Here is a 525,153-nt window from a genome sequence, read left to right on the forward strand (position 1 = left end):
AATAAATTCCACTTGATGGTGGTGAATAATTCTTTTAATGTAGTGTTCGATTCAATTTTCTAGTATCTTGTTGAGAATTTTGCATCCATGTTCATCAAGGATATTGGCTTGTAATTCTCCTTTTTCATGCATCTTTGTCTGGTTTTGGAATCAGGGTAATGCTGGTCTTATAGGAGTTTGAAAGTTTTCCTTCCATTTCTATTTTCTGGAACAGTTTGAGAAGAAGAAATATTAGCTCTTCTTTAAATGTCTGGTAGAATTTCCCTGGAAAGCCATCTGGCCCTGGACTTTTGTTGTTGGAAGACTTTTGATTACTGATTCAATTGTTTTGCTGGTTATGGGTTGGTTCAAATTTTCTCTTTCTTCCTGTTTCAGATTTGGTAGTCTGTACATTTCTAGAAATTTATCTATTTCTTCCAGATTGCCCAGTTTGTTGGCATATAAATTTTCATAATATTCTCTTAAAATTGTTTGTATTTCTGTGGTGTTGGTTATGCTCTCTCCTTTTTAATTTGTGATTTTATTTATTTTGGGTTCTTTATCTTTTCTTTTTGATAAGTCTGGCCAGGAGCTTATCAATTTTATTAATTCTTTCAAAGAACCAGCTCAGTTCGTTGATCTGTTCTGTTTTTTGTTGTTGTTGTTGTTGTTTGTTTCTATATCATTTATTTCAGCTTTAATCTTCATTATTTCCCTTCTTCTGCTTACTCTAGGCTTTATTTGCTGTTTCTTTTCTAGCTCCTTTAGGTGTAAGGTTAGGTTGTGTATTTGAGACTTCTCTTGCTTCTTGATGTAAGCCTCTATTGTAATATACTTCCCTCTTAGGACTGCCTTTGTTGTATCCCCAAGGTTTTGGACTGTTATGCTTTCATTTTCATGTGCTTCCATGTAGTTTTTAATTTCTTCTTTAATTTCCTGATTAACCCATTCATTCTTTAGTAGGATATTCTTTAACCTCCATGTATTTGTGGTCTTTCCAAATATTTTCTTGTGGTTGACTTCAAGTTTCATCACATTGTGTTCTGAAAATATGCATCGTATGACCTCAATCTTTTTATACTTGTTGAGGGCTGATTTGTGACTCAGTATATGATCTATTCTGGATAATGTTCCATGTGCAGTGGGAAAAAATGTGTATTCTGTTGCTTTAGGATGAAATGTTCTGAATATATCTGTTGAGTTCATCTGGTCCAATGTGTCATTCAAAGCCATCGTTTCTTTGTTGATTTTCTGCTTAGATGATCTGTCCAGTGCTGTGAGTGGGGTGTTAAAGTCCCCTATTATTATTGTATTATTATCAATGAGATTCTTTATGTTTGTTACTGATTTATATATTTGGGTACTTCATGTTGGGGGCATAAATATTTACAACTGTTAGATCTTGATGGATAGATGCCTTAATTATGATATAAAGTCCTTCTTCATCTCTTGTTATGGTCTTTGGTTTAAAATCTAGTTTGGGGAGTTCTACCAGACGTTTAAAGCAGAGATAATACCTATCCTTCTCAAGCTACTCCAAGAAATAGAAGGGGAAGGAAAACTTCCAGACTCATTCTATGAAGCCAGTATTACTTTGATTCCTAAACCAGACAAAGACCCAGTAAAAAAAGAGAACTACAGGCCAATATCCCTGATGAATATGGATGCAAAAATTCTCAGTAAGATACTAGCAAATCGAATTCAACGGCATATAAAAAGAATTATTCACCATGACCAAGTGGGATTCATTCCTGGGATGCAGGGCTGGTTCAACATTCACAAATCAATCAACGTGATACATCACATTAACAAAAAAAAAAGAGAAGAACCATATGATCCTGTCAATCGATGCAGAAATGGCCTTTGACAAAATCCAGCACCCTTTCTTAATAAAAACCCTTGAGAAAGTCAGGATAGAAGGAACATACTTAAAGATCATAAAAGCCATTTATGAAAAGCCCACAGCTAACATCATCCTCAATGGGGAAAAACTGAGAGCTTTTTCCCTGAGATCAGGAACACGACAAGGATGCCCACTCTCACCACTGCTGTTTAACATAGTGCTGGAAGTTCTAGCATCAGCAATCAGACAACAAAAGGAAATCAAAGGCATCAAAATTGGCAAAGATGAAGTCAAGCTTTCGCTTTTTGCAGATGACATGATATTATACATGGAAAATCCGATAGACTCCACCAAAAGTCTGCTAGAACTGATACAGGAATTCAGCAAAGTTGCAGGATACAAAATCAATGTACAGAAGTCAGTTGCATTCTTATACACTAACAATGAAGCAACAGAAAGACAAATAAAGAAACTGATCCCATTCACAATTGCACCAAGAAGCATAAAATACCTAGGAATAAATCTAACCAAAGATGTTAAAGATCTGTATGCTGAAAACTATAGAAAACTTATGAAGGTAATTGAAGAATATTTAAAGAAATGGAAAGACATTCCCTGCTCATGGATTGGAAGAATAAATATTGTCAAAATGTCAATACTACCCAAAGCTATCTACACATTCAATGCAATCCCAATCAAAATTGCACCAGCATTCTTCTCGAAACTAGAACAAGCAATCCTAAAATTCATATGGAACCACAAAAGGCCCCGAATAGCCAAAGTAATTTTGAAGAAGAAGACCAAAGCAGGAGGCATCACAATCCCAGACTTTAGCCTCTACTACAAAGCTGTAATCATCAAGACAGCATGGTATTGGCACAAAAACAGACACATAGACCAATGGAATAGAATAGAAACCCCAGAACTAGACCCACAAATGTATGGGCAACTCATCTTTGACAAAGCAGGAAAGAACATCCAGTGGAAAAAAGACAGTCTCTTTAACAAATGGTGCTGGGAGAACTGGACAGCAACATACAGAAGGTTGAAACTAGACCACTTTCTCACACCATTCACAAAAATAAACTCAAAATGGATAAAGGACCTGAATGTGAGACAGGAAACCATCAAAACCTTAGAGGAGAAAGCAGGAAAAGACCTCTCTGACCTCAGCCGTAGCAATCTCTTACTCGACACATCCCCAAAGGCAAGGGAATTAAAAGCAAAAGTGAATTACTGGGACCTTATGAAGATAAAAAGCTTCTGCACAGCAAAGGAAACAACCAACAAAACTAAAAGACAACCCACGGAATGGGAAAAGATATTTGCAAATGACATATCGGACAAAGGGCTAGTATCCAAAATCTATAAAGAGCTCACCAAACTCCACACCCGAAAAACAAATAACCCAGTGAAGAAATGGGCAGAAAACATGAATAGACACTTCTCTAAAGAAGACATCCGGATGGCCAACAGGCACATGAAAAGATGTTCAACGTCACTCCGTATCAGGGAAATACAAATCAAAACCACACTCAGATATCACCTCACGCCAGTCAGAGTGGCCAAAATGAACAAATCAGGAGACTATAGATGCTGGAGAGGATGTGGAGAAACGGGAACCCTCTTGCAATGTTGGTGGGAATGCAAATTGGTGCAGCCGCTCTGGAAAGCAGTGTGGAGGTTCCTCAGAAAATTAAAAATAGACCTACCCTATGACCCAGCAATAGCACTGCTAGGAATTTACCCAAGGGATACAGGAGTACTGATGCATAGGGGCACTTGGACCCCAATGTTTATAGCAGCACTCTCAACAATAGCCAAATTATGGAAAGAGCCTAAATGTCCATCAACTGATGAATGGATAAAGAAATTGTGGTTTATATACACAATGGAATACTACGTGGCAATGAGAAAAAATGAAATATGGCCTTTTGTAGCAACGTGGATGGAACTGGAGAGTGTGATGCTAAGTGAAATAAGCCATACAGAGAAAGACAGATACCATATGGTTTCACTCTTATGTGGATCCTGAGAAACTTAACAGAAACCCATGGGGGAGGGGAAGGGAAAAAAAAAAAAAAGAGGTTAGAGTGGGAGAGAGCCAAAGCATAAGAGACTGTTAAAAACTGAGAACAAACTGAGGGTTGATGGGGGGTGGGAGGGAGGGGAGGGTGGGTGATGGGTATTGAGGAGGGCACCTTTTGGGATGAGCACTGGGTGTTGTATGGAAACCAATTTGACAATAAATTTCATATATTAAAATAAATAAATAAATAAATAAAATCTAGTTTGTCTGATATAAGTATAGCTACTCTGGCTTTCTTTTGATGTCCATGCCTGATAGATGGTTCTCCATCCCCTCACTTTCAATCTACAGAGGGTCTTGAGGTCTACAATGAATCTCTTATAGGTAGCATATCGATAGGACTTTCTTTTTTTTTTTAATCCATTCTGATACCCTATGTCTTTTGACTGGAGCATTTAGTACATTTACATTCAGAGTGATTATTGAAATATATGAGTTTAATGCCATTATGTTACCTGTAAAGTTGGTGTTTCTGGTGGTGTTCTCTGTTCCTTTCTAGTTTTTGTTGCTTTTGGTCTTTTGTCCCCACTCAAAGAGTCCCCCTTAATATTTCTTGAAGGGCTGGTTTAATGGTCACAAACTCCTTTAGTTTTTGTTTGTCTGGGAGATTCTTTATATTTCCTTCTATTCTGAATGACAGCTTTTCTGGATAAAGTATTCTTGGCTGCATATTTTTCCCATTCAGCCATTCCCTTCTGGCCTGACAAGTTTCTATTGACAGATCTGCTGCAAATCTGATTTGTCTTCCCTTGTAGGTTAAGGACATTTTTTGCCTTGTTGCTTTCATGATTCTTTCCTTGTCTGTATAGTTTGTGAAATTGACTATGATATGTCTTGGTGATGGCCAGCTTTTGTTGAATTTAATAGGAGTTCTCTGTGCTTCTTGGATTTTGATCTCTGTTTCTTTCCCCAGATTAGTTTTCAGCTATAATTTGCTTAAATAAACCTTCTGTCCCTTTTTCTCTCTTCATCTTCTGGGACTCCTATGATATGAATGTTATTATGCTTTAAGGAGTCATTGAGTTCTCTAAGTCTACATTTGTGACTCAATACATTTCCTTCCCTCGTCTTTTCAGCTTCATTATTGTCCATAACTTTATCTTCTATATCCCTGATTCATTCCTCAGTTTCATCTATCCTCACTGTCAGGCACCATTTGGGTTTGTATCCCAGTTATAGCATTTTAAATTTCAGCCTGACTAGTTTTTAGTTCTTTCATCTCTGCAATAAGGGATTCTCTAGTGTCTCCCATTCTTTTGTCAAGCCCAGCTGCTTTATTTATAATTATTGTTTTAAATTCTAATTCAGACATCTTACTTATATGTATATTGATTAAATCCCTTCTTCATATTCTTTCTTTTGGGGTGAATTCCTCCATCTTGTCATTTTGTCCAGAAAAAAAAAAAGGAAACTGGATCCCAGGTGTGTTTTGGTCTGTCTGTTAAAAGAAGCTAGATCCAGGGGCGCCTGGGTGGCTCAGTTGGTTGAATGTCTGACTTTTGCTCAGGTCATGATCTCACGGTTCGTGGGTTCGAGGCCCATGTTGGGCTCTGTACTGACAGCTTGCTCACAGCCTGGAGCTCACTTCGGCTTCTGTGTCTCCTTCTCTCTCTGCCCCTCCCCTGCTTGCACTCTGTCTCTCTCTGTCTTTCAAAAATAAATAAATGCTAAAAAAAATTTTTTTAAAGAAGCTAAATCCAGAAAATAAAAAAGTAAAATTAAAAATTAAAAAAAAAAATATATATATATATATATTAAAAAATAGGTGGCTCAGTTGGTTGAGTGTCTGACTCTTGACTTCAGCTCAGGTTACCATCTCATGGTTCATGAGTTCAAGTCCTGCATCTGGCTCTGTGCTGACAGTGTGGAGCCTGTTTAGGATGCTCTCTCTTCCTCTCTCTCTGCCCCTCCCCTGCTTGCTCTCTCTCTCTCAAAATAAATAAACTTTAAGTTTAAAAGCAAACTTTTAGTTTAATAGTTTAGTTTAAAAGTTTAAAAATAAGAGAAACAATAAAACTATTTTAAAAAAAAGAAGGAAAGCTAGATCCTAGATGTGTTTTGGTCTGCTTGTTAAAAGAGGATAGATCGGGGCACCTGGGTGGCGCAGTCGGTTAGCGTCCGACTTCGGCCAGGTCACGATCTCACGGTCCGTGGGTTCGGGCCCCACATCGGGCTCTGGGCTGATGGCTCAGAGCCTGGAGCCTGTTTCCGATTCTGTGTCTCCCTCTCTCTCTGCCCCTCCCCTGTTCATGCTCTGTCTTGCTCTGTCCCAAAAGTAAATAAAAAACGTTGAAAAAAAAAATTTTTAAAGATCCAAAAAATAAAAATAAATTACAAAATAAGAAATAGAAAAATTAAAAGTATATATATGTATAGGTATATATGTACATATATGTACACATATATGTAATGTATATATACATCACATATATGTACGTGCATGTACATATGTATATGTATATACATATGTATATATGTATGTATGTACATACACACATGTACATATTTACATATGTATATATGTATATATATATATATATATATGGGGGCACTTGGGTGGCTCTGTTGGTTAAGTATCTGACTTCAGCTCAGGTCATGATCTCATGGTTCATGAGTTCAAGCCCCATAACAGGCTCCCTGCTGACAGCACAGAGCCTACTTCAGATCCTCTGTCTCCCTCTTTCTCTCTCTTTCTCTGCCCCTCCCCCACTTGCTCTCTCCCTCCCAAAAATAAATAAACATTAAAAAAATTTTAATGATGAAATAAAAATGAAAAGGAAGCTAGATCCATCCAATTTCAGCTCAGGTCATGATCTCATAGTTCGTGAGTTTGAGCCCCACATCAGGCTCTGTGCTGACAGTTCAGAGCCTGGAGACTGAGCCAGATTCTTTGTCTTTCTCTCTCTCTGCTCCTCCCCTGCTCACGCTCTGTCTCTCTCTCTCAAAAAAATAAACATTAAAAAGAAAAATTTTTTAAAAAGGAAGCTAGATACTATTTCCCCTAGAAATGAAGGTTTGCAACACTCTATGATCAGTAGACTTGGGGCCCTGGAGCGGTTTGTGCTGGTTTTCTGGGGTGAGGCCTGTTGTGCACATTCTCAGGTGGACTTGCCCTAGTGGAGATGAGCCTGCAGTGTGCAGGGAGGAGGGGCTTGGTGTAAGCAGCTCCAGCCTCCACTAGGTGGCACTGTTTTGCTCTCTGAAGTCAGTCAGTGCTGATGGGTGAGGTGAAAATGGTGTGGCTCCACTTGCTCATCCCCAGAGCTGAGAGCTCAAACTGGCCACCCTTCAGGAAGCCCTCACAGAAGAGCAAACAATCACTTCTGTGCCCCTGGCCTTCATCAGATCCTTCCTTCATCCTGCCTACCTCTGAGCTGTCTGCCTGCCAGGCAGCACAGCACTCCTAGGCTTTATCTCAGGTGATGGCTGGGTTCTAAAACTCCAGATTTTAGAGATCCCCACAGTGCAGTCCCACACCAATCCCCTGAGGGAGGGTCTTGCTGTGCTGGGGCCATCCACCAGTTCATCCCAGAAATCGGCTGCACACATGCGAGTTTAAGGCAAAGCACAGAAGAAAGCCAGCACCAAGGCTCACTGCCCTCAGCCAGCGCCCCCATTCCTATGCTACCATACAGGGCAGCTCAAAGGTACCAGCTCGATCCCTCGCCCCCAGAGAGGTCATGCCATCTCTCCCGAATGCACTCCAAGCGGGGGAATGCCTCTTCCTGTGCAACCAAGGGGATCCTCAGACCATGCTGCCCACTCAGGGTTTCTGCCCTCCTCCACCAGGGCACTGCCAAGCCCACCGGGCACAACACTGGTGATGGTGCAAACTTTCACAACTTCAGACTCTGTGCTCTGCTGTGGGTTTTTTTTTTAATGTTTGTTTGTTTGTTTGTTTGTTTAGAGAGAATGTCAGCAGGGGAGGGGCAGAGAGACAGGGAGAGAGAGAGAATCCCAAACAGGCTCTGCACTGTCAGTGCAGAGTGCAAAGTGGGGCTCGATTCTGACTAGGCTACTAGATAGATTTTCCTCTGCAGACTTTCTGTCTATATCACCTGGGAAAATATTTGGAAAAAAATGACCCTAAAGCTAGAGTCGTGGAGCCACCTGGGCCCTGGTTTGTTACACATTTGAGGAATTCAAGGGGATAACAACACACCTGTCCCTCACAGTCCACCCTCAACTTCCCCTAACTGGTCCCTTGAACCTAGCCTGCTCCTTTCCTGGTTCTTTTGGCATCTTGAGAACTGGGATGTGTTTGGAGCTTTGTGACTTGGTGTCCCTAAGACCCACATGCCAGATTCAAGCCAGGGGTACCAGTGATTTTATCAGTAGGAAGCTAGAAGAAGCTGGAAGAACCAATCTGCTAGTGTAGACTTCCTCCTCTCCCCCTAAATAAATTGTGCTCATGTTCATTTAGTCCTCATTGCCTAATGATTACAATTCATGCCTATCTGATTACAGTTTTGAAAAACTGGAAGGAATATACATTAAGCAAAAGGCCCTTTAAGAAAAGGGCCCAGAGGATGCCCCCTCTTGTCTGCTCTTCAGGGAGGCAGTGGGTGGAAGAAGATGTGGTGGGGAAGGCAGATCTCCTCAAGAGAGTGAAAAAAGTTACTGTACAGAGGAAACATGAGAAAACCAAGACAAAGTGGAGTTAGCATCCACAATAGAGATGCAGCCAGGCAGAAAAAGTAACCACACTCTGCAGGGCTCCTGAAAGGGGTCAAAGTGTCATGGGAACTGACCAGCACACAACTGCAGGGAGTCCACGGGGTAAGCCCTGAAGGGAACACCACAAAGGGGCAGCATTAACACTTCCTTGATGGCTACAGGAGGGCTGGGAAATGTCCTTTCCCAAACATTCTAAAGAAGAAAAACATGAATCTAAGTGAAGATGGCTTTAGGTGCTGTCCCTTAATCTTTTTTTTCTTTTGGTCCCTTATTCTTTTGCTTAGATTGTTGGAAGAGTTTAGAATTTTCCTTTTTGCTTTTCAATTCTTTCACTTTGGATTTGACATTAACCAAGCACCTAGTGTGTACCCCAGCTTGGTGCTGGGGACATAGAGGAGAGGAACCTCAAGGCTCTTAAAATCCAACAGGGGAGACAGACATGTAAAGGAATATGCATAATTACAGAAGTTTGTACATCCCAGAGAATGCTCACTTCTATGAGGGAAGGAGCGTGGATGGGAGGAGACAGAACTGTCCTTGGGAACAAGACAAGGTTGCACAGACAAGGCATGTCTAAGCAGAGTTTTGAAAGCTGAATTGGAATTTGTAAAGTGGAATTGGGAGGAAGGTGGAGAGGAGAACATGCCAAAGAAAACAGGTATAGAGGAATGGAACACGAAAAGGCTTCTATCACTAACATGACAGAGGATTTGAGGTAAGATATTTACCTTCCTGACTCTAAGTTCCACTTGAATTAAAAGAAATAGTGACACCTATGTAGCAAATTCAATTAGTGGATTATGAATCATTTTTCAAGAACACAATGATACCCTCACACCCAAAAGGTAAATGCTACCAAAACTCAGGTGAAATGCATTCTTGGAAAAGGCACTTAGAAAAGTTTATACCAATATTGATTCTGGTTTTGGTTACATGGAGTCCCATTCATTCTGACTTCTGACTTTCACACCCATCTGTAACTAGATTTTTTTTAAGTTTTATTAAAACTTTGTTTTAAATTTGAGAGAGAGCAAGAGAGAGAGCTTGAGTGGGGGAGGGGCAGAGAGAGAGGGAAAGAATCCCAGGCAGGCTCCGTGCTGTCAGTGCAGAGCCCAGTATGTGGCTTAATCCCACAAACTGTGATGTTATGACATGAGCCCAGATCAAGAGTCAGACACTTAACCAACTGAGCCACCCAGGTGCCCAGGTGCCCCCCATAAATAGTTTTTTTATAGAACCGGACAAGCAGAGCCAGGGGACTATATCAAAAGCACAATAGAAGAAAATGAGACAACCCAATAACCTGAGGGGGAAAAAAGTCATTCATGGACTCCTAATAGCCAACAGGCCAAATGACTATCAGGAAGAGAAAAGCAAACCTTCCAAAATTTCAAAATAATTCCTTGGTCATTTACATCCAGTATGAACCTAGACTTCAATGAGACATGTGATTTTACAACAAATGGGAACATCATCTGCATAACAGTATTTTGGTATTAAATTATTTAATATAACTATGAAATACATTCCTGCAAAAACCATCCCACATAGTATTGCTAGAATCCAGAAGCTAACATTGACCCAACCCTTCATGATGTCACTTCTTTGCTCAAAAGCTGTTTAACTATCCTCTGCTCAGTAAAAGGTGATGTTGAAATGTCCCTAACCTTATATTCAAGGACTTTCACAATTGGGATCCATCCTGCCCTGCCGCTTCCAGCCTTTTATAAAAAATTTATATGTAATTGACATTTAACGTTAGTTACTGCCAATCTTACTTACAATTGCTCTGCAGAAATGCACTTCTTTGGTAAAATTACTTTCTGTGTCCCCAATACATGCCATACCATGTGACTGCTGACACATATAATAATATGTTTTATATGAAATATAAATAAAACATATATATGTTTATATATAAAACATATATATAAACATATATAAATAAAACACATATATATGTTTATATATAAAACATACATATATAAAACATATAGTAATATGTTTTATAATAATGATATTCTCTGGCTAAAGTAAAAAACATAAGAAATAAGTGTTGGCGGGGCACCTGGGTGCCTCAGTCACTTGAGCATCTGATTTTGGCTCAGGTCATGATCCCACAGTTCATGGGTTCAGGCCCTGCGTTGGGCTCTGTGCTGACAGCTCAGAGCCTAGAGCCTGCTTTGGATTCCATGTCTCCTTCTCTCTCTCTGCCCCTCCCCTGCTTGTGGTCTCCCCCCCCCCAAATAAATAAATAAATATTTTTTAAAAAGAAGAAATAAGTGTTGGCAAGGATGTGGAGAAAAGGAGCCCTCAAACACTGTTGATGGGAATGCAAATTAGTGCATCCACTGCAGAAAAGAGTATGGAGGTTCCTCAAAAAATTAAAAACAGGATTACCATATGACCCACTAATTCTACTACAGGGTATCTACCCAAAGAATATGAAAACACTAATTTGAAAAGATACATGCACCCCTATGTTTATTGCAGCATTGCTTATAATAGCCAAATTATGGAAGCAACCCAAGTGTCCATAGATAGATGAATGGATTAAGAAGAGGTCACACACACACACACACACACACACACACACACACACAGGAATATTACTCAGCCATAAAAAGGAAGGAAATCTTGTCATTTGCAATAACATGGATGGATCTAGAGGGCATAATGTTAAGTGAAATAAGTCAGAGAAAGACAAATACTATATGATTTCACTAATATGTGGAATTTAAGAAACAAACAAGTGAACAAATAAAAGAAGAGACAAACAGGAAAACAGACTATTAACTACAGAGAACAAACTAACAGTTACCAGAGGAGAGGTAAGTGAGGGCATGGGTGAAATAGGTGGAGAATTAAGAACACACTTACCGTGATGAGAACTAAGTAATGTATAGAGTTGTTGAATCACTATATTGTATACCTGAAACTAATATAATACTGTATGTTAATTATACTGGAAAAAATAAAAGAACGATATTCTCACCTTCCCACTCTCATACCTGACTAGGCCACTAGATGTATTATCCTTTACAGACCCCTAGAAGAAGTTATCTTTTTTTATGTTAATACAAATAATGTTTTTTTAAGTTTATTCATTTATTTTGAGAGAGAGAGAGAGAGAGAGAAGGGGAGGGGAAGGGAGGAGCAGAGAGGGAGAGTGGGAGAGAGGAAGAGAGAGAGAATCTGTGCTGTCAACGCAGAGCCTGACATGGGGCTCAAACCCACGAACTGTGAGATCATGACCTGAAGTCAGACACTTAACCAACTGAGCCACGTAGATGCTCCAAAATAATGTTTGTTTGTTTTTTTAAGGCAGTGCAAGTTTCTCAACATTATTTAGGAAATGTCAGTAATTACAATGGTTTGGTATTGTGTACTGAAGATCATAGTAAGAATATGTACACTGAGTCATATCCACTTACACTCTACCCTTTAAAGTGTATTTTGTGAACTGAGAACAAACTGAGGGTTGATGGGGGGTGGGAGGGAGGGGAGGGTGGGTGATGGGAATTGAGGAGGGTACCTTTTGGGATGAGCACTGGGTGTTGTATGGAAACCAATTTGACAATAAATTTCATATATTGAAAAAAAATAAAGTGTATTTTTTGGGATTTAGATTATCTTTAAACTGACTACACAATATAATAAACTATTAAATTGAGTGCCAATGTTTAAGAAATGAGCACTGTACTTGAGGTAGAAAAGCACTTGAATCTGTGATGAGAGTTTTTTTTAATTACTAAAAAATATTTTTTTAGAGAGAGAGAGTGCAAGTGGGAGAGAGTGGCAGAGGGAGAGAGATACTCTTTTTTTTAATGCTTATTTTTTAGAGAGAGAGAGTGCAAGTGGGGGAGAGTGGCAGAGGGAGAGAGAGAGAGATACTCTTTTTTAATGCTTATTTTTGAGGGAGAGAGAGAGACAGAGAGACAGAGTGCAAGTGGGGGGAGGGGCAAAGAGAGAGATGGAGACACAGAATCTGAAGCAGGCTCCAGGCTCTGAACTGTCAGCACAGAGCCCAACGCGGGGTCAAACTCACGAGCCGTGAGATCATGACCCGAGCTGAAGTCAGACACTTAACCGACTGAGCTACCCAGGTGTCCTGAGAGAGAGATAATCTTAAGCAGGCTCCACTTGGAACCCAGTGTGGGGCTTGATCCTACAACCCTGGGATCATGACCTGAGCCAAAATCAAAATTGGACACTCAACTAACTGAGCCACCCAGGAGCCCCGAGCTTATTTTTTATTGTAGTTTCACGCACCTTGTTGAATTCAACAAGTTCAACCTTGTGGTTGAATTCATTTCATCACATTGTTTAGTTATGGGGAATTTTGCACTTGTTGTGCACAAAGCAGAAAGTCCCTTTATAAAGCTTGAACAAAGGTTCATTCATTCATTCCTTTTGCAAGTTTCACAGCACTCTCAGTGTGCCAGGCACTATGCTAGGTGCTAGGTATACACAGATAAGAGGTGATCATGTCCTAAAGGAGATCCCCAACATTAGCTGGGGAGATAGAGCTAAGGCTTGTGACAGAGCTATGCTCAAGGGATTCTGTATCAATGATCCAATGGCACCATAATGCTGAGTAACAACCAACCATAAAACTTGAGCAATATAGGACAATAACTGTTTATTTCTCATACATCTGGGGAGGTTGCCTAAGCAGTTCTGCTGATCTTGGTTGGGCACCCTGGAGTGCATGCTGCTGTTGGCTGATCTAGGATGCTCTCATCAGAATGATTCATCTCTGCTTCATGTGTCTCTCATTATCCAACTTGCATGTTCTAATGGCTTAGACACAAGAAGAAGTACAAGCCCAACTACACAAGTGATTTTTTAATTTCTGCTTAAAAACCTCCCATTAGTCAAAGCAAGTTGCATGGGTGAGACTAGAATCAGAGTTATATGACACAGGGCATGGATACAGACAGGAGAACTGGGGTCAGTACTGCAATCTATTACAGGCTCTGAACACATGGACTAGGGACATCTAACAGCCTAAAGAGATAGGAATGGTTTCCCTCAGAAGGGATAGTGACTTGAGTTGAATCTTTTTTTTTTTTTTAATTTTTTTAATGTTTAGTTTTGAGAAAGAGAGAGAGAGACAGAGTGTGAGTGGGGTAGGGGCAGAGAGAAAGGGAGACACAGAACTCAAAGTGGGCTCCAGGCTCCATGCTGTCAGCACAGAACCCAACGCGGGGCTCAGCCTGAACTCAGAAACTGTAAGATCATGACCCAAGCCGAAGTTGGACGCTTAACCAACTGAGCCACCCAGGTGCCCCTTGAGTTGAATCTTGAAAGAGAATGGAAGTTAGCTAGATTATACAGAAGGGACGGTATGTTTAGCAGAGCAACCCACACGAGCTAAGAACTTCAGAGATTATTAAGTACTTCTACATGTTTGCTCCATAGGATGTATATACCCTTTATCTCTTTTCCTCATTTCCTATTTGGAATTTAGATGTGAGTCCTAGATGTATAGCAGCCTTCTTTTTAGCATGACACAATAATCATCAGATTGAAGGTCTACAGAAAGATCGCACCTAACAGCATCACTGAGCCACTGAAATGGCCTTGTCAATGGGTCAGCACCCAAGAACTCCTGCAAAATACCCTGGAGAACTACCCTGCTGCTTAGTGCTGCAAGCACCATTATGTCCCTTTCTTCCTTCAATGAAAACTCCAGTTCCTTCAGTCAAGCTGACTCCGGATGCTTTGCATCAATTGCAAAAGTGGTGACACTATTTCTCTCCAGGATGAAGTTTCTAAATTTCTGGAGTTTCAAGTGCTCTGGAAAAGACAGAACCCTTATCCTGGCCTCCACATCATCACTGCCAAACATCAACAGGTGCACCTTGGACTCTCATGGCAGGTCCTTCCTCAGTATTCAGTTTAACCACCACTGTCCTCCTTGAGACCACTGTTACCTGTTATCATGATTCCCTTTATCAGGGTTTAGGCCAGTCACGCAAGGAGCCCAGGATCCTAGGTTGTTCCTTATCCCTTGCATTTCATCCCCAATGGCCTTGTACATCTGAACCCATTTCCCAGATCCCCCACCTCCTGAAACCCTCAGCAATTCATTGTCAGAAGTGGCAAAATCCCTCTTTTTTCAAGGTCTCTGAATTTTTTCTCCACTTTTTTGCTCTAAAGGGACACTGCTTCCTCTGCTTCTCAAGCTGTGGCTCTTTTTCTCCCACCTCCCACAGTGGAATAATTGGTGTCCTTCATTATTCTTTAATATTCCTCATTGCTGCTTCCAGACTGTTCTGCTTCCCCCCTTCCTAGCAACTGCCCAGCTTTGATTCTGACATTAACCAGGCTATGCTACCCTCATTGCAGCCATATGGCCACTCTCACTTTTTGACTCAGCTCCCACACAATCTCAACATCCTTAAAGACGATCCTTCTAAAATACTAACTTCTGGGATACCTGGGTGGCTCAGTCAGTTAAGCATCTGGCTCTTGACTTCAGCTCAGGTCATGATCTCATGGTTCGTGAGTTCAAGCCCCGCATCAGTCTCTGTGCTGACAGTGTAGAGCCTACTTGGGATGCTCTCTCTCTTCCCCACCTCCATTCATGCTCTCTTTCTCAAAATAAATAAATACACTTTAAAAATAAATAAATAAAATACTAACTTCCCAAATCCTTGACCTCCTCTGGTCAAAAAAGCCTGTCGTCCTCCTTAGCTCAGTTATTCCCCTCAAGCCCTTGTTTCACCTCTTATCCTGCTTAGATTCCATGGCCCTTTATTACAATCACTCTTTTGAATTCACCCTTGGTTCCCTTTCCCCCTCTCATTTCGTTACACTCTTCTGACAGCACACAAGCTTTAATTAAATCTAACTCTCCACTTATGTCTACACAAGTGCAACAGCTGAACATGGCTGGGACATTCACACACCTATGCTACTGCTCCCACTTTAAGTTCATGACCACGCACCTCACAAAGGCCATCAATCCTACTTACATTACCCCAGCATACCCATCCTCATAAAGGGCCATTCCATACCTTCTCTCTCTTCAAAATTTCTACAACTTTTTCCCTATCTTCAGATTCAGATGTCAACCTTGTTAACTAGTTCACTGAGAAAATAAAAACGGTAAGAAGAAAATCGTCACAAACTCCCAGAACATCATTTCCCTACCTACCTGCATCTGGGCTCAAATAGTCTACATCCCTCCTATTAATAATGATGAACTCTATGTGCTTCTAACTTGGGACAACTCTCCACTTGTGTCCACCTTATTCCATCACTCTAACCATTCTCCTCTCTGTCCTGGACCATTTCCACCAGTAAGTAAACAAGCTGTAATTACTCCCATCTTAAAATTAAAAAAACCAACAAACTGTCTTTTGACCTCACTTCCAACTACTGTCCCATTTCTCATCTCCATCAGACAGTGATAGCTGGTTATCTTCCCTACTTCCAATTCCTTTCCTCCCAACAGATTTTCAAGCTTATGACTCTATAGAATGTCTTCCTGTCAACATCATTAATAACATCTTGCTATATCCAGTTGTAAATAACCAGTCTCTATCTTTCTTAATCTTTCTGAAGGTTTTATCACAACTGATTACTCCTTTCTCCTTGAAATACTTTTTCCTCCTGGCTTCCAGGACACCACATCCCCTTGTTTTCCTCCTAACTTGCTAGTGACTGCTTCTCTGGTTTCCTTTGTTCTCTTCTCTATCTCCCACTCTTCCAGATGTTCTCCTCCAGTCTCTTGGCTCTACATACCATCTCTATCTTGATGACTCTCAAATGTGTGTCTGCAGACTGGACCTCTCCTTTGAACTCCAGGCTGTATATTCACCTGCCTACTCCAACATTCCCACTTAGGTGCCCAACAGACATCTTGAAATTGACACATATCAAATAAAAACTCCTGATTTCCACCCCTAAACCTAATTCTTCCCATTTTTGAAAATGGCAACCATATCCTTGAGTTGGCCCAGACTCCCTCTCTTACTCTTATCCCCAAATCTGATCCATCAGTGAATTATTTGACTACCTTTAAAATATATGTTTTAATAGATACTGTGGAATCCACTACCTTCACTGCTACTACCCTGATCCAGGCCACTGGTCTCTTGCCTAGCTTCCTAGCTGATCTCCCATCTTCTGCCCTTAACTGTTTATTCCCCTCACTGTATCCCAAATGATCCTTTTAGAATATAAGTCATTCCCAAATTCATACCCTCCAGTAGCTTCCCATTTCATCCCAAGTGGGAGTCAAACTCCCACTAATAAAGACAAACACTCAACTTCCTTGTTTACTCCCCTGTTACTCACTTTGATTAGTCACACTGTTTTCCTTGTGATTCCTAGCTTAGTACCATTGCACTTGCCTGTTTTCTTTGCTTGGAATGGTCTTTCCTGAAATATTTTGTTTGATTTTCCCCCTCACCTCCTTCAAGTCCTCGCCAAAATGTTACTTTCTCTGATCCCACAATTTAAAATTAGAATAACCCCCACCCCACCCGTGTCACAATCTCTCTCTTCTTTTCTTATTTTTCTTCATATCACTTACTGCAATCTGATAAACTACACATTTTATTTACATGCTTGTCCCCATCCAGTAGAATGCAAGCTCCACAAAGGCAGGGATTTTTTTCTTTTGTTCACTGCTGCTTTTAGGGCCTACAGAAAATCCTGGTGTGTAATAAGCAACCAACAAATATTTTTGGAATTTATTGCATAAAGAAGATTATGATGGAGAGTAGAGAGACACCCACTCTTAAAAGGTGCTTAATGGCATGCCAAAAAATTTTCACCTTGTCTATAATGAGCTCCATTGCAGTTTTTCATCGGAGAAGTGACTGGGATTAGATCCATAAAATGAAAGCTCACTCTAGCTGTAGGGTGGAGGAGGTAGACTGGAGCGGGTAGGATTGGAGGTTGAGGGAAGAGTTGAAGGGCTTTTGGTGGAAATTCAGGCCAGAAAAATTGAGAGCCTGAGCAAATACAGTGTCTGTGGACAAAAAGAAAAGGGAAGCAAATGTGAGTTATATAGGGGTAGAACAGACAGACCTGGTGATCAGTGTGATACATGGGGTTGGAACCCACCAGAAAACACCTCTTTATTCTCCCCAGATTTCATCCCCAGAAACTCGTTGACTAGGTCATCATGGATCACCTATGTCAATCTGTGAAGATCTTTTGAAAGCCTGGAGGTAGAATTCTCAGATCATATTCTGGCCCAATTCCAGATAAGGCATGCACTGTTCAATAATGACAAACTCTTGAACCACCAACAGCATATAAAATTGAGCTTTATGAGGAACTCCTCTTTATTCCCCATTTTCTCACCCTCTCTGTCCTATTAAGGGGCCTCAAGAAAGTAAGCATCAACAAGAAACTTAATGCCATGTTTACCTTTTCCCTCATCCTGACCTACCCTAACCCAACTTGTTCTCCTACTATTGAAACGAATACTTTCAAACACAGAGATAAGGGCCAAGGGAATCCCCAGCCAGGTGTCCACCCCCAGGGCCCAGCTCACGGAAGCAGGTTCTACTGAAGGCATTGTCCATTTGATAATAGGATTTATAGCAATCAAAATTCCCTTCCTGGCACACTTTTTCAGAAGGTGTTGGTTCCCTAGGATGCTGAGGTCCAACCTCTGTAGCCTGCAGATGTTTAGCCAGCAGAAAGTTCTAGTCCTCCAGAATCTATTCTCTAAATCCAGCCAATACCCTCACCAGTCCTGATGCTAGGCTTTGGTAAGTAACATAGGGCTGATGACCAATGCAGGGAGTATAATGTCACTCAAGTTTCAGGTCTTGACATTCATATTGCAGACTGAGGCATACTGAGAAAAAGCACAGAATTCTGGAGCCCTCATGTGAAAATGCACTCAAGGAAAGCCTGCTATTCTTTTAACATGACAGTGAACAGGAAAGACATGTAGCCAAGTACAGCAGTGAAGAAACTCCAATCCTAGTACACAGGGAGTGATGGTCTGGGTAAAGATAGGGATGAACAGTATAGCCAGTGGAAAGATTCTTCCTGACTTCTGAGAAAATCAGACTCTGGTTCAGTGGCTGACTCTTTACCATTTGAGTGGGTCCCCAGACTATAAAGATGGCAAAAGTCCAAGGGATGGAGGGATGGATGGACACAAAGCTCTGCTGAACAGAGGGCCATGGGAGACAACTCTCTTGAAATCATGCTTTGAGAAACACCTAAAGTACACACAACCTTTTGTCAGGATTCTTAAGGTAATTGGATATTGCAAGTTGATATAATTTTGTGTTTATATGATGATCAAATGTACATTTTTCTAGACAGATGGTATTTATCTTTCATCAGATTTTCTGACACTCAAAAAGAAAGAGAGTGAATCTATACAACCTTAACTGAATTTTCTTTTTTTTTTTAAATTTTTTTTTCAACATTTATTTATTTTTGGGACAGAGAGAGACAGAGCATGAACGGGGGAGGGGCAGAGAGAGAGGGAGACACAGAATCGGAAACAGGCTCCAGGCTCTGAGCCATCAGCCCAGAGCCCGACGCGGGGCTCGAACTCCCAGACCGCGAGATCGTGACCTGGCTGAAGTCGGACCCTCAACCGACTGCGCCACCCAGGCGCCCCTTAACTGAATTTTCTAATATGGTCCATTTGCCACATTTCAAGTGTTCCGCGGTCTCATGTGGTAGTGGCTGCTGTGTTAGTGCACACACATAACATTTCTTTGTCACAGAAAGTTCTATGGATGGTGCTGACTTACAGAAATGGTGTTTTTCCTCTATAAAAGTTCTGTAAGAAGGCTTGGATATCAGACACCCACATTCAAATTTCTTTTGGTGCTGTGGAACACTGTAGACTCTTAGAAGACGCATATCTGAACATGCTGACTACCACCAGATGCTAGTAACCAAAGGAGGCTTTTCTTTAGCTGGTTGGCATTCTACCAGCACAAATTCCTATCAAGAAAAAGATGGTGGGTGATATGAATTATTGAATGCCCTCATTATATTTGGGAAGGCATCAGAAAAGCATGAAAAGAACAGCAGAAAAGGCTGAATTAAAATTATCAGGGTTCATCATTGACAAAGACCTAGTTTCTCTCTTTTTTCCTTTTACATGAGGCTAGTAGAATCCCCCACAAGGTCTTCAAGGACTGAGGATTACATGGTGATACAGGGAATTTGGGCAGTTCTTTCCTCTTTATGAAGATTAAATTTCTATTCCTATAACTGTAGAAAGAGTTCTGCCCTGAATGAACTGTCAACTACTCTTAGGAGCACAGCAAAAAAGAATAGACTCAATAGTCCTGTCCATGATCATTCAGAGAGGCAGCATTGCCTGATGAGTAAGACTGGACTTTGATATCAGACCAGAGTTGAGATGTAGACTTTTCCCCTACAAACCATGCAATTGTGGATACACTGTTTAGCTTCTCCATGCCTCTATTCTGTCATCTGGAAAAACGGAACTTATCTCCCAAGGCCACAGCAAAGACAACAATACTATGATCCAAATAAGCATGAAGTGCAGGGTTTAGCTTGTAGCCAGCCCTGAACAAGCAGGAGCTTTTAGTCTCTTTCATAGTCTTCATGTTTCCTAATTCCTTACTGGGAATGCCCTCTGTTTTGGGTTTTGGATACCCTGGGTTTTTTTATTACTGTGAACACCTATTTTTCTTTTCTTTTCTTTTTTTTTTTTTTTTTTTTTTTTTTGAGAGAGAGAGAGAGGGAGAGGGAGAAAACAAGTGCGGGAGGGGCAGAGGCAGAAGGGCACAGAGGATCCAAAGTGGGCTCTGTACTGACAGCAGAAAGGCCGACACGGGGCTCAAACTCACAAACTGTGAGATCATGACTTGATCCGGATGGAGTAAGACGCTTAACTAACTGAGCCAAGCAGACGCCCTGTGAATACCTATTTCTTAATGGCTGCTCCCAGCCGAGCCTTTCCAAAAATTCTTCCTGATTTATGAGTCACAAACTAAAGAGGCTAAGATCTGTGGTATTACATGTAAGGAAAGAGGTGGGGCAGCTACTTGTACTGAGAATTATGCCAGGTGTTTCATTAATTGTTAAGATCACCGTATCCATCACAGTGTTATATGTAATAGGGAAACTGGGAACAATCTAAATGCCTGACAGAGCACTGGAACATTGGCTTTGACAAATCATTTCAAAGTAATGTCTCCCATTAATATTTGTTTACATGCATAAATGATTATTACATTGTATGAGGTGGAAAAATCTGAGCCAAACACCCCTCTGTCCCAGCATCCCCTAGAGACACTTGTGTAAATGCATGCCAGGAGGCATGTTGAGAATATTCAGTTATATGGGAATGCAAGCTGGTGCAGCCACTCTGGAAAACAGTATGGAGGTTCCTCAAAAAACTAAAAATGGAACTACCCTACGACCCAGCAATTGCACTACTAGGCACTTATCCAAGGGATACAGGTGTGCTGTTTCGAAGGGACACATGCACCCCCATCTTTATAGCAGCACTATCCACAATAGCCAAAGTATGGAAACAGCCCAAATGTCCATTGATGGATGAATGGATAAAGAAGATGTGGTGTATATATACAATGAAGTATTACTCGACAATCAAAAAGAATGAAATCCTGCCATTTGCAACTACGTGGGTGGAACTGGAGGGTATTATGCTAAGTGAAATTAGTCAGAGAAAGACAAAAATCATATGACTTCACTCATAGGAGGACTTTAAGAGACAAAACAGATGAACATTAAGGGAAGGGAAACAAAAATAATATAAAAACAGGGAGGGGGACAAAACAGGAGACTCATAAATATGGAGAACAAACTGAGGGTTACTGGAGGGGTTGTGGGAAGGGGGGATGGGCTAAATGGGTAAGGGGCACTAAGGAATCTACTCCTGAAATCACTGTTGCACTACATGCTAACTAATTTGGATGTAAATTTAAAAAAAAATTTAAATAAAATTTTAAAAATTAATTAATTAATTAACATTTTGTAATACCAAAAAAAAAAAAAAGAAGAAGAAGAAGAAATTCTATTTCCATAACAGTTACAGGATGATTCAAATTATCTAACTTATGCTGGATGAACTGTAGTACCTTATGCTTTTTAGGGAATAGTCCATTTTATGTAAGTTGTCAAATATATGTGTGAAGAGTTTTTCACAGTATTCTCTTTACCCTTTTAATGTCTTCAGGGTCTATAATCAAGTTCCCTGTTAAATTTTTGCTATTAGTAATTTGTGTTTTATCTCTTCTTTGTCAACCTTGCAAGAAGTTTATCAAATATATTGATCTTTATGAAGAGAAAAAACAAGAATATACAGTCATAGCTCCAAACTACAAACATTTCAGATGTCCATTAACAAGACCATGGACAAATAATGGTATATTCACACACAGAATGTTACAAGGATAATAAAAACAAATTTTTAAACTGTAACTCTATGAAACAACGTGACGAATTTTACAAGGATAATATGAAATGAAAACAGCTAAGTTCAAAACTGATTCTATTTACATAAAGGTCAAAACAGAGAAATTATAATTGTCTTGTTTAAGATGATAAAGTACAAGGAAAAGCAAGGAACCACTTACCATGGCAGTGATCACCTCTGAGTAACTAGGGTGGGGCGAGACTATGGGAGGCGGGGGACACTGAAACAGCTCTGACAAGGTCCTGGTTTTGTTTTGTTTTGAAGTGGTAGTTCCTATTTATATTACTTCTTAAATTGTACCTTCATGCCCTTATTATAATTTCATAATATAAAGAAAAGGGAAACAAGCACAAATCTATACTTTCCAATGTGATCTCAATTATAGAGATTTCTGCATGCATGGGGGAGAAAAGATCAACAGTGGTTTTCTCTGGGCAGCAAAATGTAAAGGGATCTATATTGTTTTCCTTAGAGATTTCGTATTTTTCAAATTTTTAATAATGAACAGTACTACTTTTATAATAAGAATAGGGGCGACCGGGTCACTCAATATGTTAAGCATCTGACTTCCCCCTCGGGTCTTGATCTCATGGTTCATGGGTGTGAGACCCGCCTCTGGCTCTGTGCTGACAGAGCCTGGAGCCTGCTTCAGATTCTGTCTCCCTTTCTCTCTGCCCCTCCCCCGCTCACACTGTGTCTCTCCCGCTCTCTCAAAAATAAATACACATTAAAAAAAAAAAAAGAATAAAAAGCAAAACCACCAACTGCTCAGTTCTGGCTCTTCAATTTACATCTCAGCATGGGATCACTTTGAGAAAGAAAAATTTCTCTTCTCCTTTCCAGGTAGAAATTGGGAGAGAGGGAGAGTCACACAATTAAAATCCTACTACTACAGCGTTGGTCATCTGTGTCAATGACGAGGCCTTGGGTAGCTCACTCAATGGAAATCAGCAAAGATACTTCCTAGATGATCCTAGAACTCCTATAACTCCCTGCCTGTTCTTTCAAAGTCTAGAAAATGAGCCAGAAACTGAGCAAGAAGAGGTATTGGGATTAACTACCACTTTTTAACTCATCATTGTCATAACATTAATTAATGTTGCAGGCATTAATCCTACCCTAACGTTCACAAGAATTCAATAAAGTAGATACATATTTGACACTGATATTCTAGGGCTCAGAGGGGTGGAAGGACTTAGCCAGATGTCTGAATGCATTTCAGTGGCATTTTGGCCATGGTTTACATTTACTTGAGTTTTCTCATCTATTGTTTACACTCACAAAAATCATGTAAAATAGTTCAGAGTAGTTGTGTGATTTGCCCAAGGACACACAGCTATCAAGAAGCTATAATTTTTAATAACTTGTTTCTTTTTGTCTTGAGGGGGTAATATTTTTCCTGTACCCCAACTAAATGCCAATACATCTATGTTCTCCCATACTTTTAGTTATGACATCTAGGTAATTATGTAATTATAATCTCCTGTAAGAAGAAATGAAGATGTTGAACATGACACAGAGGCTGCAAAAATGTTATGTCCCTAAATCCAGTGGAGTGAGCAGGCAGGTACAATCCAGAAATAGCATTCAAGTTTTCTCCTCTTTTTTTTTTTTTTTTGCAACAGAGATGAGATTAAGGTATAAGAGTAAGGTTTAAGATCTTGTGGGTTAGTAATTGTCTGATTCCCCTATCGACCTCATCTCTCAGGTCTCCAGGGTTCGCTCTTCTTTTTCTACTTTGCCCTAAGGGAGTTAACCTTCGCAGCTGCTTTCAAGGACCCTACTTTCCGGCTCCCAGTCCTGAGGAGAACGCTTCCTCCTTGGCTTCTCCCGGCAAACCTCGAGCAGAATCTCCCAGCCCTTGAGTCTCCTCAGGGTTAAAGCTGCTAAATATCAGGGTTACCCAGGAGTGAGTGCTTTCTCAACACCGTCTTGGAAGGTGGGTCACTATTTTGGCAGAAGGGAGAGGGCAGTGGAATTTGTTCTGAGTAGGGACGGTTACGCAAAATGCAAGGAGGAAGAGGAAGCTGATAGGGGAATTGGTGAGTCAGAAGAGAAAAGGACGACTTGGCTAGCAGTGAGCCTCTCTAAAGCGGTGGAGAAGCCTAAGCCATTATCAAGGTAAGAAGAGAGTTTTCTCTGGATCACCTCCACAGCAGAGCCACTGTCCTGGGGCTCCTGGAGCGGAGTATCAGAAAACCTCCGACAGCTTTGCTGGGGATTTTAATGGCAATGGGAGAAGAGGGGGTTGTGGAGGGAGGCTAAATCAGAATCACCTGGAAAATCTCCTCGAAAAAGCACAAGTTGCTTGCCAGCACCTTCCTCAACCCCACGCAGCTCCATTCCTGAAAGGATCTGGAAAAGCCTAGAATGCCAGTAGGGTTGTCCTGATAGATGTTTTGTAGATGGTCCCCTAATGCATCTAACTTGTTCAGATCCTGGCTTCTGAGCTCAAGTTTCTATACATCCTGTGGCTTCTCTGATCAGGTGCTGGAGCGTGGCAGGCAGGACGTTCAGAGAGCTGTAGATTTTCTCTAGCTCAAGTGAGGTGTGATGTGATAATTGAAAGCTCTCAGACCTGAGACTCAAAAGACCTGGGGTCTGATTCAGGTAGAGCTATTTCCACCATGGAGTCAATCAATTAAAGTTCAGCTTACTTATTCTGAAAAATAGGTGTGTGGCTTATCACTGTCCTGTATATCTAGCTGGATTGTTGACAAATGGGGTTTCAAAGTTGTGGAGTGCTACTATTCAGATGTAAAATAGGATTAAGTTAGTAAGATTAAGTTATGAAGCCAGCACATCAGCCAGAGTAGAAGAGACTTGTGTCTTGTTTGGACTCAGACAAGTCTAGAACTTCTAGTTGGAATTGAAACACATTTATATGTGCCAAATAAAAATATCTTGCCCCATCTTCCTTACCCGGATCAATTAGGGCATCTCAAACAGGAAAAACTACTCTACAAATGTTTGTCATTCAGTCATCACTCAGTAGATGTTTCTTGAGTGCCTACTATGTCCGGACACTACTGTTGGCACTGGAGTCACAGCAATGGTGAGGACCCGGGTTCAGACCTCTTTGTACTTTAGTCTGGTTAGTGTTTGTTATTATAAGGTCACCTTGCCTAGGTGCTTACCTCCATGGTTTTCCTGGGTTTATGGCTATATGTGTGGATGCCACTTTCCCCAAGCCAGCTCTCATCTCTCGGTTTGTGAAAATATTTCATGCCATCTTTAATTTCGGGTTATGGGAGCATAATCTCACAGGGGAATCTAAGTTAGGAATGTGCCAATGGGTGGAATCCAGGGCTCTTAAATTGTCATCTGTTAATTTTTTCCTCAGAATTCTTCATTTTGTTTCTAAAAGGCTACACAGTACCCATTTGGGGGTTTATCCACTATTCGGCCCTCTGGAATCAGGCTGAGGTCATCCACCCTGGCGCCTCATGGTCCCTGAGCCTGACATGGGTGCTCCCTCTTGGGGGACAGTGATGGTAGGATGTGATGAGGGTTTTCTCCTTTTTTTCTTCTTTGCCTGAGCTAGTTAGACAAGAGAAGTAGTCTGAGTGGTCTCATGCCCTCCAATATAGTTTTTATTTCTTCTTAAAAAATTTTTTTTTGTGGGCGCAGCTGGGTGGCTCAGTTGATTGAGCATCCAACTTCTGCTCAGGTCATGATTTCACTGTTTGTAGGTTCAAGCCCCGCATCAGGCTCTGTGCTGACAGCTCAGAGCCTGGAGTCTGCTTCGGATTCTGTGTCTCCCTCTCTCTCTGCCCCTCCCATCCTTGCTCTCTCTCTCTCTCTCTCTCTCTCTCTCAATCAAAAATAAAATAAAACATTAAAAAAAAATTTTTTTTAATTTTTTTAATGTTCATTTCTTTTTTTTTTTAATGTTTATTTATTTTTGAGACAGAGAAAGACAGAGTGTGAGCAGGGGAGGGGCAGAGAAAGAGGGAGACACAGAATCCAAAGCAGGTTCCAGGCTCTGAGCTGTCAGCACAGAGCCCGATGCAGGGCTTGAACCCACGGATTGTGAGATCACAACCTGAGCCGAAGTCGGATGCTTAACTGACTGAGCCACCCAGGTGCCCCATTAATGTTCATTTATTTTTGGTAAATTTGAGCAGGCCCTGTGCTGACAGCAGGGAGCCTGATGTGGGGCTCAAACACATGAACTGTGAGGTCATGATCTGAGCCAAAGTTGGAGGCTTAGCCACCCAGGCACCCCAGGTTTTATTCCTTATTAATAAATATTTTTAAAAAATAATGTTCATGAGGGGCACCTGGGTGGCTCCAGCAGTTGGGTGTCTGACTCCCTCACGTCATGATCTTGTGATGATCTCGTGATTCGGTTCGTGAGTTCAAGCCCCACATTGGGCTCTGAACTGTCAGCACCAAGTGTCTCCCTCTCTCTCTCTGCCCCTCCCCCACTCATGCTCTGACTCTCTCTCAAAAATAAATAAACTTTTATTTTTTATTTTTTTTAATATATGAAATTTATTGTCAAATTGGTTTCCATACAATGCCCAGTGCTCATCCCAAAAGGTGCCCTCCTCAATAGCCATCACCCACCCCTCCCTCCCTCCCACCTCCCATCAACCCTCAGTTCTCAGTTTTTAAGAGTCTCTTCTTATGCTTTGGCTCTCTGCCACTCTAACCTCTTTTTTTTTTTTTTTCCTTCCCCTCCCCCATGGGTTTCTGTTAAGTTTCTCAGGATCCACATAAGAGTGAAAACATATGGTATCTGTCTTTCTCTGAATAAATTTTTAAAAATTAAAAAAAAAAACTAATGTTTATCATTTTTTTCTAGTTTTCATTAATACACATTCAGTGTAGAAACTACTTTTTTTTGGAGTAAGGTTAACTGTACCATATTATCAAACCTACGCCTCTGACTTTCTTAATATCTTGCTCCATGTAATTGAGGTAGTATTGGTTCTGTGCTCAATACTCAATGGAATCACCTACACTTTATTTTATTATTTTTTGTATTTCACCTAAATTTCAGTAACTGATACTAAAGAGACATCTGTGTGCATTTTAAAGGACAAGTTTCTTTCTCACAGTGAATCCCACTCAGTTATCTGCTCTCCAGCAATGACTATGCCTCACCCCATATGCAACTATTATTTATTCAACAAGTGTTTAAAGAGCCTTAAGCAGTTATAAGTTTCATGTACCTGTAAATAAGATAAGACATACCATTTACCCTTAAGTTACAGTGGCCCAGTGGGAGAGACATTCACTTACAGTTATTTAAAGTGAGAGATGGATGGTACTGGAAAGTTTGGGGAACAACTAAATCTCAGGAAGAAGGGCTTCTAAATAACAAGGCAACTTTGAAAGACCTGAAAGTTAAAGTATGGAGCCTCATGTGCCAAAAAGGAGGGGACTGACGGGGGGTCAGAGATCAGATCATGAAGGACTCTGGGGTACAAGACTTGGGGATTTTGATTTATTCCTATATGTACTGGAAAGTTATTGAAGGATTTCAAGGAGAGGAGTGATAGATTTGTGCTTTAAAATGATAGTTTTTGGCAGCAGTGGATGATGGAGAATAGAAACAGAAGACAGAGGCTACTTACTATCAAAGACCAGGCTAGCGATGAGCAGACCTCAGATTCTGACAACAGCAAGGGTGGAATTTGAGAAACTGAACAGCCAGGAAAGAACACTTGGAAAGGTGGACTAGGGTCTCTGGAATGGAGAGATCTCATGCCATACACTTCTCACAAATGCCTACCAGCTCCAAGGACTACAGAAGACGTTGGTGCAGGACAGTGGGGGAGAGGCGGTGGTTAGATTAGAGATTGCCATAAAAAACTTGACTTGCCCTTTCTTCATGGAGCCATATCTGCTCACTTCTCCTAGGCCCTCAAGCCATCTCTACAGCTGATTACAGTCTCTGCAGAAATGAGCTTTGCCTACAGTATTCCCTGGCTGTCCTGGCTAGACCCAACACAGTGACAAGAGATGGGACTCACTCTATGAAAGCATATTTTCTTTCTGGCCAGGGTGAGTGCTCATGGTAAAAAAAAAAAAAAAAGGAGAGAACAGAATCAAAGGGTTTCCATGGGAATTCCTGAGAACCATGGATAACTAAAGCCTGGGGACAACTGGGGACAGAGTTAGAAGCCCTGGCTCCAGCTCTGAGAGAGAATGGGCATGAGGCCAGGAGCTACTGGCAGGCAAGGAGGACTCAGGGCCATTGATCCCACTCAGGATACTGAGTTGGCCCAAAGCCAGCATGGGGGAGAGAGAGTATTAACTTTGAAAAGTCTACATCCCTAATGCTTAGGAGATGCTAGCTTTTTCTTGAGTTGATTATAGGCCCTAGAGGCTCTGCATATAACTTTCTATCAGTTTCCTTATAAGTGTGCATGGGTCAAATTCTTCCCTTCTTTATTTTTTGTCTCTTTTGCTGTGCTGTTTCCTATCTTTTTTCCAATTTTCCTTCATACTCACATTACCTCTGGGAGAAGATATCTTGCTAACGTCATTTCCTCAGTCTTTCGGGGTGGGGGCAGATGGGGGCATTCTTGGCCATTATTAACAATAGCCTAGTTTTTAATCATTTCTTCTTGGGCTCAAGTTTAAAACATCTAAGCGTATATCTTAGCTGGTCCTGTTATAACCTTCAGGGCCAATAAAGGAATTACTGCTGATTGACATTTCCCTGGCATATAGCACGGTGATTTGGGCCATGAAGGAGACATGATCTTCACCGGATCCTTCTGGCACACAAGGAGGAAATATACTGTTGTAATGAATGGAAGAGAAGAGTTTCTGTGCCCCTGCCACACAAGGTTTGGCTTGGGTAAATACGCACTTCCCAGAAGGTTCAGGGGACTTCCAAGGGAAGCCCACGTGCTGGCAAAGCACGCTCCATCTCTTCAGGAAGCAAGTTATAAACTTCAAGAGTCACATTTGTGGCTGTCCAATTCCTCCTCTAAAATCTACCCTCTAGAATCTCTGCAGCTCTGGATATACAGGATGGTTTATGATCAGTATGAAGGCCATCTGGGTGACAGATATCAAAGCTATACACTTCCATATTTTTTGACTCCACAATCCCATTTCTGGGGATTTAGCTTACATACACATGTATTGATGTATGAACATAAAGGTCACTACTGAAGTTTTTGAAATGACAAAAAAAGCTGGGAACAATCCAAAAGCCTAACCGCAAGGAAACTAGTTAAATAAATCGTGGTACATGCATATAACAGAAATCTATGTAGTGGTAAAAAGGAATGAGGAAATACTTTATGTGCTACCATGGAAAGTTCAGCAAAACATAAAGTTTATAAAGCAAGGTGTGGAGGGACGCCTGGGTGGCTCAGTCAGTTAAGCATCCAACTTCGGCTCAGGTCATGATTTCACAGTTTGTGGATTTGAGCCCAGCTTCCGGCTCTGTGCTGATAGCTCAGGGCCTGGAGCCTGCTTTGGATTCTGTGTCTCCTTCCCTTGCTCTGTGCTCCTCCCCTGCTCATGCTCTGTTTTTCTCTGTCTCAAAAATGAATAAACGTTAAAAAAAATTTTTTTAAAGCAAGGTGTGTATAACTTGCTACTTTTTCTGTTATAAAGGGGAGGAGGGGAATTAAGACTACATATACATGTGCAAAGACAAAAAATGAACCCAGTTGCTACCTGGGGGCAAGTTGGGAAATCGGCAGATAGGGGACATGTATTGGAAGTAGACTTTCACTGTATAGTAATGACAAAACACCAGCTGGTAGATTAATCCTAGCTGTGAGCAGGGGCATTTGGGTGGCTCCATTAGTTGAGTGTCTGACTTCAGCTCAGGTCACGATCTCACAGTTTGTGAGTTTGAGCCCCATGTCAGGCTCTGTGCTGACAGCTCAGTATAATGAGTTACCATCTTAAGAATTCAAAAGAAACAATTGTAGATTTCTTTGCTGCCACTTGAAACTTTTGCAAAAGAAAGCTCCTGGACGGCTCTGTCCATTAAGCATCTGACTGTCAATTTTAAGTCAGGTCAAGATCTCAGGTCTTGGGGTGCCTGGGTGGCTCAGTCGGTTGAGTGTCCGACTTCGGTTCAGGTCATGATCTCATGGTTTGTGGGTTCAAGCCCCGTGTCGGGCTCTGTGTCGACAACTTGGAGCCTGATGCCTGCTTCGGATTCTGTGTCTCCCTCTCTCTCTGCCCCTCTGCTGCTCACGCTCTGTCTCTCTGTCTCTCTCTCAAATAAGTAAACATTAAAAAAAAATTTTTTTTTAAATCCTATCCATGAGCAGAGAAGAGGTTACTGATGCAGCAACTGGTAAAATTCTTAGGTGTTCTTTCCCCCAGGAAAATACTGTGACCCATTGTCAAGGTATGTCATTACCCCTGTTCACAAAGAGCTCTAGCTGTTTTCTAATTTATGACTATAGGCTTCATCCACGGACACAGATGCTTGTATTTCCCCTTGCTGTTAAAGACTTGGACTAGGACAGGCTCCGGCTGGCAAGTACCCGCCTTATTGCTTTCCTGCATGCGAATTGTAGGAAGCCTTCTTTTAAATTCTAAGTCTGTGGATTTAATGTCCATGATAATGATACTTCTTAAAACAGTTTGAACCATGTGATTATTGCTTATTAAAAACTTTTTTAAAATTAGGGATAAGACCTGTCACCAGGAAACCAGCAAACCCTAAATCCATCTCCAATTACTGTTTAGAAATACATTTTCTTTGTTAAAACTGGAAGGCAGAATATCTTAGGTATGTAGTGATATGTAAATTAGCACCTTGTGGGTACCTGGCTGGCTCAGTCTGTGGAGTAAGCAACTCTTGACCTCAGGGTTGTGAGTTTGAGTCCCACATTGGGTATAGAGATTACTTAAAAATATAATCTTTGGGGTGCCTGGGTAGCTCAGTCAGTTGGGTGTCTAACTCTTGATTTTGGCTCAGGTTGTTATCTCACAGTTTATGGGCTCAAGCCCTGGGTTGGGCTCTGTGCTGACAGTGAGGAGCCTGCTTGGGATTCTATCTCTCTCTGCCCCTTCTCTGCTCACACTTGCTCTCTCTCTCTCAAAAATAAACATTAAACAAACAAACAAAATTTAATAAATAACCTTTAAAAAAATAAAAATTAAAATTAAAATTTTAAAAAAATTAGTACCTTGCTACTATTAATATTTTACACTATGTGAAATAGCTATTCTATCTCTCAATAGTTATTTATGCTAGGAAGTCACCCAAAATGATGATCCAGATTCATCTTAACCCATAACACTAACATATATGTTATATAAAAATAATGTTATATATATTATTATATATAAAATTATAAAATATGTTATATAAAATATATAAACATATTTTATATGTTACATATAAATATATAAACATATGTTATATGTTATATAAAATTATAAAATGTATGTTATATAAAAATAAAAAATATATATAATTATACATAAGTATATATATAATTATATATAATATATAATATATATTATATATTATATATTATATATTATATATTATATTATATATATTATATATATATAGAATTTATATATTATATATGTATATATATAAATATATATACAATTAAAAATTATATATATAAAAAATATAAAAATATATATATATATAATTTTTTTTTTTTTTTTTAGAGAGTGAGTGTGTGCACACAAGAGGGGCAGAGGTATCTTAAGTAGGCTCCACACTCAGCACAGAGCCTGACGTGGGGCTCATTCCCATGACCCTGGGATCATGACCTGAGCCAAAATCAAGAGTTGGGCGCTCAACCAGCTAAGCCACCCACCTGGGCACTCCCATGGTCTTTTCATACAAAGTGAGCCTTGATTATAAAGGGATTAAGTTGAGAGTTGCCACCAGTATATATGAGCCTTAGTGTGAATTACTAAGTGGAACTAATTTCTCTAGATATTTAACATCTAACAGCTGGAAAATCATCCTGACATTCTTATTCTGTTGGACTAAGATACTTTACTGTCACCTACCAGAACATCGTTTTTTAAAGTTTACTTATTCATTTTGAGAGGCTGAGAGAGAACAGGGGAGGGGCAGAGAGAGAGAATCTCAAGCAGGCTCTGTGTTGTAAGTGCAGAGCCCGACAAGGGGCTCAATCCCACAAACTATGAGATCATGACCTGAGCCAAAATCAAGAGTAGGACACTTAACCGACTGAGCCACCCAGGTGTCCCTCAGAGTTTTAAAGATTTTTTTTATTTTTAAATAATTTTAAATAATAATTTTAAATAATAAATATCTTAAAGTTCTAATGAGATGGCATTCCCTAGGGTTGTACAGTATACAACCTGGAAATCTATACTGAGTAGCCCTGATTAGGTTGTGTCAAGCAGTTAAATATTCCCCCAAGCAGCAGCACAGTGGCTAACAGGTCATGGCTCTTAGGTTGGCTTACCACAACTTCCATAGGGTTGGCTATTAAAGAGACAACACTTCGAGACATATAGATTCAGATGTAAGGTCAGCATTGGGTCACTTCCTTATGTCCGTAGTTCCACAGGATGAGACCAAGCCAGAGGGGATCAGATGACAGGTGCCATGGACACTTGGCTCTGCCACTGAGGAGACAACTCCAAGATCAAGCCAAACACTTTTATAGCCTGCAACCATATTGTTCAGGGGATTGAAAGTCCTGTGCTTGCTTGAGATGAAGGAAGGTAATGAGAAATGGCCTATGGCAACCTCCCTCGAGATAGGGGAGGTGGGTGAGGTAATTCTTCATAAGTCAGCTGATCTCCCTTAGTTTCAGAAGGACATTTAACCAAAACTTGGGTCAGACTATGGTTAAGCTTTACCTAAGTGGCCTGTGTATCACCAAGGTGCCACGGTGGAGCTGATCCTCTACGTTGATGAAATATGACTGAGCTCAGTCATTTTTGGTAGGTCACTGGAAAAGAAAGACCAGCAGGGAGGAAGTAAAGAGCCTAAGACAAATAGAACTTACTGACACACTAACTGCAAGGGACAGGGATTGATTCAGAGAAGGATCTGTGCAGTTGGTTGTTAGAAATTTCCAGCACTCTAGCTGCTCCTTGCTCAGGGTTAGGGAATAAAAGCAGATGGAAGGCAGACACCAAAACAGAAGCCTAACACAGCCCTTCTGCTTGTTCCTTAAGGTCCTCCACTTCAGCATGATGCTGCCAAAAAAAATGAGGCCACTGCTGTTCCTGGTTTCCCAGATGGCCATCTTTGCTCTATTATTCCATCTATATGGCCACAACTTCAACTCCCTGTCCACGAAGGAGGAGCCCAAGCCCATGCATGTGCTGGTCCTGTCTTCCTGGCGCTCTGGCTCCTCTTTTGTGGGACAGCTTTTTGGGCAGCACCCAGATGTCTTCTACCTGATGGAACCTGCCTGGCACATCTGGATGACCTTCACAGAGAGCACTGCCTGGAGGCTGCATATGGCGGCCAGGGATCTGATACGTGCCATTTTTCTGTGTGACATGAGTGTCTTTGATGCCTACATGAAACCTGGTCCTCGGAGACAGTCCAGTCTCTTCCAGTGGGAGGGCAGCCGGGCCCTGTGTTCCCCGCCTGCCTGCAATGTGTTCTCGCGGGATATGATCATACCTCAGGCTCACTGCAAACTTCTGTGCAGTAAACAGCCTTTTGAGGTGGTAGAGAAGGCCTGTCGCTCCTATAGCCACGTGGTGCTCAAGGAGGTGCGCTTCTTCAATCTGCAAGTGCTCTACCCACTGCTGAAAGACCCTTCCCTCAATCTGCACATCGTGCACCTGGTGCGGGACCCCCGGGCAGTGTTCCGTTCTCGAGAACACACCACAGAGGAACTCATGACTGACAGCCGCATTGTGATGGGGCAGCAGGGGGAGAAACTCAAGAAGGAGGACCAGCCCTACTATGTGATGCAGGTCATCTGCCAAAGCCAGATGGAGATCTACAAGGCTGTGCAGTCCTTGCCCACAGCTCTGAGGCAACGCTACTTGCTCATACGCTATGAGGACCTGGTCCGGGACCCCCTTGGCCACACTGACCAAATGTATAAATTTGTGGGGTTGAAATTCTTGCCCCAGCTCCAGACCTGGGTGTACAATAGCACTCGAGGCAAGGGCATGGGTAATCATGCCTTCCACACTAATGCCAGGAATGCCCTCAACGTCTCTCAGGCCTGGCGCTGGACCTTGCCTTATGCAAAGGTTTCTCGACTTCAAAAAGTCTGCAATGATACCATGACTTTGCTGGGCTACCACCTTGTCAGATCTGAGCAAGAGCAGAGAAACCTGTCACTGGATCTTCTGTCTACCTAGACCCCCTCCAAGTAAGTCTGCCAAGAGGGTTGAGGAGACTCTGTCCCCACTTGGCACCAGCCTCAGCCACATTAACTGAAGTCTTCTGAGCCTTAATTACATTTCTATCAGTGTACATGTGAGCATGGGTTGTGTCCACACATGTTCAAGCTAGGAGATCTCTGTCTCTACTCATGCCAAGAAGAGATTCAGGAACCTATATGAGCAGCACATTACACTGCTGAAAAAGAAGTATCACCTTTCTTCTCTTCTTGGCCCTCCTATCTGTGTATACCTCAAAGACTTTGGGGCCTGGGGCCCTATTTGACACCACACAGTATCAGTGGAGTAAATCCATAAACTTCTCTGTCCCCAGCGGGACAGGAAAACCAGTGAAATGGGTCTTCTGCCAAAGAGCCCACCAGAATATTCCACAGGGATATGAACTCTGAGCCCATGGAGCTTCTGGTGGATTCAAAAAGGGAACAGAGAACAGGGTTGGATGCTTACTGGTGAGCCTGGCCATCACAGCTATCAGTTGTCACAAATACAAAGATCTCTGCACAACAAACAGAGTGAGCTCTTAAACTCATGGTGTGGCTGGGCCCCCCGTGGACATCATTTTCCCTCAGTGTTTTCCTATCACCTAGAAGATTTTGACTTGTGAAGCCGCCATCTGTTAACACTAAAATTCCAAATAGGATTCTGGTTGGAGTTTCCCCTTTTATGCTTTGTACTTACTTAGTAATAAACACTAATTCTTATAGAATCCTAACCTGATAGCATAAACATCTTTATAGATTTTTAAAAATACTCTTTCTATTATCTATTACCCACACATTAAAAAAAATGCTAAGATAGTGTTCGGTGTCAGATGATAAACTGAGTCTAAACTGATCAATACTGACCATCACATTATGTTCTTACGAATCTGTTGCTGGGGCACCTGGGTGGCTCAGTCAGTTGATCATCCATCTCTTGATTTCAGTTCAGGTCATGATCTCATGGTTTGTGTGATCGAGCCCTGTGTCAAGATTCCCCTATTTGGGATTCTCTCTCTCCCTCTCTCTCTGCCCTTCTTCTCAAACACACACTCTCTCTCAAAATAAATAAGATAGACTTAAAAAAAAAAAAAAAGAATCTGTAGAAAGTAGACAATCAGCAACTAAGCCAGACTCTCATTCTTGTGCAGGGTGTGAGTTGCAATAATATTGTATATATCACTCAAGGGTCTGGGCAAAGGGCTTTCTTTCTTCCTTCCTTCCTTCCTTTCTTCCTTCCTTCCTCCCTCCCTTCCTTCCTTCCTTCCTTCCTTTTTATTTTTTGAGAGAGAGAATGAGAGAGGGAAGCGGGGCTCATCCAAAGCAGGGCTTGAGCTCACCCAAACAAAGGGTTCTTTAATGTGATCCTCAGCCAGATGACCTCAGGTCTAGGATAGCTGGCGCTTTTCACCTCTTCCTGGTCACCTGTCCACATAACAGAGGTTGTTTCTCCCAGTCTTTCCAGCACCCCCTGGTCTAGTTATGCATCAGAATCTACTGTTAGACATTCATTTTGCTATGCCTCACCTGAGATCTGCTGGAATTGGAATCTGTCACAGTGGAGGCTGGGCTTCTGTATGTTGATCAAGGAACCCTGATGATTCTTTCATGGCCAGCCTGGCAAGACCACACCCTGCACGGAGCAGCAGCACTGTTTGCCTTCCTGCTCCAAGACAGATGTCTTTTCAGCATATGCCAAGTATCCATGTTGCATACTTTTGACATTGGTACTGTCCTCAAGTTGGAAGGAATAGGAAAAAGGTCTGTATCTGTCTGGAACTCCAGGGATCTCGGAGTCCTGACTTGTTTAAATTTCACCTTGGCCAAATCCAAAAGATACCATCATTTCATCTTTCCTTTTTTCCCACTCCCCCTTTGGACATGGTCCTCACTCCATAAAGTGTGCCCGATGTCAGATGGAAATTCTCACACTTGATTCTGCCGAGAAGCTCTCAGGCTGTGGTAGCACTGGTGACATGGGAGTAGCTACCCTTGCCAGCTGGATCTGGCAAAGTTCAATGACATGTGGCTCTAATGGAGTGAATTTATTCTAACATCCAAACCTAACCCACTCTAGACACTCCTTAAGAGCCTAGGATCTCCAAGCAAATGCTACTTGCCTCTACAAACCTTCCAAAACTGTGAAAGAGTGAAATTTCTCTAGCATTGGAAATAAGTCCAGAGCAGTAGGTTATGGTGCAAACAGAGTGAAGATCATTGGCGGGGAGCAGGGGAAGACAGCAATAGACTCAACCACCTCTGGTTTCCCCTTTGAAATTCCAGCCTCCACCTGAATTGTCTTAAAGTTAACAACTTCCTTAGGAACCACTTCTGTGGGATGCTGGAGTACAGAGCTGATTGCTTTTTCCTTCTCCCAAGGAATCGTTATGTTCTCATGAGTGCATGGGCTCCAGAACCATGCTGCCTGGGTAACCCTACCAGCTGGGTGACCATTAACATCTCCATGCCTCAGTTCCCTCAACTGTAGGGTAGGTGGAATAATGGTGGCAGTGACTTCTGGCAACCCTTGGGAGGGCTGATGAGTTAATATATGAAACACGCTTAGCAAGCATCTGTCATGTAAGCAAGCACTCACTAAGGGGTAGTTGTGAATATCTTGATAACGACACTGGTTTTAGCCTTCTCAAGGACTATCTTCCATCATTTCTGGTAACATCCTTATTAAGGTGATGCTCAACAGCAGATCCAGAGCCCTTTATGGCGTTTCTGATCATAATGATACAATTAGATTTATAACTCTCTGATAGTCTAGTTTATGTATATCAGTTGTTTTCAACCCAAGGCAATTTTTTTTACCAGGGGACATTGGGTGATTTCTAGAGACATTTTTGGTTGTCAGAACCGGTGGGGTGGGGTGTTACTGGCATCTAGTGGGGAGTGGCCAGGATGCTACTAAACATCCTAGCGTATACAGGAGAGCCCCCACTCCCACCCCCAACAAAAAATTCTCTGGTCCAAAATGTCAGTAGTACAGGTGTTGAGAAACCTTATTCTACATTCATCAGATGGTGAATATATACAGTATGAAGAGCCAATGACTCAAACAGATTTCTCTTCTATCCTCACTCGGTCACATTCAGTCTTGATCAAATAGTACACCCCCAGGCCAAGTGTCCTGACTGGGCAGATGTCGCAACCAGGGCTCTCCTGGCACTCACTCAAATCATCTTAAAGGGAGTAAGTAGTGCAAGAGACATTATAAAAATACAGAACAGCATCACAGGTGTCTGACGAGAGGAAGTGAGCACAGGCAGGCTTCCTGAGACCAGTCATGCACTGACCAGTCTATGCCTTAACTGGTCTTGACTTCTATCCACTCTAATTCAGTCAGCTGTGGCTAGAAGAGAAGACTTCAAAGAGGCAAAACAGTCATTTAGGTCCTCGAGGAGGATGGGCAGGACAAAGGAAGCAAGGAGCAGACACTGCACTTTGACAAACGAGCTGTCTAAAATGTCTGGGAACAGAAGAATCACTCATGAATGTCAAAAAGTTCCACAGGCACTATGGTAGTTAAACCATGGTCCCCCAACCTTTTCCCCATTATCACCTCCCACTGTTGGCAAGCCTATGGCAGACATTTTTGTTCTAATCGTCCTCTACCATGAATGTCAATACTACAAATTTACTGCATATTTTTATGTAGTTTTTATGGCCCTCCAAATGGTCACAAATCACTGTAATACCTACATATTTTGCCCCCCACAAACCACGTTTTAACCCATTGGTGGCAATGGCAGCTCCACTGAGAATGCATGATCTAGACCACTGTTCCAGACACTTAGCTCCATTCCCAGCTACTATTTTCCTCACCATGTCTTCTCATTTGTCATCCCCCCAAACCATGTTCCTGGCTCTCACCAGTAAGACTTGTACCTTGCTCAACCATAATTAAATGTGATTATACAAAATAACACATATGAGAGCAACTTATAAACTGTCAGGACATATAAAAATGTTGTCTAGTAGTAGTAGTATACTAATAATACAAGTAACTCATTGCCCCCCTCCCACCAGGACTCATTCTAACCGTTGGCCTTGGCCTTGTTTGCCTTGTCACATTTCAAGGTGGTTTCTTATGGTCCTGGTAGAATAATAAGGAAGCTAGTTTTTTAAGTTTATGACAAGAATTGAGAACATGTGGAACAAAGGCATTTGGTTGCTATTTGTAAAGAATGAGGTATGTAAGGAAGTAAGCTATTATTCCACCCAAATCAAACAGGCTTAAATGGCTAACAACAGTGTAAACAAACACATTGGATGAAAGGAATAAAGGCTCCTGTACTTTCAGGTAGGGTAAGGTGAACAGAGGGGACTCCTGATTACCTGATCCATCATAAACCAAACTACGAGACCTTAAGAGATACACACATACACAGAGCATTCTAGAAGCAAATAAGCTTGAAAAAGTTGACAATATGAAATTTAACCAGATTTTTAAATGCAAGACCCTTAGAACTTCAAATATGTTCATGGGCGTATTAAGAATAAAAAAGAGTAGATAGTGATTCTCCCAAACTTCTTTGAACAAGGAAGTTTTTTTCCTCGATATACCTATTAACATCTGTCAGGAGACTGTTTCAAGAAAGGCCAGTCTGAAAAATACTGAGTTGTCTTCAGCAATCCCAATCCTGGAGAGCCCCAACATGCTGGGTTCTCTTTGCTTCCTCCCAACCCCCAGTCGGCAAGTGCTAAATGGAGGACATCACATGAGGGCAGTTAATTCACTGGGGTTTTATGTTTGCCCACATTAATTTATGATCACTTCAACACTCACCTGCAACCCTTTCCCCCTCAGTACAAGAACTTTCCCCCATGGTCTTCTGGCTTCATACCTTTCCCTTCTTCCCAGAGAAGAGAAAAGCCATCTGATAATGGACTTCTCAAATCTTCACTACAAACATCTAAGGTTCCCATAACATTCTGTCTTCCTTCTTTAAAGTTTGTTTTTTTTTTTTTTTTTGAGAGAGAGAGAGAGAGAGAGAGAGAGAGAGAGAGAAAGAGACAGCATGAATGGGAGAGGGGCAGAGAAGAGAGAGGGAGAGAGACAATCCCAAGCAGGTTTCGCGCAGCCACTGCAGAGCCTGACATAGGGCTTGGACCCATGAAGCCACAGAAACATGACCTGAGTCGGATGCTTAACTGACTGAGCCACCCAGACGCCCCTTCTGTCTTCCTTCTTCTATTGTGTTACCAGATAGAGGTTGTTCTGTCTCCTGTTGAGTCAGCCTCCTAGTGGCCAGCCTCCCCACTATCAGAGCTTTGGATTCTATCCCCTTACCTTTTCAAGAACTGTATACTTTTAGTATTGGCTCTCTCTAAACTTCTCTTCGATTGAATCCTTCTCTTTGGCTTTTTAACTTACTTAGTATACTCCCATCTTGAAAAAACTCTCCCTTGTTCCCATATCATTATCCAACTACAGATCTTCCACTTAAAATGGGGTTAAATCCACCCCAGGTCAAAAATACTGGAAGTCAAAAATGCATTTAATACCCTTAATGAACTGAACACCATACCTTGGCCCAGCCTACCTTAAATAATCTCAGAACACTTACATTAACCTACAGCTGGGCAAAATTATCTCCCACAAAACCTATATTGTAATAAAGTGCTAAATATCTCATGTAGTTCATTGAATACTGTATTGAAAGCAAGAAACACAGTGACTGTATGGGTAGAGATGGTTGTAAGTGTATCAGTTTTTTACCCTTGTGATGGTGTGGCTGACCAGGAGCTGTGGCTCACTGCCCCTATCCAGCATCATGACAGAACTGGACCACATATTATTAGCCTGGGATAAGATAAAAATTCAAACTGATGTTTGGTTTCCACTAAATGCATACTGTTTTAGCACCATTATAAAGTTAAAAACTCCTTAGTCACACCATTGGAAGTCAGGGACCATATGTATTAGCCACTGCACAGCCAAACTGCACAGCCAAACTGCTCTAAAGAATAGTCTATATTCATTAGCTTTGTTTTTCTCACCTTCTACTTCCTCCTCCACCCACTTCAATCTGGGATTTGCCCCCTTCTCTAAACCGCTCTAGTTAACAATAAAATTTAAGTTCCGTGTTACTCTTTTACTCAATGGACATTTCCAATTCTCATTTCAGCAACAAATTTGATGGAGAACTTCCTTGTTCTTGAGACACTGTACCCTAGTTTCCCTCCTCTTTCCCTGGCCACTTCTCAATTTTTTGTAGAATTATTCTCTTCTACCTAACTATTCAATGTTGGAGTTACTTAAGGCACAGCATAGATCCTCTTCTTTTCCCACTCTATGCTTTCTCTCTAGACTATCTCATCCATGCCCATTGGTTCTTAAAAACCACCTACATATAGATGATCCACAAATATGTATATTTGATGTATATTTTCTCTGAGCTCCAGATTTGTAAATCCAGTCACCTATCCAGGTCCCTTAAACATCTCAAAAGATACCTCAGACTGAAACATGTCTAAACATCACATTCACAATTTTCCCCTCCTCAACCCTAGACCACACCAAAGATCTTCATCCCTCCAGGGTCTTTTCCCCTCTTTTTCAGCCTGTTGCCAAATCAAAAACTGTACTTTGCCTTGACTTCTTCCACCAATCAATCCCCACTTTTCAGCCTGTTGCCAAATCATAAAACTGGACTTTGCTCTTGACTTCTTCCACTAATCGATCCCCAACAACTGTTGATTCTACCCCATCACCATTTCTTAAGTTCTTTCATTTCTCTTTCCTTGTTCCTCCAAACATCCCCCGTTTTGTTCATGCCACCACTGTCTCCTTCCTGAACCAGTGACTGGTCTTCCTGCCTCCAAGCTTCCCACTTCCAATACAGTCCAGGGGTGCCTGGGTGGCTCGGTCGTTGGGCATCCGACTTTGGCTCAGGTCATGATCTCACAGTTGATGGGTTCAAGCCCTGTGTCAGGGTCTGTGCTGACAGCTCAGAGCCTGGAACCTGCTTTGGATTGTGTGTCTCCTCTCTCTCTGCCCCTCATCTGCTCACGCTTTGTCTCTGTCTCTAAAAGTTAAATAAAAATGTTTAAAAATTTTTTTAAAAAATACAATCTACACTGTATTGAAAATTCAGAAAGTCCAAATTTTTAATATAGTTTAGATAGCCTTTTGTGATCTGGTTCTTGCATCCCTCTCTTGCCATTCCCTCTTGACTGTGCTTTCCTACCATCTCTAATTTGTAGTTCTACCAGTGTGCCACATATATGTCTAGATCTTAGATTATGCTATTTCTCCCACCTAGAGTGTGCTATTCTCCCACGTCCAGCTTCTCTGGCTCATTTTTTTTTTTTTAATTCCTTCTCAACTAAAACATTTCCTCTGGGAGTTTTTCCCAGCTTGACCCTTAGGCCTCTGTTGAGTGCCACTTGTACAAGCTTTCTACTCACAGAATTTATTACAATATAGTAAAACCATCCAATTTATGTGTTTTTGGAACTCTCTGAAGGTGGAAACTATCTTGTTTATTGTGTTATAATCAATGTGTCACACAGTTCCTGGCACATGGTAGGCTCTCATTAAATGTTTAATAAGTGAGCTTATCTGTATTATATGTAAAGGACTCATTTTCTATGTAATACTTAGAAAAAAAAGCTGGTCACAGAACCTTCTATTCTGAGAAATATAGTGACATGTTTAGAGATTCAGATAAGAAAGCACCAACATTTAAAAGTTTCCTGTTTGAAAGAAATAAGGGAAGTTGAATCTCAAGGCCAACAGCTCAGAAGTGCTGGGTCAAGTGGAGTGGCAGATAGGACGTGGGGGATAAAGCAGATATTCAGAAATTAAATTGACTTCTCTGGAGCTAATGGGTGGCTCAGTCAGTTATGCCTCCAGCTTTGGCTCAGGTCATGATCTCAAGGTTCATGAGTTCAAGCCCCATGTCAGGCTCTGTGCTGACAGCTCAGAGCCCAGAGCCTGCTTCAGATTCTGCATCTCCCTCTCTCTATGCCCCAACCCTGCTTGTACTCTGTGTCTCTCTGTCTCTCAAAAAATGAATGAATGTCAAAAAAATTTTAAAAAAGGAAAAAGAAATTAAATTGACTTCTAATATTACTGTAGCAAGAGGAGCTTCAAATTACGCTGGTTTCTGAAGAGTCGCATGTGTTCACAGGGTGTAGCATATTATCTAATCAAGTGGCACCTGGAAGCACTTGGCAAAATCTTGCTTACTGATTGCTTTCCAACTGGCTTTTAGCCAAATATCCAAGCAGAAATATTTTTATTTTTTTTTAACATTTATTCATTTTTGAGAGACAGAGAGAGACAGAGCATGAGCAGGGAAGGGGCAGAGAGAGAGGGAGACACAGAATCCAAAGCAGGCTCCAGGCTCTGAGCTGTCTGCACAGAGCCCGACGCAGGGCTTGAACTCATGAACTGCGAGATCATGACCTGAGCCGAAGTCGGATGCTCAACCGACTGAGCCACCCAGGCACCCCCAAGCAGAAAATTTTATAAACCTTTAGCTAGGTGGAATAATTATAAAAGAAGACTAACATTACTAAAATCAAAAATGAAAGTGGAGATATTACTACTGACTTTATAAAAATAAAAAAGATTATAAAGGAGTGCTATGAACAACCATATGCCAACAAATTAGATAACAGACAAAATGAACAAAGTCCTAGAAAGACACAAACTACCAAAACTAACTCAAAAAGAAATAAAAACTCTGAAAGACCTATAACAAGTAAAGAGATTGAATCAGTAATTTGAAACTTCCCACAAAGAAAATCCTAAACCCAAATGGCTTTACTGATAGATTCCAACAACCATTTAAAGAATTAATTTGAATCCTCTTGAACTCTTCCAAAATAAAGGAGGAAATACCTGCCAACTTGTTGTATAAGGCCACTATTATTCTGAGATGAAACCCAGAAAAACATGTTATAAAAACCCCTACTTACCAATATCTCTTATAAATATAGATGCAAATCCTCAACAAATACTAGTATCAACTGAACCTCCACAACATGTAAGAAGGATTATACACCATGATTAAGTGGGAATTATCCCACTAATATAAGCTTGACTTTAAGAGTCTCATGCTCTACCAACTGAGCTAGCTGGGCAGTTTAAGCTTGACGTTACATCAGAAAATCAAGTAATGGGGGCACCCAAGTGGCTCAGTCAGATGAGTGTCCAACCTCAGCTCAGGTCATGATCTCATGATTCATGGGTTAGAGCCCTGCATCAGGCTCTATGCTGACATGACAGCTCAGAGCCTGGAGCCTGCTTTGGTTCTGTGTCTCCCTCTTTCTCTGCTCCTCCCCCACTCACTCTCTGTCTCCCTCTCTCTCTCAAAAATAAAAATAAACATTGAAAAAAGTTTAAAAAAGAAAATCAAGTAATGTAATACACCATATAAATAGAATAGAAAACAAAAATCATTTGATTATCTCAATAGATGCAAGAAAAAAGCACTTGACATGGGGCGCCTGGGTGGCGCAGTCGGTTAAGCGTCCAACTTCAGCCAGGTCACGATCTCGCGGTCCGTTGAGTTCGAGCCCCGCGTCAGGCTCTGGGCTGATGGCTCAGAGCCTGGAGCCTGTTTCCGATTCTGTGTCTCCCTCTCTCTCTGCCCCTCCCCCGTTCATGCTCTGTCTCTCTCTGTCCCAAAAATAAATAAACGTTGAAAAAAAAAAAAAAAGAAAAAAAGCACTTGACAAAATCCAAAAGCATTTAATGATTAAAAATACTCAATAAACTAAGAGTAGAAGGGAGCTTCCTCAAACTGAAAAAAAGGGCATCTATTAAAAACTCACAGATAGGGGCACCTGGGTGGCTCAGTCAGTTAAGCACCTGACTTCAGCTCATGTCATGATCTCACGGCTAGTGAGTTTGAGCCCCGCATCAGGCTTTGTGCTGACAGCTCAGAGTCTGGAACTTGCTTCTGATTCTTTGTTTCCCTCTCTCTCTCTGCCCCTCTCCTGTTCCCTCTCTGTCTCTGTCCCTCAAAAATAAATAAACATTAAGAAAAAAACCTCACAGATAACATCATACTTAATGGTAAAAGAACAAACCAGGAACTAGACAAAAATGTCTATTCTCACCTTTTTTATCCATCATGTATTGGAGGTGCTATGAAGGGCAACTGGGCAAGACATAAAAGGCATCCAGATTAAAAAGAAAGAAGTAAAATTATCTCTATTTTCAGATGGCATGATCTTACATATAGAAAATTCTGGGGTGTCTGGGTGGCTCAGTTGATTGGGCATCCAACTCTTGATTTCATCTCAGGTCATGATCTCAGAGTCTTGGGATTGAGCACACCTCTAAGTGTGGAGCCTGCTTAAGATTCTCTCTCTCTGTCTGCCCCTCTCCCCTACTTGCTCTCTAAATAAAATAAAATAAAATAAAATAAAATAAAATAAAATAAAATAAAATAACTAAGAAAAAGAAAATCTTAAGGAATCCATTAAAAATATTAGGAGTAATAAAGGAGTTTAGCAAGGTTGCAAGATACAAGATCAATAAACAAACACCAATTCTATTTCTATATACACAAAATGTATTATATATACACCAATTCTATTTAGTCTGTTTATTCTATCTTTACACCAATTCTATTTCTATATACTAGCAAACAATCCAAAATCTCATCTGGATTCTTTGCAGAAATTGACAAGCTGATCCTAAAATATTGTGGAAAAAAAAGTCCCAATTTCAAAACTTACTACAAAGCAATAGTAATTAAGACAATATGGTCCTAGTATAAAGACAAATAGATCAATGAAATAGAGAGCCAAAAAATGAACCTTTGCATATATTGTCAAATAATCTTTGACAAGCATGCCAAGACCACTCAATGGGGAAAGAAAAGTCTTTTCAACAAATGGTGCTAGGACAATTAGATATCCATATGTAAAAGAAAGAAGTTGGACTCCTACCTCACACCATATACAAAAATTAATTCAAATGAATCATAGGCCTGTATGTAAGAGTTAAGACTATAAAACTTAGAAGAAAACATAAAAGTCAATCTTCATGATCTTTGGTTGGGCAATAGTTTCTTAGATATGACATCAAAAGCACCAGAAACTAAAGAAAAAGAGATGAGTTGGACTTAACCAAAATTAAAAACTTCTATATTCAGGGTACCTGGGTGGGTCAGTTGGTTGAGCATCCAACTACAGCTCAGATCATGATCTCACGGTTCATGGGTCTGAGCCCCACATCAGGTTCTATGCTGACAGCTCAGAGCCTGAAGCTTGTTTCAGATTCTGTGTCTCCCTCTATCTCTGCCCCTCCCTTGCTCATGCTCTGTCTCTCTCTGTCTCAAAAATAAATAAACATTTAAAACAATTTTTTAAAGAACTTCTATGCTCAAAGGACACCATCAAGAAAATGAAAAGATAACCCACAGAATGGGACAAAACATCTGCAAATTATATATCTGAAAAGGAAATTGTATCCAGAATACACACTTCAACAATAAAAATAAGAAGAATCCAATTTTAAAATGGGCAAAGGAGGAGAATAGACATTTCTCCAAAGAAGATATACAAATAGCCAATACGCACACGAAAAGATGTTTAAAATCATTAGTCACTAGGGAATTGCAAATCAAAACCACAATGAGATACCCACTATGATGGCTAAAGTCAAAAAGACATAATAAATGTTTTGCAGTTCCTCGAAAGGTTAAACAGAGTCACCATGTGACCTAGCAATTCCATTCATAGGTATATGCTCAAGGAAAATGAAAATACATACCCACATAAAAACTTGTACATGAATGTTTATAGCAACATTATTGATAATATCTAAAAAGTGGAAACAACCCAGATGTTCATCTGGGTTCACTAACCAATGAATGGATACATCTGGATACATCAACCAATGAATGGTAGTATATATACATATATATATATATATATATATATAGAGAGAGAGAGAGAGAGAGAGAGAGAGAATACATACATATATAGTGTAATGTTCTGCCATAAAAAAGAATGAAGTACGGATACAATACTACAGCATGGATGAGCCTTGAAAACATCATGCTAAAGACATCATGAAAAAAACAAAACACTAAAGACCATACATTGTATGATTCCATTTACATGAAATGTCCAGAACAGGCAAATTAATGCAGACAGAAAATAGATTAGGACTAGGATAGCCTAGGACTGGGGGTGAGAATGGGGTATGAAGGTAGAAAGTGAATATTAATGGGTATGGGATTTCTTTTGGGCGTGATAAAAAATGTTTGAAAATTGATGGTGGTAATGGTCACACAATTCTGTGAATATACTAAAAACCACAGAATTGTATACTTTAAATGGATGAATTGTATATGAATTACACAGGGGTTTCCCAGTCCACACAGTTCCTCTCCATTCATTCATTCCTATACACGCTCTTTCTATCAATTTTCTGGCCTTTGCACTTGTGGTTTCTACTTGGAACATTTTACCCCAAATTATCTGAAGCTGATCTTCTCATTACTTAGTCTCAACATTATTTAGAATCCTCCTTAGACACATTTTCCCACAAGTCTCTCCCCCTTCAATTATTTCTTCTCTATTCTGTCAAGAGTTAAAAAAATAGTTAAAAATATTTAACTATAAAAAGAGTTAAAAAATAGTTAAAGTGACTCAGATATTTAGCCAATGTGTGTCAGGTAGCCCCTCAAAATGATGTTAACTCCCTGAGCTGAAGCAGGATTGGAATTCTTATATATAAGGCACAGAGAGGGGCATATGGTAATGATACTGCCCCAGGTGCCATTTTTCTTTATCGGTAACGGCTGCCATTTGCAGCTGGAATGAGTGGGTTATGTTGGGGTTTTCATGCCTCTTTCTCATGATTGTTGGTGCAATCTTACTTCGGTAGCTTTTGAAACAGTTCTTTTGAGAGCTATCTTTGTAAGCCCTGTGAGTCACCTCCTGCTAGTTAAGCTTCAGGGGAAGGGGAGGTAGAAAGGGGGAAAAAGAGGAAAGCAGAGGAGAGAGAGAAGAAAAGAAGGAAAGGAGGTAAAGATTAAACAAAGAAAACTGGGGTCTTTTTTCATTCTTTCACAATTCATTGTAACACTTCTCAGTACCTACAGGTGTCTTAGTTATTTGCATGTTTATTTTCTGTCTTCCTTCTTCGGGTAGGATGTTTCTGCCTTGTTTGTCTGCATAGCAGATGCTCAATAAATACCTTATGGCTGACTGGCCAAATTCCACAACAACATGCTAAATCCAGGACGAAAGCATGAACAAACTGTTCTGACACTCTCTAACCACTCCTCTCATTTCTAACTTCTAAGGCAGCTATGGGCCGAGTCTCCATCACCTGGGTGCTTTTCAAAGTTACAAATTCTTGGGCTGCACTTCCACAGACTGGTTCATCTGTGCTTTTAACTGCATATCTCTTGCCTAGAGAGACAAATATATGTACAAAACGTGAGATCAAAATTTGTCTAACAGTCTTTCCAGTGCTTCCACTTGGGGATCTGTGTGTTAAGAAAAAGAAGAGAGGCTGAAAAAAATAAAACTGGGTGGTTCAGTCAGTTGAGCGCCTGACTCTTGGTTTTGGCTCACATCATGATCTTGTGGGTTCGTGGGTTTGAGCCATGCACTGGGCTCTGCGCTGGCAGTGTGAAGTCTGCTTGGGATTCTCTCTCTCTCTCCCTCTCTCTCTGCCCCTCCTCCACTCACAGTCTCTGTATCTGTCAAATAAATAAACTTAAAAAATAAAAGATGTAATTCCAAAGCTTTGAATATGGTTTGGTTCTTAAATGGCATTAACAGATTATTTTTAATTTTGTTAAATATTATAATGGTACCAGGGTTGTGTTGTATGTGTGTATAAATATATGTATGTATAAGTATACATACATATATACATAATCTCTATTAATGATGTAGCATGCTAAAGTACCTATGGATGAATTTATGTATCTCGGATTTGCTTTAAAATGCACCAGCAAAGAAAAGGAGGAAACGAATTGGCAAATTGGTGGTAATTTTGGGAACAGGGTGATGAATACATTAAGATTCATTATACTACTCTCTCCACTTTTCTGTATGTTTGAAAGTTTCATAATAAAATATTCTTTAAACAATAGTCTCAAATTAGTGATAACTATCAGTCCCACCAAGAGGCACTTGTGGTAGGAAAGTATAGTCGCAAATGTTGTCTATTTGCCCCAAAGTGAAAACTGAAGAGGAATGGGTAAGAAGTAAGGTTTATGGGCCAGACTCTTTGGGTACATTTCTTCATGGAATCCCCCCTTCACAACTCTGTTAGGTTAATGCCACCTTAACTGTGTGATTGAATTCAGCATCACTAATCATGGGACAAACTGGTATTGCATGCCTCCTGGTGGAGTGTATTAGGAAGTACCCATCATCACTGACATGGTCCTCTTGCCAAAAAAAAAAAAAAAAAAAAAAAAAAAGTTTAACCAGAATCTAATCATGAGGCAACAATCAAGCACTGAACATGGATATTCTGCCAGACAATGGGCCTGGACTCTTCAAAACTGTCAACATCATAAAAGGCAAACTTTTAAAAAATTTTGAAGTTTATTTATTTTTTTTAGTAATCTCTACACTCAACGTGAGGCTCAAAACTTGGACCCTGAGATCAAGAGTCACATGCTCCTCTGACTGAGCCAGCCAAGCGTCCTAAAGACCAACATTTTTTTAAAGACAAGTGCACTGCTTTCAATTAAAGAAGACTAAAGAGATAGGACATCAAAATGAAATGGGTGAACTTTGATTGGATCCTACATTCAAAAAAGAAATGCTGAAAAAAGCCACGATGGGGAATATTAGATACTTTCAAAATGGAAAAAAAAAGACTTTTTCAAAATGGACAATGTATTAGATAATATTTTTGAAAAAAATATTAATGTAGTGAGTGTGACCAAAAAAACCAGACCAAAACCAAAACAAACAAACAAAAACAAAAACAACAAAAAACCAACCAACCTTATGAAGGAAGGGGTAACCCTCTTTTAGAGACTGGGAACTAAGGTTCAGGGAAACAAAGGGACTTGCCCAAGAATCCACAGCTGGCAAATGGCAGAGACCAGACAGGCCCAGATCACCCTGCCTCCAGAGCATAAGGTCTTGGCTGGTGGGTCCTTCTTCCTCTGCAGCATCCCCCAAAGATTAAGACACAGGACTGTGATCTACAGTAACTCCAAGGGGATGGTCATACCTAAAGGTAGTAAAGAGGCACCATTCACTCTTGTCACAGCACCGGCAGTAACTCATTCATTCAGAATTTAATTGCTGTCTGAAGTGATAAGCAAAAACAGGTAGTCCCTAGACTCAGGTTGCTTACAGCCTAATGAAGGAGATGAAGGTTAATCAAATGTTGAAACCACTCAAGGGAATATATAATAACAAAAGGAGGTAAGAACAATGAGGAAAAGAAAACTGACCAAAGCTGAGGGTCAACAGAAGACTTCTATGAGTTGTACTTTGAAAAATGAATAGAGGTTAATGATACAGACAGAGGGAAGAGTGTGAACAAAAGGCCTATGGCAAGAGGGAGAAGGACTTTGCAGCAGGAAAGCCCCCAAAGCTAGCAGGTGCCTAGTGTAAGGTGAAAATGGAGGAAAGCAGACAGAGTCAGACAATGCAGGACCCTGAAGGCTATGCAAGCCCCCCTGCCTTTTTTGGTCACATTCACTACATTTAGTATTTTTTCAAATTATTGTCCATTGTCCATTTTGAAAGATTCTTTTTTATTAAAAGTTTCTAATTTTGTTGAATTTTGAAAGCAATGGAAAGTTACTATTTAGGCAGGTGACAAAATCTGACTTCAAATTTAAAAACAAACAAACAAAAGAAACACTTTAATTGCAATGTTGAGAGGACAGCTGGGCAGAATAGACGTCATTAAGAGACTGTAGTAGCCAGTGATAATTTGGATTAGAGTGAGCAGTCTATAGGGATGGAAGTGGTCAGATCTAAGGGGTACTGGGAGTAAATGGGCAAATGCAAGTGAAGGAGGTGTTGAAGATGACTCTTCGGTTTCTAGCTTGGGCAGCTGGAGATGCCATTTCCTGAGAGACGGAACAGTGAACAAAGGCCAGATTTGGAAGATATGAGTGATATGAAGAATTGGTGGTACTTTTTACACCTCCAAGTGGATGGTAGGAGGGAGTTGGATGTGCAAGTCAGAAGTTCAGAAGTCTAGACTAGGGATGTACATCAGGGAATCAATCATCAACTTATGGTTACTGAAATATGGATAAGATGGCCTCAGAAACGGAGGAGTTAGCAGATGAGAACCCCTGGGATTGGATGGTTCCTTTTTTTTTTTTTTTTTTTTTGATTTTTTTTTTTAATGTTTATTTATTTATTTTAACGTTTATTTATTTTTGAGAGAGAGAGCATGAACGGGGGAGGGTCAGAGAGAGGGAGACACAGAATCTGAAACAGGCTCCAGGCTCTGAGCTGTCAGCACAGAGCCCGACGCGGGGCTCGAACTCACAGACTGCGAGATCATGACCTGAGCCGAAGCCGGCTGCTTAACCGACTGAGCCACCCAGGCGCCCCTAATGTTTATTTATTTTTAAGACACAGAGAGAGAGACAGAGTGCGAGCAGGGGAGGGGCAGAGAGAGAGAGAGAGAGAGAGAGAGAGAGAGAGAGAGAGAGATTCAGAACCCAAAGCAGGCCCCAGGCTCTGAGCTGTCAGCACAGAGCACAATGTGGGGTTAGAACGCACAGACTATGATATCATGACCTGAGCTGAAGTCGGACGCTTAGCCGACTGAGCTACCCGGGCACCCCATCAAGCTCCTTTTAATAGACATCTCTGCCATCTTCAGTTCAAGGCTTCTAGAAAGACACTGGTCCAGTATTCATAAAAGGATTGCTGAAACAATGCTGAGGTCCTGTGAGGCTGGAGACCATGTACCAATGGCACCAATTTACCTTTTTATGTATGTAGGTATTTATTTTTATTTTTATTTTATTTATTTTTATTTAATTTTTTTTAAATTTACATCCATGTTAGCTAGCATATACAAAGATTTCAGGAGTAGATTCCTTAATGCCCCTTACCCATTTAGCCCATCCCCCCTCCCACAACCCCCCCAGTAACCCTCTGTTTGTTCTCCATATTTAAGAGTCTCTTATGTTTTGTCTCTCCCTGTTTTTATATTATTTTGCTTCCCTTCCCTTATGTTCATCTGTTTGTCTCTTAAAGTCCTCATATGAGTGAATTCATATGATTTTTGTCTTTCTCTGACTGACTGATTTCACTTACCATAATACCCTCCAGTTCCATCCACATCGTTGCAAATGGCAACATTTCATTCTTTTTGATTGCCAAGTAATACTCCATTGTATATATACACCACATCTTCTCTATCCATTCATCCATCAATGGACATTTGGGCTCTTTCCATACTTTGGCTATTGTTGATAGTGCTGCTATAAACATTGGGGTACCTGTGTCCCTTCAAAACAGCATACCTGTACCCTTGGACAAATTCCTAGTAGTGCAATTGCTGGGTCGGAGGGTAGTTCTATTTTTAGTTTTTTGAGGAACTTCCACATTGTTTTCCAGAGTGGCTGCACCAGCTTGCATTCCCACACTAGAAATTTCTTATTCTTCCCAGTGTGGAAGCGCAACTGATGTTTTGCCCTGTTTCTATAATAAAATACCAAAATCAAGAAAAAACACTTTGTATCCTGAGATGAAACAACAATGATGAAGTCACCACAATCTAGTTCCAGTTCCTAACAAAATGTTTACTTTCATTTTTTTTAATGTTTGTTTCTTTATTTATTTTTTTTTTAATTTTTTTTTCAACGTTTATTTATTTTGGGGACAGAGAGAGACAAAGCATGAATGGGGGAGGGGCAGAGAGAGAGGGAGACACAGAATCGGAAACAGGCTCCAGGCTCTGAGCCGTCAGCCCAGAGCCCGACGCGGGGCTCGAACTCACGGACCGCGAGATCGTGACCTGGCTGAAGTCGGACGCTTAACCGACTGCGCCATCCAGGCGCCCCAATGTTTGTTTCTTTATTGAGAGAGAGAGAGAGAGAGAGAGAGAATCCCAAGTAGGCTCTGCACTGCCAGAGCAGAGCCGGACACACGGCTCGATGTCACAAACGGAGAGATCATGCCCTGAACTGAGATCAAGAGTGAGACACTTAACCAACTGAGTCACCCAGGTGTCCCTCCACAACAACAAGAAAAATTTTAAAACTAAGTAATACCTAGTGTGGACTCCCTAATAAAAAATGGTGCTATACCTTTTAGAATGCTAATGTCTAAAATAATGTCACAATCTTTGTGGATATGGTTAACATGAGCAAAAGTTACTATTTCTCATCATGAACAGATAAATGAAGGTGGTAATTTCGTGGGCTTCTTACCTTTCTTAAAATTCCTTTAAATGCCAAACAAATATTTGAATTGATCTTCCTGAAATATGATTTCTTTGTACCTTTAAAAAAGGAAAACAGTGTATGGAAATACAATTCACATACTGTAAACTTCACCCATTTAAGTGTAAAATTTAATGGTTTTTACTGTATTCAAAGTTATGCAACCATTAACACAATCAATTTGAGAACATTTTTATCCCCTCACCCAAAAAACCCTGTACCTGTAAGTATGCACTCTCTACCTTCCACCCCCCATATTACACCCTCACCCTCAACTCCACGCAACACTAATTTATTTTGTCTCTATGAGTTTGGCTATCCAGTACATTTGATATATATGGAATCACACCAAATACAGTCTTTTTCACTGGATTCTTTCACTTAGCACAGCATTTTCAAGGTTCATCCACAGTGTAGCATGCATCAGTACTTCATTCCTTTTTACTGCCAGGTAATATTCCATAGTATGCATAGATACATCACACTTTATTTGTCCATTCATCATCTGATGGATATGTGGGTTGTTGCCATCTTTTGGCTATTATGAATAATGCTGCTATGGACATTTTTTTTTTTTTTAATTTTGAGAGAGAGAGGGAGAGAGAGCATTCGAGCAGGGAAGGGCAGAGAGGGAGAGAGAGAGAATGCCAAGCAGGCTCCACACTGTCAGCACAGAGCCTGCTGCAGGGGTCCAACTCATAAACAGTGAGATCATGACCTGAGCTGAAACCGAGAGTCAGATGCTTAACCTACTGAGCCACCCAGGCGTCCCCCATCTTAACCATTTCTAAGTGTAAGTGTACAGTTCACAAATGTTCACTTTATTCACATTGTTGTAAAACAAATGACCAGAACTTTTTCGTTTTGCAAATATGAAACTCTATACCCACTAAACAATAAACCTTCTTCCCCCCCACACCCATGCCTGGTAACCACCATTCTACTTTCTGTTTCTATGAAAGTGACTACGTTAGATACCTCCTATACTTGGCATCATGATACATTTTTGTCATTTTGTTACTAGCTTATTTCACTTAACATAATATTCTCAAGGTTGATCCATGTTATAGCATTTCCTTTTTTGAGGCTGAATAGTATTCCACTGTATGTATACACCACACTTTGTTTAGCCATTCACCCATCAGTGAACATTTGGATTGCTTCCACCGCTCGACTCTTGTGAATAATGGTGCTATGAACATACATTTGCAGACCCTGCTTTCAATTCTTTGGGATATATACCCAGAAGTAGTACTGCTGGATCATATGGTAGTTCAATTTTTAGTCTTCTGAGGAACTGCTTTAATATTTTCCATGGTGGCTCTACCATCTTAAGTTCTCACCAACAGTGAACAACAGTTCCAATTTCTTCAAACCTTTCAACACTTCTCTTTTTTCTTTCTTTCTTTCCTCCCTTCCCTTCTCTTTCTTCCTTCCTTTTTTCCTCCTTCCTTCCTTTCTTCCTTCCCTTCTCCCTTCCTTCCTTCCTTCCTTCCATAGTAATCATCCTAATGGGCATGAGGTGATGTATCTCACTGTTGCTTTGTTTTGAATTTCTCTGATGATTGGTGAGCATCTTTTCACCTTTCATCTCCTTGGTTAGGTTTATTCCCAAGTATTTTATTCTTTTTGATACTATTGTAAATGAAATTAGTTTCTTTTTTTTAAATTTTTTTTAATGTTTTATTTATTTTTGAGACAGGGAGAGACAGAGCATGAACAGGGGAGGGTCAGAGAGAGGGAGACACAGAATCTGAAACAGGCTCCAGGCTCCAAGCTGTCAGCACAGAGCCCGACACGGGGCTCGAACCCACGGACCGCGAGATCATGACCTGAGCCGAAGTCGGACGCTTAACCGACTGAGCCACCCAGGCGCCCCGAAATTAGTTTCTTAATGTCCTTTTTAGATTGTTGTTAGTGTATAGAAACACAACTGCTTTTTGTGGGTTGATTTGCTATGCAACTTTGCTGAATTCAGTTGTTGGTTCTAGTAGGTATAGGTATTTTTTTGTGTGATTTTGCTTTTTTAATATTTATTTTTTTGAAGTATAGTTGATATGTTTTAGTAGTTTTCTTATGGAATATTTAGGGTTTTCTACATATAAGATCATGTCATGTAATAATAGAGATAATTTTACTGCTTCCTTCCTAATTTAGATGCCTTTTATTTCTTTTTCTTGCCTATTTGCTTTGGCTAGGACTTCCAATATGATGTAAATAGAATTGGTGAGAGTAGGCATCCTTGGAAAAGCTTTCAGCCTTTTACCATTGAGTATGATGTTAGCTATGGGCTTTTCATAGATGGCCTTCATTAGTTTGATATCATTTCCTTCTATTTCTAGCTTGAGTGTTTTTGTCATGAAAGAGTATAGAATCTTGTCAAATGTTTTGTCTGCATCAATAGAAACAATTGTGTTGTTTTGCCCTTTATTAAATTTTTAATTTAAATTTTTTTTCGAGAGAGAGAGACAGAGCATGAATGGGGGAGGGACAGAGAAAGAGGGAGACACAGAATCTGAAGCAGGGTCCAGGTTCTGATCTGTCAACACAGAGCCCAACATGGATCTTGAACTCACAAACTGCGAGATCATGACCTGAGCTGAAGTCAGACATTTAACTGACCGAGCCACACAGGTGACCTATTTTTTTTTTTAATTTTTTAACGTTTTTTATTTATTTTTGAGACAGAGAGAGACAGAGCATGAACGGGGGAGGAACAGAGAGAGAGGGAGACACAGAATCGGAAGCAGGCTCCAGGCTCTGAGCCATCAGCCCAGAGCCCGACGCGGGGCTCGAACTCACGGACCGCGAGATCGTGACCTGAGCTGAAGTCAGATGCTTAACCGACTGAGCCACCCAGGCGCACCCCCCCTTTTTTTTTTTTTAGAGAGAGACAGTGTGCATGAGCCAGGAAGAGAGGCAGAGAGAATCTTAAGCAGGCTCCATGCTCAACATGGATCCTGACACAGGGCTCCATCCCACAACCCTGGGATCATGACATGAGCCAAAATCAAGAGTCTGACACTCAAGTGACTGAGCCACTCAGGCACCCCTCATGATTTATCTTGTTGTGGTTGTGTATTACACTGATTGGTTTTCATATGTTGAACCATTCTTGAGTTCCAGGAATAAATCCTACTTGGTCATGGTGTATAATCCTTTTAATGTGCTGTTGAATTTGGACTAAGTTCAGGCTCATCTTCTCTGTATTGTTCCAATTTTAGTATACATGCTGCCAAAGCAAAAAACTCCTGTGGCTTTCTTTTTCAAATGGGGCATAAAGTGGGGCGCCTGAGTGGCTCAGTCACTTGAGCCTCTGACTCTTGATTTAGCCTCAGGTTATGATCTCACAATTGTGAGACTGAGCCCTGCATTGGGCTCCTCACTGAGAGAGGAGTCTGCCTGAGATTCTCTCTCTCTCTCTCTCTCCTTCTGCCCCCCTCCTGTGCTCCCACTCTCTTAAATAAATAAATAAATAAATAAATAAGGCATAATGTACTTTGAATTACATAATGTACTTTGCATTTCAATTACCAAATGGGTCAATGTCTCAAAGAGCAAGAATTCTTTTCCATGCCTGAAACGCTGACAAAAATTAACACATGCTAGTTCTTCTCCTTGTTTCCTTTGCAGAAGTGGCATCGCATCCTACATAATATACCTCAATTGTAACGTCAGAAAGTGACTGCCTCTTTGGAAGATGCTGTTTAACAATTTGACCCACAAAGAGCATCCAGATTTGTAGATTCTAGGACACCCTATGAAACTTGTTGGTCAACATACCCAAACTGTTTAAAACGAATGAGAGTATGAATTAGATGTACTGGGAACTCAGTTCTCCAATGGATTCAATAATTCGACTTTTAGGGTACTTAAAATACAGCCCCTCCTCAAAATAATAATAATATAACATTACGTAACATAAAATACAGCCCCTACTGTAGTAATGTGCGGAGTGTGCGGAACATAGCGGTGGATTCATTTATCCGGCTGAGTAGGGATCCAAACATATATGCCAGGTACCAGGGACTCTGAAGGACACAATTCTTTGGAGAAAAGTTCCAGGGACCACACTTTAGTTGTCAGTGGACAACAGCTACTGGGAATTTCTGCTTCTGTTTCACAACTCATCGGACTGGCTGGGATTGGCCCAGAGCTGGGAAAAGAAATAAATGTACAGTTCACTTATTTAACAGGTATTTACAATACCTAGGGATGATGTGTCAGCTTCCGAGAAGCCTCCTGCCAGATGCGGCCCGGACAGGGGGTAAAGGGGGAAGAGAATCTCTCCACAGGGCGCGGGTCCGGGAAAGACGCGAAAGGAGGAAACAAAACCGAGGCCCGACGTTGGGAATAAAACCGGCACCTGAGGAAGGGATCCACCCTTGCCGACCTCTCAGGGATCTGGGCCTGCGCCCTGAGCGGCCCTTCGTGCCTCGCTCCGCCCCCCCGACGGCGCATGCGCCTGGAGCTAAGCGGCGCTCGCGCTCGCAACAGCACCTACGCAGCCTGGTGTTTCTCCTCCCCACTCCGTTCCTACCCAGCTGTCTGGGAGTTGTTGGCAACTAGGGACTGGGGTGGGACGTGGAGTGACTTCTGGTCTGTGGTACTGGCCAGTTACCCTATAGGCGGTGCTCTGGCCTAGAAAGAAAGGTGAAATCACAGACTTTCTAACGCATTCTCCTGCCACTGCCATCGCGAAGCATCTGGAAGCTGTCTGGGCGGGAGGGGGAGGGGGGGCGAGAATTTTAATCTTGTTTGGAAGCAACCAGGCACAGGGGTTCTTTTTATTTAGAAACACCCTGGAGGTAATGGACACCTCAGAAATATCATCCTTTCTTTGTCTTCCATAGGAAGCTGAATTATAAAGCTGCGTAATGGTTACTTTATGGGGCGCCTGGGTGGCGCAGTCAGTTGAGCGGCTGATGAGCCCAGCTCAGGTCATGATCTCACTGTTCTTGAGTTACAACCTCACTTTAGGCTGTGTGCGGTGCAGGCAGTGCGGAGCCTGCTTGAGATTCTCTCTCTCCCTCTCTCTTCCCCTCCCTTGCTCGCTCGCTCTCTCAAAATAAATAAACTTTAAAACTTAAAAAAATAGGGGCGCCTGGGTGGCGCAGTGGGTTAAGTAAGCATCCGACTTCAGCCAGGTCACGATCTCGCGGTCCGGGAGTTCGAGCCCCGCGTCAGGCTCTGGGCTGATGGCTCAGAGCCTGGAGCCTATTTCCGATTCTGTGTCTCCCTCTCTCTCTGCCCCTCCCCCATTCATGCTCTGTCTCTCTCTGTCCCAAAAATAAATAAACGTTGAAAAAAAATTTTTTTTTAAATAAAATAAAATTTAAAAAATTTAAAAAATAGTTACTTTGAAGAGAGGAAAGAAAAAAGGAAAACCTCACACACACACGTTTATAGGAATGTTTTTGTCTTTGCATCTTTTGAAATGTGTCCAGTCTGCGGTTTTGTTTTTTTTTTTTAATGCTTGAGTATGTCCTTGACTCCTCTATCAAAATGTAGACACGAAAGAAACTGGCAAGTTTAAGAAATCTGAGTAGAATTCAGTAAAGCTGGATAGAATTATATGTACGTGTTAAGATAAAACATCTTGTGTAAACCACCAAGTTTTCCTGAATATTTCTGGACAGATCTTCAGGGGATGGGGCAAAGGTGCTATAGGAAAAGAGGAACCGGACGCTTTCAGAAAATTATTGGCAGTGGTGGCCTACAGGAAACAAATCTTTATTATCTCTATTGTTGTATGTTCCTTTTGGATTTGCCAAAGAAAATTAAAAGGTAAATTTTAGCGTGAACTCGCTAAATGTGGGCATTTGATGTTTATTTTTGTAAAGGAAATTAAGTCAGTGTGATTGGCAGGGTTGAGACCTGAAGTTCCTCTTCCGGATAAGGAAAATTTCTCTTAGTAATCTGTAGACTGGTTATGGTATACTCCTGCCCCCAACCTTGCAAGATAACTTCATGCTCCCTTCTGTAAGGGAAGTTTTGAGAAAAAAAATTAGTCTACTGTGCCTAAAAGGATTTGCAGACAAAAGGCGGATAATGAAAGATGTCTGACACCTCTCATGCCCTGGGTCACCTGAACCCATTCAGTTTCATTCACCAGTGAGTGGTTAGCGGATGTAGAGCATAGGAATTTGGGACCAGAGGTTGGAGTTCCAAAAAGTTGAAAGTGTAAAGTCAAAGGCCAGAGGTTTATAATGTTGCTTCTTAGTTTGTCTTATTTATAAGTAGGAACCCAGAAATGAGCTCCCAAATAAAATATTTTAGGAATAGTGTTTCTTAAGTAACTCCAAATGTCAGTACATGGACAGGGAAATAAATGAAGTCTAGTGGGTAATGCATCAATCAGACTGAGCAATGAATAGGAATGAATAGCAATGAATAGGATAGGAATTCCCCACAGAGGAGAAAAACCACAGAAGAGCATACTTAGTAAAATTTATTTTTTTAAAAAAGAAGAAAAACAATAATTTATGCTCTTGGCAAAATAAAGGATCTTGTCAATATAAATGTTTCTTAGAAAACATATGAAAAGATAATATAATATACATATCAATAAATCATTATCAACCTTACAGCAAAAGCAATGATTCCATAACAATGATAAATGAGAATATTTCTGGCCCTTACACCACAGTATTTCTGGAAGGTCCGATGATTCCTCCTTTTTTTTTTTTTTAAATACAGATGTGCCCTCATTTTAAGAAACCCTGATGCACACATATCTAAATTTAGAAAGTCCATTGATTACCTTTACAATCAACAATTCTGATTGATTGATTTATTGATTGATATAATCTCTGAACCCATTGTGGGGCTTGAACTCATGACCCCAAGATCAAGAGTCACATGCTCTACCAACTGAGCCAGACAGGCACCCCATAAGATCAACAGTTCTTAAAAAAAAAATCAACGAAAATGTTTCTGTAAGGGATCTTTCAAATTAGCAAACTTTCCTAATGTGTTTAGAAAATAATTAACCAATATATGTGTCCCCAACTTCTTTCATTGTAGTTCTATTGCATAAAGCGAGGTATACCTGAAGTGAAGCAGTAACAGAATTAGGCCTCAGACCTGACTGGAGAGAGTGTATTCTTATTTATAGCATGAGGAAATGGTTGGGACACAAATTCTCTCAATCTTTTGTTTCTCTTATCACGAGCTTTTAATTTTCTTGTCTCTGGTGCTTTCTGGTAAATTTTGTTCACCAAGTACTCTCAATAAAAAAGGAGGAAGTCATATAGGAGGGGGCAGATTAATGAATGAGTGAGTCACTCCAGCAGAGCAGAGTGAGAGGACAATCTGGGGTTCAGAGTGTGTATGTGGACATAGCTGGGGGAAAGCAGGAGCGATTCTGAACGCTTGACATGCTTTTGAGGCCCCTCTCCCAGTAGGGGCACCTGATTCCCCTTGAGGAACAGCAAGGCCCAGTCCAGCCTTCCCCAGATGGGACACATACGCAAGAGAACGGACTTGGGCCTATTTGTCACACTCCTCCTGGCTCCCTTCAGTACAGTGATAGTGCAGCTCGCAGAACTCCTGGATCCGGCTACAGGCCTCCAGCATCATCACTGTGGGGACTGTGATCACCACTCGGAAGAAATTCGGGTACTCAAAGCACTGCAAAAATAAGAGCCTGTTATTCTCATAGCAATAGAATCTGGTACTAAACCACCCTACGATGGCCAGGGTCCTAATCAGCAAGAAGCTGTGATGTCATTTACTCAGAGCTATCAGTTGACTCAGTTCCACTGTGAAAGGTGAAATAAAATGGGGTCAGTTATGTCAAGGGGTTTTAAAATGGACCCAGAAGGCCATCAAGGAGATGGATCTTATGCACCTCTTCACCCATGAAGCCATGAACTTTTGAACTGGGCCAAGCCACCAATCTCACAAGGACTCAGCCAGAGTCTTGAGACTTGCTACAGTGAGACTTCGTTTAGTGATAGCCTTAGTAACCAATTACATTCAGCCAAGATTAGTTTTCTGCCACCAGTCAATCAAAATTCTTTATAAATAGCATATACAAGCATTCCTTTTTGTCTTTAAAAACACTTGATTTTTGTTCTGGGGGGTGGAAGGACACTATTTGGGTCACTGCCCAGATCTGTGTTCCCCAGATTGCAATTTTGAGACACCGAATAAATGTTTTTGTTTTATTTTAGCTCCGCTTCTTTTCTTGGTTGACACCATCATTGGGGTGCTAAGTCTAGAAACAATTCATCTTAAAAGGGACTTGTGGGACAAGCCTGTTTCCCCTCACTTAAAATGTTCAGCCACAACGTTTCTTCCCGGTATGGATGGGATAATGATGAGGGAGAAACAAATTTTAAATAGACGTCATGAAACATATCAGTTTGAATCTTATCAAATGAGAATACACTTTGTTGAGGGGAAAAAAAGGCAGGCTAAAGACCAACTCAACCCGAGGCTCTAGAAACTGTTGGGAATGTCCTGAGAGACATGAACACTCACCGTTGCTGGGAGGCAGTGGACTGACTGCTCAGCAACTAACCGCTCTGTGAACTCCACATCATTCTCAAATTCTGGGAAATGTTCCATCTCAATGCCAACCTATACCAATTACAGGGAGAGGCAAACTTATCAGGAGGGAAAACAGGCCAACTCCCCGTGCCAGAAACTAACATAGGGACTGCTCTAAAAAATATCTTGGAACTCTACTACTGATAACTAAGAGTTCTAACACTTAGGAGCCCATGGAATTTTTCATAGGAAACACAGGATGTCTTTATATTAATATTTTAGTTTATTGAAGCATTCCTTCCTGGATGTTGATAAGTGAAAGCTGGAAATAGAATGTCACTGTTTCTCTAAAAAGGCAACATTAACATTGTGAGCCGGGCAATTGTTGATTGCATGGAACTATCCCACCAATTACAAGATACTAGTGTCTCCAGTCCACAAAATGCCAATGCCCCAAGTTATTCTGGAAACAGGGGCACCTGGGTGGCTCAGTCGGGCAAGTGTCAACTTTGGCTCAGGTCAAGATCTCAGAGTGACCTGAACAGACATTCAGAACAAGGCGATTCCTAAACTAACAGGCCCGGAGGCTTAGCTGGTTGTCTTTGTGAGTCCTGCAGACCAGCTTCTGCTTGCCTTATAGAAAATGCCTGCCACCTACTTACTTACCATGAGGTACATGGCCCCAGAAGGGCGGACTGGCCGGAGTCCAGGGATGGCGGCTAGTGCGTCATAGCAAAGATCAACGTTGGACTACAAGAGGAGGCAGAAAGATGTCAAGAATGAAAATATAAGTGAAAGAAAAGCACGTCATTAAAAGTAGAGCCCACACTGGAGGCAGGGAACCTAAGTTTGCTCTGCTGGCATCAAGGGCACAGGAAGTAGGCGAGAAAAAAATCCTATCACTTTTGGCCAGGAGCAGAGTGAAGTGCCAGAAATGAGAGACATGGAAGGGTGGATAGTTACACTGATGCCATCTCCTGATTTGGAGGCCCCATAATGGCACACTGCTCCAGAAACGAGGACATGTGATTCCTAACTCCACTGGCGGCATTTCCTCACTCCCAAAGTAAAAGGCTACGGGCTGCCCTTACCTTCAAGAAGCTCAGAGTGTTGTGGTAGAAGTCCTGAGGGGTGCGATGTAGGATGCTTTTCAGAGCTCCCTGGACAATGGTGCAGGGTCCCAGGATCCGCTGACTCAGTTTCACCAACCCATCTCGGATCTAAACGCCCCCAACCCGCAAACATATTATTTAGCCTTCCTTAAGCATTCCAGTTTTGGGGATTCTGGTTCTGGCCATTCTTTCCATCAAACCTGATGGAAAGTGATGGTGTGTGCCTATTGGCACTCTTAGATCAGACCACTGGGGTTTGTAGCCCAGCTCTGTCACGCACATGCTGCGTGACTCAGCAAATTGTACAATGTCTCAGTGCTTCAGTTTTCTCAACCGTAAAAAGGAGATAATACTATGGCCTCCTAGAGTTGTTGGGAGGATTACAGTAAAATAATGTGTATCAAGTGCTGGCATATTGTAAGCCTGCAAACAAAATCAGGTTATCATTATAGCTATTGTTTCCTTATTTGTGGTCCTAAAATTAGAAGCAATGGAACTTCTTCATAGAACCAGGTACAAGAAAACTGAGTTTTGGAGAGGAATCACTAAGTACCATCTTTACCCAGCATCTTTTGGCACCCAGAACTACAGGGCCAAGAAGAAAGAAGAAAAAACAACACTAAAACAACAAAAAAATCACCACCCAACCACTGTGCATGCAAATTAAATACACATATATATCCTAAATTAGACATACTGTATCACCTCATTGCTCTTACCTCATTGCCAAAAATGTCTCTTCGGTCATGGATGAGGATCCAGCCCAACCTCCAGCCAGGAACCAGCCAGCGCTTGGCCAGCCCTCCACAGGACAGGATGGGGACGTTGCTGCTGAGGGTGGCCAGAGGCTCAAATTTGGAACCCGAAAACACCTGAGGAGAAGAGATCCTTGCAGTTGTCTTCTGGCTTATTTTCCTCCAAATCCCATGCCTTCCAGTCTTTACCTTGTATAACTAGGAACAGGGCCTTGGATTTATGGGCTCATCCTACCCTAAAGCATAACTGGGAGCCTAGGAGGCTTCAAAGGAGACTATACAGAGACATATAACCTGACATCTGGTCCGGATTAAAGGAAGCCTACGATGAGGATACTGATCCTGGCCCAGGAATATATACAACTCAACAAAGCTTGCTCTGGGGAATGAATGCTTGTTGGAATTAGACATTTAAAAATATAATAGGGGTCCACAACCCTTTACCTGAGATTCTTGGGCCCATATTTGTTGCAGAATGTAGGATTGTTTGGATTTTTGAGAAGTTTACCTGGATCATATATTATGTAACACCCCCAAGGCAGTGCGGGACGGCACTCCTAATCAAGCATATTAACATTTCTTTCCCTTTCCTTACATTCTTGACAAATATGTATATACATATACAAGTGAGATACATAGAAAATCTACAAATATCTTTACATCAAGTCAAGCCACGTTTTTCCACCAAAGGAATTTCAAAAATCTTCAGATTTTTATAGCTTTTTGGACTTCGGAAAACTGGCTAAGAGATTGTAGAATCTATATGTACTTTTAAGAGTGCAGGGATACTGATATGCTGTACTGAAATGATTAGGAATTACTTCTGGTGTTTTTGATGCCACCTCTAAAGGTCCCATGAAGTAATTTGGAATTGAGATTATTGTAGTGATAGATCCTGCCCAAGACTTACCATGTCTCCATATATCTCATCAGCTAAGATGGGGACACACTGCCTTGCAGCCACTAAAAATAAGAAAAACAGGCTGAAATCATTTTTGTTGTTGTTGTTGTTGTTGTTGTTGTTGTTAAGTAGGCTTCATGCCCAGTATGGAGCTCAATATGGGGCTTGAACCCACGACTCTGAGATCAAGACCTGAGCTGAGATCAAGAGTTGAATGCTTAACCAACTGAGCCGTCCAGGGGCCCCCAGGCTGAAATCCTTTTTAATGTGAATTGCCTTAGCAATTAATATTCACCTGGACTTATTATATTTTGCATTTCATATTTATGTGTTTTGTTTTCCAATTTAAGAACTATAAATTCTTATACTCTTCCAGGATACAGAGGCTAAATATACCATTTAATTAACCAGATATTTCAAACCTGCTCTTCCACATATGGGAATAGTGAAGAGGCAAGTGCTGCCTTTTTCTCCTTCTTGTAGGTGAGGTCTACTGCTCCAGGGGCACACTATTCACTGGAGACCCCAGTAGAGCTCCCCCACCCCCATCCTCAGCTCGGAAAAAACCCTCTTCTCATTCCAGGAAAACAGCTCAAGGATCCTATCCCCATATCTTCTCCTGTCAAATGAAGTCTGATGGACTTACCAGCCAGAATTTTCTGGAGATGACTTTTACTGTACACTGATCCACAGGGGTTTGATGGATTATTAACAATGAGACAAGCTGTCTTTTCATCAATTAGAGATTCCAGTTGTTTCAAGTCAATTTCCCAAGACTTTTCTGGCTGGGGAGGAAGAAAGGGTGAGACTAAGATGGTTCTGAAAACTTGAGGGGGAATATTCACTTAACAGTATATTCTAAATAATAAAATGTGTTTGTGGCCTCCACCACCCACTTCCAAATCTTTCTGTGCTAAGACAATTGTCATATATTTTTACAAAGCCATAATTGAACACTGGGGTCTAAAATTAAAAAGTTGTTTACCAATAAATTGTAGAGTTTGACCTCAATTCCCATTGATTCAGCCAAAGTCCTATAAAGAGAGAAACCGGGTCTTGGAACTAGGATGTTTTGTCCTGGGTTGGCCAACACAGCTAAACAAAGTTCAATAGCCTGACTGCAGCCACTAGTCAGAATGACATCCTGTGAAGAAATAAAAGGTACATTTTGTTAGGGGTTCCAACAGCAGTGGGAGAAAAGACATTGTCAGATAGGTGAGTGGGGAGCAATAATAAACTTACTTTTACAAGCTCTAAGTAAAGTAGTAAGGACTGTACTAAGCCAAAATTGGGGGAAAATGCTTATATATGTCCATTTCTAAATGTTGAAAATATTGACCACTTAAAAGAAGTAAATCACTTTAACAAGTACATGTCAGCTATGACTCAGCAGACTTCCATGAGAGATCATTATGACCTTGGACTTTTTCACTTGGTTATTTGTTTACTTTTGACCAGAAATTTGAAGCCTGATTCCTCTCTGAAATACAGACTGAGGGCACCTCTTATGTTAAGAAATATCAACACACACAGTAGACGACAGAGGGAGAGTGGCATTTAAACTTGTGGCCCTGCCATCGATTGAATATTCCATAGTACCTCAATCTTCCCATCTGAGTGAGCTTTTTTTTTTTTAATGTTTGTTCATTTTTGAGAGATAGAGACAGAGGGTGAACGGGAGAGGACAGAGAGAGAGAGAGAGAGAGAGAGAGAATCTGAAGTAGGCTTCAGGCTCTGAGTTGTCTGCACAGAACCTGACAAGGGGCTTGAACTCATGAACCATGAGATCACGACCTGAGCCAAAGTTGGACGCTTAACCAAATGAGCCACCCAGGAGCCCCCCCATCTGAGTGGGGAAGTGAATGATGGAAGCTACAAATTTAAGAAAGAAATTTAAGAAAGATCTTATTGGTAAAATAAAAAAATGTTACTTATTTGGTGTTATGAACTATTGTTTTTTAAAGTTCTTTTGCAGAGAATCAAATGTAGGGGAACCTCTGAATCCTTTGAGCCTCAAGACAGAACACCATATAAATTATATTCATCATTATCATCATACTGTAATGACATTAAATATACTCAGGGATTAAGTGGCCTCACTCTATGAGAAGTTCTCAAATTGCTAAAGGGAAATTCTTCACTCCTTTTGTTTCCCGAAACTGTTATTCCTTGTGGAACAGAGACAAGGAAAATGGTATAGTTTGCCCAGTATTACTTCAGAGCTGTTACCTTGGTTAAGCCCTACCTTAGCTTCCAGGGGTGCCTCGGGCCGGTGGTAATATGAAGCAATATCCTCACGACTGGATAAGTAGCCTGAAAGAGCCGGAAGGAAGAAGCTGAAAGTTTGCATCTGGCAACTGACCACTATGCCCTAGAGTCAAAAGGACCTCAGGCTAAATCCTGCCCCTGCTTAGAGCACAAACTGTTCAGTTTAGCTCTCAGCCACTATAGATAAAGGAGTTATGTGTTACAATTTTATAATAATCTCACATGTGTAAATAACAACAAGGAGAACTTTCCAAAGTATAAAATACTCTGCACCATCTTGATTACTATGATTATGTTTTATTTTTCATAAAAAACAATATTTAGATTTTTCCTAAATCCCTTCCAGGACTATATATTTTGAAGACTTGTAATTAATGCATGTAATACATTGGGTGCCTTTTAAGTTTTTTACATTATATCATATACCTATTAGTGGTTTTGCACAAGTTTTTCTTTTAAATTCAATTCTTATACAATATTTCCAAATGTTGGCTTACAAGTTTGACGTAGGGACAGCATCATGCAAATTGCTTTGCGAAACTGCTTTTAAGAAGACTCCATTCAATTATAAAGATACAATATTTCATAATGTTCCACTTAACAGTTAGAGATAAATGTCTTGAAGTTACATAAATCAGCACTTCCTTAATTACTAATAAGGAAGAGAATTTTCCTAGATAAATGTTATGGCCTATATTTCCTTTGGCATGAAATGTTCATATCGTTTGAATATTTGTGAAGTTGATAACTGGTTTTGGTTTTTCAGGTTGAATCTGTTCCCTAATACTTTGGGTATAAAAGTTATAAACTTGTTTTATAATCTAATTTTTGGTCTTCTTTTGTTGATTTTTGTTTTATGAAACTTTATAAAATATAAACAATCAACCTAAGAATTACATCCCTCAGGCTCTTTGAAGTGTTTTTAAAATTCTATTTTAGCACAAAACTGGATTTGCATTCTACATTAGAAATATGTCACTATATCTTGTCATTTGCAGCAACATGGATGGATCTAGGGGGTATCATGCCAGGTGAGATAAGTTAGACTGAGAAAGACACATTCCATATGATTTCACTCACTGTGGAATCTAAAAAACCAGCAAACAAATGAACAAAGAAAAAAAGCAGAATCAGAACTATAAATACAGAGAACAAACTGATGCCTTCCACAGGGAAGGGGGTAGGAAGATGGGCAAAATGGGTGAAGGCGAGAGGAAGATACAGCTTCCAGTTATAGAATGAGTAGGTCATGAGAATAAAAGGCACAGCATAGGGAATACAGTCAATGGTACTGTACTAGTGTTGTATGGTGACAGATGGCAGCTACCCTTGGGGTGAGCAAACATAACGTACAGAGATGTTGAATCACTGTCTACACTTGAAACTAATGTAACATTGTGTGTCAACTATATTCAAATAAAACAATATAAATAAGTTTTAAAAAGGAAAATAATATGTTGCTAGGTACATATGGAGACTGGGGGTGTGTGTGTGCAACACTGAAATAAAGTCAAAGGGTCACTTATTTTATCAGACATTTAATGTGGAAATGGTTAGTAGATGGAGACAGTTAAACCTAAATAAGAATAGGGATGGGCAAAAAGGGGTAAAGGGGCCAACTGTATGGTGATGAGCAGTAACCAGACTTGTGGTGATCACTTTGCAGCGTATACAGTTGTATTATACAGCTGTACACCTGAAACTCCTACTGTAAAAACATCTCAATAAGAATAACTTCTTTCTGTCAGAAATAACCTTCTCTTCTTCAATGGAACAGCCCATTCTTTGTATTCTACTTCATTTTTATCTCTTTATTTAAACTGAAACAGCTATAAATGCATTTGAATGTGATCAGAACATTCAACCACACGGTGATATTTGACCATAGTTAAAATAAGGGTTGAATGTATAGAGAAAAAGAAATGAAGCCAAGAAGCTATCTACATAGTGCAAATAAGTAAATTAATGTAGGACCTAGAGGCTAAGTAAACAGGCACCTGCAAAATCCAAGGCCTTCATATGAAAATTAGCAATGTTGGTTGAGAAATAAGTACGTGAACAGAACAAAAGAGGCAGAGCCAGTGGGCCAGAGGAAGCCAGGAAAGGAGCTGAACCCTGCTAGCTGTGTTCAAGCATTCCGAGATCCTCGTCCCCAAATCCAAATGGCTATTTTATCTTAGCCTCTCCTTAGGATCTATGAATCAGGGAAGCAAAGAGAACTGCTGGAAACTTACTCCTAATAGAAGAGCACTAACAATTTGGACGCCACCAGACAGAGTCTCAGGAGAAGCTTACCAATGGAGGGGGCGTAGCCATTATACTTTCCCGAGTCTAGAGCATCTTTCATCGCTTGGGTGACTTCAGGGTCTGTAGGCAGGTTTCCAAACACAGTAGGGTCCCCTTTTCATGGAAGAGAAAAAAAGAGCCCCCAAGAGGTTACTCTTCCATGCCCAGTGCTCGGACTCCCTCTCTACTCCCATCTTCTCCAAGCAGTTGTGAGGATGGGGCTAACAGCGACGAGATCTGCCCCTCACCTGAGAGTCCCCAACTCACCAATTGACAGAGCAATCATGGTTTTGTTTGGATTAGGCTTCACCTTCATGCTGTCCACAATTGCCCGGATGGGATTGAAAGTTTTGTTGGACATGTCTGAGGGCCTCACGGACCATCTGGCCTTCCTGCCTTTCATTTTTCCTGGCACGGAGCTTCTCCCACCAAGGTTGACGTGCACATCCAGAACTGAGGGAAGGTTGCTGTTGCTGTTCATCTGAATCACATATGGGTCCATCACTAGTAAAGCCTATGGGGAAAAGGAGGTCCTTGTGACACTAAGAACAGAGCAGCATCTTGGCGGCCTATATTTGAACCTAAACGTAAGCGTGATTTCGTTAGATGTCTTTCCAAACTGCTTTGTTGGCCACATTTTTCATGCTTTGCGAATAAGGGGAGTTTTAAGACTTTTTGCTGAGATGGAAAATAAAGCAAGAACCCATTTTATAATGTTAGCAAAGACCATGCACTGAATACTTATCTATTGTGAGACTACATGCAACCATAATGTCATTGAAAGTTTAACTGCTCTCAATGAGACTGAGGGGAACTGACATGAAAATCATGAAACAAAGCATATATATGTGTTGCCTCTTTTCCATGCAAAGCCTATCCAAGTGTCTCCCTAATGCTTCAATAGACTGTCTTGCCCTCTGCAAGAACCAGGAAGGACCATTCCACACTGTCAGAAATTTAGTGTTACTATTTTGTCATTAGTAAAAATAAAGCCCTATCCCACGAGCACCTTAGTGTCCTGTAGAAAAAAAGAAGTCAATACACCATAAAGAAGAAAGCACACATCCCAGTTACCACCACATTAGCTGAGGCTTGAGATTTTACCTTCCAACTACAGGAGAAACTGCCCTCCCAGTAGCCAAACCTGGAAGCTCTTAGTCCTTCTTTGACAGGTCACAGTGACAATGGCCTCAGATGCAATTCTTGACTCCTGAAATAGTTTGCACAAATGGGCGTTGGGCCTGGAACTTTCCTGCTATTGGCTAGGGTGAGAACTGGGTGGCCAGCCCTCCTTTCCCTCCCCTTCCTCACTTGCTGCTTCTCACCTCTAACTCTTCCTCCACCCCCCCACCCCCCTCCACCCCCCCACCATACCAGGAGTTTGTCCTCACTTCAAACCTCTGGAATTCTCTGTGTTAACTCTTTCTGGGCACTTTGTGAGACATTTGAGAGGACTGTCAGAGGGCTTGTGAGGATTACAGTTGGCAATTTTTATTAAATCTCTTTTGATACAAATAACCTATTAAAATGTTAACAGTACAGACATGTGTAAAGTAAAAAGTGGAGTCCTTCCTTGCACCTTGCTATCTACACACTTCATTTTCACTACCCCCAGAGTCCATACACTCTCCCCAGGGGTAGGCAGTGTTACATAATGATTTGGCCATTTCTCTCCATTCACCAAGACAGATTAATAGGTGGGTAGATAGAGGATAGATACATAGATGGATACAAGATAGATACATAGGTACATCATTTTATAGATTTTCAAAACACTGAAGGAATTAGTGAAGGAATTCACTATTCACTGAAGGAATAGTTGCACAATTTGTTCTGCAACATGTTTATTTACTTCCTGCATCCTGCACTCCTTTCCTTGTTCACAAGGTTCTTCTTCAGTCACAACAAATGGGCAGTTGAAACAAATTAAGTTTCACTCAACAAATACCTTAAAAGATAGTAGTAGCGTCTTCAAGGCAACTAAAACCTGTGGAACGTTATCCTGTACTGTGAATTCTCCTTCATTCACCTGCTAGGAAGTTGTAGGGAGAATAAGATGTCAGGTGAAGTCTAAACAAACAACCTTGCTAAGCAAGCACAGCAGAAACCTCAGCATTCGGGTGAGCCTATAAAAAAGACCATCCACTCAAGGGTTAAAAGAAGCCTCTGGGACTCCATCTGCTCAGATCCTATCTGTTTATTTATTGGAAGACAAAGAGTTGTTACATAAGTTCTTTCTTCTCCATTTACTTTTAGGTGATTGGAGTCTCCAGTGGGGGGTGAATTACCTTTTATTCTTCTGGACCTTTCATCTCTTAGTGCTTTGAAGAACTTATCTAACACATTCCCTTTCCCACCCCAGTGAAGCAAGTAAGTGTTCACCACCTCATCTTAGGGCGGAGCAGCAGAAGCACAAGGCAAGGGCAGGAAGCCAGCCAGGTCATAGCGAATTTCAAATTCGAAAGCTGGAAGCCCTGCACCCTGAGCTAGATATTCAGGGCTGCTCTGTTGCAAAATGCAAGTACACAGCCTTGTCTACAACATCCAAAGGCACAGAGAAGGAAGGAAGAGTTGCATCAGTTCTGCTATTTGGCACCCCATGGCAAAAGGCACATGGCTTCTTTGTTTTACTTAATGGTAGTTAAACATTGTATAGACGGATGTATACTTTGGCATAGCTGCCAACACAATGAGAACACGGTATTGTTTCCAAAGCACACAGATTTTGTCAAGAAAGAAGACCTTTCTTTCCTAAATGCTTTTATTCCATCACCACCCCCATTTGAGATATAATACATGTGTACTGGACAAAATCAGAACAAACTAAAAGCATTTATAATTCTACCACCACTCTAACACATTACCCTTATTTCTCCCCCACAACACAGATCTCTTGTTCTTTACATATATTTTTCAAATTGAGATAAAATTCACATAACAAAATATTCACACCTTCATCTTTTCAGAGTATAAGATTCACTGATTTTTAATACACTCACAATATTGTGCAACAATCACCACCATTTAATGCCAACACATTTTATTTTACTCTTACTGTTTTAGTAATTAAAATCCTCATATAGTAAATTGAAATACTGATGTTTGTAAACTAAACTCTGAACACCTTTTCCCACAACTCCACTCCATACAGATGGTTGCTTTAGCCATTTCTTGTATATCTTTTCAAGTGTTTTCTGTTTCTATACAACACTTAATACTTACATAGCTGGTTTTAAAGTTGTTTGAAAACATAGATACTACAAATTTGTTCTATATAGCTGCACTGTCCGTTATTACAACCATTAGTCAAAAGCAGCTATTGAGTACATGAAATGTGGTTTGTCTAAAGTGAGATGTGGTGTTGGTGTAAAACACACATCAGGTTTTGAAGACTTATATGAAAATAATGTAAAATATCTCATCAATAATTTTATATTGATTACATGCTTAAATAATATTTTGGATATATTGGGTCAAATCACTAATTTCACCTACTTCTTTTACATTTTAAAATACTTCTACTAGAAAGTTTGCAATTCCTGTGTGCTTTGCATTTTGTTTCTATTGAATAATGCTGTTTTACAGCTTGCCTTTTAAAAAATCTTAACACATTGTCTTGATATCCTTTCCATTTTCATACATGGAGATCAATTTCATTCTTTTTAATGGCTATATACTGTCCATTTAACCATTCTATTCTTGTTGGACATAGGGAAGCTTCTATTTTTTTCTCTTACAAATAAAACATTGAACACACTCATTATTGATAATTGAAAATTATTTTATAAGTATCCTATAATTTGTAGGATATTTTCCTAGAGGTAGAATCACATTTCACATACCAAAAGACCTGCCAAATTGATCAACTGATAGACTATAGGAAGAAGAGACAATGCAATATGTCTTATTTTGATAACCTCTTGGAGTTCAGACTACCTATCACAACTACATATCCTGCTTAAGGGCTGACAAAGGGAATCAACTGAGTTTTACAGCAAGGGTTCTCTAGGTGATCAGAATCTCAGAGGTTAAGATTCTTTTTCTTTCCTTTTTTTTTTTTTAACTTTTTTTTTAACGTTTATTCATTTTTTGAGACAGAGAGAGACAGAGCATGAATGAGGGAAGGTCAGAGAGAGAGGGAGACACAGAATCCAAAACAGGCTCCAGGCTCTGAGCTGTCAGCACAGAGCCTGACACCGGGCTCGAACTCACAGACCGTGAGATCATGACCGGAGCTGAAGTCAGACGCCCAACCGACGGAGCCACCCAGGCACCCCTAAGATTCTTTTTCTTAATATTGGCCTTTGCAAGAGTCAAGCAAAGATGGGACTTTTTTAAAAGTTAGAAGCTGATTTCCGTCACTCAATGTTTACACTTTTTTTTTTTTTTTTTTTTTTTTTTTGAGAGAGAGAGAGAGAGAGAGGGAGAGCGTGAGCAGGGGAGAGGCAGAGACCCAGAATCCAAAGCGGGCTCCAGGTTCTGCACTGTCAGCACAGAGCCCAACGTGGGGCTCGAACCCACGAACTGTGAGATCATGACCTGAGCTGAGGTCTGATGCTTAACCAACCAAGCCACACAGGCGTCCCTAGATTCAGACTTTTAAGGATCACAGCTACACATAAGACTCAGATTCAACTCCCCCTCCCACAACAGCCTGTGGACTTGGTGTCCTGTCCTCATCTGGAAGTTAACACAGGAGCCTTATATTATTCAGATAATCCCCTCGAGGGTAGGAGTAGTGTCAGCCCACCTATATCTCTGGTTTTCAGTTCCTTTTCATCGTTTGGCCCATTGGGCATTTCCTTTTGTATCTTTAGAGCTCAGTCAGGCGTTTTGCCTTATTTTATCCAACATTCCTAGATACGTACTTTTATTATTTTTTATTTTAAAAAATGTTTACGTGAGGGGCGCCTGGGTGGTTCAGTCGGTTAAGTGTCCGACTTCGGCTCAGGTCATGATCTCATGGTTCATGAGTTTGGGCCCCGCATCAGGCTCTGTGCTGACAGCTGAGCCTGGAGCCTACTTCCGATTCTGTATCTCCCTCTCTCTCTGCCCTTCCCCCACACACACCCTGTCTCTCTCTGCCTCTCAAAACTAAAGAAAACTAGTAAAAAAAAAATTTTTTTTAATGCTTCTTTGAGGGGGGTAGGGGCAGCAACAGAGCAGAGAGAGAATCCCAAGTAGGCTCCATGCTCAGCCCAGAGCCCAACATGCGGCTCAATCTCACCAACTGTGAGATCACAACCGGAGCTGAGTATTTTTAAATTGAACTGTAGTTGACACACAATGTTACTTTAGTTTCAGGTATACAACACAGTGATCGGACAAGTGTATGTTACACTGTACTATGTTACGCTATGTCACACAAGTGTAGCTACCATCTGTCACCATACAATACTATTACAATATCACTGACTATATGTATTCTATGTTGTACCTTTAATCCCCATGACTTATTCATTCCATAACTGGAAGTCTTTACCTCCCACCCGCCTTCACTCATTTTGCCCATTTTCCTACTTTCTTCTCTTCTGGCAACCATCAGTTTTTTCTCTGTGTTTATACATCTGATTCTGATTTTTTTGTTTGTTCATTTGTTTGTTTCTTACATTCACATATAAGTGAAATAAATGGTATTTGTCTTTCTCAGTGTGACTTATTCACTTACAATAATACCCTCTAGGTCTACCCATGTTGCCCCAAATGGCAAAATCTCATTTTTTATGGCTAAGTAATATTCCACTGTGTATGTGTTGTGTGCGTGTATCATACTTTCTTTATCCATTTTTCTGTCAGTTGGACATGGGTGGCTTCCATATCCTGACTGTTGTAAATAACGATGCAATAAACATGGGTACATATCTTTTTGAATTAGTGTTTTCACTTTGGTGGGGGGGGGGGTAAATACCCAGTAGTGGAATTACTGTATAATATTTCTAATTTTTTGAGAAATTTCCATACTGTTTTCCACAGGGGCCACACCAACTTATAGTCCCACCAACAGTGCATGGTGCATGCATATAAATTTCCTCCACATCCTTGCCAACACTTGTTATTTCTTGTGTTTTGGTTTTTTTATACTAGCCATTCTGACAAGTGTTAAGGTAATATCTCATTGTAGTTTTTGATTTGCATTTCCCTGATTAACGGTTGAACATCTTTTCATGTGCCTGTTGGCCATCCACATGTCTCTTTGGAAAAACGTCTATTGAGGTCATCTCCCCACTATTTTCCTTTTTTGTCTTGAGAGAGAGAGAGAGACAAAGTGTGAGTGTGGGAGGGGCAGAGAGAGAGAGAGAGAAAGAATCCCAAGCAGGCTTCCCATTGTCAGCACAGAACCTGATGCAGGGCTTGACCTCATGAATCACGAGATCATGACTTAAGCCAAAGCCATATGCTTAACCGACTGAGCCACCCAGGTGCCCCCGCCCTTTTTTAGTTGGATGATTCGGGGGTTCTTTCGATATTGAGCTGTATAAGTTCTTTATATATTGTATATTAACCCCTTATCAGATGTATCATTTGCAAATATCTTCTCGCATTTAGTAGGTATGTTTTCATTTTCTTGATGGTTTCCTTCAATGTGCAAAACCTTTTTTTTTCAGTGTAGTCCCAATAGTTTATTTTTGCTTTTGTTTCCCTTGCCTGAAAACTAGAAATATGTTTCTACAGCTGATGTCAAAGAGATTACTGCCTATGTATTCTTCTAGGAGTTTTATGGTTTTGGGTCTCACATTTAGGTCTCTAATCCATTTTTAGTTTATTTCTGTGTGTAATGTAAGAAAGTGGTCCAGTTTCATTCTTTTACATGTAGCTGTTCAGTTTCCCCAGCACCATTTATTAAAGAGCATGTCTTAGCCCTATTGCATATTCTTGCCTCCTTTGTCATAGATTAACCATATAAGTGGATTTATTTCTGGGCTCTCTACTCTGTTCTAGTGATCTATGTGTCTATTTCTGTGCCAGTATCATATTATTTTGATTATTATAGCTTTGTAGTATATCTTGAAATCTGAGATTGTGATACCTCCAGTTTTGTTCTTCTTTCTTAAGACTGCTTTGGTTATTCGGTCGGGGTCTTCTGTGGTTCCACACAAATTTTAGAATTATTTGTTCTAGTTCTGTGAAAAATACCATTGATATTTTGATAGAGTTTGAAATGAATTTATAAATTGCTTTGCGTAGTATGGACATTTTCATAATCTGAATTTTTCTAATCCATGAGTATGGTATATCTTTTCATTTGCTTGTATCATTTCAATTTCTTTCATCAATGTTTTAGTTTCCAGAGTTTAGGTTTTTCATCTCCTTCGTTAGGTTAATCCTAAGTATTTTATTCTTTGTAAAATTGTAAATGGAATTGTTTTCTTCTCTTTCTGCTATTTCATTATTCAGGTATAGAAATGCAACAGATTTCTTAATATTTTTTATCTTACAACTTTACTGAATTTATTTATTGCTTCGAATAGCTTTTTGTGTATGTGGAATCTTCCAGATTTTCTATGTATAGTATCATGTCATCTGCAAATAGTGACAGTTTAACTTCTTCCTTACCCATTTGGATGCCTTTCATATCTTTTTCTTGTCTGATTGCTGTGGCTAGGACTTCAAGTACTGTGCTGAATAAAAGTAGTGAGAATGAACATCATTGTCTTGTTCCTGAGCTTATAGCAAAAGCTCTCAGTTTTTCACCATTGACAATGTTAGCTGTGGGCTTTCCACATATTGCCTTTATTATGCTGAGCAATGTTCCCTCTAAACCCACTTTGTTGAAAGTTTTTATCATGAATGAATGTTAAATTTTGTCAACTGCTTTTTCTGCTTCTATTGAGATGATCATTTGATTTTTATTCTTCATTTTGTTAATGTGGCTTATCACATTGATTTATGGATATTGAGCCATCCTTGCATCCCCAGAATAAATCCCACTTGATCATGGTGAATGATCTTTTTAATGTATTGTTGAATGTGGTTTACAATACTTTGTTGAATATTTTTGCATCTATGCTCACCAGGGATATTGGCCTATAGGTTTTTTGTTTGTTTGTTTGTTTGTTTGTTTGTTTGTTTAGGGGTGTTTTTTTGCAGTGTCTTTGTCTGGTTTTGGTATTAGAGTAATTCTGGCTTCACAGAATATATTTGGAAGCTTTCCTTCCACTCATATTTTTTGGAATAATTTGAGAAGAATAGGTATCAACTCTTCTTTAAATTTTTGTTAGAATGAATAGATGAAGGGATGGATGGATGGATGGATGGATAGATAGATTCTGTTTGTGGGAGTTTTTTGATTATCAATTTAATTTCATTATGAGGAACGGTCTGTTCAGATTTTCTATTTCTTCCTGATTCAGTTTTGGAAAATTGTGTATTTCTAGGCATTTACTCATTTCTTCTAACTAATCCAATTTATTGGCATATAATTTTTCATAGTAGTCTCTTATAATACTTGGCATTTCTGTGGTATTGGTTATTAGTTCTCCTCTTTCATTTCAGATTCTCTTTATTTGTGTCCTCTCTTTTTTCCTTGGTGAGTCTGGCTAAAGGTTTTTTCTTCTTTTTGTAGCTTTTTTTAGGTGTAAGGTTAGATTGTTTATTTAAACTTTTGTTGTTGTTGTTGTTCCTTGGGGTAAGCCTTTAGCTCTATAAATTTCCCTCTTAGAACTGTTTTCACTACATGCAAAGATGTTGGACCATTTTGTTTTCATTTTCAATTTTTTAAAATGTTTTATTTATTTTTGAGAGAGAGAGAGAGAGAGAGAGAGAGAGAGACAGAGCATGAGTGGGGGAGGGGCAGAGAGAGAGGGAGACACAAAATCCGAAACAGGCTCCAGGCTCTGAGCTGTCAGCACAGAGCCCGACACAAGGTTCGAACTCACAGACTGTGAGATCATGACCTGAGCTGAAGTCGGACGTTCAACTGACTGAGCCACCCAGGCACCCCTTGTTTTCATTTTCATTTGTCTCCATGTATTTTTTAATTTACCCTTTGTTTTTTGTTTCTTTTTTTTTCTTGACTCACTGGCTGTTTAGGAGCATGTCATTTATTTTCCAAATATTTGTGTTTTTTCCAGTTCTTTTCTTGTAATTGATTTCTAGTATCATACCATGTGTCAGAAAAGATGCTTGCTCTGGTTTCAATCACCTTAAATTTATTGAGACTTGTTTTGTGGTCTTTTCATGTGATCTATTCTGAAGAATGTTTCATGTGTACTGGAAAAGAATGTATATTCTATTGTTTTTAGACGGAATGTTTTATCTATGTCTGTTAAGTCTATCTGGTCCAATATGTCATTCAAAAACATTGTTTATTGGTTTTTTGCTGGATGACCTACCCATTGATTTAAGTAGGGTTCTAGATTTGTTTTTAAATTGAAGTACAGTTGGCACACAATGTTATGTTAATTTTAGGTGTACAACATAGTGATTCCACAAGTCCTAGATATTTTTCTACCTGAAAATTCTCTAGGTCATTTTGACCTCAATATTGCCAGATATCAAAGTCTCTCTCCTTGTTTTTTTGAAATGTCACCTTCATCTTATACTAAATTCCTATATCTTTCTGAACCTTTTATGGAATATTCTATTCTAGAACAAACATTTTTAGAGTTCTTGATGAGCATTGCCAGCTTGCTTTCAGAAGGGCCAGTTTCCTTCCTATCAGTAATTGTTTGCAAACCCTGGGAATTATTTTCTAAAGAAATCTTTGCCAAATTGATTGTCAGGGGGAGGGTAATGGTATTAAGGTATTGCTGTTATTTCTGTCCCTTCTAACTTTGATAAGGGTGGTCACTTCTCATATATTTTTTTTAGCTCTTGGTGTTTTGTGAACTACCTGCTCACGTCCATCACATATCTTACAGGGGGACTCATCTTTTTCTTAGGTGAGACCTGGACCTAGGAAGTGACTTTGGGGCAATGAAACAGCTGCTCTGAGATCACCTGCCCAGTCTCCTCTGTCTCAACCCGGCTGGCTCAGGCTCAGGTTTACAGATCAAAGAACAGCCAGAAGCACAGGATTTTGGTGGGTGGTCCTGCAAATAATGCAGCTGACGCAGAATGTGCAGGGTTAAGGGGGTGTGAAGGGGGCAGGGGCTGCTGTATCAGGTCATCCACGTGGGCACACCCTCTTTAGTAGCTGACAACTGAACCCAGATCAGAAAGAAAAACAGCCAAAGCAAACAAGTTTTGGTAACATCCCTCTTCTGTAGCTCATGTTTTCTCTCAATAGAAACCTGAGGGGGAAAACAAATCAGAGCACCCAAGTCTACTTAGGAAACCTAACTGGGCAGTTAAGGTCCAATAAACTGTAGAAATACTCACAAAAAGCTACACCAACCAGCCATAGTGATTTTCATTTAAAAATCAAACAACTTTTACTCATTTTTTTCTTTTTCTTTATTATGTTGAGGGAGGGGGGGAGGGAGAGAGAGAGAGAGTGAGCCAGCGAGCCAGAGTGGGGCAGAAAGAGAGGGAGAGAAAATCCCAAGCAGGCTCCATGCTGTCAGAGCAGAGCCCGATGCAGGGCTCAAACTCACGAACTGGGAGTTCATAACCTGGGCTGAAACCAAGAGTCGGACACCTAACCAACTGAGCCACCCAGGCACCCTTCATTTTTTACTTAAGTATAAAACTTTGTGTTTGCCATAGAAAAGGTTTTTTTTTTTTTTAACTGTGGTAAAAAAAAAATAATAATAATATTAAGTTTACCATCTTAATCATTTTCAAGTGTACAGCTTAGTATTAACTATATTCACACTGTTGTGCAACAGATGTCTAGAACTTTTTCATCTTGCAAAACTGAAACTCTATAACTCTGTAACAGTGTTTAACTGTCAAACACTAATTCTCTCCCCTCTCTTCAGCCTTTGGCAACCACCTTTCTACTGCTGACCTTTCCACTTTCTGACAGAAAAATATTTTTAAATAGTTTCACTACCCAGAGATAACTATTATCCATTTTATCCACATTTAACATTTTGAAATATATACATATTTTCTTGGTATACATCCAATAGGCTTCATGTAACAGAGTTTTGCATTCTGTGAGTCTCCCTTTACATGATATTGTGAACATTTTCCTAAGACTATAAAAAGTTTTGTAAACTTGCTTTATAATGATTGCCTAAAATCTCAGGCCCTTTATTTTTATACACCTTTTCCCATACCCTTCTTTTCTCTACCCATGCAGAGTGGCATAAACCTCATGCCGACTTGGCATCTGGCCCCTACCAACACTCTCCCTCAATTAACTCATCATCCTCACATCAGTCCTAGGAATAGGGCCTATTTTATCCCCACCTAACAGATAAAAACAAGGTCACACAGTAGCAAGTGGTGATTTGGACTTCCACTGTTGCCATGTGGCTCCAGACCTCACTACACAAGTCTGCCTCTCTTTAGATGACAAAGTGAGTTGAAAACTATAGTCCTTTCTTCCCTAAATAGAAAAAAATGAAAATAGAAAAAAAATGAAAATGAACAAAAACCCAGGGGGAGTTAATTTTAAGAAAATAATGGATTAACTATGTGGATTAAGCATTGACTATTCACTTACCTTTTAAATTTAAAAAATAAAATTTTTTAACATTTATTTATTTTTGAGAGACAGAGACGGAGTGTGAGCAAGGGAAGGGCAGAGAGAGAGAGGGAGACACAGAATCCGAAGCGGGCTCTGGGCTCCAAGCTGTCAGCACAGAGCCTGATGTGGGGCTCGAACCCACAAACTGTGAGATCATGACTTGAGCCCAAGTTGGACACTCAAAAGACTGAGCCACCCAGGCACCCCCAAATTTTTTTAAACATTTTATTTTCTGAGAAACAGAGAGAGACAAAGCACAAGCAGGGGAGGGGCAGAGAGAGAGGGAGACAGAATCCAAAGCAGGCTCCAGGCTCTGAGCTGTCAGCACAGAGCCCAATGCAGGGCTCAAATCCATGAACATGAAATCACGACCTGAGCCAAATTTGCATGTTCAACCGACTGTGCCACCCAGGCACCTCTCAACTACCTTAAAAATATTTTTTTAATGGAGCACCTGAGTGGCTCAGTCGGTTAAGCATCCAACTCTTGATTTTGGCTCAGGTCATGATCTCACAGTTCATGGGATCAAGCCCCACATCTGGCTCTGCACTGACAGCACAGAGCCTACTTGGGATTCTCTCTCCTCTCTCTCTCTTCCCCTCCTCTCTCTCTCTCTCTCAAAATAAATAAATAAATATTTAAAACCATTAATAATTTTTCTTTAAAAAAAATTTTTTTTTTGAGAGAGAAAGAGAGAGTGGGGTAGGGGCAGGAGAGAGAGAGAATCTTAAGCAGACTTCATGCCCAGAACAGAGCCCAACGTGGGGCTCGATCTCACAACCATGAGATCATTATCTGAACTGAAATCAAGAGTCAGACCTTTAATCAACTGAGCCACCCAGGCACCCCTCACTTACCTTTTATTGCTTATTTCCTTACTAGTTACTACGTATCTTTCCATCTTGAACCATTATCAATGATCACTCATCTACTGGGTAGAGAAGAGGCATATATTTTAATTCCTCTGAAGAAGTACAAGATGAAGAACGTTCCTTCTACTTTTCCATGTCCTCTGTCAATCTGGCATGAAGCTTTATATGAGTCATGCTTGATACTTGCTCACCAGTTGGCAATGAATAGTTCATAAACCAGAGGGAAAGAAATGGTAAAAGGAATAGTAAAGGAGAGGAAAACCAAAGTCTCTGCATAGTTATGGAAGGTGGAGTGATGAATTTAGGAGGGATTAGGTAGCTATGCTGGACTTTGATAATTTATAATGCCACCTTACGTTTACAGAGAGAACTTTGGGTTTTGTTCCCACATTCATTGTCTCATGCAATATTTACCCCCAAACCCCCACAAACCTGTAAGCTAGACAGAAAGAAGGCGCCAAAAGAGAGGCAAACCTGGATGAACTTTTAAAATTTTAATTAAACCTTTTGTTTTAGTATAATTTTAGATGTACAGAAAGTTCTGAAGATAGTACAGAGAGTTCCCTATACCCTTCACCCAGTTTTCCCTATGTTTTAAAAAAGTCTATTTATTTTGAGACAGAGAGAATGAGCATGTGCAAGTGGGGGAGGGGCAGACAGAGAGGCAGAGAGAGAATCCCAAGCAGGTTCCCCACTGAAAGCGTGGATCCCAGCGCAGGGCTTAAACCTACAAACCATGTGATCATGACCTGAGCCAAAGTCAGACACTTAACTGACTGAGCCAGCCCAGGGCCCCAGTTTCCTCTATTTTTAACATCCTATGTTACCATGATACATTCTTAGTCACAAGTAAGAAATAAACATTTGTCCACTAAATTAACAAAACTCCATATTTTATTTGGATTTCACAAGTTTTCCCACTAATATCCTTTTTCTGTTCCAGGATCCCATCCAGGATACCACATTACATTAGTGGTCACGTCTCCTGAATCTAATCTACTCTGTGACAGTTTCTCAGACTTTCCTTATTTTTCATGAACTTGGCACATAGAACATTCCTCAGTTTGGGTCTGTCTGATATTTTTCTTATGATTAGAAGGGAAGACTAGTTGAGCTTTCAATGTTAAGGGCTTTAAAGGTTAAAAGGAAATAAAACTTTACTCTGTTTGCTGATTGAAATGCCTGTTGGCCATTTTTTTTTAATAGAGCGTAGCAAATAATATCCCATTTTGTTTTGTTCTTTGCGTAACCATTAAGCTATGCCCTATTAACCCAGTCACTTTTCTTTTATGAGAACTTGGTGTTCTTTCATTTGTGGGTGGCTAGAACCTCAATCACACTCCAATTCTTGGCATTCTTAGGAAGAATGTCATTTGTACTTACAGAGAGAGCCACTAAGCAAATAAGCCCAGATTCTTGGGAAATAATGTGTGTTCTTATCACTCTAATGTTCAGAATAATCTAGAGTTTAAGCCATGCTCCAATTCCTCAGCCTTTCTACAATTACTAAATTTTGGGGGGGATAATACTACATTATTTGATGTGTTTTTAAAAGTTGAGACGTAATTCATATACTACAAAATTCATCCTTTCCAAGTGTACAATTCACTGGTTTTTAGTATATTCACTAGGTTGTACAATCATCAACACTATTTAATTCCAGAACATTGCCATCACTCCAAAAAGAAACCCCATACCAATTAGCAGTCTCTGCCCACTTCATCCCTCATATTGCTGCCCCTGCCTGACAACCAGTAATCTACTTTTATCTCTATGAATTTGCCTATTCTGGGTATTTCCTATAAATGGAATCATATAATATGTGGCCTTCAATATTAAATATTAATAATAATATGCTTATTTTTATGATACGAGTGACCACTTCTTGAGACTACCAAAAAAATAACACCTGTGTCTGATGTTCTTTTGAAATGAGTCTTCTGGATTGGAAAACAATTTTTTTATAAAACTACATGCACTTACCATACAACCCTAAGAAAAGACATTCAATGCCTAGGAAAAGAAAGAAAAACTTATATCCACATAAAAACCTGTATGTGAATGCTTATAGTGGCTTTATTCATAATTACCAAAAACTGTAAATAGCCTAAATGTCCTTCAATTAGGGAATGAATAAACAAATTGTGGGACATTCATTTAATGGAAGGGCTATTCAGCAATAAAAAGGAGGGAAATACCAATATACACATCAACATGAATCAATCTCAAATGCATTAGGCTAAGTGAAGGAAGCCAGACTCAAAAGGCTATATACAGTATGATTTCATTTACAGGATACTCTGGCAAAGGTAGAATTAAAAGGATAGAAAATAGATCGATGGTTTTCCAGAGGCTGGGAATAGGGGACAGAATGATTGCATGTGGGAATTTTGGAGGATGGAGGAACCCCTCTACATCTTGATTGTGGTGCTGGTTATGTGACTGCATGCATTTGACAAAGACTGCAGAACTCTACACAAAAAGAGTGAAATTTACTGTTTATGAGTTATACCTCACTTATTTAAAAATGGAAAAATAACAGGTTATCTCAAAAAACAAACAAAAAAACCCACAAAAAAACCCAGACCAAACCCAAAATACCTGTGCTGCGAAGGGTGCCACTGAATCTCAGTCCCACAGCTCATCTTTCAAAGTAATTTTGCAGAAACCGGTGGGATATCAACTGGAGAGTGGTTTTTGCTCCTTTCAGAAAGTGGAAGCATTTTTTGCAAACAAAACATATTTTTTGTACATTTTGGCTGCAGTATTGGTGGTAGAATATACTATAATATGGATCATCTCTACTCCTGTATTTATTTATTACTAGACCTCAATCACAGTCTTCTTTTTCACCTTCTACTTCTTTGCCTGTAGGATGTACTGTATGTAGTCATGTATTTTGTATTAATATATTAGAAATTTATAAATCTGTGTACTTTTTACACCATTAGACACTTATAATCAAAACTTTCACTAGGGTATTGTATAAATTCAGTCTTACTAGAAAATAAACAAAAACAAAAACATATCCAGTATCAGAAGGACATGGGCTTAGAGTGGTTTTACCACTGAGAGTCTCCTGATTGGAGGGGCGCCTGGGTGGCTCCGTCAGTCATGATCTCATGGTTCTTGAGATCAAATCCCACATAGGGCTCTTCACTCACAGCCCAGAGCCTGCTTGGGATTCTTTCTCCCTCTCTCTCTGCCCCTCCCCCTCTTGCTCACGCTTTCTCTCTCTCTCAAAATAAATAAATAAACATTTAAAACAAATGAGTCTCCTGATTGGAGACTCTCCTGATTGGAGACATTTGCAAGCAGCATGAAACAGACTTAGCCTTGTCCTCATTGCCATTGCACAGTAACCAGCAAACCTTAGCTGAATTGCTAGCCCCTGGAATCTATTCTCTGTGTCTCACAGCCAGAGAGATTTCAGACTTCACACTCCTCTTCCAAACATTTAGATGGCTTCTCATTGTACTTGGAAGAAAATCCCAACTTTTCATAAGACCCCACATGACCTGGCCCCCACCAAGCACTTCAACCTCATGTCCTACCACATGACCCTCACTCTCCAAGCTTGGCCATACTGGCCTTTTGGGTCCCTGAACAAGCCAAACTCACCCCCACTTGAAGACCACTGACCCAGATAGATTTGGATCACAATTTCACCCCTTCCTAACTACATAAATTGGGAATAATACTTAATCCTTGTTCATCAGTTTCCTCATTGGTAAAAATGAGAATAATAACAGTACCAATGTCATAGGGTTGTGGTGATATTTGGGAAATTAACACATATAAAGCACTTTAAACAAAGCTGGGCATGTTGTAAATGTTCAATAAATGCTACTAGGGTATTTAATAAATTTAGTCTTAGTAGAAAATAAACAAAACCAAAAACATATCCAACATCAGGAGGACATGGGTTTAGAGTGGTTTTACCAGTAAAAGTCTCCTGAATGGAGGGATGTCTGAGTGGTTCAGCTGGTTAAGCGTCCAACTATTATTGATTTTGACTCAGGTCATCTCACGGTTCATGGGTTTGAGCCCCACATCATCTACGCTGACAGCACAGAGCTTGTCAATAAATGTTAGCTGTCATTATTTCTGGTTCTGGAAGCTCTCATCCTTTGTACCCTTTGTTCTTGTAATCCAGAATTGTTTGCATGCATGAGCATGTCTACTGGGTAAAATATCTTACAGAGAAACTGTGTCCAAACAAGTCAGTTATTCCTTGGTAAACAGAGTGGTTTCAAGTACACTAATAACATTTTTATTTGTTTGTTTGTTAAACTTTTTCCTTGGGGATAATATTAGATTTACAGAATAGTTGGTAAGATAGTAGAGAGATTTTCTATATACCGTTCACCCAGCTTCTACTAATGTTAATATCTTCCATAAACACAGTACAATTATCAAAACTAAGAAATTAATATTGGTTAACCACCTACCTATACTACAGATTTCATTTGTATTTCACCCCTTTCTCCACTAATGTCTTATTTCTGTTCAAAGATCCCATCCAGGATACCACATTGTATTTAGCACTAATAATGTTCTAAATTATTATTTTATTAAATACTGTGGCCTTTGACTTCTAAAATATGTGAATGTAAAGTTACAGAGGTATATTTAAATTGCAAAATTATACTATATTTAAGTTGCAAAACTTCCTTCTCTCTCTTCCTTCCTGCTTTATTTTTTTCCTTATCACTGATCACATCTAACGTGCTCTCACATTACATCCGATATGAGATGCCATTGACTGAAACATGTATCATCATTTTAGGTACAAAAGAAAAAATGCCAGCAATTACAATTGTAAAATGCTATCAGTTGTAAGATGTATACCAATTTCTGAGATATTAACACATGAAAAGTTATGTCTTAAAATCTATAAAATATGATATGCATTTTCCATGCTCTATTTATCATCTATTTGCTTCATCAGAATGTTGATTCCATGATAGCAGGATTTTTGTTCTATATTCAATGGATCCCTGGTGTCTAGCACACGGTGCCCCGAAAGTATTTGTTAAATGAACAAATGAATAATAATATAATTGCCAGACAATATTTATTCAGCACTTGTGCCAAGCACCATTCAAAGCTCTTTACTTGTATTAACTCTTCTGATTGTGTTGGATGTTTGATCAGAATGGGGATTTATCACAAATTAGCAACAGCTAATTTTCAATACTTTTTTTTTTTAATTTTTTTTTCAACGTTTATTTATTTTTGGGACAGAGAGAGACAGAGCATGAACGGGGGAGGGGCAGAGAGAGAGGGAGACACAGAATCGGAAACAGGCTCCAGGCTCTGAGCCATCAGCCCAGAGCCGGACGCGGGGCTCGAACTCACGGACCGCGAGATCGTGACCCGGCTGAAGTCGGACGCTTAACCGACTGCGCCACCCAGGTGCCCCTTCAATACTTTTCAATACCTTGCTTAATCAGAATATAAAATTAAGCAACTGAAAGAAAAAGAGAGTGTCTAAGTATCTTCTTTGACAATGAACTGAAAATATAAAAATAAACATTTTATTCATCAACAAATATTAATTGAGACCTTCTCTAGTCTTGGCACTTGCAAGTTCTAAACACCTTACAAATGTTAATTCATCTAATTCTCACAACTACAACAGGAGGCAGGTGCTATTCTAAGCCCCGTTTTACAAATGAGGAAGCCCAGACACAGAAAAGTTAAGGAACTTGCCAAAGGTCACACAGTGACTAAATGGCAAAGCCAAAACTTAGGCCAAGGCAGCCTATTCTAGGATCAGAATTTTACCCACCAGCCTACACTGCCTCAGAGCCACTAAAACATCCTGTCCTGTGTTGACGGTACTTAAGTGACAGTTAAAAAAATCAATAAAGCAAAAAAAAATCACTAAGTTTTGTGACCAAAGTGACTCCCCCAACTCCTGGTTAATTAGGCCATTTGGTTTTCTGGACAATAATCAAATGGCAAAAGGAAGGCAGAGCCAACCTGCTCAAAAGCTCTGGCTGGCTTTTGTTCTATTGACATTTGTTGAGTGCCCTTGAGATGACAAGCACTGTGTTAGGCACTGGGGACAGGTAGCTAAGAGAGGCTGGTAGACAGATGACTGCCACCATGGAAGCCTGTAGAAGATTCAGAATGCACCCAGTGGAACAGAGGGGACTTTGCTGACCCCTGAGTTGAAACGTGAAGGATTCCATTTGCCAAGTGCATGAGCAAAGGCAGGCTCTTCTCCCTACCTTGCAAACCTCCTGCCTTCTGGACCTGAGGCCGGGTGGATTCCTTCCCCTCTCTTTACAAAATTATTTTCAGTTCCCTAGAACATGACAGCAGCTCTAGTTCCCTATCTCTGCCAGAGCAAATATTGAGAAATGTCTGGCTCAGTGACTTCAGTGTTCCGCTCTATTGCGTGTGCCACAGGATGGATCTATTCCCTTGTCCCGACCTCGCAAATGAGAATCAGGTGGCCAAGGCTGAGAAAAGTCCTGGTAAACCAGAGTGGGGAATAACTAGGGGCTATGGAGGAATGCAGAGAGTGAGGGAAGGACAGAAAAAGAGTGACCAGAGATTGATCCTGCAAAGTTTCCTGCACCCCCGGGCACGGGGAGTGCAGACATGGTGATATAATATCAGCTGACATCAGATCAATAATCAATAATTCATAACTAGAAGGCAGGTGAATGTCAACTGTTCTGGGATCTCCCAGGAACCCCTGTCTCCTTTCTTAAAAAATAAATAAAATAATAGTTATAAGCACACACATGAACATACATCAGTGTTTTCTTAAGAGATTTTATATATGGCCAATCTATCAAAGTGACAAATAAATTTGCTTACAAGTTACTGATTTTTACTGCTCTATTGATTTTTTTAAATTACCATTAAGTTCCCACTTAGATGTCAATGAACCCTAACATGAAAATTATTAACTGCAATGCTTATGTGTCTTGTGAATACTTGATTGATCTGTTCCTGGCTTGTGCTTTGGCCAAAGTGTGGACTCTGGGAAAGTGTATATATCTTGATTTCTTTTCATGTTTATGCATTTCTGAGGGCAGAAACTTGTTCAAACTTGTTTTATATAGTGTTATACAGTGTTAGTTCCATGCACAAGGGAGCCCTTAATTCAATTTAATTAAGAAGTGGATGCTTATTTCTAAAAAGGGATTAATATATGAGCACATTTACACATATCAATTTTTTAAAAAAAATTTAACGTTTATTTTTTTTGAGGCAGAGACAGAGTGTGAGCAGGGGAGGGGCAGAAAGAGAGAGAGAGGGACACACAGAATCCCAAACAGGCTCCAGGCTCTGAGCTGTCAGCACGAGCCTGACACAGGGCTCAAACCCACGAACCGTGAGATCGTGACCGAGCCAAAGTTGGACGCTTAACCAACTGAGCCACCAAGACGCCACACCTACACATCTCAATTCTTAAAAATTCATAAAAGAAATATAATTTACAAGTGCCAAATAAATCAAACCAAAATATGCATCCTACCAAAAATGACAATTTGGGCAAACTCATATATTTTAGCTTGTCAATATTGAGTGACAGTTCTCACCTGGGGATATTGACTTGGGTCTGACGTAAGCAGGGTCAGAAGGAAATTCCAACAGAGTAGTAGAGCTTCAACCTCCAGCTGTTCTTTTCCATGCACCTTTAAGTCATGTCTATCATGATTTTTCCCTCTCTTTAAAAAAATAGATTTTTTTTTCATGGTTGTGGTTTCCCTCTTGTGCAAAATATGGGAAGGTTCAAGTGTAAAGGTATATAAGAGAAAATAAAAATGGTAGCTAACACTTACCTAGAACTTATTATATGTCAGTCTGAATTCTAGGTGTTTTATATATATTAACTCATTTAATTCTTACAACAACCTTATGAGTTCAGTTCTGTTACTATGCTCACTTTCAATGGAGGAAAACTTTTTCATTTCATTGAAATGAAATTGAAGGAAACTTAGGTCCAGAAAGATTAAGTATCTTGCTCAAGTTCACAAATCTATCAGGTGGTGGATCTGGATTCAAACCCAGGTAGTCTGGCTCCCAGATTAATCTAAACCACTAATCAATGACCAGAAAGGACTACTTCAAGAATATGCCAGTCACCTTTATCTTTATCACGAGTGACTTTGAACTGGATGCCTAGTAAGTGGTACAATTATGAAAACTTCTTTTAAAAATTTTTTTAATGTTTATTTTTATTTTTGACAGAGAGAGAGAGAGAGAGACAGAGCATGAATGGGGGAGGGGAAGCAGGCTCCAGGCTCTGAGCTGTCAGCACAGAGCTCGACGCGGTGCTCACAGATGGCAAAATCATGACCTGAGCCGAAGTTGGACGCTCAACCAACTGAGCCACCCAGGTGCCCCAACTATGAAAACTTCTTGAACACCACAACAAGACTACAGACTGAAAAGGAAAATTTTCGATGAAAATTCCAAAATATTGAAAACTTACTTTGGGGTGCTGGTTGGCTCAGTCAGTGGAGCGTGTGACTCTTGATCACGGAGTTGTGAGTTCAAGCCCCATGCTGGGTAGAGATTACTTAAAAATAAAAATATTTTTTAAAAAACTTACTTTAAGTTATCAGATGTGTTAGTGCATATGTCATGTGCATTTTGGTAACATGATAGTTAAGAATGGAGACTCCCGAAAGCCTGGGGACCTCAGATGATACACAAGCTATTTCTCCAGCTTTTTCCAAGCATCTAGTACTTACAACTGCCTTCTCCATATTTGATACCTCAGATATAACTTAAACTTAATGTGTATCTATTATCCAGACCAATCAGCACTAATTGCTATAATGATCTCCAGTCTCAGTGGCTTAATATAATTAATGTTTATTTATCAATCACATAAAGTTCAAAGCAGGTGTTCACGGTTGGGATTTCTCATAGGAAGATTTCTTTCAGGAGTGATACCAGGATCCAGGCTCATTCCATCCTGTGGTTCTGACATTTTTCACCACATAGCCTCAATGATGCCCTGGTTTGGGGGAAATGGAGGTAGAGAAGACGGAGTGAATGTAGAAAAGGCAGAACCATTCTTAATGGTTTCAAACGGGAAGTGACACATATCATTTCCTTTTAAATTCTATTGGCAAGAGCGAATTGTATGGCCCCATATCTATTATACTGTCCCCTGAAACTTAGTTCTCCTTCAGGATTCACTTACTCAGTGGATAATATCCCCATTTAGGTTAGTTATCTATTATGCAAAACAAATTGCATAATAAGAAGTTAAAGGCTTAAAACAACAAAAAGTTATTTTCTCTCACAGTTTCTGCAGGTTAGGAATTCTCCAGGTTAGGAATTCAGGAGGAGCTTAGTTTGGGGAGTATGCTCAGAGTCTCTCACAAAGTTTCAGTCAAGATGTATCTGGGACTACAGTCATCCACTTTGAAGGTGGTTCACTCACATGGCCGTTGACAGAAAGTTTCAATTTCTTGGGTGCTGGCTGAAGACGTGAGTCCTTTTCCAAGTAGACCTCTCCAGAGGGATGCTTGAGTGTCTCGACAATATGGTAGTTGGATTCTCCCAGAGTGAGTGAGTGGAGAGAACAGGGCAGAAGCCTGGTGTCTTTTTTGATCTAGCCTCAGAGGCCACCCTCTAGCATTTCTATGTTATCCTACCGGGTAGCTAGATTAGCCCTATTCAGTAGTTTTGTGCCTATTTCATTTTTCTTGCAGTACTAATGTGAATGGTATTATGTTTTTTAATTTCAAATTTCACTTGTTCATTGATGGTATATATATATATATATATATATATATATATATATATATATGTAGGAAAGTGGTTGATTATTATATCATAACCTTGTATTCTGTGACCTTGCCATAATTGCTTATTTGTTCTAGGAGCTTTTTGGGTTGAGTTTTTCTGGATTTTCTACATAAATGATCATGTCATCTGTTAGCAAAGACAGTTTTCCTTCTTTCTTCCAAATCTGTATACCTTTTATTTCCTTTCCTTGTCTTATTGCATTAGGTAGAATTCCAAGTATGATGTTTAAAAGCAGTGATGAGAGGAACATCCTTGCCTTGTTCCTACCCTTGTGAGAAAGCTTTTGAGTTCTCACCATTAAGTATGATATAAGCTGTACATTCTTTTATAGGTACTCTTCATCAAGTTGAGAAAGCTCCCCTCTTTTCCAGGTTTACTGAGAGGTTTTTGTTTGTTTGTTTTGTTTTAAATGGTTATTTATATTGAGAGAGAGAGAGTTAGAGAATGTGCATGAGCAGGAGAGTGGCAGAGAGAATCCCAAGCAGGTTCTGTGCTGGCAGGACAGAGCCCAAAGCAGGCTAGATTTAATGAACTGTGAGATCATGACCTGAGCTGAAATCAACAGTCAGAAATTTAATTAACTGAGACACCCAGGAGTCCCTACTGAGAGTTTCTATCATGAATAGATGCTCGAGTTTATCAAATGCTTTTTCTGTATCTATGGACATGATCATGTGCCTTCTCTTCATTAGTCAGTTGATGTGATAGATTAATTAATTTTCAAATGTTGAATCAGCCTTGTGTATCTTAGATAAATCCCATTTGGTCATTGTGTATAGTTCTTTTTATACATTATTATATTCTATTTGCTAATATTTTGTTGAGAATTTTTACATTTGTATTAATGAGAAACATTGGTGTGTAGTTTATCAGGTTTGGGTATTGGGGTAATGCTGGACTCACAGAATGAATTAGGAACTATACCTCTGGTTCTATCTTCTGAAAGAGATTAGAGAGAATTGATATACTTTTCTTCCTTAAATGTTTGGTAGAATTCACCAGTGAACCCATCTGGGCCTGGTACTTTCTGTTTTGGAAGGGTATATATTGTTGAGTTGATTTCTTTAGTGGCTAAAGGTCCATTCAGATTATCTATCTCTTGTTGTGTGAATTTTGGCAGGTGTGTCTTTCAAGGAATTGGTCCATTTCACTTAGGTTATCAAATCTGTGAGCAGAGAGTTGTTCATAATATCCCTTTAACATCTTTTTAACATCCATGGAATCTGCAATGATATCCTCTCTTCAATTCTTGATAATAGTAATTTGGGTCATCTCTCTTACTTTCTTATCATGCCTAGAGTTAAATCATCTGATTTATCTTTTCAAAGAATCATCTTTCAGTTTTGTGATTTTCTCTATTGATTTCCTGTTTCATATTTCATTGATTTCTACTCTAATTTTTTAAAGGTTATTTATTTACTTTAAGAGAGAGAGAGAGAGAGAATGGGGGGGGGGGAGGCAGAGGGAGTGGGAGAGAGAGAGAATCCCACACTGGCAGCTTGGAGCCTGACACAGGGCTCGATCTCACCAACTGTGAGATCATGACCTGAACCAAAATCAAAAGTTGGACGCTTAACCAACTGAGCCACCCAGGTGCCCCTCGAATTTTTATTTCTTTTCTTCTGCTTGCTTTAGATTTGCTCTTCCATTTCTACTTTTCTAGAGTGGAAGCTTAGATCATTGATTTTTAGATCAGTCTATCTCAGTGAATGTTCCATGTAAGCATGAGAGGAATGTGCACTCTGCACACTGGATGAAGTAGTTTATAGATGTCCATTATATTCCTAATCTCTTTCTTTGTACATGAGCATAAATACAATCTGTGTGTGTGTGTGTGTATGTGTGTGTGTATGTGTGTACACAAACAATAGATATAATTTGTGTAAGGTCCCTTGAATATACAGATATAATTTCCATAGACATAATCTGATGGTGTACTCTATGCACCAAGTTTTTTATCACACATTTTCATATTTTACTTTACCCTGCACATTCATGACTTTAATAATTCAAACTATTGACATACTGGAATATGGAACATATCAGAAAACTTTACCTCTGCCTGAGCACTACCACTTTCCAAAATGAGGAAAAAGGAAGCTAGAATCACCAAAGAGACTCCAACCCCTATGGAGAACATTAATTTCCCAAGATTCAATGACATCTCAGTCATATTAGGGAGAGCATATTAGTTTACTAGGGCCGTGATACAAAGTACCAAAAACTACATGGCTTAAACAACAGAAATATATTGTCTCAGACTTCCAGAGGCCAGAAGTCTGAGATCAAGGTGTCCACAGGGTTGGAGGGAGGCCTGGGAGGGACAATCTCTTCCATGCCTCTCCTCAGCTAAGGGTGGTTAACTGACAATCTTTGGCACTCCTTGACCCATAGAGGCATCCTCTTGCTCTCTGCCTTCATCTTAACACATCACTCTCCCTTTTAAAAAAATTTTTTTAACGTTTATTTATTTTTGAGACAGAGAGAGACAGAGCATGAACGGGGGAGGGTCAGAGAGAGGGAGACACAGAATCTGAAATGGGCTCCAGGCTCCGAGCTGTCAGCACAGAGCCCGACGCAGGGCTCGAACTCACGGACCGTGAGATCATGACCTGAGCCGAAGTCGGCCGCCCAACCGACTGAGCCACCCAGGTGCCCCATCACTCTCCCTTTTAATAAGAACATGCATCATACTGAATTAGAGGCCCACTCTACTTCAGCAACTAATTACATCTGCAATGACCTTATTTCCAAATAACATCACATTCTGTGATACTGGTGAGTTAGGGCTTTAATATATGAATTTAGAGGGAACATAATTCAACCCAGAACAAGGAACAAACAGGAGCGTGGGTATGACAAAATGGAAGGGCATCCCAGAATTTGGATTCCAGTCTTAACGTGTCAACAATTTGTTGGTGACCTTGAACAAACTGGGCAAACAAGGGAGATCCTATAAATGATACCATTTTCTGGTCTTGTTCTTGAAATAGTACTGTTGTGAGAAGACTGAAAACATAAAGTTTTATTTTTTTAATGTTTTATTTATTCATTTTGAGAGAGAGAGAGAGAGAGAGAGAGAGAGAGAGCGAGCAAACAGGGGAGGGGCAAAGACAGAGGGAGAGAAAGAATTGTAAGCAGGCTTCACGCTGTCAGCACAGAGCCCGATGTGGGGCTTGAACTCACAAACTGAGATCATAACCTGTACCGAAATCAAGAGTAGGGCGCTTAACTGACTGAGCCCCCACAGGCACCCCAAAACATAGAGGTTTAAATAAGATGTTGGATTCTAAGCAAGCCATCAACTCAAAAGAGAGACCTTTTGAGAGGAATGTGGTATGAAGAGGCCCGACACACAAGGGCAGGGTCCCTGGGACTGGTTTGCAACAAAAGCTGCCCTCACACACACAAGGTGCCACAGGACCACTGCCTTCGGGCCATGATCATTCCCAACTTTTCAGAGTTGCAACACCCAACATGTTACAGTTGTTTATTTGATTTCGTGACACTGCCCGTTATTCTCCACCTCCCTGCAGGTTCCCTCTCTCCCAGCCCCAGACAAAGGAACTGCCAAACATGGACTTACTTTTAAAAATTAATTAGGTCTTGAACATTTTATCATACCCAAGATAACTCTATCCCCTTTGTCAAGAATATCAACAAAACAGATGGCCACTGGGCACAGAAATGGCTGGAGGAGATAATACTTAGGACTACCCAAAAGACCATTTTTAGGAAATTATAAATTAGTATTTTTTTAACATTTTTATTTATTTTTGAGAGACAGAGTGTGAGTGGGGGAGGGGCAGAGACAGTGGGAGACACAGAATCTGAAGTAGGCTCCAGGCTCTGAGCTGTCAGCACAGAGCCTGACACAGGGCTCGAACCCACCAACTGTGAGATCATGATCCAAGCCAAAGTCAGACGCTTAACCAACTGAGCCACCCAGGCACCCCTTTAAATTAGTATTTTTTAATACTACCTTATACTTACTCTATTTTGAAGCACTTTCACAATAGCCAGCATATAAATTTGGATGTCAAAGTTACTGGAAAAAATATATAAAACATTAACATATTTGGAATAAGGTAGCTATGGATTTATGGATGATTTTTTATGGGTGACTTCAATTTTTTCTCTACATTTTTCTTTATTTTCAAATATTTCGACTATAGTAAGTGCTGTTACTAATGCAAAATAATAGGGGCACCTGGGTGGCTCAGTTGGTTGAGCATCTGACTTCGGCTCAGGTTATGATCTCACGGCTTGTGGGTTTGGCTTGTGGGTTCATGCCCTATGTGGGGCTCTGTGCTGATAGCTCAGAGCCTGAAGCCTAGCTTCAGATTTTGTGTCTCCGTCTGTCTCTGCCCCTTCCCTGCTCATGCTCTGTCTCTCTCTCTCTCTCTTTCTCTCAAAAAATAAACATTAAAAAAATTTTTTAATCTGAAATAATAATAATAATAATGACCTTAAAAGATGAAGTTTATTCCTTTAGTCAACACTTGTTTATTGAGCACTTACTATATGCCAGGCACTGTCACAGCAGTAAAAAAAACAGCTCCTGTGGAGCTTCCGTTTGGATAAGGAGTGATATTATTGGGCACAGATTGCTTGTTCCTGCGTGTAAAAGTTTACTTTGAGCAGATTTTTGGGGGCAGGTGATACAAGGGGAGAGATTGCAGCCCTCTGAGGGTAACATGTGCCCACAAAGAAGGAAATGATGCTGAATGGAGAAGTGTGAAGGCAGTCAGCAACACTCTTTGTCTGTGTCCAGATTTCACTGGCAGCTAGCTCTTGAAGTCAGAGCTCCACCCTCCCTGGTCCCAGGCTGCCTCTTGTACTCAACTGCCTCCCGGGGGACGTTGTGAAACCTGAGTTGGGAATCACCCACACCTGGGTGGTGCTGGTGAAGGTGGCGCTAAGAACAGGACAGGGCATTCTGCTGACGTCAGTATGCAGAAAGCTAACAGGGCCCATACTTATTAGTTGATGCAGGTGCTGTTCTTTGGCAGGGCAGTGGATTTTCTCTGAGTCACCTTTGAAGGCAACACGCTGCACATTTGGTGAGATGAATAGGCTGAAGGAACTTGTTTTTGGTTATTGCACACATATTACTGATGTCCTAAGATGTAGAGAAATGCTAGTTTTTGCTAGTGACTCGTGGACTTTTTCACTGAGCACTACAATGGAAACTGATGCTCGAAGGGCACTCCAAAATGCATGAAGCCCTATAGGGGCCCAGAATAGAGACAGATAATTACACAGGACTTTGATTTGCCATCACCATGTTTCAGACATGGACTATCAGAGTGGCCCTTTGAGAAAACAAAGTGGTAAGACACATCAAGACAAAAATATCCATATTCCCTGACCCCAGAAATCCCACCCCTGAGAATTTATCCTGAAAAAATAATTTATTTCTGCATTAGCTGTGATACTGAAGCACTGAAAACATCCTAAGTGTCACTATTGGGGAACAGCTAAACAAAGTGTGATAACATCATTCATATAATGAGTATACATCATAGTAATTAGCATAATCACAATTGTAAAGATACATATTCCATCATAAGAAAGTGTATGTACTAGCTTGCTAGGGCTGCTACAACAAAGTGCCACAAACCAGGTGGTTTACACAACAGAAATGTATTGTCTCACAGTTCTGGAAGCCAGAAGTCCAAGATCAAGGTGTTAGTAGGATTGGCTCCTTCTAAGGGCTGTGAGGGAAGAGTCTGCTCCAGGCCTCTCTCCTGGGCTTGTCAACGGCCATCCTCTCCCTGTCCCTTCACATTGTCTTCCCTCTATGCATGTCTATCTCTGTCTTCAAGTTTCCCCTTTTTATAAGGACACCAGTCATATTGGATTAGGAACCCATCTTAATGACATCATTTAACTCAATTACCTCTATAAAGACAGTATCTCCAAATAAGGTCACAGTCTGAGGTACCAGAGGACTTCCATATATTCTTTTTTTTTTTTTGTCTTTTACAGAAAGACATAACAGTGTTTTATGACATAAGTATTTTACAAGATAACGCTGAAAGAAATAAAAACAGCAGCAAACTCTCATTTCGCACTTTCTACGTATCAGATAGTGTTATAAACACTTTTAAATGTGTTAACTCATTCAATCCTCACAGCACCCCTATGAGGCATTAGTATCCTCATGTTGCCAAGAAGGAAATTGAGGCATATCAAATTTAAGTTATTTTCTCAAGGTCATATAGCTAGTAAGTGGTGGAATCAGGCTTTGAACCCAGGAAATCTAGGCTTCACAGACCAAACATTTAACCTCCTCATCATACTGCAAAATTTCATGTGTTATGTTTACAACAGTATGAAAATATGCAAAATAAATTTTTTTTGCCAAGTTTTTTTATTTTTTTATTTTGAGAGAGAGAAAGAGAAAGAGAGAGAGAGAGAGAGAGAGAGAGAGCGAGCATGAGCAGGGAAGGGGAAGAGTTGCGTGGGGTTGGGGGGGAGGACAGAGGATCTGAAGCGGACTCCAAGCTGACAGCAGTAAGCCCCATGCAGGGCTAAAACTCACAAACCGTGAGATCATGACCTGAGTCAAGGTCAAATGCTTAACTTGACTGAGCCACCCAGACACCCTTGCAGACAAAGTCTTAATAGAATATGCAAAAATGAAAGCAGTTTATAATTAGAAGAGGTTACTTTTTATGTTACATTCCTGGTTTTTAATGTTTTTAAGTTATTTATTTATATGGGGAGAGGGAACACAAGCAGGGGAAGGGCAGAGAGGGAGAGAGAGAATCCCAAGAAGGCTCTGTGCTGACAGCTGACGGTCAGTGCAGGACTTGACCTCATAAACCGTGAGATCATAACCTGAGCCGAAATCAAGAGTGAATGCTCAACCTACTAAGCCACCCAGGTGCCCCGATGTTACATTACTTTTACAATTAATACATTCACATGCACTCATAGACTTTTTCTAAAAATGATGCTTTGAAAACGTTTCCACAATCTGAGAAATTTTTTTAATGATACCATACATCAAAAGATGAGTAATAATAAACATTTGGGATGGCTGGCCTCCATGGAGGGCCCCAGTTATCCTTGCCTTCTGATAGTCACGCCCTAATATGGTCCTTTCACGTGTAGTAAGGGTTGACTTGCATGACTAATGATTCCATGGAAGAGGTGACAGTATGTGACTTCTAAGGCAAAAAAAAAAAAAAAAAAAAAAAAAAAAAGCAGGAGCACCTGGGTGGCTCCAACGGTTAAGTGTCTGACTTCGTCTCAGGTCACCATCTCACAGTCAATGAGTTCAGGACCTGTGTTGGGCTCTGTGTTGACAGTGCAGAGCCTGGAGCCTGCTTCAGATACTGTGTCTCCCTCTCTCTCTGCCCCTCCCTCGCTGACACTCTATGTCTCTTAAAAATGAATAAATATTTAAAAATTTAAAAATTAAAAATTAAAAAAAAAAGCATTCACTGCAGCTTCCATTTTGGTCTCTTTGATCTCTTGCTCTGGGAGAAGCCAGCCTTATGCCTTGATACCCAGCAATCCTATGGACACCCCCTGTGAAGAGGAATCGAGGCCCCCTGAGAGTAGCTGCATTAACTTGTCCACCACGTGACTGGATGACCTTTGAAGCAGATCCTCTGGGCGCATTAAAACCTAGATTACTACAGTCCTAACCAAACTCTTGGCTACAGCCTCATGGGAGACCCACGAATGACCCAGTCAAAGCACTCCTGAAACTGACCCACAGTACAGTAAAGAGAAGAATGTCCCCCTCCGAGATGTCCACAGCCTACTCCCCGAGATTTCCACAGCCTACTCCCCGGAAACCGAATATGTCACCTCACATGGCCAAAGCAACTTATCAGATATGATTAAGAATCCTATAGCAGGGAAATTATCCTGGATTATCGGGGTGGGTCTAGTCCCTGGAGACTGAACTCTGACGTGCCAGGGATCTAAACCTTTTGCAACCTTTCAAAATGATAGCTACTGTAAGAGGGGTAATTCTTCTTTTTTTTTTTTTTAATTTTTAAATGTTTTTATTTATTTTTGAGACAGAGAGAGACAAAGCATGAGCAGGGGAGGGGCAGAGAGAGAGGGAGACACACAATCCAAAGCAGGCTCCAGGTTCTGAGCTGTCGGCACAGAGCCCGACATGGGGCTCAAACTCACGGACTGTGACATCATGACCTGAGCTGAAGTCGGATGCTTAACCAACTGAGCCACCCAGGCACCCCTTTGTTTTTCTTTTAAAATTTTTTTTAATGTTTTTTGTAAGAGGGGTAATTCTTAATTATGCAAGTGAATGGCTTATACTGAGAGGAGTCCCCCCAGCTCTGAGGACTGAGCCTGCCCTTGATAATTTTTCTTTCCTCTACAGAAATGTGGACGAGGTACAGAAATTATTTTTTGTTTTATTTTGTAGAGTATCAAAAATTATTCAACAGTTAGAAATGAGGCAAGAGATAACTTCATGTCTTCAATGCTATATGGAGTGCTGTGGAGCAGGCCCACACCAAATTACTGATTCTCTAGGGGGTAGTGTGCTTTTGTTTGACGTATCACTTGTCTTGATTCAGGGTCAGGTTCTGTAAAGCTGGATCCTCTTTTGGATTGGTCAATTGCAAGTGCTTTTTGGAAAGTAAAGATTGAAGTGACTTCCTGTCTAATAGAATAACTTCAAAGCTTATAGCTTATGGTCCTTTAGGTAAGATGACCAACTGTTCCCATTTGCTTTGGGACTGAGGGACTTCCCAAGACAAAGAACTTTTAGTGATAAAAGCAGGAGTGTCCTGGGCAAACTGGGGCTGTTGCTCATTCAACTCATCCAACCAGTAAGACACTAGCCAGTTTGGGAGCTGACTTGACCATCTTCTTTTGGTGTGTTGTCTTGCATTGTCTAGAAATACTTTGGTCTCTCCCATAGGCCTTTGAACCAATTTTCTCATACTGCCATTCTGTCATTAGTAATAAACAATCTAAATAAATAAGTAAAGCTAAATAAATCATTGATACACACTTTATAATTGTGTAAGAGTCATTATGTTTAACCATTTTAAATGAGCACTTTGATAAGAGAAGGGGTTTCTCTGGTGAGGAGAAGTAGAATGATACTCTGCCAGGACACCAGGCCCTGGGGATTCTACTGGAGCAGCTGTTTCTGTTTTTCATCCCTTCATTGATCCCCTCTCTTTTGAGTCTATAGATATGCTTAAGTCCCTTCTTTCCAGAAATGTGGCCTCCCCTTCCTCCCCGCAATGGTCCTGCCTCCTACCATTCTTACTCAAGAGTGTAGTCTGACTCCTTCCTGGCAAGAAGGAATCATCATCCTCTCATGACTCAGTTAAGGTCACCTTTACAGTCCAAATACAAGTGACAGTTTCCAATCTTGGACTTATATTCTCTGTAATAAAAATTTATAGCTACCAACACCTGACAATCATTGGGTATCCGATGTTCTTTGAGTGTTTGTTTTCATTGAGCATTTGATATTCTATTCCCCATGCTCTTAGCTACCTGGCCACTTAGAGATTACTACTTCCTGTTGATGGAACTAAATACTTTCTTGATATCACTCAAGTCCACATCTTTGCCATCCCCAATGCCAACGCCTCAACTTGGGCCAGCTCTCCCTGCAAGCTCGACCCTGAGCTCAAGAGTTGGACGCTTAACAGACTGAGCCACTCAGGTGCCCCTGAGATGTTATTTCTGTCATTTTCCTGGTTAAAAGCCAGCCATCTCTGGTGGTTCTGCATGACCTGTAGTCATAAACCTAGCATGCATCCCAATAGACAAATACAGTTAACCCTTGAACAACATGAGTCTGAACTGCATGGGTCCACTTACATGTGGATGGTTTTCAATAAATATAGTACATCACTGTAAATGTATTTTCTCTTCCTAGTGATTTTAATAGCATTTTTCCCCTCTAGCCTACTTTATTGTAAAAATATAATATGTAACATGTATAACATACAAAACATGTATTAGTTGACTGTTATGTTACCGTTAAGTTTTGGGGGAGTCAAAAGTTACACGCAGATTTTTGACTGCACAGGGGCTTGGTGCCCCTAACCCTCGTGTCATTCAAGGGCCAAATGTATTTATTTATAAATTACATATGTGTACCATTGTATTCACATATTAGAAAATCAGGTACAGAAAAAGAAATTCATGGGGTACCTGGATGGCTTCGTCGGTTAAGTGACTCTTGATTTCAGCTCAGGTCATGATCTCACAGTTGTGAGATTGAACCCTGTGTGGGGCTCTGTACTGACAGTGTGAAGCCTGCTTGGGATTCTCTCTCTCTCTTTCTCTCTCAAAATAAATAAATAAACTTAAAAATATATGTATCCCCTTAAAAAATAAATAAACGCAAAAAAGAAAGAAAGAAACAGAAATTCCCAACAAGATAGCATTTACAAATTAAAGCACTAATATTTTTTCCCTCCCCCAGTGGAGGTTGTGTGCCCTTGCTTGGAGTCCACAGACCTGCAGCAGGAAGTCCATGTCCATATGGCTGACTTTCTTTTTTCCTTTTTCTTTTAAAAAAAAAATTTTTTTGTTTTAATGTTTTATTTATCTCTGAGTGTGAGAGTGTGAGCAGGGGAGAGACCGAGAGAGAGGGGAACAGAAGATCTGAAGCGGGCTCTGCACTGAGAGCAACAAGCCCAATGTGGGGCTCAACCCCACAAACTGTGAGACCATGACCCGAGCCAATGTCAGACGCTCAACCAACTGAGATACAGAGGCACCCCTGACTTTCAAGTCTAGTCATGATCTGGCCCCTACCCATCTCTGTCTCCTTTCCCTTCACATCCTCCCTTTCTCCCAGGGCTGGCTCAAGTAGAAGGATTTGAACTTGAAGCTCCCCAAACCTGCCTTTCCATTGGCTGCCCCCTTTGTTTAGAATGCTGTCCCCTGCTTTTGCTCCCCAACTCCCAAGCCCCTTTGTCTTATATATTCCTAAAAGCACTCTGTCCTCTGGGAAGCTGTTTTTTGGTTACTTCTGCCCCCTCCATACCCCGTGTACACCCATGTACATCTTTTTCTTTGCCCTGCCTCAAGACTGTCTTTAAAAGACAGTCTCGTTCACTTAGGAGTCAACAGTGCCTGATAAACAATAATGGTGACGGTAAGAACAGTGAATACTTTTATAGTATTAACTCTGCCAACCACTGCTTCAAGTATTTTACACATATTTACTTGATTTAATCCTAGGAGATGGGTACAATTATCCTTATTCTGCAAACACGAACATCTGGGCAAAGAGAAGTTGAGAAACTTCCTAAGGTCATTTATGTAGTATGCAAAGTTCAGGAAACATTGAACTAAACTGAACTGTGTGCTTTTTCTATCACGCCTCTGATGAGAGAAATAGAGTCACCCAGGCCAGTTGGGCAAGGAAATGCTCAGGCTGAGGAAAGGGGAGTATGGCGAGGACACCCCAGCCTGAGCCTGCGCTGCCCCCTGCTGGCCAGCTCTGCCCTTGCTGCAGGCTAAACAAGGTCAGAAGTCCTCTCTGTCACCAGAGCTAGAGCCTGGAGTCTGGGGACCAGCACAGGATATTCCGAAAGAGAGAGGGAGCCAGGAGATACAGGGAATATGCAGGAATTTCCTCTTGATCCACACACCTGAAGGACTGTTTCCCTGATAGGGATGGCTGAATGAAACCACTCAGAGTTAAGAACACAAGTGGGAAAGTCAACCCTCCACTCCCAAGTGCCATAGAACATATCCCAAACCAACAGAAATGTTTATTTTTTAACAAAAAATTTAGGTGAGGATTTGGATTATTCTCACATTAGGCTCTCCCTTCAGGTGGAAAATTGAATGCTAATTTATATTAACAGATTGGTTCTCAAATGGGGTGCTTTGTGGAACTATTAAAAACTGCAGATGCCCAGGTTTCATTCCAAGCATGCTAAGTCATAACCAGCAGTGTAGGGGCACCTGGGGGGCTCCGTCGGCTAAGCGTCTGACTCCTGATTTGGGCTCAGGTCAGATCTCACTGTTTGTGAATTTGAGCCCCAAGTTGGGCTCTGTGCTGACAGCGTGGAGCCTGCTTGGGATTCTCTCTCTCCCTCTCTCTCTCTTTGTCCCTCCCTTGCTCTCTCTCCCTCTCCCAATAAATAAATAAACATGAAAAAAAAAAAAAAGAACCAGCAGTGTGTACTATTTTTCCTCAGAGCTAGCCTCTTGCTACATTTTCCCAAACTCGAAATCTCTAAGACCATTTAGCATCCCACTTTTCCAGTTTAAGTAAAGGCAATGCCTTTCTATTTGTGCTTCAGCAGAAAACGGTGTTATTTTACAACTCTAAAATGTAGATAATCAATAGCAATGAAAAAAAGTAAAGTTTTACCTTTGGACATACAAATTCTATCTTGTCTGGTAGAGGTTCAACTGATTTTCCTTTTGCTCTTTGCAAACAGTTGGTTTTGCCTCCTTTGTACACCTGTTTCATGATTCCTGATCTATACTGGGTGTGTTCTTCAGATTTTCTTTTGAACCTGTGGTAACATCTGCCTGATTTCCCCCCATGACTACTGAGTTAAATAAAAGGTTTAGCATGTGTCCGTTTTATATGTGAATGAGAGTTGTGATCGTACCTTTTCAGGAAATTTCTCTTTAACACACCACTGGCGAGTACTTTCCTTTTCTATAGTCTTTGGCCATCTGCTACTGGAGCTCTTTGGTTTGGTTGAACATTCAACCTTCACAAGAGGGCTCCTGTCCTTGTAATCTTCTAACTATATGCATAATGTCTGTCCACGAGTTCCTGGAAGAAGGTAAAAGAATCAAAAGATTTTATATTTATATTTTATTCACCAATATCTTGCAGGTGACAGTGGTTGTCAGCTGGGACTAACAGCCATAACACCCAAACGTGGCTTTTTCATGTAGCCTGAGATTCCTCACATTACTTGACTGGGTTCCAAGATGGAGCATTCTCAGAGACAGCCAGAAGGAAGCTGCACTGCCTTTTATGACAGGACTGAGAAGCCATTTCTATTCAGGGCCAGCTTCACAGAATGTGACCTGTGCAGTCACCCAGGGCTCCGTACTTAGAAGAGACCCACACTTGGTTTACCACTCTGTTGTCACCATCTTAAAATTCCCAATAATATTTAAACAAAGGGCCCCACATTTTTATTTTGCACTGGGCCCCACAAATTATGTAGCCAGCCCTGAATCTCTTTGTCCAGCAACCATAATGTCCTGCCCAGGCTCACAGGGTGGGGATTGAGACTCCCCATCTTGAGGGGGCAGTGCCAAAGTTTTGGAAGAGTAAGGGGGGCTGGAAATACTGGTGTGGTCTTTTTTAGAAAAGGCAATCTGCCACAGACAGTTTGTGGAGAAGTTAAGGCACATAACCCGGAGATCGGAAAGACCTTCCTCCACGGCCTCCCACAAAGACATATCCGTGTCCTCCTCGTTCCACAAAGCATCCTAACGAGAATAAAAAGGCAAATGCATCTACCCACCTGTCTACTCAGCAAATCCTGACTGAGCACATAATGGGAAGCATTTGCAGATGACTCTTAGAGACCCTGCCCTTAGCGGACTTGGTGCTCGGAGTGATGGTGTCTGTGAAGGGAGAAGAGAAAGCAAAGGGTGAAGCACTATTTAAAAAGAGAAAACAGGGGCGCCTGGGTGGCTTGGTCGGTTAAGTGTCCGACTTCGGCTCAGGTCATGATCTCACGGTTGTGAGTTCGAGCCCTGTGTCGGGCTCTGTGCTGACAGCTCAGAGCCTGGAGCCTGTTTCAGATTCTGTGTCTCCCTCTCTCTCTGCCCCTCCCCTGTTCATACTGTCTCTCTCTGTCTCAAAAATAAATAAACGTTAAAAAAATTTAAAAAAAAATCAAAATAAAAAATTAAAAAGAGAAAACAAGCTTGGGGTGCCTAGGTGGCTCTGTAGGTTAAGCATCTGACTTCAGTTCAGGTCATGATCTCAAGGTTTGTAAGTTTGAGACACGTATCAGGCTCTCTGATGTCAGCACAGAGCTTGCCTCAGATCTTCTGTCTCCTTCTCCTCTTGCCCCTCCCCAGCTCATTCTCTGCCCAACCCCCCCCCCCAAAATAAATAAAAACATTTTTAGAAAGGGAGAGAGAAAACAAGCCCCAAATGGTTTGCCCCACACAGCAGCAAACCAGTAAGTAGCCGATCAAAGTAAAGATACATGGGAATGCAAGCTGGTGCAGCCACTCTGGAAAACAGTATGGAGGTTCCTCAGAAAACTAAAAATAGACCTACCCTACGACCCAGCAATTGCACTACTAGGTATTTACCGAAGGGATAAGGTGTGCTGTTTTGAAGGGACACATGCACCCCCAGGTTTATAGCAGCACTATCCACAATAGCCAAAGTATGGAAAGAGCCCAAATGTCCATCGATGAATGAATGGATAAAGAAGATGCGGTATATATGTACAATGGAGTATTACTCGGCAATCAAAAAGAATGAAATCTTGCCATTTGCAACTATGTGGATGGAACTGGAGGGTATTATGCTAAGTGAAATTAGTCAGTCAGAGAAAGACAAAAATCATATGACTTCACTCATTTGAGGACTTTAAGAGATAAAACAGATGAACATAAGGGAAAGGAAACAAAAATAATATAAAAAAGGGAGAGGGACAAAACAGAAGAGACTCATGGAGAACAAACTGAGGGTTGCTGGAGGGGTTGTGGGAGGGGGGATGGGCTGAATGGGTAACAGGCACTAAGGAATCCACTCCTGAAATCACTGTTGCACTATATGCTAATTTGGATGTAAATTTTAAAAAATAAAAAATAAAATTAAAAAAATTGTTTTTAGAAATGTATCATATAGTCATTGTAGAGATTTGGGAAATTAAAAAAAAAGAATTAAGAAGAAAATTAAAACAGCCATAATTCCACCATCTAGAATAAATGATTTTAATATGCCACAAAATATAATATAAACATGTTAGCAAAGTGAAGATTACAATGGATACATAACTGTTATTTATGCTTTTACTACTACTGTTTGAAAATTATTATACATGTGAGTAGGGTATAAAATAAAATGATGGAAAACAATTGGGAATTACAAAAAAAAAAAGTAAAGATACGAAACAAAACAAAAACAAAGGAAACAAAAAGGTGAGCTGGTGAAGGGGGTTGTTTATTCAAAAAGAGGGTTGCAGAGCCCCAGAGGGAAGGTCTGAGAGGCAGCACTTTGCCACTTGAACCATCCTGTGTCTGCCCGTTCACCAGACCTCCTGTATAGCCACAGTTGTGCCAGGCTCAGAACAGGGTATCATTCAAATAAGTATCTGTGGAAGGCCCTAGGATTAGGTCCACAGGGCTCCTGTGGGCTGCTGTGTGGCAGGTAGGCCTGTGATCTCACCCTCCTGGGTTTCCTACTACCTCACTCAGCACTTCTTAATCCTCTCAGTGTTGGCTCTAAATGTTAGATTTCCCAGGGACTCTGCCCAAGGCCTTCCTCTGCATTCTAACCCCTCTGTCCTCAGGTGAGTGCCTTTACTCCCACGGAGTGTCTCCACCCCACCCTCTCCCTGCTCCAGACTCATTCACCTATTCCTTCACAACTGAACACCTACACTTAGATGAATCACAGTCACCTCAAATTTTGCATGTCCAAAATGGAACTTTCCATTTTTCCCCATATCTTGTTCCCTCCAGTCTTCCCAATTCAGTAAATGACTGCCTCCACGGCCCAGTCACTTCTCACTTGCCTTCACTCCCCTACATCCAATCCATCCTGTAAGTTCTTCCTGGATGAGAAGGAGGCAGCTTTGGGGATATCTGAGAGAATGTTCCAGAAAGAGAAGCTCCTCCACTACCCAGTCACTTCTCACTTGCCTTCACTCCCCTACATCCAATCCATCCTGTAAGTTCTTCCTCCAAACCACAACCTGGATCTGAACATTTCTCACCAGCAACTGAGTCACTATCACCCATCAGATTGCTTTGGTAGCTTCTTTTTCTTCTTCTTTCTTTAAAGTTTATTTTTTTATTGCGAGAGAGAGAGAGAGAGAGAGAGCAGGGGAGGGGCAGAGAGAGAGAGGGAGAGAGAAAGAATCCCAAGCAGGGTCCGTGCTGTCAGCATGGAGCACAACATGGGGCTCCAACTCACAAACCTGAGAGACCATGACCTGAGCCAAAACCAAGAGTCGGATGCTTAAGTGACTGAGCCACCCAGGCGCCTCTGCTTTGCTGGCTTCCTAATTCATCTGATGCCTCTACCCTTGGCCTCCTGTCATCCACCCTCCACACAAAAGCCAGAGTAGTATTGTAAAACCATAAATCAGAACAAGTCATTCTCTTGCTCAAAACTATTCAGTGTTTTCCCATTACTTTCAGAACAAAAATGCAGAGTCTTCACCATAAAGACCCTACATCACCTGCTCCACCTCTCAGCGTCATCCCATCCCCTCTCACTCCCCTCGCAGAAACCTTCTTCTCCAGCTCTCTGCATTACTCAGCTTCTCTTTCTGGAACGTTCTGTCAGCTATCCCCAAAGCTGCCTCCTCTCATCCAGGACTGAACTCAAAGGTCCCTTCTCAGACCTGCAGAAAGAAACCTGCCCTCCTCCTTGTTAAATTTTAGACATTGTCTTCTTTCTTCCTCTAGGGCCCTTTCTCTCTTTTCTCACACACGCCAGAAGGGAAGCGCCTGCAATGAGAGTTTACCATTGTATCTCCAAGGGCCTGCTAGAGTAGGTGCTCACATATATTTGTCTAAAGGATTCATTAACAGACGGCAATTTTATGTTTTTAAATATCCAAACTTGACAAAAGAAAAAGCTGCCTATTCCGTGTAGGTTAGTCATTTTAAAAAACGTTCATAAGCCCAGGGCTATTGCAGTAGACGAACTGGCCACAAGCACCCCTGAACAACACAGTTGTTAAGGACAGCAGAAGAGGGAGGAAGACAGAGAGGGCCAGTGGAAGGGAAGCCGGCTGGGTGGCTGGGTGTTTGGAGGGCCAGAAAAATGGGTGAGCGAACGGATGGGCACGCTCTGGGAACGCACACCCACGGGGCTGAGAAAGTCGAGAACTCACTTCCCTTTGCCACCCACCTTTCGGGGTCACTGAGAGGATACGCCAAAGAAGACGAGGTGTGGTGGGCGGGAGGTCGTCAGCTCCGCTGCGCGCAGAGCAGCGAGCCACACCCCCAAGCCCTAGCCCAGCACGCGCTTCCCGCTTCTCGAGCGCCCAGCCGCGCCCCCTGCCGGCAGCGCGCTTAGGTGAGCACTCCCCGAGCCCGCCGTGCCGCTAGTGCGCGTGCGCGCAGGTGAGCGTCCCGCCCCGCCCCCGGGCTTGGCCACCTGCCCGGGAAACTTGTGGATTGTTGCCCTCGGGTCGCTCCGGGGTGGGGACGCGGAACTGGGCCATGGAAGATACGTCGGGGGCTCGCGAGCCCCGCGCCCGACCGAGAGAGCGGGACCCAGATCGGCACTCCCGCCCGGACCGAGACCTCCACCCCGAGCGACAATGGGACAGACACGGGAACCGGCGCAGGGAGAGAAACGGGGGCGAGCGCAGGGACGGGGACCGGGACAGGGGGAGGGACCGGGACCCCCGCCACGACAGACACAGGGTCGAAGACCTTCGCGCGGGTGAACAAAGAGTTTGGGAAAAGTCCCGCCAGAGCCGGACACGGGACGGACCCCGCAAGCCGACCTGGGACTCAGCCTCGCCCCCCTGGCCCGCGCCTTGGGAAACCACGGAGCCGTCGCTCCCGAGGAAGGAGCGCTTCGGGCACCGTGACCCGGCAAGGTGAGGTGGGGTTAAGGGGCGCCCTGAGACCTGGGTACCCAGGAGGCCTGGGTCTGCGGCCTGTCTGCGCTGCTCCCACGCCCCCGGCTTCGTGGCCTAAGAGGCCGGCTTAAAGAAAGACAGTGCCATTCCTCCCTTTTATGCTCTTAGAGGTGACCTGGGAGGGAAAGAAAACCTTACGGTGCCCCCACTTCTTGGTCCGGACCTGATTAACAAAGTAGAAACCACTCCTGTTAGCAGTGGCAGGGCCAGGGACCAGGTAAGGAGGAAGAGAGGACTTCAGGACAGGAAAGGGAAGGGGTGGGAAGGAGACTAAGTAGGTGGTGTTAACTTGAGGCTCCTCCCACACGACTGCCCCTTGGGGCTTCAGACCCTGAGACCTTTGTCCTGTGTTCCCAAACCAGCCCACCTTCAAGTCCCAGTGCCAAGGGCTAATTAAAAGCCGCCCAGTGAAGGGTTAATAGTTGAATCTGCAACTTCTTCTAGGGGTATATGCGTTTCAAAACAGACAGCTGGGAGAGGCTACCGGTTTAGCTAAAGAACTAAATCCACCTAAAACTCCCACCGAAGGGCAGAGATTTCCCTACCTTTGTCATTGAAGTCTTTCCGGGCAGCCTCTTCAAATCCCATGATTGTTTCAGATCCCACCCCGCTGAATGAACACAGTATGCCATCCTTGCCTGGTAGAACACAGAATTCCATTATGGGCCTTGTGAGCTGAAAGCCTCTTGCTGTTCTGCAGGACTTAGTACGCTGAGAGAGGGTAAGGATGGAAGGGAGGAGAGGAGGCAGTCCTAGACCCCACACCTCCTTCTAGGGCATTGGTCTTTTTTCCCTCAAACATTCCATCCAACTCCACAAATATTACTGAATGCCCAGATTAGATTATGTGCCAGGCCAACAAGGAGAAAAGTACTAGAGTGATGGCTGCTTTCTGGTTGACACCTGCCCTCTTCTCTAAGGAGGAGTCAGGTTCCTCTCTGCTATAGGATTTGGAGGCTTAAGCTTGGCCTCCCTCCCTGTTGTGTCCACACAGCGGGGAAAGCTGTTATCTTGAGCTTATGTTACATTATCTAAAACCAACTAGCCAAACTATGAAAAAGGGTGTGCCCAGATATAGTCACAGGCACTAGTTATTGTTCATCCCTGACCAAAGCCAAATTGCTTTGGTAGCTCTTCAGAGCTACATTTTGGATTTCCTTCTAAGTCAGTGTCCCAGTCCTCCACCCCAGCCCCAAACGAGTGAAGGGAATACTTTTGTGTTTTTGGCTCACAGACAGTTGGTGGTTTGAAACCAAAGGACAATCTATTTCCACGTTTCCTCTACACAATAAGCTTTTATTTAATCAGCAGGATGTAGGAGCCAGAGCTCCATTACTTAATGGGTGAGATATCCTGGCAGTGTCCACTGTCTGGTAGGAGACAGACAAGTAAACGGGCTGGTTGCAGCACAGTGTGAAATGTGCCACTTCAGGGGAAGCCAATTTGAAGAGAACAGATCCCCTGCCTAAGATCTGGAAGATTTCTTGGAGCACAATGCCCACAAAGCTGAGTTCTGGAAAAGGGGCAAGAATGGGAAGACTGGGAGAGGAAGATGAAAGGGGTTCCAAGCAGAGAAATAGCTTCCATAGTGACCTAGAGCATGGGAATGCTGTCATCTTTTTGGGGGGTGGGAGTGGGGGATTGGGGTGGAGAAAGGAAGTTTATTATGGCTGGGTCTGTGAGTATGAGGCTGTGAGTGAAGAGAGAAGAGCAAGGGCTCTCCTGTGTTGTGCTAAAAGTTTGGACTTTATCCAAGGCCATAAGAGTTTAAGGATTTCAAACCCAAGAGATCCATGATGAGAACATTAGAAGGATCCCTGGAGCCGAGTAGGTTGAATGCAGACCCCACCATTGCTTCTCGGACAAAGCTCAGGATATGCTGGCTAAAGGGGGAAAGAAAAAAAGTGCCAGAACTAGCAGAGGAAGAGAGAGAGAGATGACTTCCAAAGTTGTCTGTACTACCCATAGGCCTAGAGAGTTATTGCAGACTAAGATCTTTCTAAAGTAACAAGAGAATGAAGAGAATGCCAGCCTGGGCATCAGAGTCTTGTGAATGCAAACTAATTTGTTTTTGTTTTTTTAATGTTTATTTATTTTTGAGAGAGAGAGAGAGAAAGAGAGACAGAGTGTGAGGGACAGAGAGAGGGAGATACAGAATCCAAAGCAGGCTCCAGGCTCCGAGCTGTCAGCACAGATCCCGATGCAGGGCTTGAACTCACAAGCCATCAGATCATAACCTGAGCTGAAGTCAGATACTTTTTTAAAAAAATTTTTTTTTAATTAACATTTATTTGCATTTTGAGAGTCAGAGACAGAAAGAGCACTAGCAGGGGAGGTGCAGAGAGAGGGAGACAGAACTGGAAGCAGGCTCTAGGCTCTGAGCTGTCAGCACAGAACCCGATGTGGGGCTCGAACCCACAAACCGTGAGATCATGACCCGAGGTGAAGTCAGTCGCCCAACCGACTGAGCCACCCAGGCGCCCCTGAAGTCAGATGCTTAACCAACTGAGCCACCCAGGCTCCTTGAATGCAAACTAGTTTTAAAGAAAGCCGTGTCTGTGATGACTGAAAACCTAGGCTCACAAAGGTGGCTCCTGGCTACCTAGTTAGCCGCAGGTGGACAGACTAGCATCAAATCAGTGTTCAGAATTGTAGAGATATGTGATGTGGTAGCTTAACAATGTTGGGTCAAGTATTTGGATACCCTGTGGGGCCACTAAACCAGGGAAATCTCTGGAATATGAAGTAGTACAGTAAATTTTGTTTCTGTTCTGCCCATCTCTTTAATGTCTGGGCCCAGCTCGAGATGTTCAGTGTTCTAATACTGAACAAGCTCTTGAATTTGAAGCCCCTAATGACCATGTATGTTTTTGGTTATAGTGAACTTACTTCAGGGAGATACCTGCCCTCGAACCCCAGGTCTGGACAAGAGGGAGTGGAATATTACCAGTCAGAGGCTGAAGGACTCCTGGAATGCCATAAATGCAAATACTTGTGCACTGGGAGAGGTGAGCCATTTTGACCATTTACTGTTTGCTGATGGTTCTCGAAGGGATCTGAGCTGGCGAAGCAAAAATTCAAGTAGATTTCCCTTTTGGGTCCCTAGCATTTTCATTTCCATAATTGCAATGAGGTTCTCATTCCCCCCACCCCGCCTTCCCCCCGCCTCCCCAAAAGAGTAGGAACGTCTGAAATGTACAGCTAGATTTCCGGTGCTTCTCTTCAGATGTGCCCTGGGGTCTGTCGAGGCAAGCAGCAATGCTGGCAGGTTTCAGGCCTCAGAGGTGGAAGAATGGCAGGCAGAACCAGCTATGAGCTGTCAGCTGTGGGAGGGCTGAGTTAGAACCACCTGGAGGGGGCAGCCTGGTAGCATTTCATGTTACAGTTAATATTTGTTGACTGAGATCCATAGTAAGAAATCTATTGTACATTAAGACCAAGTTCACACACAGATGTTGTGAAACCATACTTACCTTATTATATACCAAGAACATGGGTAATTTCTATTGTACTGGTTCTTTTTTTTTTTTTTTTTAAGTTTACTTATTTTTGAGACAGAGAGAAAGCATGAGTGAGGGTGGGGCAGAGAGAGAGAGAGAGAGAGAGAGAGAGAGAGGGAGACATAGAGTCCGAAGCAGGCTCCAGGCTCTGAGCTGTCAGCACCCAGCCCAATGCAGGGCTCAAACCCACAAACCACGGGATCATGACCTGAGCTAAAGTAGGACGCTTAACCGACTTTTCTAGCCACCCAGATGCCCCTGTTGTACTGTTTCATTGAGAACAAACAAAAAGAAAAAAAACACAGTTACTAGAACACACAGTTAGCAAAAACACTTAAATGATATCATGCATCAGCTCCAAATGTGGTTCCCAGAGTTCCCATCCAAACCTGAGTGTTTGGCCTTGCCAGCAATGAAGAAAATCTGGTTTGCCAGGGTGAGCCCAAATCACATGATTTGGTGAGAAGTTTTTCTAAGCTGCATATGACTAAGGGGGAAAACTTCTCAGCCTAAGGGTGAGAAATCAAGGAACTTGTCCCTGAAAATGTATTGTAGGATCATTCCAATGACGCACATGATTATGAGATTCTATGGAACTTTCGTGAAAAAGCTCTAGGCAATCCAGATACAAGAATCTGCACTCTAGTTCACATATACGGGCACAACCTCACTGCTTCTAATTCACTTAGTAACTCCAGAGGCTCAGAGAGGTATCTAAGCTCAGGTGTTAAGTGGAAGAGCTGGAATACAAACTTAGAGTAACTCCAAGACCTAAAGTGGTTACTCACTTGACCTTTCTTTTTTTCTTGCTGATAAAAATAAGAGGAATAAGCCAGAGGCTGGTTAACAGGTTTCTCAGTAGAAGTATGTTTTCCTCTGTGATTATCTTACCAAGAGGAGAGGGCAGGACTTGAAGCTCCTGACCCAAATGCACCTTGATTTAGCTTTGTCTGCTCCTGGCTATTTGGCTTTGGGCCTAGAGGTTATTTCTGAGTCAAGATAGTGAAAGGATGGTTCACTAGTCCCAAGCTAACCATTGAAGGCTTATTAAAGATTCTGGATGTGCAGAAACCCACATCAGTACACAATACTTGGTGTTGTGTTGAAACAGCCATTAAACGTAGGAACTTGTCTCCAGCAGGAAATGCATGCCTGGATAAAGGCCACCTGAAGATTTTCAGCCCTGTCTTAGAGTAGATCTTTTGTGACTTCCTCTTTGGTGAAATCATGTCCTCTTCCAGCAAACTGGTGGAGAGGGGAGGAAGCTGTGTCCCTCTCTGACTTCCTAGGGAGACTGAGGAGTTGGGGCTGTGAGCCATGCTTTGGAAGAGTTCAGTGGAACAGTCAGGACACTGACACAAAGAGTGGGGTCCCACATTCACTTATGAGCAAGTCCCCTCAGATACTAAAATCTTCAGGGGCTGAGACTAAAGATGAGACAAAAAGCAGGTACAAATGTCCCCGTTTGTATCTCAGGTCACCAGTGCATGTGCATGTACAGGTTGTACTCATTTATTGTCTGGAGGGACGGGTGAGGAGTTGCAAGTTCCCTGGGTGCATTTCCTGCTCTCCTTCTTGGCTCCCTGATTTGTTTGGAGCAGTTTCGTTTTGCCTTTGCTCTTTCTCTCTCCCCTTCGACCAGTAGTGCTCAAATCATGACATTTGCATTCAGGTTAATTGCGCATCTCTCTCAGCCCTGCTTATTCTTTTCTGGTTCTGTAAAATTTAAAATAAGAATAAGGAAGGGTGCCTGGGTGGCTCAGTTGGTTGAGTGTTTGACTCTTGATTTTGGTTCAGGTCATGATTTTTGGGTCGTGGGATCAAGCCCCTTCTCAGGCCCTGCACTAAGCATGGAGCCTGCTTAAGATTCTGTCTCTCTGGGGCACCTGGGTGGCTCAGTTGGTTAAACATCTGACTTCCTTTCCGCTCAGATCATGATCTCAGGGGTCATGTGTTCAGGCCCCACATCAGGCTTTGTGCTGATAGTTCAGAGCCTGCTTGGGATTCTCTCTTCCCTCTCTCTCTGCCCCTCCCCTGCTCATGCTCTCTCTCTATCCCTCTTTCAAAATAAATAATTTTTAAAATATTTCATCATTTTTGAGAGAGTCAGAAAGAGAGTGTGAGCAGGGGAGGGTCAGAGAGAGAGGGAGACACAGAATCTGAAGCAGGCTCCAGGCTCTGAGCTGTCAGCACAGAGCCCGATGTAAGGCTTGAGCCCATGGACCACAATATCATGACCTGACCCAAAGTCGGACACCTAACCAACTGAGCTACCCACATGCCCCAAAATAAATTAAAAAAAAAAAAAAAATTCTCTCCCTCTGCCCCTCTTCCCAGCCTGTGCTTGTTCTCTTTCTCTTTCTCAAAATAAAAATAAAAATAAAAAATAAAACCTATAAAATAGGAATAAGGGGCTTGTAGGGTCTCTGCTCTCCCCACACTGTATTAAGAAATATACATATTTGTTCCCATACAGCAAAGACATTGGGAAAACCCTAAATGTTCTTTACATTGGAATTATTTAAACTTGTGGTATTCTATACATCCTTTAAAAATATGAAGTATATTGATTTATATTTGCTGAGATGGAAAAAAATGTTCACACTATATTCTTAACTGAAAAAAATAGGTTAAATAATAGTAGAGTAGGTCCCCATTTTTCACCTAAAAGCAAATAAACAATAGAAAAATTATGCGTATATGACAGAAAAGTCCAGAAGAAAAAGTAATGGTCACAGTGGTTATTTTTTTAATTGGTTGGGATTTAGATACCTTTACATTATATGTTTCTGTCTATATTTTTTTTTAACAGTAAGTATGTATTACTTTTATAATTAAAGAAATAATGCTATCTGCATTTGGGGGGGGGTGGAATTGAAGAGTGTTAAGATAATACTTGAGAGTGAATCATTCCAGTTACAGAACATGTAGATGTAACACAGCTTCATACAGCACACAGGCATCACCAGCTGGACCTAGGCACAAAATCTGGTTCTCTAAACCCCTGGGAGATGCTGGGAATCTACCCCGAGTCAGCTGACCTCTTGCAACCATTCAGGATATATAATTTTGGCTCAGAAGTGCCCAGCTTTATAGAATCCTGAGAAAAAGAAGGCACACGCACACAACGATATGATTCCATTTATATGAAATTCTAAAGGGATGCCTGAGTGACTCAATTGGTTGAGCGTCCAACTCTTGATTTTGGCTCAGGTCATGATCTCATGGTTTGTGGGACTGAGCCCCACGTAGCGCTCTGCACTGCCAGCGAACAGCCTGCTTGGGATTCTCTATCTCCCTCTCTCTGTCCCTTCCCCACTCATTCCCTCTCTTTATCTCAAATAAATAAACTTAAAAAAAACTTCTAGAAAGCTCAACCTACTCATTCCTAATGGCAGAGAGCAGATCACTGGTTGTCTGAGGAGGAGGGTAAAGGACTGACCATAAACAGTCTCTCGGGAACTTTCTGGGAAGATGAAAACATTCTGAATCTTGACTCAGATTGCATGGCATGTGTGTTTGTCAAAACTCAACAAGCTGTACATTCAGTGTGGGTTATTTTCTTCCATGTCAGTTATATCTCAATGAAGTGGGTCTTAAGGAAAGCAGCCAACTTTGGCGGAAAAGCTGGAGCTCTTTCCTTGTTCAAGACAAAGAAACCAAGGGCCCTGAAGAGAATCTAGCCCTGAGAAAAAAACCACAGCCCAAATTTGCTTTTTAGGGAAACTAAAGAAAACAAAGTTAAACTTTAGAACATACTTACTGAGTTGAAATCTAAGAACAATGAAACCCATTACATTTCTTTAATTCAGGAAGCTTTGTGGGTTTAATTGACTTAATCTTTCCTGTTTCTAATATATGTGAACCACAGTTGACATTTTGATGTATAACTTCTATACTATTTTTTGACTTCATTGTATTTTTTTAAGCTCTGTGTTATTTCCTTCAAACTTGGAGAGGTTTCCTCTTTCAAACTGAAGAAAGCCACAAAACGTATCTAAAGAGAAGATAACTATTTTTTAGTCTTCTTGGCATGGATGGGCTGGGGCTGAGAATGTTCTTGCCTTCTATCAAGGATGCCTTTCTTTCTGGTTGGTAACTGGTCTGATTTCTCCCACCCTCTTCCTGCACCCCACGAGGGGCAAGCTGTTTTGAGAGTTACTCTTTCTAGCCTAGAGTACTTCCAGCATCATTTCCAGAGCCCACAGTTGCACGCTAGCATCTAATGCTCATCAGGTGGCTTTGGCTGATCGGGGCCTCCCCATGGTGGTGGTAGGGGGTGTGTGTGCGCGGAATAAAGAGACTGCTGTGGTGCTGGCTACTGCAGGGAAGATGAGCAGCAAGGTGGAAGTCTCCAAGTCTGAAACAGCACCTGTGAAAATGGTAACACGCCCTTCTTTTGCAGCCTGCTGTCAGATGCTGGAGGTTCTCCTGAACTTGTTGATCCTGGCCTGCAGTTCTGTGTCTTACAGTTCCACAGGGGGCTACACAGGCATCACCAGCCTGGGGGGCATTTACTACTACCAGTTTGGAGGGGCTTACAGTGGTTTCGATGGTGCTGATGGGGAGAAAGCGCAGCAGCTGGATGTCCAGTTCTACCAGCTGAAGCTGCCCACTGTCACTGTGGCCATGGCCTGTGGTGGAGCCCTCATGGCCTTCTGCTGTCTCCTGGTTGTTCTGGGTGTCCTACGGGTCCCATGGCACTGCCCCCTGTGGCTGGTGATCGAAGGCTTGCTGGACGTACTCATTGCTGGGGCCTACATCCCAGCTCTGTACTTCTATTTCCACCACCTCTCCGCTGCCTACGCCTCTCCAGTGTGCAAAGAGAGGGAGGTGCTGTACCAAAGCAAAGGCTACAGCGGCTTCGGCTGCAGTTTCCATGGGGGAGACATAGGAGTTGGAATCTTTGCTACGCTAGCCATTGGGGTCTTTGCTCTAGGGGCTGTGCTGGCCATCAGGGGTTACCGAAAGGTCAGGAAGCTGAAAGAGAAGCCTGCAGAGATGTTGGAGTTTTAGGCTTTGTAAAAAACCGTCCTGCCCAATATAAGTGATGGTAGTTACTCTGAACGACTGGAATACTGGAATACTTCACTGTGGGACTTGCCAGCCCTTGAAGACTGATGGGCCGACTTTGGTATCCTGCATGAAGCCCTGGGTTACACAGAGCAGTGTTCTCTGATGTACCACACTCGGGTTCTAGGGTTCTTTCTTGGTGAGCGATGACCCACAATTATTGAAACAGAACAAAACTGGAGGTCGGGACCCACAAGGAAGAGGCATGTGCTGTAGGACAAGGCACTTTTGATTAACTAGAGAGAGGTGACCAAGTGAATCTGAAGAACCTTATCTTTAAAGTCCCTGAAAAGCCATCTACCAGGAGACAAGCATTTCAGCCTGAACTTTTCTTTTTTTTCTTTTCTTTTTTTTTTTTTTTTTAATTTTTTTTTCAACGTTTATTTATTTTTGGGACAGAGAGAGACAGACCATGAATGGGGGAGGGGCAGAGAGAGAGGGAGACACAGAATCGGAAGCAGGCTCCAGGCTCTGAGCCATCAGCCCAGAGCCTGACGCGGGGCTCGAACTCCCGGACCGCAAGATCGTGACCTGGCTGAAGTCGGACGCTCAACCGACTGCGCCACCCAGGCGCCCCTCAGCCTGAACTTTTCTAAACACAACTGTTTTAAGCAGATGAGCCCCGAAGTTCTTCCACACTGAGATCTCCGATCCTACACGTCCTTACTGCTCTGGGTGCAGGGTGTAGTGATGGATGCTGTGGAGACACCGCCTGTAAAATTTAAGTTGGAGGTAGTCGTGGGCTGAACAAAGAGGAATACGATTAATTCAATGAGATGCAAAGAAGCTACTCCAACAAGCTGCTTAGAGTGGCCTTGAAAGCTCAATAAGTGTTTTGTACCTCTTGTAAATGTGCCATTGTATGAAGAATTCAACCCAACATCTGGGAGGCAGGAGCCATCCAGAATAAAAGAATGTAAAATCTTTCCCAACAGTAGAATGCCACTTTTGGCCAGACAATTTAATGGGTCCTATTACATGTTAAATTATGGCTTCTGGAACATTACAATATATTCTTGGTACAAATGAATATGTTCTTTGCATTACATGAGCCAAATAAAAATCCAAAGAAAAATTTTAACTTGGAGGTGATGTCTGCTTGAGATTCTCTCTCTCCCTCTCCCTCTGCCCTTCCCTGGCCCATGTACACACACTCTCTGTCTCAAAAACAAACAAACAAACAAACAAATTAAAAAGTGACTTCCATTTGGGTTTAGAAAGTGAAATATATGCTTGTATATGATTAGAAAATTTCTTGAAGAGGGGCACCTGGGTGGCTCACCCAGTTAAGTATCCCAAATTTGGCTCAGGTCATGATCTCATGATTTGTGGGTTCAAGCCCAGCGCTGGGCTCTGTGACGACAGTAGTGAAGCCTGCTTCGGATTCTCTGTCTCCTTCTCTCTGTCTGCCTCTTCCCCACTCGTGTGTGCTCTCTCTGAAAAATAAAATAAACATTTAAAAAAAAAAGAAAATTTCTTCAAGAATGTACATAAGAAAGCTTTAGGAATATTTGCTTCTGGAGAGAAGGAGATTTTATTTTTTATTTTATGCCTGGCTTGACTGCACATGTTTCTGTTTTATTTAAGATAAATAAAAAAATTTGATTTGCTCTCCAGTTTTTTCACATTTACTATATATATATATATATATATATATATATATAATTTTTGTTTATTATTTTTAATTTACATCTAAGCATATAGTGCAACAATGATTTCAGGAGTAGATTCCTTAATGCCCCTTACCCTTTAGCCCATCCCCCCTCCCACACCCCCCCCCCCAGTAACCCTCTCTTTGTTCTCCGTATTTAAGAGTCTCTTATGTTTTGTTCCTCTCCCTGTTTTTGTATTATTTTTGCTTCCCTTCCCTTATGTTCACCTGTTCTGCATCTTAAAGTCCTCATATGAGTGAAATCCTTTATTTGTATTTCTCTAATTTCACTTAGCATAATACCCTCTAGTTCCATCCATGTAGTTGCAAATGGCAAGATTTCCTTCTTTTTGATTGCTGAGTAATACTCCATTGTGTACATATACCACATCTTCGTTATCCATCCATCCATCGATGGACATTTGGGCTCTTTCCATACTTTGGCTATTGTCGATAGTGCTGCTATAAACGTTGGGGTGCATGTATCCCTTCGAAACAGCACTCCTGTATCCCGTGGATAAATGCCTAGTAGTGCAATTGCTGGGTCATAGGGTAGTTCTATTTTTAGTTTTTTGAGGAACCTCCATACTGTTTTCCAGAGTGGCTGCCCCAGCTTGCATTGCCACCAACAATGCAAAAGAGATCCTCTTTCTCTGCATCCTCGCCAACATCTGTTTGCCTGAGTTGTAAATGTTAGCCATTCTGACAGGTGTGAGGTAGTATCTCATCGTGGTTTTGATTTGTATTTCCCTGATGATGAGTGATGCTGAGCATTTTTTCATGTGTCGGTTGGCCAGAAATAGATGTATAATTAAGCAGAATATTACATGTTCAGCCACAAAACCAGCCTCACCCAGAAAGACCCCATTTATAACAAAAATCTCATGTCTGTTTCAGTCTCCACTTCCTTCTACAGAGCCTTCTGCTCTTTCTGGAGACTTGACCCATCCCACCATAGAGATAAACTCCTAGCTCTGGAAGTCAGCATTTTTTTTCCTCTTCTAATGGCTGTGAATCTTTCTGCACTAATAGCAAGGTTGGAAATAGGTGAGCCTGTTTGATATTAATAGCTAAGCCAGGCCAGGCCTGGCTGGTACTGTGATAATATTCAGTGGCTATATTCCTTCAACAGATCCCACATCACTGGACCCAGCAACAGACCATTATTCCTCTCAACTGTTGTAGCCCAGGGGCTTAGTTGGCAAGATCTAGATTTATTTCATGTCATCCTAGCAGATACATGCTGTGTGGATCATGACTCTACTATTTGGGCAGAATCTGTCCCAGAAGGGACAGCTTTCCCCATCTGGCAGAAGGATGGTGTTCCTGCTTCCCTTCAGGGGGAGAGATGTTAACACACGTACACAAGGAAAGCCAAGGCAGAGAGAGGTGTTCTATGTAGAGGATAACTACTCCCCTTGAATTAGAATGATATTTGAGCCAATTCACTTGCTCTGCTAGAGGGAGCAAGTGGCCGGTAGTTTATGGTGCTTGGGTGGAGAGTGGGCAGTTCTGATTTGATGTTATCTTCAAATTTAAATAAGAGGAATGTAGCTCCTCAACCGTTAAAGCCTTTGGCTGCTGTGTCCCATGGACCTCCTAGGAATTTGTGTGGGCCTTGCAGGAGTTAGGATCAGCAAAGCCAGTTTGTTAGAGAAACTGGTATTTAGCTGCCCAGGTTTTTGTTTGTTTTGAGAGACAGAGAGAGCAAGCCAGGGAGGGGCAGAGAGAGAGAGAGAGAGAGGGAGACAGAGCAGGCATTGCACTGTCAGTGCAGAGCCTGATGCAGGGCTTGATCTCAAGAACCCTGAGATCATGACCTGAGCCAAAATCAAGAATCGGATAATGGGGTGCCTGAGTGGCTCAGTCGTTAAGAGTCTGACTCTTGGTTTCTGCTCAGACCATGATCTCACAGTTTGTGAGTTTGAGCCCCATGTCCGGCTCTGTGCTGACAGTGTGGAGCCTGCTTGGGATTCATTCTCTCTCTCTCTCTCTCTCTCTCTCTCTCTCTGTCTCTCTCAGAATAAACTTTAAAGAGTCAGATGTTTAACTGACTGAGCCACCCAGGCATCTCTAGCTGCCCAGTTTTTATACACTGTGGTACTGTCTAATGTATTAGAGAGGTTTCCTGATTTCTGGGAAACCACACTTGTCCAATTTCTTAAGTCTCTCACTAAGCCCCTTCCAATACCATCCACTTGTGTAACATTTTATGATTTTCCAAGTATTTTCATGTACTTGCTTTCATCAAGTCTCACCCCACCCACCCTGTGGGATAAGACAGGCAGGCAGTTCTCTTCATTCGTCAGATGAAGTGTGTGAGGCTTCGAGTCAGTGACTGGGGTAAGATCACCAGCAGTGAAGTGTGGGGACGTGAACCTGGTGTTCCCACTGGAGGGGTCATGTACTTTCCTCTTAGTTCTCATCTCTGAACCCTGGAGAATGACAGGAGACATTCTCCCACAAGTACACCTAAGCAGAGGCTATGGCCTTTGTCCATGATGAATGAAAGCTGACCTTGGACAAGAAGATATCAGTCTCCATTCGCCTGTTGATTCCTCCTGCCTTGCGGCATTTGTGAATTCCTTAAACTCAAAAGAAACCCCCAAGTGAACAGCCCATGTGTCCATCAGTTGAATAGACTGGGCCATCCACACAGTGACTTTGGAAGCTACTTAACAAAGTATGTGGACACTGTTGGAGCTGATCTGAAAACATCTCCAGGAATAGTTAAATGAACAAAACAAGACTCAGAGCAATGTGTGCGGAATGCTTCCTGGTGAAAAAAGCAGGGCAGGGGTGATGAAATGCTGATTTGAGTGTGCTTTTATTTGCATAAAGAACACTGGAAAATTACATCAGGAAATAATGAAAGTGGTTGGGGGTAGAGAGCAGGGTGGACAGGGACATGAGTGATTTTTTTCCCTCAGTTTATACCTTTTCATGTCATTTTTAGTTTAAAAAAAACTTGAAGATTTGAAATAATTATAGATTCGCAAAATGTTACAAAAGCAGTACAGAGAACTTGAATACCCTTAACCCAGTTTTCCACAATGGCCGCATCTTGCATAACCATAGTGTGATACTGTATCCGGGACATTGACAGTCTCTTGAGCGTATTTAGACTTCACCAGTTTTACAAGCACTCCCGTCTGTGTGGTTTTGTCATGTGTTACATTCATGTGGCCACCACTACCATCAACTACAGAACTGTTCCATCATCAGGCATCCCGAGGGCTTCCCCCCCTTATAGTCACAATGCAACCCCTCCCCACTCGTCCCCATCCCCTGACAACCATGGAACTGTGTGCTGTCTCCCTAATTTTGTCATTTTGAGACTGTTACATAAATGGAATCATACAGTGTGTGACCTTTGAGACTGGCTTTTTTCTCATCATAATTCCCTTGAGATCCACCCAAGTTGTTGCATGTGTCAACGGCTCCTTCTCTTTTAATTGCTGAGTGGTTTTCCACAGTATGGATGTACCTGATTAACCGCTCGCTACCGAGGGACATTTGGGTTTCTGACACTAGGCTATTACAAACAAAGCTACTGTGAGCTTTCGTGTCCACGGTTTTGTGTGGACTTTGAAGTTTTTGTTTCTTTTTTTTAAAAAAATTTTTTTTCAACGTTTTATTTTTGGGACAGAGAGAGACAGAGCATGAACGGGGGAGGGGCAGAGAGAGAGGGAGACACAGAATCAGAAACAGGCTCCAGGCTCTGAGCCATCAGCCCAGAGCCCGACGCGGGGCTCGAACTCACGGACTGCGAGATCGTGACCTGGCTGAAGTCGGACGCTTAACCGACTGCGCCACCCAGGCCCCCCGAAGTTTTTGTTTCTTGAGGATGAGTGCTCCCAGAGTACAGTCGTAGGGTCACATGGTAAGTATGTTTAGTTTTTTAAGAAACTGACAAAATTTTTTTCCCAGAGTGGCATTTTGTTTTTCGAACATATGAGTATGAAAAAAACAAAAACCACGGACGTTAATGTTAAATCCGACCGTGTCCTTCAAATCAGGGCCCCAGTGGTACTTCTCTGATCTGACCTACAGTTTTCCTGGGTGTGAGTGACGTCAATGTTAAATCCCGAATCTCTCTCCTCCTAGGTGTGGTACAGATAGTGGAGGTGATACTGAATGGGATGGTTCTCATGTGTATCGTGGCCTCCTACTTTGTCCTTGCTGGATTCAGTGCCAGCTTCACCAGTGGCGGCGGCTTTGGGAACAACTATTACTCACCCTTTGAGGGCACCGAGCTGGAGCAGGTTCGGCAGCTGGACCAGCAGTACACAGTCCTCCGGGCACCCCTGATATATGGCGGTGTGGCTGTTTCTCTGGGGCTGGGTGTCCTTACTATGGGCGTTTTACTCCAAGGAGCCAAAAGTCTAACCAAACTGTCGGCGAAGTGGCTCCTGCTGGAGGCCGCCTTCAGCCTCCTGGCGGCAGTGAGCTACAGCGTAGGCATTGGCACTTACCTCCACGTAGCCTTGCAGATCAATGCCACAGACACTTGCAGAGCCAGAGCGCGGCTCTATGCCCGCAAGGGTCTCACCTGGATGAACTGCCAGCTGGCAGGCACTGATGGAGCAGCAGCCACCTTTGCTTGTCTTCTGGTGGTTACGTACGGTGCCAGCGTAGTGCTGGCCCTGCGGAGCTACCGGGAACAGAAGCACTACAAAGACAGCCAAGCACAGAACAGAAATTACAATGACGCGCCTGAATATCTGTGGTCAGGAACGCTCTGAGACTTCTTCTGGAACCTAAATGGCAACCCACCTCCCTTGTTTCTCTCAAAAAGATGTGTCCCTTAAAGTGGCACATTACACAACTATGGTCTTCACATACTTGATTTTACAAATGTTCCCTCTGGTACCAGTGCAAAGCTAGATGATCATTTCATTTTTTTAATCAGTAAGTCTTTGTTAGCTGAGAGCTTGAAAAAGATGTCTCCACCTTTGCAACAAAGAGCAACATTGCAAGTCTGGGGATGCCTTTATGGTGTGGCTCTCTTACCAGATGGTAAGGTAATCATGATAATAGCTACATAGCCAGAAAAATTCTGAGAGATGAGAATTACACATCCGGGGTAGCAGGTCCAATGTTACAGTAGAAATATCTTCCTGTCATAACTACTTAAGGTCACCAAAAGAGACGTGCCATTGCCCCCCGTATTTGGTCCCAGGGGAATGATTTTAAAGCAGTTGGATGATTGAGTTCTAGATGAGTAATTACATTCTGATTCTCTTAGAAGGAAGCTACTCTGTTGGTACAGCAGTGTGCCCTGACTGCCTGGGTCCAACGGAGCGTTCCTCCCTTACAGATGAGAGCCAGGATTCCTGATGCATGAAGGGAGACGCTTTGAGAATGAATGTTCCTCCTCAGGATTCCTGCATTAGGGCTGAGAAAAAAGGGTTTTTCTGCCAGCGTCCAAGTTACTTTTTTGTTGCAAGCCATTCAATTGGATTTCACTTTCCTAAAATATCTTATAATTTTCTTAAATATGAGGCTTCCAGATAGAAACAAAATTCATAAACTTCTTAAATGTGTTATTCAACTGATATCAAAAATAAAATGTAGTGAATTTTATCAGACTAGAAAGGCTTACTGGAGGCTTCTTCATTTCTCCATTCCCTGACAGTCCCCTCTAGAGGAGCCCTTCAAAGGTAGATTGTAATCACTCAGGACCCTGGATTGTTTTCAGAATGTAATAGATCATTAACACTGAATATTAAAAATAAAGTTTTTCACTTATTTTAATCTAAAGTTTTATAGCTGTTCTTATACTTTACTAGTCTCAGATTTTCAGTTGTTAAATGCACCTAGAAATACATGCATTCTTATGACAGTATTTTTCCCTAATTGCTCTCTTGCTTTTCAATAGCTAATTGTTTTTTTCTGTAATATCAGTTTTACTTTCGTATTATAAATGGGGTTAAACTATTAAGTTCAAATTCTTAGTACATTTCTAAGAACAATCTATTTCCACAATGCAATTTTGACATAAATCTCAGATTCTCTAATTTACAGTTAGTAAGAAATCAGCAAACATAAGCCTCTTTCAACAGATGTGAAAATGGCAATGAAAGAAAATTAAGTCAATGTCATTTTCTCCCTCTTTACCCCCCCAACTGCTCTCCTCCCTGGAACATATTACCTTTCCTCTCCTGTCCTTTCAACAGCTATTTCTGATAGAACCTATTGAAGGTGAAGGATCAAAACAAAACCTCATACAGAAATGAGAAAATATCTAATTATACTTCTACAAAAAGTAAAGCTTGGAGGAAAATAATCAACTGAAAATCTGCACTACTAGGTTAACATAAAAACATTGTGCCACAGAAAGCTGCTTCTTCCACTGTCACCCTTGGCCTCAAGGCGGTGGCCAGAGTCCCACGGCTTTTAACTGAGTGGTACACAGGAAGTTTAACAGCATCAAAAATCAAAGAACCCGTTCCTCACACACACCCCAGAAAAGCCTTCCTGCACTGCCCCCGGCCCCGCATTATCTCCCGAGAAATGTTCCTCTTACAGCTTTCCCCATGAAATGGGGACTCTGACCCATCTAGACCCCAGCACTGTGCCCAGGGCAGCTGCAATACTGCTCCTGAGATTCCCCTCCTTCTGAGGGATCGGAGTCCATCTGTCACTGTAAATCACAACCTTCCACGTGTGGAGTTTCATAATGTCCAAAGGCTTTAGCAAACCTCATCTTATTTTCTACTACTTGTCTGATAGGCAAATCAGGACTTACTGTTCACTTGCTACAGGTGAGATGAAGGTTCGAGGTTAAGTGGCTTACCTAACAGCTGACCTTTTGTTGAGTGCTCACAATATACCAGGCCCAGTACTGGGCTAAGGCAGCATTTGTTCACACGATCTCATTCAAGCTCACAACTAACTGATGGGAGAGATAGTATTATTTCCATTTAACAACTGAGGAAAACGGAGTCTTGGAAAGGCTATTTAACTTGCCTCAAGTCAAATTTTTTAAGTAGTAGACACAAAACTAACCCAATATGTTCAGAACATATTATGAGAGACTAAGGTACTCTTGTGGCCTTTGGTGTGCCAACGAATTAATATCACACAAAGCAGAGAAGGAAGATTTGACTTCTGCCACCCCGGAATAGGGAGCTGTGTGTCTCAAGAAACTCAGGCATTAAAGCATATACAGATGGTGCCCTTGGGTCCAGCACATTGAAGGTGTTCAATGAACAGGTAATGAGCCCAGGTTTTAAAGTATTCATTCGGCTAGATAAGGAGGAAACCTGCAAAATGATTTCAATTTGGCTGTTACTTGGAAAGGAACTTCATCTTGCCTGGAAGTCCAGATTATGGGAGACGAGCAGCGGGGGAAGGTGGGAGGACAATTTAGAGGCTGAACTGGATTGTAAGTATTTTGTGAGTCAAAACCACCACTATGTCTGAAGTTCTGACACCGAAACCATTACATTAGGACAAACACGTCAGACAGCTGGATTATCCAACTGGCTCTTCTGTGTTATCATCAGCTGTACGATTTAAGAACTGTAAATTACTTACAATTGAGTTACCTCTAGTCAGCTAACAATCTGCATGTGAACAAGGACTGTTTCCTGTCTTTGGGATTTCTTTAAACATATAAATCAAGTCAGAATAGGTTTCTTAATGTAAAAAACCTTTATTGCTATTTCAGCTTAAGAGGTGACCAAAAATATTCTTGCCTTAACTCACAGCTTCATAGAGTGCCATGGAATGTGGTTTCATTTGTTATCTTCCTCTAAAGCAAAAAAAAAAAAAAAAAAAAAAAAAAGGCAAAAAAAATTCTGTTTAAGAAACTAATTCTACATACAAGTTGGAGAAAATTACAGTTTCATGCCAAAATAAAATATTTATAAAACAATAGGTATTCCATTTTAAAACGAAGCCATGAAAAAGATACTCCATTTTATTTTATTTATTATTGTTATTGTTATTTTTTACAAACAATAGATTTGCTGCAACATGCTCTGGCTCATATTATTGAATTAAAAAATTTAACACATTTCAAAAATATCAAAAATACACTATCATGAGTCTTAGGACTACAATACAACAATGATTGCACAAAACCATAAGATATGAACTCACTGTCCGGATGACATCAACTGGCAACAGTGAGAGAAAACCCTATAGCATCTGGGAGAAGTGCATGAAATTTAGAATACAAGGAGCTTATGTGTGATTGAATGATCATCAAATGAAGGAAACAGCAGGATTTACTGTAGCTGCTTTTCTCAATCTAGGAAGTGCTTACCCAACTATGGGGCAAAAGTCACTAACTGGAGAGAAAGATTAACTTGCCTCCGTGGTTGGGGGAGTCTGAAAAGACCCCACCCAGAGGGAAGTAAAAAGTGATGCAACACAGTTCTATAGTGATGCTGCAGACATCACTGAATGGCTTGGAGACTAATTATTTAATAATTGGTACATTTATCGATAACAGCCAAATGCTCCCTTATGGAGGTCTCTTCATTAATAATTATTGAGTAGATAGAGAAGGTGAGCCTGTGGCTTGCAAGTACCTGCTTTTGCTGAAGGTCTACAGGGAAAGAAGAGCATCGTTTGATATTCAGTAGACAAACCAAACCTAACTGGCTCCATCTCCCGGAAAATAGCACTCGCTACAAACAACTATATTAGCACCCAGTGATTACCAAGCTGCTTGTGTTGGCTCTTCTATACACCAAGGAAATGAATTCATCAACTTATTGCACACATACACTCTACAGTAGTATTATAATAAAGCCCTCGCTTGTATCAGGAGTGCCAATTCAATGACTCTATGGCAGACTCTTTATGACATACTAGCATTCAGATTTTCAAATATATTTCCAATCCATTTGGATAAAAAGAATACCGTGGCTGCCAAGACTCATGTGTTTTTCCTTCTTCCATGGGACTCCTGAACTGCTCCAGAAGCAGGAGTGATACCCTTTCACAACTTCTCTTAAAGTTCTCTATTAAATGGGAGATACACACAGAGACCTGAGAATCATGCAGAGGCCCGAATCTCTGGGCTAGAGATCAACCGTACTCTGCCCACCTGGAGAACACATCCTCTGGGTAAAGTCCTGGGAAGTAGATTACATTCACCTGGAGACAGATTACTGGATTTTACCACCTGACAACCTAATCAACTCACACGACTGTAAATGACCTCATAGGTCAAGAGTTCTGTATATTTTTGGTAACAGGCAATGGCCTTTTTACCCTCTATTTTAATACAGAGCAATTATAGAGGGAAATGAATGAAAGGCAGTTACAGGAAAGAGTAGTTAGTTTGGTACAGCCTATATTAAAGGTTTTCAATGCAACCTAATGTTTCCTGAAAATAAACCTACCACATAAAAGAACATTTGGAATTTTACAGTTCTTCTGATGAAAAAACAAATGCATTTACTTTTGGTGAAATCACTTCAGAATGGGGTGTTCCCGATAAGTAGGGTGGGAAACAAAGACAAGAAAAGGGTTCACAGAGATAAAGGACTATTTTTAAGAAACTATACTAAGAAAGTGGTATATTCCCAAAGTAACTTTCTTTTTTAGACAGCATCACTATTCTGTAACTCAAAAGTTGTGCTGTCTGGGTAAGAAGATGTTTTACATCACCCATCACTATTATCTTGAGCTTTTTCTTCATTTTCGTTTCTCCTTCATTTTTTCCCCCATTTTCCCATATAAAAATAGGGCAGCAACACACTCTTTGTTCCCTTTTCCAGCGGCACCTCAACTTTATAGGAACCATTATATGCCCCACTTCAAATCAAGACCTGAGATCTAAAACTTTTTAGTAGCTGACCAGTAGTTTGATACACATTTTCCTGGCAATGTGGGGACTCAAACTCAGATTTTTGAGGGGTTGAACTCTAGACGGCTACTTGGAGTGGTATGGAGTCCCCCAAGAATGTACCCCACTGATGCACACACAGCTCTGGGGCCTTGGAGAAGATGAGGATACATAACCATTTGTGGAAAGATCTGGTTTTCTACTATTGCTTTAACAAAAACTTCCAAAACACCCCAAAAGATATAGACACATCTATATATATATCTCAAATCTATCTTTAACATTTTGTTTCTCATAAAGCAAATTAATGGTCCCACACTATTTCTTTTTAATTGTGAAAGTATTCTAAAAAATTCAAAGCACATTCCCCATTGGGTAAAATCAAGCAATGTCAAAATTTTGTAGGAGTAAGTAGGAATTAGTTTTCCTAAGTAAATCTTCTAGTGGAAAAGGCAACAGAACAGAAATAGGAAAGGAACTACATTTTGCTAGGGTTATGTGGAATGTGCAAAAAATACAGTAAACCAGGTTTTCTGTAAGCTTAGGATTTTCTCAATTAAGTCTTTCTTATATTAGTAATTGAGCCCAGTACTCTGAAACCATGTGAGGTGGATAAGCAGCGTTCAGAAGAGTACTGTTAAACATTAAAGAGGTGAACTCAACTCATTTCCGACACTTTAGAAAACTGTCCCTCTACTCTAGATTAAGAGAAGGGGCGTGTCTAACCCATGAGCTCCATCCATCCATCTGTTCGCATTCAGCCTCAGTCTGTGCAGAGTCCCCTGCTACACGCAAGGTTACTTGGACGCCAACAGCATCAGCCTTGGCCCAACATATGAGAAGGCTGGTGGCCAACTCCATCACGTGTTGTGGGAAGAGGCCAATCCCCAAATACTTCTCTGGAGATCTGCTGGGCGATTCCTCGCAGGAGCGACATTTGTCAAGGAGTTATTCTCTTTTTTCTGATTTGGGGGAGGGGGGAAGTCGTTTTAGTCCTTTCTCCTTCCCCATCTTCGTCCCCAAGGATGCTACTCTCCCCAGTTGGACATCCAACAGTTCAATGATTTCCCAAGGCCCTTCCCAGTCCCCCTCACAGAATGTGCCAACGCCCGATGATCACTGTGTCTACAGACAGAGGTGCCGGGCTGCCTCTAAGAAGACTGGCTCGAGTGCAGATTCAAAAATAAAAAGTTCACAGTCAATGAAAAGTGCTCTCATTACATTACATACATAAATTATCTGTTTGATTGGTTCTACATTTCCAATAAACATCATTTCGAAAGGCTGTATTCTCGTAGAGAAGAATGAAAAGCCATGTGACTAGTCACATCACATCCCATCAGTTAGGTTGAGATATAAGGTGATTTCTCTGTCACAGAGATCCATCAGCAGCAATTAGTGAAGAGAATCAATCTTCAGTTATTTCCTCCACAGAAATAGCCCCTTTCCTGCCCAGGGAGGCAAATTCTCAAATGATCCTAGGAGAGAAAGGGTTAATGGCAGGTGGTAGGATTGATACAGAAGAACATCTGCTCTCTTCCCAGTGACTCTGGGAATTCCAATGCAGGTTAAATGTGAAACTTAACACTGATGGTGTTTACTAGCTTATCCGGAGCAAGACCCTGATAGCTCCCACCATTTTTGGCTCCAAGTTCTAACCCCCTAAGCTATGGTTTAGAAATGCAGAGGCAAAATGCCTCTGGAAGGATCTCTGCCCCGACACTACACAGCCTTCCCTGATACCACAGCTCCTGGGGGAGGATTACAGTGCTGTGTCAAACTCCTCCGGGAGCTCGGTCCGATCCTCTTCGCTGGGCTCAGGCTCCGGCCTGCCTTCCTGGTGCTGTTTCATCTGCTCCTTCACTTCTTCTTCCAGGTCACGAGGAACAACAAACTGATCCTCTGGCTCCAGCTGCGTCGGGGCAGCAAAATAGCCAGTCTTCTTCTTGGGTGCTTCTGTGGCCACCTCAATGAGGTTCAGGCTATCTTCTAGGGGCACAATAGAGCCGTTGGAGAGTTTCTTTCCATAGAGGCAGGAAGTAGAGGGGGACTTCTGCAACTCCATCTTGTCCTTGCTCACTGGCAGAAGTATGCCACTGTTCACACTGTTCTGTCTTCGGATCCCAAAAAATGATCCTCTAGCATGTTCTTCGGGACACGGGGTAGGAGAATTCTCTGTAAGAGTGGGGGAGTTCTCAAGATCCCTTCCCCTGCAGCAGTGGATATCTACTTCTACTTCTACCTTGCTGCCATTTGTTATGACTCCTTCCACAGGCTGGTCGTCATCACTGTCCAGGCCATTGTCAGACTGGTTACTTGAGAAAGTCGCACAAGAAGGCTGGCGCTGAAAAACCCCAGAGGTGGGTGTTGGATGAAGGCTGCAGCGCCTTTCTGGCCTTGGAAGCAAGCCAGCATCCAGGCCAACAGTGTTGTGTTCATCAGAAGCAGTGGACCCCACCTCACTGCTCACCTCTGAAGTGGACATCTCGCTGCCAAACTCAGAGGCAATACCACTACTGGAGGAAGGAGTGGTTGGTTTGGGGGGGTCTTTGATAATGGTGGTTGAAGCAAACCCCACAGGACCTGGGAGGGTGAGCCCATTCATTTCACACGTGCACCCTTCCTCACCAATGTTCAAATAAACCACCATTGCCCCCACATTGTCCTGACAACCATAGCTCTGGGCTAATGTGCACAGCTTCTTGGCAGCTGCTAATGGGTCCTGCACGTGGCGTACTGCGTTGACAGCTTCTGTATATGACAAGTGTTCCCACAATGCTTTGTTTCCCAGAATCAGCAACTCATCTTGAATGGTAAGTGGAGTGGCAGATATGTGGGGCTTGGGGAGGATCCAAGGGTAGAGGTATGTACAGCCCAGCATCCGGGTACAGCAGGTTACCCCATTCACTTTGTTGTCCTGGAGACAAGCAGAATGCAAATTCTGAGAAACAAGCAATAATGACGTATAATTTTTTTATCTTTCTAGATCATAATGCCTAGGGCTATACAGTAAAAGAGAACGGACATATTGTACGGTTTTTCCGAGGATTTCTATAATTTAAATGGACTTACAAAAATAAATGTACAGAATTCTAAAAGGATAAAGTATCCTGTGGTCGTTATACCAAATAGTTCACAAGACTGAAGTTAAAACCAATTAAAATTAAGTGGCTAGAAGGCACCTCCATCTCAAAAGGTATTTGCTCTCAGGGCACCCGGGTGGTTCAGTCAGTTAAGCATCTGACTCTTGAGGTCATGATCTCACTGTTTGTGAAATCAATCCCTGAGTCAGGTTCTGTGCTGACAGTGTGGGAGCCTGCTTGGGATTCTCTCTCTTCTTCTCTCTCTACCCCTTCCACACTCTCTCAAAATAAATAAATAAACTTAGAAAAAAAAAAAAAAGAGAGATTTGCTCTCAATGAAGCACAGGCCTCGGCATGTCCTTAAATAGAGGATTATCTGTCAGAAAAACAAGAAGTAGACGGGCACCCGGGTGACTCGGTTAAGTTGCTGACTTCAGCTCAGGTCATGATCTCACAGTTTGTGAGTTTGAGCCCTATGTGGGACTCTGTGCTGACAGCTCAGAGACTAGAGCCTGCTTTAGATTCTGTGTCTCCCTCTCTCTCTGTTCCTCCCCTGCTCGCTCTCTCTCTCTCAAAAATAAACAAACATTAAAAAGAAAAGAAAAGAAAAGAAAAACAATAAGTAGTCATTAATTCTCCATCACTAGTATTCTCACAGAGGCCAAAACTCAGGTGGGTCATTAAAAATGATTTCTCATTGGGGCACCTGGGTGGTTCAGTCAGTTAAGTGTCCAACTTCCGCTCAGGTCATGAGCTCATGGTTTGCGAGTTTGAGCCCCATGTCCGCCTCTGTGCTGAGAGCTCAGAGCCTGGAGCCTGCTTCCAATTCTGGGTCTCACTCTCTCTCCGCCCCTCCCTGCTCATGCTCTCTCTCTCAAAAATAAAAAATAAGCATTACAAAAAATTTTTTTTAATGATTTCTCATTAAAGGCACAGTTGGGACTGAAAAGATTAAGCAAGATATTAAATGGCTAAGAGAATCTTCGTAGCTAAAGCATTAAATAATCTCTAAAGCTATTCAGCTTAGAAAAGTAAAACCTGAATTCCATAGCATAATTTACCTACTGTAGGGATCGTGTGAAGAAAGAATAGCGGATCAAGTCACAACTGATAGAATTCTAAACATAGAGGAAAAGGAATAATCCTAGATGCAGGTGATTTCTTTTCAAGAGAAAAATCAGGGGTGCCTGGGTGGCTCAGTCGGAGCCTGCTTCAGATTCTGTGTCTCCCTGCCTCTCTGCCCCTGCACTGCTCTTACTCGGTCTTGGTCTCTCTCTCTCTAAAATAAACATTAAAAAAAAAAAAAAGATAAAAATCAAACAAAGCCTCTGAAGCCATCAATATATCTGTTTCACAGCTGCAGTGACTCTCTGGGTAACAATCCTGGCTCTCTCACTTACCAGAATTTGTCATAAACTCTATATTTTAATTTCCTCATCTGTAAAATGGAAATAAAAACACTTCTTTCATGGGGATTATTCTGAAAATTAAATAAAATAATAGGAGTAAAGTGCTTAGCAAATAATAAATGTCTGTGGTTAAACTAACATTTATAAGAATAATTCCTGCTTGCCTAGGACACCCCAAGAAAAATTACCTAGATTCTGAAAAAACAAATTAACCATAAAGTTATCTTTTGTTTGTTTTGACTGAAAGACCTTTCTAAGAGCAACGCCTCAGCTTTCCAGAATCTTCTTTGTATCAACCCACATTATAATGGTACTTTTTTTTTTAGTTTTGTGTTTCTTGGGTGGAGTCAAATCTGCATAACCCATCCACAGAATTCTGACAGACAGCCCAGAAATGGGCCCACACAAATAAGGTCCCCTGATCTTTGCCAAAGGAGCAAAAGCAGTTTCTTAATGGAGAAAGGACACTCTGTTCAATGACTGCCGCAGAAACAACTGGACACTCACATGCAAAAAAGGGAAAAGGAATCTAGACCCAGAGTTTACATCTTTCACAGAAATTAATTAAAAACAGGTCACAGACCTAAATTAAAACATGAGCCTTCTGGAAGATAACACAGAAGAAAATCTAGGTGACCTTGGGTTTGGTAATGAGTTTGTAAACACCAAAAAGCATGATCCATGAAAGAAAAAAACTGTAAGTGGGCCTTCTTTAAAAATAAAAGCTTCTGAGGGGGGCGCCTGGGTGGCGCAGTCGGTTAAGCGTCCGACTTCAGCCAGGTCACGATCTCGCGGTCCATGAGTTCGAGCCCCGCGTCGGGCTCTGGGCTGATGGCTCAGAGCCTGGAGCCTGTTTCCGATTCTGTGTCTCCCTCTCTCTCTGCCCCTCCCCCGTTCATGCTCTGTCTCTCTCTGTCCCAAAAATAAAAATAAAACGTAGAAAAATAAAAGCTTCTGTTTTGCAAATGGTACTGTTAAAAAAAAGAGAGACTCTAAGAAAATATTTGCAAAACAGATATTTGATAAGGACTTGTATCCAAAATATACAAAGAACTCTTAAAACCCAACAATAAAGAAACAGACAATCAAAAATGGGCAAAGCATCTGAGAATTCTGCTTTGTAGTAATGTTCTGTTTACTGCTAAAGTCTCTTTGAAAGCAAAAATGTTACTCTACTAAAAAAGGAGAGAAGCTATAAAATAGCACAGATATTGATGCTTCATTACAAAAAAACAAACAAAAAAAACAAATTAAAAAAACCCACCAGAGCATACTAAGCCATACACAGTATACACAGGAAAAATATTTTGAAACTTTGCATTTCACAACAGGGATGTCAAACTGTAGAACTTTCTCTTTTTCTGTTTAGAGTAACAAACCAGAGGAATTAAAAATTAACCAAGGGAGACATTTACATTTATTTTACATGCCAGCTATCACTCTGAAGGATTGCAAACTAAGACTTTTCATTTCTAATTTGCCTTTTCTTTTTGCTAGTCATTAACTGCTCTTTAGGTTTTCTTCTAATACTATTATCTGGATTGGATACAATTTGCATGGCTTGATGGGAAGAAAATGGAAGTTCACTGCCTGTATGTAGAACAGCATTCACTAGATCTGGGAGAAGTAACTGGCAATGAGTGAAATTCACCTCTGTTATGATGGCTTTCTGGTCCTTCACCCTTTGAGCCTCCTCCGGGTCCTGTTCCAGGCTGAAGACTTTTGAGAGTGGCACTGGCTTTCCACCACGGCACAGGACTGCTTGGCACGTGCCGACGTTGGCCACAGTCAGACTGAAACTACTTGTTGGGTCAGCAGTGTCAGGGCGGATATAACAAAGGAGAGCGGAGGAGCCCAGCTTCTGTCCAGCCATTCCCAATTTTCTGTTAAGAAGGAAAAGAAAACAGGGGCACCTGGGTGGCTCAGTTGGTTACGCTCAGGTCATGATCTCACAGTTCATGAATTCGAGCCCTGCATCGAGCTGACAGCACAGAGACTGCTTGGGATTCTCTCTCTTCCTCTCTCTGCCCCTCCCTCTCTTTCTCTCTCTCTCTCAAAAATAAGTAAACTTTAAAAAAAAAAAGAAAGAAAGAAAAGAAAGAAAAGACATGGTAGCTAGTTTTAGAAGCGGCAGTCCTTCATGTCCGTGATTTCCTTGTTTCTCTGCCACAGGACTGTGAACCAGCCTCACCTGTATCCACCTAAAGGCAGTCTCTTGCTACAGATGATGGTGAAGAGTTCTGCCTTCCATGCTCAGTGGACTGAGGAAAGAAATTTTACAAAAAGGTTGGGGGTAGGGGAGACAGTGAACATACATCTTTCTCTACTGCTTCTGCTTGGGTCTGATCCTAGACTGCAGTGACCTCATTCAAGTCACTTGCAACTTCAGCACATCAGAATCACCTGGAGGGCTCTTTAGAACAGGCTGCTGGGCCCCACCCCCAGAGGTTCTGATTGGGTGGGTAAAGGGCTGGCCCAATAATCTGCAAGTCTAACAAGTTTCTGGTCGTGCTGAAGGTGCTGCTCCTGGAACAACCCCTCACTCGGTCTTTAAGTTCCTTGAAAGGAGGGCCACACTGTTCCTTCTAGATCTCCTATACACATGGCATCCATTCCCTAGCACATGGCACCCAACGCTAACCACAGGGCAGGTGCTAGGAGAAAGATCTGGTTGCAAATTCCAGCTCTGACATGTGCTCACTGCAGATCCTCAGCAAGATATTTCTCTGAGAAACTTGCCTGATGAAATACCTACCTCTTTCGTTTGTTTGGAAAATTAAAGATATGGTATGAGGAAGACTTGGTCTTCTGGCTGGCTTTGGGAGGTGCTTCATAAACCAAGTTCTCTTTCCTAAACTCTTTATTTCGCCAAGCTCAATTCTATTACTGAAAAATAGACTCCTTTCCCAGCATCTTTGTTTTATGTTATAATGAGAGACAAAACTGGTTTGGGCTCCAGGCTATTCCATCTCAACCTCAGCGAGACAAGGTCACCACCGATCAGTTGTGTGTGTCCTTCACACACACACTTCACAGAGCCCACCTGATACGCAAGATGTGATATTAGCTACTAACAGATCTTCACTAGTTTGGTTATGTAGAGTTTTTGCCCTTAAGTGGCTTAGAAGATTAAATGGTCAACTTTCTTACACCATACACAAAAATAAACTCAAAATGGATGAAAGACCTCAATGTAAGACAGGAAGCCATCAAAATCCTCAAGGAGAGGGGCGCCTGGGTGGCGCAGTCGGTTAAGCGTCCGACTTCAGCCAGGTCACGATCTCGCAGCACGTGAGTTTGAGCCCCGCGTCAGGCTCTGGGCTGATGGCTCAGAGCCTGGAGCCTGTTTCCGATTCTGTGTCTCCCTCTCTCTCTGCCCCTCCCCCGTTCATGCTCTGTCTCTCTCTGTCCCAAAAATAAATAAACGTTGAAAAAAAAAAATTAAAAAAAAAAATCCTCAAGGAGAAAGCAGGCAAAAACCTCTCTGATCTTGGCTGCAGCAACTTCTTACTCAACACGTCCCAGAGTAAAGGGAAACAAAAGCAAAAATGAACTACTGGGACCTCATCAAGATAAAAAGCTTCTGCACAGCAAAGGGAACAATAAGCAAAACTAAAGGCAACTGATGGAATGGAAGAAGATATTTGCAAGTGACATGTCAGATAAAGGGTTAAGTACCCAAAAATCTATAAAGAACTTATCAAACTCAACACCCAAAAAACAAATAATCCAGTGAAGAAATGGGCAAAAGACATGAATAGATACTTCTCCAAAGAAGACATCCAGATGGCCAACCAACACATGAAAAAATGCTCAACATGACTCATCATCAGGGAAATACACATCAAAACCATAATGAGATACCACCTTACACCTGTCAGAATGGCTAACATTAACAACTCAGGCAACCACAGATGTTGGCGAGGATGCAGAAAAAGAGGATCTCTTTTGCATTGTTGGTGGCAATGCAAGCTGGTGCAGCCGCTCTGGAAAACAGTATGGAGGTTCCTCAGCAAACTAAAAATAGAACTACCCTATGACCCAGCAATTGCCCTACTAGGCATTTATCCAAGGGATACAGGTGTGCTGTTTCGAAGGGACACATGCACCCCCATGTTTATAGCAGCACTATCAACAACAGCCAAAGTATGGAAAGAGCCCAAATGTCCATCAATGGATGAATGGATAATGAAGACGTGGTGTGTGTATGTGTATATATATATATATATATATATATATACACACACATACACATACACACGATGGAGTATTACTAGGCAATCAAAAAGAATGACATCTTGCCATTTGCAACTAAGTGGATGGAACTGGAGGGTATTATGCTAAGTGAAATTAGAGAAAGACAAAAATCATATGACTTCACTCATGAGGACTTTAAGAGACAAAACAGACGAACGTAAGGGAAGGAAAGCAAAAATAATATACAAACAGGGAGGGGGACAAAACAGAAGAGACTCATAAATATGGAGAACAAACTGAGGGTTGCTGGAGGGATTGTGCAAGGGGGGTTGGGCTAAATGGGTAAGGGGCACTAAGGAATCTACTCCTGAAATCACTGTTGCACTATATGCTAACTAATTTGGATGTAAACTTAAAAAAATAAAATTTTAAAAAAAGATTAATTGGGCAATCCTCAATAATAAGTATTCTAAATACACAAATCTGAGCAGTACTTTAACCCTTTGTAGGTCACTGACTCTTTGCAAAGAATCTTACAAAAGCTTATGCCATCTTCCTTCCCCTAAATGTACAAACTACATTGTACACACACAACCTTCTGCTCCCAATTTCTGGGCTTCCCAGATCCTCAGTGGCCTCTGGGTTCAACAGAGAAAACAGATGGCTCCCCAGGCTGGTTAAAGGACCAAAGTCCCCACATTCCTCGGTGCTGATATATAAAGAACAGTCACAGCAGGAGGAGCAAGATCTCACCTTGATCCTATACCTGTAATTTAGACCCTGACCTTCTGGCTTAGTGAGATTTAGTTTTCCAAAAGCAGAGCTGAGTTAGAGAATATTCAACCCACCTGCTTACCTGTGAGATACCAAGAAGGTGTTAGCCATGAAAACAGTGTCATTTGTTGACTGCTGTACTTCTTCCAAAAGCACATCTGCCATGGTGCACTGGAGTAGGCGAGGGAGCTCCTCGTTACGGTCGCCGTCAAACATGCCATACACGGCTCCCACCCCCTCTGCAAAGTTATCCACAGCTAGGGCAGATACACACAGCCTGTAACACAAATATGAAAGAAACAAAGATCAAAGAAAGTTTAGCGTTATTCTCCAGGGAACCTTCTTTGAAAAGTATTAGTTGAGGGTGGAAAGAACAGTAGTAAATTCTAATCTACACATGAAATAAGTATTAGATAATTAAGTAGCATCTGAAAGAGGTGATGTCATAAGAAGTGGGGGAATTCAGCCCCACTCAGGAGCAGTACATACTAGCTTTGCAATGCTGCCAAAGGCTGGAAAGATGAAATGTTTTCCCTTAGCAATGATTAATGACTAGTATGGCCAACATCCTTCAGTCAAAGCTCCCCAGAAGCACAATGACGGTTCGACAAGTTGGGTTTATTATGCTTTGGAGCAATAGAGAATGTGTACCATGGAACTCTGGGGTGAATAGGTTAAGAGCATGTTGGAGAGAATCTACTACAGGATTTGGGCTTTTGTTGGGTCATTTTGGGGACCGTCTAATGAAATAGGGGATCATCCAAGACTGGGTGCTATCAGAACATGGGGCCATTCTGTGGTTGGCTATCTCAGTAAATCTTAACTATAGGGAAAGAAGATTAGCAGGAGGATAAAGCTGTAATTGGTAAAGAAAGTAGCAGTCACCATTTTAGCCTTGAGAGGGGCTGTTTGGTATTTTGTGAACTGTACATTCATCTTGTGTTTGTCACACTGCATCACAGTCTCAGAGGGACCTTCTCTGAGGCTGGCATTCTATGATCTGTTTATGTCCCAGAGGAGAACAACATGGCCTAGCTTTCAGCATCAGATCAGATGTCAGGGGCTGCCTTTTTCATTTCTCTCCATGGCCAAGATACTCACTTATTTCTCTGCCCTGCCATCTCAGCCAGTCCATGGCTCCAGAAGGTTGACGTAACTGTAGAATCGGTGGTTGGCAAAGGTTTCTGATCAATTTTCAGGGTTGTGATATGGCTGTGGGAAGTGCAGGAAGGGAAGGTTAAACCACATATCCTTCTGTGTTTTACAAAAACTATCCCAGCAAGAACATGTGTTTTTATAAAATCATCTGTTGACAGACCAAGATTCATTTACAGAGAGACTGCATGAAAGTAGTGTACTGATCTACTGGCCAAGAAGGAGGAGAAAGGAAAGGGGTAGGTAGGAGGAAGAAACAGGGGCCAAATATTGCTACAGCTGATACTGTTCATTTCAATGAAAAACGAAGCACAACAGATTTCAAAGTTTTAGCCAACTGTCTACTTAAATATTCTGATACAACAAAGTCTTGGTGCAATGAATGAGCCTGCATCATTTCTTCGATGACGTAATATAATGTAATCGGTGTCACCTAAGATGTCTATGTGAAAATATTCAGTGTGTGGGTGTGGCTGAGCAGTAGCCATGACACTGAGTTCTGATATAAATGGGCTGTCTACTGGATACACTATCCATCCATAACTGAATTAAACAAGAGACTGAGGAGCTTTATGGCCTAATTCATTCTATTCCTTTAATTAATCAAGATCTCTACAGAGCTTTAGGAGATCCACACATGGCTGGTAGAACTAAGAGACACGTGGATTCAACTTCAAAATTTTTCCTACCTAAATGTGTCCAGCGTCTTGTGTTCCAGAACCAGATTTGTATTTCCGGTCAGGTCAAGGTCTTGTAAAGTAGCAGGCAGAGCCTCCGGAATCAAGATCTCTGTCAAGTCATTGCAACTTAGATCTACAAACTGAGAGGAAAATGAAGAAATCAAAAGAAAATACATCACAGAGACTGAATTCTTAACTCCCTAACTCTCAGCCCCCTAGTGTATCCCCAAAGGAAACTTCATTTCTTCCCAGGAATCAATAAAATCTATTGTGATCCCAAACTGCCGCTTGCTTCCCCTTTATGAGAAGAGAACACCCTGCCATTTCTCCAGCAGGACACCATTCCATCACATAAAAGTACCTGGATCTGAGGCAACTGCAGAATTTCTGGGAAAATGCTGATGTTGTTGGAGTGTGCGACAAGGGTGTGAAGCCTTCTGCAGTTGGCTATGGTCGTGGGAATGGTTTTAAGCTTGTTGCCACTTAGGTTCAGTTCTTCCAACTGCTCCAATTTATTCAGTTTGCTGAAAAACAAATAACAACATAGCACAATGCACTCAAAATGAGAAGATGCCAAGCCAGTTTTATAGCAGCCACACACAGAGTACAGCGGCGACCTGGTCTGCTGCCAGAGGACTGGTCAGAGTGAAACAGCCAGACACCAACAAAGGGAACGGCTCCTCAAGGTGACTGTTCCTGCTGAATCTCAGCCTCATCTGCTTCTCACTGTGTTTCAAGGACTGAAGCTTCCCTTGATTCTCTTATAGCTGCTAGATCTTGTGGGTATGAACATTATCTGACTTATGGGAAGTGGCTGAATCAGCACTAGCCCACTGTTGGAAGATTATTATGGTACTTGCTTGGCCACTGACTAGTTGCAAAATACTGTGATATTTAATGTCAGTGGATATCAATATCCTCAGCTATAAAGTACTAAATCATGACTAAGATTCCATTCAGTGTTAAATTTCTACAGTTACCTATTAATAACATAATCCATCTTCAGTAGACATTTAAGGAGTGCTTACTATATGTATAGCCATGTGCCACAAACTGTGATATAAGCAAATCACATTGTTCTACAGGACTAAGCAAAGCTTTCTACACAACAAGCAAAATGTCTTCAGACAGCCTAACATCTTTATCTAGATTATTACAAACTGCTCGGATTTATTTATAATTTATTGATTTAAAAATTATAAAAATAATAAACTGCCATAATGTGGAGAAAGTTTGGAAAATAAATCAACAATACCACCAATCTGAAATTACTTTTCTCATTTTGCTAAATGAGATTCATATTTAGAATTTTCATATGCATATGTGTTTTATATAAACTTTATGTCCTACCAAAATTTTTATATGTGTATTTATTTTACATAAAATTTATATCCTTCCCTTTCTACATATCATAAACAATTTCTTTTTTTAAAGTTTATCTATTTTGAGAGACAGAGAGAGAGAGAGAGAGCGCATGAGCAGGAGAGGGGAAGAGAGAGAGAGGGAAAGAGAATCTCAAGCAGGTTCCACACAGTCAGCGCAGAGCCTGATTCGGGGCTTGAGCTCATGAACTGTGAGATCATGACCTGAACTGAAATCAAGAGCTGGAGGCTTAACCAACTGAGCCACCCAGGAGCCCCTCCCTATATCATAAATAATGTCTGTTGATAGAAAATTCAAAAATACTTTTTAGTAACCAAACTCAGTAAACTAAAATTGTTTCCTTTCTGATTATAAAAGTAATGTATACTCATTGAAAAAAAAAAAAAACCTGAAAAATAAAGATGAACAGAAAAAAATTCTTTTAATCCTACTACCAGAGATAATCTCTTATAATAGTTTGGTGGAACGTATTCTTGTCCTTTTTAATGCAATAAACTACATTTTTCAAATTAAAAAATGATGTTATATTATATATATTAATAACCCCACTCTTTTTAAATTTTCTTTTTAAATTTTACTTACCAATACATTTTTAAAGTGTTCTCCTGTCCAAATCTCCTGTTTTTTTCTCTTATACTACTCCCTGCTTGGATCTAACTTGTAAGAAGAAATGCAGGATCCCTATCTCAGCCAGTTTCTTACTGAGCACCCAGAACTACTCTAGATTCTCAAAGTAGTCCAAAATAAACAAGATTCTGGGGCACCTGGGTGGCTCAGTGGGTTAAGCGTCCAATTCTTGATTCAGGCTCAGGTCAGGATCTCACACTTGGTGAGATCAAGTTCTGAGTGGGGCTATGCTCTCTCTCTCTCTCTGCTCCTACCCCCCTCACATGCACATGCTCTCTCTCAAAATAAAATTAAAGAAAAAAAAAACAAGAAACAGAAGATTTGGACTATGCCTGTATAATTAAACACTGTTCAGGAGATGATTTGACAGTGGACTTATTATTCAGTATAGAACATACATTTTAATATACCGCTCCTAAATTCCATTTAGTTTTATTATCTGTAGAGTACTTTAATTTTGTGTGATCTCTTCTTAATTCTTATCTTTACTTCTAACCTATTTTCATAATCTTTAATGAGTTTTAAGTTTTGTATCAGCCTGCTTTTGACTTCCAACAATAAGAATGTCATCAGATTAGGAGGAATTCATTAGCTTCAGAGTATCATATCTGGTATCTCCCAATAGCTTCATAAGCCAATATGACTTGTCAATGGTCTGTTTTCACTTTACAGGAACATATCTGAGGCCAACGGAATTAATCTGACAGGATTAAGATTCTGCATTCACTTTAAAAGCCATTGTTCAAATTCTTTGAAGGAAGTAATCTTGTCCTTGCTTGTCTTCTATAAGCTCCAAATACCTCATTTCATAAACATTCACAAAAATTATAATCTCTAAGGGTGCCTGGATGGCTCAGATACAGTGTAGTACTCTTGATTTCATCTCAGGTCATGACCTTATGCTCATGAGATAGAGCCCCGGGGCAGGTTCCTTGCTGGGTATGGGACCTACTTGAGACTCTCTCTCTGCTTCTCCCCTGCTCATGCTCTCCTTGCTCTCTCAAAAAAAAAAAAAAAAAAAAAAAAAAAAAAAAAAAAAAATTATAATATCTCCATGAATTTTTCTAAGTTTATCACATTTCTAAGAAAATGTGTAAAATATCATCAGAATCAAAACAGCTTTGTTTTCCAATTATATCAAACATATAATTTCAAATTATAGTACAAATGATATAATTTTATATGATATATAAAATTTCATTCAAATTATATCAAATGTCATTTTCATATAGTCTTCATTTTTGAAAACATGATTTTTAATGAGTACTTTCATGGTATAGATGGATTGTTCTGGCATCAAATCTTCCCCAATTTTTTTTTATCAAATGTATTTTGGAAGATATTTATTTCTCCATGAACACTGTGTAAAACTTTGACAGCATTAAACATCTCGCTTATATTTTCTTATAGGTATAGCCTGGCTATATCACCTCTTCCTCCAGGAAGGCCAACCCCACCCCCAGGTACTGTATGGTGCAGTTAGCTACCTATGCATATTTTTAACATCCTTCATTCATTCATTCATTCATTCACTCACTCATTCAGATTTTATTTAAAAAATTTTTTTAAATGTTTATTTATTTTTGAGAGAGAGACAGAGGCAGAGTGTGAGTGGGGAAGGGGCAGAGAGAGGAAGAGACACAGAATCCAAAGCAAGCTCCAGGCTCTGAGCTGTCAGTACAGAGCCCAAGGCGGGATGGAAGAAACAAACCATGAGATCATAACATGAGCTGAAGTCGGATTCAACTGACTGAGCCACCCAGGCGCCCCCAGATTTTATTTTTAAGTAATCACTACACCCTTATGTGGGGGTTGAACCCACAACCCCAAGATCAAGAGTAACATGCTCTACCGACTGAGCCAGCCAGGCACCCCCAAATCCTGCATTTATTAAACTGCGTTGCAATTACCTATTGTCTATTTCCCTAATTTGACTGTAAGTTACTTGAAGACAGAGACTGTAACCTAATCACCACTGTTTCCTCAGTACTTATGCTGTACTTGAGATACAGAAGGCATTCAAGATATATATAAAACAAATAAATTATGGACTCAACAGTATATTATAAAACAGTTTCGACAAAAAAAGAAAAAACTTGTTTTCAGAATGTATTTCATAAGCTTGTACTTGTCTAGGCTGAAAATTCTCAGACTATTATTAAGTAATTACAACAAAAAATTAAATGGATTTCAGCCACGACTTCTGGTTACAGATACTTAAAAAGTGGGTACGGATTTTTCCATTCAACTAGTAGAATCATAGCACTAGTAAGTTGTGCAACATAAAGCACGACTACCCAGTAAGATAGCTGTAACGTAGACTGGCAAATGCAGATTTCACGCTATGTGTCTGAAATGACTGAAGTCTGCATCTGCTTACCTTGCAGGAAAGGTCTGTAGCTGGTTGTTTGCAAGATGCAAGATTCGCAGGTGTGGATGCCCCACCAGAACGGGCACACACTGGTCTGTCAGGAGGTTGTTCGTCAGATAAAGCAGCTGCAGAGCACTCAGACTCTCCTCTCCAGCGCCAGCGGATGGCAAAGATTCCAAACTGTTTGCAGATGCATTCAAGTATCTGAGACTGATGGAACACACACAAATCATCGTTTACTTTATGGTTATTTGTTACTGTCACACCATCTCGGTATGGGATGCTGTTGTTTCACGCTCCCCAACCTGTAACACAAGTAATTTTCTCCAGGGTTTTCTCTAATTGATTTTACCCACCCAGCCAAAGTTCCTTTTATTCAACTCCTGCAAGCCAAGCAGAGAGAAAAGAATTCAGGTTTGGTTGTGCTTCCTGGGCTTCTGGGTGGCCTGATTCTAACCTAGCTTCATCTTTTACTGTCTGTTGTTATGAAAAAGGTGTTGTTGAATGTCATGTTCATGAATATCTCAACTATGAAGACATCCTTCAGAAAAGTTTTTGATTTTAATAGGTCATATTTATTTAGCCAATCCCCTTTTTAGTCCCCTATAATGGGCATGTAGGCTGTTCGTAACTGTTTGCTATTATAGACATCATAATGAGCAACTCTGTGTCCTTTTCTAATTGTTTCTTTAGACTATATTATCAGAAGCAGAATTTGTATGGTCAAAAGATACATGTATCTTTAAGATTTGTATACACATACTGTCAAACTGAACCACAGAAAGGCTATACCAAATTATACCTCCCACAAGAAGGATTTAAGAATGTCTGTTTGCTCAATCCTTTGTTAACACTGAGTATAATTCACTTTAATCTCTGCCAATCTCATAGGTAAAACAAGGTATGATGTTTAAAATTTGCCTAGCATGGCGTTTCATATTTATAGAACATGCTCAAATAAAAGGTAGCTAATATTATTAACCTTGTTGTGTGTTCTTAAGTCTTCTTCATATTATGTGATCCATATCCCTAACTAGCTCTTTAGGTGTTGAGGGTACTGTTTGTATGTGTGTCTTTGTAGGTCCCAAAAGTGCTCTGTGCAGTCAGTATTAAATAAATGTCATCAAAGGTTTGCTACAGCTACTCAGTAACTTCCTTACTACAAATCCTAAGGTTGTAAACAAATTTTATTCAAACTGTCATTAGAACTAAATACAGTGGAGGGGTACCTGGGTGACTCAGTCAGTTGAGCGCCCGACTTCACCTCAGGTCATGAACTTGTGGTTTGTGGGTTCAAGCCCCACATTAGGCTCGCTGCTGTGAGCATGGCAGCATGGAGCCTGCTTCAGATCCTCGGTCTCCCTCCCTCTGCCTCTCCCTCAAACTCTCCCCCAAAAAAATAAATATTAAAAAAAAAAAAGACTAAATGCAATGTTATGCATTACTAACAAATACCTGTTAATTAACAAATTTTACTGCATTAAGGTCCCATATAAACATTCCATAAAGAAAACTGCACTCAAATATTTTCTAGAATTTCCAAAGATTTTACTTTTAGGAAAATCCAACCAAGTATATTATACATTAAGAGATGTATAAGATATAAATCCAAACTACATTGAGATACTACCTCACACTGGTCAGAATGGCTAAAATTAACGACTGAAGCAACAACAGATGTTGGCAAGGATGCAAAGAAAGAGGAACCCCCTTGCACTGTTGGTGGGAATGCAAACTGGTGCAGCCACTTTGTAAAACAGTGTGGATGTTCCTCAAAAAATTAAAAATAGATCTACCCTATGACCCAGTAATAGCACTGCTAAGAATTTTTCCAAAGGATACAGGAGTGCTGATTCATTGGGGCACATGTGCCCCAATGTTTATAGCAGTGCTATCAACAATAGCCAAATTATGTAAAGAGACCAAATGTCCATGAACTGACGAATGGATAAAGAAGATGTCGTATATATGTACAATGGAATACTATTCGGCAATGAAAAGGAATGATATCTTGTCATTTGCAACAACGGAGATGGAACTGGAGAGTATTATGCTAAGTGAAGTAAGTCAGTCACAGAAAGATAGTTACCATATGATTTCACTCATATGTGAAACTCAAGAAACTTAATAGAAGATGGACCATAGGGGAAGGGAAGGAAAAATAAGTTACAGAGAGGGAGACTCTTAAATACAGAGAATAAACTGAGGGTTGATGCGGACAGGGGGTTGGGGAAAATGGGTGATGGGCAGTGAGGATGGGACTTGTTGGGATGAGCACTGGGTGTTGTATGTAAGTGATATATCATGGGAACCTACTCCTGAAGCCAAGACTACACTGTATGTTAGCTAACTTGACGATAAATTAAAAATAAATAAATAATAAACCTTTAAAAAATGAAAAAAAAAAGAGAGATGTATAATCTGCCAAAGAACAAGCCAGACACCGTAAGCTAAATGCTTTTTGTATATACCCTGTAGCCTTAAAGCACTACTGCTCATCTCCATTTTCTCCAAATTGAAGACAATATTGCTTTCTCCCTACTGCAGAAGACTATAATTAAAACTAGTTTCCCCTTAATGGTGACATATGTATTAGACAGATAAACCTGATTACAGGAAGTAATTGGAAGACATACTATCTGTTAACTTATAATGAGAAAGCAAATAATACCTTTTGGAACAATTTTACCTTTATTTTATTTATTTATTTATTTTAATTTTTTTTTTCAACGTTTATTTATTTTTGGGACAGAGAGAGACAGAGCATGAACGGGGGAGGGGCAGAGAGAGAGGGAGACACAGAATCAGAAACAGGCTCCAGGCTCTGAGCCATCAGCCCAGAGCCCGAAGCGGGGCTCGAACTCACGGACCGCGAGATCGTGACCTGGCCGAAGTCGGACGCTTAACCGACTGCGCCACCCAGACGCCCCCAATTTTACCTTTAAATGCACAATTTTCAAAGTAGGCAGTAAAAAAGCAGTGCACATAAAGAATGTAACTTGAGGATAGATCGATAAAGCAAGAAGCAAAACCTAAATTAATTTCAGTGATATGTCCTTTTATCCCAATGCAAAAGCTGAACACTTCCCAAGAAAGCTCTATCAGAGTACTGTGATTTTTCTTTAAGAGGTCATAAATGTATTCATTTTCTGAAATGAAAATCTGTTTGAAATTTCCCAACCCGCTTGAAATTGTTTACAACACTAAAACTTAAGTATTTGATGGTTATTTCAACCTTTGAGTTGAAGATTACTACGTCATACAACAGTGTCATATTTTATTTCTTATAAATTACAAATAAATAAATCTCTACCTACAGTTAGACCGTGAGATAAACACTGTAAATATAGTTCCAAAGGTCACTCCAATGACAAGTCAATGCAGTTTGTTGAGCCAATGATTCTGCTCTTCTAAATACACCTTATAATACTTACTTTAAGGCCTTGGAGAAGAGAGTATCTGGCAGCCTGGTGAGTAAGTTATGCTGAATATCCAGCACCTCAAGAGGGATGTGGTCCACCAGGGCTGGCAGGCTCTGTACCTGGTTGTGCCCCAGCATCAGTTTTCTAAGACTCAAGCTACTAAGAATTCTAAGGGGAACAGTACAAAGAAACAAATAAAAAACTTACTTAAATCATTTTTTCTGAGTCTGCCCTTGGCTATTTCACTGAAATCAGTAAACTAATAGAAACATATTTTTCTAGACAGTCTAATCACCGGTAGGCACTTGAGCCAACAAAGCGGCCATGACCATATGCTTACCCACCTCCCACCAGTAAGTCATTAAGGCCATTCTGGGAAAAGGTGACTTAATGAAAGCAAACAGCACAGAATAGACCTAAACAAAAAAAGCAATCTCTAGAATAAACTGACTTACATTTTAAGTTTAGACAGCACCAAAAATTCAGTTTATTAATACACAGTTTATCCTTGAACAAAATGGATATGAACTGCATGGGTCCATTTACATGCAGGTTTTATACACACACACACACACACACACACACACACACACACACACACAAACACACACATGTGTGTTTGTGTGTGTGTGTGTGTGTGTGTGTGTGTGTGTGTCTGTGTCTGTGTGTGTGTATGCAGAACAGTATACCTGCTGTTCCTTAGGATTTTCTTTTCTTTTTTTCAATGTTTACTTTTGAAGGGGAGAGAGGGACACTGCACGAGCGGGGGAGGGGCAGAAGAGAGGGAGACACAGAATCCAAAGCAGGCTCCGGGCTCTGAGGTGTCAGCATAGAGCCCAATGCGGGACTCGAACTCACAAGACGTGAGATCATGACCTGAGCCAAAGTCAGACGCACAACTGACTGAACCACCCAGGTGCCCCCTCCTTAGGATTTTAATGAGATTTTTCTTTTCTCATTTTAAGAATATAGTATCTAATACATACAACACACAAAATATGATGTTATGTTATCAGTAAAGTTTCCAGTATACAGTAGGCTCTTAGTAGTTAAGTTCTGGGAGAAGTCAAAAGTTACACATGGATTTTCAACTGTGCAGGGGTCAGGACACCCCATTGTTCAAGGATCAACTGTAACTGATTATAATCAACAAAATTTATTATAACAAAAACTACTACTATCACTTAAAACGTGCTAGGCCACTTCAACTATTAATTCATGGATATGAACTGCATGGGTCCATTTACATGAACATCAGGACTTGAACGAAGGTCTGATTCCAAAGGCTGCATTCACACCTACCATGCTGTAAGCCTCCAGTTTACTTTAAAGACTCCACTAGGTGATAAGCACACATTTTACATCTCAGTGCTATTGAATATATCATCCCCTCAGCCCCAGCATTTCCCTCTCTCCCCCTCCACATACAGAAATCTCACCATCTTGTAAAGGTCAACTCAAATATGCAATTCTCTCATGAAGCATTCTCTAACTGTTCAAAGTTGTTAATTTCTAAAGCATTTTATTTTATTTATTTTTTTAAATATGAAATTTATTGTCAAATTGGTTTCCATACAACACCCAGTGCTCATCCCAAAAGGTGCCCTCCTCAATGCATTTTATTTATACAGTGTAATGACGAAGAGTGAAGACTTTGGAATAAGAACGACTACATTGAAATGTCGGTTCCCATCATTTCCTAGTTAAGTGTTGCCTTGGACAAGTTACCTAACCACAAAAAGCCTTCGTTTTCTCATTTGTAAGATGAGAATAATGGCGTCTATCTAATAAGGTGGTTAAAGGATTAAATAATAAACGTGAAGGTCTTAGAACATTATTCAGTTCATAAAACTTATCCAATACAAATGATCTATTAGCACAATCAGATCGCTGATCTATGCCAGTGACCCTTGTTACACTTTATCACAGTTATCTGTGCACAAGTTTACCCCAACTATCCACTTACCAAGTTCCGTGCAGGCCAAGACTGTGCATTAGCCATTACTATTATGTAAGTAATATGTAAGGCTAACATGTATTAGCCCTGCACTAGACAGGTACTCAATACCTACTGAACAAACAGATGAAAGTACCTTTGAAAGGCAACACAAATCTAGGAAAATAATTATACATACATACGGACATGTATATATTAATGCATACATATGTTAACACACACATACCTCATGGGAACCTCCGTCAGAAGATTACAGCTCACATCTAGTATCTCCATCTTCTTTGCTTCACAGGCCCAATCAGGGACACACTCCAGCAGGTTTCTACAGAAAATAATTAAAGGCAGTGCTGCTGATGATGTGTGGAACTCTTTTCACTAGTCTGTAATGTATCTGTTAACCAGCCCTTGAGCTCCTTGCAGGCAGGAGCACGGGCCCCAAGGCATTCCTAGTGCATTACCTGGAATATAATACTAAGTGCTCAATGAATGCTGTTGACAGAAAGACAGACAGACAAAGACAGAAACATGCATTATATTAGATCAATTATTTTACCTCCTCAAAGAAGACACAAAGCCTATGAGCAGTAGGAAAGCACACAAGTAGTGAGATGAAAGAGAGATGAGGAAAGACAATGAAAAGAGTGGCATTTTAAACAAACTTTCAAGATGAGAAGGATTTCCACAGGTAATGAATGAATGAAGGAGAAGAGAAAGAAATTCTGGAGAAAATGAACCAAATGAATAGAAGTAAGGAAGTAGTGACAAAAGACAAGTGGTGGGGGAAGGCTGCAAATCATTTAGAATTTGAACTCAAGCATTTAGTAGAGCACCGGGCAGATACTCAGTAAAAGGAATTCCATTTTCAGATGCTACTTAGCTTCGCTAAGGCTCAAAGTACCTACTGATTGATAGATCAACTCAAGGCAGAAAGAAGTTGGCACTGTAGGAGAAACTCAGATACTGTTACGATGGCTAAGTGAAGGGAGCACTTTGCTTGACATGGATCAGGGCAAACTCCCCAAGAAATATGACATCTGGGTTGGAATTTGAAGAATGTTGTACAATGACCCGAGATGAGGAGGACAAACCAAGCAAGAGGTGACAACATGAACTAGAGCAGAAACAAGAAAGGAAATGGCATGACGTATGTGGGGAATAATAAGCAGTCTGGTGATCCCAGAGCAGCAAATACAGAGCCAAATGGTAAGAAACAAAGCCGGAAAGACCTAAATCACATCTAGAAGTTTGTGACTTTATCCTGCAGGTACAGGGGAATCACTGAAGGGTTTGTAAGCAGTGGGGAACACAGTCTTGTATTTATTTATTTTGAGAGAGAGAGAGAGAGAGAGAGAGAGAGAGAGCGAGCATGTACACATGAGTGGGGAAGGGGAGAGAGAAAGGGGGAGAGAGAGGATCCCAAGCAGGCTCCATGCTGTCAGCGCAGAGCCCAACACGGGGCTCAAACCCACGAACTGTGAGATCATGACCTGAGCCAAAATCAAGAGTCAGAAACTTAACTGACTGAGCCACCCAGGCACCCCAGTGCTGTACTTTAAATAGTTTACTCTGTGTACACACAGAGGTCTGACTGAGGTGCTCATATCAGTAAAAGGAAGAACAATCAGGAAGCCGTTACAGAATTCCAGACAAGAAATGACATGGGCCTAACTGGGTGGTGATACATATGGAAGGGAGGGGAGGGATTCCAAAAATACTTAGGAGGCAAAAATCAAAACAACTTGGAGATGAATTAGACATGGGAGTAGAGCAGAGGGAAGAATAAAAAATGACTTTCAGGCTTCTCATCTAGACTGCCAGGGAGAAAATCATATCCAGAGAAAGGAGTGGGAGGCTCCAAATGAGGCTGGATATGTGAGTCTCGAGTGGTGTCCATCTGAAATGACTATCTTACAATAATGCCAAAAGCTGAAACAGACACAAGACAACAAGCTAAGGCAGGGCTGGAGGAGTGGATACAGAGTTTCATTTTGCACATATTTGAGGTAGTTGGAGACAGGTAGGTCAAAAATGTCTAATGTAAAACTGGATACATGGGTCTGAGGCTGGAAGAAGAGGTGTGGGCTGGCAATCCAGGTGACGCTGATACCGAAGTGTAGCCGAAATCACTGGAATAGATGAGACCGTCAAGTAAGAAAGCAGGAAGTGAGGACAGACCTGGAATAAGTGACCTGTAAAAGGCTAGCTGAGGAAGAAAAGTACGCAAGGGACAGGAGTGGTCGAAGTGGCATGAAAAAAATGAGATCATGTGAGCCAACTGAGGAAGGATGTTTGAAGAAAAGAGCAAGATTAACAGTGTCAATATAGGAAAGTTCCACAGGAGAAGGTCCAAAGCAAGCTGTGGTGGGATAAACAAATGAGAACCAAGGAAACCCAGCCAACAAATGAAAATACTTACTGAGAAATTTGGACAAAAAGGAGATGAGAAGAAATAGATAGCATCTAGAAGGGCTGCAAGATAGAGCAGACTCTGTTAAGACAGAGGAGATTGAGTGTGTGTACAGACTAAGAAAAAAAAGACAGTGAACACACACAAGAGGTGAGGAAGTGGTGACTACAGAGCAAGGTCCAGAGCAGCAGAGTGGACGCCATCCCAGGCCCAGAGGATGGACTGGCCTTGAATAGAGAAAGAAACTGAGAATGGATATGAATTACATGAATTTAAGAAAAGTGATGGGACGCTCAGGGAGATCACCCAAGATGGTCTACTTTCTCGATCAAGTGGGAAGTTAAGCTCTAGAGTGAAGGAGTTGGGGCTAGCGCAGGTGAGGGTGAGGGAAGTTGGACAATGTGGAGCCAATGCCCAGGGCACTGATAAGGTTGGAAACTGTGAATTTACAGTGGTGTCCATATGATTTTCTTTGGTAATGATGAAACTCAGAGGAGAAGGTAAATCTTAGTGTTGATCCATGCTGGGGTTTTGCTGTAAAGGTATGAAAGAAAGAAATGGATGGGAGGGAATCCAAAACAACAGCTTAATAATAATGATAATAAAAAAAACAACAAAAAGAAACCTAGTTATATAGCAGCTAATATTCCCCCGAAAGACTATTTTATGCCAGGCACCATGGTAATATTTTGCATTTATTACCTCATTTAATCTTTACAACAATCCTGGCCATACGTATAGGACCCCGTCCACTGCCCCTTCTACCTGCTCTGTCATCTATAATCACACACTTACGATGCTGCCCTGTCACTGCTGGCTTGACTGTCACACTCTCCACTAGGCCCTAAAACTCAGCCACTGATTCCTGAATGAACAGTGTTAAAAATGAAGGAAAGAAAGCAAAACCTTAGTTATATCTGTTCTTGTCCACAAATGGAAGTAATAAGATGATCCTGAATATAATTAATATCTCTCTGAACATAAGACCAACATGGGTCATAAGAATATCAAAAAAGAAAATAAAATTGTAAACATAAAACCAAGACGAGTTCTCTGATTCCAGACAGCAAAAAGGAAATCACTGCCATGAAGGGGATAAAAGGTTTCCTTTGTTTGCATCTCATTCTAAATCTGCAGACTTTTTAAGAATATTTCACAGGCATCTTTCTGTTTCAAGAGGACTTTCCCTTTAAATAGATGGTACAGCCATTAAAAGTATTTCTCCACTCATTCTTTCTCCCTTCTCCAGGCTATCCAAATATTTTCATGTATTTAGATGTCTTACACCTCAACCACCAAAGTATCCACATCCATCTCTTAAATATTAAGAATCAAACAAGCACCACTCTCATGAGACACACTCACCGGGAAAGTTCTAGAGAAGTGAGTTGACTGGGTACTGGATAGACATTCACTGCTGTCAGCCCTAATCAAAAAACAAACAGGTGTTAGTGATACTCTCCAAAGAAGAAAGTAACTGAGAGAGTAAACAACAGCAAAGTGGTTTAGTGAAATCACCAGAGAAAAAACTGATGTCATCTCCTGAGATGAACTAAAGACAAAAAGCTGGGTAACTGACACTGACTAACTTTACCTGATTTGAAACCCAAATGAAACAACTGATTAAAGGATCTTGTGTACTGGTCTGGACTCACACAGCACAGGAAGTTGCTAAATGTTAGCTGTGACTACTTAGCTTTCTAACTTAAAAAAAAAAAAATTTAATAATTGGATTTTTACGGGCAGTATCTTTTAATTAAAGTAAAAAACATACATACAGAAAAGTACAACAAGCTTAAGTGTATAGATCAATTGATTTTTACAAACAGAACACAATAGGGTAACCAGTACCCAGATCAAGAAACAGCATATTACCCGCTGCCCTGAAATTCACTCCCGTTTCCCTGTTTTGGTCACTGTCCACCAGGGCAACCTCCCTCCCCACCCCCAACTCCCAATACCACAGATGGCTTTTGCCTATCCACATAAATATACATGCACAGTCTGCATAATGCTTTCTCTGGCTTTATTTACTCTACATTGTGCCTGTGACATTTGTTCCTATTACTGCCTAGGGCTGTAGTTCATACATTCTCATGGCCATATAAAATTCTTTATGTAATTATACCACAATTTATGGACCCATTTTAGAGCTGGTGGGCATTTAAGTCTCTTCTTCCACTTTGGGGTTACTGAGTACACGTTCAGCTTTAGTAGATAATTCCACACAGTTTTCCAGAGTGGTTGACCAATGTACAACTAGTATTTTCAGTGATTTTCAAGGACTATTCTAGTCATTCTGATAGGTGTGTAGTGGTGTCACACTGGGGTTTCAATGTGAACATCGCCGATGATCAGTGGGGTCAAGTGCCTTTTCCTATACTAACTGATCACTTGGATAATTCTTTTGTGAAGCTGAGTTCTTTACTTTTGGGACATCAGAACTGCAAGTGTTGGTGTGAATTTTTCCAGGTTAAGAACTTAAGGATTCTTTCTGTAAACAGAGCGGCTAACTTCAAACAAGCCCCGTTTGGTACAGCTCTGTGACAGAATCCCAATTACCGAAGACAGCATTTATGCCTATGAGGTCTTTTCTAGCAGGGCCACTCATTCATTCTCTAGATACATTCAGAACACAGAATAGGGCTAATAGTAAACATTTCCACAACAAAAGACCGACTACCATCTCACAAGAATATCTAGAACTTGCACAAGTCGATACTCATCAGCTTTGACATTGTTTTGACCCAAGCAATTAATCTACGCTACAAGTTGAAATTTCTCTAACATGATAAAAGGCAGTGAAAAGAGAAGTCTATAACTATCTTTTATTTTAATAATGTATTTTAGGGATACAGAAAAGAGAATATAATAATGAACACTCTTTCACCCATCATCCAACTTTTAACAAATATTCAAATTCTGTCTATAAGCTTCAGACTTTTTCAAGAATTAAAACACTGCACATACCAAGAGGTAAATATCATCCTGAATATTTTATCATTCCCATGGATCTTTTATATTCTCTGGTAAACACAGAGCTAAGGAAACAACTTTTCTGTGTGTTTGAAATTTGATACAACTATCTTGGTGTACATACATATACTTATGCATTTTTTTTTTTTGCTAAAACAATGTTTCTAAGATTTATCCATATTAATACACAAAGCTTTAGGACATTCATTTCCACTGCTGTGCAGTATTCTATTGTATAAACATGTCACTGTTTAGTGTATACATTTTCCTATCAAGAGTAATATATATTTTTTCACCATAACAAACAACGCCGTGAGAAACACTCCAGTACACATCTCATGGGTACATGCGGGTGTCTCTGGGAGATATTCCAAGCAGAGCACCTGGCAGAATATGCACTACATGTATCTTTGACTTCTCTGAACACTGTTATAGTGCTTTGCAAAATGGCTTTACCAAATGACCCTCTTACTGGCAGTATATGAGAGCTGCTGCTTCTCCATATCTTCAATAGTGCTTGGTGGGAATTTTTAATTTGATGAGCGTAAAACGGAATTATCAAAATTTGCATTTCTCTGGCACTTAGTGATACTGAACATCTTTTCCCATCCTTCCTGAAACACAGGAAATGTAATTATAATTTCCTTGGTAAAGAACTCTGGGGCACCTGGGTGGCTCAGTTTGTTAAGCATCTGACTCTTGATTGAGGCTCAGGTCATTATTTGACAGCTCATGAGTTTGAGCCCCGTGTCATGCTTTGTGCTGTCAGCGTGGAGCCTGTTTAGGATTCCCTTTCTCCCTCTCTCTGTCCCTCCCCGCATCGTGTGTGCTCTCTTGCTCTCAAAATAAATAAGTAAACTTAAAAAAAAAAAAAAAAAAAAAGAACTTTCCATAAAAATAATATGACAAATACAAGTATTCCTGGAGCAAATCACTACTGAAATAAGGGGCTTCTCATTCTAGAACTGAGGCAGTACAAAGTTTTGGACTAGAGATGGGCAAACTTTTTCTGTAAAGGACTAAATATTTAATAAATGCTTTAGGCTTTGCAGGCCATACCATGTCTCTTACAACTACTCAATCATGCAGTGATATGTAAACAAATGAATGTGGGTATCTTCCAATCAAATTTTATTTATTGATGTATCACTGATATTTGAGTTTCATATAACTTTCCCAAGTCAAAATTATTCTTCTTTTGATTTTTTTTTAAATTTACTTAAAAAATGTGAAAACTCATTCCCCATGGGCCATATAAAAACAGGTGCTGGGCCAGATTTAGCACTTGGGCTGTAGTTTACCAATCTTTGTTTTAGGCTATTCCTGATATTCTGTTTTGAACATGCTTGCCCACCCTCCTACCTTGTTATTTTGCAAAATGCCTCTGATTATACTCACTTAGGGAATCTCAAAGTAGTCTGCAATGCCTTTTCATGCTTATCTCAGCCAACTTAAAAACAAACTTAAAAGACAAAGCTGGTCTCCATGAACCTCAAACCACACTTTGCAGACTGGCTGAGGAACATCACAGATGCCACTGTTCTTAGAAAGCTCTTGACTGCGAGCTACAAGAGAAAAAAATAGGAGGCTGGATGGAGAACTCACTGTTCGAACTGGCGTACAGAGTTCGAAGGGAGAAGCCACTGAGTGTCAGCTCTCTCAGTTGGTTCCGCTCACAATGCAGCTGCTCCAAGCTACATAAGGAGTTGAGATCTAAGTCAGCCAGTTGATTGTCCCGCAAATCCATGTGGGTGATGTATTTATTTCCCTCCAGATTTTCAGTAACTACAGTTTTCAAATGGTTCATCCTTAATAGAGAATAAGGAAATCATTAGAAATAAATTCTACTAAATGTGCTTATCAAAAGAAAAGAGGTATGGGGGCGCCTGGGTGGCTCAGTCGGTTGAGCGACCGACTTCAGCTCAGGTCACGATCTCACGGTTCGTGAGTTCGAGCCCCGCGTCGGGCTCTGGGCTGATGGCTCAGAACCTGGAGCCTGCTTCCAATTCTGTGTCTCCCTCTCTCTCTGCCCCTCCCCCGTTCATGCTCTGTCTCTCTCTGTCTCAAAAATAAATAAACATTTAAAAAAAAAATTAAAAAAAAAAAAAGAAAAGAGGTATGATCTCTTTCTTTTCTAAACAACTAAAAAATTTCACTACTTGCTTTGGCTTGCAAGGTATTAATAACCCTGAAGAGCTTGTACCTTGAGTTCTTTCTTTATGAACTAAGTTAGGCAATCCAGACTTGCAAATACATATACAAATTAAATAGAGAGGGAAGAGGGATCATGCCTACAAACAATTACTTAAAAACTTACATCCAAAGACATAATAAAGTTAGGTAGGCACGAAGAAGCACACCAAATGAACAATAAGATGAACATAACCTTCTGGGTTAATGAGCAGCAAAGCAGTCGTAGTGCACCATGTAGAGACCAAGAGGAAGCAGCCATACTTTCTCCCGTTGCTCTGCCTACTCTCTCTTATGCTAAGATTCACATTTCATTAATTACTAGAGAGGAAAATAATCTGTATCTATATGGAGTAGTTCAAGGGCAAATTATAGAAAATGGCTTCTTGGTTCTCTTCTACCCAAGTATAGGATTTAGTGCACGTAGCCATGTTCTCATTTTCTGGTATTTCAATACACTTTTCTGTTAACTATTTTTTTAATGTTTATTTATTGAGAAAGAGACACAGACATGAGTGGGGGAGGGGCAGAAAGAGAGGCAGACACAGAATCCGAAGCAGGCTCCAGGCTCCAAGCTGTCAGCACAAAGCTGGACGCAGGGCTCGAACCCATGAACCGTGAGATCATGACCTGAACCAAAGTCGGATGCTCAACTGACTGAGCCACCCAGACGCCCCTCTGTTACTATTTTCTTACAAGGGACATCAATGGCTTAGTGTAAGTGACAGACATTTACACTATGTGTATGTGTGTCTTTTATGTGTATGTGTCTTTTATCAGCTTTCTTTAGGAAAATATTATAACTAGAAAATAAAACTCATAAAAAATTCATAGGAAAACCTTTAACATTTAAAATCTAATATAATGGGTATCAAGAAGAAACCCAATGATTCAATAAAAAATGGTCAAGTTTAAGAAAAATACAAATTACCAATAAGCATATTAAAACGATGCTCGGGGACATCTGGGTGGCTCAGTCGGTTAAGCATCCAACTTCAGCTCAGGCCATGATCTCATGGTTCATGAGTTCAAGGCCCATTCGTGTTGGGCTCTGTGCTGACAGCTCAGAGCCTGGAACATGCTTCTGATTCTGTGTCTCCCTCTCTCTCTCTCTGCCCCTCCCCCACTTACATTCTGTCTCTCTCTCAACAATAAATAAACATTAAAAAAATTTTTTTGTTAAAGATGCTCAACCTCACTCATAAGTAAATAAATACTGATTAAAACAATGAAGTATTATTTTCTCCCACTACTCTGACAATAAAGAAAAAGGCTGCTAAGATCCAACATTGACAAGGATGTGTAGAAATGGGAATTCTTACAAAATGTTGCTGGGAGGGTAACTCAGAACAACCTTTGTCAAAGGTAATGTAAAAGTGTCTATCACATGGTATACCTACCTCACTCATAATCTCTCTGCTACTGAGTGAAAACTGAAGCTTTACTACAGCTTGGAAAATGTTTTAGAGAAGTCTTTATAAAGAGAAAACGTAAAAGGACATCAGAGGTCCACCCAGAAGAAGGCATGGTGAAAAATGGCCTCACCTTAAATCCACATGTTTGATATGGCTCATCCTATTCAGCACCCCAAGGTTTAGGACTTCCAGGTGATTTCCCGCCATAACTACTTTATCTAACATAGTGAGTTTCTCATAAACCTCAGGAATATGACTAAAGTTGTTGAAGGAAATTCCCAGGGAAGAAAGCTGTTGCAGATTTCCCAACTCCTCAGGTAAAGTTGTCAGAAAGTTGCCATCAACACAGAGGGTTTGAAGACTGCAGGAAGAAAACAAAACAAGACTTTATGAAAGGTTTTAATTGGAATGAAAAGAACTAGAAATATGGATTCTGACATACATCACTAATTTATTATGAATCCAATAATAATAAAATACCCTATCTATAGAGACTCAATGAAATACACATAACTGACATGGATGGTCCCTCCAACATCAACAATAGTCAGAACCTCTGCTATTGAAACTGAGGGACTAATAACTAGTTACTGCTGCAAGTAACTGCTGCTGACTAGAATCCTCAGACTTGCATGATTAATTTCACTGCAAGAGCTCATGGGACTACCTTCATTCCAAATGCCAGACAAGCTCCTTACTCTGCAAGTAAAAATGAGTCTAGCAAAAGTCAGATACTTACTTTAGCAGATTGCCAATCTGACTTGGTAGGTCATGAAATCCATTACAGGAGAGGTTGAGCTCAGTCAGGGTAGAAATCTCACATAACAATACAGGAAACAACCCAAGTTTATTGTGGGACAAGTTCAGGCCCTTCAGCTGAGAAAATCTAAAAAGCAAAGGTACAAATTATACTGCTGAATGAAAAAGACATCTATTAAAAAAAAATTTTTTTAATGTTTATTTTTGAGAGACAGCGTGAGTGGGGGAGGGGCATAGAGGGAGGGAGACACAGAATCTGAAATAGGATTCAGGCTCTGAGCTGTCAGCACAGAGCCTGATGCAGGGCTCGAACTCATGGACCGTGAGACCATGACCTGCGCCAAACTCAGACACTTAACCGACTGAGCCACCCAGGCACCCTAGCCATCATTTTAGATGTCCACTGCAGAATTTGTTCCACAAATATCTGTTGAGCACTCACTACCTGCCAAACATTGAGTACAGCACAGACACTAAGATGCCTAACACTGGGACCATACAATGAAGGAAATCAGGTCTAGTGCAATGGGAGTTCTTCTCTCTTCTCCTTAAAAACAGAGAAAATTTTAAAGAAAATCTCATATCAAAGTCCTATTGATATGCTTAAAACCTCTTCCTTTATGAAATTTCTACATGCAATATATAAAATTTTATAACAATTCATCAACGCACACAGGAATAGCTAACAAATATGTACATCAAATCCCATTATAAGCAACTTCTTTTTACATTGTGAAATTTTTTTTTAATTTTTTTTTTTTCAACTTGTATTTATTTTTTTGGGACAGAGAGAGACAGAGCATGAACGGGGGAGGGGCAGAGAGAGAGGGAGACACAGAATCGGAAACAGGCTCCAGGCTCTGAGCCATCAGCCCAGAGCCCGACGCGGGGCTCGAACTCCCAGACCGCGAGGTCGTGACCTGGCTGAAGTCGGTCGCTTAACCGACTGCGCCACCCAGGCGCCCCCATTGTGAAATTTATATTGGCTCAAATATCACTTGAAATGAACGGGACACTTAGAGCTTTAAAGTATGTATGTATTAATGGAGTTTTACTGTAATAGGATCTAACAGAGAACATGAAATAGTAATTTTTTTTTAAATTTTTTTAACGTTTATTTATTTTTGAGACAGAGAGAGACAGAGCATGAACGGGGGAGGGGCAGAGAGAGAGGGAGACACAAAATCGGAAACAGGCTCCAGGCTCTGAGCCATCAGCCCAGAGCCCGACGCGGGGCTCGAACTCACGGACCGCGAGGTCGTGACCTGGCTGAAGTCGGACGCTTAACCGACTGTGCCACCCAGGCACCCCCATGAAATAGTAATTTTTAATGCTTCTGTTTTGTTCCTAGAAATAAAAGTATCTATGCCATCTTAACTAGAGATAATATCATCATAAACTGGATCTAAAGGAATCACTCTGCTAATTCTACTTAGGAATATTATACTTATGATTACACTAGTCCAAGAAGGTAAGGCTGAGGTGGTGTTTTCCATGATACCGATCCGTATCACCTGCTCCTAGATTTGAGTCACTCTTCCAAATTTTCAACTTTTGATTTCCAATTGTCCTGACCTTGAGTACTAACTGTTCCTTTGGCTTGGTGCCTTGACTTGAGAATTCCTAATACAGCCCTCAAATTAGATAAAACCCTATTTTCACAGCAACTCAGAAGAAAACACTAGTAAATGCTAGAAACTCACTTAAAATGATAGCTTGTATTGTTTTTACATAACAATATAATTAAAAGTATTATCTCATTACTAAATATAGGCTTAAATCAAAAAAACTTTGTAAAACACATCAGATGAGATAAAAATACAGTGCTTTCTCAAAATTATTTTAGAAATATTATTATTAAGTAAAATATGTACTTTTTTTTTTTTTTTTTTTTTTAAAGTAGGCCTCATGCCCAGCACGGAGCCCAACACAGGGCCCAAACCCACGACTGTGAGATGAAGACCCAAGTCAAGATCAAGAGTCAGATATGTAACTGACTGAGCCATTCAGGTGTCCCTAAAATACGTACTTTCAATGTGTATTATCTTTCTAATCACCATGTAATCTGAATTCTTTAATGTCCAATTTCTCCCTTGCTCACAAGCCCAGACAATTAGTTATATCAAATATTTACTTAAAAAAATTTTTTTAATGTTTTATTTATTTATGAGAGTGAGAGCAAAAGTGGGGGAGGGACAGAGAGAGAGGGGAAAGAAGATCTAAAGTAGGCTCTGCACTGAGAGTAGCAAGCCTGATGTGGGGCTCAAACTCACAAACTGTAAATCATGACCTGAGCTGATGTCAGACACTCAACCAACTGAGCCACCCAAGCAATCCTCTTCCATCCATTTTCAAAGGGAGGAGGGTGGTAACGTGGGTGGAGGGAGGGAATGGGGAATATATTCTAACAAAGATGGAAAATATATGGGCCATAGTCCCTAAGGAGTGGAATGGTTCTTTTATCAGAGGGGAGAAGTTTCATAGTTGTCTAAGGCTTAGAAGCTAGTGTTAATAGGCACACAACAAAGATAAAAGTCCCACACTGGGAGTGGAATTCTTGAAATTAGGCCTATTTCCTTTAAGTTATTTAACTTTGATACTTAGGATTCAAAAACTTGCCATACACTCAATCTCTCAATTTACCCTGGCTTCAGATCAGGCGTCACTATCAGTGAATTATATAACAAGATTGTTTAGCTCAATGGCAGCACACTGTGGCCTCCGTAACAGAATATTTGCATCTATCTCCTGTCTTATGGAGGGAAAGGGGGAGTAAGAAAACTGCATAAATAGGGGCGCCTGGGTGACTCAGTAGGTTAAGCGAATGACTCTTGATTTTGGCTCAGGTCATGATCTCACAGCTTGTAAGATCAAGCCCTGTGTCAGGCTCTGCACTGACAGTGTGGAGCCTGCTTGACATTCTCTCTCCGTGCCCCTTCCTCACTTGTGTGCACATGCTCTCTCTCTCAAAATAAATAAACTTAAAAAAAAAAGAAAACAGCATAAATAAAGCATAAATAAAAATTCTACTGTTTTTCAAAATAGAGAAAATTTTCAAATATGTGTATGATGTTAAGCATGCTCACCTTCAGGTACAACTAAGACAGTGATCACGATTTGGTTTGAGTAAGTTATTCTGGAAACCTATTCTCCACATACCTGTAGAGAGTGTCAAGGCCCCCTGGTCTTTCCAGCTGCATGAAGTTGTGTCGCAAGTTGAGGTAGGTGATATCTTGACTGTAGAAGAGATGCTCAGGAACCTCCTCAAGGCTGTAACACGAGAGGTCGACGGTGCTGATTCGCTGGGACACCACCTGAATAGGGTCAAGGAGAAGAGCCATCTCAGCTAGAGCAGCAGAACAAATGTCTCTCACCCAGCAAAGGAAGGAATGCCATTTATAAAAAAAGTGCTAATTTTAACAATTGGAAAGAAAAAAAGGTAATGAGATCCAATTACTCATTTATAAAAACCAGTTCATTTTTCCTTTTTCCTAAAACCATTAAGCTGCTTGAAACACACAATGTAAGTAAAAGGAAAAAAAAAATCATAAAGGGGAAAAGTTAACATTTCATGCAAGAAGATAAGATGATTCAAAATAACTATACAAAACTTTGGCAGGCTGTGTGATATTGAAAGCCATGGCCTTTTGTACCCACAGGCTCTGCTACTTACTAGTGCAGTTTCTTCATCTGTTGTGAGGATAAAATAAATTCAGCACACAGCACACTGCTTAGTATGCAAAAGGTACTCAAAAAATATTAACTTCTGTTATAAGGTCAAAAGAATGGAATAGCTATTTAAAACTGAGATTAGTTTATTCAGAACAGATTTCATTACCACTACAATAGAAGTACATAAAATTCAATAAAACCAAAACAAGTTTTTATTTCTATAATAGTCTGCTAATAAAAGATAGGTTGTGAAAATTGGTCTAAAAACCAAACAAAATCACTAGAAAAGTTATTCATGTTTTATGGCATCTCATTATACTAAAACAATACTTTATGCAACTACTTAGTTCCACAAAGAAAAATGTGCTAAAATTCTGCAAAGATAGCTGGGAGAACAAGAAAATTTGGAAACTGCAATACAATTTTAGGGCACTGCATCTTTAAAGATTAAAAAGCAGAAATTATGCTGAAAAGCTAATTATCCTCAGCATAGCAGAACAATGGTTTGTAACAGGATCACAGGTCATGTCCCATAATAAGTTCAAATTTAAAGTGGTTCATCACAGCTGTACTAAATATATTCAGACCAAGAAGGACTAGTCTAGGAATTAGGGAATGGCTCCATCTATCCCTGACCACAGTGGTGGAGGGAAAGTGATTTGAACCTTATTGTGTCTCAATTCTTCTCAGAGATGGTATAAAGGTAAAATGCACCTGAAAACATGTTTGAATACATTTTGTACTATGCAAACATAAATAATAAGGTAAGGACCGGGTGGAATTCTATTATTTCATTCATTATAAACTTAGAGGAGCCTAAAGGAAGATACCTAAGAATTACAATTCACTCTCTTTGGAGTGAGTTCAGCTTCAAGATACATTTCCGTTGGGCTTTTACATTCTTATCACATCAGGACATTTGACAGCTTATCACCTTGGACGCTTGTCGCTGCCATCTCTGGCACTCAGCCAGTGTCTCAAAGCTGACATGATAGGTCTGAGCCTGGGCTCCAGCTGAGCTGAATGCAAGGGAGTGCTGCCGTCGCTTCACTTCTTCCACCTGAGGAGGAGGAGGCAAGGAAACCAGGACCAAGACAAAAAAAAAATCCTAGTCAGAGAGCAAAGGACAGTAACAAGAAAAATAAGTCAACTTTTTTAAATGGGGCAAAAGAGAGGCGCCTGGGTGGCTCAGTCGGTTAAACGTCTGACTTCAGCTCGGGTCATGATCTCACAGCTCGTGAGTTCGAGCCGCACGTTGGGCTCTGTGCTGACAGCTCAGAGCCTGGAACCTGCTTCAGATTCTGTGTCTCCCTCTCTCTCTGCCCCTCCCCTGCTCACATTCTGTTTCTTCTCAAAAAATAAACATTAAAAAAATTTTTTTTTAATGGGGCAAAAGATCTGATCAGATGTTTCTCCAAAGAAGACTTGAGACATGACCAATAATAACATGAAATGTTCAACATCATTACTTATTAGATAAATGTAAATCAAAATTGAAAGACACCACATCACATACACTAGGAGGGCTAAAGTTAAAAATAGAAAATAACAAATGTTGGATAACAAGTATTAGCAGGTTCTGGATCCCTCATACACTGCAGTGGGAACGTAAAATGGTTCAGCCACTCTGGAAACCAGTCTGGCAATTCCTCAAAAGGTTGAACATAGAGTTACCATGTGGCCCAGCAATTCCACTCCTACATATACACTCAAGAGAACTCAAAACATACATTTATACAAAAACTTACACATGAATTAGAGCAGCACTATTCATAATAGCCCAAAAGGAGAAACAACCTAAATGTCCATCCATCAACAGGTATGCGTATAAACACTGAATGTGGTATATTTCAGTGGAATATTATTTAGCCATAAACAGAAGATATTGCTGCACACTATATGAACCTTGAAAAGATTATGTGAAGTGAAAGTCACAACCATATACTGTATGATTCCATTTATATGAAGTCTTCAGAATCAGCAAATCTGTACAGACAGAAAGTAGATTAGTAGGTGCCCAGGACTAGGGAAGAAATGGAGAGATGATGGCTAAGAAGTGCAGGGTTTCTTTTCAGGGTGATGTGGTGATGGTCACAAAACAGTGAATACACTAAAAGCCACTGAACTGTACACTTTATATGGGTGAATTATATGGTACATGAATTAAATCTCAATCAAGCTGTTTAAAAAAAGCAAAGGAGGGGCGCCTGGGTGGCTCAGTCGGTTAAGCATCTGACTTCGGCTCAGGTCATGATCTCGCGGTCCATGAGTTCGAGCCCTGTGTCGGGCTCTGTGCTGACAGCTCAGAGCCTGGAGCCTGTTTCAGATTCTGTGTCTCCCTCTCTCTCTGACCCTCCCCCATTCATGCTCTGTCTCTCTCTGTCTCAAAAATAAATAAACGTTAAAAAAAATTTTTTTTTAATAAAAAAATAAAAATTAAAAAATTAAAAAAGCAAAGGAATAACTTATTCAGCAACTATGTTGAAGGAATAGGACTCGGGCATAATCGTAAGTAAATGTATTAATTATTCTTTAAGTCACAACCCAGTCTCAATTTGGTAATGAAATATTAGCTGAAAAAATACATTGTACTGTTCTGCATGCTGGGACAAGCAGAGGAGAAAACAACAAAGCGCCTACTCTAAGTGGGGTTTAGACTTGCGGAAAGACACTCTAACACCAAAATGGTGACATAGCATAGCATGATATAATATGTAAGATGTAACATCAAGAAAAATAAAGCAGGGGAAAAGCTTGGAGGACAGAGTGGGTGGTCTGAGTTATGAACAGGTCAGTAAAGGAAGGACTCGGCTGAGGTAACATGTGAGCAAAGACCCTAAGGGGGTCAAGGCATGAAAACCTCCTGGGGGAGGAGCATTCCATGCAGGGCAAGAGCAAGTACAAGTGCCTGTGATGCAAGAAAGCATCCCATGTTTCGCAACAGGAGAGTCTCTAGACCCACAGGATAAGAGCCAATGTTTCCATTGCAAAGATACGACAGTTCCAACCCTTCCCCTATCCTGGGGCACAATGGAGGTAGCTGCCTGCCTACAAAGGGTGACCTAGCCTGCTTTTTGGACTCTCTTTCCGTACCTACTAAGTACTGGACTAGATGCCATTTTTTACCCCCTCCAGGGTTGAAGTAGATAGGAAGGACAGGAAAGATAAAAGCTCAAAGGTTCTTACTAGACAAGCAGAGTCATAACCTGACTTTGCAGTCTCCAGGCCTAACAGATTTTAAAGGGAGGTTTTTCCTCAATGGGGCCTTTTAAGGATTCTTTTGGTTACCCCCACCTCAAGCCAAACAATGGATGAGTTCTTAGTTACAGATCCCTTGACCTGGCTAATGCATATTATTCCAGTAGTTGACTATGCCCTCCCAGACATGAAGGAATCTGGTGGTCCATTTACAGCCTGTCCTCCAGGGAAGCCTATTTGCCCCTCTGGGTGGCCCTGCTAGATAAGATCTAAGAGAATCCACCCACTCATCCATTTTTCCACCTATCCACCCACTGGTTCTCACTTTCTCTCAACCCTTCTGGGTCACATACTAACAAACCCAAGGAGCACATGATGATCCCAATGCATGAGTCAGGCTCTTAAGCTACCTGGCTGCATTGGTAACTCATCTCTTGTCCTCAAGACTCCTTGGTCAGAAGGCAGGACACCAGTCCACTATGTTTCCCTTACTGTAGGGGATCCGTATCAAGCTCTCTTGAGTCCTGTTGCAACCTCTTTCACTAGGGTTGAGGAAACAGGCAGAAACCTTCTCTGTTCCCATTTGGGGTGGTAATAAAGATTCACTGCACAACAGCAGTTCTCATCAAAACAATTCTCCCCCAAAACTCCAACAACCTACCTCACATAGCTTTGAAGAAGATAAAGCCTTTGTAGTTATGAAACCACTTATATCTTTCTCTGACATGTTATTTTGATATGTCATAGGTACTGAATCTTGGTGAGTCAGCTGGGAACTTCCAAATTATACTCGTAAATCATTAGGTTTCTGGTGCCAAGTAAAGATTGAATCCAATGGCAGAAACATGATAATACTTTAAGCGAAAGAGAATCATATTAAAAAGATCCAAATAAAATTACATAATATTCATAACATTCAATTGCAATGATCACAATAGGACTGCTTTTTATTAGTAATAAATCAAGGCAAGTGAATGAGTCTGTGTCAAAATAAAGGATCTTACTGAAATGAAGAATAGATATTAATGACTGTTTCAGAATAATCTTTTAAATATTTTATTACAGGATATTTGACACAGAACAATAATATACTCATATAATGTCAAATTTTTTTTTTTATATAATGTCAAATATTGAGAAACGATTGTAAATCTCCCACTGGAAGTTAATTTGTCAATTTATCTAATTATGTTAATTTTTGCATTATATATATTAAGACTACATCATAACACATGTACAACTTCAGAATTATTATATTCATCATGAAATGTTCCTTTCATCCTTTTGGAATGAGCCTCTTTATACCTACTAATTCTTTTGCACCAAAGTCTTTTTTTAGATATTAGTTTTATTGACATATAATTTTAATAAACTTTGTGATTTTTTTTACTTCACAGATTCTAAGTGAATAATTTAATAAGCTTTTATAAATGAATACAGCTGTATAAGCCCATCACCCCCAATACTTCCCTTTGTGCTTTTCTGTAATCAATCCCTTCCCCTCTGCACCCAGGCAAGTGCCTGTTTTCTATCACTATAGTTGTCTTTTTTTAGAATTTCATATGATAGAATCATACAATAAACAGACTTTTTTGTACCTGGCTTCTTTCACTTAAAATAATGCTTTTGAGACTGATCTTTGTTTTGGAAAGTGTCGGCAGTTCATTCCTTTTTAGTGCTTACTAGTATTCCATTGTGTGGACATAACTCCTGTGTTTATCAATTCACCAGTAGTCAATGAACATTTGGCTTGTTTCTAGTTTTGACAATTATGAATAACGCTGTGACGAACATTCACTTCAAGCCTTTGTAAAGATATGTGTTCATTTCCCAATACCTTGGAGAAAAGCTGGGTCATCTGATATACATATGTTTAAGTTTACAAGAAATAAAAAACTGTCTTTCAAAGAGACTGTACTCCTACCAATGACATAAGCAATCCAGTTGTTCCTCATCTTGCTAAATCTGGTACTCATCAGTCTTTTGATTTTTAGTCATTCTAGTGGTGTGCAGTATCTCACTGTGATATTAATTTGCATTTCCCTAATGACTAATGATGGTGAGAATCTTTTTATGTGTCTATTTGCCATGTGTATATCTTCACTGGTAAAGGATATGCTCCAATCTTTTGCTGAGTTTTTACTACGTTATTTGTCTTCCTACCACTGTGTTGTAAAAGTTCTTTATATATCCTGTAGACAAGTCCTTTGTTCCATATAAACTTTCATAAAAGTATTTTGTCTGATGTTAATATAACCACACCGATTTTCTTTTGGTTGTTATTAGACTAGCATAATTTTCCCACCACTTCACATTCAACATTCTAATTGTTAGGTATGTCTCTTATAAACAGCAAGTACTAAGATTTCAAATAAGAATCTAACAATCACAATTATTATGAATATTGATATATTTAGATATGTTTCTATCACTAAAATTTGTGGGTTTTTTTTAAAATATTTATTTTTGAGAGAGACAGAGCATGAGTGGGGGAGAAGCAGAGAGAAAAGAAGACAAAGAATCTGAAGCAGGCTTCAGGCTCTGAGCTATCAGCACAGAGCCTGATGCGGGGTCCAAACCCATGAACCGTGAGATCATGACCTGAGCCAAAGTTGGACTCAACCGACTTAGCCACCCAGGTACCCCTCTATCACTATAATTTGTGATAATTTACCATGCTAATCATTGTGTTCCTTTTTCTCCACTCTTTTTCTGTCTTCTTTTAGCATTACAGAATTTTTTTTTTTTTTTAATATTTGTTTTTGAGAAAGAGAGAACATGAGCAGGGGAGAGGCAGAGAGAGAGGGAAATAGAATCTGAAGTAGGCTCCAGGCTCTGAGCTGTCAATGCAGAGACCAAAGTGGGGCTCAAACTCACAAACTGTGAGATAATGACCTGAAATGAAGTCAGATGCTTAACTGACTGAGCCACCTAGGTGCCCGGCATCAAAGAACTTTTTATATTCTCTTTTTCCACTCTACTTTTTCTTTTAACCTTTATTTTTTGAGAGAGAGAGTAAGAAAGAGAGACAGAGTACAAGTGGGGGAGGAACAGAGACAGAGGGAGACACAGATCTGAAGCAGGCTCCAGGCTCTGAGCTGTCAGCACAGAGTCCGATGCAGGGCTTGAACCCACGAACTGTGAGTTCATGACCTGAGCCTATGTTCGATGCTTAACTGACTGAGCCACCCAGAGGCCCCTTTCCCACTTTACTTTTTTTAGTGGCTGTCCTTAAAATTTTTTAATTCACACTTTTTTTTCTAATGAAGTTAAACGTTATTTGGTGTTTCTATCCTCTTATTCCAAGACTGTATCACATGTTACTTATTAAACATACCACCACATCTTAAATATCACTCAGGGTAGTTTGAGCTTTAGTAGTTTAAATTTATATTTAAAATATAGAAAAAGTTTAAACTTCTTACAATTAATATTAACTTTACCATCGTTATTTTATCAGTGTCTGCACTCATTGTTTCTTATTTCTTAAAACTTCCCTTTGAATTTACTTTCCCTTGTATTCTTTTTTCTTTCTTCCTTCCATCTTTCCTCCTTCTTCCTTCTTTCCTTCCTTCCTCCCACCCTCCCTCCCTCTTTCTTTCTCTTCCTTCCTTTCTTTCTCTCTCTCTCTCTTCCTTTCTGGTGGGCGGGGGCATTTTTTTTTAACCTATTTTCTTCATTCTGTCCTTCAGCCCCCAAGACCAGAACCAGGTCTTATATTGCTAAGTGGTAGGTTTCTGCCTCCTGGTTGATACTGAAGTATACACATTCATTTAGTGGCAGCTTATTCATTTCCTGGTTATGGGCCACATAAATGGGTCATTCCACCTCTCTAGGACAATAGCAACAAGACTTGGTTCCAGTCAGTGGTTAACAGCAGTTTTGGGCTGTTTTGTTTTTGTTTTTTCCAGCAGTCCTTCAGGGGCAGAATACCACTCATCTCTTACTTAAGCCTGGGCCAGGTTCCCCTCATAAGTAGAGGACTTTTAAACCCAAATACTTAGAGGAGCTACACATTTGGGCTGCCACAACCTTTCAGGCCCAGAACCCAGCAGGCCCTCAGATTCAGACCATTTCACCACATGCACTTCTATTCTACATTCCTAAGCCCAACTGTGCCTTTTGAATATTGTATATTTAAAACTGTATATTTACCTTTTGAATATATATATTTTATCTATATATAGATGATGTATTGTGTATCTGGAGCAGATTGGGTGTTTCAACGCATGAATTCACTAAGTTTTGTCTGGAAGCTCTCTCAAATTCAGACGGTTTTATGATATTCAAAATCAAAAATAAAAGAAACAAAATGAGGTATAGCTTCATATAAATGTTAATATATCTGTTTCCAGTCACCTGTCAGTCTGATGGACTTGCAGCTGAACTCCTTGCCCAGGGTGGGGAATTCTCTAGTACAGACAAGAAATAGTGTGCTTTCCTGGCTGCTGGAGAGGGGCTTGTGACCATCCCAGACTCTGAATTTTAGTATAAATGAGGGAAAAGGAGAAGCTGGAGACAATCTGTTTAAGGAATGGATGCTGGCGGGAAGCTGGCAGGGCAGCATCCTCGATCTACCCAGGCGTTACCGATGGCAGCATCCAGTGCCTCGCAGTGGAGGCAGAGGTATCATCAACAAATGGGTTCTGCAGCAGAATTTGGGGTATGGGGGCACCTGTGTGGCTCAGTCAGTTGAGCGTCTGACTTCAGCTCAGTTCATGATCTCACAGTTCTGGAGTTCAAGCCCCACGTTGGGCTCTGTGCTGACAGGTCAGAGCGTGGAGTGTGCTTCATATTCTGTGTCTCCTTCTCTCTCTCTCTGCCCTCCCCTGCTTGTGCTCTCTCAAAAAAAAATAAATATTTTAAAAAGAGAAGAGAAGAGAAGAGAAGAGAAAAGAAAAAGAAAAGAAAAAAAAAGAAAAGGAAAAGAAAAGAAAAGAAAAGAAAAGAAAAGAAAAGAAAAGAAAAGAAGAAAAGAAATTTGTGGTATGGATACCTTTTGACCTCCCAGAGAATCTGTGATGTAAATAAACCAGTTTTATGCTTAAATTAGGCTGAGTAGGCTTCTTCCGGACCTAACAACTCTAAAAAACAACGTTGTAATGCAATCTTTTTTTTTTTTAATTTTTTTTTAACGTTTACTTATTTTTGAGACAGAGAGAGACAGAGCATGAACAGGGGAGGGGCAGAGAGAGAGGGAGACAAAGAATAAGAAACAGGCTCCAGGCTCTGAGCTGTCAGCACAGAGCCCGACGCGGGGCTCGAACTCACGGACCGTGAGATCATGACATGAGCCAAAGTTGGATGCTTTAACCGACCGAGCCACCCAGGCGCCCCTGTAATGCAATCTTTAAAAAAATTTTTTTTAATTTAATTTTATTAGTTTTAATTTTTTTAGTTTTAATTTTAATTTTTTTAATGTTTATTTATTTAATTTTTTTAAACTTTTAAATTCATATCCAAGTTAGCATATAGTGCTATAATCATTTCAGTAGTAGATTTCAGTGATTCATCCACTACCTATAACATCCAGTGCTCATCCAAACAAGTGTCCTTCCTAATGCCCCTTACTCATTTAGCCCATCCCCCAGCACAACCCCTCCAGCAACCGTCAGTTTGTTCTCTGTATTTAAGAGTCTCCTGGGGCGCCTGGGTAGCTCAGTTGGGTTAGGTGTCCGACTTTGGCTCAGGTCACAATCTCGCAGTTTGTGGGTTCGAGCCCAGAGCGTCGGGCTCTGTGCTGACAGCTCATAGCCTGGAGCCTGCTTCGGATTCTGTGTCTCCTCCTCTCTCTGCCCCTCGCCTGCTCATGCTCTGTCTCTCTCCATCTCAAAAATAAACATTTAAAAAAAAAAGAAAAGAAAATCCTACAGAATTTACAAAAAACAAAAACAAAGCAACATAGAGCCCTGCATCGGGCTCCAAAGACCCTGGAGCCTGCTTCAGATTCTACCTCTCTCTACTCCTCCCCTGCTCATGCTCTGTCTCTCAATAATAAATAAACATTAAAAAAATTAAAAAAAAAAAAAAAAAAAGAGTCTCTTATGTTTTGTTCCCCTCCCTGTTTTTGTATTATTTTTGCTTCTCTTCCCTTATGTCCATCTGTTTTGTATCTTAAATTCCACATATGAGTGAAGTCATACGTGGTATCTGTCTTTCTCTGACTAGCTAATTTTGCTTAGCATAATACCTCTAGCTCCATCCACATGGTTGCAAATGGCAGGATTTCATTCTTTTTGATTGCCGAGTAATACTCCATTGTGTGTATGTATGTATGTACACCACATCTTCTTTATCCATTCACCTGTTGATGGACATTTGGGCTCTTTCTATACTTTGACTATTGTTGATAGTGCTGCTATAAAACATTGGGGTGCATGTGCCCCTTCAAAATAGCACACCTGTATCCCTTGGATATAGTGCAATTGCACTTTTTTTAATTTTTAAATTTTAATTTGAGAGAGCACGAGTGTAAGCAGGAGAGAGGGACAGATGGAGAGAGGGAATCTTAAGCAGGCTCCTTGCTCAGCACAGAGCCCAAGAGGGGACTCAATCCCATGACCCTGGGATCATGACCTGAACCAAAATCAAGAGTCAGACAGACGTTCAACCAACTGAGCCACCCAGATGCCTCTACAGTGTAATATTTACACATGCTCATACTTGCTTCTTTAAAATGATGTGGGGAGGGGCGCTTGGCTGGCTCAGTTAGTAGAGCATGCAACTCTTGATCTTGGGGTCATGAGTTCAAGCCCCATGTTGGGTGTGGAAATTAGCTAAACAAATAAATCTTCAAAAAAAATAAAATAAAAATAAAAAAATAAAAAGATGTGAGGAAAGTGCTGAAAAGCATATGTGATTTTAATGAAGAAGATCAAACAAAAGAAGAATAATTCCATTTTTACGAGTCTTACCTTTCCCCCAACCAAAGGCAAAATGTGCATCTTTCCAGTTTGACAATCTTTTACTGAGGAAACGATGAGGCAGGTACCACAGAGAACAACTAGGCGTTCAGCCCACTTATGCAGCTGGGTCTTTCCCTTGCGTACATTATAGATACCAGACAGAAGGATTCGATCCAGATGATCCATCTGGCATGGTTTTTCTGAAAAGAAAACAAAACGAAAGAAAAAAAATCCAGAAGGCACAATTAAACTAGTATAAGACTACTATAAGGGAAAAAGAAAGTATTGTGTGTCAATACACAGCAACCTTGTTTACAGATTTAAGTGACCAAGCAATATAAGTATTAAAAATAAGATCTCAGTCATAAAATGTTACCCATCACTGAAGTTATACAACGGGAGTATTGTGAATTTGGGGCTAAGAACAAGATTTTATTTTGGATGCCATTATTAATTCTTCTAACACAGTCCTATTTCCCATGAACACAGAGAAAAGCAAAATGGCAAAGTGACTAAGATCATAGACCTGGGGCCAGACACGTAAACCTGAGTTCAAATCCTAGTTCTGCCACTTACTTTTGTTTCTTTGAACTACTTAATTTCACTGAGATTAACTTTCCTCATTTATACAGTTTGGATCTTAATACTACTTATCTTTAGAATTTCATTATGAAAAAATTAAGATAATTAATTTAAAGTACGGAGCATAGTTTTAGGTAACAAAAGAAGTACTGAGTAAATGACAGCCACTACTGTTGAGACGAGTCTATTCTAGAAGGAAGAAATAAATAACTATGGAAGCACTCTACTTCTGTACACATTGCTCCATTTTCCTGCTTCTTGTGCAGAAAAGCTTAGGGCTGATATTTCAGTCAACTATCCCAATCACGGTAGCAGAAGCTCATATCATACAAGATCTTTCTTTTTTAGTATGCTCCCTCCCCAACAGAAATCTTCGTAAAGCTGAGATATAGTGCACAAAACAGCACATTATGAGAGCAGACAGGTTGTTGATTAAAGCACAGCTAAAAACAGACAAGTAACTCTACAAAGGAACAAACAGGAGCAGCACTAGTATGAGATATTGCAAAGAGCAATAAAGTGGGAATAGAGAAAATTAGACCGTACCTGATATTATTACACAATTGATTATGGAACCTGTGCATCATGCCCCTTTAACTGTGTGTTTCCCACATATTATCTGAGGAAATGGGGCCTGAGGTCAATCTGAGGTCATGATCTTGCAGTTCATGGGTTCAACCCCTGCGTCGGGCTCTGTGTTGACAGCTCACAGCCTGGAGCTTGCTTCGGATTCTGTGTCTCCCTCTCTCTCTGCCCCTCCCCAGCTTGTGCTCTGTCTCTGTCTCTGTCTCTCTTAAAAATAAATAAAAACATTTGAAAAAAAAAAAAGGTCTCAAACTTTGTATGCTAACACTAGCCCTACCCGAGAGCCATTTCTCCTTCTATGTGAGGCCAGGCCTTTCATCTATATTCTAAACCCCACCTTTCTCCGAGAATTTCTCTTCTCTCTTCTCAGTCTTCAACTCCACCCTCTTTATTGTTCTTTTCAAAGCTACAAAAGCATTCAAGTTTTCTCCCATACCCTCTCAGTCTCAACTGTAGAATTCCTTCAGTTCAGCGATTCTCCCATTTCTGTGTGCCCAAGAGTTATTATGTGACAACAGTCTAAACTGAAGGACGCTGAGACCCATTCACAGAGTGTCTAATTTGTACGGCCTAGGATGTAACATAGGAAAATGTCTTTTTGGTTTTGTTTTTGAGACAGACCACAAGCTGGGGAGAAGAGCAGAGTGGGGGAGAGAGAGAAACAAGCAGGCTTCAGGCTCAGTGTGGAGCCCAACACAGGGCTCAATCCCAAGACCTTGGGATCATGACTTGAGCTGAAATCAAGAGTCACACTAAACTAAATGAGCCACTCAGGCGCCCCAGGAAAATGTATTTTTTAACATCTATTCCAAGTAGTTTAAATGCAGATGGTCCACAAAATATATTTTGACAAACTCTAAGTTTACCCTGTTGAGGCTCTTTTCTTCTCATTTGTGCCTCTTTATTAGCTATCTCTGTTACCTCACCTCCTATTTACTCAATTTACTTCAATCTTGCTTCCAGCCTCCAAATTGTACTATTCATATGATGATAATGGCCCTCAAATTTCTATCTCCTATCCCAATCTTTCCTTCCCTTGGTTCTAATCTCACATATCAAACTGTCTGCTGGTCATGTCCAACAGATGTTCCCATTTACCTCAAATTTCCAGGATCAGACTGGAAAGAAAGAAATAAAACTATCTTTATTTGCATATGATATGATCTTGTATACAGAAATTCCTAAGTGTGCCACTAAAAAGACAATTATAACCAACAAATGATTTCAGCAAGGTTGCAGGATAAAAAATTTTTTAAAAAATAAATTGTATTTCTATGCACAAGGAATAAACAGTTCAAAAGTAAAATTAAGAAACGAATTGCATCTGGGGCACCGGGGTGGCTCAGTCGGTTAAGCATCCAACTCTTGATCTCAGCTTAGATCATGAGCTCAGGATCATGAGTTCAAGCCCTGTGTCAGGCTCTGTGCTGAACATGGAGCCTGCTTAAGGTTCTCTCTCCCTCCCTCCCTCCCTCTGCCCTTCTTCCCTGCTTGTGCGCTCTCTCTATAAAATAAAAGTAAATAAATAAAAAGAAACTAACTGCATCAAAAAGAATAGTGCATAACTTGTGCAGTGAAACTAAATAATATAGTTGAAGGAAATGAAAAGAAACCTAAATAAATGGAAGACGTCCAATATTCATGAGCTGGAAGACTTAAATATTGTTAAGATGGCAAAACTCCCCAAACTGATTTACAGCAATGTAATCCCTATTAAAATTCCAGCTGCTTTCATGGAAGAAACTGACAAACTGATCCTAAAATTCACATAGAAATACAGTGGACTCAGAATAGCCAAAACAATCTTCAAAAAGAACAAAATTGGAAGTATAGTACTTGGGGTGCCTGGCTGGTTCAGTTGGTAAGAGCATCCAACTCTCAATCTCGGGGTCATGAGTTTGAGCCCCAGGTTGGGTGCAGAGATTACTTAAAAAAAAAAAAAAAAAAAGTACAGTACTGACATAAGGATAGACATACAGCACTGTAATAGGATTCACAAATAAACACCTACACTTATGGACAACTGATTTTTGAGCAGGGTGCCAAGATAACTCAATAGGAAAAAAACAATCTTGTCAACAAATGGTGCTGGAACTGGATAACCACAGGCAAAAGAATAAAGTCAGATCCCTAACCTCACACCATGCACAAAAATTAATTCAAAATGGACTGTAGACCTAAACGTAAGAACTAAAACTAAAACACTGGAATAAATTTTGTGACCTTAGATTAGGCAAAGGTTTCTTTCTTTTTTTTTTTTTTTAATGTTTATTTATTACTGAGAGACAGAGAGAGACAGAGCATGAGCATGGGAGGGGCAGAGAGAGGGGAAGACACAGAATCTGAAGCAGGCTCCAGACTTTGAACTGTCAGCACAGAGCCTGATATGGGGCTCAAACTAACAGACCGCGAGATCATGATCTGAGCTAAAGTCAGACGCTTAACCAACTGAGCCACTCCAGGCGCCCCAGGCAAAGGTTTCTTAAGTATCAACACAAAAGTATAAGTGACAGGGGCACCTGGGTGACTCAGCTGATTAAGCGTCCGACTCTTGATTTCGGTTCAGGTCACAATCTTGAGATTTGTGGGTTCAAGCCCCACATCGGACTCTGACAGTGCAGAGCTTGGTTGGAATTCTCTCTCTCTCTCTCTCTCTCTCTCTCTCTCTCTCTCTCCCTCTCCCTCTCCCTCTCCCTCTCCCTCTCTCCCTCTCTCTCAACCCGCCCCTCCACACTCTCTCAGAATAAATAAATAAACTTAAAAAAAAGATTTAAAACAAAGTATAAATGACAAAAATGAAAATATAGATAAACGGACTTCATCCAAAAACAAAAACAAAAAACCGTTGTGCTTCTATAAACACCATCAAGAAATTAAAAAGATGACTCACAAAACAGGAAAGAATATTTGCCAATCGTATACCAAATAAGAGACCTGTACCCAGAACAAAGAACTGTTACCATTCCGTAATAAAGACAAGTAGCACAATTAAAAAACGGGCAAAGAATCTGAATAGGTATTACTTCAGAGAAGATATATAAAAGGCCAACAAGCACAAAAAAAGATGCTCAATCTCATTAGTTACTAGATAAATGCAAATTGAAACCACAAGAAGATATGAGTTCATCGAGAAAAACAAACACTGGATAAGTGTTGGCAAGGATGTAAACAAACATTGCTGGGGTGATGATAAAATGGTGCAGCCACTTTGGAAAACAGTCTGGTAGTTCCTCAAAAGGAACTACAGAGTCACCATAAGATCCAACAATTCCGCTCCTACAGCTTTATCCAAGAGAAGTGAAAACATACGTCTACACAAATATTTATACCCAAATGTTTGTTCACAAAAATAGCCCCAAAGTAGAAATGACCAAAATGTCATCAACTGATGAATGCATAAACAAAATGTGGCATCATCTATACAATGGAATATTGTTTGGCCATAAAAGGAAACAAAGTACTGATACATACTACAACATGGGTGAGAATTGAAAACATTATGCTTAGTAAAAGATGACAGTCACAAAAAGTCAAGTATATATGATTCCACTTGTATGAATTGTTTAGAATAGGCAAATCCATAAAGATAGAAAGTAGATTCGTGGATGCCGGGTGCACTGGAAGTGGGAATGGAGAATAACTGCTAATGGATATGGGGTCTCATTTTATAGTGATGAAAACATTCTAAAATTAGACTGTGGTGATGGCTGCATAACTCTCTATATATACTAAAAAGCACTGAATATACTAAAAAGCACTTTTAAAGGGTGAATTTTATGGTATGTGAATTATATCTCAATAAAACTGTTTTTGTTTTTTAAATCTCATGATTCGCCCCAAAATGCTAATTGATTTTAGATTCCCCATCTTGGTTAACAGCATCACCTACTACAAAGTTGGCTAAATTATGTAAAAATGGGACTTTATAATAGTTTAACAGGCTTCCAAATTGCCTAATGATCTTTTTACAAGTTTACATGAAACAGATGTTTTAACAATTGATAGATAATTCTGAGTCTCTTCTTTCTTTGCCTTAGTTCTATTTTATTACAGAGAAAACTCCTGAATCTATACACCACCACTCTCAGAAGGAAACATTAAATTTTGTTTTGGATAAGTTATTTATACACGAAACAACATTCTGTTTTATTATTAATTTTGGAGTATTTGCTAGACATCCAAAGTGCCTCCAGTCTCTGATCTTCTGAAAGGTGACAAAAAACAGAATGAGAAAGTTCTAGTAAGTATTCAGAATGTGTAACAGTTCTAATTAAAAAATTGTTTTACAATCTCAAAAGCCAAGATTCTAAGTGGAAAATTAGGGATAATTTTCATTTCCTCATGTATGTATACTTCCAAATGTTCTATAAAGAAAGTAGATTGTTTTTATAATTTTAAAAAGTTGCTAAAAAAAAAAAAAAAAAACGATTAAGGGCAACCCTGTAGCAGTGAGTTCTTCTACTGCCCAGAGTATAATCTCTCAATATCATTTTTCATTAATATGAACCAGGAGTCCTTAGAAAACGTCTATTCCTGGTCTGATTCAGACAATGAAAAGATGAACTTAGGACATCTTGCTGTGCCAGAACTTAATGGGAAATCCAGGGTGTATCAAAAACTGGGGTCATGTTGGAAGGACAAAAGCCAATGTGAAAAGCTCCCACGAGGAAGAAACTGAGCAACAAAAAAACAACCAGTAATGGTCAAAATGAGTCACAACAAATATACACAAGCCCATGAGATCACAATGATACTCAGACAAAAAAATTATTAAAAAAGAAATCATACAGAGTCTAAGATGGAGAAAGCACACCCCCCAGCCCTGTCTTTCTCACTGAATACACCTATAAAACCTGGACAGAATGCACGGAGCCGCTATGTGAGGACCCCAAAAAGTAAACAGTAGCAGGCAGATTAGGGAAAAAGAACATAATTACAAATACAACCTAAGCAGTAGTAAGTTAAGCAGTAGTGTAGTAAGTTTATCATTTTTCCATCTCTGACATCTCCCAGCTCAGGACTCGAGAAAGCCCAAGATCCAGAAGTAGGCATTGGTGTGGAAAGCTCTGCCTTAAGGAGTGTTAAAAGGGTCTGCGAACACTCAGAGAGAGTGGGAGAAATCCCTCATTTTCCCTTCCCCGACCTTTTCTTCATTTTCTCAAGTCCCAGCCTCCAGGAGTGGCTGCAACAGTGGGGGACACAGGCACCTATAACTTTGAGGTGTGTGAATTTTCTTCTGTGATTGGAAGATCTGCAGTCCCAAAACAGCGGATGGAAAACCTGTTGAATTTTTGGTCTCATTGGGGGCCGGGCTGTGTGGATGCAGTTGTAGGAAATGCCCAAGAGGGCAGGTTAAATAAAGTCCCAGGAAATCACAAAGAGATTGGAGCTCTGGAAAATGACCCCATAAAGTTCCCTATGAACCCCTGGGCTCACCCTTGAGGTATACAAATGGGGATGTGTTCCCAAGCAGCATGCCAAAAATGAAAATTCAACGGAGGGATAGAGAGCCAAAGGGAGAGAAGAGTGCAATTGTAAAAAATTATTTGAAGAAATAGGGGAAAACTCCCCAAGTGAAATACAAACTTATAGATTCAAGAAGTCTAGTGAACCCCAAACCCAAAGACATTCAAGCCCAGACACTACATCGTCAAACTGCTGAAAATTAAAGACAAAGAAAAAGTGTTGAGAGAAGTCAGAGAAAATGGAAGCACTATTTATATGGGAACAATTCATCTTTTTTTTTTTTTTTATTTTTTTTTCAACGTTTTTTATTTATTTTTGGGACAGAGAGAGACAGAGCATGCACGGGGGAGGGGCAGAGAGAGAGGGAGACACAGAATCGGAAACAGGCTCCAGGCTCTGAGCCATCAACCCAGAGCCTGACGCGGGGCTCGAACTCACGGACCGCGAGATCGTGACCTGGCTGCAGTCGGACGCTTAACCGACTGCGCCACCCAGGCGCCTATATGGGAACAATTCAAATGACTGCATGAAGGATTGCAGGAGGTCCCTGTGCTATCCCTCCAACTGCTCTGAAAATCTAAAGTTAGCTCCAAATAAAAAGTCAAACAAATAAACACTGGTTAAGAGGTTGGGAGGTAAAAATAAAATATTTACTTACATTTAAAGAACAAAATAGGAAAGCTCAGAACAAATTTCAAACTTGCAATAGGCTCTCATACAACACAGAAAACTACTTGAAGTACTCCACTAGAAAACTTGGCAAAGCAGTGGTGGCTAAAGCAATTCCACCCTTGGGTTTCATGATCCCCAACAAATCCTCTTACATCTTCAGACCTTAGTTTCCTGAGATTAAGACGAAGGAGTTGAATGAGATGACTCCTAATCCTTCCCAGGTCTCATTTTATGGATTCCTCATACTCCTCTAAACTCTCTCTCCAAAAACTAAATGGTGGAGTATCTTAGAAGTTAAAAGGGTGAGATTTAGAAGCAAACAGATTTATCTGCTTCCTGGCTCTGCTATTTGGGGCAAGTTATAGCCTCTCTGGAATAGTAACATCTCCATATGGGACTATAAGGATTACACGAAGCAAGGAAACAGAGCGCTCAGCACTTGATAAAGCATTCAGCATGGAGGAGGGGAATTAAACAAATGCTAGTTATTATAATGAAAGTTTTGCCTGCCTTAAGCCTCCTTCTCTTCCTACATACAAGGATTCTTTTCAAGATAACTTAATCTTCCGGGACACCTGGGTGGCTCAGTCAGTTAAGCACTTGACTCTTGATTTCAGCTCAGGACATGATCTCACAGTTCATGAGTTCGTGCCCCACATGAGGCTCTGCACTGTCACTGTGGAGCCTCCTTGGGTATCTCTCTCTCTCTCTCTCTCTCTCTCTCTCTCTCTCTCTCTCTCTCTGCCCCTCCCCTGCTCAAAGGTGCTCTCTCTCTCAAAATAAATAAATAAACTTAAAAAAAAAAAAAAGGGTATCTTAACAACTTACACAGCTTTAACATCCCCATGTACCCGACTCTCAGATCTGTACTTCCTACACTCTGGTTCCACATTTCCAACTACCTGCCAGACACCTCCAACAGGATACTCGTCACCACTTAAAATGAAATATTCCTAAAACCAAGTCATCACCATCCCCATGAACAACTCCTTTTCATAAATCAAGTCCTGATATTCTCCTGAAGTAAGCCAGGCTCAAAAACTCAGTTTCAGCTCCAACTCTTAGGTTCCCTTCCTCAACTCCCCTTTTTAATCAGCCACCAACTCTTACTGATTATCCCTTCAAAAAGTCTCTCACAGGAACAATTCCTTCCCATTCCCCATTTCAGACCCCTATTAATTCACATCTGAATTACTGTCCACACTGGTGCCAGCTTCACCTTCTGTGGCTCACTTGGATGCTCTCACTTCCTGCTATCATCTGCCAAACAAAGACTAAGCTCCTGATACTGAACTCAATGCCCAGAACAATCTGGACTCAAATTATCTGTGATTCACAGAACATACACTCAAGTGTCTAATCTCCCATCCCAGGTCCTCCTTTTCCTTTCAGCTTAATGAAATTCTGTCAATTTTTAAAGAACCAACTCAAATACTACTTCTTCATAAAGGCTTCCCTGATTCAAGAGATCTCCCTTTTTCAGAGAATAGTGGTAAGGTAGCTTCCCTATCAGCTATCAAAATATATCATAGAGATATATTAATTAAAATAATTTTTGGTATTAGCACAGTACAAATTAATCAATCTAATAGGATAGAGTCTAAAAATAGACCCCTGCCTGTATAGGAACTTAAAAATAATAAAGATAATATTTCAAGTCAGTAGGAAAAGGATGAACTCTTCCATAAATGTTGTTGGGACAAATGGCTACCTACCCATTGAGAAAAAGTAAAGTTACATCCCTATCTTATGCAGATTTTAAAAATCTAAAAGTACTGAAAATATAGAATACATTTATGAGCTAGAATAAGGGAGGAATATAAATACATTAAAGAAAAAGACTCAAAAAATCTGACTAAAACTTCTGCAGAATAAAAAACAATAAAACTTAAGGACAAGTTACAGTCTGGAAAAAAGTTTTGCCACAAATACAGTATCCAAATGATGTATATGTAGAATATAAACATCCTTTAGATCAATATGATAAAAAGACAAACACAAATTTGCACAGAAATATCAATGGGTTATTCAAAGAAATCTAAAGAACCAATGAAAATATCAAGCAATATTCAACCACATTAGTAATCAGGGAAAGAAAAATTCAAACAAGGAGACCATCATTTTATCTATCAGATTAGTAAAAATTTTAAATGCTAATAATATTAAAAGGTGATATTGTGGGCAAAGTGGTACTCTGATATACTGATGGGATATACGGTGTTCCGCAATAGTATTATTATTTTAAATGCAAATATCCAATGACCCATTAATTTCATGTTTACAGATCTCCTCTGAAGAAAAGGGCACAAAGAGGCAATTTTATTATAATGCTGTTTGCAATAGTCAAAACTGGAAATACGGTAAGCGTCTATCACCAGCGAAATGGCAACATAAACTACATAAACTATAATACACACATGATATTCAGTGCTATGCAACTTAGAGAAATGTATATAGAAGACAGCTAAAGAGGGGCACCTGGATGGCTCAGTCGGTTAAGCATCCGACTCTTGATTTCAGCTCAGGTCACGACCTCACAGTTTTGTGCGTCTGAGCCTCACGTCGGGCTTTGCATGGATCCTGTGGATCCTGGGATTCTCTCTCTCTCCCACTCTTCTGCCCCTCCCCTGCTCACTCTCTCTCTCTCTCTCTCTCTCTCAAAATAAATAAATAAACTTAAAGAAAAAAAAAAGAAGAAGAAGAAGACAGCTAAGGAAAGATCCAAAACATATGGTTGGGTAAAAAACCATGAAGACCAGTATCAAATAATACCGTTTATGTAAACAAAATATATTTCTACAAATACCTATTAGATAAGAATATAAGTTAGAAAACTCTGAATACATATACACCAAGTTGATAGCAGTGGTTATCTATTAAGCAGTCAATTGACCTGCGAGGTGTACAAGAGATTGAAACACTATAGATAATGATTACAAGAGATTGTAACACTTAGATAATCAAACTATATCCACCTTTTAAATTGTGCAATTAAATTTTTTACAAAGGAAAAATATATGGACACAATGATTATAAATGTGAAATATGTATATAAAATATGACTAGGAAATGTACCATAATAAATGTAATTGTATAAGGATGATGAAATATTTTTTAATATATTACTCCTATAGTTTAACAATAAAGTTTAAAATATGCAGATTAACATGAGACAGTATTTTTTACAATTTAAGACAAAGAATAATTTTAACAATAATACCTGATATTGGCAAAGGGACAAGGAAATGAGTACTCTCAAACACTACTCATGAAAGCATCCATCAGTATTGCCTGTGCAATTTAGGAATAGTCACAATTTTAAATATATATATATGTATTGACTCAAAAATTCTACTTGTAGGAATCATGTCCTCCTTCCCCCACCCTAGAGGTCAGCCACTCTCCTAACTTTTATAATAATAATGTCCTTGCTTTCCTTATATTTCTGCCATTTATGTATGTATCCTATACTAGTTATAGCAGGTTATAAACTACTATAACAAACAGCACATAATGGCTCAAGCACAAGAGAAATTTAACTCTCTGTTAGAGTACACACTGTGGGTTTCCAGGGGTCACCTCTGTCAAGAAACTCAGGCTGAGGGAAGATCTATCACTTTCGACACATGACTTACAATATTGCTCTGATGACTGCCATCCCAGCCTATGGGAGAGCAGAAGGACACTGAGAAGCGTGCGTGGGAAGTTTTAGGAATGGTGTGTTGAAGTGGCACAATTCCACTCCATACCACTGAAGCAAAGTGTGTCACATGTGCACACCTAGCTGCAAGAAAGGCAGGGAAATGAGGTATAGCTGGGCAGCAATGTGCCCAACTCTAATTCTCTTATTATGGAAGAAAAGAACAGATTTTGATGGACAGACAGTAGTTCCGCCACACATCTCTAAACAACATGGCTCAGTTTTAGCTGTTTTTGAACTTTAAATGAATGGAAACATACCATGTGATTCTTTTGTATCTGGCTTCATTTGTTTGTGCTTATGCTCTTTGAAACAAATGGTCTTAAACAATGTGTGCACAGAATATGGTACAGAAAGAAATGCTCAGGCTGGGACTCATGCTGAGCCACAGAGTCCCCAAACTACCACTTCACTAGCAAATCACATCTTGTAGACTCCCTTTCCTCATACACAGAGTTCATTAACATGCTCTCTTAATTTCTGTGATTGTTCATGCTACCTACTCATCTTTAGTCAATTGTATGATTTCCACAGCTTTTATCATGACTTGCACTGAGCCAGTCATTCCACTAACTCACTTTTCCCCAGAATTCCCTTTCCAGCAAGACTGGTAATGGACATCTGCATAATGGCTGCATAATGGCGAACTGGGTACCTTTTAGACCCGGCAAGCACAGCAACATTAACTGGTTTGAACTTTGGCCCTTATGACCCTGGCCTCATATAACACTGTATTCTAACTAAGCTTACTCATCAAAGACTCTACACACAAAATATTTAAAGAAGACTACTAAGCTATTTGCTTTAAGAGAATATTTCACAGATATCTTTCCTTAACAGTGGTTGTCTCTGGATTCAGGAATGGGAGTGGTTAGAGGAACATGATGAAAGGGAAGCATATTTTTTGTGATGGTTTTAAGATATGTCCACAAATTCTTTGATAGTCCTCACTCCAGAAGTTGGGGCCTAATTTCCCTCTCTATAGGGTGGGCCGTATTTGGTGACTCACTTTTACTAAACAGAAGGTGACGAAAATGTCTGTGACTTATGAGGCTGGGTCATAAAAAACACTGAGGCCTCCCTGTGTGTGTGTAGGTGCACGCGTGCGTGTGTATGTGTGTCTGTGTCTGTCCGTCCATCTATCTGTCTCATCACTGAGGGAAGCTAGCTGCTATGGCATGAAGATCCTCAGGCAGCCCTATATAGAGGTCTACAAAGCAAAGAACTGAGATCTCCTGCCAAAAGCTGGTGAGGAACTGAGACCTACCAACAGCCATTTGAATGAGCCAGGCTGGAAGTGATGCTTCAAGCCTCAGTCAAGCTTTTGGATGACTACATCTTTAACCAACAGAGTGACTACAATCTCATGCAACCCCAACCAGAACTAAAGTACTCCTGGATTTCTGACCCACAGAAACTATATGAGATAATAAATATTTATTCATTTTAAATCATCAAGTTTTTTTAATAGAACTGGAGAAAGGCATTATTTATTTTATTTTTTAAGTAATCTCTACACCCAATGTGGAGCTTGAACTCATGACTCCAAGATCAAGAGTCACACACACTCTTCTAACTAAGCCAGCCAGGTGCCCCATCCCGTCACTGTTTTTTTGTTTTTGTTTCGTAAGTTTATTTATCTATTTTTGTTTTTTAGTAATCTCTACACTCAATGTGGGGCTTGAATTCACAACTCCAAGATCAAGAGTTCCATGCTTTACTAGGGCACCTGAGTGGCTCAGTCCGTAAAGTGTCCAACTTCAGCTCAGGTCATGATCTCACAGTTCGTGAGTTCAAACCCTGCATTGGGCTTTGTGCTGACAGCTCAGAGTCTGCAGCCTGTTTCAGATTCTGTGTCTCTGGCTCTCTCTGCCCCTCCCCCTCATGCGTTCTCTCCTGTCCATCTCTCTGTCTCTCAGAAATAATAAATGAATAAACTTTAAAAAACAAAACAAAACAAAACATTTAAGAGTTACATGCTTTACTGACTGAGCCAGCCAGGTGCCTGAGAGGTTACTAAGTTTTGAGGTAAATCATTACATAGACAATAGATAATTCACTTACTGATATATATCTATATCTATATCTATATCTATATCTATATCTATATAGATATAGATATTTACTTTTGTATTTTGTGCCATATATATACACTGTCTAATTTCAAATATAGTTAGCTTTAAACACCTCTTTCCCAAACAAAATTTTCTCACTCAAAACATACTAGCTTCTCTAAATTAACAGAGGTCACTTTTGGAAATGTTCTTTGTTAAAGACTCCCCCTCCCCTTAAAAACAGAGTAACGGGGCGCCTGGGTGGCGCAGTCGGTTAAGCGTCCGACTTCAGCCAGGTCATGATCTTGCGGTCCGTGAGTTCGAGCCCCGCGTCAGGCTCTGGGCTGATGGCTCAGAGCCTGGAGCCTGTTTCCGATTCTGTGTCTCCCTCTCTCTCTGCCCCTCCCCCGTGCATGCTCTGTCTCTCTCTGTCACAAAAATAAATAAACGTTGAAAAAAAAAAAATTTAAAACAGAGTAAGTATGGGGTTGCCTGGGTGGCTCAGTTAGTTGAGTGTCCGACTTCGGCTCAGGTCATGATCTCTCGGTTTGTGGGTTCAGGCCCTGCATCAGGCTCTGTGCTGACAGCTCAGAGCCTGGAGCCTGCTTCCGATTCTTTGTCTCCCTCTCTCTCTGTCCCTCTCCCCCTCACGCTCTTTCTCTTTCTCTCAAAAATAAATAAACGTTAAAAAAAATTTTTTTAAGAAATAAATAAACATTAAAAAAAAACAGAGTAAGCACTAAAAACTGGTACTCTTTTGGACTCTACTAAAAATATCCTCTTAAGGGTATATGCAGACCCTGGGCATGCTGTAGTTTATCAGGTGGTGGTAGAAAATTAATGTGTGGATGCCAACAGCTATGCAAATGCAATCTCCATGGCTCAGGAGCCCGCTGGCACTTTAAGGCTCAACTTTCACTCCAGAATAAAACATATAATGAAGAATTCACTTTCAACCACAATCACAAAACGAGAATGTTACTGCTCCAAGTTGCTCTTTTTTTTTTTTTTAAACCAAGTTTTATAGGTTTAAACGGGTTGTGTTCCTCAAATTCACCTTAAAGGATTTTAGTACTTAATTTCAACCTAGCAACTATTTTCCTTCCATTAACTAGCAAAGAAGAGAAATTAATGGAAATAAAATAATACCAACTTTTAAGGAACAACATATCACAAAATAGTGTTGTAATGAAAAATTATACATAAAATCTTTGGTGAAGTGCATTTAATAAAGTTGGTTTGTGACAACTTTATTAACTTACAAGGTGAATCTGAGCCCCATGTTGGAGGCAGAGATTACTTAAAAATAAGTAAATACAACAACAAAAAAAGAAAAAAGAAGTATACAGAAATTTAATCAGTAATTTGAGGAATGAGAGCAAGGGATTTTAGTAAACAATTTTGCCTATAGACACAAATCATTTAGTTATTATTTCAATTGTTTGATAAGTGGGTCATATTAATTAAAAATTGTTAGGTGTTAAAAGACTCCGTCACTAGTTGTATGATCTTGAACGAGTAGTTTAACTTCTGTCTCAGCTTTCTCATTTGTTTTTTTATTTTTTATTTTTAAAAATTTTTTTTTTTAACGTTTTATTTATTTTTGAGACAGAGAGAGACAGAGCATGAACGGGGGAGGGGCAGAGAGAGAGGGAGACACAGAATCGGAAGCAGGCTCCAGGCTCTGAGCCATCAGCCCAGAGCCCGACACGGGGCTCGAACTCCCGGACCGCGAGATCGTGACCTGGCTGAAGTCGGACGCTTAACCGACTGCGCCACCCAGGCGCCCCTCTCATTTGTTAAATAAGATCACAGTTCCTATAGCATAAGGTGTTTCTAATGAGTAAAGTGGGTAATTCACAAGCATAAAAGCACACAGTAAGCACTCAATCAATGGTACTCAGTACCATTAGTATTAGTAGTAGACTATGTATATTTGGAAAGTAATATTCAAAAAGTATTTAATTTTAATAAGTCTAACTTTATTACCGAAGTGACCAGGTGAAAAAGTTGATGGGGGTGGGAGGGTGGGGGGAATGCACCAAAAGACAAAGTAAAAAATCCTAGATTTCAAGCCCACTCAATTTAACAATATACAGCTTTGACAGATGGAGTCATCAAATGTTAAGTCATATATAATAATGACCATCTAGCTCTCAACATTCTTTTTTTTTTTTTTTTTTTTTAATTTTTTTTTCAACGTTTATTTATTTTTGGGACAGAGAGAGACAGAGCATGAACGGGGGAGGGGCAGAGAGAGAGGGAGACACAGAATCGGAAACAGGCTCCAGGCTCTGAGCCATCAGCCCAGAGCCTGACGCGGGGCTCGAACTCATGGACCGCGAGATCGTGACCTGGCTGAAGTCAGACGCTTAACCGACTGCGCCACCCAGGCGCCCCTCAACATTCTTGAGCTATCCAGAAGTTCATGGTTTTTATAAGAAACTTGAAAATACAATTGATACTAAAAAGGATGATGTGATGAAGATTCTGCAAAGACATAAGATAATTCTAGTAAGTCAGCAAAAAAACTAGAACAAAAAGAGCAAAAATAAAAAAGGAAAGATATTTTGGCTAATACTTTGAAGTCTTCCCTTAACTACACCCCGCTTTCTTGTTTTTGTTGTTTTTTGTAACCACATTAGTTAATTAGCTTAAACACACCTTTTACAAAGATACTTTTGAAAAGCTGAAGACAAGAGAGGCACAAATGACCAACCTAAAAATAGTTAACACACTCACAAAGCCAATGATAAGTTCTTACCACCATAGGGGCGCCTGAGGGTGGCTCAGTCGATTGAGCATCCAACTCTTGATTTCAGTTCAAGTCATGATGTCACAGTTCATGGGTTAGAGCCCCACATCGGCCTCTGCACTGACAGCATGGAGCCTGCTTGGGATTCTCTCCCCACTCTCTCGCTCAAAATAAATAAATAAACATTAAAAAAACACTTCTTACCACCATAAAATCGAAGCATACAGCCAAGGTCAGGATCTGTTGCCTCCTCCTGTATGCGCACAGGGTCGTCAAATCCCAGCCTGGCTAAGTAATCATAAACAATCTGAAGAGGTCGTTCAGTAGGTTCCAGTCTCCTGCTCACACAATTCAAAACAAAAGTATTTAGTAAGAAATAAAAATGCTTCTTTTAATTTTAAAAATCTTTTAATGTTTTCAATTTTGTTTTACTTCTGTATCAAGATTTTCTTTAATATCATATGATACAACTAATCGAAACAAGAGGTGCTCAAAGGTTTTGACTCAGAAGCCTCCTAAGGTCTTGAGAACCCCAAAGAGCTTCTTTATACATGGGGTATATCTATCGATATTTACTGAATTAGAAGCTGAAGTTAAGAGTTTCTAAATATTTATTCATTTTTAAAAGTAATAAACCCATTATATGATAATGTAAGTAAAATTTCTTTAAAAATATATTTTCCAAAATCAAACAAACTTAGTGATGAGAATGGCAATTTCAATGGACAGCTAGATTCTCAGATCTGCTTCTACATTTAATCTGTTGTAATAACATGCTGTGTAGCCTCTAGAAAACCTCACTATAACTCATGAGAGACTGTGAGTAAAAAAGAATATTATTAACTTATTATGATTTGAAATAGTTGTGACATCATGTACTTCCTCAAAGAGTCTCAGGGACTCCTACAGGGTGCTTTGAGAACCTGTAGCCCAAAAGGTAGTGAAATTATGAGATATAAAAGATCACACTTGGCCGTAAGTGATTTCATATAAATTACACACAGTCAGAGACATAGTCTTTGAGTTGCCTACTATGTCTCAGGTACTATGTATTTCCACTGGCTTCAGAGATGATTTCTTCCACAAGAATTAGAAGTCAACAGCCCAATAATTCCCCAGAAATCATTCTACTATGTGGTCCCAACTGAATGCTAAAGTAAAGTCAGAATGTCTAGTAATTATTTGTGGCCTCTGGTGACACTGCATATTTTAGATCATACAGACCTAAAGCACTTCAAAATATTTAAAAACCAAAAATGTTCAATGTGAATTCTGATAGAAAGGGCTACATCAGTAATAACAACAAGAGAGTCCTTTTACAATTGTTTCATTAGAAAGCAGTTATAGAGGCACCTGTGTGGCTCAGTCAGTTGAGCGTCTGACTCTTGGTTTCAGGTCAGGTCATGATCTCATGGTTCATCAGACTGAGCCCTGTGTCTATCTGGACTCTGTGCTGACTGTGCAGAGCCTGCTTGGGATTCTCTCTCTCTCTCCCCCTCTGCCCTTCCCCCACTCATGCTCGCACACGCTCTCTCTCTCTCTCTCTCTCAAAATAAATAAATACACTTAGAACTTAGGAAGGAAGGAAGGAAGGGAGGGAGGGAGGGAGGGAGGGAGGGAGGAAGGAAGGAAGGAAGGAAGGAAGGAAGGAAGGAAGGAAGGAAGGAAGGAAATAGTTATAAATACAGTGACTAATAGCCTAAGATCCCGAAGTCAGACTGACTGGGTTTGAGTCTCAGTTTTGCTCTTGGACAAATTTAGTTAACCTCAGTCTTAAATTCCTCATCATATATAATGGGAATTACAGTAGTACCTACCTCACATAGTTGTTCCTAAATTTATTTACTTACAAGATATTATATAGTAAGGAGAGTGTTTAGCAAAATAGCTCGCATTAATGTTCAATAACATATTGACAACAATTCTTAGGATTGGATTCAAATTTTAATTAGAAGAAAAATAGAATTATTCCCCCTGTCTGAAACAACAACCAAAAAACAAGTATAGCAAAGCATGTGTGTGTTCAAAGGTCATGAGAAGCATTCGTCTTTATGTCTTAAAAGGATTCTATTTAGAAAAGTTAAGGGGCACCTGAGTGGCTCAGTCAGTAGAGCATGCAACTCTTGATCTCGGGGTTGTAAATTCAAGCCCCGTGTTGGGTGTAGAGATTACTTAAAAATAAAATCTTTAGGGACGCCTGGGTGGCATAGTCGGTTAAGCGTCCGACTTCAGCCAGGTCACGATCTCGCGGTCCGTGAGTTCGAGTCCCGTGTCGGGCTCTGGGCTGATGGCTCAGAGCCTGGAGCCTGTTTCCGATTCTGTGTCTCCCTCTCTCTCTGCCCCTCCCCTGTTCATGCTCTGTCTCTCGCTTTCCCAAAAATAAAGAAACGTTGAAAAAAAAAAATTTAAAAAAAAAAAAAAATAAAATAAAATCTTTAAAAAAAAAAAGAAAGAGAAAAAGAAAAGAAAACTTAAGAATTGTATTAATTAGGGGCGCCTAGGTGGCTCAGTCGGTTAAGCGTCTGACTTCGGCTCAGGTCATGATCTCACGGTTCGTGAGTTCGAGCCCCGCGTCAGGCTCTGTGCTGACAGCTCAGAGCCTGGAGCCTGTTTCAGATTCTGTGTCTCCCTCTCTCTCTCTGACCCTCCCCCGTTCATCCTCTGTCTCTGTCTCAAAAGTAAATAAACGTTAAAAAAAAAAAAAAAAAAAGAATTGTATTAATTAGAAGAAACATGATACACTCCCATCACTGCAAAAAGATACAAAAGACATCTATGTTTTATGGTTAAAGAAGTAGAAAATACTGTTGGGAGTAAGATTTAGGTCAAAATAACATAAAATACTAATACTACCAAGCTGAATGTAAACAACAACCAGAATTGTAGAGGCTGCTTTTAGGTAACAGGCTTGAGCAACAGAAACTTGAGCAAGGCTTTAGGGCCCCAGGTGACTATGGACACAGAACTGATGCAAAAAGGCTCATTAAGCATACACCCTAACCAACCAATGGGTCACTTACAATCAGGCACAGTTCTTAAGATTACCAAAAAAGGGAAAATTCCATATGTCCTTGTATTCTCTCATCCCACCCTGTAACTATAGCCCCTCACCACTCCCTCGTGGCAGACAGTTTTTCCTTTGCTGTCCTGACCGCTGCTCCCTTACAGTGTAGTCAACGAACTTTTACCTCTTTTGTTTTGCCTTTGGTGAATTCTTTCACCGCTGGTACCTCTGGCCCTCATCCAACCCCATCCAATTGGAACATTCCACAAAAACAATAATTTAGGAATGGAAATCATCCTGATGAGCACAAAAACACAAAAATAAAACGCCACCTGTCCCCTCCTGACTGCACAGTGCAGACTTTTATCCATAAACTCAGAACTACTACAGGAGGAATGACCAAAGAACTAAAACCCTCAATGATAACTAAATACTGAATTTAAGAGAAATAGAACATAAACTTTTCAGAATAAAAACGTCAGTTACAACTAATCTCCAGTCAAAATAAAAATTCACAAAGGGGTATGGCAATATTAGCCATTTTCCCAGTATAATGGTAGAATTCTTCTAAGGAGGATGTATTTTAAGAGGGACTTCTAATTAGCTATATCCTGGAGGGGTTAACTAGCCATGTAATCTGAACAACTAAAGGATTAACTTGGGCATAACAAGGGTATAACAAGCTATCTCTATCTTCCAGTGTCAAGAAGGATTAGACTTACTCTGGATCACTCCAAAGAATAGGACTAGGAACAAGGAGAAGTTACACAGGTAAGCCTGGATCAAAAATGAGGAAGAACTTTAATAATGAGAGATACCAATAGTGAAACACACTGCCTCTCAAAATAGCTCATGGAGAGCTAGAGAGCCATCTGTCACAGATAATTTAGATAAGAGTCTCCTAAAAGAATCAAGTGGGGCCAGACGATCTTTAGAGTCTTTTAGAACCCAAGAGTGTGAGGTACCAAGACACCTTCCTAATATAATGCAAATTCTACCTGAATCCTGCTATTATTTCCAGATACAGAGCTCAATGTACTTAAGTATCATAATTCCATATAATGATCGCATAGCCAGGACCAAGAAATAATACTTTCAGGCTAAATCTACTAGCTCAATTTTTCAATTTCTGTCTAGAAAACCAAGAGAAATGGTAACATCCTAATTCTGACATATTTTACACGGTCAAATTTCCTTCCTAAAAAGGCTCTGTAGATTTTTAAACACTCTATATACATTTCCACCTAAGGAAAGTATTTTCCTTGGTAGGAGGGAAAAAAAATCAAGAGAATCTCAACATCTGCTCTTATTAACTTAGCATAAATGAGTAAACAAGAAGTATTTTAAGAACTGCAAAAACAACTAAAATGAGGGACTAATTCCATTTACTCATTAAACTCATCTGCTTAAGAAAGTAGACAGTATGATGGGAGGGAAATGTGTAATATGCTTACTGATCAATTTTGTGTTTCAAAGTTCCAAAACTTGAACAGGTTGGTACTTAGCTATTTGTTAAATCTCTCACAAATCAAAGGAAAATTATATACTGCTAAATCAGGTGTAGGAGAGAGTAATATTGGCAGTGAACGGTTCTGTTCAGCATGTGAAATACTTTGGCTTCTGCTTTAAGGAAAGACAGTAAGACTAAGTTTTAGTTTGCTTCTAAGGCTCTAGGAGCTACTATGGTTCTTGTAAATCTGAATATATGTGATTATTTCTCTCCAAACCACCCAACCAATACCACAATGCTATCAACAGACATTTACAGCTCTTAGCCAGGAGTAGCAGCCAACAGTTATTCTAAACGGTGCCCATAGGTAAGACACATGTAAGAGAAGAGAACGCTTCATTCCATGTATCAATCATTTCACAAGGATTCTAGTTAATAGTAGGAGGCAAAAGTACACATTATTAAAATATAATACAGGGAATAAAACATTTTATCAAAAACCTTAACAAAGCACAGCAGCATTCTCTACCTCAAATTGAGATTAAAACTCAATCTCTGGCCACCTATAAAGGTAAAATCTGTAAATGTTAAGATCAACAATACAGATAATACAAACAACAACAATACTTGCCTGAATGTCTACTCCATGCCTGACACTATGCTGAAAGTGTTTAACATTTTACGAAGCTAACACATTACAAAGACTAGCTTTTTTTCGGTAAACCACACTATTTTATATAGTTAAAATAACTTACGCAGAAGAGAGCTCAAAACACTTCATATGTTAATGTATACAAAAAACTTAAAAAGTTATGTTTGAAAATAATTGTATTCTATCAGTCTAATCCACCATCATTTGAAAGATACACTATTTTGTGTGAATCATTATATAATACAGAATCTTACACTAGTCTTTGTCTATGATTCCTGAGGGGAGATTCTAAAGCCTTGGAATTTCCTGAATAATAGAAGTGTCTTGTCATTCATGAGCCCCTGGCATTACCTCTAACAGATGAGATGACTCAAGATGGGGGCTGGTCACGATAAAGACCAACCAAGTGAAGAGAAGGTTGGGGTTTGGAGCCAGCCCGACTATGGGGAAGGAAGAGAGGGCTAGAGACTGAATGCCAAGCATGTGGTCAATGAATCAATCAAGCCTACCCAAGAAATGCCAATATAATCTGTACCGAAGTTCCATGGACCTTCCTGGTGGGTGAACACACTCATGTGCTGAGAGGGTGGCACGGGGAGAGGGCATGGAAGTTCTACATTCATGACCCACTCAGACCTCACCCTATGTATCGCCTCATTTGGCTAGTCTTAATTTGTATCCTTTAGACTAAAACTAATCATAAGTACAGTTCTTGAGTCTGACTCATTCTAGTGAATTAGTGAACCTAAAAGGATCATGGGAACCCCCAAATTTGTATCCAACCTGATCAGAAGTGTAGCTAGAATGTGAAGGGCAGTCTTGTTGGGGACCATGCCCTTTAACTTGTGTAGTCTGTGAAAAGTCTGGGTAGTTAGTATCAGAATTGTATTTCAGAAAACCAGATGGTATTGCAATAACCATTAAGAAACAAAAAACAAACTGCCAATTAAACCACAACCCATCAACAACCATAAAATACAAGCTGATTTCAGAAGTACTAAGATGTAAAAAACAGGGGTGGCTGGGTGGCTCAGTTGGTTGAGCGTCTGACTTCAATTCCGGTCATGATCTCGCGGTTAGTGAGTTCAAGCCTGGCATCGGGCTCGCTGCTGTCACAACAAAGCCCACTTCAGATCCTCTGCCCCACTCTCTCTCTGCCCCTCCCCCGCTTGCACTCTTTCTCTTGAAAATAAACATTAAAGAAACATGTAAAAACAAAATTAACAAAAACTATTTACTTAGTGTATAATACATTAAGTTTTAAAATAGCACAGAAATATGAAGCACAAAACAAAATTAATCTCTTTTTCCTTCCTCAATGGTAATCAGTTCAGTATGCATCCTAAAACAGGATTGTTCACTCTACTTTTATAACATCAAAATATGGTAAAGATTTTAGTGACCTGCATAAAGTCACTCAGCAAGTCAATGACAGAAAGGTAATTAGAATGCAGTATCCCAAAACCCAAGGGTATTTTCTGTTATAAACACCTTACTGTCTCCAAGCTTATCTTAAGAGATAGTCTATCAAACACAGAAATCTTACTCATTTTGATGACTAAGAATAAAAGTAAATATATGACCATGAGCCAAGGGGCACTTCGCTTTGTCACGTATGATGTCGTTACAACTTTTCAGGCAGAAGGCAATGATTACACTAAACTTCACTAGTGAGTCAGTAATCACTTAAACAGTTCAATTGAAAAAAGACAAACCAGGGCGCCTGGGTGGCTCAGCTGGTTGAGTGTCCGACTCTTGATTTTGGCAGCTCAGGTCATGATCTCACTGTTTGTGGGATCTCCACGTCGGATTCCACACTGTCGGCATGGGATTCTCTCTCTCCCCCTCTATCTGACCCTCCCCAAATCATGTGTGCTCTCTCTCAAAATAAATAAATAAACAAACAAACAAACAAATAAATAAATAAGGGCACCTGGGTGGTGCAGTCAGTCAAGCTCCTGATCTCAGTTCAGGTTATAATCTCACAGTTCGTGGGTGCAGGCCCCACATTGGGCTCAACGTTGATGGTACAGAGGCTGCTTGGGATTCTGTCTCTCCTCTCTGTCCCTCTCCTGCCTTGCGCACATGTGCATTCTCTCTCTCAAAATAAATAAACTTTAAAAAAATAAATTAATAAATAATTTAAAAAAAAAAATTTTTTTTCAACGTTTATTTATTTTTGGGACAGAGAGAGACAGAGCATGAACGGGGGAGGGGCAGAGAGAGAGGGAGACACAGAATCGGAAACAGGCTCCAAGCCATCACCCCAGAGCCTGACGCGGGGCTCGAACTCACGGACCGCGAGATCGTGACCTGGCTGAAGTCGGACGCTTAACCGACTGCGCCACCCAGGCGCCCCAATAAATAATTTTTTTTAAAGACAAACCAAACTTTATCATGTAAGAGCAATGGACTGGGACACCAGGTGGTGGTGGGAATGTGCTATCAACTGACCCTCTCCAGGCCTCTGTTTCACATTTATGAAACAAAGAGAAATGGTCTCGGTTATTCCCACTGGCAAGTTACTGGCCTTTCGGGCAAGGCCATTTTTTGTTGTACAAGTCTATCCCACACGTTGAGGACATTAAGCCTCTCTGGCTCTTGCCCCCTACATGCTGGTAACTCTCTCTATTGGATGTGACAACCAGCAAACCCTGCCCCAATGGAAAGGGCATGGGGTCATTAAGTTTGGAAAACTTTGTTTCCCTAGTAGATGATCTCTTTCAGTTTCCTCAAAGTACTACAATTCTATAAATAAATAATCCTCAGTCTCACTGAAGTGACAAGTCCATGACTGAAAAAGAGTACAGAAAGAAAAAGTCATGGGTGACTTAGAAAAAACATGAGGTAATTTTCGTCCCAGTAATCCCATTTCTAGCATGGAGCCCAGGGAGAGCAACAATATAGCGATTCATGAGCTAAGATTCAGTCATCACAACACCACTTTGAAGAGTTGAGTGATTTGAAACAACCCAAATAGGTAACACTGCGGACTTAACTGGGTGCCAGACATCAAGGTAAGCACTTTACTTCTTGACACTCCAAGTGAAGCACATCTCTTAGGAGCTTCATGCAGAATCTCAGGCCCCACCCAACCTTCTGAATCAGAATCTTTATTTTAGGATATGTGCTGCTGAAGCGAGCACTAGAATATGTATTTTAACAAGCTCCCCGCCATGAACATTAGACTTTAAAAAGCACTACTTTCCAAGTATTAATTCACTTGATCTTTATAATGTGTAATTTTCATCATGACCGCTCTATAGTGTAAATATAATCATTCTCCATTTTATACATTAGTAAACTAAGGCACAGAGCATTATATAACTTGCATAGTGACGGTCAGAGCCAGGATTTGAACCCACACACTCTTGTTCTAGAATCAAAGCTCTAAATCATTATTGCCTATTATTACTCAATTTTTAAACAAGTTATAGTATTTCCAGAAAATGGAATCTTCTGTAGCAATTAAAACTGATGTCTAAGGAATTTTTAATGACACAGGAAATTAACTGAAGAATGCAGTAAACAAAACTGAATATATGGTATGGGCCCAAATAAGTAATTTTTAAAAATTACGCACATTTACTTTGAAAAAGACCTGAAGAAAAACGTTGGTGTGGAAAGTCAAAATATGGGACCTGGTGTCAGAATGCTGGAGTTCAAATTCCAGCTCCTCTTATTAGCTCAGTTATGTAGAGGCGGCTTTTAGGCAACAGTCTTAAGCACTGGAAACCTGAGCAAGGTAAAAGGGCCCACAGGAACCACCGCACTGGACTCCAACAGGCTCATTAAGCCATAGGCTCTAACCAACCAACGGGCTACTTACAACCAGGCAGTTCTTAAGATTACCAAAAAAGGAAAAATTCCATTTGTCCCTGTATTCCCTCATTCCACCCTATAACTATAGCCCCTCACCATCACCTGTCAGGCCATCTCTCCTTTGCTGTTCTGCCCTCTGCTACCTTACATTGAGTCTAGAAACTTCTCTCCCTTGCTCTGCCTTGGGTGAATTCTTTCACCGCATGCACAGGTGGCCTCCATTCAAATGAAGCACCCCACATTTAGAGAACCCCCAACTGACTGAAATACTCCACAAGTGATCTTACATGAGATTCTTAACCTCAAGCCTCATTTTCCCAAATGAAAATAACATTTACCTCACAAGATCATTGTGAAAATTAAATGAGGTAATCTACAAAATACATAAGCATTGAATATTATTATTTCTGTTTATACTTTTTCATCTTCCTAAATTTCTACAATGACCGTGTTACACCAGTAAATAGCAAAAATAAAAAAGAATAAAAATAATCCCTTAGATTGTCAATATCTTACAGGCTATTAGGAAGTACCTATTCGTGTGATTAGATAACACAAGACTGAATTCAAGCAATTAACAGTTGAATAAGAGATCTAAAAAAAATCTTTAAATAAGTATGCTTATATAGTAAAACTGAGTGAGGGACGCAGCACCAGTTCCCCTCCAGGAGGGACTGGGTGAAGAACAAAGTCCACCACCTACTTTGAATGACTGAGGCATTCCAACTGCCTGGCAGTACCTGACTTTGAACAGGTTCCAGAACCCCCGGCAAAGCCTCACTCTTCCTCATCTGAAAGAAAGGATGCTACTTCCCTTGGAGTTACTGTGAGGATTTAATGAGAATAGGAGTGTTAAGCACTAAGCACAGTGACTGGCAAAACAAGCAGTCAATGTTAGCAAAAATCCACCATCATCACCACCATCATCATTCTCTGGCTGAATTAAACTTCTCGAGCTCCTACTCCAGGAATTGAAATATATTCATTCTTTTCAAATGGCAATTCAATAGTGTTTTCACTATTTTCTAATCAATTAGATCTACGAAGACCTATTTCATTACAAAATTATCAAGGCCACAGGGCTAAAAAAAAAAAAAAAAAGATAAACTTTCCATTTTAAGTAGTTTAGATTCACAAATTATTTCACATTTGGATTCTTAACTACACAGCTAGTAGCAGCAAGCCAATTCAGAGTTCCTCCACTTTTCTGTATCTCTGCACACATACACATTAGTATACAAATGAGTAAGTCTTATGCTTAAATACATGAACTCCATCAATCACTACCAGCTATAATGTAGGTCAAGGCTTTGCACCTGATATAATTAGATCGGAATCGGTGTTAAGATTTAGAAAAGCCTAAGGATCACCCAGTCTGATCCTTACGTTTTGCAAATGGATTTAGGAAATTTAGTTAACTGGTGAACAAGGAAAACATTCACATGCTAATCTACTTTTTCAGGAATTAGTCCAAACCCTAAAAGAAGCACATAGTAAACTTCAGTTTAGACTTTTTAAGTGACATCAATTTTTAGCTCAACTAAAGGTGTTACTATTATTACCACATGTTGAGGAGTAAGTGGGAGCTTCCTTTCTCACTTTCACGAGCCGCTCACTCTAAATCTACAGCTCTAACTTCTGTTTCAAGACATTTGTTACAGGGAGGGAGGAGAGAAGGAGAATGGTCAGGCATTTAAGCTCTTATTTGATGTCTAATTCAAAGAACCAGCCATTTTTTTTTTAATTGAAGCACAGAGTTCATAAACACAGTATAAGACTACTGTAAGAATACTTTTTCACATTTATATAAAAAATTCTAAAGAACACAAATGGCATTTGAATCTATAAAAATATGCTCAACTTCACTCATTAAGATAAATGAAAATTAAAATGACAAAATAACAAAATTCCTACCAGATTTGCAAAAATCTAAGTCATTAGGCTTGAAAACAGATTTGTCCTTGGAATGCTGACTTTATGATTCTCTAATTTAAAAACTGTTGACAATCAGGTCTATTCACAAGCAAGTATGTGCTCACATGCTTGAGTATGTATTTATATTTACATATAAAATTTAATCCTAACATGATCTGGAGAAAGGGGAAAATAGGCATATTTTTATTATTATTTGTCAAAGTTTAACTTCTATGAAGAGATATCTGACAATATATATCAAAATTATAAATGCACAGGGACACCTGGGTGGCTCAGTCAGTTAAGCATCCGACTCTTGATCTCAATCTCAGGGTCATGAGTTCAAGTCCTGCATTGGGTTCTGTGCTGGGCACAAAGTCTACATACAAAAAAGCAAAACAAAAAAAACGGTAAATGCATATATCCTTTGGCCCAGCAATTCTACTTCCAGGAGTTTATCCTACAGATTACCTCCACATGGGAGAAATATCATAGGTAAAAGAATATTTACTGCAACACTGCTTGTAGAAGTAAAAAGTAGTAACTATCTGAATGTCCATTAATAGGAGACTGGCTGGGGCACCTTTGTGGCTCAGTTGGTAGAGTATGCCACTCTTGATCTCAGGGTGGTGAGTTCAAGCCCCACATTGGGTGTGAAGCCTACTTAAAATTAAAAAAAAAAAAAAAGATTGGCTAAAATGATGGTAGACTCATAAAATGGACTATTATACACCCATTAAATAAATGTAAATTATATAAATATTAATACAGAAAGATCTATAAGAGATTTCCAGTCAGTAGTGTGCTGGATATAGCACCATTAGTTTTAAAATTTATATACAGGGGTGCCTGGCCGGCTCAGTCGGTAGAGCATGCACCTCTTGATCTAGGAGGTATGAGTTCGAGCCCCATGGTGGGTGTAGAGATTACTTAAAATTTTTTAAAAAAATAATTATAAAATAAAATTTATACAGAGAGACACATATTTATGGATGAGCATATATACTTCTCTATTTCTTTCTACAGATTTCAATTTCATTCTATTTACATGTATTATTTTTTTAAATAACTTTAAAATATTTGTTTTAAATTTAGATATCTGACCCATGGTGTAATCCAAATGAAGTAACCATCACATTTTCCTTCCCTGATGGCTTTTAAATTCAGGAATCATAATGTCAGCATTCCAAGGACAAATCTTATTTCAAGCCTAGTGACCCCACAATCAACATCAGTTCTAAACACAATGAAAATCCTAGAGCCCACTTCCCATCACAAAGAGTAATGACTTACATCAGAGTGGTAAAACTCAGACCATACCTGACTAGGTCCCCATGAAGCTGTAGATACAGACTTTCCCTTCCCTCTCCAGCACAGATTTCCGACGCGGGGGTCTCCACTGTACACAGGACAAGATGTAAGTCAGAGGAGGCAGAGGCGGTTGTAGAGGCAGTGGTCGTGTCTGCTCCATAAAGGTAAACACAACCTCTCTTCACATCTTCTCTCAGCCAGTCTCTTTCTCGAGAACCAAACCTACTTCTCCTATTCAAACAAGTTCTGCTCCCATTGCGTTTCATATTTCTCTAAAAAACATCAAGAAGAAAGAAATCATTAGCTATAATGTCTGGCTGAGTTAGACACATTCAGTCTTCACCCCACCCTTCCACTCTACATTCACCAAACACCTCCTCTCTTGGGGCTTTCCACATCCACCATGCCCATTCCTAAGCTGGAAAATGGTTTTCTCTCCTGCTAGCTGTTCGGGACTCTGTCCATTAGCTTCTCTGACCCTTTCTTTTTCTTATGTTTTCAGAAAAATGTCAAGAATTATCTGTGCACCTATTACCCACCTTTCATAAAATTTAACATTTTGTCATATTTATTTCAGATCCTTTTTCTAAAGAACATACATACAACATATTCTTACATATACTGCTGAAGCTACCTGATACTCCATCAATTCCATTTCCTTCCCTCTCTCCGCAGAAACACTCTATTGTATTTGGTATTCACCATTCCATGCATTTTTCTGTCTGCCATATATGTATATATCTATAAATGAAATTTTATTTTACATGATTTATAACTGTAAATGCTAACATACTTATGTTTTACCTTGCCACTTTTGCGGGGGGGGGGGGGGGTCAATATTGGTCATGCTAATACACCCAGCTCATTCATTTGAATATATCCCATTATATGAATACATTGCAATATATCCATTCTCCTGTTGATGGCATTTAGTTTGTTTCTAATTTCTCACTGTTATAAACAATGCTGCATTAGATGTTTTTGGACATGTCTCTATAATGCAAATTGAGAGCTTCTCTAGGGTCCTGACCCTCTGCCTCACAGCCTAAATAAGTATAGAATATTATACAAATGGTTTTTATATTCTAATCATGTTCCCAAAAAAATTACTGTTGCATTTGAAATTTAGGTATGTGAAATTCACACACATTGTGGTTACCTCAAAGCAAAAACAACTGCTACAGCAATAATATGACAAGGCTCTAAAGATCAGTATTTACCTGTTCTTTTTTATGATGGGCCATTTCTATTCCTTTTAATATAAAGGCATTTCCACTAAGGCTTACACTGCCATACCTCTCTAGTGTCAGTCTCCATTACCTGTTACTGTTTCAGTCATATCCAGCTACCTATAACTCCCAAACATGTCACGATTCCTTAATTGTGTGACTTGTCTGAAAGGTCCTTCACCTTGTCCCTCTGATGAGATAGGCTTGAAAACTCTACTCATTTGTCACCCTGTGTTCTCTACAGAGCTTTCTATTTTCCCATCCCCATTCTCTCTGCATACCTAAAATTAGCGACTCTACTCTCTCCACAGCAGAACCTCTTCACCTTGAATATGCATCTATTACTATGGGGATCACAATGGGCTTTAATAATGTATTTGATATTTCTTCCTCTCTTCTATACTGAGAATCTATTACGGTGCCTTAATACCTGAGTGGCAAACTGATGCATTCAGAACTGAACTGCCATCACAGAAATGTATTGCCAGTCTATACTTTAGCCCAATTTGCTCTGGCAAGAAGTTGAATAAGCTTGGGGCGGAGGGGGGAACATCTCCTTTTTTACAGAGAACTAAAATCTTTTTGCCAACCAAAAAGTAAATAAAAAACTTTTGTTACTATTCCTCATTGGAAATCAGAAATACCTATAAATAAAGCAAATATTATTTTTGTAATTACCAAGATTAAATATTTGAGGACAAATGTGGCACCTAAGGCTCAATTTCTAAAGTTGATAAAGGATGGGCACTTGAATGGCTCAGTCGGTTAAGCGATGGACTCTCGATTTCAGCTCAGGTCATGATCTCAAGGTTCATGAGAATGAGCCCCATGTCAGGCTCCGCGCTGACAGCACACAGCCTGCTTGGGATTCTCTACCTCCCTTTCCCTCACCAACACGTGTGTGAGCGTTCTCTCTCTCTCTCAATCAATCAATCAATCAACAAACAAACAAATAAATAAATGGAAGGAGAAGCAAAAAGGTATTCCCAGGGAGGAAGAAAGAAAAATATGAGAATGGCTTCATTGTTCAAGGATGACAAGTAAATCAACTGTTTTACAGATATTAAGGATTTGAATATAGCTATTTAAGACCATGAGGATTATTACTGATTCTAACTTTAGATAAGTAGGATAAACCCCTGCTACAAGTGGGAACTAGGTCTCTCTCTTCTCAACAAGAGCATTTTCTCAAAGCTGAACATCTCAGAATTAACAAAGGGCTTTCAAGCACTTATTTTACAAAGACAAAGGCCATCATACTTGTATCACCAAGTAATTTTAACCACTGATTAATTCCAAATATTCCTTATTTTTTAGTCTCTGGGAAAGATTAACAACTGGTCCATCTAAAAACAGCATTCTAGAGGGCGCCTGGGTGGCTCAGTCGGTTGGGCGTCCGACTTCAGCTCGGGTCACAATCTCGAGGACCATGAGTTCGAGCCCCGCGTCGCGCTCTGGGCTGATGGCTCAGAACCTGGGGCCTGCTTCTGGTTCTGTGTCTCCCCCTCTCTCTGCCCCTCCCCCGTTCATGCTCTGTCTCTCTCTGTCTCAAAAATAAACGTTAAAAAAAAAAAATTTTTTGGGGCGCCTGGGTGGCGCAGTCGGTTAAGCGTCCGGCTTCAGCCAGGTCACGATCTTGCGGTCCGTGAGTTCGAGCCCCGCGTCAGGCTCTGGGCTGATGGCTCAGAGCCTGGAGCCTGTTTCCAATTCTGTGTCTCCCTCTCTCTCTGCCCCTCCCCCATTCATGCTCTGTCGTCTCTCTCTGTCCCAAAAATAAATAAACGTTAAAAAAAAAAAAATTTAAAAAAAAAAAAAAAATTTTTTTTTAATAAAAAAATAAAATAAAAACAGCATTCTAGGGGCGCCTGGGTGGCTCAGTCGGTTAAGCATCCGACTTTGGCTCAGGTGATGATCTCACAGTCCATGAGTTCAGGCTCTGTGCTGACAGTTCAGAGCCCAGAGCCTGCTTTGGATTCTGTGTCTCCCTCTCTCTCTCTGCCCCTCCCCCCACAAAAGAAAATAAAAACATTAAAAAAAATCAAGGTGATTTAAAAAAAAATAGTATTCTATATGGTACAGTAACATCTTTACAAGGAAGCTCTGTGTTCTGCACCAAGTGGAGAGAAATTTAGCTCACTGGAGAGAGCAAGTGGATACTATTCCACACAACCACCAAAAAGCTTCTTTTAAAAAACTTTTTAAGGTCAAATAAGGCCCAATGATGTCATCAATCTTAAAAAAGTCAAGAGAAACCCCAGGAAGTTATTATTTTAGTCCATCCATGATTTTTCTTCTGTGAGGATTTTTAAAGACATTTTTATTTTTTTTTTTTATTTATTTTTTTTTTTAAATAAATTTTATTTTTTTAATTTTTTTTTAACATTTTATTTATTTTTGAGACAGGGAGAGACAGAGCATGAACAGGGGAGGGTCAGAGAGAGGGAGACACAGAATCTGAAACAGGCTCCAGGCTCTGAGCCATCAGCACAGAGCCCGACGCGGGGCTCCAACTCACGGACCGCGAGATCATGACCTGGGCTGAAGTCGGCCGCTTAACCAACTGAGCCACCCAGGCGCCCCTTTTAAAGACATTTTTAAATGTTTATATATTTGTATCAAGACTATAAATTCCTGGCAGCTCCTTTTGCCCAGGGGTCATGTCCCTGTGCTTTAATAAAAACACCTTTTTGTACAAAACAAAACAAAACAAAACAAAACAAAACAAAACAAAACAAAACAAAAAAAACTACATTCTTTAAGAACTTTGCTGAACACATGTGTTGTTGGTCAAAGAATGTGTCTCCTACATATATGACATACTACACCCTATAAACTGCTGAATTAGAACTTGAGTAGATATCATTCTCTTAAACCTGCTCAATGGGCATTTAAAAGGCCTAGATACCAAACAAGCATAGCCTTCTAGCAACAAATCTAGATGGACTGTTCAGCTGTTATTAGCTATTGCTGAATTACCTGTGCTTTCTTCTCCACTGTGTAAAGCATCAGATAACTCCTGAAGGCCAGTACTGTCCTCTGATACATTTTCAGCTTTTAGAATCACTTTTCCACTGAAATTGCTAGATTAAGAACATTCTATTGCTTTCCTTATTCTTAAATAAAAACTGCTGACAAACTTTTCTAAAAGGGAACAGAACTATAATTACCTCTCACATCAAACAAGTATAAAAGAGCACATTTAAGATTTAAATGTATTTCTAGAAAGCACAAGTCTTTAGAATAAGCCATGAATTAAGTACCTACTTTAAGCTTTTAACTCTCCAAAAAGGAAAATAACCTATGAGGGCTGTATCAGTTCAAAGGTGATAAAATATTAAATGCCCACATACAATTAGCTCTAATATATGCATGGTAAAAACAAGAGTCTGGTCAGGTAACTCTCCCTATGCACTGAGTTCTATTAGAATGTGAAATTCTCTAAGGTAAGAGATATACTCCCCGGTTCAAAACTTTAAAACAATATAGCCTCGTCTCCAGGAATATATATGTTAAGGAATATTTTGGAAAGGGTGGGATGAGATAAGGATAGGAAGAATATTTCAGTTCATTAAACTCATTTTGGTATTCACGGATTTTTAAGAACCACATACACACATTATTTGGATAAAAACTTGAAGCTAGTTCTGACAAAAACGGATCTCATGGCACTCACTGTCCAGTTGTAACTTCTTATCTTGTACAGTCTGAGTAAAACAATAATCCCAAAGTTGTAGGAAACATCTGGAAAATGATGCTTCAAAGGTACTCCCAATAATCTTACAAGTATTACCAATTACCAGTATCATATTTATATTCCAACAACAGTAAACAGGTACATCCTAATTAGCAATTTGCTAAATAAATCTGGGAGAAGAGTTTTGAATCAAACTTTCCAATATCCCATACAGATGGACCTAGATCTAACCTGGCTAAATTATACTAGCTTAGCTATACTAGCCTTTTTTATGAAGATCTATATTAGACAATAATGATGCTCACAATTAGGCATTAAGTATAATAAAGGCATTACAAAAAAAAAGAATAATAAGCCTTTTCCAAAGGTTCTTTAGAGAAGAACAGGTAGGAGACTATGACTTTCTTCTACCTATAGATTCTTGTCCAGTTTCACTTGACACAAAATTCAACTACTCAGCTACTTAAAGAAACTTCTGTATGCAGAACACACAGCACCTATTCACCATTGATGATCCCATTAATTTACAAGGATTATTTAAAATGTTGACCGTATGCAATAAAGCAAGAGATGCAAGGGCATTAGACACTGTCAGCCTCCCACCAACTCAGTACTATAATCAAAATCAATTTCTGGAATCTTTCTAATGGTCCCCAGACTGGAACCCCAGGGAACCAGTGGTAAATAGGATCACTTCCTGGAAGTGCAGGAAGGTAGGACCCTTGAATCAAGAGCCTCCTTTCTCTCAATTCCTCCCCTCTCATAATTCACTCCCTCCCCAACAAAAAGTTGCTATAAAAAAAGCCAAGGTTGTTTATCTTCTAGGCCAGAGGGCATTACCTATCTCTCAGACCTGCCATTTCCTGATAAGCCAGGGCAGAACTTTTCTTCATTTACAATTTACACTTGGTGACCTTATAGTTTTAAATAAATGTCTAAAAGTAATTATGCCCTAAATGCCTTAAAGTAAATAAATACCTTAAAGTAATTATACTTAAGACTTAAGATTAAGTAAGTTAAAATAGTACGTACAAGGTTTATGCAGAAGTAAAGGTAAACTATGAAAAGTTATTTCTTTAAGTCACTGCACTAAGACTGGGAGGTAGTAGCAGAAAAAAAGTGTTTCATATTCTACAGAGTTCTATTTTATGTTGTTTCATGGATGGATTCACAAGATACTTTACGTCTATCATTTTTTGCATTGTTCTCACCTTTGTAGTGTCCTACAAAAAAATCTCAACAATACAATGCTCACCCTTAATCCCAATTAACAACTATTAATGCATCTTTAACTTTAAGTATTTTCACTGTTTTGCACAGTATTTTTAAAGACATCAAATCCTCTAAATTTTCTTTTCTCTTCCATCTCGCTGACAAGTTTTAAATTCTGCTGATTTCCTCTTCTAGAACTCTAGAAAGAATTCTATTCCACCTCCAGAAGGACATCTAGCTTATATATTTGACCTACAGAAAAATTTCTCTCCAACTATTTCAGAGGCTAGTAGAAAACTCCATCCAGTTAATTTCCCACAACCCCTCCTTTAAACCATCTTTACTGTTGCCTCCCGACCTTACATCTCTTTTGTATTTAAACTTCTTGTCATCCCCTTCAAGTCTCCACTCTCCGCCTTGCTTGCATCTGCTTTCATTTTCCTCCTACTCCCCTCAATTCCTGCCCCAAAATCCTGCTAGATGCCTGTTGCATAACTGCTCCCCCATCGCCGTCTCCCTGGATTGTTAGCCCCACTCCCAAAACAGGAATGCCCGTTCTGCCAAACCCCTCCTCCCCGCTGCAACGAGACCAGAGATTCCCGGAGATTAAGATCCTCCGGGGATTCTCTCTCCAGGCAGGCAGGTCGAGCGCGTAGGCCTGCGCCTCGGAGCGCAAGCCGGGTCCTAACTTCGGTGGTGAGCCCCGGGGGCAGAGTCAGCCCGCTCCACCCAGCACAGCCCGGAGCACACCGCAGCGCCCGGCCAATCACCGCCGCCATCCTCCCGCTGGGGTGATGTCTTCAGGTGTCCGGGGAGAAAGCCCTGCGTACTTACAGCCCTGCTCTCGGGCCACGGGCGACCGGCCCCCGGCCCCCAGCGAGGCCGAGGAAGGCCGAGGCGGGCCCCCGGGTCCTGAAGGAGCCGGGTGGGCGGCGGCGGCTGGGCGGACGCCGGACCGAAGGCGTGGGCCTGCGAGGCGGGTGGCGCGCGGCCAGGGATGGGCAGTCGAGGGGAGACAGAGGCGACCGAGGCCTCGGCGGGGGCCAGTCGCGGAGGCCTCTGCGGGGTCCGCGGCGCCCCTAGCCAGACTGCGGGGCAGCGGGGCGGCGAAGCGGGCTGACGCGGCGCGGGGGTCGCCGCCTGCCTCGGCCACCGCGCGGGGCAGGGGCGGCCTCTCTCCTTCCTTGCTCCCTCCCTAGCCCTCCCACCTCACCTTCAGGACCCGGATCCCGCCCGGCCGGCGGCTCGCGGGCGCTTCGGGCGGCTCCGGGGGCTCCAGCGGGCCCGCGGGCCCCGGCTCCACCTCCCCCATCGGCCGCGGAGGCTGCACAGGGACGCCGGGCCGGCGCGACGGCGCGCGAAGCCTCGGCGGCGCGCGCGCGAGCAGCCCCCTGGCCCCGCCCCCCGCGACCGCGGGCCCCGCCCCGGGCCCCGCCCCTCCCGCAGCCCAGCGGGACCTGCGTAGCTGCGGGCCCCGCGCGGCTACGGCGAGGAGCCGAATCCTGGCTGGCCGGTGGTGCGGAGCCCACGGGTGGGGCCGGGCGCTACCGAAAGGCTGGGCCTGAGTCGCCCGCTGCCCTCTGTTTGGAGGACTGAGGGTTATTCACTGCTATCACCGCCTCCGAGGTACCGGCTGGACTAAGGGCTGGTGGGGTCTGCACCTGTCAGTAGGGACCGGACGCTGCCCTCCGCAGAGGGTGGCTCTTGTAACTTACCTCTCCCAGACGTTTCCTCTTTCTGCTTCAAAACTGGCCTGTCACCCTCACATGCGGAGCCACTGAACGGATTGTCGAGAATATTAACCTTAACAAGGCCCTTTCTCTTCCTAAAGATGCTCACGACGTTCTTTAGCAAATTCAACCCAACCTCGTGTACAAAATGTCACTTCCCTGCCTCAAGTCATAATATGGTCTAAGACCATTTTATTATTTGTAAGGCTAATTTAGAAAATCTTTAGAAGTTAATTTATTATTTTAATTCCTGAAGGGACGGTAGTTTTGTGACTAGCCAGTGGGCCAGATTTGGAGTCAGCCTAATTCCAAATCTGAGCTGTGCCTCTTATTACATCTATACCCTTGTGCAGTTTATTTGTTTTGAGCTTTTGTTTCTTAGCTGTGAAACAGAAATTCATATCTAACAGTTATTATCAAGATTTTTAAGGGCTTACATTTTATTCATTCATTCATTTATTTATATTCTCCAGTTAATATACAGTGTAGTCTTGGCTTCAGGAGTAAAACCCAGTGATTCATTTCTTGAGATTTTTTGAATGCATACAAAGTGCTTAGTAGGAATTCACAGTAACCATTTATAATTCTGGTTTTCCAAATTTAAGATTTACTCAGTTCATCGGACTTCTCCTCTTGTTAATTCTGCTCTAAATTTTCCTAGGAAACCTTTTAGACGTCTGGATTTTAGGGTTTTCCTCTTACACAGGTGTTAGTGAATCTTCAAGCAACATGTAGGGAATTAAGCAGCAAAATCAGTAATTTCCGGAGGTTTGAATAATTGGTGAAAAGTTATCTCCCCATTATCCACTGCTCCAACTTGCCTAGCCCAGACTAACTGTATGTCTAAAATATTTTAATTGAGGGGTGCCTGGGTGGCTCAGTTGATTAAGCATCCAACTTCAGCTCAGGTCATGATTTCAGGGTTCGTGAGTTTGAACACCACCCCCCCCCCCAACCTCCCTGGGCTCTGTAGTGACAGCTCAAAGCCTGAAGCCTGCTTCAGATTGTGTCTCCCTCTCTCTCTGCCCCTCTGTCCAACCCCCTCCTCAAAAAAATAATAAACACTAAAAAAAATAAAATATTTTAATTGTAGGCTTAGTACAAGAGTTTTGAGATCTCCCCCCTCAGAAAAGAAACACTAAAAAAATTAAAACATTTTAATTGTAGGCTTAGTACAAGAGTTTTGAGATCTAACAGCATAGTCTGTGCCCCCTTCTCTACTGTGAGATATATATGCATTCGGAGATCTTTTAAATTCTAAGATAAAATTTGACTCTTGTAAAAATTCTCTGTACAAATGATTTATTCTGTAAAAGTTTGGAAACTACTTTCTCCCTTCATATGAGCTACTTTGCATATGCCAAAATTCGATCTCCAGTAATCTTCATTTGTCTTATTTTAATAAATTAAAAATGACTTTGGCAAGTCTGATATAAAGTGAAAAAAGGTCTTAGGTTGACTACCTCCTGGGTCTTCCTTCCACCTTGAAACTACTTTCATGAAAGCTACTCAAAGTAGTTGAATCCTGGGGTGCCTTGGTGGCTCAGTTGGTTAAACACCTGATTCTTGGTTTCGGCTCATGTCATGATCTCATAGTTTCACGGGTTTGAGCCCCACATCAGGCTCCATGCTGATGGTGCAGGGCCTGCTTGGGATTCTCTCTCAACCTCTCCCCTGCTCTCTTCCTCTCAAACTTAAAAAAATTATTTAAAAAAAATAAGTAGTTGAATTCCCATTTCAATGCTTACTGGGTAACTTATTCCAGCAAGAACACCGGTATGAAGGTTATAGGCACCCATATAGAGAAGTGAACTTTAACCAAGGGCAGATGGGCAGTGGAAAGACCAAAATGTGGTTCAGAATTAGGGTTTCTAAAAGCTTGTTTCTTGAGGTTTTATACATTGCCTTTTCCAGATCTCATGAGAAACTCTTTATTGATTGATCCCTTGAACAAGGGCAAAGGATCCTATCCCAGGATCAGCATTTTGAGTTAATGCTGGGGAACAGCAGTGGTAGATTGGTTTTCAGTTTTTTTAAAATCAATGGAATAAAGGCTAAAGCATCAATTCAGAATACAAGCATATGCTAAAATTTATGTATTTACTATTTTTTCGTCAACAACAGTAGTACCCCTTTCATAAGGAAAACAAACAACAAAAGAATTTCCAGCCAAGATGTTGCAGGGAATCATTTATGATGCAGCTCTTTAAAGGTCTTCATGTTTTAAGATCCAATTTAGCAGTCAAGCAATTGATTCTTTTTCAAATCATGTAGTACCATTAACATTTTATACTGTTTCAAAGGTCACATATTCATGTTCTTCCCCAGTTCAAGGCAATGTGCATTATGTATGCCAAGGGTTATGTAACTATGGTTTCTGGAAATGGTAAACAGCTGAGACTAACCCTAAAAATAAATTCCTCTGGGAATTTCTGTAGAAAAATCCATCTGCCCTCACTGCAGGTTCATCATTACAGAAATCACTGTTTAGATCAAGCCAAGAGACAGACAAGTCATTACTGCTTCCTCTCTGTATCGTTTTATAAGTACATACCTCTCTCTCTTCACCTGGGAAGGACACACACACACACACACACACACACACACACAAATTTATCCTAGGAGCTTTCCCTAATCCTCACTACAAAATACAAAGTCTGGAGAAGAAAAGTCTGTCAAACTGGTAGAAGAGCCGTAAGATCTTACTACATTCACTTATTTATAGCTGGTTCCCACTCCTTTAATGATCATCACAAAGTCATCTTTAGGCCTAAATCTCTTATTTCTAACACAGGTTGAGCAGATTTTCTTTATTTTAGTTCCAAAGAAACAGGTAGTATTTACCTGGCTTCAGGATTTGAAGGAATGTTTTTTTCTGTGAATGTTTTCATTATTTCCAAAATAAAGGGACAAATAAACTAGGGGAGGAAACAGCATGGAAAACCCTTATAAGTGATAAAAATTAATTCGGTCCTTCTGGACTAAAGTTCAAATCTAAGCACTAATCATTGTATTGTTAAGTAAATGTCTGAACTCTATTATTACTGGGTAAACTTCTCTAATGTAGCTTTTAGATTTTTCTCTACATGAAATTATATGGAGATGAAAGTGTTAACCAAATTTAGTATTAGAAACAAAGATGAATTTTAACTAATCCATATATAAGGAAAGGTTACAGAAATGTCACTTATCAAACAGTGCCAAAGGGCACTTCTGCATAAACTAGATAAAGGCCACAGGCTCTATTCTCCTCCTCACTTAGGGGGCTGTCACACTCTCCCACTTCTCAATCAAGGGACTATAAGGGATCACCCGAGTAATAGAAAACCTACAGCTTCCAACTTCCAACCATTCTTCTATGGAAGAATTCATATAAAATAGATCATGAAACAGAATTCATTTTGGCTGGTCAATCTTTCCTCTTCTCAGTCACAGATACACTTAAACAATTTACAAAGAGAAGCTTATAACTAAAACCCCATCCTGGCCCCTAATACACATTTCACCCTGACATGCTTTGCCTTGTTTGAGAATTCACCCATGTGGAGAAGTAAGCATTAGTTAATAATCATTAGTTAAAAATTTCCAATTGCACTATTGACTGTCTCTAAACTACAGATTTAAGTCATTCAAATTCCTCTAGGTTGAGATTTCTGTAAAAGAAACATTAACAGGTCAGTAAGTTTAGCTCAAAGCTCTGGAATAAGAATTCATCAAGCCTTTTCTAATCTACTTGTAAGAAGCAAGGAAGCAAATTTTAAATCATTTGAGTATTGACTTTTTATTATTAGTCACTGTTCATAATTTGTTTCAACCAAAAGACAATACACACAGAATTCTAATGCATCCCATGTAAATGTTTACATCCATTTTATTCCTCACTCACCTCTAAGACTTATCATTTAATTTTAAATTTTTTTTACATCTCAAAAATATGTCTGCAATAATTAGAATTAGCCGTCCCACTTAGAAACAGCCTTTAATATTTTTACAGTAAAGAAGATGTGATGGGGCTTCATGAAAATGTAACTTACAACAATTATGAAAGAAAAGGACTTTACAGGGACACAGTGGGAGTTCACAAAGGAAAGAGTTCAGAAGCTCTTTCCCATGAGCCCCTCCCCCCCCCAGATAGAAAACAAAAACAAAACACACAAAGCGCAACAGCAGGTTCCAAAAACAAAAACGAAAAATCTCCAATGCTCCATCCTGAAGCCAGAATCAGCCTCATGGAAGTTCATGAAGCAACCGTGCAAGCTGCTTCAGCACGTCCTTCTGTTTAAGTGTCTGGGTCCTAGAACCCTGCAGATGGAGCCCCCTCACTACTATTGCTTGAAAAGAGTGATTCACCTTCCACTTCTACAAGCAGCCCCACCTTCCTGAGCCAAAGCTGGTCAAAGTGTTTCAAACTTCAGGTCTTTTCCTCTTCAGTGACCCTCCCCACTCCCAAACGCATAAACACACAGTCATGAACCACCTCTCCACCAACCACAGATTTGTGAATATCCACTTTTTGCTCTCTAGCTCTCACTTGGTTTAGGACCGTGTGGATAAAATACATTCACTAGAAAAAAATATACACATTCAAACTCTTTCTTCCCCCTAGTTCTTGTGGCCCAAATATTTTCCAATGCAGAAAATAATCATCAAGTTGAACCTCAAACAGTATCCCCTTCCAATCTCTTCTAGAAGAATGTAAAAATGGAAAGCATGTTTATACAGTAGATGGAAATACTCAAACCATTAGTGCTGAACAGTTTTAAATGTCTACTCTCTTATGTGAATGAAATACATCTTTAACCTAGTAAGAGGAAAGAATCCCCTCCCAACTGTTACACTGAGGAATGTTTCTTTAAATGAGAAAGACCTTAAAAGGAACAGATGATCACTACACACAGCATAAAACATTCCATGACTGTCCAAATCACCTCAAGGTAACAGCACCAGAGCATTGTGGGAGAAGCTTCTCGGGTAGAGCACCCTTCCTACAGTTTTTTGAGATTACTTAGATTAATTCTCCCTTAGGATTACTTTGGGGCTGGGGGTAGGAGTGACAGGAAAGAGGGGGAAAATGAGGTAAAAGTGCATGTGAAATTGTCCAAGTATGTGTAGGCTCACTGCTTATCACCCTGGAGTTATTAAAACAGCCATGGAAATCACTCTTTCCTCACAATGGCTCTGAAGTTGTAAATCTATTCAAATTTGCTCCCCCTCGAATGGTCATACCAGGGAAAGAAATTACTGAAATGTGTAAGTATTCATAAAAATTAAGAGATTTCTCCTTTTAGCAGCAAGGCCAAGTACGAGGAGAACTTATTCTGATCCTAGAAACTAAGGCACGCTGAAGCTTTCAAAGATCCAATTACTTGGAACAGTCTTCACAACCATCAGTATCCTAGGCAGTTTTTTGGCCACTAGTTCTTCAGTGTGGTGCTCAGTTTCACTCTCCAAAACCACTTCATATTCTAGGCAGCACCCCTTGTGTTAAGGCCATGATTTTTATCCCTTTATCTAGACAAAGCTATGAATAATCCTATAACTCTACCTCGAAACTATAATCACCCATGGAGATTTGTTACTAGAGTAGACCCCTTCCAGCTCCATTAGCTAGCATTGTCTTCTAGCATGGTCTTCAGCAGGTTTCTGAGATCCAACTCAGTCCAACTAAAGAAACTTGAACTGGTCAACTATAAATGTGAGAGAAAATAAAGCCTCTAACACAAAGAGGAATGTTAGATAAATTCTATTGAAGAAATCCACCAATATTATGTTAACCCTATCATGTTTCACAGCATTAAGTATCCATCCAAGGAAATCAGTCTGCAAAGAAAGCTTAAAAGGCTGTATTTTTCATCGCACAGGCAGAGCAGCTGTTGGAAATATACACTAGTCCGCACTTGCCTTTACTGAAAACTATGCACAAGGTAATATCCTGTTCTTGACTCAATCAACCATTTACCCAGTAGAGTAAATTTTAGCAAATCTTACTCTTACATAAGACCAGAAATCTTCCCCTTTGGAGCCTTTTAGTTCAACCCCCATTTGTCAAATGTTAGGAATAATCTAGCATCTGATACAGAGCTAGATTTGACAAGACACTGAAAATTTTAAGTAAAGTCTTGGGGAAGTGAAGGGGGAAAAAAAGATATTTGTACCCAGGTTTAAGACCAGAGCCAAAGTAGTCATTATACTGTAATCAATACAGTAATGATTGCAAACATTGTAAGAGCAAGGTGGGCCTGACTTTTTCTTTCTTTTTTTAGTGTATCAGACATGGCACCTGTGCACCTGAACGTACACGGTACATTCAATATGTGCCACAGGAGTCACCTTACCTCACTCCAGCAACTCAGTGTTAAGGTTTGATAACACAAGGGTCCTTTCTAAAAAGCACTCGGCACTCTCACTAGTTTAAAAAGCTCCAGACCTCAGGTCTTTGATGCAGATATTCATGAGATTGGCTACTCTCAAGACACCAACTTCTCAGACTCAGGAAAGGATATGCCTACCCTATGGTGTCCATAAGACCTCCTCTCATACAGGGGCAAGGAAGCTACAAGGCTTCATTCCAACACCATAAAGTACAATATAGGAAAGATTTCTTTAACCGCGTGGTCTTTATTTCAGTGCCAGTGTTACAGATACAACACAAATGTTCCAGTTAGAAGAAGGAATTCAAACGGAATGCCAAGGTCCAAGCCAGGCTCAGGAAATAAAAAGGAAGGTTTGGAATCATGAAGAAGATGACTCCAATATGCTCTAGGATGAGTCTGATACTCACTCTTCCTATGGGCAAAGGTGTTTTTTAAAGGAGTCTGATCTTAAAAAGCTAACTCCTCTTTCCACCCATTTACCATAGTTCAACAGGCAAGTTATGGGCTTAGGAGAAACTTTTAAAATTTGTGGTGGGAACAGGGGCATTAATAACAATATATCCTTTAGAAATTGTTCACTTTGCACTTTCAGGGGAATCAATTCTGAAAATCATGGAGAGTATTCATGACGACAGCTAAAGAATGGAGAGAAGGGGGAGCTGGAAGAGCCTTGGGAGTTTCTATTACAAATAGAGCACCATATCCTTCATGCCAAATCTCAACAAAAGCTCTTTTTAACTGCATCTGTCCAGTGTTTAAAATAACCTCTCCAGGTCTACCCAGTTCTTGGTAACAAACATACATACATGTGTGTGTCTGTGTGTATACAGCAATGCACAGAAAAGGCTACCAGGAGCCTAATGCCTCTTTCAAACATTGGGGGAACCAGTAGAAAAAGGCAGGGCTCCCTAAAGTCCATTTTTACATTTCCGTTCTGAATGCCTGATGTAAAAAGCGCCTGAAGATAGTAACCCAGCTAGTGAGGAATGAATACCCCACCTCGCCCAGTCCACAGAAAAACACAGTAGAAAGAAGGGGCAACTCTTTGCTGCACAGACAGAGTGAGTGTTTTCTTGCCATGGATTCTAGTCCTCTCCTCCAGACCAGCTGCTTATTTCCTCAGGGGCCCAGGGAATGTTGATTCTGGCTGTAAATGTGGGACGGGTGGAGAAGTGCGGACAAAGGAGAAGAGGAGGAAGAGTGCAAAGTAGCCTCCAGAAGCAGCCAGCCTCAACAGTGGAGGAGAGGAGATTCGTCTTTGACAATGCTTCAAGGTCAGCGATAACTTCAGGAAAATCCTCCTCAACAGTTCTCTTCAGCTCCTCATGCCCATGGTACAGTTGGGGGGGACTTGCCAGCGATCACAACCTCCTTCCCAGAGTTCCTTTGATTGAGTGGGACAAGAATGAGAATGGTGCCCAGGCCCTCATTGCCAGGACTGAGGGGGAAAGTTGTTCACCTCTGCTAGATCTTGCATTGCTGAGCCCTTGTGGTTATATGTGAGCTTGATCCGCATTCGCAGCTGTTGCTGTGGAAGAACAGAGAATTACAAATTATACACTGAAAGGAAATCTCTAGAATCTATGTGGGCCACAAATAGACTTTTTTTTTTTGACAGAGAGCACATGTGCAAGTTGGGGAGGGGCAGAGACGGCGGGGGGGTTGGGGGGGGCAGGGAGAATCTTAAGCAGGCTCCAAGCCCAACATAGGGCTCAATCTCCAACCCTGGGATCATGACCTGAGCCAAAATCAAGAGTCAGACACTTAACCAAATGAGCCACCCAGGCACCCCTACAAAATAGACTTTTAATCTCAAAGGAAACAAATTATTTTACAGCAAAGCTGTCTCTTAAAAATGAAACAGGCAAACCACCACCATCCCTACTGCCTAGTACTCTGGCCAACATCATATAGTCGAGTAGAGAAAATGCATCTCCAAAACACATCATCAGCTCCAATCCTAGAACTGCATTAATGGGACAGAACCACTTGGGAGCATTTCATAGTCACATTGGCTGAGTGCTTTTCAAAAACATTCAACCTTTGGATCCAAGCTTCTAGAAAAATGAGGTAACATAGTCATCTTATGCTCTACATTCAGAGATACTGATGTTCTCTGTAAAACCAATAGTAAATGTGAACATAAACTTTTTTGTTCCCAGGACAGAAAAAAGAGTTAACTTATGGTAACAGAAGTCATTATAAGACAGCTCAATTATAAATCCTTTTGACTTTATGTGGCAGATTTCAAATATTAATGCACTAAGAAAATTTGTACTTTTATGTATCAGATCATCAAAGAAATCTATGCTATGCTATAGGCAGATACTCCAAAATACATTGCATAGCAGAGGAAAGGCAAAATGTTTTGTGAGAAAGAAATATCGGGGTTATTAGACACTGCTAGAAATCTTTCAAGGTGAAGAAATTCTCTTAACCATTTTCAAAACCTGTTTGAAAACAAGTCAACTGATGACTATTAAAGAGTCAATTTACTTCTTTGAGAAGATGTAATGAAAATATTGCTTAATTTCAGTTTCTAAAGCTACTTTTCATTTGGCTGGTTCATTAAAAATGCTTCTACTTTTGCTGTGAATACTTACTACAGTAGTAAATGTAGATATATGGGGTTGTACAGATACTCTTACCCTAGACTGCAACTTGTGTAAAGATTAAAATGTCTAACCTTCCACTCTTCTGCAAAGAAATTAAACCTGTAAGCCTCCAAATTCTTTAAAGCTGCATTTTAATAAGTTGCCACTAAACCATTTCATGTGTCTGAGCTGCATTTATTATCTAATCTACAAAAGAATAAAGAGGTTAGAGTAGACCTTTCCCAGATACTTCTATGAATATGAGTCAAAAAAAACCCTAGAGAACCAAAGCAAAATTTTATTTCAGGAAATATGCTTATACTTCGCTCAGATATTGCCTTCAAATGTGCTACTCACCTTCTGTGGGTTCAGAACTTTAATGACTTGTGTGATGGTCCCCGTATTAAATGCTGGGACAATGCTGCTACTAGGAGACAGAAGCTGCAGCTGGAATGTCTGTGGGGAACAAAGGGCACTCTTCAGAAAAAATAATACACTCAATACTGTGTCAGAGATGTCAACAAATAAAAATGTCAAGACACTAAGATGATTATTCAAGTAACAGATTTACCTACTACTATGCTCTATTTGTTTTCCAGATACCAGCAATTCATAGTATGTGGGCTGACTATAACCTTCATGTTATTAAAAAAAAAAAAAAAAAAGCCACCGTTAGGTCTTTGATCATAAAAACTAGCAATGAGCCACTCTCCTCTTTACAAGCAAAAGGAACTTTAGCCTACCACTTTTCAAAAGGTGACCAATTCTTGTTTTGGCAACCTCACTTAATAGTAACTGATCAACTACGCAGGTAAAAAATGGGTGTCTGTGGCTAAAGAAAGCTAGAAAAAAAGAAAAAAACCTTCTAGAAATAACAAACCAGCATACCATTCACCAACTACAGCCCTTTATGCTTTGGTGTGAGTGTGATCAGGAGAGTTGACCTTTTGTTTTCTAAAGTCTACGTAATCTGGAATGTGTCAAAGGCTACATGACAGAGGTAAAGGAAAAGCTGGAAAGAGCCCAGATGTTAATATGTATTTGGAATACACCAGGATCTCTCCATTAGCGACACAGGGATTAAGAGAAAAATTACGTGCAGAACTAGCCTATACAGCAAAAGACCTGGAAAAGCCAAATGTCACAATTTTTAGTGTAAGTTTCATGTGTTTGTTCACAGAGAAGAGATAAAAGTGCTGTAAGATAGGTCAACGATAATTGTTAGCACAATATAGTATATATATGTAGCGATTCTACATACTAGGATTTTTTTTTTTTAATTCAAGTTTATTTATTTTCAGAGAGACAGCACAAGGAAGGTAGGGGCAAAGAGAGAGGGAAGAGAGAGAATCCCAAGCAGGCCCTGCACTGTCAGCGCACTGCCCGACATGGAGCTGGAACTCATGAACTGTGAGGTCATGACCTGAGCTGAAGGCAGACGATTAACCGACTGAGCCATCCAGGTGCCCCTATACATTAGGATTGTTAAAATCTTTCCTGAATAGTGTAGTCTTCTAAAATATTAGAGAGTGATCATCATCAGGGAAACACAAATTAAAACCACAATGAGATACCATCTCACACCTGTCAGAATGGCTAAAATTAACAACTCAGGCAACGACGAGAGATGCCAGCAAGGATGTGGAGAAAGAGGAACCCTTTTGCAGTGCTGGTGGGAATGTAAACTGGTACAGCCACTCCGGAAAACAGTATGGAGGTTCCTCAAAAAATTAAAAATAGAACTACCGTACAACCCAGCAACTGCACTACTAGGTATTTATCCAAAGGATACAGGTGTGCTGTTTCAAAGGGGCACATGCACCCCAATGTTTATAGCAGCACTATCAACAAAAGCCAAAGTATGGAAAGAGCCCAAATGTCCATCAATAGATGAATGGATAAAGAAGATGTAGTATGTATGTGTGTGTGTGTATGTATATATGTATAGGTGATGGGAGTATTACTCGGCAATCAAAAAGACTGAAATCCTGCCATTTGCAACAAAGTGGATGGAACCAGAGTGTATTATGCCAAGGAAAATTAGTCAGAGAAAGACAAGTATCATATGGCTTCACTCATACGTGGAATTTAAGATACAAAACATGAACATAAGGGAGGGGAAGAAAAAAGAATATAAAAGCAAGGAGTGGAACAAAACATAAGAGACTCTTCTAAAAAATTTTTTTAATATTTATTTTGAGAAAGAGAAAGAGAGAAAGAGAGAGAGAGAGAGAGAGAGAGAAAGCGAGCTCAAGCAGGGGAGGAGGGGCAGAGAAAGGGGGAAGCACAGAATCCAAAGCAGGCTCCAGGCTCTGAGCTGTCAGCACAGAGCCTGATGTGGGGCTCGAACTCACGAACTTCAAGATCATGAGCTGAGCCAAAGTTGGATGCTTAACCGACTGAACCACTCAGGCACCCCAAGAGACTCTTAAATACAGAGAACTGAGGGTTGCTGGAGGGTTTGTGGGTGGGGGGAAGGGTTAAATGGGAAAGGGGCATTAAGGAGGACACTTGTTGGGATGAGCACTGGGTGTTACATGTTGGGGATGAATCACTGGATTCTACTGATGAAATCATTATTGTACTACATGTTAACTATCTTGGGTGTAAATTAAAAAATAAATAAAAATTAAGGAAAAAAAGAAAAAATATTAGAGAGGAGAAAAAAGAAAGAGGGGAAAAAGAGGAAGAGGAAAGAAGAGAGAAGGAGAGAAGAGGGGGAGAGTGAGAGAGAGAGAAGGGAAGGGGGAGAGACACAGAAAGAGATGGGAAGAGGTGGTGCTGGCAGAGAATGAGAGGAGGGAAGTCTAGCCATCTGTAAGGACCAAAGCTTTACTGTAAGAGTAAAGAGATTTAGTATCAACTCACAGACTTATCATGTTGGGTCTTATCATAATTCTATTGTCAAGACGGATGATGTAAGCTAAAATATTCTTTATTTATTTACATTATTTCATCAAATGTAAAATGCCATTAATTGTAATTCACACCATTTTATGTACCCCTGAGAAAGATAACAGGTTACCAATTAAACTATGGCAAAGTATTAATTTTAAAATGCGTCTCAATTTCAGAGATAATAAAAAGTGAAAACAGTAATAGAACCTATGAAATATGGTATTTTGAAGTTCAAGATACATCATGACATGCAAGGAGGTACTGTAGAGTACAACATCAAAAATAAGGCTATGCTTTAATGGCAGAGGGGATATGTTGCTAGTACACAGCCTCAGGTAACAAGTGTAAAACCCTAAGTTGTAGCAGCTAACATTTACTGAGCAATGAACACATGAAAAGTGCTTAAAACAGTACACAGCACATAAAACTCATCTAATCCTCAAAGGAACTCCAGGAAATAGACATCATTATCACCATCCCCTCTTTGTAAAGGAAGAAACTGAGGCACACAGTTTAAGGAACTTGCTTAATGTCACACAATTAGTACTGAAACCACTCCATTCTCCTAAAACATCTACATTACTCTAGTTCCTAAAAAATGCAATTAAAGGAGGCTTTTTCAAAATCAACAGTAACCACAAATAAAATGTCTTCAGTTTTCAAAAATGTGTGGTTTGAATGTCACACTTCACATGTCACTGCAAAGATAAGGTTAGCTTAGTCTAAACCAAGGGCTGGCAGAGGCGCCTGGGTGGCTCAGTTGGTTAAGCGTCCGACTTCGGTTCAGGTCATGATCTCGCGGTCCGTGGGTTCGAGCCCCGCGTCGGGCTCTGTGCTGACAGCTCAGAGCCTGGAGCCTGTTTCAGATTCTATGTCTCCCTCTGTCTCTGACCCTCCCCTGTTCATGCTCTCTCTCTCTCTGTCTCAAAAATAAATAAATGTTAAAAAAAAATTTTTTTTTAAACCAAGGGCTGGCAGACTATGACCCATGGGCCAAAAATGACCTGACATCTTTTCTGTAAATAATGTTTTACTGGAACATTTACTGTGCAACAAAGCCACACTCCTTCATTTACATGGTGATTATGGCTTTTTTGTTTTCAGAGAGAGAGAGAGAGAGAGAGAGAGAGAGCGCTCTAGCAGGGGAGGGAGAGAAAGAGGGAGGGAGGGAGAAAATCTTAAGTGGGCTCAACACTCAGCAAGGAGCTTGACACAGGGCTCAATCCCATGACAATGGAATCATGACCTGAGCCAAAATCAAGAGTCGGTCACTCAACCACACAGGCACCCCCCTTTTTTTCACTATAACAGCAGAAATGAGTAGATGCAACAGAGATCATATAGCCTAAAATACTTACTATCCTATCCTTTACAGGAAAATTTTGCCTATTCTTCATTCTCAATACACCAAACTTTTCATTATTCAAAGATGGGACATAAATATTCCTTAAACTAAGATCTGGTATAAATAAAACTAAGCAGTCATTGTATCAATAGTAAACTAGGTATTAATGAAGGAGGAATGACTGTTTCTTTCACTCAAATACTGAGATGAAAACTGTCAATTCTGATCCAGTGACTAGAAGAGAATACCAAATAAAGTCCTTCATCTTAATGAACTTTAATTCCATGTTAGTATTTGTGTTTTTCAGGTTTTTACCACTGTATTTCTGAACTCCAACCTACCCTACATGCCCCTGAGCATTAGTAGACCACCTCACAGAATTCTGCTGTGAATCTCATTAGCTATAATCAGAATGTCCTTTATCCTTCAGGAATAACTGTAAAAATATTTAAAGTATTTAAAGTAATATTTAAAGTAAAAAGTATTCATTAAAAATGACATACTTTGGGGCACCTGGGTGGCTCAGTCGGTTGAGCATCCAACTTCGGCTCAGGTCATGATCAGTTTGTGAGTTCAAGCCCCATGTCGGGCTCTGTGCTGACAGCTTTGAGCCTGGAGCCTGCTTGGGATTCTGTGTCTCCCTTTCTCTCTGCCCCTCCCCCACTCACACTCTGTCTCTCTCTCTCTCTTTCTCAAAAATAAACATGCTTTAATGAACCATAATAGTTACAGTACTGTTAATTTGGATTAAACCTGCAAATTTGATTTAACCTCTAAAGCTTAAAATATATCCCTCAACAAATGTGTGACAAAAAATCAATCTTTAATCAAAGGAAAAAGACAAAGATAACATTGTCGTACCTTTGGTACTGCAGCTTGGAAAACAAAGTCTGTCATGTCCAGCTCTGTGCTGTTGGAGGCCTGTATCGTTATCACTGTGACACTAGGGTTGGTATTTGACCGTTCAAAGGTGAATTCTATCTTCAAGCCATTCTTACTGTATGCTGTGATGGAGGGGATGCCTGGAAAGCACGGGAAGATCAGTCTAACTGCAGTCAGCTTAAGGCTTGCAGAATTATTTTCTTCTTCAAGAACCACCTCTCACTGATGGTGATACCAGTAACCATACCTGTAGTGATGTCATTGAAGAGAGGCTGTGATGAAAGCCCATCCAATAAGAAAGGAGGCTGGGATATCTGTGGGACTGAGGCAGGAGCAGGAGTAGCAGCCGGAGCACCTAAATGAAGCATTCCAATGGTAAGTCAATCTTAGCCAGCATGACAAAGCTCACCAAAAAAATACAGGAGAAAATTATTGGGTCTCAGATTAAGAGAAGGATTCTTTTTAAACAAGATGCAAAAAGCATAAACCATAAGAGGAAAGAACTAAACATTCAAATACTTTAAAAAGAGTAACTCTTATTTAAAAATACTAAAATAAAATAGAGAGACCACAGGCAGGGGAAAAATATTTGCTACAAAACAGCAAATGGATGTGTATACAGAACTATAAGGATTTTCTACAAATTGGTAAGAAAACAAGGTAACTCAATTTAAAAGTGGTAAGCACCTATACAGGATGCCTGGGTGGCTCAGTCGGGTGAACATCTGACTCTTGATTGCAGCCCAGGTCATGATCCCAGGGTTGTGGGGATGAGCCCTGCATTGGGCTCCGCACTGAGCATGGAGCCTGCTTAAGATGCATATTCTGTCTCTCTGCCTCTCTCTCTCCCCGCCATGCCCCTCTACCCCCTCTCTCCTGCTCGCACTCTAAAATAAAATTTTAAAAAAGAGTGGTTAAGAGATATAAACAAGCAATTTGCAGAAGAGGGAACCTGAATGAAAAGAGAATCATATGTAAAGAGATACTCAACATTACCAGTAATGAGGAATACAAAGTTTAAAACCACAATGAGATACTATTTCACATCCAACAGAATGGTGAAAATTTCAGTGTCTGATAATACCAGATACTGGTAAGAATAAGGAGCAATGGGGACTTCTAATCTCTGCCATAGAGATGTAAACCGGTACAAACTGGAGAACAATTTGGCAACAGGAGAGCTGAACATGATTATTCCTCTAAATTTCCTCAACATCAGGGTACCTGGGTGGTTCAGTTGGTTAAGCATCCGGCTCTTAGTTGCAGCTCAGGTCATGATCTCACAGTTCATGGGTTCAAGCCCAGCATCAGGCTCTACATGGACAGCACAGCATCTGCTTGGGGTTCTCTGCCCCTCTCTCTCTGCCCCTCCCCTACTCACACGCTAGTACTTTCTCTCTCAAGAATAAATAAATTTAAAAAATTTTTTAAAATTAAGTTCTTTGACCTCAAAACTATTGAAATTTTAGGCTAATTGTTTGCTGTGGGGGCTTTGTGCCTTGTAGGATATTTACCAGCGCCCCTGACTTCTACCCATTAAATGACAGTAGCATCCTCCCAGTTGTGACCATCAAAAATATCTCTAGACACTGCCAACCCCTGATGGGCAAAACAATATTTTCACCATCATAATAATTTAATAATATTTTTATTTTACAAGCTAAGTAGATCAATACATTTATTAAATTTTATTATTCTTTATTTTTAATTCTTTTTTTTTTTTTTTTTGAGTGTGTGTGTCTATCAGTGGAGAAAGGGCAGAGAGGGAGGCAGAGGATCCAAAGGGAAGCGAGCTCTGCAGTGAGAGCAGAGAGCCCAACGCAGGGTTCGAACTCATGAACTGTGAGATCATGACTTGAGTCACCCAGGTGACCCTAAATTTTATAAATGTTAGAATTTTAACACACACATACACACAAACCCTGGGAGGGGTGGTATAAAATGGGTGAAGAAAGTCACCAAATTACCATTTTTATTTGATCCTTCCAAACAAGAACAAGTTGAGGATCATGCAAGTGATAGTAATGACCATGAACTGAGAGAAATCAGGAATACAAGAAGACGCATAAGAAAACACAGCAAAATAAAGAGTGCCTTTTAGGTGTAAATAGATTTCAAACTACTTATGAAATTAACTGCATATATATATACCTTTTCAAAAAGGATTAACAAAGTGAAGTAAAAGAAGGCTAGAATCTTTTTGTTTTTTAACTTATTATTTGAGAAAGTGTGTGCAGACAAGCACTGACGGGAGGGGCTCAAAACCATGAACCATGAGATCATGACCTGAGCCAAAAATCAATAGTCAGACTTAAGCTTAACCGACTGAGCTACCCAGGTGCCCCATGAAGCAAACTTTTTAATACAATGTTAGACAACCATTTAAAACTATAACTGTGAAGATTATGTACTAACATGGAAATGCTAGTATGTCAATAAGTAAAGTGTATCATCTATACATTGTGGGTTTTTTTTTTTCAATGTTTTATTTATTTTTGACAGAGAGAGAGAGAGACAGAGCATGAGCGGGGGAGGGTCAGAGAGAGAGGGAGACACAGAATCCGAAGCAGGCTCCAGGCTCTGAGCCGTCAGCACAGAGCCCGATGCGGGGCTCGAACTCACAGACCGCGAGATCATGACCTGAGCCGAAGTCGGACACTCAACCGACTGAGCCACCCAGGCGCCCCTATACATTGTGTTTTAACTAAGGGGTTGTTTTTTCCATATAACCAGTAGAGCTATGGCATTTGAGGATTTGGAATTACTTGTGAATGACCCAAAAATATATGACAAGTAACACTTTGAAATTTTGTTAAGACATAAATATAAACCATAAGCTCTGGGAGGATGCTGTTAGGAAAAACCATTTAGCCAGTCTAGATGACCATCCAAAATCTTTATTCTATGGCTATTTTCTATTTGAGGCCATGTATGCAGTAACACGTCATTATACTTGAGACAGCAATTATATGTGGGGCGCCTGGGTGGCTCAGTAGATTAAGCATCTGACTTTGGCTCAAGTCATGATCTCGTGTCGCAGTTCACGTGTTTGAGCCCCACACTGGGTTCTCTGCTGACAGCTCAGAGCCTAGAGACTGCTTCTGATTCTGGGTCTCCTTCTCTCTCTCTCTCTGTCCTTCCCTGGCTTGTGTCCTTCCTCTCTCTCTCTCATTCTCTCTCTTTCAAATAAAACTTAACAACAACAACAAAAAAGACAGGAATTACATGCTACAGTGATACTCTTGGACTCAGAGGTTCATAATATCACCGAATACATCAGCAATTACTAATGTCTACTATATATAAACAAACGTAAGAAAAAAACATTCCCAAATAAAAAGTTAAATTTGAGTATAATTATGGACAATTTTCTCCATCCACTGCTTTATTAAGAGAGAGAGGAAAATAGGTTAACATCTCTCCACTCTCCTTAGCCACTGAAAACTAATCAGGAGTAGAAAGAAGTGTAGGAAAAGTGATGTATTACAACAATAACTAAAAGCAGAAGTGACTTGGGATCTATTTCTTTTGTAGCCTGAAAAAGAAAGTCCTTTCTATCTTAGGGGCGCCTGGGTGGCTCAGTCGGTTAAGCATCCGACTCTTGATTTTAGCTCAGGTCATGATCTCAGGTTCATGGGTTAGAGCCCCACTTTAGGCTCTGCACTGACAGCACAGAGCCTGCTTGGGATTCTCTTTCCCCCTCTCTCACTGCCTCTCCCCCACTCATGGTCTCTCAAATAATAAAAACAAAAACTTAAAAAGAAAGTCCTTTCTATCTTAAATACAATGGGAGCAATTTATCCTCCCAAAACTAAAAACTGGATTTTAAGGAATTCCTATGAATTACCTCTAGAACATTAGCATGGTAGCTTATATCCCAGATATTCTGAAGATTCTATTCCTACTTCTTACTTAGCCTCTCCCATCTTTAAGTGATTCATGTGCCAGAAAGTCTATGTTCAGTCCAGTTTTTCCTGAAGGCCTTTATCCCCAGCCAAGCATTAAATAACTCCAGTCTGCTCTCACCTGTAAGGTTGATGTCTCCCAGCAAATCGAGAAGTTCTCCACCAGCAGAAGCTGGTTTGCTTGTAGGTACAGTTGGAATAACAGGTGTTATGTCATTTCCTCCCAACAAATCCAATAAATCATTGGCCTAAACAAAGAAATAGTATCTCAATTCATTAATCATTTGTCTAATCTGTATCTAAGGCAAAGCTTTTTCAAGACTTAAAAATAATGAAGAGAACCATGAATCAATCTAGGAACACTGAAGGGAATCAGCTAAGATATAGGTCATAAAGAACTATAATATCATGAGGATTCCCAGATAAGCAAGTGAAAAGCTACCTGGCTGGTGGGCTGTGGCCCAGAGGGTGGTGGTTTGGTCTCTAGTGGAGCTGGTTCTGTCTCTCCATTTGTCTGCACAATCTCAGTAGGGCCATTTGTGGTCACTTTTTCCATGACAGGCATTCTCTCAAGCAGGGCAGACCTAGAAGAATCTGAAGTGGTTAAACTCTAGGCAGTTAACCTAGATTCCCTACCCAAGAAAATCACTGTTACTATATTGGAGTCAAACATGGACAGCCATCTCCCCTCCCCACCCTGTAACACACACACTAAAATAGAAGGTGGATTACAAGAATACATGACCTAAATTCCTAGCTGGATTAAGGGCAGGCAAGAAACCTTGAATAGACAAACTGTCCACCTAAATCCCAAGAGACTGGGATTTCTCAGTGGTAGAGAAATTGGAACGAAAGAAAGGTAAATAAGTAGGTATTAGCAATCTCCAATCACGAAGATACTGCGTAACAGAGGGGGGAAAATAATCACGCATCACAAAGTTAAATATAAAAAAACACAACTTCCACTTCTTAACCAAATAAAATGGAAAATGAAGCAAACATCTCATACCAAAAGAAGAGAAAGGGAATGATAGAACATGGTTAACTTAAGTGTTTACAGGTAGGCAGAACAGAAAATGGACAAATGGAAGCAGTCAAGCAATTAGGACTAAACAGACTTGTGAAGCCCAGTTAACAAAGCCTGAGGAATGAGTCTCCTTTGTGGATTATCATGACAATTTGCTCAGGATGCTAACAGCCACATGCATTGCTTGGTTTCTTTCACTCACCTCATATGATCATATTTCTTAAAAAGTGCATTATATTCTACTGCCCTCTGCTGGAGTTCCACATCAATGCTGCTTCCATAGATGGAAACCACTTTCTTAATTCGGCTTTGGGATAAAATGACAAACAAATTCAAATACCCGAAAGAAAGTTCATAAACAAGTAGAGTGAATAAACAAACCAGAGTTTTCTGGTTAAAAATATGAAATACTCATATTTCCTTAATTCACGCATCTTTTCAAAAACAAAACACCTCTCCTTTATCTTCTTTATCCAAAACACACCTCAACACCATCACTTACCACTGTACTTATTCTAACTGTAATGCTAGATTTTGTCTGTTAAATATCCCATACCCTGAAATCTGCAGGAAAAAGTGTGTAATATTCATTCTCTTCTTTAATAACTTTAAAATAAAAAGGTTTTATCAACAAAAGGGTCACAGCATCAGACTTTTATCAATAAAGGGTTATTACCTGACACCAAATTCTTCTAGCTCACAATTTAAAGAGTTAGTAAAAAATATATATATCATTTCTTCACAGGACCTTACACAAGATCTAAGATAACTAAGTTTGCCTTAAAAATGCTTGGCTGGAAAACTAGTCCAACTGACTTTTATTCAAAATAGTGAAGAGCAGAATTTAAAAATTTAACCACCAAAACCTTCATGATTTTCTTCCTATTCAGACATCTCAAAATATTATAATAAACCCTTATATGGGGAAAGTAACTTCCTACTTTAAAAAAAGAGAAAAGGCATTAGAAGTCAGATTTTGAAAACATAACTTTTCACCTTCAAAATAATAAATGGTGGGGTGTGGGACTAAAGCAAAGCAGAGTATAGATAAAATAAGGATGAACTACAAATTAATAATTATTACTGTGGATTGACAGGTGTATACAACTCATTTTACTATCCTATTTTCCTATTTTTGCCCCTGCTTGAAATTTTCCATAACAAAAAGTTTTAAAAAATTACAAAATAACATGTTCATCCTACTTTTTCTCCATACTCACTTTACAGTACAGGTGAATCTAGTAGAAAGCTTCATAATGGCAGTGAGGGCATAACCTCGCGTCACAGAGGTGGACATATTAGAGATGAGGACACTTTCTAAAATATCCAACACTTCATCTTCTGTTACCTGGAGAGAAAAACAAAACAAACAAACAAACAACAAAAACAAAACAAAACAAAACAAAAAAAGGCAGGATGAATCCTAACAGTAAAGATCTAAATCAGATACCAAGTCACAGGATGCCACCATCATTACCAAAACTTTAACACTAACTGTGCTTTGCCAGAGTAACTGTAAAAACTCATCCATCATCAATCAGAAGCACGTAGGAAGGAGGTTTAAAAAAAAAAAAAAAAAAAAAAAAAAAGGAAAACACCCAGTGGGTACTGAGACATATATAGCTTCAAGAGGTAGAAGTAAAGAAAATAACAAGATAAACAGAGTTTAAGTGTTGTTGCCACAATTTCTCCTAAAGCCAGTTCTTTGATAAGCAAATGCAGACATGGATAGGTCTCATTTCTTATCAAGCCAAAGGGTGAGAAGTAGATCTGCAGATGGTTTTAAATCTCATCAGGGCAGCTAAATTCCATCTCAAAAACTGGCAAGTTTCCCAATATAATTCTGGGATTACTTCTTTAAAAGGTTTTCAAGGAATCAACCTCAACTCCTCATTAAACACTATCCTTTCATAAACCAAAACACTATTTTCCTCCCTCCTTAAAGAGTGACAAGGAGTACCTGAATAGGCTCTTCCTCTTCACACTGGCCTGATACAAGAAGATCTCCATATTCACCTATACACCATGCAGCGACTTGTACCAAAGGTTGCTGTCAAAAGAAAGTCACCATTTGTCAAAAGGCTTTCAATCCTTGCAAGGATTAATGCAGATCATCTAATCATAAAAGATGAAACCAAGGCACATCTAGAGTGTTAGTAATAAGAACACACCAGGAACTAACGGGTAATTTCCCCACCAAAGTAGAAAGTACCTACTTGAGAATAATCACCAAGAATTGCTTTGTACAAGCGCTGGACAGTATAGGCATGCATCTCCACACTATTGGTTATTAGCTGGATCAAGTTAGGGACTGCGTCATCACGAACATAGCTTCCTGCCTAAAAGGAAATGCAAACAGTTATCCCTAGAAACACATCATAATGATAAGAAGTGTTGGCTACTGCTTCTATTCAAAGGAGACTACTACAAAACACCCTCCACGATAAAGTTGGTTCCAATTCTCAGGTTCATAAGCAGCTCAAACTTCAAAGTCTTACTTATTCAAATTGCTTACTTCTTATTTAAATGAATATTCTAAGTTTTTCAATTTTACAAAAAATAAAACAAAATGTCCTTTGTCAAAGGAAAAGTAAAATATAAAGGATTAAAATGTCAAGAAAGACCTTTTCTACTCAAAACAGATTAAGCCTAAGATTTCAAAAATTTAAGTAGAATATTCACTGCAAACTCTCCCTTCTCACAACTCCCCAGTACAGTTAAAATCACACAGGCTACCTATAGCAGCCACATCACTCTGGGGGAAGGAGACAGGGGTGTATATCAGAGGTCCAAAAGGGCAGCATGTGAAATAAGAATTAAATAAATAGTACTCTTTTTAAAACATCACACTGTCCTTTAAAAACTAGAATTTATAAACATTATAGAACCATCAGTCACACAAATGGGAAGTATTTTGTACTTAATCATCCACGCTTTAAAAACAAAAATAAACCTGGTCTCTTTAATATTCTCTTGACTAGTGGAATCTGAAATAGTATTTGCAACCATGAAACAAAGTAAAGCTATTTAACACCAACAAGGAAGCTAAATCTCATCCTTGTCAGAGCATTATAACAAGGCTGTACAGGATTTAAAAACAGTGGAACCTGTGCCTATCAGCCCACCTTGATCAAGCTCCCATTACTAGACAGAGCAGCAGATCTGATTTACGAGTGAGACCAGGAAAAGGAAAAGGAAACAGAGAGAGAAAGAGACAGAGAAAGAAAGAGGGAGCTTTTCAAGAGTGAGACCAGGAAAAGGAAACAGACAAAGAAAGAAAGAAAGAAAGAAAGAAAGAAAGAAAGAAAGAAAGAAAGAAAGAAAGAAAAGGAAACAAACCCAGGTGATTGGGATACCCCTCACTCTTGTTAAAAAACACAAAGACTCAGAGAGAAGTTTGGAAAAAAGGTCAAAATGCTAAAGACAGAAGCTAAAGAACAGGTAATTTGTTTCATTCTTCCCAAATGGGAGAAAGCAGAGTCTTGTTTATTTATTTAATTATTATTATTTTAAATAGTTTTCACACCCAGTGTGGAGACCAATGAGGGGCTTGAACTCATGACCCCGTGATCAAGACCTGAGCTAAGGACGAGTCAGACGCTTAACTGACTGAGCCACCCAGGCACCAGAAAGCAGAGTGTTTTAAATAACAGAAAGCATCAACATGATCTAAATGACATTTACAGCCCACTTTATCCAACAGCAAAATACGCATTCTTCTCAAGGTCAAATGGAACATTCATCAAGACAAACCACATTCTGGGCCATAAAAAACATCTCAAATCTAAAAGAACTAAAATCATACAGGATTTAACTAGAAATCAGTAACAGATAAGAAATCCCCAAATATTCAGAAATTAAATTAAATAACACATAGATCAAAGAAAACTATAGACCACTATCTCTATGAATATAGATACAAAAATCCTAAAAAGTGTATTAGCAAATCAAATAAAACAATGTATAAAAAGAACTATACACCACGACTGTGTGGGATTTATTCCAGGTATGGAAGGTTAGTTCAACATTCAAAAATCAATTAATGTAATCCAGCACATCAACAGGTTAAAGAAGAAAAACTGTAGGACACAATAAGATTATATAACTGGAAAAATGAAAAGTAGGAGCGTTAAAAAGAATGGCTTTGATTTTGACAACATTTTTCTTCAGAAGCTCTTTTTTCTCTTCTTTTGATCCTTATAAAAAAACCCAAAATGCATCCTGATTCGTATCTTTTGTTAAAATGTAATTCCCCTGGGGCGCCTGGGTGGCTCAGTCGGTTAAGCTTCCGACTTCGGCTCAGGTCATGATCTCGCAGTCCGTGGGTTGAAGCCCCACGTTGGGCTCTGTGCTGACTGCTCAGAGCCTGGAGCCTGTTTCAGATTCTGTGTCTCCCTCTCTCTCTGACCCTCCCCCGTTCATGCTCTGTCTCTCTCTGTCTCAAAAATAAATAAATGTTAAAAAAAAAAATTAAAAAAAAAAATATATAGGGGCGCCTGGGTGGCACAGTCGGTTAAGCGTCCGACTTCAGCCCGGTCACGATCTCGCGGTCCGTGGGTTCAAGCCCCGCGTCGGGCTCTGGGCTGATGGCTCAGACCTGTTTCCGATTCTGTGTCTCCCCCTCTCTCTGCCCCTCCCCCGTTCATGCTCTGTCTCTCTCTGTCCCAAAAATAAATAAAAAACGTTGAAAAAAAAAAAATTAAAAAAAAAAATATATATATATAATTCCCCTGTTACTAAGTTCATGTATTAACCTTTTACAAAGTTAATTCATTGCAAGTAAACTAGAAAACTACTGTGTCACAGATAGAACTCCACAACAACAAATACACATACACACATCACAATTTTAATGATATCATTCCTTCCTACAGATGTTTCATAATTTCCTTAACCAATGCCTATTTGGAGACTTGTACTTATTTCCAACATTCCCCCATTTAAACAAGATTGGGATGAACACCTTTGTATATACATTTCTGTATACTTGCCCTTTTATTTTTCCAAGATAAATTCTTAAGAAAAGAATTAATGAGTTAAAAGGTACAAACTAAGACTTTTGCTATAGGCTACCGAAGTTTACTCCAGAAAGCACCATTTTATATCCAATATGAAGTGGAGACTACACCACCTATTTCTCTTTCCTAACACTAGGAAGTAGGTTAAAAAGTATGACAAGTGAAAAATGATACCCCACTTGTAATTTTACTTACTATTTCTTTATTAACAATGGTATTTTTCATTGTTAACTAGGCATTTCTTTCTTCTTTTGTGAAATATCTGTTCAAATGCCAATTTCTCCATTACAATATTTGATTTTTCCTATTAACTGTAAATTATTTATAAAGATATTACCATGCTGTCATATGGTATAGTGTTTTCCCCCTAGTTGTCATTTGTTTCAACTTTGTAGATTTTTTTCCCTTTTGCTATGCAAGTTTCAAATTTTGATGCGACCAAATGTGTAAAAGTTTCCCTTAATGGTATCTACTTCAGTGACAATAATTAGACATAGATACTTGTGTTTTCTTTATATACCACTACACTTCCATTTTGACTGTTAAATTTCTAATCCCTATTAACTGAATAATAAACAAAGAAGCTCCAAAACTCTGAAAGACTGCCTAAAAAAGAGTATCTTATAAAACCATAATTTTAAATCCATAATAAATTTATAGTCATGCAAAAGCTTCCAATGGCTTCCTATCATATTAAAAACAAAAATTCCCAACTCCTATGAGGCCCTACATAATGGAGCCCCTGTATCAATCCTACCATTCTCTGCCTCTCATGCTACCTACTGGCTTCACTTGCCTTCTTGTTGCTTTCCAAGCAGGCCACACTTGTTGCTACTTAAGGGCTTTGCAACACTTGCTGTTCCCCCAAATCTTTGCACGGCTCCTCATTTCATCAAGCTCTCTCCTCAACTGTTACTTCCTGTGAGCGACCTGTGTGGACTACTCTACCTAAAAGACTTGGCCCTTTGCCCCACCTTCCATTCTTCGCTGCTGTCACTGGAGTCCTTCATGCTGCTTCAGTCAGCTTCACTATTGTTCGTAGTAGTTTTTCCTGCCTAACTGGATAGTACATATTTCTCCACGGAGTTCCTATCTCCCCCACTAGAACTAAAATGTAAGCTTTGTGAGAACAAAGGCTTTGTCTGCCTCATCTAGCACTTAGTATATGTTGACTAAAAAAAAAAAACAAAAACAAAAGCTACTTACCGTTGTCAGAACACGCATAATTGTGTCTATATGCCACCGTTTGGAAGGTGCATACCTGAGAAAATAATGGCACCAGATAAAAACATTGGAACCTGTGAAGTATACTGTGCTCAGTGACTTTCAAAAATCCTGTGCTACAGTCTTTTTTAGGCTTACTGGTGAAGTGATTATTTTTGACATATTTCATCTTCAAACCTAGCAGCTACCTCCATTTCAAACGGTAATGAAATGGGGCAAAGTCAAATTTAGATGTTTCACATAATAATTGCAATAGGAGTTGCTAAACTGAGAAATGGGACTCCATCTCAGTTTTTCAGAAAACAAATCATAAAGACAAAGCAGGAGGACAAAGAAAAAGAAGAAAAGGGACTGTTCCCAGACCCAGGCAACACCAGGACTAGAAACTCATTCCCTTAAAATCACAGTGCAGAGAGGAGAAATAACCATACTATCAAAACTGAGGTACTTCTTCCTAAGAGTTTTACACAGAACAATTCAATGCTGTAATTTTTCTATTCTCTACCAAAAAAATCCAAACACTTTTGTATTCTCTTCTTCACAGATGAGAAGTTAAAAAATAGATATACAAAGAGATTTTATAAAAGTAGGATTCTTTTTGGTCTCAGATACTTAATATACTTAAAATACTTAAATACTGGTTAGAATGGCCTTCTAACGAAGCAAATTTCTTTCTTTTCTTTCTTTATTTTTTAAATGAAGCAAATCTATAATTGGGAGCCTGAAATAAACATGACATGTTTTAAACAGGTTTACAATATTTTCTCCATGTTTTAAAGATGCTTTCCAAAAGTTCCAAGCATCTTTTACCAATAAATGTAAAAATTAAGTCTTACTTTTCTGCAGCAAGAAAGATTCCAGATGCACAGTCTGCTTTAAATTCTGGCTCACATGAATCCAGAAAATAAAGTAATTCCTTCATCATGCCTCGGATATTATTCCCATTTACCAGGGCAAAACTCAATTCCATTGCACGCCTTGCAGAGGGAGGGGAAAAAAAGTTATGATATTTATAGTGGGAATGAAACAAAAACTCAGGTGTGTTGTTTCTGAACACTGGCAGATGGGTTCTATGCCCTTGCACGATCTTGTGATCCCAATCTTCATACATACATGATAGCCAAAGTTATCAAAGTTACTTTTAACATTCTGAATTTTCATTCAACACTTTTCTTTACAAAGATCCAAGAGACACACTACTAGTCACCAAAAATGCAGTTTGGGTTCCAAAGTCTATTCTATGCATCTGAAATTTTGAACACTCAAAAGGCTCAACAAGGGAAGTAACAAAATGAGTACCCAATGAGAATACCTCTTTGCATTATTTCTTAAAAATGTGATAAAGTCACCATATTCTCTTTATTACATCCACTTCTGTCCAAAAATGATGTAACAGTTTACATCAAAAGATATATAAGAAAATTAGAATCAAAACACACCATGAGGGCGTTATGGTAAGTGAGATAAGTCAGAGAAAGACAAATATTGTATGGCATCACTTCCATCTGGAAGGTAAAAAAGCCAAAAGCATAGAAACAGACTAGAATGGTGGTTACCAGGGTCTCGAGGGTGGGGGAAAGGGGAGATGTTGGTCAAAGGATACAAACCTCAACTATAAAATGAGTAAGTTCTGGAGATCTAATGTGCAGCATGATGACTACAGTTAATAATAGCATATTATATAATTGAAAGTTGCTAAGAGAGTAGATCTTAAATATTCTTATCACAAAAAAGAAAAGGTAAGTATGTTAACTAAGCTCCAGTGGTAACTATTTTACAACACATAAGTATACTAATTCAATGCACCTTACACTTACACAATGTTTATATTAATTTTATCTCAATAAAGCTGGGCAGGGAAAATGAAACAATGAGGGCCATGAAAAGGAAAAAAGAGCGCGTATCATGAGAGCAAATAAGAGTTTCTTGAACTGCCTTATCAAATTTGGCAATCAAAGGAAAACCAAAATGTTTAACATATAAAAGATTACTGCATGAATCTTTTCATATTTGGTCAATAATTTCAAACATAGTATATAACTTGACTTTTAAAATACCAATTTAATAAGTATAAAATACTTTTATCTTGGCTAATCTATAAACAACATTCAATCTTTACAGAAATCCACTAATAGTTAATTCTTAGATGGTGCTTAAGTCCTTTACATATAATAATCCAATTAGTCCTGCATAACCTTTGTAGTGGGTGCTCTTGTATTTGCATTTTACATATGGGACAGCTGAGGCAGAGAAAGTTTAAATAACTACATCAAGTTTAATAAGGACATAGTCAGGATTTTAAATGAGGCATTCAGGCTTCAGAGTCTGAACTTCTACTGTTAAATACCTTGTCAAAGAGACAGGGATTTTATGTTTGACATGCAAAGCCCTGTCATGAGTAATAGAGAAATAACACAATAGGAGGCAGAAGGTCTGATTTCTATTCCCAGGTCTGCCCTGTCCAACACATAGGTTTAGAGGAAATCATTTGATTCTTTTGGGACTGTATTTTAACTAATTTGTTAACTGGGGATAGAAGTTAATTGTCTAGTCTGTCTCACTGGCTCACTCTGAGAACCAACTGAGAGGGTGCTTATACATTCTGTGGAAAGCACACACACACAAAAAATCCTGGGTTGGTGCACCTGAGTAGCTCATTTGGTTACGGGTCTGTCTTTGACCCAAGTCATGATCTCATGGTTCGTGGGTTCGAGCCCCATGTCGGGCTCTGTGCTGACAGCTCGGAGCCTGGAGCCTGCTTTGGATTGTGTGTCTCCCTCTCCTTCTGCCCCTCCTCTGCTCACGCTCTGTCTTTCTCACTAAGAAGCAAATAAACATTCAAAAAAATAAAAATAAAATAAAATAAAAAATCCTGGGGCACCTGGCTGGCTCAGGTGGTAGAACATACAACTCTTGATCTCAGGGTTGTAGGTTTGAGCCCTACATTGGATGAAGAGATTACTTAAAAATAAAATCTTTAAAAAAAATTTTTTTTTTTTTTAGGGGTTCCTGGGTGGCTCAGTCGGTTAAGCATCCGACTTTGGCTCAGGTCATGATTTCACGGTTTGTGAGTTACAGCCCTGCATCGGGCTCTATGCTGACAGCTCCCTCTTTCTCTGCCCCTCCCCCGCTTGTACTCTGTGTCTCTATGTCTCTCAAAAATGAATAAATGTAAAAAAAACTTTTTTTAATTTTAATTAAAAAATTTTTTTAATTTTTTAGTTTTTTTAATTAAAATTTTTTTAAATTTTTTTTAATTAAAAAAAATCCTGTGCAAAGCACTAGGTGAGTTATTGTTGCTGAGTTTAGGTTGTATCTTTAGATTGCCCATGAACTTAGCATATGCTCTCTGCAAATAAAGGAACTCAGTATGAATAGATATTTGTTAAATGAATGGTTTAAGATATCATTTCAAATCTCATTTATTCTGAATTTGAACATACAACCAAAAGTTCACTGAGGCCAACTAAAATTAGATTTTACAAACATCTTCACTTCTTACAATAGGACAATCAGTAGAGTCAGTCTGTCGAGGAAAAGAATTGATGCCTTTGCAAAGTGCTATCTGCTGCCTAACAGTCATTCCTAGATGTGCTGTTCTAAAAAACACAGCTGCCTCTAGTATCTTGGGGCAGAAGTACTGTGAGAAAATGTGTGCTGTCAGCAATATGAGTTTCAGCATTGTGATAAATCACTTAGCCGATGGATCACTCCGTATTTTCATCCTCCAGCACACAGAGCACAGTACCTCTGTTAAGCAGACTCTCGCCCAGCTTACCTGTACCTGTTTATTTATCAAAGAACCAAGGACAACTTCAGTGTGCACATTAGTATTCCTTATGGGCCTCCTTCACTGACCTAACCTTCTCCCTACCAATCCTTTCTTAAAAAGGATTTACTCAGCAGGGAGTTCATCTGTGCAAATAACAAGTAAATAAACAAATGTCAACATTCTCACTCTCAAAACCATTACAAAGTTATCAAGTGGGGGCTGGGGCAGAGAACTATCAACAATCTATTACCGTTTTATTGAGACATCCAAATCTTTTAAACAGTCCACAATTGTGCTTCTGTGCCTCTGTACTGCATTATGATCTGTCTGCACAGTCTTCAACAAAGATGTCAAAGCTACGTATCTGGATGAAACAAAGTTGCAGAAGACAAATTAAAATGTAAAAGTCGGGATAGTTCTTCTCTAAAATAATGACAAAGAAAACATCTAATGACTAAATATTTTTAAATATTTAAAAGACAAGACAGAGTTAGTGAGTATAATGGTATTATTTTAACGGTGTAAAAGACACTATAATCTTAAGTAGTGGTAACCAAGAAAATTCAGGCTTGCATTCATGGTCAAGTCCATTTAAACTTCTAAGAGTAACTAATTCCATCCTTTTAATTCTTCCAAATAGTACAACAAAATAAGCATATATTATGCCTTTCCTTAGACCCAAAATGCAAGAGGATATTATTTCAATTTACCATTTATGTTTTCTTGCTTTTGATACTGGTACCAAAACTGCCCCTATAAAGCCTTCACTTTAAGGTTTAAGTATCTGAGGGGTGCCTGGGTGGAGCAGTCGGTTAAGCGTCCGACTCTTGGTGTTGGCTCAAGTCATGACCTCACAGTTTGTAGGTTTGAGCTCCACATTAGGTGCTGTGCTGATGTTGCAGAGCCTGCTTGGGATTCTGTCTCTCCTTCTCTCTGCCCCTCCCCAACTTGTGTGCGCACACTAAATAAATAAATAAATAAACTTTAAAAAAAAAATTATTCAAGTATTTGAAAATTCTTTTGGGGGGTGCCTGGGTGGCTCAGTTGGTTAAGCATCCAACTCTTCATTTTGGCTCAGGTCATGATTTCATAGTTTGTGGGACAGAGCCCTACCACTGGGCTCTGTGCTGACAGCAGGGAGCCTGCTTGGGATTCTCTCTCCTCTCTGTCTGCCCCTGCCCCTGCTTGTGATCTCTCTCTCTCTTTCAAAATAAATAAATGAACATTTGAAAAAATAAATAAATAAATAAAAATTCTTTTGGAAGGAGGAGATAATTCAGGTGTTATTTACATATTTTTAAATGCTCAACATAAGAAATTTTTTTCCTGATTAAAACAGGAAAAAGGGCAAGCAGGATACACTACACAAAGGAATATAACAAAATAAAATACCAATAAATTGATCTACCTAAAAAAATTAGCTAGAGTTCACACATTCCAGGTTTGCTACACAAAATGTTATTTTTCTTCTTAATTTGGAGCAGAGGTCAGCAAATCACAGCCTCTACCTACAAGACTCTAGCCCTCTGCTGTGTGGTTTTATAAATGAATTTTTAATGGAATATAGCCACACTCATCATTTACATAGTCTGTGTGCTTTCATACCAAGAGGCAGAGTTGAGTAGCTGCCACAGAGACTCTAAGGCCCACAGAGCCTAAAATATTGACCATCTGCTCCTTCACAGAAAGTCTGCTGACTTCTAATGCTAACAGTGTAAACAAAAGTAAATTTAGTCATGAGGTAAATCCTCATATTCTTTACAAAACAGTAGTCTTAAGATCAGGCTAAAAATAAAAATCCTGAGTTGAAGTTCTAGACAAGTCATTCAATCCATGTGCAATTTTGAGCAAAGTCACTCTTGAAAACACTGAGTTTATAAAACCAAAGTACAAGATATTTTTCAGTTGACTTACCTAATATTCTTATCATTGTTCAATAAGAAACGACCCAGGATGTTTATGGCTAGGACCTACAGAGAAACAGCACTGGTTAAAAATGGAAGAAAACAAAATATTTGTATCATTTAAGGATCATCTCCTGGCCTCTGATGGTGCAAGCAATTTAAAGGTGGTAGTTGGTATTTCTACAGATGGCTAGCAAAACACAAAAACAAAACAAAAATCTGAAGGCAAACTCTTAAAATCATATTGTATTTCAACAGTAATTGCTGAAAGATTATATTTTAAAATTATATTGTTAGTGGGAGAATAATATTGGTACAGCCTCACTGGTGAAAAATCTGGCAATATACATATACATACATATATATACATATATACATATATATACATATATACATATATACATATATATATATATATATATATATAAAATTCTTTTTTTTTAATATTACTTCTGCCTCAACAATTCTTCTAAGAACTACCTAACAAACACACGTGTACATATGCACATATTTCAGCTCAGATCATGATCTCATGGTTTGTGAGTTCAAGCCCTGCGTCAGGCTCCCTACTAACAGTGAGGAGCCTGCCTGGAATTCTTTTTCAAAATAAATAAAATAAACTTAAAAGAAAAAAAAAGTGGATTCATTCATGAATGAATTCATTCATGCTACGACATGGATGAACCCTGAAGACATTATACTAAGTGAAATAAGCCAGCTACAAAAGGACAATACTATATGATTCCACTTATATGAGGTATCTACAATAGTCAAATTCACAAAGACAGTAAGTAGAATGATGGTTGTCTGGCATCGGAGGTAGAGAATAATGGAAAGTTATTGTTTAATGGGTACATAGTTTCAGTTTGGGAAAACAAAGGAGTTCAGAAGATAAATGGTAGTGCTGGTAGCAAAACAATGTGAATGTATTTAATGCCACTAAACTACAGTTAAAATGGTAACTTTTATATTATGTATATTCCACCATAATTAGTTTTTAATGGGAATGGTCTCTCTACATGAATATAGTTTATCTACATGAATATGGACTAGCTCCAAGATAACATTAGGTGAAAAGAGTAAGGTACAGGGCAATATATATATGTTACCATTTTGCTCGAAAGGTAGGGAGAAGAAGAGAACTAACCTAAGTTACTTTAAGTTATCTGGATACTGGAATGTTAAAGACAAAAAGAACCATATACAAATACTGGACTGTCTCTAGTAATCTGTTTCTCATAAGGCTATGAGCTACCAATTCTTTTATCATTAAGTGATTGAAAGAATGAATAAATTCATGAGGGGGAACTCTCCTTACAGGAGAATTCCAATTATTTAAGGAGGAAAAAATGAGGAAAAGAGAAAAGTATGATTGGAACACCATCCTAAATAACTACAGCAGACAAGATTCTCTGATGGATACTAAAATTGGTGGGCAAAAAGTCTAAGAACAAGGTATTTGCATAGCCTCAAAGTGTCTCCTTCAAAGTATTTTCAATTACAAGGGAAAAAAATAACTTTACAGTGGAGAGACACAACAGACACCACTTTAACCAAATGATCAAGGTTAATATCACCAGCAATGAGACAAGTAGATAGCATCCTGATATGATACTGAGAAGGGTACATCATTTCTGTGGTGGTCTTGCCAAAAAAAGCATAACCTCAATCTATTTATGAGAAAATATCAGAGAGAGCCAATTTGAGGGGCATTCTACAAAGTAACTGATCAATACTCTTCAAAAATGTCAGTCATGAAAGAACAAGGAAAGACGGAGGAACTGCCACAGATTGGAAGACACTAAGGAGACATGACAATTAAATGCAATGTGGGATTAGGATTGGATCCTGAAGAAAAAGGACAGAAGTAGAAAAACTGGTGAAATTTGAATAAATTCTGTAATTTAGTTAACAGTATGGTACCAGTATTAACTTCTTAGTTTCAGTAATCATCTATAGTTATGCATGATGTTAACATTAGGGGAAACCGAGTGAAGGGTATATGGGAACTGAGAACTAATTTTTGCAACTTTTCTGTAAGTCTAAAGTACCAAAAAAAGGTTTCAAAAAGTGGGTAAGAAGAAATACACATGTACACAATTTAAATATAAAAATTTCTGAAAAAACATGTTACAAAAGGATACCACATTCCCCACTAGAAGAATGTGAAAGCTACCCACAGACATTTTCCTCCCTGCACACCTTTTGTACTGTTTCAGTTTTTTAAGTGTTTATTTCTTAAAAAACAAAACAAAAAAAAACCACACAAATATTTAAGAAAAACAGATTAACTCAAATATGATGTCTTGTTCGAAGTGATGGAAACGACTCAAATCACAGCCCTAGTAAAAACTTGTTTGAAATGTCTCCTTCACTCAACAGCATCTATATATCTACCTATACCTAAGATCATCCAAACTTTATTATAATCTATACCAAAAACCTTCAATGGAGGGAGTGATACTTTAGATACCAAAACACAGCATTATATATTCTGTATCACTTTCCTAAAGTTAATTTCCAAATGCAATTCATTTCCAAAGTACTCAAGTCTAATTATTCTAATTGGAATGCATGTGGGGGGGGGGGGGGAAGGGAAGATTTAAAAAGACTTACTCGCAGTCCACTCTCTGACTTTATATCCATGATAGTCAAAACCGTTTCATAAAGAATAGCATTTCCTACATTTTTACTAGTCTCCGTATTTGTGGCAACCTGAAAAGTCACAAGAGGTCAGTACATAAGTGATAAAACAACACTTCTGAAAAATATCCAGAGGTAACAAGAGGCATTTTGTGACTAATTACAGCCACTGATGAGGAAACACAAATAAATACTGCTCATCTAACCACCATCAATCACTCGGCTCCCTGCTCTACTAAAATGAAGATTCATTATAATGCAGATTGAGTCTACTCACCTGTGCTAATATATCATTCATAGCTTCACTTGAGTCATCATCATTTCGTCCTAAAATTCTTAATAACCGCAAAATTCGTACCTAATGTGCAAAATACGAGAAGTGTCAATAAATAATGTCTGACACAAAGGAACTTACTTGATATGAAACTCAAATTACTTAAATGAAGTCTTAGATCCCATTAGAAATGGCCAAAATTCAAACAGAAGAATTTTAAACATGATCTTTAGAGAAGTAATGTATGCTTCTATGCCCTAATGAAGTAATGAGACAAGGCACACTTCATCACTTTACAGCTAAAGGATACCACCACCTGCAGGGATCTACTACATTGGCAAGTCTCTATACAATACATAATTTTGACGGTTACAACTATAATTTTATCCTGTTAATTTAGCACAGAACTATGTCACTATTCACTTATTAATGTAATTAGTTTAATCAATCAATTACCAAATTTCTACCGACAAAAACTTAAGAGGAAAGAAACAATCTATTTCAAAAGTATTAAATTAATTTCTCCAAAATTCTCTTTCAACCTCACCTGCAAAAAGGGGTCACTGATACCAGAAACATCATGTTCTGGTGAATATCCCGACATGATGAGGTTCTTTAGAATACGAACTAATTGGGGCACAAGCTGCAGAGAAGAAAGATGCATCAAAAAACAGTGCACATCAAAGAATTTCTCATGAACAGGCAGGGGATTTGGCTTAAGAACAGGGTGCAAGGGTCTGAATCCAAAAAAATTCTACTGATACAATATGCTGGTATAATACTGCTGACACTTGATGAATATAACTTAGGAGTATTTAGGCCAAGAACTCAAGAAGGAATATGTATTTTTATGCGAATTAAAAACAAATGACTTATTTACTCCAGAGTTATATATACAAAGATACTACAAATAACAGTACATCAGAAAGCCTATGGGAAAAAAGTCAAACAGATGCCTATGGGGCATACTACATTTTTACTTCTATAGAACTTGACATACCTAGGTAACACATGCATGTTCAGTTTTTATCCATTCAAACATTTGGATATAAAATGTGATCACCAAAAATACTGGTGATCTTATTAAAATTATAGTTTTAAAATGTACTATCTTAAACAGAAAAAAAAATTCTCTGCTCTTAAGATAGGCTAGTTGTAGTCTTTTCCAACAAACAACAGGAATACAAACGACTTCAGCACTGACCAAGGGGAAAAGACACATGAAAAAATTTATTTTCACCTCAAGAAGATACCAAGGCCATGAATAATTTCCTTTCCCTATTCTCAACTCCTAAGATACAATTTTTGGTAAAGTTTTACTTTAGGATTTAATTATACAGACTGATTTGTTGCCTGCTTTCTTGTCTTATTATATTAATATACATTCCTTATGGTCAGAATTCCTTTCTTGTCCTTCCTTTACTTTGTCCATTAGAGTCGTAACACATAGTAGAGGCAAGTCTATGGCCAAGCTGAACTTTAAAATGCTTTAAATATTATCATTCATTTCATTCTGTTGATTGAGCACTTAATATTAAACCCAATTCCAAAACATTTGCCACAACAGGAATTTTTCCAGGCTCCAACTAAAAACTCAATTTAGCTACATAAACAACTCTAAGCACATAAAATTAAGAAAACAAGTGTCCAAAGTGAAGTGAATCACATCTCTTTTAGAGGCAATCAGAACAGCCCCAATTTTGTTGCAGCTCAATTATTTTTTCTCAATTACTGTTCTGGCTCTGCTCTCTCCTTATTCCCCAACTCCAAAAGGAGATCAAGATCAAAACAAAAGCCAAGCTATGCCCAATGTATGCACTCCCAACACGTAAATCCCACTTCTAAATGTAAGAGAACATAATCTACGTGAATTTAAAGAAGTGTGGCCATAACACTTCAGAATTAAGTGACTCTTAAGTCATTTAAACAAAATTCTAACTTGGACAACTCCAAGATTAAAACAAACTAAACTACGGTGACCTGTAAATTCTAAACAGAATCCTCATTAAATGTGTCATCCATAGGCAGATTTATATTAAAGGTAAAAATAATATAAATTTATAAACTGCTCTAAAATGTGATTAAGCTGGAATCATCCAGTTACCAAGCTCTGCACAAAAAGCAGCTCGCCTTGCATACTTTCCAATGGCCTACTTTTTTGTACTACACGTATCCCTAATTATTTGTTTAATCTGATTTCTTGGAGAAATCTTTTTTCCTTGGGCTACTAAATTCAGAAATTGTTTTGCTCACTGACAAAAAACCAGCACACCACCTAAAACTGCCTTGGGGCAAAAAGCACAAATGTCTAAGTGTTCAACATACAGATTCTTGGAACCCAGCTTTATTTTTCAGATGAAAATGTAAGTTGTTAAAACTGATGACAAAAATAAGATGACAAAGGGAAGGGCTGCAGCCATGAAAATCAGTCGATGCCCACCCACTCTACCTCAAAATGTTTTTCATATTCCAAAACTTCCAGAAAAGATTAAGTGCAGGTAAGGGGGAAATAAAGGCTCTAAGTCTGAACTGAGAGTTCAGAAATACATACAGAGCTTTTTAAAGTATGAGGTTACCCACACATGGCTTTAAAATATCTACTTCAAAAAGAAGCAGTGTTTTGTGCCAAGTCTCCAAACTGATCTGGAATTGCCATCATCAAAGCCACTGGGAAACCGTTCAAAGTTTCTCAAGTGAAGATGAAGAAATGGCAAAGAAGGAGGTTTAGAATTCAGGAAAGGCTGCAACTGAAATCCAAGGCTGATTTTGGAGTTGGGAGTTTAAACGACAAGACAAAAACTGGACTAGGGAGTTAGCCAAAACTGCAAGAACAAATAACTCATAGTATTAAGCACAGCTGCAGTGTTAGTGTATTTTTAAAAGCCACATTTGTGGATGGATGCACAAAAGCTACTAAGGACCTAATGCCAGCATGCACCATCTAAAAGAGGGTTAATTCTTACCTTTTCATTCTAACATACAGCAGGATTCCAAACAGACAACAGGAACAAAACATACAAAGCAAGCATTAGGGACAGATACGGGCCTCATACTATTTACAATTATTTAATCAAGACATGAACATCTAAGGAAAAAAAAAAGGCCAAAAAAAAGAACTGCTATTAGAGCCTCATGATAACTAAAATACAAAGTAGGCCCCATTTATTGAGTGATCAACACCTTATAAAAGGAATTAAACGCATGTAACTACCCAAAGTATAGCTTTCAAGTCCTTACTACTGTCTTCTAAAAGAAAGTGGAGAAAACAAAAATTTCCACTTTAGAATGCTCTAAGAAAGGAAGGGAGGGACTTAAGAAAGCTAGACTTCCACCACCAGTCAACAGGCTAAAATGAATAGAAGGTGACCCTGTGTTACATAAAAGTAATGTCAAATTCCACTCTGTAGTTTTCACCTTAAAAAAAAAAATTACCTGTCTTTAATACACACACACACACACACACACACACACACACACACACACACACACACACGGCACCACACACACAGGGCGCCACTTACACACACACACAATTCCTGTTTGTAATCTGACCTCAGGTTACATTTCCTGACTTCAATGTGAAAACAGCAGATAAAGCACATGAGAGACTGGTATGTCTGCCAACAATGAGAGAAGACTTCTATTATGAAAGAGAAAACACTGTACTACTGCCAGTTCTTATATGCCTAAATCTGGCTCCCAGCCCTACCACGCAGCAGGGCTGGTCAAGTCCTTTATTCAGTTCAATAGCTTCCTTTCAAAAGAAAATTCATAACTGAGAAAACCATGTGTTTCTCACGAAAATCATTTTTCAATCAAGAAAGGCTTAGGCATATAGAATGGTGCCTACCTTTCTGAAATGTGCAAGCATGTCTGGGCTTCGTTCACACATTTCTGTGAGGAGGACTACAGATGTGTGAAGGACACCTGAAATAAAAGAGCAAACCAAAACTAAAAATGAGGCTCTATATTCAGCTTCATAGAACAGGGCTTTGAGTTCTGAAGGTCAATTCCAAAAGGATAGTTGCTACTTTTATTTTTTACTCTCCCAAAGAAGCTAAGCATTGAGGTGAATACAAAGGAGGTGTTTAATAGATGCCTGATTTAATACTGGCCAAGTCAGTCAAATCAGAATATTTTAAACAATTATGCTACCAAGATAACTGCTAAAAAATGACAACCAACACATGTGTCTCTCCATCTGAGAATATCCATAAGGACATGCTCACAGTCAATATAAGATAGGTATCATCTGCTCCATACTTTATAAGCTGTTAGCTGAGTTCTGATAATTCTAGAAGCAGAAATCTTATTAAGACTGTAAATTTCCAAATAAAATATATCACAACTCCAGGTAATTATGGATGACAAAGTGAACATGCTTGTTCCACAGACAATAAAAAGGATCTCACAACAGTTCCCACTAATAATAAATAAGTACCCTAACCATTAATTTGTTCAACAAGTATATTCTGAGCCTTCTGGGCACAGGACTGAATTAATCCTTTGGATTAATTAATTAATCCAAATTAAATATACCTTACCATTTTTTCTCTTAGCATTTAGTAGGACACATGAATTTTCTTTACTCAGAACTTGTTTCACTGACTTCAAAATAAGAATAAAATGTTTGGGAAAGAATACCCATGTTCCATTTAATTTCTCTCACATTTAATATGAAGGTATCTAAGTACTTATTATAAATTCCTATTACAAGTAACCTGAAGTATTTTCATAAATCTTACATTCCTATCACAAGACAATAAAAAAATAACTTTTTCTATTATAATATAGCCAGGAAATCAAGGTGTTTTACACATGAAAATCAAAGCTAGGATATTTTGTACATTATGCTAAATATTAGTAACTAAACATAGAACTTTTAATATAGTAAAAGTAGACCAAAAATGAAAAACAAGTTAACTATGAAGGCACCAATCTCTAATTATAAAAGCAGGTTATGAGAGTAGAAAGAGATCTCATCAATCAGCCCTTCCTGGAAAAGTGTCTATGCACAGAAGAAAGACAACTCCACTACGCTGAAACAGAAGGCCAACACTGCCTGAAGCCTTTTCTCATTCCTCTTTGCCCTCAGTACTTCACAAGTACATCCAAATCACATTACCATGGTTCTTTTCATTCAATAAATTTTTTGTTGCTGGTAAAAACATCTCCATAAGTTCAGGAACCTTCCTGATGACATGAACAGCACATAGTGCTGCCTATAAAAAAAATAAAAAGGACAAAAGATTTATTTCAATTAAGTCAGGGCAACCAATCTTACAAAAAAGAAAAAAAACCACCAACAAAAAACCATATCAACTAGTTCACCTACTAAAACAAGAAAGAAGAAAGAAGTCAGATATCAGATGTATTATATATTAACTGATTAGGGCTTTCCAATTTATACTATTTCATTAATGAGAACTTCTAGCTCACCTGTTCCTTAGTTCATACATTACTAAATAAGTGGACAAAAACTTCCTAGAACATGGTTAACATGAACTTATCAGACAAATATAACTTATGTGGGATTTTACAAAGTTTTGCAGAGACTTCCATCTGTGATAACCATTCTTCTGAGTAAGATACCAAAAGGTTTTATAAAAAAACACAATGCAACTGAAAGATATACTACTGCTGTTACTATTAATAATATCTATACCTTCCCCAATTCACTCTCTGCTGATATCAAGAAAACCATTTGAACAATAATTAGCTAGTCTCTACTGAAGAAAAGATGGTCTTGGCTTGTTCACTGGAAAGAAACATACAAAGACTGACTTTGATTCTGCCCACCAAAAGTAACCATAACTACTATTTGTTGGAGTTAAATACCATACAAGTTTAGATATATTAACTAGAAAAGATTTCAGCTAATTCTTCCCAAGTTATATTTGGGAGAAAAAGATTTTTACCAGTCCAGAGAATGTTTTATTTAATGAAATACTGTATTTTCTGAACAAGAGCAGCCACACATTCTTTAAGAGAAAGCACTGGCTTTGGTTTGCAGTCATCATTAACAGTGTATAATCCTGGAAAACAGCGTGGTCCTTGCAACATCTTGCCTCACACCATTAAAATGGACGCAATATTAAGTGTTCACTTCTTGGGAGTTCTAAATTTTACATCCTTTGTTTATGAAGGTTATAGAGTTCAAGCACAATTTTAAAAAACATAAAATGTTTATATCAACATATAAAAGCAAGTTAAGAGAATGAGATCATTGTCTTCCAATACTATTCCATTTAGACACACCAATTTAGAAAGTGTGTTCTAGAGCATGATTTTCTATAATTCTCTAGGTCCCAATGGAACTGCACTTCCAGAGATTCAAAGGCACTAATGCAAAGACACAGGCACTAACTATTAGAATAAAAGTAAATTCTTAAAGTTCTGTTCATTATTCACTTTGTTTAATACTGTTTAGAATCCAGTAAATTAGGAAGTAATTAGGTTTCTAGGATACCCAGTAACATGTTTGTTTATAAATCATTTCCTTGAAAAAAGAGGAATTAAGAGAATTAAGTAAAGTCTTCACAATTATCAACTAGAGGTAATTAGCAATTAAAAAAAAAACACCTCCAAAATTAGTATAAAAATATTTTGATTTATAAACACTTGATTCATATATAATCATTTAAAATACACTGACTGCAGAGAAACAGATTATCATCAGAGCTCTCTAAAATAATTTGCCTTCTCATCTCTATAATATTCCCTAATCCAAACGCAGACATTTGGTTTCATTAAAGTTACCTTTTTTCTTAAGTAAGAATTGGAGGTTTTCAGGAGTTTCTCTACCTCTCCTGCAAGATCTCTGCACATCTCTGAAGAGCCCATGCAGCCGAGGGTACAAAGTGCTAGCCCCTGTACATACTGCGTGCTATGATTAAGATCACTGCAAAAGAAAGAGGTAGAAATGAACATGCTTTGCCCGGTGCTCCCCATAAAGAAGGTTCACATTCACAATCTAATGAGGTGCCTCTGAATGACTCATAATTACTACAATAAGGAAAGTAATTAATAGAATTATTTATTGCAAAAAATGTTTCCTTTAACTTTATTAGACTACCAATGGAGTAAACTGATTGACAGTGTCTCCTACATACTTATAATTCCATGCCTCCAAATACCAAAGTAATAGAACTTTGACGGGTTATCTGTCAAAAACAAACTACTTTAGAAAACTTAGCAAACCACTAAAAATGAAAACTGACAAAAACAGAAACATGAAGCACACCTGTATCTTTAAAAGATTTTTATTTTTTTTTTCCTCCTTTTTTTTTTTTTAAGTAGGGTCCACATCCAGCTCGGGCCTCAATGTGGGGCTCAAACTGACAACCCTGAGATCAAGACCTGAGGTGAGGTCGAGTCAGATGCTTAATCAAATGAGTCACAGGCACCCCTAAAAGATGTTTAATATCCTCTACCACTAACTACCAAAGAAACTAGGATATTTACATAAACCAAAACCTTTTTTAAAAAATCAGAAAAGAGTCCCCACTACTAAAGCATTTAAGATGACTTAAACAGAAATACGTTGAAACCTTTAACCTTATGGTATAGTATTAACCTTGATGTCAGGTTAACTTTTGTTTTTATGTATTCAAAAGAAAAAATAGTAACTAAAAAAATTATCTAAATTAAGCCACCTTTAACAAACTAAGCTAGATATTTACAGTGAGGCCAGTATCTAGTGATACAGATAGACAAAATCCTGTTTCTAGCAGACATTGATTACAGTACAAAACTATTTACAAACCAGCCAGGAAGTGTACCTTCAGAAAAGCTGAAATATTAAAAACTTGAATCAGTAACTCATCTGTATATTATAATCAATGCTTACTATTCAGAAACTGAATTATTATATGAGTTATGCTACTTCAACCAGTTTTATGACCATTTTACTATCCTTTAGTAAGGCAGTTCTCAAGGATTTCAGTGGTTAACAGATCTATGGAAGCCCCCAAGCCTGTCTCAGGGGGTCTGTGAGCACCCAACTATTTTCACAATACTAACTCATTATTTGCCAACTGTACTGACATATACACTAAGGATGCAAAAGCAGTGGTGGAGAAAACTACTGGCACATTACAAGTCAGAGTAGTGGCACCAATGACTAGTAGTCATTGTATTCAATGCCACACAGAGGGAGGAAGGGAGTTTGTTTCACTTAAGCCCGCTTGTGACAAAGCAGTAAAAAAAGACTCGTTTAATTAAATCATGACGTGAGTACACACTGCTATCATGTGATGAAATAGGAAGTATGCAAAAAGAACTGCATACTGAAGTGGTAATCTCAGAGAAAAGCACCTGGGCACTTGTAAACTAAACTATGAACTTTTCAAATGTACATGATTTTTTTTATTTGAAAAATAACTGACAACTATAGTTATTAAGATTTGGGTATCTGACAGACATTTTCTGCAAAAAGAGCCAACTAACCCTATCACTTCAAGAGCAACAACTGACAGTGTTGGTTGCCAATGATAAAATCTAAGCTTGAAGTGAGATTCAGAATTTTGGAAAATCTGTACTGCCACAATGAACTTCACAGTCTACCAATACTTTAACTGAGAGAGCAATTTTTTCGAATGACTGAGGCATGGTGTTACAAACGCATACATGAATACAAGATTCAAAGTGCAAGAAAGACCAATGGGTTTAATATAACAAAGTACTAAACTCACTGTTTCAAATTCCACACGGTAACTAATCCTTAAGAAATTACCCTTAGGGAGTTTTGGTATAGTATCAAACAAGAATATCCAGTTATTAGAAAGGTTATTTGATGGCTTCCTTTTTCTAACTATATTATCTGTGAAAGGCTGGATCTTCTTCATATACTTCAATCAAAACAGAACACAAGATATTGTATGCAGAAGCAAATACGACGTCTAGCTGTCTTCCATTAGGCCAGAAATTAAAAAGATTTACAGAAATGTGAAACAATGCTATTTTTCTTGTTTTTGTCTTGCAAACTAGTTTATTTTTCATTAAAAAAACGTTATCTTTGTTAACATGTAAGGAGTTCATTACTGATAATTTTATTGATTGATTTTTTTTTTAATTTACACACAAGTTAGTTAGCATATAGTACAATAATGATTTCAGGAACAGAATCCAGTGATTCATCCCCTACACAGAACACCCAGTGTTCATTCCAACAAGTGTCCTCCTTTTTAATGCCCCTTGCCTGTTTAGCCCTTCCCCCCACCCACAACCCTTCCAGCAACCCTGTTTGTTCTCTGTATTTAAGAATCTCTTATGTTGTCTCCCTGCCTGTTTTTATATTATTTTTGCTTCCCTTATGTTCATCTGTTTTGTAGCTTAAATTTCAGATACAAGTGAAGTCATATGATATTTGTCTCTGACAATTCTGCTTTGCATAAAACACTCTAGTTCCATCCATGTTATTGCAAATAGCAAGATTTTGTTCTTTTTCACCGCCGAGTAATATTCCATTGTGTGTATATATACTGCATCTTCTTTATCCATTCATCTGTTGATGGAAATTTGGGCTCTTTCCATACTTTAGCTATTGTCAGTAGCGCTACTATAAACATTGGGGTGCAGGTGCTCCTTCGATACAGCATACCTGATTACTTTGGATAAATACCTAGTAGTGCAATTGCTGGGTTGTAGGGTAGTTCTATTTTTAATTTTTTGAGGAACCTCCATACTGTTTTCCAGAATGGTTACACCAGTTTGCATTCCCACCAGCAGTACAAAAGGGTTCCTCTTCCTCCACATCCTCGCCAACATCTGTTGTTCCCTGAGTTGTTAACATTATCCATTCTGACAGGTGTGAGGTGGTATCTCATGGTGGTTTTGATTGGTATTTCCCTAATGATGACTGATGTTAAGCATTTTTTCATGTGTCTGTTAGCCATCTGGATATCTTTGAAAAAGTGTCTATTCATTCACTTTGTCCATTTCTTCACTGGATTATTTGTTTTTTGGGTGTTGAGTTTGGTAAATTCTTTATAGATTTTGGACACTAAACCTTTATCTGATATGTCACTTGCAAATATCTTCTCCCATTCCCTTGGTTGCCTTTTAATTTTTCTGATTGTTTCCTTCACTGTGCAGAAGCTTTTTATCTTGATGAGGTCTCGATAGTTTATTTTTGCTTTTGTTTCCCTTGTCTCCAGAGACATGCTGAGTAAGAAGCTGCTGCGGCCAAGGTCAAAGAGGTTTTTGCCTGCTTCCTCCTCTAGGATTTTGATGGCTTCCTATTTTACGTTTAGGTGCTTCATCCATTTTGAGTTCAGTTTTGTGTATGGTGTAAGAAAGTGGTCCAAGTTCATTCTTCTGCATGTCGCTGTCCAGTTTTCCCAGCACCATTTGAAGAGACTGTCTTTATTTTATTGGATATTCTTTCCCGCTTTGTCAAAGATTAGCTGGGCATACGTTTGTGAGTCTATTTCTGGGTTCTCTTTTCTGTTCCATTAATCTATGTGTCTGTTTTTGTGCCAGTATCAAACTGTCTTGATGATTACAGCTTTGTAATACAGCTTAAAGTCCAGAATTGTGATGCCTCCAGCTTTGGTTTTCTTTTTCAGGATTTCTTTGGCTATTCAGGGTCTTTTCTGGTTCTGTACAAATTTTAGGATGGTTTGTTCTAGCTCTGTGAAGAATACTGGTGTTATTTTGAGAGGGATTGCATTGAATGTATAGAATGTGTTGGGTAGTATCGACATCTTAACAATATCTGTTCTTCTAATCCATAAGAATGGAATATTTTTCCTTTTTATGTATCTTCTTCAATTTCTTTCATAAGTTTTCTATAGTTTTCAGGGCAGAAATTTTTCACCTAGGTTATTCCTAGGTATTTCTTAGGTTAGGTTTATTCCTAGGTATTTTATGGGTTTTGGTGCAATTGTAAATGGGATCAATTCCTTGATTGCTCTTTCTTCTGCTTCATTATTAGTATACAGAAATGCAACCGATTTCTGTGCATTGATTTTATATCCTGCGACTTTGCTGAATTCATGGATCAGTTCTAGTAGTTTTTTGGTGGAATCTTTTGGGTTTTCCATATAGAGTAGCACATCATCTGCAAACAGAGTTTGAGTTCCTCCTTACCGATTTGGATGCCTTTTATTTCTTTGTGTTGTCTGACTGCTGAGGCTAGGACTTCCAACATTATGGTGAATAACAGTGGTGAGAGTGGACATCCCTGTTTGTGTTCCTGACCTTAGGGGAAAAGCTCTCATTCTTTCCCCATTGAGGATGGTATCAGCAATGGGTCTTTTTCATATATGGCTTTTATGATCTTGAGGTATGATCCTTCTATCCCTACTTTCTGGAGGGTTTTTATCAAGAAAGGATGCTGTATTTTGTCAAATGCTTTCTCTGCATCTATTGAGTGGATCATGTGGTTCTTATACTTTTATTAACATGATGTATCATACTGATTGATTTGTAGATATTGAACCAGCCCTACATCCCAGGTATAAATCCCACCTGATCATGGTGAGTAATTCTTTTAATGTGTTGTCGGATCTGGTTGGCTAGTATCTTGTTGAGAATTTTTACATCTATGTTCATCAAGGAAATTGGGTCTGTAGTTCTCCTTTTTAGTGGGGTCTTTGTCTTGTCTGGTTTTGGAATCAAAGTAATGCTGGCCTCATAGAATGAGTTTGGAACAGCTTGAAAAGAATAGGTGTTAACTCTTTCAATGTTTGGTAGAATTCCCCTGGAAAGCCATCCAGCCCTGGAGTCTTGTTTTTTGGGAGATTTTTGATTACTAATTCAATTTCTTTACTGGTTGTGGGTCTGTCCAAATTTTCTATTTCTTCATGTTTCAGTTTTGGTAGTTTATATATTTCCAGAAATTTGTCCATTTCTTCTAGATTGCCCAATTTATTGACATGTAATTGCTCATAATATTCTCTTATTACTGTTTGTATTTCTGCAGTGTTAGTTATGATTTGTCCTCTTTCATTCTTGATTTTATTTATTTGGGTCCTTTCCTTTTTCCTTTTTGTTCATTCTGGCTAGGAATTTATCAATTTTGTTAATTCTTTCCTGATTTCATTGATCTGTTCTGCTGTTTGTTTTTTTTTTTCAACGTTTATTTATTTTTTTGGGACAGAGAGAGACAGAGCATGAACGGGGGAGGGGCGGAGAGAGAGGGAGACACAGAATCAGAAACAGGCTCCAGGCTCTGAGCCATCAGCCCAGAGCCCGACGCGGGGCTCGAACTCACGGACCGCGAGATAGTGACCTGGCTGAAGTCGGACGCTTAACCGACTGCGCCACCCAGGCGCCCCTCTACTGTTTGTTTTTTAATTTTGGTATCATTGATTTCTTCTCTAATCTTTATTATTTCCTATCTTCTGCTATTTTGGGGCTTCAATTGCTGTTCTTTTTCAACTCTTTAAGGTGTAACGTTAGGTTGTGTATCTGAGACCTTTTTCCTTCTTTAGGAAGGCCTGGATTGCTATATACTTTGCTCTTATGACCTCCTTTGCTGTATCCCAGAGGTTTGGGGATGTCATGTTATTATTTTCACTGGCTTTCTTGTACTTTTTAATTTGCTCTTTAATTTCTTGGCTAACCCATTCATTCTTAGGAGGGTGTTCTTTAATCTTCAAGTATCTGTGGTCTTTCCAAATCTTTTCTTGTGGTTTATTTCGAGTTTTATAGCGTTGTGATCTGAAAACAGGCATGGTATGATCTCGATCTTTTTCTACTTGCTAAGAGCAAGTATCCCAGTATGTGATCTATTCTGGAGAATGTTCCATGTGCACTCAAGAAGAATGTGTATTCCACTGCCTTAGGATGAAATGTTCCGAATATACATGTTAAATCCATCCAGTCCAGGTACCATTCAAAGCCACTGTTTACTTGTTGATTTTCTGCTTAGATGATCTGCCTATTGCTATAGGTGGGGTGTTGAAGTCCCCTACTATTAGTAATATTATCAATTAGTTTCTTTATGTTTGTGATTAACTGATTTATGTATCTGGCTGCTCCCACGCTGGGGTCATAAATATTTACAATTGTTAGACCTTGGTGGATAGTCCCCTTAATTATGATATAATGCCCTTCTTCATCTCGTTACAGTCTTTATTTTAAAATCTCGTTTGTCTCATGTAAGTATGGCTACTCCAGCTTTCTTTTGGCAACCACTAGCATGATAGATGGTTCTCCATCCCCCTACTTTCAATCTGAAGGTGTCTTCAGGTCTAAAATGGGTCTCTGTAAACAACACCATTACTAGTAATTTTAAATGAACTAACAAATGGTTTTAATCTTCCCTGAACAAAGAAAGGAAAAGAAAGTAAAGTATAAATTAGCCAGGTTTGCTACTCTTTAACAATTTGAGTATTTAAGATAAGAATTACTGGTAAAATAATGTTTAAGGATTAACTATGACTTTACCATTTAGTTTCCCAGTTCCCAAAAATATTTAGGCAACTTTTCATTTTTCAATGGTTAAGAATCTTTGCATACTGCAGGGGCGCCTGGGTGGCGCAGTCGGTTAAGCGTCCGACTTCAGCCAGGTCACGATCTCGCAGTCCGGGAGTTCGAGCCCCGCGTCGGGCTCTGGGCTGATGGCTCAGAGCCTGGAGCCTGTTTCCGATTCTGTGTCTCCCTCTCTCTCTGCCCCTCCCCTGTTCATGCTCTGTCTCTCTCTGTCCCAAAAATAAACGTTGAAAAAAAAAAATTTTTTAAAGAATCTTTGCATACTGCAAACTTTTAAAATATCATATACAATTTTTTAAATGTTTATTTATTTTTAGAGAGACAGCATGAGTTGGGGAGGAGCAGGGAGAGAGGGAGAGAGAATCCCAAGCAGGCTCTGCTCTAACAGTGCAGAGCACGATGCGGGCTCAATCTCATGAACCATGAAATCATGACCTGAACCAAAATCATGAGTCAGATGATGTTTAACCAACTGACCCAGGTGCCCCTATCATACCCATTTTTTAAAGATTCCAAGATCTTTAATGTCTTAGAGCTTTTCTATGCCAATGAACAATGAAGGAAACATTCATTATTAAACATAAAAACTGCTGGTACATTATGATGCCCTATAATACAAACAAAAAACAAAAAAATTTTTTTTTAAATTTTTTTTAACGTTTATTTATTTTTGAGACAGAGAGAAACAGAGCATGAACAGGGGAGGGTCAGAGAGAGGGAGACACGGAATCTGAAACAGGCTCCAGGCTCTGAGCTGTCAGCACAGAGCCCGACGCGGGGCTCGAACTCAAGGACTGCGACATCATGACCTGAGCCGAAGTCGGCCGCTCAACCAACTGAGCCACCCAGGCGCCCCAAAAAACAAAATTTTTAAAAACCCAACATAAAACAAAAAAAAACCATTAACAAATGTTTTAAAAAAACAAAAATAAATGATCCAAAGTCCTTTAACTTGAGCTTAGACTGAGTGCCAGCCAGATCAATTCCCAACAATTCTCTCTCACATTCACTTGGAGCTTGTCTAGGTTTCATTAAAAGAAAGGTTTCTTCTTTACCTATGTGCCTCAATCTTCAACTTTTATCAAGCTATAAACCTATACTTGAGTTTGACATTAACTCTTTAATATGAACTTGCTGCTAAATAGAACTGCCAAATCATCAGCATGTGATTGAAGGCTTAATAAGGTCAACAGAGCATGCAAGAACAAAAATTAAAGAAACTCTCAGAGGCCTCTCCAAAGAAAATGTATGCAAGATTCGTGTAGAATGTAACCTCTGTGACACCAAGGATCTCGGTCCATTTTTTTTTCATTCTCCCTTCCCAGAGTTTATAGCAGCTCCTGGCATGCAAAAGGTATACAATACATATTTGTTGAATAAATGAATCAACTTGGTATTTTCATCAGCAATGTTTATTTCAAGGCCAAAAAACAAGATTTTCCCAAAATTAAGTTTACAGACTCAATGTATTTACATTATACACACTGTATTTACAACCAAATCATAATTCTCATTTTGGAATTTTCCATTATTCACTGGGAAATTTTAAAGTAGGACATTACTGACCACAGAAAAGTATAAGAGTTCAGTATCTATAAATTTGATCGCCGATACCCCCCTGCTTCTACTTTCTATCAAATAAAGAAATACTGCAAATGAAAAAGCAATCTACAAAAGGAGAATAACTATGAATTGACACACCAAAATCAAACTAAAACAAACCAAAAAGTACTGTTAGCCAGTAAGGCCCTCAGAACTTTTATAAAGTTCTAAGAGATATTTGCTGTAAGAAGGATGCTGGGAAAAACTGCTAATTCCCTGCTTGGGTACTCTAATTCCTCCAAACAGTAAGCATTTCTCAATTTGTAAGTTGAACAAACATAATTGGACTAGCCAAGCATCCATTAGAGAAAAAAAGACATTCACAAAAATTCACAGGACTAAGTATAACCTCATGCAACTGAAATCTTGGATTAGACCACTGACATGCAAGACCTCTATTTTTACCTTTAAATAGTATTTACTCAGAACATACACTGGTAATTCTTTAATAAATGTAACATTTCATTACTCATGGTATTCAAGGTCCTGGAAATATAAGAAAGTTGTGATTTACCAATGCTTTTTCTATTCTATGAAGGCCTAAATTCTTGTCTCATTGCTAAACTGTGTTCCTATGCCTAAAGATGTACAGCAACACCTTCATTTAATTGTCCCCTACGGAAGGTTTAAACCTTTGCTTAGCCTCTTTACATATAAACTACAAGAGCAATTCAAACATACTTTTTTCTTTTTAAAGTAGGCTTCATGCCCAGCATGGAGCCTAACGCAGAGCTTGAACTCATGACCCTGAGATCAAGACCTAAGCTGAGATCAAGAGACAGATGCTTAACTCACTGAGCCACCCAGGTGCCCCAAACATATTCTAGATGATAAATAAAATCAATAAACAGAAGCTCTTGGTATTATAAGAAAAACCTAAAAGCACAAAGAGGTCCTTAAAAGAAGGAAAGGTAAGACTTACTTCTTGATACAGTTGGTCATGAGAAGATGGACATCTTGTCTTTCATCTAACAGCAGCATTGCCCCTAAATAGCCAATGCGTTTGTCTGTGAATTTTTGAGAGGCGATAAGCTTCAGGCACTCCAACTGCAAATTAAAAAAAAAAAAGAAAAGAAAAAGAAATTAAGAAACTGCTACCACAATCAGGAAAGCAATGTTTTTAACCCAGAGTCAGTGGATAGCTAAAATAAATAGATACCAAACTGCCTTAATAAAAGGGAAATACTAACATCTTTGGAAATCTTGATAATAGCTACCAAGTTTTAGAATAGATCTCAGCAAGGTCCTATGATATTTGCTATCCAAATAATCTGTGAGATTTACCTTAGTTCCACAATTTAAATAAATACTAACTAGTAAAATATTACAATAAAATATTAATAAACCCAATTCCTAATTTAATCCCCAAGTTGTACTAAATGAGCACTCAACTTATGTGTATATTTAAGGTCTGTTTCACATTTTGAATATCAAAAAACGCAGTAAATGGAAATACATCAAATTGCCAAACACTACCTTAAATATCAGGAATAGGGGTGCCTGGGTGGCTCAGTGGGTTAAGCATCCGACTGTTGATCTTGGCTCAGGCCACTACCTCATGGTTCATGAAATGGAGCCCGGCATGGAGCTTTGTACTGACAGCATGGAGCCTGCTTGGGATTCTCCCTCTCTCCCTCCCTCCCTCTCTGCTGTCCCCAACAAACGTACATGTGTGTACTCTCAAAATAAATAAACTTTAAAAAAAATCAGGAATATACAACAAGAAAGAACAACAAACTTTAATATAATGGGGAAAGTGCTACATTTAGGGCTTGAGCCATGTAGTAGGGAGAAGTGAGAGTTTAGTAGGATATGAGTAATAAAAATATAGAGGGGAAAAAAAACCCAGAGGAACTCTCTGGAGTGGAGTTAACCTAATATGTCTTACGCGATTTCTTCTTTACATAACTATTAAAAATCCTCAGAGCTTAAGAGTCTTTGTAGTTAGTCTCTCTACTTAGCTTTTCTTGAATGTCACAACTACTTCGATATACTTTATCAAACTATCAACTAACATGGAAAAGGCCAAACATTCCTTCTATAGCAATGGTTTCCAAAGGTGTACATAAGTTAGGCTCTCCAAGAGGAGTTTTGTGAACAATGTTCCCATTTAGAATCATTTCATCCCAAGGAAAGGGGCCCAAATGCAGACCTGCGTACAACAGTCTAAAATCATGTGAGACTACTCCCGATCTGAATTTGCCTCTAAGTTCAAAAGCGAAATTGAGTAATGAAAAAAATTCACAGAACTGTTTCAAGCTATTTAAAAATTGCTCTCTCAGTGTATCTGCATTAGAAACACCTAAAGTTGAGGCACCTGGGTGGCTCAGTCGGTTAGGCATCCAACTCTTGATTTTGACTCAAGTTAGGATCTGACAACTCATGACACTGAGTTCCACGTTAGGCTCTGCACTGACAGCATGGAGCCTGCTTGGGATTCTCCCTCTCGCTTGCTCTCTCTCTCTCTCTCTCTCTGCCCCTTCCGCTCTCTCTCAAAATAAACGTTAAAAAAAAAAAAAAGAATAAGCACCTAAAGTTAGCAGAATGGCTATACCACCATCAACAAATGAAAGAAGTCTCCAAGAAAGAAGTCTCCAGGATCCAAAAGGGGAACTGAAATGCCTTCTGAAACTGACAAAGATTATATAACAACCCTTCATTTCCTTCTATGCATTCAATTTAAATTTTAAAAAACAATTTCTGAAATAGAAGACGAAAGTCATTTTCACAATGTCAGCAGAAAAGTTACTGCTGAGATGAATGAGAAAATTAGAAGCTAAAGTATTATCAGAACACCTTACTTTTTCAAATAGAAGGCTTTTTTAACCTTCCCATTCAATAATCCTATAAATTAATATTTTAGCAGTGAAGAAAAGTTCTAATAATCAGGTATCACTAAAATTTTTATCATCCTTATTGAATCATGCTTCAAATAAATTATCTAAAAATTCTGTATTAAGATGAACTAATGAGGAAGATAGACTTTACTCTTATATATTAATACTACTTTGTATTTTTTTAGGGCCAAGTTTTAAAACAGTCACAGTAAAAGTCATCAGTGACTAGTGAGTACAGTTGTTGCTTTTTGTAACACTTGTTTATTTTTTAAAAATTTTTTTAATGTTTATTTTACTTTTGAGAGAGAGAGACAGAGAGAGAGAGGGTAAGGGCCAGAGATAGAGGGAGACACAGAATCCGAAGAAGGCTCCAGGCTCCGAGCTGTCAGCACAGCACGTGATGCGGGGCTCGAACTCACAAACCTGGTCATGACCTGAAAGTAGGACGCTTAACTGACTGAGCCACCCAGGCGCCCCAGCATTTGTTTAAAACTTATCTAAAAATTAAACAGTGAAAACAAAAACTACAATTTAAAGGGACAAACACATAATTAACTCTTTTTAATATTCCCCATTGGTACAGTAACTTTGCACCAAGAATAAGCATTTACTTTATGAAGATGGCAAATTTGAGAGGAAATATAAGATTACAGACTGGAAGTGGCATTTTAAAAACATGCTCCAATGAAAGATTAACTCTGATCATATCTACACTTAGGCATCAGCAGCCAGCAATAGTGCTGAGAAAGTACCATGTTTCATCTTTAAGAACAGTATCTAAGTTTTCAGATGTTGAAAAAGAAAAAGGACGGAGGAGTGTACAATGGGGTTTGGGGTAAATATGAGGGAAGGGCATCCATTTTTGAGCAGCAACCACTAAAACCACAATTCTCATGTGAGTTACAGAATAGTAAAATCAATTAAATGCTTCTGCCTCTTAGGTAACAACCTCAAATTCAGAACTACTACTCACTGAAAGCTACCTGAAAAATCTCACCTCAACACTGCTAACTCACAAATCTAGCATATGCTTTAAGACCACAGTAAAGAGTTTAACTTTTATATTCACACGACCACAGAGATAAAAAATAACTTTTGCTTTTTTACACCAAACTCTGTAAGCAAAGTCAAAAGACAAATGACAAAATTGGAAAAAATATTTGCAACCCATTTCACAGATATGCAATCCTATATAACAGAATCCTAATTGATTTTTAAAAGACAAATTGATTTTTAAAAAGACCAACTCAGTACAAAAATGGACCAAAAATATGGACAGTTCAAAGAAAACAAAAATAATTCAAACATGAAATGGAGTTCAATCTCATAAAACAAACGCAAACCCAACTAGGTAAATTTACTTTTTAAAAAAATCACTGAACTGTACACTTGAAAAAGACGAATTATATGAGATACAAAATATGCCTCAGTGAAGTTATTAGAAAAGACATGCAGACTGAAACCATAGTGAGATGCTACTTTTTAACCTATTTTATTAACAAAGCTTCACAGTTATAACAGTGTGAGGGCATTAGTGATTGGACATAAACTGGCACAAGCTATAGTGAGAAAGTTCTAGCCTATCTACATTACAAATACACATATCATTTGACTTGACCATTCCACATTTAGGAACTTACACACTTACATTCACACATGTGCAAAATAATGGGTATTATTCAATTGTAGTATTACTTTAAACAGTAAGACTGGAGGGGCACCTGGCTGGCTCAGTTGGTAGAGCATGAGACTCTTCATCTCAGGGTTGTGAGTTCAAGCCCCACAATGGATGTGGAGTCAACCTAAAATAAAAAATTTAAGGGGTGCCTGGGTGGCTAAGTCAGTTGAGCATCAGGCTCAGGTCATGATCTCGAAGTGTGGGTTTGAGACCCGCATCTGGATCTGTGCTGACAGCTCAGAGCCTGGAGCCTGCTTCTGATTCTGTGTCTCCCTCTCCCTCTCTCTCTTTTTGCCCTTCCCCCACTCGTGCTGTCTCTCCCAAAAATAAACATTAGAAAAAAATTTTTAACTTAAAAATTAAAAAAACAGTAAGACTGGAAATAAACGTCTATTAATAAGGCATCAGCTTAATAATGATTCATAAACATCATGGACTACAATTCTGGATACACTACCATCAGTATGTCCAAAGAGCTGGAAAAACGGAGGAAGCTTTTTTATATTGATATGAGCTAATCTTCAAAACAGATTAATAAGCAGATAGTGTGCTGCAATATATATTTTACAGTGGAGGGGACATTTCCATTGCCTGGAGATGTATAAAATATCTGAGGGATAGACAAGAGATGGTTGCCTATAAAAAGGAAACTAAGTGACTGGAAGAGGACAGAAAGTGGAGTTTTCATCTTCTATTCTTTGTTTTTATTTTTTATTTATTTTTTTTTTAGAGGCGGGGGGTGACAGAGAGAGAGAGAAAGAGAGACAGAATCTCAAGCAGGCTCCACACTCAGCACATAGCCCAACAAGGGGCTCGATCCCATGGCCCATGACCTGAGCCGAAATCAAGAGTTGGACACTAAACTGACTGAGCCACCCAGGCGCCCCCATTATCTATTCTTTTGTATCTTTTAAATTTTGCATCAATGAACTACCATTATCTATCCACAATATAAGTAATATTGGACTAGAGGAAAAAGTTTAAAACTGCAGGATGAAGGGAACTTTCAACTATGGTTAGAAAAATTAATGCTATAATTAAAAAGAAAAAACCTAGGGAAATTATTCCCTCTCCAAAATTGAATAATATGTGATTTGAAAAACTAACAACAAAGCACTTGAGTCTTGGAATTGTTTTATGAAAACGACTTTGAAAATTTAAGACCAAAATCTTATGAAAATAGAACTCAATAAATGGGAAGAATCAGTTTTAAATAACTTAAATTTATGATGAAGGATTACTGTGCTATTCTATTATTCCTGTAATGCTGCAGGAGTTTAAGAAGTATGTCCATTCCTTATCTCTAATCCCTATGATGGCTATGTTTTTTTTCCGCTGGCAGTTATTTTGTATTTTTCACTAACTATCAGTGTCTTTCTTGTCAACAACACTCTTAACTACCACTGGCTTTTCAACAGCAACCTTCTCCCTCTCCCCCCACCTTCCATCCCAAAGGTCTCATTGTGGTAACTCTCAGCTATTCACTGATTTTCTTTATACAGGATTTACTTTCCAATTGTTTTTGAGATGCTATGGTTTTGCTTTAATTTCGTAAATTACTAGCTTACGAAACTAGTACCAATGTATCAGACATTCTCACAGATACCCAGTTAGAAAGGCACACAAAAGGAGGGGCGCCTGGGTGGCGCAGTCGGTTAAGCGTCCGACTTCAGCCAGGTCACGATCTCGCGGTCCGTGAGTTCGAGCCCCGCGTCAGGCTCTGGGCTGATGGCTCGGAGCCTGGAGCCTGTTTCTGATTCTGTGTCTCCCTCTCTCTCTGCCCCTTCCCCGTTCATGCTCTGTCTCTCTCTGTCCCAAAAATAAATAAACGTTGAAAAAAAAATTTAAAAAAAAAAAAAAAAAGAAAGGCACACAAAAGGAAACCAACATTTGGATATATATCATAAGTGTGATACATATATACTTATCCTATGAAACATATATATAAATATGAATATTTATATACTTATATATTTTATTTACATAAATATTTGTGACAATTATGCACAAGCTACTATGAAAACAAATTAGGAAGGGCACTCATTCAGGTTAGAAACAGTAAAAAAAAAAAAAAAAATCAGAGAAAGATTCCACTCTCTTTATGTAACACATAGTGGAACAGAAAGAAGCAATTTGATTTAGAGTCATAATCCTGGGTTTAGTTTAAGAGACCTAAGCAAGTTATTTCAACAACCTGGGCCTCAGTTTCCTCATCACTAAGATAATCAGGCCATGTCATGAAAGACCACCCTAACACTGCCCTCCATGCCCTGCTTTCAAGGCAAATACAGTAGTCACTAATTCTCTACAGCTGATCCTTAAAGTGGCCTAAGAATTTTTCTCAGCAGAAACATTCCAGGCAGCCATTAGCAACAAGCCTAAAAAAGTGAAGTTACCAGCTCCCTCTGGAATAAATACAATGCCTTAAGAAAGTGGTTTCCAAACATGACTGATCAAAAGCGCCTGGTAAAGTTTTGAAATAGGTAGGTCACCCCAAAAACATCCTGATGGAATAGGTTTCAGGTAAAGCCTGACAATTTGATTTTTATAAACATTTTCCAGATAACTCAGTGTTTCAATTTTCTCCAAATTTCAAAGCACTTTCTTTAAATAGGTTTCTGGCCTTGTTACATTTTTCTACAAGTACAAATACTGCCCTTTATCAACATTTAATCTGGTTGCCCTTTAAGAAAAAAGCTGCACCTATTTTGTTAGCCTTCAGAACAATTTCCCACAAGGTCAAATGCACATGTACATTTGCTTTTAAATTTAACATTTGAGCTTTATGATGTAAACAATCACCTTGATAAAAAGATACACATAAACATTAATGGATCTGCAACTGATTGGTTAGGTATTTTAAAAAGCTACCTTTATTTCAATATTCAGAAAAAACTTTCTAGTTTATACACAAACACACACACATTTAAAAGTTGACCCTGTAACTGCTTTACCACTATGTAGTCTGGCAACATAAAAATCCGTATTTGAGACCAGTCTATTTCATTCTTCTAGCAGAGGGGGGAAAAATAAAACATTTAACACAGTGCTATTGCGTTCCATTTCTCTTCTTCAGAAAATTATGAAATATTTCACTCCAAAATACACAAAAATCATGTAACACTCCTAACCCACACCAACCAGCTTTATCAACTCTTAACATTTTACCCTTACTTTTACATTTTTTCATATAACAAATTCAATGGAAGCCCTCTATACACTCTGCCTCAATTCCATTTCCTTCTCTCCATCCCACAAGTAACCAAAACTCAAAACTGCTGTTCATCATTGCATTGCCATGCCATATGTCCTTACTACACATGTTGGTTGTTTTTCAATGTTTTACGGTTTATATTAAGTATCATACCATATTCCTCTTTACACTCAAGATCTTTGAGTATTACTCACATCCAAACAAGAAACTCTAATTCAGTTATATTAATTGCTAATACAGTATCCCACATGTGAATATACCACAACTTACCTATTTTTTGTGGACACATAGATTGTTCCCAATATTTTCATATTAGAAACAATGCTGCAATGAACACCCTTATAAATGTCCCTTGTTAAATAGACAAGGATTCTTGATCAGATTCAGGTTTTTCAGTTTTTATTTTGTTTCCATTTAGAAAATACACTTCATAGGTGGTGATATAAACTTTCATCAGGAAATATATAATTATTCCTGGTGGTTGTCTCTCATTTGTGATATTAGCATTGAAGATCATCAAGGATTGCAAAATGGTAATATTCTAATTATTTTACTCTTTATTTACTTATTAAACTTTTCCTCTAAGGAGCAACTTCTCTATATGTACCACTGGGTTAACAATAGTTCCTTCAGAAAGTTTAGCAAAGGCAGGATAAATGTCAGTTTTCAAAATGAGTACCTAGTATCCTCCAAAGATGACCAATGGAGTTTTTTTTTTTTATAATTTGTTTAATAATTATTAACTCACTGATATAAACTTACTTGGTATATTCCAACTACTATTATTATCCTTATTAATGCTCAAATTTTCTCATTTGAGGGCACAACAAAAAGCCACTTTTGGTGGCTACTAAATCCTTTTAACACGACCTCTGTAATTTTTCTTGTTCTCTGGCACAGTAAGACAGTTCAGGCTTAATTTGTGTATCTCCTGCTCCAGATTTCGGATCAGCCATCTTTCTAATGGGTCCTGGCCCTTTTAGAGTAAAATGGGTATTTGGAGACCACAATCTGGGCTTATGGGTGCTCAACACAAAGATGCCTACTATCACCATTATACTACAGGTACAGTGTGGTAAAGAAATTAAAAATGTGGATAAGGATGGAAACTTAGGGAACTGACATTATTTACAGACAACAGCACTGACTATATGGAAACAATGAAGTCCACAGGAACTCTTAAAAGTGCAATAATGTTGCTAGGGAGAGAAATACGCAAAAATCAATGATGTATTTCTGTATAACTAAAACCTAATTATTCAACTTTTAAGACTGCTATTTGCAATAGGAAGAAGAGCTCCAAGGAACCTATAAATTTCACCAAAAGTGTGTAAGACCTTATGGAGAACACTGTAAAACTTCAAAAAACATAAGGAAGTGGAGTGCTATAAATACTCTATTGATGGAAGGGAAGACTATTGTAGACAGATAATTGGGTATAGCAGGCCAGGCTGGAAATGGGAAGAAATAGAGAATTTAAGCCCCACCTAGAGAAGTCACCAGCCTACTAGAGCTCTGGGAAAATGTTCATCCAGTGTTGTAAAATCCTCTAATTTCTAAGAGGAACCAGAAATCCAGATTTCTATGATAAGTTCCTTGATTTTTACATTGGCAGCAAATTCAAAACAATTTAATGTACTCTGCAATACAAAATACATCTGTAGAAGAATTTGGACCCCAAGCCACCATTTTTTTACTCCCATACATTTACTCCCACCTCTTAACTCAACTTTATTTCTAGGTTGTTTTTAAGCCAAACACATGAAAGGTTACAAACCATACAGGAAATCTATCATGGCTTTTGTTGTAAAAATGTTGAAGACACACTGTTTTACATTACCAAGAGGCTCCTAGATAAAAGACTCACATAAGAAAATCTATTTTAGGGACAATTAGCTGGCTCAGTCGGAAGAGCATGAAACTCTTAATCTTGGGGTCATGAGTTTGAACCCCACACGGGTGCAGAGATTATATACAAACATATATACATAAATAAATAAAAATCTATTTTAGAATTCAGTGACTTTCTTTTAAAAATTTTTAATATTTATTTATTTTTGAGGGGGGGGGAGGGCAGAGATAGAGGGAGACCCAGAATCCAAAGCAGGTTCCAGGCTCTGAGCTGTCGGCACAGAGCCCAAACAAGGGGCTCAAACCCACAAACTGTGAGATCATGACCTGGGCTGAAGTCAGACACTTGAATGGGCCACCCAGGTGCCCCAGAATCCAGTGACTTTTCAAAGAAATTTTTTTGCTGTCCTTGAGGGAATAGTAAAATCAGTAATACTTGAATTATTTATGTAGAAAACGTAAATGTTTAACATTTAGTAATTTATTAATCTTCATAATAATAATCCTATAAAAGAGTATGAAAATTGTCCCCATTTTACAGATGAGGAAACTGAGACAAGAAAGGTTAAAGATCTTGCTCAAAATCACCAACAGGAGGGGAGCCTGGATGGCTCAGTCAGTTAAGCATCCGACTCTTGATTTTGGCTCAGGTCATGGTTCGTGGGACTCTCTCATACCCTCTCTCTGCCCTTCCCCCCCTCAAAATAAACATTAAAAAAAAATCAGAGATAGTAAAGTAACAAAGACATAATTCACATCCAGGCAGTCTGGTTCCTGTAGCTGTGCTTTTAAATTCTGGTTATAACAACCATGTAACTGGATTTTTTTTCTTGCCTTAGCTGCCTCACCATCACTAAGTACAGTGGCTTTGGGTTCTGCATTCTTCCTTTTCCCAGCTCTTATTTTCTACCACCCTTTTGTTTTGTTTTTTAAACAGACGCTGGTCATGTATGTTACCTCAAATCTTCTGTACAGCAAGTCAGGACTAAAGTAATTAAATAAATAGTTAAGAAACATATTTAAACTATATCCAAAGAATGAACAGGTTTTAGCGTTATACAAAGTTGAGTTCTAATCCTCTCCCTAATATTTACTAGCTGTGTGAATTTAAACAAGTCAATCTCTGAATTTCAGTTTTCTCATCTGCAATATGAGGATATTACCCACCTTGTGGGTTTCATTGTAAAGTTTAAAACACTTTTCAAATGTGGCTAGTAGGAAATTTTAAATTACATATCTGGCTCATATTTTTATTTCTATTGAACAGCATCATGCTAGATACTGCAGTAAAAAGTAAAAAAGAAACAGGTGAAATTAGTTTTAATAATATATTTTATTTAACCCAATATATCTAAAATACCATTTCAACATATAATCCACATAAAAATTATTAGTTAGATATTTTACAGCTTTCTTTTGTACTAAGGCTTCTAAATACAGTATATATTTTACACTTACAGCACATCTCAATATGTACACTATATATCCATCAAAAATATTTTAACTGTATTTAGACTTCATTAAATGTACAATTGATAAAGTAGATTCACATACTCAAGTTGTCTAAAACATTTAAGTTTTCTAGTAACTGCATCAATATCCCCCCAAATTTATTTTCCTTTAATATTCGCCTCAGTTGAACGAGCCACATTTCAAAAGACCAGTGGCTATACAGCTACTAGCTATCATAATGAACAGTACAAGTGCAAATAAAATAAACAAATAAAATGCAATAAATGGTAGCTGTTTTTACACATAGTTAAGTGAAAATAGTACTGTGATTCATACATGCAGGTGAGAGAACCGAGATATGAATCTTTTTATGGATATGTTATAAAAAAATTCTGATGGGCAAGATTGGATAGGGCCAGGATTTACTCCAAGAGGAAATAGATTAAGGGACTTAAAAGTGGGATTCCTATTCTCACTCAGAAAAACCTTTTTTTTTGGGGGGGGGGTGCAATTTTAGTAGTTTCCTTGAGTATTAACACTTTCCACCTAAGAATTAAATGTCTTATCAAATAATTAAATTCCAGAATGCCCCCCAAAAAGCCATCTATCTAGTAAAGCTGGAAAGCATATTTTATTTACATACAGTATAGAAATGACTCTTAGAAATATAGAGATTGCTCTTTCACAAATGAAATATCATCAGTCTTAAATCTATCCTATTATTTTAAATTCAACAACTGGTCTTAAAAGAACTCCTTTAACTCCATGATGTTAACAGTAGTTATCTCGAGTGGAAGGCTTAAGAGATTCCCCACGCCTTGCCATCCTTGACTATCTTTTACAGCTCAACATATCAGATTTCTATAAATATAACCAAATGGGTCTACTTAAAATCAACCAACAAAAACGTATGAGTATCTATTTGCTTTATACTATGACATGCATTAAATGTATAACCACCTGGATCATTTTTTGATGTGGTAAAAACATATAACATGTTTATTCAGAGGAGATAGCTGTTGTTTTTGTCTACCTAGTACCTCGTCCGTTCCTCTAATACTAACACCTGAATCTTCCTTTGGGAAATTAATGGTCTTCCACTCTCAATCATGTATTTCTCGTGAGGGTGATCTCACTCCCAGGCAAAAGATAAGCATAAAACTAACCCAAGTCAGTCTGATAAGATTCAATCCCATTACTGTTTTAACTCAGAGGTGGGGTGATCTCCTTTCACTGGAGTTACTGAGCTGAATAAAAGATAAATGTGGCCATCTTCCTGGATAAATTAAATAAAACATTAACAAAAGCTATCTGTGAATAATGGAAACATGGATGGTATTTTTCTCCTTCTACCTAATGTTGCACATTCTTTCAATTTTGCAATCTTTTCCTTAAGAACACTATTTAGTATGTAATACAATTCTTAAATTATCTAAGATAAAATTTAATGGCATTAATAAGAATTTAAAAACCCACTAAACCCTTCTCTGTGACTCCATCCCCATATGTATAAACATAGAAGAAAGCACGTCTTGCTTGAATACCAAATACCATGCTCAAAACCTAGACTGGCTATAGCTAATAATATGCATTTGTGTGTAGTAGAAAATCAGGAGGCACAGTCACTGTAGCAACCCAGTAACAAGGTAATTAGGACAAAATCCATAAATGCCATGATGTGGCAACTTACTTTACTTAAAAACATCTATTTGGAGTGTTCCTCCTTGTATCATTGTGCACACAGAAAATAATTAAGGAAACATTTAGCAAACATTTCTTAAATATTCATTATAGTCCAACCACTCTAACAGACCAATCACAATCTAGTGGTTATCCTGGTCAGTCTTTAAGTAAGCTAGCTGCCACCATCAAAACATAGTCTAATCCATATAATGAGAGATTCTCAATGGAAAGCACAACTGACAGCAGTATCATGTGTTTCCAGGTCTGCAACTTTCTCACTTCTACCCTCAGTTCCACAATGATCAGATTACAAGACTATCAAGAATATTCTGTCCTCACTGACGGGGAAACATTTGCCCTCCTTGAGCTGTCATTCCAACAAGAACAGCCTTGCTAGATGTGGTCTCAGCCCAGCCTACCTGTCCAAAGTGAGCAGGGTAGCCCAGCATGTGCATATATAGTAATTTTGCCACATTCCGACACCGGTAAGTATTGTCTTCTTCTCTAAAAGATGATCGGATTGCAGCACATTCTTTCTGGATCATTTCTCGTTCTTCGGCTTGGGTTCGGGCTGTCCGGATGGTCCGGATCAGCTCCCGCAATCTGATGGGGGCTGGCATCCTCTGTTTATAGAAAGACATTAAATAAAAATGTTCACATTTTTCACTACCAAAAGCATTCACACAACTTCTCACATAAATTTCCAATTTTTAAGAATTCAAGACTTGCTCAGTCCAACAACATAAAGCTTCAGCAGAGCTATTATATACAAACCCATTAATTCGGTAAATTTCTGGAAAAAATATAAACAAAAATGTTAAGTATTAAGCAAGATAAGACACAGAATATATCAGTATGTAAAATCCATCATTAGTATCAAACTATGTTAAGAACTAACTCAACCCAAATATTTACTCAAGAAAGAGAAAAGACATATTTTCTATGCCTAACCTTAGAGAAGACAGATTATTTTCTGCTGAACTGTTAACAGAGCTCAATAAATTATCAGATAAATACTGAATATGATCACAATCAAAGCTCAACTCAACTGGGGCGCCTGGGTGGCTCAGTCGGTTAAGCATCCGACTTGGGCTCCGGTCATGATCTAGCAGTTTGTGAGTTAGAGCCCCACATCAGGCTCTGTGCTGACAGCTCGGAGCTTGGAGCCTGCTTTGGATTCTGTGTCTCCCCCTCTCTCTGCCCCTCACGCACTTGCACTTTGTCTCTCTCTCAAAAATAAATAAACGTTAAAAAAAATTTTAAGAAAAAAAGCTCAACTCAACAAAATGAGAGATCAGGAGAGAAGACCAATTATCAGATTTAAACACTTCCAAGAAACAGTAATCATCTTGGTACACTGGGTACTCTTTGAAAATTGTTATGAGGAAAAAAATAATAAACCAGTCTCAGAGGATAAGACTATTAGAATCATATTCTCACGAAAAATTTTTAAATAATAATGATAAACCTGTAACAGCCAAAATTAAGGGGAAAAAAGAACAAAGTTGGAGAATCTGCACCACCTAATTTCAAGAAATACTACAAAGCTACAGTAATCAGGACAATGTGGAACTGAATTTAAGGGCAGACTCAGGATCATGATGCAAAATAGAAAGTTTAGGAATAGACCCACACAAATAAGCTTAACTGATTTTCAACAGAGAGGCCAAGGTTATTCAATAGGAGAAAGGGTATTCCTTCAACAAATGGTGCTGGCACAACTATATATCTATATAAAGAACCAATTAACCTTGAACCCTAACCTCACATAATATACAAAAATTAACTCAAAATGGGTCATAGACCTAAACATTAAAGCCAAAACTAAAAATCTTCCATAAGAAAACATAGGAGGAAATCTTTGGGAACCTTTGTCTCCCTACCTTCCCACCTATCTCTCTGTCCTTCCCCTGCTTGTGCTCGCTCTCTGTCCCTCACAAAAATTAACAGAGAGAGAGAGAGAGAGAGAGAGAGAGAGAGATACCACCCTACAGTATTAGAATGGCTAAAATTTAAAAGACTGGCCATACCAAGTGCTGGCAAGGATATAAAACAAATGAACTCTCACAAGCCACTCATGGGGATACAAAATGGTTCGACTACTTTGGAAAATAGTTTGGCAATTTTTTGTAAAATTAAACATATACTTAGCACAGGATTCAGGAAATCCACTCGGTATTTACCCAAAAGCAATGAAAACATATGTTCTCACCAAGATTTGTACACAAATCTTTATAGAATCTTCATTTATAATTACTAAAAACTGGAAACAACTCAAACAACATCCATAAATAGGTGAATAATAATAAACGAATACTTCCCGGAATGAAACCGAACCAACACAACATGGAAGAATCTCAAAAACATTATGATGACCAAAAAAAAAAAAAAAAAAAAGAAACAAGAAAGTACATACTTTATGATTTTACTTATATGGAACTCTAGGAAAGACCAGGCTAATCTATAGTGATGCTAAAGAGATCAATGACTGCCTGGGGTTGAGGGTAGGGATGGTGATCAACTAGGATGCAAGGAAACCTTCTGATGTGATAGAAATGTTTATGATGGTTGTATAGATCTCTCTCAAAATTCATGGAAATGCACACTTAAAACAAGAGCATTTTACACACACCTGGGTTGCTCAGTCGATTAAGCATCTGACTCTTAATTTAGGCTCAGGTCATGATCTTACATTTCATGAGATCAAGACCCACATTGGGCTCTGCACTGACAGCACAGAGCCTGCTTGGGATTCTCTCTCTACCTCTCTCTTAGCTCCTCCCCTGGGCACACGCACATTCCATATCTCTCAAAAAATAAAAAGATAAACATTAAAAAGAAAACAAGTGCATTTTATTGGTATCTTGTACCTCAATAAGTTAAAAAAATGATAAAATTAGATACCATTACCATCATCTTCAGTACATACAAGCTGTAGAACCCTTAAACCATTAATTCTCAATGTTTTAATCGCACAAACCAGGAGGATATCCCACTCCCACCAGTTCACTATGGCATCACTCCTCAAGGTAGGGATAGTACATTAGGAATTTACCAAGTTCTCTAGGTATTGGTTGTGTTCCTCCCTGTTAGCCCTCTTAAGATCACGTGTACTAAACTACGTGTATACTGTTATTCTGTTATTTTTTAATAGAAATACTGAGGGCCTAGTGTTTGAACATTCTTATATTCACTATCTTCATTATTTCACTTGTTCCAGACCATTTTTGGGCCCAATGTGGGACTTGCACTCACCACCCTGAGATCAAGAGTGGGACACTTAACTAAGTCACCTAGGTATCCCTGTTCCAGACCCTTTTGAAGGGCAGAAATCATTATACCTGCTTTGCCTATGAAGAAACTTCGTTTCAAATCAATTATGCAACTTGCTTAAGATTACAAAGGTGGTAAGTGTCAGAGCCAGCACACAAACCATGTCTTAGAACTCCAGGGCTAGAGTTCTTCTTAATACTTCAAAAATGAACATTATCTTTACAGATAAAATTTTATGACTGCTAGGATTTGTTTCAAAATACTCTAGAGGAAAAAAGTATTAAGGAAGGAAAAAAGGAAACAAAATGGGCAAAATGTTGATCACTCTGAAGGGATATGAGTATATTAAATTATACTGTATTATTCTCTATTTTCATATATATTAGAAAATTTTCGTAATCAAAAGCTTTTTAATTTTTTTTGTTTGTTTTTAATGTTCCTTTTTGAGCAAGACAGAAAGACAGCGTGAGCAGGCAAGGGGTAGAGAGGGAGGGAGACACAGAATCCAAAGCAGGCTCCAGGCCCTGAGCAGTCAGCATCAAGCCTGATGCAGGGCCCAAACCCACCAACTGGAAGATCATGACCTGAGCTGAAGTTGGACTCTTAACCTACTGAGCCACTCAAACACCCCATCAGAAGCTTTTTAAAAATAAAAAGCTTCCACAAACAAAGCATTTAAATCCTTAAAATTTTTTATAAATAGTTTTTTAAAATCTTCGTAGCTAAACTAGAGATCTACTTGAAGAACTACTTTCACAATGACTACAAATACAAATGACTTTAGGATAAAAAATTTAAGAGTAAGGGGTGCCTGGGTGACTCAGTTGGTTGAGTGTCTGACTTTGTCTCAGGTCATGATCTCACGATTTTGTGGGTTCAAGCCCCGTGTCGGGCTCTGTGCTGACAGCATGGAGCCCTCTTGGGATTGTTCCTCCCTCTCTCTCTGCCCCTCCACTGCTCACGCTGACTCTGTCTCTCTCAAAAATAAATAGACTTGGGGCGCCTGGGTGGCGCGGTCGGTTAAGCGTCCGACCTCAGCCAGGTCACGATCTCGCGGTCCGGGAGTTCGAGCCCCGCGTCAGGCTCTGGGCTGATGGCTCAGAGCCTGGAGCCTGTTTCCGATTCTGTGTCTGCCTCTCTCTCTGCCCCTCCCCCGTTCATGCTCTGTCTCTCTCTGTCCCAAAAATAAATAAACGTTGAAAAAAAAAAATTAAAAAAAAAACTTAAAAAAAAGAAAAAAAAAGTCTTAGTAGGCATGAATGAAAAACAAAATTTACATAATAAAGAGTTTAGTATATTTCAGAATACATTCTAAGTTAGAAACGAAACAAAAAATTCCAGTTCCAGGGAAGATGGAATAAACATACTCCATGGAGGCTCCTGTCTCTCCCTCTGACCATAACTATAAATCCTGGATAAAATGCATGCCACAGCTACCCAAGGATGCTAAAAAGTAAATGACAGCAAGCAGATTCCAGAAAGAGGAGAATCTGAAGTTCCATCAAAATGGAAGAGGTTATCATTCTTCCTCCAGTACTGCCCAGCCTGGACCCAATGACAGCCCCAAACCCAAAAGTGCTCAGGGAGTACAGACAAGGAGCTCTAAGAAAAACCCTCTGTCTCTGATCCAGGAAGCAGGAAAAGAAGGACAATGGGAGAAATTCTCTCTTTTGGCTTTCTGTATTTTCCTTCCCTCCACCACTGCCTCTAGGCAACACTGCAATGGCAGTGGCTGTGCCATAACAGCAATGGCAGTAATAGGCAGCCATATAAAAATTAGGGAAGGGGAATTCTCTCTGACCAGAGGAACTGTGATCCTAAGAGCATGGAGTAAGAGTCACTCTCTATTCTCCCACTGCATGATAAAAGACTGAATTCACCAAGAAAATACAACAATCCTAACTGCAAATGTATGTAACAATATAGTTTAAAAAATACATGAGGCAAAAACTGACAGTTATCAAAGGAAAAATAAACAAACCCCCCAACTACAGAGACTTAAACATGCCACCTAAGTAAATGATAAAACTATGGAGTATCAGCACAGATATAAAAGACCTGAATGCCATCTTCAATTGACTGGATCTAACCAACATTTATGGAACACCTCAACCAACAATAGAATTACATTCTTCTCAATTGCATACAGAACATACACAAAATGGGCCATGTCCTGGTCATTTTTTTAAAAAGTTAATAGGGGTGCCTGGGTGGCTCAGTCGGTTAAGCGTCCAATGTCAGCTCAGGTCATCATCTCACGGTCCGTGGGTTCGAGCCCCGTGTCGGGCTCTTTGCTGACAGCTCAGAGCCTGGAGCCTGCTTCAGATTCTGTGTCTCCCTCTCTCTCTGACCCTCCCCTGTTCATGCTCTGTCTCTGTCTCAAAAATAAATAAACGTTAAAAAAAAATTTTTTTTTTAATAAAAAGTTAATAAATTAAATTAATGGAAATCATATAAAATAAAGTACAGTCTCTGGCCATAACAGAATTAAAACTAGAAATCAGTAACAGAAAGCTAACGGGAAAACTTGCGATGGCCCTGCAAATTAAACAATACATTCCCAAATAATCCATGGGTGAAGAGGAAATATCAAGAGAATTTAGCAAATATATGGAACTGAACAAAAACATAAACCCATTTATTAAAATCTGTAGTACAACTAAAGTAGTGCTTAATGGGAAATGTATAGCATTAAATGTTTGTGTAAGAACAGAAGAAACATCTCAATCTAAGGTTCTATTTAAGAAACTAGAAAAAGGGAAATATAAATCCAAGTAGGAAAAAGCAAATAATGACAAATAGAAATCAATGAAATTAAAAAACAGAAGGAAAAAAACAGGAAAAGGTCAAGTCAATGAAATCAAAAGCCAGTTCTTTGAGAAGACCAATAAAATTGATAAACCTCTGGCTAGATGATAAAGAGAAAGAACACAAATCACTAGTATCAGTAATGAAAGGGACTATTATCACAAACACTAAAAGGATAATTAGGTGATACTATGAACAATTCAATGAATATCACAACTGGACATCCATATGCCAAAAAACTGAACCTCTACCTAAATCTCACAGTTTATACAAAGATTAACTCAAAATGAAGCATAGACCTAGATATAAAACACACAACTATAAAACCATTAGAAGATGATGGAGAAAACCTTCTTGACTGGGGTTAGGCAAAGAGTTCTTGGACATTACATCAAAGGCACACTCATAAGAGAAAAATGTTAAAACTGGATTTCATAAAAATTATAAACTTTTGCACTATGAAAAACACTGTTAAGAAAATGAAAAGACAAGTTACAGAGTGAGATATCTGCAAATCCATATCTGACAAGGACTTGTAACTAGACTATAAAAAGGAATTCTCAAAACATAGCACTTAAACGCAGTTTTCAAAATTGGACATTAAGTTTGAGAATCTTGAATTCAAAAACTGCAAAGTCTTTAATCAAAAAAAAAGAAAAAAAAAAGTTTAACAGTTCAGGGCCCATTAGACTACAGAGTAAATAGTACCATAAATGATAGCAACATAAGCATCATTTATATCTATTTCAAAGGGGGAAAGGAGAACAAAAACTACGGAATTAGAAGTTACCGTCATGCATGCATTATCCAATTCAATTAGTCATACTATCCCATAGATGACCTAAGTAACAGGGAAACATGTTATACCAAAAAGTGCCAATCACTCATTCAACAAATATTTGCTGAGCCTTCTCTATGTCAGGCATTGCAAAAGGTGCTGACGACTGCCAACTTTGTAATCTCTACCCTTAAGAACTCAAAAGTCTAGTGAGGAAAACAGATTTTTAGAATTCCAGCCATATAAAATAACAGCAAAAACTACTGACCAATGACAGAACAGAAAACTGTATTTAGGGTAAGCTAAACTGTTTCACAGCCAAACTAATTCAATATACTTAGAAATTTTTTCTTTTCCAAAATTAAGTGCTTTCTGCATCAGCTCAACAACTCCTAAATCCCATGTAGAAAGAGATCTGTAGCACAGTACCAACCCACAATTTATTTTCCAAAGTTATTAAGAGCAAAACTTAGAATTTTCTGAATTTTAGAAAAGTAATACAGTGCATATCTTTTATGTCATAACTCACCTACCATGACTGGAGCAACAGTTTCATTACCAAACAATATTTCTGAAATAACATATGAATATTCACACCAAATGAGAAAAATAAACTACTACAGTGTCATGTCTGGTCAAATCAGATTTTAAGACCAAAAGAATTATGAAGAACTTCTGGGCATTTTTGTTTGTTTTTAATTTCAGAAACTGAGATAAAGGACTGTGCAGCCTTACCCTTATCCAATGACCCTAAGCACTGTTAAAAATGATGACCCTGGGGCGCCTGGGTGGCTCAGTCAGTTAAGCGGCCGACTTCGGCTCAGATCATGATCTCACGGTCCGTGAGTTTGAGCCCCGCATCAGGCTCTGTGCTGACAGCTCAGAGCCTGGAGCCTGTTTCAGATTCTGTGTCTCCCTCTCTCTGACCCTCCCCTGTTCATGCTGTCTCTCCCTGTCTCAAAAATAAATAAAATGTTAAAAAAATAAAATAAAAATGATGACCCTGAAGTAAAATTACCTGAATTTGAATCTCAGGTCTACCACTTATCAGCTATGTGTCCGTGAGCAAATGACAACATCCCAGAGCTTCAATTTCCTCATCTGTAAAATAGGAAGAGTACCTACCTCAAAGGATTGCTACAAGAATTAAAAGAGAACACATGTAAACTTCTTGCGCAGTGCCACACACATTGTATCCAATAAATAAATGTTGGCCATAATGGTTGCCTACATAAACTATCCATAATAAATTAATTTTGAGCAAAAATAAGTTGCAGAATAACACAGTACTAATATTCATAAAGGTTTAAAATGTGTAAAAGAACCTATTCTTTAGAGATACAAAAATGCAGTAAGAGACTAAGAATATGCATAAAATGAACATGTGAAACATGCATAAAGATCAACACTGTGGTACATCTGGGAGGGAGGGGAATATGATGAGGAACAGAGTAACACAGAGAAGTCTTCAGCTATACTGGTGATGCTTTATTTCTGAGACTAGGTGGTGGATAATTGAGTACTTATTATTCTTCATATATTTTATGTCTGAAATGTTTCATATTAAAAACTAAATTCAAATATATCTAATCCATGTAGCGAATGTTGTAGAATATATAACCTGGAAAACACAACCTACTTGCTCTTATTACAATGTTGAGGATTTCCTCATTTTAAGAGTTTTTACTTGCCTTTCAAAATACTCGAAAGCCACAAGATTCCTTAAAATACAGTAACTTAAACATCTATTATTGCTAACAATAACAAATTATCCTTTTTTAAAAAATAAAGTATGAATATGATTATAGTGATGACTTAGCTAAACATAGCTGAGAATCTGAAACCTATTTTTATAACATCATGCAGCAATATAGAGAGCATCACATCAACATACGAAAACATCCACTTTACTCTATTTGCAGGTTCTGATTTACAAATTAGAAAACTGAAAGGGAAACAGAGGAGGGTGGAGACCAGGGGACAGAAGCTGTTTTAGGGAAGAAGACGGACAGTCAACAAAATGTCATCTTACAGTAAGGGAAGAAACAGCAGCAGCAGCAAAGCAAAAAAATAAAACCTACATAGAGCAGAAACAAGTATCCAAACAGCATAGTAGCAAGATTAATAAATTCTACAGATTTGCTATATAACATTGCGCCTACAGTTAACAATACTGTATTGTGCAACTGGAAATTTCAAGACAGATCTGCTTGTACTCTTTCCACAATTCTAAAAAGTTTGTGCCCTTTACATAATGGATTTTTTAAAGTTTTGGGTTTTTTTTTTTAAGCTTATTCATTTATTTTGAGAGACAGTGACAGCGAGGGGTGGGGGGGCCGAGAGCGAGCATTCCAAGCAGGTTCCAGCACTGTCAGTGCAGCCAGACACAGGGCTCAAACTCATGAACCCTGAGATCAGAACACGAGGGGAAGTCAGACACTTAACCAGCTGAGCCAACCAGGCGCCCCTACATCAGATTCTTACCCTGTAAAAAATTTTAAGTGATTAATCAAAAAGAAACAGATCAGGAGTGCCCGGGTGGCTCAGTCGGTTAGGCGTCCGACTTAGGCTCAGGTCATGTTCTCACAGTTAGTGGTTCAAGCCCCACGTCGGGCTCTGTGCTGACAGCTCAGAGCCTAGAGCCTGTTTCGGATTCTGTGTCTCCCTCTCTCTGGCCCTCCCCCGCTCACGCTCTGTCTCACTCTCTCTCTCAAAAATAAACATTAAAAATAAATAAATGAATAGAAACAGATCAAATCGCTGGTACATCTCTGCCTTTGAGTTCCATAGTAATTACCTTAATTTATAATTTTTTACAAATCCAAAATTAAAATACTTACCTTAACATAGTTTATTTTTTTTAATGTTTATTTATTTTTGAGAGAGAAAGAGACACGCAGAGTACGAGTGGGGGAGGGGCAGAGACAGAAGGAGACACAGAATTCAAACCAAGCTCCAGGCTGTCAGCACAGAGCCAGACGTGGGGCTTGAACTCACGAACCATGAGATCATGAACCAAGCCAACGTTAGATGCTTAACCGACTGAGCCACAGAGGCGCCCCTAAAATACTTATCTTAAATACACACACACACACACACACACACACACACAGAGCACAGTAATCTGAGCCTATTTAGTGTACTAGCAAAAAGCATTAAACTCTCCCCTAAAGTCTTAAAAGTATTAAATTACAAAGAGTACCATAATTATTTTACAAGACCCTGATTTATCAATAAATGGTTCAATAACATAACATTCAACATTTAATGCAGAAGTGGAAAAACCTGGATATAAAATTGTATCCTAACATCTAATTCTATACAGTAAATATGTGCATTAGGACTTTTATATACATTACATATAATTCATAATCCAATCCATAATACATTTATAATCCCATTATAGACTTTAAATATTGTGTATACCTCAATAAAGTCAGTTTTTTTCTTTTTCTTAGAGTGGTTGTAGGAAATATAAAGGTTTTTTTTTTTTTTTAAGTTTATTTATTTTTGAGAGAGTGCATGAGCAGGGGAGGGGCAGAGACAGAGAGAGAAAGAGCGAATCCCAAGCGGGCTTTGCACTACCAGCGCAAAGCCCAAAACAGGGCTCAAGTTCACCAACCAAGAGATCATGACCTGAGCCAAAACCAAGTCACTCAACTGAATGAGCCACCCAGGCGTCCTATAAAGTTGTGTTTTAAGACTAAGATGACAATTGAGTGAATAAAATAATAAAACTGTACCTGAGAAGTAACAATTTCTAAAATATAGAGTTCAGATACTATGTGCTCCTATTAATTTAACTACTTGACCCTTAAAAAGCTGAGAAAGCTATGTCAAAGTCTACCACTATAATTGTGTTTATATCCATTTCTCCTTTTATATTATTTACATTTAGTATTTCAATGGTTTTATTTAATGCCTAAGTGTCCATATGTTTGACATTTACATGGCTTGTACATTTTATAAAAATAAGATGTCCCTTTTGTTCTCAAATACTCATTAGGACAAGGATGGAAAAAGGACACAGAAAAATTAAAAGTCTGACTTGTTAAGATAAACAGATTGTAGATAAATGTATTTGATTAATGGTTTTTAATACATAATGTTGAAAAATACAAAAAGTAAGTGTGAAATTCATTTTTTAAGTTTCTACCCATAATGTAAACAAAGTGAGGTTTTGGAGCTTAAATTAATTACTTTATATACCCAAAGAGCAACCAAAATTATGAATGCTTACTATAGGAAAGAAACAGAAAAAACAATGACTGCATTTGTTCCAATTCTCCTAAAATTTATACCAAAATGGAGAAAATGGTTATTTTCCAAAATCTCCACAAACCTCTTTAGTTGATAAAGATTTTCATCCTACTGCAATACCAACTCCAGGCCATGATTACTTTTTCTTTGAAAAGCCTATTTTTCCCAAATATAAGCTCCTAAAGACCAGATCTTGTTGATATTATTTATCCTTGTATTCCTGTTACCTAAGAGTAGGAACTTGATAAATACTGCATTTAACTAAATTCTAAATGCTAGAAGCATCTTAGATAAAGAAAATGTACTTGTCCTTTCCAAAGCACACAAAGTAAAGAATGTGCACCAGCTACTTACCAACAGCAATGGGATAGGCACCAGGACTCAACCCAGTCCTCTATTCTACCCAGCTGAGTTAACTAAGCTGAACTCCCACTGTTTCTGAACTCCCACTACCTAGCTGTGAACTCTGAATCACCACCAGCCAACAGTTAAGAATATATAACCAAAAAGCTGGGGTTACTGCTGCTACATTGTCCTTCTTTCCCTAAACCTGAACCTATGTGAGCTCTAACCTAAAAAGAAATCTTAAATTAAAAGCAATTGTTCAATATTAAAATTACCTCCTTTTCTATCCAACACAAAAACTGTACTTGAAGTCTTTCTTGCTAAACAATGAGAAAAGATACAAGAAATTAGATTTCAATTAACTTTGTCAGTGATTACCCTGTAACATCCGCTTTCTGAGTTCTTAAGTATGGCTAAGAACACTCCAGGGACTTAAGTTAATACAAGGCAAAACCCTCCAAAAGAAGTTACTGTGCTTTCTGTCCTGCATTCTCCATATGGCCTATATTTTTATATGCTCCACACAGAAGCCCTATTTCAGATTTTTATTGCATATGATATCTGAATTGCTTTAATGTATTTACAACTTGCAAAACACTATGACCAAAGTAGTAAGAAAGCCTTCACCAAATTGATCAACAGTATTAATCTTTGATCACACTTTTACTTTCCGATGTATCTTACAGATACCAGCTGTCATTCATCTAACTTAACTAGGTTCTTTTCACCATCTTTGTGTTTTTGTGGTTTTCTTTGTTTTGAGTATTAGGCGACAGGGAAGGGGAGGCAGTGCAAGTCTATTTCCACAGTATGAAGAAATGTGCTCATAGAAGGGAAATGTTCTACAGTGTGAAGAAAAGGGAAGAGAAGTGTTAGTACATCACTGTTTGAATAAGGGAGATTAAATCTGGGAGTAAGTATTTTGGTCACTACAGATGTAAACACCATTGTGGGACAGGGATAGTTCTTTCATCAGGTTTCACCATGGCCTAGAATGATGAAACGTTCAAGACCATTCAACTTTATACACTCTGGCTTCAGGTTCATAATGCAACTTTGTGATTCTTAATCTTTTCAAGTATCTTGTCTCCCAAATTCCTTCAAGGGTGCCCTGGAAAGTAGACACAAAATCCAGAAGAAAGCACAGCCCCTTGTGAATTACAACATTGTTATTCTAATTCACACATCACTGAGTTTGATTAGGCTAAATCATCCCTAGATGAAATACTAAAATGGACTTTCTCGATCTTCCAGGCTAAGGGAATGCTGTGAAATGTGTGACCACATCAAGATACCACCACACCCTGTCTAGGCACCCAGCTGGCATTCCTGTAAGAAGTCTTAAGTTCTGTTCTCCCTAAAATGCCACAATAATTACAGCCATCCCCTTTAATTATCCATAACCAAAATTCACTGAAAATGAGAATTTAAAAACAGATGTATATAAATGCAAATATGCCTACTGAACAATTCAATTGCATTAAGATGCATGAAAATAAAGGCCAAATAGGGGCGCCTGGGTGGCGCAGTCGGTTAAGCGTCCGACTTCAGCCAGGTCACGACTTCAGCCAGGTCACGATCTCGTGGTCCGTGAGTTCGAGCCCCGCGTCAGGCTCTGGGCTGATGGCTCAGAGCCTGGAGCCTGTTTCCGATTCTGTGTCTCCCTCTCTCTCTGCCCCTCCCCCGTTCATGCTCTGTCTCTCTCTGTCCCAAAAATAAATAAACGTTGAAAAAAAAAATTTTTTTTAAGAAAATAAAGGCCAAATAAATGATAATAAACACAATCAATATCTAATTTGACACCGATAAAATAAAAAGCAAATTTTTACTCTCTCAACCTACTATTAGCAAAAGTGTCCCAAGGAGCCCACACTTAGCAAAAATTGTCACAAAATTCTCAGAACAAAAATCTTGGTTTTTTAAAAGATATGCCCCAGGGCACCTGGGTGGCTCAGTCACAGTTAAGCCTCTGACTATGGCTCAGGTCACAATCTTTGTGGGATTGAGCCCCATGTTGGGCTCCATGGTGACAGTGCTGAGCCTACTTGGGATTCTCTCTCTCTGTCCCTTCCCCTGCTCACATGAACGTGCTGTCTCTCAAAATAAATAAACTTAAAAAAAATAAATAAATAATAAAAGATATGCCCCAAAGGATATAATGTATGTTAAGGAAGGTAGATTTTCTGTGCCATGTAGAAATATAGATGCCTTTTTAACTTCTGTACATTTTCTGCTGTATTTTAAATGAACATATATTACTTGAGCAATCAATTGTGCTTTGAAAAATCAAAGTACTAAAAATCATAATGGATTAGTAAAGCAAAACTGTAAACTTTCAAAATAACAAGATAACATTCGTCCTAAAAAGACAAAGTCACATTTATCTAAAGGTCTTTTCTGCAGGATGACATTAGAAAGTTTACTAGAAAATTACTAGAAAATGATTTCACGCTAAGATAACAAAGCTTCCCTAGCATATTCTTCATAAATTCAAAGTTCTGTTCATTCTGGATACCAAGAAAGGGGGGGATAGGGATCTGGTCCACAGGAAATTAAAGGTCCATTTTTAACCCATGTTGCTGGCATTAGTTAGAAATAGAGGGGGAAAGTCCCATTGACGATAGGGTCAAAAACTATAAAATATCTAGGAAAAAATTTAGCAAGAAAGGCATAAGAACTACATGAAGAAGACTATTAAATCTATGAAACCTTTACTGAAGGATCTAAAACTGAAACAGGATCTAAACAAATGGAAAATCACAAGGAAAAATTATCATAATTAAAAATGTCAGGCCTCTCAAAATTAATATATGAATAATGCGATTCTGAACAGTAGACTTTTTTGAGGTTTTGTGAACCCGAAGAATTATTTTTTTTTTAATTTTTTTTTTTCAACGTTTATTTATTTTTGGGACAGAGAGAGACAGAGCATGAACGGGGGAGGGGCAGAGAGAGAGGGAGACACAGAATCGGAAACAGGCTCCAGGCTCTGAGCCATCAGCCCAGAGCCTGACGCGGGGCTCGAACTCACGGACCACGAGACTGTGACCTGGCTGAAGTAGGACGCTTAACCGACTGCGCCACCCAGGCGCCCCTAGAATTATTTTTAATCAATAGATAAGAATAAATGTTCAAGAATAATCAAGAAAATAAAAAAGTACAGTGATAAATGCTTTTCTTTAAAAAAAAAAAAAGTTTACTTATTTATTTTGAAAAAGAAAAAGTGAACACAGGCACGCAAGAGGAGGAGGAGTAGAGAGAGAATCCCAAGCAGGATCCACACTGTCAGCAGAGACCCCGACATAGGGCTCAAACTCATCAACTGTGAGATCATGACTTGAGCCGACACCAAGAGTCAGATGCTTAACTGACTGAGTCACCCAGGAATCCCAGGGAGGGGCTTTTGTTTAATTTTTTTTAACGTGTATTTATTTTTGTCAGAGAGACAGAGCATGAGCGGGGAAGAGGCAGAGAGAGAGGGAGACACAGAATCCGAAGCAGGCTCCAGGCTCTGAGCTGTCAGCACAGAGCCTGACATGGGGCTCAAACTCACAGACCGTGAGATCATGACCTGAGCCAAAGCTGGACACTCAACCGACTGAGCCACCCAGGCACCCCTAGAGAGGAGTTTTTCTTAACAGTGTAACTTTTTACAAATATATTATACTCAAAAAAGTAAAATAAAAAGAACAGTAAAGAGAAAAAAAGAACCAGAAGTGGAGTAAAACATACCTGGAAACTTATAAGATAGCATTTAATTCATTGGGGAAAGGATGGTTTATTTAGTCCTCATGTAGTTGTCTCTCTATATAAAGGAAAACCATATAAGACTCCCTGCTTCATATAAATGTTAATTCCAGATGAATAAATACATGTATTATACAACAAAGAATTAATATACCATAAGGTGTTCCTAGAAGATGAGGAAAAACAAAAGTAAATCAAGAAAATGCACAGAAAAATAAGCGAAAAAGGAACCAAAGACATGAAAATTCTAAATAAAGGAAATCCAGATAGAAATAAAAAAAAAAAAAAGCAGAGGCTAGCTCGAATTATGGCCAGGAAAATTAAAATTAAGACAAACTGAGAGAGTAGTCATCATCTGACAGACCAGTAAAAATTATTTACATCTAATGATGTGATGACATAGAAATCCCACAGCTAGTGGAGGTAGAACTTATGACAACCTACTTAGAAAATAATCTGTCAATAAAAACATTTAAAGTATATTTCCTTTAACCCAGAAATCCTACCTCGGAGACTCTAGTCTGTATAACTAAAAGTGGCAATAAATAAGGTGACATGTACAAGGATTTTATTGTATCACTGTTTGTGTTAACAAAATCTAGAAACAACTTAAATATCCATAAGAAAATAGCCAAATAAGTTATGTATGGTACATATTCATACTATGAGACATAATAGGGACATTCAAAAAAACAAGATCAAATTATATTTACTGACCAGGATGTATTAAGAAAAGCTTGTTACAGAGTGATGTAAAATATGATCTCCCTTTTATAAATATAAGGAATCCATATAGAAGTGCACATTTATGTTAGTATACACTGCACTTGACCAAGCATGGAGGGAAATAATGAAGTATACCCATAACCTGGTTAAATGGCTGGGGACAAACACTGAAGAGAACGAATGAAATGATAACTTTAAATATGTTTTTAGATTTTTTTTCATCATAATGGACACCTATTATTTTATAAATTAAAAAGATTAAAAAAAAAAACCTTAGCATTATAAAAGTATATTATCCAAACAAGAGGGGAAAGACAAGAAATCACTGAACTGTATCAACACATTTCCATTTGGGGAGTAAAGCCTGAAATGCTCAACTTACTATTAGTTTCTTTAGTATAATGCGTTACCATATTAAGAACTCAAAAGAAAGAAGATGGCGGGAGGTGTAGATTTCTTTGCTGCCACTTGAAACTTTTGCAGAAGAAAGCTCCTGGATGCCTCTGTCCATTAAACATGTGACTCTCAATTTTAAGTCAGATCAAGATCTCAGGTCATGGGGTACCTGGGTGGCTCAGTTGGTTAAGCATTCGACTTCAGTTCAGGTCATGATCTCACAGTTTGTGGGTTCAAGCCCTGTGTCTGGCTCTGTGCTGACGACTCAAGAGCCTGATGCCTGCTTCGGATTCTGTGTCTCACTCTCTCTCTGCCCCTTCCCCGCTCATGTTCTCTCTTTCTCTCTCAAAAGTAAACATTAAAAATTTTTAAAAACAAACACAAGATCTCAGGTCATGAGATCAAGCCTCACGTTGGCTCCATGCTGGGCTTGGAGCCTGCTTAAGACTCTTTCACTCTGCCTCTACCCAACTAGCACTATGCTCTCTCTCAAAAAAGAATCAGACTAAATCACAAAGAGAAAAGAGCAAGATCAACTTCAGAATTAAACATGTAAACGCTATTTTCCAGGGTACAGACACAAGGTTTTATATAGGTTTTTGCTTTTTTGTTTGTTTTTCTTTTAGAGAGAGAGCGAGCGCGTGAGCAGGGAAGGGGCAGAGGGAGAGAGAATCTTAATTAAGCAGGTTCCATGCTCAGGGCTCAATCCCACAACCCTGGGATCATGACCTGAGCCAAAAGAGTCCTACAAGAGTAGTCCTACAAGAGCCCTACACTCAACCTTTTGAGCCACCCAGGCATCCCTATGTTTTCTAAACCTGAAAGTAAACTTCACTGACATCAATTCTGTAAGTCACAAGTAAATGACCTGTAGTAGCTTCTCATAACTCAGGACTCTGTTTTTGGCTCTGGCATTAACCAATCACCATATATTTGAGTACCCAAACAATTTTTCCATATTATTTTCATCCATAGCATCTATTCCACAAAGTAGCTACTAAGTGCCAGGCACTGTGCTATGTACTATGGATGTCATAAATTATATAGTTCTTGTCTTCTGAAAGCTCAAGAACAGGTAGACAATTCAAGTACTTTAAAGAAAGCACTATACTATACTCCTTTGCCAGGGGGCTGAGAGGAAAGAACAGGTTTACTAGGTCGAAGGGAGAAAAGAAAAACATTCCAGGTATAGGCATAATAGTTACAAAGAGAATGAAAATGAAAGAACCTGAGTATTCAAGAAACAGTAAAAAGTTCAGTGTGTGTAGGGGTGCCTGGCCAGCTCAGTCCATAGAACACACAACTATTGATCTTAGGGTCATTGAGTTCAATCAAGCCTCACATTGCATGTAAAGTTTACTTTTTAAAAAATTTTAAATAAAGTCCAATGTGTGTAAATAAAATAACACAACCAAATGCTAGTAAATGCTTCCTCATTCTACTTTCCTAAATAATCAACACGATTTATTAAGCTTTCATCATGGAATGTTTCTAAAGAAAATATAAAGCCCAACTTTCACTAGTAGAGACAATCACACATTTAAAAAACATCACACATATTGAGTACTATCAGAAAAAGAAATTCTTGGGGCGCCTGGGTGGCTCAGTCGGTTGAGCGTCCGACTTTGGTTCAGGTCATGATCTCACAGTTTGTGGGTTCAAGCCCCGCATCAGTCTCTGTGCTGACTGCTTGTTCAGAGCTTGGAGTCTGCTTCAGATTCTGTGTCTCCTTCTCTCTCTGTCCTTCCCCCACTCACACTTTGTCTCACTCTGTTTCTCAAAAATAAATAAATGTAAAAAAAGAAAAAGAAAAAGAAAAAGAAAAATACTAGGCAACAGAAATTTAAAAAAAAAAAGAAAAAAGGAAAAGAAACTCTTCTCCCAACAGCTTACTGTCAATAAATCATACCCAAAATCTCGTACCTACCAAGATACAGGCTACCTAAGTATTTTCAGTTAGTTTCCCCATTCACCTGAAACCAGTATTTTCACCGTATTTTAAAAGTTTTCAAAAATTTCAAAAAGTGGGAAGAAAACCAAATCTTCTGTGCACACTTTAAAAAGGGATTTAAAAAAATTAACTTCCCTTCCTTTTCTTCAGCTTAAAACGGAATAATTTCCCAATCATGAGGATTAGTAATGAGCTTCACTAAATTGAGCTGTAAAAACACTAATGGAACTCTTTTGAGTTGTACCACTATATCATCATTTACTAAAGTTAGATCCTTTAACCCAATAGTGTACATCATCTATTCTAGATCAGTCTCATTTTTAACCCGAAGTTTTGTAAGGAGAGGAGTACAAATATTTTACAGTTCCAAGGATCTAAGTTCATGTCTTTCTCTTATTTGCTCTTCACAAAAATCATTAACATTAATCTCAAAATCAAACAAGCTGAAAAGCCTAGAATGCTCAGTAAAACACATTACAATCAGCTACAAGAAAGCTACAGTGAGCAAAGCACCTGCCTATCAAGGTTACACTGTGACTTATTGCAGTGTAACAGAGAAAGGAGGTAAAAACTACTTGCCTTTAAGATGTCTTTCATTATTTATAAAGTACAAAGGTCACATGTTTTCTTCCTCTTTTAAAATACGTGTTTTTTTTTTTGCTTTGAAGACTATTTTACACTGACAACATTTATAACATCAATTTTCTCCAATTGTCTAAGTAAACAAAAAATGCAAAACCTCCAAGTACCTAATGAAAAAGCACTTCTCATTTCCATCATATTATCTTAAATCTTGCCCTTATACAAAAGTGTTAGTTAATGCTGACTCAACAACTTTGGCCAAGAGCAAGGTTGTGTTGTTGTTGTTGTTTACTTCCGGACCCTTCAAACTTTGACAAGAGATTGGTTTTCTAGCAGCCAAAATACATGCCAAATTAACTGTTTTGTGTTACTCCTTTAAAGAAGAAAAAAAAAAACAACAAAAAACCACCTTTCATGTATTTTCAAGGTAGAAATGAGTGCCTTCACTGATATAAAATTTTCTACACAAAAAAGCAAATGAAAAAATCCTAATGCTTTTTGACAAAGATACAATTTTCAAAACTTGTAAGCCAAGATATATAAGAACTTAGACATACCCATATGTTCTATTAATTTTAAAATTAATTGTTACTTTAAATCTTATCCTTCATGAAAGAAATTGGATAAAACAAAGGGATGAAAGAATGCCAAAATTAAGAACTAAAAACAATTCATAAAGCTGAAAATGAATGAATTTTAAGCAACAAAAATAGCTAAACAAGTAGTTGCAGTTTACAGAAAAGGTAATAGTTTTAGATTCTCTGAAACTAAATCTAAGTAAGAGTTTTAAAGTTTTGCTATCAATTAAGTCCTGCTTTATACATAAAACTTTTTAATCCTCATCAAATGCAAATAAAGAGATTAAGCATTTTGAAAATCTGTTTTGGTATGTAGTTTTCTAATTCAATTTTTTTAATTAAAAATAATCTTTTGGAAAATACTCATTCAACTTTTTCAATATGTATAGAGTTTTTATAAATCACACACAAAAAATTGCACTTTTGTTTTTGTACATCACTGATTTCAAGACTATTTTTAAAATAAAGAGGGGGTGAAATACCACCAAGATATTTCTGACAATTTTTGTACGTTACAGTTTCACGCTAAAATTTACTCTCAAGGGGTGCCTGGCTGGCTCAGTCAATAGAACATTCAACTCTTGATGGCAAGGTCATGAGTTTAAGTCCCAACTTGGGTGTAGAGTGTACTAAAAAATAAATAAATAAAATTCTCTCAAATCTAGAACTGATAAGAGTGAAACAGATCAAAGAACAAGCAACTGTACCCAAAAGAAAATGAATTGAAGTTCCCTAAACGATAATGTTAATTTCAAGTATGATCCCACAACCTTAGACAAAGTAGACATTCCAGTATGTGATCAATCAACAGTGCACTAAACAGCATTTTGCTTAGAATTTGTAAGGCAAAAAGACACTCCAATTGAATGCAAACCACCCAAGAATGAATGACGTTTGACTACCAATATATCATACCGCAAAATGAACGGAGTTAAGTAACACGTATTTGACAGCTCTTCTAATAACTTTGTTTTAAAAAGGTAAGTCAGAAATGGAGTATTTCAGTAACTACAAAGGAGTACTTAGTAAATGAAAAAGCATTCCCTAGATTTCAGGGGGTTGACAGTCCCTTTAAACCAAAAGAGAAACTCCCTATCTTGACAGTAAATACACAAATACTAACATTTTTTAAGTCTCCTTAAAATAAATAACAAGAACACTATTTACAATGAAAACAGTCAATCTTCTATGGAGACATCATATGACCAGTACAGGAATTTATCTACCTGATAAGAATAATGCACTTAGACACGGATTAGAAGTATTAAAAGATTTGATCCAAGTTCAAGTTACAATTTTATTTCACTTTTCTCTTCATCCCTCTGCAATGAGTCCATCAAGTTACAAATTTAAATTTCAGCAGTCACTAGGTTGTAATCACAAATTATTTCTTTCGCAGATTAAAAAATCCAGGCTGAGATGAAATAGAGGCGATTCAATCACACTCACCTAACCTGAAATGTAGGAAGTAATCAGTAAATTACTGTGAAATGCTTTTTATTCAAACATGCTATTTTGCAAACATACTTTAATAACAGCATGAAGGTAATGAGATTATGGATACCTGGAAAGTCTGTATTTTTAAGCCAAAAGTTAACGTGTATAGTCTGACAAGTATTACGGGAACGGTGGAAATGAATATTCAAAATTCAACTACCCCAGAAAATTCTAACACATGAAGTCAATCTCCGTATTTTTTAGAATCAGGTAACAAGTATCATTACCGTACAAAACACCTGCAAGTTAAGATCACTAACTCCTTCACTCGCTCCTCTCTTCTGTTAACTAATCCTTTCAGTCGCCAAAAAAGTTACTTCCCTTTCTACCTACGTCAAATTAAGATCCTTCTCAGGCAATTTCCATGCCCAGGGTTAAATATCACCAATACAAATACATAAGTTGTCAATAAGCACCAAATAACTAAGTGTTCAGCACACGAAAGGAATTCACCAATGAAAAAACATGACACCTTCCTCCCTACCCTCCCCCCCAAAAAGCCATTTCATTAGCTTCACAAACATTTACTGAAGTATACTCTGAGCGAGTGGTTCGATGGGTCTCCTTCACCAAACCCTAACTAGGAAACATAACCAATCGTCCGGACTCTTTCAGACAGTCAAGATGATTCGGAGAATTATTAGAAACTGACGTCCGCAGGATCAGGAGTTTGAGAGAAAGGTAAGCAGTGTACTCGCAGGTGAGTTGGGGGGGAGGGAGGAAACCCTGAAAATCGGAAACGAAGTTGGTCGGAAGGTTAGAGAGAGGCGAGGCCGATGTCCGGTTCGGAGAGGACGCCACTGCAGGGCAGACAGCGATTAATTAAGCATTTGGAAGAGCTAAAGAGAGTTCTACGAAAGACCTGACCCGAGTACAAGATACAAGAACGCTGATATACCGCTCAAAGAAGACACGCGGGGGTGGGGCCCGCCCCGCTAACCCTGCTCCCTGAATGAACCCTCAAAAGAGAATCGAAGCCCGAGAAAGTCAATGGGTCCAAAGGAGGCCCGCACCGGCCGGGCAACGCCACAGCACAAAACGCAGAAGCGTGCAGAGCCTCCTGGTCTGAGGCCTCGGGTCGGCCCTCAAGAAAGTCGGAGCAGCCCCTGGGGCTCCGGGCCCCTCCTGGGCCAGCCTCTGTCCTCTCTTCTCACCCCCAAAAGCCTAGAACCGGACTCATGAGATTGACAGGAAGCTTCCGGCCGAGTGCTCCCGGCAGGCGCGGGGCAAAAGGAGCAATATGTCCTTAGCGCCGCGAGTGACACTCACCGGCCCGAAACCTCGAATGAAACCAGCAGCTCCGGGGGCGGCGGCAGCAGTGGCAGCAGGAACCGAACATCCAAAATGGCGGCTCCCTCGGCCTCACCACCGCTACTGCAGGCGGAAGGATCCTTTTAGGAAGGAGGAGTTTTTAACTAACTTCAAATACTATCGCAAAAACTTTGGCCTCTATCTCCCTCTCCTAGTCGATTCCGTCTTCCCTAGACGTAACTTTTTGTGCCTCCGCTCTCCTACTACCCAAAAACTCGGACCCCACCGAGGACTATTTGCCAAGGAGGAGGTGACTGCTCCTAGCAGAGCGACGCAAAGCGTAGCAAGGTACGGGGCGGTCACTGATGACGCGAGACGCTGCTGCCGAGTCACCGCTGCGAAGAGTCTGAGAGAGAAAGAGCCGGCTGACCCTGGAAGCCTACGAACTTTGGTTCCGCTTGCGGGGGAGGAGGAAGCGGAGCTACCAGGAAGCCGCGGGGCCACCTGAAGAGAGCCGAGCTATCAAGGTATAGAAAGAAGTGGGTGAGGCGAGGCAGGTGGGGGCTGGGAATTAATACAGAAAAATCTCGAGCTGTTTCCAGTCGTGTTTGAAACTTTAGCTTTCTCTAGGCTAACTTCAGGAACATGCTCCAAGCGGTCTTGGAGTCTACAGTTTTATAGTATCTTTGCAAGGTTTTTTTTAGAGTTAGAGGATGATACAGAAGAATATATTTCAAACGCAGTACAACCGCTCAACGTCCTGCTTTGGATAATCATTTAAACTCTCAGAGCCTCAGTTTCCTCGTATGTAAAAACAAAGGATTTGGACTAGTGAACGCTAAAACTCTTTAAAGAGTGGGCTGTGTCTCCATAACCAATAACCTGAGCCAAAGACCGTCTACCCAGACATTACCTGGCTTGATAAATAATTATGAACACCTGACACAAATATTTTCCACGTGAACGGTGAAAAGAGCCGTGATATTTTGGCTCATTTAAAGGAAAGGTGACCCACCTAAACTAAAATCCTTCACGTAGATTGGCGGCAAAGAAGTCCTGAAAGTTAATAAAACACAGCACCTGGCGGGATGCCAAACAGAACTGAACTAACCAAATCTTTTTTTTTTTTTAATTTTTTTTTCAACGTTTATTTTATTTTTGGGACAGAGAGAGACAAAGCATGAACGGGGGAGGGACAGAGAGAGAGGGAGACACAGAATCGGAAACAGTCTCCAGGCTCTGAGCCATCAGCCCAGAGCCTGACGCGGGGCTTGAACTCACGGACCGCAAGATCGTGACCCGGCCGAAGTCGGACGCTTAACCGACTGCGCCACCCAGGCGCCCCATGAACTAACCAAATCTTAAGTTTAGGACCTATCATAGGAGGTTGCACTTTTTTCCTCAGCCACTTTTATGCAGAGATTTCAAAACATTTTACAAAAATTGAATTCAGGAGCACAGTTTTGCTCTTGAACTATTCGGGCTTAACAAGTGACAAAGGCCAGGGGGCGTGATAAAGTAATTATCATTTACTATTATTAAACATTGATATCACATTGTTTATAAAAGCATCTTCCTATGTGTGACCCAGTGTGACCCTCCTACCAACCTCCTAAATCAGATTAGTCAAGGATAAGTAACTTAGTTTTACAAATAAGGAGACTGAGGCTCAGAGAAACTATTAATATAGAAACCCTCCCTCCCCCCCTCCCCCACTCTGATTCAGCTATATGGTGCCACTTCCTGAATTAGAAAAGAGTATACACACACACACACTGACTCCCACACTCAGGGTGGAATCAACCCAAATGGTCTGGGGAGCAGAAACCTCATGGAATTCAGTTGCCTCATCTCTCCCTCAATGCACTACTGTGCAGTGCAACCTTGGATTACACAGCTTGTAGGAAGTAGTATAAAACTAGAACATAATGATGTTGCAAGGCATATTCCTCTGAAGTATAGCTAGGCATGAACACATGCTAAAGAACAGTTTTGGACTCCCTCAAAAGTAAGGAATTTGCAGGTCACAAAGCAATTAAAGTATTTTGTTTGCAACATCACAAATATTTGTTTAGAGGTTGAATTTAAGTGTTTATACCACTGCAAACCACAAAAGAAAAATTAAACTATTCTTAAGAAAGAGGAAGGAACTTTTTTAGTACCATGCCAAATGGCAGAGTATTAAAGAGAATACAGCAGACATTATGAGATGTAAACCCCCTCCATGTTTCTTTTTTACTTTTATTACCTTTATAATTACCAAACTCCTCCTCCAATGAAACTAAAAAATAGGGGCGCCTGGGTGGCTCAGTTGGTTAAGCGTCCGACTTCGGCTCAGGTCATGATTTCACAGTTTGAGTTTGAGCCCTGCATCGGGCTCTGTGCTGACAGATCAGAGCCTGGAGCCTGCTTCAGATTCTGTGTCTCTGTCTCTCTCTGCCCCTAACCCACTCACATTCTGTCTCTGTCTCAAAAATACATAAACATTTAAAAAAAAATTTAATTCAATAAAAGCAATTGACTTAATATATAGTGTGGACATCATTATCCTAAGAGTTTTGGTTTCCGTGGTTAGCATTTAAAGGTTAAGAAGACTGGGGCACCTGGGTGGCTCAGTCAGTTAAGCGGCCGACTTCGGCTCAGGTCATGATCTTGCAGTCCCTGAGTTCGAGCTCCGTGTCGGGCTCTGTGCTGACAGCTCGGAGCCTGGAGCCTGATTCTGTGTCTCCCTCTTTTTCTGCCCCTCCCCCATTCACGCTCTGTCTCTGCCTTTCAAAAATGAATAAGTGTTAAAAAATTTTTGAAAAAAAAAGTTTGGGAAGACTTACTCCCCATCTAATCAAGCATAATCTCTAGTTTCAGGTAGGTTACAGCACATCAATAAAATGGAGTACTATGCTGCTAATAAAAATGAAGCTATAGCTCTATCTTTATTATCATGGTATGACAGGTGTTTTTGAACATTACAAAATGGTCTTATAATAATATTGCAAAAAAAGCGTATATATACATAGAAAAAAGTTGAAGGATAAAACTAAAATGTGAAAATGGTTATTTTTGGATGGTGGGATTATATAGGATTTGTATGTTATGATGTTTTGTTTTTGCAATGAGCATAATGTACATTTTGGGAAAAAAAGACTTACATTTTGAAAAAAAAAGTTTTTACAAAATAATGCAGTTTTATAGATCCAAATGTTAAAGGAGATCTTTGTTTTTATTTCTTTATTTTAACGTTTATTTATAGTTTTGGTAATCTCTACACTCAGTGTGGGGCTCAAACTCATGACCCTGAGATCAAGAGTTACATGCTCATCTTCCGACTGAACCAGCCAAGCACCCCAGGAGATTTTTGTTTTTAAAATGGCAACATCCCAAAAATTAACTAAACTTTTAGGAAGAGAGAATGGCTGGGAGAAAAGATCATTATTTTTATAGTTTTGTTTATTATTGAAAAACTCATATGCTCCAATTTAACAAATAATAACAACAACAAAAAACAAAACTAAAGATGCATCAGCCAGGAGTCAGACATTCGGATGCCAGTCCTGGCTGGGTTACTAACTTTGTGCTGTAATCAGGGTATTTAACATCTCTGGGCCTGTTACTTCAGCTGGCCCTGAAGTATTTGAGAATAAATACTTTATAAATATTAACATACATTATTTAATATATAAATATTATGAATGCTTTCTTTATGACTAGACTTATTCCAAAATGGATTTACAGTGGCTTAATTTCCAGAGGGATCAAATGTGTGAAAACACTTTGAAAAGTATGAAGGATTTTGTGAACATAAGTATAAAACAGTTTTTATTTCACCATACAATTCATCTCAACCATTTCTTGATTGTCCACTACCAAGTAACAGTAGTGCATTGTGTCTTACAATTTACAAAAGTGTTTTTATATACAGTTATTCATTTGCTCCTTACCTGTCATGAGCTTGTAAACCATGCAGGCATTATAGCATAGTAGTTAAAAGTGTTGGTTTCTGGTGCTAGACTGCCTGGGTTTAAAACGCTGCTCTTCCTTGGGTGCCTGGGTGGCTTAGTCAGTTGAATGTCCAACTTGATTTTGGCTCAAGTTGTGGTCTTCTGGTGCCTGAAATCGAGCCCTGCATCAGGCTCTGTGCTGATAGCTCAGAGCCTACTTGAGATTCTCTCTCTCTCCCTCCATCTCTCTCTGCCCCTCCTCTGCTCGAGTGTGCTCTCTCTCTTTCTCTCAAAATAAATCAACTTTTTAAAAAATTTTTAAATGCTGCCCTTCCTTTATTGTATGACCTGTAGAAAATTAGTAAACATCTCTGAGGATTTCTGAACCTCAGTGTACCTGTCTATAAAATGGAGTTAATGATAGTAGTAGCATTGGCACCTTAAGGCTGGTATAATAATCAAATGAGCCGATACACTTAAAGTACTTAGAACAGTGGCAGGCACGTGGTAAGGGCTCAATAAATAGGAGATGTCTTTAGGATAAATATTATCTTACTTTTAGCATAGTTTCCAGGTAAGAAACTTGCACTGCTCTGTGTGCATACTGCCTCTGTAAAAGCTTACTGCAGAACAAGTGCTGAATGCTGTTTTCACTTTTTACTTTTGTGTGTGTTTGTGTGTGTGTGTTTAATTTTAAAAATTTTTTAAAATGTTCATTTAATTTTTCATAGAGACAGAGCACAAATGGGGGAGGGGCAGAGAGAGATGGAGACACAGAATCCGAAGCAGGCTCCAGGCTCTGTGCTATTAGCACAGATCCTAATATGGGGCTCAAACCCACGAACTGTGAGATCATGACCCGAGCCGAAGTCGGACGCTTAACTGACTGAGCCACCCAGGTGCCCCTTATTTTTTTATTTTTTTTTTTTTTAGTGTTTATTTACTTTTTGAGAGAGAGAGACAAAGAGACAAAGAGACAGCATACAAGCTGGGGAGGGGCAGAGAGAGAGGGAGATATAGAATCTGAAGCAGACTCCAGGCTCTGAGCTGTCAGCACAGAGCCCAACGCAGGGCTCAAACTGACAAACTGTAAGATCATGACCTGAGGTGAAGTCAGACACTTAACTTTAGGACTGAGCCACCCACGTGCCCCTACTTTTTTTTTTTTTTTGGTAGAAGTGAACATTTTTTTCAAATTTCCTTTGGTTGGCCAAAACGGGTACTAATGTAGGTCACTCATAAAATCAAAGTGGCCTAATGTGAACTTTTGAAAAGTGGGGGGTAACTATATATCTTTTAGCCTATATAATAATCATTTAATAAATGTATTGCCTGAGTCTACTACACCACACTGTCCTGGGTGCACAGAATCTGTTATAGACATTTCTTTTTTTTTTTTTTTCATGTTTATTTATTTTCCAGAGAGAGAGACAGAGACAGAACATGATCAGGGGAGCAGCAGAGAGAGAGGGAGACAAAGAATCCGAAGCAGGCTCCAGGCTCTAAGCTGTCACCACAGAGCCTGACTTGTGGCTTGAACTCACAGACCACGAGATCATGACCTGAGCTGAAGTCAGAAGCTTAACTGACAGAGTCACCCAGGCACCCTTGTTATTGTCATTTCAATAGAGACTGCCCTACCCTCTTTATCTCATTAAAGAAAACTAGATTTTTAAAAAATCCTCCAATTCATAGAAATATCAATATTACCACTTAGGAGATAAATGATAGTTCCAAAAGAAGCAGAAAAATGAGAGGTCATTGGGTGCCAGAGCTGAGAAAGAAGTCTTTTGGAAGACATGGCATATCAACTGGAATCGTGGTATCAGAGGGAACCCTCTTTTGGAGGCTTAGTTGCAGTGGGGTTCTTAAATGACAGTATCAGCAGCTGAAGCCATAAGACCTTTACAGCAGATAGGGAAAACTCTCCCTACAGAAATGTGGTCAGCGTCTTTCACAAGGAATTCTTCCTGCTTCTCCACATGCCAGAGATCTCAGCTGAGAAAGGAGAGGGAAGGAGATCCAACCCTGTCGGAAACAGTGACGTGTGTCAAGGAGGTGGCTCCACTTGTTTGAATCACCTGAGTCTATAAATAAGCCTGAGAGTCAGAAAGAAATTAGTCCCTCTGTTGTTTATGTAATGTTTTCACAAAGAGCATTTTTACAGTTCTTTTAGGCATGGTGCCTAATCACAATTTATCCTGGCTTGAGGGGCGCCTGGGTGGCGCAGCCGGTTAAGCGTCCGACTTCGGCCAGGTCACGATCTCTCGGTCCGTGAGTTCGAGCCCCGCGTCGGGCTCTGGGCTGATGGCTCAGAGCCTGGAGCCTGTTTCCGATTCTGTGTCTCCCTCTCTCTCTGCCCCTCCCCCGTTCATGCTCTGTCTCTCTCTGTCCCAAAAAATAAATAAACGTTGAAAAAAAAATTAAAAAAAAAAAAAAAAACAATTTATCCTGGCTTGAGAAAAGTTTAGGAATTAATCTTTCAGTTGTGGCAAAAGAGCTAGAATTGATGTAAAATTGAAATTCTAATAGCCAACTCCATACACCCTTTGGCCTTGTACCAAGACCATTAGGAAATCTATATGCCCCTTGAAACTAAAGATCAAAACGCATAGGATACAAGGTTCAGGCCAGCTCCTTCTCTGATTTAGAGATTTAAAAGAGGCAGTCCTGGGATATCTGGGTGGCTCAGTTGGTTAGGTGTCCGAATTCAGCTCAGGTCATGATCTAATGGTTTGTGGGTTCAAGCCCCACACCCGGCTCTATGCTAATCGCTCAGAGCCTGGAGCCTGCTTCGGATTCTGTGTTCTCTCTCTCTCTCTCTCTCTCTCTCACTCTCTCTGCCCATCCCCCACTTACACTCACACTCTCTCTCTCTCTCAAAAATAAATATTAAAAAAAAATTTTTTTAAAGAGGCAGTCCTGGGTGCCTGGGTGGCTCAGTGGGTTAAACGTCTGACTTTGACTCAGGTCATGATCTTAGGGTTTGTGAGTTCAAGCCCCACGTTGGTTTCTGTGCTGGCAGCTCAGAGCCTGCTTGGGATTCTCATTCTGTCCTCTCTCTCTGCCCCTTCCCCACTTGCACTTTTTTCTCTCTCTCTCTCCCAAAATAAATACAAATTGAAAGGGGGAAAAAAAGGCAGTCCAGAGTTTGCCAATGGAGATGTTTTATGTCATCCTTGTTTTGTAAATCATTCTATATTATGTTGGCACTTTTGGAGTAAAATCTCTTACCAGATATGAGGTTGCAACCAAGGCAAACCCCAACTTGAGGAAGTGGTGCCATTCTCTAGTCTAGGGAAGACAAAACTGTGGCCACCAGAGAAGGATGTAGCATCCAGAAAGTCAGCAGGGCTTCTGACTCATTTCCTACTCAAGTAATTCTATTTCCTTTATACAAGCACCATCATTTGCCTAGAAGTTTCCATGGTAAGGTTTTGTTTGAACAAACACGGTTTTGTTTTATGTGCCTAGCCCCATCCTTACTCCTCTAAAATCAGGCAGTTCTGCAGTTTGCTTTAAAGTTAGCTTTGGGGCACCTGGGTGGCTCAGTCAGTCCTTCTTCAGCTCAGGTCATGATCTCATAGTTCATGAGTTCGAGCCCCACATCAGACTGTGTGCTGACAGCTCAGAGCCTAGAGCCCGCTTCGGGTTCTGTGTCTCCTCTCTCTGTGTCCCTCCGTGCTTGTGCTCTCTCTCTCTCAAAAATAAATATACGAACACACACACACACACACACACACACACATACACACATAGTTAAAAAGTAATTAAAATTAATTTGGCATTTTGCTGTGAACCAAAAACTGCTCTAAAACATAAAGGTTATTAAAAAGAAAACCAAACAAAATGCCAGTTGTACAAGAAACAATAATCTGACCATCTTGTTTTCTCACCCTCTCCTTTATCCCATAGAATCACTAATATTTAGTCCACTAGAACTCAGCAAATAGAAACTGAAAAGGAAACTAATATTTATTGAGCACCTAATAAGTGCTAAAGGGCTTTACATAAATTCTTTTAATTTTCATTATTGTCCCCATTTTATAGAGGAGAAAAAGGAGGCTCACAGCTAGTAAGTGGCAGAACTCAGACATACAGGATTCCACTGATTTCCTAACAATGCCTTTTCTTCACTCTGTGTTGCATTCTTTCTTTAAAATACTTTTTTTATTTTATTTTTTAATGTTTATTTATTTTTGAGAAAGAGCAAGCAGGGGAGGGGCAGAGAGAGAGGGAGACACAGAATGCAAAACAGGCTTCAGGCTCTGAGCTGTCAGCACAGAACCCAATGTGGGGCTCAAACTCATGAACCACAACATCATGACCTGAGCCGAAGTTGAACACTTAACCAACTGAGCCATCCAGGCACCCCATTCTTTAAAATACTCTTTTTTTTTTTTTAAAGTAGGCTTCATGCCCAGCATGGAGTCCAAAATAGGGCTTGAACCCATGACCCTGAGATCAAGACCTGAGCTGAGATCAAGAGTAAAATACTCATGGGCTCCTGTGCAGCTCAGTTGATTGAGACTCTGGATTTTGGCTTAGGTCATGATCTTGTGATTCATGGGTTCAATCCCTGTGTTGGGCTCTGTGCTGATTGCATGGAGCCTGTGTGGGAGTCTCTCTCTCCCCCTCTCTCTTTGCCCTTCCCCCACTTGTGCTTTGTCTCTCTCTCTCTCAAAATAAATAAACTTAAAAAAAAAATAGGACATTTAACCAACTGACCCACCCAGGTGCTCCTAAAATACTCATTTTTAAAAAGACACATATTCCTCTAGTTTCTTTGCACTTCCATGCACATCTGACAGAAGGTACCATTTACCAAAAGTCTTATAGCTAGTAAGTGGGTAGGATTTAAATACACACCATTCTGTCTCCCTGGAAAAAGTGATCATTATGAGAGAAGTAAGGATCCAAGAGAAAACAAGAGTTTATTGACTATAATTAATAAAATTATTTAGGTCAGGAATCTTCATCTAAGAATTATAGAAATTTCAGAGACAGGAATAATTATATGTGTATGCATGGACACACATATACATTATTACAGACAGAGAACCAGAGACTTTAAGGGATGGAAGAGGTTGTAAATGAGAACACTTCAGACTCACACACAAGTAGCCACATTAACATTTGTGCTGAAGAGCCCTGATTCCCAGGCAATTAATTAATCCAAGACCAAGGAATTTTGTGGTTTTCTTGAGGATTTCAAGTCTCCGGTTAAGATCTTCAAAATCAACTTCCTCAGAACCACAAGGGTCAATGGATAGGCTTGCTTGAGGTTTTTCATCAGGCAAATCAGGAGGCATAAAGTTATCAAAACCCATCTTGGATCTTGATTCTGGCTTTGGAGAAGTTGGGAGGTTGAATCCTGTACCTGTTCATTTCAATAAATATAATTAAAAGTCACAATAATACAGCCTTCCAGAAAGAAATCCCAGCCTCAAAGGCAGTAGACTATTATTACTTTTGAGAGGGCAGCATATAATCTGGCTGGAAAACTAGACAACTCCCCCGTCATGCAAATGGTGGTAGTGGTGACATTTTGTTGGCCCTTGCTTCAAAGGCAATCTGGACTTCTAAAAAAGGCACAGTTTTTCAAACTATGTGCCATGATTATCTACTGTGATGGTTGTTTTAAAACTTTTTCTGTGTTAAAGATCTGAGATCTATATCCACTTTGAAAACTGTTAGCTACTATAAAGGAACCCACTGTACTCCTGGTAAGTCACTAATAACCTTCTGTCACCTATGGAGGAATAGTCTTATAAGAATTGAAAAATCTTGGGGTGCCTGGGTGGCTCAGTTGGTTAAGCGTCCGACTGTGGCTCAGGTCATGATCTTGCGGTTCGTGAGTTCGAGCCCCGCGTCAGGCTCTGTGCTGACAGCTCAGAGCCTGGAGCCTGCTTCGGATTCTGTGTCTCCGTCTCTCTCTGTCCCTTCCCCACTTGTGCTCTGTCTCTCTCTATCAAAAATAAATAAAATGTAAAAAAAAATTTTGAAGAATTGAAAAATCTTCAGTGAGTAGTAAGCAGTTCCAGCTTCTACCAGCATTCCCTATACTTACTAGGAAACAGTGAAGGACACAAATCACTCTTCTTAGAGGAGTCATTCTGAAAGAAAAAAGACCACTGGGTTGTGATTGGTCTGAACGCCAAACACATATTTTGTTCACAGTAAGCCTTCAATAAATATTTCATAAAATTAACTAATCACAGTCCAGCTTCCTTCTTGTGAAGGTGAAGTTTCTATTTATGCCTTCTGGAAATTAGCCTTAGGAGCAACTATGAGTTTTGCTGCTTTTGTCACCTGTGGTCACATACAAGAAACAGGAAATCTTTTATCTTAAAGCCTGGAGATGCTACTTGTGAAAGATGATTCAGTTTAATAAAGTCTGAGGACTCTTTCTCCAAGAAATAAATGGCAAGGAGAAAACAACAGGCAGGAAGAAGGAAGTGTTAGAGATGAGAAGGTTTAGGAGATATATCAACCAAATACAATGTGTAGATCTTTGGTCCTGATTTCAATAAAATAACTATAAAATGCATTTTTGAGATAATCAGCAAAATTTTTCGAAGTTTATTTATTTAGAGAGACAACCAGTGGGGGAGGGGCAGAGAGAGAGGGAGGACAGAGGATTGGAAGCAGGCTCTGTGCTGACAGCAGAGAGCCCGATGTGGGGCCTGAACTCAAGAACGTGAGATTATGACCTGAGCCAAAGTTGGACATTTAACTGACTGAGCCGCTCAGGCACCCTAGCAATTATCAAAATCTAATGTGGATTGAGTATTATATTATAGTAAGAAATTATTTTTCATTGTATTGAGCATCATAATGGCATGGCATTTTTTTATATTATAAAAACAAAAGGTATGTGTTAGAGATATTTACAGAAATATTTTTTTTTCACGAGGGAAATTCTTTATTACTTTATCAGTTCTAAAATATCATCTTCTTTAAAAAAATTTAAGACTGAATGACAGATTATTTCCTTTACTGTTGTAAATACTGCAAATTTCTCATCAAAGAGATAAGTATCAATGTAATTTTTCCTTAAGTTTGAACACATGAGGGAGGAATGAAGCAGATTATAAACCTCATTTGATCTGATCATATAAAAAGTCACTCCAGCTGTCTTCAGTCTTGCTCTATCCACAGAGAGATTTCCAGGATAGGTTTGTGTCATTCGGTCCATCCACAATAGGCTGGATAGGATAGTCCGTAGTAAGTGCCAGGATACCACCTTTTATTCTGGGCTACTTGACTGGCATTTGGCATTACATTCCAAGAGTACCTCAATTGTGAATAGTCCTCTCCAGGGGGCCCAGGAGGAGTGATATGGCCTCTCTGGGAAGCATTTTGATTCTGTGAAAATTTTCTTACTGACTGCTGCAGATCTTGGGTCTGGCTGTGGAAATGCCAAGAAGGTACTGGATAGCCTTGGGTCTGATGTAGGTTATACCTCTGTCCTTGGTTAACAGACTTAATAGTGGCGTGGACTGGTTCCATCATATGCGTTGCGGCTTCAAAACCACTTGATCTGGATACACCGGAATCCCAACTCCTTCTGATGGGGCCCTTCTGAAGGTCTTCAATATAGTTTTGTCTTTCCAAGCAATGTCCACGGCACCTATTGAATAATTCAATTGCATCATCTGGCCTCATGCCTTCTACATCAATCAAATATCTGCAGATGAGATAGCCAGTCCTGTTTAAACCATGAGTACAATGAACACCAATAAGTTTGTCATTGTCTTTCTTTCAAAAACTCATTAACAGCACATTTGAATTTAAAAATAGTGTCATCATCAGGCACCTGGTGCCCAGTTGTATAAATTTTTAAGTAAGGAATAGTTTCTGGTAAGTCCTCTGGTTTATAATAGCGACGAGTGTATGTTAAGTCAATAATCAGTCCAAATTCTTCATTCTATTTTTGGAGTTTGTTAAAAAGATCCAAGGGGGGAAAAACGTTCTTCTGGAGCAAGGTGCTTTTCAAAACTCTTTTTCTTTTTTTTTTTTCAACGTTTATTTATTTTTGGGACAGAGAGAGACAGAGCATGAACGGGGGAGGGGCAGAGAGAGAGGCAGACACAGAATCGGAAACAGGCTCCAGGCTCTGAGCCATCAGCCCAGAGCCTGACGCGGGGCTCGAACTCACGGACCGCGAGATCGTGACCTGGTTGAAGTCGGACGCTTAACCGACTGCGCCACCCAGGCGCCCCACAAAACTCTTTTTCAAAGGAACTTTGAAAGCAATGAAACGAGTCCCAGGCATCCGTTGTCCAACTGGAAGATAGTCTTTCCACCTTTCCGGGACGTGGTTTCCGCCCCTCTTCTTGGTGGAGCAACGTCCAGAGTACGCGTGTCCTTGGCCCCAGCCGCCTCGGGCATAATGCCACTGGCTCATGTAGTCCCCAAGATGCCTCCCACCCAACAGCAAGAGGGTCAAAGCCGCCAGTCCAGCGCCTACGGTGCCAGAACAAGATCCTACAGAAATATTTACAGGTGAAATTATATGATGTCTGAGATTTGCTCTAAATTCCTCCTTCCCCACAGGGGTGCCTGGGTGGCACAATTGGTTAAGCGTCTGACTCTTGGTTTCAGCTCAGGTCATGATCTCATGGTTTTGTGAGTTCAAGCCATTAGCCCTTAGTCGGGGGCTCCAGGGCTCCGTGCTATCAGTGCGGAGCCTGCTTGGGATTCTCTGTCTCTCTCTCTCTCTCTCTCTGCCCCTTCTCCACTTGTGTTCTCTTTGTCTCTCTCAAAATAAATAAACTTTTAAAAAATAAAAATAAAAGATAAATTCCTTCTCCCCCCCAAATAAAAGTGTCAGGAAGAGAGAAAAGAAGAGAAGCAGAAAGTTGATAACTGTTAAAACCAAGTGATGGGTACATGGAAGTTCATTATATTATTACCTCTAATTTTCTATATGTTTAAAGTTTCCATAATAAAGTTTTCTTTGTTTTCTTTTTTTAAGTTTTTATTTTAATTCCAGTTAATATACAGTGATATATTAGTTTCAGGTGTACAATGTAGTGATTCATAAAGTCCATATATCACCAGATACTCATCACGACAAGTGTACTCCTTAACCCCCATCACCTATTTAACCCATACCACACCTCCCTCCCCTCTGGTAACCATCAGTTTTTTTCTCTATATTTAAGAGTCTGTTTCTTTCTTTCTTTTTTTTTTTTTTAAGTTTATTTAAGAGTACATGCGCACGAGCAGGGGTGGGACAGAGAAAGATAGGGAGAAAAAGAATCCCAGGTAGGCTTTGTGCTGTCAATGTGCAGCCCGACATGTGTCTCAATCCCACAAACCTTGGGATCATGACCTGAGCTAAAATCAAGAGTGAGATGCTTAACTGAGTGGGCCACCCAGGCACCTCAATTCTTTCTTATTTTAAATCAGAGGACTTGCATTCCAAGACTGGAAGCTGAGAAATTCACAAGGTGTCATTCAGATAAATAATTTCAGCAAAGAAAATCAGAGTTAAATTATGTCTGAAATACAAAATCTTAAAAAAGAGTTTCATAGGGGTACCTGGGTGGCTCAGTTGATTGAGTGTCCAACTTCAGCTCAGGTCATGATCTCACAGCTCGTGGGTTCGAGCCCTGCTTCGGGCTCTGCGCTGACAGCTCAGAACCTGGAGCCTGCTTTGGATTCTGTCTCTTTCTCTCTCTCTCTGCCCCTCCTCCACTTGTTCTCTCTCTCTCTCTCTCTCTCTCTCTCTCTCTCTCTCTCTCTCTCAAAAATAAACATTAAAAATTTAAAAAAGAGTTTCATGGGGTCAGAAATACCTTGCAAGTTTAAAAGAATAAGACCATTTCTCTTTATTCATATTGAAGGAACAGAATAAAGAGAATTAATGTCTATGGCTCTTTAGCTTTTACTTATTTGACTTCTCTAGATTTATGTCTACAAAGTTTTGAGATCTTTATACTATTTTCAACAAGAGAAGACAACTGTTTCCCCTACATATAAATTAAATATTGAAATATGTGTCTAAATCACTGTACATGAAAGACTTTCAAATTTGTCCAGCTCATAAAAATGTTCCTTGCAGTCCATATTGTGGTATTGTCAAGAGATTGATAAAAGACTACAAGCCTATTTTCTCATGAGTTCAGCATAAAAACACATCAAATGGGGAGCCTGCGTGGCTCAGTCTTTTAAACCTCTTAAGCGTCTGACTTTGGCTGAGGTCATGATCTCATAATTCGTGAGTTTGAGCCCTACATTGGGCTGTGTGCTCACAGCTCAGAGCCTGGAGCCTGCTTCAGATTCTGTGTCTCACTCTCTCTCTCTGCCCCTCCCCTGCTCATGCTCGGTCTCTCTCTCTCTCAAAAGTAAATAAACATTTTAAAAAAAATCAAATGTCAGCTAAATGACTGCAAATATGCCCCCTAGCCTTAAAAAACATCACTAAGATTTTTCTACCATTCAAAAGGCCCATGTAGAAATATATTTTAACACTACTGGTAGTCCCATCCCAGAATCAGTTTCCCTCTCTGTACTGACCTGTCTTTCAGGAGGAAGGGATAAAAAACAAGAGGCTGGGGGTCTCACAGGAAAGGGTCCCAGTGCAGATATTGGTGATGCCTCAAGTGGATCACCAGTTCCTGCTAAAGTTCCACCTGCTCTGTCAACAGCACCTTTCTTAACATCCTCAGTAATCCAATACTGACCACGTCTGCCAGGGCTTCCACCTAAGGCAAGAGGGTAAGAGTCACATTGTGTTCTCAACTTATCACACATTTGTTTATCACGTACCTACTAGATGCCAAACATTCTTAGAAGCACAGGGGAGGAAATGGTGAGCAAGGAGACATGGTTCCTGCCCTCATGAAGTTCATACTTTAATGTAAGTTAAGTTGATGACAGATAAAGCAACCTTCAAGCTTCTGGCCCATACCAACTTCTTTGTCTCTCTTTCAAAGACTGTATTTTGAGTGCCTATGCGGTCAGACATTGTAGTACATCAATGATTAAGAACTGCACATAAACATGCATAGGTAGGTCTCCCAAGAACATTTATCAAACTTGAGCAGTGGTAAACTCTGAATTTATTCATTCGACAAAAATCTATTGACAGTGCTAGGGATGCTACAGTGGACGAAACAGATAAAAGTCCCTGTCCTCATACAACTGATATTCCAGTGGAAGAAATAGATAATAAACAAAATCACTAAGTGAACTATATAGTATGTTAGAGTTAAGAGCAATAGAGAAAAAACATAAAGCAGAGAAGAGGGAAGAGGTTGACATTTTGGAGACAATAGCTGAGAAGTGACTCACAGAGAACACACAAGTACAGACCTGAAGGAAGTGAGGAAGGACGGGGAAGATAGCTAAAGAACACAGAGTACTGGAAGTACAAAGGTTCTGAGGTGCGAACCAGCATGTGTGCTTGAAGAAGCACAAAGAGGCCAGTGTGTCTGGGGCAGAGTAAATAAGGGGAAGAGTAGAGACAGTGGGGCCAGACAGAAGAGGTGAGAGTGCATTTCCTCCTTCATCACAGGAAAGTTGCTGCCTGTTACTCGTAAGTGAATTAAAAAGACATTGTAAGGGTTTAAAAGAAGAGGAGTAACGTGATCTGACTTAGGTATTAACCAAATCTCTGACTGTTACATTGGATCAATTAACGGGGAAGAGGAGTAGAAGCAGGAAAACCAGTTAAGAGGCTATTGCAGTCATTCAGGCAAGAGATTAGGTTAGATCAAAGTACCGTCAATGGAGGTGGTGAGAAGTGGAAGAATTCTGGATATATTTAGAAGGTAGAGTGACCAAGATTTGCTGAAAATTGGTTGGGGGCTAGGTAGGGGTTGAGAGAAGGGGTAGAGTCAAGGAAGATACCAAGATTTTGCCCTAGCATAGAATTGCCATGAACTGTAAGAAGGAGTAGGTCCATGAAAGGGATGAGAGCACTTTTGGACATGTTAAGTTTGAGATGCCTCTGAAACATCCACGTGAAGATGTCAAGAAAGTGGATGGATATATCAGTCTGGAGTTCATATCAACCTAGAGCTCTTAGCTAGTGATGGAGATATGGAAGTCTTCACCATAAACATGGGATTGAAAACCATGACGTAGGATGAAATCACCTAAAGAATAGAGAAGAAAGGGAAAAAGTCTAGAGACTGAGCCCTTGGGCACATCTCTAGTGGTATTTCATGTGGCTTTTACTTCTTCAAAGTTCCTTTCTGTATTGTCTAAGTTTTTACAATATGTCCTTTTTCAACAAACCATGTAACTCTTTGGAAGAGGGGAAAAAAAGGAGTATAAGAGTCCTAGCAGGAAACAATCAGCAAAACCTCAGAGAAGTGTGCCCCTTAACACTACCCAACTGGTACATGCCTCTTCAGCAATTCAAAGGCATTAGGGGGAAATCCCTCTTGTCCTAAAACCCTCCATGACCACCTTTTAGAAGCTTAGACTACCTTGAGTGATGTTGATGATGATGATGATGATGATGGTGATGGTGACAGAAAGCAAAACTTGATTACATTGGCTAAGTGCCAGGCAACGCATTTAACTTCTTTATTCATATTAGCATGTTTAATCATCTCAACAAATTACGAGATTTGGTAATAACTATTAACAATTATTATCCCCCTTCTTAAAGTCCAGAGAACTGAGTCTTTGAAAGGGTGAGTCACTTGCCTGAGGTCTCATGGTTAATAAATGGTGAATCTAGGATCTGAATATGGGTCATTTCACTACTGAACTCATATTCTTAATACCAAAATATAGTGCCTTATACTACACTGTAAAATTGAGATCTTAAGAAGTAAAAAAGCTTTACACACTTCTGTGTGTGTGTGTGTGTGTGTGTGTGTGTGTGTGCGCACATGTGTTTGGGTGGTTTTTTTTTTCCCCAATATATGAAATTTATTGTCAAATTGGTTCCCATACAACACCCAGTGCTCATCCCAAAAGGTGCCCTCCTCAATACTCATCACCCACCCTCCCCGCCCTCCCACCCCCCATCAACCCTCAGTTTGTTCTCAGGTTTTAAGAGTCTCTTATGCTTTGGCTCTCTCCCACTCTAACCTCTTTTTTTTTTTCCTTCCCCTCCCCCATGGGTTTCTGTTAAGTTTCTCAGGATCCACATAAGAGTGAAAACATATGGTATCTGTCTTTCTCCGTATGGCTTATTTCACTTAGCATCACACTCTCCAGTTCCATCCACGTTGCTACAAAAGGCCATATTTCATTATTTCTCATTGCCACGTAGTACTCCATTGTGTATATAAACCACAATTTCTTTATCCATTCATCAGTTGATGGACATTTAGGCTCTTTCCATAATTTGGCTATTGTTGAGAGTGCTGCTATAAACATTGGGGTACAAGTGCCCCTATGCATCAGTACTCCTGTATCCCTTGGGTAAATTTCTAGCAGTGCTATTGCTGGGTCATAGGGTAGGTCTATTTTTAATTTTCTGAGGAACCTCCACACTGCTTTCCAGAGTGGCTGCACCAATTTGCATTCCCACCAACAGTGCAAGAGGATTCCCGTTTCTCCACATCCTCGCCAGCATCTATGGTCTCCTGATTTGTTCATTTTGGCCACTCTGACTGGCATGAGGTGATATCTGAGTGTGGTTTTGATTTGTATTTCCCTGATGAGCGACGTTGAGCATCTTTTCATGTGCCTATTGGCCATCTGGATGTCTTCTTTAGAGAAGTGTCTATTCATGTTTTCTGCCCATTTCTTCATTGGGTTATTTGTTTTTCGGGTGTGGAGTTTGGTGAGCTCTTTATAGATTTTGGATACTAGCCCTTTGCCCGATATGTCACTTGCAAATATCTTTTCCCATTCCGTAGGTTGTCTTTTAGTTTTGTTGGTTGTTTCCTTTGCTGTGCAGAAGCTTTTTATCTTCATAAGGTCCCAGTAGTTCATTTTTGCTTTTAATTCCCTTGCCTTTGGGGATGTGTCAAGTAAGAAATTGCTATGGCTGAGGTCAGAGAGGTCTTTCCTGCTTTCTCCTCTAGGGTTTTAATGGTTTCCTGTCTCACATTCAGGTCCTTTATCCATTTTGAGTTTGTTTTTGTGAATGGTGTGAGAAAGTGGTCTAGTTTCAATCTTCTGCATGTTGCTGTCCAGTTCTCCCAGCACCATTTGTTAAAGAGACTGTCTTTTTTCCATTGGATGTTCTTTCCTGCTTTGTCAAAGAATAGTTGGCCATACGTTTGTGGGTCTAGTTCTGGGGTTTCTATTCTATTCCATTGGTCTGTGTGTCTGTTTTTGTGCCATGGGTGTTTGTTTTTAACACACTTGTAAGTATAATACTTAAGGTATCTTCATCCTTGTTTTCTACCCTATTGTTACCAACTTATAAGGGTCATGTGACAGCAGAAGTCAAGCTCTGTTAGGAAAAGTATGTGGGTGGAGAAAAGGTGCAAATGTCACCTGCTTTACAATCCTGGCAGAGCTACTCTGGAAGCCACATTCCTAAGTAGAAAACAGATCTTCTGGTGCACAATAAAAATCTCAGCTTTAAGTCCATTCTTTGTTCTTGAAAGTATTCACTGTAATGGTTGCTGTGGATTTACATGGCACATTATAGTTCTTAGCAATTTCTGTCAGGTACTATTCTACTACAACCTGGGGTAGAGTAGTCACATTTAATTTTACACATTAGCTGCAAGATAAAGAACATAACAGAATTTGGTCACACACATATCCACAAACTCAGAAACAAAAAGAGTTGAGGTGGTCTTTCACCTCTAAATCACTGTCCTTTATTTTTCTAGTATCTGTTCTGTAAAAGTACAATTAAAAACTTTTTTTTTTTAATTTAGGAGGTGCCCTGCTTATATCATAAAGACAGCCCGATCCTGGGGAGAAAGAATCTCAATCTTTGAAAATAAGAGGAAGAAAATAAACCTAAGAAAAAATACTTTAAATTGAAAGTTCTGATTTTGGAAGTATTTGAATTATGTCAAAGGTGATATTCAACACACTCAGCAACCAGTACAGCAAGGCACCATCCAGTCAGAATGGACACCCTGAAACAACTCTGAAACACCACCAGCCTGAAACAACACTGCGGCTAGATCTCTGTGTCTCAGCTGAATGTCAGTCCTGAATTATACTGTGTGGTCATGATGTAAGATGTTCAAAAGTTGAAGCTTCTAAATTTATAAACTTCTTTCATATTACTAGGCCAGTTACATTAAGGAAAATGTATGCTTTCTTCGTAAAGAAATAATCTCAGATTGCTTGACACTAGCTTTTTTATAAAGATCTGAGTTCCCTAGTCCAAAATCTTTAAACAGGTTATTCTGCCTCCAACGTGTTTGGGTGGCTCAGTTGGTTAAGTGTCTGACTTTTGGTTTCAGCTTGGGTTATGATTTCATGGTTCATGGGTTTGAGCCCCACATTAGGCTCCACACTGTCAGTGTGGGATTCTCTTTTTCCCTCTCTCTCTGACCCTCCCCTGCTTGTTCTCTCTCCCTCTCTGTCTCTCTCTCTCAAAAATAAATAAATATTTTTTAAAGTTTTAATGTTTATTTTTTAGAGACACAGAGACAGTGCAAGTGGGGGAGGGGCAGAGAAGAGAGAGAGAGAGAGAGAGAGAGAGAGAGAGAGAGAGAGAATCCCAAACAGGCTCTGCGCTGCCAGCTCAGAGCCTGACACAGGGCTCAACCCCAGGAAACTGTGAGATCATCACCTGAGCTGAAACCAAGAGTTGGACGCTTAACTGACTAAGCCTCCCAGGTGCCCCAAGACTTATTTCTAAACATCTTTCAGTCTGCACAAAATTATGCATTCTGAGTTTGTTTATATTTGCTTTTCCTGTATTTCTTGGCTTAGAAAAATGTGTGTCTCTGGAAATGTGTCTACCTGAGAGGTGACAGTTCCGATCTCATTGGTTCGACACAGTTGAGCATATTCTTGGCTGTACTTTGCACACAGCTGATTAGATACCTGAAGCAAACCATCACCAAGAAAAAAATAAAGGTGAAATCCATCAAGTTATGGCAATTTTGAAGATGAAGAACCATGAAAAGAGCAAAAATCACTTTCATCTTATCTCATTGGAATTACATTCTATTAGCATCAAAACAACAGCAATAGCAACAGAACAAGTGTTTTGTTCTTAAGTATCTGATAAATGTGAAACTTAAAACTTCTAATTCTAAATACCTTATAAATTATGACTCCTGTCTCCGCACGAAAGAAATCCACTGTCAAATTTTGCTTTATCTTTTTTAGGTAAGGTTTATTATTTTTTTCTACCATTGCCATTTAAAAAAAATTTTTTAATGTTCATTTATTTTTGAGAGACAGAATGTGAGCAGGGGAGGGTCAGACTCCAGGCTCTGAGCTGTCAGCACAGACCCTGACGTGGGGCTTGAACCCACGAACTGTGAGATCATGACCTTAGCTAAAGTTGGACACTTAACCAGCTGAGCTACCCAGGTGCCCCTCTACCATTACCATTTTTTTTTTAAGTATTTTTTCACTTACACACTAACAGCAGAAAATACTTCTATGGTTGTCCTTTAAGAGAAAAAAGGATTCCTCTAAGTAATCCTACAATTCTAAACAAGTAGCAAGAGTGGTACTCTCACCTACAGTTGTGGCACAGGCAGTGAAAACTTATCAAACTTACCATCTTCAACTCAGGCACCTCTGACTGGAGGCGAGGAGCTGCCCAGATTAGTGTAGATACAGATTAGGTCAGACCAGAATCCAGTTCCCTAAGAAGAACCCAAAGTTATGCAACACAGAGCTTTATGTTTCCATCTTTTCCCTACTTCAAAGATAGTCCATGGACAATGTTCGAAATATATTATCAAATAATTCTTTTTTTTAAGTTGATTTATTTTGAGAGAGACAAAGACAGCGCAAATAGGGGAGGGGCAGGGAGAGAGGGAGAGAGAGAGAATCCCAAGCAGGCTCATCACCGTCAGCATGGAGCCTGACATGGGGCTCAATTCCACAAACTCCAAGATTATGATCTGAGCCAAAATCAAGAGTCAGATGCTCAACCGACTGAGCCACCCAGGCACCGCTAATGTTAAATAATTTTTTAAGTGAAATTACAATATATACCAATATATACAATTACAGTATATACACATAGGTATATATAACTATATATATACCCACACACACGTATGTGTTTATACACATATAGATAAATAAATACATACATGGACTGAAAGAAATGTACTAAAATTCTTATCTCTAGATTTGGTGATTATGGGTTCTTTTTTGGTATGTATTTCACCACTCCTCTACAAACTCAAGGGGAAAAAAGATAACTATATGGTTCTTTTTTAAGAACAACTTTAATTATTTAAGGCATCTCTACACCTAACAAACTTACGACCCCAAGCTCAAGAGTTGCATGCTGTTCCCACTGAGCCAGCTAGGTTCCCCAACAACCATATGGTTCTAAACATGGTTCTAAACATGGCTCCATATTCTCTTCAAACAGCACTACTTCTTCCTATAAAAATTAGAGACAAAGTTCTTTGGCATAGTACCAGCAAGTTAGAGTGTACTCTCCCCCTCACTAGGTGCGGGGATGCCTTCTCACTCCTTTGAGCCTAAAAAATGTGCAAGTTCAATAGGTCTTATTTTGTGGCCTGGATCAAGCTGAACCAAGCCAGCAAAAGGTCACAATACAGCTCCAGGATCTCCATGGATCCTCTGTGGTAGTCTTCTCAGATAACATGTTCCACTTGGATCCGAGCTCGTTCATCTTTCCCATTAGCCAGATAGTCAGCAATCTCTTTCCTGGCTCTCTGGGCCTGCTCAGCTGCAGCACAAAGCACACGTACAGGAAAGTGCATGTACGGGGGCTTCTGGGTGGCTCAGTTAGTTGAGCCTTCGGCTTCAGCTCAGATTGCGATGTCCCAGTTCTTGGGTTTGAGCCCTGCGTCAGGCTGTGTGCTGACAGCTCAAAGCCTGGAGCCTGCTTTGACTTCTGTGTCTCCCTCTCTCTCTCTACCCCTCCCCTGCTCGTGCTCTGTCTCTCTCAAAAAATAAAACATTGAAAAAAATTTAAAAAAAAATTTAAAAAAAGAAAAGTGCATGTACAAAGAGGAGTTTATTGAATAAAAAAGGCAGGTGACATGATAGTGTGAAACTGTTTTTATAAAAACAATAAAAAATATATACCATATGTGCACATATGAAGTTATCAATGTTTTGCACTAGGCTATGTTTCTCAAAGTGTCATCCCCAGATCAGCAACACCAGTATCACCTGAGATTCTGTTAGAAATGCAGATTCTTGGAGCCCACTGAATCAGAAACTCTGAAAGTGAACCCCAGAAATCTGTGTTTGAACAAGCCCTCCAATTTTGACACCTGTTGAAGGTTAAGAATTGCTCTAGGGGGTGTTCTGTCAGGTGATCTTTGTTTTATCCTTTCAGCTAGCCTTGCTTTTCTAAAATGTCCCATAGTGAACATTTCTTATATTTGTAATAAAAATATTATTTAAAAAAGAATAGGGGATCCTGGCTAGCTCAGCCAGTTGAGCATCTGACTGTTGATTTGGCCCAGGTCATGATCTCACAGTTTGTGGGATGGAGCCCTGCAGCCTGACACTGACAGCACAAAGCCTGCTTGAGATTCTCTTGCTCCCCCTCTTTCTACCCGTCCTCCCCCTCAAAAGAAATAAGCTTAAAAAATAAAAATAAGAAAATAAAGAAGAATGCATGAAGTGCTCTACATTTAGAAAACTGTTCTTGGGGCGCCTGGGTGGTTCAGTCGGTTAAGCAATGGACTCGTGATTTTGGCTTAGGTCATGATCTCACTGTTTGGGAGTTTGAGCCTTGCATTGGACTCTGCACTGACAGAGGATCCCAGCCCGCTTGGGATCCTCTGTCCCCCTCTCCGCCCCTCTCCTGCTGACTCTCTCTCCAAAATAAATAAAATATTAAGACAAAAACTGTTCTCAGGGGTGCCTGGGTGGCTCAGTTGGTTAAGCGTCAGACTCTTTTGGCTCAGGTTGTGATCTCAAGGTTGTGAGATCAAGTGCCACGTCAGGCTTCATACTGGGCATGAAGCCTGCTTAATATTCTCCCTCCCCCCCACCACTTGTGGGTGTGGGTGTTTCATTTTATCCTGTAACACCTGTGTGAGGTGTTATTTGCATTTTACAGTTGAGAAAATTGAGATTCTAAGAGGTTAAATGGCTTGCCCATGGTCACACGATTAAGAGTAACTGGTTGAATTAGAACATGGCCAAATCTTCAGACTGTAAGCTCCTATGCTTTCTCACCATATTATGCCAATAAAATGAACAAGTAGAGTAATGCTGGGGACGTAACAAATGTAGCCTGTCCCAGGCCAATCCACCGAGATAAGTCTTACCACCTTGTATTATCAACTGATGACTGAGCCTGGGGAAACAGACTTTTCACAAGTCAGGAAAACCTGAGCCCCTAAATTATGTAACCTGTCTGTTCACTGAGTTATACTCACCTCCTAATCACGAAAAGACAGAGTTACTCTCTGCAAGCAAATCTTGACATGAGACTACATTTAAATCTGAAATAAACACAAATCTCAGTGCTTGAAAGGTTGCTTAGCCAAGTACAAAGGAGGAAAATGTTCTCTGTTCTAGACATCACAGGGAAAAGAAATTATAGTGGAATTGGACTTGTTTCAGATAAATACTGAACTGTTGTTACACCATTACTAATATTAGCAAACATTTATTTTGTGCCCAGGTTATAGTTTGTGTTACAAATAGATCCCTGGAATGATAGAAAACCAAGATCATTATCTCCCTTTAAAGAGGAATAAGTTTAGTTAAGGAGGGCTAACTTGCTTTATATACCTCAAATCACTCAGGCACTCCAAGTTTAAATTAAATGTGTTAAAAGAAGATATAATTTATCTGGATAATAATATGTGTCACTGGATTGCCAGGATCTAATAAAAGGACATGTGAGCATGCAGTTTAAAATTCACAAGCTCAGGGCGCCTGGATAGCTCAGTCGGTTGAGCATCTGACTTTGGCTCAGGTCATGATCTTACAGTTCATGAGTTCAAACCCCACAGTGGGCTCTGTGCTGACAGCTCAGAGCCTGGATCCTGCTTCGGATTCTGTGTGTCTGTCTCTCTGTGGCCCTCCTCCACTTGTGCTCTGTCTCTTTCTCAAAAATAAATAAACATAAGAACAAATTTTTAAAAATACAAACTTTAAGCTGTATTACAAAGCTGTAATCATCAAGACAGTATGGTGCTGGCACAAGAACAGACACTCAGATAGATGGAACAGAATAGAGAACCCAGAAATGGATCCACAAACATATGCCCAACTAATCTTTGACAAAGCAGGAAACAATATTCAATGGAATAAAGACAGTCTCTTCAGCAAGTAGTGCTGGGAAAACTTGACAGTGACATGCAGAAAAGTGAACCTGGACCACTTTCTTACACCATACACAAAAATAAATTCAAAATGGATGAAAAACCTAAATGTAAGACAGGAAGCCATCAAAATCCTTGAGGAGAAAGCAGGCAAAAACCTCTTTGACCTTGGCCATTGCAACTTCTTACTCAACATGTTTCCCGAGGCAAGGGAGACAAAAGCAAAAATGAACTATTGGGACCTCATCAAAATAAAATCTTCTGCACAGCAAAGGAAACAATCAGCAAGACTAAAAGGCAACCAACAGAATGGGAGAAGATATTTGCAAACGACTTATCAGATAAAGATCCAAAATCTATAAAGAACTTACCAAACTTAACACCTAAAAAAAAAATAATCCAGTGAATAAATGGGCAAAATACATGAATAGACACTTCTCTAAAGAAAACATCCAGATGGCCAGGGTTAGTATCCAACATCTATAAAGAACTTACCAAACTCAACACCTAAAACAAATAATCCAGTGAAGAAATGGGCAAAAGACATGAATAGACACTTCTCCAAAGAAGACATCCAGATGGTCAACCGACACATGAAACAATGCTCAACATCACTCATTATCAGGGAAATACAAATCAAAACCACCACGAGATACCACCTCACACCTGTCAGAATGGCCAACGTTAACAACTCAGGCAACCACAGATGTTGGTGAGGATGCGGAGAGAGAGGATCTCTTTTGCATTGTTGGTGGAAATGCAAGCTGGTGCAGCCACTCTGGAAAACAGTATGGAGGTTCCTCAAAAAAATTAAAAATAAAACTACCCTATGACCCAGCAATTGCACTACTAGGTATTTATCCAAGGGATACAGGTATGCTGTTTTGAAGGGGCACATGCACCCCAATGTTTATAGCAGCGCTATCAACGATAGCCAAAGTATGGAAACAGCCCAAATGTCCGTTGATGGATGAATGGATAAAGAAGATGTGGTATACATATACAATGGAGTATTACTCAATAATCAAAAATAATGAAATCTTGCCATTTGCAACTACATGGATGGAACTAGAGGGTATTATGCTAAGCAAAATTAGAGAAAGACAAATATCATATGAGGACTTTAAGACACAGAACAGATGAACATAAGGGAAGGGAAGCAAAAATAATATAACGGGGAGGGGGACAAAACATAAGAGACTCTTAAATATGGAGAACAAACAGAGGGTTACTAGAGCGGATGTGGGAGCGGGGGGGTGGGCTAAATGGGTAAGGGGCACTAAGGAATCTATTCCTGAAATCACTGTTGCAATAAATGCTAACTAACTTGAATGTAAATTTTAAAAACAAATTAAATAAAAATTAAAAAGAAAGTGTAATTACATGGGGTGCCTGAGTGGCTCAGCCAGCTAAGTATGTGACTCTTGATTTCAGCTCAGGTCATGATATGATGGTTCCTGGGACTGAGCCCTGCATTGGGTTCTGGGCTGACAATACAGAACCTGCTTGGGTTTCTCTTTCCCTCTTTCTCTCTCTCTCTCCCTCAAAATAAATAAATAAATTTAAAAATTAAAAAAAAAAACAAATTTAAAAAAATAAATAAAATTCACAAGTTCTGTGTACACCATCAGTCATCGTCATTTTCATGGTAAAAATGATGGGTACCATTGAGTTTGCCTAAATTTCATTTATGCATTTTTCTTAGGCCCCTGTTATCTAATGAATGCCCAAAAATCTATCTGGAAGTTTGAGTAACAGCTGCCTCTCCACCAATAGATTATAGTAATTCGAGTAAGCAGTGCTATTTATGGAGCACTCAGAAAACTGTATGCACACACAATACTTATTTTACCTGAATCCCCCTCATAATCAGAGATCATTGGTTTTTCAGTTTATTGAGGGGTTAATGGCTCATGTGACTCACTGAAATGAGGAAAGAGCAAAAGGCAACAGAAAATAAGTTGGATTTAAAGAAAGAAGACAAAACTTGTCAGCTACTACCTCCACTCATGGGTGTAATTCTACTTGAGTCGTCACCTGACAGAAGAAATAGCTCTTTTCTTTTCTTTTCTTTTCTTTTCTTTTCTTTTCTTTTCTTTTTTCTTTTTGGTGTGTTTAAAAAAAGGTAAGGAAGCCCTTCCAGAAAAATGTGTCCAGCAGCTCAGACTTAATAGCTATTGCACATTTGAAGAGGCTTGACTAGATAAAGTTCTCTGCTATGGTGAAGAAAAGTCCAGTAATCTGGACATTGTTTTACATTTTAAATCTTTGGAAACTTCTTTTTAAATTATACTTCTTATTTTGGGATAATTGTACATTCATATGCAGTTTGTAAGAAGCAATACAGAGAGATCCAGAGTAATTTTTACTCCGTTTCTGGTGGTGATAACATTTTGCACAACCAAAATACTGATATTTAAAAAAAGTTTTTTTTAATGTTCATTTATTATTGAGAGGGATAGAGCACGAGCTGGGGACGGGCAGATAGAGAGGGAGACACAGAATCTGAAGCAGGCTCCAGGCTCTGAGCGGTCGGCACAGAGCCTGACGTGGGGCTTGAACCCACAGACTGTGAGATCATGACCTGAACTGAAGTTGGTCCCTTAACCAACTGAGCCATGTAGGCACCCCCCCAAAATACTGATATTGATATAATCAAGATACAGAATAGTCTTTGGAAACTTTTACATGATTTAAATTTTTTTAAGTGTTTATTTTTGAGACAGAGAGGGACAGAGCATGAGCAGGGGAGGGGCAGAGAGAGAGGGAGACACAGAATTCCAAGCAGGCTCCAGACTCGGAGCTGTCAGCACAGAGCCCGACATAGAGCTCTAACTCAGAGTGAGATCATGACCTGAGCTGAAGTTGGCCGCTTAACCAACTGAGCCACCCAGGCACCCCTTAAGTGATTTTTTTAAAGTTTATTTATTTTGAGAGAGAGAATGGGAGCATGAGTGGGGGAGGGGCAGAGAGAGAAGGAGAGAATCTCAAGCAGGTTCAGTGCCATTAGCGGAGAGCCTGATGTGGGGCTTGAGAGAGAGATCATGACCTGAGCCAAAACCAAGAGTCAGGACACTTAACCAACTGGGCCATCTAGGTGCCCCAAACTTTTAAATGATTTGAGCACTATAATAATCATTTCCACAAGTCAGAAACACTCCTTTGAATTCCAAAATGGCTAAGTAATGTCTTAGGAGATATATGGGGTGTGGGAAGGTAGTGCTCAGTGATGACAGGCCGCTTACTGTGCTGTCTAGAGTATTTACTCACTTTACTTTTTTTCCAGGAGTTTTAGGCAATTGACAACCAGTTGCAAGTTGACCTGAAGGCGATCAGCTTTGAAGGCAGAGATGAACATGATTTCACCAGGAGGCACTGCAGGCAGCTTGCAAATCACCTTGCTGAGCCGGTTTTGCTGAGAAAGAGTTATCAATGTCATGGGGGCATTAATTTTTCGACATTTACTTTATGCATTCAATAGGCCCCTGTAAGGAATTTCTGGCTGTTTGGCAGTGGCCTAAATGTACTTGCTTCTCTGTGGCCCAATTCCCCAGATACGATTCTTGCAATTCAAGTAAGGGTTAGTTAGGTTTCCTTCAGTTTATTCCAATCTATGTCCTGACTGCAACTTTTCAGAGTTCTTTAGGAAGTTTCTGACAAAAATGAAAGCCTTTGGCAAGTGTCTGAGGAAGTAGACAACAGATCAAGAGTCCCCTCCCCAAAGGATATATTAGTCACTTATGGAGAAATTCCAAGACCTCCTTGAATATAAAACATTAATGAATATGAAAGGGGGATCCCCCATTGGAATCAGGAGAAAGCACATAACATGAAAATCATATGGAGGGGCGCCTGGGTGGCTCAGTCGGTTAAGTGTCCGACTTCAGGTCATGATCTCACGGTTTGTGGGTTTGTCAAACCCAGCGTCAGACTCTGTGCTGACACCTCAGAGCCTGGAGCCTGCTTCGGATTCTGTGTCTCCCTCTGTCTCTGCCCTGTCCCTGCTCGTGCTGTCTGTCTCTCTCTCAAAAATAAATAAACATTAAAAAAATTAAAAAGAAATAAAAATAAAAGCATGTAGAAATAAGGACACAGAATTGTTCAGAGAAATAGATAAAACAGAAGCTTGAAAACTGCACATTTCTACATTTGGACATCTAGAAAACTTCTGAAAAATAATCTAATACCAGGCACCAACACATTTCTAGGGAAAGCTAAATCTGCTAAGTATTTCTATAATTTCAACATATACTTGAGATGAATTGTTGTTTCTGCCATTGGCATCCAAAGATAAAGTTATTTCCCAAAATGGCACCCTTGCATGCTGAGCCATACAAGCAAAAAGACAGGACAGTATGAAAACCATCTATTTTTCTTGTGATGACACACGCGGTTTCCTAAACTGCCAGCACTTCTCTCTGGTTTGATCCCTTAATGTCAAAAAAGAGTTGGGATAGTTGTCTAAACTTCCCCTGCTATACTATAGGTCTAGAAAAATCAACAATGAGGAACTAAGCAGCACAGACAGAGCTGGTTTGAAACTCCTGCCTGCTTAGGGAGAAGAATAACTAGCTTAGCAGGGTTTTGTGGTCACTTGTTTTCCTTCCAAAGAGTAGCTCAAACTCTCCCATCACACAAATTCAATCTACACACATCAAAGAAATTCAATGGGAATCCAAGGAAAGAGAAGAGGTAGACAAAACAGACTGAAGTATAACTTTTCAGTTCCCAAATGTCTCAACTAGTTTAAAATTTTTCCTTTCATGGGGCAGGAAAGAAATTTTTTTAATGAAAAAAAAATCCTTTCACTTCATCACTTCTTAAAACCCCATGGAAATTAAACAAACAAACTTGGTAAAAGAAAATGAAGGACTTTCAGATGAGAGAGACTGAAAACAGGTAATAAATAGGCAAAACTGGAGTAGAAATGAGGAATTGAGAGCAAAAATATTAGCAAGGAGAGTCTCCCAGTTCGAGGTATCTTTTTGAAATTTCATTCAAGAATTATTTTTTGAGCCAGCTACAGTGAATAAGACCCTGGGTTTACTTACTATAAATAACTTACATAGAGAATGATACAGATTCCAGACAATAATACAGATTTCTGGAGAAATGAGGTAACTTTTGGTTATTTTAGTGTCTTAAATCCAAAAACTATGTTAGTTTACTTATCACTAACATTCCTGTAAAACCGTTTTTATGGAGCTTCCTACCGTCAATATGTACAACCAGAGAAATGAAGATTGCTTGGAGTTCTAGAAGAGGATACAGCAGAGATATGACCCACTCTTTTGGGACTGCAGCATCAAACCAGGAAATCACCTGTGTCTCACCGATCAGAACCTCCTGTGTTTTTTTAAAAATCAGACACACCTTTGTACTATGTAATCATGTTAATGGCTGGTAGCCAAAAAATTCTTTTTGCTTGCATCTACCTGTGTCTGCTCTTTCAATTTTGTCTGAAACACTGGCTCTCTGAGAATGTGTCTTGATCTGGGAGAAAATGGCTATCCTTGAATACACCTGGATGATCCAAGGGTCTCTATCTTGGCCTATTTTTTAATTTTTTTTAAAAATTTTTTTAAATTTTTTTAAATTTTTTTTTAACGTTTATTTTTGAGACAGAGAGAGACAGAGCATGAACGGGGGAGGGTCAGAGAGAGAGGGAGACACAGAATCTGAAACAGGCTCCAGGCTCTGAGCAGTCAGCACAGAGCCCGACGCGGGGCTCGAACTCACATACCGCGAGATCGTGACCTGAGCCGAAGTCTGACGCTTAACCGACTGGGCCACCCAGGCGCCCCATTGGCCTATTTTTTTAAATACTGATTTGAATTTATTGATATGGAAAAAATTGGCAAAGACAGCAGTACGTGTATCATTTTCATGTAAAAAAGAGTATAGGCTTATTTATTTGTTTATCTTGGCAGTTTTAATGCCAATTTAGTGAGCTAAGCAATGAACTAGAAACCAGAATGCCAGTTAGTGCTAAAACGGAGTCACTGAGTGACCACAGGACTTCCTTCTTGGCCAAATTGAGAGAGAAGACAACTGTCATGAATAATACTAATATCCTCCAAGCACAGCCCTCTGCTGATTTAGATGGCTACAGATGAGTAGCTTCAGTGTTTCACCCACTGGTGCAAGGTACGTGTGTACGGTGGTGGGGCGGGATTCAATGATTTTGATAATCCTTTGTGACCTTCCAGGTCAGAAAATACCAAAACTGAGGTCTAATGATTCCCTAGAAAGAATCTTAGAAGAGACCATATACTCTATTTGTATTTTAACTTAGTCATCTTAATATTTCTAAGATAACATTCTCATAAAAAATCCAAATACGTCCCTTTTGTATCTTTTGATTACCACCCAGTGCCACTTTTCTCTCCCAAGATAACCAATGTTAACTAGTTGTTACATATCCTTCCATTCCTTTTCTGTATAAATACATAAAGATGACTTTATATATGTTATGTTTCACATTAAATGCAGGATATCACATTGTACATATTTGCTTACATTTTCACTTACAATGTTTATAGAGAGCTCTTTTATCTAGATTTTACTACCACCCTTTCATCTAATTTAAGCTCCTCATTTTCCAGAAGTGGAAACCTAAGTCTAAAGTAGTAAAATGACTTTCTCCTAAGGTGAGATAGCTACAGAGTAGGGACCAGAGCCCAGCCAGTACTTTTAAAATCAAACAGAAATAATTCGTTATTTGGTGAAAAGAGTTTGCAGAAACTGAAAGGGGGAAAATCCACTCAGAATCCAGTCTCTCCAATAGTTAAACTTATTTTTTCCCTCTGGTTTTTTTTGTATACAGAACTACTTTTTTACACAGTTGTAATCAGAGTACAAATTCGACTGGCTTTCACTTTTTGTTAATCAGATGTTTATGTTACTATGAAGATGGCTAATTGGCAATGAATGGTGACTTAATATTTAATCGAGTAGTCAAAACCTCTTCCTACTAAATCAAGCTCCTTCCCACTGTATGAACCCCCTTCCTCTCATCCCGCAAATTCTCACCACTGTTTCATCTTCCCCTAAATCCTAGGTCCGGTCCATTCTCATGCTCCTGAAAGCCATTTCTCAACTCAAAGAGCTCCCATCTCTACCCTGGGTCTCCAGGGAGATCACCTTACTACTCTCCTGGGCAGGGGTCTCCTCGGAGTTCCCCGAGGTTCCCAAGAAGAGGCTTCACGAGTTAGGCCTGGGAAATTCAGGACGTGAGGGTCGCTATTGGCCACGCCCCAGGCTCTGTTTGGGAACCCCCAGAATTTACAGGAGTACAGAGACTGCAGGGGTCATGGTGGGGTCAGGGTGAGAGGGCCGGCCCAGCCTTCTTCACGTGACCCTGTTTCCCCAGGGGAGGAGTTCGTTTTTCCCACCAGAGGGGGCGCTGGGGGCGAGGGGTGAGGGGCGACAGGGGCCGGCTCCCTCCCTTCCCGGGTACTCCTGGGCGTTGCTCCTGGGCTCGGGCCCTGACGCCATCAGCCTGCGACGGGGGCGGAACGCACTTGACGCCATCTCCGGGCGCCCGGCTGGGGGGGCGCTGGGTGTGGGGCGGCTCCGGGGCCGGGGATGGCGGCGGCCGCGGTCGCGGTGGCTCCGGGACGAGCGGGAGGAGCCCGAGGAGCGCCGTGAGATGGGCCGGTGAGTGTCGCCGGCAGTGCGGGCCGCTGGGCCTGCCTCACTGAGGCCACGCAGGCCTGGGCTCTAAGCTCTGGAGGAAGTGGCCTCCTGGAACCAATTGCCCCGCCGGACCGGGGCCCAAGAACCGCGAACCCGGGGAGCGAAAGAGGCCGCGCCTAGAGTCCCGCGCGCTTTTCTCCGGCCTGGCCCAGAAGGCGGCCTCAGGCCCTGGAGCCCCCGCGGCTGTGTCCCCGAGGGCCGGGGTGTCCCAGTCTTTGGTGCGGGAAGGGGCCCCCGAACAAGGAAGCATCGTCTGCAGGGCCTTGCCTCTGCCCCTCTGTTTGAAGGGTCGACCCCCCAGCCCTAAACGTTGAATTTCTAATTTCGGGCCCTACCCTTGTGGAAGCAAGGATTGCAGGATCACGAGAAGCCATAACACGTAGTCTTTTCCAAGCTCCACTCTTTTCTGGCGGGCGCACCTCACCGAATTTTGGGCTCATTCTCTTGATTCTGGACTCTGGCAACGTTGGCAGCTCTCCAGGACGGACCCCCATCCCCGTTAGCTCGGTCAGGGTCACAAGCCGCGTCTACACCCTGAGAAGTCCTCTTTGAGCCCCTCCTGAAGCCGAGGTTTCGGATTCCGAAATGTGTTTTCCGTTGTGGGAACCTGGTGCACAGGCTTGACTCTTTGTTGTCATTCCCTCACCTTTTGCCTCTTTTAATTCTTTTATTAGGCTGTGTTTGGCTAACCCAGAGGCAGGTTTTCCTTAAGGTTTTAGTTGCAGGAAGCAAAGATTGTTCAGGGATTGGAGATGTGACCCCAATTTCTGTTGCCAGTGAGGGAGAAAGCTAATTGCTTTTCAGCTGGAACTGAAGCTGCCAAAGAAGGGACGCAGGACTTGTGCCCACCGTGTAATTCGTGTTTATGAAACAGAATTTTTCTTTCCCCCAGGTTTTCCTATCTCATCACCTTTTCCTGTACATACACACCTTGCCACTCGATTAAAGAGATAAATGTTGCCTTCAGTTTGATTGGAGGCTTGCAGTTCTGTAGGACTTGGACAGGACAGTGGGTAGTTTCTCGGAGTACTGGTCAATATTACTTTAGCTGTTTTGAGAGATTAAGGTTCCTTTCTTGAGTGCTTGATGTTACTGGTATGTGTAGATTAAGATATTGATAGTTTAATGTGAGTTTTGTTTCCCCATTGTTAGCTACATGAGGACCAAGGCAGTGTTTTCATTTTCTGTCACACCTGATTCAGCACTTGGTACGAAGCTGTCACTCAGAACATTTTACCCACACACACCCAAAGGATCCTTTTTTTTTTTTTTTACCCTGAAAATCCGTTAATAAGGCTTCCCCTTGAGTGACTCCCCCTTGACCTCTTTTTCTGCCCCAGAAACATAAATAATTGTTCTTTTTCTCTAGTGCCACTTTTGTCATTTAAATAACCTCCACATCTGTTTTCATCATCCCTGAATAAAGGTGAAATCAATACAGTTGATTTTTCCAGCTTCCCATTGGTCACATGGGAATAAATGTTGAGTCTTCCATTTTTGGTTGTGCATTTACCTGAAATTGGGATTGGAAGTAAATTTAATCTTTGGGAATGGATACAGGTAGGGAATGAAGAATATGACATTAAGGAAAATGACGAAGCTTGAAAATTTTTCTTCAGGGATGTCTTTCTACAAATTAGAGCTTAAGACATAGCCTTTTCTCTATTCAAATTCCTACACACTCTGGATAAATGTACTGTTACCTCAGGAGCAGAGGATGAGGCAGGGACTCATGGACTTTAATGTTTTTGTGGCTTTAGAATTACCTTTCTGGATGACTCAGGGGAAAGTGAGAGTCTAGGTTCCTGCTTACTTTATCCCTATTTCTTTTTCTAGGCTCCCAAGGCAGTGTGGAGGACACTGCTTCTTACTACAGCTGCTCAGAGGCACCACTGGAAGCTCAGGTAATAACAGGAGCTTTGGACACCTTCTTGCAGAAAAAGCATCTGGGATTCAAGAGTGGAAAAACAGAACACAGTGTGATACCCAGATCTAAAGAACTGGAGCCTTGATTGGAAGAAATAGGTGACAAAGTTTGTATGCATTGAAATGTTCAGAACAAAAGGATACTTTATGACAATGGACAAAAGCACGTATGAAAGGTGACAGAAAGGGGAGAGAGAGCTTTCTTATGAATCATATAGGCCTATGATAGTAATAAGCAGTTTGAAGGAATGGAGCCAGAATTTTAGGAAGTTGTTCCTAGAGCAGACCTACAATGGAAAAGGAGCCATTGGCAAAAGAAAATACACAGGACAATAGAAAGAGAATGAATGAAGAAAGTACATTGAAGATGGCCAATGAGAAGAAAAGAAGTCTTTCCAGACTAGGGGTAAAAAGTCTATTTGAGGTCAGAAGAGTTTTGTTGCTCTTTAGGGAGGAGGAGAAACAGATAAATTATGAAACACACTAGTACAATCATTCTCCCCATAGGGCCCAAATTTGAATGTAGTATTTCATGCGGCAAAGAAGATACTATTTTTCATTGGCCCCTGGGTCTTTGAGATAGTGGTGATATGAGGCAAAGGAGGATGAGAGTGTAACCAGGTCTGGGGTGGGGGTGGGGGTGGGGGGATGGGAAAAGGTGAGATCATAACCCAAATTAGTCTGGGGAAAGGAAGCAAGGATGAGGTCATATGTTCAGGAAAGAAGATAGCACGGTAGTCTTTGGTGACAAAAGGAGAAGCTTAGGAAAAAGAACCAGCAACAAAGACCATGTGGTCAAATCTTCTCTTAGGGAAGAAGGCTGGGAAGAGTCAAGGTCCCTGTCAAGGCACAACTAATCATGAAGATGGTGGTCTCTCTGGGGTTGTAGAGCCCACAGGTTATTTATGTATCATTGAGTGTTTATTCTTGTAGCTGTCTGTGGTTTCCCTATTTCTTTCATGTCCTGGGCTGGATGGATAGGGGAGTGGCATCCTTGTTTGCCCCTTTCTCATACATTTTTCCCCTGGCAGCACCCTTTGTAACATCTTCCTCCATAGGCATGGTTTCTGCTACTTCCTTTGACTTAGTTCACCCCTAGGTTACTTTTCTTTGCTTCTGATTTGTTCCCTAGCAGATGTGGGCGCCCCAGCCAGCAGCAGAGAGGGGTGCAGGGGAGCCACAGAGAAGCCCCTTCTGATGCCCCAAGGAGCAAGCCGACCCCTTCCAGGCTCAAGGAACACCACAAAGCAATATGAAACCTGTTCATGAGAGGAGTCAGGAATGCCTTCCACCAAAGAAACGAGACCTCCCCGTGACCAGCGAGGATATGGGGAGAACTACCAGCTGCTCAACTAACCACACACCCTCCAGTGATGCCTCTGAATGGTCCCGAGGGGTTGTGGTGGCCGGGCAGAGCCAGGCAGGAGCCAGAGTCAGCCTGGGGGGTGATGGAGCTGAGGCCATCACTGGTCTGACAGTGGACCAGTATGGTATGCTGTATAAGGTGGCTGTGCCACCTGCTACCTTCTCCCCAACTGGCCTCCCATCTGTGGTGAACATGAGCCCCTTGCCCCCCACATTTAATGTAGCGTCTTCACTGATTCAACATCCAGGAATCCACTATCCCCCAATCCACTATGCTCAACTCCCGTCCACCTCTCTGCAGTTTATCGGGTCTCCTTATAGCCTTCCCTATGCTGTGCCACCTAATTTCCTACCAAGTCCCCTCCTTTCTCCTTCTGCCAACCTCGCCACCTCTCACCTTCCTCACTTTGTGCCATATGCCTCACTCCTGGCAGAAGGAGCCACTCCTCCCCCCCAGGCTTCCTCCCCAGCCCACTCATTCAACAAAGTCCCTTCTGCCACCTCCCCACCTGGGCAGTTGCCACATCACTCGAGTACTCAGCCGCTGGACCTTGCTCCAGGCCGGATGCCCATTTATTATCAGATGTCCAGGCTACCTGCTGGGTACACTTTGCATGAAACCCCTCCAGCAGGTGCCAGCCCAGTTCTTACCCCTCAGGAGGGCCAGTCTGCTCTGGAAGCAGCCGCTGCCAATGGACAGAGACAGCGAGAACGAAACTTAGTAAGACGGGAAAGCGAAGCCCTCGACTCCCCCAACAGCAAGAGTGAAGGCCAGGGACTGGTGCCAGTGGTAGAATGTGTGGTGGATGGACAGTTGTTTTCAGGTTCTCAGACTGCACGGGTGGAGGTGGCAGTGCCAGCACACCGAGGGACCCCAGACACCGACCTTGAGGTCCAGCGGGTGGTTGGTGCTTTAGCTTCTCAGGACTATCGTGTGGTGACAGCTCAGAGGAAGGATGAGCCCAGCCCTCTCAACCTGTCCCATCATACACCCGACCATCAGGGTGAGGGGCGAGGGTCAGCCAGGAACCCAGCAGAGATGGCCGAGAAAAATCAGGCCCGAGGGTTCTACCCTCAATCCCATCAGGAACCGGTGAAACACAGACCTTTACCCAAAGCAATGGTTGTAGCCAATGGCAACCTGGTGCCCACTGGAACTGACCCAGGTCTGCTGCCCATGGGCTCGGAGATCCTGGTGGCATCAAGTTTGGACATGCAGGCCAGAGCCACCTTCCCAGATAAGGAGCCAACGCCACCCCCCATTACCTCCTCCCACGTGCCCTCCCATTTCATGAAAGGCGCCATCATCCAGCTGGCTACAGGGGAGCTGAAGCGGGTGGAGGACCTCCAGACCCAGGACTTTGTGCGCAGTGCCGAAGTGAGCGGGGGGCTGAAGATTGACTCTAGCACGGTCGTGGACATTCAGGAGAGCCAGTGGCCTGGATTTGTCATGCTGCATTTCGTGGTTGGTGAGCAGCAGAGCAAAGTGAGCATCGAGGTGCCCCCTGAGCACCCCTTCTTTGTATATGGCCAGGGCTGGTCCTCCTGCAGCCCCGGGAGGACTGCACAGCTCTTCTCTTTGCCCTGCCATCGGCTGCAGGTGGGAGATGTCTGCATCTCTATCAGTTTACAGAGCTTGAACAGTAACTCAGTTTCTCAGGCTAGCTGTGCTCCCCCAGGCCAGCTGGGTCCCCCCCGAGAAAGGCCTGAGAGGACAGTCTTGGGACCCAGAGAGCAATGTGACAGTGAGGGGAAGAGCCAGCCGCCAGGCGAGGGCTCCCAAATGGTAGAGCCCTCGCAGCCGGAGCCTGGTGCTCAGGCCTGCTGGCCAGCCCCAAGCTTCCAAAGATACAGCATGCAAGGGGAGGAGGCACGGGCTGCACTGCTCCGTCCCTCTTTCATTTCACAGGAGGTAAAGCTGTCCATCGAAGGGCGTTCCAATGCAGGAAAATGAACCTCTCTCCCAGACCAGGACTGGGGCTTCACCCCAGAGCTGGGCCTCACCGTGAGCAGGCAGAGGATTTGCACATGCCGAGCAGGGAATGGCTCTCTTGGCAGTGAGATTGGGGGGAAAGAGGAGGCATGAAGGCAGCCTCCCAAGGCAGGGTCTGTTGCTCATTACCCCATGGCAGCCTTTCAGGACAGCCCCAGAGGGTGCTGCGATGGAGAGCAGCAGGCTTGAGCCAAGGAAGGATGGGGGTGCACACAAGATAAGAAACATTCCAAATATCAGGGCCTCCCTGTTCTTTCCTCCCCATCCCTAGCTCCTGCAAGGGGAAAGTTGGGCTTTGGGGGCAGGTGGCAGAGGGAGGGAGCAAAGAAAGAGCCAAAAATGATGATCCACAGCTTATAGTAGCAGTTCAACTGTCTGAAGTTTTTTTCCTTTCTTTTTTGTGGTGGGAGGGCAGGAAGCCCCATGATTGGGATTAAGAGGGTTCCCACCCAGAACTCTTCTTTTGAGAGCTGTGCACTTTAAAGGGTGATTTTGTTACAGATGTCTGTGGGTTTGTGGGGGAGGAGCACTCATCTACAGGACTCTGCTTGATTCTGTGCTTCAGCCCTTTCCCATCTCCCCACCATTCCTCCCACAAGGCTTCTAGCACCAGGAGAGAGAGAAACCCCTCCAGGGTTCAGAGTGAAGTACTGCTTTGGCAGGGACCCAGTCGGGACTTTAGGAGAAAGACCTGATGGCCAGGTGACCGGGTTCTAGGCAGGGCTTCTGGAAAGGTAGCTGATGTAACAAAGCTCCTCCTACCCAGCATGCCAGACCTACTTCGAAATTGTACTGAATTTCTAGTTGGTAATGGTGACTTTTGAAAGAACCAGTGGACCTTTTTACCCAGTCCCCTACTCTCCTCTGTCTATGTTGTGCCTAAGTGCCTGCGCTGTCCCCACCCTTCTGCTGCCCTAACCTCTGCATGGTGTTTTGACCTGGGCCTGATTTGTAGCTGCACTGCCTTTCCCCTTCTGCACAATTGTTTTTGTCTCCTCTGACCAAGACCTCTTGTTTTTGGTGTGTAGGGGTCTCTTTGATTTCCTTTTTAGTTATATTTCCTATTTTTAAAAACTCATAAAGAATCATGTCCCCTCCTCTTCTGCAGCTGAACAGCTTGGTAGAGAAACAAGAAGGGAACTGTGCCCTGGGTCAGGGCAAATACACCTGGCTGGGCAGTGCCCATCCTGGCGTTTTTACATAGCCCCTCCCATCTTATTCCACTTCCTGTCAGCAATCAGGCTTCTCGGAGCCATCCCCTCCCACAGCCAGCTCTGAGGTTCTGGGATAAGGGTCTTGATAAGTTTCTAGTACCTGAAGTCTTCTAGATTTCATTTCGTGGTGGAGAATTCCTCTGCAAAGAGCATTCTTAATCTTAGTTGCATTTGTCCCCTTGTGTCTTAAGCCCATGTTTTCTTCACAACTTTTAGCATCAGCTTGGACTGTGGGTTTCCACTGGGTATTGAGAATTAGGCTCCCCCACCAGCTTTCAGGTGGGTGGGTGGGTTTTTTGTTTGTTTTTCAGGGGTCTTCAGACTCTTGAAGCAACTCAGGGTATTGTCCACCCAGCTCTCTGGTGAGGCTTCTCCCATAATATGATCCTGGCATTTTCTTTAGAAATGTACTTGGACTGGCCGAGGCCTTGCCTGCCATCAGGAGTCCCAAACCTCTGAGGTCTGATCTCTGCTCTGTCAAGGACTTCAGGCAAGTCTTGTGACCTCTCGCTCTTTCACTTCCTCCCCAGCTGCCAAATGGGGATTAATAATCTTACCTACCTCCTGGGGGGAGGGGGAGTTCTGAGAATGGAGTCATTCTTAGTGTTCTGGTGCTAAAGGTTGTTCTCCAGGGGGAACTAAGTGACTGAGACCGGCTTGTTTGCTCCAAGCCCTACATGCCACTGTTTCATTCCTAGAGAGCAATTACCTGGTCAGTCAGGTTTTAGGGGCCCATCCAAAGGAAGCTGCTGACCTGACTGAGTACTTAAGTCTCCAGGTCACCTCAGAACCAAACACCAACTGTGTGTGGTAAACACTCAACCTTGTATGCATGTGGGATCATCGCCTTTCCCTTCTCTGTCCCCCATTTTCTCTGAATGCTGCTTTCTCTGGCTTGTTTCCTACAGAGGAGGCCTGTGGGAATAAGTCTTGAGGAATCCTCTCGGATGACAGCCCCAGGAGAAGGCCTCATCTCTGACTGTTCCGTGGTCAACTCATTCCTAGGGATTATTGTTTGCACGGGTTTCTCAGAAACATCCTTCCTCATAGGAAGGCTCACCAACTGAATACAGTGGCATTCACACAGTAGACACTCAAGAAGTGTTCCCCGAGGACACCAATTGAGCCTCCTCTTGTGGGAGCAAACCTATGTCCAACCAGATACAGTAGTTTGTCCACTTCCCAGCCTGGTAATTTCCACTGAATCCTGGAAAGAGAAAATCTTGTGCACAAATTGGGCCCTGACCTTTCTGCTGCTGTTCTCTTCTGTCTCTTGCTGGTGAAGGAATATCAGCAGCTCTTCTAGTACCATGCCATGTGTATGTAATTTATTAATACTCGGTTTTGCAAAGCTGCAGAGGTGTGTTTTGTCAAGTATGGGCTCCCAGGAACAGAGGCTCTGTGCTCTAAATCTTGGTCAGAGCTGTGGCATTCTGCTTGCCTTTTCCTTCTGGTTCAGTCTTTTCTTCCAGGCATGAGAGATAAAAGGAGCCTGTGGTGTATCTGTTCTTCCTTAAAGGAATTTCATACGTCTGTAAGAGACCTAAGAGCAGTTTGGGGATAGTGAGCATTTTAGTGGAAGCTGTCAGCTTTTTGGGAAATGGGCAGTTGAAGCAGGCCAGAGCCACTCCCTTGTCAGTAGTAGGAGATTCCCAGAGTTAACGAGTAGAAAGGAGGCCTGCTAACTCTGGCACTGAACAGGAGTGGCTTTGTACTGATTTGGGAGTAGAGTGACTAGGTAAAGGATGAGTAATATGCCCAAGTCTTGGATCATCATTCCTATCAAGATTAGTGTACGTGGGGGGGGGGGGCATGGAGGGTGGTGGTGTGGGGGAAGGGAATTCAGAGCTGAATGCTTGTACCCAAGGGGAGGGCCCCTAGCAGATCTGGACTGACCCTTCTACATTTTTGGTCCCAGTCAGTTGTAACACCAAGGGCTTTGGTCTGTGCTGCTTTGCCACTGCTGCTGTCTGCTCACTGTCCTGCCTGCTACCCTTTATAGCTCCCTGTCCTTCCATGTCTGAGCATAGAGGGGAAATCCAGGCATCCTGTCCACTCTTACCTGTGCAAGTGTTACTTTATAGCAAAGTCCTATTGAATAGGGATAGTATGAAATGCTGCTGGTGGGCTGGTGAATCCAAAGGGATATGGCTTCAGTGCTTGCTGGGAGCCCTTTGGCTCCAAAATCTGACTGTCTTGAGGGAGAAGCAAGCAGGTCTTCTTAGTGGGCGTTTTCTATGTATTAATTGCTTTCCTTTGTGGTATCTTGTATCCTGTTTTTAAAATAAATGATGAGGAACCAGGTTAGGGCCTGTGTCAGCATCCTAGGGAGGTTCATCTGGCTCCAGTTAAGTGGATTCTGGGACTGGAGAGCATTTAAAGTTTGACTGAAATAGCCCCTCTATGGGTTTAGTTTTATTTTTACTAGTGGACATCATAGGAGATAAACAGGGTGGTGATATGATTTAGACCTGCAACAAGCAGGCACATTGGAGAGGTGAATGATCACACTGGAGATGAAGGGTGGATGTGGGTTGACTGGGAAAGGGCCTGGGTCCATTGGAGTAAAGATACCTGATTAACTGAACTGGCCATGGAGATTAGGTCACAGTCTTAAGAGCAAAGGGTAGAGGTCAAGTTTTAGGGAGACTTCCTGGCCTCCTAGGGCTAAGTTTAATAAACCACACCGAAGCTACAATACTTTCCAGATGAGAAAAAGTGTACACTACAGTTGAAGAGCTGGACTATGTAAGGTGGATGTTGACCAGGAATCTATTAGCCCTTTGCTGGGAAGCCTTCACCATCCAGCTTCCCTGGGCTAGGGAAGGCCTCCCACATTATGCAATAATAAAATAAGCATCTGGGTCTTTGCAGCTATCAGTTGCTCTATCAACTCTAGGGTCCATCTTTGGGCCAGAAACCTGGTCTGGGCCTGGGATGACACCGGCCCTCGATGCTAGAGTTGACTGCACTCTCTCCTTACCTGCAGACTATGCACAGTGCCTGGGGTGGAAGGAGGAGAGCTGGTGCGGTTTGCCCTGCTGAGCCTCCCCAGCAGGAACAGTAGTAATAAATGCACTTTTCACACTAAGGTTTCTTTATTAGTTCTCCTGTTAAGCCTAGATCCTCCCCTGGTAGATTGCAAATTCAGTCTGTGTGATCCCAAAGCCATTCTACTGCAGATGCCCAGCAGTGAAAATGGCCTCAAATTGGGTTCCTGTCTGCAGTGTGTATGGCAGCAGCCCATGTGCCTTTACCTATTGTCAAACTTGCAAGCATTTATTTCTGTCTTTATGACTGTCACGGGGACTGAGGTTCTTCAGAGAGAGGGAGCTGGTGACACAGTGGTTTTACACCCACTCCCTAGACAGGGAGTTTGCACGTGGTTGTGAGCTGTGAGTGGTTAGTGCATTGCTAGTATTGCTGAAGGCAGGGTGCATCCCTCATTTGCTTGATACACTCAAGAGAATATAGATTGTGTTGGGAAGAGACTGACTGTACTCGTGGCAAACTTGAAGTATTAAAATAAGGCTGTCCCCTACAACCTTCCTAGTCACACACAGGATCCCTGTAGCCAAAACAGTATATGTTCCAGCTGCAGAGAGCAGACTGCTCTCAGCTTGCACAGCACCTTAGGGGAGGGAAGAATATATGGATAGGGAATGGGGTGGAGATAGGAAAGCAGGAATGTTGTCATCCAGGTGGCTTTAGGGTCCTGAGGAGTAAAGAAGGATGGCACTGGGGAGGTCTGGATGGATCTGATTTGTGTAGGAGTTCCCTGTAGATAAATTACTGATCCCCCAACTACTATCCCCAGTATGTAATGGCTGAATTAATATGTAATCAACTGCATTGTATCTAAAGCCTTAGAACTAGTCAGGTGCTCCCCCCACCCAGTACCATTTCTTACCCTCTAATCCTACCTGATCTTTAACAAAGCATTAATAATTCTAAGGATAATCTCTATTTTGTTGTGCTTTTTTGTAACTGTTTTAAATAAATCAATTTGTACTGTATATTTGTACTTTTGTGAGATCCTTTTTGCTGTTTTACCATTTTAAGTCTCTGTACTTGGCTACACACAGATTGTATTTTTATTGTTAATGCTCTTCTTATGGATACCTGCATTTAACTTGTGGACTATGTAAACACAATATATATCAATATCTATATATCTATATATCTATCTATATAAACTACTAGCTTTTCCTTCTGGTGTTTGCGCCTTCTTCTTATCCCAGCCTTAGATGGTGGCTGCTGGGTGGGGGATAGCTTGTGGGAGAGCTTGTAATATACCAAATTGTTCCCATCTTTATGTGGTGGACTCTGGGCAGATTGTGCAAGCTAGTCCTGAAGCATGGCTGCACGTTCTTTTGGTATGTATTTCAATGATCCAGAAGTCTACCTATACACTTAGATGTTAGCATGATCAATCACAAGGACTTGTAGATATCCTCACTGCTGGCCTTTTCTCCAATTCTTTCCTTTCCTCGGGAATATTGCCAGAAATTGCTGGAATACATCAGCAGCAATCATAACTACTGCTTCTAAATTAGAAAGCTTGCCAGTAGTAGGAGGTGAAACACACATGTTTGTGACTCAGATCAGTTTATTGAGCACTTACTAGGTGCCACAAACTATCCTAAGTTACATTTATTATATTAATATATATTAGCTATTTATTAATAGTCACTTGTTGCTAGTATTTTTATTTTGTGTTTGGGGAAACGAAGACTAAAGTAACTTCCCCCCAAGGTTATAGTTTGTTTTAATATAACTTTTTTAATTTTTTAATGTTTATTTTTGAGAGAGGCCAGTGGGAGAGGGGCAGAGAGGGAGGAAGACAGAATCTGAAGCAGGCTCCAGGCTCTGAGCTATCAGTACAGAGCCCAATGTGGGGCTTGAACTCATGAACTGCAAAATTATGACCTGAGCCAAAGTTGGACGCTTGACTGACTGAGCCACCCAGGCACCCCAAAAGTTACAGATTTTAAAGGGCAGTGCAGAATTTTAAATCCAGGCATGAGATTCCTGAGTTTGTATTAACCACCAGTTTGTTGTGATACTTAGCAGAGATAATCTATATAAAATGCTCAGAATAATCTTTGACACAGAGTGACTACTCAACCATTTTGAAGCATCTCAAGTAAAAGTTCAATATGAATCTTTGTGAGACAGGCACTTGGCTCATTAAGTATTTTCTTTTAAAAGTCCAGTACTTTGAAATAAGTTTATTAAACTTTTTGTGTTCCCCAAACAGAACTATCTCAGCCTGTCTGGTAGGAATTAACCTGTTTGGTGGTGGTGGTTGGGGGGCGGGGGCTGTCAGTTAACACTATTTAATAGCCTTAAACCTATGGAGGTCGGAGAGGAGTCCAAGTTTCCTTGTTATGATATTGGAAGAGGTCCACATTCCTGGCATAGTTATTTTTCTGGCTACAGCTTAACTAGGGCACTTCCTTCTGGACCTCAAGATCTATAATTATCTAAACTGTACACAACCTTTGGTGCAGGCTAAGGAAAGTTCTGTACTTGTTCTGTACCATCACAGACACTTTTAAGAAATGACCTCAGCTCTGGGCTCCTCGGCTTGGCAGACCTACAAAATGGTCATTTTGCTTGGGCTTTGACCACTGTCAACTTCAACTCTCTTCTCACTTTAATTCTGGATTTTTCTCAATGGGTTTTATTCTACCTTGGCTCTGGGGAATAAATAAGAAGATGGATCACTTCTCTCAAACAAGAGTTCCTTGGTACTATAGATCTTAATATTGGAGCTATTTAATTTTTTTGAAATTTTAGATTTTCTTAAATATTTATTTTGAGAGTGAGAGAGACAGAGAGTACATGCACAAGCAGGGGAGGGGCCGAGACAGAGCGAGAATCCCAAGCAGGCTCCACATTGTCAGCACAAGAGCCCAACATGGGGGGTGGATCTCACAAACAATGAGATCATGACCTGAGCTGAAATCAAGAGTTGGACACTGGGGGCTCCTGGGTGGTTCAGTTGGTTGAGCGACTCTTGACTTGGGCTCAGGTCATGATTTCATGGTTTGTAAGATCGAGACCCACATTGGGCGCAATACTGGCAGCACGGAGCCTGCTGGAATTCTCTCTCTCTCTCTCTCTCTCTCTCTCTTTCTCTCTCGCTTTCTCTGCCCTTCTCCCCAGCTCGTGCTCTCTCAAAATAAATAAACTTAAAAAAAAATTTTTTTTAATTACAAATAGAGTTGGATGCTTAACCAAATGAGCCATTCAGGTGCTCCAATATTAGAGCTACTTCTGTGAACATATTCCTCAATAAAGCTGACTGCTGTCTAGGATAGGATTAAAAATTTTTTTTAAGTTTATGGGGCACCTGGGTGGCTCAGTTGGTTAAGTGCCCGACTTTGGCTCAGGTCATGATCTGATTTGTGAGTTCAAGCCCCATGTTGGGCTCTGCTGACAGCTCAGAGCCTGGTGCCTGCTTCGGATTCTTTGTCTCCCTCCCTCTCTGCCCCTCTCCTGCTCATGCTCTTTCTCTCTCTCAAAAATAAATAAACATTAAAAAAAAATTTTAAATCTTTTTTAAGTTTGAGAGAGACAGAGAGAGAGCGTGAGTGGAGGAGAGGCAGAGAGGGAGACCTAGAATCCCAAGCAGGCTCTGCACTAGCCTGTGCAGAGCCTGACATTGGGCTCAATCCCTTGAAATGTGAGGTCATGACCTGAGCCAAAACCAAGAGTTGGACGTTTAACCAACTGAGTCACCCAGGTGCCGCTAGGATAGGATTTTTAAAGTTTGACAAATTGAATTCTGCTGGGAAAAGTAGCCAGCCTGTAGCCTAAATAAATACTGCATCTCTTTAGAAAATGCCAGTTATGAGGAAAGGTGTCTACTTCTGAGTTTGGAAAAAGTACGCTAGGTTTAAATGGCCTTTGGGACTATAGAAGATCTTTGTTAGGCTGTTGGGAATGGACTCTCACAAAGTCAGCAATGGTTCTTTCTTGTCATAGGTATGCCTTATCAGCTTGTAAAGGCCCAAACAAGGGATCTCTGGGCCACCTAAATTGAGGAGCACCCTCCCTTCAGAAGACAATCTGCCAGAAGTCCCTGCCAAAAACTTCCACCCGGGTCTCTCCTACATCACTTCATTTGCTAGAATGAAATGGAGAGAAAAACAGAAAAAGGCCAGTAAAGATAAAATTAATTTATTTGCCCTCACAATTCCGTGGGCCGCACCAGGCCCTGCAGTCCTAGAAGCATGCCCTGCAGCAGTGGGCTGGGGAGTCCAGTTCTCTGGAGTGCCTGCCTACTCCCTTGTCCGGAGCCGTGTTAAGTCGGCTTCTGGCTGATCCCAGCATCCCGCTCCCACATGCAAAGGTACGCAGGTCCACCTGCAGCCAACCCAGGCCTGTCTCTGGCAGTAAGGACAGGGCCCTGTGGGTGGCTACCACACTGACCCCTGGGGACCTGGGTGAGTGAGAGGGCAGGAGGGGTTCAGTGCAGAGAGCTGCTGTTCTGCTCTTCAAAGGCCATCTTGCCCAGGAGCTGGCTGTCCAACTCCACCCCACTCACAGGTAGCTGGAAGAAGTTCATTTCGGCTGCTAAGGCTGCCATGGCAGAAGGGTCCTGGCCAAACTGAGCTCGCAACATCATGTCCATTTTCTCCAGCCTCCTCTTGAGCCGCTTGGCTTCCCGCTCCCGGATGAGCCTGGCCTGCCTCTTCTCTGGGGTTTCATTGGCCCGCTTCAGCCTCATGGCTTCCCGATCCCGCTGCAGCCTGCGTGCCCGCTGCTCATCAGTCTCCTGCATGCGCTGCAGGCGCTTGGCTTCACGGTCCCTCATGCGCCTTACTTCCCGCTCCTCCGGGGTCTCATTGTCCCGCCGGCTTTTCTTGGCCGTGCGCTCTCGTTCCAGCCGCTGCAGCCTTACTTCCAGAGGCTCATTCTGTCGACGTAGGGCCCACTTGCGAACACTGGGGGTCTGTGCTTCCAGGAGCTTACGGTAGGCAGCACAATTGTTGCACACAAGCAGAATTCCAGCAGGGTACACTGGAGGACTGAAGGCAATGTCCTTCCCCTCAGCACTGGAGGGGCCCTCACTATGGGCTGGGGGTAGGGATTCCATATTAAGTACTTCAGGAAGTTTCTCGCTGGAATACAAAAATTTTGGATCGTTAGTGTCTCCTTCTAGTCTAGCTCAGGTATCTAGCTCTGACTTACTCTTGTCCTACCAGACCAGTTACTCCAAGTTCACAACTAGGAGTCAGTTTGAGTACTTGGGAGACCTCTTCTAGCTCTCCGACTCCCCAACTTCTCTGGGCTGGGGGGGTCTATCAAGTTATAAAGCCCACCTGGAGTTGGACACAAAGCCAACGGCCAGGTATCAGCTGGACCCCCACAAATATGCAGTTTTCATTCCAGCTGGCTGGTGGTGTTCCTAAGAGCCAGGCAGGGCAGTCCTCCTGTGGAAGCAGCAGTCCTTGAAGTAGAAGCTGCCTTTAGGGGAGTCCACTGGCTCAGCCCCTCCTGCCTTGGACGACTCTGCATTGTACCCTTGGCAAATGGAACTAGGACACAATTCACATAGTTCCAGTCTTCCTCGGACACAGTGGAGACTGTGTCCTCATATCAGGGGCCTCTTAGCACTTATTCCAGTGAACTTTATTATGAATGTTCTTGGACTTCTCCCCCACCCCTATCTCTTATGAAAATATTATCCTGATAGAGGAAAGAAATGGGAATTCATTTCTCTTTGGGGACATCTAATGGAATGGGCATATTTACTAGCTTCATTACTTTTATTTCCAAGGAGTCAAGGGTCAGTTGCCTTTGCATTACCTATCTCTAGCCTTTGTTTTGATTTGGGAAAGCAGAACCCACACCCAGGAATTTGTTCCCAGACCAAGAGGTTTAGGTGGCCAGCTAACCTGTTAAACGTGGCATGGCTGGTAAAACGGGCTCCACACACAGCACAGTTAGACCTCTGGTCCTCCGAGTGGATTAGGAGGTGACGACCCAAGGACCCTGGGGAACTTAGGGCCCGGCCACAGACAGGACACATATAGCTCTTGGCGCTCACCACTGCTGCAGTGTGCTGCAAAACAGAGCCTTAATCTGTCAACTCATACAACCTTTAAGATAAGTCATACCCACTTAGAAGCTGCTTTCTAAAAAATGTCCCCTTTCCTTAGTCTCAGAACAAGGGATTTGCAACAATTCTCCCCGTTAAGCACCTGGAAAAGTAAGAGTCTTGTGTTAACAGGCCTTTAGAAGGGCCAGGCCATGCCGATTATTGTTCAGATTTCATTAGCTTGAGTTTTGACTATGTTCTGGAACGTGCAGCTGGCCTGATGAACAACAGGGCTCCAGAGCAAGAGACCTCTTCAAAACCTGCAAAGAACTCATGCTTGGGATAATTTCTGTCTGCTTGCCTCACACTGTGCAGACACAAATGCACGGTAAGGAGGCAATGAAGGCCAAGTGTAGAAGCTAGCTAGAAAGACTGGTATCCAAAAGAGATTTTGTCCTGCCTTTTCTTCAATCTTTTCAAAACAATCTTCTAAAGAAATGTGTCTGTTTGTTAACCAACTCCCTTTATAGTAAAGCTCAGGTTGCCATGTGTGCTGATGCCTTTCTAATATAGATCACAAGGCAAAGGTGCTCTGCGATTGGATCATGGAAAAAACAGCACAAAAGCTCGTGTTCTTCCGATCCCTTCATTTACACTTTCTCTAGTATAACAGAAACATTTATGTGAACTCATTTTTTTCTTCTTTAAAACAAAGCCCTCATTATTAATGGATTTTAGCTTCGATTTACCTATATAAATATGCATTAAGTAATTTGGGAAAAAAATTATACTTAAGTTTTCATAGGGTGTCTGCCTGGGAACCGACAACGGTTTTACCCAACATATCCCACTTAGTCTCTAAAATGTTCTGGGGCCTGGAGTGGACTCTTATTGGAAGCACCAGCCCAAGGTTCCTCTGGGAGCTGGAGGCAAAGGCTAACCAATAAACAAGCTGCTGACGCTCGTGTTCTGGAGCAAGTGGCTCCCCAGCCCATACCTGGTACACATGAGCAATCAGCTGCTCGCGGCTCCCACAGTCTAGCTGGCAGAGGGGACACTGGCAGAGTCCAAGTAAGGGGTCAGAATTCAAGTTCCCCGTGACCTGCAATTCAACAAGTAGGCAATTCATTAAGACTGTTTACCACTCTTTTCCCTGCCCCTACTTCTTTTAATAGGGTATCCTGTTAAAAAGAACACAACCTGGTATCACATGTTATTCTTAGGTTTCCACTATGGACTGAAGGAAAAAGTAATAGGGCAAGGGAATAAAACTTGCTCCTATCTTTATTTTCTCCAAGGCTTCCTGCCATGAGGACATAGGGCTGCCCCAGGGACAGCTTCTCTGTTTTTTCCCCTAAGGTTAACTCTCTCGGATTAGCTTCCTTCCGGCTGTCCTTCTTGCAGGAATCGTCAGGAAACAATTTAGTGAGAAGGTGGCACCTCAGGTAACACTCTGACTTAAATTTGCAAGCATATTCGAGAGTACACTTCAGGAAGTCAGCCGACAGTCTTGCAAAAGTGGATATTCCGTCTGGAAAGAAGTGGGGGAGCTGTACCTCAGTTAGTGACATGTGGGTGGACAGGAAAGCTGGTGTGATGAGAGTTGTGTCTGAGGTTTGGGTAAATGGAGCTGTGGAGGAAGACGGGCTTCACATGAAGGTCCAGGAGACCATCAGGCATCAGGGCTGAGCAGAAGGGTCGGGGGGGTTCCTGGACTCAGGAACCATTTGTCACTTGCCTCATGCTCTACCACTTCACTCCCACCAACAGGCTGCTCCACATTTTCTAACTCTTTTTCCACTTTGACCACCCCTCCATCTTCCTCTGATGTGTGGGAAGAGACTTCATCTTGTGTGGTCTCCTCTTCATCACCCTCACTGTCACCTAGAACACACAAATTGGTCACTAGTTCTGATTTTTGCATAAATAGGCCTTGAGTTGCTTTCCACCTTAGAGTTTGTAGCTATAATGAAAACATTTTCAGATCTTCCACAACAGAGTTTATATCAATGAATAGTCTATATAGTTGGATAGTGGATACAAATCATGTTAAGTGAAAGAGCTGCTAGCTCTTACTTATAATGCCATTTGCACACTAAAGAGAAAATCTCAGGCAAAACCATTAGACAATGGTTATTGGGCCCTGTATGTTATCATAAAAATAATTCTTCTTACATGATTCCCAAATACCTCATACTTCAAATCATACCTCCTATGCACCTCACACCATGCTCATTCATTCCCACAACACATCACCTCTGACCTACCCACACTTCTCACTGATTTTATTACTTTTCTCCATAACCCCCTGCGTGATTTTTTCCATGGTATCACATACACTATTCTATTCTGTGTCCCACTAATCTTTTCTCTCCCAAAAAACCCCAAGGCACACAGAGAAACAAGGAGGTTTTTCCTTCCTCTTAATCAATAAAGGAGATAGTAGTCAATTAGTTAAAAATAATGTCTACTTTATAGGGAAAAGTTTGTTCAGTCCAGTGGAAAAAACAGCACAGCAACCAACCTCAGGCCATTTGTTGTGGTACCTGACTCAGTGGGTTCTTACTCTGCTAGTAACTCAGGATTCCAGGCTAAATAAATCCATCGTTTACATTGGTTCTTTGGATTATCTGATGGATAACTGACTGCATTAAGTGGAGGGAACAGGACATTCTTTAGGATGAAATACAATTTCTTATAACTAAAGTAAGAATTGAGTTTATTTTCATTTAGGGGGTAGGATGTGGCTGTGGGGAGGTCTACTTGTGGCTGAGGGGTCTGCAAAATTTTTGTGGGTTGATTTTTGTTCCCTCATTATAAAATACATAGAAAAGAAAAAGATTTTTTAAAAACCATGATAATAATAGGGAGTTTGTTCTGAAAGGGAAAAAAAGTACGAGTACCTTGAAGATCACAAGAGGAAGGGAAGCCAAGCCTAGGGAAGCTGTCAGACTCCAACCCTATCCCAACCACCCTTAGATTCTGGATTCCTGGGCCTGACTATGAGCAAGAGAAATACAGGGTAGACTGTCACCTGTGAGACTCAGCTTTCCTAGTTACAGTGCTTCTTGTCTTCTCTCTACCACCCCTCGTGTAATTTTTAAATCCACCAGTATCTGGCAAAACTGGTTACATTCTTTGTCTTCATAAGAAAATCTAACCACATCATCTGCTAGTAGTTATGTGGGTCTCTGTTAGATACTCTGCTTGGTTGGTGGACTGGATTTGGGCCCTGGAAAGATCTATATCATATGTATGCCTTATTCCCTAGCCCAAAGCTTTTGTGGGCATTTATCTCAACGATGCAGGATTTGAATAGATTAAATCATACCATATTTTCTCACCAGTTTATCCAGAGTACTTGTAAACTTAGTCTAAGACACTACTCTATCAAACACGCTATGTGACTGATCAAAAATCCAAATATAGAATTCCAAAGATTTAAAAAAAAAATAAGTATGCCATCTAGAGGGATGATGCAGCTTTTCCAGAAAGGAAACCTATTAAACTTTTATAGACGTTGCCATTCCTATCCTGTTATTCAAACTGGTGGCTCCCATAGGTTTTCTAAAAATCTTTCGTTTTTTCTGTACCTGAGCAATTAGATGCTAATTTTTTTTTCTAAATTATTAATTTGAGTGAAAACTAGTTCCTAGAAGGCCCCTGAATTCTTTCCCTCTTTGTTATTCTTTAATCCCAAATGTAGAGAAAAATTAAAAATGTCACTCTGAATTGACAGTAATAATATCCAATATCAGATGGATGTGATTAGTAAAGTATGGAAATCATCCTAGGAAATTTGTATTTCAACAAATATATCTCAAAATGTATTTGTTCAGGCAGGTCATGGAACAGATGATCCATCAGGCTCAGTTAGTTACCAATCACTGTCTTTGCCATCTCCTTCCAGGGATCTACTTAGGACTTGGCGTAGAAAGACATTGACTTTAGCACTTTATTGCTTTTCTTAAAAAATTAATTTATTCTTTTAAAAGTAGTCTCTATGCCCACTGTGGGGCTCGGACTGAGATCAAGACTCGCATGCCCTGCAGAGTGAGCCACCCAGGTACCCAGACTTTAGCATTTTATATGATGCATAATCTCATTAGTAAGCAAATCCTCTTGTGTGACATTCAACCTGGGTCCTCAAGCAAAAATTTCATTAATGCCACTCTTATATTTTGTTAACTTTAACTAAATAGATTCTAGGAGACAGGGATTATTTTCATTTCACCTAACCCAGGGACTGCTCCTGTACGAATGATCTCTATACCCCTGAATATCACAGTCATCACAAACCTATCTGTGTATGGCACTGTATCAAGTACTGCAGTCCATGAGTTAAAAAAAAATATAATGCCAAACCTGTCCTCTCTCTGGATAAGCATATGCTCATACACCTTGGAACACCTTTGGGAACACTGAGGATCCACAAATCTCTTTCTTCATGTCTTCCTCCCAACCCCCATGCACAATCCCCAGAGCACACACACTCTGATAATTCTTCTCCCATTGCCCTGAGTCATTACCAGAAGGTGCAGAACTCACTGCTACTGGAGTCCTGATCTCTTAGTTGTTGGATAGCTTGTCGCTGACTGCCAAGGTCTCCAGGAAAATCAGTTTTCATCATCGCCTGGCGGGCTTGCTCTTCTAGCCCAGCAAATACTTGATCCCCTGGTGGTCACAAGGAAAAACAGTCAGGCCACCAGCTAGACAGCATATCCCAGGCAAGCTGGGTGGAAAGTCAGACCATTCAAAGTTGGGAGACAGGCAGGTACCCTATTGTGGGGTCATCCATCTCTTAGCTTGCTGCCTCCTGGAGATTCTGGGCATGGCTACTCTTCCTGGGCAGTGAGCCCGATGCTCTAGAAAGCATCACTTGCTTAAATCCTCCCAATCCTGACTCCTTTCAAAAGGTAATCAATTGCTACTTAACAAATTTAACGTCAGAATATCAATTCCACGGATAACCTACCATCAGGATTGGGGAGACAGAGGCAGAAGAGGCAAAGTGATGGGATAATACAGATACGGCAACAAATGTGGGCACAATCTCTGAATCTTAGCATAGTAACATTATGGCCCTGACTCAGAGTTCATCTCTGACTATAAACAAGTGCTTCAAATAATCCTTCCAAATAACAATCTCTCTAATCTCATCTTTCATCCACTCCTCTTTCGAGAGATACTTTGGAAGTTCTGCCTTGATTTTCTTTGTCTACCAGAATTAGCCACAAGCAAATCAACAACTGGTTGAATAACAGACCAAATGGAGAACAGATAATATATGAACTCATTTTTGCTGAGGAACAAACTTCCTGAAACATACCAACTAATTTGCAAGAAATAATATTTTATCTAGTCTCCCTGGTCGATAAGGTATTTTTTCCTTTTTCTTTTTTCATATGGGGTATCCAGAAGCCCAGGACCGTCCTTGATTATGCATTCATTTGCAATGAACTCTGCCTAGGATCTTTGTGGTTATTGAAGAGTTAATATTTAAGTGCTCTTTTATTTCCAAGAGGCCAGGCATAAGGAGAAAAGAGAATTGGGTTTCTTGAGGTTTCCATTATCTCAGTCAGAGTGGAAACTACAGTTCCCACTCCCAGCCACCAAGAGAGAATAGAAAGCCCTAGTGAAATGTCTGACAACAGGCCAGGCACTTTCTTACTGAAAAGAAAAAAGGAACATAAACAGGTTCAGGTTCCAAGACAGGATACAATGCGGCAGGAGAAATGGTCAGTTGACCTGTGCTATCAGTCCTTGGACGATGAAAGAACTGATGTAAAGGAGGCTTCATGTGATTCACTTTGGCATTTGTTCAGCAAAAATTCAGTGAGCATCTAGATGCTAAGTGCTAAACACTAATAACTACTATTTGGCATATCCTGGTTCCAGGCTCTAAGCTAAGTGCTTTATAGTTGTTGTTGTTGTTGTTTTTAAGTTTATGTATTTATTTTGAGAGAGAGAGAGAGAGAAAGAGAATAAGCAGGGGAGGGGCAGAGAGAGAGGGGGACAGAGGATCTGAAGCAGGTTCTTTGCTGAGAGCAGAGAGCCCAATGAGGGGCTCGAACCCATGAACCATGAGATCATGACCTGAGCCGAAGTCGGACACTTAACCGACTGAGCCACCCAGGTGCCCCAGTGCTTTATAGTTTTTATCTTAATTCTGCAAAACTCTATGTGGTAGGTATTCCTACACATATTTTACTTAAGAGAAAACTCAAGTCTATAGAACAAAGTATTCAAACCCAGGTGTGTACAATTTTAATATCCATATTTTGAAACTGCTTTTTAGCAGTGATGTAAGCAGTTTAAATTTTTTTTTTTAACGTTTATTTATTTTTGAGACAGAGACAGACAGAGCACGAACAGGGGAGGGTCAGAGAGAGGGAGACACAGAATCTGAAACAGGCTCCAGGCTCTGAGCTGTCAGCACAGAGCCCAACACGGGGCTTGAACTCACTGACCGCGAGATCATAACCTGAGCCGAAGTCGGCCACTTAAACGACTGAGCCACCCAGGCACCCCTGATGTAAGCAGTTTAGATAGTTCACCAGAGTTGTGCTGCTGAAAACAAACACTTGTCTCTGTGTGAGAAGAATGGCTCTGATCCTAGTGATAATGTTACCTTCGAACCACAAGAAACTGATGCTACACCTCAAAGATCAAAATAATGTTCTTAGGGCCAGTAAATGACAAAGGGACCCATCATTTTGATGGTTCTGATACCCTATGATGAGTTACCATGCTGGGGCCAGAGTAACTAATACTGTGGCTACTCTGATTGCTACTGGGAATGGGAGTAGAGGTGGCAAGGGTTCAAGTGAACTTCTAGCCACAGAGCACTCAAGTAAAAGAAAAATAAGCTGCCTTAAGTCCATTTCCAAAATATCAAGATCATAAACTGGACATAAATTACTGCAAGGAAGAACAAAAAAAAATTCTGTGTTATAGCACCTTCTCATCCTTCTTTGCAGAAGTAAAATATTTTTCTTCATGGTGGTTCCACTGTAACCACAAGACCATGGCCAACTGGATTAGTTACTGAATTCTTCTGGGTAGATGCATGCTTTTGGACCTGGAAACCGTGGGTAGAAATGGCACTGAGGAACACGTCATGTACCAACATATGATTATCAAAGGGTAGACCACTCTCATCAGTGATACTTCTCATCTCTAAAGAAACCTACCCAGAAAAAAACTGGGTTTATAACATATGAAGAATACACTTTTTCCCCTCTTAATAGGTAATTGCATTGCATTAGTAGAAGGGCATCTAAAAGGATAAATACCTCTCAAGATCTACCAGTGATTCAGTTTAGACCCACCAACTTGAGCTGAAAATTTTTGTCTATTGATATTGTCTAAATATTTGGGCCTTCACGGAACAGAGAAGAGTTAATTCCATACAACGTCTTTATCTAGGACTTTTGCTGGCAATCTCACTTAGGATAGTTAGAATACATTAATTGTCATTCCCTTTTGGCAGTTTGGTTCTATTCCTGACTCCTGGAAAAGGCTAAGGTAAACTTTATTCCTTAGGGCCATTCTTATCTTAAACATTGACAGAAAGTAAAATATATAAAAACCATTAAAAAAGCGATTTGGGCATATCATGATCTTCCAGTAGGCCCTATATACCTAAGCTGTAAATCTGACTGCCCAGAATTATCCTTTCATAAAAAGGTAGTGATATCTGCTAAAATTATGTCATAGTAACTCAAATATAATGTGATCCATAGAAATACTGGCACTTGAGAAATGTTATACAACAGCCTGCTTTTCTTTTTTTTTTTATTAAAAAAATGTTTTTAACGTTTATTCATTTTTGAGAGATACAGCATGAGTGGGGGAGGGACAGAGAGAGAGGGAGACACAGAATTGGAAATTTGTCTGCTTTTCTAATGCAGAATTACTATTTCCTTCTATCTTGAAACTATTGGAATAGGTTAAAAAAACACTCAGGTCTCTAGATATTAATGTAGGGCAACCATCTTATTTAACATGGGTATTTATTTGTCTATTAATAGTTAAGAACAAGTAATCTAAGCTCTACAGTAAAAAACAAGGTGCTACCTCTTCTTTTTTTTGGTATGAAATCAAGATACTGTTTGTCTGATTTGGCTAAGGTGTTCCAGACTAGACAAGAACAAGGCCATCCAAGCAAGTCTGTAGAACAGAGGAGAAGCCTGGGATAAAAGTTACTAGAAAGGCAAAGATTTTACAATTCTCTTTCTTGAGTCATTGGTGCAATTAAACACATGCAATTTCTGGCTGACTGAAATTAAAGAAAGCAAAGCAGCTGAAAAATATTCCAACAGAGCAGAAGTCAAATGCAGAAAAAATGAGCTAGTCTTGGGAGTGAGGGGCTTAGGATTCCATTCCAGCTGACAGTTTCTGTGACCCAAGGTGCTACCACAGGCCGGGAACATAGCCATTTACTTCACAAGGATGTTGACAGAATGAACGAGGACAAAACAAGTTGCGTTTTTTGGAAGAGAAGGCACTTTAAAGGCTTTTTTTCCTACTTCTCTGTAAAAGCTGAGAAGCTTTTATTGAAATTCAAAGTTTTTAGTCTTGTATGTACTTTTCAATCTGAAAACAAAAGCCTCTGAAGAAAGAGTTCTCCTTTTCTTAGTGGTTTGCTTGGCATAAACACATCAAATGAGAGTGTACAAGGGACTCTATTTTCAACCTCTCTAGAAAACAGCTGACAGAAACTTGTACTCAGAAGGAGGTGAGATGAGGAAGGAGGGGCAGAGGAAGGTCTAATACCCCTCAGCAGTTTCTCTGAAACCAATAATTCTGGGCTTTTATTCCAAAAGCTCTGTATCAAATCTATTAATGAACTGAGCAAACCACAAGAGTACGTGTGGATGTTTCTGGGGAAAGGAGAGATCATGATGGTAATTCAGATACAGAGACAGTCCTGAGGAAAGCCAAGTAAATGCCAGTGCATCCTGGCCACTGGCTTCTCAAGTGGATGTGATAAATGCTGCCAGGCTACAGCAATGGGATTCTTCCTTCCTTCCTTCCTTCCTTCCTTCCTTCCTTCCTTCCTTTTTTACGTTTATTTATTTGGGGTGTGGGGGGCAGAGAGGGAGAGAGAGAATCCCATGCAGGGTCCACAAAGTCACTGCAGAGTCTGACATGGGGCTTGAACCCACAAACCATGAGATCATGAACTGAACTGAAATCTAGAGTCGAAAGCTTAACGGACTGAGCCACCCAGGCACCCCTACAGCAGTGGGATTCTTAATATACTCTTTTAGGTGGGCTCTGAGTTTCATGACTCAATCTTCTTCCCAGAAGGCAGATGTAATGGAGCTCAGCCATTACTCAAGTGCCGACTGGCTTTAACATTTCAGCAGAGCTTCTGCGGACATTCTTGCCTCCCAGACCTTGAGTCCATTCCACTTATTTTAAATAGATAAGCAGCATTAAATTCAATACATTTGATTGGTTCCATTTCACTGCAAGGGAACAGGAGACTCAAGCGGGCAGAAGACTAAAACTACCTATTTCTACCTGCCACTTTTGTCATGGGCAAGGAGAAAATGCTGTTTTTAAAAAGGCAGGATCCGCTTCAGTCCCCAAACAGTAAATAAGCACAAAGTCCTGAGACACCAGCAAATCTCAGTGTCTTTTCTTCTTTAGTCAAGCTCAGTCTATTACCTGAGAAGCCTTCATGGTTCCCCATCCAAATACATCTCCGAAAACAGTCCCTCCCTGGGGGTCTGCTTTTTAGTTGCAGCTGAACATTTCTGTTCATGGCCCTCATAACGGTCACTTCCTCAGAGCCCACACAGCCCCACCCATTCCACCACAATATGATATTGACTCGGCTCTGGAAACTGCATTTCTGCAGCTGTGGATGTGTAATACTCTCTTATCTTCTCCATGGCCTGTTTGTCCATCTGTTTTCTGACCCAATACCAACTCACCCTGGGTTCAACTATGGTGGGAGGAGATTCAGCTGATGGATATACGCTACATGGACACAGGCAAAGGCCATACAAGCCTAGCTTCCCTTGGCCTTATCACAATCAGGCCATCATTCCCTGCCACCTACTCTCCTTAAATCTAACCAAGTCTCTTTGGACAGATGGCTTAAAAAAAAATTTTTTTTTAATGTTTATTTTTAAGAGAGAGAGAGAGAGAGAGAGAGAGAGAGAGAGAGAGAGAGACAGACAGAGCATGAGCGGGGGAAGGGCAGAGAGCAAGGGAGACACAGAATCTGAAGCAGGCTCCAGGCTCTGAACTGTCAGCACAGAGCCCGACATGGGGCTCAAGCCCACAAACGGTGAGATCATGACCTGAGACAAAGTCGGACGCTCAACTGACTGAGCCACCCAGGTGCCCTGGACAGACGGCTTTTTTAAATAAACACCCAACTCCTATGACCGCCTTATTTGTGAACCCATCTACTAAGAATACCTTTCCTTCCCTGCCGTCTTGGGGTCACATCTGTGTCTTTTACTGATACTTGTTTTCAATCAGAGAGGAGAAGACAACCCTCCTAAACCTCTGTGTTGGATCAAGAGATGTCTCTCTTGACAATCTTCACATTCAGGCCCACTACATTTTATTGTTGTAGCATCAATTTCTAAACCCTTCCTAAACCACTCACTCACCTTTATATTAAGCAGACTTCCACATCCACCTATTCCAGAACATACTCCTAGAAGCATCCAACTTGTTCTCTTCTACAACTTTTCCAGGAGTTAAGTTGAAGAATTAATTGTAAATGAAGGTGTGCCTCCCTAATCTCATTAACTTATAAAATATTCAAGTCCACCTAATTCCTCTGTTCCTACTATTTCTTCTCTCACTCTTGAAATTACCCAATAAGATAAGGTACAGAGTGCCTGGTATGCAGGATATTTTTAATGAACTTTAGTCTTCTTATCTTAACTTTTTGACGAATCTACCGTCTCATATGTAGAAGAGCGTTTTCCTTCAAAATAACCGTTATGTATTATTTCACTGAATTCTCTTCGGATGCTGCTGTACTTTATTTGGTCAGTCCTCAATAATAAAAGGTGCTATGTGACTCTTTTTTAAACATTTGGGGGGCGCCTGGGTGGCTCAGTCGGTTAAGCGTCCGACTTCGGCTCAGGTCATGATCTCGCAGTTCGTGAGTTCAAGCCCCGCATCGGGCTCTGTGCTGATGGCTCAGAGCCTGGAGCCTGTTTCAGATTCTGTGTCTCCCTCTCTCTCTGACCCTCCCCCATTCATGCTCCGTCTCTCTCTGTCTCAAAAATAAATAAAGGTTAAAAACAATTTTTTTTTTAAATAAAAATAAATAAATAAACATTTGGGTGAGGATGCTTATCTTCCCAGATCATAGGAAACAGGTCAATTATATAAAATCTGCATTTTATATAATTATATATAGATATATTTATATTTATATTTATATATAGATATATTAAATGTTAATTTAAAAGGCACTTTGAACATCCTTTATAAGCAGTGCTAGAAGTAAAGAGGAATAGCAAGAAATATAAATGGGACATAGTCTCTGCCCTCTAGAATTTTACAGTCTAATTACTGAAATAAAACATACATACATACAAAACTGCTGAGAAACAATGCAAGGCAATAATGCATACCTAGTTTTCCTGTTACTAGTCTTTCTCTCATGTGATCCATCACACAAACTGCTTCGTAGTCCTGACACACTGCATTCTAAATGACCCTCCCCTTCTCTGCCTGAAAACCCTTAGTAGCTCCTTATAGTCCACAGTATGAAGTATGAACTTGGCCTGAGTTAAACATCTCCAAACTCATGTCCCAGAATATCTGGATAAATATAACGTCTGCTTCATACAAAGTCTCCTTATCCCCTGAACATGTGCTTTCCTTCTTTTATCTTTGCTCACATAATTTTCCCTACCTGATTTTACCTCTTCCTTCTTCCTTTTTTAAAAATCCACTTCCTACCTTCTAAGGCCCAGTTTAAGCTCACAGTCTAGGGCCTTTTCCATGAAGCATTCCCTTGCTACTTCAGTCTATGGAACTCCTTCCTCTTCTGTAGTACACACAGTCTTAGCATCCCTATATGGCACTCAGCATATACTATCTTGTGTTTTTAGATATTATTTTATGTATCTGTGGCTCCACTATAGTCTTATATATCCTTATGCTGTTTTACAGTCCTGGCATCTAGCACAAGGCTTTGCACAGATATCCTATAAATGTCTGTTAATGTGAATACTAAGGATGAATCAAGTGCACTTACTCCTAAGACAGGTTTCTAATACTTCCTCCAGCAACCAGACACACTTTAAACCCATCACGTTCAACCTCTTTAACCCTTTTTTCCTACACAAATTAGTGTAAGCATCTCACCTAAATTGAGATTACTCTTTCATTTCAACCCTCAATGTTCCCAGGTTCCAGAAGACAAAACCCAATACTCACAGTGAACTTTATTTGGATTTGTCTGTTTCCGACGGGACATGTTTTCCTGATCCAAAAGTTCTGGCCTTTCCCAGTTTCACAACTGGATATGTTACTACTTCCTTGCAGGGTGCTGACCTACAATAAAAAACATATTGTTACCACGTGCCATTTTTCCCAGAAATTAGACAAAATTAAAGATAAAAAGACTTTTAAAAAAGTTATTGAGCATATAAAACTCACCAGTTATAAATAATTGAACTAATTAAAGAAAGAAAGAAATGGGGGCACCTGGGTGGCTTAGTTGGTTAAGCATCCAACTTGGGCTCAAGTCATTATCTCACAGTTCGTGAGTTCAAGCCCCGCATTTGGTTGTATGCTGACAATGCGGAGCCTGCTTGGGATTCTTCCTTTCTCCCTCTCTCTCTACCCCTTCCCCACTCGTGCTTTTTCTCTCACTCAAAATAAATAAATAAACTTAAGGAAAGAAAGAAAGAAAGAAAGAAAGAAAGAAAGAAAGAAAGAAAGAAATTTCTAGCACAACATCCAGGTCCCAAGAAGTTTAAGAAGGGACTCCTTCAAAGGATTTAGAGAATTCTATTCTAAATCTATCTGTGGAATCCAGAACACTGTTAAGTGATCATGATCAAGGTCACCGGATAGAAAAGGAAGCAAAACACTTAGGTAACAGTTTTAGAAGCACTGCAGGTTCAAATGGATAACCCCCATGAATGTAAAAGGAAGCAGATGGAAGCTAAAGAGGGTGGCAGCTCACATGTTACACACCCACTGGAAGTCAAGCCCTGCAATCTGCACAAATGGGAACCTCCAGATGTTTTTTCAAGAAGTTATCTTGCCTGGAGGTGACAAAGCACCACATCCCTGCGAGACAGGAAACATCTCAAAACTTTTAGGCATCTATAAATGAAATCAGCACAGGAAATAGAGCCTCTACCTAGCGAGGTAGGCACAGTGCTAGGCACTGTGGATGACAGGGCACTGAATCAAATCAGGCTTCCAATGTTGAAGATGAGCTCTCACCAGAAGAGCCAGATGCTATCCACACTGTTGAGTATTAATTCAACATTCCAGTGTGGAATATCAACCTGGCCCTGCTCACATGCTCTGGAGTGGCAAAGTTAATAACTTTAGTGCCTCTTTTTAATCCAGCCTCTGTGTAGCAAAGAGATCAGTGGGAAGAACAAAGAGAAAAGCTCACCAAAGGAGACGTGCTGCAGAGACCTGCATCTGCTTCCCTGAAACTGGAGGGAACAGATACATAAGCCTGGAGGTTCCTGGTTAGTTTCTAAGAAAGACTTTCCCAGCAGTAAGTGTTGTTAAAGAGTCTGAAATGGATTAGTAGTGAAAACTGAAATTTTCTATGAAAGGCACAGTGAAGTTGTATGGAAACCAATTTGACAATAAATTTCATATATTGAAAAAAATAAAAATAAAAATAATTTAAAAAAAGGCACAGTGAATAAACAGATTAAAAAAAGAGATTCTCTTCCCTACCAAGGACAAGAATATGGATTTGGTCACCCTCTAAGTTTTCTTTCACTTCCTGCCCTTTCAAATTGTACTTATACTGAATAAGCAAGTAGTTTAATGCCTTAAGAGGCATTCTGAGAGGCTACTGCTAGCTATACTCTGCACTCCAGTTAGTGAAGACTCATCTCTTGTTATGCCAACTAACTCCTCCATGTAGCTAGAAAGGATCTCAGACCTGTAATCAGATCCTGCCTCCCCTTACCAAAAGAAAGAAACCGCAAATGGCAAAGACAGGCCTCCACAGGAAGTGGCAAAGGAAGCAGCTTTCAGGCAGTCTTCTATCATATCTGCATATCAAACACAGTTCTTTTTCAGACCTTTAATTAAAACAACAACAACAAAAAACCAGCTTCAAATGTATACAGTAAAATCAATTTTAACTAGTTAGAGGGCACTTTCTGTGAGCTAATGCTAATGGTATGTATTCTCTGTTCTAAGTTTTGTTTGCATAGATCATTTCTTTCCAATCAAGTAGTTATTAGCATAAGCAGTGAAGGAATATTCACTTTGGGTCTTTTCCTGTGGAATCATAAAAGGAAAGTTGAATGAAATGCACATTATCATTTTCTCCCAACATTTGTAGAGCTACACCTCTCTATTATATAAGGGAAAATGAAATATTAACTAATCTTTAAATTTTCTCCTAATCAAGATCAGAAATTGAAACTGTGTGATAAAGGTAATGAAGATCCTTCTGAACGAAGGCCAAATAATTTGAGACATGCTCAATTCAGATCATCTTGGTGAGGCAACAGTTCAATACTGAAGCTACAAGTCAGAAATAGAGATGAGCATCTGCATATTGAAATAGGCAGTATCCCCTGCATCTCACAATCCTCCTAGCGGCCAAATGGGGAACTGACCAGATGGTACCCAATGGGACTTCACACCTGAGGGATTACGTGGGGGAGGGGGGGGGGGATAAGCAAATACCCTCCTCTACCTCAAAAAAAAAAAAATAAAAGTCAGTGGGTCGTGGACTCAATAAGGAAATAAATAAGAAAAGACATATATACATACATACATAAATGGCAATATAAGTGCATTCTTGACTACATAGCAAGATCTCAGAGGTTAGACGACCGTTTTATAGGTCATAAAAGGTAATAAAATTCATAGACGCGTTGCCCTAAAGATCATGCATTCAGTTCTTCTTTTAATACTGCCTTAGTTCCCAAGACTGAATCTGAAACTAACACAAAAATGTAAATGGAGAGCCGCCTGAACATCACCACCATCTGGAAGAAAAAACGTAATGGGAAGAAAGTAAACGGTGAGGTTCAGGTTTACAAGGGATTCTACGTAAAAAGGAAGGAAGCTTTGCCTTTAGAACGAGGTTAAGAGTCCTTTGGAGGGAGGCCAACATCGCCCCTTAACATTGTCCCTGCTCTCCCACAGGTGTTAGGTTGCAGCTTTCAGGACACACCACAGACTTTAGCATGGGGGAAAAAAACAAAAAGAGCAGGTGAAATCCAAGCTTTATGAAAAGAGGGTGCACTCCCACCTCCAGCTCTGGTGCAGTTCCCACGGAGCAAAGTAAACTCGCCCGAATCCCAGTGATTTGTATCTGCCAAAAAGGAGAGGACGAGAAAGCTGGTCACGTAGCTGCCTCACTGTTCACCCTGTTCCCACTTTCTTTGGTCTGGAGAAGGTGTACAATCAGCCGAGATGGTCCCTCTGGCTTCGATCTTCTGAGCACAGGTAGATACCCAGGAATTACCGACAAAAGCCAGAGGTCTTCCGAGGCGGCTCAGACAAACCCTCAGACGACACAGTCTTCTCAGAAATCTAAATTTAGAAGCCGTTCTGCGAGACCGCGACGCGGGACTGACACCCGGGTCTGCACTCCCACGCCCATCCTCCTCCTCCCCCGGCTCCACCCCAGCCTGTCAGACGCCGGGGCCGCCCCGGTAGTGCCCGGCCCAGCCCGACCTGGGCCCACCGCGGGAGGGCGGCGGCGCGGACGCCCCTCCCGCGCCCGAGACCGCCAGAGGGACTGAAAGAGGAACGGACCGTGGGGAGCCAGCCGGGTCCGGCCTCGCCTGGGGAACCCAGCGCAGGGGGAGCGTCGGAGCCTGGGCTACCCCCGCCCTCCGGCCAGAGCGAGCACCAAGCCCCCTCCCCAGACACAGACAAAAGGACCGACAGCGGGCGAACAAGGGAGACAGCGGGGAGCCCCTGCATCCTCAGCCTAGCCCCGGAGGAAAGAAGACGGGGGTCTTTTTACCCGGAGCCTCGGCGCACCGCGGCGCGCCGCGTCCCTGGGCCCCGCCTCCGGACAGACGGACCGCCGGACAATGGGCCCCGGGCCGCAGCTCGGGCCGGCTGGGCCGGGGCTCTCCGGGACTGAGCCCCGGCAGGCGGAGGGCGGTTTCGGGCCGAGCCGGTGGCGGGGAGCCGAGGGGCGGCGCTGCAGACGGACAAAGCCAACGGCAGACAGACAGACGGAGGGGGAAAAGATGGCGACGCGGGCGGCGGGAGCGCGCTGCTCGCGCACCCGCAGTGAGTGGGGCGCGTGCACGAGCCTCTCCTCTCTCCCTCCCCCCTTCTCCGACTTGGTCCCCCTCCCCGCTCCCCAGGCGCGCGCCCGGCGGTGTGGGCGGGGCTTGAGGAGAGGGGGGTCTGGAGAGGTGGGACTAAAGGAGCATCCAATCACAGACTTTGGAGGGGGGCCTCGCCTCCATCCTCGCGCCCCGGAGACCACCCAGCCTCGCCCCCTCTTTGGTCTTTCTTCAGCCCCGTCAGCACCCCCCAGCAACCTAACCTTTCCTGGACCTGTGGACTCCACCCTGACAGTCAGCTCCGATCCTGGTTTCTTACCTCACCTTTGAATTCAGCCACAAAACCCACATCCCCCAACCACAGCTCCACCGCAGGCTCCCCCTCTGCTTAGCCCAACCTTAGTCTCTCCCCCAACCCAAACCCTCTTCTCTTGCTTTCCCCGACGCTTCACGGTTTCTTCGTCCGCCTAGACATTTAATGTGTACCCAGACTTAGGGGCCACAGGCCTTTGTAGGGGGGGCCACGTTCTGCTGTCCGAACTTCAGAGGAGAAAAATCTTTAGACTTCAGGAAAATCTTTAGATTTATTTTAGGCATTTAAGTCTCCAACATGCTTCTTAACTAGTAAAATAACAGTAGCTGTAGACCTAGGGGCATAGGATATAGAATAGCACAGGATATAGAATAGAGTAACTTTGGCACTGTTACCACTTAAGGGGCATTTGAGGCAATAGAAAGTGGTTAGATTCACTTCCTAGTAAGACACCTCCTTCCCTTGTCATCATCCCTGCTTCTTCACTACTTTGTTTCCTTCCTCTTATTCTGTCTTCTTGTAGAACGCCTAAGCTTGCCTCTGACAGAGCTTACTTGAAGTAGGGAATGCGGTGAAAAGCAGATGGGATCTGGTAAGAGCAGATCTAGCCTGGAGTCCCAGCTCTGCCACTGACCAGCCTGGTGGCTTTGGACAAGTCCCTATTCTGAACCTCTGCTTCCTGAAATGTAAAATGGATAATAAGGTAATAATTCCTAACCTCTATTCTCATAGGGTTGTTGTAATCATAGGATTAAGTAAAATGAAGATATGAAAGTATTGTGTAAGTAGTTCTTGTGCTTCCTGGCCCCCGGAAGGCAGCAGAGCTAATGTTTTTAAAGCAACAAGGCCTGGTATTTGCATAAAGGACTCTTGCAAAATGTTCTTCCCATAAATCTCCAGTGAGATGATATCATTGTCTGCATCTTGTGTTTAATGTGAGAGAATGGCTGTATTGAAAGAACTTCGTACTTCACAAGTGTGTAGTAAATAGTTTCGTTCATTCATTTATTGTGGCTGGGATATTTAAGTAGAAATTATTCTTTAATTTCATTTAAGGGGACATTTTAATTCCTAAGTAGCCAGAAAATGGAATATTCTCGTCTAACCAGAAGGTTTTTAGACAGTTTCATATCAGAATGCAAGCTGAAGGAATGCCTGGGTGGCTCAGTTGGTCAAGCATCTGACTCCTGATTTCAGCTCAGGTCATGATCTCACCGTTCATGAGTTCAAGCCCTGCATTGGACTCTGAGCTGACAGCACAGAACCTGCTTGAGATTCTCTCTCTGCCCCTCCCCTCCTTCTCTCTCTCTCCAAAAAAAAAAAAAAAAAAAAAAGTGCAAACTGGAATAAATTACACTACTAGGTATTTACCCAAGGGTTACAAAAACATTAATTCAAAGAAATACATGCATCCCAATGTTTTTAGGAGCATTATCAACAATGGCCAAATTATCGAAAGAGCCCAAATGACCATTGACTAATGAATGGATAAAGAAGATATAGTATATATATATATATATATATATATACACACACACACACACACACACACACACACACACACACACACAAACAATGGAATATTACTCAGCCATCAAAAAATAGTGAAATCTTGCCATTTGCAATGACATTGATGGAGCTAGAGAGTATTAGGCTAAGTGAAATAAGTCAGAGAAAGACAAATACCATATGATTTCATTCTCATGTAGAATTTAAGAAAGAAAACAAATAAACATGGGGAGGAGAGAGACAAAGCATAAAACAGACTCTTAACTATGTAGAGAAGAAACTGATGGTTACTGGAGGAGAGGTGGGTGAAGGGATAGGTTAAATAGGTGATGGGTATTAAGGAGGGCACTTGTGATGAGCACCAGATGTTGTATGTAAGTGTTGAAGCACTAAATTCTACACCTGAAACTAACATGTGCACTAATTAGAATTTAAATAAAAACTTGAGGAAAAAAAGAATGCAAGCTGGAATATACACTGGCTTTTATACTTAACAGTAATTCCTGATGAGCTGAGACTGAGAGATGCAAATATAGCTTTATTATGTCACTCTAAAGCTGACATAGATGATATTTTCTTTAAAAAAAATTTTTTTTAACGTTTTTATTTATTTTTGAGACAGAGAGAGACAGAGCATGAACAGGGGAGGGTCAGGGAGAGGGAGACACAGAATCTGAAACAGGCTCCAGGCTCTGAGCTGTCAGCACAGAGCCCGACGCGGGGCTCGAATCCACGGACCGTGAGATCATGACCTGAGCCGAAGTGGGCCGCTTAACCGACTAAGCCACCCAGGCGCCCCAATGATTTTTTCTTTTAAAAAATGTTTATTAAAAAATGTTTTTTAATAAAATGCTTATTGGGGTACCTGGGTGGCTCAGTTGGTTAAGCACCTGACTTTGCTTCAGGTCATGACCTTGCAGTTGTGAGTTTGAGCCCCCTACATGGGGCTCCACACTGACAATGCAAAGTCTGCTTGTGATTCTCCTTCTCTGTCCCTCTTTCTCTCCGCTCCTCCCTGACTTGTGCTCTCTCTCTCTCTTGCTCTCTCTCAAAATAAATAAATAAACTTTAAAAATATTTATTTTGAGTGAAAGTGAGAGAGAGAGCAAGGAGGGGCATAGAGAGAGAGAATCCCAAGCAGGCTCTGTGCTGATAGCTCCTCAATGCAGGGCTCAATCCCATGAATGTGAGCTCATGACCTGAGCTGAAATCAAGAGTCGGAAGCTTAACCCACTGAGCCACCCAGGCACCACAACATAGATGATGTTTTCAACATGAAAAAAGCAAGGAGATAAAACATTAGGAGAAAGCCTCCAGTGAAATTTCTTGGCCTCATCATTAAGTTAGTATGTGAAGCTGGACAGCTTGTTCTGATTCCTTGAGCTGCAAATAAAATAGGATCATAATGCTATTCTTATAACCCCCCTGTGTCTCTGATGTGGTGTGACTCAGGGTTATAATCAAATAAGGGAAAAATTACTAAATAAGGAATTAGTTTCTTTTTCCTCTGTTCTCACCTAAATTTGTGTATCTAGAAGTCTTTTTCATTAATCATTTTCAGCTTCATTTTTTACTTCTATTTTCCCAATCAACACACAGAGCTGTGCTATTCTTTTGCCATTTCAACCCTATACACTTTTCCTTGAAATAGCTTCCTAATCTGTTTTATATTTACGGGCTTCTACAATGACCTTGTTAGGGCTCTACATTACAACTGTGTTAGTAAGATCATTTTAAAAATTCATTTAAAAATTTATTAAGATGGAAAATTTTATTAAGATATAATTCACATATCATGAAATTCACACTTTTTGAGAGGGAGTAAAGATTTTATTTTTAAGTAATCCCTCACCCAACATGGGGCTCAAACTTACAACCCCGAGATCAAAAAGTCTGCTCTACCAGCTGAGCCAGGCAGGAGTCCCTGAACTGCACACGTTTAGAGTGTGTATTTCACTGGTTTTTAGTATATTCACAACGTTGTGCAACATCACCATTATCTAATTCCAAAACATTTTCATTGCCCCAAAAAGAAACTCCATACTCATTAGTAGTCATTCCCACTCTTCCTCCGCCCCTCCCCCATATCCCTTGGCAACCACTCATCTACTTTCTGTCTCTGTGGATTTGCCTATTCTGGATGTTTCACATAAATGGAATCATACAATATGGGGCCTTTTGTGTCTGTTCCTTTCCCTTAGCAGAATGTTTTCAAGGTTCATTCATGTTATAGTATGTGTCAGTACTTCATTCCTTTTTTTATTTTTTTAAAATTTTTTTAGTAAATTCTACCCCTAATATGGGTTCTAACTCATGACATTTGGGGTCTAACTCATAACCATGATCAAGGGTCACATGCTGTACAAACTGAGCCAGCCAGATGCCCCAATACTTTATTTCTTTTTATGGCCAAATAATATGACAGTGTATGGATATAATACATTTTATTTCCATTTACCAGTTGATGGATATTTGTGTTGTTTCCACTTTCAGGCTATTCTAAAAAATGTTGCTGTGAACACTTGTGTATAATTTTTGTATGAACATACGTTTTCAATTCTCTTAGGTATATACCTAGGAGTGAAATTGCTGGGTCATATGGTAACTCTATGTTTAACTTTTTTGAGGAGCTGCCAAATTGTTTCCCAAAGTGCCTGCATCATTTTATATTCCTACCAGCAATGTAGGTGGGTTCCAATTTATCCACATCCTAGACTATACTTGTTATTATTTTTCTTTTTCACTATAGCTATTGTAGGGGTATGAAGTAATATCTCATTGTGGTTTTGATTTACCTTTCCCTGATGGCTAAAGATGTTGACCACCTTCTTACGTGCTTATTATTGGCCATTTGGAGAAGGTTTTAGCAAGACATGGGCTCAATGACACTTTCCACAGATCTTTACTTTCATGGTTTGAACAAAGTTGCAATAATGTCAACTATTCCGAAAGTTATCCAAACACACTATGCTACTGAGGGCATGGGGAAATAGAAACTCTCATACATTGGTGGCAATGTAAATTGAACTACCTCTTTCAAGGGTGATTTGGCAATATCTATTAACATTAAAAATATACCTACCCTTGATCCAGTTCTGCTTCTGGGAATTTACCTAATAAATACAATCCATGCAGGCCAATATCTAGTCATTGCAGCATTGTTTACAGAGGCAAAATATTGGAAATAATCTAAATTCACATCAATAGAACAGTGTTAAAAAATTATAGTATATGTATATATTGGAATATTATTCAGCCCTTTAAAAGAATGAGAATTATTGAAAACTGCTGATATGGAACAATCTCCAAGATATATATCTTAAAATTTCTCTTTATTTTTATTTATTTTTGAGAGAGAGAGAGAGAGAGAGAGAGAGAGAGAGAGAGAGACAGAGTGTAGGTGGAGAGGGGCACAGAGAGAGAGGGAGACACAGAATTGGAAGCAGGCCCCAGGCTCCGAGCTGTCAGCACAGAGCCCGATGCAGGGCTCTAACTCACAAACCTCAAGATCATGACCTGAGCCGAAGTCAAACGCTTAACTGACTGAGCCACCCAGGTGTGCCTCTAAGATGTATATCTTAATGTATGTTGCAGTACAAGTTATAGGTTACCATAAATAGTATGCTAGTAGTACATGTGTAGAAGAAAGGCATATATATTTATATAGTTTTATGTGCCCATAATATCACTGGAAGGATTTTGAAAGCATTAAACATTATCTGTTTAATACACCGTTCTAAGAGCTTTTTGTTATTAGCACATTTAATCCTCATAACAATTTTATTAAGGTAGGTGGTGGCATTCCCATTTTACAGATGAGGAAACTGAGGCACAGAGAGATTAAGTAACTTGCTCTAAGGCACCAGAATCTGGTAACAACAGTTCTTCTATTTCTAGAGTGAGGGACTAAAAGACTAAGGGGCAAAGGACGGAGACAGTGTTTATTGTAAATCTTTTTCAGCTGTGTGTGTGTGTGCGCGTGTGTGTGCGCGCTCGTGTGTGTGCGCGTGTGTGCGCGTGTGTGTATTGCTGTTTATGCATTACCGTAAAAAAATTTATTTTAAAAGTTTATTTGCATTATTAGGAAAATGGGCAAAACCTATAATGAGCACACTATTTACAAGCTAGTCAATCTTACTAATGTTCAAAGATATGCAGATTAAAATAATTTATTAGTTTCAAAAAGATTAGAAAGATTGACAATGCCCACAGTTGGGGAGTATGAGGAAATGGGCATGCACATATACTATTACTAGGAGGATAAAATTATAGAACCTTCTGGGAGAACTGTCTGGTAACAGGTTGTACTAGTTTGCTAGGGCTGTTTTAACAAAGTCCCACAAACTGGGTGGCTTAAACAACAGGAATTTATTGTCTCATGATTCTGGAGGCTAGAAGTTCTACATCAAGGTATTAATAGGGTTAGTTCCTTCTGAGGGCTATTAGGAAGAATTGGTTCCAGGCCTCTCCTGAAAGCTTCTGGTGGTTTGTTGGCAATCTTTGGTGTTTCTCAGTTTGTAGATGCTTTGCTTTTGCCTTCATCTTCACTTGGTGTTCTCCCTGCATGTGTGTCTATCTCCAAATTTCACCTTTTTATGGGACACAAGTCATATTGGAGTAGGGCTGTCTCTAAGGACCTCATTTTAATTTGACTACCTCTGTAAAGACCCAGTCTCCAAGTAAGGTCACATTCTGAGATACTGGGGGTTAGTATCTCAACATACGAATTTGGAGGGGGGGGGGACACAGTTCAGCCCATAACATAGGCATCAAAAATTTAAATATGCATACCCTTTGACCTAGCATTACCACTTATGGGAATCTGTCTTGAATAAATACTCTGAGGAAAAATAGTCTGAAAGTATTCATATATATATATTTAGAACAATATTCATTATAGTACATTACAGAACATTACTGGAATCAGCCTAAGTATCAATAAGAGATGATTGGCTAAATAATTGTGTACCTGCTTCCATTGTTAAAGATGGATCTATATGTATTGATAGGAAAAGATATGCAGAATGGAGTGTGTGGCTGGCTCAGTTGATAGAGTATGGGACTCTTAAGTTCTAGTTCCATGTTGGGTGTAGAGATTACTTTTTTTTTTTAATTTTTATTTACTTATTTTGAGAGGGTGGGAGGGGCAGCGAGAGGGAGGAAGAGAGAGAATCCCAAGCAGGCTTCATGCTCAGTGTGGAACCCAATGCAGGACTCAGTCCTATGACCATGAGATCATGACCTGAGCCAAAGTCAAGAGTCAGACACTTAACTGACTGAGCCACCCAGGCGTCCCTGTAGAGATTACTTAAAAATAAAAACTTTAAGTGTCTGACTTTGGCTCAGGTCATGAACTCATGGGTGATGGGTTCGAGCCCCGTGTTGGGCTCTATGCTGACAGCTCAGAGCCTGGAGCCTGCTTTGGATTCTGTGTCTCCCTTTCTCTCTGTTCCTCCCCCACTTGTACTCTGTCTCTCATTTAAAAAAAATCTTAAAAGGGGCGCCTGGGTGGCTCAGTCGGTTGAGCGCCCGACTTCAGTTAAGGTCACCATCTCGCGGTCTGTGAGTTCAAGCCCCGCGTCGGGATCAGGGCTGATGGCTCAGAGACTGGAGCCTGCTTCCGATTCTGTGTCTCCCTCTCTCTCTGCCCCTCCCCTGTTCATGCTCTGTCTCTCTGTCTCAAAAATAAAAAAATAAAAAAAATAAATCTTAAAAAAATGATATACAGGCTATATTAAGTATAAAAAGCAGGTTTACTGACAGTTTGCATATTATTATTTGTGTTAAATTTAAAATAACAAAATTTTAAATAATGTATTCCAAAAAATTAATAATGGCATGAGGAGTCTTTCATTAAACCCCACACATATACTTTCAAATTAGTAAAAACAAGCATATTTTTACTTTCAAAAAAAAAGAAGGTATTAAATTCAGTCCCCTTTATCCTGCTTTTAAACTAAATGCAGAACAGAATCATAATATAGTTATTGCTGGGAACTTGGTTTAATCTGGTAGTTTCTGGGCGGGAAACTACTACTTCCCATGGAGATATATAATAGCCTAGTATAAACACACACACTTTTTGTTTTCTGAACACTTTGAAAGTAAGTTGCAGACAACATGATCCTTCACTTTTACATAGTTCAACATACATCTCCTAAGAATAAGGGGACTCTCCTACACTGTGATTACACTTATCAAACAATGATTATGCTTATGAAAATTAACAATAATTTCATAATGTCTAATATTAAACACACATTTGAATTTCTTAAGTTGTTCCCCCAGTATCTTTCCTTTTTTTAACCAAGATCCAATTGAATTTTATGTATTTTATTTGGTTATTATGTCTCATTAGTCCCTTTTAATCTAGAGCCAGTTTTCTGGTAGAAGATTCCACATTTTCCATTTAAATGATTAATATATATGCTGTTTATTTAATCCCCTTCATGACATAGACTTAATTTAAAAAATTTTGTTAGGGGGCGCCTGGGTGGCTCGGTTCCTTAAGTGTCCACTTCTGCTCAGGTCATGATCTAATGGCTCATGGGTTTGAGCCCCACGTTGGGGCTGACAGCTGACAGCTGACAGCTCAGAGCTTGGAGTCTGCTTTGGATTCTGTCTCCGTATCTCTGCCCCTCCCCTGCTCGCACTGTGTGTCTCTCTCTCTTGAATGTAAGTAAACATTAAAAATTTTTTTTTAAATTTGTTATGAACTGTTTTTTTATTGTGGTGAAATATACATAATCTAAAAGTTAGAATTAAAATTAAAAAAAATGTTTATTTATTTTTGAGAGAAAGAGAGAGGAAGAGCACGCAAGGGGGAGGGTAGAGAGAGAGAGGGAGACAGAGAATCTGAAGTAGGCTCCAGGCTCTGAGCTGTCAGCACAGAGCCTAATGCAGAGCTCAAACTCATTAACCGACTGAGCCACCCAGGCACCCCTAAAAGTTAGCATTTTAACCATTTTTAATTTACAGTTCAGTAGCATTAAGTACATTCACATAATCATAGCCATCACCCCATCCACCTCCAGAACTTTTGTTTTGCCAAACTGAAACTCTGTGCTTATTTAACAATAATTCCCACTTTCCCCTCCCTCTAGCCCCTGGTAGTCATTATTCTGCTTTCTCCCTCTCTGAATTTCTACTTTCTCCCTCTCTGAATTTGACCTCTTTAGATACCTCATATAGATGGAACTACACAGTGTATGTCCTTTTGTGACTGGCTTATTTCCCATACTAGAATGTCTTCAAGGTTCATCCATGTTGTAGATGATGTGTCAAAATTTCCTTCCTTCTTAGGCTGCATAATATTCCATTGCATGTATGTACCACATTTTATTTATCCAGTCTTCGCACCATGTAGTTGGGCCGCTTTCACCTTTTGACTTATTGACTATGAACATTTGAAGACATGCTTAAGGGTAGAGATAATTGTACAGTAACTCTCATCCAATTAAACAATTATCAAGATTTTTGTGCCATTTTACCCCTTTGCAAAGTATTCGTTTCTTAAAAAATTTAAAAAAGACATTTTCTTACAAAATCTCAATGCCACTTTCATGCTTATAAAAGAACAACTCTTTGGTTAGTATCTTGTAATACTTCGTACATAAAGTAATTTCCCTGATTGTCTCAAAATGTCTTTTATAGTTGGCTTGTTTGAATCATTAAACAAGATCCACACACATTCCATTTGATTGCAGTGTCTCCAAGGCTTTTTAAATTCAAGCAATCTGCCTTCTATTTTTTTTTAGATGCCATTACCTTATTGCACAACGGGCTGAATTATATTTGCATGCATTTACAGGGGAAAAAACCCCACACATTTAAAAAGAACCAAACACTGTATTTTGAGGTTCTGGAACCGGTTTTATTTAGAAATACCGCAAGTGGTTATAAAAACAGTATATCTAAATTCATAAAAACCTCATACAGTTACGCATAGTCCATCCTTGTCATATGACCGCATTATAATTTAGCAAACCACAGTGTTGATCCCGGTAGATGAAGCCTTTACGGCAGGGGGCAGGGTTACCTCCTTCTAGAAGCCAAGAGCCTAAGAAGCCCCTTCCAATAGTAAGCAGACTATTTTCAAGTGGAAAACAAAGACAACTATATCCAAGTTTCCTCTGAACAAAGATATGGTAAGTTTCTGGAGAACGTGGTGTTGAGGAAACATACTAGTGAATTATATAATACAGGCTAGAGAGTCTGGTTAAAATAGTAATGGGACTTGGTTTTAAAAGGGGGCAAGACTATTGGAGGGGATCGATGGAGTGATGGTGGGCAACTAAGGGAATAGGGTGAAGGGTCGGATAAAAAGCTTTTAAAGGGTGGAAACCTGCTCAGTCATTGCCGCCGGAGGAAAGAAACGGACACCAGGGAAAGCCCCCAGGGCCAATGGAGTTGAGCGAGGCACCGGAGCAAATCTCTAGGAGTAACACTGGGTGTTTAAAAGGTAGTGCTGGAGCGGATTTTTCGAGGGAATGGAACAATGCGGAAAAAGGAATTGAGCACAAAGCAGGTGAACAAACCACTCCCTCCTGCCTCCCTGCGCCCAGGTCAAGCTATGCGATACTCAGGACGCGCCTCTACCGGAGAACGCTAATGCAGAGGGCGTGAAGTCTTAACGCGTCACCACCCATGCCTCCGCCGCGGGAAGTAGTTCCCATTGCACCGGCTCCAGAGGGAGCTCAATGAGGGAGCTTCCCAGTCCCTCCGAACGTGAGTTCCGGGCGGGGCGGGAACGCAGCCAATCCCTGGAAAGGGGGGCGTGGCTAGCTTGGCCTCGCAGATTCCTCCGCCCGCGCTTGCTTGTGCTGAGGCTGAGGGACCCGCCATTTTGGATGCTGGTCTTTGAGTGCTAAGTCTGTCTCAGCCGTTTTTGCACCTGGATTCAGCCAGGTGAGTGTGGCAGTCTCAGCGTCAAGGGTCTTTGTTTTCCTCTTCCCACTGCGCTCCGTACTTGGAAGTCCCAAATCTGGGGTTCAGACGACCCCCAGGTGGCAGTTGAGAAAGGGAAGGATCCTGGGTTTGGGGGTCAGGCCCGAGGTCAGGCCCGAGAGTCCGCGGTGCGGGAGGCCTAATGGAGGCCGGGGTTGGGGGCGTGGCAGGGCCTCGAGCAGCTCGGGAGACCGCTGGTCTTGGTTACTTGAAGCGGCGAAACTTTCCCGTTGTCATTCCTGCCTCGAGGCGGAAACGCCACGGCCTCGGCTCTGCCTCCCGATGGTGACAGGGCTCGTTCTGCGGTTTCGGTGACACCCTTGTGCCGTTTCCACTGGTTCAGAGAGACTTCGGGAAGGTCGGTGTCTCCGGTGTGCGTGACAGTCTGATCGCCTCCACCTGGCGGGGCGGCCCCCTGAGGTGGTGCCTGGTGGGGGGGGGGGCTGGAATTGGGCCTCCTTTGGCCAGAGAAAATGGCCTTTTTCTGTTTTGAGCAAGCAGCGGTCTTCGCCCCTTTTCGCAGACCCCTACGTGTGTTAGGAGAGACCTTGTGAGAAGCCTGAGGCCCTGTCCTTGTCTCTCTCCTCTTTGTGTTCTCAGCGTTCCTCCTCGGGGGTGCCGGAGTTGAGGATTTGAAAACTCCAGCAGCGTAAACTTCTGCAAGGATAGGGATCCATGGAGGGTCCGTTTACAATTAGACAGTAGGAAAGACAACCACTTTCATTTTCTGTTGCAGTAAAATAAAAAACAAAAGCCGGTCATAAGTAACTTTTTGGGGACTTGTAGTTTTCTCTATTATGCATATATATTTTTAAGTTTTCATTAAAATTTCAGGCAGACAAACGTAGGCAGTGTAATGAATTCCCTCCTCTTCCAACTTCAGCGATCAGTTCAGAGCCAATTTTGTTTTGTTTGTGTTCCTCCTTGTGTATGTTAACAAAATAGTGGTTGAGATATGTGTGTGTGCGCGTAAACACGTAGAAGTTTATTGACTATCTACACTCCAGTAGTCCATGGGAAATTTTCTTTTTTTTAAATGTTTATTTATTTTGAGAGTGCGCCAGTGGGGTAGGGGAAGAGAGAGAGAGAGAGAGAGAGAGAGAGAGAGAGAGAATCCCAAGTAGGCTCCCTGCTATCTGTGCACAGCCCAAGACGGGCTCCATCTCAGGAACCTTGAGATGATGACCTGAGCGGAAATCTGGAGGCGGAGGCTTAACTGAGACACCCAGGTGCCCTGGGAAATTTTTTTACAGCTTCCTCAGAATTACATCTTCTGGGATAGGAAGACTTGGTAGTATCCTTTTGTTAGAAGAGAAAGGAGTGTTTTGAAAATTTAGTGTTAGTATTGCATTTCGAAGTCACCTAGTTTTTTTTTTTTTTTTAACTTCATTTGTTTTGAGAGTGAGAGCAAGGGAGGGGCAGAGAGAGAATCCCAAGCAGACTCTGTGCCGTCAGTGCAGAGCCTGACTAGGGACTCCATCTCTGGAACTCTTGAGATCATGACCTGAGCTGAGATCAAGAGTTGGACACTTAACAGACTGAGCCACCCAGGCAGTCCTAAAGTCACCTAGTTTCTTAAATGCTCTCATTTTTAAACTAGTGTTATTGTTTTGTCCAAATTATTTGTTTTTATTCTCTTCCTGTGCCTCTGGGCTTCTAAGTGATCAGGACCCTCCAGAATCCCCAACTCTAGTCTGCTTAAGTTCTCATTCCTTTTTTTTTTTTTTTTTTATTAAGTTTATTTATTTATTTTGAGAGAGAGAGAGCACAAGCAGGGGAGGGACAGAGAGAGGGAGAGACAGAATCCCAAGCAGGCTCTGCACCATCAGCACAGAGCCTGATGCGGGGCTCAAACTCACCAACTGTGAGATCATGACCTGGGCCGAGATCAAGAGTCGGACGGTTAACCAACTGCGCCACCCGGGCACCCCAAGTTCTCATTCCTTTAAAGTTAGAATCAAGTCCCAGCTGTATGCAGTCGATGCTGATTTAAAAAATAAAGCTAGAGATTATAGTCTAATGAAATGATTTCAAATACAGGAAAAGTAGTATGCACATGAATACTAATTTCAGCATTATATGACAAATGTCAGAAAGGGAAATAATTTAGAAATTATTACTCATTGGAATATTAGGCAGCCATTAAAGTTACAAACACTGTAACAGATTCTGTGTCACTTGATAAAAAGATTCAATAGTGTCAGAGTGCATGATTACAGGTTTGTAACAGTATGAGGAAAAACTTGGTAAAATGTATACCCACTGAATTTTTTGTGATTTTTTTTTTAATACTAATTTCATTGAGAAACAAGATAAAAAACACTTTAATAATGCCTACATATTTCAGTATTTATAGCTTCTTCCAGAAAATCTTGATGGTCCCTGAATTCTGTAGCCTATACGTTTCTTGTGAGTTACACATGATGCTACAGGTCTTGTGGCCCTTTATTTTATTAATTTTTTAATCTTGATTAATTTGGTCAGTGAAGTTTTTGTTTTGGTCAGTGAGATTAGGTAACAGTGTGAAAATATAGTAAAGTTGGCATTCTGTAAATGAAAGGTTTTAAGGATTGGACTATATTAACTTGGAAATGCCTTCTAGCTTGTTTGTACTTTAATGTGACATCTTCATAGCTGAAATACAGCGGTCATACCTAAATCTGTTCATATCATTTATTTTATAAGGAAGAAATATTCAAGATAAGTAAAATAATACATTTCAAATATAAAAACTTTTTTTTATATTGCATAATACCATTCTAGCCCACTATTCGCTCTACTTCCTCCCTTACCCACTGCACTTTTGGAGCTACATACTCTAAAGCTGGTCCTTTAGAAATTCAGGATCTTTTTTGCTCTTTTTAGCTACTTCAATAGAGCTTTCAGGATTACTACCTCTGGGCAGCTTCATGATTTGGGGCAGCAGGTGTGAACTGCAGCAGTCTCACCTTTATCCTCCAAACAACATGAGGAATGACTCAATCCATGGTTTTACACCTTCCCTTTTTCACAATGAAGAGATTATCCTTTATTTACTTTGACTCATTTTCATTTTTTTAAGTTCTTGTTACATATTTCTGCTTATTTTTATTTATTTTTATTTATTTTTTAAGTTACATCCAAGTTAGCATATAGTGCAGCAATGATTTCAGGAGGAGATTCCTTAATGCCCCTTATCCATTTAGCCCATCCCCCCTCCCACATCCCCTCCAGTAGCCCTCTGTTTGTTCTCCATGTTTAAGAGTCTCTTATGTTTTGTCCCCCTCCCTGTTACATTATTTTTGCTTCCCTTCCCTTGTGGTCATCTGTTCTGTGTCTTAAAGTCCTCATATGATATTTGTCTTTCTCTAATTTCGCCTGGCATAATACCCTCTAGTTCCATCCAGTTCCATCTAGTTGCAAATGGCAAGATTTCATTCTTTCTTGAGTGCCAAGTAATACTCCATTGTATATATATATACCACATCTTCTTTATCCATTCATCTATTGATGGACATTTGGGTGCTTTCCATACTTTGGCTATTGTTGATAGCGCTGCTATAAACGTTGGGGTGCATGTGCCCCTTCAAAACAGCACACCTATGCTTGGATAAATACCTAGTAGTGCAATTGCTGGGTCGTAGGGTAGTTCTATTTTTAATTTTTTGAGGAACCTCCACACTGTTTTCCAGAGTGGCTGCACCAGTTTGCATTCCCACCCACAGGGCAAAAGAGATCTTCCTCTACATCCTTGCCAACATCTGTTGTTGCCTGAGTTGTTTATGTTAGCCATTCTGACAGGTGTGAGGTGGTATCTCATTGTGGTTTTGATTTGTAAGAGATTATCCTTTAAAAGACTTCTGGAACTTAATGATAAAAGAGGGACTAGATGGGGGCGCCTGGGTGGCGCAGTTGGTTAAGCGTCCGACTTCAGCCAGGTCACAATCTCGCGGTCCGTGAGTTCGAGCCCCGCATCGGGCTCTGGGCTGATGGCTCAGAGCCTGGATCCTGTTTCAGATTCTGTGTCTCCCTCTCGCTCTGCCCCTCCCCCGTTCATGCTCTGTCTCTCTCTGTCTCAAAAATAAATAAACGTTAAAAAAAAAAAAAAAAAAAAGAGGGACTAGATGGATTTGTTGTTCCAGAGTTAAGAATTGGGATAAAGTAAGGATTTGGGAAGAACCAATGTGTGACATAGTGGTGTTACACTAATAAAAATATTAGTAGATCAGTACATGCCTTCCCTGGAGATATTGTGGGTTCCGTTCTAGACCACCACAGTGAAATGAGACAAATCAATTTTTTTGTTTTCATAGTGCATATAATAGTTAATGTTTATATTGTAGTCTTTTAAGTGTACAGTAGCATTATGTCTAAAAAAATATATTTCAATTAAAAATATTTTATTGCTGGGGCACCTGGGTAGCTCAGTTGGTTAAGCATCAATTCTTGATATCAGCTCAGGTCATGATCTCATGGTTGTGAGATTGAGCCCTGCATGCAGCTCAGCACTGGTTGTGGAGCCTGCATAGGATTCTCTCTTTCCTCCCTCTGTTCCTCCCCCACACGTGCAAGTGCATGCCCTCTCTCGCAAAAAAAAAAAAAAAAAAAAAAAAAAGTTAAAAAAATGCTAACTTTCAGCAAGCTCTAACTTCTGGAGGGTCCTCCCTACATGTTGATGGCTGCTGACTGATGCAGGTGAAGCTGGAACTGTGGCAATTTCTTAAAATTTTAAGACAATAACGGAGTTGGGTGTTTTTGTTTTTTTGTTTTTGCATCAGTTGACTTCCTTTCATGAACAATTTCTCAGCATATGATACTGTTTGATAATATTTTACCCACCATAGACCGTTTTTTTCAAAATTTGGGTCAGTCCTCTCAAACCCTGTTGCTGCTTTATCAACTAAGTTTATGTCATATCCTAAATTCTTTGTTGTCGTGTCAACAATCACAGCATCTTCACCAGGAGTAGAATTCATCTCAAGAAACCACTAAAGAATGTGGTTTATTTATGAGGAACACGTCTCGGGGTACCTGGCTGACTCGAAAGAGCATGTGACTCTTGGTCTTTTGATCTTGAGTTTGAGCCCCACATTGAGTGTAGAAATTGCTTAAGTAAATAGATAAATTAACTTAAAAAAAAAAAAAGAAACAACTTCTCATCAAAGTTTTTATCATGAAATTGCAGCAATTCAGCCACATCTTCAGCCTCCCCTTTTTAATTTTACTAGTTTTGCTCTTTATACACTTGCAGTTACTTCCTCCACTAAAGTCTCAAACCCGTCAAAGTTTGGAGTCAGTGTTTTCCGAATTACTGTTAATATGGATATTTTACCCTCTTGACATGAATCACAAATCAGATGTTCTTAGTGGCATCTAGGATGGTGAATACTTCCTAGAAGGTTTTTGATTAACTTTGCCCAAGTCCATGAGGGGAGTCACTCTCTATGGCAGCTCTAGCCATGTAAGATGTATTTATTTCTTAAATAATAAGATTTGAGGGGCACCTGGGTGGCCCAGTCATTTGAGCGACCGACTTTGGCTCAGGTTGTGACCTCACTGTTTGTGAGTTCACGCCCCTCATTGGGCTCTGTGCTGACAGCTCAGAGCCTGGAGCCCACTTCAGATTCTGTGTCTCCCTCTCTCTGCCCCTCTTCAGCTAGCACTCTGTGTGTCTCTCAAAAATAAACGTTAAAAAATTTTTTTTTTTTAAATACTAAAGAAAATAGTAATAAGACTTGAAGGTTGAAATTACTCCTTGATTCAGGGGCTGCAGAATGGTTGTTGTATTAGCAGGCATTGGAAACATTAATCTCATACATCTCTATCAGAGTTCTTGGGTGACCAGGTGTGTTGTCAATGAACAGTCATGTTTGAAAGGAATCTTTTTGTTCTGAGTAGTAGGTCTCAATGGTGAGCTTAAAATATTTAATAAGCCATGTTATAAACAGATGTGCTATCATCCAGGCTTTGTTGTTCCATTTATAGAGCACAGGCAGAGTAGATTTAGCATAATTCTTTGGTTTTTTTTTTTTTTTCCAAGTTTTATTTAATTTTGAGAGAGAAAGAGAAAGAGAGAGAGAGAGAGAGAGAGAGAGAGAGAATCCCAAGCAGGCTCTGCACCGTCAGCACAGAGCCCAATGTGGGGTTTAAACTCACAAACCACAAGATCATGACCTGAGGCAAAGTCAAGCGGGTAACCGCCTGGGCCACCCAGGCTCCCCTAGATTTGGCATAATTTTTTTTTTTAATGTTTTATTTAATCTGAGAGAGAGAGAGAGAGAGAGAGAGAGAGAGAGAGAGAGAGAGAGAGAAATAGAGACAACCAGCATGAGCGAGGGAGGGACACAGAACCCAAAGCAGACTCCAGGCTCTGAGCTGTCAACACAGCCCTATGTGGGGCTCGAACTCGCAAACCATGAGATCATGACCTGAGCTGAAGTCAGATACTCAACTGACTGACCCACCCAGGCCCCCAGATTTAGTGTAATTCTTAAGGGCCCTAGGATTTTTAGAATGGTAAATGAGCATTGGTTTCAACTTAAAGTCACTGGCTATATTAGCCCTTAACAAGAATCAGCCTTTCCTTTGAAGCTTTGAATCCAGGCATTGACTTCTCTTCAGCTATAGAGGTCCTAGATGGCATCTCTTTCCAGTGTAAGGCCATTTCATCTATGTTGAAAATCTGTTGTTTTAGTCACCTTCATTGATTATCTTAACTACATCTTCTGGATAACTTTTTGCAGCTTCTACATCAGCACTTATATGTTAGGGAAATGGCTTCTTTCTTCAAACCTCATGAATCAACCTCTTCGAGGTTCAGGCTTTTTGTCTGCAGCTTCCTCTCCTCTCTCAATTTGTAGAATTGAGGAGAGTTAGGATCTTCCTCTGGATTGGGCTTTGGTTTAGGGAATGTTGTGGCTGGTTTGATCTTTTATCCATCCAGACCACTAAAACGTTCTCCATGTCAGCAGTAAGGCTGTTTTACTTTCTTATTTGTGTCTTCAGTGGGGTAACACTTTTCATTTCCTTTAAGAACTTTTCCCTTGCATTTACAACTTGACTAACTGGTGCAAGAAACCTAGCTTTCGGCCTGTCTCAGCTTTTGACGTGTTTTCCTTATTGAGTTTAATCATTTGTAGTTTTTGATTTACAGTGAGAGGCATATGATTCTTCTTTTCCTTGAACACTTAGAGGCCGTTGTAGGGTTATTGATTGGCCTGATTTTAGTATTGTTTCTTGGGGAATAGGGATGCTTAAGCAAAGGGAGAAGGATGGGGGAATGGCTGGTTGGTGGAACAGTCAGAACACACACACTTACAAAGTTCAGTGTCTTACATTGGAGTGGTTGTGGAGTGATTGGTGGCACCCCAGTTACAATTGAAATATTAACATCAAACGTCACTGATCACTTGTCACCATAACAAATGTAATAATAATGAAAAAGTTTGAAATATTGTGAGAATTAACAAAATGTGACACAGACTTGAAGTAAGCAAATGCTTTTGAAATAATGGTGCTGATAGACTTGCTTAATGCAGGGTTACAAACCCTCAAGTTGAAAAAATGCAGTATGTGAGAAGTGCAATAAAAAGAGGTATGCCTGTATATAAACAAGGTAGAATACTGAGAAATAGTTTTGTATTCACTAGTTATAATCCTTTCATAGGGTTTGTATTATAGATGTTTGCATATCTTACAGTTTATTTTTTATTTAAGAAATGTTTTTTAATGTTTATTTATTTTTGACAGAGAGAGAGACAGCATGAACGGGAGGGTCAGAGAGAGAGGGAGACATAGAATCTGAAACAGGCTCCAGGCTCTGAGCTGTCAGCACAGAGTCTGATGCGGGGCTCGAACTCACAAACCGGGAGATCATGACCTGAGCCGAAGTCAAACTCTCAACTGACTGAGCCACCCAGGCGCCCCTGTTACGTTTTCTTTTTCTGTTGATTTTGGTAAATTAAGTATAAGAGATTTGTCCATTCTTGACTCATTTGAATTTGTAGGCATAATTCGATAATAATATTCCCCCCCCCCTTTTTTTTAATGTTTATTTAGAGAGAGAGAGAGAGAGACAGAGAGTGAGTGAGAGTGTGTGAGCAGGGGAGGGACAGAGAGAGGAAGACACAGAATCTGAAGCAGGCTCCAGACTCCGAGCTGTCATCACAGAGCCTGACGTGGGGCTTGAACCCACAAACCATGAGATAATGACTTGAGCTGAATTCAGACGCTCAACTGACTTGAGCCACCCAGGCACCCTAATAATGTCCCCTTTTAATTAATGTCTGTAGGATCTGTAATGATATTTCCCTCTTCATTCCTGATAGTTTGTGTCCCCCCCCCCCTTTTTTTTTTTTTGCCAGTTTGCTATAGATGTATCAATTTTTTAAAGTAATCTTTATGGACAACATGGGACTCAAACTCACCACCCTGAGGTCAAGAGTCACATGCTCTACTGGCTGAGCCAGCCAGGTGCCCCCAAATTTGCCAATTTTTATTTAATTTTTAACTTTTTAAATTTTAAGTTAAATTTATTTTTGAGAGAGAGCGAGCAAGTGAGCATGAGTCAGGGAGGGGCAGAGAGAGGGAGACAGATGATCTGAAGCAGTCTCTGTGCTGACAAAAAGAGAACCTGAAGTGGGGCTCAACCTCATAACGGTGAGATCATGACCTGAGCTGAAGTTGGATGCTCAACCGACTGAGCCACCCAGGCACCCCTTAAATTTTTTTCTAAGTTTATTTATTTTTGAGAGACAGAGTGTGAGTGGGGGAGGGGCAGAGAGAGGGGGACACAAAAGCTGAAGCAGGCAGGCTCGGATTCCAGCCATCAGCACAGAGCCCGATGCAGGGCTGGAATTCACAAAGAGATCACAACCTGAGCTGAAGTCTGATGCTTAACCGACTGAGCCACCCACGTGCACCAGGACTACTTTTTAAGCTACATGTACAAGTTTCAATATTTTCATTTTCTGCAGTTCATACCTTTAAAAATGTTTCTGCTTAGGGTGCCTGGGTGGTTCAGTTGGTTAAGTGTCTAACTTCAGCTCAGGTTCTCACGGTTTGTGGGTTTGAGCCCTGTGTCGGGCTCTGATGCCAATGCAGAGCCTGGAGCCTACTTGGGATTCTGTGTCTCCCTTTGTCTCTCTCTACCTTTTCCCCATTCATGCTCTCTGTCTCTCAAAAATGAATAAACATTAAAAAATTTTTTTTAATTAAATAAAAATGTTTCTGCTTGCAACTTCCTCTTTGACCCATGGATTATGTAGAAGTGTGTTGTTAATTTCCAAGTGTTTGGAGATTTTTTGCTGTGTTTTGTTGTTACTGAGTTCTATCTAGTTCAGTTCCACATGGTTTAAGATCATACTCTGTGTGACTTCTGTTGTGTTCTGTTAAGGTTTTTTTTTTTAGCCTAGGATATGGTCTACATTCAAGTGTTTTCCATGTACATGATTACTGGGTTGGCTGGAGTGTTTAGTAATTATCAATGAGATACAGTTTTTGTATTTCCTTGCTGATATTCCACCAGTTTGATCAGTTACTGAGGAAGGCATGTGGAAGTCTCCATCTGTAATTAGGGATTTATTTCTCCTTTCCTGTCAGTTTTTGTTTCATGTATTTTAAAGCATTACTTTTAGGTGCATTTATTATTAGGATTGTTGTATTTCCTTGGTAAATTCACTTTTTTATCATTATTTAATGTTCCTTTTCTATTCTTCGTTTTCCTTGTTCTGAAAACTACTTGGTCTAAAATTAATATAGTCTCTACAACTAACTTTAACTTTTTTCTTTTTAATTTATTATTGGTGGAGGGGAGTGGGGAGGAGGGAGGCAAGCAAGCAGGGGAGGAGCAGAGAGAGGGAGAGAATCCCATGAACCTGAGCCAAAATCTGAGCTGAAGTTAGACACTTCACCAACTGAGCCACCCAGGTGCCCCTTTATTTTTTTTCTTTTTTAACATTTTTTTTTAAGTTTTTTTTTGTTTACTTAGAGTAAGAGCACAGGTGGGAAGGGGCAAAGAGAGAGAGAATCCCAAGCAGGCTCTGCACTGACTGTGCAATTGTTGGGACTTGAACTCAAGAACTGTGTGATCATAACCTGAGCTGAAATAGAGTCAGACACGTAACCTACTGAGCCACCCAGGTGCCCTGTTCCCCCCCTTTTTTTTCTTTAGTTTATTTTTTAATTTATTTATTTTGAGAGAGAGAAGGGGGGAGAGAGAGAGAGAGAGAGAGAGAGAGAGAGAGAGAGAGAGAGAGAGAATGAGAATGAGAATATGAATCCCAAGTAGGTTCTGCACTATCAGCACAGAGCCCAGTCAGGGCTTAAACTCACAAACCCTGAGATATGACCTGAGCCAAAATCGAGTCAGATGCTTAACTAACTGAGCCACCCAGGCATCTCATGATAACAAATTTTAGGATCTATTCTCAGCAACTTTCAAATATGCAGTGTAGTATTATTAACTAATCCCTACATTTACTTCCTCATGACTTTATTTTACAACTGGAAGTTTGTACTAAAATAGGTGGAGGGGTGTCAAAAGATAAAAACTTCCAACTTTTTTTTTTATGTTTGCATGATACACCCCTTTTCATCCTTTTACTTTTGCTTTTTATTTTTTAAATGTTTATTTTTGAGAGACAGGTAAATGCGAACATGGGAGGGGGCAGAGAGAGGGAGTCAGAGGATCTGAAGTGGGCTCTGTGATGAGAGCAGACAGCCTGATGCGGGGCTTGAACTCATGAACTGCGAGATCATGACCTGAGCTGAAGTCAGACGCTTAACTGACTGAGCCACCCAGGTGCCCCTCATCCTTTTACTTTTAATATATTCATTATATCAAAGTGAGTTTCTTGTTGATAGTATATAGATGGACCATTTTTTGGATGATTCGGACAATCTCTGTCTTTAAATTGTTGTTTTAGACCATTTCTCCGTAATTAGGTCCATTGAATTTAGGTCCATTTTATTATGTTTTCTATTCCTCTGTTTTTCTTTCTGTTTCTGCTTTCCTGCCTTTGGGGTTATTTGAACACTTTAGTATTCTAGTTTAAAGTCACAAGTTTTTTGGTATTTTTTTGTATGGAATGGTATACAGGTCACTCTAGGGATTATAATAGATGTACTTTCACAGTCTACTTGTAGTCAGTATTTTGCCATTTATTTATTGTGGAATACAGAAACATCATGTTTTAGCTTTTAGTTCATTATGTTGTACTTATGCATTACATCTGTATACTTCAAAAACCACATTAGACAATGTTACTAGTTTTGCTTTTAACTGTAAAATAAATTTTAAGAGACTCAAGAGTCATCTGTTAGATTTCCCAGATATTTGCCATTTCTTCCTTTATTTTAATCTTTCAAGTTTCCTTTTGATATCACTTCCTTCTGCTTGGAAAACTTCTTTAGAGCAGGTTTGGTGACAAATTCTTTTATTAGTTTTCCTTCATCTGAAAATGACTTTATTTCACCTTTATTTCTGAAGAATATTTTCAGTGGATATACAATTCCTGGCAAACAGTTCTTTCAGCAGTTTAGAAATACTATTCCACTTTTTGGCTTCCATGGTTTCTGAAGTGAAATTCACGGTCATTGAATAGAATAGGCAATGCATTTTTCTCTGGCTGCTTTCAGTATTTTACAAATTTGTCTTTAGCTTTCAGCAGTTTGATTATGAGTCTGGGCATACATTTCTTTGGGTTTATTCTGATTTGAATTTCCTAAGCTTTTTCAATCTGTAGATTTAAGCTTTTTGCTAAAATTGCACAGTTTTCAGCCTATAGTTTTTTACAATTTTTGGGTACCACACTATTTTTTTCCATCTTTCTGGGACTCTGAGGGCTTTTGCTGTTGTGCTACAGGTCTCTGATACTTTGTTCACTTTTTAAAAAAAAAACTAAATCTCTTTTTCAGATTGGCTACTCTATATTGATTGATATCTTCCAAGTGCCCTGGCTCTGTCCTCTGTCATTTCTATTCTGCTACTGAGCCCACCAGTGAGTTTCTTACCTTGGTTATTGTCTTTTTCAGTTCTAAAGTTTCTGTTTCCTCTTTGTATCTTTTATTTCTTTTCTGAGACTTTATATCCATTTATTTCAAGGGTATTCACCTTTTTGCAGCATTTTTTAAAAATGTTTTTTTAATGTTTATTTTTAAGAGAGACAGAGCACAAGCAGGGGAGGAGCAGAGAGAGAGAAAGAGACACAGAATATGAAGCAGGCTCCAGCCTGCAAGCTGTCAGCTCAGAGCCTGATGCGGGGCTTGAACTCATGACCTGAGATCATGACCTGAGCCAAAGTTGGACACTCAACCAACTGAGCCACCCAAGTACCCCTGTTGCAGCATTTTTTATAGCAGTTGCTTTATAAAGTCTCCTTCATTTTTTTTTATTTGTAATTTTTTTTTCAGTGTTTATTTTTTTTGTGAGGGAGAGAGAGAGATGAGCTGGAGCAGGGGAGGGGAAGAGAGGGAGGGAGACAGAATCCAAAGCAGGTGTCATGCGCTGAGCTGTCAGCAGAGAGCCTTATGCAGGGCTCAAATTCCCGAGATCATGACCTGAGCCACCCAGGCGCCGCATAAAGTCTTTGTCATTTAATTCACAGTTCCAACATCTGTTTAATCTCAGCATTGATGGGTGATAACTGTCTTTTCTCAGGTGAGTTGGTATTCCTGGTTTGATGTAGTTGACCCACTTTCTGTCCCCACCAGAGGACCCCTTTCCAGTTCCTCAAACCAGGATTAGAGAGCTTCTCAATGTTTTTTCCTTTCCGTGCTGATCCTCAGTTTTGGTTTTCAGGCTGCCTTGCTTCTAGGCCAGGAAATATATCAGAGGGAAGAAAAGTGATAAACTCACTGCCATTTTATGGCTCTTCAGATTCTGGTCTTTTCCATCTAGCTACTATTATAGTTTTTTCAGAGTCTTCAAATAGCTGCTCCATACATTCTGTTCAGGTCATATAGCTTTATTTGGCGGGAGAGGCACTGAACCTGGAACCCTGTTGTTTGCTTTTTGCTTGTTTTTTAAAGGACTACACAGGTTGCTCTGAGTATAGCTAGTTCATTAATCTGACTGCTGCATGAGCAGTCTGTCCTATGCTTCTGTCACATTTTATTTTTCCTCTTATAATGGACACTTTGTTTTCCTCTACCACCTTACTACCACAGAATCCTTATACATATGTTTTCATGGCCCTCTGTACACGTGCCTTTTAGGGTATATGTTCAGGAATGGATTGCCAGATCCTAAGGTATATGTGTACATTTATCTTACACATTAAGGCATACGTTTTATTAAATACTAATAGACTTGTATTTTAGAATATTAGAATAATAGAATATCATTCATCCCTTTATAAAGGAAGGAAATCCTGCTACAACATGGACGCAGATTGTACTAATAATAATATCCTATTGTATGTGTGTCAAAACACATAAATAAACATAAATAGTACTTTTTGTTTATCCATCTGTCAGTGTACATAGGGGTTACATTCACCTCGTGGCTGGAGTGAATAATGCTGCTATGAATATGGGTGTGTGTATATCTCTTTGAGATTCTTTTTTCACTTCTGTTGGATATGTACCCAGAAGTGGGATTGCTGGATCACATGGTAGTTCTATTTTCAATTTTTTAAGGAACTACCATACTGTTTTCCATAGTGGTACCCCTCTTCACAGTCTGACCAACAACGGTACACAAGGGCTCCAGTTTTTCCACATCCTTGCCAACACCTTTTTTTTTTTTTGTTTAATAGTAGCCATTCTGATGGGTGTGAAGTGTTAGCTCCTAGTGGGTTTGATTGCATTTCTCTAATGATTAGTGAAATTGAGCATTTTTCATATGCCTGTTGGCCATTTGCATATTACTTTTGGAGAAATGTCTCTTTAAAGTCCATTGCTCATTTTTTAGTCAGGTTATTTTTTTATTGGTGACTTGTTTATATGTTAATAACTTTAAGATATACATTATATTCACGATGTTTTAGTGTTTCGTGGATCTGAAATTTTTTGTGTGTGTGATAGCAAGAAGACTGATAATTTTTATCTTTTTACATATAGAACTTGCACATTGCTGGTATATAGTAAAATGGTTAGTAAATACTAGGTGCATGAAAGACTGTGTAAAATGAGTTGCTGAGTTTCTTTTTCCAGGAAAACAATGTTATGTTATTTTTTTAATAACTTTTTAAGTTTATTTATTTATTAGAGAGAGAGAGTGAGCAGGGAGGGGCAGATGGAGGGAGATGGAGAATCCCAAGCAGGCTCTGCACGGTTAGTGCGGAGCCTGATGCGGCGCTTGAATTCACAACCCGTGAGATTGTGACCTGAGCCAAAGTGGGATGCTTAACCAACTGTGCCACCCAGGTTCCCCTTCAATGTTATGTTATTTTTTTAAATAAGTTTTTTTTTTTTAACGTTTATTTATTTTTGACAGACAGAGCATGAGTGGGGGAGGGGCATAGAGAGAGGGAGACAGAATCTGAAGCAGGCTCCAGGCTCTGAGCTGTCAGCACAGAACCTGATGCGGGGCTGTAACTCACAGACTGTGTGATCATGACCTGAGCCGAAGTCAGACGCTCAACCAACTGAGCCACCCAGGTGCCCCTTAAAATAAGATTTTTAAGAGATGTCTTGAGGATTAATCTCCGTTGTCTATGGCTTTTTGCCTGTTCCATAAATTCACTGTAATTGGATATCTAGTATCCTGCGGAATCTTAGAGTTGAAGGGACTTTAGAGATAAGAGACTTAAATTATGTTCGTCATACTGTATTTAGTGTGGAAAGGACATAAAGGACTCAGTTTTCTTTTTTTAGATAATTCATTTAACTTCAGTTTTCTAGTCTGGTTAGCTGAAACCTTACTACAGTGTAAATCTGGGGTTGCTTTGGTAGATCCTGCTTGTTTAGTCCTGTGTGGTATAGTCTTTGTGCTAGATAGCTTCTGTTTTCTTTTCCAGAGCCACATAGCATTCTTTCCTTTTGATATTGTGTCCTTGGAGGCTCACTCATGGGCACTGTCTGTAGGCCCCTTTCCTTTCTGCCTTCCAACTGGGGGTAGGTAGATGGAAGTACCAGGAGACCAGAGGGCGGGGGAATGGGGACTAGGTATTTATTTCCCTTCTCCTTTCCTGCCAGATTGCTGCAAATTGTCTGCATGCCTCTACCAGTGACCTTGATTTCTGTCTTGGAGACCCTTTTCATATAGCTACCCTCGCCAGGTTTCAGTTCCTCATCTTGCCCTTCAGGCCTGGATGTGTTAGTGGGCAATACACTATCCTTTGTTGGTTTCTTGGAGCCTTCCCCACACCTTTGTAAATACTCTATTAAATTCTTCTCAGATTACCTAGGATGTGGATGCTGTCTGTTTTCAGCTGGAACCCTGATTGTTAGAGTCCCTGAACAGGCCCTGTGATTTTACTTACTTTTTAAGATTTGAATAAATGTTACTACTGAATGATAAGATTAGTAATTTGGGTTTATTTTTATCCATCTTCCACAGATGTTTACAGTAGGCTTTTGGAGTTTCTTTTCCCCAGACATTCCCAGCTAAAAGATTAGGATTGAAATAAAAACAACTTTGCCACATTTCAGTATTTTCAGCTTCCTTCACAGAGTTGGGTTTCTAATTTGCAGCATAAAACATTTGTTAAGTGTCTCCTTCAGAGAATTACAGCACTTTCCTTCACAGTCCCTTAGGATCTTTTCTTTTCCAGGCTATTATGCTCTTTCAGCATGGTCCTAAACTAGCATTTGTGGATGCTGCCCATCTTAGGCAAATATGTGAAATAAAGATGTCTTTACAACTGCCAACATTTCATGTTGCTAAAGTCACTTCTTTGTTAACCTACCTTCTCTGTTAACCTGTGTCTTTCATTGTCTAGCTCACTTTAGATACCTATTCTAATTTAGGGGGTAAACTTTACTTTCCTAATATGTATTAATGTATTAGTGTATTAATCAGCTGTACTCTTTTTCTGTTCACATCCTCATTAATTTTTACTTTCATTGAGATGGGAAGATACATTGTTCTTGATTTGACTTTAAAAAAATTTTCTTCTTCCTGACAGAACTCTAAATCTCTCCCTTTTGCCCTTTTGCTCTTATCATTCTTCTCCCCTCCCTTCCTGCTAACATTGTTCTCTCCCAGGCATTCCCTTTCCAGAACCTCATTTGTGCATCTCTCATGAACTTTAAAATGTTCCTTCTTTGGAGTTTAGGCACTTGTCTCTCTGGACACTTGGTCTTTATATTTCTGGTTGTGGTTTAATATCCTATTAGACCTGCTGCTAGTTTTCCTCTTTTGTCCACCACAAACTTTCTTGCCTGTTTTGCTTTCTGCTGAGGCATATGGCTGATGCTTTGTGCATAGGAGAGTGCCTGATAGGATTTGATGGTTTGTTCTTGTGTTTGTTTAGTGATATCTGCTGTTGTCTTCATTTTAAAGGTAAGGGAAATGCCGCTCTGAGTTGTTTAATGGCACGCACAAAGGCTGTTAAAAACAGAAGTGAGTATTGAGAATCAAGCCTCTGTTACCTTTGCTGCATTGCCTCTCTGTAGAGCCCTGCTTGCACTTCAAGCTTAGTGCTCATCCTTCCTCTTCTTGGAAACTTCCCAGAGCTCCATGGCAGAATGAAGGTCCTCCTACATAGCTCTCCCCCTGCACTGGCCCGTGATGGAACAGCATCTGAGTTAAAAGGGATATCAAGACCATGTATACATTTTTAATCACACTTGTAATATTACTGTTTTGTGGGTAATGCCGCATTTGGGCTTTGAACCCAAATCTTGCCCTTATACATCTGTTGACTTCGTTTCTGGAGTAGTGGTTAGACAGGCTGATGGATGTGAAAGCCAGGAGCTGGCACCCAGTGAGGAGATTTCTCCTCCTTTTCTTGCATTAGCTCTTTGTCACAGGCTCACACATGGTATGCATGCTCTCTCTCTTTAATGTTTGTTTAAGGAGATGGTCATAAATTACTAGATAGTTGTAAGCTTGTTGCTCAGTATTGCACCATACTTATTTTTTTTTGTAGTTTTTCACACACACACACACACACACACACACACACACACACACACCCACCTGTGGCAACCACTGGTCTGTTCTCTGTATCTGTTAGTTTGTGGTTTTCCAGTTTCTACATATTTTCCACTTACGATAAGGTGATCTTGATTGTTAATGTTTTCTGATGAGTTAATGTTTTGTTTTTCCCTTTTTAAAAAAATGTTTATTTATTTATTTATTTTGAGAGAGAGCACAAGCAGGGGAGGGGCAGAGAGAGAATCTTACATGATCTCCACACTGACACCACAGAGCCCAACGTAGGGCTCAAACTTAGGAACCGCGAGATCATGACCTGAGCTGAAATCAAGAGTTGGATGGTCAACTGACTGAGCCACCCAGGCTCCCCAATATTATTTTTCCTAAGGAGGCAAATGAATTTATATTATTTGTCTTTGATAGAAATTCTAAATTATATGCTCCTGAGGTGTTTTTTTTTTTTTTTATTTAAGTTTATTTACTTAGAGCAAGCTGGGGAGGGGCAAAGAGGAGAGACAGAATCCCAAGCAGACTGCACACTGCCAGCGCAGAACCTGATGGGGGGGGCTCAAACTACTGAACTATGAGATCCTAACCTGAGCCGAAATCTAGAATTGGACACTTAACCACCTGAGCCACCCAGGTGCCCCTGTCTTTTAATATTAGCTCTGTTGTTAGTCTAAACTCATAGGGTTTCAAAAGAGTTTACATATAATAATAATTACATCTTTTTCTTTTTAGTTCAGCCTTTGTCTATATGTATGTATATATGTGTGCTCTTTTAAAATTCAGAAAATTCAGAATTAGGGGTGCCTGAGTGGCTAAATCGGTTAAGTGTCTGACTTCGGCTCAGGTCATGATATCACGGTCCGTGAGTTTGAGCCCTGCGTCAGGTTCTGTGCTGATGGCTCAGATCCTGGAGCCTGCTTCGGATTCTTTGTCTCCCTGTCTCTGCACTTCGCCTACTTGTGCTGTCTCTCTCTCTCTCTCTCTCAAAAATAAATAAATAAAAATTTAAAAACTCAGAATTTAAGGTCGTACTTCATATATATAGTCCTGCCTTTTTAACTAATATTGTTGATATATTTTTACTTCAGTAAATATGTTTCAAAAAAATTTAGTGGCTATGTAAAAATCCAGCATAAATATACTATAGTTTGCTTAATAAGCAATATTCTTTGTTCATACAGTTCATTAGTCTAGTTTTTTGATCCTAAAATGTGTTGATAAATATTTTTGTATAAAAGTCTGCATGAATCTGTTTCTTTTTTTAATGTTTATTTATTTTGAGAGAGAGCGTGAGACTGTTTGCATGAGTTGGGGAGAGGCAGAGAGAGAATCCCAAGCAGGCTCTGCGCTGTCAGCTTGAGCCCAAGAAATGTGAGATGGTGACCTGAACTCAAATCAAGTTGGATGCTCATCTGACTCAGGCACCCAGGTGCCCCTTGGGCTGGATAATTTTTTTGTTGTGGGGGGCTGTCCTGTTCATTATAGAATTTTTAGCAGCATTCCTGGATCTACCCACCAGATGCCAGTAGCATCCCCTCCAATGGTGACAACTTAGAATGTCTCCAGTCATTGCCAGATATCCTTATAGGGGGCAAAATCACTTCCAGTTGAGAAACACTGTAAAATCATAGTTCTAACCAGTTTCATAGTTGCCAGATTCTTTTAGCTGTTTTTTCCAATAGAATATAAGTTCCTTTAAGGGCAAGGATTGTAGGGCTATTGTCTGATGTAGAGATATTCAATAAGTATTTGAATAAATACTCAGTATAATGGATCCAAGGTATTTCATGACATAGAGACCCCATTATAAACTGGGACTTGGGTTAATTATTAAATGTATAAAGGCTTCTGCAGGTAATTTTACAAAAGGAAAACATATCTGATGTTTTTTATTAGTGGTTTTTGCACAAGCAGACAAATATCCCTAGTGTTTTTCTTTACGTTGACTATCTTCTTTGGTTTGTCTGTTTATTGGTTACTTTGTTAGACCTAGCTTTTGTTTGGATGTTACCTGTTTTGAAGTTCAAGTCCAGAATTAATTGAGAAACATAGGATTTGTGCTTAATATGGAATGCACAATGATATACCCCCTTGTGGGTGGAGGGGAGTGGTTTTACTGACTGTAACTCTTCTGTTCAGTCAAAGTCTTGGTAAATAGCCTTCTGTTGAATTTTAAAGTTTTTTTTTCTTGGACTTTTCACCCCTTTGTATATTTATTTATACATGAGTAAAATATTAATATTTCTGTACACTAGTTTTTTTCCCAAAGGCTGAGTCAGGAGGATATGAGGAATTGAGGGGAAGAAATTAAAAAAAATTTTTTTTAATGTTTATTATTTATTTTTGAGAGAGAATACGAGCAGGGGAGGGGCAGAGAGTGAGGGAGACACAGAATCCCAAGCAGGCTCCAGGCTCTGAGCTGTCAGCACAGAAGTGATGTGGGGCTCAAACTCATGAATCATGAGATCATGACCTGAGCCAAAGTTGGACACTTAACTAATTGAGCCACCTGAGTGCCCCAAGGAAAGAATATTTTTGAATTTGGTTCTAAATTTGATAATCTTTTCTCATCACTACCCTGATGCGATTTTTGGGAGAGGTAGGAGGCCTTCCTGCTACTTAGTTTTTTTATCAACCTGCTCCTACAGCAATATATAATACTCGTTTTAACCATCGCCAGCATCTTTGAGCTGTGCCTTCAAGATATCAAATCCAGTCACTCTACCCTTACCACTGGTACCTACCCGATTCTAAACTGTTTCCGTCTCTTGTCTGGACTATAGTAATAGTCTTCTCCTTAGTCCCTTGCTTCTATTCTTTTTCTCCCTCAGTCAATTCTTCACACAAGCCAAAGAGATCTTTAAGAAATGTGAATCACATTATGTCATTTTGTCTGTGGAAAACCATTCTGGTTTATAGTGTCAGCTAATCTACCTTCTAATTGATGTTAGTTTCTATACTAATTTCAATTTGAAGGTAGTAGCTGTGTTTCTTATCTTTTTCCAGGAGGAACAACACAGCATGCTGGGCTCTGGATTTAAAGCTGAGCGTTTACGAGTCAATTTAAGATTAGTCATAAACCGTCTTAAACTATTGGAAAAAAAAAAAAGTGAGTAATGCATGATTTCCTTGTATTTTATTTCCCAGAATACATCACCAGGTTCTAGCACCCTAATAATTTGGCTCTGTTAGGCTACTACTATGAAGTCTTAGGGATCCCATATCCTTGAAGCTTTAGATATATTACTGCTGCCCTTTGTGACAAGTTAGACTGAATCACTTTGTTGTAGGGAATGGATAACATGACTCCTGAGGTGGAAATTTTTGGCTACACAAACAGTAGTCTCACCTAGATAGTGGAGGAAGTTCTAGAGACTAGATGAGTTGGGACTACATTTGCTAACAGTGAGCTAGGATGTAGAAGAAACACGCACTTCTCTCTGTCGGAGTGGAAGTCTCCTGCAGGGCAGGCGGCTCAGTGTACTACTACTGTGTGACTGGATGCGATTTGTGACTTAGCGGAATTGGCCCAGAAAGCAAGGAAAGAGATTGCTGACTATCTGGCTGCTGGGAAAGATGAACGAGCTCGGATCCGTGTGGAGCACATCATCCGAGAAGACTACCTCGTGGAGGCCATGGAGATCCTGGAGCTCTATTGTGACCTGCTGCTGGCTCGGTTTGGCCTCATCCAGTCTATGAAGTAAGATATTTTGTATTTTTTAAAAAAATATACATTTAGGTATGGTTTATAGAAAAAGCTGTACATATTTTATGCATGCAGTTTGATGAGTTTGGACATATGCATACATCCGTATACCAGCACCACAATCAAGGTAATAAAATTTGTATCCTCTAGAAGTCCTTGTGTCCCTCCTCTCCTCTCCCTTTATTGGTAAGAATACATGACATCAGATCTCTACCCTCTTTTAAATTTTTTTTATTTATTTTTGGGACAGAGAGAGACAGAGCACGATCGGGGAGGGGCAGAGAGAGAGGGAGACACAGAATCGGAAACAGGCTCCCGGCTCTGAGCCATCAGCCCAGAGCCCGACGCGGGGCTCGAACTCCCGGACCGCGAGATCGTGACCTGGCTGAAGTCGGACACTTAACCGACTGCGCCACCCAGGCGCCCCAGATCTCTACCCTCTTAACATTTTTAATTTATTTATTTTTAGTATTTTGGTTTTTAATTTTTTTAATTTAATGTATTTATTTTGAGAGAGAGAGAGCAGGGGAGGGGCAGAGAGAAGGAGGGAGAGAATCCAAGTAGACTCTGCATTATCCGCACAGAGCCTGATACGGGGGCTCGAACTCATGAACTGTGAGGTCAAGAGTCGGACGCTTAACTGGCTGAGCCACCCAGGTACCCCTGTTTTTTAATTTTTTAATGTTTGTTTATTTTTGAGAGAGAGTGTGTGCGCATAAGGTGGAGAGGGGCAATGAGAGGGAGACATAGAATCCGAAGCAGGCTCCAGGCTCCAAGCTGTCAGCACAGAGCCCAGAGGGGATTTGAACCCACAAACTATACCATGACCTGAGCTGAAGTCGGACGCTTAACTGACTGAGGCACCCAGGTGCCCCATACCCTATTAACATTTTTAAGTGCACAGTAGTATTGTTAACTATAGGCACAGTGTTAACTATAGGCACAGTGTTGTTCCAGAGGTATCTACAACTTAATTCATTTTGTGTAAGTGTAATGAAATAATGCATTTTGAAGACCTAAATCAAATCACCTCTTTGAGAAAGGGAATCTGTGAAAGCATTAATAGTGATTTCTTACTACATGTGGGCAACTAGCCCTAGGGGACTACTTCACATACCCAAGGACCTTTTTCCTAATGGCTTTGCCGGAAGGCCTGATCTTGATATAGACAATTGTTGAAAAGAAAGGAAGGAGTCTGAAATCAAAAGGCCTAAGTTTGAGTCTTTGCTCAACCATTTCCGGACTTTGTGACCTTGGGCTTGTCAGTTTGAGTTTCCCCACAAGTAAAATAGGAAGCCTAGAGTATTTTATGAGAATCCAGTGAGATTTGTGAAAGAGCTTTCCAAGGCTATCAGCTATATGATAGCAACAAATGCTAAGGTTTGTTGGTTTGTTTTAAAGAATGTTAAATTTTATTAATTTTTCTTCCTTAATTAGGGAACTAGATTCTGGTCTGGCTGAATCTGTGTCTACACTGATATGGGCTGCTCCTCGACTCCAGTCAGAAGTGGCTGAGTTGAAAATAGTGAGTACAACCAGTTTCATTGATGTCTGTAGTTTGTTAAATTGTTAGGTTGGTTAACATAAATCATTTCTGCTTATTTGACAAGATATTTTGTACACTTCTTATGTTGCCTTTGAAACAGGCTTTGTAAATTTGTAAATTTGTCTCTACCTCCTTTTCAGCCCTTATATAATGCAACAGAACAGTGTTTTGCAAACATGAATAATTTTTTTAAAGAGCAAAGTGTTGTGTACTTTCAGTTTTGTCTTATTTTTATTGTAATGTTATTTAAGTGTATTCAAATAGGAAAGTTCTTACACAACTGTAAACCAGTTAACATTAATTTAAGGTCACATATTTTGCTTCATTCATTAATTCCACAAATATTTATCAAGTTGATGTTATGAGCTAAGTGGGCACTGAGGGTGCAGCAGTGGGCAAAATATGACAGTAACCCTACTCTTGTAGCTTAGAATCTAGCAGAAGAGCTAGACATTAACTAAAAACTTTCACCTAACAACACAGATATAGTACTGACTGCTAGTATTCAAATTCATTTGAGTTGTTACCTGTTTTCTACATCTTTGCCTTTTTGTTTTATTCTGTAGATTGTCTCAGTCTTACCTCCTGACCCATCTTTTTTCTTTTTTCTTTTTTCTTTTTTCTTTTTAAGTTTATTTTTGAGAGAGTGTGTGTGTGTGTGTGTGTGGGTGGCAGGGGCAGAGAGAGAATCCCAAACAGGCTTGCAGTAATAGCCTGAGCCACAAACCACAAGATCATGACCTGAGCCGAAATCAAGAGTCGGACAGTTAACTGACTGTGCCACCCAGATGCCCCTTGAGATTTCCTTGTCTTCTGTGGGTTTTCATTTATTTATTTAAAAAAATTTTTTAACTGTTTATTTTTGAGAGAGGGAGTGGGGGAGGGGCAGAGAGGGAGACACAGAATCTGAAGAAAGCTCCAGACTCTGAGCTGTCAGCACAGAATCCTCTTTTCTACCTCAAGGGTGTAAGCTGGCTGCCAGAATTTCTGAGAACCATGGGAGGAGGAAGCCAAAGGTCTCATTCTTGTCTTATAGAAGACTTAAAATTTTGGTTGTCAGTATCTTTGCTGTCTGCTGTGCGTGGAGTTCAGAGTCCTATTAGTTTAACCTCCCCAGAGAGTAAGCCTCCTGTATTCTATTCCTGTAGGGATGGTAGTCCTAGAGTTTTGTTGGTAGAGGAATGGGAGAGTAGAGGCAACAGGTTCTTCTTTTTTTCTTTTCTTTTTTCTTTTTCTGTTGTTTTCTTTTTAAGTAAGTTCTACGTCTGTCATGGGGCTTGAACTCACGGCCCTGAGATCAAGAGTCACATGCTGTACCAGCTCAGGCAGCTGCTTCTTATATAGACTTTTAACTTTTTTAGTCTCTGTCTCTCTTTTTTTCTTTTTCTTTTCTTTTTTCTTTTTAAGTAATCTCTACACCCAACGTGGGGCTTGAACTCATGATCAAGAGTTGCGTGTTTCTCCAACTGAGCCACCCAGGAGCCCCAACTCGGGGTTAAAACCTCGTTTTAACCTCTTCTATACTTTTCCTTTATATCAAGATTTATTCAAGATGAAACAGATTTATATGTTTGTTTTTTAATGAACTCATTAAAAACTAGAAGAAAGCTAGGCAGATTTAAAAAGATAATCTCATAGTGGAAAAGGCCACAAAAGCAATGAACAAAGTGATTACATTAATATAATAAAAAATTTATGCATAGTATAAAGCAACCAAGAGTGTTACCAAAAGACAAAGGACTAAATTACATCATAAATACCGGGTCTATATATTGAACAATGAGTGCCTCCTCACTGAGCTCTCAGGTGTTGGGACCACTCTGGTTTGATGCCAGTCATTTCCTGCCTGGACTATTACAGTAACTTCTTGAATCTTCTTTCTGTACCTACTTTGGTTTCCTTTAGTCTCTTCACCATTCTGTCAGAACAGCTTAGGGTTCTATTCAAAACACAGATCTGATCCTGTCACTACCTCTTGCTTTAAAGCCCTTTAGTAGCTGTTGTTCTTGTGATAGAAACAAAATTCCTAATATGACCTATATGATTCTGCATTTTCTGGCCCCCACATGCCTTTCTTACTTCATTTCCTATGGCACTCCTCCCTCGGGCTCAACACTTACTTTATTTCAGCTTGAGGATTGGCCCTGTTTTTCCACCAGAGGCCTTTGCACATGCTGTTACTTTGCCTTGGTGGCATTTATTACAGCTGCATTTGTATCTTTATTTGTGTGATTGAGTAATGACTGTTTTCCTCAGAGATTATAAGCCTCTATAAGAACAGTGTCTGTTTTTGTTCATTGTGTTTATAGCATATATCATAATGTCTGTAATAGAATTTGGCACATAGTTACAGCTCAGTGGATGGCTGGATAAACAAGTACGAATATGTACCCCTTAAGGCTTTATAGACCCTGGTTGTTTTGAATTCTTGTAGTAGAAAGAAGCATGTTTACTATTGTTAGGAGGAAGCTTGAAGTAGTTTTTAGGAATGGTTTCCACTTTTATTTACTGTTTTGCCTTTTTTTTTTTTTTTTTTCCTCTCTGTAGGTTGCTGATCAGCTCTGTGCCAAGTATAGCAAGGAATATGGCAAGTTATGTAGGACCAACCAGATTGGAACTGTGAATGACAGGGTAATGAACATACTTGTTAATAAACATGATGCAGTAGACAGGGATGTGGGCATGTTATGCTATTGCCTGTGTTGATTCTCGTGGGTCCTGCTGTATGGCTGAGTTAATCTAGGGTTGCATATTTCATAGGGTGAGAGGCTTTCTGGTTGGCAGTGTCGTCAGCTCCTTACTCCGTCCCTAAACTTCTGATTGTGAGCCCCCCCCCCCACCCCCATCCTTTGTGCCTCTTGTGATTTGTGGATGTAGAAGCGAGGAGAGAAGTAGATGAATTCAAATGTGGACAGCGGTGGTATCAGTCTTAGCAACACCTGGGTTGTATGTAACCAGAGAACATGAAAGAGGCATGGTTTTGCAATATGTCTCGTGACTGAAAAAAGAAATCATGTAACTAGTCTGAACCCCTTTTTTCTCAATTTACATATAAAATAAGAGGAGCAAAGTTTAAAAGTGAGACAAGTTAGGTTTAAGGCTAGTTGGCATAGATGTTAATCCTGGGTGTTTTACTTATAGCTAATGCACAAACTGAGTGTGGAAGCCCCACCCAAGATCCTGGTGGAGAGATATCTGATTGAAATTGCCAAGAACTATAATGTGCCCTATGAGCCCGACTCTGTGGTCATGGTGAGTTTAGAGTCTTTCAGAGTACAAAGGGAAATGAGTCTTTGGATATCATTTTCTTTAAAAATAACCATATTCTTTTCATTAAAGTTTGTGTATGGGAGTTTAAGCCTTTCTCTGCTTGGGTAACAATAAATATGCCTGCAAAGAGTATTTTAAGGATCAGATGAGATGAATGATGAAAGCACTTTGAAAAGGTACAGACCTTGATACAAATAAAAAATGGCATTGTTGGTTTTCAATGAATTTCACTGAATTGAAGCAAGAAAGGATCCTGAAAGATTTATTGGGTGCCTGCCCTGTGCCAGACAGTACACAGAAATACAGAGATAAAAACAAGGTCACTGTCCTAAAGAGGCTTATAGTGTAAGGACGGCAGATGTACAAATAATAATCACTCAGTTAAGGTTGGTGGGGTGTAGTGTGTGGTTTAGTATGCTGTTTAGACAACCTCCCCCCATCCCAAATACAGTTCAGGATAAAAGCATTTATCCTCCCAGCTGTTGAGAATATTGGTGACTGGTACTCATACACAGCTGAGTGCTCCTCCAGCAGTGGCTCTCAGAAGAAAGCTGCTTCATCCAAAGTCTTTCCTTAGGGGCAGCCTGTAGTTAGTAACTGGGATTTTCGACTCTGCCCCATTTGAGGGCACCTGCTCCAGACCCATCCCAGCTCCAGAGCTCCCTAAGGAATTGACTGAGCAGTTGCTATGACTACATGGCAGCCCAGCTTTTCCCTTTGCCCAGCCCTGCTTCCTTCACTCCCCACAAGTCTTTATCCCAAGAGACTACCCCAGTAAACTTCCCCCATGCTGACCTGCATCTCTGAGTCTACTTCTGGGGGATCTTGCCTGCAGTGTGGGTTAATGATACAGGTTTCTCTCTTCTTCTCAGGCAGAAGCTCCTCCTGGCATAGAGACCGATCTTATTGATGTTGGATTCACAGATGATGTGAAGAAAGGGGGCCCTGGAAGAGGAGGAGGGGGTGGTTTTGCAGCACCAGTTGGTGGACCTGACGGAACAGTGCCAGTGCCTATGCCTGTGCCTATGCCCATGCCCTCTCCAAGTACTCCTTTTTCCTACCCACTTCCAAAGGGACCAGTAAGTATACATGTAAGCGTGGATATAAACTCTAGAAAATGTAACAGAAGAAGAGACACATTGGCTATATGAATACACACAAAAGTTGTAGGTTGTCAAGATTGAGCAATAAGAACATTTGGTATTAGTGATCATATTGTGGAAAAAAATACCGGGATTTGGAAAAAGTCTTTTGGTTTGTCTATAGTTAATGATGGGGGAAAATACAGAGAGATGGTGTTAAAGAAACTTTTTCCTATAGGTTTACTGGTAAATACCTTTGGGACCTTTTGCAGCCATACTAGTTTTTTCCAAAAATGAATACTGCTTATTACCAGGTGGAAAAACCTCTTGTAGACATTTTGTAGACAAGGTCATTACTAGTAATAGGAGAGTTTGATTATAATCTTTCCTTGTCAACATGGAAGCGGTTAATTTAGTAATTTGAAAACTAGCCTTTGGCTATAGATCTTTGAAGATCTAGAATTCTTTTAGGCATTTTTTTCTCTTTTTTGGCTCTTGAATATATGTATATATTCAATATATCTTGAATATACACTGAATATATGTATATCTCCCTTACCATACAACAAACCTCAGAAAACTCAAATTGGGGCCGTGTCTCTGATGTTACCTTTCTTCTCTTGCAGTCGGATTTCAATGGATTGCCAATGGGGACTTACCAGGCTTTTCCCAATATTCATCCACCTCAGATACCAGCAACTCCCCCATCGTATGAATCTGTAAGTGGTTGAGGCTCTTTTGTAAGCAGCAGGAGAGTGACTCCCATGAAGAGAGAGCAAAATAATGGCCACAGGGAAGGCAAAGTTTTGATCAATTCCTGGTACCATCATTGCTCTTGCTTTGGATTCTTGTGTTGCTTTAACATTACCCTGGAAGTTGGGTGGTGGCGGCCGCAGCAACATCATCATTGGTGGCAATGCTTTGTCTGCAATTAAGCCAGGAATCAGGAAGGAGCTGAAGGTCTCTTAGTAAGTTCACGTAGGGCACTTGCCTAGTTTTTTTGGAGTAGGGCAGAGAATTGTTTTGAGTTGGTATAGTCCTGCTGTTGGAATATCATAATTAAAATTACCAGTTTTAGGAATTCAACACTGTGTAAAGGAATAGTGGCCAGATTTTTGTCTTAAATAGAAGTGTCCAGTTAGTAAATTTCAGCCGATATTACTAATTTTACATTTTAGTTTTGTAGGTAAAACTTATTATAAATATAATCATTCCTTGAATTGTTGGTGGTTGCACAGCTTTGATTCCAAATTAGAGGGCTCCTTTTCTGTCAGCTTTGTTTCTCAGCTAGTATGTGCCTTTTGAGACCTATTTCCTTCCATCTGATGAATTACAGAGAAAACAAATTGATATGGCGTTTGCTGGGAGATCCTCCTGTTCCTGAACTTGTTTAGTGTTCTTTCCTTGGGTTTTCCCCTTGGGCTTGGGTTTTTCTTAAGTTTGGTCTTGCATGCATTGAAGCATTGCCCACAGCTGTTTCTAGGAATGAGGTAGAAGATCTTCAGTATTTGAGGACTTGGTTCTTGGAGAGATGAATTCAGTGGGTTAGTGCTTTCTCTGCACAGAAGGTGAAGGTATCAAAGAGAGGTGTTATGATGTAGTAAGAATTTCCCTTTTCTCTGCTTGGTGGTTTAGAGTTTAATGTGGTATCTGTCTAGCTGGAAGATCAGAAGAGAGTACAGGGGGTGGAGGGGCAGTTTGTTTGGAGTGGTTCTGTTGCTTCTGCTTAGCTTTTGGAAAACACAGGGGCTTATACCAGTATCAGTACTTTCTCTCTAGTAATGCCTTTGCTTTCTCCCTTGGTAACAGTATTTGTGTTTCAGGTTGATGACGTTAATGCTGATAAGAATGTCTCTTCTGCACAGATTGTTGGTGAGTGTGAGTCAGAAACCCTCAGTGCTGAACCTTTTTGCTGTTTTCTCATTACTGCTTCCACCTCAGAGAAAGTTTTCATGTCTGTGGCATTTTACCCACATGCCCTGTCCTTTCCCTGAGTGTAGTGTGACAAAAATAGAACTCAGGATTTCCCTTGTCCATAAAGAAAATACCTTTCTGGCCCCAGAGAATCTTTTAAGTTCCTTGTTTCTGTTGGTGGTATTATTCTTTCAACCTCAAGTTCTTGATGTTCTTGCTGCTTCAACTTTCATTGTATTAGAAGCATCAAAATTATTTCTATTTATATAAATACATGTTTATATTAACAAACTTGGGCATTAATGAGGGGGCATTAGATAAAACCATAGTGAATAGCTCAGTGACTTTTCACAGAGCAAGCATGCTGTGTGGCCATCCACTCAGAAAATAAAACACTACTAGCACTTCAGAAACCCAGGGTGGGGGATGCTTTTAAAATTTGGGGATAGTTGTTTTGTTGAGGTATAATTAACATAGAAAAAAATACACAGAAGTATATATTTTGATGAGTTTTGATTTTACGTAACAGTGACTTCAGTCAAGGTGTAGAAAGTTTCCATCACCCCAGAAAGTTCTCTTATGTTCCTTCCCAGTCCATTCTACCCTGGAGGCAAATACTGTTCTTATTTTCTAAAACTATAGTTTAGGTTCACCTTTTCTAGAACTTAGATACAAATGGAAAGGGGGATGATTTTAACTTGTAAAATACAAAATGGAAGAGTGGAAATTCTGATTCTATTACATCAAGCAATGTAGACATTAATATTCCGTATAAAATTTTTCTTCCCCTAATCCTTAAAGAGTGGCTCATTCCAATAGAATTTTAGTGCCACCCCTTGGACTTTGTTGTTACGGGAGCAGACCTTTGTGAAAGGGCATAGTCTAAGAGAATGCATTGTGTACCTGGTTTCATGTACCACACCTGGAATTTCTCTTAATCTTTCTTCTTACCATAGGAAAGTAAAACAGGATTCAGCTGTATTAAGGGAATGTAGATCTTAATTGTACTGAAAATTTTATTGATCTTTAATCATATTTTTCTTCTGTGTTTTGATAGTTACATTGTTTTTGCCAAAGGGGATTGTGGGCTTTGAGGATCTGAGCCCCTTCTCTGGCGTTTGTAACACTGCGCTCCTTACCCTTATTTAATTAGGTCCTGGGCCCAAGCCGGAAGCCCCCGCAAAGCCCCCTTCCAGACCTGTGGACACCTGCGACAACTTTGTACTACCAGAGTTGCCGTCTGTGCCAGACACACTACCGACTGCATCTGCTGGTGCCAACACCTCAGCATCTGAGGACATTGACTTTGATGATCTTTCCCGGAGATTTGAAGAGTTAAAAAAGAAAACCTAGATCTCTTAAGCCAGGCAACCTCCAGGCTCTGGGATTTGAGACGGCACTGTTTCTCCTTGTAACAAAGAATCTCCGTGCAATTCTTTTTCATCTCTTACCATCACTGAGCACACTTTTCCTTTGGGCTCTCTTCCTGCTCTAAATTCTGCTGCTTTCCAGTTCTCTGTTGCTCTTAAGAGACTAACACTTAGAGTCAACGAGGCCAGAGCAGCCTTGGCAACCTTGCTTGTTCGTCTCCTTTGAGTGTGATCCCAGGTTCGCCCATCACCTGTCCTTCTGTCCCTCCGCAGGGAAAAGGTGAAATCATTGTAAGGAGAGCTGCCAAAGATGGCTGGACACGGAGGACATTACTTCATGAAGTCTCTTTCAGTCCTGTGCTGAAGTTCTAGATTTAGAAACAAACCCCTCTGTACAGAGGGATTTGTGGTGAGCAAGAATCAAGACAAAAAGGTGTGATATGAATGGGAAGAGAGACTGATGCTGGAAGCCTCTTTAACAGTTCTTGGAAGCTGGGTCCTCTCATTGGCATATACACTACTTCTTGCTGCAGGGCATTGTTCTACCTGGATCCAGTTGCAAAGTTTATTTGGAAAGTTGAAGGCTTCTCTTAGTTCTGCTGGATTCTCAGGGAGCCCTCCGTGGCCTTTTGCTTTGAGTGCTGTGTTCTCCTTTTACCAGAGGGCAACACTGCATAAATTCCTGTTTTTCCCCATAGCATGTTCTGTTGGATTGCATTTACTGGCAAATGGCGGACAGGTCACATGTTGGGCAGAAGTCACCATTCAAGGCTAAGGTGGGCTTCCAGTTGCCTTAATAGAAGTACTCAAATCTCTTGGGTAGTGAGCTGGAATGCCTACAGGAGAAGAAGGGTTCTTGTTTTCATTTGAAAACTTTATGATTAAGAGAACCTTTAAAGACTGATTTCAGAAAATTTTTTGGTGCCCATAAAAAACGTGGCTGTAGTTCACTACTTTCCTAGATGGATGAGACTATTACTATTGTAACTTAATGTGCTCCTTTTCCCTGTAGATAAGGCTGTCCTTCCCCAGAGGGATGGTTTTGGGATCAGAAGGTAGGACTCTGGCTTATGTGTAGTGTAATGTATATACTTGTTTCAAGCAACTTTAGTGTTTTTGATTGGTTTGTATCTATCTCATAGCTCAGTAGCTGATAATAAAGTTAAAAATTCTGTGCCTTGCTGAATTTGGTTTGGTCAAACGATGAGGTGCATTTGGATTTTAGTGGAGATTATTTTAAGCAGTGACCCATGCTCGGCACAAGCCAGACCTTAACTCTTTGGTTCCCTGGGTCATGGGGACCTGCAGCAGCGAGGAGCCCATTTCAATCTGTGTGTGTGTGTGTCTTAATGTTTATTTTTGCAAGAAGTGAGCAGAGGAAGGGCAGAGAAGGAGACAGAATCCTAAGCAGGTTCCACACTATCAGCACAGAGCCCGATGTGGGGCTTGAACCCATGAATCATGAGATCATAATCTGAGCTGAAATCAAGAGTCAGACGCTTAACTGACTGAGCCTCGCAGGTGCCTCTCAACTTCTGTATTTAAGCCTAGATAGCATTTGTGAATTTGCTTGGTTACTCCTCTGGGACAGGGCTCTCCATTACCCAAACCTCATGCATTTATCTTTAAGCTGCTGTCAGGGCGCCTGGGTGGCTCAGTCAGTCAAGCGTCTGACTTCAGCTCAGGTTATGATCTCACCGTTAGTGGGTTCTAACCCCTGTTGGGCTCTGTGCTGACAGCTCAGAGCCTGGAGCCTGCTTCGGATTCTTTGTCTCCCTCTTCATTGCCCCTACTCCACTTGTGCTCTGTCTCTCTCAAAAATAAACATTAAAAAAAAAAGTAAGCTGCTGTGAGCCCACTTGTGATTCATTTATATTTCCCACAGCCATACTGAAACATTGGTGATGAGTGTTTTTTTACTTGTTGTTTGGCAGCAGAGCTGGATTATTCTGTATCACTCTTACAGGGTTAACCCTTTCCTGACCGTGATCTGTAAACAGAAGAACTTGGAGCCACAGGGGATTTTGATTCCTCAGTGATTTACAAAATTAACAGTGCATTATATATAAACATTGGTAATTTTCTAAACTGCCATGCAAAGATAAGTAATAATATGCTAAGTAGTAATAAGCCAGGCTGGGAATGGAGCCAGGCTCCATTATTAATGCCCATTGCTATCATGACCATTTGCTCATGTGTTCTGGTGCCGCTGGATTCCTAGCAAACTCTCTGCAGCACCATCTGTGAATGTACCTTCTTTTAGAGTCTGTTCAAAGACAAAAGGAGAAAAGTGGGGGAAATTAACAATTGATCCTGATGTTGGAGAGAAAAAGTACCACAAGATACCAAAAAAAAGTATGAATAGGGGGCGCCTGGGTGGCGCAGTCGGTTAAGCGTCCGACTTCAGCCAGGTCACGATCTCGCGGTCCGTGAGTTCGAGCCCCGCGTCAGGCTCTGGGCTGATGGCTCAGAGCCTGGAGCCTGTTTCCGATTCTGTGTCTCCCTCTCTCTCTGCCCCTCCCCCGTTCATGCTCTATCTCTCTCTGTCCCAAAAATAAATAAACGTTGAAAAAAAAAAAAGTATGAATAGTAATACTGGAAATTTCCTTTTATGATTTACTGTCAGGCATTGGAGTGTTTCTGCTAAATAGCGGAGGACCAGGTGTTTATAGGACAGTGGATATAGAACATAATATAGTCTTGGTAAACTGGGTTTCCTATAAAAATGGTTGGCAGAGACCAATAAAGGGAATATGCTAATACTGTGCATTATGTCTGCCTAAGAGCAGCAACAGTTGAGCTTTTCCAATGATAGAAGAATCATGACATTTATATTTCAGTTACTGAGCCAGAGAGTTACCTACCTTAAGGAACTTTCTTTACCAAAGGCCATGAGGATGACAAACAAAAAGGTTAATGATCACAAGTACTATCAAGATGACACTGGTGAGGATCAGAAAAGAACCCAGGATTGGCTCTAAAACAACAACCTGGAAAGAGACAATAAAATTTTGAGTTTAAAGATTGTCAGTTTAATTTCTACTTTAAAAATGTAAGTTATATGCTTATGTTTGGGATATAGTCACATAAAATATTTGGTGGAAACTTGGAGAAGCAAAATTATTAAAAAGGAAAATACTTTTGAGTGGACAGAAGAGAAAGAATGATAGACTGGGTGGGTATAAAAATAATTGACTTCAGTGTTTTCACAGGTAAACAGGTGAGTCACAATAGCACTATAATTCAAAACCCATGTGAGTTTTGGCAGTTCTGGAAAATATAAACATGGAGGTTTGAAAGAGTAGCAAAAGGTTACTGAAAAAATACATCAGAAATCCTGAAAACTGCCTGCCGTTCTATGACCTCTACTTTAAACACAGGAGCATTCTAATAAAATTTAACAGGTTAACCATAAAAACTGGCTTTTTAGTCTTTTTTTCTTTTTATTTATTTAGAAAATCCCAAGCCAGGCTCAAACTCGTGAACTGTGAGATCATGACCTGAGCCAAAATCAAGAGTTGGATGCTCAACTGACTGAGCCACTGAGGTGCCCTTAAGTTGGTTGTTTTTTTGTTTTTTTGTTTTTTAACGTTTATTTATTTATTTTTGAGACGGAGACAGAGCATAGTTGGTTGTTTTTTTAAGTGTTATCTTTAAAAGTGTAATTGCTGAGTTTTGCTAGTCTTTTCAGCATAAAGACATCTCTCAAATACAGGGTTACTAGAGTGGTTTCCATAACAGCATTTTAATTTACATGTTCATTTTAACAAATGATGCACTTTTTCCCTTGATATTTTGGCTCATTCACTGTTGCCACTAGGGTACTGTTAAAAAAACAAAACAGCCCAACAACTTAGAGGGTGAATGTTTATAATAAATACCACTGTGATGGAAATCTGTATGACCAAATATATCCTAGTAACAATACATCATCCACTTAAAAGTGCTTAATTATAGGTACTCTATCTAAGTCAACAAGTAACTTGGGACAATCTCAGATTGTGCTGTAAGACTTTGCCCAGTAAGTATACTCCATTTTCCCTTCACATTGTATATGATTATGATTAAAGCAGAAAAAGAGTTAAGTCAAAAAGGAGGTGTTAGCAAAAGCTTATTGTTGTGATTGTTACTTCCTTAAGAGCTTTAGTAAATAAAGTGTTCCAAGAGTGACGGCTTCATTCACTAATTTGAATTATAGTTTTTTCTGTCCTAATCATATCTATATACGCTAGGGCTACAAATCCTCATCTAGGTTTCCTTGTTCTTTAAGTAGGCTCCGCACCCAATGTGGGACTTAAACTCCTGACCCTGAGATCACGAGTCACATGCTCTACTGACTGAGCCAGCCAGGTGCCCCCCTCCTTTATTTTTTATACTTTTTATACTGAATAGAAGAGACTTGTGTTGGTAGTTCTTAGGGGGAGAATACAAGCTGTCTGAAATGAGCATTTATTAACTATAAACAAATATTGCAGTTCTTTCTGGAATTATACCTGCCGAATTTTCTTAAAAGTATATACTTCATTGTATACTTAAAAGGGCCATTGAGACAGAAACAGCAAATAATGTTAATCTGGGTAGGTTATGAGAGTATAAATTGAGGCCTAGTGTCCTGGCAATAAGTCTAAGAAAACAAGAAATGAGGAAAGTGGGACTAGGTGCTTGAAAAGGGCACATTTCTGAAAGTAACAGCCACTCAAATTGTATTCATAGATAGCACCATAAAATGGAAAGGCAAAGGATCTACACTCCCTTTTCCAGTGTACAGTGGTGCAGAAAGGGCTGCTTTTTTTGTAAGCAATTCTCCCCTGAAGTATAAAAAACCAAATAGAATCCTGCAGGAAAACCGTGATGGGGTTTTTTACCTCCTTGTGATGAGAGATTCCCATCTTGAGACCAACAGCAGTCACTGCTGAGCTGAAAAAAGTTTGGTAGTCTCAGATGCTCCATCCAAACAGCAGGTTAAACTGGAAAGGACAAAGACCAGTCAGGAGAAGGTAGACCGTAATGAAGCTGGTTTCAGTTCTTTCCCTCCTGAGGTGCTTGATAAGGAGGCCAACACAGAACCAAAGAGAATGGAAATGAAAGAAATGCTTTAGTGGCCATTCAAATCACTATGCCTAAAAGAAACCCTCCTCCACCAACACACACACACACACACATACACACACACACCCATATTTCCTTTTTAATTACGTAGTGCTTTCATCAATTTATTTGACCTTCACATCAACCTGTGAGCTAAATTTTAGGAGATGAGACAAATTTCTGCATTTAAGTCTCACTACTAGTTAAGTATGGAACTATAACTAAAAGATTTCTTCACTCTTTTCTCCAGAACTCATTGCTAACTTGAACTAATGGTTTCTCATACAGTGCTTTTTCAGGGAGGCAATGTGATTCCAAGGCCAGCACTGCTTTTAGGAAAAGGCAGTGGGAATGAGGGCTTACAGCAATGCATAGCCTGTCAGCAGGATCAGGATGAACAGCAGGAAGCTGTCCCAGGCGTTGCTGGGTGCTCTACTGACGACCTGCAGCCTGGGGTTAGGATCCAGCAGGTTCCACAGCTGAACAGTTGCCAGTAGAACCAGGAAGCCCATGAGGTGAACGACTGCTGAGTTTACTTTTATTGCCTCATGGAAGCTGATGAACCTGTACCCAGCAAGGCTGACAGTCACTGAGGTGAAGTGTATGCTATCCACTTCTCCAGCTGAAGTGTAGCATCTCTGCAAGTCCTATTGGGTCAAACACTTGTTGATGTCAGAACTCTTCTTTTCAGTGTCGCCTCTGGTACTTGTGGATGTGAGAGCACTGGCAAAAGGCCATGTATTTGGTTGGGAGATCTCCAGAAGCCCTGAAGTGCAACCCCTAGGAGATTACTGCAAATTCATCCTGCAAATCAAGGCCAGCCTCGTCCACTGCTCCAGTTTGAGTTAAATCTCTCCTCAAAAGGAGAGGAGTTAGCCTAAGGAGATGTGCCCTTATGCTGCTCTGTTTTCTGTAGGATAATTAATAGGCTTAACAGTGCTGAAAGTAGAAAGATGATAGGTAAACTAGACGGAAGGGTGTTACATGAGAAATGCATTCACAATCTTGTATTGCAACTTGGAAAGACCCCATAGAGCAAGTTGGTGTCTGATCACAAACTGTTCTAGTGTCTAAGACCTAGGCAGTGCCATACAGCAAGATGGACCTCAACTGTCAACACGATTTAACTGCACAGACACACTCCCTACATAAACAACCCTCTGTAAGTCTGACCTGGAACATTGCTTCATTACACAGATCAACAATCCAGACTAGTGACCACTGAAAAAGTCAAGCACCACATGGCAATACTTGGCCTGGGAAATAGATGCTCCTCCCCATGGGAAAGACCAGAGAAGGTGCCCAAAGGGGCACCAGATGTCTCTTAAGTAATGGACAAGCTAATGCATGAACATCCCTACCCAGAAAGCAACCCTCTTTGGATTTAAAAAATGCACTGTGTTGCAGTTTTATTTAAAGCATGATCATTTGTCATGGCTTAGGCTTTATTCTTTGGTCAGGGTGCAAAATACAACTAATTCCAGTTCCTTGCTGTGTGAAATTTGAATGTATTATCCTTGACAAACATTCCTAATACTTAGGAAGACAGAGGACATTTTCAATATGATTAGCAGTATAAATGGTTTCTTGTTAACTGTCTTCTCAGCTGTGGACATTAGTCGGAGTTCTGTTTTTAACTCTGGTATACAAATATAGGTCTGATAGAGCAGTGGAGGAGGAAAGGGAGTTTGAAAGGATACTTGTGAGTAATCAGGAAACTTTGGACGTTGACTAGAAATAGGCTTCGCTCCTTAGTCTCCTTCTTACCTGTTACGATCATAGTGGTATTGTGCTATGTTTTTCTTATGCAGAGAAGTAAGCTTCATGTCAAGACCCAGGATGACAGCTAATGAGGCTTATGCTCGTGTCCAGGATGCTTCTTTTCCTAGTGAAGGACCGCCGCCTCTGCTGTTTCAGCCAATGACCCTAAACACAGACGCCACAGTCACTACGGTTTGCCTTAAAGATTAGCCAGGTCTCTCCCTAACGAAGTATTTTAATACTGGCAAAACACTAAGCTGAGCACTTGTCAAATCTAACTTGAACACACTGGGTTATGGTCTTGGTCTGCTCTGTAGTAACTCAGAGCCGCTGCTTACAGAAAAGTTCGCCTTTTCCACTACAACTTTCATTGGATACATTATTTCATTTTTGTTGTTTATATTTTAAAAAGTTTCCAAATTAGTTTTCAGGCCTGAAAATAAGACAGGTATTAGCTTACGACAGATTCTCTTTTGGTGCAGTTACCTGTACTTTTGAATACTTGCTCTATTTATTCATATTTTCAATTCTTGCTATTACCTTATATAGGGATAATGCAACTGTACACAAAAATATTCCTTCTAGAGATTAATCTCTTAGCTCTTGAAAACTGGAAGAGCTACTTGGTGGAAAGCCAGTCACCTTTTAACTGAATTCAGGCTCTGGAAAGGACCAAAGTCATAGCCCTAATTCTAATAATAGCTCATTGTAGAGCTCCCCTGATAACATCTGGAAACTTCAAGAATCTTCTACATCTAACACTTTAAGTTCACCTGTACGAAGGTGTAGTAACAGACTAGGAGATAACAGAGGGCTTGTGAGATAAGAGACCAAAGTCCTTCTTGGATGCCTGAAGGGAACTTAAATGTCCAGCCTCAGAGAGGTGAAGAAGGCACCTGAGAACAAAGAATACCTGGAGTCAAGAGTCTTTAAAGCTTGTGCCCTCTTCCTTTCAAACTCTGTCTTTGAAATCAGTGCAACTATTCCTGGATTATCTATTACAAATGTTCCTGAATCTCTACATTTTACTTGGTATTTCCTCTAGAGCTGTCACTGGATATTAGCTGAGATCATGTATGTGTTGGAGAGATGTGCTGCCTGCACTATCAATAGAGTGAATGGGTATATTGGTGACCCGACCATGAGGGCAGTGTCTGACTTCACAGCTATTAAAGGTGTTATCCTTGCCAAGCCAGAACAGGTGCAGAGATACACTGACTAGTTGTACTCTTGCAATATGATGTTTGGAAGAGAAATGATGACCGTGATGTAAAGTGTGGGGAGAAGGGAACACTACTTAAAAATACACTTTCAGAAATAAGTATGCTTTGAGCCATTTCAAATTTACTAAGTGTAAAGCACTAATATCCCATGAATACTAACAGTATCCTGTGAATACTCAGATGTTTCTATGATAGACTAAAAAGCCTCAGATTCCACCCAGGACAGTGAGACTGTTGTGTATAAAATCATGACAGGTCTTGTGACTATAAACTTTCATAAGGCCCCAAAATATTAGAATTAAGATGTGTCCCTTAGTAGAAAGTACATTTAAAAATAAAAGGAATTCCACTTCACAGAGTTTCCTCTTAAGACTGGGACTTTCCCATGTTTACCCCTTTTTGTTATTATTTTTTTTAATTTTTATTTTTTGGGTAGTTACTACTAATGAAAAATCCTATGAAGACCCACAGGAAGCCTTCACGCTTCATCTAGAAATAAATATAGAAGTCTAAAATTCCTGATTAAACGCCTGATAGTAAAATGGAAGGATACTGGGGGGCAAATTCTGGGGAAGATAAAGAGAAAATGAAGTTTGACGAGGACAGACTTCCTGTTAAACATAGGGGAACTGAACGTACTAGTTTCCCTCTAATCTCATGAAAAGGCCACTACAGTAATAGTGAAGGCATAAAGAACAACCCAAAGAAAAAGAGGAGGGTAGAGACAGCAACAAACTGCCGGAAGCTGGACAACAGAAGGATGACACTGAAAGCAGAGTCAAGAAAGCTGAAACCTAAATCAGCTGTGTAGAAAACCCAGAAGCAAGACTAGAAAGGAAAATTACAGGCATCAGATACTTTTGAAGATAATGTCAGGTGGAACTGAAAATACAAGAATTGATCGCAAGATCCCAGATTTCCTTCCTCATCATTTGCACCTCCCTGCCTTCCACCACCCTAAAATTAAAGGTTTATTTCCTACTGATGTTGAACTAGAGAGAATGTGAAGTCAGGGGCACCAGGTATGATCTACTAGAAAAGAATTAAGAGAAAGTTTTTATACCGCTTGGTGAGATGCTTCCCAGGCCCCTTTCTCCACAGGCTCTGAGAGGTCCAACAAGCCTATATCCTCAAGGCAGGAGTTTGGAGGGTCCCTCTATGTGAAAACTGTCCCATAGACCTAGATAACAGTTGACAAGCTCTTTCCATGTGCAAATAACTTCTAAATAGCATTTATTTGCTTTTCACTGTCCCCCTCTTCAATATGAAAAGCTGGCCACATATTTGAACCTCTTACACTGAAAACTGGAGATCAAAACAAAACAACAAATCAAAAAATAAAAGCTTAGGGGCGCCTGGGTGGCGCAGTCAGTTAAGCGTCCGACTTCAGCCAGGTCACGATCTCGCGGTCTGTGAGTTCGAGCCCCGCGTCGGGCTCTGGGCTGATGGCTCAGAGCCTGGAGCCTGTTTCCGATTCTGTGTCTCCCTCTCTCTCTGCCCCTCCCCCGTTCATGCTCTGTCTCTCTCTGTCCCAAAAATAAATAAACGTTGAAAAAAAAAATTAAAAAAAAAAAAAAAAGCTTGGCAGCTCTTTCTGCCCAAGGGTCCTCCTGTCTCTGTCTGTACTTTAGTAAAATCACTATATAAATAAATAAAGCTCGGAGGCATCAGAGAAAGGGAGCAGGGGAGGAAAAGGAAACAAACCCTGTAACATCCTCACAGTTCAGAGGATACTGCATCCATAAAAGAACAGGACACTATGAAAAAAAAAAAAAAAACAAACAAGGGCAAACAATTCTTAAAAACTGAAATATAAAAAAAAAAATTTAAAAAAATTGAAATATAAAGATGAATGCTTCAATTCTAAACCATTTCCAAACCATTTATTGAATTTAGTTCCCAGAAACTAGAAGAAAAAAGATGGAAAAGCAAAACCAAGAAAAAGGATCAGTCTGGTCACTCCAATGTCAAAATGCCAGGAATACCAGAAAAAGAACAGAGAAAAATAGAGAAGAAATTAATAGAAGTCTGTAAGAAAATTTCTCAGAGCTTATGGACACATTTCCAGATTAAAAGACTCACCTTGAAGGGAGAAAATTCTAAAAACTTTTGAGAGCTGGGGGCATCAAACATCATTATACATCTTAACAACAACCTGAGAAGCTAGAAAGCAATGGAGCTGTACTTTTCAAATTCTGTGAAGACAACTGTTTCCAGAATTGTTAGCAATCAAATGTTATGGCAGAATAACATTTTGAGACATGGAAGGCTTCAAAAAATTTACTACTTTTGCACCCTTTTTACTAATTTTGCACCCTTGCAGTAATTTCCTGGATGATGTGCTCTAGCTTAAATGATAAAGTACAGCAGCAGAGGAAAAATGGGATCCAGGAGAAAGATCCAGCAGAGGAGAGAGGTCAAGATAATCCCTAGGGAGATTCCAGGGTGAGTGCTATAATGCAGACCTAGAAGATAACCAATCTTTACTGTACCAAAAGGATGGAGGGCCCTAGAGAGGTCCTTTTATCTTTTAAAGGTTAAAATGAAGGTTACTTGACACTTTTTGAACAGAATGAGATTTTTACTTTTGGAGGAGTTTGGAGATGACTCTGATAGATCCATGCAAGACCAAATGGAAAAAAAAAGGGGGAGGTAATTATAAACTCTAAGGAAAAAGCTGTAGAAGAAAAGAAATTTAACTAATATGTTACATGGCTCATCTTTGAAAAATCATTTATATAGTCACAATTTATGGTTAGTTTAATATTTATTTTCATTATTACTATATTGGGATAAGGAAAGAAAAGGTGTGTATGTGTGTGTTAGGGATATGCATTGGATATAAGAAAGTTAAATGTTCATCAGTAGAGGAAAAAAGAAATAGATAATACCTACAACTAAAAATTCATGAAATAGTTAATCATGTTAATTTTTAAATTTCAAAGAACCAGTTTAAAAAGCTGGAAGGAGCTGTCTCTGGGAAGGGCCATGAGGTGGGGAAGAAGAGAGGACTGCTAATTTTTGCCTTGAACTATTTGACTTTTAATAACTTTAACTTTTTTTGTTTAATGTTTTTATTTATTTTTGAAGGAGAGATAGAGCATGAGTGGGGGAAGAGACAGCATGAGCGGCTCCAGGCTCTGAGCTGTCAGCACAGAGCCCGACGCACGGCTCAAACTCACGAACTGTGAGATCGTGATCTGAGCTGAAGTCAGACGCTCAACCAACTGAGCCACCCAGGTGCCCTGATAACTTTGTCTTTTTTAAAAAATTTTTCAACGTTTATTTATTTTTCGGACAGAGAGAGACAGAGCATGAACGGGGGAAGGGCAGAGAGAGAGGGAGACACAGAATCGGAAACAGGCTCCAGGCTCCGAGCCATCAGCCCAGAGCCTGACTCAGGGCTCGAACTCACGGACCGCGAGATCGTGACCTGGCTGAAGTCGGACGCTTAACCGACTGCGCCACCCAGGCGCCCCAATAACTTTGTTTTGTTTTGTTTTGTTTTGTTTTGTTTTAATAACTTTGTCTTTTAATGGTATGAAGAAACTGAGCCTTCTCCTGTGATACGCAGGTCAGAGAGAGAGGGGAGAAAAGGTCTTCATACCCATGTTGTTGGACTCCAAAATCAGGGTCCCTGCACACAACAGGTTCACATTAGCAGTGAAGACCACAAATTGCACAAAGAGGCTTTTGGTGCAATGGTCAAGCCAGTGGCTCTGTTCAAGATGCTGCAGAACTCTGGGAAGACGGAGAAGCACGCTACAAGCTACCTTCTCCATTCAACCCTGCAAAGGAGAAAAATGCCCTGGCATCTCCAATATCACCTTTGTACCAGTAGTATGCAAAGCTACATCTCCAAATCTAGTTTACCTATTAAACACTATTACTAATGTTCAAACTGTCACTAGTGTTAACACTAATATAAACTTAGCTACAAAGATGAAGGTTTTCATAATAGTATTCACACCAAACTTCAATGTTCAAGAAAACATATTTGGCATTTAACATCTAGGGTAGAATTAATTTTACGTCAACCACGTATTACTATACTCCTTCTACTTCTAAATGTTAAGTGCTGATCTTAACAGCTATTCAGGTTTGAGAGGGGTGGAAATGTCATTATTTGGTTGGCATCTTTGTTGTTTTGTTTAATTTTAGAGAGAGAGAGAGCAGGGGAGAGAGAGACTCTTAAGCAGGGAGTGTGGAGCCTGACACAGGGCTGGATCCCATGACTTTGGATTCATGACCTGAACTTTGGATTCATGACCTGAATCAGATGCTCAACTGACTGAGCCACCCAGGCGCCCCAGCATCATTCTTTTTGAGTAAATTCTTGCTGTAAACTTAAATGAAGAGATAATTTAAGCTTTTTCATACATAATGACAAAGATTTTTGTCACATACACATATAAAACCATTCTACAAATCTCTGGCAATTTAACTTTGAATCTTGGATGATTATGGTTCATAAAGGGCAATGATGACTCTTAAATTTGAAGATTATAGTTTGCCTAAACTAGAGATACCTGAATTGAAATTGGTAGGTGTTTTTCCAGATGAGAAAAAAAAATGAGTTTGGGAAAACTGCCAAACCAAAACATACCTACAGTTTGAGGTTGAACAAGGAATTTTCAAACTAAAAGATACATTTCCTTAAAGTCTAAAAAGTATTACAAGTGTAGGAGACAACAGAGTAGCATTATAGTGGCTGTAGAAATTACTCAAATGGGTCCTTAATTCCTAATTGCCCTAAGAATGGACAAAAGTGCACATCCTGGTTATCCCTCCAGGCTTCAGCCTTGCTCACCTGGCTGCAGTACTGGAACTTCTTCCAAGTCTCACAACATACCCTCCTCCTGAGTAAATGGCAAATTCCCCTTGGATAGGATAGCCACCCAGTATCTCTTGATCCTGATAACGCCAAATGCTGTCTGACTTTGTGATGTTCATATCAGGGGAGTCCCCGTTGACTCCACAGTTCTCTGTATCCTCCTGATCTTGTGAGATGGCTTCACTTGTTCTTGGGGAGATACTCCAGTTGGGAGAAGTATGGCACCAGGAATGTGAATGTGATGAAGCAGAACACTGCCCAAAAGAAAGGAGTTCCCATCAGTAATAAGTCCTAATGAAAGAGTACAAGAAACTGTTTTTAAAAATACTTCAAATTAGTAACAGAAAATGCCCTTTTTTGCTATTTTAAAAAACAGAATTTGGAATTTCTGCTAATGCAACCGGACAAGAAAATGACTGAAAGCTGTCAGTAAGATGGTGAAACAGGAGGCCCTCTGCTTGCGTCTGCTCTTAAAAACAATAATTTGGCAACCATTCTCAGGAAAAAAAGTATGTTTGTGGGAGCCTTGGGATCCAAAGGTAGGGAGTTGTGAAACCCCAGTGGAGTCCAAGACTGACAAAAGGCCATTCTGAGAAGGCAGGTCCGTGCCCAGGTGGCTGACTCACAAACTGTGGTCCTGACGACAGACTCAGAAATAGCTTTGTCCCCCTATGCACTTGGCTACATTACCTTTCGGTCTTGGTCCTGCCACCAGCACCATGCACCAGGAGACTCCTGCCTGTGTCTTGGATAATAGGCCTGCAGACCTCAGTCCTGACTGTGGACCATGAAACAGCTTGTGACCCAGTGCCAGTCCCTCTCAGCCACAGTTCAAAGGTTCCTGGAGACAAACTCACCAAACTCACTGGAATGGCCCTCAACTAGACTCCAGCCCCTCCTGGCTGTAGAACATGAGCAGTCCTGCCAGTCCAGAGACCTGCTGGGGGACACACCCGTTAATGCTCCTGGAGACAAGCCTAGCAACCATGTCTGATGAGTTTAGATCCTGAAACTTCCTTCTAACTTGGCTCCAGGCCATCCCAGCCATTGTCAGGAAGCCGTCCCGCCCACTGTGGGATCGGGTGGGGGACACACTCATCCATCCCTCCAGAACCAGGTCTGTAGACACTGGTCCTGGCTGCGGATCCTGAAGAGCCCTGGGAGGTGGTTCCAGTCCTTCTCAGCCACAGTCCAGGGCCCATCTCACCTGCCCAGGGACCCAGCAGGAGCCCTTCCAGGAATCTGGTGGGAGCCACACTCATTCTTGCACCTGGTAATAGGCTTGCCATATGCCAACTCTGAAGCAGACCCTTGTCCCAGTGCTTGCTAGTGAACAAGGTTCTGGAGTAAGTCCTGTTCACCCAGAGACCAGATAGAATCCACACCCACCTAAGCCTCTGGTAACAGGCCCACAAATTGTGGACCCCATTGCAGATGTAACAATAGCCACAAGACATGGCTCCATCCCAACTCAACTGAGATTCTGGAGGTAATCTCATTAGCCTTGGGAAACTACAGAAGAAGGTCTTTACTTGCCAAAACCAGTCTGGAAAGACTGGAAAATGTGTTTGCTCTTTCAAGTGCACAAATACCAACGCAAAGCTATATGGGTCACAAAGAATGACTCCAAAGAAATGAAGATCTATGAACTGCCTCACAAGAATTCAAAATAATCATCTTAAAGAAACTCAGTGGAGGGGCGCCTGGGTGGCGCAGTCGGTTAAGCGTCCGACTTCAGCCAGGTCACGATCTCTCGGTCCGTGAGTTCGAGCCCCGCGTCGGGCTCTGGGCTGATGGCTCAGAGCCTGGAGCCTGTTTCCGATTCTGTGTCTCCCTCTCTCTCTGCCCCTCCCCCGTTCATGCTCTGTCTCTCTCTGTCCCAAAAATAAATAAACGTTGAAAAAAAAAATTAAAAAAAAAAGAAAAAGAAACTCAGTGGAATACATGACAAAACAAATAAATGAAATTAGGAAAACAATGCATGAACAAAATGGTAATTTTAAGTTTATTTTGAGAGAGAAAGAGCACGTGTGCATGTGAGCAGGGGAGGCACAGCAAGAGGGGGAGAAAGAATCCCAAGCAAGCTCTGCACTGTCAGCGCAGAGCTTGATGCAGGGCTCGAACTCATGAACCATGAAATCATGACCTGAGCTGAAATCAAGAGTTGGATGCTCAACCAATTGAGCCACCAAGGTACCCCCCAAATGGTAATTTTAATAAAGAAGTAGAAACCACAAAAGAGAACTAAACAGAAATTCTGGAGCTGAATAATACAGTAATAGAAATGAAAAATTCAATACAAAGCTTCAACATCAGACTTGATCATACAGAAGAAAGAATCAGTAAATTTGAAGATAAGTCATTTGAAATTAGCCAGTTCAAGGAACAAAAAGAAAAATGATGACAAAGAATGAAGAAAGCCTATGAGAATTCTGGACATTGTGAAAAGAACAAATATACATATTATGGGAACCCCAGAAAGAGGAGAGAGAGAAAGAGGCAGAAAACTTATTTCAAGAAATAATAAATGAAAACTTAAAGATATAAACATGTGGGTACATGAAGCTCAAAGGACCCCCCAAGTCAGGTCAACCCAAAGAAGCTTATCCTGAGACACATAATAATCAAACTGTTAAAACTCAAAGCTTGAGAATTCTGAAAACAGCAAGAGAAAAAATAACTTTACACACACAAAGAAACCCCCACAGTCTATCAGATTTCTTAGCAGAAACCTTGCAGGCTAGAGGGAGCAGAATGACATATTCAAAGTGCTGAAAGAAAACAAAAAACTGCCAACCAAAGCCACTAAACCCAACAAAACTGTCCTTTGGAAGTGAAGGAGTGATAAAACCATTCCGAGACTCACACAAGATTAGGGTAGCTCATCACCACCAGATCAGTATTACAAGAAATGCTAGAGGGAATTCTTCAAGTTGAAAGGAAATGATGCTATGTAACAAAAGGAAAGTATACAACTCGCTGGTAAAGGTAAATAATTAGACATAGTCTAATTCAGAATATGGTAATAATATAATGGTTTATAAATCACTTTTATCCCTAGTATAAAAGTTAGAAGACAACAGTATTAAAAATAACTACCACTGCAATAATTGGTTACTGGATGACAATATAAAAAGAAGTGTGACATCAATTGCATAAAGTGCAGGGGAAAGAGAAGAAAAAGTATAGAGGGGTTTTCTTTCTTTTTTTCCCCAATATACAGGCAGCACAATCTTGTTTATTTTTATTTATTTTTTAAGTAATCTCTATGCCCAGCAGGGGCTTGAACTCACAACCCTGAGATTAAGAGTAGCATGCACTACTGACTGAGCCTGCCAGGTGCCCCAAAGTATAGAGTATTTGTATGTGATTGAACATAAGTTGTTATCAGGTTATAGGATGTTTCATGTAAACCTAATGGTAACCATAAAGCAAAATCTATATAGATAGATACAAAAAAAGATATAGGGAAGGGAATTAAAGCATACCACTACAAAAAATAAATAACAAAGGAAGGTAGCAAGAGAGGGAAAAAGGAACAAAGGAGCTGAGAAATAATCAGAAAACAATAAAATGGCAACAGTAAGTTCTTATCAATAATTCCTTTAAATGTTGAGAATAAATTCTTCAGTCAAAAGACAGAATGATTGAGTCTGGTAAAAATACAAGATCCAATAATATACTGCCTATAAGAGACTCACTTTAGTTTTAGGTACACACCACAGGTTGAAAATGAAGGTGTGGAAAAAAGATATTCCATGCAAATGGTAACCAAAAGATACCAGAAGTAGCTCTAACTTATAACAGATAAAATAGAATTTCATTTAAACTCGGGCACAACAGACAAGGAAGGTCACTTGTGATAAAATGATAAAGGGCTCACTTCATAAAGTGAACAAAACAATTATAAATATATATGCACCCAACATTGGAACACCTAAATATTTAAAGCAAATTTTAACTGAAGGAAGAAATAGACAGCAATACAATAATAGTGGGGGACTTCAACAACCCACTTTTAACAATGGGTAGATCATCTAGACAGAAAATCATTAAGGCAACAGCAGACTAGTTACACTGTGGACCAAACGGACCAAACAGATCTATTCAAAACACTCCATTCAACCAGGATACTTGTTCTTCTCAAGTGCACATGGAACATTCTCCAGTATACATCCTAAGTGGGCCACAAAGCAAGTCTTAACAAATTTAAAGATTGAAAGCATGTATATCAAGTATCTTCTCTGACCATAATGGTATGAGACTAGAAATCAATAACATGAGGCAAACTGGAAAATTCACATATACACAAAACTAAACAATACAGTTCAGAACAACAAATGGATTAAATGAGAAATCAAAGGGAAATTATAAAGTACCTTGAGACAAATAAAAATGGAAGTATAAATGTTGTAGAGAGGTCCTAAAGGTGTGATGACGAGAGAATTGGAAAGCAGGGGCTGAGACTGTCCAGGAGCTGAAGCAGCGGTCCCCTGGCTCAAGCCTCTTTTATTTTTGCAAATTGTCTGATAACAGCAAGCACATACAACGTAGTATTTGGCACCCTGACTGGTCCTGCACCTGCAGCGTATTCCATACCAGGTCATGAATACATCTGGTGCCAGACAAAACATTCTTATCCCAGGCCTGGTGCCCATATGATATCCTTCTGGAGAGAACGTGCAGTCCCAATGGCTTTCCACCTGGGAAGGGAACTGCTTTTAGTTCCTTGCCGCTCTGTCCCTTTCCTTCAGGACATTCTTACGGTGCCTCCAGCTTCTTGTTCTCCAACAAAATGTCATGCCACACTTACGGGATGCAGCAAAAGCAGTCCTAAAGTGGAAAGTTTATAGTAATAAACACCTACTTTATGAAAAAGGAAAGATCTCAAACAAACAAGCTAACTTAAGTCTTCAAGGAACTAGTAAAAGAAGAGCAAACTAAGTCCAAGGTTAGCAGAAGGAAGGAAACAATAAAGAGCTGAAATAAATGAAATAAATACTAGAAAAATAGAAAGAAAAAACAATGTTTTTTTGAAAGATAAACAAAACTGACAAGCCTTTAGACTGACCAAGAAAAAAGAGGATTCAAATAAATAAATTAATGAAAGAGGAGACATTAACATTGGTATCACAGAAAAACAAAGGATTACAAGAGACACTATGAACAACTGTATGCCAACAAACTGGACAACTTGGAAGAAATGGATAAATCCCTAGAAACACACAACTTATCGAGACTAAATAATGATGAAACAAAAAATCTGAACAGACTAATAACGAGTAAGGAGATTGAAGCATAAAACAAAAAACTGCCCAACAAAGACAAACCTAGGACCAGACAGCCTCATGGATGAACTCTACCAAACATTTAAAGAATTAACATCAATCCTTTTCAAATTCTTCCAAAAAATTAAAGAGGAGGGAGCAGTTCAAAATTCACTTTATGAGGCCAACAATGCCCTCATACCAAAGCCTACAGGATAAGAAAATCACAGGCCAATATCGTTCGTGAACACAAATGCAAAGAAATCCTCAACAAAATGCTAGCACATGAAGTTCAAAAATACATTTAAAAAAATAAAACATACATTGCGGGGCACCTGGGGAGCTTGGTCAGTTAAGCATCTGATTCTTAATCTTCACTCAGGTCTTGATCTCAGGGTTTTGAGTTCAAACCCCACTTTAGGTGCCACGCTGGATGTGAAGCCTACTTACAAAAAAATCATACATTGCAACCAAATTGGATTTATCCCTGGGATGCAAGGATGATTCAACATAAACAATTCAATAAACATGTTATACCACATTAGCAGAATAAAGGATTAAAATCATGTGATGATCTCAATAGATGCAGAAAGAGCGTTTGACAAAATTCAACATCCTTTTGCGATAAAAACTGTCAACAAATTAGGCATAGAAGCAATGTACCTCAACATAATAAAGACCATGTATGTCAAACCCAAAGCTAACATCATAACTGTGAAAAGCTTAAAAGCTTTTCCTCTAAGATCAAGAATAACACATGGGTGCCTACTCTTGCACTTCTATTCAACATACTATAGGAAGTCCTAGCCAAAGAAATTAGGTAAGAAAAAGAAATGAAAAGAATCCAGATAGGAAAGGACAAACTTAATTGTCTGTTTAAAGATAATATGATCTTATACAAAGAAAATCCTATAGATCCCACCAAAACAAAAATAAATACAAACCTGTAAAACCTATAAATGAGTTTAGTAAAGTTATAGGATATAAAATCAATACACACAAATCAGTTGCATTTGGTTACACAATGAACTACCCAAAAAAGAAATCAAGAAAACAATCTCACTTACAAGAACATCAGAAATAATAAGATACTTTGGAATAGATTCAACTGAGAAACTGAAAGATACAAAGTATAAGACACTGATGAAAGAAATGAAAAAGACACAAATAAAATGGAAAGATATCCCATGTTTATGGATTGGAAGATTATTGTTAAAATGTCCGCACTACCCAAAGTGATCTACAAATTCAATGTAATCCCTATCAAAATTTCAAAGCACTTTTCACAGAAATAGAAAAAATAATCCTAAAATTTATATGGAATCACCAAATATGCCAAATAGCCAAAGGAATCTTGAGAAAGAAAGCAAAGCTGGAGGCATCACATTTCCTAATGTCAAACTACAATATAAAAGCTATAGCATGGCACAAAAACAGACACATAGACCAATGGAATAGAATAGAAACCCCAGAACTAGACCCACAAACGTATGGCCAACTCATCTTTGACAAAGCAGGAAAGAACATCCAATGGAAAAAAGACAGCCTCTTTAACAAATGGTGCTGGGAGAACTGGACAGCAACATGCAGAAGGTTGAAACTAGACCACTTTCTCACACCATTCACAAAAATAAACTCAAAATGGATAAAGGACCTAAATGTGAGGCAGGAAACCATCAAAACCCTAGAGGAGAAAGCAGGAAAAGACCTCTCTGACCTCAGCCGTAGCAATCTCTTACTCGACACATCCCCAAAGGCAAGGGAATTAAAAGCAAAAATGAATTACTGGGACCTTATGAAGATAAAAAGCTTCTGCACAGCAAAGGAAACAACCAACAAAACTAAAAAGCAACCCACGGAATGGGAAAAGATACTTGCAAATGACATATCGGACAAAGGGCTAGTATCCAAAATCTATGAAGAGCTCACCAAACTCCACACCCGAAAAACAAATAACCCAGTGAAGAAATGGGCAGAAAACATGAATAGACACTTCTCTAAAGAAGACATCCAGATGGCCAACAGGCACATGAAAAGATGTTCAACGTCACTCCGTATCAGGGAAATACAAATCAAAACCACACTCAGATATCACCTCACGCCAGTCAGAGTGGCCAAAATGAACAAATCAGGAGACCATAGATGCTGGCGAGGATGTGGAGAAACGGGAACCCTCTTGCACTGTTGGTGGGAATGAAAATTAGTGCAGCCACTCTGGAAAACAGTGTGGAGGTTCCTCAGAAAATTAAAAATAGACCTACCCTATGACCCAGCAATAGCACTGCTAGGAATTTACCCAAGGGACGCAGGAGTACTGATGCATAGGGGCACTTGTACCCCAATGTTTATAGCAGCACTCTCAACAATAGCCAAATTATGGAAAGAGCCTAAATGTCCATCAACTGATGAATGGATAAAGAAATTGTGGTTTATATACACAATGGAGTACTACATGGCAATGAGAAAGAACGAAATATGGCCCTTTGTAGCAACGTGGATGGAACTGGAGAGTGTGATGCTAAGTGAAATAAGCCAAAAAGAGAAAGACAGATACCATATGTTTTCACTCTTATGTGGATCCTGAGAAACTTAACAGAAATCCATGGGGGAGGGGAAGGAAAAAAAAAAAGAGGTTAGAGTGGGAGAGAGCCAAAGCATAAGAGAGTCTTAAAAACTGAGAACAAACTGAGGGTTGATGGGGGGTGGGAGGGAGGGGAGGGTGGGTGACGGGTATTGAGGAGGGCACCTTTTGGGATGAGCACTGGGTGTTGTATGGAAACCATTTTGACAATAAATTTCATATATTGAAAAAAAAATAAATGAGCACTTTGGAAAATAATTCTCCCAGGGAAAAAAAAATAAAAAAATAAAAGCTATAGCAATCAAAATCGTGTGGTACTGACATAAAACAGACACAGAATGATGGAACTGAACAGAGAGCCCAGAATCACCTCATGCACATACAGCCAATGAATCTATGACAAGCGTGCTAAGTATAGACAACAGGGAAAAGATGGTCTCTTCAACAAATGGTTCTGGAAAAACTGGGTATCTATATGCCAAAGAATGAAACTGGACCCTTTTCTTATGCCACATACAACAATCCATTCCAAAAGTATTACCAACTTAACTCTGAGACCTGAAACTGTAAACTCCTAGAAGAAAACAGGGGCAAAGTTCCTTGATGCAGGTCTTGGCAATTCTTTGACTAGGACATCAAAAGCAAAAACAAAACAAAACAAAACCAAGAGGGACTACAACAAACTAAAAAGTTCCTGCACAGTGAAGGAAACCACCAAACCACGATGAAATGGGAGGAAATATTTGCAAATTATGTATCTGGTAAGGGGTCAATAACCATAATACACAAGGAACTCATACACCTAAATACCAAACAAACAAACTTAAATGACTGATTAAAAAATGGTCAGGGGCACCTGGGTGGCTCGGTCAGTTAAGCATCCAGTTAAGCATTTGACTTTGGCTCAGGTCATGATCTTGTGGTTTGTGAGTTCAAGCCCCATATGGGTCTCTCTGCTGTCAGTGTGGAGCCTACTTCAGATCCTCTGTCCTGCTGCCCCCTGCTCCTCCCCTGCTTGTGCTCTCTCTCTCACACAAAAATAAACATTAAAAAATTTTTTTAAATGGGCAAAGGACTTGAATATACATTTTTATCAAGAAAAAAAGTGGCTAACAGTATATGTAAAAATCACTAACCAAAACCACAATGAAGTATCACCTCAGACCTATTCAGATGTTGTGGTTTTTTTTTTTTTTTTTGTAAGTAGGCTCCACTCCCAGTGCAGAGCCCAATGCAGGGCTTGAACTTACAACCCTGAATTCAAGACTTGAGCTGAGATCAAGAGTCAGATGCTTAACCAATTGAGCCGCTCAGGGACCTCGTGATGGGCTTTTACCTAGAAGATGACATACTGAGCGTAGGTGAAGGTGTGAAGAAGGGAACTCTGTGCACGGCTGCTGGGAATGGAAATTGGTGCCATCATTATGAAAACAGCATGGGGTTCCTTAAAAAATTAAAAACAGAACTACCATGTGATCCAGCAACCTCACTCCTGGGTATATATTGAAAGGAAATGAAGTTAATATCTTGGAGAGATATTTGCACTCCCATGTTCATTGCAGCATTATTCATAATAGCCAAGATATGGAAACAATCTAGGTGTATGTCAGTGGGTTACTGTATAAAGAAAACGTGACACACGCAAAGAAAATCTTATTATTTGCTACCACATGATGAATATGGAGGACATTATGCAAGGCAGAATAAGCCACACAGAAAAAGATAAATACTGTATGATTTCACTTACATGTGCAATCTAAAAAAGTCAAATGCATAGACCAGAGAGTAAAATGATGGTTAGCAGGTGCTGGGGAGAGGGAAGGGAAAATGGGGAGATATTGGCCAAAGTGTACAAACTTTCAGTTTTATTTAAAATGAATAATTTTGGGGGCGCCTGGGTGGCTTAGTCATTTAAGCGTCCAACTTCGGCTCAGGTCATGATGTCGCAGTTCGTGAGTTCAAGCCCCGCATCGGGCTCTGTGCTGACAGCTCAGAGCCTGGAGCCTGTTTCAGATTCTGTGTCTCCCTCTCTCTCTCACCCTCCTTTATTCATGCTCTGTCTCTCTCTGTCTCAAACATAAATAAACGTTAAAAAAATTTTTTTTAAATGAATAATTTTGGAGATCTCATGTACTGCATAATCATTATAGTTAATAGTACTATATTGTATACTTGAAAGTTGCTAAGAGAATACATCTTTATGTGTTCTTAGCATACCAAAACCAAAATTGGGGCACCTGGTGGGCCCAGTCGGAGCATGTGACTCTTGATCTTGGGGTTGTGGGTTTGAGCCCCACGTTGAATACAGAGATTACTTAAAAAAAAATCTCAGAGGCACCTGAGTGGCTTAGTTGGTTAAGCATCCAACTCTTGGTTTGGGGTCAGGTCATGATCTCACAGGTTCCTGACTTCAAGCCCCTGTTAGGCTCCCCACTGACAGTGCAGAGCCTGCTTGGAATTCTCTCCTTCCCTCTATCTCTGTCCCTTCTCCACTAACTGCCTCTCTCTCTCAAAATAAATAAACTTAAAAAAAATAAAATCTAAAAAAAAAATGCAAAACACATAACTTTGCGATATGATGAATATGTTAATTAGCTTGACTGTGGTAAATATTTTACAATGTATTCATATATCAAAACATCACATTGTACCTTGGACACATACAAATTTACTTGTCAATTATACCTCAGTAAAGCTGGGGAAAAAGAATCAACTGAAAAACTACTACTTACAAAAAGGTAATGGAGAGCCACCGAATAATGTATGGAATTGTGGAATCACTGTATTATATACGTGAAACTAATATAACCTTATATGTTAACTAACTGGAATATTTTAAAATAAAGAAAAAAGAGAACTCAGCAAGGTGGTTGAGTGCTAATATACAGAAATCAACAGCCTTCATACATCCAAACAATATTTACTTAAATGGTAAAGACAGATAAAATATCTCACTCATAATAGCTACACAAAGATAAAATAAACCTAACAAGAGATTTGGACTATTAATGAGGGATCCATGGAAGATGAGGGCGGAAAGGCATACCATACTCCTAGGGAGATAGGAGTGTGAAGAGAACATCATACAGATATCAGTTCCCTGAATTAATCTTTGTAAGTTCATAGTTTCTATCTATATAAATATCTATTTAAAAAAAAATTTTTTTTAATGTTTATTTATTTTTGAGACAGAGAGAGACAGAGCATGAACGGGGGAGGGTCAGAGAAAGGGAGACACAGAACCCGGAACAGGCTCCAGGCTCTGAGCTGTCAGCACAGAGCCCGACGCGGGACTCGAACTCACGGACTGCGAGATCATGACCTGAGCTGAAGTCAGCTGCTTAACCGACTGAGCCACCCAGGCGCCCCTCTATATAAAAATCTAAATTTAGATCTACAACCATATAAGCTTGCTATTTATTGATTTATTTGGAGAGAGAGAGAGAGACAGAGACAGAGAGAGCAAGCAGGGGAGGGGCAGAGAGAGGGGGACAGGGGATCTAAAATGGGCTCTGTGCTGAACAAAGAGCCTGATGCGGTGCTCAAACCCATGAACTCTAAGATCACGACCTGAGCCGAAGTCGGACGCTTAACTGACTGAGCCACCCAGGCGCCCCTATAAGCTCTTAATACATAAAAAGATCCCCACCCAGGGCACCTGGGTGACTCAGTCAGTTAAGCATGCAACTCTTGATTTCAGCTCAGGTTGTGATTTCACGGTTCATGGGTTTGAACCGCATCTCAGGCTCCACACTGATAGCACAGAGCCTGCTTGGGATTCTGTCTCTTTCCTTCAGTCATTCTCTCTCAAAATAAACACCAACAGGGGCGACTGGGTGGCTCAGTCGGTTAAGCGTCCGACTTCAGCTCAGGTCACGATCTTGGGGTCCGCGAGTTTGAGCCCCACGTCAGGTTCTGGGCTAATGGCTCAGAGCCTGGAGCCTGCTTCCGATTCTGTGTCTCCCTCTCTCTCTGCCCCTCCCCCATTCATGCTGTGTCTCTCTCTGTCTCAAAAATAAACATTAAAAAATTTTTTTAATAAAAAAAAAATAAAATAAAAAAAAATAAACACCAACAAAAAATTCCCATATATCCAAACAGTCTAACAAAATCAAGCAGCCCAATGAAAACTGGGCAGAGATTAGGAAAGGACATTCGTTCGTTCATACATTCCTTCAATTGATATGTATGGAGTGCACACGTATGGCAGGTCCTGCTCTAGGTGCCAGGAGCATACTGGATGAAAGAGAGTCCCTGTCCACAGAGAACACACATTTGAGGAGGGAGACAGAGAGACAAGAACCGAATAGTATTCAGGTAATGATAGTGCTAAGAAGAAAAATTAAGTAGGAGGAGGGATAGAGGGGGCTGGGGAGGGAACACTACTATTCGTCTACAAGAGATGACTAGAGAAAGTTTCTCTGAGGATGTGGCTTGTGAGAGAGACCATAATAACGTTCGGAGCACCCGATGCAAATATCTGTCAGGGTAGCAGCACGTTCCAAGGCCCCGAGTTGAGAACAGGGTTGGTGTGTGGGAGGGCACAGAAGTGTGCATGGCTGAAGGACAGTGGAGGAGGGGTGGGCATAGGAGTGGAGATGTAGCTGTGGGCCAGGCTGGGCAGGCCTCTGTAAGCTCTGGAAAGGGTTTGGGATTTTAAGTATGATAGCAATCTACTGGGAGGTTTTGAACAGGGGAATAATACTGATTTATGTTTGAAAACAGTATGGGAGGATGGAACGAAGCAGGGCAAGGGCAGAGGCAAATTCTGCCCAGATGAGAGGTGTGGAAGATGGTACCTTACTCTGGTTTTGACTTCCATTTTCTCATGAGTGCACTTGCAAAGCCTTTCTTTTATTTCAGAGCTATGGGTATTGTTTGAAAACACCAATTTTCAGTGGACTGTTGGGGATGTGGCCAGACTCATACATTGCTCATGGGAGTGTTAACTGGTACAATAAGGAGAAGACTGGGGCAATAACTTTCTTTTTTTTATTTTAGAGAGACAGTTTGAGAGCAGGGGAGAGGGGCAGAAGGAGGGGGGAAGAGAGAGAGAGAGAGAGAAGGAAAGAGAGAGAGACAGTCTTAAGCAGGTTCCATGCTCTGTGCAGAGTCCATTGTGGGGCTCAATCCTATGACTCTGGGATCATGACCTGAGCTGAAATCAAGAGTCAGACACTTGGGGCGCCTGGATGGCTCAGTCAGTTAAGCGTCCGACTGATAGTGCAGAGCCTGCTTGGGATCCAATCTCTCTCCCTCCCTCTCTCTCTGCCCCTCCTCTGCTCACACTCTCTCTCAAAATAAACAAGCTAACTAAAAAAAAAAAAAGTATCTCATAGGTTCAGGAGGCTAGAGGAAAGATTGAGCATACAAATACAGACATAGAGACATTTAAAAAAAAAGTCACTGGGGGCACCTGGGTGGCTCAGTCGGTTGAGCGACCGACTTCGGCTCAGGTCATGATCTCACAGTTTGTGAGTTCGAGCCCCGCGTCGGGGTCTGTGCTGACAGCTTGGAGCCTGGAGCCTGCTTTGGATTCTGTGTGTGTGTGTGTGTCTCTCTCTCTGCCCCTCCCCCACTCATGCTCTGTGTCTGTCTCAGAAATAAACAAACATTAAAAAAAAAGTCACTCAATTGAGCCACCAGGTACCCTTTGGCAATATCTTTCTAAATTAAGAATGCATGCACATTTTACCACATCTTTTCCAGATATTCATGTTGTAGACATACTTGTACATGTGTGAAATTATGTACACAAAAGGATATTAATAATAGTATTATTAACAATGCAAGACTGAAAAAAATCTCAATGTCTATCAATAGGGAGCTGGTTTTATAAATTATGAGACATGTGACCAAAGGAATGCTACACAGTAAATGAATAAAACATAGGGGCGGCTTTACGTATACTGATGAAACAATCTCTGGTGAACTGTTAAGAGAAAAACACAAAATTCGTGGCAATGTTTATAAGTGGGCTACCACTTACCAAACATATTTGCAAATGCACAGATTACCTCCGAAAGAATATATAATAAATTGGGAATGTCATTGTGTCTCCGAGGATTAGGGGACAGAGGAGAGCTGCACAATATACCCTGTGGCACATTTGAGTTTTCTCCATGTATGTGTTTTAATTATTTAAAAAACCTGTTTCAACATGAAAGATTATTGAGAGAAATCTGACAGGGAGAGGCTGAAGACAGAAGAGAAAGGTGAGGGCTAGCAATCTTCAAAGATGGTCTCACTTTATATTTCTTTTTTTTTTTTAAGGTTTATTTATTTTTGAGAGTGACAGAGAGACACAGAGACAGAGCATGAGAGGGGGAAAGACACAGAGAAAGAGGGAGACAGAGGGTCAGAACAGACTCTGCACCCACAGCACAGAGCCGATGTGGGGCTCAAACTCGCAAACTGTGAGATCATGACCTGAGCCAAAGTCGGATGCTCAGCTGACTGAGATACCCAGGGGCCCCTCTCACTCTGTGTTTCTTAAATGAAAAATACATGAAATTATGATAGAATTTTGATCAGTTGTTTTCAGCCCAGGAAGAAAAGTCAAGAGAGAAAAGGCAAGCTCATACTGCTACAAGATTTTTAATTAAATCCTACAAAAAAAGAGATCCTTCCCTATATGTGATTCAACACTGCACCATGCTATTTAGGAAGATTAAGTATTTACAAGAAACAGATTATCTGCCATGAATAGCTTGGGCTTCATATTCCTGAAAACAATTGGACTAGCAGGACTGGCCTACATCAATCCTGAAAGTAAAGATTTGTGGGGTGCCTGGCTGGCTCAGTTGGAGGACCATGCGACTTTTGATCTTGGGGTTGTGAGTTCAAGCCCCAAGCTGGGTGTAGAGATTGCTAAAAAAATAAATAGATAAATAAAATTGAAAGTAAAGATTTGCTAGTAGTTGAAGAGATAAACCACGTTAGTGCCAAGTTTTACTGCTTTTCACCTCAGGTCTACTTAATTCTATTTCTCTGTCTCCATCTACCAATTGCTGGGGCTTTTCCTTAGCATGTCTAGGTAACTCATGTACACTCTGTGGTAGATTAGCCAGAGCCCCAGCTGCCTCAGTTAATAATAATAGCTAACACTTATCCAGTAAATACTCTGGGTCAGACACTCTTCTAAGCATTTACATCTACTGAGTTTTTAATCTTCGCATCAATCTTACAGGGCAGGTCCTAAGAGTATCTCCATCATGTAGGTAAAAAACTGGGGCCCAAGAGATTGAGTAATTTCCCCAAGAATACACTGCTAACAAGTGAACCTGGTCAGTCTTGCTTTTGAGTCTGTGCTTTTGGACCAAGACACTAGACTGCAGAGCCACGGAGTCCAGAAGGAGGACCACGCCTACCATGATGGCACTAGCCTCAGCCACCCAGGGTTCCATTCACTCTTAATTTGGTCAATACTTCATTCCGCACATAGTAACAGACTGCAAGCAAACATGCCCTGAACCGAGAAGTATCACCATCCAGAAGTGAACTAGAAAGGATCAACATGCAAGGCATAGGAGTTGCCATCTGTTAACACTTGCCTAAATGGCCCAAAAAAGCCTTTACTGAGATGAACGTGTCTTTTAGGGCTCTCCCTGCCGCCACCCCAGGAACCATGGCTGCCGCCACCCCAGGAACCATGGCCGTGTTCCAAATGCCCAAAGGAAACTACCAATCCTGAGATAAATGAATGCAACAATTTCCAAAATACAGCTTACTTAGGACAGAAAGGTAGGACAAAGTGTTGGTCACTGGTAGAAAATTTTGAACAAGAAGCATCCCAGAAGTGGGGCCCCAGGACTGTGTCCATACCTCTGTAATCCCCATAAAGGTTAGGAAGGTGAGATTGGCCTGTGGGTAGAAATGCTTAAGAAGTCTGATCTCTGAGAAATGGTGGGAAAATCTCTTCCAAATAGCTTGATGGAGGTAAAACCTCCTGGAGTTCTGTGCTGAGTAGACCGCAGTCATCAACAAGATGAGGAAGAGGATTTGTACTAGCAAAGAATAGGAAAAAAAAAAATTACAGTTGACTGGTTAGCTTAGAAATTCTCTACACCTTCTCCTTCATGGTTCCCAAGCCTTGGCAATTTCATTCAACCCAACAACTGAAAACAGATGAGCCAACGTATTTGGCTCATGGTGGTGCCTATACATATCTACAAATATTTATATATTCCTTCCCAGAATTACTCTGCCACTCATCAGAAGTCTTCCTTTAAATAAGATACACAAAATCCTACACAAGAATTGCTGTATTTTAGTTCTTTAAATGCATCTCCGCCCCCAACCTTTCTCTCTCTAGCTATCTCTGGACTGTGTTCACAAGAAAGGGAAGGCAGATAAAAACAGAATTGGTCTTCTTTGGTCCAGGAAATGCGATAACCCAAACATGATATGTGCTGAACCAGTTCCCCTGTACTTAGAGGACAGCGACTTTTTTTTTTTTTTTCATTTTTTTAAAACAATTTGAGAGACAGAGAGAGATCTAGCATGAGCAGGAGAGGGGCAGAGAGAGAGGGAGACACAGAATCCGAAGCAGACTCCAGGCTCTGAGCTGTCAGCACAGGGCCTGACATGGGGCTTGAACTCAAACTGTGAGATCATGACCTGAGCTGAAGTCCGATGCCCAACCGACTGAGCCACCCAGGCACCCCGAGGACAACCACTTTTGAAAGCATATTCATTTTTCCTCCTGTGAAGTATATAGATCAAGTTGTTACTCTACTCTGTAGGCAGAGGAAGGTGCTTATTCAAGCACATAATGACTTCTCATGACTCCTAAGTTCAGGAGTCTGCCCATTTACCACACTCCCTGGAGTCCATATTTTTTTCAAGGGGAGTATTTTAAGACAGCTTCTCATTCCCCTGTATTTTCATTTACTTCTCACTCCCCCTTTGCTGGGAATTGTGCTCCAGGATCAACACATTACTGTTTGCTCTCCATGCCCAAAATATCTCCTGTCAGCTTGAAATGTTTCTTCTCTTTCAAGGTTCTTTCTGGTCACTTACCCGGGCTGTGGAAAGCTGGAGCTGTATAGATGGGGTTATTCTTATCTCTCGAACCAGGTAATGGTGAACATTTTGCTGTCAAAAATTCAAATGTAGCCCAAAAAACAGTTATATTTCATTAAGCAGTTATTCATCAACATTTGCTGAAACTCTACTAGGAGTACCTCCTCTTAAATGCTGAAAACACTCGGGGCGCCTGGGTGGCGCAGTCGGTTAAGCGTCCGACTTCAGCCAGGTCACGATCTCGCGGTCCGTGAGTTCGAGCCCCGCGTCGGGCTCTGGGCTGATGGCTCGGAGCCTGGAGCCTGTTTCCGATTCTGTGTCTCCCTCTCTCTCTGCCCCTCCCCCGTTCATGCTCTGTCTCTCTCTGTCCCAAAAATAAATAAAAATGTTGAAGAAAAAAAAAAATTAAAAAAAAATAAATGCTGAAAACACAAAGAATAAAGCCACAGCAGTGGCACTTCTCAAACTATCATGAAGGACGTAAGAAAAATTCCAGTCCACTGGGGACAGATACTTTGATAAAATACAGTAACAAGGAATTGCTAGAATAAAGAAGTAAAACAGGAGCATGTAAAATACAAGTCCCATTTTTTAAAAGTTTATTTATTTTGAGAGATGAGGGGAAGTGTAGAGAGAGAGAAGACAGAAAATGCAAGCAGGCTCCATGCTGACAGTGCAGAGCCCAACTTGGGGCTCGAACTCACGAACCTCGAGATCATGATCCGAGCTAAAATAGTCAGTCACTTGACTGACTGAGCCACCCAGGTGTCCCCAAGTCCTACTTTAAAAATTAGATTCAGGGGCGTCTGGGTGGCTCAGTCGGTTAAGCGGCCGACTTCGGCTCAGGTCATGATCTCACGGTCCGTGAGTTCGAGCCCTGCGTCGGGCTCTGTGCTGACAGCTCAGAGCCTGGAGCCTGTTTCAGATTCTGTGTCTCCCTCTCTCTAACCCTCCCCCGTTCATGCTCTGTCTCTCTCTGTCTCAAAAATAAACGTTAAAAAAAATTTTTTTAAAAATTAGATTCAATATGTCTAAAATTGGTCTGTCCGATTGCTATAAAACTTTCTAAATACTTCCTCTCACTTTCTGTTTTCATCTTGGACTAGAAACAAGCAGTGCTAGTCCGTGAACCGCACGTGGGGAGCACTGTTGGAGAGCAGGGTTCCTCACATTTCAATGTGCACAGGAACCGCCTGGGAATGTGGTTCAAATGCAGATCCTGGGGTGAGGCCTAAGATTATGCATTTTCTAAAATTCCAGGAGATGCCAAAGCTGCTGTCTGCAGACCACACCGTGAGAAGTATCTAGAGACATGTAAACCAAGATGGAGAGAGAAGGAGCCAGAATAGGACATGAAACTTGCTAGCACGTCTGTGCCAAATGCTTGGGAGTCACGGAAGAGAAAATAAATCTCCCTGAGGAAGTCAGAGAAGGTGTCATAGAGGTGAAAACTTGACATTTGTTGTGAAGGATGAGTCAGATACAATTCTCCAAATGGACAAGGACAAGAAAAGAAAAAGTCCTTTTTAGGCAGAGGGAACAACAATTCCAGAGCATGGAGAAATGAAATGAGGCCTAGGAAGGCAGTATGAAACCAGATTAATTTCTACAAATCTCATAAGGAATGGGGTGCCTATCCCTTAGTAATGTATCTACCACTCAGCTTAAGAAATAAGTTACCACTACTTAATAAAGTTGGTTAGTGTTTGTCTGTGATAGTATTCCTTTCCTTCAGAGAGCTAATCCAATGCTGAATTTTAGAGTTTATCATTCCCATGCATTTCTTCACAGACACAAATACATACATACATACATATATATATATTATATATATGCACACATACACGTGTATGTATATGTGTATACAGAGATCTATATAGGTCTATATAGGTCTATATAGATCTCTGTGTACACATATACAGAGATATATATGTATACAAATATATATAGATAGATAGATATGTCTATGTATACACACAAGTGTATATATGTGCTGTTTTCCATGATTAAAGTACTATGTTAATTTTTTTGCTCACCATTGTGTTTGTGAGGTTCATTTGCATAACAGGAGCAGCTCCAATCAGGTTTTTAGAGGGTAGTTTCCCTCAGGCGTGGTGACTGAAGGTGACGAGTAAGAATTGAGGATTATTTTGACATTTTTAGAGAGTGGGCATGTACTTAAACGAAAGGAGAAGAGTAAAGAAGTGGGTTTGCAGGCCAGGCAATCTGGATTGGGGCAGGTCTGATCAGAGGTGTCCAGATAAAGATGGTGAGCAGCTGGAAACAGCCTCTGGGGCTCAGGGGTGAGACAGACACTTGGAAGGAGATGCAGGACCCGGACAAGAGGCATAGCACTGAGAGAGCACGAGAGGGTCTCAGGAGGAGCACATGAGTGTGGTGACACAATGGTTTTCCATGGGCAGCAGAGAAGGAGAAGCCAGCTAAGGAGAGACAAGGTCCCTACATAGATGACTGACTCGGTGAGGTGGCTAGATGTCCAATATTTCAATACAATTTGCTCTCTGCAAAATCAGATGTTGGTACTCAGAACTACTTAAATTACCCAAGAGTGCCAAGATCCTCCTTGTTTGTTGTTCCTTCTCTTTGGTAAGACACAGCATCCTGTTCCGCATCAGTGAGATGGACAATGTGAGGACGATCGCCTAGACAGAGAGATCACAGGGGAAACAGAGAAGATCACAGAAGGAGCAGACAGTACAGGATCCAAGGTGACTATGGTTAATGCATTTCAATTATTTGACCCTTTATTATCATGAAAAACCGAAAATTAGGTGGTTTCATAATTATTTTTGCATAATCACAGGGACCTGGTTAATACAATGTTAACATTTCTAATTTTGCTTGTAGTCCGTAAGCTGCTTGATAGGAAAGTTTAACTATCAGATGATTTGCGATGATCTGTGTAAGTTACTTAAGAACATCTTTCTTGGAGTGCCTGGGTGGCTCAGTTGGTTAAGTGTCTGACTCCTGATCTCAGCTCAGGTCTTGATCTCAGGGTCATGAGTTCAAGCCCCATATTGGGCTCCAGGCTGGGCATGAAGCCTACTTAAATTAAACAAACAAACAAAACCCACCTGTCTTTGGAAGACCTCTAATGAGCTGGACTGGAGAAGCTACACTTCTTAAAAAACTTTTTTAAAGTTTATTTATTTGAGAGAAACAGAGACAGTATAAGTGGGGGAGGGGTAGAGAGAGAAGAGGACAGAGGATCCAAAACAGACTCTGCACTGACAGCAGAGAACCCAACCAGGCTCAAACTCACAAACTGTGAAATCATGTTCTGAGCTGAAGTTGGCTTCTAAATCGACTGAGCCACCCAGATGCCCCTGGGGATAAAAATCCCAACAATTAAGTCTCTCTTTTGCTAAAATAAAGCATGGACTCTTGTAACTAAGACTTTAAAAGTATCTGTTACATGTGTAATAAGTATACCCCCTCCACCTTGTCCTTTAATCTCCATGGAGGGGAAGAAATCGCTCTAGTCCTCAGGAGAATAAAGACAAGGGTGCTATTTCCAGCCTGTTGCCACACACCCGACTTTAGACACTCCATTCTGGGTGTGTCTCCTCTGGAGACCTCAGGTGGCCCGGACTAGGTGGGAAAAAAAGTAGAAAGTTCACTTGGCCACAGGTCCAACCAAATTCAACACTGTAGCGATAGCAATAACTAATCTAATACACCTGCTTCCATCTCTTCCTTTTTATACTTTTCCACCAACACGCCCCTGCAACTTTAAAAAAAAAATTTTATTTATTTTTGAGAGAGAGAAAGAGAGAGCGAGCTCGAGCACGGTAGAGGGGCAGAGAGACAGGAAAACAGGATTCAAAACAGGCCCTGTGCTGTCAGCACAGAGCCCGATGTGGGGCTAGATCTCATGAATCATGAGACAATGACCTGAGCTGAAGTTGGAGGCTTAACTGACTGAGCCACCTGGGCATACCCCTTCAGCTTTTTTAACTGAAGTGATAAACGTTTTTTATAAAAATTTGGGAAAAAGGAAGAATTAGAGATTTTAAGAAAAATTTAAATTTGGAATATATCCCTTAATCACTTGTGTCTTAATATATCTGGACTGGCTTTCCATGTCACTACATTTTCTTTAACATTTTTAATGGTTGTTTGGCATTCCACTATATAGATATGGCTACCTCATATTAAGACATTCATTAAGCAGTGTCCTATTTTGGGGCATTTAATTTGTTGCCAATTTTTAAAAGTAAACTACTTTGAATTTTCTCAGGATAAGTCCTTAGAAATGAAACTTATTTAGTAAAGGGATGCAGAATTTGAAGGTTTTACCCTGTGTTGCCTTATTTTCCTCCGCTAGCAGTGAAGGGTTGAGGCATCGCCATGTATTATCAGGTTTCTGCCATTTTTAAAAACCAATTGGAATATTATTGTTCTAATATATTTGACTCCAGGGAAGATAAACTTCTTACAAATTTTTTGGCCATTGTGATCATAAAATTTCTTTTGCTTTTAAAAATATTTATTTTGTATAGAGAAAAATCACTTTTTGGTGAAAAAAAATTTTAATGTTTATTTTTGAAAGAGAGCACAAGCTGGGGAGGGGCAGAGAGAGGGGGATATAGGATCCAAAGTAGGCTCTGGCTCTGTGCTGACAAAAGCAATCCCAAAGCAGGGTTTGAACCCACAAGTTGCAAGATCATGACCTGAGCCAAAGTCAGAAGCTCAATTGACTGAGCCACCAAGGTGCCCCTGCTTTGTTATTGTTGTTTTTTGTTTGTTTGCTTTTTTGTTTTTGTTTTTTGAGAGAGAGTGTGTGTACAAGAGCTAAGAGCTGGGGAGGGAGAGAGAGAAAGAAAGAGGGAGAGAGAGAGAGAGAGGAGGAGGGGGAGGGAGAGAATCCTAAACAGCCTCCGTGCTCAGCGAGGAGCTGGACACAGAGCTCAGTCCCTCAAACTGTGAGATCATGACCTAAGTCAAATTCTAGAGTCAGATGCTTAACCGACTGAACCACCCAGGCACCCCTGTCAATTACACCTGTTTAAATGCCACTTCCAGCATTTCCACTTTTCTTTGTTACTTATATCTTTGTGGGTCAATTGCCTCTTCCGATTTTTTTTTTTTTTTTTTTTTGTAAAATGTCACAGGGGTTTGTGATTGGAAGACAAGGAGATAACACAACTACACACTTTGCTGTCTGTACCTAAGCCAGATAATAGGTGGCCAATCATCCACACACTTTAAAAGTGACACAGTCACTGATCATGATGTACAGCTGTTATTTAGGTGGTGATTTGTGGACTGAAGAGCTAACAGCAAGCAGTTAGTACTTTATGCAATCACTCACAGTTCAAGTCCCATGGTAAATGATATTTGAACTGTGTTGCTGGGACACTGGTGTTATTTAACTAAACCATGTAACTAAAATTCACAGACTATGAAACAGCACAAAGCAAGGACTACCTGTATGCAAGTATGTATCACCTAAAAACCAGGGCATTCTCCTATCATTATTACACTTAAGGAAATTATCAATAATTTCCTCGAATAATATCCTATCCATGTTAAAAATGTCTTATTTAGTCAAAGGATCTAGAATACTCCCCCATCATTAATCTTTTCATGATATTGACTTTTCACAGAAACTGTTACACAGAATGATACTACTCCAAGTGTGATCAATGAACCAGCAGCACCAGCATCACCTGGGAAATTGTCAGGAATGCAGAATTCCGGGCTCCGTTCCAGAGCTATTCTCCATTTCAGTGCGTCTTTTAAAATTGATTGTGCCTGGAACTAGTTGAGGCCTTTTAATATGAATTAAATATTTCTTTGCAAGAGTGGATTGTTTAATTATTATCATTCCTATCACCTGCATGTTAAGTATCCTGGATCTACAGTCTAAGTCTCTTCTCCCTTCAACACCCTCCAAAAAAACCCAAATAACACAGTTAACAAATGGGCAGAAAACATGAACAGACACTTCTCCAAAGATACCAGATAGCTGACAGACACATGAAAAGATGCTCAACATCACTTATCATCAGGGAAATACAAATCAAAGCCACAATGAGATACCACCTCATACCTGTCAGAATGGCTAACATTAACAATGCAAGAAACAACAGGTATTGGCAAGGATGAGGAAAAAGGGGAACCCTCTTGCACTGTTGGTGGGAACGCAAACTGGTGCAGCCACTCTGGAGAAGAGTATGTTCCTCAAGAAAGTAAAAATAGAACTACCTTACGTTCTAGCAATTGCACTATTATGTATTTATCCAAAGGATACAAAAATACAGATTCAAAGGGGTACATGCACCCCAATGTTTATAGCAGCATTAGCAACAATAGCCAAACTATGGAGAGAGCCCAAATATCCATTGACTGATGAATGGATAAGGAATGTGTATGTGTGTGTGTATACATATACATATACACATACACATATACATACCACGGAATATTACTTGGCCATCAAAAAGAATGAGATCTTTCCATTTGCAATGATGTGGATGGAGCTAGAATGAACTATGCTAAGTGAAATTTAAGTCAGAGAAAGACAAATACCACATGATTTCTCTCATATTTAGAATTAAGAAAAACAGGTAAGCATATGGGAAGGAGGGGTAAGAAAAAAAGAGGGAAATAAAGCACAAGAGACTCAACAATAGAGAACAAACAACGTGTTGACAGAGGGAAGGAGGTGGGTGGGCGATGGGCTACATGGGTGATGGGTACTAAAGAGGGCACTTGTGATGAGCACTGGGTGTTGGATATAAGTGATGAATCATTGAATTCTATTCCTGAAACCAATATTGCACTGCATGTTAACTAATTAGAATTTAATTTTAAAAAAGAAAAAAAAAGTCTGTTCATCCTTATTCAGTATTTTTATATATGTATTTCATGTTTTGCATTATTTTGGTTTATTTAAACTTCCTGGTGATTAGTGACATCTCCTTCAATTCAACTTGTGAATTTTAAAAATTTGTAAATCACATTTTTCATTTCCTGAAAGCCTTTGTCTGTGTGTTTGATACAAAGGAGTCTCCTAAAGTGGTCTTGTTATATTTTTGGTCTCCTCCAGCAGTTTTTAATTAAGATCTACCTACTCCTTGTTCACCCTGGGATCCGTGGGTCTCAAATGGGGCTACACACTGGAACCACCTGGGAAGTTTAAGCGTGCTGGGCATTGGAAACCATCTCTAGGCATTACTTGGTCTGGTTTTTTGACCAATATTTAATTGGTCTAGGGTGCATCGGTGGCTCAGTTGGTTGAATGTCCGAATTCGGCTCAGGTCATGATCTCACAGTTTGTGGGTTTGAGCCCTGCATTGGGCTGTGTGCTGACAGCTTAGAGCCTGGTGCCTGCTTCAGAATCTGTGTCTCCCTCTCTCTCTGCCCCTCCCCTGCTTGCACTCTGTTTCTCTCAAAAATAAATTTTAAAAAATTAAAAAAAATTTTAATTGGTCTGAAGAGAGGCTTGAATGTCAAGAGTTTTAAGAGTTCTCCAGGTTTGGTTGTGGGAGCTCAGACCCATCCTCTATGGTTCTTAAAACAGAAACAATCCTGTAACCAAAATCCAGAATGTTAGAACTCTACTGGACAACATACAGTTTTTTCAACAAATACACTGTGATAAAAATAGCAAGAATGGACAGCAATGGGAAGAGAAAGGGAGGAGCTCCTGTAGACTAAGCATAAAGAGTACTTAAAAGATGTATCAGCTGATTGCAACACATGGATTTTATTTGAATCTTGATTTGAACAAAATAACTATAAAATAAACATGTATGAGACAATTAGGAAAATCTGAATCCTGGCTTTTTTAAAAAAAGCGTTAAAATACACAACATAAAAACCATCTTAATCTTTTTATAGTGTAAAGTACATTTGTATTGTATAAATATTAACACATTAGTGTGATAATTGTTTTTATATTTGTTTTTTTACTCTTTTTAAATGTTTATTTTTGAGAGAGAGAGAGAGAGAGAGGGAGGGAGAGACACAGAGAGCAAGTGGGGGAGGGGCAAAGAGAGAGGGAGACACAGAATCCAAAGCAGGTTCCAGGCTATGAGCTGTCAGCTGTCAGTGCAGAGCCCGACTCAGGGCTCAAATTCACAAACCGTGAGATCATGACCCGAGCTAAAGTCGGATGCCTAACTGACTGAGCCACCCAGGTGCCCCTATATTTATGTGTTTTTTTTTAAGTTTATTTATTTTTGAGACAGAGAGAGAGCATGAACGAGGGAGGGGCAGAGAGAGAGGGAGACACAGAATCTGAAGCAGGCTCCAGGCTCTGAGCCATCAGCCCAGAGCCCGACACGGGGCTCGAACTCACGGACCGCGAGATCGTGACCTGAGCTGAAGTCGGACGCTTAACTGACTGAGCCACCCAGGAGCCCCTATATTTATGTTTTTAAATTTTTTTTTTTCAACGTTTATTTATTTTGGGGACAGAGAGAGACAGAGCATGAACGGGGGAGGGGCAGAGAGAGAGGGAGACACAGAATCGGAAAGAGGCTCCAGGCTCTGAGCCATCAGCCCAGAGCCCGACGCGGGGCTCGAACTCCCGGACCGCGAGATCGTGACCTGGCTGAAGTCGGACGCTTAACCGACTGCGCCACCCAGGCGCCCCTATTTATGTTTTTAAAAGAAGAGGCCTAAAGGCCTCCTGGGTGGCTCAGTTGCTTGAGCATCTGACTTCCGCTCAGGTCATGATGTCACGGTTTATGGGTTTGAGTCCCATGTTGGGTTCTGTGCTGACAGCTCAGAACCTGGAGCCTGCTTTGGATTCTGTGTCTCTCTCTATGCCCCTCCCTCACTCATGCTCTGTCTCTCTCTCAAAAAACAAAAACCAAAAAACAAAAACCTTAAAAACAAAACAAAAAAATAGTCTTTTTTTTTTTTTTTAGAAATATACACACTAAAATGTTTATGGATAAGATGATATGAGGTGAGGCATTTTTCTTTTCAAAATAGATGATTGACTTGTTCTGGTAATGAAGTAATGGTTGAAGATGGCTAACAGAACGGCAGAATTCATTATACTATTCTCTACACATTTCTGTGGGGCTTGACATTTTCCTTAATCCAAAGTTTTTAAAAATTAAGTTTTCTGTTGCTTTTTTAAAAAGTAGTTTGATGCCGATTGATTTTTTTACTTGTCCTTTTTAACTTGGCCATGCTTTTCTGCTCTGTTTCTACTGGTCTCTCAGTTCTGGTTAGTTTTTTCTGTGACTACCTCACTCATATCTCAAATCCCATTCTGCCTATTTCTGTGTGTGTGTGTGTGTGTGTGTGTGTGTGTGTGTGTGTGTATGTGTGTGTGTGTGTGTGTGTGTGGTCAAATTGGCAGAAACATTAGGCACTCTGAATTGACACCCAAGGGTCTCACTGTTCCAAACTACCTGCAACTAGAGTGGGTACCTCCCTTCACCCCCCCGCCTACCATGCCAGTATGACCCATGTTTCACATACCTTTACTAGCTGGCTGATGAAGATGTTCTGAAGCACTGATAATATCACTGAAATAACCCAGTTGGTGGCCTGGTCTTTGTTCAGTTCCAGACTATAAAATTCAGTAAAAAAGGCTGCAGCTGGGCTAGTGACACCCAGAGGGAGCCAGGAGATGCAAGTCAACCATCGGGGCAGGCCATTAACGATGGGCTTCTTCCCTTCTTCCGGGCTCAGGAGGGGGGAACTGGTTGCCTCTCTTAAGAACAGAAGTTGAAAGAATAACCTGCTAGCCCACAGCTCAGAGAGAAGCACAGGAAGACTATAAGTGATAAAAGAAGCCGGGGTGGTGCATTATTACCTGAATGGTCCCTGTTCTGTTGGAAGAATATGTATTTCCAAGAGCTCCTGGAGTTCTTGCAGTTGACTGGTGGCATCTAGGATGTCACAAGGCCGGTCAGCCTGAGTGGGACCCAGTGCGCTTAAGTGAGATTGAAGCCTCTGCAGAACTCTGAGCAGGTAATGACAGAAATGATGCTGGCCTTCAGGAACCATTGAAAATACAGGCTGAGGTTCACACTTCAGCAAGTGGGAGACTTCGGCAGATAGTAATTAACTGGCAGAGATTAGCATCTCACTCGTTGATGATGAGGTTAAATTGCCCAGTCACTGGAGATTAGACCACAATCAGTATTGTCTTCTCTGATCATCTGGGCCAGCTGGTAACAATTTCTAAAATTCTACACTGCGATCCAGAATAAAAACAACTTTTGCTCTAGAAGTAAATAAAAATTTAAACCTAACTGGGCTTTTTCACCAGAACCACAGTACATGTACAACTATATTAGATAAGTGCCCAGGAGGCCCCAATTATATTCAAGAATCCATAGATCACATAATGTCACCATTCCAACAGAAGAAAAAGAATGACATGTTTCAAGAGCCCCCAACAAAGCAGATGGAATATGGGGGGGGGGGGGTCTGAGGGCATTTTTGTGGGCTCTTCCTTAATCCTTTACTTTGTTTCACCAGATCTATTTTCTTAAAAGCTCTACTGGAAGCCTAAGTAAGCTGGGTCAAGCAGAAGGCTGTACCGTGCCTGTTGGTCATGCTGAGAGGTAGGAAGGATAAGCAAGAGGCAAGCAAGGGAGGAGGTAGATAACAGATCAGTTACTGAAACCTGCGGTAGTTTACCGTTTACCCAATAGGGTCCTGTCCGCTGATGAGAGCCGTGACCTACTACATGAGAACAGAGGAGGCTGGGTAAAAGCTTCACCTGCTTGTTAATGTTGGAAGGACTCCATAAAGGTTGTTCCAACTCTTGAGAGTAGGTACATATTTCTCCAGAGTAGGAATCCCACAGTCTCCTTTAATTCCTGAATATGGAACCAATATGGAGAAAAGTCAGTTTTACATTCACCCAGGACTGGTCTCAGTTATAGATGGTGAGGTTGTCCCTTGACTAGGAGAGGCAAATACTTAGTGGGAAGAGCCTCCATTTTTCATTTTCTTTCTCCTTTTTCAGAAATACGTCACTCACAGTAGCTCCAAAACTAATTTTAGGAGGACCACCTAGGTAGCTTAGTTGTTTAAGTGTCCGATTCTTGGTTTCAGCTCAGGTCATGATCTCATGGTGGTGAGATCAAGTCCTGGGTCGGGGTCCATGCTGAGTGTGGAGCCTGCTTGAAAGTCAGTCTCTATCTCTCTTTCTCAGTCTGTCTCTCTCTCTCTCTCTCTCTCTCCCTCCCCCCCTCTGCCCCTCCCCCACTTACACTGTCTCAAAATAAATAAACATTTATTAATTTATTATTTAAAAACTTTTTTTAATGTTTGTTTATTTTTGAGAGAGAGACAAAGCATGAACAGGGGAGGGGCAGAGAGAGAGGGAAACACAGAATCCGAAGCAGGCTCCAGGCTCTGACCTGTCAGCACAGAGCCTGACATGGGGTTCAAACCCATGATTGGCAAGATCATGACCTGAGTTGAAGTCGAACACTTAACCGACTGAGTCACGCAGGCTCCCCTAAAATAGAAATTTAAAAAAAGAAAATAAAACTAGTTTTAGGAGAATACAGAATGAAAGATTGGACCATTTGCTCAAACATCAAAAATGAAAATTCCAGAATAGTACCTTCTGCATTCACATCCTGTCCTCACAATACTTCACCATTAGGAGGAGCAACAAAAGGGTGCCTGGGTGGCTCAGTCGGTTAAGTGTCCGACTTCAGCTCAGGTCATGATCTTGCGGTTTGTGAGTTCAAGCCCAGCATCGGGCTCTGTACTGACATCCCAGAGCCTAGAACCTGCTTCAGATTCTGTGTCTCCCTCTCTCTATGCCCCAACTCCCGCTCACTCTCTCTCTCTTTCAAAAATAAATAAACATTAAAAAAAAAAAAAGAGGAGAAACAAGGGGCATGATGCATTGTGGCCCAGAGGACAGAAATTAGGGAAAAGCTATCAAGATTAATAGGACCCCATGAGCCTTCCAGGAGATCCCCTCTGCTGGCCTTTCCTGCTACATGGGGAAACAGGGCCCACCATCTACCTATACAGTTAGATACCAAGCTTACTTCAGTCACCTCTGTGAGACAGAGGCTCACAAGGAGCATCTGAGAGGCAGGAAGCCTGGTCAGAAGGAAAAAGAGGCAGGGGTTCCTGAGGCTAGATCAGCAGGAAGAGCCTCCCGATTACGAGACTGACAGGGAAGAGGAAGACAGCGGTTTGGATGCTGATGAACAGTTGGGACCAGGTCATAGCAATGGACCCACTGGAAGAAGAACATCACATCAACCTGTATCCTCAAGAGCTGAAATCATCTCAGACTCCTTCCTCTCCTAGCTTTAGCCATCTGTTTGGCAATTTAACCATGACTATCTAAGGACAGGACATCTTCATGGCAGTAAAGATCCCGATATGTTCTTAAGGCTGCTTCATTCACTAATGAATGGGAACCCCGAGGAAACTGGTTAAGAGTATTCAAGTGTTAGAGTAGCGAAGGAAAAAACAAAGGCACATCAGGATTGTGTTTCTGACCCTGCAAGGAAGAAGAGTGCAGTACTTTAAGAGGATTACACACTACAAAGGCTACACATCGGGCTCACCCATACCTTGCTCATCTCTCTGGGCAGTGGTGCCAGTTTTCCTCCAAAACATGACGTTGACGACCATGTCGCACAGAAGCAAGGTCATGCAGCAAGAGAGCCTCTGGACTCTCGTAAACTGGTTCTCCGAGCCACAGATGATCCTGGGTGAGCTTTCCTACAATCATGGAGGAAAACAGGTGTCTAAGAAGAGAAATTAGAAAAGGACAGAAGTGAGACTTCATTCCGACAGCATCCTAGACTAAGGGGCGGTTTGCCCGGCAACATGCTTACACCAACAACTAGGCCAGTATCCAACACCTCTATGAAGACTTTCAAATTCATGGCAACATGATTCTTTTGTAGCTTTAGGACAAAAGGTTGTCAAGGATAAGGTTAATTTATATTGTATGAGAGTTTAAAATTAAAAACGGTTCTTTTAAACCTGAAACATATTGTCCCCTCGATCTCAGTAAAATTAATTTAACTTCTCCAAACCTCAGTTTCCTGATCCGTAAAAAAAGGGCTAATAATATTTTTCAGATCACAGGACTGTGGTGAGCATATAAAGAACTGAGCACAGTCCAACAAGAAGTGCTGAGCGGGGTGCCTGGGTGGCTCAGTGTGTTAAGTGTCTGACTTTGGCTCAGGTCATGATCTCATGGTTTATGGGTTCGAACCCTGCATTGGGCTCTGCACTGACAGTGAGGAGCCTGTTTGGGATTCTCTCTCTTGCCCTCTGTCTATGCCTCTCCCCAACTTGTGCTTTCTGTCTCTTTAAAATAAATAAACTTAAAAAAAAAAACAACGGTTCTTTTAGCTAAGAGTTTTGATAAATCTTTTACTCTTCACAAGTTTGCATTGGGTTTCCACTCAACATAGTTTGGTAAATTTATAGTTTGAGCCCCTTCTCTTCTCCAAATGTGGACAAACTATAAATAAGGCATAAAAAGAAATAACCAGGGGTGCCTGGGTGGCTCAGTCGGTTGGGCGTCCAACTTTGGCTCAGGTCATGATCTCACGGTCCGTGAGTTCGAGCCCCGCATCGGGCTCTGGGCTGATGGCTCAGAGCCTGGAGCCTGTTTCGGATTCTGTGTCTCCCTCTCTCTCTGACCCTCCCCTGCTCATGCTCTGTCTCTATCTGTCTCAAAAATAAATAAATGTTAAAAAAAAAACTAAAAAAAAAAAAAAAAAGAAATAACCAAAGGCACACCTGGTTAGCTCAGTTGGTTACGTGACTGACTCTTGATTTCAGCTCATGATCCCACAGTGGTGGGATTCAGCCCCACATCAGGCTCTTCACTGACAGTGTGGAGCCTGCCTGAGATTCTCCCTTTCCCTCTCTCTGCATGCATGCACACACTCTCAACATAAATAAACAAACATTTAAAAGAAAAAAAGGAAGAGCCAAAAATATTGGCTGGGTTTCAAAACAAGATAAACATCTATGAGGAGGAGAAATGGAATGAAAAAAACATGGAGATGAGCAGGGAAGATTTCTGGGCTCCAGAAGAAAGCAGTATGCAGGCAGGAGTTTGGTTCTTCCAAGGTAATTGGAAATGAAAGTATTTCATAGGGTGGGGTAGGGAGAGTAAAGCCAACTTCACTGCTTGGAGCCCAGGTTCAGGCTGGAGCTCATGAAGGGAGACTACAGAACAATAAACTGCCAATTTTTGGGTAGGGAGGTGGGCGGAAAAAGGACAGCCCCATAACCAGGAATTGAGCCAAGAAATCCACTCGTTCCAGACAAAATCTGCAAGAGCCCTAGTTTTGTCAATTCCACTGAGGAATAGGAGATCCAAAATACTGTAATATAATAAGACCTAATTCTAGACTAGCCATGTGAAGAGTTACATGGAAACAGCAACAAGACTACTAGTCAGGGATGAGGGAGAGAGAAAGAAATTTAACAATTACCCCCCCCCCCCCCAAATAAACTTATGATCCCAAATTCCTAAACTCAGGAAGAAATCAAATGCAGAGAAAGGCAACCAAAACAATCAATAATTCAGTCCTGAAGAAATTAATTTTATGGGACAGTCTGATGAAGACTTCAAAATAAGTATTTCAGGTTGCTCAAAGAGACGAATCAAGGCATAGCATTCACTTAAAAAGAATAAAAAATCCTGAGAAACAGAAATAAAATTAATTAGAAATCTCATAACTGAAACATATAGTCATTAAAATGGCTATCAGAATGGCGAACATTAACAACTCAGGCAACCACAGATGTTGGCGAGGATGCGGAGAAAGAGGATCTCTTTTGCATTGTTGGTGGCAATGCAAGCTGGTGCAGCCACTCTGGAAAACAGTATGGAGGTTCCTCAAAAAACTAAAAATAGAACTACCCTATGACCCAGCAATTGTACTACTAGGCATTTATCCACGTGATACAGGTGTGCTGTTTTGAAGGGACACATGCACCCCCATGTTTATAGCAGCACTATCCACAATAGCCAAAGTATGGAAAGAGCCCAAATATCCATCGATGGATGAATAGATAAAGAAGATGAGGTATATATACACACAATGGAGTATTACTTGGCAATTGAAAAAAATGAAATCTTGCCATTTGCAACTACGTGGATGGAACTGGAGGGTATTATGCTAAGTGAAATTAGAGAAAGACAAAAATCATATGACTTCACTCATATGAGGGCTTTAAGAGACAAAACAGATGGACATAAGGGGAAGGAAACAAAAATAATATAAAAACAGGGAGGGGGACAAAACAGAAGAGACTCATAAATATGGAAAACAAACTGAGGGTTGCTGGAGGGGTTGTGGGAGGGGGGATGGGCTAAATGGGTAAGGGGCACTAAGGAATCTACTCCTGAAATCATCGTTTCACAATATGTTAATTCGGATATAAGTTTTAAAAAATAAAAAACAAAACTAAAAAAAAGAAAAATGAAAAATGAATGAGTATCAGTAAAAGCAGTTATCTCTGTGGCATTGTCACTTGCCCTGTTCCCATCTCCCTTTCTCTAGCTCTACGGTGACCTGACAGCCTTTAATCACAGAGAAAGCCAGGGGCCACTAAAAAGAAGGCAGAACAGGACTGGAGCTCCTTTAAGGTCTCCTTCCCAGAGAACTGTGATGATCTGAGCTGTCTGGTAGTTCCCAGGAAAACCCCACTTGCAAGACTGTCCTTACTTGACCTGACTGGGTATTCACTAGCTTAGAAAAGCTTTTCCCCTGAGGGCACTGTGAAAAATACTCAGAGGCGGGGCACGTGGGTGGCTCAGTGGGGTAAGTGGCAACTTCAGCTCAGGTCACGATCTCACGGTTCCTGAGTTCGAGCCTTGTGTTGGGCTCTGTGCTGACAGCTCAGAGCCTGAAGCCTGGTTTGGATTCTGTGTCTCCTCTCTCTGCTCCTCTCCTGTTCGTGTTCTGTGTGTGTCTCTCTCTCAAAAATAAATACACATTAACAAAAATTTTAAAAATATACTCAGAGGCAACTGTTTAACTTCATAGCTGCCTGCCATGGTGGGTGAACAACAGGCTAACCAAAAAACTGAAAAGAAACTGGGAAACAAGAAGTCTGCAGGAGTTTTGAAAGCTCTGACATAACTGCTGGGAATCCAGGGCTGTGTGTGGGCTCAGGAGATGCCAGAGAACGTCCTGAGCCCTCACCCCTGCATGACATTGAGGCTCTCAGCAAGCAGGAAGTGAAGACCAAGGCAGAGCTGGCCGGTGCCTTGCTGAGGGCTGAGGGTATGACACAACATGCACACAAATCCCCTTGGCAAAGACCGGGAGACTTACTGGCTCCAGGTGTTTAGGGAATCTCTATCCAAACTTTAGCTGACCTCCAGACTAACTGGGCAGACACTTCAGCTGCATGCCATGACAAAGGATACAGAATTCATTCAGAGAAGTCATGAAACAGACAACAACAACAAATTTGTGTTAGAGAACAACAAATCCCAGGGAAAGGGAAGAAAATCTGATTTCCAGAGTTGCCACATTCTATTATTTAAAATGTCCAGTTTTTGGGGTGCCTGGGTGGCTCAGTCGGTTGAGCGTCTGACTTCAGCTCAGGTCATGATCTCGTGGTTGGTGGGTTTGAGCCCCCTGTTGGGCTTTGTGCTCACAGCTCGGAGTCTGGAGCCTGCTTTGGATTCTGTGTCTCCCTCTCTCTCTGTTTCTCCCCCACTCACACTCTGTCTCTTTTTCTCAAAAATAAATAAAGATTAAAAAAAGAATTTTTAAATAATAAAATGTCCAGTTTTCAACAAAAGATCACAAGACACTAAAAAACAACAAAATATGGCTTGTGTGTGTGTGCCTGTGTGTGTGCGTGCACACACACAGGCACACACACACAGAGTAATCAATACACTGTCCCTGAAAAAGCCAAGACACTGGATACACTAGAAAAAGCCTTTAAATCATCTATTTTAAATGTGTTCAAAGAATTAAAGGAAACTATGTCAAGAACTAAAGGAAAGTAAATGAGAATGGTGTTTTCCCAAATAGAAAATATCAATAAACACACAGAAATTATTATTATTTTTAAAATGTTTTTTTCTGAGAGACAGACTGAAAATGGGGGAGGGGCAGAGAAAGGGAGACAGGATCCCAAGCTGGCTCTGCACTGTCAGCCGAGAGCCCCACGTGGGGCTCGAACTCATGAGCTATGAGATCATGACCCGAGCTGAAGTTGGACACTCAACCAACTGAGCCACCCACGCATCCCTAAAAATTATTTTTTAAAAGAACCAAACAGAAAGTTTGCAGTTGAAAAATACATTAAGTGAAATGAAAGGCTCTACAGCAGATCTGAGCAGGCAGAAAAAAGAAGCAGAAACCCGAAGATGGGTCAATTGGAATTATCCAGTCTGAGCAACGGAGGATGAAGAAAAATGAACAGAGCCTCAGAGACTTGTGGAACACCACCATTTCCCCACCAATATCTAAAGGAAAAGAGTTCTTTCTTTGAGACTGGTTTGAAGACCCGGTCATGCTCACTCTATCCAAGGTCCATGGCCAGCCAACAGTTGGACAGGAAGTGCCATTTCCTTTTACCTGCCACGTCACTGGTAATTACCCGGTTTCCATACCTATAGTAAAATGAAGATAAGCATGGTAGGGAGGTGGGCATGAACCAGTTGTTGTAACAAGAAGTAATCTTGCACTATCAGTAAATGGATTCTTTTGATTGTGAGGCAAGAACTAGAGAAAGAAACAAAAGCTGATCCAATTTCTTCCTTTGCAACCTCTAAGAGAATTCATGTATCAAAACCAGAATGCAGGGGCGCCTGGGTGGCTCAGTCGGTTGAGTGTCCGACTTTGGCTCACGTCATGATCTCACAGTTTATGAGTTCGAGCCCTGCATTGGGCTCTGGACTGACAGCACAGAGCCTGCTTGGGATTCATTCTCTCTCTCTCTCTCTCTCTCTCTCTCTCTCTCTCTCTCTCTCTGTCTCAAAACCAAACAAAACAGAACGCAGACTTGTAAAACTTAGGAATAGTTTGGTGAATGTGTATATTCCTTAACTTTCCTATTCCTATGTGCCAGGGCCCTGCCATCTCTTTGAGTATCCCATCTGTCTCTGTCTCTGTCACCAGGGTCTGAGGGGACATCCCTGGGGGTGGGTCAGGGAGTGATCTTCAACATTTATACTACGGACTTCTGATCCTGCCAGGGTCTGTAGCTCTGTCTTTACCTCACAGAGCCAGAGGCCCTGAGGTTTCATCCTCTTTCTGACCACAGTGTTTTACCATGTGTCTCCTTTCTCCAGGAACTTCAACCGCCGACAAACTTGACCCCTGGGACACCTACTGTTCAAGTTGTTTGACTTCATCTTGCAACTAGTCCATTAACCTCCTCCTCTATTGTCATGATGCTATTTCCCTGAGAGCCTATGTTTAATGTTATAAAACAACTTAAATCTCTCCAAAATCTTTGTTGAATTTTAGTTGAAAATATTTTTTGTGTGATGAATAGACTTCTTTAAAGCTAAAATATTTCTAGGAACTCTCTGATTGAGGCAGTTTATAAAATCACAAGTGACTAAGGTACATTTGATTTAAACTTAGCTAGTGTATCTTGTACTATTAAAGTTTTTCATTTATGAGTAAAGTATAAAAAACAAGAAAAAATCTACTTTCTGATTGGTGAGAAACTTGTCATGGGCTTTTTATGACCCCAGTGTAACTTTTACTTTCTTATTCTTTCATATAAAAAGAATCTAATGTGAGTATACAAATTTGCTGTTAAAGACTATGAAAATATTTTGGGCACCTGGGTGGCTCAGTTGGTTAAGTGTCCAACTTTGGCTCAGATCGTGATCTCATGGTTTGTGAGTTCGAGCCCCCATCAAGCCCTGTGATGAAAGCATGGACAGAGCCTGCTTGGGATTCTCTCTCTCCCGCTCTCACTGCCCCTCCCCGCTCTCTCCCAAAATAAATACACTCTTAAAATTTTTTTGAAAATATCTAAAAATATAATGAAGAAACAATTTTAAAATTTATAAGCCTACTACTCAGAGGTAATTATTGGTAATACTTAGTATATGTAACTCTAGAATTTTTTCTACATGCATACTTAAAAAAATTTATTGTGGGGGTGCCTGGGTGGGTCAGTTCATTAAGCATCTGACTCTTGATTCTGGCTCAGATCATAATCTCAAGGTTGTGAGATTGAGCCCCATGTCAGGCTCTGTGCTGGGCAGGGAGCCTGCTTGAGAGTCTCTCTCTTCCTCTCCCTCTGTCCTTCCCCCACTGGTGCTGTACCAAAAACAAAACAAAACAAAACAAAACAAAACAAAACAAAACAAAACAAAACAAAAACTTAAAAAAAAATTTTTTTTTCAACGTTTATTTATTTTTGGGACAGAGAGAGACAGAGCATGAACAGGGGAGGGGCAGAGAGAGAGGGAGACACAGAATCGGAAACAGGCTCCAGGCTCTGAGCCATCAGCCCAGAGCCTGACGCGGGGCTCGAACTCACAGACCGCGAGATCGTGACCTGGCTGAAGTTGGACGCTTAACCGACTGCGCCACCCAGGCGCCCCAACAAAAACTTTATTGTGGTGTAATTTACATATGATAAAAGGCACCCATTTGAACATACAGGTCAAGGGGTGCCTGGGTAGCTCAGGTGACTAAGTGCCCAGCTCTTGATCTCAGTTTAGGTCTTGATCTCAGGGTTTTGAGCCCTGAGCCCAGGGTTTTGAGCTGGTCTCTGCTCTGCCTGTGAAGTCTACTTAAAAAAATGAATAAAAGGTACAGTTCAGTACAGTTTTTTAGGTCTTTAATTTATTTTAGCAACCTCCACACCCAAGATGAGGCTTAAACTCGCAACCCCGAGATCAAGAGTTGCACACTTTTCTAACTGAGCCATCTAGGAACCCCCAGTCCAACACATTTTTCATAATGTGAACACTTGTGTAAGTACCACCACTGCCAAGCTATCACCGCCAAAAGTCCCCTTGTGTCCCTTTGCAGTCAACCCCCCTCAGACTCACCCCTGGCCCCAGGTGGCTGCTGATCTGCTTTCTGTCTCTTGCACTAGTTTGCCTGTTTTAGAATTTCATATATGTAGAATCATACAGCATGTTTTCTTTTGTTCTGGCTTCTTTTGCTTGGCATAACATTTTTGAGATTCATCCATGTTACTGTGTGTATCAGTAGATTGTTCTTTTTGTTGGTGAGTAGTATTCCATTAAATGAACATGCTAATACTTGCTTATTCATTCACCTGATGGACACTTGTGTTGTTTCTAGTTTTTTAAAAAAAATTTTTATGTGTTGTTTCTAGTTTTGAACAGCTATTAGTAAAACTGCTATGAACGAATGCGTGTATATTTTGGAATGGACATATGTTTTCATTTCTCTTGGTTGAATACCTGGGAATGGAATTTCTGGGTCAGATGGTAAAGGTCTATTCAAGTTTACAAGCCTTGTCAAACTGTTCTCCCACGTGGCTGCACTGTTTTGTGCTCCCAGCATCGCTTGTGAGTCCCAGTTGCCTCCAACTTCACCCAAACTTGGTTTTGTCAGACTTTTAAATTCTAGTTATTCTGGTGGATGTTTAGTGCTCTCACTGCGGCTTTACTTTGCATTCCTTGATGACTAGCAAAGTTAAGCATTTCTTCAAGTACTTATTACACATTATTCACCATTATAATCAAACTGGAATGATAGTGTACAAGCTGCTCTGTAGATGCCTGAACAGAGTGGGGACAGCAAGCAAATTATTAGACTCTACTGGCCTAGTGGTCTAGCATAGCAGGGAAAGACTCATTTTGCTGACAAACAGGCAAGCTGTACACCCTTTTCAGGTGGACAATATTCAGCAACAATTTGAACACCAGGGCCTTAGACCTTTGACTTCATTCCCTTCTTTTTCCCAAAACCCAAACAACCAATCATCTTGGTCCTTAATTTCACCATTACTCTCTCCACCCACCTCTTCTCACTCCGCCTGCTGTTGGAGAAAAACAGGTCATGTGGACCTCACACACATCAGGTTCATGCACTCATCACTGACCTTTTCCCTCTCTAGCCCCCTGGGCACATCCCATAACACGATTCTTCTATTCTTTCCTTCAAGCTCTTAATTTTTACCCCAAGTATACTTAGTGAATAGTCATTCATTACATTTAATCTTGAAAGATCTTTTTTCAAGTTTATAGGTACCTTTAATTTATAACACTTTGGGGCAGTAAGTGGTTGTTATTTGCTGTTTTTACAATCATGACAATATTAAATGAAGATAAAAGAAAAAAACCACCCATCACTTAATCACCCATACAAAATTATATTGTCAATTTCCCATATTTCTTTGCAGGGTTTCTTCTTTGTAAATGGTTTGAAATTTATTTTATTTTATTTTTTAATATTTTCTTTTTAATGTTTATTCATTTTTGAAAGACAGAGAGAGACAGAGCACGAGCCGGGGAGGGGGAGAGAGTGAGACACAGAATCTGAGAAAAGCTCCAGGCTCTGAGCTGTCAGCACAGAGCCTGATGCAGGGCTTGAACCCATGAACTGTAAGAGCATGACTTGAGCTAAAGTTGGATCCTTAACTGACTGAGCCACCCAGGCACCCTGAGCTTTGAAATTTAAATCTAACAGTCATTGGTTACAATTTGGCCCAAAGCATTATTGTCATTTGTTGTGATGGCATGCTGGTCTTTCCCAGAACGCCGCAGATCCACGGAGGAGAAAGGCCAAGGCAGCCTGACGCAGGGACTTACCGAAAAGGGCTGGCCCCCGAATCGTCATGCCAGAACCACAGGCTGTGCAGTTCCCCTCAAGAGGACTGAGTACTGAGGAGGAAGATATCCAGACGCTCTGGCTCAACGAAAGACTGCCTTCTCGGGGTCACAAAGGTGATGGGTCTCCCTCTACCCCTCTGATCCATAGAGGGTGATAACCACCTAAAACATGATAATCAAAGATAAAATGCAGGAAGCTCTCAGAGGATTCTTGGGGTTTATCCCTAAGGAGAAGGGGGAAGATAGAGTTGTACTGAGATGAAGTCTTTGGGGGGTTGGGCAAGTATGGCAGACTCTGCCGATGTCCAGTGTAGAACTAGGAGCTACTCTCGTAAGTGCTCCTGGACACCGGGGCGTCACGGGGTCAGGGCACATCTCGGGCGATAGGAGACACAAGGCAAGGAGTGAAAAACATTCATTTCGTTAAGCTTAGCTGGCATGGCGGCCCTTCTTCGATAGCCAGTGGAGACCTGCAGGAGGTAGTGAAACAGAGCTGGGGTCATTATCAGCCAGGACAGTGACCTTCACCTGTAGGAACAGCAGAACCAAGAAGGATCTTCACCTAGTGTAGACACTGCTTCCTCCAGCTAAGAAGCAGGAGGATGCACGGCTCCAGCTCTGGCACCTCGGTGAACATCAAGGGTGGCGTGCGGGTACAAGATAAACAAACAAGAGACCTAAGTGATGAAGCAGGGGATGAGGGCTCAAGTCCTGGGTTGATGCCTCTGAAATGAAATATTCATAGAATCAGCGATCAGGTCTTGGCCTTAGAAATCCTTCCACCTCCCGCCCGCCCAGGTAGGGTTATCATGGTGTGGAGGACACCTAGTTAAACCTGAATTTCAGGTAAACAATGAATCACTTGGGAACAGAAGTACTAAAAATGCATGAGTTACATAAAATTCAAATTTAACCGGGTGTCCTATATTTTTGTTTGTTAAAACTGGCAACGCTATACCCATGGCTAGAAAGAAATGGACGGTGTGTATTCTAGAATCCCCAAGTGTAAGAACACATAAGAATAAGGAATGCATGGAACAGAAATTAACAAGAGGCTGTCATCAGAAGATTTGTTGTTGCTGTTGTTCCAAAACGAGATTCCATACAGGTTTTTTCTATATTGCAGTTACATGGAATTCTAATTTTACTTACACCTGACTTTCACATCCAATGTATAAAGTGAGATAAACTTCCATTTGATTTTAAGTTCTCTAGATGTTCGGGCTTATTCCTAACTTAAAGGAATCATATGAGAGTTCAACCTCTGCTAAAGAAAAAAAAAAAAAAAGGAACATAAAGAGTTAAATTGCGAAGCCCTGAGACAGGAAACGTGAAGAGAAATTTAAGAAAAAAGTCGCACTCGAATTCCTATGCCACTGAGAATTCCTACCACTCTACCTGCCTCTTCTGGTGAAGGTTTGTTGTTGTTGTTGTTGTTGTTGTTGTTGTTGTTGTTGTTGTTGTTTTTCCATCTTGTTCCACCTACTCAAGACACTATGCAAAGCTTTTGGAATCAAAGTCATGACCGTCACCTTCTGCATGTATGTTTGATCCTTCCTCCAAGCCTGCACAAAGGTGAGCATATAGAATCCTAAAAGGCTGGCTAGCAATGACACCCCAGCAGGGTTGCTGGTCACACGAAGGAGCAGCTTGATAGTGTCTTCAATGTTCACCATCCGGGGCACAATGAAGAAGTCGCTGCCAAAGTAGGTCAGGCGGTTACAGTGACCTCAGGCAGTTACTGTGTCCTCAAAACTGTACTCTGTGGCCCAACCTGCAATTAGAATCAAGATATTGATTCTAACTGAACAGAGTGCTAAGGAAGCATGTAATAAAACACAAACACATGCAATTTAGGGAGGGAAAACAATGTCCGGGTCGTGTATTTACCACTGGGGGTCGTGTAAAATAGTGTATGTGGAGAGCAATCTGGAAACCTCTAGCAAACCTGGAGAAGCACAAATTCTCTGAATCCTACCATTCCAGGTCTGAACCCACATCTTTGGGGGAACTCTGCACATGTGCACAAGGAGACATGAGAAAGGTTTCTGTCAGCATTGTTCATAACTAAAAGATTGGATGGAGCGCCTGGGTGGCTCAGTCGGTTAAGTGTCCGACTTCAGCTCAGGTCGTGATCTTGCGGTCCGTGAGTTCGAGCCCCGCGTCGGGCTCTGTGCTGACAGCTCAGAGCCTGGAGCCTGTTTCAGATTCTGTGTCTCTTTCTCTCTCTGACCCTCCCCCGTTCATGCTGTCTTAAAAATGAATAAACGTTAAAAAAAAAAAAAAGATTGGAAACAACCTATATATATGTCCAGTAACAGCAGAACATACAAACAAACAAGTAGAGGACTCCTACTGCGTGCTGATGGAGTAATCTACAGCAGTTAACACGAATGAGGTAGAGGGGCTTCTGGGGGGCTCAGTCAGTTGAGCGTCTGACTCTTGATTTCAGCTCAGGTCATGATCTCATGATTCACGGGTTTGAGCCCCAGTCAGCTTCTGCACTGACAGCATGGAGCCTGCTTGAGATTCTCTCTCTCTGCCCCCTCCCCCACTCATGCTCTCTCTCTCTCTCTCTCTCTCAAAAATAAAAAATAAATAAATAAAATAAAGAGACAACTTCCCCTTTAAGAAAAAAGAAATTGTCAGAGCTAGATATAGCAACGTGGATAAATGCTGAGTGAAAAAAACAAATTAAAGGAGGATACGGTATAGATGATGCCATTTACAAAGAGACCAAAAGCATGCAAAACAACACTCTCATATCTATGTTTGTCAGTCTCCCTCCTTGGAATGTAAGCTCAGGACACTGTCTTGTCCATCACTCTATCTCTAGTTCCTAGATATGGGCCTGGTGCGTAGAAGATGCCCGGTAAATATGTGCTGAAGCAATCAGTACAAATGCTGAGTTCAGGACAGTGGTCGCCCTTTGGTAAGTGGGAGAAAACAAGACTGGACGCGGATACATAGAGGGCTTTGATTATTCCAGAGTGTTTTATTATTATAAAAAAATTTGAACTATACAGAGCAAAATACCAACTTTGCGATAAAGCCAGAGTATTTAATGTTTTTATTATATTATTCCCCATAACTTCCTTACAACTTCCACATGTTGTAACATTTCTTCACAAAAAAGTGTCTTCAGGGACACCTGGGTGGTTCAGTCAGTTAAGCGTCCGACTCTTGGTTTCAACTCAGGTCATGATCTCGAGGTGTGTGGGTTTGAGCCCAGAGTCGGGCTCTGTGCTGACAGCATGGAGCCTGTTGGCGATTCTCTCTCTTCTCTCTCTCCCCCTCCCCCACTTGTGCTCGCACGTGTTCTCTCTCTTAAAATAAATAAACTTTAAAAAATATGTATTTTTAAAAATGTTACTAGGCAATCAAATGAAAATTACCAATTCCACGTTCGATTGTGCAGATAAAAAGCTTCAAATATTGTCAGTACGACTGGCTGCTTTCTAAGGCACAAGGTTAAGTTCTGGGTGCCGGGTCTATCTCTCACCCTCTAACTGTCATCCTGCTCTCGGCAGCTCTCTTCCCCGCACGGGGTCCCAGCGTTGTGCAGGGGGCTTGTTAGAAAGGCCACTCAGGTCTTGCCCCGATTTATTTCACCAGAAACTGCAACCTAAGGGGCTCCCAGGTACAGGATTTGCCTGAGAGGCTCTGCACCAGCTCTTCCGAAATCCCTGCCGAGGCCACGAATGGCGCAGCTGCCTTCCACAGCATCCTCTTTTCCTCTGTTCACATGTGAATGACCCTCTCTCAGCTCTTAACCAACAGCCTCATTATTTCCAGAACTTTACACCAAGGTGTTGGGGCAACTGAACCAGGACTTAAATCAGATGGGATCACACAGAATCACCCATGCGAAAATGCAGGGCACCATTTTAAAGTGAGCAGACCCCTGGAACGAGGTGACAATGAGAAAAGTCCCCACCTCGCCTGGAATGTACAAGAATCTGCCAGCTTATTTTTACAAAAGCTCTCTTTAATTAAGCAGGAAATTTGTTTACTTTTACCCACAACATATTTAACACTTGCAGAATTTAACAGGGTCTACCTACTGCTTTTTTAAAAAATTGTTTTAAAGTTTATTTGAGAGAGAGAGAGCATGAGCATGCACAGCTGGGGAGGAGCAGAGAGAAGGAGAGGCAGAATCCCCAGCAGGCGCTGTGCCATCAGTGCAGAGCCCAATGCAGGGCTCGAACTCACATACTGGGAGATCATGACCTGAACTGACATCAAGAGTCAGACGCTTAACTGACTGAGCCATACAGACACCCCTACGTACTGCTTCTTTTATCTAGAACTGTCAGATTCACCCTGGACTGAATATTTGAGAAGCAAATAACAAATATAAAGTGTAAGCCTGCTCCGAAGAGACACACTTTCCTGGCCCGCTACATGCAATCTTCTTTTTTGCCAGGCTGATTTCTCTCCCTCCTGATGCTTTTTCTTTCCGGGCCCCTCGAATGAGGTAACAGATGCTCTGCATTTCATGCCAGCTGGGGCAGAAGAGAAAGAGAAGTGGTGTGGCTTCTTACTTGGCACGCTATGGTCTCCCACGTGCTGTTGTGGCTGTCCCAGAAATGACAGCGAGTGACGGCAGTTGCCGCCGAGAGCAGGGTGGGTGTGCTCCGGGCACTCTACTGGCTTTTATTCAGCACAGCTGTTGTGTAGTAGGCACTGCTCCCATACTGCAGACTCTCTGGAGCCAGCACCCCTGTACATTCCTCATCGGAGAACAAAGAACAGGGCTTACTTGCATTTCCAATGGGACAAAATTACTATCAGAACGCTCCTTCTGAAGGATCTATTGTTATTATTATCATTATTTTACAAGTGGGGAAAGGATTAAGTTTAGAATTACAAATGACTTTCAAGAAAATGACCAGTTGCACAACCTGGGGTTCTGAGTTTCTCCCATTCCAATAAAAAGCTGTGTTCTTTTGACAGATGAAGATTTAGGTCTAATGAGTCAGAATATATGATGAGTTTTAGAAAAATGAATGAATCACACACCCAAACGAGTAGCTACAAGACAGAGCTAAAAGAAGAAGCCCAAGAACGAAGCAAGGATGGGAAGAGTGTGGTTCCAGGAAAGAGCCCTGATTCGAGGCCCAGCTCTGTCACCAGATGGCTGTTAAGGGCTAAGGCAAGTCACACCATTTCCTTAATGTTCTCATCTTTCCAACAAAGTCTCCGGACCAGAGGATGTCTAAGATCCCCAAGGGACATGATATTGCCACGACTGGCAAGGAAAATGGAGCGCATGTTCTGAGTCGGAAAGAGCTTGTCTGTAACACAGAACTTTATACCCGGGAGCCCAGGATGAAAGGTGCTGCCTCAGGTACTGTGTCTAAGAGCAGTACCCTAAAAAGTGATCATTCGTGTTAGCGAGGCCTATAAAACAGCCAGAAGCTTGTTCAACATGAGAAGACTGTAATGAGAGGGGATTATAACATGCTTTATGTTTTATAACATGGTTATTGCCACTCCTCCACACATTTTTTAAATGCAAACAGTAGCTCTTTATTAAGATTCTTCAGTATTACAATTGATTTTTAATGTTTATTCTTGAGAGAGAGAGAGAGAGAGAGAGAGACAGAGAGCGAGCGCGCATGAGTGGGGGAGCGGCAGAGAGAGAGAGAGGGAGGGAGACACAGAATCCGAAGCAGGCTACTGGCTCCAAGTTGTCAGCACAGAGCTCGATGCAGGGCTCGAACTCACGAAATGCGAGATCATGGCCTGAGCTGAAGTCGGATGCCTAGGCGCCCCAGTACAGCATTTAAAGTTGATATCCAGTGAATATGTTTTTTGGTCAAGTACATCTAAGGCACTATTTATGTATCTCAGAAATTCTTAACTTTTTATATATGTCTCAAATTCTTCACTTTTCTAAGCCACAGTGTAGTCATTTTGATATTAAACCAAGATTTACTGAGGTATCTCTGGCCTGACCCAAATCTAAGATTAGAAATAAAATTGGAAATATATGTGTATGTGCAGGAATTTTACTTCTCAACATTATGCAAAGTTTCAACCATATGGAAAGTTGACCCATTTAATCACTAACCAGATTCTAGAATTAACATTTTACTAAATTTGCTTTATCACATATATATCTGGATCCATTCCACAATCTTTGAAAAAAAATGTGTTTCATGGTCATATACATTCCCATGTGTGATAAAATTACATGGAATAAACATACATACAGGAGTACAGATAAAACTGATGAAATCCAAGTAAGGTCAATGCATTGTATCAATGTCATTTTCTGGTTAGGATATAGTGGTATAGTTATGCAAGATGCCAGCATGAGGGGAAACTGGGTAAAAGGTATGAGCTCTCTCTTTTATTTTTCACAATTGCATGAGAATCTACAGTTATCTCAAAATAAAAAGTTGAAAAAGAAGAAAAAAATGCATTTCAAAGTAAGTTTCTGATTGGGGTTTTACCTTTTTGCCATACCTGATTCTTTGGAAGGGTGATGTTCAGGTTGAAGTGGGTGTGGTTAGGCTGATACTGGAACCCCAGGTAGAGCGTCATTAAAAGGGGACTTTCAGGTTCTATGCACACCATCAGGGATTTCTCCAGGGAAGTGATGCTCACTGTCATAACAAAATGGTCTGAGCTCATGTTGATGCTGGTGGGATAGATTTCCACGCTAACATTTCTCCACAGCATGATCTAGAATGAGACAGTTAACCAATCTTCAAGATGGTTCATCTGTTGATGCCTTTCAGTCTCCTTTCTAGTGATAATGGAATGTAACTTCCTAGGTATTCCTCCATGAATATCTGTAGGGATTAAGGGAGAGTATATAATCTCAAACCTAAAACACCTCCTAAGGGTAAGGTAGTTCTTGTAAAAGTTTCCAAGTGAAGATGTGAATAATAAAATAATGGAACTGCCATGAATCTAAAATGGCTTCCTTCTATCCTATTCTCCAAGAATTCCTATTCCCTTCTATTTCATTCCTTTATAATGAAGTCATACCTCAATCTCTTCCACTAAATCATGGACTTGGAAAAATTTATGATTAGAGCTTAGCAACACACTTTCGATACTTCCAACAATGTTCTTGTCATCAAAATCCCTGAAGGAACTGAAGCTAGTCCTATTACCTAGAGACAAGAAAATATGTTTCATCAATTGCTGAAATCTATTACCTAACACCCCGAAAGGTAATAATGTATCAGATATCAGAAATTAAAGTAAATGTTGGGATTTTCCCCTTGCTAATATCTCAACTGAAATAATATTTCTCATTATAACATCATACGAGGAAGAATTAAAGATAAGTCATTTACTTGTGACCCTCAGAATTATTATTTTTTAACATTTTTATACCTGGAGGATTCATTATTACTAGCAAGGAAGTATTCTGCTCTCCAGGATAAGACAGCAATCTTGCTCTTGTTTGTTAGGTAAATGCCAAAAGAGATACACTATATACTGATATGGATAAGTTGGTATAACGAGTCAATACTTATTCAGATATTCCTAGCTTCATATATAAATAGTGAAGAGTTGAGATCAATTCAAACCATAACACAGAAACTCAGTTAAATCCAGAGGTCTGTTTAATGCTTCCAACCTCTACAGTGGCTCATTTTTTTTTTTAATGTTCACTTATTTATTTTTGAGAGAGAGAGTACAAGAGCAAGCACACACATGCACATGAGCAAGGGAGGCGCAGAGGGAGAGGGAAACAGAGAATCCTAAGCAGGCCCTGTGCTGTTAGTGCAAAGCCCAATGAGGGGCTTGATCTCACGAACCGCGAGATCATGACCTGAGCTGAAACCAAGAGTCAGACACTTAACCGAGCCACCCAGGCACTCCTCCATTTTTAAGAGGCCTCCATTCCTGCCATTGTAAAACAGAAATCCATGGCACCCACCCTTCTCTTGTTTGGTCTGGCCAGCTTACGTATCATGGTGCATCCAAACGCCTGTAGCCATCAATCCCAACTCCATTTGGGTCAGAATCAATTTGACACTCACTTGAACATTAAATCCTGGTTGTCTGTTCAAGAGCTCTTCCAAAGCTGAAGCCCTTGGAAAGCCTAACCTCACAGCTGCTGGGGACCCTAGAGTATAGGAGCTCAGGGGCCAGGTTGACATGTTTTGGCTAATGAAGGAGAAATTAAATGGAAATCAACTTCTGTGTGTTTTCTAAAGATCAGAAACCTAAAATGAACCACTCTCCCCCTCCTCCTCTGTTACCTGCTCAGCATCAGGTGAGCTTTAGTCAAAGTCACTAAACTTTAGTCAAAGTCACTAAAGACTCAGAAAACTGGTTCTGCTGTAGAAATGTTTCCTTGATCTTCCCAAGGGCCAGAAAGGCCATTTCCAGCATATTTTCTACCTGCATTGAGAAGGAAATACCATGTGACCTGTGTGGCTTTTGTGGATAATGGTCTTGGAGGGGTTGGAAGGAGGACAAAGACCTGGACAGTGACATATTGAAAGATGACATTCTTTTTTTTTTTTTTTAAATGTTTATTTATTATTGAGAGACAGAGAGAGACAGAGCATGAGCATGGGAGGGGTAGAAAGATGGGGAGTTACAGAATCTGAAGCAGGCTCCAGGCTCTGAGCTGTCAGCACAGAGCCCAACATGGGGCCTGAACTCACAAACCGTGATATCATCACCTGAGCTGAAGTCAGATGTTTAACCAACTGAGCCACCCAGGCGCCCCTGAAAGAGGACATTCTTTGCAAAGGACCCAAAGAAAGTATTTGTAGTCTGGCTAAAGACTCGCCATCCTTTGTATCAACTAACAGGGCCATCCAAGAAAATATTTCTTTGTCCCATGATATAAGCTTCTCTAGACCTACTTAAAAATTTTTTTTTTAATTTATTTTTAGTAATCTCTACACCCAGCATGGGGCTGGCACTCACGTCCTGGAGATCAGGAGTTGCATGCTCCACCGACTATGCCAGCCAGGCACCCCTGCCTGTGACCTACTTATGAGAGGTTTTCACAAACAGTTTTATTACAATGAAATTCACAATACAAATCACCCACTTAGAGTATACAAGTCAATGTTTTTTTGGTATATTCACAGTGCAACCATCACCATGATCTAATTTTAGATCATTTTCATCTCCCTAAAATAAACCCAGTACCCAAGTACCCAGCAGCCAGCTGTCTCTGTCCATTCCCCTGTCCCTATGCCCACCCCCCCAGCCCTAGACAACCACCAATCTACATTCTGCATCTAGAGATTTGTCTCTTGTGGACATTTCATAAAATAGAATCACAATACGTGGTCTTTTGTGCCTGGCTTCTTTCACTTGGTGTAATGTTTTCAAGGTTCACCCATGTTGTAGTGCTTCATTCTTTTTTGTTGCTAATGTAACAAATATAACACATTTTACTTATCCATTCGTTGGATCATGGACATTTGGGTTGTTTCCGCTTTTTGGCCGTTTGACTATTTGAATCATGCTGCTACAAACACGACTGTGCAAGTTTTAGTGTGGACGTATGTGAGCCTATTCCAAGGAGAGGGATTGCTAGGCCACGTGGGAAGTTCCTTTTTTAACCTTTTGGGCAACTGTCAAACTGTTTCCCAAAGTGGCCGTATCATTTCACAATCGAATAATGTACAAGGGCTCGAATTCGTCTGCCTCCTTGCCAACACTTGTTACTGTCTGTATTTCTGGGTACAAAGTGGCATTTTATTGTGGTGTGATTTGCATTTACATAGACCGATGATGGTGAACATCTCCTCAAATGAATACAAAAATGCAAATCAACACGAAAATGCAAGTTTAATTTACTGAGTGTCTACTATATGCCAAACACCATACTGAGCTCTTTTCACTGGATTATAGCACTAGGGAGGTTTGGCGCACAGATGAGACAGTGAGGAAGACCCAGAGCGGGTCTAACGGTGGTCTCTTCAGTGGTGCCGCTTGGCCGGAGACTCTTTAGAGATCGAGGAAGAGGCCGTGTGATACCTGGATCTGCCAAGATTTAAAAAGTTTCTAAACCGAGTTCGACATCAGCATGTACTGTACCTACCTGCTCAATGGCATGCTTGGACCTCTGTGGACTTGCTCCAGCAGCTTCCATCACAGTGTCGAGGGACTCGGAGAGGCAGGCAGTTGGGGGTTTTTGAAACCCAGACTGCTTTGCTCTGAAATGTGCTCTCTGGTGACTTCTCACTCAGGTAAACATGAGGACTGATGATACTAACCTGGGAGATTTTGGAAGCAAACACACAGCCCCGAGCTGTTTCTGACTGTTTTAAATTTACTTGTGTTCTTCTTATAAGGAGTTCAATTTCTTTATGCATTTCAATGCATTTTAAAAAATATTTATTTATTTTGAGAGAGAGAGAGGGGTGGGGATAGGGGCAGAGAGAGAGAGTTAGAGAATCCCAAGCAGGCTCTGAGCCATCAGCATGGAGCCCAATGTGGGGCTCCATCTAATGAACCCTGAGATCATGACCTGAGCCGAAATCAAGTGTCACATGCTTAACCCACTGAGACACCCAGGTGCCCCTCAAATGCATTTTTATAAAAAGCAATATTACAGGAGTGTGTGGCTGAACATGGAGCCTGCTTAAGATTCTTTCTCTGCCTCTACCCCTCTCCCATCCCTGCACTCTCTCTTTCTCTAATAAAAAAAAAAAAAAGAAGAAAAAGGAAAAGGGAAAAAAAAATTCATAAAAAAAACCCCAGTATTACAACTTGGCAGCCAAAGAAAATATATTACATCTTACCTTTAGGAAGGATTTTTATTTTATGTTATTCTTTTTAAAAATTAAAAAAAAACTTTTAAATGTTTATTCATTTTTTTTGAGAGAGAGACAGAGTACAAGCAGGGGAGGGGCAGAGAGAGAGGGAGACACAGAATCCAAAGCAGGCTCCAGGCTCTGAGCTGTCAGCACAGAGCCTGATGTGGGGCTCAAACTCATAGACCATGAGATCACAACCTAAGCCGAGGTCAGAGGCCCAACTAACTGAGCCACCCAGGTGCCCCTAAAAGTTTTTAAAAATATATTTATTTTTGAGAGACAGAACATACAATTGCACATACACACACACACACACACACACACACACACACACACACACACACGAGTGAGGGAAGGGCAGAGAGAAAGTGGGACAGAAGATCTGAAGCAGGCTCCATGCCCTGACAGCAGAGAGCCCAATGTGGGGCTTGATCTCACAAGCCATGAGATCATGACCTGAGCTGAAGTTGGACGCTTAACCAGGCACCCCTGTATTTCAGGTTATTCTAAGGAACTCACAGAACCCTCCTGGAGTGGTAAGTAGATCAAATACCTAATTAACAAAACTAAGCTAAAGACAGGCAAAGAGCAGTACTGACTTAAACACCAAGTAGATGATCCTTTGAAACAAAAAAGCACTCAAGATAGACTTAAAATAGAGATCAAGAGAAGTTCTGAATGAAACTGAAAACCCCAATTCTCCTTTCTGGAGGCTGTTCTTATGCAAAGCAAGTGAGAAGGTTAAGCAAATTGACAGAATATCCACTGCGAGTCCTACTATTTTTTTTTGAAATGTTATTTTTGTTTTCAAAGTTACACTTATTAAAGACTTCTGCATTTAAAAAAAGAAATAATAAAGTTATAAAAAACATGGGCACAAAATATTTGCAACATCTGTAACAAAAGGTCAACATCAACAATAAATAAAGCTCTCTTACAGACAAGTAAGTAAAATGACAACCCATTGTGGGGGAAATGGACAAAGGACATGAAGAAGCCACTGAGAGGAGAAATACACATGGTCAATCAATATATAAGATGACGTTCGGCCTCCTTTGTAATCAGTAAAATGTTCCTTCCTTTTCTTTCTTTTCTTGCCTTTGAAATTAGAAGTGTGGGGCAACAGTTGGTGGGGATATAAAACAGTGTCCTTTAACAGACAATTTTGTCATCCACTGAAAATTTAAAAGCCCCTCAATTCTATTTCTGGCATTCTATTCCACAGAAACATGTGCGTAAGTACTTAGTGATGTAGGTACATGGAGGCTTGTGGATATGCTATTTGTGAGAGGAGACAAACAAAAAAATGTCCAGATGCACATTAAGAATAATTGGTTCACTTATGTGTACTGACATGAAAAGATATCCATGACACAGCATTAGGCAAAAAAAACCAAGGGGCTGGGGCTCATGGGTGGCTCAGCTGGGTGAGCCTCTAACTTAGGCTCCAGTCATGATCTTGTGGTTCATGAGTTTGAGACCAGCATTGAGCTCTCTGCTGTCAGTGCAGAGCCTGCTTCAGATCCCCCATCCCCCTCTTTCTACCCCTCTCCTGCTCTCTCTCAAAACTAAATAAACATTAGAAATATTTTTAAAAAGGGGGGGAGCTGAAAAATGTGTATACTTTAATGCCATTTTTGTTACAATAACAAACCTGTTTACACATAGAAAAAATCTGGCAGGCTATGTAGAGCAAATTAATAATAATCTGATAATATGGGAATGCAAGCTGGTGCAGCCACTCTGGAAAACAGTATGGAAGTTCCTCAAAAAACTAAAAATAGAACTACCCTACGACCCAGCAACTGCACTACTAGGCATTTATCCACGGGATACAGGTGTATCGAAGGGACACATGCACCCCCATGTTTATAGCAGCACTATCCACAATAGCCAAAGTATGGAAAGAGCCCAAATGTCCATCCATGGACGAATAGATAAAGAAGATGTGGTATATATACGCACAATGGAGTATTACTCAGCAATCAAAAAGAATGAAATCTTGCCATTTGCAACTACGTGGATGGAACTAGAGGGTATTATGCTAAGTGAAATTAGTCAGAGAAAGACAAAAATCGTATGACTTCACTCATGTGAGGACTTTAAGAGACAAAACAGATGAACATAAGGGAAGGGAAACAAAAATAATATAAAAACAGGGAGGGGCACAAAACAGAAGAGACTCATAAATATGGAGAACAAACAGAGGGTTCCTGGAGGGGGTGTGGGAAGGGGGATGGGCTAAACGGGTAAGGGGCACTAAGGAATCTACTCCTGAAATCATTGTTGCACTACAGGCTAACTAATTTGGATGTAAATTAAAAAAAAAAAATCTGATAATAGTGATTATATCCTGAGAATGGGATTAGCAAGAAGGATAAAGACAGTGAGGGCTATTGCTTTATAACTTTATATGCTTTAATTCAGATTTTTAAATAACAAGCATGTATTATTGCCGTAATTAAAAATAAACCAGCCCAGGGGCGCCTGGGTGGCGCAGTCGGTTAAGCGTCCGACTTCGGCCAGGTCACGATCTCGCGGTCCGTGAGTTCGAGCCCTGCGTCAGGCTCTGGGCTGATGGCTCGGAGCCTGGAGCCTGTTTCCGATTCTGTGTCTCCCTCTCTCTCTCTGCCCCTTCCCCGTTCATGCTCTGTCTCTCTCTGTCCCAAAAATAAATAAAAACGTTGAAAAAAAAAAAATAAACCAACCCAAATTGTATATATATATGCTTATCACAGATATCTGAAAATATAGGACATGGAAAAGAAAAAAAATGAAAATTCTCATGAATCTCATTCCCTTAATTTATTTATGTGTAGGGAGTAGAGACAGGCACGAATAATTACTGGGAATAACTTGGCAAATGTGGAGAGAACAAATGTAAACATTGCGGGGGCACTGATGGCCCATGTCTGTTTCGAAGCTGAACTGCTCTATCTCGGGCAAGGAGTGGATCTATTTCTGTCTCCCATTATGTCTAACAAATGTATCAGAAAGACAGTAACTTGATAAATGATCAAAAGAAAATAAACACAGCATATCTGAAAAGGTCATTACTGATCAATTTATCCGCAATCTTCAGACTTAAATATACCCTGACTGAATGTTAAATTGGGTCTCTACAAAATGGTTCACAAGGCTAAATTCTGCACAGGGCACAATCTCTAGATTACGTATTTTCTACTTTATACACATTTTGTCTGTTTCACTTCCCCCTTTCTCATATCTCGTTTCCTCCCGATCACCCTCTTGCTTACTTGAGCTGACTTAGAAAATTCTGGCATAAAGGCCGTCAGTTTCTGGAGCACCTCACAAGCTCTCCGTAGTTTGCTGTGACTTTGCAAACCATGAATCACTTCGTTCAAACTCCCTGCTGGCTCATCTGCGACTTGTTGAGAATGAAGGATTTTGTCAACATTATCTCTAGAAAATGGCTGCACTTTAGTAGTTTCAGACCTTGTTTGAGTAAGAATTGACCTCCAGTAACATTGCAAGCTCAATGAATCACAGGCTCCCCCTAACAGTTACTACTTTCAGAAGCTTTTCTGCAAATGCATAGAATGTTCACCTCTTCCATGCAATAGAGGAAAGAGATACCTAGGTCTTACAATGATAGATACAGGGACAGATGGGTCTGGGAATAAGATCTGTAAGAGAAATTTAAATCTCATGGCCATGATCAAAAGTGGGGGATACATGGAAATCAAAACAATGAAAATGAACTTTTCTATTCAGAAGTATGCTTTCCTCAGGTTTCCCGCTGGTTCCTGTCTCTCAATTCAAGAGTTCATGTTCAAGAGGGAAGCACAGGTACTTGAAATTCCACATGGCAGGAGGTGGGAGGCAGAAATTCTGAGAAAACAAACCCAGAACTCTGGACATGGTTTTAAAACTTTTAAGAGGCCACTGCTTTTGAACTGGAAGTCCTGACTGAGATGATCTGTTTACACCAACTACTTGACGCAATTTCTAGAGAACAGCCCATTGCAGCTTAATTCAGTCATGTATTCAGTTAAGTCTTTTTAAAAAAAAATGTTTAGTTTAGAGAGAGAGAGCATGAGCAGGGGAAGGGCAGAGAGAGAGGGAGACACAGAATCCAAAGCAGGATCCAGGCTCCGAGCTGTCAGCACAGAGCCCAACATGGGGCTTGAACTCATGAACCATGAGATCATTCATGAACTAAGCCAAAGTCTGCCATTTAACTGACTGAGCCACCCAAGCACCCCTCAATAAGTCATAATTAAGGGCCTATTGGGTGCTGCTAGGCTCAGGAGTCAGAGCGGTTAAAGTCAGTTATGATCTGGCCCTTGTGGGCCATGCAAGTGAATAGGGGTATTCCTAATTCGTAGGGTTTATAGGGGGTTGGAGCAGTTACAGAATGATCTTAGAATTGAGGACCACCCAGTTTTGGTATTATACTTTGGGACCAAGGTGTAAATGAGCAGGAATAAAGGTACGAGTGAGACCCAGGTGCCATGCAACTTCACGTTTTCCAATGAAGGTCAAGGTCTTATCGAATGCCATTCTACTTGCAGCCAGGAAGGACACCAAGGGCGCCTTATCTGATGTTTTAGAGCAGTGTGAACCTGGGCTGAGTCATGGCGGATCTCACCATTCATTTCACCTTTCTTCATTAGCTCTTAATAAAGCTTTACAATTGTCCCCATATAAGTTTTGCCCATCTTTCGTTACATTTCCTCTTAGGTACTTGCTATTCTATCTTTTTTTTTTTTTTTAATCTTATTTTCTAACTACTGCTGATGTGTAGAAGTACAATCAGCTTTTGTCTATTGATCTGGTATTCTCTGAATATTTCCAATAATTTATCTGTACACCCTTTTGGGTATGCTATACTTCAGACTTCTCTTTATCTAAGGAAAACAAAACCCTCTCTGTTGAAGCCACTGTAGATCAGTTTTTCTGCCAGGAGAGCACAATGCTAACTGCAACAATAGTGAATGTGTAGTTTCAATTGCCACTGAAAGCAGATCCAGCATAAACAGGATTACCTTTTTTTTTTTTTATAAATTTTTTTTTTTTCCAACGTTTTTTATTTATTTTTGGGACAGAGAGAGACAGAGCATGAACGGGGGAGGGGCAGAGAGAGAGGGAGACACAGAATCGGAAGCAGGCTCCAGGCTCTGAGCCATCAGCCCAGAGCCCGACGCAGGGCTCGAACTCACGGACCGCGAGATCGTGACCTGGCTGAAGTCGGACGCTTAACCGACTGCGCCACCCAGGCGCCCCCAGGATTACCTTTTAGCAAGGAAATGTTAGGTTGCATGTAAGTAGGGCTTGTGTTTAAAAAAAACAAAAAAGAGAGAGAGAGAAGAAGGATGATTTTCTTCACTCAACATTATCAAAGTGGCTTTGTCTTTTTTTTTTTTTTTTAAGTTTGTGGGGAAAAAGGGAACTAAAAGAAAAGGAGCACTGAGGTGGGGAGCAGGAATAACAGTCCAGAAGGGTGTGCCATGGCTGGAAAATTGTGGCAGGTGGACAAAGCATCCCCCCATCTGAAGTACCAAAAATAATCGTATTGAATAAAAATAAGACATTAAATACTGAAGTGGGTATAAAACCCACTGTGGACTTGTTTAGTGCTTGCTTTTGAGCGGGACACGTGCTTATGCATCAGCATAAGGTAGAGTTCTCTACTCTCTTAGGTAGAGTTCTGCTCAGATGTAAGGGGTGAACTAGGTCCGTTCCTCACATGGCTGTTCCTGCAACATCACAAAATAGAATAGGAATGCTTTTACAGTGCCACAAAGGTACCCAGGGTGACCTCAGTTTTCCGTATTTACCTGATCAGATGCCTCATGAAACGATGTTTTTTTTTTTAATTTTTTTTTTTAACGTTTATTTATTTTTGAGACAGAGAGACAGAGCATGAACGGGGAGGGGCAGAGAGAGAGAGGGAGACACAGAATCAGAAGCAGGCTCCAAGCTCCGAGCCATCAGCCCAGAGCCCTATGCGGGGCTCAAACTCACGGACCGTCAGATCGTGACCTGAGCCGAAGTCGGATGCTTAACTGACTGAGCCACCCAGGTGCCCCCTGAAACTATGTTTATTGGTGAGAAGTAAAGACCTCGGGAGGGAGTCTACTATGGGGCTTGAGGTCATCTCCACCGGAGCTTTCCCAGCCTGTGTTTCAGATGCAGGCCGGCTGCTAGGCACCGAGGTGACAGACAGGACATGCCTCATGACTCTGGGTAGTGAAGGAAAGGGGCTGATGGAATGGCACAGGGTCTTGGACTGAAAGGTACGTAAAGGAAAAGGCTGAAGCCAATTTTACCAAATGAAAATGAAGGCAGTGTTTCCAAGACAGCGGGGGCTTTGAGGAACAGTAGCATGACTTGGGTCATAAAGCCTCACTCCTGTGACTGCTGTGTTGAGCACGGACAGGAAAGGGCCGAGGGTAGAAGCAGAGATATGAGCAGGAGGTGGATGCAAAGTGCAGCCGGGAGATGATGGAGGCTTAGACTACAGCGAGATAATGGTGAAGCTGGTCAGAAGTGGTTAGGTTTGGCCATATGGAAGGCCCTGAGAAGTCCTGCAGGCAGCAACATTTGTTTTCTTTCCTTATGGAAACGTTTTAGGCAACGTTGGTTGCTGTGCTGCAGAACACCGCTTGGAAAATACTGACTTAAGGGGCACGTGGGTGGCTCAGTTGGTTAAGTGTCCGACTTTGGCTCAGGTCATGATCTCATGTTTCGTGGGTTCAAGCCCCGCGTCAGGCTCTGTGCTGACAGCCTGGATCCTGCTTCAGATTTTGTGTCTTCCTCTCTCTCAGCCACTCTCCAACTTGTGCATGTGCTCTCTGTCTCTCAAAAATAAATAAACATAAAAAAAAAAAAAAAAGAAAATGTTGACTTAAGGGATTTTTACTTCATCCCTGTTCTCTTTTATACTGCTAGAAAAGCTTATTTTTGGCAGTGGGTCAAACAAAAGTAAATCTATATTTAGACATCCACTGAAAGGTTTCTATATAGGACACAGAGGCAAGAAGGCGAAGAAGTTTCTGGAATGTGAACTTTTATAGATTATGCAGAGTTTCTACTTTTATTTCCCTTTCAAATTTTTTTCCTTTTTATTTTTTTTTTTTCAACATTTTAAAATTTATTTTTGGGACAGAGAGAGACAGAGCATGAACGGGGGAGGGGCAGAGAGAGAGGGAGACACAGAATCGGAAACAGGCTCCAGGCTCTGAGCCATCAGCCCAGAGCCTGACGCGGGGCTCGAACTCACGGAGCACGAGATCGTGACCTGGCTGAAGTCGGACGCTTAACCGACTGCGCCACCCAGGCGCCCCAATTTTTTTCCTTTTTAAAAAGAAATCTGAATTTTATGACATTGCAATATCCTTTTGTAAGATGTCACAAGTCCTTTTTGGAATGAAGCAGGGAATAAACAACCAGCCAACAAATGATAATTATAACAACATGAAAGCCAGAGGTAGGCTTTAAAAATGTTGTTGGTAAAGCACCCATTAAACCTGGTTCCTTCCTGCACGTAAGTACTTTCCTTATCAGAAAACTACATCCAGAGAACTCGGGGAGACCGAGTAGTATTCTGGCAGGACGGACCAGGAAAGACAGAGATTGATAACCCCAGGTGTCTACTGTCAAGGGAGGCACTTACAAGATTAGCACCAGCAGTGTGGGGACATGCCATTGCTGGGTGAGCAGCTGCCTCAGAAAGAAGAAAGCAGGTCGAGTCCAAGTAAAAGTGTAGGACAGAAGTATCTCTTTCTATTTTACCTAAGGATGTTTCATTCTTGGTGAACAACAGTATAAATCATTTTATATGAAGACCAAACTGATCATTTCCCACTGTTGATAATTCTGCAGACAAGCTGGGATTCTAGAGCTGAAGCATCACAAATCACTAATGTCTCATCTCTGCTTCTTCTCCAAAGGCTCTCTGTATAAAAACATTAAATCAGAGCAATTGTGAAGTTGCCAGTACACAAATATTACTGCAGAAATATATGATTCATAATTTTAGCAAAAGGAGGAGCTCTCTCTATTAATAAATCAGAGCATTTTTCTGATCTTTCCTCCCTCCTTCCCTCCCTTTCATTCTTTCTTTCCTTATGGTACTTTTAGATGAGATTGGCCATGTTGAGGGTGGTATGGCTGTAGTCTGATTTTTCTAGAAAATGATCATTTACAACATTTCACCAGATCACCATTATCGCTTTCATTCCCTTTCCACATTTTCCAGCAAGAAAACCGTAATCTGAAGGCACTATCAGTGTGTTAACATGGCTATTTGAGGAATGCTTGGGTGGTTCATTTGGTTAAGGCTCAGACTTTGGCTCAGGTCATGATCTCAAGGCTTGTGAGTTTGAGCTCGTCAGGCTCTGTGCTGACAGCCTGGAGCCTGCTCTGGATTCTCTGTCTCTACCCCCCCTCCCCCCCCCCCCCCCCCCCTGCTTTTGCACAGGGATTTATTTATCAAAAATAAATTAACATTAAAAAACCGACATAGCTATTTGCTATTAACTTAAGTTGATCTCTTTCAAGGCATGCGTGTCTAGACCCATTACAATTTATCTGGCTATAGCAAGCCTGCTCTCTCTATCTCTTTTTGTAACATTCCCTTTGTTGTTGATGGGACTGGTATATTTAGCAGCAGAATCATTGTAGCCACTACTGCCGGGGGAGGACAGAGTTGTGAGATGTTAACTGCCATGTTTTTCTACCAAGGAATGCAGGATGGAAAGTAGAAGAAAGAAACTGGATTCTGAGGGTGCCTGGTGGCTCAGTCGGGTAAGCACCTGACTCTTGGTTTCAGCTCAGGTCAGGCATGATCTCACCGTTTATGGGTTTGAGTCCCATATCAGGCTCTGCAGTGACAGCACAAAGCCTACTTGGGATTCACTCTCCCTCTCTCTCTGTACCCCCCCTTTCGCTGTCTCTCAAGATGAATAAACTTTAAAAAAAATTTAGAAACTGGATTCTGAGGCAAAAGACCTGAGCTCTTGACCTGGTCTACCTTTTACTGTAACTAAGAAGCCTTAGACAAATGACAGCCTACTAGCTTTCTCATCTGGAGAATGAGTGTAATAATATTGAACGATGTAAAAATCTAAGCAATGTATTTAAGGTTGAGAAAAATGTCACCTTGGATTACGGTCATTACTTCAACAGCTCACGGGGAACCAGCAACTGATCCTGTGCTTCAACTGGTGATCTGAAAGGGGTTATGACCACTAGGTGGGTCAACAAGCTGCTGAACCAAGGGTGATCCAGTTTCTTGGTCTATGGACAAACACTGTGCTTGGACAGGCCTTGCCTTAAAAGATGAGGAAAAAACTGGGGCACCTAGGTGGCTCAGTCGGTTGAGTGACTAACTTCGGCTCAGGTCATGGTCTCGTGATTTGTGAGTTTGAGCCCCACATCAGACACTTGTTGCAGTCCCCAAAGAGCCTGCTTCAGATCCTCTGTCCCCCTCTCTCTGCCCCTCCCCTGTTCCCTCTTCCTCTCTCTCTCTCCCCCCACCTCAAAAATAAATAAACATTAAAAAAAAAAAAAGATGAGGAAAAAAAACAACAAAAAGAAGCCCATGAATATCACTCTGGACCCTGGGAATTGAATCCAGAGGACTTAGAGGAACATATACCTCTGAAAATTATCAACAGCAAAATCCAGAAAAATATTTCACAAAGCTGGTTAACATCCTTAATATAAACAGAAAGTCTTAAAAATAAACCAAGTGAAGCTAACATGCACAAGAATGAGATAAATTAAAGGAGAAATAAATGATACTGGAGGATTTCAAGAGAGCTAAAATGCTTCAGAAAAGTTAAAATCCACACTGGTAATACAGAACCGACTTGGAAAAATCAAAACAGTGAGACGGAGGAAAAAAGTGAGGAGTTCGCCCTGAACGCAACAGAGAAAAGCATACAAAACCATTCTTTTCATTTAAAAGAATGACAGGAAAGATATGCAGGACAGAAACGTGCAATTTAGCACATGGATAACTGTTTTTTTGTTTTTGAGATAATGAGAAAGAGAGTGTGTGTATGTACACATGCACGCAGGGGAGGGGCAGAGGGAAAGAGACAGAATCTTTTTTTTTAAGTTTATTTATTTGAGGTGGGGCGGGAGAGAGAGAGGGAGAGAAAAAATCCCAAGTAGGCTCTGCACTGTCAATACAGAGTGCACTGTGGGGCTCAAACCCACAAATTGTGAGTTGGAAGTCGGATGCTTTAACCGACTGAGCCACTCAGGCACCCTGAGAGAGAGAATCTTAAGCAGTCTCCATGCTCAGTGTGGAGCCTGATGAGGGGATTGATGCCATGAACCTGGGATCATGACCTGATCCTAAGTCAAGGGTCTGATGCTCAACTAACTGAGCCACCCAGGTGCCCCGATAACTGGTATTTCTTAAGGACAAAATCAGAACTAATGAAACAGAAGTGACAAATAGGTGGCAGAGAATAAAATTTTCACAAGCCAAGAACAATGTGTATATAGAACATCACATTCTAGACAAAATCAGTGAAAAGTGACCTAGATGCATGCTAAGAGAATTTCTGTATTACACAGATTAAAACATTTTACAATCTAAGATGAAAAAAGGCTACCTATTATTTAAAAAAAAAAAAGGCTAACTGTAGTCTTTTCCACTATAGCATTAAATGACAAAACACAAGGGAATGATGTGTACAGAGTTTTGAGGGGAAGACTGAGGAAGGAAATGTTACTTATAGTGCAGAGACTATTGCTTATTCCACCACCGTGCCTTCCTTCCAGGGAAACATAGTAGCTCCACTAACGACTACATTTCCCAGCCTTCCTTGCTTGCAGCAGTATGGCCATGTGATCAGGTTCCAGCCAATGGGATATAAGAAGTAATTGGTGCAATTTCTAGACTGTGCCCTTAAAGAAAATGATCAGGCTTCCCACTTTCCCTTCTCCCCTTCCCACTTGATAGAATGTGAACATGAGGCAGGAGCTAACACAGCTTTTATAGACCACGATATTCAATTACAAGTTGACAGCAGAACAAGGCAGAAAGAGCTTGGGCCCTATAAACTGTGGTGCCATCTTATCAGCCCTGGACTGCTTACTTACACTGTTATGTAAGTGAAGAGAGAAATCAACTTCCACTTTGTTCAAGCTACCATTTTGACTTCTGTTAGAGCACCTGATCCTGTTTTAACTTGTAAACCCTGCTAAAATATGGCTTATTGGGAAGGGACAAGAAAAGACTTTTTGACTATTCATGAGTTCCCAAAATATCTCCACCAGTGGATCTTGTGAAAACAACTAGAATAGAGATGATACAAAATTAAGATTTCAAGATGGATAAAGTTATGGTATAAAATGATTGGACATAAACATCTCCAGTTAAAATTGATATAAGTTCTAAATTGTTAGAAACCTTGCTTTGCTAAAAGTTTTTAAAAAGTATTCTTGGGGTGGGGCACCTGGGTGGCTTAGTTGGTTAAGTGTTTTACTTTGGCTCAGGTCGTGATCTCGTGGTTTGTGGGTTCAAGGCCCGAGTCGGACTCTGTGCGGACAGCTCTGAGCCTGGAGCCTGCTTCAGATTCTGTGTCTCCCTCTCTCTGTGCCCCTCCCTCACTCAAGCTCTGTCTCTCTCTCTCTCAAAAGTAAATAAACATTAAAAAAATTTTTTTAAAGGTATTCTTGGGGTGTCTGTCTGGCTCAGTTGCTAGAGCATGTGACTCTTGATCTTGTGGTTGTAAGTTGCAGCCCCACATTGGGTGTAGAGACTACTTAAAAAAATATTCTTAAAAAAAATTTTTTTTTTTAATTTTTTGTTTCAACGTTTATTTATTTTTGGGACAGAGAGAGACAGAGCATGAACGGAGGAGGGGCAGAGAGAGAGGGAGACACAGAATCGGAAACAGGCTCCAGGCTCTGTGCCATCAGCCCAGAGCCTGACGCGGGGCTCGAACTCACGGACCGTGAGATCGTGACCTGGCTGAAGTCGGACGCTTAACCGACTGCGCCACCCAGGCGCCCCTAAAAAAATTTTTTTAATATATATATATATATATATATATATATATACATCTTATTATTATTATTATTTTTCTTTGAGAGAGAGAGACACAGAGTGTGAATCAGGGAGGGGCAGAGACAGGGAGGCACAGAAACTGAAGCAGGATCCAGGCTCTGAGCTGTCTGCGCAGGGGCAGACATGGGGCTGGAATCCACCAACTGTGAGATCATGACCTGAGCTAAAGTCAAATGCTTAACCGACTGAGCCATCCAGGAGCCCCAAAAAGATATTCTTAATCTTAATATAGATTTTAAAAACCCAATGTAACAACAACCTGAATAAAACCTACAGACTATACTAACAAAATCTAGGAATAGAGGGTGGGGAAGGAAAAACTAACATGTGCTATATTCCTTTAGCCACATGAGGGGGCTTCTAAAGAGACTTTCATTCCTGACCCCAGCAATTAGGCAAACACAGGTGAAGGAATGTGTTTGCAAAAAGAACAACTCCTTGAAGGTAAACAATTAAAACGAGAGTCCTGAAGAACAAAAGTCCAACAGACAGAAGAAAATAGCAAGGAAGCATTAGAACCAGAAAGCACATAAGAAATGACAGATTATTAAAATAAACTTAAATGTGATAAACTGTACTATAAAAATATTTTCAGAGTCAAATAATTAGACTCATTTACATGAAATTTAATAGGAACACATGTAAAAAAGAAAAGTGACACAAAAATTTCAAAGGACCCTGAGAGGCATCTGGCTGGCTCAGTCGGTAGAGCATGTGACTCTTGATCTCAGGGTTGTGAGTTTGAGCCCATGTTGGGTGAGGGAAGGAATAGAGTAGAAAGGACAGAGATGGAATTTAGTTTTTTCCTGGTTTCATAATTTTGACATTGAAACTCTATCAATGTTTTACATAATTAGAAAAAAAAATTGTTTCCTAAAAATAAGGAAAAAGAGCAAGAGAGGAACTGGATGTAGCAAGTTTAGACAATTTTTAGGGGAATTTTGCTCAAGATCAGGAAAGAAGTGGGGCAGTAGTTCATGAGGCAGTGTGAATTGGTGCTTTGTCTTAAGACAGAAAAAACAGCAGCCAGCACAGTGTCCTTGATCTGAGCCAGCGTGCAGCTAGATTCACTGTGGGTAGTAGTACGGGGAACTTGTAGGAACAGGACAGAAGACAATCATCTGTGGGTGCAGATGCTTGCTGCTCAATGGACACGTTTGGTGGCAGGAGTCTGTGGAGAGGATTCTTAATTGCTTCTACTTTATTTTTGAAACAGAAATCAAGGTTATGACCTGACCTGAGAATGAGGATCAGGGACTTCCTAGTCATTGGAGGTAGAGGAGGAAGTGAGAAGTAGTCCTCTCGGAGTAGAAGCACAAATAACCCCCAGGATTCAGTGTGATTGCCAGGCTCATGATCCGAATTTCAGTTGACATATAGTCAGGGAGGTTGTGTGGTTTTGCCAAGCCGTGTTGGGCCGCGTGTGTGAGAAACAGCAAGTGTACACGATGAGGCACATTCAAGAATATTATTGCTCACCTACTGAGTTCCTATCTCTCTATCAATAGGAATTATAGAACACAAGGAGAATATTGTGCTTACAATGTAATTCTTTTTTTTCCAGTTTATTTATTTTGAAGGCGGGGAGGTCAGAGAGAGCGAAAGAGAGAAAATCCCAAGCAGGCTCTGCACTGTCAGTGTGTAGCCCAATGCAGGGCTTGAACTCACAAATTGGGAGATCATGACATGAGCTGAAATCAAGAGTAAGCCGCTTAACTGACTGAGCCACCCAGGAGCCCCTAGAATGTAATTTCATAAAGTGAACTTAATTCTATCTTCTTAGTGTTGACCCACTTGGTGGACCTCATTTTGGGACATTGGATAGTATAAGGTGATGTGACTATTCCAGAGCACAAGATCCCCTTGAGAATTCCTATGTTATTGTTCTTAAAAAACAAATAAAATCTTTGTGTTGTCTTGATTATCATATATGTGCTAGTAACAACTATTTTATAGACTTAAAGCTAGAGCTATATACTATAAATTACCTTTTCCGTTGGCTTCCAAATAGATGCCTTTTCAGACCAAGATGAAAGAAATGGAAATAGTTCTCGTTTAGGCTGGAGACCCAAGAAGACAAGAGGAAAAGTCGCAATACCAAAAAACAAAATGACTTCAGGTAATGTGTAGTGAAATCAATTCGTGCCTGAAAGGATATACAAGATTAATTAATACTGAAATATGTCATCATAACATGTACCCAATTAATATTTGTTGCTTTGTGTTTTGTCTCATCTTTTTTAAAATGTCTTTTTAAAATTATTATTAGAGCATGAGTGGAGGAGGGGGCAGAGGGAGAGAGAATCCTAAGCAGGCTCCATACTCAGCACAGAGCCCAGTATGGGGCTTGACGCCCACGATCCTGGGACCATGACCTGAGCCAAAATCAAGAGTCAGATGTTCAACCAACTATGCCACCCAGGTGACCCCCTTCTTTTATTTTTTATTTTTTTAATTAGAACATGAGCAGGGGAGAGGGGCAAAGGGAAAAAGAGAAAATTGTCTACTCTTATTATTGCAATCTTTGCCCTAATTTTATATATACTTATTTTCTTGATAGGCCTTTGGCCATCTTCTTTTTCACATGTGCCCAAATAAAGGACAATGTATTCTCCCACATTTTTCCATCTAAAAAGAGTCTTCTTAAAGTCCTTGCAGGGGCACCTGGGTGGCTCAGTTGGTTAAGCCTCTGACTTCAGCTCAGGTCATGATCTTGCGGTTCCTGTGAGCTTACAGCTCACAGCCTGGAGCCTGCCTTGAATTCTGGATCTCCCTCTCTGGCCCTCCCCTGCTCGTGCTCTATCTTGCTCTCTTTCAAAATAATAAATATAAAAAAAAATTTAAAAATAAAAAAATAAAGTCTTTGCAGAGTCTTTCAAATGAAGGAAGTGTTCTTTCTCATATTTTTTTTAAAAATTTTTTTTTTCAACGTTTATTTATTTTTGGGACAGAGAGAGACAGAGCATGAATGGGGGAGGGGCAGAGAGAGAGGGAGACACAGAATCGGAAGCAGGCTCCAGGCTCCGAGCCATCAGCCCAGAGCCTGACGTGGGGGTCGAACTCACGGACCGCGAGATCGTGACCTGGCTGAAGTCGGATGCTTAACTGACTGCGCCACCCAGGCGCCCCTCTCATATTTTTTTAATTTTGAAAATAAATACTATTTGGGAAAGATGCATTAGCCTGAAATGACCTCAGTCAATACCAGTCTGGGATGATTATATAGAGAACACCTGACCAAAAGGCTGGAAAAGAGACAACTCAAAGTGCATCTAGTGTTTAGTCTTAGGGATATGACCCCCAACTTCAAGTTTTAGATGTCTTTGTCAACAAGCCCTCTAAGTATCCCTTAAAAGAGCAATTTAGAAACTGTCATTGTAGAGACATGAATATTTATCTAAAGAACAAATGTAAAAATCAGCTTTTCCAAATGATTTTGTTTTTTGGTGTTTGGTGTGGGTTTTTTTGTTTTTTTAGTTTTTTAAATTTTTATTTATTTTGAGAGAGACAGAGAGTGTGAACAGGGGAGGGAGAGAGAATACCAAGCAGGCCCCACACTGTCAGTGCAGAGCACAACACAGGGCTCGAACTCACAAACTGTGAGACCATGACCTGAACCAAAGTCAGATGCTTAACCAACTGAGCCACCCAGGGACCCCCAATTGCTTTTGTAAATGGGTACTTGTGAGTTGGTGAGTTTTGTGATGGCATTAGATGAAAGTAAAGATGGTGTACTTTGGAAACTTAACTCTTTACCGAAATCACCCTGATGGTAATTAAAGCATTGAGGCTGAAGACGCATTTGAAAAGTTTCAATAAAGCTATGTCATAAAATGCAAGTTTTGAGAGAGCAGTGCTCCTAAATTAATATACTATATTACATAACATCTGATTTTAAATATCCCTTTGTAGAGGGGCGCCTGGCTGGCTCAGCTGGAAGAGCATATGACTCTGGATCTTAGGGTCATGAGTTCAAGCCCTAGGTTAGGTGCAGAAATATTTTTATAAAATAAATAAATATGCCTTTGAAGAACAAGTTACTAAGTTAATAAATGAGACATTTGACTGTTTCACCCATATCCTTAGATATGATATAGTCAAGTTTACCCCAAAATAATTGTCTTTAAATCTTCTCATTGAAGAAGGAGATTTGCCTTATCTGGAGTTGCCTTATGTTTATGTATGTCAGGTCCTTTGAAAATTTTTTTTCTTTAAATTTTTAAGTAGTCTCTACCTTATAAGTAATCATTTTCATTAGTTTCTGTTTGCTTTTCCATTATGTTTATACAGATGTGTGTGTTGGTATATACACATATATATTCATGTTACCCTCTTCCTTAAAGTTAGCAATACATTACACATTTTCTGCAGGGTTTTTTCCACAAAAACAAAAACAAAACAACAAAAAAACCAGAAGTAACCCCACTGCAGTACATAGAGATATGCCTCATTTCTTTTTACAACCAGGACCCCCCTAGATGGGTATATGGATTATTTCTATTTTTTTGCTATTACAAAGAGAGCCACAATGAATAGCCTCGTGTGTGTACCTTTTTATATTTTTGCCAGTGTAACTTTGGGATAGATTCCCAGCAGGTGGAAGGCTCAGTCAAGGGGTAGATGTCAATGCTATTTTGCTAGAGATTGCCAAATACCTCTCCCTAGAAACCATCTTATTGCATTTCCATTAGCAATGTACGAAAGTACCTACTTTCCTAGAGTGTTGCTAACAGATTATGTTGTTAAGTTTGTGGATGCATGCCCATCTGATAGGTGGGAAATGGTATCTCAGTTTTAATTTGCATTTCTCTATTTTTTGAATGTTAAGGAACAAATTTACAAATACTTTTCCCACCAACATATTATTTTGGGAGAGACACTCCTTAAGTTCACAATAAAATGTATAAACACTAATGCAACAATAGTGACTTCTGAATACTTCTAAGCAATTACATGTGTCAATACTTTAGTTTTAAAGGTAATTAGCAGGGGCACCTGGGTGGCTCAGTAGGTTAAGCACCCCCTGCTCTTGATTTTGGTTCAGATCATGATCTTGCCATTTTCTGAGTTTGAGCCCTGCGTTGGCCTCTGCATTCTCTGGGAGCCTGCTTTGTATCTCTCTCTCCCTTTTTCTCTGTCCCTCCCCCACTCGTGCTCTCTCTCAAAATAAATAAGTAAACTTAAAAAAATATATAAAGGTTGGGGCGCCTGGGTGGCTCAGTTGGTTAAATATCCGACTTCAACTCAGGTCATGATTTCGCTGTCTGTGAGTTCAAGCCCCACACCAGGCTCTGCGCTGACAGCTCAGAGCCTGGAGCCTGCTTCACATTCTGTGTCTCCCTCTCTCTGCCCTTCCCCCGTTCACGGTCTGTCTGTCTGTCTCTCTCTCTCTCTCAAAAATAAACAAACATTAATATATATATGTGTGTGTATATATATGTACATATATATATAAAAGTAATTAGCAATATTGAATCTCCAATGACCTTTGACATGAATGTGATGCCATCTAGAAGCAGAAAACACACTTTGCATAAAAAAACAGAAATTTCACAATATTAGCAGTAAGAACTATAATATTCTGCCAGGCACTATTCTAATACTTTACTTGTATAATTTTACTGATCCTCATAACAATCCTTTGAAGGACTTGCCAGGTGCCACAACAGGAAAGTTCCAGAATCAAGACATGAACTCAGAAGTCTGACATGAGAGCCTGAGCTCCTAACTGCAGAGACTTATTTAATATGATTATGGGAAAGCAGGCTCTGAATTTGCAGTGCTGGCTTAGTTAACTGAATATAATTCTTTAAAAAAAAAATTTTTTTTTGGTTATTTTTCTTTCAACATTTTATCTTTAAGTAATTTCTACACCCAACATGGGGCTTGAACTCACAACCCCAAATCAAGAGTCTCATGCTCCACCAACTCAGCCAGGTTGCCCCTAGAATTTTTTTTTTTTTTAATTTAGTAGGCTTCATGCCCAGCGTGGCACCCAACATGGGGCTTGAACTCAAGACTGATGCTTAACTGAGCCATTCAGGCGCCCCACCCCTAGAATTCTTTTTGCCCCAGATTATCCTCTGTACAAACATTCTCTATTTCACAACAGTAATATCTTGCAAGTACATGAGTGATAAATATCAGGAAATGCATTTCACTCCAAAATGAAGAGGAAGTGAAAATGTCTAAAAACTCAAATCTTGGAGAGTGAAAAATGGACGGAAAAATTGTCATCATTTAGGCTATATTAAGGGTTGCTTTTCCTATCGTGGAGATGGGCTGGGCCAAACAGCCTGCTGTGAAGATGGAGAACAGTTCACAATCACTCCCATCTGTGACAGTGAAACACAGGACCACTTGATTTATGCAGAGACCAGCCTCACAACCTTGCCCTTGCCAACAACAGCATGCTATCACAGCAAAATCGGACAAACATATCGCAGGGAGCTTGAAAGGGTGGAGAATGAGAGGCTGGAAACCAAAAATTTATCAACTTGAAATACTGAGTCCTTTCAATACCCAGTATTTGAGGACGGTGATCTTTTATTTTTCTCATAATAGATAAACATTGCAATGTATTGTTTTATGAAGCACCCAAAGAGGCTTCATATTTTAGTAAGAATGTATTTGCATTTTTTAAAGTGGAATAAAATTTTTATTCAGATTCGGAGGCATAGTAAGGTCTCCAAGAATTCACAGAGTTAAGACTGAATGCTGTATGTAACACCGTGAAAAATGCTGATTCAAAGAAAAACCACACACTCACATTCACACACACAATTTTCATGGCCTACTCCTGAGAAACACTTATAGACAACAGCCTCCTCACCCTTCACCCTCACATCTTCCTACACCATACTCTATTTTCCTCCTTTAGCTTTTCTCGTCTTCCTTCCGAAGCCCAAGCACTGAATGGATTCAGGGTACCTGAGGAAAAGGGAGTTTACTCATACACTTTCTCCCACACTCTACCCAAGTCAAGACATGAAGGCAACATCAGGCACAACTCTACCTACCAGAGTAGGCTGCATGTGAAAGTCATTCCAGATGAACAGTTACTTACTGTAATCAGTATCATGAAAATCAATATCTAATCAGTATCATCAAAATCCCTATATCCATCCTATGGACTATCACTCACAGACTCTGTGACATGAAACCTTCTAGAGCACTCCAACCTTCTTTTTGTTTAACCACACCCTTAAGTAAACCTCAGGGCATAATGTCCTTTATCTGCCCCTGAGACAGGACTAGGACACAAACCCATCCTTTTTATTTTTTTAGTATGTATTTATTTTTGAGAGAGAACGAAAGAAAGAGAGCACAAGTGAGGGAGGGACAGAGAGAGGGAGAGAGAGAGAATCCCAAGCAGTGTGCGGCCTGACACTGGGCTTGAACTCATGAACTGTGAGATCACCACCTGAGCTGAAATCAAGAGTTGGACGCTTAACCAATGAAGCCACTCAGGTGCCCTGAAAACACACCTATTCTTAAACATTCTCCTCTTGGCTGGTTCCCCCTTAATAAACCATTTCTTGTCAAGCTGGACTTGTCAGCCTTTTTCTTTAGTTTTTCTTTCAGTCCTCAGATGTCACTTTGCATATACCTTTCATGGAACAGACTCCTTAACCAACATACTGTAGGTTTCCAGAAATTATGCCTTTGGCCGCATGTGGCTTCATCACTTACCAGCCTGGCAACTGAAAGAATGCCCCAGTGAGCCCAAGTGCACTGTTGATGAGATCCAGTTGGAGTTTCTGGACATGTAAGTGCATCTGGTGGGCTTTGTGACCCTGCTGGCCACGACATCTGTTGAAGGAGGACCAGACACAGACCCTCATACTCCAAAGTCAACCTTTTTAAAAATTAAATATGAAAACCAAATTTTACTAGCTTCCAATAGGTGAAACTTTAGGATTTCTCCCTGGTACTATGTATTGTTGGGGTCCGGGAGCCAACAGTCAAGAAATAATTCTTGAGACAACTTTGGTGCCAAATAGGTGATTTTATTAAAGCATGGGGACAGGACCCACAGGCAGAAAGAGCTGCTGGGGTATTGTGAGGAGTGACTTACTACATACCGATAATATATACTATATTATATATGATATAATGAAGAGTGACTGACTTTATCTACCTCCCTACCTACCGGAAGGGGGTTAGGGACAGAATAAGTCTCCAAGCAATCAAGACCTTAGTCATGAGACCCTTCAGATGTGTATCAGTGGGCCATATGCTTGCAAGATGATTGTTAACATGTATCTTGGGTTGGGGGTAGAGATAAAGGAAGTTTCCAAAGGGATTTTTATATGTTAAAGACTTACAGGATCCTGGAGGTTGAGCTAAGTTTGCCTTTTGCCTCTAGCAAAGTACTAACATTGAATCAGTTAAGGAGGACACTGAAGCAGTTCCTCCTGGAGGAAGGTCACTCAGACTGTCTCAAGTGTCGTACTTGTCGCTGGGCTGCAAGTTTTAAAGAAGTTTAATATTTTCTATATTTCTTTTGCCTTTGTTCTCCACCTCACCTCCACATAGTATAGATTTTTCATATATTATGTGTTATCACCAGGCTTAGTATTAATTTACCTAGACTTCAATGAAGACGATGATGATATAATTGCACCTTGGATTTTTCTGTAAGATCACAGTATTATGGTGCATGGTTTTGAAAATATCTCTGTAAGACAGATAACAGGCAAATAATTTCTCTCCTGGTTTCTGAGTTAGGAAACTTGGAGCCAAGAGTGATGAAGAAGTATTTACCAGGAAAAAAGTGGCTATAAAAGGTTTCCCACTTCAGAAACTTGCACAGTACTTGTAGTGAAAGATCAGGTATGTTACCTTTTGATAAAACACTAAAAAAAAAAAAAAAACTCATCATCTTTGCTACACAGACAATTCAAAGGCTGAAGCTCAAAAGTGTAAATATTCCAGAAGAACTGTGGTAATGAAGTAAAGCAACAGATTTTCTGTGTACAAAAGTGGAAAGATTTAAATTTTTTTCTTACTCCTATTCCAGAGTCAAAGTAAGGAAGTTCCCTTCATTTTTTTTAACCTTATTGATTTATTGTGAGTGAGTGAGAGAGAGAGAGAGAGAGAGAGAGAGAGAGAGAGTGAGTGAGAGCAAGCATGAGCAGGGAAGGGGCATAGAGAGAGGATCCCAAGCAGGCTCTACACTGTCAGCACCAAGCCTGATGTGGGGCTCCAACTCATGAACCGTGAGATCATGACCTGAGCTGAAACCAAGTCAGATGCTTAACTGACTGAGCCACCCAGGTGCCCCAAGGAAGTGTCCTTCGTACATGCTAAGTCTCAGAGCCTTACCTGGGTTGTTTTTCTTCTTGATGTTTTCCCAGCAGCATGAGATTTTGTCCAATCCACCACTTACTCCTCTCTTCTAGAAAGTCCCAGAAAAGATCCCGAACCTTCCCGGTTCCAAGTGTAAGCAAGGTGTCCTCCCTGGACACAGCAGTAGTTTTCTGCTTCCTCAAAGCTACAGTGAAACTTGTTAAGCTGATAACAATTATTTTTACCATGTTGCTCTGGGCTATTTAGCTCACTTCCCAGAATGATACCTGTTCTGACATATAACCAAAGACAGATTCTTCCTCTTAAGAACATTTTCTCTGTGAACTATGAGCAACAACAGTGCAGAGGCTCAGCAGCTGCCTGGTCCTTTAAAAATGTTCTTAGTGGGTTAGTCATATTTGTTAGTATTATTCTTTTAGGAATAGGGAATAATTAGTCAAGGAGATAAAAGATGTTTTGTGTGTTTTTAAGAACCCAGGTGGAGTTCCTATAAGCTGAAAACAAACAGCAAAGATCAATAAAACGACGAGTCTTTATAGGGCACCACCACCTGTGTCTACACAACCAGATACGCTTTTAGCTAATTACTTGCTAAGCCTAAGCTGTAAAGGAGAAGATGATGAATATCTAAGTCAGAGTTGCTAAAAATTGAGAAAAGTATTGTGTGGTTTTTTAAAAGGAAACCATTCTGGCAGACCCCCAGGCTGTGTCTAAGTTATTGTATTTTGTTTTTTAAATACATTCAGCCATAAAACCAGGCATAAACTATATGCTAAAGCTCTTACACAACCATGAACGAATGAATACAAATTAATACAAACAGAACTGAAAACTAATGAAATGAAAACGTGCTGAACTAAACAGTTACCTGACATAAAAACTGTACTGGCTTATGACCACACAGGTTCTTTTGATTTGGCACACAAGCTATTTCATGCTGTAGGGAAAAATCAGTTCTCTCACCACTTTATTTAGCTTGCTGAAAAACCTTTGTTCATACAGCATGTCATTTGTTTTGCACCTGTGGCACATCTATCATTTAGTTTAGCCAGTTTTCTTTCTTGGCACCAAAATGTGATAACAAATACAAATAACTGTGGGCACTGACATAGCATGGTAGGTTTCAGGGTTCAGTTGGTTATCCAAATGGCCTAAATGCTTACACTACCTTTAAAAATCACTATGGAAAGATACTAGTATCAACAATTCTCTTAAGTGTATACTCCAAGAATACACCTCCCTCAGTCTGAAAAACACTGCAGTAATCAAAAGATAAATATGGTATGGTCCCTACTTTCAGAACGTGTACAGTCTAGTTAGGGGAAAAAAGATATAACAATTGTAGTTTAAATAAAGACAGTGTCACTGGACAGGTACAGCATATATCTATCTATAAAAGTTCAGATGAGAAAGAAATTATTTCCAGCACGTGGCCATATTGAGATAGAAGAAACGGTCATACCAGGAGAAGCCAATGTGATTTAGTAAATGCATAGAAGAGGAAAGTATTTATAAAGAGAAATAATTCTGGGGGTGGGGCAGGGTGGGCACTTGTGGAGACAGCAGTGGGAAGGGAAACGAGAAAACGGAAAAGTCTTGAAATGGCAGGAAAAAGAGTGTCCAATTAATTTGGAAGGCTTCTGACTAGGAGTCCACTAAGTCTTCGCTGCAATGGAATCGTTCTGGGTGTTATAAGACTTTGTAACAAAGTGTTGATTTCCCAACACTTTCATTAATATACATACTTACGCACATACATACGTCTAAGGCATTTTTAAGTGAAACCTGAGGCTGATGGAAACTTCTCTGAGGTCAACTCCACAGTGCCGTAATTCATTCCAACCTTTTTTTCAGTGCCTGATATATGGTCTCAATACCTGCTTTACCTAGAGCGCAAGCATATCACATGTTCAACTTAAATGATCAAGATATTGGTGACAGTGTTGCTTAGAACTGAAGCTCTACTTATGCGCATTCTCTCGCCGAGGTCGCAGAGCCGCAGAACAGCTACGCACACCACCCCAAGCCGAGTGTATCGCAACACAGCTTAGCGCGGCGCCCACACCTAGACTCCGGCGGGCGGAAGGAGCGTGGCTGCCGTGATTGCGCACGCGGGCACCAGCGTCTAGCCACACCTCCGGGGCGGAGCGAGGCCTTTTCGGCCGCTGGGAGGCCCGCCTCACCCTCCTGTCTGGCGATTGGTGAGGTGGCAGCTGCAGGGGCGGTGATTGGAGGGCTCACCACCATCTCTTCCAATGGAAATAAGCCAGAGGCGGGCCCAGTGGCGGAAGGAGCATGGCGTGGAGACTGCTGAAAGTGAGTTCAGAAAGCGGGCTCTGCGGTAGCAGAGCCAGGAGTTGGGCGAGGAGTGGGGCTAAAGCAGATTGGAGGGCTAACCTGAGGCGAAGTGCGGTTCCGAGATCGTGGGCCCAGTTTGCACGTCTGTGCGTTTCTGGAGGCACACGTGCGTGTGCATTTACACGTGTGCTTGGCCAGTGTGCACAAGGGCACGTTCCTGTCTGGGTAGATGCAGGTCTGTGTCAGCGCACGTGGGCCAAACGTTTACTGAGCCTGGCACACGGGCGTTTAGTGAACACATGACCGCAGGATCCATCGTGCAGTGAAGTTACACTAAAACATGGCCCCAGCCCTTCTAGATGAAATTTTAGGGCGGGGGCTTATGTAACTGTGTTCAGATACTTGTTGACATTAAGGAGCGTTCCTACAATCCGCTGGAGACTGGAAGCAAGACAATAAATACTTGTTCTTTATCGACAACGGGGAGTGACTTTCAAAAGGCAAATCTGATTATGCCACCAAGTTGTTGAGGGAGAACCCGAATCTTCATTTTGCCCAACGTCTCTGTTTATCTCCCCAGCTTCTTTTTAAGCCGTGCTTTGCCTTGTTCCTTGGTTCCAGACAAACCTTTCCCCTTCCCCCATTTCTTGGGTGCATCTCCTTACCCTGTGCCACTGTGAGCGCCTTTACACTTTTTCATACCCTCCCACCGCGTCCTAGTTAACTCCTATTTATCTTTTGGACATAAGCTTTAAGTCACTTCCTCAAAGAAGCCTTCCTCTACCTCTGAGATTGGGTTGGGGTGTGTTATAACCGCATGTTAATTCATAGCTATTGGCAGTTACATATTTGCGTGATCATTGATTAATGACTGTCTATAAGATTGTCGTCTCTTTGAGGGCGGAGACTGTTTCGCCCACCTCTGAGTGCTCGATTACTGTTGGGCAGATGACTGACTGACTGACTGATGACTCATCATCTGGCAGTGATAACTATGAACCACTTTTCAAGTAGGATTGTTTTTGAGAGAAACAGAGTGGGTGAGGGGCAGAGAGGCAGAGAGAGAGAAGCCCAAGCAGGGGTTCGATCCCACGAACAGTAAGATCATGACTTGAACCCAAATCAAGGGTTGGATGCTCAACTGACTGAACCACCCTGGTGCCCAAAACTAGATTAGTGATTCTTGACTCAATAAGACCTGATGCTCCTTAAAAAAAATATTTTGCAACTGCTTTTATTATCCTGAAGTGGAATTTATGTATAATGTAATCTACGTATAATTTTAAAAGATTAGCATAATGTCCTAACTGGAATATAAAGGAGACATTAAAGGAATTCATAATAAAATAACATGTATTTTGGTATGTAAATGTTGGGCATGACTCACTTAGTGAGAGACTCAGGTGTTTAAGCCTCTATTTGGAAATTCCAGCGCCTCAGGTATGTTTTTTTTGTCAAAACCCAAACAAAGCACTATACCATTCCTGAGATCTCTGGAACGGTGAACAAGGAAGGCTTAGTAACGTTCTGTGCAACACAGTGCAGTCATCTCTCAATTTATGATGGAACTGCATTCCTGGAAAAGTCAATGCATATGAAAACTGTGCATGACATAGTTGGTGTTTGTGTGGTGGAATACAGGCTCAAATAATATGAATAGATTTTTTTAACATACTGAATATCAGTAGTATCTCCAAAAGTCATGCAGGACAGGGACACTTCATCTGTCAGACAGCCTAAAACAGTGCAGGTGTCTACCTTTACAGATTCCTGCCCACTTAAATCTATTAGCATTCCTCCACAATGCCTACCACATGTCCCCCAGGGGGCAGTACCGCCTCTTTTGAAGCCTCTGGCCCAGAGTCCTTCAAGGCCAGACAAGTGTGGGTCAGCAGAAGTGTGGATACAGCCTCTGAAAGTAGAGACCAATGTGTGAGCAAGACTAGAAATGAAGGAGACCAGTGTTTGCAGAAGGGTAGGGATATCGCTTCATATCACATGTCATTATGTCCTGTGTGCCTGGGTGTATAGGGCTCAGAGAAGTTACTGCAGTCTGGCCCCATTGGGCCTTTTTCTTTTTTTCCCCCTCAGAAGCGGGCCCAGGATGCTGTGGTCATCCTGGGGGGCGGAGGACTTCTCTTCACTTCCTACCTGACGGCCATGGGGGATGAACATTTCTATGCTGAACACTTGATGCCAGCTCTGCAGAGGCTGCTGGACCCGGAGTCAGCCCACAGGCTGGCCATTCATTTCACCTCCCTGGGGCTCCTTCCTCGTGCCACATTTCAAGACTCTGACATGCTGGTAGGTGCTCTTGGAACACCTTCTGATTAACAAGCTCCACAGGCCCTTCTGACACAGACGTGCTGGGGCCTGCACTTTGAGAAACACCAGGATAGCCTGGCTTTGTTTCCTTCTCCCTAGGAAGTGAGAGTCCTGGGCCATAAATTCCGAAATCCAGTTGGAATTGCTGCAGGATTTGATAAGCATGGGGAAGCTGTGGATGGACTTTACAAGATGGGCTTTGGTTTTGTAGAGATCGGCAGTGTTACTCCAAAACCTCAGGAAGGAAACCCCAGACCCAGAGTCTTCCGCCTTCCAGAGGACCAAGCGGTCATTAACAGGTGTGTGAATGGACCAGAGGTCACAGGGGATGCTTTCTTCCCAGGAGGGTGCGCAGCGATGGGAGATCTGCCTGTTTTTTCTGTCATACAGTGTGGACATTTTTCTGCTATTGGGAATGTTCAAGAACCATGTTGAGCATCTCCTGTGTGGAGGCATAAAAGCAGATTTTATTATTCTAGCTTAACACATATACACCCCAGGGGCTCAGAGAGCTACATGACGTATCTTTAATCATGAGATATAAGTGGGAGATCTGGGGTTGAGATTAATACATTTGACTTCAGAGTTTGTGCTTTTTTCACATTGTTACTCCAGTGCTCTTGCCCAGCACTGTCCAGCAGAAATATGATGTGTAATTTAAAATATTCAGGTAGTCACAATAAAATAGTAAAGAGAAATGGGTGAAATTCACTTCAATAATATATTCCATTTAACTATTATTTATAATTATATCTAATTATAAATACTTAACATGTTCTGAATGTCATTTTAACACATAATCAAAATAAAAATGATTAATTAACTATTTACCATCTTTGGTAGCAAGTCTTCTAAATCCAGTGTGCATTTGACTTAAAGCTCTCTCAGGGTGTACTGGCCACATTTCAAGTGCTCAGGGGCACATGTGGCTACAAGTTCTTGAACTGGATGGTGAAGCCCTGCCCTTTAGTAAACCGGAAATTTTAATAATCCATATGGATAGCTGCTTTTAATAAGAGAGATCCTTCTAGATTGTGTAAAGCCCTTCTCTTTGCAATCCCTAGGCAGTATTCACTATAGCAAACCCAGAAAATGAAAAAGTGTCTGCTTTTTGGTAACAGAATTTTGAGAGTCTCCTTGAGAGAGTTTAATAGGCATCTTTGGGACCATTGATGGCCTTCTGGAAGATGAACCTGTGGGAATTTTAGGTGGCCGCTCTTCCTGCTTTATTGTACTTATTTCAGGGAAATTTTCCAGCATTAGAGATGAAGTTATTGAGCTTTCTGTTGCATTGCAGGCTGGGATCGGTATCTTCAGAATTTCCAGGCAAAATATACTTGTTGATGATTCGGCTGCCAGAGTAACTGCAGGTACCAGGACAACGGTACTGGGCAGAATCCATAAACGAGAAGTGGTTGAGGGAGGAGAGCCTGTGTGTTCGGCCTCCTTGCTGTGGGTGGCTTGGAGTGGGTGCCCAGTAAGCGCCTGCCAAGTGAATCGAGCAATTTATTCATGAAGTAAACAAAAACAGGTGCTCTCTATCTGTTCAGCGTTTTTGGCTGCAAGTAACAAAGTGGCTTAAACAATAGGCATTTGTTATGATTTCTTCTCTGGGAGGGAGCTTGTGGAGCACAGGCAGGAGGAGGAAAGATGGGTTGTCAGGGAGGCCCCGCTGCAGGGGAGGGGTACATAAGTGAGGAGGAGTGTGGGTTGGATTCAGACAGGTCGGGGGACAGCTACCTGGCGAGTCTGGGCTATTTCCAGTGCTAGGTACCTGAGCGACTTGTTTGCAAATTTAAATCTTTCCCTCTGTGTTTGATGGTGTTCTGGCAAGTTTTCTAGGAATTCCAGGGGTGTTTAAACCTTGAAAGTCTAAAAACTGACTCTGATTTTTTTTTTCTTTCCTGTTTTTAAAAGTCCAAAGTATAGAAGTGGCCATGAAACCATCTCTCCAAAGTGTCTGCCTTATGGCCGAGGGCTCTAACCTCGTCCCCTCCCCACCTGCTTATATATTACAGATATGGATTTAACAGTCACGGACTCTCGGTGGTGGAACACAGGTTGCGGGCCAGACAGGAGAAGCAGGCCAGGCTCACAGAAGGTAAAGTGGGGTTGTGCTAATAGGCCTTTCTCCATTTGTTGTGAGGAAACCTGTGGGAGAAAGGTCAGGAATTCTTAATGAAGTAAATGTGACTGAGCAATAGGGAAAAAAATACTGTGGAACTCAGGAATTTTCCTGCCTTTATCACAGTCAGCAAGATTGTAACTGAATTTCATAATTTAGTAAAGACTTGCTTAGTTTCTCCCTCGTTATATAACCTGTGTTGTGTCATAACTGGGGCCGCTTGGAAGTGAGCAAAGCAGTCCCGCTGTGGTCACGTGGGTAGTTGAGATGTGAGCAGAACTTGAGCTCCATCTTCCTCGGTCTTCCTATGATGTCCTTTTGTGCGTTATGTAAACAATACATGTTAATTATAGAAGCATTAGTAAATACAGAGAAGCATCAAGAAGAAAAGTGAAATTAATCATACCCCTCCCTATTCGGGGAGAATTAATCTTGACTTTTGGGAAACTATCCTTCATGACTTGTTCAGAAAACACCATGCATGTTGTAAGGCTGCCTTCAGAGATGCCGATGTCTGTTCTCTGGGGCTCTGCTCTCCCTCCAGATCCATGTAGTGCCTATAGCTCTGTTTTGTCCTCACCACCCCTTCCCAGGTGTCTTCTGAGATTGTGTGGGGCTGTGGCCATTTTCCTCTAGAACTCTTTCCAGGAATTTAAGTGTCATTAAATGTCCTGGTAGTGAGATAAGAAAAACCTATGGACATCGGATTCACTTCAGGAAGTAAGGTTGAAAGGGCCGAGGCAGTCGGCAATCTCTGATTTTAGGAGAAGGAAGTTACCTTGTTTGGAAATTCCAAGCTTTGGTAGGAGCAGACCCTGCTATACTACAGACCTTTCCATTTGGGGAACTTTGAAGCTTATAATATGACCTCCATAGCTTGTGATACTCTCCTGCCTTCTTGCTTCCCTTCTTTTCATTGTCCCCAGTGCGAGCTTTAGCCCCTTTTCTTCCTTGCCCCTCCCTCACCCCTACTCCAGCACTAACACTGATTGAAGCAGAATCTTCCAGCAGATTTGTTCATGTTTTCCAGCATCTAGAAGACTTGAAGACAGCTTATTGCTAGCATAAGTTGACAGAAGCTATGGTGCCTTTTGAAGATAGAGTAATTCAGAAATTTCTGTCTAACTTCAGAGTCTTGGCCCTTTGGGCAGCTAACTGCTGATGGAAGGTCCCTTAGCTGCATGAAAGTAAGGCTCCCTTTCAAGCCAGCTCATCTGTGCAAAGAAGAATCAGCTTACAAATGGCTTGGCTTGATGGAGGCTGGACTTGGGAAGCTTGGAGGCCTTGTGTAGCTTTTGTCTAATTGGATGCTACCCACCCCCACCCCCACCGCCCCCAAGGGAATCTCATTTACTTTCAAGCTGGTGATTAAAAGGGTGACTAGTTTAGGGAATGAGAAGGTGGTTAGCAACACTAGATGTTGGTCTTTGATCCCAGTGACCTGACACACCTTTTGGGAGCTCACTTGGTGCTCCAGGTCTTTTCCCAACTATTGCGCGGTAAAAGCAGCTGGCACCACTGACCTACCAATGACCTTTGCAGATAAGGTGGTATCTTAGAAGCCAAGTACAGACAACCTCTGGCTTTCAGGCACAGCATGTTTCTAAAATGTATTTTTCTAACAGTCCAAAATGCAAGTCAGTAATTCCATGGATTTTAAAATTGGGTGGCATAATAACTTATCATGCAAACTGAGACATTTTGGGGAGTGAAGGGTGCAGGCATTAATAATTATGCCCAGGCTACAGGAGCAATGAGGGCTGTTCTGGGAGCACTGGGACTTGTGCTCACTCTAGTTATGAGCTGGAGCCCCTTCTCAGAAAACTGAAATTCCAAGTTCTAAAAGATTTATGCCTCTATATTTTAGGCATGGTTAGTGGAAAACATTTTCCAGTCTTGTATACATATTCTTTAATTTTGCCTTTTCTTCCCAACTGCACACCCTGTCACTCAAGTCCAGCAGACAGCCCTTGAGAATAAACAGCTGTCCCTTAACATGCCTGTTGATTTCTGACTGTCCTCATTACATTTATGAGCCCTTACTTTTTATCGCTAGCATTTGCACTCCTAATTTCTCCATTTTCCATTAAATTTTAAAAAAGGAAAAGAACACAGTGCAGTAAAACATCCTAGTAGTTGCCCAAACATGCTGCGCAAAGATGGTGACCTCTTCTTGGTCAGCAAGACCAAGGCGGCAACACCGTGCAGCTTCCATGGTGTTTGCCGGCTGGTCCGGGAAGTTCACACAAAGAGGTGGAGGTGTACGGGGCTCTTCGTGGGCTGTTTAGTCAAGGACATCTTCAAAATGTTGCACAGGGAATGGTGTTTAGGAACAAAATCTTGACAAGCCATCTTTACAGGGGGGCTACCACTGGGAATAAACCTGGGGAAGAATAAGACCTCCGTGGACGCTGCTGCGGACTACGTGGAGGGGGTTCGAGTCCTGGGTCCCTTGGCCGACTACCTGGTAGTGAACGTGTCCAGTCCGAACACCACTGGGCTACGGAGCCTTCAGGGAAAGGCTGAGCTGCGCCACCTGCTGACCAAGGTAGGAAATTACATCTCCAGGCTCCATTCCACCAGCCTGTCCTACCCATTTCTTTCCAGTTGATTCTTCAGGAAAAAGCTTCAATGTCACTATCAAGGAGCTGTCCTTAGCACCTGGACCAGATAGGACCCCTTGCTATACCTATAATCCCGTCATAACACTGATTATGCTTAACAGTAATTAATGGCTTGGTTACCTGTCCCTGTGTTAAACCATAAACCCTTTGAGAGCAGGGACTGTCTGTCTCTGTCCCTAGCATCGAGCACACTGACTGAATAAATTGGATTACTCTTCTTTTTTTTAAGTAGGCTCCATGCCCAATGTGGGGCTTGAACTCACGACCCTGAGATCAAGATTTGCATGAAACAGCAAGGCACCCCTGGATGAGTCTTTATCAAACAGTACTTGTGACAGTATTTTCTTCTTATCTCTTTTAGGAAAACAAGTCTCAATAAGCCTTAATATATTAGCCAATACCAGTGACAACATTAGGGACTTAATCTTAGGGATCCCTTTGTTCAGGAGAATCAGATCTGTGGGATGGGTCTTTGGCATAACTGAGAGCTGTATTTTCTGAGAAGGAGAAGTCGCTGGTGCTTCATCGTGAGAACATGCTGATCTGTGGCTACGGCCTCCAGGGTCCCCGTCTCTGGCCGTGTGTTGTTCTAGGTGCTGCAGGAGAGGGACGCCCTGCAGGGAGCGCGCAAACCGGCTGTGCTGGTGAAGATCGCACCTGACCTCACAGCCCAGGACAAGGAGGATATTGCCAGTGTGGTGAGAGAGGTAGGAGTCGGGCTAGGCCCTGGGATGCCTCTCACTGCCTGGGAGGGGCGGGGGTGGGTGCCATTTGGCCAGCTGGGCTAGCCTGTGGCTTCCTTTCTGTGGTAGTGAGAGCTGGTTTGATATGTCATGATGTAACTCATCATCTAATGAAAAGCTCAGTTGGTTGAGCATCCAACTCGATTTCAGCTCAGGTCATGATGAACCCACAGTTTGTGGGTTCAAGCCCCACATCGGGCTCTGAGCTGACAGTGTGGAGCATGCTTGGGATTTTCTCTCTCTTTCTCTCTCTCTCTCTCTCTCTCTCTCTCTTTCTTTCTCTCCCTCTCTCCCTCTCCTCCTCCCCTGCTCACACTCTCTCAAAACAAATAAACTAAAAAAAAAAAAAAATTTAAAGAAGCAAATGTTTGGATGAGTCATTTACTTGTACCCATTCCCTTGTCTCTTTCCTCACATTCATCCAGCAAGAGCTCTAAGGCTTGTGCTTGCATTCTTGGTCAGTCTTGGTCAGACTGTTCTGTCACTCTCTCCAGTCTACCCCAGGCCCCTGTGTTACAGGAGAATGGTGGAAACATGGACCAAATCTGGCAGTCCTGGGTTCAAGTCCTAGTTCCACCATGTACTACCTAGGGGCCTTGGACAAGACTAAAGTGAGTGGTTCTAAGGATTAAATCCTGTCCTTGTGGAACATTACAGGTGATCGATATGTGATGGCTGCTACTGTTATGTTGAGGCTCATTCAGACCCTTTTTCTAGAAGCATAGTGAGCTCTGGTATAGCTCTTGCTTCCCGGGGCTGTAGTGCGGGCACCTGGCCCGGCTGCTGTCTCACACCCTCAGGGAAGCTACTCCGACTGCATCAGTGCCACCACTGGAGGGTTCTTTCTCTGTCTCACATTGCAGTTGGGCATCGATGGACTGATCATCACGAACACCACAGTGAGCCGCCCTGCCGGCCTCCAGGGTGCCCTGCGCTCTGAAACAGGAGGGCTGAGTGGGAAGCCCCTCCGGGATTTATCAACTCAGACCATCCGGGAGATGTATGCACTCACCAAAGGCAAGAATTCGGTGCCTGTGTCTTCAGATCTGTGTGTGGCTCAGGCTCTTGGGTTTGATCTGAATCAGTGTTCCCCGAACTGCTGCATTCAGCCGGGGCCAGAGAGGGGGAAGCCAAACTAAGGGTCTCACGTTGCCTGCCCTTCCTCACGATGTTACGTGTGCTTCTTGCAGGCAGAGTCCCCATCATTGGGGTTGGTGGTGTCAGCAGTGGGCAGGATGCCCTGGAGAAGATCCGGGCGGGGGCCTCCCTCGTGCAGCTGTACACAGCCCTCACCTACCGGGGGCCGCCTGTGGTGGGCAGGGTCAAGCGGGAGCTGGAGGCCCTTTTGAAGTGAGTGGGGCCACGTGTGGCTTGACACAGGTGAAGTTAAGGTGGCATCAGTTGAGGATGACTCACAGGGAGGAGGAGATGCTATTTACCTGTCTGTTTATTCCTCATCAGAAAGGATTCAAGAACCCGGGGGGAAAATTACTCTGTTGCTCCTAATACAGAGGACAAAAAGGGCCAAGGAATTCAAGATTAATGGTGTTTATTGGCCTGAGGGGTTCTGGCAGCATCCCTGCTCAGTAACATTGTCTTGATGTCAGGGAGCTGTGAATACTTGAAATTGATTCCTTTCCCAGTGTGAAGACCTAGGTGGAAACACCTCTAGGTTCCTGAGTGAAGACGATGTAGAAGGCAGGAGGCACGCCTCTGCGGGAGACAGGCAGGCACGGTTATGGAGCTGACAGCCTAGGTGAATGTGGGCTTCCAGCGAGAGCAGGGCCTGTCCTTCCCTATTTGCCAAAATTGCTTTTCCTTTTTTTTCAGGGAACAGGGTTTTACGAGAATCACAGATGCCATTGGAGCAGACCATCGGAGGTGAGGATGTTTTCAATAAGAAGCCTGATCTGGAATCTCCCCACTAAATGAGATGGGTCTTTGTGGCTGGATTGAGAGAGGAGAGCCACATCCCCCAAACCACGAGAGCCCTTCCTCCAGCCCAACTGTAAACCCAGTCAGGAGCATCACCAGAATCAATACAAGGCTTTCTTTAATCACTTGTCGGACCGTGAACTGCATTCATGAGTCTTTCTAAACTCAAATCCCTTTAATATTGCAAGGACATTAAATATTTGAGGGAAAAAAATCATAGAAAAAATAAAGCCATTTAAAACCTGTATTTAAGGGTGCTTGGGTGGCTCAGTCGGTTAAGCGTCCGACTTCGGCTCAGGTCATGATCTCAAGGTCTGTGAGTTCGAGCCCCACATTGGGTTCTGTGCTGACAGCTCAGAGCCTGGAGCTTGCTTCCGATTCTGTGTCTCCCTTTCTCTCTGCCCCTCCCCTGTTTGTGCTCTCTTTCTCTCTCAAAAATAAATAATAGGCATTTTAAAAAAAAAAGTTTAAAACCTGGATTTAAATCCCAGCCCTCAGTGAGGGCCACAGGCCTCACATAGGTGCTGCAGGGCCTTCTAGGCCTCTGCTGCCTGGGGTCAGCTGTGGGTCCAAGGAGCTTGACTCCGTTTCATTCTGCCTTTACTTTTATTTAAGTTTTTGACTTTACTTGAAAATATTTCAAACACAGATAGAGTTGCAAGAATAGGGCTTGAGGGTGGCCATCCTCTGTCTTCACACTGCCTTCCCTCTGTGAGTCCGGGTCCTCATCTTTTCTTAGAAGGACCCCAGTCATGTTGCAGTGGGCCCTGCCCCGCTGACCTCAATTTAATTTGATGACCTTGGTAAAAACCCTGTCTCCAAATAAGGGCACTTTCTGAAGTTCTAGGGGGTTAGGATTTTAGTATGTCAGTTTTGGGGAGACACAATTCAGCCCATCACAGGAAAGTGTGCTTGCTGTGCCCCTTCTTTATTATCTGTGGCTTGGGGTGCCATTGGGCAGACAGCTTCTCAAGGTGCTTGAAGACATTAGACAAGATGTGAAAGAGGTGTAGTCGTTAACTGAAGAGAGAGCAGCGCTGGTCTTTTCGATACCGGAAAGCAAATGGGGAAGAGGGGCTGGAAACCTTATCTAGGAAGCGCTGTTGATGTGTGGCATGCCCTCACAGCCAGCAGAGAATTACCTTTGTTCCCATCACCTCAGTACAGATTTTTATTCTAAATTTGATTTCTTGGTAGCTCTGCGAGAGGCATAGAACTATAACAGGGGTAACATGTTTTGTTGCCTCATCATTTAATCTTGGCCTCCGCCTGTCCCTCCTTGTGTTCGCTCACTCTGCCACAAAACCAGCAGCCAGTCTCCTGCTGTCCTTTTCAAAGATCGTTCACCTGTTTTGACTTTTTTTTTTAACTTTTTAAATTTATTTTTTAAATGTGTATTTATCTTGAGAGAGAGAGAGAGAGAGAGAATCCCAAATAGGTTCTGTGCTGATCAAGAGTCAGCTGCTTAACTGACTGAGCCACCCAAACGCCCCCTTTTTTTTTCTTTTTAAAAAAATAACCCGCAAATAAAAGTTGTGTACCTCTCTTCCCTCTTAAATAACTCCATTTCCCACAGGTAATCACAGGTAACTTCTGTATCTATCTTACTAGATGTTTCCAGATATTTTTCTTTTTATTATATACAAATACATGTAATCCATAGCTATCTTTTTATGTATCTGAATACTTATACATAGAAAAAATTTAGGAGAACTGTTTTTTAATACCAAGTGATATGAGAATAAATTTAAATTTGCTGGTCTGATTCTCCATCCTGAATATTTTTGTGTGTATTTCTTGCAAACGAGTATATTCTGCTTCACAACCGTCAAAAATCAGGAGATCAGTACTGACATATTGGTTCATCCTCAGGCTGTGTGGCAGGCAGAATTTCTAAAATGCCTTCCCCCTTCCCAATGCCCTGTCCTAATTTCTGGAGCCCAGCAATGTGATGAGATATCCCTCTCGTGACTGTTATGTTACATGGCTTAACGTAGGAGCCTCCTTGAAGGTAGGTTATTCAGGTGGGTCCAGTCTGATCACATGAGCCCCTTTAAAAGCAAGTTTTCTCTTTCTAAGAAGCGTAAGGGATCAAAGTGGTTGCCATTTTGAAGGCTGGTTTGGGGGGCATGAGAAGAGAGGTGTTGGCCCCTGGCTAACAGCCAGCAAGGAAATGGATGTCAGACCTACGGCCACAAAGAGCTGGATTTTGCCAACAACTTGAATGAGCTTGGAAGCAGATTTCTTTCCAAAGTGTCTGGGTGAGAATCCAATCTGTCCAACACCTTGATCCTGGCCTGGTGACACCCTGAGCCTAGAACCCAGCTGAGCCTCAACTCCTGATGCAGAATGGTGCTGACAGTGACTGTGTTTCAAACCACTGGAATTTGTGGACTGTGTTTCACACAAGAGAGAATGAACACAGGCCAGCTTCGTGGTTCACCAGCCGTCCCAATCGTGTCCTTCATTGTAAAAGTATCCAGCTCAGAATGACATGTTGCATTTGGTTGTCATGTCTCTTTAGTCTCCTGTCTGGAAAACTTCCTGCTAGTCCTTGACACTTTAGAAGATGACAGGCCGATTATTGTGTAGAATTTCCCTCGTTTGGGTTTGTCTGGTGGTGTGATTGGAGTCAGGCGGTGCAGCTGTGGCAGGAACATACGGCAGCAGTGCCAGGTCACTGTGTCCTCCCAGGTGACACACGGGGTCAGTTTGTCCCAGTGCTGCTAATTTCACATGGGTCACTCGAAGGTGTGTCTGTACCACTTGTCCACCGTAAAGGTACTCATTTTTCTTTGTAATTAATAAGTACTTTATAGGGAGGTTCTTTGAAATTATGTACTTAAACTGTTCCTCATAAAACCTTTGTTTTATTCATTTATATTTTTGTGCCTCATAATTTTCAGTTTTATTGAATGGCTCAAAATCTATTATCATATTTTGATGCCCAGTTGTCTTATATTTGGCCAATGGATGCCTCTTCAGGTGGCTTGTGTGTCCTGTATACATGTCTTCATTATTCTTTTAGCATCTCCTTGCTTTCTGGCACAAGCTGTTCTGGGCTTATCAGATAATATCCCTGTCCCAGCCCAGGAACCAGCTATTTCTACAAGAAACCCTGGTTCCTTCTATTGGACAGTGATGTTTAGAAACTAGCATCTGAAGCTTCTGCACAGCAAAGGAAACAATCAGCAAAACTAAAAGGCAACCGACAGAATGGGAGAAGATATTTGCAAACAACATATCAGATAAAGGGTTAGTATCCAAAATCTGTCAAGAACTTGTCAAACTCAACAGCCAAAAAACAAATAATCCAGTGAAGAAATGGGCAAAAGACATGAATAGACACTTCTCCAAAGAAGACATCCAGATGGCTGACAGACACATGAAAAAATGCTCACATTACTCATCATCAGGGAAATACAAATCAAAACCACAATGAGATACCACCTCACACCTGTCAGAATGGCTAACATGAACAACTCAGGCAACAACAGATGTTGGCGAGGATGTAGAGGAAGAGGATCTCTTTTGCCCTGTTGGTGGGAATGCAAACTGGTGCAGCCACTCTGGAAAACAGTGTGGAGGTTCCTCAAAAAATTAAAAATAGAACTACCCTACGAGCCAGAAATTATACTACTAGGCATTTATCCACGGGATACAGGTGTGCTGTTTCGAAGGGACACATGCACCCCCCGGTTTATAGCAGCACTATGAGCAACAGCCAAAGTATGGAAAGAGCCCAAATGTCCATCCATGGATGAATGGATAAAGAAGATGTGGTATATACATACAATGGAGTATTACTCAGCAACCAAAAAGAGTGGAATCCTGCCATTTGCAACTACATGGATGGAACTGGAGGATATGCTAAGTGAAATTAGTCAGTCAGAGAAAGACAAAAATCATATGACTTCACTCATCTGAGGACTTTAAGAGACAAAACAGATGAACATAAGGGAAAGGAAACAAAAATAATATAAAAACAGGGAGGGGTACAAAACATAAGAGACTCTTAAATATGGAGAACAAACAGATGGTTATCACAGGGGGTGTGAAAGTGGGGATGGGCTAAATGGGTAAGGGGCACCGAGGCATCTACTCCTGAAATCATTGTTGCACTGTATGCTAACTAACTTGGATGTAAATTAAAAAAATAAAATGACTTTTAAGATTTCTTCTTGGGAGAGGGTAAAAAGGCTAGAAATACTTTTTTCTTTTCCTGGCAGAAGAGAGTTAGATGTCTTTGGATATATCAAGTGAACTACAGGAAATAATTTAACATTGTATACCTTAGTTGCCCAATTGTTAAAAAGAATATATTGGGGGCGCCTGGGTGGCACAGTCGGTTAAGCGTCCGACTTCAGCCAGGTCACGATCTCGCGGTCCGTGAGTTCGAGCCCGCGTCAGGCTCTGGGCTGATGGCTCAGAGCCTGGAGCCTGTTTCCGATTCTGTGTCTCCCTCTCTCTCTGCCCCTCCCCCGTTCATGCTCTGTCTCTCTCTGTCCCAAAAATAAATAAACGTTGAAAAAAAAAAAGAATATATTGCTTGCTACCAAATGACATTACATAAATAACCTGAAGGTCGTCCATAAAATATGGGGAGTGCACATTGCCACTGAGGGGTTGCTGCTCCCAAGCTGTTGCAGTGAACAGAGCTAGGGAATATGTATGTGTGTACACACACACAGACACACACACACACACCTATATTTCTATATCTCTATATGTTGAAAATCATGAGTTCAGACTGATACCTTCAAATCCAGTCCCAAACCAAACATTCATTCTAGTTTCTTCTCTTCCTTTATTTGTAACTCCCTTCTCTGACAATGGAAACTCTGGCAACTCCCTTAATACGTATTCTGTTTTCTTATTTGATCCTCCCTCTCATATGGAACTTACTTCCAGTTTCTACTCCCTGCAAGTGTGTGGGTGCCTTTTCCCTTGCTCGGGGCCTGACACCCTCACCATCCCCCACCGCATAGGCACCCTCCTGACTTTGTGCAGCTCTGACACCTGCTCCAGGCTGTTTCCTGCAGCAGACATTGTCCTCAGACCACTTAGGCTCGGACCTCTGTGTTGGCCTGTCCCTCCGTGTGGTCACTTTCCTCATTGACTGGGGCTCTGATGCTGCGTTCCAAGTGCCCCGCTCCAGGCGGTGGACACACTCCTCACTCTGTGTGGGCTTTGGTTCTCTGAGTCACTTGCTCCTCTTTTGCCCATGGCAGGCCCCTACCTTCTCTGTGCCACCCAATGGCTTTATGACTAACTGCTCAGAAAAGGGAAGGGATGAGGAAGAGCAACCGTTTGGAAGGTTCTCTGTTGGAGACTGACATTCTGTCAGCACAGCTGTAGCACGCTGCTGCTTCTCCCTCGAGGACCAGACTAAGTAGTTGGTTTGCATTCAGGGGCCATGTGGTATAAGGAGTACCCATTCTTCTTAATTCTCAAAACCACGCTCAGAGCCCTGAGAAGCTCACAGTGCTGGGAGACACAGACTGACAATGCTCAGGTAGCCCTCCGGGGCTCAGGATCATTGAGTGGAATGACACACAGAGTTGCTAATACCATTTACACTGTTCACACTTACATTTTGTGTTCTGTGCATAAATAAATAATTAGCATGGTCATTTCACATTAGTTAAATATAGGCAGTTAATAAGTTAAATCTTATTCTGGAATTTGCTTTTTTCACATATCATCATGGAATTTTTCAATGTTCTTCCCTTAGATATGTGTGTTTTCTAATAGAACTGTAGTTTTCCACAGCACAAACATACCAACATTCACTTGTGGCTGCGTGTAGGCTGACTTCACTGTTTCACGTCACAGGCAGTGCTGGAGGGGGTCTCTTGGTTCATGTGTCTTTGTACTCTTCTAGTAGAATTCCTCTAAAATAGACTCCCAGAAGTGCTATCGCTTGGGCAAAGGTTATATACACTTAAATTGTTAGCATTTACTGCCAAAATGCTATTACAGAGAAATATGCCAATTTATACTTTCTCTCCAACTTTGTGAGAGAGGGTACCCTTTCCTCTTAAGTCCCACACTGGAATTTCCAAGTATGGGTCTGGGATAAGCTGTTCTTCCTTCTCTACTTTCTCCCTGGGAGTAGTTTACATTATTTCTCTGCCTTGTGGAAAAAGCAAAAAGGAACTGTGGGTTTAGCAAGCCACTTTGGGCCTCAGCCAGAGTGATTGCCACATCCATTTCTGTGTGTGTGTGTGTGTGTGTGTGTGAGAGAGAGAGAGGAGAGAGAGAGACAGAGACAGAGACAGAGAGAGACAGAGAGAGACAGAGAGAGAGGCTTCCACTAAGTTCCACTAAGACCCCAGGGAAGGAAACCAGAAGGGGACTCGTTTTCCCTAGCTTCTCCCATTCTTATTGTTCAGGTCACCCTCCTGACAGTGGGGCTGACAAGTAGGCACATCTCTGTATCAGAAGGAGCTGAGGTTCTTTCTGGCAGCAGTTTCTTCCAAAGGAGTAGATACATCAAGTCACATATATCTGGTGTTTTGAAAAAAAATCCATTTCTCTGCTGAACTTCTGATAGGCTGCCTTGGCTCAGGTTCTGTAGTCGATACTTTCTGTCCAGTTTTCAGTGAGGATGGGAGCAGGAGAACATCCCATCAGAATGCAGTTCTCAATGTCAAGCAGAAGACTGAGACACAGAGTTGAGATGATTTCTCACTTCATCTCAGGGCCAAGCCTGTGACTGGGATAGCTCAGGAGGTTATTGGTGACATTCAAACAGTGCCTCTCGACAGGAACATTGAGTGTGCAGGACACTGGGGGCCCATCATGTCTGCTGTCAGTGGTGCATGGGAGGGCGCGGGCCCCATCTTGAAAGAGACTGTACTCCTCTGCTCCAGGGGCTTGCCACCCAGGAGGGCCAGCCAGCATCTCATTGGATCAGAGAATGCAGAAATCTGCATGTTTTATATGGCGGCTCCTGTATTTAAAATCTGAGCTGATGTTGTGCCAGTCCACTAAAACTGATCTGTGGACCAGATGTGAATCAAGGTCTCCAATTGAGGTGTCTGGCTCATTCCATCCTGTGGCAGCAATTAGAAACTCTCATGAGCCAGAAGCACCAGCAAGGGGAAGGTTGCGGGAGGAGGAATAATACCAGGAGAATGACCACCCCAGCCAGGGTGGGGGCCATGAGGGCACCAGGGGGTGCTGTTCACTCCAGGACTCACTGCGGCTGGGGGGAAGAGGGCAGGCAGACGTTGGAGTTCGACCTTGGGAGATCCACTAATCCTGCTGATGCCCCATTTTTTTAACCAGGAAAAATAATGGTATGGAGGATTAAATGATATCCTAATAGTATAACTTTTACAAAGGTGTGTTCTATGTGTCAGGCACATTAGGTACTTTTTAGCTGTGTGCAGTCATGTTAATTTTGTGTGCCTCAGTTTCCCAAGTGCAAGAGGAAGAGAAGGACATTATCTATCTCAAAGGGTTGTACAAGGATTAAATATAAAGAGCAGTAGTGCTACCTGACTAAAAACATTATTGTTGATATTTCTAATCACCATAAAATTCTGGCAAATTGGTATTATGCCCGTATTTACAAATAAACCTAGGGTTTGAGAGATTAAATAACTTCCCCAAACCAAGCAGCCAGAACCAGCAGAATTAGGCCCCAGGGCCGAAGTATCTCCTGATGCACGTAAAGGACCTCACAGGACCTCTGAAAAGTATTACTTGTTCTTTTTCAGTGTTGCTTTCCCCCTCAAAGTTCATCTTCTTTTAACAGATAGACTTCCTACTGTGGACCATTAATTTTTTAAAAAGCCTTCAGAGATACTTGTCCTGGGCACAGGATTGGTCTGAAATAAGGTGGTAGAATGGGGAATGGTGATCAAAGCTCGGAGTCTGGGAGGGGTGGGGAACCTTCTGTAGAAATCTCAGCACTAGCCGGGGCTGGGCCTGAGGCTCCAACATATAGCAACTTCAAACAACAATCATTTATTACCTCACAGAGTGTCTCAGGAGCAGCTTAGGAGGGTGGTTCTGGCTCACGGTCTCTCATGACATTGTAACCAAGACATTGGCTGGGGCTGCAGTCAGCTGACCCTTCACTGGGGCTGGAACCACTTCCAGATGGTTCACTCATGTGGCTTGTGAGGAACTGCTGGCTGTTGGCAGGATATGTTGGCAGTCTCTCCATAGGACTGCCCGAGTATCCTCAAATCATGGCATCTGGTTTCTCCTAGAGAGAGGGATGTAAGAGGGAGCAAGGTAGAAGCTACAATGCCTTTTATGACCTTGTCTTGGAGTCCTATACCGTTACTTATGCCACTTCATTGTATTCATTAGAATAGGGCTGCCAGTATTAGCAAAACTAACAAACAAAAGCAACTGGTACAACCCAGTTTAATTTGAATTCCAGATAAACAATGAAGAAACTTTTAGTATAAGTATTCCCATGAAATATTTGGGACATACTTACACTAAAAATTTGTTTATATGAAATTCAAATTTAATTTGGTATCGTGTATTTTATCTGGCGATCCTATGTTAGAAGCAAGTCATTTGGTCCAGCCTACATGCAAGGGGAGGGGAATTTGTTTCCATTTTTGGAGGGAGGAATGCCAAAGAATTTGTGGAGATATTTCCAAACCACTACAAGCAGCATTTTGAAAACTTGCATTTGCCCCTGGTATCTGTGGTTACCTGCATGGGAGCCTAAGGGGATGAAGCAGTTCTGGATAAGAAAGTTCACTTTCCTAATAATCTTGTACATTTGTAGGTTTACAGAAAATTGTGCACAATCTTTTCTTTGCCTCTCAGATAGCCCTGTGAAGTAGATGAAACAGTGATCATGATCCTCACTTTACAGGTGAGGAAGCTAAAATGCCTCCTCCAAGATGTTATGAGCAGAAATGGTGGAGGGAGGACAGATTTTTTTAGTATGAAGCCTAGCATTTGTTCTACTCTACCCAGTAGTGTCCTGATACGCTACTCATGCCTTCACAATAGAAGGTGCCTACATGTAGCAGACTCATGTTCTCCCTTCTGCCATGTTGTTATCTCAAATGGGTAATGGCATTTGTGGATCCTCACTGCCGTGCTGTATCCTGGGTAATGGGGGAGGACCCTGGGAGAAGCTGAGGGCCCAGATGCAGTCCTCTCTCAACACTCACAAGTTCTGGGATCCACCAGAACTGGCTGGACCACTGGCTGAACCACTGGCTGACTGTGGGAATCCAACCCACTATAGACCCTCTGAACTACGTGACTCAAGAGTGCCCTTGGGAACATCATTCCCTTTCTCCAGGAGGCAGCCAACCTCACATGAAAGACTGTGGGATAGCCAGACCAAATGGAGAATTACTCTAGCCTAATTTTTATTATAAGAAATTTAGACATATAGAAAAGTTGAAAGAATAGTATAATAAATATCCATACCCCTCCACTTAGGCTCAGTAACTCTTACTATCTTTTCCATGTTTTCTCTATTGACATTCTTACCTATTGATATATTGTATTTTGAGGCATCATTTTTTTTCAATATATGAAATTTATTATCAAATTGGTTTCCATACAACACCCAGTGCTCATCCCAAAAGATGTCCTCTTCAATACCCATCACCCACCCCCCATCAACCCTCAGTTTTTTCTCAGGTTTTAAAAGTCTCTTATGCTTTGGCTCTCTCCCACTCTAACTTTTTTTTTTCCTTCCCCTCTCCCATGGGTTTCTGTGAAGTTTCTCAGGATCCACATAAGAGTGAAACCATATGGTATCTGTCTTTCTCTTTTTGGCTTATTTCACTTAGCATCACACTCTCCAGTTCCATCCACGTTGCTACACAGGGCCATATTTCATTCTTTCTCATTGCCACGTAGTACTCCATTGTGTATATAAACCACAATTTCTTTATCCATTCATCAGTTGATGGACATTTAGGCTCTTTCCATCATTTGGCTATTGTTGAGAGTGCTGCTATAAACATTGCGGTACAAGTGCCCCTAAGCATCAGTACTCCTGTATCCCTTGGGTAAATTCCTAGCAGTGCTATTGCTGGGTCATAGGGTAGGTCTATTTTTAATTTTTTGAGGAACCTCCACACTGTTTTCCAGAGCGGCTGCACCAGTTTGCATTCCCACCAGCAGTGCAAGAGGGTTCCCATTTTGGAGAGGTTCACATCCTCTCCAGCATCTATAGTCTCCTGATTTGTTCATTTTGGCCACTCTGACTGGCGTGAGGTGATATCTGAGTGTGGTTTTGATTTGTATTTCCCTGATGAGGAGCGACGTTGAGCATCTTTTCATGTGCCTGTTGGCCATCCGGATGTCTTCTTCAGAGAAGTGTCTATTCATGTTTTCTGCCCATTTCTTCACTGGATTATTTGTTTTTCAGGTGTGGAGTTTGGTGAGCTCTTCATAGATTTTGGATACTAGACCTTTGTCTGATATGTCATTTGCAAATATCTTTTCCCATTCCGTTGGATGAGGCACCATTTTGAAGGAAGTGGTAGATGTCAGGACATTTCATTCCTAAGTACTTCATAGCCTGAATCTTCTAAAAATAAGGACATACTCCTGTGAAGTCATAATTCTAAGATCACACCTAAGGAAATTAGCCATGATTCTCAAATATCCTCTGACACTCAGTCCATATTCCAGTTTTCCTTATTACCTTCAAAATATCTTCCATTGTCAATCAAGGCTCACCTATGTGTCTCTTAGTCTTTTAAAATCTAGAACAGTCACCTCTGAAGAGATCAGGTCAGTTGTCTTGCAAACAGTTCTATATTCTACATTTATTCCCAAAATAAAGGTTATATTCCCTTTAGCCTTTGAGCTCCATTTCGTTGGGGTGTGAATATATGACCAAATCCTACTGAAAGAGATAAAAGTGAAAGTATTGTGTGCAACTTCTGAGAAGTCTTCTACTGCCCGGAACATGGGTATGACGGCTGGAGCTCTGGCAGCCACCTTCCACATGAGAATCAGAGTCACCCCAGAGGCAAAAACTGGAAAGGGCTTTGTAGAACTTCCAACATCAGCTCTGTCTGCTTATTCCCCACCTCTTTTGAGAAAATAAAAACTTGTGTGCTTAAGTCCCTGTTAACTGGGGTTTTCTTTCATATATATCCAAATTTAGTCCCCACTAATAAGCCATATTACGGCCTACTGTAATCTTGTATTTGCCTGAAAGATATGTTATCTGCTTTCTACTTGGCTAAGACACATTTCAGGATTTCTTTTTCCTTCAGGCGTAGATCTCTGGTACCAGTGCACTGTGAGAATGTGGTCAAACTATTATGTTACCTAACCTCTAGTGTTGAATGTATCTTGGCAGCCAGGAAAATTTTCTGTGAGAACTTTGTGGTTATAAATGTGAGAAATGAAGTTAGTATGGCTTGTCATGTGTAAGAGAACACCAGGGGACTGTGTGTGCAGAGTGAGAATGACCTGGCATTGGCACAAGGCAAGTTTGTGAAATACAAACCTGAGCAGCAACACAGGGGCAAGGCTGCAAAGGGCAGGGCCTTTAGGAGAGAAAAAGCACTGGGTGTTGTATGTAAGTGATGAATCACAGGAATCTACCTCCAAAACCAAGAGCACACTGTATACACTGTATGCTAGCTAACTTGACAATAAATTATATATATGAAACAAAAAACAAAAAACAACAAACAAAAGCAGATAATGACAGAGAGAAAATAAAAGAATAAATAATGGCACAAAAGAGTAAATGTGTACAGGACCAAGGAGTATAAGAAAGAAAAAAAATGGCTATTTCTGGGGCATAATGTATAGTATCTCAATCCTACAATAAAATATACGTATTTAACACAATTAAAAAATGAAACAAAAAACCCCAAAACATGCAAACTCTGCATTCTTGCCACAGCCCAGGAGAGGTTTTCTGTGTGTTGAGAACTCCATTTGGGAAGTGTCCCACAGGAAAAAAAAGGAGTTACAGCATGTGAAGGCAATCTGGTTGCACCACTTTATCCCCATGGACCACTAGAGTTGACTTAATGGGTCCAGGAACAAAGCTATGCCTGGAGGGTCAGAATAATTCCTGGGTCAGCTACACCTCCCCGCCCCAAGCCTGTGGAAGACATGTAACCTTGATGCTGTCATTTCAGTCCTTGGTTATTTGAGAAGCTGGCCAGCCTTTTGAGCTTCAACTACTCTCTTGGATGTTGAATTTATAGTCCTATAATGAATTCAGTGACATCTTCCTACCTCAAAAGGGTGAAAAGTATGGATCCCAAGTCTGGGAATCTGAAAGAAATCATTCTGGTTAGGGCAGGATTTCAAATATATTTGAGACTCTGGTACAACCACTGAAACACACACACATGTGTATATATGTGTTTATGTGTATATGTGTGCATGTGTGTTTGCATGTGAGAGAGAGACACGGAGAGAGAGAATAAGGCTGACCTATAGATTCATTTATTCTTTCACTCATTCATTCTTGCAAAACCATTTATTGAGATTCTACTTCCTGGCAGTGGCTGTGCTGCATATTGGGGATGAAGATAACGGAATTTTCTACCATCTCTTATGTCTCAGAAGAGACAAATACAAACACAACTGACCAGAACCCAGTGGGGCACACTCTACAACAGTGGGAGGCGCCCAGTGCTTCCCTAGCAGAGAGGGACTCCTCTGGGGGCATGGCCTCACACAGCTGCAGTGATTTCTCTGTGTGGCTAGGACTAATTTCATACTATTTCCTGGGGTCATCATTATGCAAATCCCTAATTTCTTGGAGCTTGAAGTAGAATTTTAACACCATTCCTTCTAGAAAGATCTGTCATGGGACCAGAATGGATGGCTCAACTCTTCCCGGAACCTGGTTGGCACTCAGAACACTGTTCCCAAATGCTTTGCCAGACAAGTTTCCTTGATTTATTTCCTAATGCTTTTGCAGTCATGGCCCACGTGGTCTTTGCCTGCTTCCTGGCTGTGATGCTCCCAGGGCCCCAAGTGAGGGCAGGGTATGAGTGAGGGCGTGTGGGAAAACTGGGACTGGGGATTGGCTCATCTCAAAAGTAGCCTCCAGTTTGCAGCATCAAGCTTCTCCTGCCCTGAGCAACAGTACTTTTGGGTCTTCCCTGAAAAACAGATGTGGAGCCTGAGAAACCCCTTTTGAGTTCAGTCTCTTTCTCACTGTTTCCAAGGGCCATGAGTTCCTCTCCATTTGAGCTCCATTCTCTTTTCCTCAAGCTCGGCATCTAATTGGCTTTCTAAGATGGGGTCAGTCTAGAATCACTGGAGGCTCAAACCGAGTGCCAGTCCTTAGCTCTTGGTTGAGTGTTCAATTCTATACTGAAATCCTGTCCCCAGTTCTAGTCCCCAGTCCCCATTTACTGGGGTTTGCTGGTGTAGTCCTTTCCCCAGTTCCAGTCTGCTATTTCCACTAATGGAGTTTGCTGATTTAGTCCACACTGGGAACTGCTGGAAATGCACACAAGGGGATTATTATGACCATAATAATGTTAAAAAAAGAAACAAGCCCAAAATGGAGTCATTTCCACCCCTCTTCTTCCCTGCAACAACAAACTAAGACTTAATTACAGTTTCACCCCATTCCAGGAATGTGACTTTTTACCAATCAATGTGAAATTTCCTGATCAGCAATGGTGAGGTCATCTGTATGATGAAAATCTTGCCCATTCCGTGTATCCAAAGAAGAAGATGTCCTGGCCAGAAACAATCAAATCCTCCCTCCCTCACTTCATTTGTGTTTCTTTCTTTTTTGCTAATAACTTCTTTGCCCACCCTTCTTGCTATAAAAACCTTCCATTTTGTAAAACTCCCCACAGCATGCTCTCTACTTGTGAGATGGGATGCTGCCTGATTCATGAATCACCTAATAAAGCTAATTCAACCCTCAAATTTACTTGGCTGAATTTTGTTCTCTAACAATATCTTCATAACTTTGACCTCTGACCAATTTCAAACTGGCAAATTATATTTGAAGTTTTGGCAGACTCTGTGGGTTGACCAGGTCTGGTTGGCTGTCTTACTGCTAGAAGCTGCTTTGAGAATAATATTTGATTTAAAAGCTTGGAACCTAGAAAGAAGTTCCTCATTTATAAAGTGTCAGGGTCGATGCTTCTTCTTCTTCTTCTTTTTTTTTTTTTAGGGTTGAGCTACTTTTGGGAGGCTTTTTTAAAAGCTTGAAAAATCAGCATGTATGTCTCCAGTGACCCAGTTTTCAAGAAGAGAATTGGCAGAACTAAGGGAGTACAGCTGGGAACCAATGTCCATGTTCCTGGCACAGCAGGATCACGTAGTCCCTGCCCCCTGGTGACAGAGGGAAAGTGAGATAACCTAAAAAGAGGCAGAAGAGTGTGAGCATCTATGTTTAATTTTCTTATTGAGCCAAACTGAAATTTTGAACAACATGTGCTGTTCTGGATTCAACACTCAATTATTCATTCTGTTCTAAGGTCATGTACACTCCTGGGAAAATTCAGCAATTCTCATTCCATGGCTGCTCGTGCACTTGTGTCCACAGTATTCCACCACTTCTGAAATGCTTATTATTTTTCCATTTTTGGCATCGCTGAAATTGAGATGCATCTTAAATTGATGGCATCTTAAGCATTTTATCAGAATTTAATTGGCAGAGTTTTCTTTTTCTTATCATTCATAGCATATCAAATTTGATGAAATATGCCAATGGTTCCTGATGCAGAGCCATCAAGGGCAATGGTCAAAAATTCTTGGGATGTTTTACGGTGTAAAAAGCTGATTTTATTATAGTATGGGGATAGGAACTGTGGCCAGAAAGAGCTGCACTTGTGTTTGTGAGGAGTGACTGATTGTATATTTTTAAGTTTGTGGAGGGAGGGTGGATAGAGATAACTTTAAGTTTCCAAGGAATATCTGTATGGTGAAAGTAAGGTCTCCAGGACTTTGGAGGTCTCACTATTGTCAAGATAAGGTTGCTTTTAGCCTCCAATGAAACATGAATATGAAGGCAACCATGAGTTCCTTGAGCAATGTCACACTCTGCATGTGTCAGGTATTTATCAGTGGGCTGCAAGTTGTAAGGAGATTTAATTTTAGCTACCTTTCTCTTGTCTTTGTTCTCCTCATTAGTTTCCCCACTTTGGCTATCGTAAAAAAATATCAATGGCCAGTGCACCCTTGCATGCATTTTTATGTAAGAGGGATGTAGTATGATCTGGGCATCAGGATTTTTAGAAGCTCCCAAGAGATTTTAAAGTACAGCAAAGTTTGAGAACTGTTAAAATAAGGTATTTATGCCTTATTCAAGCTTTTTTCCAACTCATAAGCTTCATGACCAGCATCCTTACAGATTCTATTTATTATATATGGTACACTCCTCTGTCTCAATTAATCATGTCCTTCCAACTCCATCCACTGATCATCCTTTATTTTCTCATTAGAATGTCAGCTCCAGGAGGGCAGGAATTTCATCTGATTTGTTCTCAGTTATATCCTCAGCACCTAGAACACCTAGACATATTGTAGACACTTGATAAAGATTTGATGAATGAATGGATATTTCTTCTTTTAAATTCAGTACCCCGATACACTCATTTCTCCCACAATTTCCAGTAAAAGTGGTATTATGTCTAGATGATTTCCAAATCTGGTCCTGTTTCCAGTGGTCATCTTTCAAGCCTGAATTTCACATTAAACTTCATTTAAAAACTTGAGCTCACCGTTTTCTATTCCCAACCCAAACCCTAACACCATCCCAGCCTGCCATATGTATCTACAGAATCAGTTTCCTCCCTGAGTCTCAAGCTTAATACCTTGAGTTATTTTCAAGTCTTGTCTTCCCCATATTTAGTTACTCACTAAGTTCTGCAATTTGCTTTTCTGAAAATTCTCTTGAATTTGTCCCTTCCTTTAAGTTGCCACAACACTGAATTTGTCTTCTTGGCTTCTGTTTACTCACATTTAAAATGACTTCACATCCACCTGCTAGCAATTGTTTGTTTTTTTTTTAATGCTTATGAAGGTTAAATATATGACACAAATAGCACAAAGGATGGGAGAATGTAAAGAGAATTACATTGTTGTAAAGTTCTTGTATTATTTGGGAAGTGATAAAGACAGTAACTTAAAGTAGATTGTAATAAGTCAAGGATGCATATCTTGAAATCTCTGAGATAACCACTAGAAAAATAATAGAAGAATATGTAACAAAATAATGAGAAAACATTTTAAAAATTGAGTAATACAAAAAAGGCAGGAAAAAAATAAAAAGAAAATGTATGATTAAATATAAAACAAAGAGCACAATAGTAGGCTTGAAACCAGCTCTATTAGGAATTACATTAAATGTAAATAAACTAAACATTCCAGTTATAAAAGGCAAAGATTGTCAGAGTTGATGAAAAAAATCAGTATGGAGAGAAACATTGCTAAGACTAACGTCAAGGAGCTTGCTATGTTTTCTTCTAGGAGTTTGATCGTTACAAGTCTTACACATCTAAGTGTTTAATCCATTTTGAGTTAATTGGTGTATATGGTATAAGAAAGTGGTTCAGTTATTCTTTTGCATGTAGCTGTCTAGTTTTCCCAACACCATTTATTGAAGAGACTGTCTTTTCGCCATTGTATATTCTTGCCTCCTTTGTTGTAAATTATCTGACCATATATGCATGGGTTTATTTCTGGGCTCTCTAATCCATTCCATTGATCTATGTGTCTGTTTTTATGCCAATACTACACTGTTTTGATAACTATAGCTTTGTAGTATAGTTTGAAATCAGGGACCATGATACTTCTGGCTTCGTGCTTCTTAAGATCATTTTATCTATTCAGGGTGTTTGTGTTTCCATACAAATTTTAGAAGTATTTGTTCTAGCTCTGTGGAAAATGCCACTGGAATTTTGATAGGGATTGCACTGACTCATCACTCTGGGCATTATGGACATTTTAACAATATTAATTCTTCCAATCTATGAGTATGGAGTATCTTTCCATTTATTTGTGTCTTCTTCAATTCTTTCATCAATGTCTTTTTAAAAATTTTTTAAATTTTTATTAAAAATTTTTTTTTACATTTATTTGTTTTTGAGAGACAGAGAGAGACAGAGCACAAGTGGGGGAGGGGCAGAGAGAGAAGGAGACACAGATTCAGAAGCAGAATCCAGGCTCTTAGCTGTCAGCACAGAGCCTGACACGGGGCTGGAACTCACAAACCATGAGATCATGACCTGAGCCAAAGTTGGACACAACTGACTGAGCCACCCAGGCACCCCAATGTCTTTTTTTTTTAAAGTTTCTTTCTTTCTTTTCTTTCTTTTCTTCTTTCTTTCTTTCTTTCTTTCTTTCTTTCTTTCTTATTTGAGCATAGGTGACATACATTGTTACATCAGTTTTAGGTGTACAACATAGTGATTTGGCAAGTTTATACATTAGGCTATGTTCATTACAAGTGTAGCTACCATTTGTCATCATACATCGTTATTATAATATTCTTGGCTATATTCCTTATGCTGTGCCTTTTATTTCTGTGACTTTTTCATTCTAAAACTGGAACCCTGTATCTTCCATTCCCTTTCACCCATTTGCCCATCCCCCCACACTCTCCCCTGTGGCAACCATCAGCTTGTTCTCTGTGTTTACATGTCTGATTCTGCTTTTTGTTTATTTATTCCTTTTTTTTTTACATCCACATATCAGCTAAATCATATGGTATTTGTCTTCTCAGTCTGACTTATTTCACTTAGCATGATATCCTCTAGATCCTTCTATTTGTCTCAAATAGCATGATATCCTTTTTTATGGCTGAATATTCCATTACATATATATATATGTATACAGACACACACACACACACACACACACACACACACACACACTACATCTTCCTTGTCCATTTGTCTATCAATGGACATTTAAGTTGTTTCCATATCTTGGATACTGTAAACAATGTTGCATAGGGGTGCATGTATCTTTTTGAATTTGCGTTTTGTTTTCTTTGGTAAGCACCCAACAGAGGAATTATTGGATTATATGTTATTTATATTTTTAATACCTCCATGCTCTCTTCCACAGTGATTGTAACAATTTATATTGCCATCAACAGTATACAAGTGTTCCCTTTTTCCACATTTTTGCCAACACTTTTTAGTTTTTGTCTTTTTTATTTTAGCTATTCTGACAGGTGCAACACATCCCTTTTCATTTCTTATATTATTTATTTGAGCCCCCCTTCTCTCTTTTTTCTTCTTTGTGAGTCTAGCTAAAGGTTTGTTGATTTTATCTTTTTGAAGAACCAAGTCTTAGTTTCATTAATCTTTTCTTTTTAGTCTTTTTAGTCTCTATTTCATTTATTTCTGCCCTGCTTTATTATTTCCTTCCTTCTATTAATTTTGGGCTTCATTTGTTCCTTTTTTAGTCCCTTTAGGTATAAAGTTAAATTGTTTATTTGAGATTTCTCTTATTTCTTAGATTTTGGTATGCCATATTTCTGTTTTCATTTGTCTCTAGGTATTTTTTAAATTTCTTCCTTGATCCAGTAGTTGTCCAGTAACATGTTGTTTAATCGCAATGTATTTGTAGCTTTTCCAGTTTTCTTCTTGTAATTGATGTCTAGTTTCGTATCAATGTAGTCAGAAAAGATGCTTGATAGAATTTCAATCCTTTTGAATTTATTGTAACTTGTTTTGTGGCCTAAAATGCGATCTATCCTGGAGAATGTTCTGTGTGCACTTGAAAAGACTGTATTCTGTTGCTTTTTTTTTTCCCCTTAAAAGTAATCTCTATGCCCAACATGGGGCTTGAAGTCATGACCCCAAGATCAAGAGTCACATACTCTACCGACTGAGGCAGCAAGATGCCTCTATTCTGCTGTTTTTGGATGGAATGTTCTGTATATATCTGTTACGTCTGGTCTAAAGTGTCATTTAAAGCTGATGTTTCCGTAATGATTTTCTGTCTGGATGATCAACCCATTGATGTAAGTGGGGTGTTAAAATTCCCTACTGTTACTGTATTGCTGTCAATTTCTCCCTTTAGGTCTGTTAACATTGGTTTCACATATTTTGGTCCTTCTATGTTGGGTGCATATATAAGTGTTATATTTTCTTATGGGATCAACCATTTCATCATTAGGTAGTGCCCCTCTTTGTTTTTTGTTACAGTCTTTGTTTTAAAGTCTATTTTGTCTGATATGAGTATAGCTGCCATCAGCTGTCCTTTTGTTTCCACTTGTATGAAATATTTTTTTCCATATCTTCACTTTCAGTTTGTGTCTGTCTTTACTTCTGAAGTGGGTCTCTTCTAGGTAGCATATAGATATGTCCTTTTTTAAAAAATTCTTTTAAGTTTATTTATTTTGAGAGACAGAGAGAGCAGAGGGGGGGCAGCGAGAGGGAGAGAGTGAATCCCTGGCAGGCTCCATGTTGTCAGCATGGAGGCTGATGTAGGGCATGCACTCATGAACCGTGAGATCATGACCCAAGCTGAAACCAAGAGTTGGACGCTTAACTGACTGAGCCACCCAGGCACCCCTGTCTTGTTTTGTTTTGTGGTTTTTTTTTTAAATCCAATCATACACTGCACATCTCTGCTCAGAGAATTTAATTCACTTACATTTAAAGTAATCACTGATAGGTATGTATTTATTGCCATTTTGTTCATTGTTTTCTGGCTGTTTTTGTAGTTCCTTTCTGTTCCTTTCTTCTCTTTCTCTCTTCTCTCACAGTTTGATGACTTTCTTTAATGTTATATTTAGATTATTTTCCTCTTCTTCTTCTTCTTTTTGCATTTACTTTGAGGTTACTATGAAGTTCACATATCTTACTTATCCTATGTTTGTAACAGTCTACTTTAAGTTACTGGCAACTTAAATTTGAACACATCCAAAACTACATTTTTATTCTCTCTGATGTTTAATGTTTCTGATATCACTTTTTATGTTTTAATTTTATGTATCCCTTAACTAATTATTGTAGTTTCTGTTAATTTTACTATTTTTGTCTTTTAACCTTCTTAATAGCTTTATAATTAACCCATTATCTTTACTATATATTTACTTTTTTCCAGTGAGATTTTTACTTTCATATGTCTTCTTATTATTAGTTAGTGCCATTTTTTTTTTCAGCTTAAATATGTACCTTTATTTATTTATTTTTTTAAATGTTTATTTTCGAGACAGAGGGAGACAGAGCATGGGTGGGGGCAGGCAGAGAGAGATGGAGACACAGAATCTGAAACGGGCTCCAGGCTCTGGGCTGTCAGCACAGAGCCCAATGCGGGGCTTGAACCCATGAACCGTGAGATCATGACCTGAGCCGAAGTCGGACACTTAACTGACTGAGCCACCCAGGTGCCCCAATATGTCCCTTTAATATTTAGTGTAAGACTGGTTTAGTAGTAATGCACTCCTGTAGCTTTTGCTTGTCTGGAAAACTTCTCTTTACTTCCAACCTGAATGATAACCTTGCTGGATGGAGTATTCTTGGTTTGAAGCTTTCTCCTTTCAGCACTTTAATATGTCATGACACTCCCTTTGGCTTGAAAAATTTCTGCTGAGAAATCTGCTGTCAGCCTTATGGGGTTTCCCTTGTAGGTAACAATCTGTTTTTCTCTTGCTGCTTTTAAGAGTCTCTCTTTAACTTTTGATGTTTTAATTATAATGTGTCTTGGTATAGCTCTTTTTGGGCTTATCATTTTTGGAGCTGTCTAGATTCCTGGACCTAGATGTCTATTTCTCTCCCTAAGTTAGAGAAGTTTTCAGCCATTACATCTTCAAATAAGTTTTCTGACACTTTCTCTTACCCTTCTTCTGGGAACCCTATAATGCAAATGTTATTCTGCTTGATGTTGCTCCAGTGGTCACTTAAGTTACTTTCATTTTTTAAAATTGTATTTTTCCTTTTGTTACTCTGTCTGGGTGAGTTTCATTGCTCTATCTTCCAGGTTGCTGATTCATTCTTCTGCTTTATCCAGTCTACTGATGAACCCCTCTAATGTATTTTTCAGTTCAGTTTTTGTTTCTTCAGCTCTGCGACTTCCGTTTGGTACTCTCTTATGTCTTCTATGTCTTTGTTGAAGTTCTTACTGTATTCATCCATTTTTCTTCTGAGTTTGGTGAGCATCTTTGTAATCATTACTTTGAGTTGCTTATCAGGTAGATTACTTATCTCCATATCATCAAGGTCTTTTTCTGAGGTTATATCTTATTCTTTCATTTGGAACACATTTCTTTTCCTGCTGATTTTGCTTGATTCTCTGTGTTTATTTCTGTGTATTAGGAAACAACATCTATCTCTTTGTCTTGAAGGAATGGCCTTGTTTAGGTGATGATCCTTTTCATTCAACCTTGCCCTAGTTCTCGGTTGTCTCTTGAACCTTTGTCTAAACTGCCTGATTTATTCTTATTTATTTATTTATTCATTTATTTATTTAGCGAGTGTGAGTAGGGGACAGTGGCAGAGAGAGAGAGAGAGAGAGAGAGAGAGAGAGAGAGAATCCCAAGCAGGCTCCATGTTCAGTGCACAGTATGATGTGTGGTTTGATCCCACAACTCTGGGATCATGTCCTGAACCAAATCAAGAGTTGGATGCTTAAACAACAGAGCCACACAGGCACCCTTAAATTTCCTGATTTATTCTTGATATGACCCTGTTGTGGGAGATGTGCCAAGACCTGTCAGTGCTCCAAGGGGAGGTATTTCACTTAGCACCTGGTTTCAGGTTGATTGGAAGCCAGACTCTGAGGAGCAGCTTTTAAAATATGCATATATACACAGTCCTGTGGGGTTGCAATTGTAATGCCTGCTGTCCTTCAGACCAGGAAATCTGGAGGTGTCCCCTGTGTGACAACTCCAAAAATCAGGGTTCCAGATGAGTGTATAAGCTCCTTTCTGGGAAGTCTTGTTGAGCTGTAGGAAGGCCATGGGGGTATGGAATGATGATATCTCCCTGTTTACATTCCCTGGGAGTGCCTCCTTAGCCTCTAGGTTTGTGGGAAATCCTGAAGCTTGCCTCTCAGGCTGAAGCTCCAGGCTAAGGAAATAGGTTTTTTCACAGGAAGACTGCGAGTTCTAGCCTGTCGAGAACTGTCTGATTGTTACGGTCATATTGAGCTCTGGAACAGCCCTCTTGGCTACCAAGGCTAGGCAATCAAGAGGTGTCCCCGTGTGGGCTGAGTGTGCCTGCGAGCTTTGGCAAGACTGCTGGAGAGTGTTGGGGGTGAGGCACCCTAGCACCGTCTAAGAGGCAGCAGGAACATGTCTTAACTCTTCTCACCTATGAGTTTTAGCAAAGCAGCAGGATAGTGCCTTGTCTGAGCACATGCTGGCTTCAGGCTGAAAGCAGGAGAATGCCATCGCCTCTTGCACTTGCCAGCCCTGGCCATGGGGCAGGGAAGTGTTGCAACCACCTGTGTTTGCAGACTTTAGCTATGGAGTGGGAGAACTCTGTGACTAGTCAGGGAGTGGGGGAGTGCTGCAACCATTGTGCTCTCTGACCTCAGTAAATGTCATGACCCCCTGGCCCTGACCATCCCAGCAAGTTGGCAGGAGAGTGCTATCTCTGAGCTCACCTGCCTGCGCTAGCAGGCCATGTGGAAAGAGTGCAACAATGGTGTCCTCCAGCACCTCCATCTCCAGAGAGCATCTCAACTGTCCCCTGGCCCTCTAGCTGATGTCACCATATCAGCATATATTTCCCTCACATATGGTCTAGGTGCTTTTCAAACTGATGTTTTATGCTGGGTCTTGGGGTGAGAAAGACCATATGTGAGCCCTCCAAGAGGGGAATCTCAGTTTCCTATACCACTTTAGGACCTCCAAATGTTAGCCCCACTGTTTTTCCAAGTTAGACATTCTGGGGCTTGTCCTTCTGTTACAGATACTAGAGGTTGGGGTGCCTGATATGGAGCACCAACCTCTTGCTCCTCTGAGAGAAGCATCTGCCCGGTGAGATCCCTCCTTATTGTGTTCCCGGGCTGGGGGTGGGTTTTTTTGGTGAGAGTGTGTCTCTGACTCTCTTATCCATCTTGATGTGGTTCTTTAATCCTTTCTTTTGCAGAGCAGTTCATTTAGTTTTCAGATATTTTTCAGAGGGAAATTATCCATATGCAACTGTAGATTTGCTATGTCTGTGGGAGGACAGGAGTTCAGGATCTTCCTGTGCCACCATCTCGGACCCTTCCCTCAACCCCATTTATAATCTTCCCATAAGAGAACCACAGGCCTATATGACTTCATTGGAAAATCCCCCCAAACAATTAAGAAAAGTATTATCAATCTTACACAAACTCTTTCATGTAATAGAAAAACAGGGAACACTCTTCATATTTCATTAAGAGATCAACATAAACTTAATATTAAATCCTGATAAGGATATTGCCAGAAAGGAAATTTATAGATTGGTATTTCTTATGAACTCAGATGGAAAAATCCTAAAAAGTAATCAATAAATCAAATACAGCAATATATAAAAATTATATTACATCATGAGAAATTTAAGTTTATTCCAGAAGTGAAGGTTGGTTTAACATTTAAAAATTGAGCAATATAATTCACCACATTAACAAAATAAATAATCTTATTAATAAAGAAAAATATTTGACACCTCTTTATGTTAAAAAAAACTCAACAAACTAGGAATAAAAAGGAACTGCCTTAATCTGGTAAATGATATCTACAAAAAGAAACAACAAACACAACAAACAAAACAAAAAAGCCTAGAGCTAACATAATACTTAGGAGTGAAATTCTGAATGCTTTTTGTCTCCCTGAGTTTGGGAATAGACAAGGATGCTCATTTCCCACTTATGTCTAACATGGTAGCAAAAACCCTAGTTAGTGCAATAAGGTGAGAAAAATAAATAAGATACAAAGATTAGAAAAGAAGAGGTAAAAAAGTCATTATTTGCAGATGACATGATTGTGTACCTAAAAAAATTAGATTAAGGAAACTATTAGATTTAATTAGTGAATTTACAAGTTTGCTGGATATAACATCAATATGCTAAAATCACGCATACTTTCCTACCTTCACTATAAACAATTAGCAAATTAAATGAAAACATCATTTATAGTAGCCATAAAAATTGCATGCTTAGGAGTAAATCTAATAAAAGGGGTGCACTAGATGTATCCTAAAGTGTACAAGGCACTGAAATTAAAGACAAGTTAAATAAATGAGGGGATATACCATGTTTAGGGATTGGAAGACTCAATATTGTCAAGACGTCAATTCTCCCCAAATTGATCTAGAAATCTGATGCAATCTCAATCAAAATCCCAGCAGGACATTTTCAAATCAATAAGTAAAAGACATTTCATAAAGAAGATATCTAAATGGACCAATAATAATATAAAAAGTGCTCTATAGGGTTGCCTGGTTGGCTCAGTCTGTTGAGCATCCAACTTTTGGTTTTGGTTCAGGTCGTGATCCCAGGGTCATGGGATTGAGCCCTATGTTGGGCTCTGCCCCGAGTGTGGAGCCTGCTTAAGATTCTCTTTCTCCCTGCTTCTGCCTCTCTCCCTCTCTTGCACTCTCTCTCTCTCTCTCTAAAAAAAAAAAAAAAAAAAAAAAAAAAAAAAAAAAAAGCAGCAATATATATCATTCAATATCTGTGAGATGCAAATGAAAGCCATCATTATAATTTGCTGTGTATGTATCAGAATGGCTAAAATTGAAGTGTATTGGCAACGATACAGAGCAACTGGAATCTAAGCAACTGGAATATTACAGGTGGGAGTGTATAGTGAAGAATTGTTTGGCAGCATCTACTAAAGCTAAACACCACTGGGGCACCTGGGTAGCTCAGTGGGTTAAGCGTCCAGTTTTTGATTTTAGCTCACGTCATGACCTAAGGGTTTGTGAGATTGAGCCCTGTGTTGGGCTTTGTGCTGACAGGTTGGAGCCTACTTGGGATTCTCTCTCTCCCCCTCTCTCTCTGCCCCTTCCCTGCTCATGTTATAAACAAACAAACAAACAAACAAACTTAAAAAAAATAAATCTAAACACTGCCTACCCTATGACACAGCAAGATATTTATTCAAGAAAAATGAGCACATGTATTCACCAAAAGACATGTGCAAGCAAGTTAATAGTAGCTTTATTTATAATAGCCCAAACTGGAATAAATTCAAACACCCATAAACAGAGAATGGATAAACCAACTGTGGTTTATCCATACAATGGAATAGTTCTCAGGAATAAAAAAGAAGCAAACTAATGTGACAATATGGATGATTCTTACAGACATATGATGGGCAAAAGAAGCCAGAAACAAGTGACTACTATTTGATTCTATTTATATGAAGTTCAAGATCAGGCAAAACTATCATGACAGAAGTCAGAATACTGGTTACTTTTTGAGGGTTGGGTGTTCATTGCAAGGAACTCAAAATAGTCTTCTGGGTGCTAGAAATATTTTATATCTTGACCTAATGTTTTAAGATTTGATGTTTGTCTAAGATTTGATGTTTTTAGTAAATGACGCTAGATCAATTGTATACCCATATGGAATAAAATTAGCCTGGCCTCCTACCTTACTTCCCTGAATTTATGTAAGGTATTTATAACAGACAATTTAGAATCATAAAGTCCCAACAATGAAGGAATATTTAAAGTATACATGACACGTCTTTAAGTTAGGACTATGATGTGGCATTGAAAGTGTTGTAAAGAGTTTGCTACAACATAGAAAATGCCTGTAATATTGGGTAAAAAAGGCAGACCACAAAAATTATAGATATAGATATAGATATAGATATAGATATAGATATAGATATAGATATAGATATAAGGAATTATCAACATGATGTAAAAGAATGTACAGAGAAAAGCCTGGAAGAAAATGACACTAAAGTGTTAATAGTGGTTATTGGTTGTCTTGGGGTGGCAAAATAATGGGAAGACTTTTTTCTTATTTTTATTTTTCTGTAGCTTGCAAAATTTCAAGACTTCAATAATGGTAGAACTTTTAAAAAATAATTTTTTCCTTCCAAAACCAAAACTCTACCCTTCAAGTTTCTCTGCCAACTGCTGTCCTGCTTTATGAATTTTTTAAGCTTTTCTGCTTTCTGTTCTCACCACAAAATGTGTTTCCTACATCCTGTGGCTGGCTACTCTCAGCTGTCACCTCCTCATCTTGTCCCATCCTAATTCCAAGTCAGAAGGCCTTTGGGCTGGATACTATTTTTTTCTTTCTTCTTTAAAAAATTTTTTTTCTTAACGTTTATTTATTTCTGAGAGAGAGAGACAGAGCATGAGTGGGGGAGGGACAGAGAGAGAGAGGCAGACACAGAATCTGAAGCAGGCTCCATGCTCTGAGCTGTCAGCACAGAGCTCGAAGCAGGCCTTGAACTCAAGAACTGTGAGATCATGACTTGAGCTGAATTTGGATGCTTAACTGACTGAGCCACCCAGGCGCCCTGGGCTGGATACTCTTAATTGTCAAGTTAATAAAGGATGCCAAAGGCAGAGAGCCTATGAACTCTCCCTTGTCCGTTATAATAGAGCTCAGGTTTTGTTTACAGGCAAATGCAATTTTTTTTTTTGAGAAAAAAAGCTTTATTTTCAAAGTCACAAGTAGTCTTCATTTTAATTTTTTTTATTAACTTGTTTTTTTATTTTTTTGCATTTAATCCAAATTAGTTAGCATATAGTGCAACAATGATTTCAGGAGTAGATTCCTTAGTGCCCCTCACCCATTTAGCCCATCCCCCCTCCCACAACCCCTCCAGTAACCCTCAGTTTGTTCTCCATATTTATGAGTCTCTTCTGTTTTGTCCCTCTCCCTGTTTTTATATTATTTCATCTGTTTCATCTCTTAAAGTCCTCAGATGAGTAAAGTCATATGATTTTTGTCTTTCTCTAATTTCACTTAGCATAATACCCTCCAGTTCCATCCACATAGTTGCAAATGGCAAGATTTCATTCTTTTTGGTTGCTGAGTAATACTCCATTGTATGTATATACCACATCTTCTTTATCCATTCATCCATGGATGGACATTTGGGCTCTTTCCATACTTTGGCTATTGTGGATAGTGCTGCTCTAAACATGGGGGTGCATGTGTCCCTTTGAAACAGCACACCTGTATCCCGTGGATAAATGCCTAGTAGTACAATTTCTGGGTCGTAGGGTAGTTCTATTTTTAATTTTTGAGGAACCTCCATACTGTTTTCCAGAGTGGTCGCACCAGCTTGCATTCCCACAAATGCAAATTTTCATGCATCTAGTGGGTAAGCATTTATTCGAATTACAGTGGTGGTGAGAAATGTCTCATTTTAGATATTCTAGGAGGGGCATTTGCAGCCCAAAGAGAAAACTTCCACCTCCGCTTCACAGGATCACAGAGCAGTGCAGTCATGTTGCAGCATGTATACACAGTGGGAGAAGTTGTGGCCGTTTATAATGCAGATTCTCAGACTCTGCTCAGACTGGATCAATTCTCTGCAAGGAGGGGCCTGGGCTTTGCCTCTTAATGTCTGTCTGGTGATTCTCCCCCACCCTCCTTCACTTTTTAAATGTTATTTGATACCAACATATGTTTTGAAAAATTATTTATTTATTCATTCTTGTTCTATTCTATTTCTTAGAGAAAGAGTGTGAGTGGGGGAGACAGGCAGAGGGAGAGAGCCCGAAGCTGGGTTGTTAACAATAATTTATTTATATTTATTTATTTATATTTACATATGTGATTTTCTCTTATGCCTTCCTCCTGCCTCCCTATGAGAAGTAACATTTTACATTTTGTGTTTTCCATTCTTTTAAAATATTTAAAAATATTGTCTTCTTGGCATCTAGGCCTATAAGACATATTGTTTAGTTCTGCTTGTTTTTAAAAACTTTTTTGGCCTCAAGAGAAAGAAGTTTATTATTTTTTATGAATTTTTTGTGATAAAGTATATATAACAAATTTTCTGGTAACAGTTCTAAAGTGTACAATTCAATGGCATTAATTACATTTGCAATGTTGTGTAATCATCACTACCATTTCCAAAAATTTTCATCACTCCAAACAGAAACTCTGTACCCATTAAGCAATAATACTCCTCTGTCCCCTCCCCTAGGCTCTGGTAACCTCTACTTTGTGTCTATGAATTTGCCTTTTCTAGATATTTCATAGAAGTAGAATCATACGATATTTGTCTTTTTGTGTCCGGTTTCTTTCACTTAGCATAATATTTGTAGCATGTGCCAGAACTTTTTATAGATGAACAGTAGTCTATTGTACATATATGCCACGTTTTGTTTATCCATTCATTTGTTGAAGGACACTTGGATTGTTTCTACCTTTTGGTTATTGTGAATAATGCTGTCAGGAACATTGATGTACAAGAATCTTTTAGAGACCCTGTTTTCAATTATGTTGGCTATATACCTAGAAGTAGAACTGCTGGGTCATATAACAATTCTATGATTAGCTTTTTGAGGAACCATCATAGTGTTATCTACAGAGACTACACCATTTTATATTCCCTACAGCAGTATACGGCAGTTCCGACTTATTCACACCCTTGCCAACATTTATTATATATGTATATATGTGTGCATATATATGTATATGCACATATATATACACATAGATATATGTATTATATAATTTCAAACATATATTTTGAAAATATGTATATTTTAATATATTTATTTTATTTTGTTATTTTGAGAGTGATAGAGAGCGCGCACATGTGCAAACAGGGAAGTGGCAGAGAGACAGGGAAAGAGAAGAGAATCCCAAGCAGAGTCCATGCTGTCAGCCCAAGGTCTGACATGGGGCTTGATCCCATGAACTTGAGATCATGACCTGAGCCAACATCAAGAGTTGGATGCTCAACTGACTGAGCCACTCAGGGGCCCAACATATATTTGATTGTAGCCATCCTAGTAGGTATGAGTGCCATGCTGTGTGTGTGTGTGTGTGTGTGTGTGTGTTTATATCAAAGTTTTAAAATAATCTCTACACCTCATGTGGGATTTGAACTCATGACTCTGAGATTGAGAGTGGCATGCTCTTCCGACTGAGCCAGCCAGGTGCCTTGGCATCCTGTGGTTTTGACTTGCACTTCTGTAATGATATTTCCAGTGATGGTGAGCATCTTATCATGTGCTTATGTGCTTATTGGTCATTTGTGTATTTTCTTTTGAAAAAATGTTGGTTCAAATCATTTGCCCATTTTAAAAAGTAATATTTATTTATTTATTTATTTATTTAAAAATTTACATCCAAGTTAGCATATAATGCAACAATGATTTCAGGAGTAGATTCCAGTGATTGATCACCTATGTGTAACACTCAGTGCTCATCCCAACAAATGTCTTCCTTAATGCCCGTTACCCATTTAGCCTATCCCTCCTCCCACAACCCCTCCAGCAACCCTCTGTTTGTTCTCTATGCTTAAGAGTCTCTTATGTTTTGTCTCCCTCCCTGTTTCTATATTAATATTTAAAAACTTTTTTTAATGTTTATTTATTTTTGAGACAGAGAGAGACAGAGCATGAACGGGGGAGGGTCAGAGAGAGAGGGAGACACAGAATCTGAAGCAGGCTCCAGGATCTGAGCTGTCAGGACAGAGCCCGATGCAGGGCTCGAACTCACAGAGCGTGAAATCATGACCTGAGCCAAAGTCAGAAGCTCAACCGAGCCACCCAGGCGCCCCTCTATATTATTTTTGATTCCCTTCCCTTATGTTCATCTGTTTTGTACCTTAAACACCTCATATGAATGAAGCCATATGATATTTGTCTTTCTCTGACTAATTTCACTTAGCATAATACCCTCTAGTTTCATCCATGTAGTTGCAAATGGCAAGATTTCATTCTCTTTGATCGCCGAGTAATACTCCATTGTGTATACACACACACACACACACACACACACACACATCACATCTTCTTTATCCATTCATCCGTCAATGGCATTTGCCTATGTTTTCATTGGATTGTGTTTTTGTTGTTTTTGTAGAATATCTGGATATTAAATCCTTGTCAGAGATATGATTTATAAATATTTCCTCCCACTCATAGATTGTCTTTCCCCTTTCTTGATATTGTTTTTTGATGCACAAAAGTTGTAAATTTATCTATTTTTTGTTGTTGCTTGTGATTTGGATCAAAGAATCTTTTTCCAAGTATGTTTGTTTTTGAGCTCTCTAAAAGTGTTATCATTCTTTTTCTTTAAAAATTTTTTTTAAATGTTTATTTTTGAGAGAGCGTGAGCAGAGGAGGGGCAGAGAGAGATGGAGACACAGAATCTGAGGCAGGCTCCAGGCTCTGGGCTGTTAGCACATAGCCCAATGTGGGGCTCGAACCCACAGACTGTGAGATCATGACCTGAGCTGAAGTTGGATGCTTAACGGACTGAGCCACTCAGGTGCCCCAAAGTGGTATCATTCTTTTATTTATTTATTTATTTTTAATTTTTTTTTTCAACGTTTATTTTATTTTTGGGACAGAGAGAGACAGAGCATGAACGGGGGAGGGGCAGAGAGAGAGGGAGACACAGAATCGGAAACAGGCTCCAGGCTCTGAGCCATCAGCCCAGAGCCTGACGCGGGGCTCAAATTCACGGACCACGAGATCGTGACCTGGCTGAAGTCGGATGCTTAACCGACTGCACCACCCAGGCGCCCCCAAAGTGGTATCATTCTTAACGTAATCTCCTGAAACTTGCCACTTTCTTTCAAACTTATGATTTTCCATGTTTTTTCATTGTCTGTTCACTCTCACAGCTGTGTAATACAGATTGTCCCTGACTGAAGATGGTTCAACTTAATGAGTTTTTTCTTTCCTCCTTTTTAAAAAAAGTATAGTTGACGTACACTATTCTATTAGTTTTAGATACATAATGATTCAACATTTGTATATAGCATGAAATGCTCATCATGGTAAGTGTAGTTACCATCTGTCACCACACAAAGTTATTCAAATATTATCAAGTATATTCCCTATGCTGTACATAACATCCTTATGACTTAATTATTTTATAAGTGGAAGTTCATATCTCTTAATCCCATCACCTGGATCACCTAGCTCCTCACCCCCGACTTCTGATTTTTTTGACTTTATGATGGTGTGAAAGCAGCATGCATTCAGTAGAAACTGTACTTTGAATTTTGATCTTTGCCCGTGCTAGTCATATGCAGGATGATAGTCTCTTGTGATGCTCGGCAGTTTCCAGTCAGCTACACGATCATGAGGGTAAACAATCAATACACTTAACGACCATTCTTTACCCACATAACCACTTTGTTTTTCATTTTCACTACAGTATTCAATAAATTACATGAGATATTCAACGTTTTATTATAAAGGAGACTTTGAGTGAGATGATTTTGCCCAACTTAGGGCAATGGGATTGTTCTGGGCACATTTAAGGTAGGCCAGGCTAAATTTTGATGCTTGGTAGGTCAGGTGTATTAAATGAATTTGTGACTTACAATATTTTCAACTTAAGATGGTTTATCAGGATGCAGCCCTATCACAAGGCGTGGAAGATCTATATTCCATTATATGAATATACCACATTATTTAGCCATCCCCCTATTATAAGTATTTTGAGTACAGTTGACACACAATGTTACATTAGTTTCAGGTGGACAACATAGTGATTCAACATCTCTATATGTTATGCTGTGCTCACCACGAGTGTAGCTACTACCATCGGTCACCTTCCAACGTTATTGCAATATGATTAATTGTATTCCCTGTATCTTTTATTCCCATGACCTATTCTTTCCAGAACCGGAAGCTGTAACTCCCTCTCCCCTTCACCCATTTTGTCCATCCTCTCAATCCCTTCCCTCTGGCAGCCATCACTTTGTTCTCAGTATTTATAGGTCTAATTCTGCTTTTTGCTTGTTTGCACCCATTCCCTACTGATGGACATCTATGCTGTTTCCAGTGATCTTGCTGTTACATCAGTGCCACCACCAATATCTCAAAGTGATTCTTTTGTACATTATAACTTAAGAACCACTGATCTTTTTTTTTTTCTTTAATGAACAAAGCCGTATTTTATTGAGTTCA

General features: G+C 40.5%; 11 protein-coding genes, 2 long non-coding RNA genes, 1 other non-coding gene and 1 pseudogene across 41 annotated transcripts; 6 read left to right on the plus strand and 9 right to left on the minus strand.

The window, feature by feature from the left end:
• Positions 1 to 17,317: 17,317 nt before the first annotated feature.
• On the minus strand, positions 17,318 to 57,121 carry LOC125152647 (uncharacterized). Its single transcript, XR_007147257.1, has 3 exons — positions 56,891 to 57,121; positions 52,670 to 52,740; positions 17,318 to 17,577 (listed from the first exon to the last, which is right to left on the minus strand). It is a non-coding gene; the product is annotated as an uncharacterized LOC125152647 (long non-coding RNA).
• Positions 24,052 to 34,611, plus strand: CHST4 (carbohydrate sulfotransferase 4). Its single transcript, XM_047834761.1, has 2 exons — positions 24,052 to 24,126; positions 33,127 to 34,611. The coding sequence occupies exon 2, from the start codon at positions 33,142 to 33,144 to the stop codon at positions 34,276 to 34,278; it is 1,137 nt and encodes a 378-aa protein (XP_047690717.1). The 5' UTR covers positions 24,052 to 24,126; positions 33,127 to 33,141; the 3' UTR covers positions 34,279 to 34,611.
• A 1,996-nt stretch (positions 57,122 to 59,117) lies between the features above and the next one.
• Positions 59,118 to 108,783, minus strand: TAT (tyrosine aminotransferase). Of its 5 annotated transcripts, XM_047835705.1 has the most exons (15): positions 89,411 to 89,462; positions 83,551 to 83,652; positions 70,448 to 70,531; positions 69,644 to 69,709; positions 68,767 to 69,013; positions 68,509 to 68,613; positions 66,191 to 66,258; positions 64,931 to 65,089; positions 64,592 to 64,730; positions 63,955 to 64,007; positions 63,009 to 63,161; positions 62,269 to 62,397; positions 61,844 to 61,927; positions 61,169 to 61,267; positions 59,118 to 60,313 (listed from the first exon to the last, which is right to left on the minus strand). In XM_047835705.1, exons 5-15 carry the CDS (start codon positions 68,999 to 69,001, stop codon positions 60,173 to 60,175), a joined length of 1,365 nt encoding a protein of 454 aa, XP_047691661.1. In that variant the 5' UTR covers positions 69,002 to 69,013; positions 69,644 to 69,709; positions 70,448 to 70,531; positions 83,551 to 83,652; positions 89,411 to 89,462; the 3' UTR covers positions 59,118 to 60,172. The 5 variants fall into 5 exon arrangements, with proteins under 5 accessions (XP_047691661.1, XP_047691659.1, XP_047691660.1 ...); XM_047835703.1 differs by lacking the exons at positions 69,644 to 69,709; positions 70,448 to 70,531; positions 83,551 to 83,652; positions 89,411 to 89,462 and adding exons at positions 103,341 to 103,510; positions 104,217 to 104,319; positions 108,706 to 108,783; XM_047835704.1 differs by lacking the exons at positions 69,644 to 69,709; positions 70,448 to 70,531; positions 83,551 to 83,652; positions 89,411 to 89,462 and adding exons at positions 103,341 to 103,510; positions 104,217 to 104,319; positions 107,801 to 107,908.
• On the plus strand, positions 108,027 to 124,364 carry MARVELD3 (MARVEL domain containing 3). 2 transcript variants are annotated; one of them, XM_047835709.1, is made up of 3 exons: positions 108,027 to 108,500; positions 111,423 to 111,550; positions 122,874 to 124,364. In XM_047835709.1, the coding sequence occupies exons 1-3, from the start codon at positions 108,115 to 108,117 to the stop codon at positions 123,509 to 123,511; spliced, it is 1,152 nt and encodes a 383-aa protein (XP_047691665.1). In that variant the 5' UTR covers positions 108,027 to 108,114; the 3' UTR covers positions 123,512 to 124,364. The 2 variants fall into 2 exon arrangements, with proteins under 2 accessions (XP_047691665.1, XP_047691666.1); XM_047835710.1 differs by lacking the exon at positions 122,874 to 124,364 and adding an exon at positions 116,448 to 117,562 and having other exon boundaries at positions 108,028 to 108,500.
• A 2,315-nt stretch (positions 124,365 to 126,679) lies between these two features.
• Positions 126,680 to 208,598, minus strand: PHLPP2 (PH domain and leucine rich repeat protein phosphatase 2). 2 transcript variants are annotated; one of them, XM_047835701.1, is made up of 19 exons: positions 208,470 to 208,598; positions 201,131 to 201,393; positions 189,173 to 189,306; positions 173,164 to 173,354; positions 163,986 to 164,111; positions 162,539 to 162,693; positions 159,360 to 159,506; positions 158,751 to 158,981; positions 156,621 to 156,823; positions 153,405 to 153,465; positions 149,859 to 149,954; positions 147,688 to 147,843; positions 144,263 to 144,463; positions 140,234 to 140,396; positions 139,882 to 140,012; positions 139,139 to 139,249; positions 138,120 to 138,314; positions 134,718 to 134,949; positions 126,680 to 131,491 (listed from the first exon to the last, which is right to left on the minus strand). In XM_047835701.1, the coding sequence occupies exons 1-19, from the start codon at positions 208,566 to 208,568 to the stop codon at positions 130,337 to 130,339; spliced, it is 4,050 nt and encodes a 1,349-aa protein (XP_047691657.1). In that variant the 5' UTR covers positions 208,569 to 208,598; the 3' UTR covers positions 126,680 to 130,336. The 2 variants fall into 2 exon arrangements, with proteins under 2 accessions (XP_047691657.1, XP_047691658.1); XM_047835702.1 differs by lacking the exon at positions 147,688 to 147,843.
• A 4,150-nt stretch (positions 208,599 to 212,748) lies between these two features.
• On the minus strand, positions 212,749 to 293,063 carry AP1G1 (adaptor related protein complex 1 subunit gamma 1). 2 transcript variants are annotated; one of them, XM_047836233.1, is made up of 24 exons: positions 292,814 to 293,063; positions 271,023 to 271,226; positions 258,811 to 258,935; positions 249,606 to 249,747; positions 247,972 to 248,068; positions 246,697 to 246,773; positions 245,810 to 245,818; positions 243,394 to 243,489; positions 242,850 to 242,930; positions 242,546 to 242,644; positions 239,940 to 239,995; positions 238,276 to 238,389; positions 235,090 to 235,230; positions 234,236 to 234,290; positions 230,228 to 230,350; positions 229,972 to 230,061; positions 229,232 to 229,359; positions 228,214 to 228,318; positions 227,427 to 227,568; positions 227,106 to 227,232; positions 223,327 to 223,434; positions 223,059 to 223,219; positions 218,312 to 218,410; positions 212,749 to 216,888 (listed from the first exon to the last, which is right to left on the minus strand). In XM_047836233.1, the coding sequence occupies exons 2-24, from the start codon at positions 271,221 to 271,223 to the stop codon at positions 216,787 to 216,789; spliced, it is 2,478 nt and encodes an 825-aa protein (XP_047692189.1). In that variant the 5' UTR covers positions 271,224 to 271,226; positions 292,814 to 293,063; the 3' UTR covers positions 212,749 to 216,786. The 2 variants fall into 2 exon arrangements, with proteins under 2 accessions (XP_047692189.1, XP_047692190.1); XM_047836234.1 differs by lacking the exon at positions 245,810 to 245,818.
• LOC125153830 (small nucleolar RNA SNORD71) lies at positions 237,905 to 237,990 on the minus strand. The gene has a single exon (XR_007147580.1). It is a non-coding gene; the product is annotated as a small nucleolar RNA SNORD71 (small nucleolar RNA).
• A 59-nt stretch (positions 293,064 to 293,122) lies between the features above and the next one.
• On the plus strand, positions 293,123 to 320,506 carry LOC125153264 (uncharacterized). Its single transcript, XR_007147449.1, has 3 exons — positions 293,123 to 293,322; positions 311,544 to 311,851; positions 320,368 to 320,506. It is a non-coding gene; the product is annotated as an uncharacterized LOC125153264 (long non-coding RNA).
• Positions 301,705 to 325,192, minus strand: LOC125153262 (IST1 homolog). Of its 5 annotated transcripts, XM_047836262.1 has the most exons (5): positions 320,352 to 320,453; positions 313,361 to 313,448; positions 312,589 to 312,672; positions 302,801 to 302,846; positions 301,705 to 302,110 (listed from the first exon to the last, which is right to left on the minus strand). In XM_047836262.1, the coding sequence occupies exons 2-5, from the start codon at positions 313,361 to 313,363 to the stop codon at positions 301,860 to 301,862; spliced, it is 384 nt and encodes a 127-aa protein (XP_047692218.1). In that variant the 5' UTR covers positions 313,364 to 313,448; positions 320,352 to 320,453; the 3' UTR covers positions 301,705 to 301,859. The 5 variants fall into 5 exon arrangements, 2 of the variants coding, with proteins under 2 accessions (XP_047692218.1, XP_047692217.1); XM_047836261.1 differs by lacking the exons at positions 313,361 to 313,448; positions 320,352 to 320,453 and adding an exon at positions 325,115 to 325,192; XR_007147446.1 differs by lacking the exons at positions 301,705 to 302,110; positions 302,801 to 302,846; positions 312,589 to 312,672 and adding exons at positions 310,896 to 311,383; positions 322,295 to 322,413 and having other exon boundaries at positions 320,352 to 320,496.
• Positions 303,704 to 305,389, minus strand: LOC125153263 (RNA/RNP complex-1-interacting phosphatase-like; annotated as a pseudogene).
• Positions 324,628 to 335,486, plus strand: ATXN1L (ataxin 1 like). Of its 2 annotated transcripts, none has more exons than XM_047836236.1 (3): positions 324,628 to 324,740; positions 326,616 to 326,683; positions 327,838 to 335,486. In XM_047836236.1, the coding sequence occupies exon 3, from the start codon at positions 327,958 to 327,960 to the stop codon at positions 330,022 to 330,024; it is 2,067 nt and encodes a 688-aa protein (XP_047692192.1). In that variant the 5' UTR covers positions 324,628 to 324,740; positions 326,616 to 326,683; positions 327,838 to 327,957; the 3' UTR covers positions 330,025 to 335,486. The 2 variants fall into 2 exon arrangements, with proteins under 2 accessions (XP_047692192.1, XP_047692191.1); XM_047836235.1 differs by having other exon boundaries at positions 327,841 to 335,486.
• A 2,958-nt stretch (positions 335,487 to 338,444) lies between these two features.
• Positions 338,445 to 356,850, minus strand: ZNF821 (zinc finger protein 821). Of its 9 annotated transcripts, XM_047836242.1 has the most exons (10): positions 356,516 to 356,850; positions 355,793 to 355,855; positions 354,491 to 354,575; positions 352,759 to 352,875; positions 347,290 to 347,410; positions 344,878 to 345,003; positions 342,068 to 342,213; positions 341,327 to 341,431; positions 340,187 to 340,353; positions 338,445 to 339,409 (listed from the first exon to the last, which is right to left on the minus strand). In XM_047836242.1, exons 6-10 carry the CDS (start codon positions 344,957 to 344,959, stop codon positions 338,755 to 338,757), a joined length of 1,155 nt encoding a protein of 384 aa, XP_047692198.1. In that variant the 5' UTR covers positions 344,960 to 345,003; positions 347,290 to 347,410; positions 352,759 to 352,875; positions 354,491 to 354,575; positions 355,793 to 355,855; positions 356,516 to 356,850; the 3' UTR covers positions 338,445 to 338,754. The 9 variants fall into 9 exon arrangements, with proteins under 9 accessions (XP_047692198.1, XP_047692193.1, XP_047692195.1 ...); XM_047836237.1 differs by lacking the exon at positions 347,290 to 347,410; XM_047836239.1 differs by lacking the exon at positions 347,290 to 347,410 and having other exon boundaries at positions 354,491 to 354,605.
• Positions 356,851 to 367,407: 10,557 nt separating this feature from the next.
• On the plus strand, positions 367,408 to 398,663 carry IST1 (IST1 factor associated with ESCRT-III). Of its 7 annotated transcripts, XM_047836249.1 has the most exons (11): positions 367,458 to 367,518; positions 383,984 to 384,043; positions 387,596 to 387,698; positions 388,109 to 388,289; positions 389,733 to 389,820; positions 392,389 to 392,472; positions 392,983 to 393,093; positions 393,984 to 394,202; positions 394,820 to 394,912; positions 396,017 to 396,065; positions 397,261 to 398,663. In XM_047836249.1, exons 3-11 carry the CDS (start codon positions 387,611 to 387,613, stop codon positions 397,458 to 397,460), a joined length of 1,113 nt encoding a protein of 370 aa, XP_047692205.1. In that variant the 5' UTR covers positions 367,458 to 367,518; positions 383,984 to 384,043; positions 387,596 to 387,610; the 3' UTR covers positions 397,461 to 398,663. The 7 variants fall into 7 exon arrangements, with proteins under 7 accessions (XP_047692204.1, XP_047692207.1, XP_047692206.1 ...); XM_047836248.1 differs by lacking the exon at positions 383,984 to 384,043 and having other exon boundaries at positions 367,408 to 367,518; XM_047836251.1 differs by lacking the exon at positions 383,984 to 384,043 and having other exon boundaries at positions 367,408 to 367,518; positions 396,059 to 396,065.
• Positions 398,664 to 399,668: 1,005 nt separating this feature from the next.
• Positions 399,669 to 483,203, minus strand: PKD1L3 (polycystin 1 like 3, transient receptor potential channel interacting). The gene is given in 43 exon segments (XM_053447901.1): positions 399,669 to 399,743; positions 400,098 to 400,194; positions 400,342 to 400,380; positions 400,382 to 400,467; positions 402,343 to 402,444; positions 402,700 to 402,718; positions 402,929 to 403,129; positions 404,333 to 404,410; positions 404,412 to 404,491; positions 405,100 to 405,164; positions 405,167 to 405,193; positions 405,196 to 405,222; positions 409,157 to 409,290; positions 410,360 to 410,572; positions 425,962 to 426,088; positions 426,091 to 426,237; positions 427,190 to 427,327; positions 429,819 to 429,918; positions 436,724 to 436,958; positions 437,061 to 437,266; positions 437,901 to 438,017; positions 438,019 to 438,075; positions 439,270 to 439,280; positions 439,807 to 439,925; positions 439,927 to 439,983; positions 444,693 to 444,845; positions 448,989 to 449,092; positions 449,094 to 449,171; positions 449,423 to 449,498; positions 449,500 to 449,537; positions 450,542 to 450,733; positions 450,736 to 450,783; positions 453,554 to 453,748; positions 455,472 to 455,702; positions 456,012 to 456,139; positions 457,091 to 457,145; positions 457,296 to 457,382; positions 459,049 to 459,142; positions 459,144 to 459,223; positions 463,024 to 463,222; positions 479,514 to 479,633; positions 481,149 to 481,249; positions 481,251 to 483,203. Coding segments are annotated over 43 exon segments (4,731 nt in total). The 5' UTR covers positions 481,446 to 483,203.
• Positions 483,204 to 483,410: 207 nt separating this feature from the next.
• DHODH (dihydroorotate dehydrogenase (quinone)) lies at positions 483,411 to 493,491 on the plus strand. Of its 2 annotated transcripts, XM_047836246.1 has the most exons (9): positions 483,411 to 483,449; positions 485,523 to 485,735; positions 485,856 to 486,055; positions 487,775 to 487,857; positions 490,242 to 490,429; positions 491,099 to 491,212; positions 492,112 to 492,265; positions 492,439 to 492,598; positions 493,079 to 493,491. In XM_047836246.1, exons 1-9 carry the CDS (start codon positions 483,429 to 483,431, stop codon positions 493,131 to 493,133), a joined length of 1,188 nt encoding a protein of 395 aa, XP_047692202.1. In that variant the 5' UTR covers positions 483,411 to 483,428; the 3' UTR covers positions 493,134 to 493,491. The 2 variants fall into 2 exon arrangements, with proteins under 2 accessions (XP_047692202.1, XP_047692203.1); XM_047836247.1 differs by lacking the exon at positions 492,439 to 492,598.
• Positions 493,492 to 525,153: the final 31,662 nt, after the last annotated feature.

This window comes from Prionailurus viverrinus, chromosome E2 (assembly GCF_022837055.1).
Source record: "Prionailurus viverrinus isolate Anna chromosome E2, UM_Priviv_1.0, whole genome shotgun sequence".
Taxonomy (NCBI): Eukaryota; Metazoa; Chordata; class Mammalia; order Carnivora; family Felidae; genus Prionailurus; species Prionailurus viverrinus.

What these genes read in the sequence shown, in the direction of transcription:
- MARVELD3 (XM_047835709.1), top strand. Translation starts at nt 108,115, where the DNA reads ATGGAAGATACGTCGGGGGCTCGCGAGCCCCGCGCCCGACCGAGAGAG. An exon ending in GGGCACCGTGACCCGGCAAG is followed by an intron (nt 108,501 to 111,422) that starts GTGAGGTGGGGT and finishes TTTTGGTTATAG; the next exon opens with TGAACTTACTTCAGGGAGAT. An exon ending in ATACTTGTGCACTGGGAGAG is followed by an intron (nt 111,551 to 122,873) that starts GTGAGCCATTTT and finishes CTCTCCTCCTAG; the next exon opens with GTGTGGTACAGATAGTGGAG.
- DHODH (XM_047836246.1), top strand. Translation starts at nt 483,429, where the DNA reads ATGGCGTGGAGACTGCTGAAA. An exon ending in TGCGCCACCTGCTGACCAAG is followed by an intron (nt 490,430 to 491,098) that starts GTAGGAAATTAC and finishes GTGTTGTTCTAG; the next exon opens with GTGCTGCAGGAGAGGGACGC. An exon ending in GATGTATGCACTCACCAAAG is followed by an intron (nt 492,266 to 492,438) that starts GCAAGAATTCGG and finishes TGCTTCTTGCAG; the next exon opens with GCAGAGTCCCCATCATTGGG.
- LOC125153262 (XM_047836261.1), bottom strand. Translation starts at nt 325,153, where the DNA reads ATGGCTTCTCGTGATCCTGCAATCCTTGCTTCCACAAGG. An exon ending in CAATCCTTGCTTCCACAAGG is followed by an intron (nt 312,673 to 325,114) that starts GTAGGGCCCGAA and finishes GGTTTGCTTCAG; the next exon opens with GTATCTAATCAGCTGTGTGC. An exon ending in GTGTCCTTCACTGTTTCCTA is followed by an intron (nt 302,111 to 302,800) that starts GTAAGTATAGGG and finishes TGAAATGAACAG; the next exon opens with GTACAGGATTCAACCTCCCA.
- AP1G1 (XM_047836233.1), bottom strand. Translation starts at nt 271,223, where the DNA reads ATGCCAGCCCCCATCAGATTGCGGGAGCTGATCCGGACCATCCGGACA. An exon ending in ATTGAATGAAAAGAACCATG is followed by an intron (nt 246,774 to 247,971) that starts GTAATGTGATTT and finishes CTTTTATTTCAG; the next exon opens with GTGTCCTTCACACATCTGTA. An exon ending in TTGGATGTCTCAATAAAACG is followed by an intron (nt 235,231 to 238,275) that starts GTAATAGATTGT and finishes TCCCTCTGCAAG; the next exon opens with GCGTGCAATGGAATTGAGTT.
- ZNF821 (XM_047836238.1), bottom strand. Translation starts at nt 352,798, where the DNA reads ATGTCCCGTCGGAAACAGACAAATCCAAATAAAGTTCACT. An exon ending in AGATCAGGACTCCAGTAGCA is followed by an intron (nt 342,214 to 344,877) that starts GTGAGTTCTGCA and finishes TGTGTGTTCTAG; the next exon opens with GTGACAGTGAGGGTGATGAA. An exon ending in AGCCATGCCACGTTTAACAG is followed by an intron (nt 339,410 to 340,186) that starts GTTAGCTGGCCA and finishes TTTGTATTCCAG; the next exon opens with CGAGAAACTTCCTGAAGTAC.
- PHLPP2 (XM_047835701.1), bottom strand. Translation starts at nt 208,568, where the DNA reads ATGGGGGAGGTGGAGCCGGGGCCCGCGGGCCCGCTGGAGCCCCCGGAG. An exon ending in CTCTTCTCCAAGGCCTTAAA is followed by an intron (nt 144,464 to 147,687) that starts GTAAGTATTATA and finishes GTGTTCCATCAG; the next exon opens with TCTCAGATACTTGAATGCAT. An exon ending in AAGACGCTGGACACATTTAG is followed by an intron (nt 139,250 to 139,881) that starts GTAGGAAAAATT and finishes CACTTCCCACAG; the next exon opens with CCATATCACAACCCTGAAAA.
- CHST4 (XM_047834761.1), top strand. Translation starts at nt 33,142, where the DNA reads ATGATGCTGCCAAAAAAAATGAGGCCACTGCTGTTCCTGGTTTCCCAG.
- ATXN1L (XM_047836236.1), top strand. Translation starts at nt 327,958, where the DNA reads ATGAAACCTGTTCATGAGAGGAGTCAGGAATGCCTTCCACCAAAGAAA.
- IST1 (XM_047836248.1), top strand. Translation starts at nt 387,611, where the DNA reads ATGCTGGGCTCTGGATTTAAAGCTGAGCGTTTACGAGTCAATTTAAGA. An exon ending in AAGTGGCTGAGTTGAAAATA is followed by an intron (nt 389,821 to 392,388) that starts GTGAGTACAACC and finishes TCCTCTCTGTAG; the next exon opens with GTTGCTGATCAGCTCTGTGC. An exon ending in AGGGACCAGTAAGTATACAT is followed by an intron (nt 394,203 to 394,819) that starts GTAAGCGTGGAT and finishes CTTCTCTTGCAG; the next exon opens with TCGGATTTCAATGGATTGCC.
- TAT (XM_047835703.1), bottom strand. Translation starts at nt 69,001, where the DNA reads ATGGACCCATATGTGATTCAGATGAACAGCAACAGCAACCTTCCCTCA. An exon ending in TCTCCAGAAAATTCTGGCTG is followed by an intron (nt 64,008 to 64,591) that starts GTAAGTCCATCA and finishes TCTTATTTTTAG; the next exon opens with TGGCTGCAAGGCAGTGTGTC. An exon ending in CTGGGGCCATGTACCTCATG is followed by an intron (nt 61,268 to 61,843) that starts GTAAGTAAGTAG and finishes TAATTGGTATAG; the next exon opens with GTTGGCATTGAGATGGAACA.